Raw genomic sequence first — 446440 nt, 5'->3', positions numbered from 1 at the left:
TCTGAAGAACTAACAAAATAAATCCCCTTTTATTAAAAGCCAATCCATCTCTGGTGGGTTGCATTCTGGCAGCTAGCAAACTAGAACACCTATGTAATGAGACTCCAATAAAAACTGACACCGAAGCTCATGTGAGCTTCCCTGGTAGGCAGTACATGGTCTGTATTGTCACATACCAATACCAACAGGGTAATGCATTCTGACTCCCCAGGAGGAGGCAATGTAAGCCTCACGTTTGGATCTCGCACTAGATTCTGTCCTATGTCTCTTCCTTTGACTGATTTGAATCTTTTCCTGTAATAAACCATAACCATGAATATAATTAATTTCAAAGAGTTCTATGAGTCCTTCTAGTGAAGTTTTGGACCTGATGGTAGTTTTTTTTTTAAATAAACATTTTTATTGACAAATCTTCACACACATACAGTCCGAACATGGTGTATGATCAGTGGCTTACAATATCATCACATAGTTGTGTATTCATCCCCATGATAATTTTTAGAACATTTTCATCACTCCACAAAAAGAAATTAAAAGAAAAATCTCATACATCCCCTACTACTTACCCCTTTCTCTCTTTGATTGCTAGTATTTCAATCTGCCCAATTTATTTTACTCCTTATACCTCTGTGCCAGTTTGAAAGGATTTGTGTACCCTAGAAAGCCATGTTTTAATCCCAATCAATCTTGTGGGAGCAACAGTTTCTTCTAATCCCTATTCAGTACTATATGTTGGAAACGTGATTGGGTTGTCTCCATGGAGAAGTGACTCAATCAATTGTGGGTATTAAACTTGATTGGATAGAGATGTGTCTCCACCCATTCTATGTGGGCCTTGATTAGTTTACTGGAGTCCTATAAAAGAGAAGACATTTTGGAGAGAGTTCCTTTTGAGAACCAGGAGAGAGCCACAGAACCTCTACAGAGTGACGAGCGACCACGGAGTCCACCAGCTGGCGACCTTTGGAGATGAAGAAGGAGGATGCCACCTTCTTCATCATGAAATAAGCCAGGAGAGAAAGCTAGCAGACAGTCATTATGTTCACCATGTGCCCTTCCAGCTGAGAGAGAAATGCTGAACCAAGCATCTCATCCCAGGATTTCTGTCCCGCTTTGCCAGGGAGATTTATACCCCTGGGAGTTATGTCTCACATAGTGGGAAGGTCAGTGAGCTCACCTGCTGATTGGCTTAGAGAGGCCACATCTGAGCAACAGCAGAGGTTTGCTGGAGGGGACTCTTAGTATAATTATAAGTAGGCTTAGCCTATTCTTTGCAGGAATAAGTTTCATAGGAATAAGGACTCATAAGTCTCAAGATCAAGGACTCAGCCTATTGATTTAGTTGTCCCCACTGCTTATGAGGATATCAGAAATTCTCCAAATGGGGAAGCTGAATGTTTTTGGACCTGAGGGTAGTTTGGGGAACCCCTTCAAACATGCAGTTGGCATCAGAAGTGTGATCAGTTTGGGGGTACATGCCCTCATACTTCAGTTTGGCTAACCCTGGATACAAATATTTTATTTTAAATAAATTCTAAGGAGACTTATATGTGGATTTCCACGTCACTCAGTTGATTTTGTGTACTAATGCTCTATATTTTGGGCAATTGACTGGTGATTTGAGCTAAAAATCAATTTCCCCTTGGATAATTATGGCTTTTAGAAAGTCAGTTTCATATGGGGCTTACCAAAGATTTAAAATCAGTAATAGCAAAAAGTTATAGCTGAGACAAAGTTTTCAATTAACTTTAATGGTCTGAATCAAAGGGGGTGAAATTTCTGACTATCTCAGAGTCATTTCCAAAAACGTAATCCCATGCATTTATTCCAAAAACATTTACAATGCACCCACTTGTTATTGGATGCTGGGAATACAAAGATGAATGAGACATAGAACCTGCTCTTAGACAGTGTACAGTTTGGCAGGGGGAGATAGGCTTGGAAACAGTTCTAAAATATCTATAATATCAAAGAAGAGAGCACCAAGAGGAGAGGACTTGCCTGCTTAAAAGTGTTAGAGAGTGAGTGCCTTTCAGGGAGGTGATTTTTGAATGACATTGCCTAGTAAAGAATTTGATCTCCCAAGAGTACTGACATTTGTCCGGGTGCCTGGGGACAGATAACATCTAAATATTTGGAATTTCCTGTTATGGAAGCATCTTCTGTTATTCGTGGAGGACCTAACTGATAGTTTATGCTAAGGAGATGACTTAGGGTGTCCTTGTGGGGGTGGGGCACACCAGAAAGACCAACCATCTGATTAGGGGAAGGCGGGGGCTGAGCCACATTCCAGCCCATTCTCAAGGAAGGGAAGGGCAGCTGGAGATTGAGTTCAGCCAGGTGGGCATTGACTCAATCAATCATGGCTAAGTAATAAAACTCCAATAAAAACTCCAATAATACCCACCAATGTGCTAGGAGGGTGACGTATCCTGATTCCACTGGGAGAGGACAGAGAAGGTTACATTTGGGGACCCTCCAAGACTTCACCCTGTGCTTCTTGTTGGTATCTTTTTTGCAATTGTAAAACTGTAATTGGAGGTATATTACTTTCCTGAGCATTGTGAGTTGTTCCAGTTGGTAAGAAGTGTGAATATCCTGGGACTCTGGAACTGGTGCTTGAGGTAAAGATGGTATTGTGAATACTGTGACCTTACCCTAGGGAGTCTGACCTAACTTCAGGTAGTGTCAGAATTGCATCAATTGATGTTAGAAGTTAACGCAGGCATAAAGGATGATTTGTTCATCAAGTATGGGAAGATGGGATAGCAGGTTAAAAAGGCCCAGGAGTGGAAGGTTCATCCCTTGGTATGAGTGCTGTGAAGTGCATATATTTATTCAAAACATTCACCAAATATTTGAATGTCGACTAGGTACCAGGCTTGAGCAGCCAGAAGTCATTCATCAGGAACCACTGCATATTTAGGGAAGATGCAACATGCTGAGTTTGCTTGAAGAAACTGGCAGAGGTGAAAGGAGAGAAAAGTACATAGGACAGAATTCTAGGTGGAATCATTAGATAGCTGATACCTATTGAGTATGTGCTAGGCTCTGTTTAAATTAATGTGTTAATATGTAACATTTAAAAACATATTATCACCACCTGGGGGGTGCAACGGTGGCTCAGTGGCAGAATTCTCGCCCACAATGCCAAGGACCGGGTTTCCATTCCCACAGCCTGCCCACGGGAACAAAACAAAACAAACAAATAAAAAAAGTATTATCACATTCAGTCTCTTCTTGAGCAAAAGAGGAATCAGACCCTGAGTAAGTAACATGTCCAAGATCCTTCAGCTAACTAATGGGTAACCAGCCCTGGCTATCTGAATCTGGTACTCGTGCTTTTAACTACACTATTTTGTCTCCCTAGGTGTAGATATGAGAATTACTGGTTTTAGATAATGACTGATCACAGGCCTGGTAGACATTTCTCAGGCAAAGACGCGGTACTGGAAGGGAACCCCAGCAACAATTATGCAAACAGAGAAATTTGTGAAAACACACCCATTTATTTACTTCACTGTCATTATTTTTGGTACTGTTTCTTAAAGTGCTGAGCTTCTTTAAGCTTGACTGGGTTGAAGTTATCTGGACATAACTAACCAGGAGGCACCAAGAAGTCATTCCAATTTTCTGGCAAGCCTGTCTCAAAAATATAGGATCTAGGGCACTGTTTCAAGATGGTCCTCGTGTTTGATACCAATAATTTCTTTTTCATGTGATCAAATACGAGTTGTTTTGGTTGGCGACAATGTTTGGCCACGCTTCCGATCTTGGATCACGAATCATTAGTGCTCTCCGGGCCAGACGATTTAAATAAACCCCTCCCCCTCCCCCTTTCCCCACCCCTCTTCGGTCTGGAAAGGTGCAGGATCCGCTAAACCGTGCGGCGCACAGCGGCGGCCGGAGCAGACGCGGGATGGTCGCGCGGCGCGTGCAGAGCCGAGGGGGCCAGCTAGAGAGCCCGGGAAAGGTACGAGTAGGGATTCAGCTCGGCAGGAGAGGTCAGTTTGGCGGGGGAGGGGGTGTCCGAGTGCAGATGTGGGAAGGGCTACCCAGAACTACCATTTGAAGCCGAGGGGGCGGTAGGCGGGCCGGGGACCAGGACACTACGTAAGGGCGCGCTCCCCACGCGCTGGCTCGCCCTCGTCCGGCCTTCTTCCTCAAGCCTCCGTGAACGGCCTTCGCCCCGGCGCCCACTCCACCCGGCTGCATCGCAGCGCCTGCAGCGGCCGGCCTCTGCTGCTGGGGGCCCGGCGGCCGCCAGGGGGCGGGCGCGGCGCCACAAACAATGGCCGCGCTCGGCCGCAGGCGCCCGGCAGGCGGAACGAGGTAGGGCCGTGCCCGGGCGCGCGACGCAGGTCCGCGGAGGGCCGGGAGCGCGCGCGGGAGCGGCTGCGCAGGCGGGGGTGCGCGGCGCGGGCCCGGGAGGGCGCGGCGGGAGCCGAGGGGAGGCGGTCGGAGGCGGGGGGCGGGGAGGCGGAGGGGTGGAAGCCGGCGGCGGCGGCGGCGGCGGCGGCCGAGCGGGGCCAGTTGTCTGTAGTGTTTGCCAATGTTGGAGCCGTCTGCAAAGTGTCCTTGGCAAGAAGGTAAAAACCCTGGTTGGGGGCGCTCGGGAGGCGCCGACTTCCGCCCTGGTGGCGGAGGTGGCAGAAGGCTTCGGGGAACCCTGCAGGTCCCCAGCGCTGGCGAACCCCGAAAAGAGGGCCCCTTCGCGGCCTCCTCCCCCGGGCCTTCCCTCCCCCCTCTTCGGGCTGTCTCCGAAGAGGGGGGAGGGAAGGAGAATGGCGGGGAGCGATGCAAAGGGGAGGGGAGGGGTCCGCAGGAGAGAAGGCTGATGAACTGGGGGGGGGGGCCGGTAGGGGCGCGTGTGTGGAGAGGGTGGGACGGCACAGGTGTCCCGAGGGGAGGAGCCGGGAGAAGGGCGAGGAGGCGGGCCCAAGAGGGGGTCGCCGGGGGTGGGGGGCAGGAACCCGACCGAGGGCGCAGGAAGGTGGGGGTCTTCGGGCCGGGGTAGGCACGGCCGGAAGAGAGGCCGGCGAGTGAGGCGGCGGTGTGGGGGAGTGAGGGGGAAGGTCCCTGCGCAGCTTCCCTGCGGGGAGGGGATGGACGGAGGCTCTGCAGGGATTGGGCCGGGGGAGTTGGACTAGGACTCGCGGGGCCAGGGCGCGCCAGGGGGGCGGTGATGGCTATTTCTGTATAATGGGCAAGTGGTGAAGACGTAATTCGCCGAAATGGGGAAAGTAGGTGGGGCCGAGGGGACAAAATGTATCCTATGACGGGCAACTCCTGCTGTGGCTCTTATGAATTACTGCCCCGATGGCTTTGCTTAAAGGGGTTGTTGGCAGTTAGTGACCTTGCCGGGGCGAAGGGAGTTGGGCACAGACAAAAATCAGTTACAGACTCCACTATGTGAGGGGAGGGACTCCAGGCTCTCCTGGGGAGAGCCGGAGATTGTGATGGGGGGGGCGTTCTGTCTTGTCCGGGGAGGAGGGGGCGGGGATAATGGTCTTGGGCTTCTGGAAGTACCTGGAAATATGTGCATAAATTGTCGTTTGTGAGTAATTTTCAAAAGGGTCCATACTTGCAGTGACGCCCCCTCCCTATAAGGATTAAGAACTTCTTGTATAGAGAAGGACCATCCAGTTAGGGGAATTTACTAAAGAATATTAAAGTGGGTGGATCCAACAAAAGGGATGGAGATGATCCTTTAAAGGAGTTTCAGTGTTAATTGAAAATTTTGGTTATTTAATGTTTGATTTTGCAATTTTGGTGAGCTTCTGCTGAACATTACTTCTCTACTGATGTATCCCTACGTTTCAGGAGCGTATGGAATACTTGAAATGAAAATTGTGATGGGCAGGTAGGATCAGCTTGTAGGAAAAAAGCTTGCAACCAAGAGGCTATTTCTTCCTCCTCCTTGCTTTCTTAGATGATCCAAATACAGTGTCTTGAAATGAGCTACAGTGGAAAAACCTTATTTAATAAAACTATTAAAACCATATTTATTCTCCTCGATTGTTTTGTAATATGGCAAGTTTTTCATTGTTTAGTCTGTCTATATTTTACTGCAAACCAGAGATATCACATATCACTTGAATTGGAGATTTGCTGCATTTTTAACAGGCCTGTATTAAATTTGTGAAGCGGTTATGCTAGCATAACCGACATAGTGTGTACTTTTTTTCTAGTACAGTTTCAACTCAAGTCACCACTGCCACATTTCATTATGCTGAAGTGTAGTTTGAAATTTACTTCTGGAAGTGATCATTAATGTATAAACTAGGGTGCGCATTTCCTCACAAATTACTGTATTTTTCCCTAAAAAACAGTGTTTTGTATTTGTAAAAACATTGCTCTATAATCCAAGTATGTTTTGCTAACTTTACATAGAATGTTACATAATATTTTCGGTTTTAATTTTTTATTTGGAGATGATTTCAAACCTAAAAAATAAATTACAAAAAAAGAATACTGAAGAGTCCGTGTAACCACTCACAGTTAACCTGTTAACATTTTACCCTTTGCTCTCTATCACACAATGTATTTTTTTCTGGACTATTTGAGGGTAAATTACATACTTTGTAGTCCTTTGCTTCTAATATTTCGGCCTGGAAAACCATATAAATTTTACATTGCAGCTTTCTTGACTTGCCTGGAATGAAGTTGTAGAATAGAATGGCTGGTCTGCTTTTCAACTGAGAAGAAGTGTATCAGAAATGTCTTAAATGGTCATCTAACTTTTTAATATATAAACAATACAAAAAGTGAGGCTGAGTCGTTTTCCTTTGTTAGGATCAGGTTCAGCAAGATGCAGTTGTCTTAGTTGTTGGGGTGTATTTTTTTTTTTTTGTGCCTTCTGTTTTTTGCTGTTACTCTTTTTTGTACATTTTAAGTATTGGCTATCTGGTCATATATTGCAAAACTAAATTCTGTGTTAATATTGGACTGCATACTTTGAGCCAAGCACAGTATGATCAAATTATATTTGTGCTTTACCTTTTCTTGGTACTCAGGAAAACATTAGATGAGTGTCTAGAATCCATAGCAATTATAATTTTATTTGTCCATTTATTATTATTTCATTTTGAGTAAGTCTCCAAAGTTCTGTATAGGAAACTTGCTATTCTGTTACCCTAAGAGGTCAAGTCCTTGACTTTGTTACAGGAAAAAATTTTAAGAAGTCAGGTCTTTATTTATGATTTAGGGTATAGTCAAGAGAGGAGGATTTTGAACTAGACAGGCTTGGGTTTGAATCCTAGCTATGTGATTGTGGTCAAGGAGCCCAAACTCTAGAAATATAGAGATAATACGTACATCCCAATGTGAGTTAATGTAAAAGATGGCACCTAGCATATAAAATTGGTGTTGGGTAAATACTGGTTTTGGTTTTCACTTGCTTTGTGGTATATAGTGTTTTTCACTGAATACGTTATAGAGTGAGACTTCTATATACTTAGAATCTTTCATAGGCTCTTAGGAGTTATTCACGTTTGTATTGTTAAATTTTCCTTACATAAAAGCAGGGCTTTTACTGTTAAAAAGAAATTAAAATGGGGCGGTGGGATAGTGGCTCAGTGGCAGAATTCTCGCCAGGTTTGCTTCCTGGTGCCTACCCGTGTAAAAAAAAAAGAAATTAAATTGAAAAATATTTTTTAAGCTTTCTTTTTTAAAGACGCCATTAATTTTAGTGCTTTAGTAGTTCACAGTCTAAGAATGGGGATAGTAAATTTTTTTACTTTTCATGTTATCAAAAACATTGTGAGAATTGCATATCAATTGTGGGATGTCAGTATAAAAAGTCTAGACACTAATAATGCAGTTTTATAAAGCAGTATTTAATTTTTGAGGTTTGTATAGATTTTAATTATATACAGTTTTCATTTTATGAAGTGAATATAATGTAATTCATAATAAAAACAGTGGGTAATAGCAGTACATTTCAGATATAGGTTGGATCTTTAACTCTTCATGAGCAGCAGATCTTCTCCAGTTTTTGTGCTTTTGCTCTATAAACGACCCATTTCATTTAGTGGCTTGTTGGAACCTGGAACTACAGGTCCTAATGTGCCTTACTGGCTATCACTGGAGAGCATTTTTGGGACATGCGAATCGGTTTCCCTAAAAGTACTTAGCTGTAATTGGAATGAATTGTAGCTGGAATTTTTTTTGAGAGAGGGGTGGGGAGGAGGGAGAAGTGGATTTTATGAAGCCATATGTAGTATCAAACTGCTCTATATTTCTATATGCCTTGATAGTTTATCAAATTGTTTAAAATATAGGAGCATAGGCTGGACAGGTCTTTAAAGAATTGAGGTCTTAAAGACACTGTGGGCATCCTGAATTGCCCATAGTATAATGTGAATTGTAATTTTTATGTTGATGTAAATCTGATTTAATTTGGAAAGGAATAATTTCACAATGTTTTCCAGTTACTTCTTAATTTGTGCAGATCTTTGGTTTATAATTGAAGGAAAGGCTTATAGAATATTTAAAATTTTACAGTCAGTTTTAAGTGAATAAGTACTCTTATTTTTATTCTATAAAACCACCTTTTGTGTATCAGAAGATATAGAAACTTTAAAAAATGTTTCCCTATGTATTATTGTGTCTACCTGGTGGAATCTGTCATTGGTGTTACTAAACATTGAAGAAGCCCACACAGGTCTACACATAAGCATCTGTAACTTTTAAAGGCTTGTATTAAACAAAAACAAAATGGGATTCTCAGAGTTGGTTAGTACTTAATATATAATGTTGTATTCTAAAAAGTAAGGCACACTAAATCGCTAAGATGCTTTTAGTGGTATATTCACGTTAGTTTTCAAATGAATTATTTTCAGCTAGAAGAAGAAAATTGGTTGGATCTGTATTTTTAATTATACCTAGTGTATGTTAGCACCATTTGTGTATGGTTCCTTTTTTTTTTTTTAACATTTTGAAATGTAAAATGTAACATATAAACAAAGAAAAGAAAGAAAAAACAATTTTCAAAGTACGTTTTAACAAGTATAGTCACAGAGCAGATTTCAGAGTTTGTTATGGGTTACGATTCCACTATTTCAGATTTTTCCCTCTAGCTTCTCCAACACTGGAGGCTAAAAGAAGTATCAGTATAGTAATTCAGCAGTTATACTCATGTGTTAAATCCTGTTTTCTCTGTTATAATGTCTTCTCCTTTGATCTGTCTCCCAATCTATAGGGATCTTTGGACAATGATCTAACTTTTTCATGTTGGTAAGGAGTGTTGACGGTACGGGATAGTGGAATTTAATTAGTTGATAATCTTGGAGAAACTGGTCCCTCTGGTCCTCAGGATTTAGCTGGCCTAGGAGGTTATAGGTTTCTGGAAAGTAGTCTTATTATGTGAAACTTTTGTAGAGTCACAGATAAAGCCCTAGGTGTTCTTCAGAGTTGACAGGAATGGTTTTGGTTGGCGTTTGGCAAATCCTGCTAATTAGTGGTATCTAGCTGAAGCTAGTGTTAGGAGTAGCCTCCAAATTAGCCACTTGACTCTGTTGAACTCTCTTAGCCACTGATACCTTATTTTGTTTCATTTCTTTCCCCCCTTTTGGTTAGGAAGGTATTGTTGATCTCATGGTTCCAGGGGCAGGGAGGCTCTCACTCCTGGATGTTATATCCCACGTAGTGGAAAGGGTTATGATTTTCCTTCCAGAATTGGGTTTAGAGAGAGGCCACATCTGAGCAACAGAAGGGGTTCTGTGGAAGTAACTCTTAGGCATAACCATAGATAAGCTTGGCTTCTCCTCTCCAACAGAAATAGGCTTCACAAGAGCAAGCCTCAAGATCAAGGGCTTGGCCTATTAACTTGGGAGTTTCTAATATTTGAGACAGAATCAGGACTTTCCCGGTGGGAAAGTTTAATAGTTCCATATTTTTTCTCCTGTCCCTCAAGGGACTTTGCCAATACTTTTTAATTATCTGCTCAACGTACTCTGGGATATATCTGGGTATTATATTAAGCTATACAGAATCACAAGCCCTCATTTGTATCTTGGGCTCCCTATGTTCAGGTTGTTTAAGTGAACTATCCAGACTGGTTGAGTTAGATTATTTGCTGTAGAAAATTTAGGTTTTGGACAAAATAAACCTCTCTTCCTTTGGTCTCATACAGTAGGTGAAGTTCTAAAATACTGAGAATGTCATCTTTACCTCTGTATTCTGATTTATCTTAGTCCGGAACCAGTTGGCTTCATTGTTATCTCTAATTGAAGCCCAATCTTGATTTTAGTTTAACAGCTGTTGTATGTGGCAAGGCTGACTTTCAGAGCTGCAGAACTCAAACTCTGAGTCTTGCATGTCACAGAGGTTCTCAGAGTTCCAGGGAAATACCAGTGTATATACATACAACTCAGTGAAAGTACATTTACAACTGGCGGCTAAGTGTGGCTGTTATAAGAGCTTACAATCTATGCTCCAATCTTCTTATAAGTATTTTCTGAAAGAGTCCATAGCATATTTGTTTTTTTGTTTCTGGCTTATTTTGCACAACACATTGCTTCAAGGTTCACTCAGTTTGTTGCATACCTCATGACGACCTTCCTGTTTATAGATGCACATTATTTCATCATATATATATATATATATATGTATATATATATATATATATAATATCACAGTTCACCTTTTGGCTTCTCAATCATTGTACCCTTTGGCCTCCTCCATACATTAGGTGTCATGGATAAATGTCCAAAATAAACAAACCATGTCTTAACAGTGTCCTCACTTGGTTGTACAATCAGGAGCATTCTCAATTTTAGATACTTTTCATTGGTCCAGAGAGGCAAAGAACTGATGAACACAGCCTCACCCAATATCAGATCAACACTTCCCCTGATCTTTTGTTTTTCCACCTCCTCCCCCAGTTGTTTACAGTACCCTAGTATTGCTGTGGTATTGTTGATATCTTTCTGTTAACTGTTGGTCATAGCATGCAATTTTAGTTTTCCCCTATACCATTCTACAGTTGACTCTTTGTACATGATCAACTCTTTGAACTTATTCATGTGAGAGCTTATTTATAATTGTATTGTTTATTGGTAGGATACATGGCACTATACATCCCCTTGAAATTATGTTCACCTTCAATATGGCACTGTTACTTGTAACTCCACTAATTAGTTACTGTTACTTCTATCCATAAGGCTACTCTTTTTTTTCCTTTTAACTTTTTTTATTGTATAATATAACATATATACAAAGGAAAGAAAGAAAAAAGCAACAGTTTTCAAAGCTCTCTTCACCAGGTAGTTACAGAACAGATCCCAGTCTTTTTCATGGGCTACCATACCATAAAGCGTTACCCTTTTTGATGACTTCATTTTAAAATTAAAAATGTAAATGTTTAGATTTCATAATTTCCCACTTTTGAATTCTGTTACTCATTTGCTCATTTTGTCTAATGAATTTAGTTTTTTTGCCTATCTGTACATGGTCATTAGTATCTAAAACACCATAGAAATTTAGAATTTTAGAGTTGAACAGAACTGTGTTAGTTACCTGTTGCTACATAGCAAATACCCCAGAATTTAAAAAGAACAAACATTATCTCACAATTTCTGTGGGTTAGAAATCTGGGTGCTTAGCTGGGTGCCTTTGGTTAAAGGTCTTTCATGAGATTGCAGTGAATTATCATCTAGGACTCCATTCTCATCTGAAAGATTAACTGGGGGGAAAGATGAGCTTTCAAACTCATTCACATGACTGTTGGCAAAATTCAGTTCTTTGTAGGCTTTTAGGTATAGGGCCTCTGTTTTTTTGCTGGCAGTTGGTGGCTTCCCTTAGTTCTTTGCCATGTGGGCCTCTCCAGAGGCTCATCATATGGCAGCTGGCTTCCCTCCCAGCAAGTGGTGAGAGAGTAAGAGCAGGTGAACACCCAAGATGGAAGTTAGTCTTTTTATTATTTCATTACTTAATCCTGGAAGTAGTATCCCATTATTTCTGTATTCTATTTTTTACAGTTTGCCTACCACAAAGATCTTAGTCTGTGTTACATTAATTGGGGAAAAAAAGAAAGATACACAGACATTTGAACAAGGTTCAAGATAATTTTCTGAAGAGTTTAGGAAAAAAAAATTCACTGGTACTTGGGCCTTAGGCTTTTTCTCCAACAATGTTCTGTTCTCATAGGAAATATGAAAACAATTATGAGAAATAAAAATGGATACGTTTTCTAAGGACCTGATTGTAAGAAAGCTAGTAAATGCTTTCAAAGTCATTTTGAATTAACCCAGTTTATCATCTTGAAAAAATGATAGCCCTCCTAATTTGTTCATTTATATGTATCACAAGAACCTTTACTTCTAAGGGAAAATTCAATATGAAAATTCTTTTAGGGCATAAAAATTTTTACCCAAGTGATAAATGCATGTAATTTGTTGTTTGGATTAGCCTTTTTGTTGTATATCATGACTGTGTTGTTTTGTAGATAATTTTCTTGAGGGGCCTGTACATAATTTGTGTTTTGTGTTTACTCTTTCTGTTACAAAAACCCATGATTTATGTATTATTTTTGAAATTTGGGCTTTGCCCTTCTTTGGCATCTATATCTAAGTTAAGTTTAGAAGAGATTTACCAAATGAAAAGAAATACAAATTTCCCAGTGTACCAACATATGTGTTGGGATGTGAGATGATGGTATATATATATTTTTTTGGTAAAAATTCATGTGCAGTTTTAATGTACATGTTACTTTTTTTATAATAATAATAAACCACAAACTTAGAAGAAAAAAGAGATTGAATTCAGCTAGGCAATTTATGTAGTCTTTTCTGTATCACCTAAGAGAATACTTGTGCTACATCTTCTCTAGGTTTAATTTATCTTACAGAGCATGGAACACAAAGCTGCTCTTAAACTTTACTTGAGCAAGGGGGTTATACATTAAAAATAAATTATGAAGTGGTTTTTTTTTTTATGACTTCTCTTTTGCTAAGATTGTCATAAAGCTCTGGAGCTAGAAGGAACTTTGTTCCGGTTAGATCTGCACTGTCCAATATGCTGGTCACTAGCTGCATGTGGTCATTTAATTAAGATGAAATTTAAGGTTTACTTTCTTGCTTGCACTAGCCATATTTCAAGTGCTCAGTAAGCTACTTGGAGTCAGTGGCAATCAGATTGGACAGTGCAGATATAGAACATTTTCCTCATAGAAAATTCTAAGCTGTTCTAGAAATTTCAGTTTTATATTTGGATATGATCAAGGGCATGTGTTTAAAATGCTTAACATAGGGGTCACTGACTAAGTTGATCTTTATTTTTTCGTTTTCATTTTTCAGTTTTTGGAGCCGTGAGGGATACAGCAATTTGGTCAATATTGTCTTAACATGCTTCAGATAAATCAGGTGAGTTTGTATTAAGGCGTGTCATACTTATTATGTGCTTTGGTCATAAAAAATTGCAGAACATTTTAACTAGGCTTTTTCATTAATGTAATATGACCATCGTTCTTTTAGAACACTTACACTCTATAATTCATCATAGGAGACCTAGCAGGGAAGGTTGTTTTAAGAATTATATAGTCCTGAAAATTGATAACTCCAGGTTTCTATGTTTCTTTCAATATCATATCCCTGAAGGACTTGTTGATATGTTTAGAATTCTTTCAAGAGTTTTATAGGACACTGAACGAGGCTAAGAGGAAGAGCTCTGTTAAATGAAATACATCATATAATTCCTTACACTTATGGAATGAAGTATTTTTCTTAGATTTTGGCATTTCTCCAAGAAGTTCCTAGATTTAATTTTACCCTTTATGAACAAATGGGGCATTGTATTATAATTATAATGTTAGAAAATACTTTATTTTATTCCTTTTGATTGCTAATCAAGAGAGAAGTAATTAAAATTTTTTTTCTGTAATTTGAGGAAGTATTCCTCCTTCCCTCTCCTTCAATCCTGCTCACCTTGCCTAAGAAATCTCCTTCCGTTCCTGTGTATTACACACCATCGATAAGCCAGTAACTTCTAAGTTTATCCCTTGTTTAGACCGCTTTTTCTAAGTTCTAGACTCACGTAGCGCTTAACTTGATCTCTTAAATTGGATGTCTTTTTATATCTCAGACTTAATGTGTGCCCAGGGAACAGTATAAATGCTTCAGTTACACTGAACTGCTGCAGTTTCTAGATTGGGGCAGAGCCATTCTAGCTTTAGGGGCTTTGCACAGGAGGTGACCTTTCCCTGGACCTCTTCTTCCTTCTGTGCGTGACTTACTTCTCTGGAAACCCTTTTTTTGACTCTCAGGCCTAATATTTGCTCTCATAGTCCCTTTTATTTAATGACATTTTGACATTCACAGTTATATTCAAATATACGATTATTTGTTCAGTGTCTCTCTCTAGTAGACTGTATGTTTCTTGAAGGCAGTGACTTGGTTTGCTTATTGACTCATATCCTGGGGGCCTAGTAAAATTCTTGTATATTGTTGGGAAATACTTGTTAAAATGAGTGAATGAATGGTGGTACTAGGGTTGTTACTGAAGCAAGGAGATTGCCATGCTTTTCAGCAATAATCATATAATTTGTTGTCAGTTTTGGTATTATGTGATGCTTGCTTTACACACATGCCATTAACATAAAATCTCTCCCTTAATCCAAAGTTGTTCTTTGATTTTTGTCTTGTACTAGAAAATATTCTTGCCTAACAAATCTTACATTCATCAAAGTTATTACTATATAGGCTTTAAAGCAATCTTTAAACTATTATGCTTTGTGCTTCCTGTACCTTTCTGCTGCTATAAAGTCCAATTGAAAGCATTAAAGGCTCTTTGTGAGACATGACTTGCAAACTGTGATGTTAGTGTGAAGTTGCTGCTAAATGACATTGTATGGATACCTGCCACCAATTATATATGTACACCTAGAATAATTTGTTTCATATTTTGCTATAGGTAGATAGAAGTGATCATTCATTTTATGCTACATTCTCTGGAAACTATAGTTTGTGGATTTGTCCTAATGAGGATTTAGTTGTGTTACAGGCCATGTTGAGTCATAGGCAGGGTCCTGCATGGCCAGAAGCAATTCCCTGAGCTTTGGCTGGAAATTGTACACAGCGCCTATATATATATATATATATCTATACACTCTGCTTGTAGTAGTATGCATTCCCAGGGTCACATATTGAGTTCCTCTTGTTACTTATGTTAAGTTTCATCCCCCCAAGTTTTTAGGTCTGATGGGAAAGCTAACATAATTTAGAATATTAGAAGCTGTAGAGAAGAATTTCTCTCTTAAGCTCCAAACTTACTTTTTTAGGTTTTAGATTGACAATTTTTAAACTTAGTGATTTTTTTTTTTTTTGTATGGGCAGGCACCGGAAATTGAACCTTAGTCTCCAGCATTGCAGGCGAGACCTCTGCCTGCTGAGCCACCATTGCCTGCCCTATTAGTGATTAAGTTTTTTTTTTTTTCAGGCTGATTACTTTCCCATGAGGAATGAGGGTTCTCAAGATAAAAGTGAAAAGGAATGATAATGTTATATAAGTTGTCCCTTATCTGGAAACAGTTGAGATTTTTCCTATGTTGGGTCTCTAGCATGGCAGGCAAGACCTCTGCCTGCTGAGCCACTGTGGCCCACCCTATTAGTGATTTTTAAGTTTTTTTTTTTTCATACTGATTACTTTCCCATGAGGAATGAGGGTTCTCAAGATAAAAGTGAAAAGGAATGATAATGTTATTTAAGTTGTCCCTTATCTGGAAACAGTTGAGATTTTTACTATGTGATTTTCAACACTGTTTTTAAGATTAGTAGTATAGTTTTATTTGGGAAGTCTTGTTTTGTTTTCTTAAAATGTCTAAATTTCTTTTTCAGTTAAAAAAAAAAAGCCAGAATTTCCAGTACTAACAGATTTTTCCAGATGTGTCCTAGAATTAATTTAAAATGACTCTGCTATTGAATACCAATTTATTTGAAAGTTTATGTATTACCTCTGCCTGATGTTAATATTACTATGAAACACGGAAATATTTCATGTTCTGTTTTGATAGTGAACTTGAGTTGTGATCCTCATTTTTGCTTTTGTTTTTAAGAATATCTGTTGTTATCCATGTACAACCCATGCTTATTATAGAAAAATTAGGTGGTGTAGACAAGCAAAAGGAAAAGAAAAATAAAAAATAATTCAACTATTCTTTTACAGAGATAATCACTGCTAACATTTTGGGGTGTATACTTCTAGATTTTTTTCTATGCAGGTGTGTTTTTATGCAAATATATGTTATTTAAAACACAGATTATACAGTACATAATATTCTGAAATGACTTAATCCATAGTTTGAAATTGCTAAAATTTATTTAACCAACCTCTTATTGTTGGATAGATTTTTATATTATAGCTAATGTCACTATGAATATTCTTGTTTACATACATCTATGCTCCTTTTCCCTATTTTTTTGTTAAAATCAATTACTAGAAATGGAAATACTGGTCAAACAGGTATGTAAATTTTAAAGATATTTGATGAATAGATACCAAGAATAACAAATGATATCTACCAGAATTATATAAGAATGCCCAATTCCTTATTTCCTTGACACATTTTCAGTTTTTGCCAATCTGTCTGACAAAAAGTGGGATTTTAATTTCCATTTCTATGATTTGTTTAATATTTGTTATTTTGTTTGTGTTTTCCTTTTTGTGAATTGCTTATATGTGTCTTCTGTCATCCTTGCCTTTTTATTTATGAATAAAATTATTTGGATTATATCTCTTGAATTTTCTGAGCTATTACTTCTAATCATTAGTTAAGTGTTTTCGTTCATTATTCAACAAGTAACAGGCACCTCCTAGTTCCAGGGTACTGTACTAGGCAGGATTTGAGTATATTGTTGGGTCTTTCTCCCTGATGATTAATTATAAGACCTTAGGGAAAGGCAGCTCATTCTAACATTAAGCTGTAGTAGATATAAATTAAGACTGGTGTGCTTTGAAATAATATTTTATAGTGGGTGACTAAAATAGGGTCATGTTTTTGGGGTTAGCTAGTGAGGCAGACTTTATAGGTCAGTGTGCTGTAAAAGATAAGTGAAGTCTATATTAGACACCTAGAGCATTGGGAAAACCTAGCAGCAGGGAACTTACAGAGGTCTAAGTAATCTGGTTGTTTCTTTTAGAGAGGTTTGGTAATAGATGTTGGGAACACAGAAGCTTAGAGGAAGCTTTAAGGCCTGAATGAAATGGAACAAAGACAACAGATGAGGACAAAACAGAATTTCAGTGCCAGAGCAATAGGACAACTCCCATATGCAAGAGGGAAGGTGTTGAAGGAAGAATAAAGTTGTACCAAGATGTTATATTGTAAAGTGTAAAGCCGGAGTATGATCATTAAGAACAAAGACTTAAAGTTTAAGGGAGAATGATACTATCTCCTGGGTTTATTGTGATGAGTAATTGAGATAGCAAAGGCAAAATGTATAGCACTTGTCCTGGTAGTTTTGCTACTCCTATTACTATTACTATTAAGTTTGTTCCTATTGCTGCCTGGCTTCAGAGATTTTTGGGAAAGAAGGGAGACACTTAGGTAGGTTATTAAGGTATTTGTCTAGGGGAACAAACCACTTGACCATTTTCTCGAGTCCAAGTTGGCTTCAGTTCTCTCCTTCTCTTTCTTGCCATAGGCATCAGAAACACCATTATTTTCTCTTGAAAGCTTCTGCTACTTACACTTAGTTATTTTTTTTCTCTAAGCTTGGCCGTGGAGTAAGAGCTACAGTTTTCCCATCTCCTTCCTTGTAGCTGTAAACTACAGTCTACAGTTAGGGGATAAGAAAAATAGTGAGCATAAGAAGGGTAGAAGGTATATATAAGAAGAACGTTTGATATTTGCCATGAAGGCGTAATAGGAAATAGATTTACTGTTTGCTATCCAAGATGATGCCAGTGATCTCCCTTCTTGGTATTTACACACCTGTGTAAGGGGACCTGTGTTTCCCTTCCATATGTATCAGGGTTGGACTATGTAACCAATAGAATGTGGTAGAAATGATGGATCATTGTTTTAAAACTTTTTAGTTTGAAACACTTTCAAACTTAGAGGACAGTTACAAAAATAATGCAAACTCCATATAGAGAACTCCAACAAACCCTTATCCTCCCAGAAATCCATATCTACCAATTTTAACATTTTGCTACATTTGTTGTGTCATTCCATCCTCTATCAATCAGTCTCTCTATTTATTAATCCCATTTTATAAACATTTTGAGTTTAGATTGTATACATGCTCCTTGAACCCTTAATACTGACATATACGTTTTCTAAGAACAAGGATATTCAGTTAGATATTCACCTTAACTGTAGTTATCAAGTTTAAGAAATTTAGTATTAGTTAATTAAGCTTGTAGTCTGTATTCCAATTTTTTCATATGCCCCAATAATGTCCTTTTTTTGGTATGCTGTTGTGGGGTCACATTTCATTACCATTTGTTGAATTTTTGTTTGTTTGTTTGTTTGTTTTCTTTGTTTTTCTTGTTTGTTGTTTTTGGGGGAGATGCATGGACCAGAAATCAAATCCAGGTCTCCCACATGGCAGGCGAGAATTCTACCACTGAACTACCCTTGTGCCCACTCCCCAAATTTCCTTTTTAGCCTTTTGTCCTCCCTTATTAGGCCCTGTCCAGGGTTACATATTGCATTTCCCATTGTTTTTTTGGTTGCTCTCTCTTTTTTTAATTGTGGTTGGATCATTTTTGAGTCAGGTTAAGAAAAACATTGTAGCTTCTGCCTGCCCCTGCCACACTGTCTGCTTGCCCACCATGGGAGAAGTTAGCTGTCATGTGGTGAGTAATTCAGTGTTGAGGCCCGTTTAGTAAGAAATTGAGGCTTCCTGCCAGCAACCAGTGTTCTAGTTTGTAAGCTGCCAGAATGCAATATACCAGAAACAGAATGGTTTTTAAAAAGAGGGAATTTATTAAGTTGCAAGTTTATATGTTCTAAGGCCATGAAAATGTCCAGATTAAAGCAAGGCTATAAAAGTGTCCAATCTAAGGCATCCAAGGAAAGATAACCTTGGTCCAGGAAGTCCAGTGATATTCAGAGTTTCTCTCTCAACTGGAAAGGCACATGGCAAACATGGCGATGTTTGGTAACTTTCTCTACAGGCTTCTTGTTTTATGAAGCTCCCCTGGAGGCATTTTTCTTCTCCATCTCCAAATATCTTTCACTGCCTGGGCTCTAAAGCTTTTTCCAAAATGGTTGCCTCTTAAAAGGCTCAAGTAAGCAATCCCACCTTGAATGGGTGGAGACCCATCTCAATGGAAAGTATCTAACTATAAGTTACCACCCATAGTTGGGTGGGGTCACATCTCCATGGAAGCAATCAAAAAGCTCTCGCCCAGCAATACTGAATGAGAATTAAAGAACTTGGCTTTTCTGGGGTTCACAGCAGATTGAAACTGACACAGCCAACAAGAAAGTGAGATCTCCAGCCAATAGCATGCGAGTGAGCCTTCTTGAAGGCATATCTTTCAGCCTTAGTTAAGCTTTTACTCCTAGACTTCTGCCCACCTTATGAGAGACCGTAAGCTAGAACCATCCAGGTAAGCCATTCCCTGTTTGCTGAACCTCAGAAACTGTGTGAAGTAATAAATGCTTATTAAGCCACTAAGTTGGGAGTAATTTGTTACACAGCAGTAACTCACCTTTCCTCTTTAAATAACTCAAAAACATATAAAATATGTAAAGAATACTTTTCAGACACTGCTGGACCTTGAATCTCTAAATGAATGGGGACAAATGAGATAAACCCTTTGACTGTGCCCATTTACAGTAAAGCCTGGAGGTGGCAGTACAAAGGCTGTAGTACAGGAGGGAGGAACTGAAACTAAACCCAGCAGTCTTGATGTGTTAGGAGACAAAAGACAGAGATTTTGGAAAGCTGAGGCACTTATAGTTCCAGGGCAGAGTACCAGAAAATCAGCGAGCTAAGATAAAGTGTAAGTGAGCATGTGTTCTGGAGATCTGTAGAGGGTTTGCAAGTATTTGGTTGGATTCTGATATGCACATGCATAACAGGAAACTACCCAGTGCCAAAGAAAGAACTGGGAAGTAATAGCTAAACAGCTTCCGAAGTTCAAACAAGTCTGGATATAGTTTGTGTTCCTACCAGCCAGAGTATAGAGACCTTGTAATACATGAAGCATTGGGCAGAGTCTTCAGAAGACTTCACCTGATTCCAGTAACTTCACTGTGTCCCAGGGCAAAGTCCAAAATTATTTAAAGGAATACAACCCAACAGTGTAAAATTCCCAGTAAAAAAAAAAAAAGTAAAACTGTGACCTCACTTACCATAATGGTTAGAGAGCTATACAGAAGATCAATAAGAAAATAGAGATCTTAAACAATGCTATAAACCATTTAGACCTAATAGTCATATACAAAACACTCTGCTCAATAACTGCAAAATACACATTCTGCATAAGTACACATTGGAACATTCTTTAGGACATAGCATTTGTTAGGTTATAAAATAAGTCTTAATAAATTTAAAAAGTTAGAAATCATGCACTGTCTTTTATGTGGCTACAATGGACTGAGGCTAGAGATCAACAACAAGAAAACTGGAAAATTCACAAATATGTGGAACTTAAACAAACAGTGGGTCAAAGAAGAATAACAAGAAACATTAGAAAATATGTAGAGACAAATGAAAATGAAAATACAACATACCAAAACATGTGGGATGCAATGAAGCATTAATTAAAGGGAAATTTATAGTAGTAATGCTTACATTGAAGAACAAGAAACATCTTAAATCAATAAACTAGTTTTACACCATAAGGAATGAGAAAAAGAAGAGCAAATTAAATCCAAAGCTAGCAGAAGGAAGGAAATAAGGATTAGAGCTAAGGTAAATTAAATAGAAAATAGGAAAAGAATAGAATCAGTGTTATGAAGAGATGTTTCTTTGAAAAGATCAACAGAATTTGTAAACTTTTAGCTAGGGAAAGAAAAAAGAAGAGACAAATAATTAAAATCAGAAATGAAAATGGAGACATTACCATTGCTTTTACAGAAGTAAAAAAGAATTGTAAGAGAATACCATGAAGAATTGTATACCAAAAATTTAGATAACTTAGATGAAATAGACAAATGGCTAGAAATACCCTGGCAGATTGAATTATATATTACCGCATGTTCTAGTCTGCCAAAGCTGCCAGAATGCAACACACCCGAGATGGATCAGCTTTTAATAAAAGGGTATTTTTTTTAGTTAAAAACCAAAGTTCTTTAGAAGAAAGGCAGCTAACTTTCATCTGAGGTTCTCTCTTAGATGGGAAGGCACAGGGCGAGGTCTGCTGGCCTCCTCTCCCGGCTTCAGTGTTTCAACAGCTTTCCCCAGGGCAATTCTTTTCTGCATCTCCAGATGTCTGGGCTGAGCTGCTCATGCTGAGATGAGGTATGCTGAACTGCTTGGACTGTGCTGCATTGAGCTCTCTCTTTTAAGCCTCCAGCTAATGAGACTAAACATCACCCATTGAGGAAGGCATTCCCTTTAGCTGACTGCAGATGTAATCAGCCGTAGATGAATTTCACATGCCAATGGTTCAAGTCCACAGCAACAGAACTAGGCATCATCACCTGGCCAAGTTCACCTGAATCAAACCACCACACCCCAAAAAAACGTTCCTGATCTCAATCCCATTTCTGTGCATGTGAACTCATTATAAATAGGACTGTTTTAGGATGTAATTTTTAGTTAAGGTGTGTCCTGTAGAATCAGGATTGGTCTTAATCCTATTACTGGAGGATTCATAATAAGAAAACTTGAGGAGGAGCTGGAAGACAGAGGCAGTGGAACACTGAAGAGAAAAGAGTGGTCATTGTCATGTGATGGGAAAAGTAAAGAACCCAAGGATTGCCAGCCAACCAGAAAACTGTTGACCCTGGAAGGATCAAACTTTCTAACCTCTGAAGCCTTGGGCCAGTAAATTCCTCTTGTTAAGCCAAGCTATCTGTGGTATTTTTCTTAGCAGTCTAGCAAACTAAGAAACAGAGTTGCAAAACTGACTCAAGAAGAAATAGAAAATCTGAGAAGACCTTTAACAAGTAAAATTGAATCAATAATGAAAATCCTTTCACTGAAGAAAAGTCCAGGATCAAATGGCTTTACTGGGTGACTTATACCAATTTAAAGAAGTGTAAACACTAGTCATTCTCGAGCTTTTCCAAAAAATTGAAGGGTACAGAATACTTCCTAATTCATTCCATGAGTACAGTATTACCATGATGCCAAAACCAGGCAATGATACCATAAATAAGGAAAACTGCAGACTAATCTCTTTTATAAATATGGATGCAGAAATTCTCAACAACATCTAGCAAACCGAATCTAACAGCATGCCAAAATGGTTATACACCATGAACAAGTGGAGTTTATCACAGGAATGCAAGGGTGGTTCAGCATAAGAAAACCTGTCACTGTAACATACCACAATAGTACAAAGGAAAAAACCCATTTGATCATCTCAACTGAGGCAGAAAAAGTATTTGATAAAATTGAACACCTTTTCATGATAAAAAATACTCAGAAAACTAGGAATTAAAGGGAACTTCCTCGACATGGTAAAGTCCATACATGCAAAGCTTACAACTAAAGTCATAATCAATGCTGAAAGACTAAAAACTTTCCCCTTAGGATTAGGAACAAGGCAAGGATGCCTGCTTTTATCAGTGCTATTCAGCATTGAACTGGGAATTCTAGCCAGAGCAATCAGGAAATTTAAAAAAAGAAAGAAAGAAAAGAAAAGAAATGAGGGTCTAGTTTGGAAAGGAAGAAGTAAAATAATTTCTAATTGCAGCTGATATGAGTGTATATAGACAGTCATAAAGAATCCACAAGACAACTGTTAGAGGTAATAAATGAAGTCAGCAAATTTGCAGAGTGGAAGATAAATACAAGTTATGTTTCTGTACACCAGCACTGGACGATCTGAAAAGGAAATTAAGAAAAGGATTCTATTTACAGAGTTATCTAAAAGAATAAAATACTTATGGAAAATTTAACCAAGGTGGTAAAAGATTTATGCACTGGAACTTTTAAAACTTTGCTGAAAGAAATTATAGAAGACCTAAATAAGTGGAAAAATATCTCATGTTCATCAATTGGAGACTTTATATTGTTAAGATGACGGTACTACCCAAAGAAATCTATAGATGCAATGCAATCTGTTTTCATAATTCCCGTAGCCTTTTTTTTTCCTCCCAGAAATGGAAGGATCCTGAAATTCACATGGAATTGTAAGGGGCCCTATATAACCAAAATAATTTTGAAAAACAAGAATGAAGTTGAAGGACACACCTTTCCGATTTCAAAGTTTGTTACAAACCGAAATAAAGCATTTTGGTACTGGTGTAAGGACAGACACAGAGACCAGTGAAATAGAATGGAGAGTTCAAAAATAAACCCCATATATCTATGGTCACCTCATTTTCAACAAGAATGCCAAAACCATTTGGTCGGGGAAAGAATAGTCTCTTCAACAAGTGGTTCTGAGACTGTTGGATAACACTTGCAAAGAATAAAGTTAGATTCCTACCCCATGTCATATAGGAACATAAATTTGAAATGTATCAATGACCTAAATATACGAACTAAAGCCATACAATTTTTAGAAGAAAATACAGGAATAAATCTTTATGACCTAGGTTGTGTCAGTAATATCTTAGATATGACACCAAAAGCATAATCAGCAACCACAGCAAAAGAAACTAGACTTCATTAAAATCAAATTTTGTGCATCGAAGAACATCATTGGAAAGTAAAAAGGCAACCTATCAATGGGCAAACATATTTGTGACACATATATCTGATGGATGTCTAATATCAAAAATATATGAAAAATTATTACAGCTCAACAAAAAGAAAAACAGCCTAATTGAAAAAATGGGCAAAGGACTTGATTAGACATTTGGACACTTATACAGATGGTTAACAAGCACATGAAAAGATGCTAATCATCATTAGTCTTTATGGAAATACAAGTAAAACCCCAATGAGGTACCACTTCACACCTAGGATGGTTTTATAAAAAAGAACTGACGATAACAGATGTTGGCAAGAAGGTGGAGAAATTATACATTGTTGATGGGAATGTAAAATTTTACCAGGGGCTGTGGAAAACAGTTTTTTGGCTCCACAAAAAGTTAAGCAGAGAATTACCATGTGACCTATCAGTTCCTCTTCTGGAATTGAAAATAGGCATTGAAACAAATACAGGTACATACATGTTCATAGTAGCACTATTCGTGATATCCAAAAGGTGGAAACAATTCAGATGTCTATCAGTGGATGAATGGATAAGCAAATAGTGGTATATATGTGCAATGGAATATTATTAAACCATAAAAAGAATTAAGTACTGATAATATGCTACAAAATGGATGAACTTTGAAAATATTATGTTAGGTGAAAGAAACCAGACAAAATGATCTTATGTTATATATTGTTATGTTATATATGTTGATTTCACCTCATAAAAGAAAAAAATTAAAATAATTGCAGGAAAATGTGTTCCATAACCAGGATAAAAAAAATTAAAACCATAGAATTAAAGATCCTTGAGTTTGGAGTTCTGATTCATGCTATAACATGGATGAACCTTGAAGAAGTTCAAATACAAAATGCAAATGTTGTATGATTTCACTTATATGAACCCTCTGGAATAAGCAGATTCATCGAGATAGAGAGTAGTTTAGAGGTTACCAGGTATGGAAGTAATTATTGTAATTAATCAGTAGGATTAGGTTTAAATCTACAATCTTGCTGTTTTTGTCCCGCCTGTTTGTTCCTTTCTTTCATATGGCCTAACTTATTTTGGGCTGAAAATTTTTTTCTATTCCATTTTATCTCCTCTATTGTCTGATCATTTTCCCTTTTGTTTTGCAGTAGTTGCTCTAAAACTTGCACGTTCTACCTTCAAATAATTATCATGCCACTTCACAGATGATGCAAATACAACAGTTTTATACTTCCCTTAACCTGCCTGTTTATACTTTTGATATCGTTCCATTTATTTCTATGTATATCATAAACCCCACAATATGTTTTTATTGTTTTTGCTTTATATAAACAGTGTAAACATTGTAAATAAAAGGGAAAGGGAAAGCTTGTCATATTGGATAGAAAACAAGACCAGACTACATGATGTGTATAAGAAATTCAGTTTAAACATAGTGACCCTGATGGATTAATACTATGGATGGATGAACTATGAAAGGATGGATGGAGACTTCTGCCTCTGGCCAATATGGAGTAACAGGCACCTTATTTCTTCTTCCCTCACCACTCTCCACCCCCAAAGACAAAATATATGAAAACAAGTTTTTAATATATTGGACATCAGGTAATGAAGGTCAGTGGTCCCTCACAGATAAGAAACAAATGAAGTGAGCCCTGTGATATCCTGTTCTCCTGAGAGAGGTAGTTTCCAGGCTATGGCACAGGGAGTAGTATCTGAAGTACAGATCCAGTGTGCACCTGCGTTGAGAAGATGTAGCTGCCCTGGACCTGCCTGACAAACTGTAAGAGTTAGACTTGAAGAGAAGAAACTGTTTCCAAGACACTTAAATGCATCGCATAACATACTTCAGGAAGATTTATAGGAATAAAAACTACCTAGCACCCAACATAGTACATTTACAATGTGTGTTACCCAGTCAAAGATGCCAGGCATGTGAGGAAGTATGAACACTCACAATGAGGTAAAAAAAAACAATACCATGCGGAACTAACACATGATAGAATTAGGAGAGGAAGACTCTAAAACAGTTGTTAGAACTGTATTCCGTATGTTCAAAAAGTTCAGTTGCGATATGGAGACCGAAATAAAATTTCGGAAAATGGATATTACATATGAGATGAAAAATGCACTCGATGGGCTTAATGTTCTAAATGGACATTACAGAAATAAAGGAGTGATTTGAAGGCATGGCAATAGAAACTTATCTAGAATGAAAGTCAGAAAAAAATAAAATATAAAGAGCACCAGTGAGTTGTGTGACAGTTGTAATTAGTCAAATGTATGAGTAATTGGAGTTCCTGAGGGAGGTGGGATATAGAAAGTATAGTTCATGAAATAATGGCTGAAAATATTCCAAACGTAATGGAACCATGGACCCACAGATCCAATGAAACCATAGACCCACTGACCCTAGGATTTCAGTGAACTTGAAGTTATAAGATACATGAAACTACATAAAGGCACATCATAATCAAATTGCTGAAAACAAATTATGAGAAAATCTCAAAAACATTCAGAGAGAAAAAGACATGTTCATGTTACATCCAGAGAACTGAAGATAAAGGATCACATCAGATTTCTTGTCTGAAACAGTGCATACAAAAAAAAAAAAGAGTGGAACAGCATCTTTAAATACTGAAAGATAAAATCTATTGACCTATAGTGTAATTCTCTATTTGGCCAAAATATTTGTCAAAAATATTTTCAGCCACTGAAAAGTGGAAATTCGTCATAAACATTTACCCACTAGAAGAAATTTTAAAGGTTGTCCTTCAAGCAGCAGGGAAATGATTTCAGATGGAAATATGGATCTATTTAAAAGAATGAATAGTACCAGAGATTGTAACTACTTGGGTAAATATATAAAATTTTTTACCTATTTAAATTTCTTTAAAAAAATCATTGTTTAAAGTAAAGTTGTTAAGAATATATTGGGGGGTTTATATTACATAAAAATAAAATATGTAACAACAATAGCATAAAGACTGGAAGGAGAAGTGGAAGTATACTATTGTAAGAGTCCTACTTTCCGGTGATTTTATATACTGTGATAAATTAAAGATGTATAATATAAATCCTAAAACAGCCAAACTAGCAAAACAAAGTTATAACTAATTTAAAAAAAAAAAAGAGAGTGAGAGAAATAATGAAAAATACCTGATTAACCCAACAAAAGGCAGGAAGAGATGAAAAAGGAAACAAAGACCAGAAAGGACAAATCTAAAAGAAATAGTAAGATGATAGACTTAAACTCAATAATATGAATATGTCATTAAGCATAAATAGTCTAAGCACTATAGTTAAAAGACTGAGATTTTCACATTGGATAAAAAACAAAACCTAACTATATGCTTTCCTACAAGTTATACACTCTGTATCTAAAAACACAAACGGGTTAAAAATAAAAAGATTGGAAAAAGTTATATTATGATAATCCTAGTTATTATAAACTTGGAGTGGCTATATTAATATCAGATAAAGTAGATTTCAGTATAAGGAATGCTGCCGGGGTATTAGTTCATAATAATAAATGGGTCAGTGAATCAAGTGTCCAGTGTTCATACACTTAATAACACCTTCAAAATACAGGAAGCAAAAACTAATAGAAATGAAAAGGAGAATTGAGAAACCCATAATCACAGTGAGAGATTTCAATATCCCTCACTCAGTCGTTGATACAAATAGGCAGAAAATCACCAGAGATACGGTAGACTTCAACAACACTATTAACCAGCTTGACCTGATTGACAATTTTAGAATAGTCCCCCCAAGAAGAACAGAATTCACTTTTCTGTTCATGTGCAAGTTCACATGCAGCATTTACCAGGGAAGAGCTTATCCTGATCTGTAAAATCAAGCCTCAATGAATGCAAAGAGATTTAAGTCATATAAAGAATGTCTTCTGAACACAATGGAGTTAAATTAGAATTCACTACAGAAATATCTCTGGAAAATCCTCAAACATTTTGAAACTAAGTAACACTGCTTAAAAAAAAATCGTGTTAAAAGAAAAACTCAGAAGGAAAATTAGGAAGTATGTTCATCTGAATGACAATGCACAACATTGAAGGTGCTGATAAGACAGTACTTTGTAGGAAAATATTTACATTAGAAGAGAAGAAATGTCTCAAATGACTTCATCTTCCCCCTTAAGAAACTAGAAAAAGTAGAACAAATTAATCTGTGAATAAGCAGAAAAAGGTAAATCTTAAAAATTAAAGCAGGAATCAGTGAAAAAAAATTACAATAGAAAGCCACTAAAACTCAAAGTTAGTTCCTTGAGATCAATAAAATTGACAAGCCTCTAGGCACACTAGTTAGGAAAAAAAAGAAAATAAAAATGACTAATATCAGGAATGAAAGAGGTGATGTCATTACATATTGTCAGCTGTAGAGGCAAAATTTGGGATCATAAAGAATCATTTTATGCCAATAAATTTAACAACTTATATGAAATGGGAAATTTCTGTGAAAGACACAAGTGAATGAAAGCTTCTGTGAAAGAAATAGAAAACTGAAAAGAACCGCATATGTATTAAAGAAATTGAAATTCCCCCAAAGGTCCAGATAACTTTGTTGGTGAATTCTACCAAACATTTAAGGAAGAAATAATACTATTCTACCCAGACTCAAAAAATACTCAGATGGAATATTTCCCAAGGTCTGTGATGCCAGCATTACCTGGAGACCAGTACCAGGCAAAGACATTACAAGGAAACAATAGATCAGTATTACTTATGTACCAGTGAAAACACCTAAACAAAATTTTAGCTAATTCAACAGTATATTAAAAGGATAATATGTCATGACCATATGGGGTTTATGTCAGAAGTGCAGGGTTGGTATAACATATGACAAACTAGTCCAAGTAGTTTACCTTGTTAACAAAGTGAAAAAATAAAAATTACGTGATTATTTCAGTAGATGTGGAAAGAACATTTAACAAAATCCAACGTCCATTCCTGATAAAGTCCTTCATCAAAGTAACAATAGAACATAACTTCCTCAACCTGATAACTCTAAGAAAATTCTACTTAGTGACATTGTACTTATTGAAGAAAGACTGAATGCTTTTAAAATCAGAAATAAGACATGCCTTTCACCACGCCTATTAGGCAAAAAAAAAAAAAAAAAAGCAAAAGGTAACTGATTGGAAAGGAAGGGGTAAAACTGTCCTTATTCATATATGAACTGATTGTCTATGTAGAAATTCTGATGGAATTCTAGAACAAAAAAGTGTTTAGCAAGATTGTAGGATATAAGATCAATAGAAAAAAATCAGTTATGTTTTTGTACACTCATAACAAACAATTTGAAATGGAATTGAAAAAAACACTTAAGTAACATAAAACAAAGAAATACCTATGGATAAAACTGACAAAAGTAACAAATATTTTGCAGTTCTCAATTTTCTTTATTACTGAGAAAATTAGAGGTTTCCTAAATAAATCAAGTGATGTATGCTGTTTGTATTTTGAAAAACAGAATGTTGTTATAATGTTTGTGTTTCCCAAATTGATCTGTAGATTCAAGGCAGTTATTTTTCAAATCACAGCAATTTTTTTTTGGTAAAAATGGACAAGATTCTTCTAAAATTCATATGGAAATGCCTAAGATGTAGAATAGGCAAAACCGCTTTGAAAAAGAACAAAGTTGGTTTGCTGACACTACATGTTTGTAAGAATTATTATTATTATTAAGCTACAGTAGAAGTTTGTAAGAATTATTATTAAGATACAGTAGAAGCAATACCTCTATTTAATAAAGGTAAATAGAGTGATGAAACAGGATTGTCTGGAAAAAAACCCACTTATATGTAGGTTATTGTTTTTTGTCAAAGCTATGAAAGCAAGTAGTGAAGACAATATAGCCTTTTCCACAAATGGTGGTAGAACACTTAGCCATATTTTAAAAAGTTGGACCCATACTTTGTACCATATGCAAAAGTGAGCTCAAAATAGCTTATAGATCTAAATGTAAAACTTAAAACTGTAAAGTTTCTAACAGCAAACAGAAGAAAATCTTTGAGATCTCTTTTAGGTGGTGATTTCTTAGTTACAACTCCACAAGCACAAATCTTGAGAGAACAAACTGGTAAATTAAACTTCATTAAAATTAGAATAATTTCTTCAAAAGGCACTGGTTAGGAAATGAGAAGAGATGCCACAGGCTGGGAGAAAACTGTTATGAAGCATGTATCTGAAAATGTCTTAGGCCCAGTGTGTAGAAAGAACTATTAAAGAAGAAACAGACCAGATAGAAGATGGATAAAAGATTTTGATAGGTATTTCACCAGAGGAGAGATCTAGATTGTACATAAACAAGTGAATAGATTCTTAACATCATTAGTCAGTAGGGAAATGCAAATTAAAACCTCAGTGAGATACCATTACATACCTGCTTAAAATGGCTGAAATGTAAAAGGCTGACCATACCAAATGTTGGTAAGGATATGGAGGAACTGGAACTCTCATATATTCCTAATGGGAATTTAAAATTGTATAACCACTATGGAAAACAATTTGAAAGTTTCTTAAAATGTTAAGCGTATGTCTACCATACGATGTAGTCATTCCACTCCTAGGTATTTGGTCAATAGAAGAGGAAATATATGTCCATACAAAGACTTGTACACAAATATTCATAGCAACTTTGTATATAATAGCCTAACACTGGAAGCAACCTTAATGTCCATCAGGAGGCGAACTGATGAACAAATTTTGTTGTGCCCATACAATTCTCTGTTACTTAGCATAAAAAAGGAACAATCCAATGAAACCAGCAACAACATGGATGGCTCTCATAATAATTATGCTGTGTGAAAGGAGCCAAGCAAGTGAGACTACATATTACATGATTCCATTTATATTAGACTCTAGAAAATACAAATTTATCAATAGTGTGATAGTTAGATTCAGTTGTCAACTTGGCCAGGTGAACATGCCCAGTTCTGTTGCTGTGGACATGAGCCAATGGTACGTGAACCTCATCTGCTGCAATGAATGACATTTGAATTAACTGACTGGTGCTTAAATGAGAGAGTGCAAGGTAGCACAGCCCAAGCAGCTTGGCATTCCTCATCTCAGCCCTTGCAGCTCAGCCCAGGCCTTTGGAGATGCAGAAAGAAATCACCCTGGGGAAAATTGTTGGGACCCAGAGGCCTGGAGAGAAGGCCAACAGAGACCATCCTGTGCCTTCCCACGTAAGAAAGAACCTCAGAGGAAAGTTAGCTGCCTTTCCTCTGAAGAACTAACAAAATAAATCCCCTTTCATTAAAAGTCAGTCTGTCTCTGGTGTGTTGCATACCGGCAGCTAGCAAACTAGAACAGGTTTGGTACTGGAGAGTGGGGTGCTGCTGCGGTTTGCAAATACCAGATATGTTGGAATGTTTTTTTGGATGGCTAAGGGGAAGATTCTGGAGGAACTGTGACAAGAGCGATGGAGAAGTCCTGGAGTGCTTGAAGAGACTGTTGGTGTAAACGGAACCACTGTTGACCTGGACAAAGGGGGACACAAAGGGACAAATTGGAGTTTGCAGAGTGAGAACCATGGAAGCTCGGGTCTGAAGCCAAGAAACCTCGGCCAGGAGAATGGACCCACCCATATACATGAAGAGGGTGAGTTTACCCTGAAGAGTGAGGATGAGTCTCCCACCTCATTGCACTGGAAGAGTAGTGCAGCCTCAGGCCTTGGAGAAGGTACAGTATGCTCCTTGGGGGACTGGGGAGAGCCTGGCTGCCACCAAATGAAAGGGTTGAGCGTGTGCCTCAGAAATGGCAGAGAGCCCAGGCGTGGCCCTGATGCCTGGAGAGAGTGGAGCCGAGAAGGTGGTCTCCTCAATGTTCCCCAAGGTTGATTTGGAAAGAGGCGGGCCACTGCATAGGCCCTTGGAAAGGGTGGAGCTGCCACTTTCTAAAACCAAAAGATAAATGACTTTCCGACTTTGAAATCCAGTGGTGTTTGCCCAGTGGGTTTTCCTCCCAGTTTGTCCCTATGGATCCTGTGACTGTCCTCCTTTGCATATTGGCATCACATAACTTGTTTTGAGATTCACAGGTCCACAGCCAGAAGAGAATTTTTGCACCTGTTTAGGGTGATGTGTGTAGTTGCCAAGTTGACAAGGGGTGGACATGTGGTTCTTCGATTCAGTTGTCAACTTGGCCAGGTGAACGTGCCTGAATCTGTTGCTGTGAACATGAGCCAATGGTACGTGAACCTCATCTGTTGCTAATTACATCTGCAGTGAATGACGTTTGACTTAATTGGCTGGTGCTTAAATGAGAGAGTGCAACGTAGCACAGCCCAAGCAGCTTGGCATTCCTCATCTCAGCACTAGCAGCTCAGCCCAGAAAGAAATCACCCCAGGGAAAGTTGTTGGAACCCAGAGGCCTGGAGAGAAGGCCAGCAGAGACCATCCTGTGCCTTCCCACGTAAGCAAAAACCTCAGTGGAAAATTAGCTGCCTTTCTTCTGAAGAACTAACAAAATAAATCCCCTTTTATTAAAAGCCAGTAGGTCTCTGGTGTGTTGCATCCTGGCAGCTAGCAAACTAGAACAAATAGTGACAAAAAACAAATCAGTGTTTGGGGGTGAAGGAAGGTTGAAGAGTGGTAGGATAAAGGGATTATGGAAAGACAGAGAAATTTATGGGAATGATAGATATATTTTTGCTTGTTTTGATTGTGGTGATGGTTTCATGTATTTATACATATGCCAAAACTAATCAGATTATATAATTTAAATATGTGCAATTTCTCATGTCAATTTTATCTCAGTAAGGTTGCTTTATAATAGTAAAAAGATGGAAAAAATACACTGTGCAACTAGTTTTCATAAGTAGCCTGAAATATCTACATTAATATTAGACCTAGCTGGGCAGGCCACGGTGGCTCAGCAGGCAAGAATGCTTGCCTGCCATGCCAGAGGACCCGGGTTCGATTCCTGGTGCCTGCCCATGTTAAAAAAATATATAAAATAAAGATAAAAACAAGTCAACAAGACATCATTCCATTGTTACTAAGTTTATAAAAAATATGTATTAGACCTAGCTAATTTTAGAGTAAGGACTATTACCTGGATAAGATGGACATTTCATAATGATAAAATTTTACTTCATCAATAAGACATAGCAATTTTAACTAATTATTATGTGTCTAACTAAAAAAAAAAAAATACAGACTGACAGAAGTAAGAGAGAAATGGACAAATCCACAATTAATAGTGGGAGATTCCAACATTCTTCTCTCAGTAATTGGTAGAATAAGTAGACTGGTTTGAATACTGTCAGTTCTTATCTAACTGACACACATGGAACACTCCATCTAAGCATTGCAGAATAAGCATTCTTGTTAAGGGCACATGAAACATTCATGAGCCTAGATCCTATTACGGCCATGTTTTAGTTTCTCAGCTGCTAAAACAAATACTATACAGTGGGTTGGCATAAAGAATGGGAATTTATTGGCTCATGGTTTTGAGGCTCATGGTTTTGAGGCTCACGGTTTTGGGAGCACAAAATTGAAGTAACAGCAGGTGATGTTTTCTCCCCCAAAGGCTATGGCATTCTGGGCCTGTCTGCCAGGTGTTCTTGGGTCCTTGGTTTTTCTGTCATCTGGCAGTGCACACATGGTAATGTCCTCTCCTTTCTCTCTGAGTTCTCTTGACTTCCAGGTTCTTGCTTCTTCTCTTCCATGCAGCTTTCCTTCATAAAATGTCCAGTAATTGGATTAAGCAATGAATTTCCAAGTACATTTTAACAAGTAGTAATAGAACAGATTTTAAAGTTTGGTCTGGGTTACAGTTCCATGATTTTTCATTGTTTCTTCTAGCTACTCCAAGACACTGGAGACCAGCAGAAATATCAGTATAATGATTGAGCAGTCATCATACTGATTTGTTAAATCCTATCTTCTCTGTTATACCCCTTTCTCTCTCTTTTTTTTTCTTTTTTGTGGGAAATAACACACAAAAAAGCAATACATTTCAAAGCACATCACGATAATTAATTGTAGAATAGATTTCAGAGTTTGATATGAGTTACAATTCCATAATTTTAGGTTTTTACTTTTAGCTGCTCTTAAGTACTGGAGACTAAAAGAAGTAATTATGTAATGATTCAGCACACATACTCATTTGTTAAACCCTACTTTCTCTATCTAATTCCACTGTCACCTTTGTTCTTTCTCCATTCTTTGGGGGTATTGGGGCTATGCCCATTCTAACTCTTTCATGTTGAAAGAGGCTGGAAGTCTGTTTTTTCTTTTTTTTTTAGTTAAAAAATTTTTTTTTAAACATAACATATGAACACAAACATTCTTATATGATCATTCCATTCTTGGTATATAATCAATAACTGACAATATCATCACATAGTTATATATCATCACCATGATCGTTTCTTAGAACATTTGCATCAATTCAGAAAAAGAAATAAAAAGAAAAAAGAAAAAAACCTCATACATACCATACCTCTTAACCCTCCCTCTGATTGATTGCTACTATTTCCATCTACCCAATATATTTTAGCCTTTGTTTTCCCTATTTTTTTCAATAAGCCTTATCACTCCCTTTCATTGACTATTAGCATTTCAATCTACTAAATTTTTTTAAACATTTGTTCCCCCTATTATTTATTTATTTTTAATGCATATGTAGTACTCATCTGTCCACACCGTAGGTAAAAGGAGCATTAGACACAAGGTTTTTACAATCACAGAGTCACATTGTGAAAGCTGTATCGTTATACAATCATCTTTAAGAAACATAGCTACAGGAACACAGCTCTGCATTTTCAGGCACTTCCCTCCAGCCTCTCCAATACATCTTAACTAAAAAGGTGATATCTATATAATGCATAAGAATAACCTCCAAGATTACCTCTCGATTCTGTTTGATATCTCTCAGCTACTGACACTTTATTTTGTCTCATTTCTCTCTTACCCCTTTTGTTTGAGAATGTTTTCTTAGTCCCTTGAGGTTTTCTCAGTCCCTTGATGCTAAGTCCTAGCTCATTCTAGGATTTCTGTCCCACAATGCCAGGAAGGTTTACACCCCTGGGAGTCATGTTTCATATAGGGAGGGGTAGGGCAGTGAGTTTGCTTGTCATGTTGGCTGAGAGAGAGAGAGGCCACATCTGAGCAACAAAAGAAGTTCTCTGGGGGTGACTCTTAGGCCTACTTCTAAGTAGGCTTAGCGTATCCTTTGCAGGGATAAGTTTCATATGAACAAACCCCAAGAGTGAGGGCTTAGCCTATTGCTTTGGTTGGCCCCACTGTTTCTGAGACTATCAGGAATTCTCCACATGGGGATGTTGAATTTTCCCCCTTTCTTGTCATTTCCCCAAGGGGACTTTGCAAATACTTTTTTGTTCACTGTTCAAATCACTCTGGAATTTATCAGGGCATCATTCTGGATAAACCTACAAAATCTCATGCCCTATTCAAGATTCCATGTACCTATGATATTCGATTAAACTGTCCACATAAGTTATATTAGGAAATGTACTAATCAAATTATAAATTTTGTACCAAATAAACATTTTTTGCTTTAGGGAAGACTGTTTTTTTAAATTAGTTTTATTAAGTGTACAATCAGTGGCTCAGTATAATCATAGAGTTTTGTATTCATCACCACAATCAGTTTTAGAGCATTTTCATTACTCCAGAGAGAAAAAACCCATACCTCTTATACCTCCCTGTTTTGACACTTAGCATTGGTGTGGTACCTTCAGAATATTTATACAGTATTACTATTAACTGTAGATGTTAGATGTGGATTTCCTATATACCACTTGTTCTAGTTTGCTAGCTGACAGAATGTGATATACCAGAAACAGAATGGCTTTTAAAAAGGGGAATTCTGTAAGTTCACAAATTTATAGTTCTGAGGCTGAGAAAACGTCCCAGTTAAAGCAAGTCTATAAAAATGTCCAATCTAAGAAACCAGCAAGAGGTTACTTTCACTAAAGGATTTCGCTCTCCACTGGAAAGGCACATGGTGAACATAACGATGTCTGCTAGCCTTCTCTCCAGGCTTCTTGTTTCTTGAAGCTCCCCCAGGGGTGTATTCTTTCATCTCCAAAGGTCTCTTTCTGCCTGGTCTCTCGGTTCTTGTGTTTCTAAAAGGGACTCTCTCCAAAATGTTTTCTGTTTTAAAGGATTCCAGTAAACTAATCAAGACCCACCTGGAATGTCTAGAGTCACATCTCCAGCTAATCAAGTTTATACTCACAATTGGATGTGTCACATCTCCATGGAGAAAATCTAATCAAAATATTCCAACCTACATTATTGAATAGGGATTAAAAGAAATGGTTGCTCCCACAAGATTGGATCAGGATAAAACATGACTTTTTTAGGGTACAGAATCCTTTCAAACCAGCACACCACTCTATTATTAACACCTTGTAATAATGATATACATTTGTTCTAGTTCATGAAAGAACATTCTTAGATTTATGCTATTAACCATAGTCATTGTCCACAACAGAGTTCACTGTGCTTATACCGTCCTGTTTAGCCTCTGGCTTTCCTTCTAGTGATATACATACCCTAAATTTCCCCTTTCAGCCACAGTCACATACATAATTCAACCCTGTTAAGTGTGCTCACAGTCATGTGCTGCCATCCCCTCTATCAATTTCTAAGCATTTACAATCAATCTAATTAAAAATTCTGCACAGGTGAAGCATTAGCTTCCCATTCTCTATCTTTATTTTAACTCTTGATGACTTATACTCTAGAGTCTAGCCATATATGATTTATGTAATTAGTTTATTATATATTATAGCTAGCTTATAATTAGTTCATATTAGTGTGATCATACAATATTTGTGCTTTTCTGTCTGGCTTATTTCAGTCAATGTAATGTCCTCAAGGTTCAACCATGTTGTCGCATGCTATTGCTGAATGAATGAATGGATTGTAAGGCTAGCATTAATTTGCATAAAATGAGCCTTTTAACATTTTTATACTTCATTTCCCTTAGTGATGATATGCCAACTATACAAAATTAAAGTATTTAGAAATACTAAATAAAATCTTCTGTTTTTCCTATGTTTCTTATAATTTTTCATACTTACAACAGAATCCAAATAATATAGGTCATGCTGTTTGTATTCATTATAGTGTGGGAGGGAAGAAATAGTTTTTTGTAGTGAATTCTTTAAGAGCGAATTTTGTATGAAGGTATTTTATTTGAGAAATTGGTCTGCTCTAATTTCTATTTTTTTTTTCTAAATCTGATGATGCCCAAGTTGTAGTTTATCAGAGAACTGAATATTATCTTGAACTTCACTGGAATCATCAAGTTTCCAGATGGGAGAGGATAACTTTAATGAAGATTCCATGGGAAGTTAAGTCAGAGATCAGGTCAATTAAAGATGGTGATATAGCCTTGGGTTGAAGAGAAAACAAAATAAATGTCTTGGAAAAAAATACATAAATTGGATCTTGTGAATTTTAAGTATGTTCCAGGCTCTTATATTTACTATTCAGAAACTTCGAAGTTCTGTTTTGGCTACAAAGAGCCATAGATTTTGGGAATAGCTGGGTCTTTTTTGAAGGCATTTTACAGAATTGTAGGGTTCCTAGGGATATAGGGAAGCAGATCTAGAGGGCTCTGTACCGAGTGTAGGTCTCTAGGAAGTTTGAAGCATAGTTATTAGTGCCACATAAGGTACACCAGACCCATCTTTCCGAGAGATGTATCCTGGTCTCTAGGCAAGGTAGTTAAAATGGTCGTTGTCTGAGGAATATCTGACAAAAGAAATCTAGTTCTGAATTCATGATCAACAAATGGCTGTATGGTTTATTCCCTCATTCATTAGATGAATATTTATGGAACGCTTCCTGTGTTGTAGACACTACTGGTAAAATGAAGTTGAATAAAACATGGTTCTCTTCCTCGAAGAGCTCACAAAACAGTGAAAGAACAAAACGGCTAAATCGATTGTAATATAGTGTGATAAATTCTCTGTTAGGTATTTGCACAGCATGCTATTGGTGCTTAGAAATTGGGATGGGCTTCCTTTACACCCTAGGGATACTTGTTTGAATTGACTAAGTAGTTACTTCTATCTAAATGTCTTATTTAAACCAGCAATAATAAGTACAGTAATAAAATAATTGTTGGTTACTACTTTTATCAGTCTTGTTTAATTGGTAGGACTTGGAAAGAAATGTAAAAATTTAAGGTGGTTGCTAAGTACCCATTATATTGGTAAATATCATAAGACCTCTTTGATATGGATAAATATCTTAAATGAGAATTGATTCAGAGGCTACACTTGTTTTAGCACACAGTGAATTCTTATTTTCTTTAACTAATCTAATTATGACCCCTTAAAACCTGCATTTCTGTACCCTTTTGCCTAAGAAATCCCTGTAGCAACCCTATAACAGTTAACTGTGTTGTAATTTGTATTTATTGTATGTATCTTGCTTCTCCCATGGGGGCAGAGATTTTATCTGTTCATTGAAAACTTATTTTGATATAATATAAAGACTTAGACTCACAGAGTCTGGAAAATTTTATAAAGATATGAAAAAAAACTGTTCATAGTATATCTGTATGTTGTTGAATATGCAGAAACTGTTTTATCTATTTTACTTATGTTTCTTATCAAAGTTGTGGAGATTTAAAAATAAACAAATTTAATGTCAACAAAGGCAGAATATTCCCTAACACAGATATGAGAATTCTTAAATGTAATTTATATTATGCTTGGAATGCTTTCAGTGGAAACACTTATAAAAAGTGAAAGGAAAAAATAATAACAAATATGTGTTTTTCACAGAATAGTAAAGAAGTACATTTATTTAGTATGAATAAAATCAGTCTATCCTAACAGAATATTTCATCTCTTAAACTATTTTAGCCCTAGAACACCATGAAAAAGTTAACATTTATAATAAGTCTGTATCATGTGAGAACTGTGGGAAGATAGTGGGGTGGGGAGCACCAGGACTCAGGCCTTCCAACACAGCAACTATTAAACAGAAACTGTCTAAAACAACTGTTTTGAAACTCTGGAGGCCAGAAGAACATTGTACATCATTGTATTAGTTAGAAACAGAATCAACGGGAAATATTCGTAAATATAAAATTTATAAAAGTGTCTCATAGAACCGTGGGAACGTAGAGTCCAGAATCTGTAGGGCAGACTGTGAAGCTGACGATTCTGATGGAGTGTCTGGATGAACTCCATAGGAGAGGCTCACCAGCTGAAGCAGGAAGAGAGTCTTTCTCTCTTCTGAATCCTCCTTAAAAGGCTTCCAGTGATTAAGCATCACTCATTAAAGAAGACACTCCCCTTGGCTGATTACAGATGGAATCAGCTGTGGATGTAGCTGATGTGATCATGACTTAATTCTATGAAATGTCATCATAGCAAAAGACAGGCCAGCACTTGCCCAACCACACAAACATATACCACCACTTGGCCAAGTTGACACATGAACCTGACCATGACAATCATCCAGGGAAAAGTGGGAGGAAGAGGCTGATAAATCAGAGTAAAGAACAGTAAATTGCTCTCTCTGCACAATGGCTACCAGCACTCATCCTCCACTGTTGGAGCTGGCCACTGTGGATTCCAGTCCCTGGCTAGCTTGCTAGTGACAGAAATGGATGTAAAATTCCTCTTTCCAAGACCAAGGGTGGGCACGGCTGATCACTGATCATGGCTTTTGATTAACGAATTTGGATCACTGGGGTCCTGGCTCTGAAGGCATCCAACCTGCCTGGACAAAGGGGGTTGGAAGCCATTGTTTTGATCCTTTCAGACAGTGGTGGTGGTGATGGAAACTTAAAGATGCTGCACTTCCTCAGGGTTGTGGGGGACAGTTGGTTGAAGGGCTATATATGGTGGACAGGCCAAGAAAACTTTTCTTTGAGGAGCTATCAGAGGAGCTCTTGGTGCTCTTCTTTATCACATCTGCACCTCCTTCATGGGTCCCTGGCCCTATTTTCATGAGAAAAGACTGATTTGGGAAATTCCTCTCTGGCATGCCCCTCCTCCCAAAATTTGCCCTCCAGTCGAAAGCAAATGGAGATAACAAAAGTAGTGTAAAAAACTAGAGAGGTCGAAATCTTAGGCAAAGGGTTCCTGGCCTCAAACACCACGGAGAGGGAGATGAGTCTCCTGGGGAACAGAGGAGAAAACGAAACTCCTGTAAACAGGGGAGCTCAAAAACAACCAGTAAAAGCCATGGACAAGAGAAAGGCCCGGAAAGACATGCAAAAACATGCACACTGCATTCATCTCGCTGCCCAAGACTTTCCTTACAGGAGAACTGAAGCTCAAGAAAATCTCTGTCTTATCACCGGCTAGCTACAAAATTAAGAAACAGACATCCAAGGGAGTAAATCTCAGCATTAACATTTTAAAATATTGAAATTTATAATGTGAAACAAAAGAGTACAAGACAAAGAAACAGGAAATGATGGCCCACTCAAAGGAAGAGGATAAAGATGTGGAAAACCCAACATAGAAGACAAGAATGTGGACTTACTGAACAAAGCCTTTAAAAAAATGGTCTTAAAAATGCTGGATGCAGAGAAGGAACTAAAGAATACCAGGAATACAATGAATGAGCAATATGAGAATCTTAGTAAAACTAGAGATAAAAGTTTTAAAAAGGAACCAAACAGAACTAGTGAAATTGAAGACCACAATAACTGAAATGAAAAATGCACAGGAGGGTTTCAAGAGCAGACTGGGTCTGGCAGAAGAAAGAGTCAGTGAAATCAAAGTCAAAACCTTTGAGGTATGATTCTTGTACAGAGAGTATTTAAGTCCAGGGCACAGGGGGAATACTGCTATTGCATGCTATAGGTAAGTTTAAAAGGAAACCATCAGCACTACTACAGCAACAGCAGGGGCAAATAATGGGGGGAGGGACAGGAATTTAAGAGGAGGTTCAGATTTCCTATTTGGTGAGGGTGTCTTTATTGTTTTCTCTTGGAAACAGAAAAATCATCTGAAATTGAGAGTGTTGATGAATGTGGACTTTGGGCAGTATACATGATGTCTGATGAATGCAGGTGGCTAAAGGGTGCCCTGACTGAGAAGTAGATTGGCTAACGATGGTGTATACTTATGAACGAATGTTGTGTTGCAACAAAAAGGAACGAAGTCGTGAGGCATGCAATGATATGAATGAACGTGTGGGACATTTGGTGAGGCAAAATAAGCCAGAAACAAAAGAACAACAATGATGTGGTCTCTTGTAGAAAATGCTTATAAGAAAACAGGGGCCTAGATTGTAAGCTTTTATAGCAGACACGTAAGTCCAGAGTGATAAGTATTATTTCTGGATTTCGAGAGGCTGTGTGTGTGTGTGTGTGTGTGTGTGTGTGTGTGTGTATATATATATGTATATATATATATATATATATCTTATTCTGGGAGGTAAGATATATATATGTGTATTGCATAATCTGATATTTAGAGATAAGATATATATATATGTACATGACCTGATATTTAGAGATAAGAACGAAGCCAATCAGATTGGGGTTAAAGTAGTTCAGAACACAGGAATAAGGAAGACATTGTCTGTATTTTAGAACCACATCTACTCTTTGAGACCAAAGGAAGAAAGGTTTGTTTGGTTTGGAACCGAAATTTTCTGTAGTACAAAGTCTTAACTCAACCTATCTGTATAGCTCGTTTGAATAATTGAAACACAGGGAGCCCCCTATTGCTCAGATATGTCCTCATTCTCTCTAAACCCAACTCTGCAAGTGAAATCATTACCCTCCCCCACTATGTAGGACTTGACTTCCAGGGGTGAGTGGCATGGGAGATGACTCCCAGGGATGAATCCGGCCCTGGCACCATGAGATCAGTAATTCTATCCTGACCAAAAGGGGTAAAAGAAGTGTACTAATAAAGTATCAGTGGCAGAGAGAGTTCGTATAGAATCCAGAGGCTACTCTGGAGGTTGCTCTTAATCAAGCTTCAGTTCAATATTGCTACTTATCATAACTTGCCACCCCCTAACCAGGACTATCACAGCCAATCCTAAAGAACACCTAGGGCAACATATAAGATTCCACAACAGTTCCTTGCACTAGTATAACTGTCCAGAATCCTACAACCTCCAGATAGGTCCCTGGACCAGGTAAGTCCTGAAACCTAGAGGGCCTAGCCTTTCTAGAACATCAGATAGTTCCATCTCCCTACCCCATATTACAGAAAGACCCTTACACCATGAAAAAAAGAGAGGGATAGAAAGATCAAAGGTGTTACTGGAGTTATACAGAGAAGGTAGGATTAGCAAATGAATATGATTGCTGAATCATTAAATTGATACCTCTTTTCGTCTCCAGTATCTTAGAGCAGCTTGTATTAGTTAGGGTTCTCTAGAGAAACAAAATCAACAGGGAACACTTGCAAATATAAAATTTATAAAAGTGTCTCACGTGACCGTGGGAACGCAGAGTCCAAAATCCGCAGAGTAGGCCGTAAAGCCGACGAGTCTGATGGAGGGTCTGGACAAACTCCACAGGAGAGGCTCACCAGCCGAAACAGGAAGAGACTGTCTCCTCTGAATCCTCCTTATAAGGCTTTCAGTGATTAGATTAAGCATCACTCATTGCAGAAGACACGCCCCTTTGGCTGATTACAAATGGAATCAGATGTGGATGCAGTTGACGTGACCATGATTTAATTCTATGGAATGTCCTCGTCGCAACAGACAAGCCAGCGCTTGCCCAACTACTGCTTGGCCAAGCTCACACATAATACCTGACCATGACACAGCTAGAAGTTAAAAACCTAAAATTGTGAAATTGTAACCCATGTCAAACTCTGAAATCTGTTCTACAACTAATTGTTGTGCTGTGCTTTGAAATTTATTGCTTTTTTGTATATATGTTATTTTTCACACACAAAAAAAGTGATTGTGATGGTAAAAAATTATTTAAGGCTTCTAGCCTCCAATATTCTGGAGCAGCTAGAAGGAAAAATCTGAGAGTATTGTATTTTAGCCCATGACAAAGTCTGGGATCTGTCCTGTAGCTACTTGTTGAAGAGTGCTTTGAAAACTATTGCTTTTTTCTTTCTTTGCTTTGAATATATGTAGTATTATACCAAAAAAAAAAAAAAGTCAAAATCTTTTAAATGAGTCAGGCTGAGGAGCAGAAAGAAAAAAGAATTAAAAGCAAAATGGTTTATGACACCTCTGGGACACCATCAAGCACACCAATAGACACATTGTGAGAGTCCCATGAGAGTAAGGAGGGAAAGGGGCAAAAAAGAATATTCAAAGAAATAATGATGAACTTCCTAAAATTGGGAAAAGACATGAATATGGACGGACATCCAAGTAGCTCAGAGAATACCAAATAGGACAAACATGAAGGAAAGAAAATTCACCTCATCATATATTGATCATACTGTTGAATGCAAAAGACAAAGAAAGAGTTCTGAAAGCTACAAGAGAAGAGCAGATGTTATGTACAAGAGAGTCCCAATTAAATTAATTGCCAGTTTGTCAAAAAAATCTCAGGGGGGCGGAATTCTCACCTGCCATGGTGGAGACCCGGGTTCAATTCCTGGTGCCTGCCATGGAAAAAAAAAAATTAGCCAAGAAGGCAGTGGGCTGAAATACTTAAGTGCTGAAAGAAAGTAACTGCCAGGCAAAAATTTTAAATTTAGCAAGACTTTGATTCTAAAATGAAGGAGGATTAAGAGTCACATATAAACAAAAGTTGAGGGAGTTCTTCATCACTAGACTTGTACTATAAGCAATGCTAAATGGAATTCTTCAGATCAAAAAGAAAGTACACTAGACAGTGGTTCAAAGTGGCATAAAGAAATAAAGACTTGCAGTAAAGGTAACCATTTGCATAATAACAAATGCCAGTATTGTAGTATATTGTTTGATATCTAACTCCATTTCTTCCTAGTAAAGCTGCTGACTTGCAAATAAAAAGTAATGATAAATCTATGATTTTGAACTTACAGTGTACAAAGATGGAAGATATAACTTGTTAAAAGAAAAGGTGGGGGCATTGTTCCTCTTCCTCTATGTGGTACAAGCCATTCAGGGGTGGAAATCTCCCTGAAGCATGAGGTATGACTCCTGTGAATGGGTCTAGCCCTGGCACTGAGGAAAGAAGTATAATAAAATAAGGCATCAGTGGCCAAGAGAGATCAAATGGATAAAAAAGACTGTTTTGGAGGCTGTTCTTATGCAAGCTTCAGTTAGACAATGCCAATTGTCATGGTTTGCTAAACTCCAATCAACATCACTTCTGTTGTCTCTTAAGAACACCTAGGGCTTGAACTGAGACTCTGTAAAGGTTTCATGCACTAGGTTTGCCTTCCTGGAACATATAATTTCCAGAGAGTTCCTAGGCCATATAAATCCTGAAACCCAGAGGCACCAGCCTCTCCAGGTTTATCAATTAATTACATTCCCCTATCCTTTAGTGTGGACACCCGTTCTCAACATGGAAAAGTCAGAACAGGCATTCCCCAAAGATCCCTGTAGAATGGAAGAAGGATTAAAGGAGAAGGAGTAGGTATAACAGAGAAAGTGGGATATAACAAACAAATATGGCTGCTTATCACTGTATTAGTATTCCTTCTAGCCTCCAGTGTTTTGGGGCAGCTAGAAGCAAAAATCTGAGATGATGGTATGGTAGCCGATGACAAACTCTGGAATCTGTTCTGTAATTACTTGTCAAAGAATGCTTAGAAGATTATTGCTTTTTTCTTCCTTTGCTTTGTATATATACAATAAAAGAACAACTACAACAACAAAGATGGGGGGCAGAGAGGTATAGGATAAGTATATGTGCATTCTATGAAAATTAAGTTGGTATCAAATCAGATATGCATGTTGCGTACTTAGGATGTTAAATGTTAATCCCATGGTATCCACAAGGAAAATAGACTGAAAATTTATCCAGATAGAAATGAGAAGGTGCAACATGCAAAACAATTAAATAAATATCAATGTAGGATTAACAGATGAGGAACCAAAAAAGGTATAAAATTTATAAAGACTAAATAGCAAAATGGCCAAAGAAAGTCCGGTATTTCTGTTGTGACTTGAAATGTAAATGGATTAAACGCTCCAGTTAAAAGGCAGAGATTGGCAGAATGGATAAAAAAGTATGATCCGACTATATGCTGTCTGCAGGAGACTCACCTTAAATTAAAAAATACAAGTGGGTCAAGGGTGAATGGATGGAAAAAATAAACCATGCAAATAGTAGCCAGAAAATAGCTGGGGTGGCTATATTAACATTGGATAAAATAGACTTTTCATCCAAAAGACTTATGAGGGACAAAGATGTTCATTATATACTGATAAAGGGGAGAATTCAAGAGAAAAATATAACAATTACAAATATACATGCACCTAACAGTAGAGCTCCAGTATGTATCAATCAGATATCGACAGATTTGAAGGGAGAAATTCACAGTTCTACTTTAATCATAGGAGTCTTTAATACACATTCTCAATGATGCCTAGAACATCTAGCAGAAGATCCATGAGGAAATGCAAGACCTCAATGATACTCTAAACCATGTAGACCTGATAGATATATGTGGAACATTTCACCTAATAAAAACAGAATAAACGTTCTTCTCCAGTGAATATGGATCATTGTCCATGACCAGATGCCTTCCTGGGAATTTTACCAAACAATCCAAGAAAGACTTAACTCCAGTTTTGCTCAAACTGTTTAAAAAAATTGAAGGTAAGAGAACACTCACTAATTCATTCTATGAGGCCAATGTCACCATACCAAATCCAGAGAAAGATACCAACCACTAGGATGTAAAACTACAGACCAATGTCTCTTACGAATATAGGTTACCAAATCCTCAACAAAATACTAGCAAGTAGAATCCAACACTATATTAAAAGAATTATATACCATGATCAAGTGGGATTTATCCCTGGTATTAAATGTTTGTTCAACATAAAATAAATTAATGTAGTAACAGAATGAAGTGGGAAAAAAAATCACGTGATTATCCCAATTGATGTAGAAAAGGCACTTGATGAAATCTAGTACTGCTTTTTTTTTTTTTCTCATGGGCAGGCACTGGGAATCAAACCCGGGTCCTCTGGCATGGCAGGCAAACATTCTTGCCTGCTGAGCCACCGTGGCCCACCCTAGTAGTGCTTCTTAATAAAACCAGTTAGAACACTAGGAATAAAAGGAAACTTCCTCAACATGATAAAGGTCATATATGAAAAGCCCACAGATAACATCTGCTTAATGGTGAAAGACTGAAAGCTTTCCCTCTAAGATCAGGAACAATGCAAAGAATACCTAAAGAATTGACCACAGTTATTCAACATTGTACTGGAAGCTCTTCCAAGAGCATTTAGGCAAGAAAAATGAATGAAAGGCATCCAAATTGGAAAAGAAGTAAAACTTTCCCTGTATTCAAATTACGTGATCCTGTAGACAAAAAATCCAAAACAACCCACAACAAAGCTCTTAGAGCTAATAAATGAATTCAGCAAAGTGGCAGGGTATCAGACCAGCACCAAAAATCAGCAGAGTTTTTTGTCCACGTAAAAACATTGAACAATGTTCAGTGTATCATTGAATAATTGGAAGAAGAAGTCCAGAAAAAATTCCATTTACATAGCAACTAAAATAATCAAGTATCTAAGAATAAATCTAACCAAGGATGTATAGGACTTGTACATGGAAACTACAAAGGAATTTATAGATTCAGTACAGTCCCAATTAAAATTTCAATAGTATTCTTTGCAGAAATAGAAAGGCCAATAATCAAATTTATATAGAAGGGTAATTGGTCCTGAATAGCAAAAGATCTTGAAAAAGAACGATGTTTATGGACATCTTAGAACTTATTGCAAAGCCACACAGTAATTAAACAGCATGGTACTGGCACAGGTCAGGCATTTAGACCAATGGAATCAAATTGAAGGGTAGAAATTAACCCTCATATTTATGGCCAACTGTCTTTTGGCAAGGGGCAAATACCACTCGATTGGGAAAGAATAGTCTCTTCAACAAATGGTGATGGGAAAACTGGATCTCCATTTGCAAAAAAGGGAGGTCCTCCACCTCATTCCTTACACAAAAAATCAATTCGAAATGGATCATAGACCAAAATATATGAGCTAGAACTATCAAACTCCTGTGAGAAAACTATGGAAGCACCTTTAGGATCTTTTGTTAGTCAGTAGTTTCTTGGACTTTGCATCCAAAGCATGAACAACAACCAAATAAAAAAAGATAAATGGTACATCATTAGAATTAAAGCATTTTTGCTTCAAATGACTTAAGCATGAAATCAAAACAACAATGGGAGAAAATATTTGGAAATGAAATATCTGATGAAGGTTTATTTAAAATTTTTTTTATTGTGAAGAATAACATACATACAAAAAAACAATAAATTTCAAAGCACACCACAATAGTTAGTTATAGAACAGATTTCAGAGTTTGGTATGGGTTACAATTCCATGTTGATAAGGGTTTAATGCCCAGAAATTGTAAAATTCTTCAATTTACTAACAAAAAGACAACCCAGTTAAAAAATGGGCATAAGGCTTGGATAGCTTTCTTTCCCAAGAAGATATACAGGTGCCAAGAGAGCACATGAAAAGCTGCTCAAAATCATTGGCTGTCAGGTAGATGCAAATCAAAACCATGATAAGATACATTTCATACCCATTAGGATTGTTGCTCTTAAAAAAATGGAAAAATAAGAAGTGTTGGAGAGTTTTTTGGTTTGCAATAGCTGCCTGAATGGGATATACCAGACATGGATTGGCTTTTACAAAGGGTATTTATTATGTTACAAGTTTACAGCTCTAAAACCATGAAAATGTCCAAATTTACACATCAATAAGATGATACCCAGACTCTGGAGAAAGGTTGTCAGCATCTAGAACACTTCTGACTGCTGGGGCGGCATGTTGCTAGCATCTGCAGTTCTTTGCTCCTGGTTTGTTACCTTCAGCTTCTGTTTCCAGTGGCTTTCTGTCTGTGTCCTGCAGGTCTCCTTTTAGCATGTTCAGAGTGTTTCTTTCTCTAAGCTTTTGTGGTCCTGTCTTAGTTCTCCAGGGCAAACTCTGGATTTCATTTTCTGATTTCTCTTGGCTATCTCCACGTTCTGGTCTTTCCGTTTCTGTGGGTCCTTGCTTCGCATCTCCCAGGGCATTTTTGTTTCCAAGCATTTGTGCTTTTTCCAAAATGTCTCCCTCTTAAAGGACTCCATTAAGTGGATTAAGACCCATTTTGAATGGGCAGGGTCATATATCCATGGGAAAAAACTAATAAAAAGCTCCCATGCAACAATAGGTCTTCTCCCCCAAGACTGGATTAAAAGAATATGGCTTTTCTTGGGAGTACATAACAGTTTCAAACCAGCACAGAGAGGCTGTGGAGGATTTGGAACACTCATTCTTTCCTAGTGAATATGTGAAATGGTACAGTTGCTGTGGAAGACAGTTTGATGATTTCTCAGAAAGCTAAATATGTCCTGGCAATCCTGCTATTCAATATAGACCCAAAAGAATTGAAAGGAGGGATTCAAAAGATATTTTCACACTGATGTTCGTAGGGGTGTTATTCACAGTTGCCAGAAAATGTAAGAGACCTAAAATATCCATCAGCTGATGAATGGATAAATAAAATGTGGGATATACATACCATGGAATATTATTCAGTTGTGAAAAGTAATGAAATTCTGTTACATGTGACAACATGGATGATCCTTGAAGACATCGTGTTGAGTGAAATAAGTTGATCAAAAGGGCAAATATTGTGGGATCCCACTGATTTGAAACAATTAGAATAAGAAAATTCATAGTGTCAGAATCAGGGGTGGGGTGGGGATAGGGGATGTGAAGTGAAGGCTTAAAATGTATACGTTTCCTAATTAGAATGATGGAAATATTTTGGAAATGGATGATGGTGATGGTAGCACAACACTGTAAATGTAATGAACGGTTCTGAAGTATATATCTGAATTTGATTAAAAGAGGAAATGTTAGATCTTATATATAACAACAATAAAAAGTTAAAAAAAAATCTATGTGTCTATACTAAAACTATGAACCCTAAGTTAAAGTAAACCATGGACCTAACTTGTGCTGCCATCAGTTTTTTTAAAAAATATTTTTATTGTAATCCTTAACAAACAAACATACAAGCATTCTGTATGTGGTGTACAATCAGTGGCTCACAATTCATCACATAGTTGTGTATTTATCACCATGATCATTTTTTTGAACAGTTGCATCTCTCCAGCAAAACAAATTAAAAAATAAAAACTCATACATACCGTATAGTATTTCAAAGCTACTCTATTTTAACCTTTGTTCCCATTATTTATTTTTTTATCCGTATGTTTTACTCATCTGTCCATACCATAGATAAAAGGAGCATCAGACACAAGGTTTTCACAATCACACAGTCACATTGCGATAGCTATATCATTACAGTCATCTTCAAGAAACATAGCTCCTGGAACACAGTTCTGCTTTTCAGGCACTTCCCTCTAGCTTCTCTATTATACCTTAACTAAAAAGGTGGTATCTATATAATGCGTGAGAATAACCTCCAGGATAACCTCTCTACTCTGTTTGAAATCTCTCAGCCATTGACACTTTGTCTCATTTCTCTCTTCCCCTTTTGGTTGAGAAGATTTTCTCAATCCCTTGATGTTGAGTCCCAGCTCATTTTAGGATTTTTGTCCCATGTTGCCAGGAAGGTTTACACCCCTGGGAGTCATGTCCCACATAGAGAGGGGGAAGGCAGTGAGTTTGCTTGTGTTGGCTGAGAGAGAGAGGCCGCATCTGAGAAACAAAAGAGGTTCTCTGGGGGTGACTCTTAGGCCTAATTTTAAGTAGGGTTAGCCTATCCTTTGGGGGGATGTTTCATATGAACAAACCCCAAGATTGAGGTCTCAGCCTATTGCTTTGGTTGTCCCCAGTACTTGTGAGAATATCAGGAATTCTCCACAAGGGGAAGTTGAATTTTTCCCCTTTCTCGTCTTAGGCCTAATTTTAAGTAGACCTAGTCTAACCTTTGCAGGGAATGCAAAGTGTTTGTGGTTGGGTGGTGTGTGTAAATCCTGTATTTTATGCATGGTTTTTCTGTAAACCCACAACTTTTCTAATAAAAGAAAAAGCCTCATCATTGTTCCATATTTTAAGGTATGTTGTTTTAACCAAATATTTATAACCAGAGGTAGTAATGGATTGTAAATCATCATTAATAGGGTTGTTGCCACTGTTTTTGGTACTCTGTGTGATGAGGATCACATTTCTTTCTTTTTCATGTGAATATCCCGTTATCACAGCACCATTTGTTGAAAGTTTTTTTTTCCATTAATAATGTTTTACAACATCTCATTCAATGCATATAATTATTCAGTGAGATAAATACAACTATTATCTCTGTTTTACTGTTGAAGAAAGGGAGACTTAGGTAGATGCTTTCTCATGATCATATATATGAATAAATGGCACAGATACCCAAACAAGCTTTTTAACATTCCTGTGGTGGTTGCTCTTTCAAAAATGGCAAAGTCTTTGTGAAATTCATTTGCATTAATTTTATTTACTTCCAAAGTATGCTTTTATTTTAGCCACTAAAGTGAATTGCCTATTTTAGTATATCTTCAGTGAGGACATAGTTCTCTTGAAAATCTATACCTGTGTAATATTTCATGTGTATCTCATTTTTGCACTGTTTGCTTTTCTAAAAAGTTTGATATTTTTGTAGGTACTTTATTAAAATTTTAAATTGATTAAAACATTGTATTGTGGAAAACTGTAGTTAACATAACTGGATTAATTTTTAAATTGCTGTCACAGCTCTAGCAAGTAGTTTAATACTAATAAGGTTTCTGATTAAGTAGAGGAGTAGCTGTTTTTTTTAAATAAAGTTTTAATCATTTTGTAAAATAAGTAACTATGCTAGCTATTGGATTTTAGTTTTAAAGCTTTATCAGAGTGAGATCTGTAGGTATTTTGTGCACCTCTAAATAGTGCCACATATTAAAGTGTTTTAATGGATTCATGTTACTGTTATAAAGCAGGTTGTCAAAATTAATGGGCCACAAGTTTAATGCCATGTTGTTTGCACTTTCATTTAAAAGATTTAGATCAGCTTCTTACCAAATTGGGTTCACCTTGTAATAAACTTAACTTTAAATACATTTAAATCCTGTGCTATTAAAATTTTTCATAATACAAAAATTTCACATTTTACTTATTAGGCCCCTAATACTTTTTTCTTTTCTTTATTTTGGAGCATGGTCCGGGAATCAAACCCGGGTTTCCCACATGGAAGGCAAGCATTCTACCACTGAACCACTTGTGCATCCCTTCTATTTTCATTTTACCATATGGATATATGCCGCATATATAGGAAATTGTATAGTAATAGTGTAAATCCTATGTCAGTGTTATACTAAATTGGCTGATTTTTACTAGACTTTAACATTTTCTCATTTTTAATAATTTTTCATTCTGTTTTTGCTTTTTGATTTTCAAGTAGCTGTGCTGTTAGTACTTGATTGTTTCATGTCATTACTTGCAAGAGCCAAAGTTGATTATATCCCTATATTCACTTGATAGCTTATGTAACTGACTTTCTACTTTGAATGAATACTGTATTAAGTGTTCATTTGAGTGATGCATAGTAGAATAAGGTAAACTGCAGGCTTTCTTGTGCTTTTCTTGACTTTGTCTTTTTTGTACTGTCCTTATTCTTCATACGTTATCACAAGTTATCCACTTCTGTTTTCTGCTTAGATTAAAACATTTGGGGTGGTGGCACTGGTTAATGAGAGATGAAAGAAAAAGCAAAAATCGGTGTAAATTTGTCCACAAATGAGATGATAGAAAATATAGGTTAAAATAACATAGAATTAGGAAAATAACCTGAAGCTATAATAATACTTTAAATTGCTGGTATAGTTTAGAAAATTATAGCATATATATCACTCATTAAGTCTCAATCTCAAGACAACCCATGAATTCAATAGGATAGATTCATTTTTTTCATTTTACAGATAAAAAATAGGAGGCTTTAGTTTAGGTAAATATCATTAAAAGCTTTCAGGTTAGGGAAGGATTTCTTAAACAAGGAATAAAAAAGCACAAGCTATCAAAGAAAAGTTTTATAAATATAATACCCAAAATAAGCAGTAGAAAAAAGTATAGAAACAGTTCACAGAAGAGTAAATCCAAATGGTCAATAACATTTGAGATGGTTAGCCTTGCTAATAATCTGGTAATGTAAATTAAAACAGTAGTGGGAAACCATTTGTCAACCATCAAGTTGACAAAAATTAAAATATCATACCTTCATGTCTTCAAGGATAAGCCAGAATAGTAATTCTTATGCTGCCAGGGGAAGGTAATTTGGTAGTCATTCTAAGAGCCGTTTGGTAGTATGTTTTTACTTGTAAGTGTGAGGAGTTATAAATAACTTTAATGCCTACTAGTAGGGGAATGCATAAATAAACCTGGTACCATATTGTAATGAAGATTATACAGCAGTTTAAAGTAATGAACTAGAGGTATAAAAGTAAAAATCTTAAAAACATCTTGAAGAGTGAAGAATACATTCACCCTAATTCTATTTATATGGATAAAAAAACACATATAACAAGACTATGTATTTTTTCATGGATATGCATGCATATAAATACATTTAAAAGTTTCCTAGAAAGATACATTCTAAATTCATATGGTGGTAGTTTCTGGAGAAGATAAAGGAAACTTCAATTGAAATGTAAGACTGCTTATTTTTAAATAAGTCAAGTCAAATATAGAGAAAGTTCACAGTTTTTAATTCTTGGTGTATATATATATAAGGACTTTTGTTAAATTATTCTTTTTACTTATTTTTCAAAATTTCTTAAAAAACAAAAAAGAAAAAAGTTGTTAATTTTCTTAGTGATACCAAAAAATAGTAATTGGAAGAGCTAGGACTTAAATGTAGAACTGATACCCAAGTCTAGTGCTTTTTCAAACAATTAAAAAGAACTTAATTTTACATTAATAAGAATCAGGAAAACTATGTGTGTATGCTAAAACTTTTTGAAAGAAAGAAACTTCATTAGTAATCAATTAAACATTATTATAATCGTATTTTAAAATCTTTAAGCATGCTATTATCTATATAGCAATTTTGGTACTTAGGAAATAAGTTTATTGTTAATTTATTGTTTTAACTGTGATATGTGTTTCTGCTGCATGTAATGGAAGCCATTAGGTGATTTGAATTTTTAATGCAAAATTCATGAAAATGATTTAATCCGTATGCACATTCTGCCTTCAATCTAAAAAGTCAAAACTAGTTTTCTTCCATTTTGTAAAGTCATTCTTTGCAAAAACTTTACAGCCTTTTTATTTACAGCTTCTCTCCAAGATAAAATGGCAACCCCCAAAGAGAAAACTCCAATGTGTCTGGTAAATGAGTTAGCCCGTTTCAATAGAGTCCAACCCCAGTATAAACTTCTGAATGAAAGAGGGCCTGCTCATTCGAAGGTAAGGTTATGAAGAGAGGTGGTGAGACATGCTTACCAAACTCTATCAGATTTATCATCTAAGGTTTTAATTGTGCTTTATTTGTATGTGTGTGTGTGTGTATGTGTAGAGTGACGGATGACCTGAAGGCTTTTAGCTCTACATTAATATTTTGTAATATATAATTTTATAGCTCATTGAGTTTTCAAAACTCAGATACTGCACTTCACGAAACTTAAACACAACCGCATGATATAGATTTTTTTCTTTCTATTTTGTAAATTGAAAAACTTGAACACAGTAACATTAAATGACTTGCCCTGTGGCCACACAGTTCCTAGTGCCAGGACTAGCTCTTGAGTATGTATTCTTTGGCTCCCAAGTACAATGCTCTTCCCATTAAATCATAGCTGCTAAAATTAAAAATGGAGACAGAGAAAATACAGCAAGAGTCATCTAATGAATATCTCATTCTTTTCCAATGTGATGCTTAATTCCAAGATTCAACATTTATGAAAGTTGTATATTCATGTATTGTTATTATTCTTACAGTCATTTATAATACTGTTCTTTTTAATGGGAAATCGATTTATAATTATATGTAGCCCCACACATGTTTACTATATACATTTTACGATGAAATCAACAACTAGTATCTTATGTGTGTGTAGTTCTGTTCATCTGCTTGAGAAATCTCAGTGACACATAATTTTCCTTGGTACGTTTTTAATCTTGGAAGCTGGCGGTTATAATAGTGATCACACGTTTTTGTATACCATGAGATTTGTGGAAGCAGTTGATTCCTAAGGGTTTGTTAATTTTCATAAAGCTACTGGCTTTTGGATTACTTGTTTTTTTCTTTTTTTGGCACTTCTCATAAAGTAAGGAAAAGATGAAACTAAAATTAGTCTATTTATTTCCTATTAGAAGCTTTTATAAAGGATTTTTGGGTAACAGTTTAGTTTGTTCATATTCTCTTTCTGTTTTTTGGGTGCATGTTCTGGAAATTGAACCTGGTTCTCCCACATGGAAGGCGAGCATTCTACAACTGAACCACCTGTATGTCCCTCATATTATGTCTTATACTTTCATTAGCAGAGAAAACGTCTGTGGCTTTAGTCTACCTCTCCAGCCATATAACCTGACCCTATTCTGGCCTTCATCATTTTGAACTGTTTGCATTTCTGTGAATATTTCATGCTTTTTTCACCTTTCTCTTGTTTTCCTATATTGTAGTGTCTCTACCAGTCCTTTTGCCCTTTATCATTTTCAAGCACTCAGCTCATGTATCATCTCTTCCAAACTTCTGTGAAACCTTCTCTGTTCCCTCCAGTGGGTCTCCTGCAGAACTTGCCTTTCCCAGTTATAATTCTAACTACGCTGTAGTACAGTGATCTATGTTGACCATTACTCTTGTGCTAGACTGAGCTTATTTAGAGTGCGTATTTTGCTTTTCTGTTTTCTCGTTCCACTAGCATGTATTTTCCTTGCCTCCTATCTGCCAATTCTAAGTATTCTTCCTTGATATAATCCTCCCAGCTTGAATTTCATGTCATCAGACTAACTACCACATTCCCTCATGGTGGTCATTTACTGACTATTGTGTGATTCTACCACACTTCTCCAGTACTCCTCCTGTTTTAAGATTTGGTGATTTCAACATCTGCATGGACAACTGTTTCCAACATGCTTGAACTTTCAGTTCCTTAGACCTTAGACTTCTTCTCCTCACTCTCTTGACTTATTTCCTTGATGCTTTATTCAGTCTCATAGATATAAATAACATCTACATGCTGACACTCTCAAATTTATGTCTCCAGCTCAGAGCTCTCCTCTGTACTCTAGATTTGTATATCTAACTGCCTGCTAAGAATCTCTACTTGTCTAACAGAATTGCCTGAACTGAACATACCTAAAACTGAATTCTTGCTCTCTGTCGCACATACTATCTCCTTAATAGCAAATAACCACCTTCAAATATATTATTTATTTATTGTTTTTTTCTCCTCCAACTGGAATGTCAGCTTTCTGAGAGCAGAGCTTTAGTTTTGTTCATTGCTGCATGCCCAATGTCTAGAACAGGATAGAGTGTAGACACTCAATAATGCTTGTTGGTTGAAATGAATGAAAATTGAGTTAGCTACATAAGTAGGTATCAAGGAATGAACTTTTTTTAAACAAAAAAGAAACAGTGATAAAGATTCCTTTTTTTTTGGTCTTTATTTCAGAAGAAGTAGATAAACATGAAATATTGCACCCAGAAAAATAGAACTAAATTTTTATTCAAAGAAGATTTAAAAAACTAAGGGATGAAAAAAAGTAGTCCAGAGACATCATAGTTGCTGCTGTCAGAGTTTTCCTGACTCTGATCTTTTTTTTTTGCAAATCCAATTGGATTGATCTCTGTGCCTTCTGAGGACTCATAGACCCACTTTGGTCCACATTCTTATTTTTACTTAGTCCTGGGATTCTTTTGGGCTTCAAGGAGAGTTGGAGATACCTTTTCTAAACCTGTGTCTTTTGCTCTTCATGCTCTAGTTATTGACCACACCATTTGCCTCAAGCTCATTCTTTTATAAAATACTTTTTAAACTTTTTTTTTAGGTAGTATTGTGCTGTCCATTTCTGAGCTTTTGTATCTAGTCCTGTTGCACAGTCTGTATCCCTTCAGCTCCAATTACCCAATATCTTACCCTATTTCTATCTCCTGATGTTCTCTGTTACCAACGACATATTCCAAGTTTATTCACTAATGTCAGTTCATATCAATGAGACCATACAGTATTTGTCCTTTAGTTTTTGGCTAGTCTCACTCAGCATAATGTTCTCAAGGTCCATCCATGTTGTTACATACTTCATAAGTTTATGCTGTCTTAAAGCTGCGTAATATTCCATCGTATGTATATACCACAGTTTGTTTAGCCACTCGGGTGTTGATGGACATTTTGGCTGTTTCCATCTCCTTGCAGTTGTAAATAATGCTGCTATAAACATTGGTGTGCAAATGTCCATTTGTGTCTTTGCCCTTAAGTCCTCTGAGTAGATACCTAGCAATGGTATTGCTGGGTCATATGGCAGTTCTATATTCATCTTTTTGAGGAACTGCCAAACTACCTTCCACAGTGGTTGCACCATTTGACATTCCCACCAATAGTGAATAAGTGTGCCTCTTTCTCCACATCCTCTCCAGCACTTGTCATTTTCTGTTTTGTTGATAATGGCCATTCTGGTGGGTGTGAGATGATATCTCATTGTGGTTTTGATTTGCATTTCTCTAATGGCCAGGGACATTGAGCATCTCTTCATGTGCCTTTTGGCCATTTGTATTTCCTCTTCTGAGAAGTGTCTGTTCAAGTCTTTTTCCCATTTTGTAATTGGATTGGCTGTCTTTTTGTTGTTGAGTAGTACCATGCTGTTTTGACCACTGTAGCTTCACAATACGTCGTAAAGTCAGGTAGCGTGAGACCTCTGACTTCATTTTTCTATCTCGGGATACTTTTAGCTATTTGTGGCACCTTGCCCTTCCAGATAAATTTGGTTATTGGTTTTTCTATTTCTGAAAAGTAAGTTTTTTGGATTTTAATTGGTATTGCATTGAATCTGTAAATCAATTTAGGTAGAATTGGCATCTTAACTTTATTTAGTCTTCCAATCCATGAACACGGTATATGCCCTTCCATCTGTTTAGGTCTTCCGTGCCATTTCTTGTAGTTTTCTTTGTATAGGTCTTTTGTCTCTTCAGCTAAATTTATATCTAAATATTTTATTCTTTTGGTTGCGATTGTAAATGGAATTTTTTTCATGATTTCCCCTTCAGATTGTTCATTACTAGTGTGTAGAAACACTGCAGATTTTTGAATGTTGATCTTGTAACCTGCCACTTTGCTGTACTCATTTATTAGCTCTAGTAGTTTTGTTGTGGATTTTTCTGGGTTTTTCTGGGTTTTCGACATATAGTATCATATCATCTGCAAGCAGTGAGAGTTTTACATCTTCCTTTCCAGTTCTGATGCCTTGTATTTCTTTTTGTTGTCTAACTGCTCTGACTAGAACTTCCAACACAATGTTGAATAACAGTGGTGACAGTGGACATCCTTGTCTTGTTTCTGATCTTGGGGGAAAGTTTTCAGTTTTTCCCCATTGAGGATGATGTTAGGTGTCTGGGTTTTTCATATATTCCCTTTATCATGTTGAGGAAGTTCCCTTCTATTCCTATCCTTTGAAGTGTTTTCAACAGGAAAGGATGTTGAATTTTGTCAAATGCCTTCTCTGCATCAATCAAGATGATCATGTGGTTTTTCTGCTTTGATTTGTTGATATGGTGTATTACATTAATTGATTTTCTTAGGTTGAACCATCATTGCATACCTGGGATGAATCCTACTTGATCATGATGTTTAATTCTTTTAATGTGTTGCTGGATTCGATTGGCTATAATTTTGCTGAGAATTTTTGCATCTATATTCATTAGAGAGATTGGTCTGTAGTTTTCTCTTTTTGTAATATCTTTGTCTGGCTTTGATATGAGGGTGATGTTGGCTTTGTAGAATGAGTTAAGTAGCAACACAGCCACCAAAACTGAAGAGAAAAATCTTTTTCAGAGCCGGATCCCTGTTCCTTGGGTTTACCAGTCAAGAGCTTAAGTTGTTATGTTACTCTGTGTATCTCCAGGTGCTGTGTGCCCTATCCTTTCCTTTAGGCCCCAGAGCTTTTCAAATCCAAAAAAACCCTCTGTTTTATTTTTCTTTTTCTGTCAGCCCTACCCCCTCTGTGCCAGGGCAGAAACCAGTGACCTCCGCTTTTACTTGAGGTTCAACTGAGCTGGGGGCCTAATTTTAGTAGTCAGAATTTGTTAATTAATTCCACAACTGGATTTTGTTGTAGTCAGCCCTGCTACTGGTAAAGTTCTTTCCTTTCCCCGCTGGGAAGCAGCCTGTGGGGGAGGGGTGCTGGCTGCCACGGCTTGGGGTCTCACAGTTCTGGGTGGGCTCGCAGCTTGGTCCAGACTGGGGTACGCTGTGTGTCCGGTCACTGATGTGGCCCCAACAGTTGTTCTGTTCTGTTTCTGGCTATTTATTAGCTGCTCTGGAGGACGAACTAAATTCCGTACCTCGCTAAGCCATCATCTTGGCCAAGACTGCTCATTGTTTTTAAGAATGAGGACTAGACTGACACATTCTCGAATGAAGAATATCTTTTATGTGTTTTAAATAATACTGTTCCTTCATTATAGGCATTAGTATATTATTGGCTAAGTCTGGATTCCTTTTATGGAAAGCAAGGCCATTTTTGTTCATGTATGTCTAACAGCGGCCTTAAGGGAGGTGTAAAACATATTTTAATAAAAGAAATGATTATCTTTGTCAAGAAAACTTTAAACTTAGTCCCAGTTCATTAATTTTTCTTGGGTCGTTAACCAATTATATGGAAATTTACATGTATACGTACAATACATATACATAAACATGCAAGTACACATAACATATATACACATATACATACCTACAGTAATGATGCTGAACCATGGCTGTCCATTGGAATCGTAAGGTGGGCTGTAAGAATATTTAGGCCTAATCTCATCCCCAAATTTCTCAGTTAATTGGTCTGCCAGGGAGACCCAGTTACCGGAATATTTTGAAGATCATAAATGTCTGAAATATGCGGCTAGAGTTGAAGAACTCTGGCACAGAGGTATTATGAATTCAGTGCGGTGCAGAACTGTCTTCTTATACATACTTCTTGATGGGAAATAGTGATCTCCCTTATGTTTGCATGTACTTTAAACTTTCACACAATCTGAACAATTTATGGCAATTTAAAAAGTGACTACAAAATTAAAAACTGTAATTTTAATATTCACCTCTACTCCTTCTGTTTTCCTTCTGGTTTTTTAGTTGATTTCTGAAGCAATTTAATATACCATACATTAATGTGAGTTGTTACAGCATTGCTGTACTTCCTAGGTATCTGTACGCAGTTTTTTCCTTGTTTTATGGTTTTATCTGATTTTCTCAAATCTTGGAGAAAAAAAGTAGTAGGGGCGGATATTGTAATGGAGAGATCCAGGAATTACATAAAATGGTACTTTCTTCTTCTCTTTTTGTTTTGATAGGGAGTTGCCATATAGCACGGTAAAATGTTAAGAAGGGTGCACTAGAGCTGGTACTTAAGTTTGCTTTGGAATAGATATCACTGAGGTAGAGGCAGTATCACTTAGTGGCTTTGAAGTCAAATAGCCCTTTTCTTCTCCTTGTAGATTTGCCAGGCTTGATTGTTGCCCTGTGTTTCCCAGCATGTGGGAAAAATTAGTTGAGCCAACTAATTTAAAATCTATTTGCATTAATTTGTTTTTTTTCCATATACCACCCCCCTTTTTTTTTGACACCTTGTAATAATGACGTTTGTTTTAGTTCATGTAAGAACTTTCTTATATTTATGCAATTAACCACCATTGTCCACTCTGGGCTTCACTATATTATGTGGTCCTCTAGCTTTGCTTCTGGTGACATTCACAGTCCTAGCCTTCCTCTTTAAACCATACTTACACTCAGCTTTGTTAATTACGCCTACAGTATTGTGTTATCATCACATGGTATTGTGCTAACCATTTCTGAACATTTATAATTAACCTTGTTAAACATTCTGTACTCCTTAAGCATCATTTCCCACTGTCTGCCCTCTTTCTGTCTCCGGATGACCTGTGCTCTCAAATTTAACTCTTAGAGTTTGCTCATAGTTAGTTCATATTAGTGAGACCATACTAATATATTTTATTGCAATACCTTCACACATATGCAGTCCATCTAAAGTATACAGTCAGTGGCTCACAATATCATGATATTGTTTTGTTTTCATCACCGTGAACATTTTTAGAATATTTGCATCACTCCAGAAAAAAGAAAAAAAAAAAAAAACTCATGTATCCAATACCCCTTACTTTTCCCTCTTAGTAACCACTAGTATTTCAATCTACCCATTTTTTTACCCCTTATCCCCCCTATTATTTATTTATTTTTTGTCCTTATTTTTTTTACTAATCTATCAATATCCTGAATAAAAGGATTATCAGACACTAGGTTGTCACAACCACAGGGTCCTGTTGTAAAAACTATATAGTTATAAAATTGTCTTCAAGAATCAAGACAGTTCAGCAGTTTCAGGTACTTCTGTCTGGCCACTCCAATACATCATAAACTAAAAAGGAATTTCTATATATACCTCAGAATAGCTTCCAAGATAACCTCTCTACTCTGTTTGAAATCTCTCAGCCACTGAAACTTTATTTTATTTTGTTTCTCTCTTCCCTCTTTTGGTCGAGCAGGCTTTCTCTGTTCCATGATGCCGGGTCCCAGCTCATCCCAGGAGTCCTGTCCCATGTTGCCAGAGAGGTTTACACCCCTGGGAGTCATGTCCCATATAGTGGGGAGGGCAGTGAGTTCATCTGCTGAGTTGGCTTCCACATCTGAGCAACAAAAGAGCTTCTCTTGGGGTGACTCTTAGGCATAATTATAAATAAGCTTAGTTTAGAAATAAGTTTCATAGGGGCAAACCCCAAGATCGAGAGCTCAGACTATTGAATTGGTTGTCCCCATTGCATGCGAGAATATCTGGAATTCCCCAGGTGGGGAAGTGTAATATTTCCTCCTTTCTCCCCAGTCCCCCAAGGGGACTTTGCAAGTATGTTTTTATTCTTTGTCTAAATTACTCTGGGGTATGTTGGAGCATCACACTAATCTATACAAACTGAGAAGAACTCATGCCCTATTCAAGATTCCCATGTAGAGGAAGAACAAAGGAATGTCAATAATGCAGAGTGTTGAAAATAGATGGTAATTAATATTTTAAAACTTTAACTTATATATGAGACTAAGGGCAAAAAAATATTTATTTGGTACAAAATTTATGTATTGACTAGTGCATTTCCTGTTATAACTTATGTGGACAGCTTAATTGAACACCATAAGTACATGGCACCTTGAGTAGGGCATGAGATTTTGTAGGTTTGTCCAGAGTGATACTTCGATAAATCTCAGAAGAATTTGAACAGTGAATAAAAGAGTATTTGCAAAGAACCCTTGGGGGAATGGTGAGAAGGGGGAAATTCAGCTTCCCCAAGTAGAGAATTCTAGATAGTCTCATGAGCAGTGGGGACAACCAAAGCAATAGGCTGAGCCCCCAATCTTGGGGTTTGTTCATATGAAAATTAACCCTGCAAAGGATAGCTAAGCCTACTTAAAATTAGGCCTAAGAGTCACCCCCAAGAGAACTTCTTTTGTTGCTGAGATGTGGCCTCTCTCTTTCTCAGCCAACACTACAAGCAAACTCACTGCCCTCTCCCTCTCTACGTGGGACATGACTCCTAGAGGTGTGGACCTTCCTGGTAGCGTGGAACAGAAATCCTAGAATGAGCTGAGACTTAGCATCACGGGATTGAGAAAACCTTCTCGACCAAAAGGGGGAAGAGAGAAATGGGACAAAATGAAGTGTCAGTGACTGAGAGATTCCAAACAAAGTTGAGTGGTTGTCCTGGAGGTTATTCTTAAGCATCATATCACCTTTTTAGTTAAGGTGTATTGGAGAAGCTGGAGGGAAGTGCCTGAAAATGTAGAGCTGTGTTCTAGTAGCCATGTTTCTTGAAGATGATTGTATAATGATATAGCTTTCGCAACGTGACTGTGTGATTGTGAAAACCTGGAGATCTGATGCTTCTTTTATCTACCTTATGGATAGATGAATAAAAGATTTGGATTAAAAATAAATTAATAGGGGAAACGAATGTCAAAATAAATTTGATAGATTGAAATGCTAATGACCAATGAAAGGGAAGGGTAAGGGGTATGGTGTGTATGAATTTGTTTTCTGTTTTCTTTTTATTTCTTTTTCTGAATTGATGCAAATGTTATAAGAAATGATCATAATGATGAATATACAACTATGTGCCAAATGTTCATATTGTATGTTGATTGATTTTGTTAGTAAAAATTAAAATTCCATTGTAATTAAAGTATTCAAATGACCTTAGAAGTTAAATTAGATAATGTGTGTTGTGGTATCCATTTCTGAATTTTTACAGTCAGTCCTGTTGTACATTCTATACTCCTTCAGCACCATATGCCCAATCTCTACCCTCTTTCTATCTCCTGTATTCTTAACTTTAACTCTCAAAGTTCATTCATTAGTGTTACTTCATATTAGTAAGATCGTACAGCATTTGTCCTTTTGTTTCTGGCTAATTTCACTCAGCATAATGTTCTCAAAGTTCATGCATGTTATTTCATGCTTCACAACTTTATTCTGCCTTACAGCTGTGTAATATTACATTCTGCATATATACCACAGCTTGTTTAGCTGCTCATCTGCTGATGGCATGCAAATGTCCATGTGTGTCCTTGCTTTCATTTCCTCTGAATATATATACCTAGTAATGGAATTATTGGATCATGTGGCAATTCTGTACTTAGCTTCCTGAGGAACTACCAAACTGCCTTCCAGAGCAGTTGCACTATTTTTAATTCTCACCATCAGTGGGTAAGTATGCCTCTTTCTCCACATTCTCTTGAGCACTTACCATTTTCTGATTTTTTGATAATTTTTTGATAATAGCAGTTCTAGTTGGTGTGAGGTGATGTCTCATTGTAGTTTTGATTTGCATTTCCCTAATAGCCAGTGAAATTGAACATCTTTTCATATACCTTTTAACCATTTGTATTTTCTCTTCTGAGAAATGTCTGTTCGTGTCTTTTGCCCATTTTTTAATTGAGTTGTTTGTCTTTTTGTTGTTGAGTTGTAGAATCTCTTTATATTTTCTGGATATTAAACCCTTATCTGATATGTGGTTTCCAAATATTGTCATCATTGTGTAGGCTGTCTTTTTACTTTCCTGACAGAGTTCTTTGATGCTCAAAAGTGTTTAATTTTGAGACAGTCCTACTTATCAATTTTTTTTTTATTGCTTGTGCTTTAGGTATAAGGTATAAGAAACCACCTCCTATCAGAAAGATTTATATTTCCCTCTATTTTCTTCTAAAAGTTTTATGGTCTGGGCTCTAATGTTCAAGTCTGATCCATTTTGACTTTATTTTTGATTAGGGTGTGAGATATGGATCCTTTTTCATTCCTGTGCTTATGGATATCCATTTAGAAACCATAATTTTAACCTATGCCCACTGTTTCTGGAATAAGTTATATCTATGTAAAGAAAAAAAGAACAAACATTTCCTCACATTGCTCCCCCCCCCCCCCCCAGTTTTTTTATTCCTTTGTAATACCTGAGACCCAGGCAGCTCTTGATTGGCTTTGTTTGACTATAAATTAGTTTGCGTTTTCCAGAGTTTTATATAAATGGAATCATATAGTATGTACTCTTGCAACTGACCTGTTTTCCTCAGCAAAATTATATTGAGTTCATCCATGTTTTGCATATATCAGTATTTCATTTTTTTTCATTTTTGGTGTAGTTAATTATACTGCAGTTTGTTTTACCCATTTGTCCATTGATGGGTATTTTGGTTGTTTTCAGTGTTCGGCATTTACAGTAAAGCTGCTATATACATCCATATTCAAGTCTTTGTATGGACATATATTTCTTTTGCTCTTTGGTAAAAACTTAGCTGTGCAATGGCAAGATCATGTGGTGGATGTATGTATACATCCACCCCGCTGCCATACACCCAGCTGCCTGGGTCTCAGGTATTACAAAGGAATAAAAAAACTAGGGGGGAGGGGCAATGTGAGGAAATGTTTGTTCTTTTTTTCTTTACATAGATATGACTTATTCCAGAAACATACTTTGGGCATAGGTTAAAATTATGGTTCCTAAATGGATATCCATAAGCACAGGAATGAAAAAGGATCCATATCTCACACCCTAATAAAAAATAAAGTCAAAATGGATCAGACTTGAACATTAGAGCCCAGACCATAAAACTTTTAGAAGAAAATAGAGGGAAATATAAATCTTTCTGATAGGAGGTGGTTTCTTATACCTTATACCTAAAGCACTTTTTAAGAAACTGCCAAACTGTTTTTGAAATGGTTGTACCCTTTAACATTCCCACCAGCGGATTAGGGTGTTCTCTTTCCTCCATATACTTGCCAGTAGTTAATATGGTCAATCTTTTTCATTTTAGCCTTTCTAATATGTTTGTAATGCTATCTCAATGTGATTTCAATTTGCATTTCTTTAATGACTGATAATGTTGACCATCTCTTTCTGTGGTTATTTTCTATTGATATATCTTGTTTGTTGAAATGTCTGTTCAAATCTCTTGCCTTTTTTTTTTTAATAGGTTGTTTTCTTGCTGTTGAGTATAGATGGTTCTTTATAATGGATAGAAGTCCTTTATCAAATATATACTTGTCAGAGTTTCTCCTGAAATGTGACATATCTTTTTGTTTTCTTTAGTGCCTTTTGAAGAGCAATAGTTAATTTTACGACGTCCAGTTTATCCATTTGTTCTTTTATTTTTTTATTTTTATTTTTATTTTTTTTTTTTGGGTGGTGCATCACACCAAAAATTTCAAAATTTTTATTTTCAATTTATAACATAGTAAGCAAGTGTACTGATTGAATTTTGCTACATGGATAAAAAAAATACAACCGGAAGGTAATTTTGTAGGGCTAGATTTACAACAAAGGTATCTGAATATACCTAAGAATTTAAAATTTTTTAATAACTAGAAGTATTCTTTGTTCCTATAAGAATATATTACATAATTTTTTTCAGGAATGAGCATATTACCTACCTAATCTGTGTACTCTCTTTTTCCCAAATAGCACTAAATAAACATAGATGGACTCTCAGTGCCTACTTTCCTTTTAAAATTAGTTCCTCCTCACACCTAATAAATGGATGCTTTGAAAATATTACAACTTCCTTTGTATTTCAATTGTGCCTTCCAATAAAACAGGCTATTTTTGAGAATTCAGATGACATCACAGAGATTCCATGAGTAGCAACTGACAAATGACATTTCCAAAGATAGAGCATTCTTCAGAATGGTTGTTCTTATCCATTAAGTGTTAAATTTTATGCGTTAATTTAAGAAGATGACAATTAGCTGACCTTGTATGAAACACTAGAGGTATTTACCACTTTGGCAAACTTCTCTGAAACAAGTTTTCTCAAGTAGCTAGCAAAATATCATAGCAAAAATAATCTAAATTTGGATATTTTTGTGTATTTTGCTTTGGTTTATAATGCCATTTGAAATACATAGCATAGAGTACATAGCATAGCATGGAATACAATATCATTCAAAATTAAAAGTTTATTTTATTAAACAATCTGATTTTGTCTCTAAGGTTTCTATTCTCTACTTGGAAAAAAAATACATAGGCATACATTAGTTTCTTCCGCTAAAGCAGGCTAGGTACAAACTGGAAGCTTTGCAGAAGAGTGATTCTGTATGTTTATTTCTTTTTTTTTTTTTTTTTTGAAATTTAGAAATTTATTCTATTTAGAAATTCCATTTAGAATCCATTTAGAAATTCCATTTAGAGTTTATTCCATTTAGAAATCATTCCATTCTACACATGCACTCAGTAATTCTTAGTATCATCACATAGATGTATGATCATCATTTCTTAGTACATTTGCATCGATTTAGGAAAAGAACTAGCAAAACAGCAGAAAAAGATATAGAATGTTAATATAGAGAAGAGAATTAAAATAATAATGCTAATAAAAAAATATATATATATATAAAAAGGAAAAAGAAAAAACAAAAAAGATACAAACAAACAAGCAAAAAACCATATTTCAGGTGCAGCTTCATTCAGTGTTCCAACATAGTTACATTACACTTAGGTATTATTGTGCTGTCCATTTTTGAGTTTTTGTATCTAGTCCTGTTGCACAGTCTGTATCCCTTCAGCTCCAATTACCCATTATCTTACCCTGTTTCTAACTCCTGCTGGTCTCTGTTACCAATGATATATTCCAAGCTGATTCTCGAATGTTGGTTCACATCAGTGGGACCATACAGTATTTGTCCTTTAGTTTTTGGCTAGACTCACTCAGCATAATGTTCTCTAGGTCCATCCATGTTATTACATGCTTCATAAGTTTAGTCTGTCTTAAAGCTGCATAATATTCCATCGTAGGTATACGCCACAGTTTGTTTAGCCACTCGTCTGTTGATGGACATTTTGGCTGTTTCCATCTCTTTGCAATTGTAGATAATGCTGCTATAAACACTGGTGTGCAAATGTCCGTCTGTGTCTTTGCCCTTAAGTCCTTTGAGTAGATATCTAGCAGTGGTATTGCTGGGTTGTAATCCATTCTGCCATTCTATGTCTTTTGATTGGGAAATTCAGTCCATTAACTTTTAGTGTTATTACTGTTTGGATAATATTTTCCTCTATCATTTTGGCTTTTGTATTGTATATATCATATCATATGATTTTCCTTCTTTCTACACTTTACTCCATACCTCTCTCTTCTGTCTTTTCGTATCTGACTCTAGTGCTCCCTTTAGTATTTCTTGCAGAGCTGGTCTCTTGGTTACAAATTCTCTCAGTGACTTTTTGTCTATAAATGTTTTAATTTCTCCTTCATTTTTGAAGGACAATTTTGCTGGATATAGAAGTCTTGGTTGGCAGTTTTTCTCTTTTAGTAATTTAAATATATCATCCCACTGTCTTCTAGCTTCCATGGTTTCTGCTGAGAAATCTACATAGTCTTATTGGGTTTCCCTTGTATGTGACAGATTGTTTTTCTCTTGCTGCTTTCAAGATCCTCTCTTTCTCTTTGACCTCCGACATTCTAACTAGTAAGTGTCTTGGAGAACGCCTGTTTGGGTCTATTCTCTTTGGGGTGCACTGCACTTCTTGTATCTGTAAATTTAGGTCTTTCATAAGAGTTGGGAAATTTTCAGTGATAATTTCTTCCATTAGTTTTTCTCCTCCTTTTCCCTTCTCTTCTCCTTCTGGGACACCCACAACACGTATATTTGTGCGCTTCATATTGTCATTCAGTTCCCTGATCCCCTGCTCAAGTTTTTCCATTCTTTTCCCTATAGTTTCTGTTTCTTTTTGGAATTCAGATGTTCCATCCTCCAGTTTACTAATTGTAGCTTCTGTCTCTTTAGATCTACCATTGTAGGTATCCATTGCTTTTTCCATTTTTTCTTCTTTGTCCTTCACTCCCATAAGTTCTGTGATTTGTTTTTTCAGATTTTCTATTTCTTCTTTTTGTTCAGCCCATGTCTTCTTCATGTCCTCCCTCAATTTATTGATTTGGTTTTTGAAGAGTTTTTCCATTTCTGTTCGTATATTCAGCATTAGTTGTCTCAGCTCCTGTATCTCATTTGAACTATTGGTTTGTTCCTTTGACTGGGCCATATCTTCAATTTTCCGAGCGTCATCTATTATTTTCTGCTGGTGTCTGGGCATTTGATCAGATTTCCCTGGGTGTGGGACCCGGCTGGTTGAAAGGTTTTTCTGTGAAATCTCTGGGCTGTTTTTCTTCTCCTGCCCAGTAGGTGGCGCTCGTGGCGCTCGTCTGTCTGCGGAGCCCACCAGTAAAAGATGCTGTGGCTCCTTTAACTTGCCAATCCGAATCTTGCAGTCGGCCCGGGAAACCAAGCGTGGAGAGGGGGGTCGCCGGCCGCCGCTGCTTGGGGGTGTACCGGTCCGAATTGCCCAGCTGGCCCGAGACGCCAAGCGTGGCGGGAGGGCCCCGCTATCCAACGTTCCCAGTCAGACCGGGGAGCCACGTGCGTGGAGGGGACCCCAGTTGCCAGCCGCCCTGGCCGGGAAAATGCGCACCCCTTGGGTATCTCACCGCAGCGGATTCTCCCTGCCCGTTCAGCCGTTCCAGAATGGGGTACACTGTCTTTTTGGTCTCTGTCGTGGCTCCGGGAGCTGTTTTGTCCATTTGTTCTTTTATTGATTATGATTATTTTAATTGTGATATATAATATATGTCACAGAACAGCAGTAAACTTCAAAGCACACAGCAACAGCTAGTTACAGAACGGCTTGGCACAGGTTACAGTACCACAATTTCAGGTTTTTCCTTCTAGCTGCTCCAAGAAACTGGAGATAAAAGAAACATCAATGTAATGATCAACAGTCATACTAATTTGTTAAATCCTATCTTCTCTGTTATAACACTACTTTCTCTTTTGATCTTTCTTCCAATATGTAGGGGTATTTGTGCTATGTCATTCTTACTTGATTGTGCTTTTGGTAGCATATGTAAGAAAGTTTGACTTTAAAGATTTCTCCCATGTTTTCATCTGGAAGTTTTAAAGTTTTCGATTTTACCTTTAGGTCTGTGAGCCATTTGTCTTAATTTTTGTATGTGGTTGAGATAATGGAATAATGTTAGTGTCTTTGCATATGAATGTACAGTTGCTTAGCACTATTTGTTGAAGAGAGTATCCTTTCTCGATTGTATTGTTTTTTGCATCTTTGTCAAAAATTAACTGCCTGTGTATAGGTGGGTTTCTTTCTGAAATCTTTCCTGTTCTATTGATCTTTTTGTCTCTTTATTTTACTGCCATGGTATTTATTTTTTTTTCGTTTTTAACCTTTAATTATAGTATACAATAAAAATTGTACAAAACTCAAAATTTCCTATTTTAGCCACCTTTGAGTGTACAGTTCAGGGGTATTAATCACACTCACAATATTGTGCTACTATCACCACCATCCATCACCCCAAATTTGTCAGCGCCTCAAACAGAAATTCTGGACCCATTAAACAATACTGCCGCTTCTCCTCACCCCCAACTCCCAGTAACCTCTACAGGCATACTTCATTTTATTGCATATTGTTTTATTGAGCTTTGCAGATACTAAGTTTTTTTTACAAAATTGAAGGTTTGTGGCAGTCCTTCATTGAACAAGTCTATGGCACCATTTTTTCTAACAGCATGTGCTCACTTTGTGTCTCTATGTCACATTTTAATTAAGTTACGTACATTGTCTTTTTAGACATCATGCACTGAATAGGCTACAGTACAGTATTGCAGTGGTCTAGAACTGAACCCACCATATCTTGGAGGAATACCTGTAATCTGGGTATTTTCATATAATCAAAGTTGTACAATATTTGTTCTTTTGTGTCTGGCTTGTTTCACTCAACTTGATGGTTTCAAGCTTCACCCATGTAATAGCATGTATCAGAACGTCATTCCTTTTTACAGCTGAGTAATAGCCCATTGCATGGATACTCCACATTTTATTTATCTGTCCGTCTGCTGGACACTTAGATTGCTTCCAACTTTTGGTCCAACCATTCTTCTTCTTCTTCTTTTTTTTATTTTTAATTTTTTATTAATTAAAAAAAATTACAAGAAACACAAACATTCCCAACACATATACTCAGCAATTCACAATATCATCACATAGTTGCATATTCATCATCATGATCATTTCCCAGAACATTAGCATCAATTCAGAAAAAGAAATAAAAAGACAACAGAAAAATATAACAAACAAACAAAAAAATTTTTACATGCCATACCCCTTACTGATCCCTTTCATTGATCACTAGCATTTCAAACTAAATCTAGTTTAACATTTGTTCCCCCTATTATTTATTTTTATTCCATATGTTCCTCTCATCTGTTGACAAGGTAGATAAAAGGAGCATCAGACACAAGGTTTTTACAGTCACACAGTCACATTGTGAAAGCTATATCATTATACAATCATCATCAAGAAACATGGCTACTGGCACACAGCTCTACATTTTCAGGCAGTTCCCTCCAGCCTCTCCATTACTTCTTGGATAACAAGGTGATATCTACTTAATGCATAAGAATAACCTCCAGGATAACCTCTCAACTCTGTCTGGAATCTCTCAGCCATTGACACTTCATTTTGTCTCGTTTCACTCTTCCTCCTTTCGGTCGAGAAGGTTTTCTCAATCCCTTGATGCTGGGTCTCAGCTCATTCTAGAGTTTTTCTCAAGCCCTTGTTGCTGAATCTCAGCTCATTCTGGGATTTCTGTCCCATGCTGCCAGGAAGATCCACATCCCTGGGAGTCACGTCCCATGTAGACAGGGGGAGGGTATTGAGTCTGCTTGCTGTGTTGGCTGGAGAGAGAGGCCACATCTGAGCGACAAAAAAGGTTCTCTTGGGGGTGACTCTTAGACTTAATTTTAAGTAGGCTTGACCTATCCCCTGTGGGGTTAAGTTTCATATGAACAAACCCCAAGACTGGGGCTCAGCCTATAGCTTTGGTTGTCAACACTGCTTGTGAGAATATCAAGAATTCAACTTGGGGAAGTTGAGTTTTCCCCTGTTCTCACCATTCCCCTAAGGGGACTTTGCAAATACTTTCCCACTCACTGATCAAATCACTCTGGGATTCATCACCTGGGCATCACCTGGACAAACCAGCAAAATCTCATGTCCTATACAAAGTTCCATGTACTTAAGGTGTTCAATCAACTATCTACATAAGTTATATTAGGAGATGCACTAGTCAAAGTATAGATTTGTATGAAATAAACATTTTTTACTTTAGTCTTACACATTAGTTGAAATTTTAAAATATTAATTACCATCTATTTTCAGCACACTGCAGTAATGACATTCTTTTGTTCTTCTTCATGCAAAAACATTTTTATGCCATGTTATTTTTTGTTTGTTTGTTTTTGTTTTTTTTATGGGGAGGGAGGCATCGGCTGTTTTGAATACCATAGCTTTCTAATTCTTCAAATTAGGTAGTGTTAACTCTCCAACTTTGTTCTTTTTTTGGGTTGTTTTGGCTTTTATACATCTTTTATACTTTTATATGAAATGTTGAACCCACTTGTCCATTTCTCCAAGAAACCCTGCTGAGATTTTTTTTCCCTGCTGAGATTTTGAATAGAACTGCCTTGTATCTGTACATCAATTTGGGGAAAATTAACATCTTAAGAAAATTGAGTCTTCCATTCCATGAACAAAATTTGTCTCATTTATTTAGGTATTCCTTAATTTCTCCTGATCATATTTTGTAGTTTTCAGTGGACAGATACTTAATTTGTCCTTAATTATTTAAAATTTTGGATGGTGTTATAAATGGTATTTTTTTTAATTCCAATTTCTAATTCTTCCTACTGTCACTGCTAACATATAGAAATACTGATTTTGTATGTTGATCTTCTATTATGCAACTTTGCTAAGTTGCTTGTTAGTCCTGGTAGCTTTTTTGTGAATTCTATTTGGTGTTGTAAAGTCATCTGTGAATAAAGACAGTTTTAAGTCTTTCCAATCCGGATATTTTTTGTATATTTTTCTTGCCTGATTATGCCTTATCAACCTCCAGTACAGTGTTGAGTAGAAATGGTGAGAATAGACATATCTGCCTTGTTCCTGATTTTAGGGGGAAAGCATTCAGCTTTTCACCATGGATTATGATTGTTAGTTTTGGGTTTTGTAGATGTCCTTGATCAGGTTGAGGAAATTCCTTTTTATTCTAGTTTGTTGAGAGTTTTTTTTAGTTATCGTCAGTAGATTTTGTCATATTCTTCATATTTTTTTGTATGACCAGGCACCGGGAATTGAACCTAGCTCTCCGGCATGGCAGGCGAGGACTCTGCCTGCTGAGCCACCATAGCCTGCCATATCATATCCTACTTTTGCATTGATTGAAATGGTCATAGGGTTTTCCTTTTGGTATAGTGAATTACATTGGTTCATTCTCAAATGTGAAACTCACTCTTGCATTCCTGGGATTAAACACTTAGTTTTAGTGTGTGTATTTCTCTCTCTCTCTCTCTTTTTTTTTAATTTATTTTATTTTTATTTATTTATTTTCTTTTTTTTTATTAATTAACAGAAAAAAGAAATTAACACAACATTTAGAAATCATTCCATTCTACATATGCAATCAGTAATTCTTAACATCATCACATAGATACATGATCATCATTTCTTAGTACATTTGCATCGATTTAGGAAAAGAACTAGCAAAACAACAGAAAAAAATATAGAATGTTAATATAGAGAAAAAAATAAAAATAATAATAATAGTAAAAAAAAGACACAAACAAACAAACAGACAGACAAAAAAAAAAACCTATAGCTCAGATGCAGCTTCATTCAGTATTTTAACAGGATTACTTTACAATTAGGTATTATTGTGCTGTCCATTTTTGAGTTTTTGTATCTAGTCCTGTTGCACAGTTTGTATCCCTTCAGCTCCAATTACCCATTATCTTACCCTGTTTCTAATTCCTGCTGGTCTCTGTTACCAATGACATATTCCAACTTTATTCTCAAATGTCAGTTCACATCAGTGGGACCATACAGTATTTGTCCTTTAGTTTTTGGCTAGACTCACTCAGCATAATGTTCTCTAGGTCCATCCATGTTATTACATGCTTCATAAGTTTAGTCTGTCTTAAAGTTGCATAATATTCCATCGTATGTATATACCACAGTTTGTTTAGCCACTCGTCTGTTGATGGACGTTTTGGCTGTTTCCATCTCTTTGCAATTGTAAATAACGCTGCTATAAACATTGGTGTGCAAATGCCCGTTTGTGTCTTTGCGCTTAAGTCCTTTGAGTAGATACCTAGCAATGGTATTGCTGGGTCGTATGGCAATTCTATATTCAGTTTTTTGAGGAACTGCCAAACTGCCTTCCACAGTGGTTGCACCATTTGACATTCCCACCAACCGTGGATAAGTGTGCCTCTTTCTCCGCATCCTCTCCAGCACTTGTCATTTTCTGTTTTGTTGATAATGGCCATTCTGGTGGGTGTGAGATGATATCTCATTGTGGTTTTGATTTGCATTTCTCTAATGGCCAGGGACATTGAGCATCTCTTCATGTGCCTTTTGGCCATTTGTATTTCCTCTTCTGAGACGTGTCTGTTCAAGTCTTTTTCCCATTTTGTAATTGGGTTGGCTGTCTTTTTGTTGTTGAGTTGAACAATCTCTTTATAAATTCTGGATACTAGACCTTTATCTGATGTGTCGTTTCCAAATATTGTCTCCCATTGTGTAGGCTGTCTTTCTACTTTCTTGATGAAGTTCTTTGATGCACAAAAGTGTTTAATTTTGAGGAGCTCCCATTTATTTCTTTCTTTCTTCAGTGCTCTTGCTTTAGGTTTAAGGTCCATAAAACCGCCTCCAATTGTAAGTTTCATAAGATATCTCCCTACATTTTCCTCTAACTGTTTTATGGTCTTAGACCTAATGTTTAGATCTTTGATCCATTTTGAGTTAACTTTTGTATAGGGTGTGAGATACAGGTCTTCTTTTATTCTTTTGCATATGGATATCCAGTTCTCTAGGCACCATTTATTGAAGAGACTGTTCTGTCCCAGGTGAGTTGGCTTGACTGCCTTATCAAAGATCAAATGTCGATAGATGATAGGGTCTATATCTGAGCACTCTATTCGATTCCATTGGTCGATATATCTGTCTTTATGCCAATACCATGCTGTTTTGACCACTGTGGCTTCATAATATGCCTTAAAGTCTGGCAGCGTGAGACCTCCAGCTTCGTTTTTTTTCCTCAAGATACTTTTAGCAATTCAGGGCACCCTGCCCTTCCAGATAAATTTGCTTATTGGTTTTTCTATTTCTGAAAAGTAAGTTGTTGAGATTTTGATTGGTATTGCGTTGAATCTGTAAATCAATTTAGGTAGGATTGACATCTTAACTATATTTAGTCTTCCAATCCATGAACACGGTATGCTCTTCCATCTATTTAGGTCTTCTGTGATTTCTTTTAATAGTTTTTTGTAGTTTTCTTTGTATAGTTTTTTTGTCTCTTTAGTCAAATTTATTCCTAGGTATTTTATTCTTTTAGTTGCAATTGTAAATGGGATTCGTTTCTTGATTTCCCCCTCAGCTTGTTCATTACTAGTGTAAAATCTGTATGTTACAGATTTTTGAATGTTGATCTTGTAATCTGCTACTTTGCTGTACTCATTTATTAGCTCTAGTAGTTTTGTTGTGGATTTTTCAGGGTTTTCGACATATAGTATCATATCGTCTGCAAGCAGTGATAGTTTTACTTCTTCCTTTCCAGTTTTGATGCCTTGTATTTCTTTTTCTTGTCTAATTGCTCTGGCTAGAACCTCCAACACGATGTTGAATAATAGTGGTGATAATGGATATCCTTGTCTTGTTCCTGATCTTTGGGGGAAAGTTTTCAATTTTTCCCCATTGAGGATGATATTAGCTGTGGGTTTTTCATATATTCCCTCTATCATTTTAAGGAAGTTCCCTTGTATTCCTATCTTTTGAAGTGTTTTCAACAGGAAAGAATGTTGAATCTTGTCAAATGCCTTCTCTGCATCAATTGAGATGATCCTGTGATTGTTCTGCTTTGATTTGTTGATATAGTGTATTACATTAATTGATTTTCTTATGTTGAACCATCCTTGCATAGCTGGGATGAATCCTACTGGTCATGATGTATAATTCTTTTAATGTGTTGCTGGATTCGATTTGCTAGAATTTTGTTGAGGATTTTTGCATCTATATTCATTAGAGAGATTGGTCTGTAGTTTTCTTTTTTTGTAATATCTTTGCCTGGTTTTGGTATGAGGGTGATGTTGGCTTCATAGAATGAATTAGGTAGTTTTCCCTCCACTTCGATTTTTTTGAAGAGTTTCAGGAGAGTTGGTACTAATTCTTTCTGGAATGTTTGATAAAATTCACATGTGAAGCCGTCTGGTCCTGGACTTTTCTTTTTAGGAAACTTTTGAATGACTGATTCAGTTTCTTTACTTGTGATTGGTTTGTTGAGGTCATCTATTTCTTCTTGAGTCAAAGTTGGTTGTTCATGTCTTTCCGGGAACCCGTCCATTTCCTCTAAATTGTTGTATTTATTAGTGTAAAGTTGTTCATAGTATCCTTTTATTACCTCCTTTATTTCTGTGAGGTCAGTGATTATGTCTCCTCTTCCATTTCTGATCTTATTTATTTGCATCCTCTCTCTTCTTCTTCTTGTCAATCTTGCTAAGGGCCCATCAATCTTATTGATTTTCTCATAGAACCAATTCTGGTCTTATTGATTTTCTCTATTGTTTTCATCTTTTCAATTTCATTTATTTCTGCTCTAATCTTTGTTATTTCTTTCCTTTTGCTTGCTTTGGGGTTAGTTTGCTGTTCTTTCTCCAGTTCTTCCAAGTGCACAGTTAATTCCTGAATTTTTGCCTTTTCTTCTTTTCTGATATAGGCATTTAGGGCAATAAATTTCCCTCTTAGCACTACCTTTGCTGCCTCCCATAGGTTTTGATATGTTGTGTTTTCGTTTTCATTCGCCTCTAGGTATTTACTAATTTCTCTTGCAATTTCTTCTTTGACCCACTCATTGTTTAAGAGTGTGTTGTTGAGCCTCCACGTATTTCTGAGTTTCCTGGCGCTCCGTCTATTATTGATTTCCAACTTCATTCCTTTATGATCCGAGAAAGTGTTGTGTATGATTTCAATCTGTTTAAATTTGTTAAGACTTGCTTTGTGACTCAGCATATGGTCTATCTTTGAGAATGATCCCTGAGCACTTGAGAAAAAGGTGTATCCTGCTGTTGTGGGATGTAATGTCCTATAAATGTCTGTTAAGTCCAGCTCATGTATAGTAATATTCAGATTCTCTATTTCTTTATTGATCCTCTGTTTAGATGTTCTGTCCATTGATGAGAGTGGGGAATTGAAGTCTCCAACTATTATGGCATATGTGTCTATTTCCCTTTTCAGTGTTTGCCGTGTATTCCTCACGTATTTTGGGGCATTCTGGTTCGGTGCATAAATATTTATGATTGTTATGTCTTCTTGTTTAATTGTTCCTTTTATTAGTATATAGTGTCCTTCTTTGTCTCTTTTAACTGTTTTATATTTGAAGTCTAATTTGTTGGATATTAGTATAGCTACTCCTGCTCTTTTCTGGTTGTTATTTGCATGAAATATCTTTTCCCAACCTTTCACTTTCAACCTATGTTTATCTTTGGGTCTAAGATGTGTTTACTGTAGGCAGCATATAGAAGGATCCTGTTTTTTAATCCATTCTGCCAGTCTATGTCTTTTGATTGGGGAATTCAGTCCATTAACATTTAGTGTTATTACTGTTTGGATAATATTTTCCTCTACCATTTTGCCTTTTGTATTATATATATCATATCTGATTTTCCTTGTTTCTACAGTCTTCTCCATACCTCTCTCTTCTGTCTTTTCGCATCTGACTCTAGTGCTCCCTTTAGTATTTCTTGCAGAGCTGGTCTCTTGGTCACAAATTCTCTCAGTGACTTTTTGTCTGAGAATGTTTTAATTTCTCCCTCATTTTTGAAGGACGATTTTGCTGGATATAGGAGTCTTGGTTGGCAGTTTTTCTCTTTTAGTAATTTAAATATATCATCCCACTGTCTTCTAGCTTCCATGGTTTCTGCTGAGAAATCTACACATAGTCTTATTGGGTTTCCCTTGTATGTGATGGATTGTTTTTCTCTTGCTGCTTTCAAGATCCTCTGTTTCTCTTTGACCTCTGACATTCTAACTAGTAAGTGTCTTGGAGACCGCCTATTTGGGTCTATTCTCTTTGGGGTGCGCTGCACTTCTTGGATGTGTAATTTTAGGAGTTTTAAGAGTTGGATAATTTTCAGTGATAATTTCTTCCATTAGTTTTTCTCCTCCTTTTCCCTTCTCTTCTCATTCTGGGACACCCACAACACGTATATTTGTGTGGTTCATAGTGTCCTTGAGTTCCCTCGTCCCCTGTTCAAATTTTCCCATTCTTTTCCCTATAGTTTCTGTTTCTTTTTGGAATTCAGATGTTCCGTTCTCCAATTCACTAATTCTAGCTTCTGTCTCTTTAAATCTACCGTTGTAGGTATCCATTGTTTTTTCCAGCTTTTCTACTTTGTCCTTCACTCCCATAAGTTCTGTGATTTGTTTTTTCAGTTTTTCTATTTCTTCTTTTTGTTCAGCCCATGTCTTCTTCATGTCCTCCCTCAATTTATCAATTTGGTTTTTGAAGAGGTTTTCCATTTCTGTTCGTATATTCAGCATTAGTTGTCTCAGCTCCTGTATCTCATTTGAACTATTGCTTTGTTCCTTTGACTGGGGCATGTTTTCAATTTTCTGAGCGTGGTCCGTTATCTTCTGCTGGCGTCTGGGCATTTAATCAGATTTCCCTGGGTGTAAGACCCCGCAGGTTGAAAGATTTTTCTGTGAAATCTCTGGGCTCTGTTTTTCTTATCCTGCCCAGTAGGTAGCGCTCGTGGCGCTGATCTGTCTGCGGATCCCACCAGTAAAAGATACTGTGGCCCCTTTAACTTTGGAAAACTCTCTCTGTAGACGGTGGTCGCCAGCCGAAGCAGCTTGGGGGAGTGCCAATCCGAATCTCCCAGCCAGCCCGGGGATCTGCGCGCGTGGAGGGTCGCCAGCCTCCTTGGCTTGGGGGAACGCCTGTCCAAATTTCCCAGCCGGTCCGCGGCGCCAAGCGTGGCGGGAAGGCACCAGCCGCCGCCACTTGGGGAAGTGTCTATCCACCGTTCCCAGCTGGACCGGGAAGCCACGTGTTTGGAAGGGACCCTGGTCACCGTTCTCCGCGGCTTGGGGATCTCCGATCCAATTCTCCCAGCTGGTCTTGGGGGGCCGCGGGTGGGGGGGCAGCGCCAGCCGCCGTGGCTTGAGGGGACCGCCTGTCCAATTCTCCCAGCCGTCCCGGGAAGGAGGGAGGGAGGGACTCCGGCCGCCTGCCGCCCCAGCCCGGGGAAGCCCGCGCCCCTCGGCAATCTCACCGGAGCAGGTTCTCCCAGCCAGTCCGCTGTTCCAGAATGGGGTACGCTGTCTTCTTGGTCTCTGTCGTGGCTCCGGGTGCTGTTCTGAATTGTTTCTACTTCTCTAGTAGCTGTTCTGGAGGAGGAACTAAGACCCGCGCTTCTTACTAAGCCGCCATCTTCTCCGGAAGTCCTAAAATAGAATTTTATACCAGCAAGATATCCAAGTCTTGGCATCCAGGGTTCTTACTTGCAGTCAATCATGTAGGTATGGAGCACTCATGTTACTCTCCTTAGCTCCTTCTCTACACAGTCCCCAGTTTCTCGAGAGGTTTAATAGTGAAAGACTTAATTCTTTTCTCTCAAGATTAGAAAAAGACAGGATCTCTGACCTCACTTCTTTTATTCAACATTGTACTTCTGGGTCTACCTGAATAAAGGCCCTCGGGCTAGTATGCACATCTGAAGACAAGATCACCAAAATAAAGTTGAGAGCCCAAAGGGATGGTCCATACAAGTCACGGAGTTCACGCTCCGCGACCACCAAATCTCTCTCTCTCTCTTTTTCTCTCTGTCTCTGTCTACACATACACACACACACACACACACACACACACACACATACACTCATCACAGGTCTACTTGTTACTATTTTAATGATTTATATTTCTCTTTATTAGGACTCTTAAGCTATAAGTTTTCTTTCCTTTTTTTCCTAGTAGCATGTTATTTTAATTTTGGAATCATGCTAATGCTGGCTTAATATAATAGTAGGAAAGTATTTTCTCCAGTTTTTTTGAAGACTGGATAAAATTGGTATTTATTCCTTAAGTATTTGGTAGAGTTCATCACTGAAGTCATTTGTGGTTGGAGTTTTCTTTGTGAGAAGGTGATTAAGTACAAATTCAATTTCTTTAATATATATTGGATCATTCAGCTCACCTGTTTCTTCTGGAGTGAGCTGTGATGATTTGTCTTTCAAGGAGTTTAAATTTTAGAGCTTATTAGCATAAAATTGTACAAAATACTCCTTTATTATCCTTTTAATATCTTTAGAAACTGTGGTGTAGAAGCCACCTCTCTCAGTCCTAATATTTGTAATTTGTGTTTTCTCTCTTGTTTTCCTACTCAATTTTGATAGAGGCATACCAATTTTATTGGTCTTCACGAATAATCAGCTGTTGATTTCATTATTTCTTTTTTTCGATTTTATTGATATCTGCTTTGATCTTCATATTTATTATTTCTTTTTTTTCCCCTACTTTCTTTGGGTTTAGTTTGCTTGTCTTTATTTTTGGTTTCTTATGTTGGAAACTGAAGTTATTTATTTGAGACCTTTCTTTTCCTCAAATATAGTCATCTAGTAGTATAAATCCCCGCACGCCCCCAAAGCACTGCTCCAGTGACATCTTCTGATATGCTGTGTTTTCATCATTGTTAAGTTTAAAGTGCTTTCTAATTTCCCTTCTAATTTCCTTTTTACCCATGTTTTATTTATAGAAGTATTCTTTTTAGTCCCCAAATATTTGGGGGATTTTCCAGAAATATTTCTGTCATTTTTAAATTTAGTTCTGTTGTGGTCAGAAAACATGCTTTGTGTGATTTCAGTCCTTTAGCTTTAAGACTTTGTTTTATGACCTAAAATTTGCTGCATCTTGGTAAATGTCCTGTGAAAACTTGAGAACAATTGCATATTTTGCTCTTCTTAGGTTGGACATTCTATCAATGTCAATCAGAACAGGTTGGTTGATTGTGTTATTCAAGTCTTCTATATCTTTGGTGAATTTTTTTCACCTACCTCTTGGAAGAAAATTGATCATTGAGAGAGGAATATTGAAATCTCCGGCTTTAATTACGGATTTTCTGTTTCTCTTTGTATTCTATCAATTTTTGCTTCATGTCTTTTGAAGATGTGTTATTCGTTGCATAAATATATAAGACAGTTATATCCTCTTGATGAATTGTCCCCTTAATCCTTCTGGAAATGACCTTCCTTATCACTGATAATATTTTTTGTTGTGAAATCTACTTTATCTGATATTAGTATAACCATTGCAGCTTTCTTTTGATTCATTTTAGTGTGGTATTTTTTTAATCCCATTACTGTTGAACTATATGTATCTTTATATTGGATGTGTATTTTTTGTAGGCAGCATATAGTTGTCTTGATCTTTAATCCAATTTGACAGTCTCTTCTTTCCAAATGGGGGTGTTTACACCATTCCATTTTAATTTTCACAACCATCCTGTGTATTCTTGGTAACCCCATTTCAGTAAAAAGTTGAGAAAATTGAAAGCTAGAAAGAATAAGTAACTTTGCCAACATTGCACAAAGAAAATGGTGGAGTTATAAACTCAGTGTGACTCCAGAATTTCTACTCAAAATTATGAAACTTTTTTTTGATCATTCCATTCTACATATATAATCAGTAATTCACAATATCATCACATGGTTGTGTATTCATCATCATGATCATTTCTGGAACATTTGCATCAATTCAGAAAAAGAAATAAAAAGACAACCGAAAAAAATTCATATATACCATACATACCCCTTACCCCTCCCTTTCATTGATCATTTCAATCTAAATGTATTTTAACATTTGTTCACCCTATTATTTATTTTTATTCCATATGTTTTGCTTGTCTGTTGATACGATAGATAAAAGGAGCATCAGACACAAGGTTTTCACAATCACACAGTCACATTATGTAAACTGTATACAATCGTCTTCAAGAAACATGGGTACTGGAACACAGCACTACATTTTCTGGCAATTCCCTCCAGCCTCTCCATTACACCCTAACTAAACAGGTCATAATCTGTTTAATGCATAAGAATAACCTCCAGGATAACCTCTTGACTCTGTCTGGAATCTCTCAGCCATTGATACTTTATTTTGTCTCATTTCACTCTTCCCCCTTTTGGTCCAGAAGGTTTTCTCAATCCCTTGATGCTGAGTCTCAGCTCATTCAAGGGTTTTCTCAATCCCTTGATGCTGAATCTCAGCTCATTCTGGGATTTCTATCCCACGTTGCCAGGAAGGTCCACACCCCTGGGAGTCATGTCCCACGTAGACGGGGGAGGGTGATGAGTTTGCTTGTTGTGTTGGCTGGAGAGAAAGAGGTCACATCTGAGCAACAAAAGAGGTTCTCTCAGGGGTGACTCTTAGGCCTAATTTTAAGTAGGCTTTACTTATCCTTTGTGGGTTTAAGTTTCATATGAACAAATCCCAAGATTGGGGACTGAGCCTATAGTTTTGGTTGTCTGCATTCAAATCTTTTTAGTGAGATTTCGTTTTAGTTTCCCAGCTCCAATCACGAATACTATGAAATGGGTTGACGTAAAACAATGTAAACTTATTGTCTCATGGTTTTGAGGTTAGGAGAAATCCTTAAATTGAGATGCCAGCAAGGTGAAGCTTTCTCCTTGAAGACTGTGGTGTTCTGGAGCTGGCTGCTGCCGAAACTAGGGTCCTTGGATTTCCATTACGTGGCAGTGTTCATGACAGTGTAATTTCCTTTCTCTTCTGGGTTCCATTGATGTCCAGCTTCTTCCTATGTTTTCTCTCTCTCTCTCTCTCTGAATTTTATTCTGTTTATAAAGGACTCCAGTGTTGCAAATCAGAGCCCAACATTATTGAATTGGCCATGCCTTAATTAAAAATAACAGCTTCAAAAGGTCCTGTTTATAATGAGGTCACACCTACAGGGGTGAGTAAGATTAAGAATATGGTTTTTCTGGAGTGCGTAATTCATCTTACTGCAGTTTTTTTTTCAACATTGTAAAAGATATCTTTATATAGTTGTCTTCAAGAATCAAAGCTACTGGAACACAGCTCAACAGTTTCAGTTTCCCCCTGAAACTGAACACAGCTCAACAGTTTCAGGTACTTCCCTCCAGCCACTCTAATGCATCATAAACTAAAAAGGGATCTCTATATAATGCATAAGAATAACCCCCAGGATAACCTCTCAACTCTGTTTGAAATCTTTCAGCCACTGAAACTTTATTTTGTATCATTTCTCTCTTCTCCCTTTTGGTCAAGAAGTCTTTCTCAATCCCTTGATGCCGGGTTCTGGCTCATCCTGTGACTTCTGTCCCATGTTGCCAGGGAGATTTACATTCCTGGGAGTCATGTCCCTTGTAGGAGGAAGGGTTTTGAGTTCACCTGCCAAGTTGGCTTAGAGGGAGAGAGAGGACACATCTGAGCAACAAAAGAGGTTCTCTGGGAGTGACTCTTAGGTTTAATTTTAAGTAGGCTTAGCCTATGCTTTGTATAAAAAAGTTTTAGAGGGACGAACCCCATGTTTGAGGACTCGGCTTATTGATTTAGTTGTCCTTTCTGCTTGTGATAATATCAGGATTTCTCTAGATGGGGAAGTTGAATATTTCCTCCTTTCTGCCCTTTCCCCCAAGTGGACTTTGCAAATACTTCTTTATTCACTGCCCAAATTACTCTGGGATATATTGGACATTAAACTACCATAAAAATACAAATTAAATTAGGAAATGCACTACTCAAAATATAAATTTTGCACCAAATAGGCATTTCTTTCTTTCTACCACAGATTCTTAAAAGAGTTTTTAGAAAAGCAAAGGATTGATTTGGAGACGTTTGTTTTTTACAGAATGTTAAAGTTGGTGGTTTGAATGAGGGAAAAACTGATGTTAAGAGAATTACTCAAATAATCTTGTGTTTAAGAGAGACATACTGTTGCTCCCTGCTATGACAGTAGAAAAGCATAGAAAGAGGGTAGGCAGATCTGTGAAACATTTTTGAAGTTGAATTACTAGTTTGGTAACTGGATATAGGAAAGAATGGAGAAGCAGGTTCACTCCAAGGTTGCCTGTGAGGAAAAATTGTAGTATCTGGATGTTGATAAGGCAGGGAAAGAATAAACAGGAGATAAATGAAGTGTTCTAAGTCTGTATTTATGAGGGCCTATAGCAAATGTGGTGAAAATAGGAGTTGGAAGGAAAAGATGTTGAGATGTTAAATAAGACTTAGATAGGCAAGGATAAACAAGTCATTAACCCTCAATTACTGAGATAATAATAGAGAGAATATTCTGGAGTATGAACTGATTTGAGGGGAGTGGAGGAGATGATGTTTTATATGATTTTATACCTCTTGATTTTGTGGAAAGACCCAGTAGGTAATTAGATTTATGTGATTGGTGGTTAAGAGAGGTCAGGTCCATGAACACGTTGAGTAAGTTTAAGTTATTTTCCTGATGTCATCTTAAGATCACAGTCTCAAGGTCTAATATTCACATGGGTATTTCTGTTTTCTAATGTGAAATACATACAAAATTTAAAATCTTTAATCTTATTACCCTCTATGAGGCAAAGTTCTTTGCTAAATACGATAATTTGAAAAAAATCGCTGGCTATTAAAATCAGGTGAATGTTTTAAAGTATATCATAGGTGTATATATTTAAACTGAATATAATAAAATAAAAAAATTAATCATTTGATATGTATGAAATATTTTGAATTTTAAATGTTTATATGTTATTCCCAATTGCTGTTTTAAATAATTAAAAACCTATAGAAAAAATTGAAAGAGTAATACATGTGTGTCTTTCAGATTTACTAATCATAAATATAGTGCCTCAAGTACTTTATCTTTGCTTTCTCTGTATAGATATATATTTTGTTCTTGGACAGTTTGAAATTGATTTGCAGATATTATGACCCTTAAAGTACTTACATATCTGTTTCTTAAGTTCAGAGACATTATTCTACATAACCACAATACTGTCATCACTCAAGAAATTTAAACTTGATCAGTAATATTATTTAATATATAGTTCACAGTTAGAAATTTCCCATTGTCCCTAAAGTGTCCTTCATAATATGCTTTTTTTTCCCAATACAAATCCAGTCAAGAATCATGCCTTGTATTTGATTATCAAGTCTTTTTAGGTCTCTTCGTTGTCTTTTAGTCTGTAACAGCCCTCTTCCTTTTTTGTCTCTTTCGTGACATTGACGTTTTTTAAGAGTCTAGGCCAGTTTTCTTATAGAATATCCTATAATCTAGATCTGTGTGATTGTTTCCCTATGATTAGAATAAGTTTAAACATTTTTAAGAATACTACATAGTTGATGTATATTTTTCATTGGATCACATCAGGAGGCACATATGTTATTTGTCTGATTTTTATGATGCCAACTTTGATCATGTGGTTCAGGTGCTTTCTACTCAGTCTGCTTCCTGCAGATACCTTTTTCCCTTAATAATTAATAACTATTTCCAGTTTTAATGCTTTGTATTCTTACAAACTATTGAGCAATCTGTGAAGTAGAATGGTGCATATCCTTTTACCTGATCCTGAATTTTTAAAGATGAGCAACAAGATTTTGAGCTCAGAAATGTGGTGTGAATGTATGTAGGTTTGTGAGGAAAAGGGTGAGTGTGAGATGGCGATTATAGGTAGAGCCTTTGTTCCATGGTTAAATGGGGAACAATTTAAGGTTTTTAACTTGGTGTTGTTTGGGGTGATGCAATTGAATTTGAATTTTAGAAAGATAGTTTTAATAGCAATTGGTTATAAGATTATTTTTCTAAGCAAAAGGTGATGAAAGGGTTGCATGGGTGGTTCAGTGATAATAATGCTCTTCCATGTGGTAGACCTGGGTTTGATTCTCGGACTATGCACCTCTCCTTCCCTCCCCCCCCAAAAATGGTGATAAAAGACTAGATCTAATGCAGTGTTATTGGTAAAGAGAGAAGGAGAGATATTTGAGAAATATTTATGAAGTTAAAATTGAAGTTTAAATGTTGGGAGGGATGGTTGAGAGAGTTTCTTGTTGATAGAATATTTAATAGGATTGCCTGACTCATTGATTAGACTGTGCTTAGTGTAAAGTTTAAGGAATTCGTTTTGTATAAAAGGGTGCCTTTGCTTCTTTTACAGTTTCTCTTCCTCTTGGTACTTATTCTACTTTCTTGAGGACTATTGAATAACATTAACAGTATGCTTTTACTTAGGGAAGATATTTCTTCGTGATTTATTTCTAACCCAAATTGTATGCTTAGACCTGCTGTTAAGCCTTTGGATAGAATAGAAAGAATTTGGCACAGTCTCTTAAGATTCTTCCACTGCATAGAATAAGGTTTTTGGAGCAAATGATCTGTGAGGCCACCTTTATGTCTAAAATTAGGATTCTATGATGTATTTATTTTTGTCTGAGCACATTTTATTTCCTGAAAATTTTTTTTAACATTTTATTTTGGAATAATTTTAAATTTATAAGACAGTTACAAAAATAATACAAACCATTCCCCCCCAAAATACAAAATCCATATAGAGAACTCCAACATACACCAGACCCCTCAACTTTAAACATTCTGCCACATTTGCTATATCATTCTTTATTTTTATCTATTCTTCTATCTTTGTATCCATCTGTTCGTCTATATCTGAATGTCTGATATATTTATCTGAGTATCCATCTGTTTTCTAAACATTTGAGAGTAGGTTATATCATGCACATTGAACACTTAATTTTTCCATGTACATTTCCTGAGAACAAAGATATGCATCTATGTAATTGTCTCAAGTACAGCTATCAAGTTCAAGCCATTTAACATTGATATAAAGCTTAGTCCATATTCCAGTTTTCCTATGTTTCTGTAATGTCCTTTGGCCCTTTTCTCCTCCATTGTTATTTCAGTCCAGGATCATGGAGTGCATTTAATTGTCATTGTTTATCTTTAGTCACTTAAAAAATTGAAGAAATATATATATATATATCATAGACTTTCCCATTACAACCACTCTCAAGCATTCCATTTAGTGCATTTAGTGGGCTTATTTACATTCACTATGTTGAACTACCTTCACACTATCCATTACCAGAGCTTTCCCATCCCCAAACAGAAATCCTACACCTATTTTTCATTAATTGCTATTCCTCCTCCCCACTTCCCTTGGTAACTTATACTCTTACTTTCCATCTTTGTGAATTTACAGAGTCTAGTTAATTCATATAAGTGAACGTATATAATATTTGCCCTTTTGTGTCTGGCTTATTTCACTCACCATGTCTTCAAAATTCATCCATTTTGTAGCATATATCAGAGCTTCACTCCTTTTTATAGCAAAATAATAGTCCATAGTAAGTATATATCAATTTTTTTTCTTTCTCTTTATTTATTGTGAGATATAACATATATACAAAAAAGCAATAAATTCCCAAGTACATTTTAACATGAGGTTACAAAACAAATTCAGTATGGGCTACAGTGCCACGATTTTTCATTTATTCTTCTAACTGCTCCAAGACACTGGAGACCAACAGAAATAACAATATAATGATTCAGCAGTCATATTCATTTGTTAAATCTTCTCTGTTATACTCCTCCTTCTCTTTAAATAACATATATATGTAAAAGCAATAAATTTCAAAGTACTTTGCAACAATTAGTTGTAGAACAGATTTTAGAGTTTGGTATGGGTTACAATTCCACAATTTTAGGTTTTTATTTCTAGCTACCCTAAGGTACTGGAGGCGAAAAAAAAAATCAGTATAATGATTCAGCACTCATACTCATTTGGTAAACTCTACCTTGTCTGTGTAACTCCACCATCATCTCTGATCTTTCTCCCACTCTTTAGAGGTATTTGGGCCATGCCCATTCTAACTTTTTCCAATCGCATTTTTTTGTCCATTCCTCTGTTAACGGAAATTGGGTTTCTTCTTCCTTTTGACTATTGTTAATAATGCTGCTGTGAACATTGATATACAAGTATTTACTTGAGTTCCTGCTTTTTTTTGAGTATATATCTAGAAGTGGGATTGCCACGTTATTTGTTGTTGCTGTAGTGGTCTTTTTAAATAAAATAGTCTTATTTCTGGATGTAGGTGGTACCTCACTGTGGTTTCTGTTTGCATTTCCCTAATGGCTAATGTCATTGTTGAACATTTATTGCACTTATCGGCCATTTGTATATCTTCTTTGGAGAAATATCTATTCAAGTAATTTGTCTACTATTTTTAAGTGGGCTGTTTGTATTTTGTTGTAAGTTAGCAATTCTTTATATATTCTGGATATAATCCCTTATCAAAGATTTGGTTTCCAAATATTTTCTCCCATTCTTTTTGGTTGTCTTTTTACTTTCTAATAACTTTGGTGCACAGATTAGAAAAAAAATAATGTTTTCTTTGTCTGTTTATGTTTCTAAGATGTTCTCAGTGCAACTGAGTCTTGGTGACCAGACATGGGAATCAGAAGGGAGCAGTATAAAGAAGGCCCAACAAGCTGTTGCTAATAAAGCTTTGTCTGAATCTACGCTTCCCAAACCAGTTCAGAAACCACCCAAAAGTAATGTGAATAATAATCCAGGTATGGCAGTGACTCATTTCCTTCTTTTGTGTTTTGTAGCCTTTTTTGTATGAGCTGTTCTTTTAAGTTTTGCTTTCATCAGTACAATAAAGGTTCCTTATTTACTTTTTTTTTTATCTTCTCACATGGGCAGGCACCAGGAATTGAATCGAACCTGGATCTACAGCATGGCAGGCGAGAACTCTGCCTGTTGAGCCACTGTGGCCTGCCCCCTTATTTACTTTTAAATGTTGGCAAAAACACTCTTAGATACAAAGCAAAGAAAGTATGACTTTTTTTTTTAATAAAAAGACAGAAATTGTCAATTTCTTTTCTTAAATACATAATATATAATTTTAATAAATTAGTTATTCTTGCTTTAGTTTAATAAAATTAGCCCTAAATATCTTATTCTTTTCTTTGTGGGTATAAAATTTTAAAAATGTTTGACATCCAATTTAGAACATTTAAAAGAAATTTATTAAGAAAATCATAAATCCAAAAAGCCGCCTGTGTGCAGATATACAGATAGGCAAATGATCATTCTAATTTTAAGATGCTAAAAATAATTTTAAAAAGTTGTTGTGATTACAGGCATTATCAGCAACATTATATGTTCAGTTATATATTTGGAATAGACCAAACCTGTATTGGACGTAGAGTATTAACTGATAATAATAAGTTTAAATGTTTAAAAGTTTAAAAGTTTAGTAGCAGCCATAACATCATTTACTCATTCATTTATTAACATATTAATTCAAGTGATTACCTTAGGATCAACATTGCCTTGTGTATTTTTGTGGATTAGTAAAAAAGACATTGTGCTTGATAACAGTGACTGTATAATCTATTTAACTATAGTCCAATGTGCTTATTTTTATAATCAAATCATGTAGATACTTATTCTTTCTATATCTGATGTGCCATGTTAGGTAGAGCTAGTCTACTCTCTCAAATCCCAGTACTCTCTGGCTTCCCTGTTATTATTCTCTGTTTCTTTTCAGTGGATTCTGGCATTTATTCTTATGTAAAGAAGCCAAAATAGTATTACAATTAAGAAAAAAAACATTCTGTTGTATTTGAGGTTGGGCAGAGGCTCTACTTTTTAAAAACTTCTGCACATTACTGGTTGTTCTTTAGCACCATACTACCACCACTATATATTAAACTCTTCTTTTATATATCTAAAGGGTATAAAATAGTGTTCTTTTCTGTAAGAATATTATAATCTTAAACATAAATGCATAACTTAGTGGTAAGGATTAAGAACCAATTGGATGATAAAGCCATCAGCATAGGTAATAATAAACATGGACTGAAGTAGTTGAGGAAATAATATACGGCCCTTGAATGGTGATTAGGTAGGTATAGAGCAGAGGAAAGAATATTGTAGGGAATACTATGAGGAAAGGCATTGAAGTATGTATATGAACAGTGGGTTTAGTTTAAAAAAAATTGGTGACTAGGAAGAAGTAAGATTGGAGATGTAAATAAGTATTGAATTGTGATGGACTTGAATGCCAGCTCTAAGAGATTAAATTTTATCTGTAAATTTAATTGGAAAAATTGTTTAATATTTATGAGTAGGTGAATGATACATTTAAAAGAGCATTTTAAGAAGCTTAGTTTGATGTGAATGGAAGGAGGAATATATTAAATAGGAAACCATTGCCGTAGTTTATGGGTGAGGAAAGAAGAAAAGAAACTCACACACATTGAGTACCATATGCCCCATACTTTGCAAGATTATTGGGAATGGCATTGGGAATAGAACAGAAGGAATAAGTGTTACTGATCCAGTGGTTGAAGCCATTCTAATGAATGAATCTCCAAGGCATATAGTATAAAGAAAGATCAACTGTATGCTGGGTTTTGGTTGAAGTCCACATTTAGATGATTATGGAAGGAAATAAACCAGCAAAAGAGTCAGAAGAAGGAAACAGGAAGGAATCTGAAAGTCCAGTGGAGATAAAAGTTTCCTCTGTTGAACGGTGCATTGAGCAGGCAGAATGAATAGATTTTTGAGGGGTAAACTTTTAAAATAAGGTATGATATCATGTATAGATGAGTGTACAAATTTACAGGTATAGAATTTGGTGAATGTTAACACTGTTTAATTACTCTGCAGAAGATAGAGAGGTCTTTACCCAGTGTCTTAGGATCCTCCCTCATGCCCCTTCTTATGGTTAACTGCAAAGAAAACCACTATTCTGATTTCTAAAACTAATTTTAGATTAGTTTTGCCTGCATGAGGTAATCATACAGTATACTTTTGTTGATAACTTGTATTTTCAGTATTGCATTTGTGAGATTAATCATGTTGTGTTTAAGCAGTATAGCATTTCATAGTATTATAATGTGTAAATACACTATATTTATTTATTATACTATTGATAGTCTCTTGGATTGTTTCTAGTCTTTTGCTTTTTTCAATAGTGCTGTTTGCTATATATTTTAATATTCCCTAGGAATAGGTGACATACTAATTTCAGCCATCGTTCTCCATATAGAAAATCAGTTATGTTTACTTTGTCTAGTTATTGGTTACAGAAAAAAACTTAAAATTTCATTAGGTGACTCCAATAATTAAATTTTTGTAATTGCTTTAGTAATTTTTGCTGATGACCCAGTATTGATTTCCAGTGTTTAGCTACTTGGTTACCAAAATATAAATTAAAGTATTCACAGACAATAGTGTTTTTAATGATTAAATACATCTAAGCTTTCTGGGTAAATAATGTTTCTTTAATGTTACTTAAATAATTTCTTTAAACATTTCTTTAATAATATCCAAAATAAGCAAATTAAGAATTTTGTGTTTACATTATTTTGAAATAATGTGACAAAAGATCTGAAATTTTCAGTCATTAAGGTACAGAAAATACTATAAAAACTCCAAAGAGATTTATTTAGAAACTATTTTTGTATTTTATTTATTTTTTTTATGCACTTGCTTAGTTGGAAATTCATATAGATGTGCCATCTACTCTCGCTTCTTCGATGATAATTAAATTTAGTATAAATTATATAGGTTGCATGATTTATGCTGGAAATATTTCACCGTGTGCCTTTAATATGTTTTTTTAAATACAGGCAGTATAACTCCAACTGTGGAACTGAATGGGCTTGCTATGAAAAGGGGAGAGCCTGCCATCTACAGGCCATTAGACCCAAAGCCGTTCCCCAATTATAGAGCTAATTACAACTTTCGGGGCATGTACAATCAGAGGTTTGTATTTCTTCTTTGGTTTGGTTCTTCTTATTATTTTATACATATTGCAAAAGTTTCTGAAACTAGAAGAGGATTTTCGTTGAAAATAAATTTACTTTAGACATTTGGCATGGAATTTGAAGTCCCACAGGAATACAAGTTAAAAGTAGTAAAATAATATAAGTAATACAGTTAAAAAAGTTTTGGGGGATTAATTTTTATTGAATCACAAGAACCTTGTGTTTATTGAAGGACCTATTTTAAAAGTCATTCCACAGTTTATAGTGCTGACTTCCCAGTTGACTTTCTCATTCTTTCACTCAGCAATTAAGGCAGGTACTTAGCTCAGTGTTTTTCTGGTTTGCCCTAATACATTACAAACATGAGTGTTTGTGATTTATAGAGAATTTATTGGAGGAAGTAAGGACTTGCTAAGTTTTTCTATACATTGCCTGATTTTTTAATAGTTACATGTGTAACAGAATTTTCGTTTACAAATATGGCAGAATTTTCAAAATTAAGTTTAGTGTTTTTTTCTTTCTCTGGATCATAAAAGCCTATGTATGGAATGTAGAAAGTACAGAAAGGCAAAAAGAAAATAAAAATAATTTGAATCCCCATTAATATTTTAATGTATTTTGTATTATTTTTTCTTTGCATGTGAATATATTTAATACATTGAAATTTTTTGTATATGTGGTTTTATTGTACTTTACTAAGGTTTGGTATATATATGATAAAATGTACAAATTTTTCATATGCATCACAATGACTTTATTATTTTATTCACCTATAACAAGGTGAGAATAGGCAGATAATAATGAGATGAGAACAGACAGGCAATCAGATTTCAATATGAAATCAATATTCCCTTCACCAAATATGGCATGAGTCTTCATTTCTCCTTCAGTCATTGTTTTACTGAGTTCTTCTTATTTGTAGGCACCAAATACTCTAAGAAATTATTATTTTATTCATGTATATATTTTTATTCTGTATTTGGTGACTTTTTATATATGTATATCCTCATCTGATCACCACCCAAATCAAGATCTAGAACATTTCCATAACCTTGAAAATTTTCCTTATGTTCTTTATAGTTGATACTGCCCCACCTAAAAATAACCACTGTTCTAATTTTTTGCCTTCATAGATTAGTTTTGCCAGTTGTTCAACTTCTTATAGACTCCTTTGAACTTCCTTACAGACACTTCTTTTTGTCTGGCTTCTTTTACTTTGGATAATAGGTTTTTGGGTATTTTTTGGTATTCGTTTGCTTTGTTTTTTTGAGATTTACCCATGTTGCTTATGTCAGGAGTTCATCTTTCTTTTTTCAAATTTGTTACTGTATAGTATTTCATTGTATGAATATACCATAATTTGTTCATACTGTACATACAATATTTTGTGCTTGTTTTCCCTTAATATTATCATATTTCCTATGTTTAAGTAATCTTTGAAAAGTTTTGATGGTTATATAGTGCTTCATATAGCTATGGTATACTTTATAATTTTTGATCATCTATGTTATCTTCTCCCCTTTTATTTATGAACACTATAAGCAATGCAGCAGTAAACTTGATATATGTAAATCTTTGTTTACGTCATTGTATTTCTTTAAGAAACACTATGCAGTTAAAAAAGAATAATGTGTTACCAAATTGCATTAAAGCTTTTACTAATTTCTTTTAATATATGAGAATGCTTATTATACTTGGAAAACAGAGTATTAGCTCTTCTTCCTTTTACACTTGTTTAATTTACTTTGCCAAATTTTTATTGCATTGCTTGACATTTTTTCAAATTTTTATATTGAAGATAATAGCATTATTATTTTTGTAACTGTTATTTTTGTAATTTTCCTGCTTTAAAATTTGGTTTATGGTTTCATTTTAATGGTCTAATCTATTCATTTTGTGTGTGATGCTTTTCCACTGCTTTTAAGCCTAAGATATTTTTTCCTCATATGTAATATATATTTGCCAATGCTTTTGTTATTGGTGTTACACACTTACTGACATTACAACTCAGATGTGCAGAGAAGATAATTTAGTCTCTAAATAATATAACTCTTTTTGGTATCTTGGTTGGTATTGAGAAAATTGCCTTTAATCCTATCCATTTAGAACTTAGTCCCTCAAATTGTAAATAGCTCCTTTAGGCGTTTATTGCTCAAAGTGCAGTCTCCTAGACTTGTGCCCCCTCTCCTTTTTCTTCCCCAGGTGCATCTGGGAGTTTCACTCTGTCATCCTGATAGAAGGGAGCCTGTGTGAGTGATTTGTATTGTTGTCTGGATTCTCTGAACTTTGGGCAGATATTCCTTGTCCACCAGGTAGCTGTGTATTGTTCTTGTCTGCCTGCTGAAATCCAGAGGTGGTGATTTGTGTTCATTGTGTGTGTGTGTGTGTGTGTGTGTGCTCATGTAATACTTCCAGACAGTATCTACCATCCTCCTCTTACTGACCTTGTTTAAACCCTTTGGATACCCTGGTATGTTGTTCCATTCCCATTCTGTCTTGTAGCATCTCCTTTTCTCCTGTAGGGCACCTATTGGCAGGCTCATTAGCTGTCATCTTTGTGTCCTCAACACTTAGAAGGTTCTAGGAATATAACATTTTTCTTTCTCTTTTTCAATATAACATACCCATTGTTTTTCTCTTCAGTCTGAAGTTACCCAGTACAGATAAAACTAGTTGTTCACTTAAGTACAATAGATACGTTTGGTCACCTGAATTAGGAATATGTTTTCTATACTCGCAAGATATTTCATTTTTAATATACTACTATAAATAGATTGATGAGGATATTGTGTTCTAACATTTTGTTATATTTTGCTATCTGTGGTCCTTTATTGAAATTTTGCTAAATTGACTAGTAAATTTATTATAAAATTTTAAATGAAAAATCTGGTGCAAAAGCAATGAAAATCACATAAGTCTTGTCCTTATGGAGTTCATGTTCTAGGGAAGGCAGTGAGAAATATATTTATCACATTAGATAGTGATAAAGACCAAAGAAGGAAAATAAACCAGGGAAAGAGAATATGAAGTGTTCTCCTGTTAGAGAAGGTAGTCACTGAGAAGAAGACTTTTGATAAAAATCTAAAGGAAAAGAGGAAAAAAGCTGGGTGAATGTCAAGAGGGGGAGCATTCTGGGTAGAAAAAACAGGAAGTCAGAGATCCTTTGAGTCAGGATTGTGCCTGTGATGTTGAGGAACAGCCAGGAGGCTAGTGCAGCCGGAGTACTCAGAGGAAAGAGCCTGTGGGAACTGGTCAGAGGAGGAGGCTGAGGGTCCCGTGCTTCGGGTTTGATTTTTTTTCTTTCCTAGATTTTTTCTAAGAATGTTGAAATTCTTCCTTTGTTGGCAGTTTCTCGTTTCATGATCTGATTCCATGATTGTCATGAGGAGTACAAGAATTTTATTTTGGCTTCACCTAAGAGTTCTGCTTAGAACAGTCACATTTTATGGATAAAGTAAACTTTAATGGATAAAGTGAACTTTCCTTTCACTTTTTTGGAGGGTTTTTAGACTTTTCTGCAGAGCCTAAAAAGGGTAGAAAGAAAACGGAAGAACTATGATGCAGGTTTCCAGAGGGCCACAACTCAGAACTTTGATTATGCAAAAATGGGAACTTAATGGCCCATGTAACTGGGAGGTCTCTTGGGGAGATCTGCAGACATGGTTGGATGTAGGGGCTTAGTGTTATTCTTCATTTTCCATTTCTTTCTCTGTTGTCTCATATTTCTTGTGCTTGACTTTATTTTCAAACAATTTCACATCCATTTGCAGTATCTCATTTACTACATATTCTTTTGACTTGTAATATTAGAAGGACAAATTTTTTTTTCTTTTTTTTTTTTTGTAATTCTTGGAAAAGTCCCAAGAAAGGCTTTGAGTAGACTGTCCATCCCAGAATTAGTTGTTCAAACTGTGTTTGGGGAACTTTAATTTAATTTTAATTGGCCAAGTCTGGATTATACATGCACATATAAAAAATATTCACTTCACCTAATCTACTATACAGAGAAGGATTATTTTATAGAATAGGCATAGAGTGAAGTTTCCCAAAGGCAAAAATTCTAAGGGAAAATAATTTCCTTCAGTGTCAGAAAATTTGGCTCGAATCCTAGTTCTGATACTTTTAGTGTTGTGCTCTTGGGTAGAGCACTCTCCCTCCCTTAATTTCCTTATTTGCTAAACAGGGACAAAAGTGCATATGAAAGTGCATTTGTGAGGTCTCATTCATTCAGTGAACGTTTATTGAATGCGTGCTGTATGCCATTTGATGGGTTAGAGGAAAGACATTGAGGAAAGACATAGTCTAGTAGACTCTGAGTCTAGTTGAAGAAGAACACAATGAGAAGAAGCAATATGATGGTATGGAAGCATTGAAAAAAGTACCTACCTATATTGGACTATCAAAGAAGCCTCCCAGGACACTTAGACTGAATCTTCAAGGTTAACTATGAGTTAGCCAGGTAAAGAAAGGAATGAAAAGCACTCCAGATTTTGGGAGCCAAGGCAAGAAACCTAGGAAAGTTTGGTGTATGTGTGGACTTAAGTCAATTTGGTTTGTCTGAAATGAAAGTCTGAAGATCAGTAAGGTCATCATCTGTATGTCTTCAGGTGTCATGCCAAGAAGTTTGGATTTTATCCTGTAGGTCACTGGGAGCCATGGAAAGATATATTTTTTTAACTCTCCAAGCAATGTTTTTTGTTTTTTTTTTTAATGAAAGAAGTTATAGAAAAATCATGCATAAACACAAAGTCTTCTTATAGCCCCATGTGTTAGTCAGGTTTCCCTAGAGAAACAGAACTAACAGGAAAGTTCTGTAAATATGAGATTTATAAAGGTGGCTCCTGTGAGAATGGAAAAATCCAAAATCTGTAGGGCTGGCTGTGAAACTGGCGGCTCCGATGAAGGGTCTGGATGAACTTCACAGGGGAGGCTCACTGGCTGAAGGAGCACTGAAAGAATCTCTCTTCTTCCTTGAAAGCCTTCAATGAATGGATTATCTCATTGTGGGAGGCATCCCTTAGTAGATCACAGATAAAATCAGCCACAGATGCACTCGGTTGAGTGATGATTTAATTAGCAAGCCACAAAATATTCAGTGCTTTCCTGATCAGACAACTAGGCATAATCATGTGACCAAGTTAACACCAGACCTAACCATCGTATCCCATCATTAACATTTTGCATTAGCGTAACCTTTGTTACAATTGATGAGAGATTTTACAATTGTTCTATTAACTATACTCCATAGTTTACTTTTGATTTCACTGTTTGTTGTACAGTCCCTACAGATTTTTGTTTGTTTTTAAACATTGTATTCCGGTAATATATATACAACCTAAAATTTCCCATTTTTAATTAATGGTGCTGTTAATTGTGTTCACAGTGTTATGCTACCATTACCACCATTCATTATTTCTTCCCATCATCCCGAAGAGAAATTCTGTTCTAATTACACATTAACTCCCCATTCCCCACCCACACTGTGGCCCCTGTGACCCCATAGTGTTTTTTTTTTTTTAGTTTGTATGCTGTATGGCAGGGGTCACATTTCATTCTTTTTCTGTGGGAGTATCCTGTTATTGCAGCACCATTAGTTGGAATTTTTTTTTTGGTTTGTTTGCTTGTTTTAGTTTTCATGGGCTGGGAATCGAACCCAGTCTTCGCATGGCAGGCAAGGATTCTACCACTGAACTACCCTTGCATCCCCTCCATTGTGTTTTAACATATATTCTGTACCTTTCATCACTTGAAGTATTTCTGGATACATCTTCAGATGTCCTGTGAGTTTGATGGTGTCTTTTTTTTTTAATTGAGAAATACCCACACACATACAGTCCAACCATATTAAACAATCAGTGGTTCACAATATCATCACATAATTGTGTATTCTTCACCATAATCATTTTTATCATAATATTTGCATTGCTCCAGAAAAAGAAATAAAAAGAAAAAAGGAAAAACTCATACATCTCATACCCTTCACCTTTCCATCTCATTGATCCACATTTTTTTTCAATCTACCCAGTTTGTATCCTTTATCTACCCCTTTTCTTTCTTTAGTTTTTAATCCTCATTATTTGTTTTAATCACTTGTCCATACCCTGGGCAAAAGGAGAATCAGACACAAGGTTTTCACAATCACACAGTCACAATGTAAAAGCTATAAGACTAAACAGTCTTCATCAAGAATCAAGGTTATTGGAACATAGTTCAACAGTTTCAGGTACTTCCCTCTAGCCACTCCAGTACACCATAAACTAAAAAGGAATACTATACAATGCGTAAGAATAACCTCCAGGATAACCTCTCGACTCTGAAATCTCTCAGCCACTGAGACTTTATTTTGTCTTCCTTCTTCATTTCTCTCCTTCCCCTTTTGGTTAAGAAGGCTTTCTCGTTCCCATGATGGCAGGTCCCAGGTCATCCCCAGGAGTCAGGTCCCATGTTGCCAAGAAGATTTACACCCTTGGGAGTCATTTCCCACAGCAGTGGGTTGACCTGCCAAGTTAACTTAGAAAGAGAAGCCACATCTAAGCTACAATGGAGGTTCTATGGGGGTGACTCTTAGGTATAATTATCAAAAGGCTTGGCTTCTCTGCAGGAATAAGCTTCATAGGAGCCTAGTGAATTGGTCATCCCGACTGATTGTGAGAATATCAGGAATTTCCCAGATGGGGAAGTTGAATATTTCTTACTTTCTCCCCAGTCCCCGAAGGGGGCTTTGAAATACTTTTTATCTTCTGTCCAAATTATTCTGGGATGTATTGGGGCATCACACTAGTCCGTACAAACCAACAAGATCTCCCACCCTATTCATGTAATTATGGTATTCAAGTAAACTGGCCATACAAGTTAAATTAGGAAATTACCCAAAATATAAATTTTGCGCTAAATAAACATCTCTCCCTTTGGTCTAGTACCGAGGTTTCAAAATATGGACCATATCATCCTTTACCCAGTATGCTGATTTGCCTTCGTCCTATCCAAATCATCTCCATTCATATCTCTAGATGAAGTTTGATCACTTTTTTAGCTTTCTTTTAACACTTACTGAATGGGATAATGCTTGCTTTCATAGCTTCAGTGTTCTAACTCAATTCTCAGGTGTCACATAAATAGCTGATGATTCAGGGAACAACCAGGTTATATAAAAATAGCTTAGTATCTCAGAATTTAGAAATATCAGTTACAAATCCTAAATATATATGACTGCTGTGAGAGCTTACAATCCATGACCTTTTACCACAGGCCGCACCCTGATAACCCATGCCCTTGACTTCAGTTCTCTGAGTTTGTATATTATAGTTAGTCCATATGAGTGAGGAATAATAATATTAGTCTTTTTGTTTATGACATTTTGTTCAACCTACTGTCCTTAAGGTTTGTTCACCTAGTTGCATGCCTCACAACTTCATTTGTTCTTGTAGCCACTCAGTAATCTGTTGTAAATACCACAGTTTTCCCTCATGAAAGGATTTTAAGATGAATGATAAAATGATTGATTGGCTGTGTGTTTTAGAAATACTGCTTTGGCAAAAATATGGAGAATAGTTTAGAAAGGATTAAAACTCAAGGGAAAAAGCTGAATGGATAGTGCTACAATCAGGTTTAACATGATGGCCTGCACCAGTGAAGATTTTAGAGGAGAGAACAGGGTCTGCAGACATTTGGAAGGTAGAATTGATAACACTTGGTGATTGAATGGATGAGGTGTTAAGGATACTGTCACATACCTGGATGGCTAGTGATACTGTTTACCATGAGAGAAATTAGAACAGTTTTTAGAAAGAAAAGGAATTCAGCCTTGAATGTGTTGTTAAAAAATGTTTTAAGCTATTTAGAAGAGACTGCTGTTTCATGCTAAGGCTTCGTGGAAGAGTGTGCAGAGATTATCTTGGTTTTTGAGGGTTTATCCAGAAGTACATGTGGATAGAGGTACTTCAGGGTCCAGAGCTTCCAGAATGGTATTGTGCTGAGTACTTTGCAGAAAAAATTGCCATTGTTTAGGACACAACCTAAGTTCCAGTGACCCATCTGTTCATTTAGGATTTTTATTTCCTCCCCCAAAGGACTTGTATTCATTGGTTTGCCCTGATTCAATTTTGGAACCATTTCATGGCATTGTTTTTTTTTAATTTTTTAAATTAATTTTTAAATTAAATAATATGACAACAAGCACAAACATTCTTAACATATGATCATTCCGTTCTACATACATACATAATCAGTAATTCACAGTTTCATCACATAGTTGCATATTCATCATCACTATAATTTCTTAGAACATTTGCATCAATTCAGAAAAAGAAATAAAAAAGACAACAGAAAAAAATTCATGCATACCATACCCCTTACTCCTCCCTTTCTTTTTTCTTTAATTAATTTATTTTTATATGATACATAACCACATACAAACACAAACATTATCAGATGATCATACTGTTCCTGCTATATAGTCAATAACTCACACTGTCATCACGAAGTTGTATATTCATCATCATGATCATTTCTTAGAACATCTGCATCAATTCAGAAAAAGCAATAAAAAGAAAACAGAAAAAAGTTCATACATACCATACCCCTTACCCCTCCCCTTCCCCGATCACCAGCATTTCAATCTACAAAATTTATTTTAACATTTATTCCCCCTATTATTTATTTATTTTTAATTTGTGTGTTTTACTTGTCCATCAATAAGGTAGACAAAAGAACCATCCGACACAAGGCTTTCACAACCACACAGTCACACTGCGACAGCCATATCATCATACAATTATCTTCAAGAAACATGGCCACTGGAGCACAGCTCCACATTTTCAGGCAGTTCTCTCCAGCGTCTCCATTATACCTTAACTAAACAGGTCATAATCTGTTTAATGCGTAAGACTAACCTCCAGGAGAACCTCTCGACTCTGTTTGGAATCTCTCAGCCATTGACACTTTATTTTGTCTCATTTTGCTCTTCCCCCTTTTGGTCAAGAAGGTTTTCTCAATCCCTTGATGCTGAGTTCCAGCTCATTCTAGGATTTCTGTCCCACATTGCCTGGAAGGTCCACACCCCTGGGAGTCATGTCCCACGTAGAGACAGGGAGAGCAGTGAGTTTGCTTGCTGTGTCGGCTGAGAGAGAGAGAGACGCGCCACATCTGAGCAACAGAAGAGGTTCTCTTGGGGGTGACTCTTAGGCCTAATTTTAAATAGGCTTAGCCTATCATTTGCAGGATTAAGTTTCATCTGAACAAACCCCAAGATTTGTTCAGATGTCATGCCCGGCATGACATTGTTTTTTGCTAACCACCTCTTTCCTCAGAAATGGTGGGCATATTTTGTATCTAGATTATATTCATTTGCCTTTGATTAATGGTCCAGTCACTTGTTAGATTAATAGAATTGCCTCCTCTTAACGTGTATGGTATGAGTCATATCAAACTAAAAACAAAGGATTTGGGCTACTTTGCCTATTATATACTTGTTCCTAGGGGCAGAGCCGGTACCTCCTCAAGGCTTTAATGTATAAGGCTTTGAAGGAACTTTATGGATAGCTATGGCATTTGTTCATTGGAAATTGAAAAAGGTGAAACAAAAATTTTGAAGCATCCAAACGGAATTTTTTCATTATGTTAGTTGTCAGTAAAATGAGAAGTAACTGAGATTTTAGTTTATGAAAATAACTAATATTTCAGAGTTTTTATATTATACCGTGTGTCTTGCTGATTATTGTGATTTTGTCTTGATACTTATTTTGCTCAAAATATAAGCAATCTTCACTGATGTGTAATGTCCTTTTTTATAAAACATACTTAAAAGTATAACAGTTGAAAACATTGCAGATACTTGTACCAGCATTCATGCACAAGTATAAACCTACAGTTTTTGCTTTCTGCCACCAGATGGTGCTTGTGTATTGATAAACCAACATGAGGACTGGTTGAGTTCACTTTGGTTAATTTTCCAAAGCTAGTAGTTAACTGATAAAGGAGATAATTACATGAAATTATCACTTTATTTTGTCTCATTTTGCTCTTCCCCCTTTTGGTCAAGAAGAATTTCTCAATCCCTTGATGGTGAGTTCCAGCTCATTCTAGGATTTCTGTCCCACATTGCCTGGAAGGTCCATACCCCTGGGAGTCTTGTCCCACATAGAGACAGGGAGGGCAGTGAGTTTGCTTGCTCTGTCGGCTGAGAGAGAGAGACGCGCCACATCTGAGCAATGATAATGAAATTATCACTCTTTGACCTTTTTTCTGACCTATAAAATGTAGTTTCGTGTGGTTCAGCCTAAATAGGAAAATGTTAGTTAAGTACATAACTTCAGAGCCTCTTGGATAAATGAAATGAGGAATTGCTTTTTATAGTTAAGTGTATGCTATCTCTATCTGTTGATTTGGGGAATATGTTCTTTTCTCTTTTATCATATGCTTTATAAATGGAATATATGCCAGAACATTTTTTTTTAATGATACTTCAAGAGGACAGCTGCTTTGTATAATGGTAGAACTGAAAGGTAGGCTGTAAGATGAATTTTTGTAAATTTTCTCATATTTTTACATATGCTACAATGTTGAATTAGGTTGTTTTAAAAGCTCATTTGGAGGAAATGTCAGTAAAATCCATTTGGGGAAATGAATCTAAATCCATAATAAAGACACATTAAAAATCTATTATCCAACTGCCCATTTCCTAGCCAACTCCCTGTTTCTCGTCTGACATGTAAAGAACTTCGAAGTTGACCCTTCCATCCCCACAACAAGAAAAATTCTGAACAAACTGAAAATCAACTGTTAGATACTTCAGAGAGTTGAGGTCACAGGGGAACTTGCAGCCCACAGAAGGAGAGATGAATACAGAAAATTAGCAGCTAACTGGGAGCAGAAGTTGGTACTGGAGTTAGCAGATGGTATGGTAATTACTCAATTGCTGGAGAATAAGCCATGGACTACCTTGACATAAAGTCTCTTGGGGACCAAGTCTTAGGAGGGCCAGCACTTTTGTAAGCTTTACCTCCAGAAGCCCCATTAAGTTCTCAGAGTGATCATCGGGGAAAAATCTCATACTTCAGCAGGGGAAGGTAAAAAGTAACCATTTTGAAATATAAACAGAATATTCTGTTCTTAACAAAGGCCTGCTCTCAAGGGAAACTGTCCTACTAGGTACTAATTAACTTGAGTTTTACCAGAGCCTAACCGACTTGAGGGAAGGAAAAAACTTAACTAAACCTTTGCTAGCCTTCCTGTCTCACTTAAGAGGAAAAAGAAACCTGGTAGCACTTGTGAAGGTCATAGCCCAGGATACAGGGTTACTAGAAGACTGAGACCTAATCAAGGGATTATAGAACCTTTCTCTTCCTCATTGACATTCCCACCCCATCAGAAAGGCTGAAGTGTATGTGCCTAACAGAAGAGCATCAAAATACATTAGGTAAAAACTTAAGTATAACTGCTAGGCGAGATAGGCAAATTCACTATTATATATTTGGAGACTTCAACACTCCTTTATCAGGAATTGACAGATCTAGCAGTGAGAAAATCAGCAAGGATATGGTTAAATTAAACAGCACTATCAGTCAGCCAGATCTAATTGACATTTGTAGAATACTTCATTCAGTAATAGCAGAACACTCATATTTCTCAAGCTAACATGGGAAGCTTGAAGCTGACATTCATCAAGGTAGCCCATAGTTTAGGCTGTAAAACTCACCTTAACAAATTTATAAGAATGGAAATCATACAAAATTATGCTCTCGAACTACAATGGAGTTAAACTAGAAATCAGTAACGGGAAGACAGTGGAAAATGCCAAGATTTTTGGAGGTTAGACCATATACTTGTAAATAATATGTGAGTTAAAAAAAGTCTCTGAAATTAAGAAGTGTTTTGAACTGAATGAAAATACCACTTACCAAAATTTGTGGTACATGAAGGGAAAGCACCACTTTCAGGGAAATTTACAGCATTGAGTATATATTTGAAAAGAAGAAAGATCAAAAATCAATAATCTAAATTTCCACCTAGGGAACTAGAAAAAGAAAAGTAAATGAAGTCTAAAGTAAACAGAAGAAAATAAATAACAAAAACTTAATAAAAATTAAGTCTAAAGTAAGCAGAAGAAAATAAAAAAAACTAGATCAGAAATCAGTATAATTGAAAATAGGAAATCAGTAGAAACAATCAATGAAATCAAAAGCTGGTTCTTTGAAAAGATCAGTAAAATTTATAAACTGCCAACAAGGCTAACCAAGAAAAGGAAAAGGCATAGATCCCTACTCTCAGAAGTGAAAGAGGGGCCCCCTCACTCTTGACCCACAGATGTTAAAGGGATAATAAAAGACTATTACGAAAAACTCTAGACCCACAAATTTGATACCTTCGATGAAATGGACCAATTCCTTGAAAAATGCAATCTACAAAAACTCACAAAAGTGAAATAGATAATATGGATAGTTTTGTGTCTGTTGAAGAAATTGAATCAGTAATTAATCACCTATACCAAATTAATTAAAAACCAAAACTGAAAAAACTCGGCCCACAAGATTTCACTGGTGAATTCTACCAAGCATTCAAGGGAGAAGTGTAGCAATTCCTAAAATATATTCCAGAAAATAGAGGTAGAGGGAACACTTCATAATTCATTCTATGAGGGCAGCATTACTCTACTACCCAAACCAGACAAAGACATTTAAAGAAAGGAAAACTAAAGCCCAATATCTCTTCTGAACATAGATGCAAATTGAGTCCAACAATTAGTAAAAATAATTATACATTATGACCAAGTAGAACTTTTTCCAGGTATTCAAGTCTGGATCAAAATTGAAAATCAGTTAGTGTAATTCATCACATCAGCAGGCTGAAAAAGGGAGATCATGTGATCATATCAGTGGATGCAAAAACATTTGCCAAAATTCAATTCATGGTAAAAATTCTCAGCAGACTAGTAATGGAGAGGACCTTCCTTGACTTGATAAAGAACATCTTCAAAAAGCTTAAAACTAGCAATGTACTTAATGGTGGGAAACCAAATATTTTCCTCTAAGAACAGGGTCAAGGAAATGTCATTGTGGTGAAGTCCTAGCTAATGCAAAAAGACTAGTAAAGGAAATAAAAGGTGTACAGATTTGGTAGGAATAAATAAAACTTTATTTGCAGTTGACATGGTTGTCTATGTAAAAATTACCCCCACAAACAAGCTAACTCCTGGAAAAAAAGTCCTTTGCTTTTCTGTAAGCTGGCGATGAACAATTGGGATTTGAAATTAAAGCATTACACCATTTACATTGGTTCCAAAAAATCATATGCAAATAAAAATCTTAGAAATTGTGTAAAAAGTCTATAAATCATACAAACCATGAGGAAATCTACAAAACTCTGATGAAAGAAAACAAAGGCAATCTAAATAAATGGAGAGATATGCCATGTTCATGGGTAAGAAGAGTCAGTATTGTTGTTAAGATATCAGTTCCTCTCAACTTGATCTATAGATTCAGAGCAATCCCTCTACAACATATTTTGTGCATATTGACAACCTGATTCTAAAGTTTATAAAGGTAAAAGACCTGGAATAGCCAACACTGGTGAAGAAGAAGAAAAAAGTTGAGAGCTGAAACTGACCTCAAAACTTACTGTAAAGCTACAATAATCAAGACAATGTGTTGTTGGTAAAAGGATGAACAAACAGATTAATGAAATAAAATAGAGAACTCAGAAATAGACTCATCCAAATACAATTAGCTGATCTTTGACAAAGGAATAAACTAATTCAATGGCATCTTTTTAGCAGATGGTGCTGAAACTGGACATCCACGTGCAAAAAAATGAATCCAGACACAGACTTTACACTTTTCACAAAAATTAACTAAACGGAATTATAGACATAAATGTAAAATGCAAAACTGTAAAGCATCTAGAAGATAATATCTGAGAACATCAATGTGGTCTTGAGTTTGGCAGTGCTTTTGAGATACAACAAAAACATAATCCATGAAAGAAAATATTGATAGATTGGACTTCATTAAAATAAAAAAAGTTCTGCTTCGTGGAAAAAACTGTTAAGAGAATGAAAAGATGAGCCAAAACTGGGAGAAAATATTTGCCAACCATGTATCTGATAAAGGACTTGTTTCTACAGTATATGAAGAATTCTTAAAACTCAACAGTAAGAAAACAAATCCATTTAAAGTTGGGCAAATGATCTAAACAGACACCTCATCAAAGAAGATATACAGATAGCAAATCAGCATGTGAAATGATGTTAACATTATGTTATTTTGGGAATTGCAAAAGAAAACAATAATGAGATACGACTACCTACCTATTAGAATGGCTAATATTCGAAACACCGAGGACACCAAATGCTGGCAAGAATGTGGTCCGAAAGGAACTTTCAATTCATCACTGGTGGGAATGTGAAATGATGCAGCCACTTTGGAAGACAGTTTGGCAGTTTTTTATATATCTAAACACAGGCTTTCCAGCCTATCCTGCAATCACTCTCCTGCATGTTAACCCAAATGCATTGAAAATTTATGTTCACACAAAAGTCTCACACAATTGTTAACAGCAGCTTTATTACTAATTGCTGAGAATTGGAAGCAACCAAGATGTCCTTCATTAGATGAATGAACAAGCTGTACTGTACCCATCCAATGGAATATTATTCAGTGATAAAAAGAAATGAACTATCCAGCCACAAAAAGACATGAAGGAACCTTAAATGCCTATTGTCTGGTTAAAGAACCCAACCTGGAAAGACTAAATATTTATGATTACAGCTTCAAGACATTCTGGAAAATGCAAAACTATATAGAGTCAGTAAAGTGATCAGTGGTTGCGAGGAGTTGCGGAGGAAGGAGGGAAGGATAAAAGGTGAAGTAATGACGTTTTTAGGGCAGTGAAACTATTCTGTGTCATGCAAAATGGTGGATATATGACATTCAATTCCTGTAGAGTGGTACAGTGCTAAGAATGAACACTAATGTAAACTAATGATTTTAGTTAATAAAAATATGTCAAGATTGGCTCATCAGTTGTAACAAATGTACCACACTAATGCAAGATGTTACTTTAGGGGAAACTGTACAAGGGGGAAGGTGTAGGAAAGGGTATTTTGGGAATTCTATATTTTTGGTGCAATTTTTCTGTAAACCTGAAACTGCTGTAAAAAATAAAATATTTTAACTAAAAAATATACACTCTTTTAAAAACTTATGAAACAGAGAAGGTAATTTGAACAGATTATCAAAACAAGGGAAAGGTTACTGAACTGGGACATGAAGCCAGGAAATCAGATTGATGATTTCACTGTAAATGAAAGAGTATTTATTAATCAGAAGCGCTTGTCTTAGGGTGGCTGTGTTTAAAATTAAGAATAGGGACAAGTGGACGTTGTATTTCCTTAAAGCAAAACTCATTGCTTACTAAGATCAAATGTGATACTTTTACTTTATGAAATAGAAAGCCAGCACGTTTTTCTTTGAGGTGGAAGTGTGAAGAGGATCCTAATCATCTGCTTCCCCAAGTATTTGATAAAAACCAAATAATTAAAAAATATATTTTGGGGACTTATGCTTCTGGCCATGATGTAGTAACAGGGTCCACCATAAACACCTGGACAACCTCACAAAATATAGGAACTATTTTTGACATTGAACAGTGGGCAGCATTGGACTGTGAACTTTGAAAAGAATGGAAATAAATAGCACGAGCCCTATGACCACCAGATTTTGGTTCATGGTAAAGGAAGAGCAGTTCCAACAAATACCTGTGATCTTGCTGAGTTGAGAATAATAGAGATTTGAGTTTGAAAAGGCTGAGTTGGAATGGGTGGTTCAGAGAAATGCAAAGGAAGGAGTTACATAGAAAATCAGCTCCAGAACTCTGCACAGAGGTTCCACTGCATCTGTTGCTTTTATCTAAGCTGTGCATGAGTAGAGTAGAAATTTGTTAGCCAAGAAAAGAATCCCTGTGAGTTGAATAATTACCAAAGTTCACACAGGGTTAGAAGATATTTGAGTTTCAGCCAGTGGAGTGGAAGCTCCATGTGAAGTATCCATGCCATTTAGTAGAGACCCTAGAACTATCTTACTTACCTCTGAAGTAAAGGCTGCTCTAAGCCTGCTCCAGCTTCAGAAATATCAAGCTGATTTATAGGCAGACAAACTATTTAGAACGAAGTCCAGTACTCTTTAAAAGAAGAACAAAATCATGCAGTCAACAATGTACAATGACCTGAAGCCAACAAAAAATAGCCAGATATGCCACAAAGTAGGAATGTATGACCCATAATTAAGGGAAAATGAAAATTATGAAAGGAACCAAACAGTAACAGAAATTTGAAATAATCTAGAGAGGTCAAGAGCAGAATGGAACTGGCAGTGGAAATGATCAGTGAACATGAAGATAGGGCAATTGAAATCATCCAGTCTGAAGAGTAGAAGGAAGGAAGAATGAAGAAAAGTGAACAAAGCCTGAGGAACTTGTGGTAAGCCATCAGATGTACCAATGTATGTATTGTGGAAGACCCAGAAGAAGAAGAAAGGGGCAGAGAGAATAATTAAAGAAATAATAGCTGAAAACTTGCGAAATTTAACAAGAAACATGAATATACACATCCAAGATGCTCAGCAATCTCCAAATAGGATAAACCCACATAGACCCATATTATGGCATATAATAATCAAACCAGTGAATGTTTTAAGAGAATTGTGAAAGCTGCATGGAGAAGCAACACAAGTGACAGTTTGAACTTAAAAGGTAAATAAATGAATGACTTGAACAGATAGTTTGTCATGAATTATGTAAATATAACACATAACTGTCATTTCCATTTTGCTTTATAAGCATCTCAGGATCCATCACTTACTTTCCATATACAAACTCACCATGTTCTGCATTCTGTAAATATACAGACATTTTGCATAACGGAGCATGCTATTTATAGTGTCTGACTAAGAATTACAAATAAAAATAATCAAAATGAGTAAAAAGTGGTAATACGAGAAAGACAAAGAAGTTACAGTGGATGTTCATAATACTGTAAGTGTTTAAATACTTTTATGTGGACCGTTATTAAAATTCTAGTGACAGGAGGCATATTGTATCATTTCAATCTGAAAAAGGTTCTCAAAATCTATATGACTAGATAAAGGAAAATATTTTAAAATATAATATGAATCACCAAGTGAAACTTTTTATTAATGGTACAAGTTAAGAGGTGCATTCATTTTTTAGAAAACGAAAAATAGTTTGCCATTTCAAAATATATGCAATTTAACCATGCCCTACAGATGTTAGTATATTTATCTAGTATATTTGATGACATTGTAATTTAAGTTTGTCATAACTAGATTTTTAAAAGAAATGATTTACAAAGTATAGTCTGATAGCAAAATAGCAGACGTAGAATATTATTTACATTGCAAGCCAAATAAAAAATTTAGACCCATGAAATTGCAGCAAACAAATTAGCAAAACATTAAAATAATTCAGGTAGCTGGTTAAGTAAAAGCCACCCCATGCAGAGGGAGCTAATGAAGGCCAAGCACATTGTAACTATGTGTTTTTATTATGTGATTGGCAAAAATCTATGTGTTATGTAATACCACAATGTATGGAAAGTCATTGGTTGTTTATCTTATGCACCGAAATAAATGAACAGGATTAAATTTGATATCTAAAGTACTATTTGGAAAAAGAGACCATTTGGTTTTTTAAAATGGTTTTCACAGTTGAAGAGTCAGAATTCAGATAAGTTGATTTTGAAATGAAGAATATGTACTGTTTCTGGAATGTACTTAATCAGTATATTTTCAAAACAATGAAACAGTTTTGTCACTTGATTAGCAAAGTTATAGTCTAGTTACAGGCAGATGTTTATAAACCTTTAGACTTTTTCCAAAGCAAAACACTCAGGGTTTTTTTTTTTTAAATAAAGAAAAATCTGCTCACCCATTACTAAGCAAAATGTCTCACCATGGACCAACCAAGAGTTCTTTATCTGGCAAAATTGTTTTGCAAAAATGAGAGAGTGGTTGCATGGGAGACCGGGATTCAGTTCTCGGCCTGTGCATCCAAAAAAAAGAGAGAAATAGGGAGAGATGAAGACATTCCTGGATAAGCAAAAGCTAAGGGAGTTCATCACCACTAGACTTAGAAGCAATGCTTGAGTACTCCAGATTGTAGTGAAAGGACAATAGACAATAGATTGATGATGCATGAAGAAATAAAGATTGCTGGTGAGGATAACAACATGGGTAAATATAAATGACAGTACTGTTGTACTTTTGGACTGTAACTCCACCTTTTACTTCCTATAGGATATAAAAGGCAAATGTATGAAATGTAATGAAAAGTGTGGGGTTTTTTTGAACTTTTTTTATTAATTAAAAAAATTAACAAAACATTGAGATATCATTCCATTCTACATAAACAATCAGTAATTCTTAATATCATCACATAGTTGCATATTCATCATTTCTTAGAACATTTACATCGATTTAGAAAAAGAAATAAAAAGACAACAGAAAAAGAAATAAAATGATAATAGAGAAAAAAAAGATTATACATACCATACCCCTTACCCCACGCTTTCATTTACCATTAGCATTTCAAACTGAATTTATTTTAACATTTGTTCCCCCTATTATTTATTTTTATTCCATATGTTCTACTCTTCTGTTGATATAGTAGCTAAAAGGAGCATCAGACACAAGGTTTTCACATTCACAGAGTCTCATTGTGAAAGCTGTATCGTTGTTCAATCATCATCAAGAAACGTGGCTACTGGAACACAGCTCACATTTTCAGGCAGTTCCCTCTAGCCTCTCTGCTACATCTTGAACAACAAGGTGATATCTACTTAATGCATAAGAATAACCTCCAGGATAACCTCTTGACTCTGTTTGGAATCTCTCAGCCGTTGACACTTAGTCTCATTTCACTCTTCCCCCTTTGGTCAAGAAGGTTCTCTCAATCCCTTGATGTTAATTCTCAGCTCATTCTAGGGTTTTTCTCAATCCCTTGATGCTGAATCTCAGTTCATTCCAGGATCTCTGACCCACGTTGCCAGGAAGGTCCACATCCCTGGGAGTCATGTCCCATGCAGAGAGGGGGAGGGTGGTGAGACTGCTCGTCATGTTGGCTGGAGAGAGAGGCCATATCTGAGCAACAAAAGAGGCTTTCTTGGGGGTGACTCTTAGGCCTAAATTTTAAGTAGACTTGACCTATCCTTTGTGGGGTTAAGTTTCATATGAACAAACCCCAAGACTAGAGGCTCAGCTTATAGCTTTGGTTGTCCACACGGCTTGTGAGAATATCAAGAATTCACTTGGGGAAGTTGAATTTCTCCCCACTTTCACCATTCTCCGAAGGGGGCTTGCAAATACTTTTCCAGTCACTGATCAAATCACTCTGGGATTCATCGGGGCATCACTCTGGACAAACCAACAAAATCTCATGTGCTACCTGAAATTCCAAGTACTTATGACATTCAATCAAACTATCTACATGAGTTATATTAGGAAATGCACTAGTCAAAATATAAATTTTGTAACAAATGAACATTTTTTGCTTTAGTCTCACACAGAAGGTGACATTTTAAAGTATTAATTATCTATTTTCAGCAGCCTGCAATAATGACATTCCTTTGTTCTTCCTCATGCAAAAACATTTTTAAAATTTATACATTGTACATTTCACTATTGTTATAACTCTAGGCATTTCTAGATTATACCATCTCTATCTTTAACATCTATCTTTCTTTCTGATTTCATTTGTGTCTCCAGCCCTCCTCCCTCTATCATTCTCACATGCAGCTTCATTCAGTGTTTTAACATAATTACATTACAGTTAGGTAGCAATGTGCTGTCCATTTCTGAGTTTTTGTATCCAGTCCTGTTGCACGGTCTGTATCCCTTCAGCTCCAATTACCCAATATCTTACCCTATTTCTACCTCCTGATGTTCTCTGTTACCAACGACATATTCCAAGTTTATTCACTAATGTCAGTTCATATCAATGAGACCATACAGTATTTGTCCTTTAGTTTTTGACTAGTCTCACTCAGCTTAATGTTCTCAAGGTCCGTCCATGTTGTTACATACTTCGTAAGTTTATGCTGTCTTAAAGCTGCGTAATATTCCATCGTATGTATATACCACAGTTTGTTTAGCCACTCGGGTGTTGATGGACATTTTGGCTGTTTCCATCTCCTTGCAGTTGTAAATAATGCTGCTATAAACATTGGTGTGCAAATGTCCATTTGTGTCTTTGCCCTTAAGTCCTCTGAGTAGATACCTAGCAATGGTATTGCTGGGTCATATGGCAGTTCTATATTCATCTTTTTGAAGAACCGCCAAACTGTCTTCCACAGTGGTTGCACCATTTGACATTCCCACCAACAGTGAATAAGTGTGCCTCTTTCTCCACATCCTCTCCAGCACTTGTCATTTTCTGTTTTGCTGATAATGGCCATTCTGATGGGTGTGAGATGATATCTCATTGTGGTTTTGATTTGCATTTCTCTAATGGCCAGGGACATTGAGCATCTCTTCATGTGCCTTTTGGCCATTTGTATTTCCTCTTCTGAGAAGTGTCTGTTCAAGTCTTTTTCCCATTTTGTAATTGGATTGGCTGTCTTTTTGTTGTTGAGTTGAACAATCTCTTCATAAATTCTGGATACTAGACCTTTATCTGATACGCTGTTTCCAAATATTGTCTCCCATTGTGTAAGCTGTCCTTTTACTTTCTTGATGAAGTTCTTTGATGCACAAAAGTGTTTAATTTTGAGAAGCTCCCATTTATTTATTTATTTCTTCAATGCTCTTGCTTTAGGTGTAAGGTCCATAAAACCGCCTCCAATTATAAGATTCATAAGATATCTCCCTACATTTTCCTCTAACTGTTTTATGGTCCTAGACCAAATGTTTAGATCTTTGATCCATTTTGAGGTACTTTTGTATAGGTTGTGAGATACAGTTCCTCTTTCATTCTTTTACATATGGATAACCAGTTCTCTAGGCATCATTTATTGAAGAGACTGTTCTGTCCCAAATGAGTTGGCTTGACTGCCTTATCAAAGATCAAATGTCCATAGATGAGAGGGTCTATATCTGAGCACTCTATTTTATTCCATTGGTCGATATATCTATCTTTATGCCAGTACCATGCTGTTTTGAGCACTGTTGCTTCATAAAATGCTCTAAAGTCCGGCAGTGTGAGACCTCCAGCTTCGTTTTTTCCCCTCAAGATACTTTTAGCAATTCGGGGCACCCTGCCCTTCCAGATAAATTTGCTTATTGGTTTTTCTATTTCTGAAAAGTAAGTTGTTGGGATTTTGATTGGTATTGTGTTGAATCTGTAAATCAATTTAAGTAGAATTGACATCTTAACTATATTTAGTCTTCCAATCCATGAATACAGTGTGCCCTTCCATCTCTTTAGGTTTTCTGTGATTTCTTTTAACAGATTCTTGTAGTTTTCTTTGTATAGGTCTTTTGTCTCTTTAGTTAAATTTATTACTAAGTATTCTATTTTTTAGTTTCAGTTGTAAATGGAATTCTTTTCTTGATATCCCCCTCAGCTTGTTCATTACTAGTGTATAGAAACACTACAGATTTTTGAATGTTGATTTTGTAACCTGCCACTTTGCTGTACCCGTTTATTAGCTCTAGTAGTTTTGCTTTGGATTTTTCAGGGTTTTCGAAGTATAATATCATATCAACTTCAAACAGTGATAGTTTTACTTCTTCCTTTCCTATTTTGATGCCTTGCATTTCTTTTTCCTGTATTATTGCTCTGGCTAGAACTTCCAACACGATGTTGAATAACGGTGTTGATAATGGACATCCTTGTCTTGTTCCTGATCTTAGGGGGAAAGTTTTCTGTTTTTCCCCATTGAGGATGATATTAGCTGTGGGTTTTTCATATATTCCCTTCATCATGTTGAGGAAGTTCCCTTTTATTCCTATCCTTTGAAGTGTTTTCAACAGGAAAGGATGTTGAATCTTGTCAGATGCCTTCTCTGTATCAATCGAAATGATCATGTGGTTTTTCTGCTTTGATTTGTTGATATGGTGTATTACATTAATTGATTTTCTTATGTTGAACCATCCTTGCATGCCTAAGATGAATCCTACTTGGTCATGTTGTATAATTCTTTTAATGTGTTGCTGGATTCGATTTGCTAGAATTTTGTTGAGGATTTTTGCATCTGTATTCATGAGAGAGATTTGTCTGTAGTTTTCTTTTTTTGTAATGTCTTTGCCTGGTTTTGGTATGAGGGTGATGTTGGCTTCATAGAATGAATTAGGTAGCTTTCCCGCCACTTCAATTTTTTGAAGAGTTTGAGCAGGGTGGTACTAATTCTTTCTGGAATGTTCGGTAGAATTCACATGTGAAGCCGTCTGGTCCTGGACTTTTCTTTTTGGGAAGCTTTCGAATGACTGATTCAGTTTCTTTACTTGTGATTGATTTGTTGAGGTCATCTATTTCTTCTTGAGTCAAAGTTGGTTGTTCATGCCTTTCTAGGAAGTTGTCCATTTCATCTACCTTGTTGTATTTATTAGCATAAAGTTGTTCCTAGTATCCTGTTATTACCTCCTTTATTTCTGTGAGGTCAGTGATTATGTCTCCTCTTCCATTTCTGATCTTATTTATTTGCGTCCCCTTCTTCTTTCTGTCAATCTTGCTAAGGGCCCATCAGTCTTTCTGATTTTCTCATAGAACCAACTTCTGGTTTTATTAATTTTTCTCTATTGTTTTCATGTTCTCAATTTCATTTATTGCTGCTCTAATCTTTGTTATTTCTTTTCTTTTGCTTGCTTTGGGGTTACTTTGCTGTTCTTTCTCGAGTTCTTCCAAATGGACAGATAATTCCTGAATTTTTGCCCTTTCTTTTTTGATACAGGCATTTAGGGCAATAAATTTCCTTCTTAGCACTGCCTTTGCTGTGTCCCATAAGGTTTGATATGTTGTGTTTTCATTTTCATTCATCTCGAGATATTTACTGATTTCTCTTGTAATTTCTTCCTTGACCCACTGGTTGTTTAAGAGTATGTTGTTGAGCCTCCATGTATTTGTGAATTTTCTGGCGCGCTGCCTATTATTGATTTCCAACGTCATTCCTTAATGATCTGAGAAAGTATTGTGTATGATTTCAATCTTTTTAAATTTGTTGAGACTTGCTTTGTGACCCAGCATATCGTCTATCTTTGAGAATGATCCATGAGCACTTGAGAAAAAGGTGTATCCTGCTGTTGTGGGGTGTAATGTAATGTCCTTTAAATGTTAAGTCTAGCTCATTTATTGTAATATTCAAATTCTCTGTTTCTTTATTGATCCTCTGTCTAGATGTTCTGTCCATTGATGAGAGTGGGGAATTGAAGTCTCCAGCTATTATTGTAGATATGTCTATTTCCCTTTTCAGAGTTTGCAGTGTTTGCCTCATGTATTTTGGAGCGTTCTGGTTCAATGCATAAATATTTATCATTGTGATGTCTTCTTGTTGAATTGTTCCTTTTATTAGTACATAGTATTCTTCTTTGTCTCTTTTAACTGTTTTACATTTGAAGTCTAATTTGTTGACTATTAGTATAGCTACTCCTGCTCTTTTCTGGTTGTTATTTGCATGAAATATCTTTTCCCAACCTTTCACTTTCAACCTATGTTTATCTTTGGGTCTAAGATGTGTTTCCTGTAGACAGCATATAGAAGGATCCTGATTTTTAATCCATCCTGCCAGTCTTTGTCTTTTGATCGGGGAGTTCAATCCATTAACATTTAGTGTTATTACTGTTTGGGTAGTACTTTGCTCTACCATTTTGCCTTTTGTATTTTATATGTCATATCTAATTGTCCTTCTTTCTACACTGTCCTCCACACCTCTCTCTTCTGTCTTTTCGTATTTGTCTTAGTGCTCCCTTTAGTATTTCTTGCAGAGCTGGTCTCTTGGTCACAAATTCTCTCAGTGACTTTTTGTCTGAAAATGTTTGAATTTCTCCCTCATTTTTGAAGGACAATTTTTCTGGGTATAGAATTCTTGGTTGGCACTTTTTCTCTTTTAGTAATTTAAATATATCATCCCACTGTCTTCTCGCCTCCATGGTTTCTGCTGAGAAATCTACACATAGTCTCATTGGGTTTCCCTTGTATGTGATGGATTGCTTTTCTCTTGCTGTTTTCAAGATCCTCTCTTTCTCTTTGACCTCTGACATTCTGACTAGTAAGTGTCTTGGAGAATGTCTATTTGGATCTATTCTCTTTGGGGTGCGCTGCACTTCTTGGATCTGTAATTTTAGGTCTTTCGTAAGAGTTGGGAAATTTCAGTGACAATTTCTTCCATTAGTTTTTCTCCTCCTTTTCCCTTCTCTTTTCCTTCCGGGACACCCATAACACGTATATTTGTGCGCTTCATATTATCATTCAGTTCCCTGAGTCCCTGCTCATATTTTTCCATTCTTTTCCCTATAGTTTCTGTTTCTTTTTGGATTTCAGATGTTCCATTCTCCAGTTCACTAATCCTAACCTCTGTATCTTGAAATCTACCATTGTAGGTTTCCATTGTTTTTTTTCATCTCTTCTACTGTATCTTTCCATAAGATCTGTGATCTGTTTTTTCAGACTTTCCATTTCTTCTTTTTGTTCATTCCTTGCCTTCTTCATGTCCTCCCTCAGTTTATTGATTTGGTTTTTTGATGAGGTTTTCCATTTCTGTTCGTATATTCTGAATTAGTTGTTTCAGCTCCTGTATCTCATTTGAACTATCGGTTAGTTCCTTTGACTGGGCCATATCTCCAATTTTCCTGGTGTGATTTGTTATTTTTTTGCTGGCGTCTAGACATTTCATTACCTTAATTAGTTTATTCTGGAGATTGCTTTCACTTATCTTACCTAGGGTTTTCTTGCTAGATGAGTTTGTTTTCTATCTGTTCTTTGACCTTCAGTTCAGCTTTTTCTGGGCCTCTAGCTTAAGTTTTGTTTAACAGAGGGTAATTTTTCAGTTCTTGTTTTCTTGTTTCTTGTTCTGCTTGTAAAGTGCCTCTTCCCTCCCCACCCTTAGGAGAATCTGCATAGGTATTACAGATTCCAGTCGGGGTTTCCCGGACTAAACTGGCCTCTTGTCAGGGGGAAGGAGTCACGGCGTCAGTTTTCCCTGAGCGTGAGACCCAGCAGGTTGAAAAACTTTCCTGTGAAGTCTCTGGGCTCTGTTTTTCTTATCCTGCGCAGTATGTGGCGCTTGTCTGCCTGCGGGTCCCACCAGCAAAAGATGTTGTGGCTCCTTTAACTTTGGAAGGCTCTCCCTGCTGGGGGCATGGTGGAGACAGAGGAGAGGTTGTAGGCTGGTTTTAATGGCTTCAAATTGCCAAGCCCTGGGGTCTGAATTCCTTGAGAGAGGGGTTCCACCTAAGTTTGCTTCACCCCTCCCCTGGGGAAGGCACAGGAGGGAGATAGCCCTGAAAGCAGTCTGTTTCTGCCTATGCCTGGGGCAGTTGCAGCCCGAGTAGTCCCACTGCTGAATCCAGAGGTAGCCAAGCCTCTGTAGAAACAGCCAAAAAACCCTCCGTTTCGTCCCCTTTCCTCTTTTTCGGTTAGCCTAATAAGCGACCTCCGCCTTGACCAGGTTCGCCTGAGTTGGGGTCCTATTTTTAGTAGTCAGAATTTGTTTATTAATGCCACAGTTGGTGTTTGGTTGGACTCAGTCCCTGTTGCTTTTAGAGTCTCTTTCCTTTCCCTCCGGGAAGCCACCTGTGGGGGAGGGGCGCCAGGCACCGACCACCGCGGCTTGGGGAACTCACGGTTCCGGAGACTCACAGCCGGTCCAGCTGGTCCAGACTGATGTACCCTCTGTGTACGGTAACTATCATGGCTCCGGGAGCTGTTCTGTACTGTTTCTGGTTATTTAGTAGTTGTTCTGGAGGACAAACTAAAATGTGCACATCGCTAAGCTGCCATCTTGGCCTGTATTTCAAATCAGTGGTTTTTATTTCTTTCTGTGTATGCATGTAATTTGTGAAAAGAAGTACATACAAAGATGGGGGGCCGAGGGGTGTAGGATCATATTTTGTATGTACTATTGAAAATAAGTTGGTATCAAAGCAAACATCCTAAATCTTAGATATAGGTTGCTAATATATAAGCTCCATGGTAACTACAAATAAAGTAGGGAATATACAATCACATAGATACAGAAATTAGAAAAAAGGCTGCCTGGGTGGATGGCAGAGGGTGTGGGGAGTTAATATATAATGGGCATAGGGTTTCTGTTTGGGGAAATGGGAAAATTCTAGTAATGGAAGGTAGGGAAGATGCCACAGGATTGTAAAAATGATTCATTTCATTGCATGGTATGCTTATGAGTAATTGAAATGGGAAAGTTTATGTACATGTTCCCACGATTTAAAAAAGAAAGGAAAAAGCAACTAAACAGGCAATGACAATCAAATGCAATACATGATCCTGGATGGGATCTAATAAAGGAGAATAAAGAGCTCAAAGTGACATTATTGGGACATATGAAAAAATTGGAATATAGACTTGTAAGCTTTACATCAGTGTTAAATTGATTAAACTTGATAATTGTACTTAATGTGGTTTTGCACAACAGAATACTCTTGTTATCAGGAAATATACGTGGTAGCCTTAAGTGTTCAAGGAGCATGATGTATACAACCTACAACCAAATGTTCAGAAAATGGATTAATAGATGGAATGATACAGCAGATGTGGTAAAATGTTGAAATTGGTGAATCTGGGTATCTGGGGATGGGTAAGGGTTTTGGAGTTCTCTGTATGGGGCTTGCATTTATTTTTTTTGTAACTGGCCTGTAATTTTGAAGTTATCTGAAAGTAAAAAATAAAAAGAATGTAAGAGATGAAACTTATAAAGTGATAAGATCTGCTAATAAAGAATGCATCTCTTATGAAAATATCTGGGTGAGTTTGATAATTCTTTTCATGTCACCTCTACAAAGATGTTACTTTATCAAGTTATATTACAGACTTAACCTTTTTACTTGGCATTGCCTCTCTTCCCTTATCTAGAGTTCTTAAATATTTTGTTTTCTTTCAGTTTTTCTGTTACTTCCCCTTGTTTTCAGTCACTTCTTGGGAGCTAAAAAGGAAATTTTTTTTGTAACTTACTGATTACTAAGGGTAACAATCTCTGTTCACTAATTTAAAAAGAAAAGAAAAGAAAATTAGAGAAAGGACTGCAGAAGACTTTTCTTTTGAAGAAAATAAAACTTTTACTTTTTCTGTCAGTTTTGGACCAGTTATCAACAAATGAAGATTTCGATTCAGTGTTAAAATTTTCCTAACAGAGAGGTCTTGCTTTATAAAGTAGCTGATCTTCTTAGTATCATTTGAATAGAGGTAGGATTATTATATGTCAGGGTTATTAAAGAGAGGTTTCCTTCATTGGCTTTATATAGATAACTGACTTTCAAATATTTTTTAAAACTTTTTATTGTAGTAACATATATACAACTCAAAATTTGCTGCTATAACAACTTTCAGGTGTACATTTCAACACTATTAATTGCATTCACAATATTGTGCTTCCATCACCAATATACATTACCTGAGTTTTTCATCACCTCAAATAGAAACTATGTAACTGTCAAGGAATAACTCCCTTTCCCCTCACCCTGGCCTGTGGTAACCTATAATACATTCTCTGTGAAGTTTGCTTCTTCTAGGTATTTCATATAAGTGAAATCATGTTTTATTTGTCTTTTCATGTCTGTGTTGTTGTACTTACCATGATGTCTTCAAGGTTCATCTATTATTAAGCAAGCATGCATCAGCATTTCATTCATTTTTACAAGTGAATAATATTCCATTGAGTGTATGTACCACATTTTGTTTATCCATTCATCTATTAATGGACAGTTGGGTTTCTTCTACCTTTTGATAATTTGAATAATGCTGCTATAAACCTCGGTGTACAATAATTTCCATTCTTTGGGGAAAATACCAAGAAGTGAGATTGCCAAGTCATATGGTAATTCTATTTTCAGCATTCTGAGGAACTACCAAAATGATTTCCACAGTGGCTGTACTATTTTAAAATATCACCAGTGATGTATTTCTCTGCGTCTTCAGTAATGGGTGTTGTTTTCGTTGTTTTCTTTAATAGTAGCCATCCTAGTGGGTGTGAAATGATATCGCATTGTGGTTTTTATTTCCATTTCCCTTGACAGCTAATGATTTTCAGCATCTTTCCATGTGCTGTCTATCTTTGGACAGATGTCTGTTCAAATCTTATGCCCATTTTTAAATTGGGTTGTCTTTTTGTTGTTGAATTGAAGGATTTCTTTATAAGTTCTGCATATTAAACCTTTATTAGGGCAGGCAACACTGCTCTAATTCAGGCAACCATTGAATTAGGTCACTCAGTGGCAGAGTTCTCGCCTGCTGTGCCAGAGACACGGGTTCGATTCCCAGTGCCTGCCAATGCAAAAAAAAAAAACTTTATTAGATATTTGGTTTCCAAATATTTTTCCCCATTGTGTAGGTTGTTGTTTTACTTTCATGTTAAAGTTCACTGAAGCATAAACGTTTTTAATTTTCATGGAGTCCCAATATTTTACTATTGTTCCTAGATCTTTAGCTGTAAAGTCTAAGAAACTATTGCTGAATACAAGTTCTGAAGATGCTTCTCTACATTTTCATCTAGGAGTTTGATAGTTCTGGGTCTTATATTTATTCCTTTGATCCCTTCTACATCTATATTAATTAAAAAGATTGGTCTGTAATTTTCTTTTCTAGTAGTTTCTTTGTCTGACTTTGGTGTTAGGTGATGTTGGCTTCATAGAATGTGTTAGGTAGTTTTCCCTCATCAGTTTTTTTTTGAAGAATTTGAACAGGATTGGTACTAATTCTTTCTTGAATGGTTGATAGAATTCACATATGAAGCCATCTGGTCCTGGTCTTTTATTTTTTGGGAGCTTCTTGATTGATTCAATCTCTTTACATGTGATTGGTTTGTTGAAGTCATCTATTCCTTCTTGAGTCAGTGTTGGTTGTTCATGCCTTTCTAGGAAGTTGCCCATTTCATCTGTATAATTTATTAGCATATAGTTATTCATAGTATCCTTTCATTGCTTCCTTTATTTATCTGGGGTCAGTGGTTATGTCCCTTCTTCCATTTCTGAATTTTTATTTTTTCGCATCCTCTCTCTCTCTCTCTCTCTCTTTTTGTCAACCTATCCAAGGGTCCATTGATTTATTGGTTTTCTCAAAGAACCAACTTTTGGCTTTTTTTATTTTCTCTATTGTTTACTTTTTCTCAGTTTCATTTATTTTTGCTGTAATCTTTGTTATTTCTTTTTGTTTGGTTTGGGGTTAGTTTGTTCTTTCTCTAGTTCTTCCAGGTTAACAGTTCATTCCTTGATTTTTGCTTGTTCTTGTTCTTTAATATAGGCATTTAGGGCAATAAATTTCCCTCTCAGCACCACCTTTGCTTCATCTCTTAAATTTGGATATGTTGTGTTTTCATTTTCATTTGCCTTGAGATATTTACTGATTTCTCTTGTAATTTCTTCCTTTACCCACTGGTTGTTTAAGAGTGTGTTGTGAATATATTTGTGAATTTTCTGGCCCTCTGCCAGTTACTCATTTCCAGCTGTATTCCATTATGATGTGAAAAAGTATTTTGTATGATTTCAATCTTTTTAAATTTATTGAGACTTGCTTTGTGACCCAGCATATGGTCTATCCTTGAGAATAATCCACAAGCACTTGAGAAAAAGGTGTATACTGCTTTTGTGGGTATAATGTTCTGTAAATGTTTGTTTCATTTATTGTATCACTCAAAACCTCTGTTTTCTTCTTGACCTTCTGTCTAGATGTTCTGTCCAATGATAAAAACCTGGAATTGAAGTCTCCAGTTGTTATGGTAGATGTGTGTACTTCTCTTTTCAGTGTTGTCAGTGTTTGCCTCCTGTATTTTGGAGCACTCTGGTGCATAAATATTTATGATTGTTATGTCTCCTTGTTAAATTGTTCCTTTTAATAATACATAGTATGCTTGTCTCTTTTAATTGTTTTATATTTGAAGTCTAATTTGTCAGATATTAGTATAGCTATTCCTGCTCTTTTCTAGTTGTTTGCGTGAAATATCTTTTCCCAACCTTTCATTTTCAACGTACTTTTGTCATTGCGCCAAAAGTGACTTTACTCTAGATGGCATATAGCTAGGTCCTGGTTTTTAATCTATTCTGCCAGTCTGTGTCTTTTGGTTGGAGAGTTTAAGCCATTAACATTTCATGTTATTACTGTAAAGGTAGTACTTTCTTCTACCATTTTGTCTTTTGGATTTTTTTATGTCATATCTATTTTTGTTTCTCATTTTACCTTTACTGAGTCCTGTCTTTTGCTGTCTGCCCATAGTGCTCCTGTTAGTATTTCTTGTAGAGCTGGTCTCTTAGTCACAAATTCTCCTAGTGACTGTCTGAAAATATTTTAATCTTTCACTGAGTTTTGAAAGACAATTTTGCTTGATACAGAATCCTTGTTTGACAGTTCTGTTTCAGAATCTTAAGTTATCATAGCATTGCTTTCTTGCCTTCATGGTTTCTGCTGAGGAATCCACACATAGTCTTCATTGAACTTCCCTTGTATGTAATGAATTGCTTTTCTCTTGCTGCTTTCAAAATTCTGTCTTTGACATTTGGCAATCTGATTAGTAAGTGGCCTAGAGTATGTCTTTTTGGATATACTCTGGGGTATGCTGCACTTCTTGGATCTGTAATTTTATGTCTTTTATAAGAGATGGGAAATTTTTAGTGATTATTTCCTCCATTAGTCTTTCTGCTCCTTTTCCCTTCTCTTCTCTTTCTGGGATACCCGTAACATGTATATTTGCATGCTTCATGTTGTCATTCAATTCTCTGAGACCCTGTACATATTTTTCCATCCTTTCCCCTATATTTTCTTTTGTGTATCAGATTTCAGTTCTCCGGTCCTCTAGTTCACTAATCCTTTCTTTTGCCTCTTCAAATTTATTTCTTTTAGGTCTCCATTATTTTTTTCATCTCTTCTATTGTACCTCTCATTCCTATAAGTTCTTCAATTTGTTTTTTCAAACTTTCGAGTTCTTTATGTTTGTCCAGTGTGTTCTTTATATCCTTTCTCAGCTCATTGATTTGATTTTTGATGGGATTTTGCATGTCTGTTTGAACCTCCTGAATTAGTTGTTTTAACTCCCATGTCTCATTTGAAGTGTCGGTTTGTTCCTTGGACTGGGCCATATATTCAGTTATCCTCGTATGAATTGTTCTTTTTTGCTGATGTCTAGGTGCTTGATTTTCTTAATTCATTTGTTCTGGAGGTTGTTTTAACTCTTTTACCAAGGGTTTTCTTGTTGAATGGCTTTGTTCTGTATCTGTTCTGTGGCATTCGATTCAACTTATTTTGGACTCCTAGCATAGGCTCTGTTTAACTGATGAGAATTTTTCAGTTCTTGTTTTTCTGTTCCTTACCCTGCCTATATGGAGAGTTTTTCTTGAGGAGGGTCTTCTCAGATATCATAGACATCGGTCAGATTTTCCCAGACCAGCCCAGCCCACATCTCAGGATGACAGAGTAACTAATATAAAGTTTCCTTGAGGGTGAGACCCAGCAGGTTGTCTGACTTTCTTATGAAACCTCTAGACTCTGTGTTTTTCCTGTCCTACCCAGCATATGGCTCTCATCTGTCTGCAGCTTCCCATCTGGGTAAAGTGATACAGTACCTTTAATTTCAGCAGCCTTACCCTGCCAGGAGCATGGTTGAGACTGAGGCTGAGGTAATAGGTGGGCTTTGGTTGCTTCTATTTTCCAGCTCCTGGGCCTGAATTTCCTGAAGGGAGAGTGTGCCAGTTTGAAAGGATTATGTGCTTTAGAAAAGCCCTGTTTTAATCCTGATCCAGTTGTGTGGGAGCAACTGTTTCTATTAATCCCTATACAGTGATGCAGGTTGGAATCTTTTGATTAGATTATCTCCATGGAGATGTGACGCACCCAATTGTGGATATTAACTTTTAGATTAGATGGAGATGTGACTCCACCAATTCCAGGTGAGTCTTGATTAGTTTACTAGATTCCTTTAAAAGAGGAAGCATTTTGAACAGAGCCAGTAGAGAGCCATGAGAACCACGATAGCCCATGCAGCCAGAGATGGGGAGATAAAGAAGGAAAATGTCCCTGGAGGAGCTTTATGAAACAAGAAGCATGGAGAGAAAGGTAGCAGATGTTACTATGTACGCTACATGCCTTTCCAGTTGAAAAAGAAGCTGTGACCTCCATTGGCCTTCAACCAAAGTATGTTTCCCTGGATGCCTTAGATTGGACATTTCTGTAACCCTGCTTTAATTGGGACATTTTCCATGGCCTTAGAACTGTGAACTAGCAACTTAATAAATTTCTCTCTTTAAAAGTCATTTCATTTCTAGTATATTACATTCCAGCAGCTAGCAAAGTAAAACAGGGTATTCCCTTTTCTGGGGGAAAATACACCATTTAGGGAAGAGTCCTCCTGACTGTTTACTTTGTCTCTCAGACATGTCTTAACTACACCCTTGGCTGGGACAGTGCTGCAACCTGAGAATGCTAGCAATTTTATCTAATGAGTTAAGAAGCTAAACAACAACAAAAAGAGTCTTTTCGAAACTGGATCCCTTCTCCCTGAGTTTGCCAACAAGAGCTGGAGTTGCTATGTGGTTCTTTGTGTTCCCCAGACCTGTGTGCCTGCTTTTTCTTGGGGTCCAGCCCTTTTCTAGTATTTTGTGCTGTCATACTCAAAAATCCTCTGGTTTTTTATTTTTATTTTTTTTGTCGTCCCCACCCCATTTCTCTCAGAGCAAAAACTCCAGGTTCCTTTAGTATTTAGTCCACATTTATCTGTGCTCAGGGTCTGTTTTCAGCAATCTGGATTTGGTATTAATTTCACAGTTGGAGCTTGGTTGAGCTAACTTCCTTGCTACTAGTAAAGTCTGTTTCCTTTCCTCTTGGGGAATCAGTCTGCCATGCCCATGGGGAAAGGGTGCCGGCCTCCACGGCTTAGGACGCTTACACTAATGTGTGGAATCTCTGCCGTTCCACCCATTCCATCCTCGTGTATGCTGTATGTCAGGTCACTGATGTTCCCACAGCAGTTGTTCCTTACAATTCTTGGCTATTGACTAGTTGTTCTGGAGGACAAACTAAATTTTATACCTCACTATGCCACCATGTTGCCCTGCTTCTCCCAATCTGTATCTCTTGATTATAGAATATTTTAGTTTCCTACGCTGCTTACAGCAAATACCATGAAATGATTTGGTTTTAACAATGGGACTTTATTAGCTTACAGTTTTGAGTCTGAGAAAATGTCCATATCAAAGTGATATTTTCTTCCTAGAAATAGGAAGTAGACCCACTGCCAGTGATCCTTGGCTCCTCTGCCACATGGCAATGTACATGGTGGCATCTGTTTGTTTCTCCCTTTTCTTCCAGGTTTCATTGATTTCAGCTTCCTACTTCCATGTCTTGCTTTCTCTGTGTCTGAATTTCATCCTCTTATTAAGGACTGCGGTAAGAGCATTAAGCCTTATTTAGATTGAGGTGGGGTCACACCTTAATTGAAGTAGCCTCATCAAAAGGTCCCATGTCAGTTGGCCCACATCCACAATATTGGATTAAATCCAAGATGTTTTTCTAGGGGTACACACGGTTTCAACCCCCCAGATTTTAGTCCTCTTGCATTCAAAGTAATTACTGATAAGGCAGGACTTTAGCCATTTTTCCTTTGTTTTTTTGACTTTCTCGTTCCTTTTTTTCCCTCATTTCCTCCATTACAGCCTTATTCTGTATGCAGTTGATCTTCTGTACTGAGCACATTGATTACCTTTTCATTTTTGTTTCTGTATATATTTTAAGTACTTTTCTTTGTGATTACCATAGGGTTTGTATTTAACATCTTAAGTCTGTAACCAACCAGTTAGAAATGCTACTAACTTTCCTTTTCCAGCATGCAGTCTGTGTTCCCATTCCTCTTAATTCCCCCTTTATGTTTTTTTCTTACTCATTACCTCTTTATGTTGTGTGCACATAACATAGAAATACAGTGATTTCTTGCTCAATCACATTCTAAATCTTGTAAGAAATAAAAAGAGTTATATACTGAGAGTACCTTGCTAGTATTCGTATTTGGCTGTGTAGTTTCCATTACTAGGGATATTTATTTCGTTATATGGCTCCAAGGTATTATCTATTATTCTTTCAACCTGAAGTACTGCCATTAGCATTTCTTGTCAGGCAGATCTCATACTGGTGAACTCACTCTGCTTTTGTTTATCTGGAAATGTCTTTAATGCTTCCATATATTTGAAGGACAGTTTTGCCAGAAATAAAATTCTTGGCTTGTAGGATTTCTCTTTGAATAATTTAAATATGTTTTCCCGTTGCCTTCTTGCCTCTGTGATTTCTTATCAGAAATCACCTCTTAATATTGTTGATGATCTCTTGTGATAAGTCACTTCTTTCTTGCTGCTTCAACATTATTCCATTATCCTTGGCATTTACCATTTTGATTATGATATGCTTCAAGTAGGTCTATTTGAGTTTATCCTTTTTTGAATTAATTTGGCCCTGGGGTATATATTTTCATGTCTTTTTAAATTTTGAGAAATTTGTGGCTATTATTTTTTTATTCTTTATGCTCTCTTCTCTGTTCTCCTTCTGAGACTCCTATAATGCATATTATGTCCCACAGTTAAGTCTCTTAGTCTTCACTCACATTTTTTCATTTTTTTCTCTATCTTCCCTTCAGTCTGAATGGTTTCAGTTGTCCTGTCTTCTTGTTTGCTAATTCATTGTTTTGCCTGTACAAATGAGCTATTGGACAGCTCCAGTTTTGTGTGTGTGTGTGAAAAACAATATGTATACAAAAAAGCAATACATTTCAAAGCACAATGCAACAGTTAGCTGTTGAACAGATTTCAGAGTTTGATATGGTTTTACAGTTCCACAATTTTAGATTTTAGGATCAAAGAAGAAGGAGGAGTTATAACAGACCGATTTTCATTGATCTAAAGAGACAAAGAATCGATAAGCCCAGCCTTACTGAACATCAAATATAAATGTCTCCTTATCACTTGTTCCTTCCCCCCAATTATTTACCCCTAGTATCACTGTGGTACTGTTGATATATTTCTGTTAACTATAGACTATAGTGTATAATTTTAGTTTTCCCCCTTTTTCTGTTTTGCAAGCCCCTGAAATGAGGTATACCAGAAATGGAACGGGTTTTAAAAAGATGAATTTATTAAGTTGCTAGTTTACAGTTCTAAGCCTGCAAAAATGTTCAAATTAAAGCAAGGCTATTAAAATATCTAATCTAAGGCATCAGGGAAAGATACCTTCATTCAAGAAGCCCGATGACATTCAGGGTTTGTCTCTCAACCAGAAAGGCAGATGGCGAACATGACAACATCTGCTAGCTTTCTCTCCAGGCTTCTTGTTTCATGAAGCTCCCCCAGGGGCATTTTCCTTCTTCATCTCCAAAAATCTCTGGCTGTGTGGGCTCTCATGGTTCTCATGGTTCTCTTGAATCTTGTTGTTCTTAAGCTTTCTCCAAAATGCTTCCTCTTTTAAAGGATTCCAGTAAACTAATCAAAACCCACCTGGAATGGGTGGAGTCATATTTCCCTCTAATAAATACCCACAATGGGGTGAGTCACAGCTCCATGGTTAAAATCTATACAAGTTTCCAACCTGTAGAACTGAAATAGGGATTAAAAGAAAGGTTGCTCCCATAAGATGCATCAGGATTAAAACATGTCTTTCAAACCAGCACATCCCTATACATCTCTACTGTTGACTCTTGTCCAGTATCAAATCTTTGAAATAGTTCATGCAAGAACTTGTTAATAATTATAGATTTAGTCAATGGGATACATGACACTATACATCCCCTTTCAGTTCTATTTACCTTCAATATGGCAGTGTTACTTACAACCCCATTAATTAGTTGCCATCACTTCTATCTTTTCCCTTGGGTTTAAGTTCAGCCTTATCTAGTACCCATTCCCGGGTCTCTGGCTTCCATATACCTCTAGGTCTTGGTGTGTGGAGGTGGGCTGGGGAAGCTGATTGTAGTGCCCTGGGGAGCAGCTGATCACACCAGCTGGCAGATCTGCTGTTCATACCACCTGATGGGTAAGCTGTTCGTGGTGCCTGGCAGGCCACTGTTCCCAGCACTGGGTGTTGCACTTTTTTGTAGTGGATAGCTAGGCATGTCTCTGGGCTCCTCGTGGGCAGAGTCATACAGGGAGATTTCCCCAGGCAGCAGCTCAAGCAGAGGGGCCATTAGTTCCCTCAGATCTCACTTCTCCACGTGCTTCTGCCTTGCCCTGTTGAAGGTTATAGCTGATCAGACCCATTCTGCTCTCCCCATCCTGATTGCCCTACCTCCCTCTTCCCTATGAAATATTGAAGATCCTCTTCGATCACTCACTTCATGGGACTGCAACGCTGGTCATTTTTTTCCCCATCCCATATCTTGTTCTGTGGAGCACAGGCAAATTCAGCCTACGCTACTCCTCTGTCTTCCTGGAAGCCCTATTCTTATGCATTATATACTTATCCCTTTTTAATTTATGGTGTATTGGAGTGGCTGGAGGGAAGTACCTGAAACTGTTGAGCTGTGTTCTAGTAACCTTATTCTTGAAGACAATTTTGTAAAGATATAGCTTTTACAATGTGACTGTGTGATTGTGAAAACCTTGGGTCTAATATCCCTTTTATCCTGGATATGGACGGATGGATAAAAAAATAAATACATAATGGAGGGACAAAGGGTAAAATAAATTGGATAGATGAAAACACTTATGGCCAATGAAGATGGGTAAGGGGTAACCTTCAGGATAACCTGTTAACTCTGTTTGAAATCTGTCAGCCACTGAAACTTTTGTCTCATTTCTCTCTTCTCTTTTTGGTGAAGACAACTTTCTCAATTCCTTAATGTTTGATCCCGGCTCATCCCAGGATCTCTATCCCATGTTGCCAGGGGCATTTATGTCCCTGGGAGTCATGCCCTACATAGGAGGAAGGTCAGTGAGTTCATGTGCTGAGTAGGCTTAGAGAGAGAGGCCATATCTGAACAAAAGAGATTCTCTGGGAGTGACTCTTTGGCCTTGTAAGTTTCATAGCAGCAAACTGCGAGATTGAGGGCTTGGTCCATTGATTTTGACGTCCCTACTGCTTGCAAGAATATCTGAAATTCTCCAGATGGGGAAGTTGAATATTTCCTCCTTTCTCCCCAGTCCCCCAAAGGGACCTTGTTAGTACTTCTTTATTCACTGCCTAAATTACTCTGGGATATATCAGGTATCATACTAGCCTGGACAAACCAACAAGATCTCACACCCCATTTAAGATTCCATGTACTTATGGTATTCGTCTGAACTGACCATACAAGTTATATTATTAAAATATAAATTTAACATCTTACCTATATTTGGTCTTCTAAACCATGAACAGTGTTATGCCCTTCCATTTATTTAGGTCTTCCATGATTTCCTTTAGCAATTTCTTGTAGTTTTCTGTGTTTGGTTCTTTTGTATCCTTAGTTAAATTTATTCCTAAATAATAATTATATTAATTAATATCAATTAATTAATAATTGTTAATTATATTAATAATTTTATTCTTTTGGTTGCTGTTGTAGATAGAATTTTTTTTCTTGGTTTCCTCCTCAAATTGCTCATTAGTAGTGTTTAGGAACACTACTAAGTTTTGGGTGTTGATCTTGTATCCTGCCACTTTACTATACTCATTTACTAACTTCTAGTAGTTTTCCTCTAGATTTTTTGGAATTTTCGATATTAAATATCATATCATCTGCAAACAGTGAGAGTTTTACTTCTTTCTTTCCAATTTTGAGGCCTATTATTTCCTTTTCTTGTCTAATTGCTCTGGCTAGAACTTCCAGCACAATGTTGAATAACAGTTCTGACAGTTGGCATCCTTGTCTTGTTTCTGAACTTAGAGGGAAAACTTTCAGTCTTTCTCCATTGAGAATGATGTTAGCTGTGATTTATTTCATATATTCCATTTATTATGTTGAAGACGTTCCCTTCTGTTCTTCTATTTTTAAGTGTTTTCATTAAGAAAGGATGTTGAATTTTTTCAGATGCCTTTTCTGCATCATTTGAGATGGTCATGTGGTTTTTCTGCTTTGATATGTTAAATTACATTAATTTTCTTAGGTGGAACCATCCTTGTATACCTAGACTAAATTCCCCTTGGTCATGGTATATATTCTTTTAATGTGCTGCTGGATTCAATTTGCAGGAATTTTATTGAGGATTTTTGCATCTATATTCATTAGAGAGGTTGGTCTGTAATTTTCTTTTCTAGTATCTTTGTCTGGCTTTGAGATGAGGGTGATGTTGGCTTCATAGAATGAGTTAGGTAGCCTTCCCTTTTCTTCAATTTTTTGGAAGAATTTGAGCAGGATTGGTACTAATTCTTTCTTGAATGATTGGTAGAATTCACATGTGAAGCCATCTGATCATGGCTTCTGATCTTTTTTGGGAGCTTCATGAGGGATTCGATCTCTTTACTTGTTATTGATTTGTTGAGGTCATCTCTTTTTTCTCAAGTCAATGTTGGTTGTTCATGTATTTCTAGAAAGTTGTTCATTTCATCTATGTTGTCTAGATTATTGCCTTATAGTTGCTCATAGTATCCTCTCATTACCTCCCTTATTTCTTTGGAGTCAGTGGTTATGTCTCCTCTTCCCTATCTGATTTTATTCATTTGCACCCTCTCTCTTTTTTTTGGTCAACCTAGCTAAGCATCCATCAATTTTTATTGATTTTCTCAAAGAACAAACTTCTGGTTTTATTGATTTTCTCGATTGTTTTCATGTTCTGTTTCATTTATTTCTGCTGAAATCCTCATTGTTTCTTTTCTTTTGTTTTCTTTGATCTTCCTATTGTTTTGATTTTTTTCCCTTGTGTCCTAAGATTTATTATTTTCTTTTCACTTCAAAAGCTTTTTTAAAGCCTTTCTCTTGGGCTGTTGACAGCAGATTCTTTTAGTTTTTCTTCATCTGAGAAGGCCTTGATTTCCCCTTCCTTTCTTCTTCCTTTCAAAAAATCCTTAAACATTTTGTTTGGAAATAATTTCAGACTTACAGAAAAGTATGGTGTAAAGAACAGCCACACATCATTTCCCCAGATCAACCACCTATTCATATTTCACAGTTTGGTTTGTTTTTTATATCAACCATTGTACACACACACACATTTCTTTTATCATGCAACAGTTAGTTGTATGCATCCATACCTTCTTACACTTCAATACTTAAGCTTTCATCTTCCAAACACGGAACTGTTCCTGCTTGAACATAGTACTTCTACAAGTGCTGGCCAGTTTACGTGGATATATATTGTATAGGTAACATACAGTCGTATTTCAATTCTTCCAACTATCCTTATGATATCCTTTACAATAATTCTTCCAATCCAGGATCACATGTTGCATTTGAGCATTTTATGATGTCTTCTGGTCTAATTTATTCTGCTATAGCCTCCACTCTTCTTTGCTTTTATGGCATTGACATTTTTTAAGGAAGCTGTCCAGTTATGTTTTAGAATATACCTCAATTTGGTCTGTCTGATGTTTCATTATTATTTTTAAGTTGTGCATTTTGTTGCAGAAGTAATGTAGAAGTGATGCTGTGTCCTTCTCAGCAGCTTTACTTCAATGTTATATACAGCTATGATAGCAGCTTTACTTCAATGTTATATACAGCTATGATCCTGTACCAGTCTCCCCCACCCCACCTTTATGTAGTTCTTGTCACAAATCGCATTACACTTAGTTACACAAGTTAGTTTGCCCCATCGATATTGACTTTGATCATTTCCTTAAGCTAATATTACTAAGTCTCTCAATTGTGAAGTTACTGTTTTTTCCTTTCATAGTTACCAAGTATTTTTGTGGGGAGATATCTTGAATCTGTGGGAAGTCACTACTTCCCTTACCAAATTTCATCTAATATAAAGTATTTGTTGAATTTTTTTTAATTCAGTTACAGTTGTTGCTGAATGATGGTTTCTCTAAATTGTATATATATTTATTAGTTAATAACCTGTTATAAAGGTGAGCTTTTCCTACTTTTTAAAATTTATTTAATAACAATATATGAAATCATGTATAAATCAATAAAATATATATGAACAGTTCAAATTATGATGCAACAATTTTATAATTAAAACCTGGATTGTCTGCATGAAGCTGTAAAACCTAATAATACTCTTCTAAATCGCACTTAAGAAGCAACTCATACTAGGAATATTAATTGTTTTCTCAAACGTTTGTATAAAAGAAATCTACTTTAAAATAAAATTTCCTACCATCACAGAAAAAAGAAAAATATGACTCATGGATTTCTGTTTTATGCAATGGTTATAATTTCTTAGTGTTTCTATTCATTGCTTTTCACTTTTTATTTTGAAATACTTTCCTAAGTATAGTACAGTTACTAAAACAATATAACTCCAGTGGAGAGAATTCTAACATACATCTGTCACCTGAGATATCCAGACCCACCAATTTTAACATTATGTCACATCTGCCATATCACCCTCTCATTCTATCCTTCTTTAAAGCCGTCCATCTCGGACTGTCTTTCTGTCCATTTTCTAAGTACTTGAGTGTAGGTTCATTCTACTCCTTGAACACTTCTTACTGACAGCTATCTTTCATAAGAACAAGGATATTTAGCTTGTATAATGACCTTCAGTGCCATTGTCAAGTTTAAACAATTTAGCATTGATATAAAAGTTTACAGCCTGTATTCTCAGTGTGAAGGTTAGATTCTGCTGTCAAATTTGGCCTTGTGATGATGCCCATTTGTCTGGTCAGGAAAACACTGGCCTGACTGTTCCTGCAGGGATATTTTGTGGCTGGCAGGTAAACCAGAAGGCTGAGTTATTTATTAAATCATCAGTGAGTTGATTGCAACTGTGGTTGATTACAGCTGCAATCAGCTGTGTCTCCTGCAAATGAGATAATCCAATCAGTTGAGGACCATTAAGAAAGAGGAGAGACTTTACTTTTTTTCTTTAGCCAGTGAGTCTCTTTGGTCTTTGGAGCTGCCAGCTTCACAGCCTGCCATATGGATTTTGGACTCTTTCATTCCCACAGTTGTGTGAGAAACCTTTATGAATCTCATTTTTACAGATATCTCCTATTGGTTCTGTTTCTCTAGAGGACCTTGACTAATACAGTAAGTTTTTCATATTTCCCAGAAACGTCCTTTTGGACCTTTTCTCCTCCCTTATTAGTTCCCATCCAGAATCACTGCATTTAATTGTGATTGTCTCTTTAGTTGCTTACTCTTCTTAATTGTGGGACCATATGTATAACATAAACTTTCCCATCTCAACCACTACCAAGCATCCCGTTCATGGGATTATTCATGCTTACATTGTTATGGTACCCTCACCATGTTCCATTACTGCAACTTTCCCATCTCCCCAAATAAAAACCCTTTACTCACTATGCATTAACTCCTCCATTCCCTGTGTTCCCTTCTGCCTATGACCCTTGGCTACCTTTACTAATTTCTGACTCTCTGAGCTTGCATGTATTCTGATATTTTCTTTGTAGTTACAAAGGGAGTTAAATTTAATATCCTAAATCTCTAATACATTTGTTTGCTTAGATAGCAGCTTTACTTCAATGTTATATACAGCTATGATCCTGTACCAGTCTCCCCCACCCCACCTTTATGTAGTTCTTGTCACAAATCGCACACTAAAACCTAAGATCAGAACCATTGGTTTCTCATGACATTTTATGTATTTGTCCTTTATGTATAGATCCTATAGGATGCAACAAGGTGTTACAAACCAAAATTGTAGCAGTACTGTCATTACCCTTACTGGCGATCCTTTTTTCTTTATGTGACTTTGATCTATTGTCTGGTATTCCTTCATTTCCACCCGCAAAACTCTCTTTATTATTTCTTCTAGGGACACTAGTGAGAAATTCCCTCAACATTTGTTCATCTGGGAATGCCTTCATCTCATCCTTATTTTTGAAAGGAAATTTTGCCAGTTATATAATTCTTGGTTTGGCAGTATTTTGCTCTGAGCACTTTAAATGTGCCATCTCTCTGCCTTCTTACCTACAATGCAGTGGGTCAGCTTTCAAGGTATTGTCAAGGTGATGCTTTCTCCTTGAAGCCTGTGGCCTTCTGTGGTTGGCTTTTGGTGATTTTTGGTTCTTAGCTTGTTGTATGGCACAAGGCATATATTTGTGTCTCCTGCTCTCTCCCTTCTCTTCTGGGTTCCATTGTTGTTCAGTTTCTGGTTGTTCCCTCTGTGGCTTTCGTCTCCTGTCTGAATTTCACTCCACTTTATAAAGAATTTCAGTTAAAGGGTTAAGACCCACCTTGATTTGGGTGGGCTACATCTTAACTGAAGTCACCTCATCAAAAGGTCCTCCTCCACAGGAATGGATTGAATTTAAGACCTGGGCTACGTACAGCTCCAAACCACACAGCCTTACAGAACTGCGTTAACTATGAAAATGCCAGAATTCTAGTGACCAGATTTTAACATCTTTACTTTTGGCATTAATTTCTAAATATGAAATTTAGTTCAATAACTAAATATTACATGGAAGATTATATAGAATGAGTTTATTTTTATGTGAAACTTATGATCTAGTAATGTAAAATGAAATAACAGTTTTCTGTCTTTTTGTCACTTTTTCGTATGGCTTTGAAATATTAGGAATACTTCAGTTTAGGTTTCTTAATGTTGGTTCGCTCATTATTTTGGTGGATAATACTATTTTAGAAGTTAATGGGAAAATGATGCTATAGTGTAAATATACACATTATTTATATTCAGTTATTAAGAGTATTTGGAAAATATTTATAGTAAGCACTTTTCATTTGTTTCTACATTAGGGGTTGGCAAGCTATAACCCACTGGCCAAATCCAGCCTGCTGCCCTTTTTTGTATGGTTCATGATCTAAGGTTGTACATTGAAAAGTTATTGAAAAAATATCAAAAGCAGAATAATATTTTGTGATACCTGAAAATTATATGAAATTCAGGGTTCAGTGTCCATAAATATTTATTGGCACATAACCACATCATTCATTTATGTATTGTTAATGGCTTTTGCACTACAGCAGCAGAGTTGATTAGGTGTTACAGAGACGCAAAGCCTAAAATATTCATTAGCTCTTTACAGAAAAAGTTTGCCAATTTCTGGTTTAGATTAATGAAGAGTAGAGTTTATGGGGGTGTATTTACAAGTTTAAATATATGAAATATAAATGGCTCTGTTTTATGTATACCCAGTTCTTTAAATAAACGTCTTCTAATAATTTCTATTTATTTGTCCCTGTTGATTCTATTCTTCCTCTCTTTTACATGATAAAAGGTAAATATTTATTCTAATTTTAATTAATTTCCTTCCTCTTTCTTATTGATCATTAGATACTATATAATATACTGTATTGTGATAAGCAGCACATGGGTTTGGGAAGTTTTTTTTGTAAAATAAGCAGAACTCTGCAGTAAGTTTATATTTTTCCCAAATTCTTAATTAATGAAGAAAACTGTGAAATATTTGAAGTTTGTTCTAATAGGCTAAGTGTTCTTTTCTTTGAATGGGCAGGCACCAGGACTCAAGTCTGGGTCTCCGGCGTGGCAGGCGAGAATTCTGCCACTGAGCCACATTGCACTGCCCTAGACTGTCTTTTTTAAAACAATTATTCCAAATGACCATATAAGTAACAATAGTATTTATATTAGATTTAGTTGACCCAGCGAATCAATAATCAAGTTCTTGACAGTACTAGAGCAAATATTAGAATACCTTTCATTTGAACACTGTTAGCAATTTAATTTTAAATAATTTTGAGTATCTATTATATATTTCACTTGGGAATAGATACTTTCTTCTTGGCTCTTATTTTCAAATCTTTGAATAATTTTGAACGTGAATTTAGTTCTTTATCTCTTATAGTTTAGGAATGATAAGAACAATATCAAACCAGAACAAAGAAAATGGCATTATTGCTACCTTGTTCAAAGTTACCTAAAACTTTAAAATATGTAGATATCTCTTAAGTGCTAAATATGTCCTTTTCAACGTAATTTTTAGTTTTAATTGTATTGTAGAAATTTATTTTAATCGTAAGTGATCTGAGGATATTGTAGAGACTCAGAATAGGTACTAAACAGATTTCAAGAACGCTTCACTTTTTTTTTTTTGCATGACGAGAAACTGGCTGAAGATAGTGAGACTTCTGTGTGATGTTCATTTTAGCATCTTCATTCCTTTCCCAGATCTTTTAATAATAAATTCTCCTTGTTAGCAGAAATGAAACTAGGATCATGTTCTCATTCTGAGAGCTTGGAAGCATTATGTACCATCTCCTTGATTAAAGCATTTCTGGGTGTTTACAGATTGTGCTCTTATTCCTTTGTTGGTATAGGTATAAAGATAAATTGAGTAAAATAAAAGATTAGTAAGTGTTTTAAAAAACCTGAAGGACCTAGTGAAATGAGTAAATAATCACATAGAAAAATTTGTTTCTAAATTAAACCATAATAGGAAGATAGATACATTTTAAATGTATCTCTTGCACTGTAAGTAAAAAATAGTTTATTTTTTTTTTGTACCAGAATTAATGATTATAATTCAAATCAGTCTTTCACAATTAAAATATATAGTGACATTTTCTTTTGGAAACCATTTGTATTTTCAATAAGCATCTTTTGTGCTCTTAGAGATAGTTTGATAATTTCTTTCAGTTTGGGCAGGAATGTCAGAAAAATTCAATGAAGAGTTTTTAAAGTAAGCAAGCCCTGGAATATCGAGTAAATTTAAGAATAACTCAGAAAACATTAAGGCTAGAATTTTCATTAATGCAGCTTTGTTAAACTGCCAGTGAAATTTAAATTGTATTTGATGTGACATCAATGGACTAATTCTTTTTAAGACTATTTCAAATGATCAAAGTAGTATTTTTATTAAATTTAATTGGCGTAATAAATCAAAAATTGAATTTTTAAAAAGCAGCTTTCACTAATATGTGGTCCAAGTAATACTCTTCTCTCTTAGGGTAGAAGTAGCTGTTACTTGAAAAAAGGAAGGGGATAGTTTCTTCTAGTCCAAGTTTGGGAAATGCTGAATTAAGGAAAGTTGAAATGTTTCCTTACTATAGCGCTTCTGTGAGCCTTTATTTTTTAAATTTTTTTTGTGTATATTTAACTTTTTAATTTTTTGTTCTATTTATATTATTTTATACTGTATAAATTTTAAAAAGAATTGAATATATATGTCTATGTAAATCTTCCACTACACCTCAGTGCTTAGGTACTACCCAGCTACCCTATCCTGTCCTCCCTCTCTGCCAGTTTCGTATATCCTTTCAAGAAGTTCTTTGGCTCTGTGTGTATGTTTACTTTAAGAAGTATCATCTGGTAACAAGGTCCTGAATCTCTTTGTTTTTTTAATTTGAAATATGTCTTAAAGGTCATTCCATGTTAGTATATAAGAATCTGCATCAGTTTTTTCTAACATTATTATGAAAATTTTAAAAACTTTACAACTTTATAGGTAGGTTTATTTAACCTCCAGCAAAACTTGAATATTCTAGTTGTTTGCACTACAGCTACATGTTATATTCCACAATGCAATGTTATAATTTGTTTTAAAGAATTAAGAGGTAAATAATAGTCTTTTTACTACATTTGCCTACATATTTACCGTTTCTCTTGCTATTCATAACTTCCTGGCGTTCCAGCTTTCTGTCTGGCTTTAATTCCCTTCAGCCTTAAATTTAAGTTCCTTGAGAATTTTTTGAATTGTAGGTCTGCTCACAATGAATTCTCTTTATTTCTCCTTTATTTTTTTTTTTTTCTTTTGCATGGGTGAAAAAAGAAAAAAGGCACTGGAAATCCAACCCAGGTCTCCAGCATGGCAGGCGAGAACTCTACTTGCTGAGCCGCTGTGTCCCACCCTATTTCTCCTTCATTTTTGATGGATATTTTCATGAATATAGAATTCTGAATTGAGAGGTTTTTTATTTTCAGCACTTGAAAGATTTTGTTTTATTGTCTTCTGGCCTTCACTTTTTTCTCATGGGGTTCAGCTATCTTTGAATACACATTCCATTTTTTACTTTTTATTTTGAAATAATTTCAGACTGACAGGACAGTTGCAAAAATAATACAACTGTCATAAAGAGAAATCTAGCATACTTCCCTCCCCACCAAAATACCCAGATCCACCAATTTTAACATTTTTATCACCTTTGCCATATGTGCTGGTTTGAAAGGATGTACGTCCCCTAGAAAAGCCATGTTTTAATCTAAATCCCATTTCATAAAGGCAGAATAATCCCTATTCAGTACTATATGTTTGAAACTGTAGTCAGATCATCTTCCTGGAATTGTGATTTAATCAAGAGTGGTTGTTAAGCTGGATTAGGTGACCACATGTCTCCGCCCATTTGGGTGGGTCTTGATAAGTTTCTGGAGTCCTATAAAAGAGGAAACATTTTGGAGAATGAAAGAGATTCAAAGAGAGCAGAGAATGCTGCAGCACCACGAAGCAGAGAGTCCATGCATGGGCCAGAGGCCTTTGGAGATTAAGAAGGAAAACACCTCCTGGGGACCTTCATGAAACCAGAAGCCAGGAGAGAAAGCTAGCAGATGATGCCGTATTCGCCATGTGCCCTTCCAGCTGAGAGAGAAGCCCTGACTGTGTTCGCCATATGCCTTCTCACTTGAGAGAGAAACCCTGAACTGCACTGGCCTTCTTGAACCAAGGTATCTTTCCCTGGATGGGTGCTTTTGATTGGACATTTCTATAGACTTGTTTTAATTGGGACATTTTCTCAGCCTTAGAACTGTAAACTAACAACTTATTAAATTCCCCTTTTTAAAAGCCATTCTGTTTCTGGTATATTGCATTCTGGCAACTAGCAAACTAGAACACAATATTGTTCTGTCATGTTTCTATCTGTCTATTTTCTGAGCATTTGATTGAAGGTGGCACACATCATATTCCTTGAATACAATGCTTCCATGGACATTTCCTACAAACAAGAATATTCACTATGTAATTACCTTAAATGTAGTTGTCATGTGAGGAAACTTAAGATTGGTATAAGTTTTACATTTTCTTATTTGTCTTATGTCCCAGTAATGTCCTTTTAAGCCTTTCTCCTCCCTTCTTAGATCCCACCCAGTATCATGTATTACATTTAATTGTCTTTATCTCCTTAGTTTCCTTTCCTTTTTTTTTTAAATTGTTGAAACATGTATACAACATATTCCCATTCCATCCCCTCCCAAGCCTACCATTCAGTGGGATTAATTACATTCAGAATGTTCTTTCAGAATTCTTTTTACCTTTGACATTCAATGATTTGATTATAACGTGGAGTGGTATGGGTCTATTTGGTTTTATCCTTTTTGGAGTTTGTTCAATATCTTGGATGTATATGTTCCTGTCTTTTTTTAAGTTTGGCAAGTTTTCAGCCATTATTTCTTTCAGTATTCTCTCTGTCCTTTTCTCTCTTTCCTTGTCTTTTTGTGACTCCTGCAGTGCATATATTGATGTGCTTGATGATGTCAAACAAGTTCCTCAGGCTACTATATTTACTTATCTTCGTTCTTTCTTGTTTCTGCTCCTCAGATTGGATGATTTCAGTTGTCTTATCTTCTAGTTCTCTTATTCTTAACTTTTGCCACCTCCAGTCTTCTGTTGTACCCTTTTAGGGGATTTTTAATTTCTGTTTCTGGATCTTTAGGTGTGTTTAGTTCCTTTTCATAATTTCCATTTGTCTTGATATTCTCTTTGTGTTCATCTATATTTTCCTGATTTTCTTTGGTTACTTGTCTATGTTTTCCTTTTGCTCTTTCAGCATATTTACAGTATTTTTTAAGTCTTTGTCTGGTGTGTCCCGGGTCTGATTCTCTTCATTGATGATTTCTGTTGCTTTGATGTTCTCCTTTGCCTGGGTTATCACTTCCTATTTCTTTGTATGTGTTGTAATCTTTTGTTGAAATGTGATCATTCTGGTATTTTAGCTTATTGCTGAAATTTAGACTCTGAGGCATCTGTTACTAAAACTAGTATCTAGGAAATATTATGACAGTTTAGTTTGAATGCCAGGAGTGTTTTTCAAAACATGTTCTTACGTTTTATAGTCATTTATATTTCCTCTTCTATTAACTATCAGTTTATAAACTTTGTTCTTTTTTATTGGTTGATTTTATTGGTCTTTTTCTTGCCGATTTGTACTCAGTTAAGTTTTAAGCTCCTCAAGTGACTCCAAGGATTAAAACCACTGATCCCCATCAGTGTATCACATGATGCCTCAAAATCATTGCTCAGTCCAAATGTTAAGAAGAACTCGTAGTCTACCATCATAACTGTTTCTACTCCTAGCATTTCCCCAGCCTGACTACATACTTTCCCTCCTGCTGTGCCCAATTTGCCTTAGTCCTGCATAGCTTAAAGCCTGGCCCTCACCTGACTGATTTCCTTCCTCATTCCCTCTCACATTGAGAGTGTTGTGTAGCAGCAGAGGGTGGCCATGGAGTTAGTACACCTCTATTTGAAGCCTGGCTCCACCCAGGCTAACCTGCTTAACCTCTATGTTCTTTAGTTTTCTCAGCTTTAAAATGGAAATAGTAATAATAGTCACCTTATGTTATTGTGAGAATTAAAGGAGTTACTGTCTGTACTGTATTTGGCATGTAGTAACTGCTCAGTCAGTGTTAGCTGGGATCATGCCCTCATATAGCAAATATTTATCTGACTCTTTGTAACTGCCACTTATGCTAGATCCCAGACAGTACGACTGCAGTGAAGACTCCATCTCTCTCTCTGCATATGAACAGAAATTAGTTTTCTTTACAGCCTTCTAGAAAACCATCCCCAGAATAGTATGTGAATCATTTACTATAAATTTTTTCCTTTGTTGATGAATTACATGCTCTGAAAGAGGGTTCACAAGCATTTGCAGAGGAGTCCTAGCCTTCTTAAATTTGAGAATTGAAAGGATATACCTATTTTGATTTTTATTAGAATTACATTTAGATAAAAGAAGGATCAATGACAACTAAGATTCTAAATTCAACTCTTCCCTTCAATTGACTTATCATGAGTTCACCAGCTGGAGTATCTGAAGAGTCAATTTCTGGGCAGAATTTTTTATGCATAGCAAGGGTGTTTGAGCTTCTTGAGAGATCACCGTGACTGTGCTCTTGTTGGTCTTGCTCACTCTCCTCCTTTGGAGTTCTCAGAGTTGTATAGTCTCAGATTATATTTCACATTTCTCTTTGAATCTCAGAAGTGCTATCCAGGGCAAGTAGGATTGTGTGGTCTTATTTGCAGACCTTTCTTTTGTTCTCTTGAGTGGATTTTTCAGAAGATTAACAAAAAGAATAATAAGCAAAATTTGCTCAAGATGCATTCTTACTTACTCCATGTGGGTCTCACATTTTCAGAATTCTCCATGTTGTTTCCTCAAATACTTCTAGAACCTTATATACCCTGGGTTTAAATGATTCATTGGTTTTGCTTGTCATCCTTTCTTTTTAGGAAAATATGGGAAGTTTTCTCCAAATCAATAAAGGAGCAAGATAGTTTTTGCTGTATTGAACTTACTAGTTGACCACACACACACACACACACACACATATTTTTTTTTTTGCATGGGCAGGCTCTGGGAATTGAATCTGGGTCTGTGGCTTGGTAGGCAAGAATTCTGCCACTGAGCCACCGTTGTACCACCCCATATTCCATTTTAAAATAAAAATGAAATGATATTCAGTCCTGATCTTTGCTAAATCCAAATGATTTCTATATGTTGACTTTCTGTAGTCTGTATCTCTAGTGCAACATTATAAAATAACTTTTATATCCTACCTAATATCATGAAGTATTTTTCTCCCTTACTCCCTAGTGTGCTTTCTTTCTCTTACTCATCCTTCCTCCATCTCATTGAGGTGAAAATGAACGACGTCCTATCTTTGGATATTCTCTTTTAAGTCTGGATTAGGTTGAGGATCTTAAGCAGTTATGTTTAGCTGTTTGTTTAATTATCTCAGGTTTTATTCTCATCGTGGCTTACTGTTTTTCTTAATTTGAGTTTCCTGGGAGCTTATTATTCATTAACTTCTCAGGCTTTTTCTTGGCTTCAGTTACCAGGACCTTGGCCCACTCACTTCTTTACTTCCTTATTATTTGTTGACATTCTCACATTCTCCTGTTAAGATGCACTTACTTCTTCAAAAATAAATGAGTTACTATACTCCTGCAGTGTGGGTAACTGACAGTTCATTGAACAGTCTGTAGAGAACATAACAGCGTACATGTAGATAAATGTCCTTTAAGACAGAAGACAAAGAAAATTTTAAAAATTATAGTAATCATAACATTATTTGTTATATTAAATTCTTTCAAAAATTTATTTAGTTGATCTTTTTTTTTTTTGGCATGGCCAGGCTCCAGAAATTGAACCTGGGTCACTGGCCTGGCAGGTGAGAATTCTGCCACTGAGCCACCGTTGCACCACCCTATTTAGTTAACTTCTACTGGCTTTCATGATATCTGCACCTCTCAGTGTGTCTTCTGAACACTGCCAGTATTTTGAAGTGCATTTGCGTGTTTGAATGACGGATGATGTCCTTGAGGAGACATAAAGCTAGGTGATATCCCAACAGAGGCACCACTGAACATGTGAAATGGAAGGCTAGAGAGCTACCAGCATATTACAACCTTTTCCTGGATCTTCCCCAGGCAGGTGTACTGTAGAACTAGTGGCATGCTAGTATCTACATGGATCTGGTAGCAAAGTCCATAGTTTATTCCATATAGTACCGAGAGATGCTGAAGCATAGGTTCGTTGAAGAATGTCTAAGAATGCTGATTGTTTAGTTGTCAAGAGGAAAGGAGGGCAAACCATGATTTCCTGAACTTGCTATATTCTGGCACAGTGATTAACTTGCTCTGGCTTACACAGTCAGTAAAGGGCTAAACTGGCCCTCCAGCTCACGATTATATATCTTCAATGCTGAACTTTCTCTGCCACACTGTGACTCATATAAACACCTTCTCTTTGAGAATATTAGACTATCATAACAGACTTAGTTCAAAATATCCTGAACAGCTATTTATTTTGCCCATAGGAAAGAATTTACAGTGTGACTAAAATGTAATCTCTTGTCTATATTCTATATAGGAATAAGCCATCATAATCAGAGACTAGAACTGTTAGCCTTTCAAAGCTTTAACATCTTCTCATGTGTGGTTGTCAGACTGAATATCAATGCCATATACTTCCCCAATAATATTTCAACTTATTGGTTGCTATGTTTTTGCCTCAGAGTACATGTAAAGATAAAAAGGATTTGATGATTCTTGGCTTAACACACATTCTGGAGTAAGAGACAAAATTCACACCAACATTTTGATGTAAAAGCATGCCTTCATTATCTGCAGCAATACAGGAAAAGGAGAACATAAATAATTGAAATTCATATAATATTTCCCAGAGAAATTATGCCCAGAATTAAATTTTAATTAATTTAAAATCAGTGAAAATTATAAGCTGCTTGACATTACTTCAAAATACTGTGAGTTAAAAAGTTGGAGAGTTTTCTAAAAGTTCCAGGTACTCTACTGTTTAGCAAAGGGTACCCTTTTCACTTTTTATATGAAGAAAGGATTTGAGTAACTGAGGAAGTCCTTTTCCCCATTTCTATGAAAATTCGTTTGTGAGTCAAACAATGGTTTTAGCTCCAAGAAATTTGTATAATTCCAATAAATCATCTAGTACGGATGGTAATAAAACCCCGAAAGTGTTTTACAGATGGCAGGAGAAATACCTAAGACCCCCAAATGACTATTATCATTAACCTGAGTGAGACTACTGGCATTGTCTGAAGCCTGTCTAAAACCAAATCTCTGTATGATAATTTTAGCTAATAAATTATGTTTCTAACTTCACTTTCTGTGAAGTCACCAAAATCTTGCCATTGTCCTTTTTATATAAATGTCCTTCTAATGATTGTGAGAATATGAAACAAAATGATTATTCATTTGATTAATCCTTATTGCAGGTAAAGGGACAAAATGTGTTTTTAAAATAATTGATTCAATATATTCTTTGACTTAAATGTTAAAATTCTTAATTATGATTTTTATTATGTGTTGGAGCCAATATTTTCCTATAGAAATTCAACTCAAGATTTAATATTGAGCAACAGTGGGAAAATGGGAGTTAGTATGAAAATATTTGCTTTTTTATGAATGTAGCTAATGCATTAAGTGAAGTCAAGCTGTAAAAACAATTAGCTGGGAAAATGCCAAGTAAAGTTTTATATTCCAATTAATGCCAGTTAACTATACATTATTGTTACCATTAAACTATATGCAACTAAATTCACTTAGATATTGGAGAAAAAGGCAAAATACTAGAAGTATGCAGTAAATATAATTAGTTTGCATCTCCAAACAAAACACATTAATCTTTATGCAGTACTGCTGATGTAATGTCTCTGTGTTTCTTTGGGGAGTATTTGAAGTGGGCAAGTATCCAAAGTTGATAGTGCCTTTTTAAGTTCTGATCAGCCAAGACACTGGAGTAGATGTCTGGGTTGGACATTGTAACAAAGCAAATCATTTTTAAAGTTTTTGGAAGATTCCAGCACAAACACAGTCATCCATTTGAATTCTTGATTCTAGACTTTACCAAATTAATTTATCCAACAAGCATGTAAAAATGTTGTAAAAATATAATCTGATACGTTTGTAATATAATTTTTAAAATTTAAACTTCTCAGAAGCATATATTTCTGAATTAAAATAATGGAGAAATATATTGGTTTGTTAAAGCTGCCAGAAAGCAATATGCCAGAAATGGAACAACTTTTAAAAAGGAAACATTTATTAAATTGCAAGTCTACAGTTCTAAGGTCATGAAAATGTCCAAGCTCAGGCATTCAGGGAAAGATACCTTGGTTAGATAAAGTCCGATGGGTCCAGAACACCTCTGTCAGCTGGAAAAGCATGTGGATGGCATCTGCTGGGATCCTTGGCTTCTCGTTTCAAACAGCTTCCACAGGGGCTTTTTCTATCTTCATTACCAAACATCTGGGTCTTCTGTTGACTCTGAAGCTTTTTCCAAAATGGTTCCCTTGTAAACGACTCTAGTAAGCAATCCCATCTTGAATGGGTGAAAACACATCTACTTGGAAATCACCTAATCAAAAGGTCCTACCACAGTGGATGGGTTACATCTCCATGGAAACAATAAAAAAATTCCACTTAGCAATATTGAATCAGGGTTAAAGAATATGGCTTTTCTGGGGTACACAACCATTTCAGACCAGCACAGGTAGACTGATGCATTTTCATTTTCCAGAACTAGTTTTGTGAATTTTGGAGTGTTTGTTGCTGGAAAGGACTGAGAGATTCTTTGTACTAATGCTTCTGAAAGAACATTTTCAGGAAACTCTTTTGATATGCTGCTGAAATTGAATATTGTGACTTTCCTTATACCTCAAAGGATGAATAAGCTGTATGTTTCAGTTTGCTAAACCTGCTAAAATGCAGCATACCAGAAATGGGTTGGCTTTTTCAATGTAGATTTATTAACTTAGAATTTACAGTTCTAAGGCCATGAAAATGTCCCAGTCAAGGCATCAGCAGGATGATACCTGGACTCTGAAAAGACGCCTCCAACATCTGGGATACATCTGTCACATGGAAAGGCACATGGTTGGCATCTGCTGGTCCTTTGCTCCTGGGTTCTCTTGCTCTCAGCATCTGATTTCAGCGGCTTTCTGAGTGTCTGGGAATCTCTCTTAGCTCTTGGGCTTTTTTTCTCTCAGCTCTTTCTGGGTGTTCCTCTCTCTCAGCTCTATCTCTGGGTATTTCTCCCTCTGAGTTTATTCTCTTTTATCCTATCAGAAAGGACTCTAGTAAAAGATTAAGACCCACCTTGAATTGGGTGGGACACATGTCAGTTTTGACATCCTAATGGAAAGTCCCCAACCACAAAAGGTTTGTACCTGCAGGAATGGTTTAAAAGAACAATGGCCTTTTCTGGGTTTACGTAACAGCTTTAAACTAGTACACCATATTATCCATAGTTTTGTTAATACTTAGGAATATGCTGTTGTACTACTAACATGCAATAATGAGTGAATACATATTAACAGAAAATTTTAAAATTATATTTCTATGAAACTTTTTATAAACCTTTTTGAAATGCATAGAGGTGTGTATGTGTGAGTGCACATGCATATATAACAATTTGAAAATTGTCATTAAGTAAATACTCAGATATGCCTCAATATTTCATGAAAATAAAATAATTTCCACCTGGTTTGCCCCTTGAGCAAAGTTGAGGAAGTAGATATGGACAAAAATCTTTCATATTTTTTTAAAAATGTATTTATTAATTAAAAAATAAACAACATACAAAATCAGTAATTCACAATATCATCACTTAGTTACATATTCATCATTTCTTAGAACATTTGTATTAATTCAGAAAAAGAAATAAAAAGACAATAGAAAAAGAAATAAAACGAACACAGGAAAGAAAAAAAAAAAAGATTATACCTACCATACCCCTTACCCCTCGATTGATCACTGGCATTTCAAACTAAGTTTATTTTAGCATTTGTTCCCCCTATTATTTATTTTTATTCCATATGTTCTACTCCTTTGTTGACAAGGTAGATAAAAGGAGCATCAGACACAAGGTTTTCACAATCACACAGTCACACTGTGACAGCTGTATCATTATTCAGTCATCCTCAAGAAACATGGCTACTGGAATTCAGTTCTACATTTTCAGGCAGTTCCCTCCAGCCTCTCCATTACATCTTGAATAACAAGATGATATCTACTTGATGCATAGGAATAACCTCCAGGATAACCTCTCGACTCTGTTTGGGATCTCTCAGCCATTGACACTTTGTCTCATTTCCCTCTACCCCCTTTTGGTCGAAAAGGTTTTCTCAATCCCTTGATGCTAAGTCTCAGCTCATTCTAGGGTTTTTCTCAGTCCCTTGATGCTGAGTCTCCACTCATTCCAAAATCTCTGTCCCACGTTGCCAGGAAGGTCCACACCCCTGGGAGTCATGTCCCACGTAAAGAGGGGGAGGGTGGTGAGACTGCTCATTGTGTTGGCTGGAGAGAGAGGCCACATCTGAGGAACAAAAGAGGCTCTCTTGGGGGGTGACTCTTAGGCCCAAATTTTAAGTAGACTTGACCTATCTTTTGTGGGTTTAAGTTTCATATGAACAAACCCCAAGACTGGGGGCTCAGCCTATAGCTTTGGTTGTCCACACTGCTTGTGAGAATATCAGGAATTCAACTTGGGAAAGTTGAATTTCTCCCCGTTCTCACCACTTCCCGAAGGGGGCTTTGCAGATACTTTTCCACTCACTGATCGAATCACTCTGGGATTCATCGGGGCATCACTCTGGACAAACCAGCAAAATCTCATGTCCTACCTGAGATTCCAAGTACTTATGGCGTTCAATCAAACTATCTACATAAGTTATATTAGGAAATGCACTAGTCAAAATATAAATTTTGTAACAAACATTTTTTGCTTTAGTCTCACACAGAAGGTGACATTTTAAAATATTAATTACCATCTATTTTCAGTACCCTGCAAAAATCTTTCATATTTTGAGTCTTGAAGAAAGTAAGAAAGTAAGGCATCTTGCCCAAAGTCTTTAGGGAACTTCTAGCTGAAACTTAAATCCAGTTCATCTTAATTTAAATATAAAGACCTTTTCTTCTGTCATGCTATCTCTCAATGTTTATTTACTCTGAGATTATAAAAAATACTTAATAAACATTTTAAAACTATTTCTTAAAATATTAAGTAATCATTAAATCTTTTTACATTCAGGGTAAAAGCTCTCAATGGATTAAACAGGTAACTTCGAGAGTACACAGACTCCTTCCTAAACACAGAATTTCTGACACATGGTAGTTCATTAAAAAGAGGATTTCACTGTCAAAAATATTTAGAAAACGCTGTGGAGTATGTTTCCCTCCCGAAGACATTATGTGCAGACCACATAAGGTCTATGAGAAGGAAAATTCATTAGCTTGCCTCAGTACCCAGAGGGATGCAGTGACAACACACTCTCTGGAAGGAGAACCCTTCAGGGCGCTATGCCTGGGACCCTTTCCTTAAAATTACAAAGTGAAAACACTTCCAGCACTGCTCTGCTCCCTCAGTCAACACAAGGGAGGCACACCCCTGCCATTCCTGCTCCATGCCTTCTATTTGCTCCCCATCCAGCAGAAGACCAGAAGTTTGATAATGTCCTCTTTTTTTTTTTTTTTTTTAAGAGAGAGGGAGGAAAGGAAGGAAAGACAGAGAAGGAAGGAAGGGAGGAAGAAAGGGAAACATTTTTAAACATTTTCTTGTTTTATTATATTTTGTTTGTTTGTTTGTTTTTTACATGGGCTGGGGCCGGGAATCGAACCGGGGTCCTCCGGCACGGCAGGCAAGCACTCTTGCCCGCTGAGCCACCGCGGCCCGCCCTGATAATGTCCTCTTGACCTTGGAAAAGCTTTTTGAGTAGAACGTGCAGGATGATTACAGCTTTTACAAACCTGCCAGATTTTGTGGGGGTTGTGTTTCACTGGAGTTCACCAGTTCTAAGGTTACTTAATTCCTTTTTTCTCTAATATTTCCCACCTTGAATGATTACTGATACTTGAATGACTGTAATTCTGCTTAAATCCAACTTCCTCTGATTCTGCACTTGCACCCAGGAAGCTACTGAAAAACACATCTATCCTGACTGGTCTCACCTTGAAATAATTGCTACAATCCTTAAGTGGACTTTCAGTAGTGCTTGCATCCCTAGTACATTTTCCTAGTCATTCCTGTTTCCTGTTTTCAGAGATGACTTTCTTGTACTGTGCAGTGATCTGTCAGTTGCTCTCTTCTTTCCTTTTTGGGTAAGGAGTAATGAGATCCTTTTAAATCATCAGTAGACCATGCCAGTGTCCTGCTTAAAGCCCTCCAGTGGCTCTGATCACATAAAGAACTGAGTTCTGATTTGCCTCCGTGCGGTTTGGCCCAACCGCTAAGCTATCGGGGACCCTCTACTCCTCAGCTTCTCACTGCTTGCTAGATGACACTGCCGCACGCAGAAAAGGGGCTCGAGCCAGGGGTCTGGGTCCAAGGGGCGCGCGCAGGAGACCTCGCTGCGGGTCTAAAGGACTGGAGGCTGAGTCAATTAAGGCATAAAGCGAGGTAGCTTTATTGTTGGTAGACGCTTATGCCAGGGCTGCCAGAAGCTAAAGACCACGAGGCTTGACGAGCCCTGGATTATATACAGTTTGAGGAGAGGCGGAGTTAGGGCGTGGCCTCCAGGGGAGGGTAGCCAATCACACAGGGAGGACGGATGAGTGACTGTGACCATAGAGATGCTGTTCCTGAGTGTACCCGTAGCAGAGGATGTTGGGTAGGTGGAGGACTAAGGAGAAGGCCAATAGGGTTAGAGAGACAAGGCTGCATCATCACTAGTCGCCGGTGAGGCTTGTAATTCAGAGGTTTAGAAGAACCGGACGTGCCAAAATGGCGAGGGAGGGAGAGAAAGAGACTAAGCTACCAGGCCAAGAATAAAATTGTGCCACAATTCCTCTCTTTTTCTTTTTTTAAAGAACACACTTGTGTGACAAGCGGTGGACATGAACCTTTGCTGGGAGGGGCAGTGATAAGATTCCCCTTGCGTGCAAGGCTCAGGGTTTCAGGGGAAGGGTATGTGCTGAGCCGACCCTTATGCAAATCTCATGTGCCCCAGAAGAGCCAGAGGAGGTCTGTTAGAGTGACCCTCTTCTGCGATTCTTGCGTCGCACCCAGCGGTGCCCATCTGGTGGACCCAGATGCATGTACTCTGGTAACATGCAGCCCCCATGGGGGAGTGTGAGGAATGTGGGCAGGCGATGACTGTTATAGCCTAGGGGAAGCAGGAGAGACCGGTCCTCATCTGTCCCCAGCTCGAGGGTGATCAGTCCTCAGGCGAGGCTAGGCCTGCGAGTCAAACCTGGGCTTGTCTGCGTTCCTCCATAGAACAGTCCGGGCGAGAAGGTTGAGCATGACAGCAGCCAAAACTGGGCCTCAGCTCGAGACCGGTGACAGAGAATGAGCAGCCTAGAAACGAGAAATGTTGAGGAGTAGTGCTATAAGTTGCGAGGGCGAGCAACGCTAGCTAACTATACCTGCGCTTGCTGCCGGTTGTCTGCATAAGAGAAAGGGTTTAGAGTTGCTAGAGCAAGAAGTTTTTAGGTATGCGGTGAAGATTTAGTCTCGCAAGGTGAGACAGGGCATAGAATGGTTAGCCGGGATAGGAGTAACACAGATTTTAGGGAAGGGGTACCATCCATTGCAAACAGAGGAGGCAAGTTTACAAGCAGCTTTTACATTTAGAACAATTAAGTCTCTTTGCTGTTGTAAATTGAACACAGCGCTATGCATCAGATGGTTGATATTTTCTTGCGTCTCCAAAGCTTGAGAGGTCATTTGGGTCACGTTGAGGAGAGTCTCCGCAGTGACAGAGGCTTGAGTGAAGGTCACGGCGGCAACAGTACCAGCTGCCGGCGGCAATGGGCTATGTGTCGCGCTGGGCAAGTTGTTACTGGATTCCTAGAAACAAGACTTAAAAGGAGAACTTATTTTATGCAATCACGGGGGGGCTCAAACGCGCTCTCCTTTTCGGGTGACTGGTAGATAACTCTCGGCAAAACCTGTACTAGGATGCAAAACTGTGAGTTGTTGAAAATACTAGTACTGACACAGGGTGTTAGACCCGTGCTACATGCCCATTTAAGTCCTGGCGAAGGAATTAGGTAAGTGTTTCCTGAGGAATTGAACTTATTGGATGCATTTCTACTACAAAGTCCCTGGAAGCCTGCCGGTGGCGTGCCAATGCAAGTGCCCCTACCCGATACTTCCAACAGGGAATTGGGTACACTCGCATGTATTGCTCGTGCAGACACTTTTCCCAGGTTTGTTTGGATCAACAGAGGGAATGTCAAAGTCATCCGCCCCTGCAATTAAAGTCCCAACAGAATACAGCCTAGTAGCTGGAGTCCGGTCACCCTGACTGCCTGCATCACTTTGTCCCGCACAGCTATTTTAATTATTCTTTTAATTAAAGGAGAAAAACTAACAGGTTAATAGGACAAATGAATAAGAACCAAGAGTTCATGAGACGTTAGTGATGGGGTAAACCTGTAAGCAGGAGTTCTTCTGGCTCCCGGTCTTTGGCTTTATTTGTAGAGGCCGTTGCTGGTCGGACGGAACGTGAAGGGATCCAGAGGGGTTGCGGCTCACTTTCTGGAAAAACACAAGCAAAACCGCGCCCCTGCGCTAGGAGCGGGGCGGGACCTGACCAAGTATTTGTGACTGGGTCACGCCAGTAGACTAAGGGGACCACTGAAGGTCGGTTGGCTGGGCCCCAATGCCTGTGCAGGGGTGACAGACCATCTTTGTCAAAGGTCAACAAATTTAAAACTATGAGGACTTGAGTAATAATGTCTTTGGGTGATGCCTGAGGCATGTTACTTCTTTGCTTTTCAATTTGAATTTTGATCCTTTTGTTTAGTGCCTCAACCATGGCCTGCCCCTGAGGGTTATAGGGGATGCCAAAATGGTGAGTGATGTTGTACATATCCAGAAAACTTTTGAAGGCAGCGCTGCGATACGCAGGACCATTGTCTGTTTTTAGGTCCCAAGGGACTCCCATAAAGAGAATTCCTTGCCTGAGGGCTTGAACACAATGCTTGGCAGTCTCTCCTGGGAGAGGGACCGCGTGACACATGCCAGAATAGGTATCTATAATTACATGTAAATATTTGTGCCGCCCGAAAGACAGAACATGAGTGACATCCATCTGCCATCTAGCGTTGGGCTTGAGACCTCGGGGATTTACCCCTTGTGGCTGTAGAGGTCCCAAGGGCATGAATGGAGCGCAAGTGGCGCAGCTTCTGACTAAATGCTTAGCTGTTTCGATAGGCAACCCACATAGATGCCGGATTGCCCCTGCAGACAGGTGGAACCTGCTGTGTAACTGTTTGGCAGCGTTGACGGGGTCCTGCACGGTTGCGAGGACCTGGGCTGAGACAGCCCTGTCAACGAGCCGATTGCCTTCGGCAATGGGGCCTGGGAGGCCCGAGTGGCTACGTACATGTGCAATGAACCACGGAGGCCCTCTTTCTTCAAGGGTGTTTTTTAGTAAAAATAAGAATTTGTCTATAGGCTTCCTTGGATCGGGGTAGAACATGGCTAAGGCGAGGACTTTACAAACTTGGTAGGTGTACAAACTATCAGTGAAAATATTTACCGGCTCGTCAGGGAATTGTTGTAAGGCTAGGGTGACAGCTACCAACTCCCCTACCTGTACCGAGTGATGGTTTGATTGCACAACGCAGACAGGCTCTTTACGGTGAGGGATGAAGGCTACAAACGCGAGTTTGGTTTTAGAGGCGTCTAAAAATAGTAGTGGCTCGCGGCACAGGGGCCGACGCTGGGAAAGGGTGAAAAGGACCCGAGCTTGGCCGTAGTGGGATGTGTCTGACTGCCTGACAGAGCTTGTGAGGAGGGTATTTGCTGGAGACCTCCCCATGGAAGCCGAGCATTAGCGCCTGCATGTCGGGATTAAATTGTAGCAGCCAGGTAAACTGCTTGTCCTCAATAGGCCAGATTAGTACATCTGGAGGCCTCCCTACCAGCTGAACTGCTGCTTTGATTAGGTCTTGGGCTAAGGTTATCCACAGCTTTACCTGTGGGCAGATTTTACAGAGTTTACTTTTGGCTGGATGAATCCACATTAGGGGATCATCTTGCCAAAGAACGCCCGATGGTGAATGGTAAGTGTCTAGGATCATGGCTATTAGTGACTGATTAGGTTGATATCTACCCAGGTTACACTTTGGACAAGGGGTTTTTGGGCTTTCTCTCTTGCCAGCGTTTTCCTTCCGGTGGCTTGGCCCCCGTGTCTCTCGGGTCAGGTTGCTTAGGACACTCCCGAGCAAAATGTCCAGACTCACCGCACCGGTAACATTCATTAGTAGCTCTAAGTGCGAGTGCTAGGGAGTCAGCAAGATCTCTTGCGGAAGGGTTAATGTTGGAACAAGCAAGTACCCAGTCAGAGATGGACTTCTCTCTAACGCCTGCCAGCGCTTATCTGAAGATGGGACGGGCTCCCTCAAATATAAGTTCCTTAGCCAGTGCATTTTGCCCCTGATAATCGTGTATTTTGTTTTTGCAAGCCGCTTGTACCCTAGAGACAAAGGAGGCGAAATCCTCGTCTGTTTTCTGAATTAACTTGGTAATTTGTTCTGGTCTGGAGGCTGAACAATTACGGAAGGCCCGCATGGCTACTTTTCGTAACTGAACCCAAAACCCATACGGGGCAGTGGTATAGACTGCTGGGTCGAAGTACCGACCGCTCCCGAGGAAAGACTCGAGAGGGATACCGAGGCCCGGGGGCCCTCCTGGGTAATCTATTTGTTGAGCAGCCCGCTCGGCCTCTGAGTTGAAGTGCGCCTTCCAATCAACATACTGGCCTGGGGTGAGAATAGCTCTGGCTAGAGTTGTCCAATCATGAAGTGTATTAAGCTGCGTGGACATTTCCTCTAGCAGGTGGGTCGCGTATGGACTCGCAAACCCGTCTTCCTTGACCGCTTTGCGCAGTTGCTTGATTGCCTCTGCACTGTGAGGATACCAAGCAAGTGGGCGCTGCTGCGTCGGCTGGAGATTCATAGGGAAGCATCCAACCACGGGCGGCGGGAGGGGCCGCTGGGGCTCAGTAGGCCATGCTGCTGCAGCGGACTGAACAGGTGGGCTACCAGGCCAGACTGGGCCGGCGGCCGTGGCCCCGGAGTCACAAAATGATGGACGGGTCTCACAAAAAGGTGGAGGAGGGGCATAAGATGGCGGACCAGGCTCCTCCCCTGTGAGAGGAGGGGTCGAGGGAGTGTCGTTCCGCTTTTTTAACTCCGGAAGAGGCGGAAGTGGGTTGGGAGGGAGTGAGTTACGAAATGGCTCCTGGCCACTCCCTTTCGGGAGGGTGGGGTAGAGGTTCTTCCTGTGGCTTTGCTCTTTACTGGAGGAAGAAGCTGGAAGGCCGCCATTTGTATCCCTCGGGGGATCTACCTCTAGCCGATTATTCGAGCAGCAACTTGGTGACCGAGTCTGACTTGTAATTCAGAGGTTTAGAAGAACCGGACGTGCCAAAATGGCGAGGGAGGGAGAGAAAGAGACTAAGCTACCAGGCCAAGAATAAAATTATGCCACACCTCCGGCCATGTCTCAACCTAATTTCCTGCAGCTCCCCTCTTGACTCACTGCTTTCTAGGCATGAGAACGTTTATTGTTTCTCAAAAAAAAGCCAAATAATATGTTATCTCTTCAGGAATTTTGCAGTTGCTATTTGATTAACTTGGAACACTTTTTCCTCCAGATATTTTCATGGCTGGAATTTTCACTCCATTCACCGTTCTATTCACATGCCACCACCTAAAGGAGCCCCATTACTCTGTTCCCTCACCCTGCTTTATTTTTCTTATTAGTCTTGTCTCTTAAATTGAATAGGATATTGTCTTCTGAGGACAGTCCAACATCTCCAGGGACTGAAACAGTGTCTGGCATGATATAGGCCAGCGGCAGGAAATAGATCAGGTCAGTAATATGCCAAAGTGCAAAAGAGAAGGTGGCTCTTACTTGTTTTTTTTCCCCCACTTTAGTGGATTAATTTCTGGAATTTTGCTAAGAATATAAATAGTGGTTGGAGTCTGGGGATAGGAGAGATCATTTAGGAAGAGTGTCTTGTCTATGAAAAACAAGAGACTGAGGAAACATAAAAATTAACATTCTTTAAAATTGAGATAAAATTCTCAATTTTAACCATTTTGAAGTATACAATTCAATGACGGCTTTTTAGTACATTCACAGTGTTGTGTGTCCATCATCACTATATAGTCCAGAAAATTTTTTCATCACTCCCAAAAAAACCCAAACCCATTAAGCAGTCACTCCTCATTTTCCCTTCTTCTCAGCCCCTGGCAACAGCTAATCTGCTTTCTGTCTCTGGATTTGTCTATTCTGGACATTTCCTATAAATGGACTTATACAAAATGTAGCCTTCTGTGTCCTCTTTCTTTCACTTAGCATAAAGTTTTTGATGTTCCCAATCCATGGTGTAGCAGGTGTCTTCATTCATTTCATAGCTGAATAATCTTCCATTGTATGTATATACTACATTTTGTTTATTTATGAGTTGATAGACTTTTGGTTTGTTTCCACTTTTTGGCTGTTATGAGTAATGCTACTATGAACGTTTATGTACTGGTTTTTGTGTAAATACGTTTTTACTCTTTTTGAATATATACGTAGGAATGTAATTGCTGAATCATATGGTAATTCTGTGTTTAACTTTTTAAAGAATTGACAAACTGTTTTCCACAGTTGCTATACCAATTTATAATCCCACTAGGAATGTACAGAAATTCTGGTTTCTCTGGATCTTTACCAACATTTGTTATTTCCTCCTTTTTAAATTTTTAGAAAATGTTATTATTGCTGTCCTTGTAGGTGTGGAGTTGTATCTGTCTCATGGGTTTGATTTGCATTTCCCTCGTGAGTTCATCTACCTTTAGGCATGGTTTCCAGAAAGATGGGTTGAGAGAGAAGACTAAAAACAAGCAGAGAGGTGGTGGCAGGATTTTACAGTCAAGTCCATCTCCTACAATTACAGCATTCCATTTAGTACCCGACATCCTGAATGTGACTCTTTTCCCTACCCAGATCTTCAGAATCTGCCAGATCTTTTATGTCTAGTTAGATTTAAATTTCCTTGATGTTCTAATTGTGGCCTGATTACTCTAAAGGTCGTAGTTCTTACTTCTACAGTTTATAGTACTCATTTATCCAGTTCATGCAGAGGTAGCGAGGTGTAGAGGCTGCCCATGGCCTGTGAAGTGAGACTGTCTGGACTCAGAGGCTGGCTCACTCACTTTCAAGGTTTAGCCTTGGGCAAGTCAGTTAACATCTCTTCCTCAGAAAGGTAAAATAAAGTTGGGATTGTTATGGGGATTGAATGAGATAGTAAGTGCTTTGAATATTTTTGTTGTAATGAGGATAATGGTGATGGTAATGATGATGATTTATCCTGATACCCACTTAGGGAAAGGGCAAGAATAGATTTATGTTGGATCCAAGTGTTTGACTTAGGGAAGAGGCTGTGTATTTATAATAGTGGGATTCTTTGATAATGTGCTCTGCTTTCAGTAGACCTAATTGTGGTTCTGGTACATAGTACTATATGACAAAGTACAAGTTTTTATTCTCTTGGATCATATTCTGTATTCCATAAGTCATTAAATGAATTTATCAAATTTATGTTTTTGAATGCAGGCTTACTTTTATTTATGCAGAGACTAGACATATGTCAATTAAATTAAATATTTTCGTTTTTCTTTATTCCGGTGCAACCATATTATTGAAATTATAAACAAAAAGAGTATCATTTATAAATCTGTCACTTCAAAACACCCCCTACCAGATTTTTATTTGTTTATTTATTTAAACATCATCAGGCGCTGGGAATTGAACCTGGGACTCTAACATGGCAAGCAAGAATTCTGCTGCTGAGCCACCATCATAGCGCCCCCTGCCAGATTTTAATGCATATCTTTCTGGTTTTTTTCCTCTAGGCATTTTAAACATAATTACAATAATTCTACAACTAGAATACACTATGTTTACACCTCTTTTTTTTTTTTTTTTTTAAATCAGCCTTATTAACCAAGGACAGACATCAGCAGGCATAGCACCCTTTCAGGTGGGCTCAGTCTGAGCAGACTGGCCACACACCTCTTTTAAAGTTAATTTTCAGATGTGAATCCTTTCTAAAAAGTCTTAATTTTTTTAATTCCTTAAGACATAACATTCAGATCCTATAAAGGATATGTTTTCATAGTTTATAGATGTGAATAGAGAAAGAACTTTCCCATCTAAACATATTATATACATACATGCTTGAAAATGTGCCAGGGGCTATTTTATAGCTTTATGATAAAACCTATTATTTTTCTGTAGTGAAAAAGAATGCTTAGTGGTGCCAAAAAATATACGAAGAATAAAAATAATCAGCATGTTATTTGAATTCTAAGTTTTGGTCTTTAGAGTTCTTTAAACACAGATATTGTAAATAGTTTGCAGATAAGTAAACTGAGATAAGAAAGGTGAAATGACAGTTCTCTCTTCTGTCAGTGTTAGAAATAAACACTTTAAGACGTAAACCTGTAAAGACTTAAATATCAAAAGATTAAAAAATATCCTAGGAAAAGCAAGCTGCGTTTAGATTTATGAATAATACTATCAAATAAAATGAGGTAATAATTTTTCAGCTTTTTAAAGTTCTTACGTTATTTGGAAAATATCTTTCTCACCTTGTAAAAATGATACATAGGAAAGTGTAGATGTTGGAGAATAAAGCAGTCACAGAATGGTAAGAGGATGTGTGGATTTTAGTTGTTTAGAGAAATAATACAAAATGAGCCCATAAAGAGGGTATTATTGAAGTAACTTTAGGGAGGATGGAAAAGGATATATGGTATAGAAAGCTATTAAAACTGAAGGTCAAATATAAGTGAATGTAAAAATCTCTGTCTCACTAAAAAATGAAATAAAACCATGCACAAAACCCCCCCACAAAACTGTATAAGGAATGTCAAGTATTAATTTAGAGGAACCAGATATAGACATCCCCACTTTAATGTTGTATTTACTTGTGCTGTCTTAGAACTAGGCCAAATCTAAAGATTTTTGTGGGTTTTGAAGAAAGGGAAACATTTTATTTTATTTAAAATTTTATTTTTTGTAAGACTTAAGGAAAATATAGGGCAAAGGAACATGGGAGAAAAAAGCATTTGTAAAATTTAAACCATTAGCGTGCCACATAATGGCCATGATTCTGACTTTTCACTCTGTAAGGTCACTCAAATTTTTGATCCTGCTTAGTTTGGCATGCCCTAAAAAACATAGGATTTCATTTTGAAGTTTTTTTCTTTGTTTCAGCCGTAATTCAATAAAGTGCCTCTGAAGTCCATTAGTGGGCCTTGTGTTTAGAACCTTTGTATCGGGTTCTCTGGTCTATAGGGATAGTCAATTTAATAATCAAATATAAACAAAAATAGGAGAGGATAAAGCAGATTTTAGGATACTCCTTAAGAGCCCAGGCTCTTAAGTTAGACAGATTTAAATTTAACTCCCACTTCATCTTCTGGAGAGATTTTTTACTTCTCAAGGAAACCGTGGGGTCAATCTCCTTTCTCATTAGACTACTGTGAAGATTCAATGAGAAAAATATAAAAGACCCACTCCTGGTGCTATAAGGAATGTTTGTGACTTTTCGCTCGAATAAATTTGAAGTAATCATCAAGTCTCATAAGTACTGTTCTGGGATAGGATAATATGGTGGGTGGCTCTGAGATTTTGTGTGCAAAGTCTCACCAGGGAAATTTGTTAAAGTAAAGGTTTGTATTCCATCCCAAGAGGTCCTTCTTCATTAGGTCAAGGTTGGAGCACAGGAACCTGCATTTTTAATGAGTACTTCAGATGATTCTAATGAAAGTAGGGTCACACTTTACAAAATTTACTTTCGAGGTTGTGGGTAGAAGAAGCCATTTGACCCTAAAAAGACTGGATGAATAAGTTTTCATGGTTTATCTTTTAATAGTAGCCACTATGGGAAGCTAAGCATTAACCAGAAAATTCTGATTGAAAGAAACCATTCAAGAATAGTAATCTAAGATTAGATAAATACACACTGATTTCTGGAAATATGTACAAAACTTATAAGTTCCTCACCAATAATGGGCTTGTTTCAAATAAATACAAATAGAAAATGGAACTCTTTTGATTGAACATAGCCATAAAAGTTCAAATTTGATGTTTCTTTACCAAAGGAAATAAATATTTAGAACCCACCTATAATTCTCTCTGGGTACCATTAATGAGAGTGATCTGGTGAACCTTAATTGTCATGATGATATGAGAAGATGTGATATATAAGGTATTTGGACCATGTAGGGAGTACTGTTAGAAATCATTGTTAAATAAAAGGGTGAAGTGAAACTGTAAAGAAACAAGTCAGGCGTCTGTCCTCGGTATTTCCTGTTGTAAGTGCAACAGGAAATATTTTCCTTTTTTGTTAAAAATACTATATACTGGGTGGGCCACAGTGGCTCAGCAGGCAGAGTTCTCACCTGCCATGCTGGAGACCCAGGTTTGATTCCTGGTACCTGCCCATGTTAAAAAAAAAAAAACAACTATATACCTAATTTTCCCTCTGATATTTATTTTCTGTTGATAATATGCTCACATGCACATCCACATACATATACAAACATACACACATATATACATACATACAGTCATACACATGCACAAAGCTATATTTGATGACCAAAAAGGAAGAGGCCCCAAGGGCTCTTTAATGTGCAGTTAATATTTTGGTAGGAAAATCAGCAGATTGTTTCAGTATGGCTATGTGTTATGACATCATATTCCAGTAAAATTATAATGAACACAAATTTTGTTTGTCTCTGTGGCAAACCAAAATGAGTTTTGTAATTGTCAGCAGACCTCAGTGATTACAGTGGCGCCCACTCCCTCTACTGTAGTTAAGAGTCTGTAAGCATTCCAGTTGTGAGCCTCTGTTTTCAGAAGTTTACAATTAAATGTAAACATTTGCTCTGTAGTGAAAGCTCACTGTTTAAGATCTCAGTCCAGGAGTAAATTTCTGATTTCAAGTTGTCTGTTTTAAAGTTTTTATAGTGGAGTCAATTAAAAATGTGCATAAAATTGCAGGGAAGTGGGAAACTGAATTTTGTGAAATTCAAAATAAAATTAATCTGTATTATTCATATTACTCCATCAAACATTTCTGGCATTGAAGGGATCTAAAATAAAATACGTAATAGGAAACCATGTACTTCAGTAATGTACTTCAGTACCCTTTTTAGTTATTGTAATCAAAGAGCAAAAAAGATGGTGTTTTTTAGTGCTTTTTATTCTTTGCATGTTAAATATAATCTTTTATTGTATAAGTAAGAATGATCTTTTTCCTTTTCTGTATTTGCTATTTAAAAAGTGAAAACACTTTATCTTAAAATAAATTAACAGAAAACTGTGGGCCAGGAAAATTGATTTTAAGTTAAAAATTTTAAATGGATTTTTAAACATTTTTCATACTCTTAATTTCGTTACTATATTTGACACTGTTGATTATACATTTTTCTGACGTTGTTGTAATTTCTTTTCTAACTTTGAAAGTGCTTTCATCTCCTTCACTGCTATCTATTATTTCTCCTGCCCTTTGATCATGGGCATAAATTACATACCCTTCTTAGGCTCTCTTTTTTGGTTCCTTTATATTTATCCTTTCCAGGTACTTATCCACTCATATGGTTTCAATTATAGCCTTCCAAATCTGCATCTTTGGTCTCCATTTGCATCTCTAGACCTTTACCTTCAGTAAACCTTCAGTGATTAGTCCCATCTGCCTGGTGAATTCTTATTTATGGGTTCTCTACAGTTTATCTCAAGTTGCCCATTTGAAAGTTCTGTAATCTTCTAAAACTTAGTAGGCCCTCAATTGGAAATTTTGCTTGGAAGCAGACATTTTCAAGTACTAGAATGATTTTAACTTAATTCTTCAACTTTACAATTGGAAATCTACCATTCCATCAAAATCAATCCTATTAGGTTTGCTAAATTGCTAAATTCAATGGTCATTTCTCAGTCATCAATTTACTTGATCTGTAAGTAGTATTTGATACAGTTGATCCCTTCTTCCCTCTCCATTCTCGATACACTCTTTTTTTATTTGGCTTTCAGGTAGTGTACTATGCTTGCCTAGTTTTCCTCTTATCATTCCTTCCCATGGGCTTCTCATTCAGTCTTGTGGCATTAAATACCATCTATGTGTTGATGATTCCATATCTTATCTCCAGCTTTGACTGGACTTCTTTTCTGAAGTCCAGACTCATGAATCTAATTGTCCAGGCCATAATTATTATATAACATCTCCAAACAGAAGTCCTGATATGTCCTCCTGATATGTCCAGCTATCCAGCCTGAATAATTTAATACTCCAAAACTGAGATCCTGGATCCCCCCGCACCCCCCAACATACACTCATACCCCAACCAACCCCATTCCTTTTACAGCCTTCACTGTTTTCATGCATGGACACTCCATCTTCAGAAACGTTGGGGCCATCCTCAAATCCTTGCTGAGATTCCATAGCCAGTCCTTGGGTAAAATCCATCAGCTTTACTTTCATCCAGAATCCAACTACAAATCACTTCTACTGCTATCACCCTAAACCAGGCCACCATCACTCTTCCCCTGAATTATGGTGGTAGCCTCCTAATGAATCTCCCTGCTTCCACCTTTGTCCCTCTACAGTCTGTTTTCAACATAGCAGTCAGATGGTACTTCCAAAATTTAAGTCAGATCTTGCTCAAAATCTTTCAGTGGCTTGCAAGCCCTTTTACTCAGAGTAAAAAGTCAGATTCTTTTGGTGAAGGCCCTGTGGAATTTGGCTATCTCTTATGTTTCATCTTCTAGCTTCCTTCCCTCACTCACTGAACCTCTAGCCAAATTGATTTCCTCTTAGTTACTTGAACGTACAGGACACACTCCTGCCTCAGGGCCATTGCACTTAGCATTTTTCTTCTCAAATATGCTCTCCCAGATGTTGGCAAGTTTTGCTCTTACTTGTTGCAGGTCTTTACACAGATGTCACCTTCCTTGCCTGCCTGATCTAAATCTGGAACCCCTTCCCTGACGCTTCTGGGCCTTTTCTCTTTAGTTTTCTTTTTGGCATGTATTTCTAATATACTAGGTATTTTATATATTTGTTTTATTGTCTCCCTTCCTCATTATAATGTAAATTCCAAAGCAGCAGGGATTTGTGGTATGCTTTCTTCACTTCTGTATCCACCTCTCATGTGGAAGGCATTTGATAAATACTTGTTGAATTAATGGATTTTATTGCATGTCCTTGTAATTTTTTCTTTGTTTCTTCTAGGTTTGTTCTTTCCTTTTGTATCCTCTGTTATCCTTTTATGCCTGCATTATTGCAGCTTTCTAGACATGCTAATTTACTTCACTTTCATTAAGCACAGAACTGCTATAAATCAACTTCTGAATACATTTTGTTAAACCAGTTCTTAAACAGAAAGTTAAGCACCTTATTCTCCTAAATACTTTGCATCAAAGTATCTCCATCTTTCTGCCTCCCTTCCATTTCTAATTATACCTATCTGCTGTTAAAAGCACAGTTGTCTGCATGTTATCACCTAAATTGTCTTACCTCTTTCTAGCCTCTGGAGTAGCTCCCCATCCTCTGGCACCAGACCATTTGGCTCACTTCTGTCAAAATCTGACTGAAAACTTCTCTCAGGAAGTCTTCGTGTTTTAAATTTGTACTGTTTTCGTTAGTGTTTAATATTATTTTCTATAATATTTTCTCATTACCTATAAATATATTGTCTTACATTTTTTATAAATATATTCATGAGTTTAAAATTTTATTAAGACTAATAAGAGGGTTATACAGTGATAGAAAAGTATTTGCAGAGTCCCCTTGGGGAAATGGTGAGCAAGGGGGAAAATTCAACTTCCCCAAGTTGAATTCTTGATATTCTCATAAGCAGTGGAGACAACCAAAACAATAGGCTGAGCCCTCAATCTTGGAGTTTGTTCATATGAAACTTAACCCCACAAAGGACAGGTCAAGTCTACTTAAAATTAGGCCTAAGAGTCACCCCAGAGAACCTCTTTTGTTGCTCAGATGTGGCCTCTCTCTCTCTTTCAGCCAACACAACAAGCAAACTCACTGCCCTCCCCCTTTCTGCATGGGACATGACTCCCAAGGGTGTGGACAGAAATTGGTGATGTGGGACAGAAATCCTAGAATGAGCTGGGACTCAGCATCAAGGGATTGAGAAAATCTTCTCGACCAAAAGGGGGAAGAGTAAAATGACGCACAATGAAGTGTCAATGGCTGAGAGATTCCAAACAGAGTGGAGAGGTTATCCTGGAGGTTATTCTTACATATTATATAGATATCACCTTTTTAGTTAAGGTGTATTGGAGAGGCTGGAGGGAGCTACCTGAAAATGTAGAGCTGTGTTCCAGTAGCCATGTTTCTTGAAGATGATTGTATAATGATATAGCTTTCGCAGTGTGACTCTGTGATAGTGAAGACCTTGTGTCTGATGCTCCTTTTATCTGCCTTATCGACAGAAGAATAAAACATATGGATTAAAAATAAATAAATAATGGGGGGAACAAATGTTAAAATAAATTTAGTAGATTGAAATGCTAGTGATCAGTGAAAGGGAGGGGTAAGGGGTATGGTATGTATGAATTTTTTTCTTTTTTCATTTTATTTCTTTTTCTGAATTGATGCAAATGTTCTTAGAAATGATCATGGTGATGAATATGTAACTATATGATGATATTGTGAGTTATTGATTATATATCAAGAATGGACTGATCATATGGTAAGAATGTTTGTGTTTGTATGTTATGTTTAATAAATAAATAATTAAGAAAAGATTTTTAAAAGTATATAAAAAATAAGAGGATTATAGTTCATTATATAGTTTGTATCATTTAAACAAATCTTATAAGATTTTTAAGTGGTTTACACTCTTTATAAGATTGTGAAGTAGTTTTATTGAACTAACATTCATGTTTTTATTTTCTTATTTTAGGTATCATTGCCCAATGCCTAAGATCTTTTATGTTCAGCTGACTGTAGGAAATAATGAATTTTTTGGAGAAGGAAAGACCCGACAAGCTGCTAGACACAATGCTGCAATGAAAGCCCTTCAAGCACTTCAGAATGAACCTATTCCAGAAAAATCACCTCAGGTGTGGTCCTGCTATGTATAGTAGTCTGTCATAGTCCCTCAGTGAGATTGCTGAGAAGGCAAATAAAAGCATTTTTACGAATAGAAGAGCAAAAAGATCTTTTTCTGGTAGGGAAAAAGACTAGAATGGTGATTGGCGATGCTCTGCTTCCCAGGCTGCCTGTCTTCGGTAGTAGACTCGGTGTTCCTGCCAGGATCACCTTCCCTCTCAGAGCTTTGGTTCACCCATGGAATTCACATTCTAGGCAACTTAACGTCTTAGGATGTGTATAAGGATGAGAAATAACAGTCATTTGTTTGACATTAATACTCTGCTTATTGAGCGTGGATTACATCATGTTACCCTGAAATCAAGGAATTAAAGCAGCAGGAGATGGTTATGGTTTTCCAGTCCTGTTTTATTTGATAAATGAGGAAATTGAAACTATTCTTGAGTAAACTGACCCATTCTCATGGCTTTGGCTATTTCTCTATTGATTTCAAAATTGTATCTCTAGCTCAGGCTGTCCTATTGTGTGTTCATCTTATTTCAAGCTCTAAAATTCAACCTGCCGTTCCTCCGCCTTTGAGATTTAACTTACTTAATGGCAGGCAGACTTAGGCATTTTCCTTCTTGTGCACTTGCGTTGTAAGTCTTACCTGTTTGTTTACCTGTTTGCTCACTAGATAATAAGCTTCTTGACAGCTGAAATATATATATCTTTTATCTCTTTGTCTCTAATACTTATACTCTATTCAGCACGTATGAGGTCCTCAAGAAGTTAAATAGTGAAGCAATGAATTGGTGCCTGAGCCCAACACAGAGCTCTGGCCTCCTGTTTTGCATTCTGTACTTGTATTCGACTAGTCTTCATGGGAGATCATGTATCATATTAGGACACCAGTGAATTTTATGTAAGGGGAAACCAGAGATCTTTAAAATGAGAGAACTGGATCTAGGCAGATAGGACAAATTCAAATTAGTATATGGTTGAGGACAAATATTTCCACGCTTAGCATTTATGCTTCTACTTTGAGAAAAAAAAATTAAAAATCGGTTAACAAAAAGCCTGGCAGCAAAGCCATTGACTACTGTAGTTATATAAATACCCATCAGATAGTCTATAAGTTCCTGTCTCTTACTGGATTTTAGATAGGCCCTCTTGATTGTAGAATAAATGAATAGTTTGTTGCAAAGTGAAGATTCAGTGTTATCTTATTTTTCTTGATGTAGAATGGAGAATCAGGAAAAGAAATGGATGATGACAAAGATGCAAATAAATCTGAGATCAGCTTAGTGTTTGAAATTGCTCTGAAGAGAAATATGCCTGTCAGTTTTGAGGTATGTGCTCCATAGAGATCTTCCCATTTTTTTCCCTACCCCTTGCAATTTTAAATAAACAAACAAATAAAATTAACTAGTATACTAATGATATCCTAAAAGAGTTAATGTGCTTTCTTATTTTCAGACTATCATGAAACATATAGGTCCAAAGAAAAGTAAACCTTAGTATAAAATCATAGATTCCTGCTGTGCTCTTTGTCTTTTCTCTTGTAAATCCTTTATATGTATGACATTTCAGTTTTCATTGTAAAATTTATTTTCTGGATATGGGATAATGTATAATATCCTGCAGAATTTGATGTTTTTAATAGAATCAAATTAGGAATATTCAGGTTAAATTTTAGTGACCCATGTTTAGTAATATCCAATTTCTTTCAATTGTGTGAAGGCTAAAATATGTTTTACTTAAACCTTACCTAGTAAATCACTAAGAAATAATGAAGCAGCTCTCTGTTTTACAACTAGATAAATATGTCATACATATATATTTTAAATTGTATGAAATTTAAAAGAGAAACTTCTAAAAGTTATTATTGTCATGCAACCCTTATTAAAATGTGACTAATTTTGCAACCCAAATATCTGGAAGGAGAGTATGAACTATGAAATAAATTGAAACAGTCTTGGAATATCCTCTTTCAGGTGATAGGAAGTTTGTATACTAGAGGGGGCCCACATTTTAGTCACCGGCAGGATCCTCTGACCTTCACTGAGAACGCATTTGCTTTTTTTCTTGGACACAACTATAACAAGTTGGATTATCTCATTCTTGTCTTGTAGCATATGAAAAGCAGCTAAATGAGAAAGGGAAAAAATGTAGTTGAGAACCTTCTTCCAGCAAGAAATGATAGAGAAAATGTGGAAAACCTATCAAAAGTAATTATACATACTCAAAAATTACTGAGATAATGCCTTTTAAAGACTATTATGAATAGGGGACAGTTTTGGACGTCTTAGATGGAGGTAGCAGTATTATTATAGTGTAGAATGTTTTTGTTCATTGTGTAGATCTGTCTAATGTGAAAAATAAAAGATTAGTATTCTCTCAAAGTGACTAAAATAAAAATAGTTTTGGTGGTTAAAGTAGTAATCGGAAAATAACTTGGAAAATTTGCTTGTGCTAAATTCATTATCCATGGTAATGTTGGATTATCAAGATATTGTTTTTCTTTTTTTTTTCTAATTGATATCCAAAAATTAGAAGAAACAAATTTAATATGTGACATTACCTATCTTTTATAGGTTCTAATTTGAAGTAGACTCAAGTTTTGAGTGCTCAGGTTTTAGAAGATATGTTTTCCTCAAAACCTGGCATAGTTTGAAAGTAAGAGCATACTACACAGGGTTTAGGGATATTCATAGTTGTCAGATTCATAATTCAGGTATTTTTATGGCACATCCACTTACCTTTGATTCTCTCAGAGAGGGAGAATAAACAACCCTTTCTATAAAACAGCTTTACGGTCTCCATGAAAAGTAGTGAATTTTTTTCATTCATCAACTGTTTTTGAGAGGCTTTGACATGCAGGATACTTTATAAGTTGTAGAAGAAAATGTAAGATATAGTCCTTGTTCTCCAGTAACTTACTCTCATGTCAGAGAAAACTGGGTATGTACACAATTATTCATGCATTATCATTCTCGATGGCCCATGTATCTAATCTAATATGTATGTTTTACGTTCTTCATTTTGTGCTCCATAAGAAGCTGTTTAACCATAGTTAGAATTACTTGTTTTCAAATATAAAAAACTTTGATGATGAATTGAATGTGTTTATTTAGATTTCTGTTCTTTCCACTTCAGTTCATTAAGCATCGTAAATGTTATTTATGAGTAGTCCCTATATAATGCCTTAAAATAGTTTTATTTAAGCAATACAATAATTCTGGCATAATTACTAATAATTTCAATTTTGATGATGTAAATATTAAGAATGATTCATATTGTGAGGATTCATCTTGAGTACTTGTATGTTATTTAGCATTTCACTTTTATTTAATAGGTTATTAAAGAAAGTGGACCACCACATATGAAAAGCTTTGTTACTCGAGTGTCAGTGGGAGAGTTCTCTGCAGAAGGAGAAGGAAATAGCAAAAAGCTCTCCAAGAAGCGTGCTGCAACCACTGTTTTACAGGAGCTTAAAAAACTTCCACCTCTTCCTGTGGTTGAAAAGCCAAAACTATTTTTTAAAAAACGCCCTAAAACAATAGTAAAGGTAAGTGTATGCTTGTTGAAATGCTTATTTAGTTTTACTAAGTAAATATCATAGTAGCTTTAGATAAAAAGTTTTCCATAAGACATGCACCTAAAATTATGGGTTGTGTATAGTTCAGGAATTAAGGTAGGATGTAGTATTATAAATTAATGAGAATTCTGTTTTGTTTTTTTAACACCTACATTTGTTCATCATACAAGATTCCTTACATATCAATAGTTTTTTTTATGGTTGGAAAGTGCTTTCCTATTCATGATCACCTTTAGGATAGTCCTCATCATGGTTATTTAAAGGAGATGATATTATCCCTCAGTTTTACAAATGAGGTTTTATAAAGCATTTTTAAAGAATTTGCTCACTCTTATTCAGCTATCATGTGAACTAGACAGAGCTACTCTGATCTCTAATCCGGTACAGGCCATACTGCTACATAGTAATTTCTTAGGATACCATGAAATGGTAACAGGATAAAGAGTAATAATTATTTGAATAATACTAACAGCTATGACAGCAGCAGCAGCAGCACTAAGCAACTATAAAACACTCAGTGTGCCAGGCATTGTCCCCATGCTTTACCTACTCTATCATATTAAATCCTCATAGCTGTTCTACAAAGTACATGATACCATTTTCATTCCCACATGTTTACCTTTCAAAGAAGAATACATTGCACACAGCTTTTTAAGATATTGTGACTATTTTTTTTGTTGGATCAGATTGTATTTACTTTTTTATAAAGATAGAGGTCAGAGAAATGAGATGTGTCAGCACTCATTCCAAGATAGTACCCATGAGTGCTGTACTTCCAGAAAAAGTATTAAGCTTGCTAGCATTTTAGTTGCTGGCTCATCCTCATTATTTAAGACTTCTTCTGATTCTACTCTATGCATCATGGGTCATAGAAATGAAATACATTTTTATATTTGACGGATTTCTTTTGTTTAGATTGTATAATGGCACAATTTGGTATTTTTACAGGTTTTATACTTTCATTTTAAAAATACATGCATACATATATACACATATATGTAAATTATATAAATACTCATTCTTTTTCATGAATATTGACATTACTTCACTGTGAAGATTTAGGTTGTTTTTCCTGAAATAACATTTTTCATTATATGTAAGGTAGACTAAAAACAAGTACCAAATAGATAACCCATGATTTGTGGTGGTTCCGAGGGGAACTAGTTTTCATTTGTTTGCTCTAACTGCACAATCAGGTGGTAGGAATAGCTACTAAGTGCGTAACCTTTGGAATGAATTTTGAGTATGAATTTCTGTGACCTGAGCTAGTTACCTAATTTTTCTAATCTTCAGTTTCTTCACTTATAAAGTGGGAGTAATAATTATACTTGTTTCGTAGGGTTGTTAACATCATAGATTCTTAACTGAAAAATAATGTATATAATCAGTACTCAATAAATATTAATTATTGTTATTTTCTATTTACTGTCTGCTGTTCTCACTGGGCATCTGGTTTCAAACAGCTGTCTCAGCATCTCCAGGCGTATATGTCTGAGCCTTCTCCAAAAATGTTCTCCTTTTAAAGGATTCCAGTAAACTAATTAAGACCCATGTTGAATGAGTGGGGTCCCATTTCTATGGAAACAATCCAATCAAAAGGTCCCACCCACAATATGTCTGTCCCCCAAAAATGGATTAAAAGAACATGGCTTTTCTTGGATACATAGCAGTTTCAAACCAGCACACTGTCTATGCACATTTTAAATGTGCAGGAACATATTTATGATGTAATTCCTTGAATCTTCTTGTATGTAAAATCTGTTGGTTTTCCATGATGGAAGAAGAGTGCTTTACATTAGGCTGTCAGCACAAAACAGGTTGTAATAAGTTCCATTTTCTCTACTAAACTAGGCATAAACTTATTATGTTAAGAACAGTAAGCCATTGATTGGGTCAGAAAAGATTTGTACTTTGAAGGTTCACAAATAGGTAAGTATTTCTATACTAGGATATAAATCTAACTCATATTACTTTGAACTTTAGCTATGAAAAGCAAGGTTAGAAGGAAATTATTTTTTTTTTCCGGGAGGAGGTGTCTTTTTTTTTTTTATTAATTTTTAAATTAAAAGAAATATATGACAAGAAAGAGACATAAACATTCTTAGCATATGATCATTCTGTTCTACATATACAATCAGTAATTCACAATATCATCAAGATAGTTGCATATTCATCATCATGATCACTTCCCAGAACATCTGCATCAATTCAGAAAAACAAACAAGAAAACAACAGAAGAAAGTCATACATACCATACCCCTTACACCTACCCCCCATTGATCACCAGCACCTCAATCTAAGTTTATTTTAACATTTGTTCCCCCTATTATTTATTTTTATTCCATATGTTTTACTCATCTGTTGATAAAGTAGATAAAGGGAGCATGAGACAGAAGGTTTTCACAATCACACAGTCACAATTTAAAAGCCACATCATTATACAATCATCTTCAAGAAGCATGGGTACTGGAACACAGCTTCACACTTTCAGGTGGTTCCCTCCAGCCTCTCCACTGCATCTTGACTAACAAGATAATATCTATTTAATGCGCAAAAATAACCTCCAGGATAAACTCTCGACTCTGTCTGGAATCTCTCAGCCATTGACACTCCATTTTGTCCCATTCTGCCCACTGCCACTCCCCCCCCTACCCCAACAGTCGAGAAGGTTTTCTCAATCCCTTGATGCTGAGTCTCAGCTCATTCTAAGGGTGTTCTCAGTCCCTTGATGCCAGTCCCAGCCCATCCTAGGATTTCTGTCCCACGTTGCCAGGAAGATCCACACTCCTGGGAGTCATGTCCCATGTAGACAGGGAGGGCAGTGAGTTTGCTTGTTGTGTTGGCTGGAGAGAGAGGCCACATTTGAGCAACAAAAGAGGCTTTCTTGGGGATGACTCTTAGGCCCAGTTCCAAGCAGACTTGACCTATCCTTCGTGTGGTTAAGCCTCACGTGAACAAACCCCAAGATTGGGGGCTCAGCCTATTGCTTTGATTGTCTGCACTGCTTACAAAAATATCAAGAATTCAACTTGGGGAAATTGCTTTTTCCCCCTTTCTCACCATTCCCCAAAGGGGACTTTGCAAATACTTTTTTATTTACTGTTCACATCACTCTGAGATTCATTGGGGCATCACTCTGGACAAATCAATAAAATCTCATGCCCTACTCAAGGTTCCATGTACTTATGGTGTTCAACCAAGCTGTCTACATAACTTATATTAGGAAATGCACTAGTCAAAACATAAATTTTGTACTAAATAAACATTTTTTGTTTTAGTCTCATGCATAAGTTAAAGTCCTAAAATGTTAATTACTATCAATTTTCAACACCCTGCAGTAATGACATTCCTGTGTTCTTCCTCATGCAAAAACAATTTTTAAAATTTGTACATTTAGTCACTATCATTATACACTCTAGGTATTCCTAGATTATACCATCTCAATCTTTATCGTCTATCTTTCTTTCTGTCTGTGCCCCCAGCCCTCCTTCCTCTATCATTCTCACATTCAGCTTCATTCGGTGTTTTAACATCATTGTATTACAGTTAGGTAGTATTGTGCTTTCCATTTCTGAGTTTTTACAATCAGTCCTGTTGCACAATCTGTATCCCTTTAGTTCCAATTACCCAATATCTTACCCTATTTCTTTCTCCTGATGGGCTCTGTTACCAAGGAAATGCTCCAGGTTTATTCACTAATGTCAGTTCATATTAGTGAGACCACACAGTATTTGTCCTTTTGTTTCTGGCTAATCTCACTCAGCATAATGTCCTTAAGGTCCATCCATGTTTTTACATACTTCATAACTTTATTCTGTCTTACAGCTGCATAGTATTCCATCATATATGTATACCACAGTTTGTTTAGCCACTCTTCTGTTGATGGACATTTTGGCTGTTCCATCTCTTGGCAATTGTAAGTAATGCTGCTGTAAACATTGGTGTGCAAATGTCTGTGTCCTTGCTCTCATGTCCTCTGAGTAGATACCTAGCAATGGTATTACTGGGTTACATTGCAATTCTATATTTAGCTTTTTGAGGACCCGCCAAACTGCCTTCCACAGTGGTTGTACCATTTGACATTCCCACCAACAGTGGATAAGTGTGCCTCTTTCTCCACATCCTCTCCAGCACTTGTCGTTTTCTGTTTTATTGATAATGGCCATTCTTGTGGGTGTGAAATGATATCTCATTGTGGTTTTGATTTGCATTTCCCTAATAGCCAGGGAAGTTGAGCATCTTTTCATGTGCCTTTTGGCCATTTGTATTTCCTCTTCTGAGAAGTGTCTGTTCCAGTCTTTTGCCCATTTTGTAATTGAATTGTCTGTCTTTTTGTTGTTGAGTTGAACAATCTCTTTATATATTCTGGATACTAGACCTTTATCTGTATGTTGTTTCCAAATATTGTCTCCCAATTGTGTAGGCTGTCTTTTTACTTTCTTGACAAAGTTCTTTGATGCACAAAAATGTTTAATTTTGAGAAGTTCCCCTTTCTTTCTTTCTTTCTTTCTCTCTCTCTCTCTCTCTCTCTCTCTCTCTCTTCCCCTCTTCCCCCTCCCCCTCTCCCCCTCTCCCCCTCTCCCTCTCCCCCTCTCCCCCTCTCCCTCTCCCCCTCTCCCCCTCTCCCTCCCCCTCTCCCTCTCTCCCTCTCTCCCTCCCTTCCTCCCTTCCTTCCGTGCTCATGCTTTGGGTGTAAGGTCTAGGAAACTGCCTCCTATTATAAGATTTATAAAATATCTTCCTACATTTTCTTCTCAAAGTTTTATGGTCTTAGATCTAATGTTTAGGTCTTTGAGAAGAAAGTTATTTTAAACACTTTTCCCCAAAGGGTATGGGAGAGGAGGAGATTTTGAATTCTCAAGCAAATTTGTCTACTGCTTCTAACATGAGCATATTTTCTGGAATTTCCATTTTGTCTATCATTCAGAGCTCAGGTTAAACTAACTTCTTAAAGGAAGCCTTCTCTGATCCTCCCTTGGTCCCAGGTCTAGGTTAATTCCCTTCATTTTTCCTTACATACATGATACTTGGAGGTACTTGTGCTATATCTGTCTTAGGTTAAAATAAAGCCTGTAACTGTGCAACAGGACTGGATACAAAAACTCAGAAATGGACAGCACAATACTACCTAATTGTAATGTAATTATGTTAAAACATTGAATGAAGCTGCATGTGAGGTATAGTTTTTTTTTCTGTCTATTATCGTTTTATTTCTTTTTCTGTTGTCTTTTTATTTCTTTTTCTTAATCGATGCAAATGTACTAAGAAATGATGAATATGCAACTATGTGATGATATTAAGAATTACTGATTGTATGTGTAGAATGGAATGATTTCTAAATGTTTTGTTAGTTAATTTTTTTTAATTAATAAAAAATAAAAAATAAAAAAAAATAAAGCCTGTAGATATCCTCTGAAATACATGATACTTGGAATTACTTTGCTATATCTGTCTTATGTTAAGATAAAGCTATGCTATTCTCTGAAATATAAGGTTATTTTGAGAAAGCAACATGCATATACTGAAGTTGGAATCTAGAATATTTTAAGTATGATCAAATCTTACATTGTTCCCATAAATGGATCATCTTGGAGTGGTATCTCCATTTTCAGCATTTCTTCAATTCCTAGTATGTCTTATTCATTCAGAATGCAAAATTCCTTATGTTTGATAGAAGTTGAGAAAGTATCTGTTGTTAATTGTATTTAAAATAATAAAACTAAAGCTCTGTCTCATTTGATTCTCTCAGTCACCCTATGATATATCTATTAGCCCATTTTACAGATGAAACCTATGAAAAATCACATAGCAGAACAAAGTTTCAGATGCAGTCTTGTCTTTCTCCATTGTCCATGGAAACTACTTGATTGTATACTCCATTTTGAATTTTAAGATTCAGTCTATAGAATTAACCTGTAAAAATGTAAGATGGCCTTGATGATGTATTTGGGTATTATATCCTGTTTTTTAATGTAGCTCTCTTCTTGAAGATATTTCAAAGAAGGCTTTCTAAAGTTGAAGATAAAATTTTCTGTACACCAGTATCACCAGATTGTCCTTATTGTTTTCTAATCTGAATAAGAGCTAGTACCCAAGGAACATTTTAATTGTTAAGAGTCCTAGTAGTTAATTTCAGTTATAGGGGAGAAACCAGCCATTCATAGTGTTTTCAGAGCCCCATTAATATCTAACTGAATTTATGCATCTGGTTCTTTATTATTAGAATCTGTGTTAACAGCCATTTCTTTGGTACATGAAGATGTTCTTATACGTGAGATAAACTAAACAGTAATATGGACAGCATAATATTGGAGGTATATATTTATTTGATCATCTTTATGAACTAGGTATATTACTTCCAGTGTCAGACTCAGAAGCTTCTTTTTTTTACTGGGTTCTCAGTCTTATTCTTACAAATTATTATCTGTATCTGTGTTTTCTCATTAGTCCTTCTTTATTCCCTTTGTAATTCTTTTAATTTTTATCTTTGGTATGTAGGAGAAGTAGAAACCCATGTTTTATCAGAAGCCAAGAGTCTCCTTTGCTGTCTCCTCTCCTTCTGTCTAACCATTCCAGTGCTGTTGTTCTTTGTATTTTCTTACGCCCTTCCTAGACTGTTTTTTTACTTCTAGGGCTCCAGTTCATTCATTATATAGAGTATTCTCAAATATTTTTCCATACTATGCTGCCTTTTAGACGTCTTAACTTTCTCAGTCACCTCAAACACTGTGTCCAGAACGCGTCATCTTCTCCTATAATTGTTTCTCCTCTAGTATTTCTTATCTCAGGACTGGCAGTACCATCCACCTATTGAAAACAGAATTCTAAGAGTCGTATTTAACTTCCTACTTATATACAGTCAATAATCGTGTCCTATTGATTCCACCACCTAACTATTTGTTAAGTTGGTCCATTTCCTTCCATCCCCACTGCCACTCTTTTAGTCCAACTCATCATTATCTCTTACTTGCAGTAGAGCAGTAGCATTTTAATTAGCCTTCCTACAAGTGCTCTAGCCATTAAATGATCTTTTAAAAAGATTGATCTTTTAGAAACACACATCTGATCATGTCATATGTCTGCTTAAAGCCTTTCAGTAGTTTCCCATTGTTCTTTGGGTAAGGTCCAAAATTCTTAACATAGTATAAGAGACCCTGCAGGTTCTGATTTCTGCTACCTTTCCAGCCTTATCTCATGGAATTTGTATTCTCCAACCATCCTAGTATCTTTCCAATTCCTCATATATGTGATGCATGCTAGTCCCTGTATCTAAAATGCTTTTTCTCTCCCTCCCAATTTTCACCTAGCTTACTTCCTTCTATGTGTCATTCGGATTTTGGCTTAAACCTGATTTCTTTGGGGGTGGGGGAGTAGGGGGTGAGGAGAAGCCTTCTCTGTTCATCCTCCCACTGTAGACTATATTAGCACCCTGCATTTTCCCTCACATGTATCACTTAGAATCACTGTGTACCATTTGTTTTTGTCCTAGTATGAGTCAATAAATGAAATGCAATACCCAGAAATTTTTGGCTATTGCATTTGTAACATTGGCAAGTGTTCTTATTATTATCTGTCTTTTTTGGTTATAGCCATCCTATTATGTGTAAAATGGTATGTTATTGTGATTTTGACTAGTATCCCTGATGGCTAATCATGGTATTATTATATTATGGTTTAAAATGTACTCAAAAAGTCACCAACCCATTCTCTTATATAAAAGCAAAAGTGCATCCAAACCATCCCTTGTGGAAGTGGTGACGGCCTTTGGTACATTAGAAAGCAAGCCCCTGAAGAAGGTGGAACTGTTAACTAGATAAATGTCATTATCCTGTCTCTCTCTCTCCCGGAATTCCTGATTTCAGCAATGATGAATGTTGGAATCATGTTTTTTGCCTTTCTAACTGTGTTTTCTCATGATCATTAGTCTCAGCCTAGAATGCCTGCCCACATTCCCATTCCCTTTTCTACTTATCTTTTCCTGTTAACTCTTTAAATCACCATACTTAGCCAAGGGCTCACTTTCTCCAGGAAACTGCCTTTGGTTCTTCATCACCCTTGCTGGGGTTTCATCCCCTCCCTTATGTTCTCAGAACACCTATACATACTAAATTGTATTGAAATTGTCTATATGTATTTGTTTCTCCTGATCAGCTGAAAAGCTATTTAGGGAAGGAGCTATGCTTTATTGTATCCACATTACATACCCAGAAGCCTGCAGCATAGTAGGTACTTAGTAAATATTTATTGAATCAAAGTACTCTGAAGAATTTGTTTGGCTTTTTATTAGAGTAGACTTACCAGAAAGTTACATAAAGGATCTAGTAATTTAAAGGAGGATTAGAAAAAAGTTACATTAAAAAACAAGTATAAATTATGAAAGAAAGGCTTGGATATCCTATCGTTTGACTCATAATAGTAAGTAGGTGATAGAAAATTTACAGTGATAATAAGGAAATTGTCCAAGAAACCGTTTACTTGAATTCTCTCACAAGGTAATTATTTCTAAAAATGTTGGATAAATACAGAGTTTTAAGACATAATTAGAAAACATGTTGTTTCTTTGCTGTCTCAAGTATTAATTTGGTTTAAGAAAAGTTGTGATTTCTGAGAAACTAAATCTCAAGCTTAAGCTCTCTTTCTCTTACTCATTTTCCTGTTTCCCTGACACATGGATGCACACTTCAGCCTTTGTGCCAAGTGTGATATGGTTTGCCTTTCAAGAATTTTTGGAATGCACATATTTAAACTTTCACATTCATAATAACATATTGTGGTAAAAACTTTATTATTGCTTTTTCTGATTTTGTGATCTGATTTGTGTTTTCTCCTTTTGAGTTCCTTGTGTAATCATTACCTACGTGTCTTTGTTTAGGTATACTACCCCCCTAGGAACAAAAGCCATACTTTTCATAGTTCAACTCTCTTTTATTCTTTCCTGAGAATGGAGGTAAAATATTGCTGAAGAAACCTAATTGGTAACATTGACTTCTTTCACATAGAACTTCTCTTCTGGGGACCTTCTTTGGTGCTATCTTTAGGTCAAAGTGGCTTCTTCCTTGTGTAGGAAAGGGCAGGTATCAAAGCCATACAACTAGCAGTCTGCCTTGAGTTTCTTCTCCCTTCAGCTGCACCAGAGTGACTGAAACCAAAGAGCAACAAGAATGCCTTTGATTTGAAAAAAGTCATATTGATTCTGTTCTGGAAAAGCAGGCAAAGATGCATCAGCCTAGGCTGTTCTCCTTCCTTTACTCCTTTTGGGTATTTTCCAGCTTACTAGAAGAGTTGACTTGTATTCCACAGGGCTGGTGGCATTGGCCCGCCTCACTAAAATTGGGCCTGATCTTACCTCCTCTCTGATATTGCTGAAGAGAGAAGTTACACTTGATTGAAGGTAAAACTTGTTTTGTTTTTTCTTGTACTTTTAAGAATGCCTGGTTGGTCCTCCTCAGCTCCTCATTCTTGTGTAAGCTATGTGCTTTTCTAATTTAAAGAATGGGAGTCTCACAGAGTTTGCTCAGGAGAAGATGCAAATAGATAAGTTTTTTGAATACTTTTTACAAAGATGAAATTTGACATGATTTGGGGAAAAGGTGTAGGTTTCTAAGGAAGAAAATTTAGCTCTGGGTTTTTCAGTATTATAAAGGAACTAATTCACTGCACAGCCCTGCCCATATGACATTTATTATTTCACAGACATCCTTTCTTTGTCTCTTTATTTGTTCTTTCCTTAACCCTCTCTGCTTTTAAAATTTTGCTTGTTATATAAATGTAAATCTCAAGTCTCCATTTGTGGAGCTGTTCTCAAAAGAATAAAATATAAAAACCCAACTTACCATACTATACTTTTTTTTATAAATTCCATAAGATGATTGGTCAAGTCTTGCTCTAAAAGCAAAGCAGGAAATTGAGCCCTACCTGGGAATTAATGGCTATCTCAGGAAGGCAAATAAGGACTTGTACCAAAGTGAGGCTCAAGTCAGCCTGGAGCACCAAATTAGACATGGTCAATTCTCTCAAGGTGCCAGAGGTATCAGGAAGAGCTAAGACTGCACTGGTGCTGAGAAAAGTTTGGTGTTATAGATGTATCCTATAACGTAGTTATTGTCCTGTTTTTTAATATCTGTTTTAGAGTAGATTTTCACAGGCAGAAGTAAAATTCTGAATATAAGCATGCTCTCCATTAAGAATATATGAAATATGCAGACCTTCATTTCTAGGAAAAAATAGATGAAGAAAGTCCATTCATATGCAGAAAGAATATTTGATTTACAAAGATTTGTCGTTTTTTTAAATCATAATATATGTAAACAGCTATGTCTACATTTGTAGGTGTGTAAACTTGTAAATAATTTACAAAGCACAGTAAGTAAAATGCCTGCTTATGACCTGCCACCTACCTTTAAAATAAAGCATTTCGTCTGTTTGTTTGTTTGTTTGTCTTTTTTTTTTACTATTATTATTTTTATTTTTTTCTCTATATTAACATTCTATATCTTTTTCTGTTGTTTTGCTGGTTCTTTTCCTAAATCGATGCAAATGTACTAAGAAATGATGATCATGCATCTATGTGATGATGTTAAGAATTACTGATTGCATATGTAGAATGGAAGGATTTCTAAATGTTGTGTTAATTTCTTTTTTTCTTTAATTAATAAAAAATAAAAATAAAAAAATAAAGCATTTCTCAGTAAGACTGAAGCTCTCTGTGCCTCTCTTCTGTCACGTTCCCGTACTAACTCCCAGATGTAATCACCTTTGTTAGTTTTGTGTTTGTCATTCCCTAACTTTATGGTTTTACTATGCTTGCTTCCCTAAAAACAAATAATACTTGGTTAGATTCTTAAAGACTTTTTAGAGGTATAAATAACATATAGTAAACTGTATGTTTAAAGTATACTATTTGGTATGTTTTGATATATATATACACTTTTGAAACCATGACCACAATCAAGATAATGATTCTGTGTCTCACTTGTAACCACCCCCTGCTCTCAGTTCCCAAGCAATCACTGATCTACTTTCTGTTACTCTAAGTTATTTGCATTTTCTGGAATTTTATATAAATGGAATCATATAGTATATACTTTTCTTTTGGCTGGCTTCTTTCATTCAGCATAATTATTTTGAGAGTCATCCATGTTGTGTATATCAATTACTAGTTCTGTTTTATTTCTAGTAGTATTTCTTTGTATAAATATAACACATTTGTTTATCCATTTACCTCTTGATGGATTTTTGGAATGTTTCTAGTTTTTGGCTATTTATAAATAAAACCACTGTGAACATTTTTTTTTTTAAGTTTTTTTATTGTGTAGTATAACATACATACAAAACAAGGAAATAAAAAAACAACAGTTTTCAAAGCACTCCCCAAAAAGCAGTTACAGGATAGATCCCAGAGTTTGTCATGGGCTACCGTATGATCCTCTCATATTTTTCCTTCTAGCTGCTCCAGAATATAGGAGGCTAGAGGGCTTAAATACTTTCTTATCATCACAATCGTCTTTTTTTCCTTCTTTTTTTTTTTTGTGAAAAATAACATATATACAAAGAAGCTATAAATTTGAAAGCACAGCACCACAATTAGTTGTAGAACATATTTCAGACTTTGACATGGGTTACAGTTTCATAGTTTTAGGTTTTTATTTCTAGCTGCTCTAAAACACTGGAGACTAAGAGAGATATCAGTTTAATGATTCATCATTCATATTCATTTGTTAAGTCCTGTCTTCTATGTATAATTCCACCATCACCTTTGATCTTTCCATATCTCTCATTGGGGTTATTTGGGCTATGGCAGTTCTAAATTTTTGATCTCTGAAGGGTCTGTCACTAATACTAAGGGTAGGAAGGTGGAACTACCTGATGTTCTGGAGAGGCTGGGCTGGGTTTCAGGACTCATCTGGATCAGGGACCCATCTGGAGGTTGTAGGTTTCTGGAAAGTTACTCTAATACTGGAATCTTTGTGGAATCTTACATATTGCCCTAGGTGTTCTTTAGGATTGGCTGGAATGGTCCTCGTTGGGGGTTGGCTGGTTATGATAGGTAGCAAGGTCTACCTGAAGCTTGCTTAAGAGCAACATCCACAGCAGCCTCTCAACTCTATTTGAACTTTCTCTGCCACTGATATTATTAATTACACTTCTTTTCCCCCATTTGATTAGGATGAAGTTGTTGATCCCACAGTGCCAGGTCTGGATTCATCCCTGGGAGTCCTCTCCCATGTCACCAGGGAGACTTTCACCCCTGGATGTCATGTCCTGCATAAGGTGGAAGGCAGTGATTTCACTTACAGAGTTGGGCTTAGAGAGACTGAGGCCACATCTGAGCAACAACAGAGGTCCTCAAGAATTAACTCTTAGATATGTCTATAGGTAGTCTAAGCTTCTGTGCTACCTACATAAGCTTCACAAGAGTAAGCCTTATGGTCGAGGGCATATCCTATTGATTTGAGTGTCCCTAAAGTTTGACACAGTATCAGGGGATTCCTGATAGTAAGGTTTAATAGTTCTATAGTCTTTCTCCCCTCCCTCAGGGAACTTTGCCAATACTTTTTGATTATCTGCTTAATATATTCTAGATGTTTCCAGGCATTACAATAATCTATACAGGATTAAAGGACCTGTTTCTCATTTGTGCTCCCTGTGTTTCAGTTATTCAAATGAGCTCTATGGATAGGTTGAATTAGATTATGCACTACAGAAAATTCAGTTCTGAGATCAAATAAACCATTCTTCCATTGGTCTCAAAGAGTATGTGTGGTTCTAAAGTTCAGACACTGTCTCCCTCACCCCTATGTCCTGAATTACTTTAACCCCAACCTGTTTGGCTTTGTTCTTATCTCTCAATATCAGATTATATATATACAACAGCCTCTCAAAACCCAAAAATAATACTCACCACTCTGTACTTAATGTGTCTGCTCTAAAAGCTTAAAATCTAGGCCCCTGTTTTCCTATAAGCATTTTCTAAAGGTCACCATACCATTGTTGTGTTTTGTTTCTGGCTTATTTTGTCTCACCAAATGTTCCACATATTCATTCACATCGTTGCATGCCTCATGACATTGTTCCTTTTTGTAGCAGCACAGCATTTGTTCATAAGTATATACCATCATTCACCGTTCTACTTCTCCGTCTGCATCCTGCAGCCACCTGCATTCATCAGGCATCATTTAGAGAGCCCAAAGTCCACAGTCCATCAGCATTCTCAATTTTAGATAATTTCATTGTTCCCAAGAGACAGAAAACCAATAAACACACCGTCACCAAATAGGCGATCTAAAGCTCCTCTTAACTGTTCTCCCTCACCCCATTATTTACCTCTGCTGTTGCTGTGGTAGTGCTGATGGTTTCCTTTTGAACATAGCTCATAGCATACAATACCATTTTTCCCTCTGTACCCTGAACTTAAACACTCTTTATACGAGAATCATATCTTTGAAGTAATTCTTACAAGAACTCATTCATATTTCTAGCGTGAGTCAATGGGACACGTAGGTCTGCACAACAACTGCTTTCATTCTTATTCATCTTCAAAATGGTAATATTACTTGTAGACCCACTAGAGAATCACCTTGTTCCTATCTATTCCCTTACATTGTAGTTCAACCTCATTAGGTAATGGTTCACCCATCTCTAGCTTCTCTATCTCTAAGTCCCCTGTTTTCTGTGTTATAAGTCTCTGATTATACCTTATGCTGGTCATAAAAGTGGAATCATACAGTATCTATCCTTTTGTGTCTGGCTAATTTTGCTCAGCATTGTGTCCTCAAGGCTCGCCCTTCTTTTCATGTGCTTCAGGACATCATTTTGTCTTGCTGCTGCATAATATTCCATTGTGTGTATATATATCACATTTTGTTGATCCACTTGTCTGTTGATGGGCATTTGGTTTGTTTCTGTCTTTTGTCAATTGTGAATAATGCTGCTATGAACATCAGTGTGCAAATGTCTGTGTGGTTGCTTTCAGCTTTTCTGGGTATATACCAAGTAGTGCTATTGCTGGGTCATAGGGCAACTCGATATTTAGTTTCCTAAGGAACGGCCAAACAGTCTTCCATAGTGGCTGCACCATTGTACATTCCCACCAGCAGTGTGTCCCAGTTTCTCCACATCCTCTCCAACACTGATAGTTTCCTAATTGTTTAATAGCAGCCATTCTTATAGGTATGAGGTATTACCTCATTGTAGTCTTGATCTACATTTCTCTTATAGCCAGTGAAAGTGAACATCTCTTCATGTGCATTTGAGCCATCTATATTTACTTTTCAGGAAAACGCCTATTGATATCTTTAGCCCATTTTATAATTGGATTGTTTATTCTTTTGTTGTTGAGTTGTATGATTTCTTCATATATACAGGATATCAAATCTTTGTCTGATATGTCATTTCCAAATATTTTCTCCCATTGAGTTGACTCTCTGTTCACCTTTTTGACAAAGTCTTTTAAGGTGCAGAAGCACTTGCTTTTGAAGAGTTCCCATTTATCTATTTTTTCATTTGTTGTTTTTGCTTTGGGTATAGAGTTTAGGAAGATACCTACTATTACTAGGTCTTGAATATATTTCCCTACATTTTCTTCTAGAAGCTTTATGATGCTAGTTCTTATGTTTAGGTGTTTGATCCACTTTGAGTTAATTTTTGTGTAGGGTTTAAGATAAGGGTCCTCTTTCATTCTCTTGGCTATTGCTATCCAGTTCTTCTATACTCAATTATTGAAAAGGCTATGTTCTACTTTGCTAGCTGTCAGAATGCAATATACCGGAAATGGACTGACTTTTAAAAGGGGAATTTAATAAGTTGCTAGTTTACAGTTCTAAGGCCGAGAAAATGTCCCAATTAAGCTAGTCTATAGAAATGTCCAATCTAAGGCATCCAGTAAAAGATACCTTGGTTCAAGAAAGCTGATGATGAAAGCTTGGTTCAAGGTTTCTCTCTCAAGTGGAAGGGCACATGGTGAACACGGTCAGGGTTCCTCTCTCATCTGGAAGGGCACATGGCGAACACAGCATCATCTGCTAGCTTCTTCTTTCCTGGCTTCCGGTTTCATGAAGCTCCCCAGGAGGCATTTTCCTTCTTCATCTCCAAAGGACTCTCTGCTTTGTGGTGCTGCAGCATTCTCTGCTCTCTCTCGTTCATTCTCTAAAATGTTTCCTCTTTTATAGAACTCCAGAAATATATTAAGACCCACCCAAATGGGTGGAGACATGCCGTCACCTAATCTGGCTTAACAACCATTCTTGATTAAATCATATCTCCAGGAAGATGATCTGATTACAGTTTCAAACATACAGTATTGAATAGGGCTTATTCTGCTTTTACGAAATGGGATTTTGATTAAAACATGACTTTTCTAGGGGGCATACATCCTTTCAAAGCAGCACAGCTCTTTTGTCCCAGTTCAAAGGATTTGAGAGCCTTGTCAAAAATCGGTTGACCTTAGAGTTGGTGGTCTATTTCTGCACTCTCAATTCGATTCCATTGGTCAACACTTCTTTCTTTGTGCCAGTACCATGCTGTTTTGACCACTGTGGCTTTATAATAGATCTTAAAGTCAGGCAGTGTTACTGTGAACATTTTTATATGTCTTCTTATGGGCATGCGCTTTCATTTCTCTTGGGTCAGGAGTGGAATAATTTGGTCATATAGTAGGTGTATTTTTAACTTTTTTAAGAAACTGTTGTATTTGTAACTGGTTGCATATACATTCCCATCAGCAGTTTATAAGAGTTCTAATTGCACTACATCTTTACCAATGCTTAATATGGTAGGTCTTTTTAATTTTAGACATTCAAATACATGTGTAACCATATCTTATTTGTGGGTTTAATTTGCATTTCCCCATTGACTAACGGTATTGAAAGCATCTTTTCATGTGTTTAGTGGTACATAAGGCTTGATAAAGTGTCTATTCAAAGTTTGACATTTTAAAAAATTAGGTGGCCTATTTTATATAATGATAAATTTATTATTGAGTTTTGAGAGGTCTTTAAACATTATGGATATGAGTTCTTTATCAGATAAGTGGTTTTCAAGTCTTTTCTTTAATCCTATGACTTCTCTTTTTTTGACGAGCAGATACTGTTAATTTTGAAGTCCTTTGTGTCTAAGAAGTAATAATCTAACCAGGGTCTCTGAATTTTCTCATGTGTTTTTTTCTGTAGGTTTTCCTGTTGTAGTGCTACATTTAGATCTGTGAGCCATTTTGAGTTAATTTTTATAAATGGTACAAGGTATGGATTGAAGTTCATGTGCGTTTGTTCCAGCAGTACTGTTTGAAAAGCTGCCCTTTCTCCACTGAATTGACTTTGCACCTTTGTTAAAAATTCGTTGACCATTTGTATGTGGATCTATTTCTGAGCACTATTCTGCTTCATTGATCTATTTATTTTTATACCAATGCTCTACACCCTACCTTGATTGTCAGAGCTTTATCTTGACAAAGCTTGATTTCCACATCTCGAAATCAGGAAGTCTCAGTTCCCCAATTTTGTTCTTTTTTTCAATGTTGTTTTAATTTATTGTCCTCTGCATTTCCTTATGAATTTTAAATCAACTGTTTGATTACCAAACAACACAAAACAAAAGACTGCTGTAATTTTAATTGGGATCATAATGAACTGATAAATCAGTTTGAGAATTAATATCCTAACAATATTATTGGGTCTTCCCATCCATGGTATATCCCTACATTTATTTATTTCAGCAGTATGTTATTGTTTTAGTGAGCTTTACATAAGTTATATCGTATTCTGTTTATTTTTATGTGCTTAGTTTTTTTTTTACTTGACACTTTTTCCCTGAAATTCATTAGTGCATGTAGCAATACTTAATTCATTTTCACTGTTATATTCCCTACCATTGAATGAACATGCCATAATTTATCCCTTTATTGATGAAGGTTTAAGTTGTTTCTGGATTTATTTTTCTATCAAATAAGGCAGCTTATGGATATTCCTGTACCTGTGAACTAGTGCATATGAGTGACAGGTTTTTTAGAGTATATTCATGCCCAGGAATAGACTGTTTTTAGGATAGGATTTACTGTCATTAGCTTCACTATACATTGCCAAATTATTTTCCAATTTGTACTCCCCTTAGTGCTGTATAAAGTTTTTATTACTCCCTACCCTCACCAGTTGGGACTGTCAGTTCTTCTTAATTTTTACCAGTTTGATGAATGTGAAATAGTATCACATTGTGGTTTCAATATGCATTTTCTGAATCCTAATGCAGTTGATTATCCTTTTCTTCTGTGAAATATATCTGTTTATATGTGTTGTAAGTATCTCCTCCTAGTTTGTCACTTATCTTTTCAGATTTTTTTTTTGATGAACAGATGTTGTGAAGGCAACTCTACTATACTGAAGAATTTATGCTATTTAAAAACAATAGTTGATCCAATTTATCAATAATATCTCTGAGCTCCAAATTATATTTTATGATTCTTCCTTTATAAGTATTCATAAATGATTCACTTATCTTCTCCAGTCAAACTATAAGGGTTTGTAGGTAGAGGTGAGAACCACTGTTTCTTTAAGGATCCAATAACAGGTTTTACGATCATATTTTGAAGTTTTTTTGTTAAATTATTTTTTAGGCTGGTCCAGAATATGGTCAAGGAATGAACCCTATTAGCCGCCTGGCTCAAATTCAACAGGCCAAAAAGGAAAAGGAGCCAGACTATGTTTTGCTTTCAGAAAGAGGAATGCCTCGACGTCGAGAATTTGTGATGCAGGTATTTCTGATTTTATTTTAGAAGAATTTTTATAAGCTGTTCAAAATTTTAATAATCTCCAGATTGAAAGAGACAGGGAGGAAAGGCAAAATAATAATCAGTAGCAGAAAGTAAAACTGTGTTTATACTTAAAGCAGTCATTCCTTCCATGCCAACACCAACTTGGTGGAAACATTCAAGTGTCAAGGACGTGTTAGAACTGACAACATGAGTTTTTGTAGGGACTATGAGTTCACGCAGATTATTTACCACAGAGTTATCATTTAGAATGCCTGTCTCTAACTTTTTGTGTTACATTTTGTAGCTGGAATCTATTAATTAATAGGAATTGGAGACAAAAGGAATTAGAAACAAAATTGAGAAGGATGGATATAGTAGAAGGAACAGGGCCAAACGCATGAGCTTGTGAGCTTTAATGAGAACTGGGAAAAGAAAGCTAGTTGGTTAATTAACCATGGTGGGGGCTGAGGGACTTAATTGCAGACATTTAACTGCTGCATTGTGCAGCTAAGAAAATTAAAGGATGGTCACGACATATTGGCAGATGGGTGGCCCTAGAAATGAGGTAGGATACCTCACTCTTCTTTATAAATCCTGCCTATCTCTTCAGTTGCTTCTCAAGCCTCAGTCTTGAAGAAACCTTAATTTTTTATTAGGAAAGTTTCAAACACATCCAAAGGTAGAGAGAATAGTACACTGGACCCCCAATATGATCATCACCTAAATGCAACAATTATGAAAATTTTAGTCATACTTGCTTCTGCTATCAGTTTTTCTTTCCTCATTCCCTCCCTTTCTTCTTTTACTGAAGCATTTTAAAGCTAATTTCCAACCAGATATCATTTCAGTCTTACATAGTATGTATTTCTGAAAAAGTAGACGCAGAACAGTGTTCTTCTAGTATTTTCACTTGGTAAAATATATTTACCATTTATCATTATAAGATTATAATTTATTTATATTAATATTTATAATAGAATATATTTATTTTTTAATTTTCTTTTTAAAATACCAAAAAACACCAAATAAGCGCAAGCATTCTTATTTTGATCATTCTGTTCTACATATATAATCATTAATTCACAATATCATCACATAGTTGCATATTGACCATCATGATCATTTCTTGGAACATTTGCATCTATTCAGAAAAATAATAAAACGAAAACAGAAGAAACTTTATACATACCATACCCCTTACCCCTCCCTTCGTCTTATATTCTTAGCTTTGAAGAGTGCTGTAAAGTATTCTTTAAACGTCAGATCTTGAAGGGAAAAACCACCAAAATTTTAGACATATATTAGGAATAAAAACTGGTTTTGGCTTTATTTAAAAAATTCCCTTTCTATGGTGTATATTGAGTACCCTTTTTGAAAGAGGAATTTAAAGTGTCTCAGACCAGCTTCCATTTTATTGGTATTCATAAACATTCTAGTCAAACAGGGACATTTGGCTGTGCTTTTAAATGTTTTCACACTGAATTCATACTATTTTTCCCCCATTCTGGAAGCCCCAGTGGATTCATTACAGTATGCAGCAACTTTATCAAAGTTGTATGAACTACTTTTTTGTATAAACTACTTTAGCAATCTTATCACTTGGTTTAATTGAATGTGTAAGTAAAATATCTAGAGATAATATGCTCATTTGTATCTGTCACACACCCAAAAAGAGTAAGTTTTTATATATAAAATGGATACAGTTATGTGTGTTGATTATTAGATAAGCAAAAGAAAATCTCTGATGACATGATTTAGATGTTTGCCAAGCAGATTTCTTAAAGCTTTTTACTTTTTTTGGAGAGGAGTATTTTTATTTTTCAAAGAGAAAATATTGATAACTGAACTAAATTGCATATCAGTACATTACATTATTATATGTCATGTGATCCTAGTTGTTTTGTCTTTTTTTTTAACCTATGGTTAAGTTCTCCAAGCTGTGTAAAGAATATACAAATCAGATTTCATCCATTTCATTTGTGTCTCATGAAAGACAATGAATTAAGTTTTTGGTAAATGCTATTTCAGAACTTTTTGTTTCTTAGGTTTTTAGTGCCTTCCTTCCTTTCGTGAATTGTTAAATTTAAAGAAAAAAACCTGATATTCTTAACATTACTGCATAGCAAAATGTGTTTCTTTGCAAGCAAATGAGCATTTTGATGAAAGAAATCTTATTTATAATATAAAATTTTTGCACTTCTAGGACATGACTTTATGAAGTTCTTATACATACCTTTTTGATTTTTTTAATGAGGTAGTTTTTTTGAGTGACTTATTTTGTTAGCAAGGAATTAAAGGAAGAATAAGTCAGAAGGAAAGTTGACTGATGCAGATACAAGGTGAATGTAGAGATGAGAACAACATTATAGGTGATCAGTTCAAGAGCAGGAGCCTAGAGCCAATCAGCATCAGGTCAGAATAGGTAAATTAGATTTAGGATGAAATAGCAGAAGAATTGACTGAGAGAGAGCATGTGAGGTAAAAACAGTGGGCAACAGAAAGAGTGAGCATGTAAAAAGAGACAAAAAATATTTTGCATTTGCTGCTCATTGATATTTTGCTTCCTTTTGCTTTGGCAAGTATTGAGTATTTGGTTCCAAAGCAGAGCAGTAGACTAGGAAATTTCTGGCATAGCCAACTGAAGCTAGCAAGCCCTCCTGCAACAGCCCAGGGGCTGGTGGAGCACTGGAAAAAAATAGCAGAAGCTGGCTCTAGCCAGAGCTTCAAGGTGCCTTATCCATAGAGTCTGTTGTGTTCAGGTAAAAAAAAAAAAAAAAAGGGCACACATGGGAAGGAGTGTGTGTGTTTTTTATCTGGCCCAAGGATCTGATAGTGAACTGAACTAGATCAGTGCTTCTCAATGCGATCCATAGACCACTGCTGATTTGTCACAATACAGTGGTTCTGGTTTCAGAAGATAAGCAATGAATGAAATGTTGATTTGAACTATAAGGTTTATGATAATTGTTACAGAATTTTTTTCTTGAATATATTTTCAGTATTTCATATGCCATGAGAACTTTATCATTTAGTTTATCTTAACTATAAAATTCTGTTAAAAGAGTACAGTTTCTTTGAATCATGGTATTTGGGCTTTGCTTATGTTTGTTTATTTTGTATTTTGTTACCATTCTATTGAATGTCACCAGTTCCTTAAAAATGGTTGGTTTACTGATGCTTAAAAGTAGCAATGGAAATGAAATAGAAACACAGTTAAACACTAAATATTCGTATAAGAATAAATGATGAGCTTTCACGTTGGAAATTGAAAGTTGTTCTTTCGAGTATAGGTGCAATGGCCATATCTATCAATGGTATATCGGAGTTGGTGTGTGGAGATGCTAATATGCAAGGGAAAGTTGCAAAACCGCTGGGAAATTAATTTGATAAGAGCTGACAATTTAAAAAGTGATGGGTTGCTGTTTACTGAGGGGCCAGCTGGTTGTGAAGTTCCTAAGGATGCGTAGCATGAGGTTAAATTTGTGGAAAACTGACAAAAGAAAATAAGAAGAAGAGCACTTCATTTGACAGACACGGAAAGACAGTACATTAAATGGACATTAATGTGTCAATAAAATTCAAGTAGTTTCTTTTTTAAAAAAGAATAAATGATGAGCAGTACTAAGTTAAGATACCGTATGACTGGAAATCTCTAGTTCTGGGATCAGTGAAATTGCTAACTTGATTTTATACAAGAGTCAAAAAAGAAAAGCATGGATAGAAGTATTCGGCTGTATATCTGAAAACTGGATTTTGTACTCTTACCCATTCATTGCTATTACCCAGGATGTTGTTATTGTGAAATTTTACCAAATAATGATGTGAAGCCATTGGAGCTTTCTATTACCTGTTTTTAAACAAAGAATAGTGACATTTGGCAAAAATATCAAACTTTTCAGGTGTAGATTGCTTGTTCAGCTGTCTTCTGCCAACTCTCTAAAAAAAAGCTTGATTTATAGGACTCCACTGTATGGTCTCCCATTGCATTTACATGGCATTTCAGATATTTTCTGTTGTGTTGTAACTTTCCTTTTTACTTTTTAATTGTGTCTTCTGAGGGACAGAAACAATTCATTTAATGCAATCAAATTTATCACTGTTTTCCTTTATGTAACTTTATAAATCTAGATATCCAGAAGAATAAGTGCCCCCTACCTTATTCTTCCTCAGAATGATCTTGGCTATTTTTAGCTCTTTGCATTTCCATGTGAATTTGGAATCAGCTTGTCAAGTATATACACATGCGTGTAGTTTTGATGGAATTTCATTGAATTTAAAGGCGAATTTGAAGAGAATTAATATCATCATACTGAGTCTTTAATCTATGAACATGGCATATCTCTCCATTTGTTTAGGTTTTTCTTTGTTTCTCAGTGCTGTTGCTTTCTGTATAGAGGTTTTCTGCATTCCTAGATATTTAATTTTCATTTCATATAAATGGTATTTTAAAATTTCTTTCATCTTCTACTTGATTGTTGCTGGAATATAATAATGCAGGTGGCTTTTGTATACTGACTTTTTATACAGTGAGCTTTTTAAACTCATAAATTCTTAAATTTTATGTATAGATTTTTTGGATTTTGTATATATTAATATCTTATCTACAGATAATGGCAGCTTTTCTTTTATTTCTAATTCTTATTCCTTTTATTTCTTTTTCTTGCCTTATTGCTCTGGCCAGGATCTGTAGTAAATTTTAAATAGTGATAGTAGTAGAGGACATCCTTATCTTGTTTCTAATCTCAAAGTTTCAACCTTTCATATAATTTATGTTTCTGTAGATTTATTGTATCTTTTTAAAAAAACACCTTTTATCTTATTAAGCAAGTTTCCTTCTTTTCCTAAGAGTTTTAATTACGAATGAATGTTGAATTTTATCAAATGCTTTTGTTTCATTTATTAAGATGACTGTATGGTTTGTCTCCTAATTCTATCAATACAGCAAATTCCATTGATGGATTTTGTTTCAATTTCAGATGTTAAACCAGTCTTGCTTCTGAAATAAATCCAACTTCATCGTGATTATTCTTATTTATTGCTTGATTCAATTTACTGTTACATTGTTGAAAACTTTGAATCTCTCTTCATTAGTGAAACTGTTCTGTAAATTTCCTTTTTTATACTGTTGTTGTTGGATTTTGAACCAAGGTGATGCCTTATAACATAATGGGGACTGATTTCTCTTTTTGTGTTTTTTGATGAATTTGTATAAGATTAGAATTATTCTTCCTTAAATATTGGGTAGAATTTTCTGGAGAAACTTTCAGGAGTTCTCTTTGTGGGAAAGTTTTTTTTTTGTTTTTTTTTTTATTAATTAACGGAAAAAAAAAAAGAAATTAACCCAACATTTAGAAATCATACCATTCTACATATGCAATCAGTAATTCTTTTTTTTTTTTTTTTTTTTTTTTTAAGGAAAGACAGAGAGAAGGAAGGAAGGATAGAAGGAAGGAAGGAAGGAAGAAAGGGAAACATCTTTAAACATTTTCTTGTTTTATTGTATTCTGTTTCTCCGTTTTTGTTACGTGGGCTGGGGCCGGGAATCGAACCGAGGTCCTCCGGCATAGCAGGCAAGCACTTTGCCCGCTGAGCCACCGCGGCCCCAGTAATTCTTAACATCATCACATAGATGCATGATCATCGTTTCTTAGTACATTTGCATCGGTTTAGAAGAACTAGCGACACACCAGACAAAGATATAGAATGTTAATATAGAGAAAAGAAATAAAAGTAATAATAATAGTAAAACAAAACAAAACAAAAACAAACAAACAAACAAACAAAACCTATAGCTCAGATGCAGCTTCATTCAGTGTTTTAACATGATTACTTTACAATTAGGTATTATTGTGCTGTCCATTTTTGAGTTTTTGTATCTAGTCCTGTTGCACAGTCTGTATCTCTTCAGCTCCAATTACCCATTATCTTACCCTGTTTCTGCCTCCTGCTGGACTCTGTTACCAATGACATATTCCAAGTTTATTCTCGAATGTCCGTTCACATCAGTGGGACCATACAGTATTTGTCCTTTAGTTTTTGGCTGGACTCACTCAGCATAATGTTCTCTAGGTCCATCCATGTTATTACATGCTTCATAAGTTTATCCTGTCTTAAAGCTGCATAATATTCCATCGTATGTATATACCACAGTTTGTTTAGCCATTCTTCTGTTGATGGACATTTTGGCTGTTTCCATCTCTTTGCAATTGTAAATAATGCTGCTATAAACATTGGTGTGCAAATGTCCGTTTGTGTCTTTGCCCTTAAGTCCTTTGAGTAGATACCCAGCAGTGGTATTGCTGGGTCGTATGGCAATTCTATATTCAGCTTTTTGAGGAACCGCCAAACTGCCTTCCACAGTGGTTGCACCATTTGACATTCCCACCAACAGTGGATAAGTGTGCCTCTTTCTCCGCATCCTCTCCAGCACTTGTCATTTTCTGTTTTGTTGATAATGGCCATTCTGGTGGGTGTGAGATGATATCTCATTGTGGTTTTGATTTGCATTTCTCTAATGGCCAGGGACATTGAGCATCTCTTCATGTGCCTTTTGGCCATTTGTATTTCCTCTTCTGGTAGGTGTCTGTTAAAGTCTTTTTCCCATTTTGTAATTGGGTTAGCTGTCTTTTTGTTGTTGAGTTGAACAATCTCTTTATAAATTCTGGATACTAGACCTTTATCTGATATGTCGTTTCCAAATATTATCTCCCATTGTGGAGGCTGTCTTTCTACTTTCTTGATGAAGTTCTTTGATGCACAAAAGTGTTTAATTTTGAGGAGCTCCCATTTGTTTATTTCCTTCTTCAGTGCTCTTGCTTTAGGTTTAAGGTCCATAAAACTGCCTCCAATTGTAAGTTTTGTAAGATATCCCCCTACATTTTCCTCTAAGTGTTTTATGGTCTTAGACCTAATGTTTAGATCTTTGATCCATTTTGAATTAACTTTTGTATAGGGTGTGAGATATGGGTCTTCTTTCATTCTTTTGCATATGGATATCCAGTTCTCTAGGCACCATTTATTGAAGAGACTGTTCTGTCCCAAGTGAGTTGGCTTGACTGCCTTATCAAAGATCAAATGTCCGTAGATGAGAGGGTCTATATCTGAGCACTCTATTCGATTCCATTGGTCGATATATCTGTCTTTATGCCAATACCATGCTGTTTTGACCACTGTGGCTTCATAATATGCCTTAAAGTCCGGCAGCGCGAGACCTCCAGGTTCGTTTTTTTTTCCTCAAGATGTTTTTTGCAATTCGGGGCACCCTGCCCTTCCAGATAAATTTGCTTATTGGTTTTTCTATTTCTGAAAAATAAGTTGTTGGGATTTTGATTGGTATTGCATTGAATCTGTAGATCAATTTAGGTAGGATTGACATCTTAACTATATTTAGTCTTCCAATCCATGAACATGGTATGCCCTTCCATCTATTTAGGTCTTCTGTGATTTCTTTTAGCAGTTTTTTTTTTTTTTTTTTTAAAGAGAGAGGGAGGAAAGGAAGGAAAGACAGAGAAGGAAGGAAGGATGGAAGGAAGGAAGGGAGGAAGAAAGGGAAACATTTTTAAACATTTTCTTGTTTTATTATATTTTGTTTGTTTGTTTGTTTTTTACATGGGCTGGGGCCGGGAATCGAACCGGGGTCCTCCGGCACGGCAGGCAAGCACTTTGCCCGCTGAGCCACCGCGGCCCGCCCTTAGCAGTTTTTTGTAGTTTTCTTTATATAGGTTTTTTGTCTCTTTAGTTAAATTTATTCCTAGGTATTTTATTCTTTTAGTTGCAATTGTAAATGGGATCCGTTTCTTGTGTGGGAAAGTTTTTAATTGTAGGTTTAATGTCTTTAGTGCTGTGGGCTTATTCAGGTATGATTTATTCTGTGTCAGTTTGGTGATTTATATTTTTAGGAGTTTTTCCATTTCCTCTAAATATTAATGCAATTTCACATAAAATTGTTCTCAGTAATCTACAGTAGCTATCATAGTCTCTCATTTTCATTCTTATTTGTGTTTCATTTGTACCTTACTTTTTCTTGATAAGTCTTACCTTCTGTTTATCATTTAATTAGTCTTTTCAGAGTGCCAGCTTTTGACTTTTTTACTTATTTTAAACTATTTTGTTAATTTTTGTTCTTGCCTTTATTCTTTTTTTTCTATTTCTTCTGCTTTGTTTTTCTATTATATGTATAACCTCTAGAGATGGATGAAATACTTTTATGGTTTTATATTTTCTTCTAGGTATACCTTTAGCTGTATCCTCGAAGTTTTGATATGCTAAATATTACAACACATTATTTTCTGATGTTAATAAGATGTTCTTGTTTACCAAAACAACTATCATTCATTTCTTACTTTAATTTTGTCAGGTCAAAGTAGGCAGTGAAGTTGCCACTGGAACAGGACCTAATAAAAAGATAGCCAAAAAAAATGCCGCAGAAGCAATGCTGTTACAACTTGGTTACAAAGCATCCACTAATCTTCAAGAGCAAATTGACAAGGTGAGACTTAACCTTAACTGTATGTGTCCTATTCTGTCAGAGTATCAAAGTGATTAATAAATGCTGATCTAGTGTTTGTTGACTGTAAGTAATGTCTTACAGGTATTAAAGTATACCTCAAGTCTTAAGTTTTCTGAGGCAGTATTCTACTTTTATATCTTTAAAAATAGATACCTCAAGTACAGAACATCTACTTATGGGTTATGATGAATATTAATTAGCAATTATTATCTTACAGTTAGCAAATACTGAAAGTTTGTTTTATGGTTGTACATTTTTATAAAATATCATTTTAATATTTTTTGGTTTATTGATTGGTTGTTTTTGTCATATAGACACAGTCTTAATACCTTTTAAAGACAGAGGTTATTAGCCTCTATTTCTGGAATACAGCTGAACATACTGGAAATAAAGATCCTGACTTACCCCTTTAGGGCAGAAACTATATTGGGCAACACTCTATAAAGTAATATTTCTATTTACTTTAAACTTAAAGATAAATTCAGAGACTGTTTATTTTCTGCCTGGACCTGTGTTCACGGTCCCCTGTTTCTTCTACAGCAAATAGTGACATCACTAACACCTACCTCTGTTGTAAGAGAAACAGAGAACCCGCTTTCAAGACTTGTCAGATAACTTGTCAGAAACTGGCTTAATTTCATTTTGCATTAAATTATGGTTTTGTTGTCTATGAATATGTAAAAATGATTTATATTAAACATCATATGTATATGAAAATTTGCAAAACAGACTTAGTTATTTCTATCAAAAGTAGTGTTTGTGTCTAGGCCATTTTGTACAGAAACACATTTATGAAGCATAGAATAAGAAACAATCATCTATTAGAAAACATTTAGATATACTTTTCTTTTTTAAGGCAACTTAAATGTGTATCTAGGCAATTTGTGTGAGTTCCTTTAAAAATGATTTGTCTATGTGGTATCACTAGAGATTTCAATTCTGTTTTTATAACCTGGCAAGTCAATGCTTTTTCTTCTTTAAAAAGTATTTGTAACATGAAACCTAACATGTGTTCAAGTTTCTGTAATTCTTATGTTGTGAGTATGTTGTTTTAACTTAACACATTTATATTGACTTAAAACTGGTGAGTGATTTATAAAAATATATATCTCCTCACGGACATTTATTCATTAAGTAAAAACAAAACGTAATAAAAAAAATCCCAGCATTAATTTTGTTAATTCTTGAATTTTGATAAACTTGAAAAATTTTGTTGCATACCTGTGAGTTGCTAAGCATTTATTATTGAACATAACAAGGTGACTTGTCCTCTGTACTCAAAGAGCTGACCGTTAAGTGGTAGAGAAGAGGGGCTTTAGTCACATAACAAACTATTGTATGCTGAAGCCTAAGAAATATGAATCTAGATGAATCTAGAAAGACAGAGAATGCTGAAGTCACTGTTTTTATGCCAAGTAAGGAGTTAATTTAAGACTTGAATATAAAGGTAATATGATCTAGTTTGCATTTTTCAAAAGATAATTCTCTGTGTAATATGGTAAATGGATTTGAGCAGGGGGAGATTGAGTCTATGAAGGACGTTAGAAGAGTAGTTCAGGAAAAGAAGATACTGAGGGTCCAAACTAAGTCACTAGTGGTAGAGAGAAAGAGACAAAACATCCTAAAGATATTTCTGTAGTGTAAATGATAAGATTTGAGCAGAAGATTATATGCATGAGGATACAGGAAATTAGGGGGTGGAAAAAATAAATACAGAAAGGTGGACTAGAGAATAAATTTAAGAAGTTGGTGGCAGTTATGTGCTGCAGAGAAGTCAAGTAAAAGACAGGGATTGAACACATTGATTTGTCAATAAAAAGATCTCTAGTGAATATGTCAAAGCAGTTTTTTAAAAATATTTTTATTATAAACAATGAACATACAAACATTCTTGATATACAAACATTCTTGACATGGTTGCAATCAGTGGCTCACAATATCATCACACAGTTGATTCATTGTCATGATCATTTTTTTGAACACTTGCATCCTTTTTTAAAAAGTTTTTTTAAGAAATGGAAAAGACAGAATACATGATTTTAAAAAGTCTACAAATCACGAAAGAGTGAATATTTGGAAAAAATGTAAATCTTACTTCATCCTGACACTCTCAGTTTCTTAGTGTCTTGTCTCAAAAAAAAAAAAACTTGTCTCCCACAATTATCTCATATTTATAAAGCAGTTAGAATAGTGTCAGAAATACAGTGAAAGATTTGTTAGATAAAAGAAAATAAATATCCTTACAGAGACATTCTTTGCCTAAATGCTAATTTACTCCCTTTTTAAAAAATTCTGATTTACTGAAGTACAGTTCAATAAATGTTTACAAATACGATCATGTAACCACCGCCACAGTTAAGATTTATAACTTTCCATCACCCCAAAAAGATCCTTAATGATCATTTGTAGTTAATTTCTTTCCCTGCTTTCAGTACCTGACAAGCACTGATCAGATTTCTGTCCCTCTAGTTTTGCCTTTGCCAAAATGTCATATAGATTGAGTTATATATTAGTTAGTCTTTTGTGACTGGCTTATTATTGCTTAACATAATGCTTTTGAAATTTATCCACATTGTTGAATTTATCATTAATGTTTATTGCTTTTTATTGTATGAATGCACCAGAATCAGTTTATCCATTCACCCACATCTTGGTTGTTTCCAGTTTGGGGCTATTATAAATAAAGTGGTTTTATAAGCATTCATGTACCTGTTCATGTAGAGCACACTTTATGTATATACCTATAGTGCATATAGTGCATGTTTAACTTTAACTTTATAAGATGCTGCCAAGCTGTTTCTCAAAGCCAGTGCCGTTTTAAATTCCCACCAGCAATGTTTGAGATTTCCAGTTACTGCATCCTCTCTAGTGATTGGTATTGTCAGTTTTGGCCTTGCAAGTAGGTGTATAGTGTTATTTTATTGGGTTTTAATTTGCATTTTTCTAATATCTAATAATGTTGAGAATCTTATGTATTGATTTGAAATCCACATCTCTTCCTTAAAGTGTCTATTTAAAACTTTTGCCCTTTGAAAAAATTGTATGGTTTGCTGTTATAAAAATTCTTTATATATTTGGATGCAAGTCCTTTAGTAGATATGTAATTTACAACTGTTTTCTTAAATTTTGTAGCTTGCCTTTACATTTTCATTGCAGTGTGTTTTGAAGAATACAAATTTTTAATTTTGATGAAATTTATTTTGTCATGTTTATCTTTTATAGTTCATATTTTTTATCCTAAACAAGAAATTTTTACCTATTTCAAGGTGGCAAACATTTTCACCTATGTTACTTTCTAGAAGTTTCATAGTTTTAGGTTTTACATGTAGGCTTCTGATCCATTTGAGTTCATTTTTGTTCATGTGTGCAAGGTTAACATCGAGATTCTATTTTCTTTTTGCATATGGCTGTCCAGTTCTAGCATCATTTGTTGAAAAAAGAATGCTTTCCCCATTGAATTCCCTTAGCACCTATGCTGAAACTCAATTGACTATATATGTGTGGATCTAGTTCTGAATTCTTTATTCTATTCCATTAATTTATGTGTCCATCTGTAAATTATTACAGCTCTCTCCATCTTGATTACTTGAAGGCAGATAGTGTGAAAATCCAACTTTGTTTCGTTTTTTTCAAAATTAATGCCGCTGGTCTGCAACCTTTGAGTTCCCATATAAATTTTACAGTCGTTTTCCACCAAAAAAGGAAAAAACCAGTTTGGATTTTAGTTGGGATTGTGTTGAATCTATAGATCAATTTAGCTTGAATTGCTATCATAATTTTGAGTCTTCTGATCGATGAACAAAGTCTACCTTTCTATTTAAGTTTTTAGAAATTTATCTCTGCAATATTCTGTACTTTTTCATGTGTATATCTTACACATTTTTGATAGGCTTAGCTATAAATATTTCATGTTTTTGGATGCTCTTGTTAAATGATACTGATTTTTTTATATCAATTTCCAATTTTCTTGGCAGTATGTAAAAAATGCTATTAATTTTTGTATATTGACCTCATATCCTGTGACCATGCTAAACTAACATATTAGTCATAGTAGCATTTTTTGTAGGTTCTTTTTTATTTTCTACATTTATAATCATGTAATCTGTGAATAAAGACTATTTTACTTTTTTCTAATCTGTGTTATTTGTCTTGCTTATATTGTACTGATAAGGACATCCAGTACAGTGTTGAACAGAGATTGTAAGAGCGAACATCTTTACCTTGTACCCAATCTTAAGTGGGATGTGGGGGGTGGGTGGGGTTCAATTTTGGCCATTATGTATGATGATCCTTATAAATTTTTACAAATAAAAGTTTACATAATTCAAATTATGTTCTAATTTCCCTTTTTATTTCTTCTCTCATTCTATATCCCTTCTGATTTTGCCTACTTCTTTTGTCAAGTGATAAAGATTCCAAGTATTTTTGTGAATTTGTCTGTTTTTCCATACAGCTTTTATTAGTTTTTGTTTTATGTCTTTTGAAGATCTCTTGTTCCAGATAGATCCATGTAGGGTTATGTATTTTGGGTGGATTAGCTGCTTTTATATTTTCCTTTGACAGTCTGCTTTTTGTTGGGGTAATTAGACTATACTTAATATTTATTGATACGGTTAGATTTAAATTTACCATCTTACTAGTTGTTTTCTATTCTATTTATTCTTTTTTAGTTCTATATTAGAGAAGCTATGGGTTTACAAAATAGTGATACATAAAATACAAGATTCCTATATATTACTCTATTATTAACACCTTGTATTTGGTATGATACATTTGTTACAGGTGAGGACAACACATTTTAATAATTGTACTATTAACTATAGTCCATGGTTTAAATTAGTGTTCACTATTTGTTTAATATAGTCCCATGGATTTTTGGATTTGTTAAAAAATTGTATTCTATTACCATATATACAACATAACCTTTCCCTTTTCAACATCATTCAGATATATTTTCAACACTGTTAATTACATTCACAAAGCACTTTCTGGTGTTATCATCACCACCATCCATTACCGAAACATCACCGTCATTCCAGATAGGAACTCTATACATTTCAAGCCCCAGCTTTCTATTCCCTGTTCCTACCCCATGCCCTAGTAACCTTTATTCTGGATTCTGGCTTATATTTGTTTATTGTAATTATTTTATATCAGTGAGATCATACAGTATTTGTACTTTTGCGTCTGGCTTATTTCACTGAATATGATGTCTTCAGGGTTCATTTGTGTTGTTGCATGTAACAGAACTTAATTCTTCCTTACAGCTAAATAATGTTCCTGTGTGTGTCTGTTTGTGTGTTTATCCGTTCATTGCTTGGTGGACATTTGGCCTGCTTCCATCTTTTAGCAATTATGAGTTATACTGTTGTGAACATCAATCAGTGTGCAAATATCTGTTCAAGTCCCTGCTTTCAATTTTGGGGGGTTATATACCTAGATTTGAGATTACTGAGTCATATGGTAATTCTAGACTTAACTTTCTGAGGAACTGCCAAACTGTCTTCCACAGCTGCTGCACCATTTTATATTGCCACCAGTGATGAATGAATGTTCTTATTTCTCCACATCCTCTCCACCAGTTTTAATTTTCCATTTTTTTATTTTTATTTATTTTTAAAAAATTTTTTTATTAAAAAAAAAGAAAAGAAATTAACACAACATTTAGAAATCATTCCATTCTACACATGCACTCAGTAATTCTTAGTATCATCACATAGATGTATGATCATCATTTCTTAGTACATTTGCATCGATTTAGGAAAAGAACTAGCAAAACAGCAGAAAAAGATATAGAATGTTAATATAGAGAAGAGAATTAAAATAATAATACTAATAAAAAATATATATATAAAAAAGGAAAAAGAAAAAAACAAAAACAAAAGATACAAACAAACAAACAAAAAACTATATTTCAGGTGCAGCTTCATTCAGTGTTCCAACATAGTTACATTACACTTAGGTATTATTGTGCTGTCCATTTTTGAGTTTTTGTATCTAGTCCTGTTGCACAGTCTGTATCCCTTCAGCTCCAATTACTCATTATCTTACCCTGTTTCTGACTCCTGCTGGTCTCTGTTACCAATGATATATTCCAAGCTGATTCTCGAATGTCGGTTCACATCAGTGGGACCATACAGTATTTGTCCTTTAGTTTTTGGCTAGACTCACTCAGCATAATGTTCTCTAGGTCCATCCATGTTATTACATGCTTCATAAGTTTATTCTGTCTTAAAGCTGCATAATATTCCATCGTATGTATATACCACAGTTTGTTTAGCCACTTGTCTGTTGATGGACATTTTGGCTGTTTCCATCTCTTTGCAATTGTAAATAACGCTGCTATAAACATTGGTGTGCAAATGTCCGTCTGTGTCTTTGCCCTTAAGTCCTTTGAGTAGATACCTAGCAGTGGTATTGCTGGGTCGTAATCCATTCTGCCAGTCTATGTCTTTTGATTGGGAAATTCAGTCCATTAACTTTTAGTGTTATTACTGTTTGGATAATATTTTCCTCTATCATTTTGGCTTTTGTATTATATATATCATATCTGATTTTCCTTCTTTCTACACTTTACTCCATACCTCTCTCTTCTGTCTTTTCGTATCTGACTCTAGTGCTCCCTTTAGTATTTCTTGCAGAGCTGGTCTCTTGGTCACAAATTCTCTCAGTGACTTTTTGTCTATAAATGTTTTAATTTCTCCTTCATTTTTGAAGGACAATTTTGCTGGATATAGGAGTCTTGGTTGGCAGTTTTTCTCTTTTAGTAATTTAAATATATCATCCCACTGTCTTCTAGCTTCCATGGTTTCTGCTGAGAAATCTACACATAGTCTTATTGGGTTTCCCTTGTATGTGACAGATTGTTTTTCTCTTGCTGCTTTCAGGATCCTCTGTTTCTCTTTGACCTCTGACATTCTAACTAGTAAGTGTCTTGGAGAACGCCTATTTGGGTCTATTCTCTTTGGGGTGCGCTGCACTTCTTGGATCTGTAAATTTAGGTCTTTCATAAGAGTTGGGAAATTTTCAGTGATAATTTCTTCCATTAGTTTTTCTCCTCCTTTTCCCTTCTCTTCTCCTTCTGGGACACCCACAACACGTATATTTGTGCGCTTCAAATTGTCATTCAGTTCCCTGATCCCCTGCTCAAGTTTTTCCATTCTTTTCCCTATAGTTTCTGTTTCTTTTTAGAATTCAGATGTTCCATCCTCCAGTTCACTAATTGTAGCTTCTGTCTCTTTAGATCTACCATTATAGGTATCCATTGTTTTTTCCATTTTTTCTTCTTTGTCCTTCATTCCCATAAGTTCTGTGATTTGTTTTTTTAGATTTTCTATTTCTTCTTTTTGTTCAGCCCATGTCTTCTTCATGTCCTCCCTCAATTTATTGATTTGGTTTTTGAAGAGTTTTTCCATTTCTGTTCGTATATTCAGCATTAGTTGTCTCAGCTCCTGTATCTCATTTGAACTATTGGTTTGTTCCTTTGACTGGGCCATATCTTCAATTTTCCGAGCGTCATCCATTATTTTCTGCTGGTGTCTGGGCATTTGATCAGATTTCCCTGGGTGTGGGACCCGGCTGGTTGAAAGGTTTTTCTGTGAAATCTCTGGGCTCTGTTTTTCTTTTCCTGTCCAGTAGGTGGCGCTCGTGGTGCTCGTCTGTCTGCGGGTCCCACCAGTGAAAGATGCTGTGGCTCCTTTAACTTGCCAATCCGAATCTCGCAGTCGGCCGGGGAAACCGCACGTGGAGGGGGGGGGGTCGCCAGCCGCCGTGGCTTGGGGGAGTGCCGGTCCAAATTGCCCAGCTGGCCCGAGACGAGACGCCAAGCGTGGCGGGAGGGCCCCGCTATCCAACGTTCCCAGTCAGACCAGGGAGCCACATGCGTGGAGGGGACCCCAGTCGCCAGCCGCCCCGGCCGGGAAAACGCGTGCCCCTCAGGTATCTCACCGCAGCGGATTCTCCCTGCCCATTCAGCCGTTCCAGAATGGGGTACGCTGTCTTTTTGGTCTGTGTCGTGGCTCCGGGAGCTGTTTCGTATTGTTTCTGTTTCTTAGTTGCTGTTCTGGAGGAGGAACTAAGACCCGCGCGTCTTACTAAGCCGCCATCTTCTCCGGAAGTAATTTTCCATTTTTTTTAATAGCAACCTTTCTCTAATGAGTATGAAACGGTATCTCATTGTGGGTTTAGTTTACATTTCTCTGATGGGTAACGATGTAGAGCATCTTTTCGTGTGCTTTCTGGCTATTTTTTCTTTGGAGATATGTCAGTTCATGTCTTTTGCCCATTTGTTTTAATTGGGCTCTTTGTCTAAGTTGAAGGATTTATTTTTATATTCTGGATATTAAACCTTTATTGGATATGTGGTTTCCGAATATTTTCTCCCATCGTATAAGGTTATTGTTTTGGTTTGCTAAAGCTGATGAAATGCAATATACCAGGAATGCACTGGCTTTTAAAAATAGGGATTTATTAGCTTACAAATTTATAATTCTCAGGCCTTGAAAATATACAAATTAAGGCATCAACAGGATGATACCTTCTCTGAAGACCAGTTACAGGCAAACTTGGGCTCCTCTTTCAGATAGCAAGCACATGGCAATGTCTGCTGGTCCTTCTGTCCTGGTTTCATTGCTTCCAGCTTCTGGCTTCAGTCGCTTCTTCTCTCAGCTTTTGTAGGTGTATCCTTGTCCCCTAGCTTCTCTGGGTCTTTTTCCATGAGCTTCTCTTAATTTCATCTCTTAGCTTCTGATTGTGTTATATTCTCTTGTGAAGAACTTCAGTAAGAGGTTTAAGAGCCACTTCAAACAAGGTGGGTCACAGCTCAGTTGAAATATCTAATCAAAAGATCCCATCTACAAAAGGTCTACACCCACAGGAATGGATTAGAAAAGCATGGCCTTTTCTGAGGTACGTAACAGTTTCAGACTACCACAGTTGTCTTTTTACTTTTGTGATAGAGTGCTTTGAGGCACAAAAATTTAAAATTTTAATGAGGTCCCATTTATCTACTTTTTCTTTTGTTCTTGTGCTTTGGATGTAGTCTAATAAACCATTGCCTGACACAAGGTTCTGAAGATGGCTCCTTAAGTTTTCTTTTAGGAGCTTGATGGTTCTGGCTCTTATAGTTACATCTTTGATTAATTTTCAGTTGAGTTTTGTATAAAGTGTTAGATAGGGATCCTACTTCTTTTTTTACAGAAATGGAGATCCAGCTTTCCCAGCACTAGAAGAGATTATTTCTTCCCAGTTGTGTGATCTTTGCCTTCTTGTCAAAAATCATTTGGCCATAAATGTGAGGGTTGATATCTGAGGTTTCAGGTTGATTCCAGTGGTCTACATGTCTGTCCTTGTGCCAGAACCAGACTGTTTTGATTTCTGTGGCTTTGTAATAAGTTAGGGAAGTGTGAGCCCTCCAACTTCATTTTTCTTTTTGAAGATGGCTTTGGCTATTATACACTTATATGGAAGGGTAAGGCCTCTTCCATATAAGTGTAATGATTAGCTTTTCCATTTCTGCAAAGAAGGTTGTTGAATTTTGATTGAGATTGCACTGAATCTACATATCACTTTGGGTAGGATTGACACCTTAGCAATGTTTTGTCTTCCAGCCCATGAACATGGAATGACCTTCCACTCATTTAAAACTTTGATTTCTTTTAGCAGTGTTTTGTAATTTCTTTGTATAAGTTGTTCACATCCTTGGTTAGGTTTATTGCTAGATAATTGGTTCTTTTAGTTGCTATTATAAGTGAAATTTTTTATGGATTTCTTATTCTGGTTGTTCATTGCTTCTGTATAGAAATACTACTGATTTTTGAGTGTTGACTTGTACCCTGCTACTTTGCTGAATTTATTTACTAGCTCTAGGAGGTTTTTTGTGGACTTTTCAAGATTTTCTATATATAAGATCATGCCATCTGCAAATAGGGAAAGTTTTACTTCCTCCTTTCCAATTTGGATGCCTTTTATTCCATTTTTCTTTCTAATTGCTCTGGGAAAAACTTCCAGTACAATTTTGAATAACAGGGGTTGTTCAAAGACTGTAGGCATCCGTGTCTTGTTCCTGATCTAGGAGAAAGCTTTCAGTCTTTCGCCATTGAGTGTGATGTTAGCTACGAGTTTTTCATATATGAGCTTTGTCATGTTAAGGCACTTTCTTTCTATTCCTACTGCTATACCTGTTTTTATAAAGAAGAGGTGCTATATTTTATCAGGTAACTTTTCTGCATCAATTGAGATGATTCTATGTTTTTTTCCTTCATTAGGTTAATGTGTTATAGTACATTTTTTAATGTTGAACCACCCTTGCATACTAGGAATAAATCCCACTTGATCATGAATAATTCTTTTAATATCCTGTTGGATTCGGTTTGCTAGTATTTGTTGAGGATTTTGGCATCTATATTTATAAGAGATACTGGTCTGTAATTTTCTTTTCTTGTGATATCTTTATCTGGCTTTGGTATGAGGGTGATGTTGGCCTCATAGAATAATTTAGGTGTGTTCCCGCCTCTTCAGTTTTTTGGAGGAGTTTGAGTAGAATTGGAATTAAGTCTTCTTGAAATGTTTGGTAGAATTACCCTGTGAAGCCATCTGGTTTTGGGCTTTTCTTTGGAAATTTTTGATTATTGATTCAAACTCTTTACTAACAAATTGGCTTATTGAGATCTTCTGTTTCTTCTTGAGTCACTGTAGGTCATTTGTGTGTTTCTTTATCTAATTTTTTGATGTGCAGTTGTGCATAGTATCCTGTTACAGTCCTTTTTAATGCAGTGTGATTCATAGTAATATCCCCACTTTTCATTTCTGATTTACATTATTTGTATCCTTTCTTTTTTTCTTTGTCATTCTAACTAAAGATTTGTCAATTTCATTGATCTTTTAATAAAACCAACTTTCCCTTTTTTTGCTTTCTATTTTATTTATTTCTGTTTAATCTTTGTTATTTCCTTCCTTCTGTTCTCTTGGGGTGTAGTTTGCTCTTTTTCTAGTTCTTCTGGTTTTATGGTTCGGTCTCTGATTTAAAGTCTTTCTTCTATTTTAAAGTAAGCATTTAGAGCTATAAATTTTCCTCTCAACACTGCCTTGCTGCATCACATAGATTTTGGTATATAGTATTCTCATTTCATCACCTTAAGTTTCCCTAATTTCCCTTGTGATTTCATCTGTAACCCATTGGTTGTTTAAGAGTATGTTGTTAAATTTCCACACATTTGTAAACTTTCCATTTCTCCCTTTGTTATTGATTTCTGGCTTCATTCCATCGTGGTCAGAGAAGATACATGGTATGATTTCAGTGTTCTTTATTGAGTAGCCTAATGTATGATCTGTCCTGGAGAATGATCCGTGTCCTCAAGATGAATGTGTCATTTCTTGTTGAGCGAAGTGTTCTATATGTGTCTTTTAGATCTAGTTTGTTTAGAGTCTCATTCAAGTCTTATATTTTCTTTTTGATCTTCTGACTAGATGTTTTATCCATTACTGAAAGTGGTGTATAAAGTTTTATACTATTAATGTGCAACCATCAATTTCTCCCTTCAATTCTGTGCATATTTGCTTTATATATTTAGTATCTCTGCTATTAGGTGTATATATTTTTATAATCGTTACATTTTGTTGAATTGACCCCCATGTTAGTTTGGAAGCTGCTGAAATATGATATACCTGAAACTGGAACAGCTTTCATAAAGGGATATTTAATAAGTTACAAGTTTATAGTTCTAAGCTTATATGCAAATGTCCAAATTAAGGTACCAACAAGAGATTATCTTCACTCAAGAAAGACCGATAGGTCTGAACAGCTCTGTAGCTGGAAAGTGACCTGGCGGGCATCTGCTGGTCTCTTGCTCCTGGGCCCCATTGCTTTCAGCCTCTCTTCCTGTGGGGGTTCCTCACTTTGCTTCTCTGGGGCTGGCTTTCATCTTTATACTTCTCTTGGCTCTCTCCAGATTCTGGCTTGCTTCACATCTCATGGTGATGTCTTCTGGACTCCAAACATCTGTGTCTCTGTTCTCTGAAGCAAGTATTCTCCAAGCGTCTACATCTGCTCCGTATGGGCTCTGAGGCTTCTGTTGTTTCTCATTTCTGGCTTTCACCAAAATGTTTCCTCTTTTAATGGATTCCAGTAAACTAATGAAGAACCACCTGGAATGGATGAAGTCTCATCTCCATCTTATCGAAGGTCACGCCCACAATTGGGTGTGTCACATCTCTATGGAGATGATCTAATAAAAGATTACAACCTGCGGTATGGAATCAGGATTAGAAGAAATAGCTGCCTACACAAGATTGAATCAGGATTAAAACATGGCTTTTCTAGGGAACATAATACTTTCAAGCCAGAACAGTATATAATGACTGTCTTTGTCCCTTATAACTGTTCTTGACCCTAAGGCTATTTTCTCTGGTGTTAGTATAGCTTCCCCAACTCTCTTTTGGTTACTACTCGCACGGTATATTTTTTTACATCCTTTCACTTGCAGCCTACTTGCCTCCTTGAATTTAAGGCTATCTTGAGGTAGCATATAGTTGGACTGTGCTTTTTTATCATTCTACCTATCTATGCCTTTTGACTGGAGAGTTAAATCATTTACATTTAAAGTCGCTAATGATAATGCAGGGCTTTTTTCTGCCATTTTGCTATTTTCTCTTTGTAAGTCTCATATCTTTTTTTGTCCCCAGTTCTTCCACTAATTCCTACCTCTGTATTTATTTGAGTTTTTGGGTGTTACACCATGTTGAGTGCCTGCTCTTTTTTTTTTTTAAATTTATTTATTAATTAAAAAAAATAAACAAAATAAAACAACATACATAATCAGTAATTCACAATATCATCACTTAGTTGCATATTCATAATTTCTTAGAACATTTGCATTAATTCAGAAAAAGAAATAAAAAGACAATAGAAAAAGAAATAAAACGAACACAGGAAAGAAAAAAAAAGATCATACCTACAATACTCTTTACCCCTTGCTTTCACTGATTACTAGCATTTAAACTAAGTTTATTTTAGCATTTGTTCCCCCATTATTTATTTTTATTCCATATGTTCTACTCCTTTGTTGACAAGATAGATAAAAGGAGCATCAGACACAAGGTTTTCACAATCACACAGTCACATTGTGACAGCTGTATCATTATTCAATCATCCTCAAGAAACATGGCTACTGGAACACAGCTCTACATTTTCAGGCAGTTCCCTCCAGTCTCTCCATTACATCTTGAATAACAAGATGATATCTACTTGATGCATAAGAATAACCTCCAGGATAACCTCTCGACTCTGTTTGGAATCTCTCAGCCATTGCCACTTTGTCTCTTTTCCCTCTTCCCCCTTTTGGTCGAGAAGGTTTTCTCAATCCCTTGATGCTGTCTTTTTTCTTTGTTTTTTAAATCTGGATATAATTTTCATATATTTTCCTTGTGGTTACCATGAAGCTAAAATTTTAACATCCTAAATATATAATCATTTTGGGTTTGAAACCAATTTAACTTGACTATTGTAGGCATATACTTTTCTTCTACCTCTCCATCCCCACACCTTTTTTTTTTTCACTTGTTACCACTTATATTTTGGTACATTGTATGTCCAAAATCATAGGTTTATCATTATTTTTTAATACATTTGCATTTTAGCACCTGGGGAAGTTGGAAGTGGAGTTATGTACCAAACAATACAGTACAAATTTATGGGACCAGAAGTCGTCATTTCTTTGAAACACTGCCTAGTGCCTTTTGTTGGGAGAAGACTGGCTTGTGTCTTCTGAGGCCAAGTGAAGAAGGGGTCTAGAAATCTTTTCTTTTAGTATGTCATATTTGACTCATTCTCCTAATTGCAGTGTGTTTAGCTCATTGATCCCAACCTTGGCTGAACCTGGTGTCTAGAATCTCTCTCCTTTAGCCTCTCCTAAGAGTAAACCTCTGCTTTCTGTTAGGGAGAAGTAAACCCCCAGTTTTTATTGGGGGGTGGGGGTGTATGGGACACAGCTGGTTATTTGAAGTAAAAGAGGTAACCTGGGATTTCATAGCACTTTGAAAAGACTTCCAAGCAATCTTGTGTTGTCAAGCTCTTGCAGTATTCGTCTTTGGAAGTACTAAGCACACTTCTTATTTCTGAGGTGGTCTGGAGTTCTGGGACAAACATCAACTTCCTCTTTGTTAACCGTTCCCTCAGGCAGGTTAGTTTTCAAGCTAGTCACATGTGCTAAGTTAGCTACAGTTGTTCATCTGCTTTCCAGGTCCAGGATTTTGATTGACTTAGTTTCCTCTGCTGTTGTCTCTTCCGTATTCCTTTTGTTTGATTTTGTGCATGTGTGTCAGTTTATGCCTTTTAAATTCTTGGATTATTAGTTTAGAGAGGTTTTAGGAGAGAGAAGAGATTATTTCTTGTGTTTACTCTGCTATAATTAAACATAAACATTATAAAAGCAGTGTCATTAGAATGTTGGGGTAAAAATCAGGACAGCAGTGGGGAATCAGTTGAAGCTGAAAAATTAGGCACAGGGAATATGATCTAATACTTAAATAACTTTAGTCATTAGTAGAAGCATGGTTTATACTTAACACTGTAACTTTTCTATTCATTCCTTTTATCAGCTTCTTTGCTCCTTCCTAATACTAATAGGGCAAAAGTAGTAGTGGTTAACGTCTCCTTAGCCAGAAGAAACTAGGCTGATGTCCTGGTGCTCCACGTATTGGCATTTCCCTAGATGCAAAGATACCTCTGTTGGGCCACCGTGGTTCAGCAGGCAGGAATGCTCGCCTGCCATGCCAGAGGACCTGGGTTTGATTCCCGGTGCCTGCCCATGTTAAAAAAAAAAAAAAAGATACCTCTGTTTAAGAAAGCCTATGGTGTTGAGGGTTTCTTTCTCAACAGGAAGGGCACATGGCAAACATGGCAATGTCTGCTAGCTTTCTCTCCAGGCTTCTTGTTTCATGAAGCGACCCCAGGGGTGTTTTCCTTCTTTATCTCCTAAGGTCTCTGGCTGCGTGGGTTCTCATGGCTTTCAGGCTTTCTCCAAATGTTTACTCTTTTAAAGATGTCCAGTAAGCTGATCAAGGTTAATACATCTCTCTCTAATCAAGGTTAATACCCACAGTTAGGTGAGGCATATCTCTGTGAAGATAATCTAATCAAGTTTGCACCCTACAGTGCTGAATAGGAATTAAAAGAAACGGCTGTCTCCACAAGATGCGTCAGGATTAAAACATGGCTTTTCTAGGGCACATATTCCTTTTAAACCAGGACAGTCTGCTGCTCTTTAAAATTGAAATGATAATATTGCCTATCTTATAAAGTTTTTGTGAGGATTAAAATGAAATAATACATATCCACGTAAAGCATAGCGCATTACCTAGCTTAGGTTTAAGTCTTAAGAGTTAGTTACTAGCTGTTTTGCTATTAGGGTTAAGTTGTTACCATACAAAAGCTGTGGATTCTTTTGCCTGACACACTAAGTAGCCAATTCCTTAGACACTGGGGCTTCAAAGAGAAAAAGAGGTTATTACTAGATTTGTAGTGAGAGAGCAAATGGCCTGTCGGCCCAAAATCTGTCTCCCAGAACTGCAGTAATCCTGATAGTTTTATTAGAGAAAAAGATGGACAAGGTTTAGGATGAATGAGCACAGTGGCCCCAGATGATGTAATCAGAAGTGATCTAATTATTGAGCATGTGCAGATTAATCACATGCTTAGTCACAGAACATGTGTAAGAAAATGGTGGGATGAGGTATAGGTGACTTGTAGGTTCTAGTCTAAGCCACTGTGCATGTCATGAGGGCCCATTTTGGTTAGATCAAGTCTCCGTTATCAAGATAACTTTGGACTTGGGTTGGGTTAGTTCTGGGCTCATCCATGACCCTTCATTAATAAACATTAGGGGCTGTCTGTCTTTTGTGATTACAAGACTCTAAAGTTAAAAAGTTGGATAACTGGGTACAAGTGAAGGTTGGTCACAAAGTTTTTACAATCACAGAGTCAGAAGATAATTATCTTGATCTACGATCATTATCAGAGATCAAAGCAGCTGGATTACAGTTCGGAGATTTCAGGTATTTCCTTCTGTCTACTCTAACGTACCAGAAAGCAAAAAGGAATATCTGTATAATGATTCAGTAATCAAAATCATCCCTTAAATCCTAATTTCTCAGTTACAAAGTTCTATCTTATTTCTCTGTACTTTATCATACAGCATTTTCTATTTTGTAAGGATGCCTGTGTTAGCATTTTGCAGTCATAGGTTAGAGCATTGATCTCTCAAGATGGTAAATGCATTTATGTTTTAAAGAGATATTTAAATGGAGAAAGAAAAAAACCTGTGGTTTAATATGAGCTACTGGCTGTTTCTTACATACTGTCTATTTCTTTTACATGACTCTTTATTTTCATTTTTGCTTCTATTGTCTGTTACTATATCTTTTCTTGTTTACCCTAAGGTGTATAGTAAAAATGAGAGACAAAATCAGTTAGCACACTGTTTTTAAAAAATGAACGCTGGTAAACTATTTGCCAGAATTGTATTTTGTGTTGATAGCTGGATTTAATTTGTCCATTCAACTTTTGGCAGCTGTTAATATGAACATAAAATACTGATTATAATAGGAAATGAGGCTTTATTTCCCCTAAATACTGCATATCAAAAATATCAGGTCCACAAAAAGACAGCGTGATCAGTTAAAAATCACTTTATTTTGATTAGAATACTACTTTTGAAATATCTATTGAAATGTATTTTGCACAATTTACTTTAAGTTATAGCATTGTTTTCAATGTTTTGTATAAGTCATTAGCAAACTTCGGTAATCCTTATCATAGAACTTTTTCAGTATGGCTAAATAGAATTTTTCACAGGAATGAAAAAGAAGTTGTTCTAGTCACTGTAGCACTTAAACTGATTATTATTGTTTATATTTTAAGAATTTTATTTTTGAACACCTAAATAGAGTCCATATTCTATATCCATAGTTTAAGGTTTTCTTGATGCATTAAATTATAAATTTCAATGAATAGATAGAAACAGAAGGGGACAGAAGAGCTGCAAGAACCACGGGTGCCCATGTAGCTAGGGATCTTTGGAGCTGAGGAAGGAAGTTGCCCCCAGGGGAGTTTCATGAAACAAGAAGCCTGAAGAGAAAGCTAACAGACCCATGTTCGCCATGTGCCTTTCCAGCTGAGAGAGAAAACCTGAACACATCAGCCTTCTTGAACCCAGGGGAAACATTTTGGAAAGAGTTTTGAGAGCCATGAAAGCCCACACAGCCACAGACCTTTGAAGATGGGGAGGGAGGATGCCCCCAGGGAGCTTCATGGAACAAGAGTCCTGAAGAGAAAGCCAGCAAATGTCAGCATGTTCACCATGTGCCTTTCCAGTTGGGAGAGGGTCCCTGAACGTTGTCAGCCTTCTTGAGCCAGGTGTCTTTCCCTGGATGCCTTGGATTGGGTGTTTCTATAGCCTTGCTTTAATATTGGATGTTTTCATGGCCTTGGAGCTGTGGACTTGAGCTGGATGGATTTTCCTTTTTAAAAGCAAAAAAATAAAAACAGAAGGGGACATAGGAAATAGATTCAGATTGTAAAAAAGGGATAGATGATACATTTCATATTAATTACTCTTGTATTCATCATCCCTGGGTTCAGAGACAGATAGAATAATCAGGATGAGTATGTGACAACCCTTTGCCCTTGCTTACTTGATTAGTCAACTTTTTTTTTTATTGAATAAGCCTATTTTTCTGGATTTCAACAATTGATTTACTCTTTCAGACAGGGGAAAACAAAGGATGGAGTGGTCCAAAGGCTGGGTTTCCTGAACCAACAAATAACAGTAAGTTTTCACTTTTATATTATCTACACTCGGTGTTCTTCACTGGTTAGTGACTAGACCATCACTGAACATTTTTTGGAATCTGTCTGGGCCTAAGAGCCATGCCAGGTGTTAGAGAGGATGCAAGAGTCATGCTGTCCATTTTCCTGGAACATACAGAATAACTGGAAAGCTAAGACACATGTTCTCACATCTTTAATGTTCAATCACTGCAGATGGAGTACCATTTAATCTACAGAGTGGTGACATTCTTTAACCTGCCATTTTTACTCAAATATTATTATATAAATGAATAAGTGCGTGCAAGTTTTTATATAATTATAATCATGATATAGATAAAAGTTTCTATTATATTGTTGCATTTAACATTGCCATAAGGATTTTTCACATTGTGAAATTCGTTTTGAAATTTTATTAAAGTCCCTATTGAAACATCAGAAAGGTAAAAATAAAATTATTCAAAATTTCACCCCACTGATAAAATTAAATTAAGTTTTTTATTTCTTTTATCAAATATATGTGGGCAAGATATTATTCATAGGAAGCATAAACATTTTTCTTTATCCCTCTTCCCCCCAGGAAAAGGATCTGTTTTCACTGAAGTAACCGTTTTACTTCAAATCATTGAACCAAAATATCAGTCACTGAAGAACTTAACCTATCTCATTTCCAATTCCCTTTTCCTTACAACCTTTGGAAGCTAAATAAGCTTAAATATGCAAATTAGCATAATGGAGACTCTTTATTCTTTTTTTTTTCTACTCCACTTTCTACATTTTATTTACATTTTAAGACTAACTTCAATCTCACAATCACATATCCATTAACTCATTTCCTTTTTGTTCGTTTCACTTAAACTTAAATACATGGTTTGTTAAACAGACTGCAAATAAATATTTACCTTATTTTGTATTTGTCTGTTACATGTAACATACAGGAATGGCTTTTAACAGAAATTCGTCAACACCCTCAACTTTTGTTTATTATAAATAGAGGTATCAAATAATCCTGAACATATTTTTGATACTACTTGCAGTCGGTACCATACTGCTTCAGAAATTATAGTTTGCATCAGTATTCACTGTATCTGCTACTTTAAGCAGTTTACACTGCAGCTCTGTCTTAAGCAAGAGGATGAAGTGTGTCATTTATGTTTTTCCTTTTTTTTTATCACTTACTTTAATAACAATTCATTTACCATGTTATCACCGTGGAATGTGAAGTCAGTAAGACAAGGGAATTTCACAAGTGCAACAAAGTATTCTGTAGTATGTCAATTTTGTATATAATGTCTGGCCAAACCAACTTGCTCATAAATCACTAATCACCTCCAATACAGGTAATGTGTTTTGTTTAACATTTGTGTATCTTACAGAGAAAATAAACATACTGTGCACATTTAAAATCCTCATTTGCTTTTGGATTAGCACTGTAAATACATACTTCTATTTCAAGATGGCGTTTAAAAATTTTTATAATAACAGCAAAAATATAATTCTGCAATTATAAAAGAGCTAAACTGGAATCCATAATTTAAGTTATTCTCATGTTTGCTTATATATGTGATTCTAAAATAAATATTACTTCTGGGCAACTCTGGGTTACCGGATTTTTAGGTTTAGTTTAAACACACACATACGTTTTCACTTGTAGGAGGCGTTGCACTTTTGTGGAAGAGTTCTTTAGTAGTCAGCTAGTCCTAGAAACCAAAATACTAGACCATGCCAAAGGTAGCCAGAAAAAAAATTTTTAATTAATTGTGGTAAATAGCACTCTCACATAACAACCAGTGTGATACTCTGCAGCAGCTTGAAATTCTTCAGGGTTGGTCTGCTGTCTGTTTTAGAACTAATTTCATCATAGGACTTTAAGAATGTGGATATTTTACCATTATCAGGAGAATTTTGGTGACATGTTTCTTTTGCGCCAACTAGACTTCCCTGAATGGCCTAATTAATTACTAATGACTGGTAATTTGGTCACTAGACAAATTAAGCCTGAAAGAAAGGACGCCAATACTCAAAATACCACGTTATTGTCTGAACCTACTCAAATGATTTATTTTCAGCATATACATGAAACCTCAATTTGAGGTATCTAACCAAAGCAAATACCAACAAGACCAAGATAGCATCTCTTCTAAAATTTAGGTTCCCCCCATATACCTGATATGTGGAGTAGTTCCCACAACAAAGCCTTACATGTGCAACACACATGTAAACCTGGATATTTTAGTATTACCCCTGCTCTTCAGTTTGTATTATCCATATGCAACAATTGCTACAAAACCTACCATCCCAGTGGGGACAAATGCTGCCTCTCTAGCTTTTTGGGTAAGTTTAGATCCGTGCTCATCATCATATGAAGATATAGAAACATCTATGTCAGTTGACATAATAATTGGTTGAAGAATCTTCCACTAGCATTGATACCCCTTAATCCACTGGCTTTTACCCACTGCCCGTGTTTCTCTTCCGGTCGGCCTCCTGTTTATCCTTCTTGAGATTAATTTTCAGGCATACATATCCTTCCACAGCAACCTGAATACTATTTTGAGTACTCTAGGTTTATGCTTAAATTTACAATACCTTAAATGTTCCCAAACTGATTATGGGGATGAATACACAATTATGTGATAATACTGTGAGCCATTGATGGAATGTATGTGTGTGAAGATTTCTCAATGAAAATACTTTTTTTTATTGCCTTGATAAAAGAAAAAAAAGTGTGCTGCATTTTTCTTTTTCTTACCTGAAAGCATAATGAGTATACATATTTAAATATTTTCTTATATATGTCTGGACCATGTGTACTTACTAGTTGGAATTCTTTTACTTAATGTGTGGGTGTTTTGCATTGTGATATTTAATTAAGACATTAACATGGATAGAAAGTTGTTGATATAAGGCAAATTTGAGATCCATTAAAATTATCTGTTGTATGTTTGTCCTTCTGGTGGTTGTGGAAACTTCGTATTTTCTTAGGAAAAGAAAAATGTCATTAGGTGTCTTAGCTCTTGAAGTACAACTTTAATGCTAAACAAATTTTGCCATTTTGCTAACACTGGTATGCTCCATGCCTCCACCATTCCACTGGAATTATTTATTCCAGCCATATACATCTTTGTTACAAATCTAACTGATAGAGGAGCTTCTGGGTCCTCCATGGTTTGTGTTCACATTCTACTTTCAGGCTATATATTCTGTTTTCATAGTTTGTCCCTGCTGGCCCAATGATCAACCTGCCCACCTTGTAAATGTCAAATCCTCATATGTCACATCTTGTTTTTGCCCTTCAAGTTTCTTCCAAAAGTGAAAATTATGAGGAACTTTAACTCCTGTGAAGACTGTCATCTTCTCCTGCAGCTCAGCACAGCCACCAAATCTTTATTCTTAGATATTAGTAGCTCATCTTTTGATATATAATGAAATTAGGAGCATACTCATAACAAAGCATCGTCAGGAGAATTGAGTTTGGATCATCAAACTTAGCCCATTGAAAATGATTTTTCAGTGAGGTAATGGTATTCGTGAGTTAGTTTCTGGGAATAATTTAAATTAATCTGACACTGAGCCTTTGAGTCCAAGAGCTGGTAAATGTGATGGGCTTTAGCACATAGCCCAAGGTAAAAAATGGAATATATTCAGTATTCTTAGAGAGCTTATATTTAATTCTTTTGAAATTTGAATATATAAGCTTATAATTATTTGAGAAAGGATGTGTGAAACATTAAATCGTTTGTGGTTTTATGTAAAGTACTTAGCACAGTACCTGTTTCCTACTAAGTGCATAATGAATGTTGATTTCCTTCCCTGCCTCCTCCCTCCCTTCTTATATAAAAAATGACACAATTCTCTGCAGGTTTGCCAAAAATTCCATCATTATACTTTTTTTTCCCTGTCAGATGGTTTTTGCACGTACATGATGATCAAGGAATATATAGTTTATTCTTGAATAGTCCCTTTGGCTTTAGACAGTTGTTTTTCTTCAAAGAATATAAACATAAAGTATTAGAATATGGAAGTCAGATAGCTATTAAATTGACAATTTTAACATGAAAGCATACCATAGATCACCCTAAGCTCTGTCATTGAACAGTGATATATTTACCCTTCATTTTACATGTTCCTTGATGATGATGATTTTTACTTCATAACAGATACTGGAACTCTTTTGCAGGTATGAGAAGGGATATCACAAAAAGGCCAATAAGTTTAAGTGATTAGAAATGTGTAAGAATACATAAAAGGGTTGCTTAGACCTCAAATCAGAAGTGATAAAGCAATTTGAAGCTAACTTAAAACATAGCCAGATTGCTAACACTTTGAAAATTACACAGGTCTACACTGGGTTCAACTCGAAAATTTGAAGGAAGAATGATGATGCCTTTCCCCTTCCCAAATGTAAGGTGGTGGGAAAGCAAGGGTTCTGACTACCTTGGGTCACCAGAGGAGACTTGGGCAGGCCAGCTCCAGAGTAACTGCTTCATTCCCCAAGGGTTAGATCTCACTGCTGAGCCTCCAGAGTCCCCGGGAGCTGGCTCCTTGTCACATTAAATACAACATTAGGAAAAAGTTGGTCTCTGCTTAGGAATTTATCACTCATGTAATGAAACCATTATCTGAAGATTAATTTACATTTATATATTATGAAAACATTCAGGTTAAATTCTCCTCTACTTAATTAGTTTCTTAAGTTTGAAGTTCTGCTCTAAGTGATTTCTGTCCTGAGAAGAATATCTGTGTTAGCATTTTGCAGGCAAAGGTTAGAGCAGCGATCTCTCGGGATGGCACGTGTGGGGGAAGATAGGAATTTGAGTTTGCCAATGCTGGCCGCCTCCCTGACATATTGTCTGACCTTGAACAGCTCATTTTTTACTTATTATTCAGTGTGCTGTGTTAGAGGTATGCATATTGGCCTATAATGCTGAGAATCTTTGATTATGTAACATTTGTAAAGTGATTAACCATCCTTGAATAACATCTCAAAAGGTAACACATTACTTTGTAAAAAAAAAACAGAAAAGAATGCCATTGGAAGTAACTCTTCGTCATGACAGACTCTTCATTAAACTCTATACAGTTTCACAAATTTAAAAAATTAAAAACTTAAGCAAACCATTACTTAGATAATTAATATGAAATTAACTTGGGGCTACAATGTACTCAAATTAAAAAAAGAGGATGCAAAATTGGAATAGGGCAAGGGGGAAATTTTTATCCGGAATAGCCAGTACCTGACTATTAGTAGACAAAGAAGTTAATGTACATATGCATTTAATTTTTGAAGTGGAAGATAATTTAAAAAAAGATTATAGCCATAAGGAACTGCTAACAATTACAACTAAAAAATAGTTTAAATGGTTTTGCAAGTGATTGTGATTACAAAGCCTGGTTTCTCAATTTATTTTCCTGGCTTGATTGCCTGCAGATTTAAAATATGGACCTCATTTTTGCATGCTTCTTAGGCTTTCTTCATTGTTCTGAAATGCTGCAGAAAGTATACTACTCTGTGTTTTTACCCTTTGAATCATTGTCATAGTAATATTGAAGTACAAGAACACAACTATGTAACATGAGATTTGTATTAAATTTAGCATGAGGCAGTTTTATCATTGGCATACACATAAAAAGCTAGCTTTTTACAGATTAATGACTAACAAGTTTTTTAAAAGATCATGCATTTTAAATATCTACTGATGGCTCATGGAAAACTTTGTAAAATATTTAGATACAATTAAGTTGATAATATCTTTTGCTTTACTCACATTCCATGTTTCTTATTAATACAGGGTTTTACTTAAAAACAGGTTCATTGTTTCTTAAAGGTGAATTCTAGCTTAATTCAAAATTGGATGAAGCTCAAAGGTATTCATTGGTATGTGCTGAATCCACCCACTAAAAGATTATTTGAAGGCATTTTTCACATAAATATTTTTCCTTTAACCTTTTAAAAAGTTTTATTTATCCCCTGTGAAATAAGCTGGCTCTTCTAGGATCATTAGAGATGACCCAAGACAAACACTTTTGGGATGGGATAGAGTTTCTATTGACCTTTTCAGGATCAAAATTTTTGTCACTTTTGTGTCATATCCATTTATTATTAAACCCTATACATCCTGACAACAAGGCTGTCATCCCAGTGACGTGATATTGGGTAGACTGCATTTTTGTTTCCCCACATGCTCTATACTGTATCTAGAACCACTGCTTTCTCTGGCTCTCTTTCTTTCCTTTTCTTTGGGCGGATGAGAGTTGTATTTTTAAGATAATAGATTGATAGATTCTTTCTTTAAAAGTGTTTTGGGAGAGTTCCCTGAACATTACCTTTTGGGGTTTCCATAACAGAAATCACTTGTAATGAGACAATTAAATATGTGCCTGTAGCAATCAATTTTAAAGGATTGATAGGTGTTAGGGATTGAATCTTCTTCCCCACAAAAGTCATGTTCACATACCAACCTGTGGTCCTATGGGTGCGAACCCATCTGTTAAAAAGACCTTTGAAGATGTTATTAGTTAAAGTGTGCCCAGACTGAATGGGAGTAGGCCTTAATCCCAGATGTCTGAAGTTCTTATAAGCAAAAGAAATTGGACACAGAAGGAGAAGCAGTGGGAGAAGCAAAAAGCCAGAAGTCAACGGAACATTAAAGAGAGGAAAGGATATTACCATGCGGTGAAAAGCCAAGGATCCCCAAGGATTGTTGGCAGCCAGTCCCAGAATGGCACAGTTTTCTAGGACAAAGCATCATTTTGCCGATGCCTTGATGTTGGAATTATCCTAACCTCAAAAACATGAGTCAATAAATTGCTGTTGTTTAAGCTAACCTATCATATGGTATTTGTTTAAGCAGCTAGAAACTAAAGCATTGAGTTTCTTGTATCCAGGCAGTTAGTACCTGAATTCCTAGTTGCTTTTGAAACAAAATCAGGCCCCATAAATAGGAGATGCTTTTTATCTGGGGCAGTTGGGGGCAACAGGACAGACACATCCTCATTTCTGTTACTTTTTGCACCTGTTGAGGCTACAGGTGGAAATGCTGTCTCCACCTGGGGCAGAGGAAGAAATATCCAAATGTTCCAGAAAGACATGCTCTCCCTTTCCAGTTGGTGACTGTGTTGATCTGCCTGAGTGGTGAGAAGCTACAGCCCTTTTTATCACTTTGACCAAGATTCTCTTTTCATGTTCCCCGAATCCAGGAAGATGAAAGACATCGTTAAACCTGCTTTTGTTTTACTCATACCACCTCAGTCTGTGTTTACAGGTTCATTCACTTAAAGAAGAATCTGAAACTAGAAAACGAATCTTTAATCAGATTAGCACAAACAGCATATATTTCTGAAATATTCTCAGGAAGGGTTAAATGAGTTTAAATTTCCGTGATTTAAAAAACGTGTTTTACTAATATTTTTACACAAAAATAGATCTCATACTTTTTTTAAAAAAAGAATATAAGGAAGGTATAGTAATTGAAAAAGAATATAAGAAAGGTATAGTAATTGATCTTAGGATAAGAGTGTTTTTAAGCATAAGAGAGATATATAAAAGCTAAAACAAATTCAGGGAGCAGCATAAGAAAATAAAAAAGGCTGATGAACAAACAGAAAGCATAAATTGCAACATATATAGGAATAGCTTAAATTATACAAAGGAAACATATAGATCAATAAAAACAAAAAGGCAGACACCCAGTTGAAAAATGGCCAAAGGACTTAATAACATAATAAATGATGAAAAAGTGCTCAGCATTCACAGAAGAGCAGATTGCAAATAAACATTATGCAATTTTAACCCATAAAAATTGGCAAGGATTTAAAAATGTTTAACTGTGGGGGAAATAGGCACTCCACAAACTGCTGGTAGAATTGTGAATTCACACTGCCTTTCTGGAGGGAATTAGCAATAACTACCCAAAGGTTAGGCTATTGTTTAGAAACTTAATAGGTATGGAAAAAATAGAAGAAAATATATTTCCATAATGAACATATATAATGGTTTTATATCAGAATAAAATCAAATGCATTTAAAACACAGGTACACAAACTTTGGCCTGAATTGTACAGGCTGAGTGAATTTAAACATAAATATTTCAAATTGAATAGCAAGGAAAGCAGAATAATATATATAGTAAAATTCACTAGGAAACCTTTTATGACTTTTTCCTTTTTTTTTTAAGCTATAAAAGAAAACGTGAAGTTTTCCAAAGTCTGAATGAAATTTAAATTTCTGAACCAGAGATATCCCTATGAAATCTGGAATACATGCTCCTCATCCCAAGAGTGCAGTGGGGATTGAAAAGTGTTGGAAATTAGTACTTTTCAAAACTAAGAACAGGCCTTAGAAATAAAACACAGACGAAAGTCTCCCAGAGATCGAGAGCTGAAGTATTAAGAACTACTTAATGGATTTCTGTTATCAGAGAAACTGTGAAGTAAGCATAAGGAGAAAATAAGGGTAATGTTATAATTACTTATTGATCAGCTTGCTCAGAGAAAGAGGAGTTCTATTAAGTCTCAAAGTTATTCCAGTTTGCTGAGAAATGTTAAAATGTGTTGTTTTTTTAAAGAGAGAAATAGGTAATACTTGACATATAAAGTATTTCACACATAATTTATAAACTATGATTATAATATAAACATCCATGAACCTACCACTCATTTTATTGACTTCTTGTCAGATCTAATTAGCTTGTAATGTTTTGTTTCATTTCTTTTTTTTTTTTTTGGCATGGGCAGGCTCTGGGAATCGAACCCGGGTCTCCAGCATGGCAGGCGAGAATTCTGCCACTGAGCCAATATTGCACTACTCCACCACTCATTTTAATAACGAGAATTTTACCATCACTGTTGCCGTCACCTTTCGTATACTGTTGTTTAGTACACCATCCTTCCCTGAGCTACCCGTTATCTGAATTTTCTATGCAGCTGCCTCACCCTTTATTCCTTGTGATTTTGTCAAATAAAACAATATATGTTTCCTTTTACTTTCAGTATCATACTGTGTGTCATCTTTTGGAGCTTTTTCCCCCACTCGACATTGTGGTTACAACATGAATTTTTTTTTGGTTATATATGGTGTTTCATGCATTATGTGGATATTCTATAACCCATTCTCCTTTTGATCTACATTTGGGTTATTTTCAAGTTTTTGCAGTTGCAAACAATATTGCCATGAACATTTTAAAATATGTCTCCTGGTGCACATATCAAAGAGTTTCTGGGAACACACATAAAGTAGAATTTATGGTTCATAGGGTATGTATAAGTTCAAATTTACCAAGAAATGCTAGTAGTTTTGTAGTGGGAAAGTCCTTCACGGTCTCTAGTCCTCTACACTGCGAGCAATAGAATCTGTGATCACTTTTCTTACCTTTGATTTTGTTCTTGATAGTGAATTTAGTTGAAGTTTAGTTCGAATTCCACTGTATCATTAATCTTCTTTCTTTTTCTCATCTATTTTTACTTAGTTTTTTGAATGGTGGAAAATAAAAAATGCAAAAAAAGATTAAAAAAACTCTCTCTACTTTTGTCCTCATTAAATATACATTTTCCACCCCATCCCCTAAACAGGTAATTTATATTGATTAGTTTTTTTTGTATAATTCCAGAATCTTCTTGTACATACACAAGTTCAAATATATACTATTTTACCTCTAGCATCCCACACATACTACTCTATGTACTTAGCTATATATCCTGAAGAATCTTACGTATGGGCTTTATTATTACTTAACTAGTTTCTAACTGATAGACATTTAGATTGTTTGCAACATTTTTTCTATTACAGATAATCCTGCTGTGTAAAATCTCACATATAAGTCATTTTACATGTATGCTAGAGCATTTGTTAGATAAATTTCTACATGTGGAATTCATGGGTCAAAGAATATGTGCACTTTTAATTTTGATAGATGTTGCTAGATTACTTCAACTGAGGCTTAGCAATTTACATTCCTACCAGCAATATATGACATTTCCTGTTTCTCCATAGCTTTAATAACACAGTGTTATAAAGCTTCTGGAACCTTGCCAATCTGATAGTTGAAATATGGTATTCAGTGTAGTTATAGTGTGCATTTGTTTTATTTATTATGAATTGAAATTGAGCATATTTTTTATACATTAAAGAGCCTTGTCTGTATTTTCTTATCAATGATATGGTCATATCTGTTGCTCATTTGGAAGTTGATTTCTTGTTCTTTTTCTTCTTATTTGGTAGGAGTATTGTGTGTGTGTACTCTTATAATATAACTTGCAATTATTTTTTCTTTTCTTTGTTCATAATAGAATTCTTTCATAAAGTTTTTATTTTAAAATGTATTTGAATGGCTTTTTTCTTATAGTGTTTTTTTTTATAATTTGGAATCTTGGCATGTTTGATAAAGCCTTCTGTACTTCAAGATAATAAAGTATTCTTTTAAGTTATCTTTTAGATTTTTTTTAATCTTTAAATCTTTGATCTGTCAGGGATTTATCCTGAAAGTATGGATCCAAATTTATCCCCACTAGGTTGAGACTTCACAGTTACCATATACTAAGGTTCTTTTTGTATTTGATTTTATTCTGGATTTTCTGGGGTTTTTTTTATTTTGTTGTTCATGTTAATATGACTCCTTAATTCAAGCACCAGTTTTAAGTATTGAATCTTCATATTGTTTTAATATGAATCCATATTAAAGTTCTGTTTGCCTAAAGCAAATGTGAATGAAGTTCTTGGTCCATGAGCTCTTTGCTCATACTACATGGAGTACAAGTAATTGAAAGATTAACAGCAGAAATAGGAGGTGTGAGGGTGGTCAGTGCATCAACCGTAAAGCACTAAAAGAAGTGTCAGAGAGCTGTGTGCTTGAAGGCTGTTATGGTTCAGGAAGACTGCATGTGGTAGTTAGATTCAGTTGTCAGCTTGGCCAGGTGAAGGTACCTAGTTCTGTTGCTGTGGACATAAGCCAGTGGTACCTGAACCTCATCTCTTGTTCATTACATCTGCAGTCAGCTAAGATGCATACCTGCTGCAGTGAATGATGTTTAATTTAATTGGCTGGTGTTTAAATGAGAGAGCTTAACATAGCACAGCCCAAGCAGCTCAGCATACCTCATCTCAGCATTCACAGCTCAGCCCAGGCCTTTGGAGATGCAGAAAGAAACCACCCCGGGGAAAGTTGTTGGAACCCAGAGGCCTGGAGAGAAGGCCAGCAGAGCTCACCCTGTGCCTTCCCACATAAGAAAGAACCTCAGTCAAAAATTAGTTGCCTTTCCACTGAAGGACTAATGAACTATATCCCCTTTTATTAAAAGCCAGTCCATCTCTGGTGTGTTGCATTCCAGCAGCTAGCAAACTAGAACACTGCACTTGTGTAATGGATGCATCACTCTTCAATATTCAGAAAGTATTTATTGATTGCACTGTCATATTTTTGGAATTATTGGTGATTTCAGTGAAGTTTTTTAAAGTTTAAAATGCCTCTTGAAAAGCTAATCAATCTGTAAGATAACCACGGGTTCCTACCTCTGACCCCTAACCCCCACCAATGAAAAAAAAATCACCAACTTTTTAAATTTATGAAATCACAGGTAGCATATCTAGCACAGTACCTGACATAGTTGGTAATCGATATTTGAACAATTGAAAGAAATAGAATGTTTTCATTTTTCCCTAACTGTATTAAAGTAGCTTATATATCAATTAATTGGCTCCCCCAAATTCATTTGAAATAGAATTCTAGAAATCTAGAAAACCTCTAGATCTGTTTCTCAGCCTGGTGTTGCTGGACTCAATACAATGAGTGGGATTTTTTGGTATTTCAATAAAATAGAAATGATAAAAATGGTACATTCTCTTTTTTTAAAATTTATTTATTAATTTTAAAAATTAACAAACTGAATAAAACATCAACATATATAATCAGTAATTCATAATATCTTCACTTAGTTGCATATTCATCATTTCTTAGAACATTTGCATTAATTCAGAAAAAAGAAATAAAATGACAATAGAAAAAGAAATAAAATGAACACAGAAAAGAAAAAAAGATTATACCTACCATACCCCTTAGCCCTCACTTTCATTGATCACTAGCATTTCAAACTAAATTTATTTTAGCATTTGTTCCCACTATTATTTATTCTTATTCCATATGTTCTACTCGTTTGTTGACAAGGTAGGGTACATTCACTCTTAATAGATTTCTTTGCTTGGAAAGTAACATAAGGAGTCCTAAGTGTGAAAGGCTAGAGAATGTCTAATCTTTCATTTTATAAAATGGGAAAATGAAGGCTGAGGTGATTTTATAACTTGCTGGAGGACACTCAGTTACTTAAAGGTAGTGAAAACTTGAACTTATGTCTTCTGATTCCAAGGTCTGTGCATTTTTGCCAATAGAAAACATTAATTTCTAGACATAGCACTTTTTGATAATGGATAAAAATAATAATATTTATTTAGGAAATTCCACTAAAATTATGCATTTTCTTGAGAGAGTATTTTATATGTCATGTACCAGAATCTTTTTTTTGTTTAACACTTAGGATGTTTCATAACATGGAAAATCTCCAAACTATTGTTCCAGTTAGCAACAGTTTGATTTTTGGGTGGATCATATAAAAACACTAAAACGGCTGAGAAAGCCTGTGAAATGTTTGTTTTAACTATTATTACATCAATGGAACAACCATCTGCATAGTTTGGTTTTTCTTAAGACTTTCAGTAATAGTCCATTTTAAAAAAAACACTCAATAGTCTTTTTGGGGTGATGTTATTCAAGTGTATTATTTTATTCCAAGATCTTCTGGTTTGCGTTAAGATGATTCATAGACTTTTAGAGCTGAAGGAGATTTTAAAGATTCTCTGGTCTTAATTCATTTCACAGATAAAGAAAGCAGGGAAAAGAGGCTGGTGCCAAACTGTAACTTGAACCCAGATAACTGGGCTCTGGTGCATTTACCACTCTATAATAGTCTTTTTTGTTGTTGTTAGATTTTATACTAATACAAAATATGTCAGGCTTTAATTTACAAAAACAAACAAACAAAAAAACAACATTTTGGGGGGGCTAATTCACATGTAACTGTAAGAAATAATAATCCAGAGACACCCCGTCTATCCCTTGCCCAGTTTATGGTAATGTCTTGCGTAACTGTACAGTCAAGGTACAAAACATTTCCATCACCACAAAGATCCCTCATATTGCCCTTTTATAACATGCATTTCACTTCTACACCAGTCCCCTCCATAATTCCTGAAAGTCTCTAATCTGTTCTCCATTGTTGTAACTTTGTCATTCCCAGAATGTTATATAAATGGCATCCACACAGTATATAACCTTTTGGGATTGGCTTTCTTCATTCAGTGTGGATCTCTGGAGAGTCATCAGAGTTGTTGCATGTATCAATACTTTGGTCTTTTATATTGCTGAGTTGCATTCATGGTATCGCAGTTTGTTTAACCATTAACCTTTTGAAGGACATCTGCATTGTTTCCAGTTTTTGGCTACTGTGAGTAAAGCTGCTATAAATATTCATGTAGAGGATTTTTGTGTGAACATAAGTTTTGATTTCTGTGGGATAAATAAATGCCCAGGAGAGCCATTGCTGGGTTGTGTGGAAGTTGCATGTTTATATTTTGTAGTAGTTGTCGAACTGTTTTCCATATGCATGATCGAGTTTCTTAGCACCTTTGTCAGCATTTGGTGTTGTCACTTCTTTATTTTAGTCGTCATTCTGATAGGTATATACAGATATCTCATGGTTTTAATTTGCATTTTTCTAATAGCTAATGATGTTGAACATCTTTTCATGTGTGTATTTGCCCATCTATAAAACACTTGGTGAAATTTTTCTTTATATCTTACCTATTTACTAATTGGATTGCTCGATTTTTTTTTTAAACATTCTCATTACTGGACATTTTAATTAATACATTGTAACAACTCTAGATACTGATTCCTCTCCCTCTCCTGGGCTTATTTTTGTTGTTGTTTACTTGTTTAGTTTTCTCCCACAGTGTGAAGTCTCTAACCTTGGGCATGCTCCCAGCAACTTGGGACAACGGTGAATTAGACAGGGCTCTTGTTGTGGTCTCTCTCCGTTAAACTGACTGTTGGTGTCACACTTAGCTCTTAGGTTCCACTAATTGCTAACTGATTGTTATATTGATTTCAGCATAAATAGCCTCACCTTCTGATCCAATTAAATTTTCAGGGATAGTTTTTGAGGCCAGTTTTTGAGATTTGGTCTGACCCCAGGAGACTTGTAGCTAACTCTTTACTTTGTTCTCTCTGGCAGTATAGCTAGTTTTCAGCTATACAGTAGTTTGTTGCTTTTATGAAGCTACCAGGCTCTTGTTAAGTACTTACCACCAAAATCTACATTGTTTTGGAGAGTGCCTTTATGATGTTTGAACTTATTCACACTCTATTTCAAATAAAGTCAGTTCCTTTGGAAGAGCTTCAGAGCTCTTAAGAACTGCCTCTTCTCATGGGTGAAATCTCTGAGCCATTATTCCAGAGCAGGAGAGGAGACAGTGGCTTGTTGCTCTTAGAGTGAGCAGGGTGCTAGATGAGGGTGGTAGTGAATAATGCCTTTATGAATATCAGTGTGCATATACCTCTTCAAGTCCTGTGTTCAGTCCTTTGGGGTATATACTGAGTACTGAGATTGCCAGGTCATATGGTATTTTATGCTTAGCTTTCTGAGAAACTGCCAAACTGTCTTCCACAGCGGATATATTGTTTGGCATTGCCCTACCAGTAATGAAAGTGTATCCTTATTTCTCTGCATCCTTTCTAAAACTTGTTATTATTTTTTAATGGTAGCCACTCGAGTGGAGCAAAATGGTATCTCATTGTGGTTTTCATTTACATTTCCGTGATGGTTAGTGATGTTGAGCATCTTTTCATTTGCTTTCTGACCATTTGCATATCTTTTTTGGAGAGATGTATATTCAAGTCTTTGGCCCATTTTTAAATTGGTTTGTTTGCCTTTTTGTTGTTAGGTTGAAGGTTTTCTTCATATATTCTGCATCTTAAACCTTAATTGGTTATGTGGTTTGCAAATATTACATGTAGGTTGTTGTTTTACTTTTGTGTTAGAGTAAGAGCACAAAAGTTTTAAATTTTGATGAGGTCCCATTTATCAAAATAGAAAAAATACTCTGTTTTTATATACTTTGAGTATAAAGTCTAAGCAACTATTGCCTAACACAAAGCCCTGACAGTGTTCCTGTGTGTTTTCTTCTAGGGTTTGACAGTTCTAGCTTTTATATTTAGGTCTTTGATCCATTTTGAGTTCATTTTTCCATGCCTTCTTTTGATTAATATATGCATGATATATTTCTTTTTTTTTCCACATCCTTTTCATTTTAACCTGCCTATATTGTCACATTGGAAGTAAATTTCTTGTAGACAGCATGTAGTTGAGTTGAATTTTTTTTAATTTTTAAAAATTTTTAAACATAACATAAAACATGAACATTCTTACCATATGATCATTCCATTCTTGGTATATAACCAAAAACTTAAAATATCATCACCATGATCGTTTCTTAGAACATTTGCATCAATTCACAAAAAGAAATTAAAAGAAAAAAGAAAAAAACTCATGCATACCATACTCCTTACCCCTCCCACTTACTGACTGCTACTATTTCCATCTACCCAATACATTTTAGCTCTTGTTTCCCCTATTTTCTTCTATACCCCTTACCATTCCCTTTCATTGATCACTACACTAGCATTTCAATCTGCTAAATTTATTTTAACATTTGTTCCCCAGGTTATTTATTTATTTTTAATCCACATGTTTTACTCATCTGTCCATACTGTAGAAAAAAGGAGCGTCAGACACAAGGTTTTCACAGTCACAAAGTCACAGTGCAAAAGCTATATCATTATACAATCATCTTCAAGAAACATGGCTACTGGAACTCAGCTGTACATTTTTAGGCACTTCTCTCCAGCCTCTCCAATAAAAAATGTGATATCTACATAATGCATGAGAATAACCTCCAGGATAACCTCTTGACTCTGTTTGGATATCTCAGCCATTGACACTTTATTGTGTCTCATTTCACTCTTCCCCCTTTTGGTTGAAAAGGTTTTCTCAATCCCTTGATGCTGAGTCCCAGCTCATTCTAGGATTTCTGTTCCACGTTGCCAGGAAGGTTTACACCCCTGGGAGTCATTTCCCATGTAGAGAGGGGTAGGGTAGTGAGTTTGTCCGTTATGTTGGCTGAGAGAGAGAGGCCACATCGGAACAACAAAAGAGATTCTTTGGGGGTGACCTATGCCTAATTTTAGGTAGGTTTAGCCTATCCTTTGTGAGGATAAGTTTCATGGGAACAAATCACAAGATTGAGGGCTCCACCTATTGTTTTGGTTGTCCCCCTGGCTGATGAGAATATCAGGAATTTTCCATATGGGGAAGTTGAATTTTCCCCCTTTCTTGCCATTTCCCCAAGGGAACTTTGCAAATACTTTTTTATTCACTGTTCAGATAACTCTGGAATTTATTGGGCCATCATTCTGGACAAACGTACAAAATCTCATGCCCTACTCAAGGTTTCATGTACTTATGGTGTTCGATTAAACTGTCCACATAAGTTATATTAGGAAATGCACTAGTCAAAATATAAATTTTGTACCAAATGTTTTTTGCTTTAGTCTCACACATAATTGAAGTTTTAAAGAATTAACATCTATTTTCAACACCTTGCAAAATTGACATTCCTTTCTTTTTCTTCATGCAAAAACATTTTTTAATTTGTGCATTTAGTCACTATCATTGTACACTCTAGGCATTCCTAGATTATACCATCTCAGTCATTATCGTCTATCTTTCCTTCTGATTTCATTTGTGCCCCCAGCCCTCCTCCCTCTATCATTCCCACATACAGCTTCATTCAGTGTACTAACATTATTGTATTACAGTTAGGTGATATTGTGCTATCCATTTCTGAATTTTTACAATCAGTCTTGTTGCACAATCTGTATCCCTTCAACTCCAATTACCCAATATCTACCCTATTTCTAACCCCTGATGTTCTCTGTTCTTAACTGAAGTTCTCCGAATTCATTCACTAATGTCAGTTCATATCAGTGAGACTATACAGTATTTGTCCTTTTGTTTCCGGCTAATCTCACTCAGCATAATGTCCTCAAGGTCCATCCATGTTGTTACATACTTCATAAATTTATTCTGTCTTACAGCAGCATAATACTCCATCGTATGTGTATATCACAACTTGTTATAACCACTAATCTCTTGATGGACATTTTGGTTGTTTCCATCTCTTGGCAATTGTAGATAATGCTGCTATAAACATTGGTGTGCAAAGACCATTTGTGTCCTTGCCCTCAAGTCTTCTGAGTAGATACCTAGCAATGGTATTGCCGGATCATATGGCAATTCTATACTTAGCTTCCCGAGGAACCACCAAACTGCCTTCCAGAGCAGTTGTACCATTTTACATTCCCACCAATGGTGGTAAATGTGCCTGTTTCTCCACATCCTGTTCAGCGCTTGTCGTTTTCTCTTTTATTAATAATGGCCATTCTGCTGGGGGTGAGATGATATTACATTGTGGTTTTGATTTGCATTTCCCTAATAGCCAGGGAAGTTGAGCATCTTTTCATGTGGCATTTGTATTTCTTCTTCTGAGAAGTATCTGTTCATGTCTTTTGCCCACTTTGTAATTGGGTTGTTGTCTTTTTGTTGTGGAGTTGAACAATCTCTTTATATATTCTGGATACTAAACCTTTATCTAATACATCATTTCCAAATATTGTCTCACATTGTGTAGGCTGTCTTTTTACTTTCTTGATGAAGTTCTTTGATGCACAGAAATGTTTAATTTTGAGGAGTTCCCATTTCTTTTTTTCTTTCTTTAGTGCTCGTGCTTTGGGTATAAGACACCGCCTCCTTTTATAAGATTTATACGATATTTCCCTACATTTTCTTCTCAAAGTTTTATGGTCTTAGATCTAATATTTAGGTCTTTGATCCATTTTTTTGGTTAATTTTTGTATAGGGTTTGAGATATGGATCCTCTTTCTTTCTTTTGCATGTGGATATCCAGTTCTCTAGGCACCATTTATTGAAGATTGTTCTGTCCCAGGTGATTTGGCTTGACTGCCTTATCAAAAATCATTTATCCATAGCTCAGAGGGCCTATATCTGATCACTGTTCGATTCCATTGGTCAGTGTATCTGTTTTATATCAGGACCATGCTGTTTTTGATCACTGTAGCTTAGTAATATGCCTTAAAGTCAAGTAGTGTGAGACCTCCGATTTAATTTTTCTTTCCAGAATATCTTTAGCTATTCAGGGCACCCTGCCCTTCCAGATAAATTTCGTTATTGGTTTTTCTATTTCTGAAAATTTAGTTTTGGGGATTTTAATTGGTACTGCATTGTATCTATAAATCAAGTTAGACAGAATTGATATCTTAACTATATTTAGTCTTCCAATCCATGAACACAGTATGCCCTTCCATTCGTTTAGGTCTTCTGTGATTTCTTTGATCAATTTCTTGTAGTTTTCTTTGTATAGGTCTTTTGTCTCTTTAGTTAAAACTATTCCTAAATATTTTATTCTTTTGGTTTCAATTGTAAATGGAATTTTTTTTCTTGATTTCCCCCTCAGATTGTTCATTACTAGTGTACAGAAACTCTACAGATTTTTAAGTGTTGATCTTGTAACCTGCCACTTTTCTGTACTCATTTATTAGCTCTAGTAGTTTTGCTGTGGATTTTTCAAGGTTTTCAACATGTAGTATCATATCATCTGCAAATAGTGAGAGTTTTAATACTTCCTTTCCAATTTTTGATGCCTTGTGTTTCTTTTTCTCGTGTAATTGCTCTGGGTAGAAATTCCAACACTATGTTGAATAACAGTGGTGTAGTGGACATCTTTATCTTGTTCCTGATCTTAGGGGGAAAGTTTTCAGTTTTTTCCCATTGAGGATGATGTTAGCTGTGGATTTTTCATATATTCCCATTATCATTTTGAGGAAGTTCCCTTCTGTTCCTATTCTTTGAAGTGTTTTCAACAAGGAGAATGTTGAATTTTGTCAAATGCCTTTTCTACAACAATTGAGGTGCTCCTGTGGTTTTTCTGCTTTGATTTGTTGATATAGTGTATTATATTAATTGATTTTCTTATATTGAACCATCCTTGCATACCTGGGATGAATCATACTTGGTCATGATGTATAATTCTTCTGAGGTGCTGCTGGATTCGATTTGCAAAAATTTTGTTGAGGACTTTTGTATCTAATTCATTAAAGAGATTGGTCTATAATTTCCTTTTCTTGTAATATCTTTGTTTGGCTTTGGGATGAGGGTGATGTTGGCATCATAGAATGAGTTAGGTAGCCTTTCCTCCTTTTTCAGGTTTTTTTTTTTTTGAAGCGTTTGAGCAGGATTGTTATTAACTCTTTCTGGAATGTTTGGTAGAATTCACATATGAAGCCATCTGGTCCTTTTTGGGGAACTTCTTAATGACTAATTCAGCTTCTTGTGATTGTTTTCTTGAGGTCGTGTATTTCTTCTCAAGTTAATGTTGGTTGTTCATGCCTTTCTAGAAAGTTGTCCATTTCATCTACATTGTCTCTTTTATTAGCATAAAGTTGTTCATAGTATCCTCTCATCATCTCCTTTGTTTCTGTGGGGTCAGTGGTTGTGTCTCCTCTTCCATTTCTGATTTTGTTTATTTGCATCCTCTCTCTTCTTTTTGTCAACCTCACTAAGGGTCCATCAATCTTATTGATTTTCTCTTAAAACCAACTCCTGGTTTTGTTGATTTTCTCTATTGTTGACATGTTCTCAGTTTCATTTATTTCTGCTTTAGTCTTTGCTATTTCTTTCCTTTTGCTTGCTTTGGAGTTGGTTTGCTGTTCTTTCTCCAGTTCTTCCAAGTGGACAGTTAATTCCTTGATTTTTTGTCTTTTCTTCTTTTTTAATATAGGCATGTAGGGCAATAAAATTCCCTCTTAGCACTGCCTTTGCTGCATCCCATAAGTTTTGATATGTAATATTTTCATTTTCATTTACCTCAAGATATCTACTGATTTCTTTTGTAATTTCTTCCTTGACCCACTGGTTGTTAAGAGTGTCTTGTTGAGCCTCCATATATTTGTGAATTTTCTGGCCCTCTGCCTATTATTGATTTCCATCTTCATTCCTTTATGATCCAAGAAAGTGTTTTGTATGATTTCACTGTTTTTAAATGTATTGAGACTTGCTTTGTGACCCAGTATATGGTCTATCCTTGAGAATGATCCATGAGCACTTGAGAAAAAGGTATATCCTGCTGTTGTGGGGTGTAATGTTCTATAAATGTCTGTTAAGTCTAGCTCATTTATTGTATTACTCAAATTCTCTGTTTCTTTATTGATCTTCTGTCTTAGACGTTCTGTCCATTGATGAGAGGGGGAAATTGAAGTCTCCAACTAATTATTGTAGATACGTCTGTTCCTCTTTTCATTGTTTTCAGAGTTTGCCTCATGTATTTTGGAGCACTCTGGCTCGGTGGATAAATATTTATGATTGTTATGTCTTCCTGTTGAATTGTTTCTTTTAATAATACATAGTGTCCTTCTTTGTCTCTTTTAATTGTTTTGCATTTCAAGTCCAATTTGTTGGATAGTAGTACTGCTACTTCTGCCCTTTTCTGATTGTTTGCATGAAATATCTTTTCACAACCTTTCACTTTCAACCTGTGTTTATCCTTGTGTCTAAGATCCTTGTGTCTGCTGTCTTTTCCTATCTATCTCTAGTGCTCCCTTATTTCTTGCAGAGTTGGTCTCTTGGTCACAAATTCAGTGATTTTTTTTTTTTTTGCCTGAAAATGTTTTAATTTCCCCCTCATTTGTTTTGCTGGATATAGAATTCTTGGCTGACAGTTTTTCTCTTTAACTGTCTTATATATAGTATCCCACTTTCTTCTTGCCTCCATGGTTTCTGCTGAGAAATTTGCACATAGTGTTGTTATTGGGCTTCCCTTGTTTGTGATGGATTGCTTTTTCTCTTGCTTTCAGGATTCTCTCTTTCTCTTTGACATCTGACATTCTGATTAGTAAGTGTCTTAGGGTCTGTCTGTTTGGATCTGTTCTGTTTGGGGTATGCTGCGCTTCTTGGATCTGTAATTTTAAGTCTTTCATAAGAGTTGGAAAAGTTTCAGTGATAATTTCTTCCATTAGTTTTTCTCCTCCTTTTCCCTTCTCCTTCTAGGATACCCACAACATGTATATTTGTGTGCTTCATGTTGTCATTCAATTCCCTGGGTCCTTGCTCATATTTTTGCATTCTTTTCTGTATATTTTCTTTTGCTTGTCAGATTTCAGATCTCCCATCCTCCAGTTCACTAATCCTTTCTTCTGCCTCTTGAAATCTAACACTGTAGGTTTCCATTGTTTTTTTATCTCTTCTACTATGCCTTTCATTCCCATAAGTTCTGTGATTTGTTTTTTCAGACTTTCGATTTCTTCTTTTTGTTCATTCCTTGCCTTCTTTATATCCTACCTCATTGATTTGATTTTTGATGAGGTTTTCCATGTCATTTGCACATTCTGAATTAGTTGTTTCAACTCTTGTATCTCATTTGAATGGTTGGTGTGTTCCTTTGACTTGGCCATATCTTCAGTTTTCCTAGTATGATTTGTTAGTTTTTGCTGGCATTTAATGTCTAGGCATTTAATTTCCTTAATTAGTTTATTCTGGAGATTGTTGTCAGCTTTTTTACCTAGGATTTTCTTGCTGGATGACTTAGTTTTCTTTCTGTTCATTGACATTCAGTTCAGCTTATTCTAGACCTCTAGCTTAGGTTTTGTTTAACAGATCAGAATTTTTCAGTTCTTGTTTTCTTATTTTTTTTGCCCAGCCTGTATGGTGCCTTTTTCTCCCTGCTTAGGTGAGTCTACTTAGGTATTACAGACCCCAGTCAGATTTTCCCAGACCAAACTGGCCTCCTCTCAGGAGGAAAGAGTCACCTGAGTCAGTTTTCCCTGAGAGTGTGACCCAGCAGGTTGAAAGACTTTCCTATGAAGTCTCTGGACTCTGTGTTTTTCCTATCCTGCCCAGTGTGTGGCGCTTGTTTACCTGTGGGTCCCACAAGCATAAGGTTTAACTTCAGCAGACTCTCTCATTGAGACAGAGGAGAGGTTGTAGGCAGGCTTTAATTACATCAGTTTTTCTAGACCTGGGGTCTGAATACCTTGAAGGAGGGATTCCACCTGAGCTGGGCCCCACCCCTCTCCTGGGGAAGGCAGAGCCTCCAGACAAACTCTCAAACAAACTTAATTCTGCCCATGCCTGGGGCAGTTGCAGCCTTAGAAGCTCTGCAGCTGTATCCAAAGAGTAGTTAAGCCGGAGAAACACAGCCAACAAAAAGAAAAGAAAGAAATCCTTTTCAGAGCAGGACCCCTGTTCCTCTGGTTTATCAATTAAGAGCTTAAGTTGGTATGTTGCTCTATATATCTCTAGGTCCTGTGTGCCCCCTCCTTTCTTTCAGGATCTAGACCCTTTCAAGTATTTTGTGCTGTTGGATCCAAAAAAACGTCTGTGGGTTTTTTTGGTTTTGTTTTTTTCTTTTTCTTTTTCCATCAGCTCTGCCCCCTCTGCACTGGGGCAAAACCCAGCCACCTCAGCTTTACTCAAGGTTCTGCTGAGCTGGGGTCCTATTTTCAGTAGTCAGAATTTGTTAATTAATTCCATGATTGGAGTTTGGTTGAGCTCAGCCCCTGCTGCTAGTAGTCTCTTTCCTACTCCCCTGGGAAGCAGCCTGTGGGGGAGGGGCACCGGTCACCGCAGCTTGGGAACTCATGGTTCTGGGTGGGATTGCAGCTAGTCCAGAGTGTCCAGACTGGTGTACACTGTGTGTCCAGTCACTGATGTGGCCCCAGCAGTTGTTCTGTACTGTTCCTGACTATTTACTAGCTGCTCTAGAGGACAAACTAACTCCCACACCTCACTAAGCCACCATCTTGGCTCTTCCTGAGTCAGAATTTTTCATCTGTTTTATTAATCTCTTTTAATTGGTATATTTAGACCATTTGCATTTACTGTAATTACTGATATGTAATTACCTACATAAGCCATTTTATTTTTATTTTTATTTTCCTGCTTGTCCTTTCTGTTTTTCCTATCTGTTTTTGTAAATCCCCTACCTTCCTTTGGGTTATTTGACCACTTTTTAGAATTCCAGTTTGATTATATAGAGTGCTTTTGTATAGATTTCATTGTAAGACTTTTTAGTTATTGCCTTAAGTATTAAATTACATATACATATCTTTTTTCATTTCACTGGTTGTGGTGGCTTGGAATTACATACCCCAGATAAAAACATGTTCTTCATCCATACCTATGGGTGTGAACCCATTTTAATTAGGGCTTTTTGATGAGGTTACTTCAGTTAAAGTGTGGCCCAGTAGAATCAGGATGGATCTTAATCCTGTTACAGGAGGCCTTACGAGGGAGAAGCCATGGGGAGCAGCCAGAAGCTGGAAGTTAACGGAACCCAGAAGAAAAAGATGATGACGCTGCCATGTGCATTGCCATGTGACAAAAAAAATATGGCAGTTGCCGGCCAGCTAGAAGACAGTGACCCTGGGAGGAAGTAAATTCTGTGAGCTAATAAATTCCTGTTGTTTAAGCCAACCCATTATATGGTAATTGTTTTAGGTGCCTGGAAAACTAAAATACCAGTGTTATTTTACAAGTTTAAGTGAAGTGTAGAAACCTTACCTTCCATTATATTCCCTTACTGTTCTTCACTTATAATAGATTGTCTCAAATATTTCCTCTGCATATATTTGAAGACAGATTAGGCTGTGTTATAGTTTTTGCTTTAACCAGCAAACATAATTTCGGTAAAAGAAAATCTGTTGAATTTACTTACAGTGTTCTTTCTTCCTTCCTGATGTTACATGGTTCCTTCTTTTTTGTTTCTCCTTAGAGAACTTTTCTTTACCCATTTTTTAAGCATATGTCGGTTGCAGAAATTCTTAGTTTACTTCATCTGTGAATATCTTGATTTCCCCTTCGTTCTTGAAGGATCCTTTTCTTGGAAATAGGATTCTGGGTTTGACCTTTTTTTTTTTTTTTCCGGCACTTAAGAAATATTTTGCCTCTTCCTTTTGACCTTCCTGGTTTGTGATAAGAAATCCACTGTCATTTGAATTGCTTCTCCTGAGGATTAAGTTTTATTTTTTCTGGCTGCTTTTAAGATTTTTTTTTTAATGTTTAGTTTTCAGAAACTTACTTATGATATGTCCTGGCATGGATTTCTTTGTGTTTATCCTGTTTGCGGTTTTCTCAGCATCTTGAATCTGTTGGTTTATGTCTCTTACCAAATTTAGGACTTTTCCTCTATTATTTCTTTGAGTTCCTTTTCATCTTGCCCTCTTTTTGTTTCTTTCTAGGACTCTTATAACATGAATATTAGATCTTTTATTATTGTCCCACAAGTCCCTGAGGCTCTGTTCAGGTTTTTTCCCCTTTCAGTCTCTTTTCTCTCTATTTTTCAGGTTGATAATTTCTGTCTTCCAGTTATAAATACTTCATTCTGCTGTTGAGCCCACCCACTGCGCTTTTTATTTTTGGTTGTTGTTTTTTTCCATTCTGAAATTTCCATTTCATTTTTTTAATCTTCTCTTTTTTTGCTGGGGCGTTGTATTTATTTGTTGAGGCTTTCTATTTCTTCATTTGTTTCAAGCCTATTTGTACTTGCTTTATTGTAATATTTTTATTACGGGTGCTTCAAAAATTTTTGTTATATAATTCTAACATCTCTCTCTCATTTCAGTGTTGGTGTCTTTTCACTGCCCCTTTTTTTTTCATTCAATTTGAAATCTTCATGGTTCTGGGTATGACAAGTGATGTTCTGTTGATTCATGTATATTTTCCTTATATTAGGAGTTTCTGGATCATATTTTAACCTTCTGTTTTACTGATTTTTTCTGATACTGCCCTGGCAGGTCAAGACAAAGGGTGCTGCCTCATTACTGCTATATGAAGGTACAGGTTCAGGTTTTCCCACTCTGCTTCTGCTGACACATGAGGTGGGGTCTCCTTGTTACCTCTGGGTAGAGTGTAAGTTCTGGATTTCCACCTGATCTTCACTGACACTCCAGTGGGCATGGCCTCATTATGTCTGGTTGATGGTTAAAAACTCAACAGTATGCCTGTCTTTATGCCATCCAAGTGGGAAGGGAAAAGCATCCCTTGTTTTATGCCAAGTGGAGGAAGGAACTGCAAGTACTTTCTTACAACAAGTTATGAAAATGAGCTAACAAGTTATTTTTACATCATTCTCAAAGGATAGTTTTACAGTAAGAATTTTTTTTTTAAGTAGCTTCTTCTTGGCACTATCTCCATCTCTTCTTTTACTGTACAAGGTGAGACTCTGGTTCACTGAGCCAGGAAAATAGGTCTGAAAGGAAGAGAGTAGATACCATACATTAAGCTCGATATTTTGACAGTTTTCTTTCTCTCTCATGATCTTAGAATATTTCAGGAACCTAGATGCATGGAACAAATGATAGTTCTCGTTTGGTTCTTTGCTTGCTTGTTTTACTGATTAGCTGCATGTGCTAACTCCATAGACAGATACCTGGGTTTCAGTCTCAGCATCTGCCACTTACTGGCTATGACCTTGAGCAGGACACATAACCTCATTGTGCCTCAGGGTTTTCAACTGTAAAATTGGGATAATTATAGGATCATTTTGAGAATTAGTGGGTTGATATATATAAAGCATTTGGAACAAGTCTGCTATCTAGTAAGAACTGCATGAGTTTTAGCTGTGATTATTATTGTATTGAGAGCTAATTGAAGGTATTGACTGTATTCAGGATGAGATAGGCTGCTAGCAGAGGGGTTGTATGGTACATTGTTTTGAGGCTACTGTCATGGACATTTCAATATTTGTTTCTGTTGAGAGCTGAGGTCATTTGTCATGTGGGAGGCCTATATAATCCATTTGTTTAGGTGCTTAAAGAAATAGCCGTAAAGGATTTTAGTGTGAAGAAAATGGCCAATGAGAATGATCTTAATTCATTAGTAATAGCCTTACACCCTGTAAAGAAGCTAGTAGTTGAAGATCTTCCCCATAAGCTGCTTTCAAATTTCATTTTCATTGTAACAGTTTTGTCTTACTTGTTAGAAATACTCAAAGTTCTTTTCTTTTTTTAGTCTTAGAAAAATGTATTCTATATAAACCAACCAGCTGAGTCCTTTATTGTTAAGATGAATGGTAAATGATTTCACTATACCCAGGTTCTTATCCATTGTCATATACTTTTTTTCCCTGTGATAAAGGAAAAGTACCAATTCAATCCTGGGTTTAAAAACTCTGACTAGCATCTTTCTTTGGCTAAGCTAATATATGATTGTTTAGTAGAACAAGCTTCCATTACAAATTGGTCTTTAAAAATGTATACGCATTCAAAAACCTTTTGTTGCTATTATTGTCAAATGTTTTCAAGTTGTTTAGGGAAAATGATTCATTTTGTGCCCCTAACCAATGGACAGGCTGAGAAAATCCAGGGGCCATCTCTTTGAGGTGTCATAGTATTGCCCTCTGGTTCTGCCTGCTTTAGCTTGGGATTGGACTAAGCACTTTTCCCTATTAGCACAGTGTCCATGACCAAAAGCTCACATATTTTGTCAAATAGTTCTTTGTCAATAATTATATTCCTAAGAACTCACAAAATAATTCTTCACATACATCATGTTAAATGTAGGGAAAAATACAATAATATGTATTAATTAACAATATCAGTGCTTTCATCCCACTTTAAGAGCAAAAAGAAGGTTAATTTTCACCACTGATTTAAGCTATGCTTTTTGAGCACATTAAAGCACAACATTTGATGCAGTTGTTCAGTAATGACTTTTTTAAAAATGTAGCTGCTTTTAAATTCAGACAGTTTTGGCCTCATCTATAATATAGGACACTATCAAACTTTACTTAATTGATTTTTTTTCCATTGTATTGTTCTTAACCAACACTGTCCTTTTTTAGTTTAATATTCAGAAGTTTCCTTCAGATTTTGAGGTTTTGACTTTTTTCCCATTTAAATAGTATTATTTGGCTTTAAAATTAGGTAGAACTGAGGTTCAAGGTCCTTGGCTAGAAGACCAGGTTGGTTATATGCTGGGTGGTGAGGTTGAGGTGGGGTTCCATACAAATACTCCCCTGTTCCATTGGGTCCCAACAGCTGGGCAGCAGGAAGGAGAGATAGCTCTTGATTGGATCAGCCTGGTAGCTAAAGATCATACCAAGGATGGATTTTCTGTGTCTGAACCCCATGGCTGACTGTGCTGGTCCAATGGGCTCCATCTTGTGTCACATGTACTATTACCTAATAAATGGCCTCAGACTCTCCAAGAAAAAACAGTGTCCTAACCATGAGGCCCACACTGCCATCAGGATCTCCCTTGCTTTCAGGTAACTATAGGTCAAGCCACAAGAGTGTGGGAACTCAGTGACCACACATTAGTTCAGAGCAGTGGTCCAAGGAGCAGACATTGCCAAAGCAGCTTTTCCTCAGTGCCATATCCAGAACCAGCCCTTCCCGCCTTGGTGTCTCTAACACTGAACCTCTGTCCTGATGGAAAAGCCCTGACCAGGAGGATAGTATTTCCATGTAATTGATTTTTTTTAACTTGTAAAAGTCACAGGAAGTTGTAAAAAGGTACAGAGAGATTGCACTTACGCATCAAGCAGCTTCCCCTGATGGTGACATCTTACATAACTAACTATAGTATATTATTAAATCCAGAAAATTGGTATCAGTATAATACATTAACTAGACTATAGACCTGACTTGGATTTCACCAGTTTTCATATAAATGATTTTTAAAAGTCACTGTAAGACTGTTAAATCACACTGTTATTGCTCATACCTTTCTGAAATTTTCCTTTTGAACCAATAGTCTATATTCCCAGTTTTAAAGAATTTTTTAATTAGTTTTTCTTATGAAAAACTTCACGTGGCAGAAGTGGGCCTGAGTATTATTGGTTATCATAAGTATTTATAAACAAACATTTAGTCCAACATACTTGTACCAAGAATCCAAGCTGATTTGTATAAATACAGAATAAGAAATTTTTTTAAGCTTTGGTGTAAAAAGTGACATTCATGGTTGCACTGGTGGTTCAGTGGTAGAAGGCTTGCCTTTCATGCGGGAGATCCAGGTTTGATTCCCAGACCATGCATCCAAAAAAAAAAAAAGTGATATTCATTTTTTTAAGAAACAGGTACGTAGTCATTCCATGGACTTCATGCACTATAATTAACCATTTGGAGCAGTGCAGTGGCAGTATCTTTCTCGGTACAGTTGTTCCGATATTACTTTTGCTTATAAACGTTTATTTTCTTTAGCCTCTCTGGAAGAGCCTTGACACTGGTAAACATCACATGACAAGGATCTGCTGGGTTTGCTTGCCAATACATATGATAAAATCCTTTGAAAGAGTTCCAGTTCAAAAATTCCCATAAAACTCTTTCAGTAAAATCTGAGCTATATGTATATGCTGCATCAGGCTTTACATGCCCATTTGAGAGAACACAGCCCTATTGGGCAAAAATGTACACAGGGCACAATGACCTGACATTTTCACATTTTTTAAGATGTCACAGTCCCTGGTAAGTTTGGGTTTTTTAAATCTTGTGTGAATTTCATATAGTTCAGTGAGATTTTGGTTACATCTGGAACATTCAGGGACAACTATGATGGCATCAGCCAACTTGGAGGTAATCTGAACAACCTCCAAACATATAGTTTATTTCCTGGATTATCATCGACATATGAAGCTGGCTGGACATTAAATACAGTTCTCTATCTTGTCCTATTAGGTGGCTGTTTAATATAATGATAAAATGGGCTCTGAAAACAGACTTCTTATGATCTGTATGATTGGATGTTTTGTACCTTCTGTGCATCAATTTGTTTCATCTCTAACATAGGGAAATAATAATTCCTACTTCACATGGTGGCTGAAAGAATTAAATAAAATAATATATGTGAATGGCTAGAATGGTGCCTATGTTGTATCTGCAGTCAGCAATGTACCATCGCGTTAGAAACTGCCAGTGCCAAAATGGCAGCGTCGAAGGCAGAAGCAGGGACACAAGTTGGATGATGGGGAAAGGGATTCAGGACATCTCCAGATGGTGGATGAGCCCATAGGATGTACAGCCTGAGCAAAGTGAATGTTATCATTGAAGTCCATGAGCAAAACAGATTAAAAAAATAGGAAAAAAAGCAAAGAACTTATGTGGCTACATGGAAAAAAAAGTTTATCCTCAGTAGTAATTAAATAAAGGTAAATGGTGGAATATAAAGGGGCAACAATTATTCAGAATAACTGAAACCTGTTTTGAGAGAAGTGTAGGAGAGTAAGTTTAGTAGTAGAAGTGTCAATTAGACTTATTAGCAATTTAAGTTAAAAGTCCTTAAATATACATACTCTAAATTACTCTCAGAATCTTCTTCTAGGTCTTAACCTATTGAAAAGCATCTTAAATTTATAACAGGAAGAATCTAAATTGATTATAATCCATCCAAACACTGTACCAATACTGAAGTTGAAATTCATCTGGTAGGTGACCCCATAAATTCATGTCTTTGCACTCTCAATAATTTCTAGATTTGTTGAGCTCTTTAGAAAGGAATCTTCTTTATTCTTGAAGAGAAGTCAACTCAGGCTTTACTGTAGAATAGGGAGTATGAGCTCTGTGTGAGTTCTTACACTATGATGTAATGCCTCTTGAGTGATGAGAGAGCATTTTTCTTCTTTATAATATTGCTATTGGCAAGCTCGTTACTACTGTGTAATAACAATAATGAAGATTGCTTTTAGTTTCTTGATTTTTTTAAAATTGAGTGTAGAATTTAAGATCATAGCATTTAAGATATTTTAAAAGATACATATGATAGCTGTAGCTACAGGTTTGTATGTAAAGGTAGAAATCAATATAATGACATATTCACTTAACAGAATTGACAAATATGTTTTACAGCATTATTGAAGTTTACTTGAAGTATAATAAAAGCACATAATATATTCAGTTTGGTCAGTTTTGACATATTTACATACCTATGAAATGAACATTTAGGTCAACCCTAAGTTTCCTTTTGCCCTTTTGCAGTCTATCACTCCTAAACTCTGATCCCTGGATAGCCACTGACCTGCTTTCTGTCAGTACAGATAAGTGGTAAAGATTGTGAAATGCTAATATCCAATTTTGAAATAGGAAAAAAAGGTACTTTAATATATTTCTGTGGGGACTGTGAAATTGGTACAGACTTTTTTAGGGGAACATTTTGTTAAGTATCAAAATAATCTAAAATGTGTACCCTTTGGACTAGCAATTCTGCTTCCAATTTATGGAAATAAATTTTCTTGTGAACACAGATTTAATTACAACAGTGTTCATCACTGTGTTGTTTACAATTGCAAAAATTTACAAGCAAATTAGATATCCAACAATATGGAATGGTTTAAAGAAAGCAATATACTTTTAAAATTAGTAATATAAGTATATTGTTTTATAAATAAGAGGATCATGTGGTGTTCCTCTCTTTTAACTTATTTTTTTTTAAGCGTGTAACAACAAAATGGTGCACGGGGGAAAATCTAAAAACTTACTTTAAAGCAAATTATTAAAAGTAGTTTCTCTGGCTGATGAGATTGCATCTGTATTTTTCCAATGCATATACTTTCTTCAAAAAAATATTGAAATTTCCTCGTTATAAAACTAACATATTAACATGCAGAATTTGAAAACTAACATAAAGGGGTAAAGAAAAGCCATAAAATTAATTAATGAAAATTAATATATTATTTTTAACTACTTAAATTAATTTTTAAAGTTCCATATTTTAATACCATCAGGTTAAAGTCTTCTTGAACTTTGCCTGTCCCTGTATTCAACTTCACCTTTTGCAGATGCCCAACTCTGTTTTTATGCTTTAGTCCTAAGGAATTGCTTGAGGTTCCCTGGAACACACAACTAACTATGTTAGTGTGTGGTTCAATCCATCCATCTCCCTTCAGTGTTCCTTTTCCTTGACCAACTTTTCTTCATCCCTTAAAATTTATTGTAGGTGTCATTTCCTCCAAAACTTCTCCTTGCTACTTCTCCTTTCCCGTTTCTACCGTGTTCTAGCTATATCTCCAGTGGGGAATCCACCATTGTGGTAGTTAGATTCAGTTGTCAACTTGGCCAGGTGAGCGTACCTAGTTTTGTTGCTGCGGACATGAGCCGATGGTACGGGAATCTCATCTGTTGCTGATTTACATCTACAGTCAGCTAGGAAGTGTGCCTACTGCAATGAAGGACGTTTGACTTAATTGGCTGGTGCTTAAATGAGAGACCGCAATGTCCTAAGCAGCTCGGCATTCCTCATCTCAGCACTCACAGCTAACCCAGGCCTTTGGAGGTGCAGAAAGGAATCACCCTGGAGAAAGTTGTTTGAACCCAGGGGCCTGGAGAGAAGGCCAGCAGAGACCATCCTGTGCTTTCTCGCACGTGAGAAAGAACCTCAGTGGAAAGTTGGCTGCCTTTCCTCTGAAGAACTAACAAAATAAATCCTTTTTTATTAAAAGCCAATCCATTTCTGGTGTGTTGCATTCTGGCAGCTAGCAAACTAGAACAACCATATTATACTATCCCTTTTCATTTTCCTCTCCCAGTAGTTGGAGTATGGCTTGAGGGTAGGGCAGTACAGTTAGCAGAATTCCTGGAACATAGCAATAGGAACTCAGTTAAGTGTGTGTGTGTGTGTAACTAAATATAAACAGAAGTGTGATGGGTTCAAACAGCCTTGAATATTGGAAGAAGAGCAAATGTAAGACTGGAATTATGGGGTTTGATAGGAGGATTTAGTAATTGAGGCTAGAGAGCTAAGTGGTAGCCAGACCATTAAGGGCTTGGTATGTCATCCTAAGGAATATGGTTTCTGTAGTAAAGTGATAAGAACCAGCGAAAGACATTACATAAGAGGATGATCTAGCCTCAAGCATTTCCCAAAGCATTAGATGTTATTAATGTTATATAAAAAAAAAAAGCTTAGATAGAAAGTAAATATGAGAAACCCTGTATTAAGCCAAGTTGAATAGGTTTCTGTTCTGCTGGGCTCCTCAGAATCTTTACTATGCTAATCTGCATTTTCAGTTCTCTGAAAGGGAGGTGTGTGATACAATCTGCATTATTTCCCAAATTTATGTATCATGGAAACTCTTTTATTAGGAGAACATATTATAGATTATATTTTGGGAAATAGACTCTGGGGAGACTAGAAGCAATGAAGCTTTTTAGAAATTGTAGTAGTATCCCTGGTGAGAAACCCTGAGGGCTTGGTTTGAAGGCTGGAAGGTAGGAGTAGGAAGAAGGGTATTAAGTTTTACTTCTCAGAGCACATTCTTCAAAAGTGATCATTTTTAATAATTTAAAAAACAATGTTTTTTTTTTTTTTTTTTTTTTGCATGGGCAGGCACTGGGAATTGAACACAGGTCTCTGGCATGGCAGGTGAGAACTCTGCCTGCTGAGCCACCATGGCCTGCACAGTTTTTAATAATTTTAAGTGATAGTTTGATTATTTGAGAGTGTAAATATCTGATCAAAAGCACATTAGGGAAAACAGTATAAAATGTGGTTTGAAAGATCTCTGAGGCAGATGATGGTCAAAAGAAAGTGCCTTACTTTTATGTGTTTAAAACTCCACCAACCAAAAACCCACCAACCAATAACACAGCCCAGGCTCACTCCTCTTGATATTAGAACTTGTCCATGGCCTGGCTTGAACCAATGATGTACTTGTTGATGAGGAAACACGTTCTGGAGATGTTTGACTAGACATGGTAACCACTTGGTGGTGGGTGAGTCAAAGATGGTTGCCTGGTTTCTAGGTTAGGCACCTGAGCAAATAGATAGTTAGGCCTTCAACAGATAAGCAAAATAGGAGATGGTGTTAGTTTTGGAAAGAAGATGTCATTTTTTAACATTCACGGATTAGAGCCATCTGTGGAACATTCTTGTTGAAAGGAGAGGCCATTAGGTGTAAGAGTTTGTACACCTAAGAAATTCGAATTGATCCAGCCTTTATTTTACCTATTGTGTCTCAATTATTGTTTATGTTGGGGATTTCATGCCTCTTAGGAACTCATGAAGTATTTCATTGCAAGGTGAAGACACTGCATCTTTCCAGTCTTCTCTCCACTTGCAATTCCCCACATCAGTTTCCATTCTCCCTCCACTTCTCTACACAATTTTTTTCACACAAATTTCACTGAAATATCTTTTTAGATTTTTAAAAATTTCTGCTTTTAGCAATATTGAAGGATATATTATTTACCTCTGAATGGAGGCTGTAATTTCCTTGGCAGGTGTTCAGAAGATGCTTGATTGACTGGTTTTTACTGCTTTCTTACTACTCAAGTGAAATTGTTTGTCGGGTTAGTAATATTTTGACTTGTTTGTATTTCAGTTATTTTAATGTAGTAACAGTGTTCCTTTTATTTTATTTATAGCTCCCAAAGGAATTCTTCATTTGTCTCCTGATGTTTATCAAGAAATGGAAGCCAGCCGCCACAAAGTAATCTCTGGCACTACTCTAGGCTATTTGTCACCCAAAGATATGAACCAGCCTTCGAGCTCTTTCTTCAGTATATCTCCCACATCAAATAGTTCAGCTACAATTGCCAGGGAACTCCTTATGAATGGAACCTCTCCTACAGCCGAAGCCATAGGTTTAAAAGGAAGCTCTCCTACTCCCCCTTGTTCTCCAGTACAGCCTTCAAAACAGCTGGAATATTTAGCAAGGATTCAAGGCTTTCAGGTATGAATTAAAAGCAAAACAAAAAACAAAGCATCTCAGCCCCAACTCCTTCCTCTCTATCCATCAGAAGGTTCATGTTTGCCTTCTAGTGTGGTCTACAAACCACTTACATTGTAAATTATAGGAACACAGAGGACAGAAAGAAGGGAGTCACACACATGCCTCATTTTCTCTTATTTTCAGGCTATCCAGTAATTCCTTTGCTGCCTGGGTCTCGTCCATTTTCCTTTTCCTTCACCTCCTTTTTATTTTTCTTCTTTTCTTTACCATTTTCATTCCCTGTTCTGTTCTGTCTTCTGATTGATCTCGATTGGGTGTATCACTCTGTCTTCCACAAACAGAAATTCTGCTTTCAGGCATTTGGCGTTAGTACATAGTTTCTTCTTCTTTTCACATTAGGTTTGATTTTTTTTTTCTAAAGACAACTTTAATATTAGATTTTGTATTTGGCATTCCATTGCCAGTAAACCGTCAGATACAGCATTAAGGTACAGAATCCTAGAAGTCTGTTACCTGAAAATTTTACTAAGCATGTTATTAGAACAATAATGAAATGCTTCCTACTTGTTTGAGGCATAAAAACGTGGATTTGATTTACTAGATCATGTTTTGGCCATCTAGAGTAGCACTTACCTTAGATGGTACCAGCAATTCTATTTAATTGCATAGTCTAAAACTAGCTTTTAGCTCCCTTAATGTGTTGTGTACATGAATTTGGGAATGCAAAGTTTTATTTTGGTTTTTTTTTTTTTTTTTCTATTTATTTGTTCCCTTTTCAGAAAAAAAAGACAACCAAACAATCCTTTATGGATAGGCCAGAGCTTTTAAAACAATTGCTAACTCTAGAAAGGTGAAACACCTGTGTCCTGATGTCTTAGGTTGCCTTGAAAACCATATCCTAAGCTGTAACCACTCACCTGACTTAGTAAACAGCGGTATACTTGTGTGTGTAGAAGAAAGAGTGCACTGCTCCCTCAGATTTCACTGTTTTCATCCCCCTTTCCATCTTAGTCTTATTCCTTAAGACCAAAAACTGTAATTTCCTTTAGAAATACTCTAGAAAATCTGTATTGTGTAGAATGATCATGTATTTATAAAAATTTTACAAGTTTAGATCATAAAATGAGAAAGAAAATCATGTGTTTTGAGGAGTATTTTGCATGTGTTTTGTTTTCCGTCACAGAAACCTGATTCTTTCAACACTATTGCCAGGTAGTTGTTAGTATTTTAAATTGGACTATTAATGTGAAATTAAAGAAGCTGTTAATGATTCTTGGCTCTGTCATCTGAACTTTTAAACACTTAATTTAAAGTTTAATTTTAGACTTTATTTTTGTTGTTTACCTTAAATATTACAATAAATCACTGTTTAAAAAAAATGACCTTGATTCATAGAGTTAAAGTACTGGAAAAACGAAATAAATTTAGTTCTATCTATAATATGCACAGGATGAATTAGAAATAAACTGTGATGAAAACATATTCACTGCTTGTTAATAAATCAAGTTATTTAGAAATGTCTGAAAATAACACTGCGTTTTTTACAGAAGCAAAGCACAAATTGCATTCAATCTCTAAATCAGTTCTTACCTGGAGATGCTATTATGATAGATGTAATTTTGCTTCCAGCATAGCTGCTTTATTTTTTATTTGATTTTGTTTGCTAGTTCTTAACAGTGACGACAATTATAATTTTAAAACATTGGCATTAGCCAAAATGTGGATTGTGCTTTCCCATTATCTGGCTGACTGCTTCAACCTTTTTTTAAGTTTATACTCTTATTTATGGACAAGTTAAACATTTCCACATTTGTGTACTGTGATTTTTACATACTAATGAATATAAAGAGAAGGTTTTAAAACATGGCCATGCTTGTGAAATATTGTGTTGCTGATGCGTTACACCTGCAGTTAAGCAGGGACTATAACCTCCCAGGGAAGTGGCTTAGTGTCTTGACAGGTGCTTAGCACAGTATCTTCATGAGGTCACAGTGAAAAGGTTCTTTGTGGTTAAGAGTTTTAAAGCCAAGTTATAGAAACTTTCTCAGGTATATTTACCTATTAGAAAAACATGTAGATTGTTTCTAATTCTTAAATGTTTTATTTGGACTACAGCCTAGAAAATTTTAGGACCAGATTATCATGGATTACATGCTGTTATTTTTATTTCTGGTACTAAAAACAATAAATTTTTTTTCTGTGTTTCTAGATTAGAACTTTTTTGTTTTATTATTGTACACTGAACAGATATTTTTGCTGATCGAATGTTTTGTAACATTGGACTTCCTTGCCCATTGAAATTTGATTTAAGCCTATCAGAGCCATTGTATGTGACAACTATATTGTATTTCAAAGTTAAAATATATAAGTGTATTGAAAACTTAAGTTGTTTTAACTTCAGAATGTTTTTCAGTACCTAGTCTTTAATTAAAATTTATAAATTACAGAAAGCTTATTTTCTCATTAGAATGTAGGTATTAAGCTCACATCCTTTTGATATATTCACAAAATAACTAAAATTATTATAGAATTAAAACCATTTTTAATAAAACTGACTTCACAGAGCAGAATGTGACTGAACCTCTGCACATACTCAGTAATTTGTCTTTGCTTGGTCTCATCTAAACTTACTATCATACTTTAGAAGAAAGCCTTTTGAATCTCTATCATAAATGAGTATTTGTTTCTTTGAAGTTTTATTGAGTTCACTTTAATTGTCCTCTTTAAAAACTTGAATGTTCATATAGTTCTATTATATTTTAGAAAAAAATTTTTCATCAATAGTTCCATGAACCTCAGATTTTGGCACATTGTGTATGTTTCCTGCAACTTCTATACATTTCATAAAAACTCATGAAATTATAGTCATACTATAACTGTGTCAGGGTCCATTAATGCATATCTTGATATATTTTAATTATGATATCAGAATGTTTCAAAATCATTCAGCTGTTTGCAGAAAATTATTACGGAAAAGACATTCTTGAAATGCTATGCATTTGAATGGGAATATACTTTGTTTTGTTATAATCTGCATTCTTATTTTTTATATCTTTAATATGCTTTTCCATGCTAATTAGAAATTCCTTTGTATAATTAAATATAAGTAGTTTCTTTGTTTGAAAGAGTTATTAGAAAAGTTATGAGACTGGAAATGAAAATGAATTATTTTAGTAAATTACCCTTTCTAGATGAATTTAATTTCAGTTTGCTATTCTGTACCTCTCCTTATGATCATCATTCATTGAACAGTATTTCCTGTGAAGCCTTTAGAGTAAAATATGATAAAAAGGTTTTTCCTTTCTCACCAATAACATAAAGAAAAAGATAGGATAAAAAGAAGCATTTAGTTGATATCTTAGTTAAACCATAATTCCCTTTATTTTACATAATCAAGGCATTGTCTTAGGGAAGGGCTTTTTATTACTCTGAATTTTAGATGTTCTGCCATTTCCAGCTCTATGAAAATGTCAATCGAAGGCTTTGCAATATCTATGTAAATTGAAAGCTTTCTTTTTGTAATCCAATTCAGACCCAATATGTATTAATGGTATATCTCCTTTAGTGAAGTTTAATATGATTATATCAGACTTCTTCTAAAACTTTGATCTTAGTATAGATTACATTGAGATATTTTGGGAGAGTGTGAATGGAGGCACCAACCCTCGCTGAGAATATGGCAATCAGCCTTTTTCATTTCTCTTCTTCTTTATGTTGCCTGTATCTTGAATTTGTAATGTATACGTTTATAATCAAAGTGGCTGTTTGCAGCATTTTTTGAAGAGTGAAGTTTCCATTTTTTATGAAGAGACCAATGTAAAAAACATTTTTAAAGTTCTAATAGAATCTAGAGAATGAAATCATACATATACATATACACTCCCACTTAGAAATATTTTTTCCTGTTTTTATTTGTTCTTGAAATGTAACTTTCTGTGTCACTTCTGAGCCCAGATTTTCATCTAGACTTTATATAAATAGTAGTATAAAGTTATGAAAAATTAATTATAGTCAATGAGCAAAATGAGGTTAGCAGATTCTTCACTGATTTGCAGTTACTCCTTAAAAATCCCTCCTGGATTTGGCCTAATAATTTTCCAGAGACTTTGAAGAGATTGGGTTGGCATTTGAACTCTCCTAAAGGCTTAGTCTTTCTATAGTGGTTGTAAAACTCAAGTTTGTTCATGAAATCTGTGGTCTAGTATCTTTAGAGTGTTATGCTGGGCAGAACCCGCCAGGGTATGCCAACTACATATGGCATGGCAGTACTTCCAAAAAAACAAGTAGAATTACAGATCAGCTTATTTTGCTGACATTTCACAATCTATACAGAAAAAAAATATTATACGTTTGAAGAAAGAAATCCTGTAATATACAAGCACACAAAGAGTTGTTCCTACCACTGTGTCTTTGATGTGGATCTGAAATGAGCTACATGGTGCAAAAAAAAAATGGTTGTCATTATGTGGCCTCCCCAAGTAGAAATATCTATAGCCTTCTTATTTGTATCAAAAGATATTTAAACTCAACATGAAAATTTTACTGTTTTGAACTGTTTGAAAATTAAGTCTTTGAAGAAAACATTTCTTTTTCATCCCAGCGGATTTCGTTTCCTTTTGCTAGGAAAGTTGGTAGTGATGTGATTTTTATTTAAAGACATGTTAATTGTAGTACTTATCTGATGCCTTCAGATCAGGCTGGCAGCTAAAGAAAATATGGTACTATATACTTCTTCTCATTCAAGCAATGGGGAAATTACCTATTTCTCTTTCTCCAAGATTCAGCTATATCTGGAGACTTTTTTCATAAATTACAATGAAGTTTCATATGTATTGTTCTCTTCTCATCCAAGACAATATTGAAAAAGAACAGTATGTGGAATACTGCATATAAAGGATTTCTGCACACGGAAAGAAACTGCTCTAATGTGTCAAGGCATGCTTTATTTAGGAGATATATGAGTAAACGAATGAAGGAAATTGACATTTTTGACTGGCTCATTGTGTGTCAGAGAAGTAGGCATATAAATTTTTTTATAAAGCAGACAGAAGCACCTAGTATATTTTAGCTCTTGCTTACAAATCTTTATTTTAAATCAAACTATTTTGTAATGTTTGAGTACTGATCCCTGTAAGTGGGACTCGTTTGTGGTAGCCGTCCCTGGTCTTCTAGATACTGGATTGGTTTAGTCATAGATTTCATTAGTAAAAAATAGATTCCTTATATTCTCCTTTAATTCTGTCCTCAAATATGTACATAACTGAATCTGAGTCATTTAAAAAATTCTGATTATTTTGAGCTGAGGGACTTGGATTTTAATCTCAGATAAAATTTTATTATGGACATTCAAGGGCTTATACAAGTAGCATATTATATATGTAAGCACATTATATATATATATGAGTTTTGCTTATTTCCCCAATGGAATTATTAGTTGATTTTAAGTGCTGACAAATTTTAGGTTCTTAAAGTATTGCCATCTTAATAAAGTCACATCAAAAAGTAGATTTAACTATCAGGGAAATTAATATTTGAAAAGCTTCCAAAATGTTTTTATCTTTAGTTTTTTTTGTTTGGATATGAAAAGCCCAGAATCAAGTCCTAAGGTGAAACATTTCAGAAAACAAGGACTCCTGTTGGGAATTATTACACAGTCCACAGCTTGAAAAACTCTTAAGGGATAGGTAGCTATTAGACATTATGAGGAGTCCTCAGTAATTTCAGCATGTGTATGAAGTTGGATGGATATGAAGTTGATCTGGCTGTGGAATGTTATCCTATTGAGCAGTGGAATTGATTCAGTTGAAGAAAATGAAATGGAGCATTTGTTTATTCGCTCTGGACAAGTACTTGTTAAGTACCTACAGATGCTAAAGAGTTACGGTCAGGTTGGGAGATGAATCGACAGGTAAATAGAAGTAGTATACAGAAGATTGTCCATCACAACAAACTTGTCCAATTTCCAGCAGTGTTCAACATAGCAGTTTGATAAAAAGAACAAAAGATTGATATTTGTATGATGCTACATGAAATAAAATAGGTAATGCTACCCCACATAATAAGGATTATAGAAAATATAACCTGATCACTGTTATACTAGAGTGTATGGTTAGCAAACTCAAGAATTGTGCATGAGAATGAATAGTCGGTCATACTGAAGGAATTAGGAAGGAATTCATAGCTGAGGGGACATTTGAAATGGGTCTTAAAGAGTATATCTAATTTTAAGGTGGATAATGAGAAAAGGAATTGTGGGCAGAAAAAGCAAGTGCTGAAGACATTAAAGAGCGTGGTGTTTTAAGAAATGATCAGAGTACAAAGTAGAAGTGGCCAGAGTAGAGCTTGAAAAGATACATGTTTTGCTGGGTGTGCTGGTTTGAAATGATGTATGTACCCTAGAAAAACCATGTTTTAATCCTAATCCCATTTTGTAAAGGCAGCCATTTCTTCTAATCCCTATTCAGTATTGTATGCTTGAAACTAATTAGATCATCTCGCAGGAGATGTGATTTAATCAAGAGTGGTTGTTAAACTGGATTAGGTAGAGGCATGTCTCCACTCATTTGGGTTGGTCTTGATTAGTTTCTGAAGTCCTATAAAAGAGGAAACATTTTGGAGAAAGAGAGATTCAGAGAGAGCAGAGCAGAACAACATAGCCACAAGAAGCAGAGTCTACCAGCCAGTGACCTTTGGAGATGAAGAAGGAAAATGTCTCCCAGGGAGCTTCATGAAACAGGAAGCCAGGAGAAGAAGCTAGCAGATGATTCCCTGTTTGCCATGTGCCCTATCAGATGAGAGAGGAACCCTTACCAAGCTCACCATATGCCTTTCCAGATGCGAGAGAAATCCTGACTGTGTTCACCATGTGCCTTCTAACTTGAGAGAGACCCTGAGCTTCATCGGCCTTCTTAAACCAAGGTATCTTTCCCTGGATGCCTTTGATGGGACATTTCTATAGACTTGCTTTAACTGGGACATTTTCTCAGCCTTAGAACTGTAAACTAGCAACTTATTAAATTCCCCTTTTTAAAAGCCATTCCGTTTCTGGTATATTGCATTCGGGCAGCTAGCAAACTAGAACACTGGGAGATTGAATTTTAGCAATTAGGCAAAGGGGACCCCTGATTTATTTTAAAACAGTAGTGACATGATTGTTCTTTGTTTTAGGAAGATAATTCTGGAGACAGTGTCAAGGATGGGCTAATCAAAAGAGACATGCTGTTGTCAGAAAGACCAAATGAGGGATTCGTACCTAAGGTACGAATAAGAGGTTTGAAAGATCTCTTGAGCTGAATTCTGTGAGCATATTTTCATTGGCCTGGTCAGGGTTGAAGCTAGATTTCCATGTGTCCAGGTATTAGTAGTAAATATTCTTTCAAGAATTTTGAGAGCAGGGAGGTAATATTAATGTGAGGTATAACTTAAGGAAGGTTTTATTTTTAGTATAGATTAGATGAATAAATTAGAGGAAGTTAATGAGTTCATTTTAAGCATGTTGAATTTGAGTGCCTGTGAGACATTTGAATAGAGTTGTCCAATGGACAGTTAGAAATGGGTCTGATGAACAGCAGGAGAGGATAGAACATACCAGTGAGTCATTAGAATGTTGATATAATTGAAGCCATAGAAGTAGATGAGAATAACCAGGGAAAGTGGTCAAAGCAGAGTCTCCTGGTGAATACTAACATGCAGAGGATTTCTTGTTCATTAATACAGTCAGTATTTATTGAGCACCTACCATGGGCCAGGCACTTCCTGGTACTGGGGTTGTAGCCTGACAGCACAGGGTTTCTGCCTTCATGGAGCTAACATTAGAGTTGGAGTAGAGAGTGTGGAGGGAGAGGAGTTTGGGGGGGGGGGGGGGCAGACAATCACCTCTTAAACTGATAAGATAAATTCAAATGTTATTAAGTTTGCTGAAGTACAAAGCCCCTAAGTAAGAATGCTTGGCAATTAATTAATTATGAGATTAATTGTGAGTACCCTGAATGGTGATTTTATGTCTCCAAGTCTTCTGTCAAAGGTAACTACCACTTTTTAAATCAACCTGAGGTATAATTTGCATACAATAAAATGTACCATTTTAAGTGTACAATATGATGAATTTTGGAAAATGCACACAACCACATAACTAATACCACAATCTAAAAGTGCCTCTTTACAGCCAATTTTCCTCATATCCAGGTTGCCACTGATACTCTTTTTGTCACTAACGATAAGTTTTGCCTTTTCAAGAATTTCATGTAAATGGAATTATATAGTATGCATACTTTTGTGTGTGACTTCTTCCATTTAGTGAAATATTTTTGAGAGTCATCCATGTTATGTATATCAGTAGTTTATTCCATTTTACTGTTTCATTGTATGGGTATATATACCACAAATTGTTTATCAATTTTCTTGTTGATGGACAGTTGGGTTGTTTTCAGTTTGGGGCTCTTATGAATAAAGCTGCTTATGAAACTTTCATATGCAAGATTTTGTATAGACATATTTCTAATTCTCTTGGATAAAATAACCTTGGTGCTGAATCATGGGCTCATATTGTAAGTGTACATATAATTTTATAAGAAATTATCAGACTTTTACAATGTGTGGTATCATTGTGTCTCTGTCAGCAAATATATGAGGATCTGTGCATTGATATGGCTATGCTTTTTGATGTTGACTCTTACTGAGGGTATAGTGGTATCTCATTATTTTATATTTCTGATAACTAATGATAAGAGCTTCTTTTCATGTGCTTATTGACGATTGTATATCTTTTGTGAAGTGTTAGTTCAACTCTTTTATCCAGTTTTTAATTGGAATGCTTTCTTATTATTATTAAGCTACAAGAGTTCTTATGTATTTGGGATATAAGTCCTTTGTATCCCAAATAGTATCTGTGACTTCCCTTTCATTTGATGTCTTTTGAAGAACAGAAGTTTTCAATTTTGATGAAATTCAGCGTTTCCATTTTTTCCTTATGATTTGCACTTTTTTTGTCTTACCTAAGAAAGCTACCAGCAGCTCACAAAGAGCTTATGTTTTCTTCTAGATGTTTTATAGTTTTAGCTTTTATGTTTCAGACTAAGAGCTGTTTAAAGTCAATTTTTCGTGTGTATAGTGTAGGATAAGGATTGAAGTTCATTTATTCCAATAAGATAGCCAATTGTTTCAGCACCATGTATGCAATGTGTTATTTTTACTGCTAACAAAGGGTCTTTTTATCTTTGTTTTTCACCATTTGACTGTGCTGTAGTTAAGAGTGTTTTGTTTTTAATCTAGTTTGGTGTTCATTCAGCTTCTTAGAACTATAATTTTTTTTTTCACCGGTTTTGGGACGTTTTTACCACTGTTTTTTCTAATAAGACTGTTTTCCTTCATTCTTTTGGATTATGTATTTTCTGTTGCTCTTTCTTCAAGTTTACTGATTCTACCCTTTAGCCAGCTCAGTTTTGTTGAGCCCATATAATAAATTCGTTTCATTTATTAAATATTCCCATCTAACATTTCCATTTGGCTCTTTTTTATACTTTCGAGTTCTCTGTTGAGATTTCGTATCTTTCTAGACATTGAGACCTTATTTTCCTTTAATTTTTTCAGCATCTTTATAATAACTGGTTTGAAGTCTTTGTCATCTAAATCTAACATTGGAGCCCAGTGGGTGTCAGTTTTTATTGACTACCTTAGCTTATGAATGTGGGTCATGTTTTTCTGATTTTTTTGTATGTCTGATTTTTGTTTGAAAAATGAACATTGTGGATCATATACTGGAGCAACTCAGGATTAATGCTTTTGTTTTTTTGCCTAGCACTTAAGTTACCTGAACTAAAACTGCAAACTTTGTCTCCCCTGCAGTGTGCTGCAGCTGCTATCTCTACTCAGTTCTTTCAGCTTCCAACTGCTGCTTTTTCTCTTGCGATTCCCCCTATGTCTGCATAGTATAGCTGTAAATAAATGATTTGGACAGAGTTTATGTGCAGATTTTGGGACCCATACTCTTTGCATATCCTCTTATATTTTATAACAGAAAATATATATTAATTCATGTTAAGTGGAAAATGCAGTATACAAAATTATATACATTATTTATTGATTACCAGTATGTAAAAAAATTGTGCATGTATTTTAAGGGTTTTTTGGAAATTTAATTTTTTCTAGAATGTTATTATTATTTTTTAATATTTGCACACTGATGTTTATGGATAAATAATTCACGATTGCTAAGAGAAGTAAACAACTCAAATATCCACCAACAGATGAGAGGTTAAACTGGTATATACATATGATAGAATAGTATGTTTGAAAGCATTATATACCCTAGAAAAGCCATGTTTTTAATCCCGATCCATTCCTGTGGGAGCAACCATTTCATTTAATCCATGTTCAGTTCTGCAGGTTGGAAACTTGGTTAGATTAAATCCATGGAGATTTGGCATGCCCAGTTCTCGGTGTTAACTTTTTTTTTTTTTTTAATTGATTAACGGAAAAAAAGAAATTAACACAACATTTAGAAATCATACCATTCTACATATGCAATCAGTAATTCTTAACATCATCACATAGATGCATGATCATCATTTCTTAGTACATTTGCATCGGTTTAGAAGAACTAGCAATACAACCAAAAAGGATATAGAATGTTAATATAGAGAAAAAAAATAAAAGTAATAATAGTAAGAACAAAACAAAACAAAACAAAACAAAACAAAACAAAAACCTATAGCTCGGATGCAGCTTCATTCAGTGTTTTAACATGATTACTTTACAATTAGGTATTATTGTGCTGTCCATTTTTGAGTTTTTGTGTCTAATCCTGTTGCACAGTCTGTATCCCATCAGCTCCAATTACCCGTTATCTTACCCTGTTTCTAACTCCTGCTGAACTCTGCTACCAGTGACATATTCCAAGTTTATTCTTGAATGTCCATTCACATCATTGGGACCATACAGTATTTGTCTTTTAGTTTTTGGCTAGACTCACTCAGCATAATGTTCTCTAGGTCCATCCATGTTATTACATGCTTCATAATTTTATCCTGTCTTAAAGCTGCATAATATTCCATCGTATGTATATACCACAGTTTGTTTAGCCACTCGTCTGCTGATGGACATTTTGGCTGTTTCCATCTCTTTGCAATTGTAAATAACGCTGCTATAAACATTGGTGTGCAAATGTCCGTTTGAGTTTTTGCCCTTAATTCCTTTGAGTAGATTCCCAGCAATGGTATTGCTGGGTCGTATGGCAATTCTATATTCAGCTTTTTGAGGAACCGCCAAACTGCCTTCCACAGTGGTTGCACCATTTGACATTCCCACCAACAGTGGATAAGTGTGCCTCTTTCACCACATCCTCTCCAGCACTTGTCATTTTCTGTTTTGTTGATAATGGCCATTCTGGTGGGTGTGAGATGATATCTCATTGTGGTTTTGATTTGCATTTCTCTAATGGCCAGGGACATTGAGCATCTCTTCATGTGCCTTTTGGCCATTTGTATTTCCTCCTCTGAGAGGTGTCTATTCAAGTCTTTTTCCCATTTTGTAATTGGGTTGGCTGTCTTTTTGTTGTTGAGTTGAACAATCTCATTATAAATTCTGGATACTAGACCTTTATCTGATATGTCGTTTCCAAATATTGTTTCCCATTGTGGAGGCTGTCTTTCTACTTTCTTGATGAAGTTCTTTGATGCACAAAAGTGTTTAATTTTGAGGAGTTCCCATTTATTTATTTATTTCTTTCTTCAGTACTCTTGCTTTAGGTTTAAGGTCCTTAAAACTGCCTCCAATTGTAAGATTCATAAGATATCTCCCTACATTTTCCTCTAACTGTTTTATGGTCTTAGACCTAATGTTTAGATCTTTGATCCATTTTGAGTTAACTTTTGTGTAGGGTGTGAGAGATGGGTCTTCTTTCATTCTTTTGCATATGGATATCCAGTTCTCTAGGCACCATTTATTGAAGAGACTGTTCTGTCCCAGGTGACTTGGCTTGACTGCCTTATCAAAGATCAAATGTCCATAGATGAGAGGGTCTATATCTGAGCACTCTATTCGATTCCGTTGGTCGATATATCTATCTTTATGCCAATACCATGCTGTTTTGACCACTGTGGCTTCATAATATGCCTTAAAGTCAGGCAGTGCAAGACCCCCAGCTTCGTTTTTTTTCCTCAAGATGTTTTTAGCAATTCGGGGCACCCTGCCCTTCCAGATAAATTTGCTTATTGGTTTTTCTATTTCTGAAAAATAAGTTGTTGGGATTTTGATTGGTATTGCATTGAATCTGTAGATCAATTTAGGTAGGATTGACATCTTAACTATATTTAGTCTTCCAATCCATGAACACGGTATGCCCTTCCATCTATTTAGGTCTTCTGTGATTTCTTTTAGCAGTTTTTTGTAGTTTTCTTTATATAGGTTTTTTGTCTCTTTAGTTAAATTTATTCCTAGGTATTTTATTCTTTTAGTTGCAATTGTAAATGGAATTCGTTTCTTGATTTCCCCCTCCGCTTGTTCATTGCTAGTGTATAGAAATGCTACAGATTTTTGAATGTTGATCTTGTAACCTGCTACTTTGCTGTACTCATTTATTAGCTCTAGTAGTTTTGTTGTGGATTTTTCCGGGTTTTCGACATATAGTATCATATCATCTGCAAACAGTGATAGTTTTACTTCTTTCTTTCCAATTTTGATGCCTTGTATTTCTTTTTCTTGTCTAATTGCTCTGGCTAGAACCTCCAACACAATGTTGAATAATAGTGGTGATAGTGGACATCCTTGTCTTGTTCCTGACCTTAGGGGGAAAGTTTTCAATTTTAGAATGTTATTATTTTATGCTCTAATATAATAATTGAATCTTAGTTGGAAGCTAAGGCATAAGAAGATAGTCTTCTACTATAACATTCATCAATTTGTCCTTTTATTAGACAGATAATTTTTAACTACTTGTTTATCATTTTTCTAAATATATGAGAAATCCTAAATGAAGATTAAGAATAAATAGATTTTTAAGTGAGACAACCAGAGAGATAGGGATACTTTTATTACACAATACTGTAAAATGAACATAATTTCCATATGGGTCAATTTCTTACTTAAGGTGAATTAGTAAATATATAAAGAACAAACATACATTTGATGACCTTGATGTGTGTGATGGACTGCCATTCCATTGATTGGCAGTCTTTATACTGGCTTCTTTATAATTTTCTTAATATATATTGTTTTTCTTAGGTTTTGATATCAGAATTATGCTGGCCTATTTAGAATAGTTGAGAAATATTCCCTCTATTTTCTGAAAAATGTTAATGTAAGAGTGGTTATTCATTAACTGTTTAATAGAATTCCCTAGTAAAACCATATGGGTCTAGAGTTTTCTTTGTGGGAAAGTTTTCGATAATGAATTCAGTGTATTTGATGGATCTAAGGCCATTCTGATTTTCTATTTCCTCTTCTTTTGGAGGTTTTGGTAAGTTGTATATATATGTCAAGGAATTTGTCCATTCCATCTTAGGTGTCACATACATTGGCATAAAGGTCTTCATAATATTCCTTTTAGTAATGTCCATGAGATCTGTAATAATCTCCCCTCTTTCATTCCAGATTTTGGTAATTTGTTTGCTGTCTTTCTTCTTCATTGTTATCGATAGGGTCTTATCAATATTGTTTATCTTTTTGAATAACCAATTTGGGGGGATATTAATTTCCTAAGTTTTTTTTTTCTGTTTCTATTTCATTGATTTCTTCTGTTTATTTCTTTCCTTCCACTTATTTTGGATTTACTTTCTTTTTCTAGCTTTTAAGGTAGAATCTTAGGTTACTGATTTTAGATCTTTCTTCTTTTCTAATAAAAGGATTTAAGCTATAAATGTCCCTATAAGTATTGCACTAGCTGCATGCCACAAATTATGTTATATTTGCCATTCAGTGCAAAATATTTCTTTAGTTCTCTTAGAAATTTATATCAGGAATCAGCAAACTTCCGTAAATATATTACATTTTACAGGCCATGCAGACTCTGTTAGAACCACTCAATTATGCCATTGTTGCGTGAAGGCAGTCATAGATAATATATAAATGAACAAGTATGGCAATGGCCCAATACCATTTAAGGACATTGAAATTTGAATTTCATATGATTTTTATGTGCCGTTACATAACCTTTTGAGTTTTTTCAGTCATTTAAAAATGTGAAAACATTAGTTATTTGTTGCTTGTGAGCAGTACAAAAACAAGAAGTGGGGGGAAATAAATAAATAAAATATGTAAACAAACAAAAAAGGAAAAAATAAGAAAAGCAGGCAGTGACGGGTCAGATTTGGCCCCCTGAGCTACAGTTTGCCAACTCCTGGTTAAATGGATACTGTTTATTTTCCAAATATTTGCAGTTTTTATAGATATCTTATTCTTATTGATTTCTAATTTAATTCCATAATAATCATACTGGGTATGTTTACAGTCCTTTTAAATTTACAGAAACTTAGCCTAACATATGATCTATCGTGTGCCATGTATATTGAAAAGAATGAGTATTCTGCAATTCTTGGATTCTGTAAATGTCAGTTAGATTAAGGGAGTTGGTAAGTGTTGTTCAGAACTTCTGAGGGTATTTTTTTTCGTCCAATTCTGTGATATGTTGATAGAGTGGGATTGAAATAATATCTATCGGGGGAGGGGCCAAGATGGCGGCTTAGCAATGTGCGCGTTTTAGTTCGTCCTCCAAAAGAACTACTAAATAACCAGAAACAGTACAGAACAGCTCCCGGAGCCACGATAGTGACCATACACACAACGTATCCCAGTCTGGACCAGATGGACCGGCTGCGAGTCTCCAGAGCTGTGAGTTCCGCAAGCCGCGGCGCCCCGCGCCCCTCCCCCACAGGTGGCTTCCCGGAGGAAAAGGAAAGAGACTCTAACAGCAACAGGGACTGAGTCCAACCAAACACCAATTGTGGTATTAATAAACAAATTCTGACTACTAAAAATAGGCCCCCAGCTCAGGCGAACCTGGTCAAGGCGGAGGTCGCTTATTGGGCTAACCGAAAAAGAGGAAAGGGGACGAAACAGAGGATTTTTTGGCTGTTTCTACAGAGGCTTGGCTACCTCTGGATTCAGCAGTGGGACTACTCGGGCTGCAACTGCCCCAGGCATAGGCAGAAACAGACTGCTTTCAGGGCTATCTCCCTCCTGTGCCTTCCCCAGGGGAGGGGTGAAGCAAACTTAGGTGGAACCCCTCTCTCAAGGAATTCAGACCCCAGGGCTTGGCAATTTGAAGCCATTAAAACCAGCCTACAACCTCTCCTCTGTCTCCACCACACCCCCAGCAGGGAGAGCCTTCCAAAGTTAAAGGAGCCACAACATCTTTTGCTGGTGGGACCCGCAGGCAGACAAGCGCCACATACTGGGCAGGCAAAGAAAAACAGAGCCCAGAGACTTCACAGGAAAGTCTTTCAACCTGCTGGGTCTCACCCTCAGGGAAAACTGACGCAGGTGACTCCTTCCCCCTGAAAGGAGGCCAGTTTAGTCCGGGAAAACCCGACTGGAATCTGTAATACCTATGAAGATCCTCCTAAGGGTGGGGAGGGAAAAGGCACCTTACGAGCAGGACAAGAAATAAGAAAACAAGAACTGAAAAATTACCCTCTGTTAAACAAAACTTAAGCTAGAGGCCCAGAAAAAGCTGAATTGAAGATCAAAGAACAGATAGAAAACAAACTCATCTAGCAAGAAAACCCTAGGTAAGATAAGTGAAAGCAATCTCCAGAATAAACTAATTAAGGTAATGAAATGTCTAGACGCCAGCAAAAAATAACAAATCACACCAGGAAAATTGGAGATATGGCCCAGTCAAAGGAACAAACCAATAGTTCAAATGAGATACAGGAGCTGAAACAACTAATTCAGAATATACGAACAGAAATGGAAAACCTCATCAAAAACCAAATCAATGAATTGAGGGAGGACATGAAGAAGGCAAGGAATGAACAAAAAGAAGAAATGGAAAGTCTGAAAAAGCAGATCACAGAACTTATGGGAATGAAAGATACAGTAGAAGAGATGAAAAAAACAATGGAAACCTACAATGGTAGATTTCAAGAGACAGAGGTTAGAATTAGTGAACTGGAGGATGGAACATCTGAAATCCAAAAAGAAACAGAAACTATAGGGAAAAGAATGGAAAAATATGAGCAGGGTCTCAGGGAACTGAATGATAATATGAAGCTCACAAGTATACGTGTTGTGGGTGTCCCGGAAGGAAAAGAGAAGGGAAAAGGAGGAGAAAAACTAATGGAAGAAATTATCACTGAAATTTCCCAACTCTTATGAAAGACCTAAAATTACAGATCCAAGAAGTGCAGCGCACCCCCAAGAGTCTAGATCCAAATAGACATTCTCCAAGACACTTACTAGTCAGAATGTCAGAGGTCAAAAGAGAGGATCTTGAAAGCAGCAAGAGAAAAGCAATCCATCACATACAAGGGAAACCCAATAAGACTACGTGTAGATTTCTCAGCAGAAACCATGGAGGCGAGAAGACAGTGGGATGATATATTTAAATTACTAAAAGAGAAAAACTGCCAACCAAGAATTCTATTCCCAGCAAAATTGTCCTTCAAAAATGAGGGAGAAATTCAAACATTTTCAGACAAAAAGTCACTGAGAGAATTTGAGACCAAGAGACCAGTTCTGCAAGAAATACTAAAGGGAGCACTAAGACAAATACAAAAAGACAGAAGAGAGAGGTGTTGAGGAGAGTGTAGAAAGAAGGACAATTAGATATGACATATAAAATACAAAAGGCAAAATGGTAGAGGAAAGTACTACCCAAACAGTAATAACACTAAATGTTAATGGATTGAACTCCCCAATGAAAAGACAAAGACTGGCAGGATGGATTAAAAAACAGGATCCTTCTATATGCTGTCTACAGGAAACACATCTTAGACCCAAAGATAAACATAGGTTGAAAGTGAAAGGTTGGGAAAAGATATTTCATGCAAATAACAACCAGAAAAGAGCAGGAGTAGCTATACTAATATCCAACAAATTGGACTTCAAATGTAAAACAGTTAAAAGAGACAAAGAAGAATACTATGTACTAATAAAAGGAACAATTCAACAAGAAGACATCACAATCATAAATATTTATGCGTTGAACTAGAACGCCCCAAAATACATGAGGCAAGCACTGCAAACTCTGAAAAGGGAAATAGACACATCTACCATAATAGTTGGAGACTTCAATTCCCCACTCTCATCAATGGACAGAATATCTAGACAGAGGATCAATAAAGAAACAGAGAATTTGAATATTGCAGTAAATGAGCTAGACTTAACAGACATTTATAGAACATTACACCCCACAACAGCAGGATACACCTTTTTCTCAAGTGCTCATGGATCATTCTCAAAGATAGACCGTATGCTGGGTCACAAAGCAAGTCTCAACAAATTTAAAAAGATTGAAATCATGCACAACACTTTCTCAGGTCATAAAGGAATGAAGTTGGAAATCAATAATAGGCAGCACGCCAGAAAATTCACAAATACGTGGAGGCTCAACAACACACTCTTAAACAACCAGTGGGTCAAGGAAGAAATTACAAGAGAAAAGTAAATATCTCGAGGCAAATGAAAATGAAAACACAACATATCAAAACTTATGGGATGCAGCAAAGGCAGTGCTAAGAGGGAAATTTATTGCCCTAAATGCCTGTATCAAAAAAGAAGAAAGGGCAAAAATTTGGGAATTAACTGTGCACTTGGAAGAACTGGAGAAAGAATAGCAAACTGACCCCAAAGCAAGCAAAAGGAAAGAAATAACAAAGATTAGAGCAGAAATAAATGAAACTGAGAACATGAAAACAATAGAGAAAATCAGTAAAGCCAGAAGTTGGTTCTATGAGAAAATCAACAAGATTGATGGGCCCTTAGCAAGATTGACAAAAAGAAGAGGACGCAAAATATTATCTATCATTGTGGAATTGTCTGTTTCTCCATTTAATTCTTTGATTTTTGCCTTGTGTGTTTTCAAGTGCTGTTATTAGGTACACACTCCTTTATGGGTACTATGCCTTCATTATGTATTGACCGAGTCTTTTATTTTTATGAAATATCTCTTTTCTATGATAATACCCTTCATCTGTTTTTCAGGTTTTTTTTTTTTAATTAGAGCAGTTGTGGGTTTAAAAAAATGCAGGAAGTACAGAGTTCTCATTTGACACCCGTCACCCCAGTTTGCTCTATTATTAATAGTTTACCCAATTCATGAAACAATATTATTATAATTATATATTTAACTATAATCCATAGTTTATATTTAGGTTCATTCTGTGATGTGCAGTTTTGTGGTTATTTTTTAAATTTTCATTCTGGTAACATATACAACCTATAATTTCCCCTTTTAACCACACTTGAATATGTAATTCAGTTGTGTTTATTACTTTCATAATGCTGTTGTGCCATCACCACCATCCATTAAGAAAGCTTTTCCATCATCCTAAATAGGAACACTGTACCTATTAAGAATTAACTCCCCATTTCCCAACCCCACCCAGCCTCTGGTAACCTGTATTCTAGTTTCTGACTGATTTTGCATATCCTATTTATTTTTTATTAGTTAGATCATACAATATTTGTCCTTTTGTGTCTGGCTTATTTCATTCAACATGATGTCTTCAAAGTTCATTCATTGTGTAACATGCATCAGAACTTCTTTTTTACTGCTGAATGGTATTCCATTGAATATATATGCATTGAGGGACTGAGTATATTTTCCCAGTGAAATGGATCTGAATCTGAATATTAAATAACAAATATGAGTAAGCCTTACCAGAAAAGATATGGAAAAGAAGGAGCATTTCAGAGAGAAGCATTAGGTGTGCAAAAAAGTATTTATTTTGTAGAGCAGGAAGTATTCAGGCTTCATGGGGTGTATTGGTACATAGAGTATATGTTGAGTAGTAAGCAAGAGTCAGGTATTGAAAGTATTTATATATATATGCCATGCTAGGGCAATTGGATTATATCCTGAAGGTACTGGGAAATCAGTGAATGGTTTGAAGTGGAACTGATATGATTAATTCTACATTTAAGTAAGGATGCTCTAATGAGTACAAAAGAATATGTTAATAATTTTGAATACTGAAGTATAGCATCAATTAAAAGACTTAGCACTATAATCTTGACTGGGGAAAAAAAAAACCTAGACTAAGGTTTCAGCTGTGGAGATTTAGAAATGGGAATAAGTCTGGAATATTCTAGTAGATAGAAATAACAGGTCTTCGGAAGTGATTTGATGTTAAGAGTGAGAAGGAAGGAGAAGATTATGAAATGTCTGTCTTGGCTGATGGGGTAAATAGTAGTTAGTTTCCCTAAGGTAAGAAATACAAAAGTGTAAGCAAGTTTTGGGACAAAAAAAATTTGTGTTTGATATTGAGCATGTTGAAATTAAGATGTCTGTAAAAGCCAATATGGTGATTTCTAATAGGTAGTTGAAACATATGGGTCTGGAGATGGAGGAAGAGATTCTGCCCTAGTTGTAGAGACTTGGGAGTTATCATCATAGGGATGGTTGAAAATTGTTACTCAGAAAATTTAGAGTGATAAAATTAAAGAAGTAGATAAACAAAGTCTCAGGAAACACCACTGTTTGAGTGAAGAAATCTAGGAAAAGAGGGAGAATAGGCTACCAAGAGAGACTCCCATCCCAGAAGCCAGGAGAATCCAAAGTTCAAGAAGAGTAATGAGTCTATACTGTCAAATGCTGCAGAAAAGAACCTAATAGAGTTGATATTTAAGAGATTATTCCTCTCTGTTAGAATAGTTTTGGTGGAAACTGACAGTAATCAAGTGAATGGTAGGGGAGAAAGTAGAGATAGTAATAGTGTTACTAAGCAGTAATCTGACATTGTTGCTGCTTGCTACCAGTTTGGATCTGTGGCTTAAACAGCAACTTATTTCTTCTTAGCTTTTGCAAATCAAGTAATATTTATTGATATTTATTTATTCATTCATTTATTTATTTATTTCCGCATGGGCAGGCACTGGGAATCAAAACTGGGTCTGCCATGGCAGGTGAGAACTCTGCCTTTTGAGCCACCATGGCCCACCCTATTGTTATTTCTTGATTCAAGTTTCTTGTCTCTTTTATAATTTATAGACCTATATTATAAATTTTTCCTCTAAAACTTTGATAAAAAGAGAAACCTTTCATTCCTCTTCTTCATGATGCTTTGGATATTATAAATTTCAAAAGATTTCCCCTTCGTTCCTTGCTGGACATAAAATTCTGTATTAGCAGTTCTTTTCTTTCAGTACTTGGAAAGTGTTATGCCAATTCTCTCTGGCCTCCATGATTTCCAATGAAAAATTTGCTGTCATTCTCCTCTACAGGTCAGGAATTGTTTATCTCTCACTGCCTTGAATATTTTTTTGCTTTAGTTTTCAGAAGTTTGACTGGGATACATCTTGGTGTAGATTTCTTTAGGTTTATCCTGTTTGGGATTTGCTCAGGTTCTTGATTCTGTAAATTTATATCTTTTGTTAGATTTGGTAAACAGTCAGCCATTATTTCTTCAATTTTGTTTTCAGCTCTGTGTACTCTCTCCTCTCTTTCCCATCTCTGACAGCATCAATGTTAGATCTTTTGTTAGGATCACACAGTTCCTTGAGGCTCTGCTTATTTTGTCTCATTCTTATTTTGTCTCTGTTGTTCAGCTTGGGGAATTTCTGTTTTTTCTATCTTCAAACTCACTTTCTTCTGTCCTCTCCATTCTACCGTTAAGCCCATCCATTGAGATTTTTTTTTTTTTGTTACTGTATTTTTCATTTCTTTTCATTTGGTTTTTCTTTATATCTCCTATTTCTTTGTGGAGACTTTTTTTTCCCCTCATTTGTGACATACATATGTGTAGTTGAAGCACATTTATGATGGCTGTTTTACAAGTCCAAAATATATTTCATCTCAGTGTCGGCATCTGGTAATTGTCTTTCTCTTCCAAGTTGAGATTTTTCATGTTTCTTGGTTTCACTACTGATTTTCTTCTATTGAATCTTGAGGTATTTTGTTATGAGACTCTGGATCTTATTTTTCTCCTCTGTTTTAGTAGGCCTCCTCTAGCATTGTACCAGCTAAGGAACTTGGATACCATCTTTGTTACTGGCAGGTTTGGGTCAAAGTTCAGGTACTGTGCCTAGTCTCTATTTACACCATGGTGGAGGGGCAGTACTTGCTACCGCTGAAAAGTGGTGAATGTCCTGATTGTCCACTGGGCTTCTCCTGACACTATCCCATTGGGAAGGGCTGGAGTGCCTCATTATTACCAAATGGGGTAGAAGTCCAGGCTTCTCATCGGACTTTTCATTAGGGTCCCCTATACTGTGGGTGTGGTGGATCTTGTTACAGTCCAGCAGGGATGAAATTCCCCACTCCCTACTTAGCCTCCTCTGTCACCACCCTGGGGTGGGAGGTGGAAAACTTCATTATAGTCTGGAAAGGGTTGAAGTCAACGCTCCCTAAACTGACATTTTTTCCATAATGTTTGGTTAGAATAGGGCAGTTATTATCTGAATGTTTTCTTCTTGTCAGGTTGTCCCTTTCCTTATCTTTTGAACAGAGAGAGCAGACTTTTCTTGGTACTTTTGTTTTTCCTGCCTCCATCAGCATTTCCTGGTTGCTGGCTTTCTCTGATTCCTTCTTTCTAACTTTCACAGTCTTATTATCTTTGTTTTAATATAAATACAGGATTTAGTTGCACTTCACAGGAAGAATAGGGAAAATATGTCTTCCATCTTGTCTGGAATTGAAAGTCATAAGTGTCTTTTAAACATGGATATAACTATATTTCAAATACAAATATTTATTTTATGTTTCTGAAGTTTATCATTCCTGGGTGAAAAACACCATATTCCAGTATTTTTCTAAAACATTAAATAAATAGCATTATTGATTAAACCATTATGTAATGAAAGATTTAAGGTTTCTGTCTTAAATCTTTTTTTCAAGTGATATTCAATAAAATGTAATTCTCATATATGAAAAGTATTGTACTTAGCCCTGTTGTTGGAAGAATTTGTATTACTTTAACTTTGGTGGTGTGCTGACTTCCTATATAACTGCAATTTCACTTTTCCCTTAGCAGTTTCCTTATTAAAAGTTATTTCTTTGCAATAATGTGACTTGTATGGATTGTATGAGTAAAGCAAAACATGAGTACATACTGCAAAAGGGGGAAGTTCCTTTCCTGGTAGATATGAAGTTGATTGTTAGAAATCATCTAGTGCTTTCTTTTGATGAAAGTGTAAAACTAAAGTAACCATATGTGTGTGTGCATATAATTTGTCTGTATCCTAGTTAGCTGCCTCCCTGGACCTCTACTGGCATAGTCAGTGGAAATTGGAAAGAAAAGAGGGCTAAGCAAACATAAAATGTATTGGTCAGGCTTCTCTAGGGAAACAGAACCAAAAGAAAAAATATATATATATATATTTTTTTTTATATTATGAGATTTTTTTTTAGGAATTGGCTCATGTGAATGTAGGGATAGGCAAATCCAAATTCCATAGGGCATGTTACAAGCTGGAAACTCCAGTGTAGATACAGGTGTAGCTAGCTGGCTGAAGTGGAGATGGAAATTCTCCCTTCTGGCTTCTGCAATCATCATTTCTCCTTTTATGTCCTTCAACTGATTAAATGAGACTTCTCTCATTGTTGAAGGCAATCTCCTTAGTTGACTATACAGATAATCAGCCATAGATGCAGTCAACTTACTGATGATTTAAACCTGAGAAATATCCTCAAATAACATGTGCTTGCTTGATAAGTGCATGGAAAACATAGGAGACACATGAGTATCCCCTTTAATGCTTACAACATATCTGTTGTTGAATTTGTTAGACAATTTTTATCTGTGGCTTATACTAGAAATAAGTCTTTATACATCACTGCCAGATTTTGTATACCAAATATAGGAATGTAATTTTCAAAGCTTATCCCAAGCATAGACTTTCTAAAAGAGAAAAAAGATAATTACATGGTGATCGTCAGTCATGTACTGTGTTTTCGTTCATTCATTTATCCCTTCAGAGGTGTAATGTGACAAGCATACTGAATACAGAGTGAAACAGATTACTCATATAGCTAGAACACTGGTACATGACTGAGCGGTTAAATATATGTTTATGTTTTAGTTATAGAAGAGTTGATTTTAGTTATAAAAGGAATGGGGGGATTTTAGTGAAAGTAACAGACATTATCCTAATGTAATATTATTCTTAATCTTGTCATATCTTTTATTTTATTACATTATCATGGGGTGTTTTAATAGTAGTAAGAAAAAATTCAAATGCTAATCGTGACCCAGACACTCTTCTAAGTTCTTTTTGTGGATAAACTCATTTTACTTGTTATATATAAATTAAATCATTGGTTATAAATAGAACTGATGCAATGTAGATTTGTGCTACTGACCATAATTAACTCAAATAAATAGAAATGATTTACAAGTCATCAAATGATCTAAAAAAAAGAGCTAAGAAATGTTTAATAGCTTAACCTACTTTTATTTATGAAACAAAACTGTTTCCTCCCTTGCCAGAAACATGCTATTGTCTTAAGAAAGACTGAAGTGTTTTGTACAGCTGGTGGGCAGACTGCAAGAATGAAGCATGTTTTGAATATCCTGAGCTTTGGTGATAAACTGTCTTTAGCTCCTTGCTACCTTTACTCTTCTGAGTGGGGGCTCCTTGCAGTAGCTACCATGGGAACGCTGCCTACTGCTGGGAAGTAGACTCTGCCATTAATGAACCTGAGGTGCATAGTGAGTTGACTTGACGATCGTTATATATCATCTGTGCATGTATAGGCCTTTATTTCTCCTTAATGATCTAACAAGCAGCTTTCTTTAAATCTGGGTCATTTTCACACCCTCCTCATTTTTGTCCCACAGAGGGTAGACATTAAAAACATCTGACAGACAAGCAGTCAACCAGTCCCCTGCTGAGATTATTAGTAAAATATTTAGTAGTCCTGCAACATCAAGGAACTCCAACTCTGTGGGAAACAATTTGATTCAACCTTTTTTTTGAGGTATGGGGAAGGTAATTTAAATTTTCATTTCGATGGTCCCTCATATTTTTACATGGGCGTCAAAAAGTTTACATACTTACCTTTTTAAGTGATTTCTAAGGTTAACAATATTTTTCTTTATTTCTGAAATTGTATGACTAGTTAAAGTATTTTGAGCCTTTCCCTCCAGGAAAAAGAAATCTTTAGATAGGCAGTATCTATCAGAATGTAAAGTATAATATATTTCCGGGGTTTTTGTGTTTACAAATCAAATTTTCATTTTATTTTAAAATGAAAATTATTATAGATTTGCAAATGTTGAAGGGAGCCATATTGTTTAATTGACACATATTGAAATTTCTTACCCACCTTTTAGTGTTATGATATTTGTAAATCCATTAGATAAATAAAACATTGGTTTATAGTAATTATTGTATAACTAAAGTATAACTATCGTATGATAATAGTATAGTAATTGTTATAAGGAACTACAATAGCTCTGTTGTAGCAGAGCACATGCTACAACATAAAAATCAAGGATTGCTGCCTGTATTGTAGAGTACCAAAGGTAACAAAATGATGTGATTTATAAACAGTAAATCTTAAAGTAAACCTCGAATAAAGTAAACCTCGAAAATAACTTTTGTAATCTTTTTAAAACTTTTTCATTTTTCTTTCAACAAAATCAAGGTTCTATGACAGTAAATTGGAATTTTGAGGACCACATTTGTCAAAACCCACTGCTTTATTCTAGCAGGAAGACTTTGCCCTGTCAATCCTGAAGATTTGTGCATTACTGAACATAATGGAATTGTATGACTAATTATTGCAGCCTAGTGTTCTAAGATTGCTGATTCCTACTGAGACCTTGAATCATAGGAAGCATTTTTAGATTTAGAAGGATGAATTTCAAAATGTCATCACATGGTATTTTTTTTTTTAATTCACAATTTTATGAGCTCTGAAGTTTTTATTTCCAAGAAGAAAATACATAACTGAAGAAACCATATCAAACTTGTTTTCTAAAAGCTAATAGTCAGGTGTTTAAAGTAAGAATATTTCTGAAGCCCTTTTATCAGCATTTTTTTAAGATTTGAAATTGGATCCTTCTCAAAGTAATAGTTGCATTTTTTTTCATATATTTTATCCCATTTATTGGGCAGTTGCAATGCCTTGGGGTAATTTTATATTTCTACATTTGTTGCTTTCCTACCATGCTCTGTCAAATCTTGCATTCATGATATCTTTGGGAAAACTCATAGTTTTCTGGTTACCTTTAGTTTTTAAAAGTCTAGGCCAGTTAAATGTAAAACGCCAAGCTAATTACAAGTCAGTTGTTATGGCTCAAGGGACTTGAAGGATAGTGTACATGAATCTCTTTTTTTCTCCTCCTTTCGCTCCAGCACTTTTGAGTCTGTGCTTGGTGTGGTGGGGATTTGATCTGATTCTCAAATTCTCCTTCACACTCCACCTCCACTTCTTGGCTTCACTCTTCGTTATTAGGAGAATTGAATGGAACCAGGGGTTTCCTCTTGGTAGGGAAAGGTGCTGTTTGTAGCTCAGCCTGGTTTCATCCACTGTTGGTTTCCATGTAGAAGATGTTCATTATTTTCTTGGGGCAGTGTTCAGTTTTTCCAAACTCCTCCTGTCCCTGAAGGTCAGCCATGTGTCCTTTAGCAGTGGTCCATGTCCCTGGCCTCCTCTGGGACATCCCTTTGGCTGATCTGAACAGCCCCTTGGCTTCTGCTAAAATTTTCCTTCATTCCCTTCAAGAGTCATGGAGTTCTGGGGTGAGTATATCTCCATCTCTCCCCATCTCCCCACCCTACCACCTACTCCTCCCAAGTACTCTGTTTAATTAGGTCTACTTCAGCAAGCTTTCAGAAATCTTTAGGGCCTCTCTATATTTTCATATGCTTCTTAGCTTAGAGATATACATCAAACTCAGTCAAGATTCCTCTTCAAAATAGGCCTATAGGTTCAACTCTGAGCAAGCCTGCTGCCGGGGGATGAAATGTCAATCTTCCTTTTGTGCGTGTTCTCCCACTCTATAAGCTATCCTCTTAGACTACCCCCACTCACCGGAAATACTGTATTCCTCAAAGGCTAACAATCCAAATGGTTCCCTCCTGTTTGCCCCCTCACGTAAACACACCTAATTCCTCTGTGCATTTTTTATGGTTAGACCAGTTCTGCTGGTTTTTCCAAAGGGAATGTGGGGAGAGAATAAGGCCTTACTCTAAATGTTGACAGTTCTTTAGACCCCCTTTTGTTGTTGGACATGGGTCCTGATGTCAATTTTGGGGCAATAAGAAAAATCCCACTGGGATTAGGTTCTTTTCTGAGTGATAGCCCAGTGACTTAATCAAATGATATTTAATTTTGCTCCTGTGAAGATACATAGGCTTGCATTCTAGGGCTAGTATGATGGTTCTCTTCCACATATTCCTGAGACACATAGACTCCTTCCAACTCACCACTGCTATTTTGACCCTTGTCCTCATGGTCAAAGATGGCAAACAACCGTATTATAGGCATCAGGTTGGCGAAATGGGTAAAGAAGAGCAAAAGGCACACTTCCTGAAATCTCCAGGAAGCTGCCACAGAAGTCTGTCATTTATGTGCTACTTAGACATATGGCCAGTCATAGCTGTAAGGAAATCTGAGAAATATAGACTTTATTCAAAGAATCCAAGTGTCCTACTAAAAATTTGCATTGAAGAATACTGAAGAATAATTAGAAGTCTCTGTCACTTTCATTGGATGCTGTGAGACCTTTGGAGCAATGAGCTAACTTATTCTGTGCACCTTTACAGCTAACCTTTACATATGAGTTATATATGCACACTAACACTGAATGTCTGCAGAACACTGTTTTGTTAGTACTTGCAGGCTCGCAGTGAACTTTATGCAGTCAAAAGAAAATTTAAATCTCTTAATAATACTATCCAACCTACTGATGGAAATGGAGTTTGAAGCTTATGTTTTTTTACTAGAATTGTCTGGCATTTTTTATTCTTTCTAACTTTCATTTCTCTAGGAGAAAGAACAGACATGTAATAAATTAGTTAACATTTAAGCTTGCTCACTGTGTCTTTATATATGTAGGAGAGTGCCATGGATTTGATTCAGACTATCAATTGATGTTGAAACTTTTATTTTATTAAAGGGTGGTTATATTTTATTAAATTTCAAAAGAGTATATTTTGCAATAGCACTATATCAGACCTACTATTTAGCTGTGCTTTAAATGATTGTGAACTGTAGATTTATGGTGTCACATTTATTGACTTTTGCATAAGCTTGTTACATGTTTCATTTTTTTCCCCATGATAATCTAACTGAAGCATAGTAAACAACACTTCTGCATTCTTGAACTTATTTATACTTAGAGCTTTTTGCTCAAGAGATATACTGTAGTGAATTGGAATTGTAGTCAAATATTTTCCCTCAAATAAAGTTATATTGACTTTATTTGAGCTCTGAACTCCTTTCATACATTACCAGAAGGACGTTTCCCTACCTCCAGGAACAATGACAGCCATTCTTAACAACCCTAATGGTTTAAAAAGAGTTCAATTATTAAACCATTGGACTAGGATTCATATTGTTCTATTTTTCAGTCACATGTATATTATACATGACAAAATATATGTAGGCCATATTCTGTAGTAGAGGTATGTAGATATTATGCCACATTTAGAGTAATACCTCAGATGATAATGTATGTATTTTTATGTTCTTCCTCACTGTTTTAGTTTGATAAGGCTGCCATAATGCAATACACCAGAAATAGAATGGCTTTTATAAAGGCGGTTTATTTAGTTACAAATTTACTGATTTGGGAAGGCACATCCTGACTTCTGCCTGCCTTCTCTCCAGGCTTCTGGGTTCAGAGGGCTTTCCCCTGGGTGATTTCTTTGTGCAGTCTGAGCTGCTGAGCTCTGAGCTGCTTGTGCTGGGCTGTGCTGAGCACCTTCTCTCCCTCATCTCATCTTTTAAGCCTCACTCATTGCAGAAGGCACTTCCCTTAGACTACCACAGATGTAATCAGCCATAGAAGAATTTCACATGCTGATGACTTAAATCCACAGCAACAGAACAACCGTGCATCATCACCTGGCCAGGTTGACACCTGAACTTAACTGCTCCACTCACAAGTTAAAGATTTTCACATAAGTTTTTACCTTAAATCTACACACATTTAATACATTGAGTAAATTATAGCTAATAAAACCAATTTACTCTCAAATATGATTAGTATGACTCCATTTGCATTCTATAGGTATAGTTCAGTAATTTATCACAAAAGCAACACAATTTTCCTTTATTGGCTTAGAACTAAAACACACACACACAGTGCTTAAAATAACTTTTTTGAAAGTAGATAAATGTGAGAATGGAAATCTGCCCATGAGAAGATGGACTTCCTGTCCTACAAACTACCTCTGCAAGTGCCTTATCATGTGGTTTTAATGATTTGGTATATTTCACCAAAACAAATAAACTTGGAATAACTTAAGTTTAGTCTCCACATTACAAATCATGTCATTTTAATCCAATTTGATTATAATGTCAGCATTTCAAAAATAACATGATGTAGTAATATATATTTCAGCAGTGGTTTTGTAGAGATTGTAAGGGAATGTAGGAATAGAAGAATGTCAGTACCAATTAAATGACAGTCACACACATGCAGAGTCAAAGAAGAGAGAAAATTCAGGTTGACAAAGATCCATCAGAGTCAAATGGACATTGACTTATGCTTACCATTGAATCCTTTTTACATTATACATTATGAAAACTAGATCTTAAAGATAAGCATAACATTTAGTTGTGAATTTTTCTACTAGCTATGATGTAAAATACTTTGTATAGAATTTCCTAATTTCCCTTAAAGTCTTAAACATTTAAAAGGAAATTAACAGGTTTTCCATAAATATTGGGGGCTCCAAAACACTTTAAATATTTGAAGTGTGTTCTGTGTAAATTATTTGAATTTTTCTTGAAATAGAAACCCACTGAAAAGGGACGTCTTGTACTAGCTCCCTCTTCAAAGTAGTGTTTAGAAGATTGCATGTTCTGTTAAATATTCTCTACTGGGATAGACAAAGTGGCAAAGAGTGCATGGCCTGACCGATATTAGCCCCTGTGCAGATGACTTTCCATGCTATTGGATGCTCCATTTAAAGTCAGTCATGACCAGGTATTAACGTGTCACTACTGTGTTGCTGCCTTACAGCCCAGCTAAGAAATCAGGGATGATCAAAATGGAAATTATGTGCATACATATAGCGTTGCTTGCTTTCCTTGATACATTTTCTGTTTGCCCTGTTTGCTAGAGACTTTTTTTCTTAATAGCAATTGTAGTTTTAAAAGAAAAATCATGTGGGAAATACAGAGTTTCCATATACCCACCACCCCTCACACACAGTTTTCCTGGTTTTTTTCTAATTTTATTGTGGTAACATATGTACAACATAAAATTTCCCCTTTTAACTACTTTCAAGTGTACAGTGCATTGGTATTAATTTTATTTACAACGTTGTGCTATAATCAACACCATCCATTACCACATTTTTCTATCACCCTAAACAAAAACTATAACAATTAACCATTAATTCCTTTTTCCCCACCCACTCCCCTGCCCCTGGTAACTTGTATTCTAATTTCTGGCTCTGAATTTGCATATTCTACTGATCTTATATAACTGAAATCATACAATAGTTGTCCTTTTGTGTCTCACTGATTTCACTCAATATATCATCTTCAAGGTTCATGCATATTATAGCACATCAGAACTTCATTCCTTTTTATGGTAGGTTAATATTCCAGTGTATGTATATACCATAGTTTGTTTATACATTCATCCATAGATGGATACTTGGATTGCTTTTACCTTTGTCTCTTGTGAATAATGAACATTGGTGTACAAGTTTTGTTCGAATGCCTTCTTTCAGTTCCTTTGTATATGTACCTAGACATTTGTAGATTTTTTAAAAATCGAAATTGTTTATGCTGAGAAATCAATATCTTAGGTTTGAATTATTTTAGGCTTTAGTTTATAGTTCATTATTAACTTCAATATTGAATTCTTTTATCAGGAAAAAAGAATTGTCCTACAGGTTTTCATTTTTAAGAATTAATAGGGTGGGCCACGGTGGCTCAGCAGCAAGAATGCTTGTCTGCCATGCCAGAGGACTCGGGTTCGATTCCCGGTGCCTGCCCATGTTAAAAAAAAAAGAAGAATTAAATAGAGGAGGAAGAGTCAGCAAAACAATTTAGACATGCTGGTATCTCACTATAATATACTCATTTGGTTCTCTTGAAAAGAGTTTAGTGTTATAGAATGTGTATAAAATAGCAGTGAACTCAAAGAGCTGTCAACTTAGTTCTGTAGCTTGGGATAAATACTGAAATGACATTCTAGTCTTCTTCCTTTACTTCTAAAGCTTTATTTCTGAAATAAATTGGAAAATCTGAAAAGCATATTGTTTCTTAATAAATAAATTGCTTTGTTTAGATAATAGTTTGAGAATATATCCTATTTACAAGATAATACATACTTTCAAATAACCATCAGATTAAACAAAGCTAATGATCAAGGTCATAGAATTTCTTGACTTAGAGCAACTGGGGTAATAGACACACAGTTTACTGTGTAACTAACCAGCTATGCTTTCTAAGTGAACCATTCACATACAAAATAATCGTAACCCACTTTTATATCCATTTCCTGATAAACTTGAGGACTTTTAATAGTCTTGCCTGATTCATCTTTTTTCCTTCTATCTAAATAGTACTTCTTAAAACAAAAATATACAAGAGTCTATCTTCTCAAACACATGATTTATCAGAGTCCAACTCTTAACAAGACCTTGGAAAACATTTGTAAGAGGACTTGTCTCTAGTCCATGATTATCTTTCACATTGTGGGTTTCCAGTAATCATTTGTTAATTGATAGGGAGTTATTGTGTTGTTCCTAAAAGCACACCAAACTGGTGGTCATAAAATCTTGAGTTTCAAGAATTAAGCATGGCACAAATTATCTGTAGCAACTTGGGTGGATTCTACCACCTCCTTAGGGCTCTGTTTCCTAGAATGTTAAATGCAAAATCCACTCCAATACTAACATTCTATGATTCCATAACTGATTGTTATGGAACAACATAACTGGATTCCATAACTGATCATACCTAGTTCAATGCTTCTTATTCTGGTTAAGTGAACTCAATAATACAATCATAGCATGTTGGTCTGGAAAGCAGCTTAGAGAGCTCTGCAGTGCTTCTCAGGTTTTTACACTGGAGTATGCCTTTCCTGAAGAAGAGGGATCTACAGTGGGGATCTGAGGAACATGATAGTTTACAAAGAGTATTATGTTTCCTTGTATAAAACTATAATTTAGTTTTATGTGAACTACTAAGAGCACGTGAAAATGTTAGAAAAAGTTCCTTCCCTCATGGGGCTTACAGCCTAGAAATTTTACCCTTTTGAACTTTTGGCAAGAAGTATAAGTACCTCTGTATATATCTCCAGATCCACTCATTGCAAAACAAATGGCAAGAGCAGCATTTGATATTCACCCTACAAAGGTCTCTCCTTGGCTGAGCAGAGATATGAAAGGATGTGTCCGTGCACCTGAGAAGAGCACCTCCACCATTAGCAGAAATGAGTGTTGCTTATAAAAGAACACAGGATTGGGAATGGAGACTGGGATCAAACCCAGCTTTGTCATGAAATAACTGTGGGACCTTGTCTGTTCACCTTTTTGGAACTTGACTTCTTCATGTATAAAATGGGGGATCTGTGGGCATGGGTGTTAGGCTTGTTTGTGTGCCAAGGTACTCAAAGTCCAGGGCTACTGTTAGCCCATAATAGTGCCTTTACAAATTAGAAAAAGACTTCCCTTTCTCAAAGCATCTTACTGCATCCAATAGAAAATCATAACAGAAAAACCTGCCCAGCTGTCCATAGTGGTCTTATACTGAGATATCTGGAATATCAGTTTTACTCACTGGTAAGTAAATAAAAACATTTTTATATGAAAGCTAATATAGCTATGTTATAGATGACAGATTTACATGAAATTTTTAAATGAAGACAAAAGAGGCTCAGAAAATGTATAGATAATGGTTAAATAGATGAATGAATGAATGAGTGAATGAATGAAGCCATGACAGGCCTCAGAGGTACAAAGTGGGATAACGGTGTGATCAGTGCTCCTCCTTTGTACTTGGATAATTGGGTCTACTGAGTAAAGGAAACACAGAGCAAACCTCTACTCCATACCCTCTCACTTGTCTATATGATGTTGCCATTACTCGCTCCTCATCTAAGTGAGGAATTTTCCACCAAACCAAGAGCATAACTTGATCTCATAAGATGGACCACTAAATGCTTTTTCACCCATTAATTTGTAAATACTAGTAAATAGAAAAGCATTTTAAAGCAGGAAAAATTAACAATCATTAAAAAAAAATCCATTCTTAATTCATTTGCGCCAATGCATTTAAACAAATGGAATAAGTATTTTGAGGAAACAAAAATGTGTAAAAAAAAAAAATAGAGGAGAATTTTCTTACAAAACTGAATGAGATGATTAGCTCGGTAGAAAATAAAGGTAAAAAATGGAAAAGTTCTCCAGTCTTAGTTTTAGAAATTTGACTTTGGAACCCATATTATCCAGTGCATTCACTTATTGTATTAGCAAGTATAAGGGCAGGGACTGTTAAGTCCCCTATCAAAGATCAATACAGAGGCAAAACGGTTAGGGGAACGATTCAATAACATCTTTGTGCTGATGACATCTAAATGTATGGAAGATTTTAGTCTCCACTTCTCCCTGCCAAACCTTCCCTCCCTCATCTTTTCCTCTTCCTCATCTAGTAAATGACACTACCCTCCACCCTGTTGCTCAGGCCAAGCCTTTGTAGCCATCCTTGACACTTCTTTCTTGCTCACATGCTACCTGCAGTACCAGAATCTCTCCGCAGAATATATCTCTACTGTAACCACTTTCCACTATCTCCACTAGTTTGTCACCATCATTTTTAACCCAGAGGATTATAGTAGCCTCTAAACTATCCTCCCCTTTTCTACTCCATTCCAGGATGGTCTATCTTCCACACAATAAATAAAATGGTTAATCACATCACATTACTCAAGTACTTAAAACCTTCCTATGCCTTTCCATCACATTTATTATAAAATCCAAAATTTTTGTTATTGCACACAAGTCCTGTTATGATTTGGCCCATGGCTACCTCTCCAGTTTCTCCTCTTGACTCACTGTGTTCTAGTCTCAGGCCTCTTTTTCGTTTCAGCAATGCCAGTTGCATTATGTTAGGTGAAAAAAAAACTTAATAGGCTACATACTGTGTCATTCCATTTATATGACATTCTGAAAAAGGCAAAAACTACAGAGCTCAAAACAGATCAGTGATTGCTGGTTTTGGGACTGGGGGCATGAGATAATTTTGGGGGTGATGAAAATGTCTCTATCACCATTGGGATGGTGATAACACAGCTGTATACATGTGTCACACAGAACTGTACACTTTTTACTGTGTATAGATTATATCTCATTAAACCTAACTTTTTTTTAAAAAGCCACATTCATTCTATTATCCATTACTCATTTGGTGTATTAACCCCCCAAGAAAATGTGGGAGGATGAAATACCCCTTTCCTTCCTGGTATGCTGTGGATATCCCTATATATCTTGGGATATACTAAATTCAAATCATTATACCTCCAAATGCCAATAGCTAGTTAAAGACTGCTTTAGACATCCTGGAATAATTATTAGTCTCCAAAAAATGGTCTAAGCCCACCCCTGTCTGACTTCAGGGAAAGAGTCCGAAGGCCAGAGTTTCTCATTTGGGAAGTATGAATTCTTGCCTAGACGATGGTTAGGCTGGCATTTTCCTGGAAGTCCCCGTGGTGTCTGGGTGAGAATGTTCTTTAAGTGTTTGCCTTATTCATTACCATAATGCCTGTGGTATTATAAATTTACATTAGTTTAAAATGCTTAGTTATCCAGAAAACAAACATAGGTTAAATTTCCAGATTTTAATTTGTTCAGAAATATTTGTTGACAGTGAACAGTTATATGAGGAGTACTCTAGATACTGGAGCATATAGTGGAAGTGTTGGTCCTCATTGAGCTGATAATCCTGCAAAACTTAAAATTTATAGGCCATCTGTAGTTTAATGAAGTGTGATTATCCCTATTCATAAGTTGATTTTAAAGAAATAAATTTATTTTGCAAGATTGAGCTAATGAGGATTTTGCTCAAGATTTTTTTAAGATATCTTATTAGGAAAATCAATTTATGTTTTATAAATGCATAATCCTTAGTAGTGCTACAGAAAGGGTTTTGGAATCTTCTAGGTTGGTATAACTCACCAAACATTCTTTCTTTTCTCCCCCTGACCTGTAATACCCATTCTACACCTGTCTTTATCACTTTTATATGTAACAGAGTACTACTTCCTCTCTATCTCTTTGGATGGACATCAGTCACCTTCTAGTTGCAGCTCCAAAGTCATAAACTTTCCTTGCTCTCTTTATACTTCCCTTTCACTCATTCAGACTGCATACATCATTAATCTCACTAAGATTGAGGAGGCCTAGAGAGTAAGTTAGTAAAATAATAGAACTATAATGTCTAGTTATAGTTTTATCTCCCTACATTATGTTGTTCAGGTTTGTTCTAGAACTCACTTGCTTCATGTAAATAAAAGAATGAATTAATAAGCCAACTAACTAACCAAGTACTAATTAGCCAGTGAAGTATGACATGGGTATTAGTACTTTCTGTCATCAAACTTCTATTTAGAACAAAGCGAGATTATCATAAATGACAGTGCAAATGTAGGACATTACTTGGACTCAGAATCAACTACTCTAGAAGGGGAAAGAAATGGAAACTAAATTTATTATGTGTTTACCATGTACAGATATTATACTATGCTCTAAATACATAATTTTGCTCACTCCTCGCAATAAATCCCTGAAGTATAAACTGTAGCATTTGTATCCTTGCTTTATTTGTTTTTTACATTGCTTTTAAGAGTTTATGCCCAGATTAGCAAACCCAACGAGTATTCTTTGACTAGGATTTGAGTCAGTCCTCTCAATGAACAACCATTAAGTGACAAGAATTTATAGATCTAAGGGTATTGTTTACTTTAGATTAATTAAATTCTGCTCATAGGTAATTTTTTTATTAAAAGTTTCTTTGCCTAAGTAATTATGCCATAAGATCTTATACCTGTTAAGTACTTTAAAGCTAAAATAGAGAAGGTCTGCACCCATATTATCTAAATATATATTCTCACAGTAGTCATATATTGATTGATTGTAGCCTATGTACAGTACTAGACAATCTTAAATGAGAGTACCTGTGATCCTTTGCTCATGAGGTAGTTATAGTCTGATAGAATATTTCAGGGTGCTTTTGGCTAAAAGAAACAGAAAAGCTGACTCATACTGGCTTAAATAATAAGGAAACTTATCACACATAACAGAAAGTTCAGAGGAAGGGTGAGCTCCTGGGTTGGTTGATTTAGCCACTCAGTTGTATCAACAAGGACTCAGGTCATTCCCATTTCTTAGCTCTGCTATCCTCTGTTTCATATTGTGGCTCATGGAAATTGACCACAATCATTCTCTGTGTCATGTGCGGTGCATCCACATCCAAAAGAAAAGAACTCCAGCCATCTTCCCCCGCATACTGGCTGAAGAAAAGAGATCGCTTCTAGTTAAATGCTTGAGATAAAATGGTTGGGGAGGATGCCACCACTAGGGCTACTACATGAGGGGCTAAAGGCCACATGTGTAATTTAAATTAAAAAAATAAAACAAATTAATTTTAATGCACCATATCTAAAACATTTCAACATAAAATCAACATTAAAAATTTTAATGAGCTATCTTTTACTTTTTCATACCAAGTCTTTGAAATACAGTGTGTGTTTTACACTTATAACATCTCATTTTGGACTAGCCACATTTCAAGTGCTCAGTAGCCACGTGTCATATTTAACTTAAGTCTCTGGGATGAGCATTAGGATTTGATCCAGCCTGTGTCTCCAGTCTCATCCTTCACCATTCACTCTGCACCTAACTTATAACATTCTTGATGCTCTGACAGTACTGAGGTAGCTCATCTCAGGTTTTCTTGTAACTGTGCTTTGCATGTGCTATTCCCTCTGCCTGGCTTATTCTCTCTTGCTTAAAAGGGAAACCTTAATCATTGTATCCATCCAGCCAAGGTGTCCCTGTAGTGAATAAGCATAACCTTGACCTACAGAGAGTTAAAACTCCCTCCTTTGTTCTCTATACTTTTTACATTATGCTATTGTTACACTTATCAAACTGTTTTCCTATTATCGATTTCTGTGTTGGCCCCCTTGAGGTCCAGGGCAGCAACATCTTCACCTGAGTATTGTTTGCCTCTGTTCTGACACTGAAGAGGCGCTCAATATAGGATTATAGGATGAAATTAAATTGGATTTCTAAGATAATTAGCATGACTTGGATTTTTTAGAATTCTGTTGGTAGAATTCATGAGAGAAATAGAATACGGCTCATGTGCTTTCTCTTGTGATCACTCTAAACACATCCTCAGTGATAGGATCTGATACTTCCAAACACTGACCTCAGAACATTCACAGACTCTGACTGTCCTTGGGACTGCATCATATATCTCTGTTATTTCTTTTGTTGATCTTTTTGTAATTTTAATTTCTCTAACCCATCATAAATATGAGCACTTCCTTTTCAGTTCCCTGATTACATTCTTCAAGTTCAGGGGGTGTCTTCTGATTCTAGCATTCTGCAATATGGTATTTACTGAATAATGTAACTCATGACTACATTCTTCAGAATCTAAAGAGGTGTGAAATTCATAGGTTTGAGCAACAATTACCTAAAACAAATTAAACTTTTTTTAATAGAAAAGATATCAGGAGGGGTAAGGGGTATGGGATATATGGGTTTTTCCTTTTTTCTTTTTATTTCATTTCCTGGAGTGATGCATATATTCTAAAAATGATCATGGTAATGAATACACAACTGTGTGATGATCAAAAAACATACTTAAGTTACATTGCATAATAATATACTCATGTCTTCATTCTAGAGGTAATTGCAATAGAGCTCTGGAATTCTTTATATTACGTAGATTCAGTTTATATTTTGAATTTTCGCTCTTTTGTTCACTTTACATATCCAGCCACAATGCTGGATGCCATGACGTGTGGAGAGAGAAGGCATGGTCACTGCCATTGGCAGCTTCTAGTAGGTCCTCAGCTGCCAAAATTCAAAACATAACTTGATTTTTTTGGTTTATTTTTTATGAAATAGGGTGCTAAAAAGATGTATTTAAAAAGTCATGTCAATTGTCAATTTTATGTTCATTTTAGGAAGTGCTTTCATATTTGTTGATTTCAGATGTTTTCTCTTGCCTTTACAGAAACAGTTTGCCTAACTTCAGACTAGAAGGAAGAAACATTAGGCTTTCACTTTTAAATTTTGTATCAAATATTCCTTAAACATGGACATTCATAGTTCATTCTCTTTACGAAAGAGCCAGTTTCTTGGAACTATTGCCCATATTTTAGCAAAATTAGATTTGATTGTGAATTTTAGATTTATTTGCTTTTCAGTAGATACTAATCTCAGTTCCTAAGGAAGTAAGCTTTCTTCATCAGTATTCATCAGAACATTGAAAAAAAAGTTTGCCTGTAGCAAAGGTTATTTTTGTCTCCTTACTGAAACCCCATTTAGAAACACTTCATAGTTGGACTTTTGTTCTTAAAGTAAAAGAAATATTCTGTTGTTTCCATAGTGATCTTTCATTTATTTCATTTCAGATGTATAAGTGGTTTCCAGAACCAACAGTGAGTTATAGGGAAAGATAGTGATTATTGAAGATTAAATGTTATGTATTTTAAAACTGACTCAATTTCATTTATGCTTATTACAGCAAAACCACATTTCTAAGAGGTTACATATATCCAGAGATACTATGCACACAAGTGACTTATTAACTTGAGCCATAAAGTAATTTTGGACTGTAGTCAAACCCCACGAATTTACTGATTGCTTTCTTTTCTCCACTTCTTTTCCCAAACGATGAATAATAGCTATTTTAATCAGCAGAAAGTGTAAAAGTTTTGGTTTTAAAAAAATGGACTTTTCCCCAGCTACACTAAAAAGACTTTGAGGATGGATATTTAATCGGTACATCAGTTTACCTCTAACTTGGTGTTTCACAACACATTATCTCTCTGAAGAAAATTTCATGTTCATCCCCATTCCTATAGGAGACAAATTAAAGTATAAATAGAATTCAAAAGTGTTTTCTAGATTTTTTAGCAAGGTTTTTTCACTTTGGAACCCATATGCATTCTCCATATCAGAGGTTCTTTATTTTTTTTAAAAATCCGATATGCTAATTCTTTATGTCCCCTCTGAATTCAAAGTTGTAGAAATTTGTTTCTACTATTCTGTATGTCTATATATTTGATACTGATTTGAAGATAGTTGGGGAAAATTCTAAAATCCTTTGTGAGTTAACAATTCACATTAATGAATCATAACTAGATATATTATTAAACCAGTAAATACTATGTGTGTGATTGGCTAAATGGACGTGTGGAAAACTGTTGCCTATATAGACTTTTTAGAAGTGGTGATCAATGGAATATAGTTCCCTTGGCCACAGGTTTGAGAGCATTATTGCCCGCTGGAGGTCAGTTTTACAACCTAAGAAGTATTAGCTTCCTCGTAAACTCAAATTATGGTGTTGGGTATGATTTATTGCACTGTTTAAAAGTTTAAAACAGTAACCTTCTCTTCCTTAGTAGTACACCTTCAGTTGACTAATGCCTTTCTCCATTTCCAAAATTCCTTTTTAGATAAACCAGTTACTGGTTATTTTTCAAGCATGAAATTGAAAATTTTATTCTTTCATTAATGATGGTTATTTGACCTGCTCTCTTTGTTTCTAAGTTGGCAGTTGATGTCTTTTCAGAGCAGATACTTTTTATATTCCCTTTAATTAATTGGCTTCTTTTATATCTTCTGATGGAAGGAATTTGATTCTGATGGAAGGAATTTAAAGGCATTTTTTTAACCGCCCCCCCCCCCAATTTTACACCTGTGAAATTAAATAACAAGGGCAAGGCAATGTTAAAAATGTCTTCTAGTACTGTTCCTAGGTAGTACAGTGATGTGCTACCAGCAAACTCAGCCAGGATCACTACTGTTGGGTTAGAAGTATTCCCACTCTCCCATATTACATATTACATTTCTCACTCTAAAAGACTGATGCTGATAGCTGGTGTTCTAACTTCACCTGCAGAGACAAGTCATGCTTTCATATAGATTCCTGCCATAGTAGGGAGCATATCAGAAATGTTTCAATTTAGGAAGAAATTTGCTGGGCTGTGAGAGTCCCTTTGTAGCTGATACATTCCATCTTCCTAGATTGCTGGGATCCTTACATAGAAATTTCTTTCTATCTGTTTGACTGATCTTACTCCCTTACCTTGAACTCTGACTCCTGGCTACTTATCTAGGATCTGCCGTGTTAGTTTGTCTTGGCCTACCGGTACTCTTTGCTCTCTGATCTTGTACTGCTTAACTGGCCCTCGACGGTGGCTTCTGAGAATTTGCTATTCTTGTCCATACCTAGCATTTCTCAGATTCATTGTTCTCGTATTGCTCCCCAACTCTAGCACTGCCCATAGTTGACAGAATTCTACTTTGCAGATGCTGTGTTTTATAATCATTATAAAATTCAGAGACTATCAATTTATTTGTTGACAGAATTGATATTCAGTCTTTGTCCATTTATATGGCCACACCAGTTGTTAAAATGTTTAAATACTTCATACCACTTGGTAAATAGCTGCTGCCCCATATATCATCCTCTGGCATCATGGCCTCATGTCCAGGAACCTGCTTTGTTGTCCAGTCTTAATGATCGGTACCCATGCCACACTATTATGAAATATTTTTAATATTGCCCTGATTTCCAAGATGTATGTAAGAGTTAAGTTCTTTAAGAAGATTTACTTTATAATCTGTTAGTGACTAGCTCAAACAAACAAACACATAAGAATAGATGACTACTGGGCAGGCCATGTAGGCTCACTGGCAGAGTTCTCGCCTGCCGTGATGGAGACCCGGGTTCCATTCTTGGTGCCTGCCCATGTAAAAAAAAAAAGAGAGAGAGAGAGAGAGGACTTCCAAAAGTGGTAATTTTTCTTTAAAGATTTTTGAAATCTGTAGGAAAGCAAGAAGTATTTCAGTTTATTCATTCACAGTCATGTACCAAGCTCCAGCTGTATCGCAACCATTAGACTGGATGCTAAGTAGTAACATAATAAGAAAAGCCCTCAAACTGAATTAAACATTGGAGAAACAACAAAACATATACAGAAAACAACTGAGGGCCAATTGCAAAGCAATAAGATATATATATTATTGAAAGGTTTTAGTATATAGGAATGATCAAGAGCAGCAGAATTCACCTGATTCAGCTTCTTTTTAGGATTTGGTCCAGAAACTGGAAGAGAAATCATAAGGGCATTCCAGATAGAAGAAACAGCATGAGAGAAGAAAGAAACATAGAATTGGAAAGAAATGTGGGCATGATGCGGGAGTGGGGGGGGACGACATTCAACTTGGTGGAAACTCCAGGAATTAATGAGGTTGCATGAGATCAAGAGGTAGTAAAGAGTCATTCTTCAGTCAGAGGAAGGAATATGATTATTCTGTTGTCTGTAAGATCGTTCGGGTAACCAGATACAGGACTGACTTATAGTAATTCAGGAATGGGTGCTGGTTGCCTTGATTGGTCTGAAAATGAAAATGCAAGGAAACAGCATCTCTCCCAGAGAGACATTGCAGAAAAAGAATCAGCAGGCCTTGGTGACCAGCTGTGTATGGAAGAAAGAAAAAGAGCAATTAAAAATAGCTTTAAAGGCAGACTACCCGTATGGTAGAATGAAAGCTCGGCAAATTCTCCCCCCAGAAAGCAACAATAAAACTGGACAAAATTCTCAAAAACAGTGATTTCAGTATTCTGAAAATTGACCAAAGGTATACAGAAAATTGAGATGCATTTATTCATAGAAAAACCACTGAACTGCAGTTAAGGAAAGCACAGGTGTGTGGTGTTTCTGCCTTGGGCTCCCCCAACTCCAGCTCAGTCAACGCGGTGTTTCAAGGACAAAGAAAGTCATGAGAACCAGCAATTTCACTTGAAGAGAGACCTAGCTTGATTTTAAGTAAAATGTGAAAAATCCTATGTCCAGTGGCATTGTGAATAACAGTAAACATCTTGGTAGCAAAATAGAAATAGCTAATGGCTCAGTGACTCTGAGGTTAAAGTCTTGGCTGGAGTCAGGAGTGGACCAGCAGACTAGCCAGAAACTTAACAGGAAGATCTGGGAAACAACACAGTGATAATAGGCCTTGATAAACTCACAGCATGTTCCTTGCTGAACAAAAGGAACACATGCAGGAGAGACCACAGAGGATCTGAGCAATCTACTTGATTTCTGTTTACAATCAAGCTGCATTATCAGGTTAGCAGCATAAGAATAGATCAGTGGAATAGAGTCCCAGAAGTAAACGTTTATATTTATGTTCAGTTTTCTACAGTGATGCAAATGAAATTCAATGGAGAATGTTTCAGTTTGCCAAAACTACCAGAATGCAATATACCAGAAATGGGTTGACTTTCACAATGGAGATTTATTAGTTTACAGATTTACGGTTCTAAGGCCATGAAAAATGTCCAAATTAAGGCAGCAACAGGATGATACCTTCTCTGAAGAAAGGCCACTGGTATTGGAACACCTCTGTCACATGGGAAGACACATATATGTTTTTTGTATATGCTTCTGGGCTTTTTCTATTTTTTTATCCTCTCATAAAGGACTCCAGTAAAAGGATTAGGACCCACCTTGAGTGAGCTGGGTCACATCTTCATTGAAATAACCTAACCTAAAGATCCCACCCACAATAGGCCCGCACCCACGGGAATGGATTAAAGAGACATGGCCTTTTCTGGGGTACATAACATTTCTAAACCAACATAGAGTAAGGTAGAGTTTTTTTTTTAAATGAAACTGGGACAATTAGATATCCTTATAAAAATTATTAATTTAGACCCTTACCTCCTATCTTATACAAAAATTTAACTCAAAAAGGGTAATAAATGTAAGTGTAAAACCCCAAACTGAAACTTCTGAAGGAACACGTGGGAGAAAATTTCCGTCATCTTGGGTTAGTCAGAGTACCCAGATATAATACAAAAAAACATGATTCATAAAAGAAGAAATTGATAAATTAACTTCGTCAAAATTAATACTTTCATGTTTCTAAATATACCATTAAGAAAATGAAAAGCTACTGACTAGAAAAAAATATTTACAAATTATGTAGCTGATAAATGGCTTGTATCTAGGTTTTATAAAGAACTGAATGCATTAATAAGGCAACCCAATTAAAATCAACTGACATGAGTAGACATTTCACTAAAGAAAATATATGACTGGTGCAGTTCACTAAAGAAAATATATGACTGACATATAAGCACCTGAAAAGATGCCCAACTTGATTATCTATCAGAGAAATGCAAAGTAAAGCTACAGTAATCCCAGTTCACATCTGCTAAGGTGGCTTTACTTTACAAAGGCAGGCAGTAATGCATGTTGGTGAGGACATGGAGAAACTGAAACCTCATGGATTGCTGGTAGGACTGTAAAGTTGTACATCTACTTTGGAAAATGGTTTGGTGATTTCTTAAAAATTAGTCATAATTTACCATAAGAACCAGCAATTCCTTCCTAGGTATCAAGAAAAAATTAATACATGTTCACACAAAGGCTTGTATCTTAATATTCATAGCAGCATTATTCATAATAGCCAAAAAGTGGAAACCGTTTGAATATCCACTGACTGGTGAATGGTTAAACATCATGTGGTATATCCATACAATGAAATACAATTCAGCAATAAAAAGGAATGAAGTATTGATACATGCTGTAACATGGATGAACCTCAAAAATATGTAATGTGAAAGAGGCCAGACACAAGGGACAACATAATTGTAAGATTCCTTTTATATGAAGTTTTCAGAAAAGGCAAATTATCTATAGAGACAGAAAGCAGCTCAGTGGTTGACTTGGGCTGGGAATGGGAGCAGGGATTAACTGCAAATGGACACTGGGAAATTTTTGCACTGATGGAAATGTTCTAAGATAGATTGTGTTATTGCTCAAAAACTTTATAAATTTACTAAAATTACAATGGGTGAATTTTATGGCACATAAATTATGCCTTAATAAAGCTGTTTAAAAATATCTTAAACTTCAGAGACCATTTGTGATAATGGAAATTTTAGTAAGCAATAATTTACTTGTGTTAGGAACCGCAAAGGACTCTGAAGCACAGTCTCCATGGCAGGGGGTTGGGGATGGGATTGTTAAAATTTGGAGAAAGGTAGAGTGGAAAAACATGTCATCGTGGGTTTCTAGGTCCATGACTTCCACATCTGCTTGGTGTTCAGCCCTCTTAATACTTGCATGTATCACAAGCCTAAGAACTTGAGTTGGGGCACTTCTTCCAACCCCTGTTGCCTCTTATTTCCAGTTATCTTAGCTTTAGCTTTGTCACTTGCCTCAAATTTCTCATGTTCCTGACCTGAATTCCTGTTAATTATTTAACCTAACACTTGACCATCATGTTTCCTACAACCCAGCCCAATAAACTGACCCTGACTTTGGATTATTCCCCTTTCTTAATTTGTTTCATCAATTTTTACAAACACAAAATCTGTTCTGCCATTTTTTTAATCCCAGGTTGCACTCTAGCTCTGATTAGTCTTGCTCCATGGCTTAAAAGGAAAGCCTCTTCTTTGATTCTTTTGGAGGATGGTGACTTAAGTTTTTGAAATATTAAATTTGAGGTTCAAGACTAATATTCAATAGATAACTGAAGGGTTGAGATTAGAGCAGCAGTGAGAAATTAGAGATAAAATGTAGATCTAGTTCCCAAGTAAGGATAAAAAAAAACCAGGAGTGAGCCAAGACACGGCCTTGTGTGATACTACAAACAGGATGGGAAAAGATTATAAGCCAGGAAATGGCCAATTTTTTTTCAAAGGATTACAGTTTATAAATTTGTTCAGAAAGATTTCTTTTTTTTATCTTGTATTCATTAGGTTAAACATTGTCATGAAAACTAACAGTTTGGAAGAAAACTAATAAGACATGCAACAGACCAGTTTGGAGAAATTGCTAGTGTTATTTTTTAAATTTCATCTAAAATCTTCAATGTGAAAGAAAATTATGTTTGTCTATTATCTACTAAGAAGCTGATGTTTTAGGTCTTTTAAAGGAAACAATCCTTATGTAAGACACAAAACCTAACTATGTAGTTGCCTCCCCCACTAGGTGGCAAAAGTAAGCTGCCAGAAAAGGACAGAATAGCAGGGCTCTTACACCCTGCTTTGATCACTTCTTCCTAAGCAAGGCGACCTTAAAACCATGATTTTGTAAAGTTTAAACACTCTGTACATTTGTATAAATATATACATTCTGTGTGATACCTAAGGTCTCCTGCAAAATAGAGGAAGTAAGGGTGAAGCTACACCTCGTGTTGAATTTTGGTAGCAAACACCTATGAATGTTTGGGGACATTTAGTATTCTTTCACAGAAGAGAAAATTATCATGGTCATTTATAATTCTTTCTAACTCCTGAAATGCTAACTACTGAGTTAAATTACAAACTGTTTTCAGTAAGCTACTATTAGGTAGTAACCTGTAAGGAACTATCAGAAATCATTTTAAACCAGTAGGTTTAAATCACTAGGTTTTAAGTCACTGGGTTGCTTTCCCTTCTGGGCTTTCATAAATATAAATATTTTTGGAGGTCTTATTTAATTAATGGGTCTTGAAATATGCTTAAAAAGAGCCTCAGGCAAAATAGCACATTCAAAGTTGTTATCCAAAACTTTCTTTATTAAAAGGTCCCGAAATGATGGTCCACTTTTGTTATTAATAACGATATTAGTGATTTCCCTTCTCTTAGGAGTATTTTTTGTTTGTTTTGTTTGTTCTTGCATGGGCAGGCACCGGGAATCAAACCAGGTTCTCCGGCATGGTAGGTAAGAACTCTGCCTGCTGAGCCACTGTGGCCCGCCCAAGTATTTCTTTTTATGTCTTTTATCTTGTTCTTTTGTCTCCAGCTATCTTTGAAAAGGGAACAGACTATTTTTTTCCACCAGTAGAAACCGAGTACATCCCAACGATTTTTAAGACCAGGCCAAGACCATCAGAGACATAGTGGAGTTTTCCAGGTACTGTTGTCCTTCAGCACCAGAATGGCAAAGTTTGGGGGAATATTTTTCAATCTCAGCCAAGGGACAAATTGTCAGTTTTATTTAATATTCTAATAAAGAGGCCATTCAACAAATATTTATTGAATATCTCTATGTGCTAAAAAGAAGGTACTGTTGCTTTTTAGACGAGAGGCAAGGTATTTGGATGTTTTTTACTTTTCTGGATAAGTAATTTTCAAATTGTCATTCACTACTTAGGTTAATTCCATGAAAGAAACCTCTATTTTATTAATTCTTCCATTACAGGCATCTCAGTTTGTGTAGGGGATGGAACTCTTAACAGAATTGGGAATCATATGTCATCCAGGAAATGAGCCTTGCTGTTACTTTAAACCTCAGTGATTCTGGAGATTTAAAATTTGACCATTTCAGTAGGTTAGTGAAGTAAAACTTTCTTATAAACACCTCAGTGCACCGTGTATTAATTTATATTTTGTGCCATACGATGTCCCATGTACACTTTGATATTTGTTCACAGTTACCAGGAAAACCTGTCATTCAGGGACTGTTAATTTAGTCGTGGCGTTTATATTGCTATGGGTTTCTGCTGTCCCATTTTATGAATGGAGGCCAATCTCTAGTCTTACCTCCAGTTGAATTTATAATTCAGAGATTAACCATTTCTATTGTTTGCTTCTGACAGGAGATTATAGACCGTAACAGTTTTTGCCTGTGGCTTCTACTGCAAATAAATCCAGAGTAAATATGATTGCAAATAAAAGTTAATTAGTTCAGTAAATCTTTACAGAATACCTGTTGCATGCAAGGCAGTGTGGCAGTTCTGGGTGTGCAGATCTAAAGATGTGCCTTTAGAAATGGACACTGACCTTAAGAATCGATCATTATGACCAGAAGATCAGTAAAGCAAATAAAAGATAACTGGCCTATGAAAAATATAAGCAAAATGTATAAGAAATTTCAGGAGCAGGGTAGGGTTGATTTTGACTAGGAAAATTTTATGCAGAAGGTGGCCTTTGAAGGGTAAACCATGTATCACTCTAGAAAAGGAAGAAAAAGGCATTCGGATTGGCAGTGGGACTGGCATGAGCCCAGGCACTGAGTGGGAGAAGCAGAGCTCATTTAATTGACAAGATCCTTTGGTCAAAGTATAGAACTGATCTTTTGGATATTAGTGGGAACAAAGACTAGGATGATAGGTAAAGGTCAGAATGTGAAGCATCTTGGAGATCAGGACAAGGAATTTGGATTCCATCTAGTGGGCTTTGGGACACCACTGAAAATTTGCAAACATACATGGCAATTCTGGCTAATTTATTGGCTTAGGGCATATATAACAGTTATCTTAAATGAGAAATAATTTAGAAAAGTGATCTTGGAAATACCTTTTTTCTAGTTCTTCTAAACTCATAAAATAGCATAAGAATGTGCTATTGATAATACCACTTACTAGTACATGACTTAAATAATTTAGTTTTCTCTTTAATTAGAAACTTGCACCCTAAAATATTATTCAATCAAGAATAATCCTTTGTAATATCACGGATATTGGTTCTGCCCCTCCATTACCAGCCTTAAAAAAGAATTCCAATTTTAAGAAAACAGTTTTCACAAATCAAGTAATTAGATCCTAGGTCTATTGAATATCATAGGAAGGAACCTAGAGAAGCATCCCCTTATGTGCCATTTCTGAATAACCCCCACAATGGCCTATAGACATGGAAACCACTTCTTTCTTGTTCCCATGTGGAATAATAGGTTCTTTCCCCGAATTAGTTGCTTCTGGATGAAAAATCAGATGGTTGAAAAAGTCTTAATTTGCATTTACATTTTGGTTGATGTTTGTGAGCCAAAAGACAAATTGGCAAATGGCCCAAGCCAAAGAACAGTAATCTTATTAAACAAGCTTTGTGAAATACTTGTTGAATTTTGTACTTTTTTTCCCTGTTAAGGCAAGCGTTGTGGATTCCACAGTAGGTAAGGGAGAAGTTCTTTCTCTGGAACATGTTTACCATAGTCACAGAATATGCTCACAGAACTTTGATCAAGGCTTTTGCAACTTCAGAATTGTAAATTCTGTTATACGTGTTATATACGATGGGGAAGGTGTATAGAGGAGTGAGATTTTGTCCAGTGAGACTGCTGGGCTTCTTTCATGGATGAGGAAGGCATTTGGTGTATGTTTATGGTGTGTGTAACATAAAAGCCACAAATGTAATAGATATTTAAAATTTTTAGACATCGATTATAAATACACAATTCTAAAATAAGTCATACTTGTTAATATATCTTTTCTTTGTACAGAGGTCTATTTCCATTTAAAAGCCTAATGTTACTCAAGGTAAACTTTGAAGACCTAAGTGCTTATTTCTCTTTTTCTTATTAAATAGCATTTTAATGATTTTATTTACTAAATATCCAACTGGAAGGGTTTCTGCAATTTTTTTTTTGTAGGATAGTTTGCATGAAGAAAGTGTTTTCTTTTACCAAGCTAGTTACTTTGAAGTATTTGGCAGATTATGTCAGTTCTTATTTGAATTGTTACTACAAAAAGACATCTATTGTGCATCATTAGTGATGCATTAAATTGGTTATTTATGTTTTAAAGTCTAAGCATAGTAGAATCTTTTGTGTTTGCCTTTGAAAATTATCGTTATAATAAAACCTTCTAAAATGAGTTAAGTTGTCTTTTTGGTTTAGGTAATGCATCACTGGAGAACCTAAAGATTTTAGCCTCTAACCATCCATCTCCCTGTTCAGTAGAATATTAAAATTGTTCAAATTCCTTTGTTTCAAGGGAAACTTTGTTGCATATTATTTGTGTAATTTCTTTATATTCACAGCTAAAAATAATAAGAGATCTATTAGTTACATCACTAGTTTCTAGTCTTCTAAACAATTGAACATAATGAGATGAAAATATACTGTGCTGTTTTTTCACATTCGTATGTGTAAAACTGACCTCTTATTGTGGCAACTAAGATCATCCAGTTATCTTTATAATTTGTATTATAACTAAACCATGTATTGGAAATCTTGTTTTCAAGAATTTATTTTAAAAATTTGCATCAGTGATGAAAAACAGAAGACCAACAATACTTTTTATTAATCCCATTAGCAGAAATTAGTGTATTTTGCTAAAGATTTCATACTAGGTCATATTAGCTGGATTGAAACTGGCAGAGAGAGGGTCTCATGTTTTTTTGAATCCCATCTAGTAATAGACACATGTTTAATTAGGACTCTCAGCAATAGCTTCACCTCTGAATTCCATAGAAAATATGGGTAGCTAAAATAAAGGCATGGAGCCCTGGCTTCAGAGCTCTCCATGACAGTACCAATCTCCATCCACTCCTCGTTTTAAACAAAGAAAGAGATTTCACTTCTGAACAGAGTCATTCCTATCTCTGTGTTCTACGGCCCATTGTCTTGGATATCCTGCTTCTATAATTTTTGTTTCCCCACAATTACTATCTACCCTTAGCAATTACATATGAAGTAGTAAGAAGTTACCATCTTCCCCTTTTTCTCAACTAACAAATGTCTCCCTCATTTGGAAAAAAGTCTTCCCCTTTCATTCTACCTTCCTTTGTGAGCTATTATCTCCTTTTATTCCATTCCTCAACTGCCAAACTTCTTCCACTTTCTCACCTCTTACTCACTGGTGAATGATACAGTGAACACAGCATGTTCTCCATCCCAACCACTGTGGCCACAAGCAACATTCATTGACCTTCAAATACAACAGCCGTTACTCAGCCTCATTCTGCCTGACCTTCTTACAACATTGTGTCCATCCTTCATGACACCATCTTTTGCTTTGATTGACCTATCTCTTCCTTTTGGCTCCCTCTCTTCCACTTGTACCCCAAGGTACCTTTTTATCCTTGATCCCTTGATTCCTTTTGTGACCTATCCACTTACACGAATTTCACTATTGTCTGGATTTTGTGTCTTCCCAAGTATTATCTATAACTTTGCCTCTCTTACTAGCTCCAAGGCTTATGTTTCATGGAATAATTTGAAGATATATAGGCCAGGATTTGGCACCTGGTTCTTTACTCACAGTCTAGGTCACTTTGGGCAAGTTTTTTAATCTCTCCTAATACCAATTCCCTTGTTTACAAAATAAGGACTATAATTATAGGTCTAAGTGTTTTCCTTAATGAATAGTATACTTAATCATTTTGTATCAGCCCCTTAAAGTATACTTGAAAAGCTGTCCTGTGATGTAAGTGGGTTCTACTGCAGTCTTATTAAGGGACACTACATAGCTAATGATTTATATCTTTCCCAACTAGAGTTTGAATATCTAGAATTTAATATCACAGGTTTTAATGAGCATAGGTTTTCCCTATGATAAGCTGCCAACAGTTCATAATAATAACTGTTATCGGACATTGGTTGCTTGTGCTGTCGTTAATGTAGTTTTAATCATTGAAACTAAGTGAAACAAAGCAGAGATTAAATAGGCTTTATCATTGTACTAATTATTTTGGATAATTATCATTTGAAAACCAATCTTATTGCATAGCAATCAGAAGCTTCAGAGTAAGACCAAATCTGCAACATATAAAATGAAAGGAGAAAAAAAAAATGAAAGGGGGACTTGGCAATTATTTAGTAGACATAAACCAGTTTAATAGACTAAGCATTCACCCTCCATGGGGCTTGAGTTCAAAAGATAATTGCTGGTTCTTTACTTCATAATGATTGTTGGATGTTAGGAAAAATCATGAAGAGTTTTAAAATGCCAAATAAGATCAGACATTAATGAACCGTTCCTGATAAGATTAGATGTTCTGTGGAAGCATTTGGTCTACAATTTTCATATACTTGTACTGCATCTTATACTAATTCTATTAATTTATTAATTTTGACATTAAAATAGTAACCAGGTTTTTAAAATTCAGAGGTCTTTGTAGACCTGCACTATACATTAACCACCAACCTCATGGCCATTGAACACTTGACATGTGGCTTGTTTGAACTGAGACGTGTAAAATATGGAATACACAGTGAATTTTGAAGACTTAATACAAAAAAAGTAAAATATCTCATAGATTTTAAGTTGATTAGATATTTAAATGATGTTTTTTGATATATTGGGTTATATCAAATATATTATTAAAATTACTTTCATCATTTCTATTGAGCTTCCCAACATTTCACAGGTCACTGCAGGAATTAAGTATATACTGTTTGTTTCCACTGACAGAGGACCCTTGGAAGCTGGTGCTTGGTTTCCTCCAGACTTTGTCCTAAATATCTTTTTCTTTTGATGATTTTGCTTTGTGTCCTTTCTCTGTAATAAATCAGAACAAAAAACAAAAAAAAATTACTTTCATCTGTTTCCTTTTACTCTTTAAATGAGACTATAAAAATTATATACGTGGCTCGTGTTGTCTTTCTACTGAAAGGTGCTGATCTAGACCAACTGTTTTATTTTAAAGTTGAGGAAGTTGAAGCCAAGGACTTACCCAGACTTGCATAGCATAGAAATGGCAGGCTGAAACTCCAGTCCAGGCCTTCATATAACTGATGCAGTTCTTTCCATTATAGCATACTTTCTTCAAATGCAGCAGTAAGAAACACACATAAAAATAATAATAAAATAAAAAAAACAAAAAACATACACATACACACACACACGTTCCAGAGCTTATACATCAGCAAGCATTGATTCCTCCGAAGTGCTGACCTTAGCAGCTTGGGAGCATATATATGTTTAATTTAGTGATACATTTAAGATTTCACTTCCAGAAATGCCTTCAGAATATTCTAAATGTTTCTTTGCAGGAAACTGTGACTTTTTGTGGTGGCTTTGATTTTTAGAAATAGCCTCAAATTATTTGGAGATGTCTGCTAAGTAATGTTTTTGTTGAAACAAAGTGTTCACTAAAGAATCCACCATCGTATGTGTATGTGAGAGAAAGACAAACAGAAAGAGAGAACACATACGCATCGAGATAGACAGTCTGTGGAAGAACCTACAACTGTATTACTGTATTCTTCAAACGTTGCTTCCCTAGGTGAATCACACACACACGTACATATATATACATGCATACATGTATACATACATACATACATACATACATACATATTCATCTGTAAATTATTTCCTCTAGTGGTTTATGATTGGTTCTAACAGAATCTGTCCTTTAAATATGGGCAAATTAAAAATGAAAAACTTATGAATTTTGTTGACATTTTATTTGCCAGCTGGAAGACTGTAATATTAGATAGAGAAAATATTAAATTAGGAATAAAATCATTCAACAAAGTAACTGAAATATGTGGTTTTAAAATAACTTGTTAGAAGAACAGTGTAAGTGCTGAAAAATGTAAAGACTCCCATTAATATTTTGTCTGTTTCTTACACTCGTTAGCCCTTAAATAAAAAACTTTAATTCCAATTAAATGCTAGATTACTTTTAATTTATTTAATATCCGATGCTAAGTATTAGTAAACCTGAGAAGAAAAAGTAAATTGCACCACCCAGCAAAGTGGAGAAATGCTTCTGAGATCTGTTATACTGTTTTTATTATATTAAATAATACACTCAGTATAAAAGCTGTTAATTCTTGAATGGCATAAACATATTCTACAACATAGTAATCAAATTTTGTATCTAGTAATATATTTGGTGCCAAAAGTATTTGAAGAGGTCAACCACTTCTAATTTGAATAGATAGGCTTCTTTGTATGGTGTTTTTTGGATTATGGTCAATATCCCAGGATATGATACAAGGTAAGTTTATTGCTTTTGTTGCAAATGAAAGATCATACCCAACTTATATAAGTCTAAACTCCCCCTTTAATCAATATTAATTAAATAATAGGATCACAGTTTAGGTTTTTAACATGAATATATGATAAAGAAGCTCTGAGAAAATAATAAAAAATTCTTAATTATACATGACCCAGTAGGGCTCCACAGTATTTTATGCTTTGATCATCTGCATTTTGTTGGCTCAATATGATGGAAAAGAACTAGTTTTTCCTTCTGCATTCATGTAAATGAATGACCTACAGAATTTTAAATGTGATATGTTAATGCAGTTTCCATTAGCATTTATGATGATATGATTTTGTAATACTTTTGGTACTTCTAATTACAGAGTAAGCAGCTTAGAGTTTATACTTGTTGTAGATCATTTTTATCATTTTTATGTGACTCTTTGCTCTGAGACATATCATGCAGTTTTCAACAGATGGTGGTACAAGTTCTGCTGCACTTCAGTGTTGTCCAGCAATATGGAAAATTTTGACGTTCAGATCAACTGATCAGACTGAGCTAGTTTTATTTTATATTTTATGTTGACATTTGCCATAGATTGCATTTGAAAATCATTCAGTTATTCTATCTTTTAGGAGAAGTTAAATGTCACCAACTATAAAGATAGTGTTTTAATAGAGGTAAAATGTCATTTTGGAAAATTTATGCAGTCCCACTGCAGAAAAATATCAAAAGAAAATACGTATTCCAGAATAAAATCACCTGCAACTATGCATGCATGCATGCACGCACACTGAGAGAGACAGAGTTAGAGAGAGGGAGGTAGAGAGAGAAAGAACAGAAATCACTGTTAATATTTTGGTGAACATCCCTGCAGACAGCCACCTGTCTGTTGATTGACACAAATATACGTAAATGTTAAAACCCAATATTCTATTGCTTCTCGGCCTTTTGGCTAAGATCAAGTGTAGTATCTGTTCTTATCAGTTTAATATCTGATACATCCTCTATCCGAGGACAATATATTAAATGGATTTTTGGAATTAGGAGATGGAATAGGAGCTTGCTTTGTCCACTCCACGCATCGACCTGGTATTGAAGTACTTCCAGGAACGGTGCACCCCCCCTAGGGGGAATAATAAATGTATAAAAAGTTAAAAAAAAAAAAAAAAAACAATATTCTACTTTTAAAAATGTGCAGTGGATGTTTTTCCATTTCAAAAATTATATATGTGAATAGTTTTCTTCAATATTTTATTGCAAAATTTTTTTAATATACAGGAATTTTACAGTGAATTCTCATATGCCAATCACCTAGATTGTACAGTTAATATTTTGTTATACTTTATCACATTCTCTCTACCCACCTCTCTGTCAATAATCCATCTTTTTTGGGGGGGTTGCATTCCAAATAAAGGAACAGATATCTCCTCATGTACTTTAGCAGGCATATCATTAACTTGAATTCAGTATTTGTTTATGGTTCACTTTTTTTTCTTCTGAGGTAAAATTCACATATAATGGAATTCACAAATCTTAAATATACTGCTTGACAAATCTGAACATATTTGCCTGTGCAACTCAAACCCCTGTCAAGACACAAGACATCACCATCACCGCAAGAAGTTCCTTCATATCCCTTTTCAGTAAATCACAACCCTCCCTGCCCTCAAAGACAACCACAGTTCTGATATTTTCTCACCATATGTTATTTTTGCCTATTCCAGAATTTCATAAAATGAGCTCATATATTATATACTGTTCTGGGTAATGCTCCTTTTACTTAGCTAAATGCATTTGAGATTCATCCATGTTATTATGCCTTTTGGGATTTGTTTCCTTTTTATTGCTGAGTAGTAATCCATTCTGTGAATACACCACAGTTTGTTCATTGTCCTATTAATACACCCTGAGCTCTTTCCAGTTCTGAACTATAATGAATGCAGCTGCTATGAACATTCTAGTACAAGTCTCTTGTAGACATATGTTTCATTTCTCTTGGAAAGGTTCCTAGGAGTGGAATTGCTGAGTCATAGGATAGGTATACATTTAGTTTCATAAAAGGCTACCATGTCTTTATACCATTTGACACCAATAATGTATGGGAATTCCAGTTGCTGCATGTCATTGCCAGTGTTTGGTGCTATCATTTTAATTTTAGCTGTTCTGGTGGTTGTTAAGTGGTATCTCATTGTAATTTTAATTTGTTGTTCCCTGATGAGTTGTGTGATTGAATCCTTTTTTCTTGTGTGCATTGGTTGTTTATGTATCTTTTTGTGTGAAAAGTCTGTTCAAATTTTTGCTCAGTGTAATTGCGTTCTTTTTTTTTTTAATAGATTCTAGGAGTTCTTTGTATATCCTAAATACCAATCCTTTGCCATATATATATACATATATATATATATATGTATATATATAATTTTTTTTTTTGCAGTATTTTCTCTTAGTCTATGGCTTTCTATTCCTTTTATTCTCGATGTGTTTTCATGAGTGGAAGTTTTAACTTTTGATGCATTACAGTTTATTGGTTTTTATTTTATAGTTACTTATCTCTGTGTTTATCTGCCCCTAATTGATAAAGATATTTTCCTTTGTCTTCATCTAAAAGCTTTATAGTTTTAGCTTTTACATTTAGATCTAAATTGCAGCTCAGATTAATGTGTGTTTGTGGTGTGAGGAAAGAGGCCAAGGTTCTTCTGTTGTTGTTGTTCCCTCCAACTGGATTTCAAGTTAGTCTAATACCTTTGGATTATTTGAGCTTCATCAAAAAATCAAATGTCTATATAGGTATGGTTCCGTTTCTGGGCTCTCTAAACTGTTCCACTGAGTCACTTGTGGATCCTTATGCTAATATTACTTTAGCTTTATATTAAGTGAATGGTGACCTTGAACAGCTTTACTGTAACTTTATATTAAGTAGATGATCATTTTTAACAACTGCATGTATGTCATCACATGTACATACCTTAATTTTCTTGCCAATTTTGTTTCCAACTGTGTACTACCAGAAAAAGTACAGCCATGAAAATCGCTGCACATATGTCTTTTCCAACTTGTTGAATTATCTCTAAGGGTTAATTTCTATATGTGGGAGTACAGAGTCAAAGGATTAGTCCATTTTCTACTTTGATATATAAGCCCAATCTGTCTTTATGCACGCACATCAATCTTTAACTTAGAGTGTTTCTTCATGTTCTGCGAGGAGTTAAATTTCTAAAAGGTTAAATTTTAATAACGTAAATCAGTGAACTTGAGCATTGAGAGGTTTGCATATATTTGTGTGTATATATGTTTATAGAATTGGCATTTATTTAAGTTTATTCCTAGTTTTTATCTCTGAATCATGTAGGAAGCATTTTCAACAGGATACTTTTCTTTGAAGCATCTTGCTGATATGAGGTATTTTATTTAGCCTCAGCTTCAATTCTGGCATTGGTTGGTAATGACCCTGTATTGATGGAAGCAGTAGGTGAGGTTCAACTAAGCTAATGAGTACTCCTGTGACTCGGGAGTCACCTCTGAGAACTTTCGCTGAACTCTGTATTTAGGCTTTCAAAAACAACTAAAAAATCCTCGAACAATAGAAAACAGTCTGGACTTATTTAATGGATATCTGGTAATTTTCTAACATAATAGTAGCTTGTATGGCATAATTTACTATGCCAATCTGAATCACTTATGATGAAATGCTTAATTATTTTTGTACTCTATATTTGTACTAAACTCATAAATGTTGAAAGTTAAAAACAAAGCTTGGTACTAGACCTCCTTTTATCTCCTCCTCCCGCCCCTCTACTTCTTGGTAGGGTGGGGAAGGAATTTTCCATTAACTCTATCTCTGGCCAGTCAGCGGAAGAAAAAAAAAATCAAAACATGCCAAATCAGGGAAACACTGAACCATGAGATCTTGCACAGCTTAATGGCTTCTTTCTCTCAAGTGTTTTCTACGTGCTTCTTTTAAGAAGTCCAATTCTAGTTGATTTCTTAAGCATAAGCATAATGAATTCTGAACTTGGGACAGAACATGGAAGTTTGAATCTTAGCTAACACTTCAATAAATAATTATGTGACTGGCAAATCACTTAAATCTCTTATTAAATCTGTATTGGTCTCATTTTCCTCATCTGTAAAATGAAGAGGTTTGATTTTTTTTTTTTAATCTCCAAGGTTCCTTATAGTTCTGCAATTCTTTGATTGCCTCTGTTCCAGATTTCTAACTTAGAAAAAAGTTTGTCAGAAAACCAGTAGATTTTAAGTACAGCACAGGCAATTTTTTTAGTTGGGAGAAAGTAGTACCGATAATGTATTTAACCCACTTAAGCTACTATTTCCCCATGGCTTGCTGTGCCTTCCTAAGCAATACCAGAGCAGGAACAGGATGACTTTTTGCACAACTGCACACAGAAACATTGGAGGGAAATTGAGTGTGTGCTTGCTCGAGTTGCCTGTTGAGAAAATAGACAACTATTGACAGGTCTAATTCACGGTGAGCGACTGCTCTGCCAGCCTTCACATGGTCCCCACCAAGCAAAATCTTTGACCGCCTGCTAAACAAGATCTGTTTGAAGTTTCTTTTTAACATTTCCAAAACGTTAATTTAGCAGGATGTCTCCACTGGGGTTCTTCATGTCACCAAATCAGCAGCTGTTGAAGTCCATTCACTTCAGCATGAAATGTTTTCATAAGAGCTTTTTTTATTTGTGACAACAGCAAAGTAAATATAAGACTAAAATTCTACCTCACTCAACAGTTACATGTGTTAAAACTGCTTCTGATTATAGTTTACATCATTCATGGTAATTATTTGCAGGTATTAATACCAATAAACAGTTTTACTCTAGAGGATTTGAAAGCAGCCTTGCCTGCAAAATACAATACCATGAGTTTCTTTTTAAAATAATTTATCCAAACATTCATACTTTTTGAATAAGCAAGAATTTATATTATGGCTTTAAAGCAGAAGTTTTCATTTCTTAAGAAGTTCTGATTTTTGTGATTTTAAGTCATAGCTGGTTTAGGCAATGTTTAAACCTCCAGATGAACTATTTGTTAATTTTGCATGGTAGTATTTATAAATTCTTTAATAAATTTTCCATTTAAAAAAGAAAACCATTAAGCTTCCAGGGAAATATTTAACAGGATAAAGTAATGTAAAATTCTTTGAGGTAAAGAGGTGAGGACCTGTAAAAGCTGATGGTAAAGATAAGGCACACCAAGGCCTACAGATTATACTGAATTGTTTAAATAGATCTGTGCTTCTCAGAGTTAGGGTCTTTTATTCATTGTAAGTAAAAGCCAGATACCTTTAATTAATTGCGGAGTTAAACAGGAGAACTGCTATGCTTTTTCAGCATGGTTTGAGCCATGTCCCTTCTTCTGTTTATTCAAGTTTTAAAAGACTTAAGTGTAGTTTTATAAGTTCATTAACTTGTTTCATTTCTTGAGATGCAGTTCACTTCCATATTATCAAATTTCATTATATGTTAAGAATTATCAGATCAACCCATTACACAGCATAGCAGCATGAAGTCTTTTTCCGCTTACAGGTAGAATATTGTATAAATCAGGCTCTCGGGTTTCAGTGGGAGGCAGAGGGTTGCACGGTATCCATTTGTCAAGTTGATGGCACCTCAGTGAGGTTACATTAGCTTGTCTTTGAACAGAAGTGAAATCTTATGCGAAGCTCCCCTTCCTGTCATTTATACTAACATCCATCCTCTTAAACCAAGGCCTTGGAGAAAAACAAAGTGATGGCACAATATAATCAGTCACTCAAGTTGTCTGTCATCTGTTTTCTTAAGGAAACGACTTTTAAGTTAGTGGAGTAGAGAACTGTAGAAAATTAGCAAAGGTTGTAGTAGTAAAAGTAGGTGGAATTTTTTTAAACTGCAGATGTCTTTTTGAGAAGATTTTATATGCAGAATGCCAAAAACGATTTTCTCCCTTTTCCTTCATAATGAATCTCATGAAATGTATTTCTCCTTGAACAATAGACCTACTGCTGTTAACAACTGGAGTTTTTTATGCTTAATGTGACTGCATGGTAATGCTCCCAAGAAACTTTCTGTAAAACTGAGTCTATAAAACTCAGTCTCTGTAGGTCCTCTGACAATTAGCTCACCACCTTTCAATTCAGAACTATCCAAATTTGTTATATAATGGCAAATCTTGCAAATAGTGGGTTGCTTTAGGATAAATGGTCCTTTAAATGTAAATTATTGGTATTTCATTACTTTATATTACACTTAGACAAGTCCTTTAAAGCCTTTGGTCTATGTTAAAAACCTAACTATATTGCCAGTGATAGCCAAGTATAAGGCTGGTGATCAAATTTGCAGATTTTATTTCCCTAAACCTGTTTTATGGTGCTGAAACACTCAAGTCATTTGCACCCTGTCTAATTCATCATGAAGTAGTTAAACTCAGATTGTTAAACCAGGAGAGATTAACTGACAGACAACAGTACATTAGATCAAGGCCTCCTTCAGTTGCACTTAACTATTTATCCATCCCATTTCTGTGGCATTTATAGTAAGCTGCATTTTGGACAAAATTTAAAAGTGGGAAGAGAATTTGAAAACAAGGGGAAATGACCAGTCTCTTTTCAGTAATGCGATTAATACTTTTATCATTTTCATTCACTCTATTATCAACCAATATTGAAGGAAATAACTGAAAAAGAAATAACTGGTCTCTGTGCTTAAATACAAAGAAAATCTCCTTTTCATTTGCTTTGTAGGCATATTTACTAAGTACATTGTTGTTGGGTTTTTAAAATAATGAACTTAAATGAATACTACCTTCTGTCAAAAGTAATTCTTAGGGCACATTCAGTCTTTTCTTGAAAATTAGAAAATCTCTTAAGAATTCACAATACTGAGGAAGAGACACTTAGTTTTTTTCAGAAAATAAATAAATGAGCACTTGTTTTCATTATAGTTGAGTGCATTTTACAAAATGCTGCTGTAATTAACCCCTCTACCCCAACAATGAGTTATTAGGCATTGTATTCTAGAGAAGCTTTATTATTTTCTTCCCTTTCGAAACTTTGTGAACATTTGGAATTGTTGAACTTCTGAAAGACCCAGAAAATCAATCTTGATTAGTTTATTTTTCTTAGCAAAGATTTTGATAGCCTGGTAAAGCTGTTGTTTAAAAGAGCATTCCTTATTTCCTCTGTTGAGGAATGAAATATTGTTAAAGGCAACTCATAAATGAAACAGTGAAAAACAATTTAAGTAACTGAATCTTTCATTGTAGAGGGGACCTTAGATTTAGAAGACTGATCCTTAATTGCCCTTTTCCTCATATTTCTTCCCAATTTAACCTTAAGGTGATTTTTTAAAGTTATGGCTTAATTGGCTGATCATTTTAACTTGCTTCAGAGCAATTTATTACAGCTTTATTTCTTTTATTACAGGTTTATTTCCATGAACCTGCAAAGATATAAATGCTGTATTCTGTGTAATCAAAAGCTATTTTATGATGAATTTGGTTGTCTAAATAGGAAATTCAACATATTTTTATTTTTGAACATTCACAATTGGTTACAAACATGTGAAAAGCACTGTAAAAATACAGGGAAAAAAAGTATATACCGGTTTCTGATTTTGGTTCTCTCATTTTATTTGAAAGTGAAATTATGTTTATAAATAAAGATAATTTAAAAGGTTATACTGTACAGAAGAATATATTTATATTTCCCTATTGTGCTTTCAAGGTAGAAATAGTGTTTATGGCGACTTTTCCTTTGCTTACAAATATAGTCCCTAAAATTTATTGATTTCAAACTGTGTGCCAAAACTGAAATTATTTTGCCTGGATAAGTATTTGAACTACACAAAATATTTTTTATTATATTAAACAAATTTTTCTCCATACAAATCACATAAGAAATTATATTTCAGAATCATTGATTCTCCCAAATATTTCATCACAATCAGTTTAATATAGGTTATGATTCATTACAAAACATGAATTAATTTTTATGTTATAGGTTGTACCTATTGAAAATTTGTATTCTGGTTTTTCATTAAATTTAATCTTTTCCTTCTTGGGTCCCAAATTTTGGTTTTCTTTTGCAGTATTGTGAATCTATATCAAGCTAATCTGTTCTGAGGTTATTTGAACCATCTCTCTCAGCAGTAATAATAGTGCCACTAAATTGCCTCATACAGATATATGTAAAGCTCTTAAGATATGACAAGATGCTTTTTGTGAGCAGTTTTTGCAAGAAAGTGTTCCTTTTCAAATTGAGGAGTGCAACAGGATCTGGCACAAGTTGGACATTAAACAAACAAACAAATCAGAAGCTCTCCTACCACCCTCTTTATCAAACAGAAGGGCACTTGTGTGTGTTTATGTGAAGGGGAGAAAGAAGTAAATTCTTCATCTATAGTTACCGCTATGTTTGGGAGCCTCTCTGTTATAACAGGAAATCTACAACTCATCTCTTCACCTTCTTCTTATTTTCTAATGGTCATCAGAGGTTGTCAGGGAGAGGAAACACCAGATTCCTTTACTTCCATACCATTTCAAATACAATGTTTTGAATGATATTTTTACCAAGTTCCATTCCTGCCACCCATCAGAGTTCATTCTGAGCCCCAATTCCCAAGGTTCTTCCTGAAAGTGATTTCTGGAGACTATTTTCAAAAGGAAATTGTTTGCATCATTTCCCTAACTGAACTAGAGGTACTATTGGCAGTTGATGGATAAAGTGTCTTTAGGCCTTAGCTCCATTAAAATTCTTATTTGCTTGGATGACACCACAGGTAGGCGGGAAAGAACTTTTTTATTTACCACCCCCACCAGTCTCAAGAGTTCAACGTCCAATGAAAAAGGGCATTTTAAATAATCATATTGTTTTGTGTTGTCATTGTAAAGGGCTTTTTGTATTTCCAGCTTAAAATCACCTTCTTAAAAGCAGATATCAGAAAGAATAGATATTTTGTATGAAAAACTGATAGGAAAATTAGATGTCATGGTTTGATTTACTTTTTATACAAATAGCAATTTGATAATATGGAAAATTGAGCTCTAGTAGAAGTTTGTGACATCATTTCCTGCATATAAAATATGTTAATATTTCTCTCTTTATGTGATACTGCATTTAACCTAGAAAGGAGGTAATGTGGGGTAAAGAAAACTCCATTGGATTATTTAAATACTTATTTATTTGAAATAAATCACAGAGGAATTTATTTGCACTACAAGATATACTAATAGCAAAATAGAAAATTTCACATTTACCTTTAATTAATCAATTAAATTATTTGTTCATGTACATATTTATTCAATTTTGTTAATGACAGACCCAGGGGATTCAGTAGAGGGCACATGTTTCCTGTGCTGAGTTCACAGAATTAATGAGAAAAGCTATTGTATTATGTACTTAATTGACATAGTTTCAGGTGAGTTGCCCCCCTCCCCTTCTCTTGCTGGACTTCTTAACAATAGTAAGTTCTACGTAATACTCCCAAGCGTCCTTGTCAGCCTCTCCTCTCACTTGCCCCACACAGGATTTGTCTATGACCAAATCACTTAATTTTCCTTGGACTTTTGTGACAGATTTGCTCCTGCTTTTTTCTGTTGTAGAGAGCCTTTTCCCTGTCTTTGCCTATCATAGTTACATTGGTTCTTGAAGCTCCATTTCAGAGGTCACCTTTATCCAGAGCATTTTTTTAAATCCTACAGCTAGTTCAGATTCCTCCTTTCCCAAACGTCCATGCACTTTGTACTTCTCTCATGACACTACTTGGTAATTAGACTGTAAATTGCGAAAAGGCAGAGCGTCTTGTTTTAAGTACTCAGAATTGTTCCTGGCCTAGATGATCCTCAGTTTTAGGATGATATGATATGATTGAAATATGTGAAGTGATCGTGGATAGTAATTTTAAACAGCTTTTTTATTTTAAAAGTATAGGGATATAGTTCTCCAAAAGCATAAGAAAACCAAGCAACTGGGTTTTTGTTGTTTTTTTTTAATTGCCCAAAATATCAGTTGCAGGTTTTAGGAATGCATCTTGGAATTCAAATGATAGGGATATTTTGGCAATGCTAGCTGCCGTGGGACCTCTTTTTGCCCATGAGATTAGGATGTGTGTATCTAAATCTCATTTTAGAAGAAGAGTGAAGTATAATTGTGATATAAAATTGCCAATTAAATATTAAAGTACAGAAAAAGTAAAAACTGTAAGGTTATTTATGATTTTCTGTCATGGCCCATTGTTCTTATTTTATTAGAGAAATATTTGTAGGTAAATTAAACTAACCTCCAGTGTGCCCAGTTTCTGAGTTTTCAGTTGGCATAGAGAATTGAATAATTTGTCAGTGAGCTAGTAGCAGAACTAAGAATCACAGGCTGATAACTTGACTCTTTCTAATGTATAGCCAGACCTATAAACAGGAAAATGGGACACTTTTATATAACTAAGGTGATGGTATGCCGGATTAATACCCACCTTAAAAGCTGAGATACTATTCTCACTTTTATTGTAATAGATATCTTAGGTAGAACATTATTTAACCCTCATCATATTGGAATTCAAGTAATAAAAAGCCATTTATTAACAAGGTTCTATTGTACAAAGGTTTCCAGTGCTTCACTACTACTGTTCCAGAGGGAATGTTTTAAAGACTAAGAAATATCCACATCCCATCTAATTGATCTCTAATCCATTGTATAACCACTTGCAATAGAAATATATACTCAGAACAAATCCTTGTATTTTCTTTTTTGTGTTTTTTTTTTTTTTTTTGGTATGCTATGCAATGAGGGTCACATTTCATTCTTTTCCATGTGAATATCCTGTTATCGCAGCATCATTTGTTGATTTTTTTTGGCGTTCATGGGTCAGGAATCAAACCCAGGTCTCCCACATAATCCTTGTCTTTTAACATTGCAAGGGCGTTATGTTAACTTGAACTAGATTCCAATGCTCTATAGCAATTCTAGAAGCAGCTTCAAAACAATGATTTCTTCCATACTCCCATATTCATAAGTATAAAATATTTAAAATTGTTTTTATATGATGTCATTATGTTGACTTCTAAAATCTTAGCATCTAATAGCAATATTCAAAAGGACCTATAGATAGGATGGTGGGGACTTGATGACCTCATGGTCATTGTCATCTTTGCCTGTGTATGAAATGTAGCTTTTTAAATTGTGGGCACTTCAAGTGAGCATTAATCACATCTTAGTATGAGACCAGCTCTGGATGTGATGATCTTTTTCTTTTTTTTTTTTTCCTGAAAATGCTCCCTTGCTGATGCTGTGGCTGAAACAAAATCTTTAGCATTTACAAGAAAAGAGCTAGCAAAAGCAGTGACTATGTAAACATCACTTCAGTCAAATGCTAATACCAAATATAGCACTATTTTGATGCATCTAGGCTGGGCCTCGGAATGCCCCACACAGTTAATCTCTAAATCCTCCATATCAATCACACCTCCTTCACATACCTGGCCTGGAGCCTTAATGGAATTCCTCGTCATTATTTCAGTGATAGCTTACTTCCTTTGTTTTTCCAATTGGCTTCTCATTGTGCCAACTTCTTCAAGGAACATTTTCTTACCTAAGCAACATTGTAATGTTGTAATATATGCTGACAGTTCATTTATACAGTCCTTCTTGTTCCAAGTGTTTTTATGTTCAATTACTGAAATTTAATCATCAGAAGAGATTGAATTTTTTCTAAATCATGCAGCTTTGCTTAAATGTTAAGTTAATAGTACATTGTTGAAATATAAGATTTCATAGGCTTAAAAATTCAATTATCAAGGGTGATATGACAGTGGCTCAGTGACAGAATTCTCACCTGCCATGCCAGAGACCTGGGTGCAATTCTCGGTGCCTGCAAAAAATTCAATGTCAAGAAAATTCATTAAGCTTTGAACTGATAGCCTTTGAAATCAAATTTATATGCTGCATAAATGGTCACATATAAATGACATGTTTAAAGAGAAATTAATCTGAAATGATAACAAAACAATAAATGTTTAGACAATCTGTGAGGTCTTTTTTCTGATTTATTAATGCTCAGTGTCTTATGGACATGTTTTTGATGTTGTTTTATTTTACAACCTCCTCTCTCTTTAATGTTATGTTGTTAAAATTTCTTCAAGCCAAGTGATTCTTTTTAATCTTTTATGTTGAAAATACTTTTTCTATAACTCCATTTTTGAACTAATAGGAATAGAGACCAGAGAGGAATTCTAACCACTTTTTGTCGCTCACAGGTCGCGTTTTATGCTTTCAACTTCTTTTGTTGACCACCTATTATTCTGCGTATGGGGCTTTTTTTTCTTTTGCGTAAGGTACAAAGCAAATAGCAAATATTATTTTTGGTTCTGATACAAGGGAATTATAAGAGATATGGGAACTTTATTTACCATTCTTTGTAGAGAAAGCTGTCACAGTTGGCTAAATGGCATCCATACCTTCTTTAATCTACATCTGAATCTACTTCAGTAGATTTAGTGGCGATTGATGAGATAATATTCAGAAAGAGCCCAGTGCAGTGGCCACACCTGAGAGAAGTGTATAAATGGACTAGGCCAGCAGCAGCAACAGCAGCAAAAAGCTCTCTAGGTATAAAAGTAAATTCAAATAAAAAGAGAATCCCACCTGTGTGGAATAGTGCTCAAAACACACATATGCACAGATGAACTACACAGTAGGGAAACTTTACTCAGAAAATGGCCCTCCTACTGCACTAGACCTAAAGAAAAACAAAAGTTCTGCCCTATAGAGTTGTTTTAAGGGGAGGGAATTTTTGAGTCATACCCAACTCTGATTCATTCCTAAGACTCAGTAGTCACATGCCGTGAAAATTCATTATAATGTTTCCACAAGTAGTGTTTCCTACCTTTATAAATCACAGCTAAAATTTCAAAACAATACATGCTTCTCCATATTCCTGAAATCCAGTTCTATTCCAAACAAACTTTAGTTCTTTTTTTTTTGCATGGGCAGGCATGGGGAAATCAAAATTTTTAGTTCTTTGTATAGTTATTTAGTTATCTATTACCCTTTAATCAGGAGTCTGATTATATAACTAGCCAAACAAAAATGGGTCTCTGGTTGGGACAACAATATATAAATGTAAGGTTGCAGCTTGAGAAAATTTTGGTTTTGTTCACTCTCAGACATAAAGGTATTTCTTGGCTTATTTGCTTAAAAATCTGTTTTATTTATCTTGGCTTATTTTGATACATATATTTATTTCTAAAATCACAAAGCTACAAGGGACTCTAGTAAGTGACTCTGGAACTTCAGCATCAGCATTGGTGCACTTATGAGAATGCAGATTTCTGGGTCCCATCCCCAGGAATTCAGTAGGTCTAGAATGGAGTCAGAGAATTTGCATTTCTCAACCAGCTCCCACATGATGCTGCTGCTGGCAGTCTAGAGAATCACCCTGTGCAGCACTGCTCGAGTCATTTTTTCACCCACTCAGAATTTTTTAATGCATTTAATAATAACGTTATGATCTTTGTTGAATTTGTCATAGAGATGGTTATCTGCCCAATGTACATGGAACAGATATATCTCTATATCTAACCCAAAGATATTCAAAGAAAACTGAAGTGGCTATATTAACATGAGATAAAGTAGATTTCAGAGAAAAAATAATGCCAGAGATAAAGAAGCTTATTTCATAATGATAAAGGGACCAACTCATCAATAGAACATAATCCTAAATATTTATGCACCTAATAACAAAGGTTCAAAATGCATGAAGGAAAAACTGATGGACCTGCAAGAAGAAATTGACAAATCCATAATTATAGTCAGAGATTTTAACATCCTTCACTCAATAATTGAGACAAAACGTTGTCAGAAAATCAGTAAGGATGTAGAAGACACAAACAGTACTATTGACCAACTTCACCTGGCTGACATCCGTAGAATACTTAGCCGACAGCAGCACTGTACCCATTCTTTTCCAGTGCACAGGGAACATTTATATAGACAGACCGTATTCTGGACCATAAGACAAGTCTCAAAAAATGTTAAAGGTTTCAAGTTATACAAAATATGTTCTTTGCCACAGTGAAATTGAGCTAGAAATCAATAACAGAATATCTGGAAAATCCCCAATATTTGGAAACTAGAAAGCACGTTCTAAATCACCAATGAGTCAAAGAAGAAATTACAAGGGAAATTAGATCATATTTTGAATTGAATGAAAAAGAAAGTACAATTTCTCAAAATTTGTGAGCATAGGTACGGCAGTACTTCCAGGCAAATTTGTAGCACTAAATGTCTATATTTGAAAAGAAGAAAGGGCTCAGATCAGGACTCAGCTCAATGGCCTCAGTTTCTACCTCGAAAAATTTTAAGAAAAAAAAATGAAACCCAAGATAAGCAGGGAATAATAATTCAGAGCAGAAATTAGAAAAAGGAGATCAATGAAATGAAAACCCAACCCTACATCCAATAATGGCAATATTACTCTTCTTATACTGCTAGGTTTTTGCTTGCTGCCTTGCTGTGCAGTTTCCAAAACTAAAATTAAGTGTTGTTTAGATGGTAATATGTAGATGGTAAAGTTATAAAGAAAAGCAAAGGAATGATTAACCCAAAAAAATAAGATAGTTGTTACCACTCATAGGAAGAAAGTGGTAGACTATTGGGGAAGGGGATTATATGGGCTTCCAAGTACTAATTACATTCTGTTTGTTAATATGGGAGGTGGGAGCATGCACATTTATATTTTTATAAAACTGTTTATGCATTATTTTGTGCATATATATAATGCATTTATATCTTTACAAGGAAAACTTTAAGATTTTTAAATTATTTGTGTGACATCAGAGTGAATTTGGCTGCAAGTATAATACATTCTTAATTTGATGCAGCCTGACTTCCAGTATCACACTGAACTTCTTCATTTTATGAGTCTGCATCTGTTCTGGTTTGCTAGCTGCCAGAATGCAACACACCAGAGACGGATTGGCTTTTAATAAAAGGGGATTTATTTTGTTAGTTCTTCAGAGGAAAGGCAGCTAACTTTCCACTGAGGTTCTTTCTTACATGGAAGAAACAGGATGGTCTCTGCTGGTCTTCTCTCCAGGCCCCTGGGTTCCAACAACTTTCCCTGGGGTGACTTCTTTCTGCATCTCCAAAGGCCTGGGCTGAGCTGCAAGTGCTGAGATGAGGAATGCCGAGCTACTTAGGCTGTGCTGCATTGTGTTCTCTCATTTAAGCACCAGCCAATTAAGTCAAACGTCACTCATTGCAGCAGACACGCCTCCTAGCTGACTGCAGATGTAATTAGCAACAGATGAGGTTCACGTACCATTGGCTTATGTCCGCAGCAACAAAACTAGGTATGCTCACGTGGCCAAGTTGACAACTGAATCTAACTAACACAGCATCTTATTATGCTTCATAATTTATTGGAAATGATTGTTTCATTCTCTCCAGATGTAAGCCATATTGCTCATCCTCCCTTTCCTATATCCACTTTCACTTTGGTTCCCACAGATTTTGTGTGGATTTGGTAACAAAAGGGTTCTTCAAGTTATATTTAAGTTTGTGATTGCAACTCTCATGACCATTATAAAACTGAAAATGCTTCAAAATAGATCTCTTGTGTGTAGCCATCCCATAGCTAAATTTAATTCTAAGTTTTTCATTTGGGGGATTTTAAATTCATAGCTTGGCCTCTCTTTTCTCCATGTATTCTGTGCATGCTGTATTTCTGAATCTCATATCCACAACAAAATTAGGCACTCCCTCCTTTGTGTCATTACCAAACCACATGCCTATTTATATTTCTTGTATTTATTATACGTCTTTTGAAATTTGTTTACTTATCTGACTCTCCCATTAGGTTGTGAGCAAAGGTCATGCCTAATTCTGTATTTTTATATCTTCATTGTGAAGTCCTATGTATTATATATTGAGTAAATAAGGAATAATGTACTTCAGGCAGAGGGAACAACATGAACGAAACAAAACGACAGAAGCATAAAGAAGGCATATTCAGGGAGTGAGGCTACTCCAACATAGCCAAAACACAGGATATTGGAGAGGGAAAGGGTGGTAGGAGACAAGGCTCAAAAAAAGAGGTTGGAGTAGATTGTAATGATCCTTGACTTCCAATTTTAGGAGTTTGATCTCTTCTGTAGACAGTAGTGAACAATGGAAGATTTTTAAGTAAGCCATGACATGTGGGATCTGGGTTTTAAGAAACCAACTCTGTCAGAGTCTGTGTGTTAGATCAAATGGAGGAGGGAGAGGTTGGAGCTGGAGAAACGGGTAAAGAAGGTGACTGGAGAAGTAGACTCTGTGGGCAATGCTTTGTTTTGTTTTATTTTTCCTGAAGCCAGTCACTTTAATGTCCCTATGTTCCTGCAGATATTTTGAGATGTAATGGATCTAAAACTTTTCAGAAACTTTGATGTGGGACATTTTATTTCAAATATACACAGTAAAGTGTCCTTATTACTTAAACTAAATATATATGTATTGGATCATCTCCTCCTCTGAAAGTTTTTACAGCTGTCATTAATTATAAATTTAATTACAAATTCAATACTGTTTAAGACTAGCTTTCTTAAGTGCTTGTTTAACCCATTTCTCAGATGTATCTGCAAACAATTTTCATTTTCATATCAAATATTCATTTTCACAGAACTTAAAATGCTGCACAGCAAGTTTAAAAGCTTTTACCCCATTTTGTGTCAGTGTGTGTATGTGTGTGTATGCACACGTGCGTGTTGTAGTTAAAAGAGCTAAGCCGAATGGGAGGGACTCAAGAAGGTGGAAGGAACAGATGGAGGAATCCAAGCTTCATGCTGAAAAGTGAAGCTTCCTTGTCAGATTCCTGTTCTGGTCTTCAATTTAACTTACAGGAAAACTATCTTGTAAGTTGACCCAGAAAAAAAATCAGTATCTAAAATTCAAACAAACTATTACAAAAATAATTGGGGAAAGTTGAGCACTGACTGATGTTATTAAAGGAATTATTAACTACTTAACTTTTAGGTATAGTGGTGTTGTAGTTTTGCATTCTAAAAGAGTCCTTATCTTTTGGATATAAATGCAAAACGTTTGCCAATGAAGTGAAACGGTTTGATTTGCTTTAAATTAATCTAGGGGTTGGAGGAATAGATGAAGGTATAGATTAAGCAAGATTGGCTATGAGTTGGTAATTGATGAAGCTGGAGGATGGATTCATGGGCTTTCATTACGCTATTTTCTGTTTTGTATGTGTTGGACATTTTTCATAATAAATCCTTTTAGGAAAAGGAAGAAAGAAGATTCAAGGAACTGATTCAAACTACCCAAACTCATAGGTCTTTGATTAATAATGAAAAATGGGGTGGGCAACGGTGGCTCAGCATTAGAGCTCTCGCCTGCCATACTGGAGACCCGGGTTTGATTCCTGATGCCTGCCCGTGTTAAAATAAAAAATTAAAAAAATGGAGCTGTCCATCAATTTCAACCATTTGTCTGTCTATCTAATGTATCTGTCAATCTAACTACCTATCTGCATAGTTTGCCTTATTTAAAAAAATGATTTTAAGTGATTTTTTACAATTTTCAACAAAATTATTTAAAGTGAAGAAATTGAGGCAGTCTTAAAAATAGATACAAATGAGGTATACAAAATGAATATGATGAGATCCTGTACATTTAGTAGAGATACTTCATGATGCAAATCATGAATTTGTCCATTAACTTCTTGGTAGACTTCATAAAACAGAGCATGATCAGTTTTGTGATCATAACATCCAGTAAATCTAACGATCAGGTGAATTGAAGTATACCCATGTAAATAGTTTGAATTACTGTATCTTGATATATATTGACAAGGTATGGGACTGTGGAGGGAAAGAAAAATTTATTATTTTTTTTTGCATGGGCAGGCACCAGGAAACAAACCCGGGTCTCTAGCATGGCAGGCCTGAAAAATTAATATTTTTAGAGCATCTGCTCTGTGTCAAGCAATGTACTACATGCTCACATGCATTGTCTTTAACCTCTATAATCTTTACCATGTTAATAATGATTCTTATTTGTATCTGTTTTAGAATATCTTTTTATTCTAACTTCTCCCCAAATTCTGGGGACTTACAAATCCCTTATGTACTTACTATATTTCCTTAGTCAAAAAACAATGTAGATTTCTAACATCAGCGCAAATTACAGTGCTAAATTTTAGCATCAGACAATGGATAGTTATTGTGATTGGTTTGTACATGATTACAATAAATTTTTTCTTTAAAGCTATCCAAATAGTGCTTATTCTCTATATTTTCGACTTTGTATTGTAACATATCCTGACTTAATAATCTTCTGCCCACAAACTGCATTTACTCTGTAATCCCGTGTCTCAGAGAAGGGCCTCAAGACCCATCCATTGCATAAGGCAGAAATCTAGGCTAGCCAGGCTGTATTTCTTTTTATTTTTTTATTCCTTTTTTTTAAAATTTTTTATTAACTAAAAAAAAATTGCAAGAAGCACAAACATTCCCAACACATACACTCAGCGATTCACAATATCATCACATAGTTGCATATTCATCATCATGATCATTTCCCAGACATTTGCATCAATTCAGAAAAAGACATAAAGAGACAACACAAAAATAAAACAACAGAAAAAAAAATTTTACATACCATACCCCTTACCCCTCGCTTTCATTGATCACTAGCATTTCAAACTAAATTTATTTTAACATTTGTTCCCCCTATTATTTATTTTTATTCCATATATTCTACTCATCTGTTGACAAGGTAGATAAAAGGAGCATCACACACAAGGTTTTCACAATCACACAGTCACATTGTGAAAGCTATATCATTATACAATCATCATCAAGAAAGATGGCAACTGGAACACAGCTCTACATTTTCAGGCAGTTCCCTCCAGCCTCTCCATTACATCTGGAATAAGAAGATGATATCTACTTGATGCATGAGAATAACCTCCAGGATAACCTCTCGACTCTGTTTGGAATCTCTCAGCCATTGACACTTTGTCTCATTTCCCTCTTCCCCCTTATGGTCGAGAAGGTTTTCTCAATCCCTTGATGCTGGATCTCAGCTCATTCTAGGGTTTTTCTCAATCCCTTGATGCTGAGTCTCCGCTCATTCCAAGATCTCTGTCCCACATTGCCAGGAAGGTCCACACCCCTGGGAGTCATGTCCCACGTAGAGAGGGGGAGGGTGATGAGACTGCTCGTTGTGTTGGCTGGAGAGAGGGGCAGGCTATATTTCTGATCCTTCACTTGAATCCATCTACGGAACATCTCTCCATCCTCACAGCCCACCCTCAGTTGAACACTGCATTGTAACCCAACTGTGGCAACTCTTCTTCCTATGCCCAGTTCCCCACCTCAACCCCTCTGCAAACCAGACCAAGAACAGTCAGTTTGTGCTCTTTTGATAATATATGTTCTTGAATAAGAATATAAGAATTATACAGCTCCCACTGGTAAAAGTAAATCATTTCCAATATGAATATTAGTATTTTGTTAAAAGATATTTCTTAATATCTGAGTTTCTAAACTGATCTTAACCAGTTTCTCAAAGTCAGAAATTGCACAGGAGCACATAATTTCCTTGTCCTGTTCTTGAGAATATTTGAATATCACAATGAATTAAAATTTCACAGTTGTCACACTGTAATTTAATTTCATATCATCCTTTTTTAGTTTATAATTCTGTGAACCAATAAAATGGAACTAAGCTAGAATGAAAGTGAATTGGTTTGGTAGCTTAGGAACCTGAATTGTAGTCTATATTCTGCTTTCGAATATCCATATGACCTTAGGTATTATCACTTAACCTCTTTGGGTAGCAGCTTCCTGATCTATAAAATGAGTGGGTTAAAATAGTAGCAGGAAGGGATGCAAAGGTAGTTCAGTGGTAGAATTCTTGCCTGCCATGCGGGAGACCCAGGTTTGATTCCCAGCCCATGCAACACCCCCCCCCAAAAAAAAAATTCTCTGTGATATACATATCACACCCGCCTCTGTGTGTGTATATGTATAGATTTAGGAATACATATATATGTAGGGAGACACATACAAAGAAAATATAAGTAAATGATAGCATGATAATTTTCAAATTGATCTTCTATGATTCCAACTTAGCATTAAATGAGACTCTGATCAAACATTAGTAGGAAATCTTTGTCAATTTAATTACTTCTAACAGAAGATTTGATTTATTTTTCTAGATTTTTCTTTCATATAGAGGATATGGAATCACCAAGGTTTTTAAGAAATCCTCAAACAGAACAAAATCCAAATTGCTATATCATCCATTGAAAATGATTTTCAGTATCCCAGAGTGGATAAAAAAAATGCTTAGTTCTATGTTCTATGTCTCAGTTCTGTTAACGATGAACAGAATTCTGTTCATCAGTTGCATCTGATCAATGGGAACTAGGAGGCTTAAAAGCAAATTGTATCAGAGCACCAGTCTAAGCAAATCTAATTGAATCCTGCCAATTTAGGAGGCTGACCCATTTTTTAAAAAGTTCTTACTGAAGTACAATAATACACTCATATATAGCATTTGGTATATTTGCTGAATTTTCACAAACTGAACATACTCGTGGAACCAAGTATCCTGATCAAGAAAAACACCAGCACCTCAGAAGTCCCTCACTGTGGTCCCTTCCACTCACTATCCCTGTGCCTAGAAGTGCCCCCTCCCCTGACTTCCAAGAACATGAATTAGTTTTACTTGTTTTTGTATTTTACATAAATAGAAACCTATTGTGAAGACTCTTTTTTAAAATTTATTTATTAATTAAAAAAATTTAACAAATGAACTAAAACATTAATAGGTGATCATTCTGTTCTACATATATAATCAGTAATTCATAATATCATCACTTAGTTGCATATTCATCATTTCTTGGAACATATTATCAATTCAGAAAAAGAAATAAAAAGACAACAGAAAAAGAAATAAAACAAAAACAGAAAAAAAAAAAAGATTATACATACCATACCGCTTACCCCTCGCCTTCATTGATTGTGAAGACTCTTGCAGATCATTCTCATTGCTGAATTACATTATGTGACTATCTCACAAGTTATTTATCCTTTCCAGGTCTTAGCTATTATGAATAATGCTATTAGATAAATTCGTATTTATATCTTTTGGTGAACATATGTTGGGGAGACTGATTTATCTTTTAATGTAGCCTTTTGTGCTACTTTGGCATATAGATTACCCATCTATTGGAAGAGCAGTGGAAATTAGCTTTCTAAGTATCAAAAGGAATGGATTAATTTAAGATCATACCAGCCTACTTTTTTCTTCTTTCCCCAAAAAGTACACCCATTAAGATGAGAAATAAACAGAACACATCTCCTTTGGGTACAGAGGGACAAAGAGAACAAAATTGAGAAATACCCAATTCTAAACAATAGAGATACAAAGTAGTGTTTTCTTTTGTTTGTTGTTTGGTAATAGAGCAGTAGTTTGTGGTTAGAAAGCCATAAAAGTCTCTTCATTCTTTAGGTAAAGTAAACATGTTTGAGATTCACCAAATTTTTTCTAATGTTCTTTCTTTACATATCATGTTGACAATTATTAGATTATGAAATAACCAACACTCCCCGCCCCCCGATTTAGTCATCCAACTTTTAGTGCCATTTTATAAGACGGTCTTCCTTTTATGCCCCAAAATGGCAGTTCTGATGTGTTGGCAGACATTCCATGGGGGAAATGTCTTCAGACTCCAGGGACCTGATAGAGGCCTACCCACTTATGAAAACTCCTCTCCAAGCTTCTTTGTTATTTTTTAAAAAACAATTTAGACCACATGCCACAATAAATTATTAAAGGATTTAAAGTTCATAAATCATGCTTGCAGACAATATTTCATTTGATTGTCTCGGCAACCTTCTGAGGTGGGCAAGAAAAATTGCATGGATCCCAGAGTGGATAAAACATTGCATTATTATTTGTAAAACACCAATACTTTTAACAGATCTTAATATGGATTATTTATTATTTTTATATCTAGAAATTTCCAAACTTCCTCCATCTCCTTCTCCTCACAGCCTTCTTCATTTTCCTTTCTTTCTGCCATGGCATCCTTGGCGTGAGGGTGAGGCAGCTAGTGGAACACCACACTAAGCTTTCTAGTGCTTGGGGAACCTCTGATCCAACTTTTAATTTTATTTTTTAGCCAGTAAGTGCTTAATCCTTTCGATGGTGATATATTAGACAATGTTAGATGTTAGATTAGGTGTTAGATTAGACAATGGCTTGTCATATGGCATCACTGGCAAATCCATGCGTTGGCTGTTTCTCTGTTGAGATCATGAGACAACATGAAGCTGAGGGCACTCCAGCGGGGAGAAGGTGCTTAGTTACTCACCCAGTTCCACTTGCTTCCTTGCACACCCATTTATCTGCAGTGTGCAGAAAATGCCCAGTGTGCACATTGCTTTGAATTGAGGCCTGTGGATTTTTGGCCCTTATTCAAACCATATGACTTAAGACCACATAGGCTTGGATAAGAAGCTTCTTTTTAAAAAACATATTGTACAGCCATTCTGCTCCCCTTTGAGGTGTGGACATTCTATCATTTGACTATCCTATACATTTTTTTTCCACAGAAATATCATTTGATCTGGGGTTCTCAGAGAGTCTTAAACATATTTTCCTAGTATGCAGCTTTAAGTATGCCAAAGGGCAAGCATTCTCATTTAGACTGTAACATACAGAGAGCAGTGTTAGTGGCAGTCACCTCTGCCCATCTGAAGCCCTGGCAGCCTAGATCATGAGGTTTCTTGCTCTCCTCACTGACAGATTCCTTGGATAGCAAACACTGTCAGTACTTTAATTCACTGTTGTTTGAAGTGTGACAGTTTTATATAAGTACTTCTTCCGCCATTCGGCTATCATTCACCATTTCTTTTCTTTTCTTTTTTTTTTTTTTTTTTTTTACTTTTTAAACTTTTAAATTGTGTAACATACATACAAAGCAAAGAAATAAAAAAGCAATAGTTTTCAAAGCACTCTTCAACAAGTGGTTACAGGATAGATCCCAGAGTTTGTCAAGGGCTGCCATACGATCCTGTCATATTTTTCCGTCTAGCTGCTCCAAAATATAGGAGGCTAGAGGGCTTAAATACTTTTTTATCATCACAATCGACTTTTTTTACCTTCTTTTTTTGTGAACAATAACATATATACAAAAAAGCTATAAATTTCCAAGCACAGCACCACAATTAGTTGTAGAACATATTTCAGAATTTGACATGGGTTACAATTTCACAATTTTAGGTTTTTACTTCTAGCTGCTCTAAAATACTGGAGTATCATTCATCTTTGATATTACAAACTAAGTAGGGTATCTTTTTTTTTTGCAAAAAAGTTAAAATAGATGAGTCTATGATTTCTTAAGCTTCCTGCTGAGTCATTTCCTTTTGATAACTGAACTAGTTTTTACCAGTACCTTTAATTAAATTGTTCTTTTTAATAAGCTCATTTTTATTGACTTACTCTCTACTTCATGAATTCTAATCGGTGAAACAAGAGCTTACTGATACAGCATATAAAAAGTTCCCTTATTATTCCAGTGTACCTCAGAGATATTGCAGGTTCACTTTCAGAAAGCCATGATAAAGTGAATATTGCAATAAAGCAGGTCACACATATTTTTTTGTTTCCCGGTGCATATAAAAGTTATGTTGACACTATACTATAGTCTACCAAACATGTAATAACATTATGTCGAAAAAATGTACATACCTTAATTAAAATGTGACACAGACGTGAAGTGAGCATGTGCTGTTAGAAAAATGGAATCAATAGGCTTGCCCAATGCAGGTTGCCACAAACCTTCAATTTGTAAAAAAAAAAAGCAGCATTTGTGATGTATAATAAAACAAGGTATACCTGTATCTGGTTGCATTTTGCCATCTTCTTTATGAGCACAGTGGTGTCTATTTCTTGTGGGATTTTTTTTATGTTGCGCTAAATTGAATGAAATATTTACCTGTATTACTTGGGTTTACCCCACCTTATGAAATAGAATCCTCAAAAGCTTTATATATATATAAAGAAATCTGATACATTAATTAATATTTTAAATGGCACTTGAAGACGCCTCAAAGAGAATTCTTTTTGTAAAGTCAGTAATTATTTTATATTGTAAATAATTATTACCTAATTTATCTGTATATGTTCTTTTATTGGAAGTTTAGCTAACACTTGTAGCTAAACACCCAAAGGGGAAAAAGTACATTTTACTGAAGAATAAGCAAGACCAAGACATTTTCTATAATTTTGCCTGCTTTCATGCTTTAATGTGAGGCCAACTTTTCATTTACCTTTATTATATCCTTCTCCAATTCTATTTTCCTTTCCATCCACACCACCCCCACCCACAGTTGTACTATATATAATTCACAATTATATCTCCATTCTAATAATTAGTCCATTAGCGGTGCTATTTTGATTGGGTGTTACCCAATTGAATAGCTCTTTATGAAGATTTATTTTAAACCTGATGTCATCTCTTCTTAGCACATCAACTTTCTTCTTATGTTTTGACATATTTGTTCTTTCCCACCCAAATTTAATATACTACCACCGTGTCCTATCACATCACTCACTGATTAAAGACAAATTCATCCCACATTCCCTCCTGTATTTTGTTAACAGGGTTAGCCTTTAGCTCAGAATAGGTGTCTAATATGTGATAAATTTCAAGCGAGGTCCCTAATCTAAAAATCTCTCTTCCACTGGTCCTAGCCTACAATGCCCCAGAACATTCACATTTTACCTGAGGCCCTATTTTGCATCCAGGCATGCAAACATAATAAGAAAGCCTAATCCACCTATAATTTCTCCATCTTAGCTTTAATTTCTTTCTTCCTTTCTTATTTCTTTTCTTTTTCTTCTTCTTTTAATCATAGAAACATTAACCAATAATTGTAATCTGAGAAAACTAAATGTAAGAAGTTAAGTTCAAAGGGGAGAGAGAGAGAGAGAAAGAAAATTCTGGAAAATGAGCTCACCCTAAAATAACATTAGGGATGTGCTGATTTAAAGGAACTCAAAACATTAGGGTTTGGGGGGAGGGAGAAGAAGGGAAAAGCAAATGGTTACATCTGTTAATGAAAAAAGGAGATCTCCAAAAATAAGTGCAATCTCCTACTCAGTTTTGTATCCAATAATGAAAAAAGAGACCCCTGAAAATAAGTACAATCTCCTACTCAGTTTTGCTGGAAACATGTCTATGTGTTATTATCCTAGAAACCAGTGGTGGTACTAATTCTACTAAGAGAAATTGCCACTACCTTTATTACTTTTCATTTACTACTTAATTACTACCTAATTAGAATCATCATCCCAAACATTCTGCTCAGTTTTTATTCCCATGTATTCTTTCTTCTGTCAAATTACACATGTGCTATTGCTCTGGGTAGTGAATATTTTTTAAAATATTTTTATTGGGAAATCTTCACTCACATGCAGTCCCTCCATAGTATACAATCAATGGCTCACAATGCCATCATATAGTTGTGTATTCATCACCATGATCATTTTTAGAACATTTCCATCACTGCAGAAAAAAGAAAAAACTCATACATCCCATACCCCTTAGACCTCCTTCTAATTGAACACTAGTATTTCATACTACCCAATTTTTTACCCTTTATCCCTCCCTTTTATTTGTTTATTTTTCTATCCTTATTTTTTTTGCTTATCTGTCCATACCCTGGATAAAAGGAGCATCAGGCGCATGTTTTCACAATCACACGGTCACATTGTAAAAGCTATATTGTTACACAATCATCTTCAAGAATCAAGGCTACTGAAACACAGTTCAGCAATTTCAGGTACTTTCCTCTAGCCACTCCAATACACCATAAAGTAAAAAGGAATATATATATAAAATGTGTAAGAATAATCTCTAGGATAACCTCTTAACTCTGTTTGAAATCTCTCAGCCACTGAAACTTTATTTTGTCTCATTTCTCTCTTCCCTCTTTTGGTCAAGAAGATTTTCTCAATTCCATGATGTTGGGTCCCTGCTCATCCCAGAGTCCTGTCCCACATTGCCAGGGAGATTTATACCCCCTGGGAGTCATGTCCCATGTACGGGGGAGGGCAGTAAGTTCACCTGACAAGTTGGCTTAGAGAGAGAGGCCACATCTGAGCAGAGAAGAGTTTCTCTGGGGTGACTCTTAGGCCTAATTATCAGTAGGCTTAGCTTCTCCTTTGCAGGAATAAGTTTCATAGGGACAACCCAAGATCAAGGTCTCAGCCTATTTGTGAGTATTGGATAGTATAACAATGTTAACTAATCCCAGAGCCGTTCCTAACTTTCTTTTGCCTTAAATTCTTCCCCTTATAGAAACCAAAACAAAAGCAAAACTGGTAGTCATCTTCCCAGATTTCCTTACAGTTAGTAGTAGCCACATGACTGAAACCTTATGGGATAGCTGCTGAGAAGCTTCTGAGAGAGCTGGCTGACAACCTAATCCAACTCTAAATGTAACAATTTGAAAAACAAATCTGAATTTATCAGTGAAAAAGAGATTAAGCCTCATGACAACCCTATGAAAATATAGTAATACATCCACTACCTAAGAAGAAACTATGGTTCAGAGGACCTAAGTAACTTGCCCAAAGTCACAGAGCCTTTAAGTTTTAAGAATGAAACCTATACCCAGCTCTTCAGACTTCAATTAAGGCAGCCAGGCTCCTCCCCTTGCTTTGTGCTGCCTGTTGATCACCCTTCTATAAAAATATAAATATATCTGCCCACTTAAAGGTTCATACCAATTAGGAATTTACTCATAAATCTCTTCAGCTATTTCCCATTTTTCCCTGGGTGGCAACTTTGTTCTCCAAGCAGCCTTGCTTTAATCCTAACTTTAATCTGATTCTTCCTCAGTGTCCTCTTTCTGCACCTTTTTTGGGCTCTTGCCCAGTAGAAACAATCGCTTTCCAATCATTTGTCCACCCTGTTTCCCTTAACCCACGTTTTTTTTCCCTTGAATTGACCATTAGTAGAATCCTTGCAACAACACTAACTCCTAACCTGCCTATAGACTATAAAAAATGGTTGTTTCGATCATTTCCCTGTTTTGCCAATAGGCCTCCTGCCACATCTGTCCCCCCATCTCACTCCATCCCACTCCTTCCACTCAATCTCCCATCTGAAGACTTCTTAAGGTGACACAGGGAAAATGGCTAAACCTTTTCCTAATAACTGGTCTATTTAGCCTGGTGACAGAGCAGAAGATGTGGCTTCTTGCCCAGCCTACCATCATTTACATTTGGGGGCAAGCCATTTATCCTCTCTTTGTCTTTGTTTTCCTGCTTGTAAAGGAGGATAAATGATATTTTCCCACCTCATCTTAGAGGGACATGATAAGGAGAGTTAATCAATTATTGATTCTATTGATATTTGGACGGGGGTCTACCATGGAACAGGCATAGTTCTGGAACCTGGAGAATCACAGACTAGAAGGTAAGTTTCCTGTCATCAAGACCACTGGAGGAGATAGATGTAAACAGAAAAGTTCCAATTTATAGAGGTGCTAAGAGAGAAGTATGTGTATCTTATGGATAGACAGGGGAAAGGTGCTTAGCTTAGGCTGGGAGTTCAGAAAAAGGCTTCCTGAAGAGTGTATGCCAAAAGCTTGAAAGGAAAACCAAGGAGAATGAAAGGACATTTCAGGCAGGGGAGACTGCTGACACAGAAGTGACCCAAGAAGCAAAGTGGTGGGGAGGCAGAGGTCAAGCCTGGGGTTGGAGGCAAGAGCCAGGCCAAGGCTACGTGCCTCTTGAGGATAGGGATCCTGTCACAGTCACTGCTGTATCCCTGGCCTCTGGCAAAGTGCCTGGCATCCAGGGAGGTACTCCACAAAATTGTGTGCCAAATCTTGAATGAGTGAAGGGCCTATAGGAGATAGAAGCCGCACAAATACTTAAAATACAGAGTAGAAACTGATGAGTGCTAGGAGGGAGCTACAGATAAATGGTAATGGGATTCCAGTGGAGGGAAAGATTAGGTGGGAGAGTGAGGGGGGAAGACAGGAATGGCTCCTTGGAGAAGAAGCCTTTGAAATAGGCCTTCAAGGGTAGATGGTAAAATTTATCAGAGTGGCTTCTCTTTATTTCTCTTCTGTGTCACATTCTTCCATTGAGCAACCTCTTGACACTGGCTTAAGTTTCCCTCCACCCCCTTTTCTTCCTGGCTTCCTTCCTGGATTATTTCTTTCATCCTGCCTAGAAACCCTTCATCCTCTCTAATAAGCCAGGGGGTAGGAAGGCGTTGCTCAAGCCCTTTCACCTCTGCTGTAGAGGAATTTTATTACAAAGCCTAGAGAAATAATAGCTGGCAAAATTAATTTTTTTGAGGACCCAGAACTCCAGTAAAAGAAGGAAGAGTTCACATTTTTTAGCCACATTAAAAAAAAATAGAACAAAAATATATAAAAATAGTTTGGTAACTTCATAGGTCTATTGAGCTATGATGTTTCAGTTTAAAGCAATGGCCATCCAAGTTCCTGAAATCAACAAGTATACTATTCTAAAATGCACCAGTGTATCTCTGGTATTGGATGAATCAGTCAAGAGATTAAGAAGAGAGAAGTTGGGCACAACCATTTAACCATGTATTGTCTTTAAACGCACGAATAAACAAACAATAAAATAAAAAGGCAACAAGGAAAAAGATACTCAGTCCCATTTTGACATAACTAAACAATACATGTACATACAAATACACGGCAGGGCATGCGAGGGTAGTTCAGTGGTAGAATTCTTGCCTGCCATGCGGGAGACCCGGGTTCAATTCCCAGCCCATGCACTTCCCAAACAAACAAACAAGCAAAACAAATGAAAAGCCGAAACAAAAGTTTAAAAAAATTCAACAAATGGTGCTGCAATAAATGGATCCTCACATCGAAAAAGAATGAAATGTGACCCCTGCCATACAGCATACAAAGAAAAAAACAAACAAAACAAAACAAATACATGGGCACATGCGGTCTTTCTGATGATTACAACTACGGCAAGCCTATGACAGATAGATTAGCGTTAATGATGTTCACTTATAAAAAGTTCAAAGTTGTTGTACCCAGAGCAAATTAGGTGTAGGAAGAATTTTTAAGCATTGTCATGTAAAAGCAGAGAGGGAAGTTAAATCATCCCAAACCGAAAAAGTTTTATGTAGCCATCCAGCTTAATTTGAAAGAGGTGAAGAAATAATTAATAAGTAAAAATAAATGAGGCACCCTAATACCTCTACTAACAAAGAACATGGGTCAACAAATTTTCTAGTTAAAAATATTCGTAATAATGTAGAAATTTAAAACGGAAGAGGAGACATATTCTGGGATATCATAAATGAACTGTGGGGAGATGCCAATTAAATACTTATTAAAATATTACCAAATATGCTGTAAAACACAAAATATGCATCCAAAAAGAAATTAAAATGTCTGTCATAAATGACTGCATATTGGATAGAAAAAGGCTGTGGGTTACCGGGGGCTGGCAGATGGGGTCAATCTTCCCCTATGGGACTTCCCTCTTTTACAGGGACTTCCCTCTTTGAAGACCAAGGCTGTACAAAAATTTAAAAGGAAAATAAATATTTTCTTGGCAAAACTAGGAGACATCATGTTCGTGTTTATTCTTCCATTTGCCCTGGTTCCATACATCAGTTATAACGAGAAAACAATGGTACATCAACAGTGGGTTAAGACCTCATTTTTGTTGTATCTTTTTTATATGAGATCACCAATACATACCCACCCCTTTAAAATTGCTCACAGAGAATAATCTTTTATAATTCTGAAAGAAGTCATTCATATTTGCAGGCTGATGATAAAACTTCATTTAACTTCCCAACTTCCTTTCTGCTAAGCATGTTATTACAAGCCATATTCAACTTAGATTCCTTTTTTCAATGTTGCTTTTGGTTCTCCTGTTTCCTTTTTTTCTTGTTTCTGATGCTTTGTTTTTGAAAGTTTCCTTACATGTCCTGAAACCCTTAGAGTGTTTCAAGAGAAACATTGAGCTATTAAGGCTGCAATTGTGTGTGTGTGTATGTGTGTGTGTGTTTAAATCCAATGCTGCCTCCGAACAAATGTTGTATTGTATATTATATGGAGCTGCTTCCCTTCCTCCTTGAACAGAGCACCTGGTGTTACTGGTTTCAAAGAATATTTCAAGATTGGCAGTTGGAGTCTCTTCATAGAAGTGTAGCAGCGCTTCCCAGAAAGCTTGAAAACTGATATTCGAAGTGAAGGAGAATAGAGAATAGGTGTCACCCTCCAAAAAAAAGAATAGTAAGCAGCCGCAAGAACCTTCATTCAAAAAGGATTCAGAGAGAAAATGGAGACTTCTGAGAACCAACTTTATGGCTCAGTGTGAGCTTAGAAGATCCAGTAGCCTCTTGAAATGGGGTTCTGCCAGATCTATCTGCCAGCCCTTTTCTTATGAACTTGTGCGCAAAATGCCAAGGGTTTCTGCTTTATTCAAAAGCTAGAAATCAGTATAAACGTTCAGGCAACTTGTAACGTGCTGTCTCAGAAACTCCAACGCTTTATTAAAAAGAAAAGAATAGGTGGACTTAAGGTGATCATGACAAAGATGATCTCCAATGGAAGGAACTGCAGGGCTCCACTTTAGAGTCTTGGTTTCACAGTCACCAACCCCCACTCTCTGCAGCACACATAGAAGATGATTGGTGAACCTGCTTCTTGGAAAATACGAATAAAAAATGCTCAAAGCCAATTCTGTGAGATATTAGGTACTTTCCTCCTCTCATTCTGCATCCCACAGCTTATGAATATTCCCTGCAGCTGCTCACTGAGTAGAAATCATTTTGCAAACATCAAGATATTGGATAAATTAGTACCAAAGGAAATTAACTGATCTAGAGTCTCCTTCACAAATGGAGTAGATACTGTGGCTATTCCTGAATATACTTCCCATAAAAAGAAGGCTTCTGAATCTGGGATTGTACATCAATAAATAAACTTTCAATAAAGTTGTAGCAAAAGTATCAACTAAGGCCTTGACTGCTCAGAAAGACTTAGGAACCTGAACTATGAATATTTGTTTGTGTCATCAGCTTGCATAACAATTACGGTGATTTATTTTCCTACAATCTTTCTTAGGAAGCAATATCCTTTACGATCAAAGTACTCAAAAATTCATACATCAAGCATATTTACTCTTCAGAACTGAGACCCATGAAGTGAAATAGATATGAGGAATTCAATTTGTCTAGACGACATTGTTATAAGAACAAGAAACAAATTGTTATATTTTTACTTTGTATTGCCCTGCTGCAGGGCATCTTAGGATGGACCAAATGTGCGGCCAGTACACGCACATTTATATAGAGATCTATGGCCATTTTCATTGTCAGAGGCCAGCATATGAGGTACTGGTTTTTTTGTTTGTTTTGTTTTTTATAAAGTGAGATGAAATTATATAGTCTCGGTCCTGTCGCTCTCTAGACTGTGTCATAATGACTGAATAACTTATGTGCGACCGTACAACCAGGTGTCAGACCCACGTCTGTCAGATCCCACGTCTCCAGATTGCCTCAGCAAATGCTGGCAGGCAGGCTGGCTAGGAGGAGGAAAGAGGGTTGCCTCCCAATGTGACTACTATCAACTTAACTATTTATTCTGTAGAAAATTTTCAAAGTTTGAGTCACCAACACTGGCCACATGTTCTGGAGTCCTATAGTCGTTATTGCCAGAGGCACCCAAAATCAACACCATGTAGGTCTTATCTTTATAAAAATAATTATTATGACAGTTTTAGTCACACACCATACAATCTGTCCAACATGTACAATAGCTCTCAGTATAATCACAAAGTTGTGCTTTTATGACACTTAGCATTGGTATGGTACCTTTGTTACAAGTGATGGAAGAATATTATAACATTATATAACCATAGTCCATAGTTTGCATTAGGTATATTTTTACCTATATACCACCCTAATACTAATAGTGACATTTATTACTTCTAGTTCATGGAAAAACTTTCTTATATTTGTACTATTAACCACCTTCATCATTTACAACAGTGTTCACTGTTATACAGTCCCATGTTTCATCCACTAGTTTTCCTTCTAGTGACACACACCACCCTAAATGTCCCTGTTCAACCACAATCACAGACATGATTCAGCACCATCAGTAACACTCACAGTAATGTGCTACCATCACTTCAATCCATTTCCAAACATTTACAATCAACTTTATTACAAATTGTGCACAAATTAAGCATCAACTCCCCATTCTCTAACCTCATTCTATCTTCTGGTAGCCTATATCTAGATATTGACTCCATGAGTTTGCTCATTATATTTAGTTCATATTAGTGAGATCATATAATGTTTGTTCTTTTGTGTCTGGCTTGCTTCACTCAACATAATGTCTTCATGTTTCACGTTGTTGCGTGCAAATTTCTTATTACAGTTGCATAATAGTCCATCATATGTATATATCACATTTTGTTTATCCATTCATCCAATGATGGGCACTTGGGTTTTCATATTTTGGCATTGTGAATAACACCACTTTGAACATTGGTGTGCAAATATCTATTTGAGTCTCTGCTTTCAGTTCTTTTGAGTATATAGTGTCAGATCATATGGCAGTTCTATACTTAACTTCCCAAAAACTGCCAACCTGCCTTCCACAGTGGCTGCACTGATTTTACATTTCCACCAGCAGTGAATAAGTGTTCCTCTCCACATCCTCTCAACACTTGTAGTTTTGTTTGTTTAATAGTAGCCATTCTAGTAGGTGTTAATAATTATATCTTCTTTAATGTTAGTTCTCATAAAGGCATTAAATTTGACCAAAAATACATTTTAGCATATTAAAATTTAGATGAAACTTGAAGTTGATAAATGCAGCAGGAATTTTTAAGGTTTAAAATTTTTTTGCTATTTACTGACAAGTGTGGGCAAAAAGTCATAAATAGGAAGTAGTGAAAGAAAAGATTGAGAGAGGAAGTGATGTGGCAGGCTTGTTAGGCAATCAAACCCAGGAAAAGCAGCAGGGAAGTTGTATTGACAAAGGAGAGGGCAGGAGCAGAGCCATTGGGAACAATACAACATGGGGCATTGGATGTGGGCACCGTGGCTTGGTGGAGCCCAAGCTCCAAGTTCCAGGGGACAGGGGTCTCGTCCAGTGCCATCCCTGCAGGCTCTGAGTTTAAGAGTTCCCCTACATTCCACAGATGGGTGAAAGCCTGCAGCAGAGTCTCTGCCCTACTTTTGCTCCTCCCCACTTCATTCTCCCCCTCCTTCACAGTCTCTATCCTCCTCCCACCTGCTGCCATGCTATGCGACCTGTTGACCTTTTTGGCAGCAGCATGACATGATATAAGTGGTTTCCTCCCCTTAGCATATGAATGCATTTGCAAGTGCACAGAAGAAATGGTGCACAGCCTCCAAAGTCACCCCATCTTTGCCAAATTAGTAATGATCCTACAAAATTTGTGATTTGCACCCAAACCGAAGAGAGAGGATGTCTTCCCCTATTTATTCTGTATTCTTCCTCTGAGCCGCACCCTCCACCTAGCTACCTATTAAGGCCAGAGCAAGTATTACTACTGACAACAAGTACTTACCAGGGAATATGGGAATTGCCTATTACATGCTTTCTTTCCCTGCTAGCCCATGAGCCCTTTGTGGGCTGTCATATACATTTGTGGAATAAAAAGAGCTACTAGTTATTGTACATCTCCTGAATGCCATGTGCTGTCGTGAGCTTTGTGTGCATTATCTCATTTGCATATACTTAATGAGACTGAGATTCAGCCCAAAGTCTCCCTAGCCAGAATCCAGATCGGCCTGACTTCATAGCCCATATACTCACCCACAACCTAATATGCAGCAAAGAACATGGCCGCCAGTTATTTCGTGAACATTTGTTGAACTAATCTGAAAGAAGGAAAAGAGTCAGGGAGGAGAACAAGGGACCCAGGCACACTCCAAAAACTGAAGCTCAGGAACTCAGAGCTACAGTTGAGGTCCCCACCCCAAGTTGGTTCAGATGTCATAAGCCATCGGATGAGTTGCTCTCAAGAAGAGCACATGGTAAATCTGGAATGTGACTAACATATCTAAATATGTTAGGAGGAAGTTAGAGCTCCTCACGACATCAGTGTAAAGAATATGAAAGCAAAGCCATGTGCAGAGTCTGGTACTACACCCTTACTGTCATCCTGGAAGCAGCGGATGCTTCTGCTATCACCAAAAGGTAAGGCCCCCAGAGCAACCAGGGAAGTCCACAGAGCTACTCCAGTCGAATACTGTGGATCTGAAATTACTCAAAACCTGAGCAAGGACAGAAATCATCTCTCTGCTGAAGTGTTTTCCTCAAAAGCCCTCTGTAATTACTCTTCAGACATTCTTTAACTTGGTTGGCTTACTGTTCCCCACTGTCAATTTCCAGGAAAGGCGAAAGGAATTCTAAAGCTGGATATCATCAAACGTGTTTAAACTTGTCAAAACTTCTTTCTCTCCCAATGGTAATTTAGCCTATGTTGTTATCATGATTGATAATATGGATTTAGTGAAGTTGTGCTATCGATTTTTGTCTCTTTTCTAACTGGGAACAGACGACCTTCAACCAAAAACCACCTTAATCAACCCAACAATTCCCCTTTCTGCCTGTGCTTCTTTTCTCTTTCGTTCTTATTTGGTTGAATGTGGAGACAACAGCCACTCCACAACATCTAAAGGGGTGGGGAGAGAGAGGACATTTCTCAGACCCATAACTCATCAGGTACCTCAGGCTAAGATACAGAATATGAAGATAAGGAGACAAAACTTGAATTGAACCTGAGCTTGGGTTGGCAGCTACAGCAGAGTGGAGGATGAGGGTGAAGTGAGATGTGCTGACCTGGATGAATGGTCTGATAGAAGGAGAATGATCCAATTAAGCACTGCCCTAGATTCCTCCCCGCAGTGTTCCTCTGATTTCCATTGTGTATTCATGGCTAGGGCTGGGGCCGCAGGAGGCCTCAGGAGTCACAGGGAGGCATGCCTGATAGGAGGGCCGCTGCCTAAGACAGTGGCTGCTTTGAGTAAATGAAGATGCAGAGCCAAGGACAAGTATTCCCTAAATATGTTTTGGAAATTCCTATTTAATGCATATAAGTGGCAGCATAGCAGAGCCCTTAGTAACAGCCTGTTGGGTGTTGTGACAACAGCGTGGGTGTGATGACAGCAGCATGTTTGGGACCTGGAGAGATCTGGGGGCAGAACCGCGGGAGTCTGGAGTTTGGTTTGGATTTCAGTGGAAGTCGAGCACACCGCGGGGCCGCCATCAGAGGTCTTTGTGGAAGGTGTCATCCTAACGAGAGCAGACTTTGCGTGGGAGGGCCCGCTTCCAGATGGGGAGAAGGATAAAAATGCAGCTCCCAGACCTGTGTGTGCCAGAAACCTGAGCACTCCGAAACTATTTAAATTGTCCCTTGTGAAGAAGCTTGGACATTGAGGTGGCTTCCAGAATGGATTTGGGAGTTCTGATTTCAACGTGGAAAATGTATTCCCTAGAGTGTTTCTATAACCTGGAAAATATTATGGCTCTTTTGTACAAATATAATGATAAAGCCTATCTGAAATAATTCATATTCTCCATATTTGTTGGGACTTAATTTTTTCATGCTTGGTGAGAAGGAGCTTTGCTTCTCTTCTGTGCCTACACTTAAAGTAAGAGCATCCATTAGATGTTGTCAGACTTTTCTAATTCTCTGCATCTTAGTGGTTTAAAAACCTTGGCAAATTAACATCAAATCATTAGCCATTTATGAAAAAGTATTACAGAAAACTTTTTAAAAATAATTTAAAGTCAAAATTTAGTTACTTCCATAAAAGAAAGCTTCCATTCAGTGAAATACTTTTGTTAAATTATTTAACCATTGCAGGGAGCAGGAGTGATTAAAATGTTTTATAATGCACTGTTGTTTTCCATGAAACTCTAGCGTGGCCCTGTTCCCGGGCCCCAGGAATGTAAGAACTTCTTGGCAAACACCCTGACTAGGATCGGGTGGGACGATGTATAATTAATGCCGAGTGTTACTGCCCTTCTCCCGTGCCTTCCTCCCGCTGTCCAGCATCACCTACTTCCTGGTGTTTTTGTGTTCGGAGCTTGGTTTACCCCACTTTGGTTCTGAATATGTCTGGATAAAATTCTGGTTTCCACTTTTGGGAATATATACGATAAGAATCAGTTTCATGTAACAAAAGGTAACTTTCCTAGATCTTTTTGTAAGAGGTTCAGAATGAACCAACATTTTTACAGTCAGAGATAGTACTCCAATTACTAAAATTTTGTTTTTGTTTTTAAAGAAAATTCTATAGCTTCTTTTTAGGTGATATTTTTTGTTCTCAATTTTTAAACTTTCTCCATGAGCCTTTCTTGACATGTTTTGGGAGAGAATGTCTGGCAATTGTTAATGAAACTCCAGGCTCTTTTTCATGTCCTCTCTCTTATATAAACTCAGGGACAAGATTAAGTATAGAGAACTGATAGAGTAAGAAAGTATTTGTACAATAAAATGAAAGAAGGATTTGAATAATATTGAATTGAGATCAAAATAGAAACCGTGTGATTCAAATACATTATCATGAAACTAAACTTTCTAATAAGGAAAACCATAAATACAAAACCAAAATTCCAAGACAGTCATAGAAGCAATTTTATCTTATGGAAGTAAAGCTGGGAATTGTAATTAAATAGTAGTTCTTCCTGTGAGTCTTCTGGGAAAGAAATATAAAAGTCAAATTTAGGAATGAAATTTAAGGATAGATCTTAATGGGGGTGATATTCAGTAGATGGTGTTAGTATGCCCGAGTATGTCCATACTGTTTAGAAGAGTGAAATACTTCTTGTCCGTTGGTAAATAGCCACTGCCTCAAGCCCTCTGCCATCCCATGGCTGTCCAGGCCCCTCCTCTGATACTCCCTTGAGTCCCCAAGACCTTAGCAGCTAAAGGGAAAATACTCAATACAATGGGGGTTCTAAGACCCTTCCCCAGCACCAATGCAGCAGTCAGTTCTGCTTGGTAGGTGCCCAGGCCCCGATGTTAAATACTTTGAATATCATGCCTATCCTAACAAATCATATAAATAAAAACAATTAAAATAAGAATACTTCAATAGAAAGGAAAGCGAGACAAATACAAAAATTTCACCAAAGAGGAAACTAAGAGTGGGAGTTAAAAATCAGATTAAATGAATTTTAAGAGAAGCAATGGTGAAGAACAGAAAGCCCTGGAGGCAGTGGTGGAAACCTCGGAGTCCCGAGGACATCAGAGAAGATTAAAGAAGTCACAGCATAGTTTTTCTTGGCCTATTGGTTGGCTGATCCACAAATGTGTGCAAGAATTGTTTTCCTTTTATTTAGGCTGCACATACTTTTTGTACCAAATCACTTAGTCTGAAAAGCATAAAAAGAAATTCTTTCATGACAACATTACAATGTTGTCATGTAATAGAAATATGACAGGTTGCCTAGGTGTGAATCATACATTTGAGATCAAGACCTAACTGCATATGTAAATGCCACTGACAAAGGGCTGCCTGAAGGACACATGGCCGCATTGCCAGCAGCTTCTTGGCCTAGTTGGAGACTCCATGTGCTAGGCCCTTTTCCTGATCAGAAGCATTTCCCTGTGATAGCCCACCGCTTCCAAGGGTCTTTGCTCAGGGACCATCCAAGAGTCCATTGTATTTAGAGATTGGCATTTAGATTGTAATAACAGAAGGAAAGTGCTTATTTGGTTGTTGAGATTTCCTTCTGTATATTTCTAACTTTAAGTCTCTTTAGTATTCTTGACCTTTTCCATTGGAAAGCATATGACTGCACAGTGGTCATTTCTATGTCTTCAATTGCCCTTGATCCAGAAAAGGCCAGAGAGACTCATGGAAAAAGTCTTAATCCATGAATGCAATGCATGTCAAACAGTTCTCAGATCAAGGTAAGGAAGATGTCAGGCATGAAAGAATGTCACCAGCAAGTTCATCTATCAATACATTTATGACATCAGAGAGTCAAAGACTTGGGGGCAGAAAAGGACTGTGGTTTCATTCGTAAATGTCGCTATTCAATACACTGTATGTGATTCACAAATAAAAATGTCCAGTTGAACTCCTAGATTTTTAATTTAGAGCCTCTGTACTGTTTCCATTTTTGAATGAATCTCCAAATGTGTTTGTTACAAATTTCTCCATACTTGAAAAATAGAAGTGTCATAGAGAAAATGTCAGTGGTCTAAAAATATAGAATTTTATTAGCTCAGGTGACTCACATATGAGTAGCAGGAAGATGATTATTTGGTAAAATGGAATGGAATGAAAATTCCCCAAGACCTCCAGAAATGGGTGTCCATGCTCATTCTTGCTCCTACCTCTAGACCTATTCAACCCTGTCTCCTTTCTACCATGAAGAGTGCCTCCTCCCTTTACCTCCCACCCAACAAACTCTTTCTCTTTCATTTCCTATTTCCTATTTCTTTACATCTTGTTTGTTGTACACCTGTGAGGTATTCAGAAGATATCTGACTAAACGAATGATAACTCTGGCAAAATCTAGTTATTCTTTCTCATTGTAAATCAAGATGAGAGGTTCTATTTCTTATACTGGATTGATTTAGGCTCACCTATTTTAAATATGTCCTATTTAAAGTCCTCTATACCATCAACTGAGGCCTGCTTTAAATAAACTACACTGTGTATTTTAGATTGCTCTTCCATGCCTAATCTCATATGGTGGCGATGTCCTATTTAATTTTTGTTTTTAATTTATTTATTTATTAATTTAAAAAAATTAAGAACAAACAAATACCTAACATCATTCCATTCTACATATCCTATTTAATTTTTGGTTTTTAATTCAACAATGCTCCATGGTAACAAGACTGTAATACATGCTGCCCACAGATCTGAATATTGTAAAAGTATATGTCTGAATGCTGAGTCTGATTCTGCCCTGTGGGGAGAGTACACCATCACAATTAAGTTATGCCAATACATGGATTCTTGTCTGGATTGGACCCAACACTAACTAAATATAGCCAATGAAGTTTGATTTGGCTGAGCTGCAGCTTTTCATCCATCCATCCATCCATCCATCCATCCAACCATCCATCCAACCATCCATCCATCCAAGATTTACTGAACACCCACTATGATTAAGGTTCTTTGTTGGGGTGAGAGAGAGAAATGAAGCACAGCCCTTGACCTTGAGTAGGTCATTGCTGGTGGGGTACAGAGACATGTAGTCTCACATATATAATGTAAAAATCTGTAATAAAGATATGAGCAAGCATTCTGGAATTACAAAAGACAGAGCAGCCCACTTTCAGGGAATTCAGAGGGGGTTTTGGCAAGGGAATGCTGTTTTAGCTGAATTTCAAATCACGTACAGTGGTTTTTCACTGGAAGACCAAAGGGACGGGCCCTCTAGGAAAGGGTACAGCCTAAGCAAAGCCACAGTGCAGCCCCTGAGGCTCACATTCTGGTTTGGGCATCTCTGGCCTACCCTGAACTACAGCGGCCCCAAGCCCGCTTGGCAAATTTCCCACCATTCTCTGGGTCAAGGCCTCTGGTAAGGAACGTCAGTGTCTCTGCAGTTAGAGTGAGCCTTCTGGGTGTGCAATCCTTTGACCCCGTCCTGTGGTTCTAGCTCCTGGACCCTCCACCCCAGCCCCTGAGATAATGGTAGTTTGACCAAAGTGGCCAAGTTCCCCAGATCAATACTGTTCCTCCTTCCTAAACCTTTCCACCATTAAATAGCAATGAGTCAGACCTAGCCCTAGCAGAGCAGACAGTAAGTTTCGTGACCTGCACCTTTGTACAAGGAGATGGGATCCAGATGGCCCTTCTGCCTGCAGCAAGTCATGTGTTTGGTGGATTTACACATGGGAGAATTACAGTGTCATGCTGCAAACACTGAGTGGGATGAACTGGCTAAATATTTCCATGTCCAATTGAAGCTGAACCTGTCTTTTAAGTATGAGCTGGATTGAAGGTCCTGCCAAAAACAGCCCTCTTCTAGCCTGGGGAGGATTTCGTCCTCCAGAGCAAACTCCTCTGCCTGCCCCTCAGCTCCCACCTCCTAGCACTAACAATCACAGACCTTACAGTCTGCAGCTCTGACGAGGTTGTCATTATTCCCTGGGGACGCAGTTTCACTGCTGGCTTTGCTATAAAGTCATGTAAGCAGTCATCTGTGTGTGTGTTAATGTATACCTACAGGCTGGGCATCTAGAACCTCTACACCTCAGTAAGCCTGAGATAATATTTAGTTGTGTTTGAAACAATGTCCCCTCTGGTCCTTTCTTCTTTCCTAGCAAGCACTCTTATTCTTCTTTCTTTAAGGATAATAAAATGCTAAACACCATTCAAATATAAAACATCACTGTGGACTATTACTGCTTTTGTTCTGTTGAAGAGAAGGGGTGAATAAAATGGTCAGCTTGTCCTGTTGGGGCCAACACACCCCAAACTCCATTGTTCTGGCTCCTGATCTTCACTCTCCTTCTGCTGCCACCACTGCCTTGAGTTTAGAAAAATAACCCTAAATACAGGTCTCAACAAAAATCACAAAAAGAAATACAGTAGTTTTATAATGATAATATCAAAGTATAAGCAAACTTATGAGTTAAAGGTAGATCCATTTAGCATATTTTTAATTTATGTCTGCAAATGAAGTAGGCAACCAGATAATCCAAGAAGAAATATTTTTATTCAAGGTTCTGCAAATTTTAAATTCGTCCAGTGGGTATTATATCACAGTTAGTGTCAGTGTTTTGGCATGTGTAATAAAATGCAACTTTATGAATGTGTGGTATTTAAAAGCTAACATGCAACATAAAATGCTGAATTTGTAGCTGCTAATTTGGACTGGTGAAAAGAATTCCTGTTTTATAGCTAGCTCTATTAAGAAAAACCAATTTAAGAGTCCTTCATTTTATAGATAACTTATTTACTAGGGATAACTAGATTTTGTATAATCTGTAATGTTCTGGGGTTTTTTCTCTAGGATCAGGTGTTCTTAAATAAGAGGAAGACAACATTTAGGGAAGGTGCCCATTTGTTTTCTGGCTGTAACAGCCCTGCAAAACCAAGTGGAGGCAGGCGACTCGGACCCCCAGCGTGGAGTGGGCACCTGACCAAGGGGTCAGCTCTGAGGACTACCATGCTAGGGCCGAGGGCCTGGCGGCTCGGACCCACACCTAGGACCTTTGCTTTCTTAAAAAATAATTCAAAGGATACATGCTTAAGCAGTACCTTAGTGTCTTTTAGAAAGAGATGCTATGAATTGGGTTACCAAACAAGAGTTGATATTTCTTGTTAGTATAAAAATGAAAAAAAAAAATCTACCTACCCTAAAAATTCACTACTTTTTTTTTTTTTTTTTTTTCAAGTTTCTCTTTTTGATTTCTGAAGAGAGCTATCCATTTTCAAACTGGTTTAGCTACTCAAGCCTCAAAACACCCAGGCTGTGACAAGCCCCTGGGCCAGTTTTTACCAGCTCAGTTCTGGTAGCAAAGTGCTTCTTAACTTTTTCCCAAACAGCACTCAGAATCTAAAGTATGTTTTCTGAATATATTAGCACCTTGGGTGTAGAGTGTAAATGGCATAAATACTGACCAAAGAAATGAGAGTATATACTTATGTGGTCACAGGAAAACAGCAAATGATAGTTTTTAAATTCTTGCTCAAGATTCAGATGTTTGGGATCAATAATTGTCAACAATGGTTCATGAATATGTAATATTTTATACACCACTGCAGGTGAATTTTGCCTCTACTGAAACGTATTTTCCCTGTTTCAATAATTGCCAGCCTTTATTGAAAAATGACAGGTGTCTCATTTTTCTCAGACTTTTTCTGCTTTGCTATAAAATTTTAAAGATGAGATGTAGAGATTACTGTTTTGCTAAGAAAACTGCAGCTGTCTTATCTTTGAGGATTATTTCTGCTGTTTTGTAATTTTCCCTTAAAGACAGAGTTAGAGTCTCTTACTAACCACAAATAGAAAATGCATTAGGTTTTAACAGCAGATCTAAATTAAAAGCTCAGTAACTTGGAACAAATGGACCCTCTAGTTCATTTCCAAACTAAAACTCTAGTTACATTTTATTGTTTCTAAGCCTTTCTTACTGCAAATCATCAATCCACGGACTTCCTTCTAGCTCATTCCAAGCTTTGAACTGTACCTTTATGGTGCTATAAATTAGCATGTCACCGAGATATACCATAATTTGCATTAATTTCCGTATAGTTGAAGGTGTCTATCTTTGAAGATGTCTTTACAATACTTAGCATGCTTTCAGAAAAGTGATGCCCAACTAAAAAATGTAAAACACTTTTAAAAAACATGTTTTGACTTTTATCTCAGGATGGAAAATAGAAGTGGTCAGAAGTGTGCGTGCAGTCCTGGAATCCAGAGCTCAACTTTCTGATACTTTAATACTATTGTTTCCATGCAGAGAGAGCAGCAGGAGGGAGAGAGAAAAGCCCAGCTCTGCACTCACCCACTGAAGGCAAGCAGCCATTTTAAAGATACCGTTACAGGGGGATATGCTCGGGGCTATAAAATTGTAAATGAATGCACTATAACGAGGGGTTGGGGTTTCAGCCGACCGCCATCCTACAGATGACCTGGTCTGGGCGCTTCTGCCAACCCGGCTATAGTGGTGCGGGCAGGAGATGGGTTGGAGAAGAGAGAGCGGACGATTCAGGGAAGCTCTTGGAAAAATTCCAGTGGGAACCCAAAACTCCCAGAGCCAGCCGTCGGGACGCCTTTAGAAGCTGCTGTCCTCTGCAGCACCTGCCTGCAGAGCCGCAGTGTCTGTGACGGGGGTGGGGGGGTAGGGGTGCCCGCCAGACCGATTCCCTGCATCCAGCTTCTCACTTCCACTGCCATGCCTGGCCCGCTCCACGCTGCATCTTTCAGAAGTTGATCTTTCAGTGGAATTTGTGTTCCAAGCTTTAAAAACAAAATTATTGGGAGGGTAAAAGAAAACCAAAGCCTTCTGTCCTTGGGCTGTGTGCCATCAAACGCCTTTAGCACCAGCCCCGAATTTCTGTGTCCCTTTGAAATGGACACAGTTTGGGTTGAGCCTACATTTCCTAGCATCTGGAGAAGAGGAGGGAGAATATACTATTTTTAAAAGGAACTTTCTGGAAAGTGTACAAGACCTAATAATTAAACAAAAATAAAAGCCAAACCCTCAGCTGCACAAACAGCCCTTGTTCTCTTCCAGCAAAGGTCTGTCAGGAGTGCCCACCTTCCTCTCCCCAAGAAGAGCAATTAAGGAGACCAGGAAGCGTCGCTGTGTTTGTCTGTTTTCTAGCAAAGCCTTTTCAGTCACCTCCTTTGATGTAGCTGTGAGTGTGGGAAGGGGGAGCTAAACCAGCGTGCTTAGTGTCTCCAGCCCTATTTGTAGGCACTGTTTTACAGAAGCGTTTTTTCTTTTTTAACATTTATTTTTTGAATCAGAGTGTACACATCTGTCTTTATACCCAGCAGCTTTTCTGGCCCCAAACAAGTTCTCTGTGAGTTTCCCCAACTGAGCTCAGTGGGATCTCTGTCAGCTGCAAGATTTATGTCATCTTTTTCAGTCCTGAGAACTGTTCCTTCAGCTTTGCACATCTGGATTTAATTGGAAAGACATTAAGTGCACTGGAAAGGCATATTTTAGGGCAGTTCTTTATAGACACCCCTATTAAAGCACTGACGGCTGCAGGTTAAAGTGGGATGAGCAAAGACAACGCATACGATAGCAGAAAGCACAGGATTTTGAAGAAACTGCTGAAAATTAGACCATCCCATTCAAAGATCATATCAATTTGGTTTTCCAAGGCTTATCAAGCACTGTGTCCTCTGCCAGCCTGCCAGGCTGTGGGATCAGCACATGGATGGTAGGCTCACCGGGCGTTTGTGGATATGGTTTCACCCCCTGACTGGTTTCCACATCCTTTTGTTTTGGCATCTGGAATGTGCAATACAAAAACATTTTAGAGAAGCAAGAGTTGGTTGGTAACTGAATATGCCGTCACTGCTTTGCCTCACCGTCCCCTCCAGGGGTGATGATAGAGTCCCCAGGGCCACCACACCCTGTGGTGTCTAGATACATAACCAGAGAAGCATCTAGTCAGCTTGGAGCAAAGACAGAGCACACTGACTTGTGTGATTTTAGCAAAATCCCTCACTCCATAACCTTCTTCTTGTTTAGCATACTAGGATTAGCTTTTTAAATAAACGTATCCCAGGCTGAAGACAGAGGAGTCCTCGGATGATCAGCATTGTACAAATGCATGTGAAGTTTTCAGACTGTGGCTTGTGTTCAAAAGGATAACTCCAAGCACAGAATGGTTGTGCCCAAAGGGATACCAGTCTCTTTCTTTCTTTTATCTGTATTATACTTTGAAGCCCTGGCCCTGCTAGTTGCTCAGGAGCAGCTTATATTCTCTGGAGTCCTAGCCCCGAAGTCTTTTCACTAGAGGGTAAAGTTGGTAGTTTCCTTTCTTTGGACTCCACCTCATCCAATATAAGTGACTTTGGGTAAACAGAGGTTCTTAGCCTCTCTTAAACCATGGGCCAGTTTGCAGTATCGTGAAACTTATGGACATCTTCACAGTGAATAATACTTTTGAAATGCATGAAATAAAAATGCATATGATTTCAAAAATGAAATTTGAATACAATTAAGAAAATATTTTTAAAATTTAGAAATAAGTGTTTCTTCATTAACATGCTGACCAACAAGGTCAACCAGTTGGTTTAATCACCATACTTCTAACATGCTTCCATTATTTCTGGTATTTTGCCTAAAGAAATGTTTCTGTTAGATGTTAATAACCATAAAGATATAACCTCTTCCCCATCTAAGTTCGTACAGCCTCCAAATCTGTCCCAGGACCCTTAGGGGCCCAGAGTAAAAACCTCCAGGTTGGTGAGAATGTCATCTAAGCAGACATCATGGAACATGAGTCTGTTTCCCCAGCACCCCCTTACCTCCAGGAGCCCTGGAATGTCCTCCTGCCTTTGTCCAGAACTATGTGCTTGCAAGGCTTTTTAACCTCAGTGATGTCCTTTGGGCCTCGCGGTAGACCTACTGGGAAAGTGTTGCTTTCTCTGGTGTTGGTGGAAGGTACCCAGCGTGCCGGGTCTGAGCTTGGACCTTGCAGCCCCTCCTATCTTCTGGGCCTCTCCCAGCAGGTCACTTCTTCATGCAGTGGGCTGGGAGGGGATTCAGGGAAGGCCTCTCCTCTACCTAACAAGTGAGACTTCTGGAAGGAGCCCAGTGAAAGCTGCTGTAACAAGGGGTGTCAGTGGTGGAAGAGCTGAGGAAAGAACAAGTAGGTTAGGAAGAAAAAACATGCGTCCACCCTGCAGGGCTTCTTGCTGTCTCCCTGCTGCCTGCCTAGCTGCCAGCAGAAGGCCCCTTCAAAAACACAAATCCACACACACCACTGGCTGCCCTGATTAAACCCATGCATGGCTGGAGTCCAAGCACTTTGAAATGACCTGCAAAGGTCCTCTGAGGCCTTGCTCTGAGCACATGTCAACCTCTCCTGCCACTCCAGGACACTGGCCATTCATTGTCCCCTATGCACATCATGCATGCCACTTCCCACCCTGGTGCTTTGCCACCTTTGCCCTTCTCTCACACTGGGGTTGGCCCACCACCACTCGTCCTTCAAGAAAGCTTAGTTGCATCTCATCCAGGAAGTCTTCTGAGCCTACCATGATGGGGATCCCCCTTCCTGAATACAGGGGTTGCTTCTTTACCTGTGGTTTCCCAGGGCCCAGCACTGCACTTGGCATGGGGCCACATTCCATAAATGTGGGAAGAACAAGTACATATAGCCATCCTTCCAGCCAGATGGTCCTCATTCCTGTTAATTCTGACATAGAAACCAGATCATCTGGGTTTAAGGCCAGTATGAGCCATTTACCAGCTCAGTGACCTTACACGAGTTTCGGAACCTCTTTGAGTCACAAGTTTCTGGGTAAACTCTGGGCATGGAACCAGGTCAACTTTTCTCATCCTTTTTAAAACCTGTGCCCCCTTTATCAAAATGATCTCTGATCCATGAATTCTTGTAATGCAAGATGATTTTGCCAATTATACATTCTCTGGTTTAAAACTCATTGATACTTATAGATGGAGGGAGAGGAAGCAATTTACAACAGGTTTATTTTAGCAGTTTGCTCAGAGTTTGCCTTGGGAAAGACCAGTCACTTTGTACTTGGGTTAGTCCAATGTAAAATCAAATAAGAACTATGCTGTGAAGGCAATGGCCTATCACAAGAGACCCAGGAAGCCCCATGAACTGTGTTTCCCCTGACCTGGCATCTCTCGGGCCTCCTGTGAGGGACTGTTGTTACTGATAAATTCCTTGGTCAATATTAGTTGCTTCCAAGTCCCCTTAGGGAAATGGTGAGAAAGGGGGAAAATTCAACTTCCCCAAGTGGAGAATTTTTGATATCCCACAAGCAGTGGGGACAACCAAAGCAATAGGCTGAGCCCCCAATCTTGGGGTTTGTTCATATGAAACTTAACCCCACAAAGGATAGGCTACTTAAAATTAGGCCTAAGAGTCACCCCCAAGAGAACCTCTTTTGTTGCTCAGACGTGGCCTCTCTCGCTCAGCCAACACAACAAGCAAACTCATTGCCGTCCCCCTCTCTACATGGGACATGACTCACAGGGGTGTAAACCTTCCTGGCAATGTAGGACAGAAATCCTAGAATGAGCTGGGACTCATCATCAAGGGATTGAGAAAGACTTCTCCATCGAAAGAGGAAAGAGAGAAATAAGACAAAATAAAGTGTCAATGACTGAGAGATTCCAGAGTCGAGAAGTTATCCTGGAGGTTATTCTTACACATTAAACAGATATCACCTTTTTAGTTAAGGCATAACAGAGAGGCTGGAGGGAACTGCCTGAAAATGTAGAGCTGTATCCAATAGCCATGTTTCTGGAAGATGATTGTATAATGATATAGCTTTCGCAATGTGACTGTGTGATTGTGAAAGCCTTGTGTTTGATGCTTCTTTTATCTAGTTTATGGACAGATGAATTAAACATATGGGTTAAAAATAAATAAATAATAGGGGGAACAAATGTTAAAATAAAATTAGTAGATTGAAATGCTAGTGATCAATGAAAAGGAGGAGTAAAGGGTATGGTATGTATGAATTTTTTTCTGTTTTCTTTTTATTTCTTTTTCAGAGTTGATGCAAATGTCCTAAGAAATGATCATGATGATAAATATACAACTATGTGATGAAAAAAGGAAGGTTCATATTGTATGTTGATTGGTTTCATTAATAAAAATTTTTTAAAAAAATGATTAAAAATATATATGTTAGTTGATTCCGGCAATTAGAGATAGGAAGAGGCTACACTTGTTCTCCCTTGTTTATGCTGTCCAGTAATATATTAAAATAAAAACAATTACACAAAATTTTGCCAACCGCAATATTTCTTAGTAAAAAGGTATAAGAGCTTTCATAAGCCCATTCATGTAAGTGCAAGGGAAACTCATCTCTGGCCTCAGGTGCTCCAGCAGGTTCAATCTGAGGAAGGTGCTTCAATGTTCTGACCTCAGGACCAGCTGACCCTACAGGCGGGTCGGGCAGCAGAGCCTCAGGAAGTGAGTGCCATGGAACGACGGGGCATGTGACCTCAAGGGCTACTGGGCTTGCCAATTCTTATTCCCTCAGAACTGCCAAGGAGTGGTCCTGTGCCATTTTTACAAAAGCTACTTAACTTGAGCACCACTTATTTTACCAATAAAAATATTACTTCTGATATCTTTTATGCTATGAGAGGAACAGACCTAGTATTCCAGAATTCCACATCTACTACCCTTAAACAAAGTTAGCGTATGCTCAGTAGTCATGCAAATTATAAACTGAGAGAGGGAGAAAAAGAAATTGCTCAGAGGAATCCTCAGTTATTTGAACTCCAGTCATATACATTAAGGGGCTAATGCAGTGGAGCTGAACAGACATTTCTTGAGCTCCTGCTCTGCTGGGCACTGGGTGAGCAAGACATGCCCCATGGCTTTGAGGCATTCCTTGCCTACTGCGGTAGACAGACAATCAGATAATTTTAGTATTATGCAGAACATGCTAACTGCACAGAGCAGACAATTGGTCCCAGTGTAGGCTTGCAGGCGGTTACCCAAAGGGGAAAATGTTTGAGCTGGATCTGGATGTTAAGAAGCAGCTAGGTTAAGAAAGGTTGGTGGCCATTTGGCTCCAAGCAGAGAGAACAGGGGGAGAAAGGCACAGGAGTAGATAACAGCATTATGTGTACAAGGGAACTACAGGCAATTTGGAGCTACAAAAAAGTAAGTAAAGTGGAAGAAGGGAAGTAGCAGAGGATGAAAGTTGGAGAGGCCCATTACATCATGTTGTAGGGAGCCCTGTTGCCATGCTCACTTCTGTTCTGCTGATGGTGAAGAGCTGTGAAAGGCTTTTAGCAGGAAAGGCTCACGTTAGAGAGTATGGGTGATAAGATTGGGACTCTACCTAGAATAATAATGGAAAGATGAAGTTCAAACTAGTTTTTACAGTGATCATGAATGTTGCTTCTGTTGAAGGAGAGATTTAAGACTGTGAAAGAATTTCTCTGAAGTCTTGCTCTAAATGCTGAAACTCGTATGAACTGATGGTTCTATGTCTGAGGTTCCCAATGATTTTTAAAGAAGGACTTGAACTGTTAAAGTTTATTTCAATGAGAGGAAGAGAAGTTGGAAACTTCTGAAAATCCAAGCACTAGACACCCTAACCAGTGTCCGGGTTCATGAGAATGGCCCAGCATATCTTCAGAGGGAAGGCAAACCCTTCCCTCATATTTCTAGAGGGTGGTAAGATATGCCTACTCATTTCATTTCCAAAGTGGGATGAAGTGTGATCTAACCATACAGACAGAAACAGGAAAAGCATTGCCAACTTTTAATAAATGTGGCTTTCCCATGAGTGGAAGCGAAGGGCAGAGTAGTTCTTTGAGGAAGGCCATTTCCAGGCCTGAGGCCTCTTCAGTGATTCCCTTTCCCTTCCAGGACCAGACTCCAGGCATTCAACCTGCTCTCCTGTTCTCTTTAAAGCAATCATTACCCATCTCTCCACATTTAAGTATTTTTCAAATTTTTATGAGAATTATTATTTTTAAATGAAGATACATTTCAAAGCATAGTTCCAACTTATTTTTTTAATTTTATTTTGAAATAATTATAGATTCATTGGAAGTTGCAAAAATCCCATGTACTCTTCATCCAGTTTCCCCCAATGGGAAAATATAGGTCTATAGTACAATCACCAAAACAGGATATTGACCTGGTACAATATGGGCGTATAGTTCTATGCTATTTTATGACGTGTAGATTCATATAACCACCACATCAATCAAAGATACAAAACTATGCCATCATTCAAAGATCATCCTTGTGCCATTCCTTTTAAAATCTCACCCTTCTCCCTCCCCCAAACCAGGCCATCACCAACCTTTGCAACCACTCCTACTAATCTGTTCTCTATCTCTATAAGTGTGTCATTTCAGGAACGTTACATAAATGGACTATACAATATGTGATCTTTTAACATTGACTTTTTTCACTCAGTCTACCACCCTTGAGGTCCATCCAACTTGTGTATGTATCAATAGTTTGTTCCTTTTTATTGCTGAATGGTATTCCCACCAGTTTGTTTAATCACTCACCTATCGTAGGATGTTGTGGTTGTTTCTAGTTTTTTATGATTACAGATGAAGCTTCTATGAACATTTGTGTATAGGTTTTTGTGGACATAAATTTTCATTTCTCTGGGACAAATGCTCAGAAGTGCAATTGGGGTTGTATGGTGAGTATATGTTTAGTTTTTTAATAAACAGCCAAACACTTCCAGAGTGGCTATGCCATTTTACCAGCAATATACAAGCAACCCAGTTTCTCTGCATCCTCTCCAGCATTGGTATTCAATTTTTTATTTTAGCTGTTTTAATAGTATAGTAATATCCCATCATGGTCTTAATGGCTAGTGATGTTGAACATATTTTCATATGTTGTTTTTTCTTTTTTTTTGGCCATCTGTAGATTTTCAGTGGAATGTGTCTTCATGTCCTTTGCTAATTTTGCATTCTTTTTTACTGTTGAATTTTGAGGGTTCTTTATATATTCTAGAAATGAGTCTTTTGTCAGATATGTGGTTTGCAAATATCTTCTCCCAGTCTATAGTTTCTCTTTTTCATCCTCTTAACAAGAACTTTCACAGAGCAGAAGTTTTTAACTTTGAAGAAGTACAATTTATCAATTTTCCTTTTATGGTAATTCTGTTTTTAAATATGAATAAGCCTGCTGTCCTCAGTCTCTTTCTTAGGATTCATCTTACCCCAATCTGACCACAAAGTGGGATGCAACCCCCCAGCAACAGGGGCTGTTCCTGTTTTAAGTGAAACCAAATAGAGACAGAACAATTATGGTTCCAGATTTTTATAAATGTCTATAGCCTTGCTCTCTCACCTATAATTTGTGACTTCTTTCTCAGACAATCATTTTTTCCCTTTTTATCTGGAGGTTGGAGTTTTCTAGAAATCCTCTGCCCGGCCCTTTGTCTTTCAGAAACCCAACCTCTCCCTGCCCCCATGGGAGCTCCTCCTGGAGTGAAGGGTATGAGGACCCTTCTGTAAAGGTTTCTCTTTGTCTGAAGGGACAATGGGGATTAAGAAAGTAAGCATCTGGAAATGTCTCCATGAAAAGTCCGTATTAAGGAAGGAGAAAAAGTCTGGCATTTCTTGGTAATGTTAGAGCCTGGAACAAGGGTCTTCAGGCCTCAGGTCACTCTGCTGGGCTCTGTGAGCCAAAGGCACGCACCCCCTGACTGCCGACTGAGCATCAACTCCATGCCAGTTTTGGGTCCTACAGATACAAAGGCAAACAAGATCCAACTCTGACCCTATTCTAAGGGCTTACAGTTTAATGTGGGAAGATCGAAATGTAGATTCCTCAGCAGGTGAATATGATAATATGGTACCATCTATGGTAATTGAGCTAATTACTTACCCAACCTGCTTCATCTTCTCCTCAGCTCCCAGCTAAACCACGTTACCCAACATCCCATGGCGTCAGGTGTGGTCCTGTCACTGAGTTCTGGCCAGTAGAATGTGAGCACTTTCAGTTCTACTTCATCAAATCCTCCCACATACCATCTTCCATTTTATTCTCCCTCCCACCTGCTGAATGGAGAAGACTGTAATGCATGCCTAGAAGGAGGTCAGAGTCCCAATTCAGAAGGGACCTGGGACCCTGACTGACCAGGGTCCATTGCCCAGATATACTCAGTTGCGTTTTCTGTGAGCCCTGAGCATCTGGGTCCTTTGTTTAGCAAGGAGCCTATCTTGACTAATATACAGGACACAGAAGTCAAAAGTCCGCCTCCCCTCCAGATGTAGAAAGGCTCCATGAAGAAGGTGCCTGACTTCCCTTGGGGCTCTTCCCACACTGCATCTCAGATCCACAGAAGCACTACTTACTTTTTTTTCACAAATCAAGGCATTGTCTTATGCTTTTTCCGCTTGTACTCATTCATTCGTTTTCCTTTTCTAAAATATGTCACCTTTATTTGGCTAAAGATATAAAGCACTGAAGTTGCATACTATCAAATTCCAAACAGCTATTGCTTTTAGCACCTCCCTCCACTTTCAGCAAATTCTTCCAGCCTTTTGAAAACTTAATTCATATCCTTTCCGAATATTTATCCAAACAGGCAGCTTTTTAATTCTGGCATGGTCATCACTTCTCCCCCTGGGCTTTGAAGCTACCAGATGCTGGAGGAAAAACATTCATAATATGCCTACAATCTACTTCAACATAGAATTCTATCCAATTGAATGTCAAGCACTTCTAAAGAATGCTGCTGGTTGATATAATGTCCCTTGCCCAAGTTGGGTTTTTTATTTTAAATTGCATATTAGAATGCTTCGTGTTACATTTTACCCCAAATTTATAAATCTATCACAAAGTCCTCTCCTATCCATTGTGCCTCTTTAGAAGAGTAACCATCAAGAGTAGAGTTTAACATGATATCTTTAGAAAGCAACAGAAGAAGAAAAATATTCTGCTTTTGTAAGAGAATGTACCCTCAGGCAAAAAAAAAAAAGGTCTTTGTCTCTTAATACATGTTGGGAACTGCCAGTTGTCATGCATGCAGCTTAAGATGGATTAGGGTTCCATCACCGATCATCACATAAATTTTTATACTTATATCCTTACATCTTCATTTGCAACCAAGCAGTTAGAAACACACTGTCTTTGGGTATCATATTAAAATGTGTCAGCCCGCTTACAGAATGCTAGCAGTTTCTTAAAACAACTAAGCAGAATTTTCTACGTAAGTGTTTGGCAGTCTAAACCATATCCCCAAAAGTATATTAAATTTCTTCTAAGTTAGGGGTGGAGGTGGGTGAGAGGGGCCCTTTGTGATCATAATTGTTCAAACACAAAGTATGTATCTTCATTGGATTGTATTGCCTTAATGAAGATGTTTTTAGGGGATCAGGATACCAGTTTTTCCTTTAAGATGGTTATTTAACCATAGACTTTAAAACTTATATTTGATGGAGTTTCTAAAATTTAACAAACCAAAGTTTTATATTATTATAATGACATGATTTTCTGTTCAGTTTTAAATAGAAATGATGTAGTTTACATCTTGAATTTTGCAATTAATTTGCATTTATATGAATTTTCTAAAATGAAGACTTTCTAGAAAGTATTTAATTAAAAAATTAATGCTAATGTAATTTCTTCCAAAGTTGCAATAATGTATCTAATTGGCATAAAGTAAGTTTATACTCTATGAGAACACCCATTTTGGAGACCTACCTTGATACTTTACTTACTTCATTTGGAAGATGAACATTTAGCAACTACTTGCTCTGGCTGAATAAGCAGTCTTTAAGTATCAAATGAATTACTACTTCTGGTTTTAAATAAAATGGGGGAAATAAGCTACCCTCTAATTTTTCATAGGAAACTTCTGATAATTAATAAACTGTATATATGAGTTCCTCAATGTCTCTAAGGGGGCCAAATATTGGTAAACATGGACACTGTTTTTAGCCATTCATTCATTCAGCCAATACATATTTATTGACTATCTAGTATTCTAGGTGTGGTGTATCCAGCAATGAACAAAACAAGGAACTACGCCCCCATGGAACTTATGTTCTAATGGGGGACACAGATAATAAGCAAACATATAAATAAAGATACAGTAAAATGTTATGGATAAGTACTAATAAATCAATAAATAAGAAATAAGAACTAAAATATAGGGAGCATGAGTTGAGAGACCATCAAGGTTGGAGTGGTGGTGATGGGAGCTCCTTTAGGTCAAGTGATCATGAAGAAGTGACATTTGTGTAGCAAACTGACGTGAGGGAACTAATGAAGATGTGAAGATCTGGGAGAAGAGTATTGCTAATCTGGAGAAAGCATATGAAAAGTCTATGAGACAGGAATGAACTCAGGCTTTTCTAAGAGGAGCAAAAAGTCCCATTTGGCTAGAGCTCACTGGGCTTAGAGGAGAGTGGTAGGTGACGAGATTGGAGGCACAGATGGGGCAAAATCATGTAGGGTTTTTAAGCTATACTGAGGAATGTGGATTTTATTCTACGAGTAGTGAGAAACCACTGGAGGGTTCTGAGCAGAGTAGTGACATGTTCTCATTTACATTACAGAAATATTGCTGAATACAGGAAAGAACAGGTTTTATCTGGGTAGGGATAAACAGAGAGAGGCCACTTAGGAGGCTGCCACATTCGTCTAGGTGAGAGATAATGGTGGCTTGGACTAGGATGGTAGCAGAGCGGGTGGTGAGAAGTGGTTAGATTCTGGATGTATTTCAAAGAAAAGCAAATTGCTATTATGTCAGATGTGAAAGGTAAGCGAGGAAGTGAGTGAAGCTGATTCCTAGGGTTTTTTGTCTGAGTACTGGTTGAATAGGGGCATGATCTCCTAGGGAAGGAGTGGTTTCAGGGTTGGTAATCAAGAGTTCAGTTTTGGGCAGGTTCACTTTGAAATGCTTATTAGGCATCCAAGTGGAGAAATCTACTAGGCAGTCATATATGTGAACTATATATGAGAAGACCAGCCTGAAGATGGGAATTTGGGGACCATCAGCGTTTATAAGGAATTTAAGCCATAGGACTCAGTGAAATCATCTAGGGAACAAATACGGACAGAGAAGACAAAAGATCTCAAGGACCAAGGATGGATTTTAAGAGTCAGGAAGAAGAGGGAAAACCAGCAGCTTAGGAAACTGGGAAAGGGTACCCAGTGAAATAAGAGGAAAAGCAAGAGGGTGGGAGGTTCTGGAAGTCAAGTGAAATCTGGCCTTTTAACATTAGGAAAAAATTTGAAGTTGCTGATTAACATACATTCTTCTGCAGAATCTAGTTAGCCCACTAAATATCTGGTCCCAGCCTACCAGAGTTCTCAGCCTTGGCAGTGACCCTACTGAAGTCTAACTCTAAATCTTGGCCCCAGTTCTAAGCTCCCAGTGCTGAGGTCAGTCTAGCCTGGACTTACTCTCCTATCCAGATAAGTCTGGCAGCCTTTACTGCCAGCTTGGCATTTTCTCAGTTCACCCCTCCTGCCCCTTCACTCTCCTGAAGACCACAGCTCAGGCAGAGCATAAGAGGAAGTAAGGAGGCAAATCAAAGAGGGAGTCTCATATTTTCAGAACCTGTTCTCAGACCCTTGCTCTTTCAGGGCTCCATTCCTTTGTATGGCTTCAGCTATTTCTTGAGTATGGGAATGATCCATTTTCTCACTTGGTTGAGAGGGGGTACAATATAGTGATTAAGAATTCAGATTCCAAAGTCAGACCGACTTATGTCCAAATTCCAGATCTGCCAGGAATAAGCCGTGTGGCCTTGTGCATATTACTTCAGCTATGTCTCAGCATCCTATCTGGGGATGAGAGCCAAGCCTATCTGATACAGTCACTAACTATGATGATTAAATGAGTTAGGAAGCATCAGGTCCTTAGAGCAGAGACGGTGCTCAGTCAGTACAAGATGTGATTGTCATATAACAATGGAGTCACATGGCTGGAAGGAGGTGGAGCCATTGTTGAGCCCAGGTTTGTTCAACTGCCATCCCAGGCCCCCACCCACCCCTGAGCATCCACCAGCATGAGCCCGGCCCACTCCATATGCAGGTTGCTGCAAGTATGGCTTGATGTTTGTACGCAGAGATGTGCTGGAGCAGGCTTGTACTAGCTGTCTGCCTAAATCCATACTCAGGGAAGTTACCTTGGAAGTTTGAAATCAGCCATGGTGAGGGTATCAACAGATGCTACCATGGGGGCTTTTTGTTTCCAGACAGATGGTTGTTAAGCATTTACCAACACTCCATTGTACATGGCAGAAAACTCCAGGAACTCCATAAAAATTATGTATTACTGCCTATGATAGAATGGTTTTCCCCACTCCATTTTCTAAATGGAAAGGTTTAGGAACAATAAAGAATAGACATTTTCTCATATGACCTAAAGTAAAGCTGGGATCCAAAATTTTACCCCAATGACAGCTTGGCTTTCCCCAGCCAACCATACTTATAGCATGTTACTTCATTTTAAATGCCACCTCTTCAAAAACTGCTCACACTGCAACTTTCTTTCCCTGTGCAGCCTTGCTTGGGTATGCAGGCCTGAGTGAGTGTCACAGAGCCTGAGGGACAAGAGACCTTCACAGGTGCCCATCCCCAGCATCACCTCCCAGGTGATGCAACAGATAGCACCTCAATGGGCATCACGGTCTCACCTCAGTTTCCAGCCTGCACTCACTGGACATGAGGTTTCATCTTGTCTGGTCATCAGATCTGCTAGCCTGTGACTTCTACCCCTTGGACTTGGCTCAGTATTTCCAGAACTAGGCGCCTCCCTTCTCCACACAACAGCTTTCAAATCATCAAGACACTCATCATGCTCCTCAGTTCCCACTTGCACTCCCAGCTCCAGCCTCCCTGAGCTGTTTTGCAAATGCAACTCCCTCTGCCGAGAGCACCTTCCCCTTGCCTCCCTGATAACTCCCCCCACCCTCACTATCCCCCAGGGCCCCCCCTCTGGGATACCTCTGCCTGACTTCTCTGGGAAGATTTAAATGCCTTTTCTCAGTGCCACTGTGGTTTATTCTTTCTTTGTAGCGGTCATCTTGTCGTATTGACAATGTTTGCATGCCTGCCTCCCTGTGGAATGCCTGCCATGAAAAGGCAGGGACTGTGTATGTTTGTCTTGGTTTCCCTGGTGCCTAGCATGGTACTTGATTCTCAATAAATGTTTGTTGAGTGAATAATGGTACCCAATAATGAATCATCAAGCAAGGCCCCTCCCTTGTGGAAATGATTAGATGGTGACAAGAGCTGTGAGGGCGATAGCTGTGGTGATGTGTTTTTGGAAGGGGCATCCTTTCAGTGTGGAGGTCAGGGGAGCCCTCTCTGGAGCTGAGAGCAGAAGGCTGAGGAGCATCTCCAATAAGGAGTGCTCAGTGGAGGGACCAGCCAGCACACATCTCTGAGGTAGGAAGGGGTTTGTTGTAGCCAGCCCATAGCATAATTAGTGAAGGGGAGAGTTGTGCATGTGTCCCTAGAAAGAGTTTCAATTTCATTCTAAGGGAAAAGGGAGGCCATTGAAGGATTTAAGCAGAGAAGTGATTTGGTGCAATGGTGAAGTCTGCTTCAGGAGGCCTGGGAGCTCTTCTGTTCCTGCCTGGGGTGGCCTGGAGGAAACCAGCCGCGGCCACTGAAGGGCCAATCCGATTCTCAGCCCTTGCCTCCCCATCCTCCCATACCTCGGCCAAGCCCTCCTGGTCTCCTTCTCTGGCCAACACCAACGTGGTCTCAGGACAGAATCCACCATCAAACTTTCACATTTTTCTGCCCACTCCAGGATTCTTATGTCTTTAGAGATCTATCAAAGAAATGAACGTGTGAATATGTTGGGATGTAATTTGAAAACTACCTTTAAAACACATCTTTGAAACTATCAGGGAAATTTTAACATGACTGGGGTATTTCGATACTATAAAGGATTTATGATTAACTTTGTTTGGTGTGATAACGGCATATATCTGTATCTGATATTTGCTTTAGAATGCTGGTAATTCTTGATCTGAGTAATGGGTGTGTGGGAGTAATTCTTTGTCCTTTTGTGAATGTTTGAGACTTCTATTTTAAAAAGAGTGGCAGCAAACTTGGCAGATGAACTCATTGCCCTCACGCCTATGTGGGACATGACTCTCAGGGATGAGCTGGGATCTGATACCATCAAAATGAAAAAGGCTTCTTGACCAAATGGAGGAAGAGAGAAATGAGACAAAATAAAATCTCAGTGGCTGAGAGATTTCAGAGTTGGGAGGTTATCCTAGAGGTAATCCTTGTGCATTACACAGAAATCCCTTTTTAGTTTATGTTGTATCAGAGTGGATGGAGGGAAATACCTGAAACTGTAGAGCTGTGCTCCAGTAGCCTTGATTCTTGAAAACAACTGTATAATGATATAGCTTTTACAGTGCGACTGTGTGATTGTGAAAACCTTGTGTCTGATGCTTCTTTTATCCAGGGTATGGACAGATGAGTAAAATAAATAAATAAATAATGGGGGAGATAAAGGGTAAAAATTGCATAGATTGAAATACTGTGGGGGGCAGACCACAGTGGCTCAGCAGGCAAGAATGCTTGCCTGCCATGCCAGAGGACCCGGGTTCGATTCCCGGTGCCTGCCCATGTAAAAAAAAAAAAAAAGAAAAAAAAGGAAATACTGTAGGTCAATGAGAGGGAGAGATAAGGGGTATAAGCTATATGAGATCTTTCATTTTTCTTTTAATTTCTTTTGGAATGATGCAAATGTTCTAAACATGATCATGGTGAAGAGTATACAACTATGTGATGATATTGTGAGTCATTGATTGTATAATATGGTTGGATAGTACGTATGTGAATACTTATCAGTAAAAATGTTTTTAAAAATCACTTTTTAAAAAGTGTTAAAATTTGCTAGACAGAATATGAATTAAGCTCAAGTAAAAACAATAAAAATCAAATATTACTGTTTTTTAAAAGTGTTTCAGTAAGAGGTTAAGGAGATGTTTGGAATGGAGGAGAGGGTCCATTTGTCTATTTTGCCCACTGCAGTTTGACCACAAGGCTGGCCACCAAAAGCCCCTCAAAAATATCAAGCTTTCTGCATGAATCACCCACCGAGAGAATCAGTAAGGTCTGCAAGCCTCTTGCCTTCACCATCATTTTATGCTGGAACTCTATTTCAGTACAGTTAAGGATTCAGAATTCAACAGAACTTTAAAGGTTATCTTGTTTGACCTTCATGTGCCCTCCCCCAAACACAGCGCACCCAATTCAGGAATACAATGGGTGCAACAGCAATTAGGAAACAACTATAATGTAAGATTTTTATCAATCACATCTTCAAATCAAAATGGAATTCCTGAATAACAGAGCAGGCTGTGTCCATGTTCAGCAGGAATGCTTTGCATGCTTTCTGGGGTACAATCAAAGAAATCCCAAATGAATATTTGGAGCAGGGACAGGAAGGTAGCCAAGGCCTGATAATTACACCATGATTGCCCTGCAGATCCTCAGGCAAAGCCCAAGTGGTGGGGACCTCCAAGATAGGGCTTCCCAGGCACTTCCTTGGCAGACCTGAAGCTGGTGAAGCACTGGTTGCAGACCTCAAAGGTGACAGTAGCCAAAGCCCAAATGATGGACATTTCAAAAAAATGATAACTATTATCTGTATTCCTTGGTGGTAAATTATAGGGCAGAAAACCTTCTCTTAAATGGATAAATACAGCTCAGCCCTGCTCTCCCAGCATTGTTTATTCCATGACACTTTGCCCACAGAGCCTGTGGGTTGGCGTGAAGGAGTATTTGAGAGAGAGAGTCCTGTTAGAGACAAACTTTGGGGGAAGCTCCACAATGCAGAAAACAAATGAGGGCAAAGTACTGATTCTGAGAATAGAGAAAACAGAAAGAAGAAACATGTCTGTGAGTACTCATCCATTTGGAGCTGCTTAAAATGGAAGCTGATGGGTAATCAATCAGGGAATATTCCTTGAGGACTTTCTATAAACACACTGTGGTGATTTCAAAGAGGAAAGTGTCTCTGCCAGCCAAGGGCTCGCTGTCTACCAGGGAGACAATACATAAACACAGCGAAGACGACTAACTATTAGGGGAGGCAAATGGCAAGGGCCAGTAGAAATCCAGAGGTGGAAACAGGCTGGGAATCAGGAAAGTCTTCTCTGAGATATAGTAAAGACTGCAGGATCAAAAGTGTGGAGGCAGAAAAACTAGAGCGTCCCAGCAGGTAGTAAGTAGAGCGCTCTAACCAGGATAGAGATTGATGTGGGGAAGGCTTCTTAAATTTGAGTGTCTCCAAACAAGCTGGCTGCAGGAGCCTGTTAATAATGCCAGAGCCTTCTACATGTTCCCAAGGCTGTAACTGGTCTGCTGGTTTGGGGCTCACACTTCGAGAAAAACTGTTGTAATGGACCGGCAGGAAATGAGGTTGTGAGGTTGAATGAGGCCAGCTGACCGGGGCCTGAAACATCAGGCCAAGGATGCAGAATGTTAGTCTGGAGCTGGGAGTTATTAATGGCTTTTGATTAAGGGGCAGGAGTAACAATAGGTTTCTTTTAAGAAGAGCAATGAGTGGGCAATGTGCTAAAGAAATTAATGGCAAATATACAGGAAACTGGACACGTATTAATATGAAGATAGAAAGGGAGTGTAAAGAATTGTAGATTGATGTGGAGTTCAAGGGAGAGCAAAGACTAGAGAGATGTGTAATGAAAGCCACCATTTATTAAATACTGCTGTGGTCCGGTGTAGTACGTACACAACAATCAGTGCAGTAGGTGTTGTCGTCTCCCATTGACAGATGATGAAAAAAAGGCCCAGAGCCATAAAGTAACTTGTATAAAGACACAGTGGTGGTCTGCAGTAGAGCTATAATTTTGATCCAGGCCTGAAACATTCCAAATCCATGCCCCTTCCCCTTCCTCATTCAGATGACAAGGAAGGTGTATTAGTTTCTGACTGCTGCTATAATAAATTACAGCATCCTAGTAACTAACAACAACACAGATGTATTATTTTATAATTAAAAGGTTAGAAATCAGACATGGGTCTCACTAGGCTTAAATCAAGGTGTTGGCAGTTCCTTTTTGGGGGTTCTGAGGGAAAATCTGTCCTTGCCTTTTCCAGCTTCTAGAGTCTGTCTGCATTCCTTGACTTGTGGCTCCTTCTTCTATCTTCAAAACCAACGATGTTGCACTTCTCTAGGCCTTTCTCCCAGAGGCACATCTCCCTCTGACCACAGCCCAAAAAGTTTTTCTGGGAGTAAAGACTCATGTAGTTAGATTGGGCCTATTTGGATAATCCAGGATACTCTCAAGGTCCATAACCTTCATCACATCTGCAAAGACCCTTTTGCTTTGGAAGGTCATACAATCATAGGTGTCAAGGATTAGGCCATGGGCATCTTGGAGGGGCATTATTCTGCCTACCAGAGAGAGCAGTGACGACATTGTGGGTGCTTGCCTTGGCAGCATGCTGCGGCTCCATTACAAGGGGGACTTTGCATTAAAAAGAAAATAATTAAAGGACAACAGGAATTTGGAAAGAAATGATGCCAATAAAATAAAAAGGATGTGGTTGGAGGAAGACATGGTAATGTGGACACCGTGGCTCAAGTTTGTTCCAAACACACTAAACACATTTCTCAGCACAATAAATCCTGCTTTAAGTTCAGCTCTGCTTTGTAGTCCAAGCTGGTGGCCATGCGGATTACCCATCACGAGTGCCTGACCACACAGATAAAGGTGATGGGCAAGTCTGTGGTTTAAGTGCTTGGTTTTATATTAAATCCCCAAATTTTAGAGTCGGAATCTTCATCCTTTGTTCTATAAAGTAGACTTTCTAAAATTTGCATGTCTCTCTGACTACTCCCACCCCCCAATTTTTTTTCACAAACAATGACCATCACCTTAACCAGCAGATATCCTTTTGTTCAAAGGACAAACCATTTTATAAAGCATTAATTTTATGGAAATTACCTGAACTAATACGATTGGGTAAACATGAATGAAAAATGCAAGTTATTATGAAATTGTTAAAAGGCCAGGCAGTTACTTAATATAAGGCCTAAGAGTCACCCCCAGAGAACCTCTTTTGTTGCTCAGATGTGGCCTTTCCCTCTCAGCCAACATGCCAAGCAAACTCACTGTCTTCTCCCTCTCTACGTGGGACGTGACTCCCAGGGTGTGGACTTTCCTGGCAATGTGGGACAGAAATCCTTGAATGATCAAGAGATTGAGAAAACCTTCTCGACCGAAACAGGGAAGAGAGAAATGAGACAAAATAAAGCATCAGTAGCTGAGAGATTTCAAACAGAATCAAGAGGCTATCCTGGAGGTTATTCTTACGCATTATATAGATATCTCCTTTTTAGTTTAAGGTGTATTAGAGAGACTAGAGGGAACTGCCTGAAACTGTAGAGCTGTGTTCCAGTAGCCATCTTTCCTTAAGATGATCGTATAATGATATAGCTTTTGCAAGTAACTGTGTGATTGTGAAAACCTTGTTCTGATGCTCCTTTTATCTATGGTATGGACAGATGAGTAAAAAATATGGATAAAAAAATAAATAAATAATAGGGGGAACAAAAAAAAGCAAGGCCAGGCAGCAAGTGGTTTAATTAAAGCTCAGTGTGTAATCCTTTTTTCATCTTACTTTTCAAGTCAGATCCTTGATTCATCTGACATGTAAAGACCCTATCATGATGTGATAAAGTTTAGAAATATAGTCTCTTTTTTGGTTTGTTTCTCTTATCTTATGTAAAGAGAGACTTGACATTTCATTATAAACCTTTCAAAGCACGAAAATGATAAATTAGAACCATTAAAATACACATTCTTTCAGCAATAAACCCTCAAACTTACTGAAGAACCTTCTGGCTTTTCAATCATTTACATGATTTAATGTAAAGCAAGTCCCATGGACGGCTGGAATGAGATGTTAGGAGAGGGCTCAACTGCAAATAAAGATCTTTGAGCTTGAAGCCTATCATTTTCTCATTAAAGGAGACTGATTTAATTAACTGCATGTATGACAACTGCATGTATTCTGAGATGAATCTGGCAGTCATATCTGTTCTCGGAAAGAGTCCAACATGAGCAAGTGCTTTAAGGAGAAAAAGCAAAACAAAACAAACCTTGAACACTTACTAAAAAAACGAAGGCCTCATTCAGACTTGAATGGTTACCACCGACTTTAATTGGAACAACCTGTCTATTTCTGGGATCAGGGTATGAATTTGGTGGGAATAAGTGTGAGATGGGAAAAAGGATCCATTGGCCATTGTGTTCAAAGACCCTACTAAGAACGGTGGGTCATAAAGGGGTGAATTAAAATTCACATTTTACAAAGGAAGACTGTCATTGTCTCTCAAAGAATGACCTAATGCTGCTAAATTGTCACTACAACTACTTAATCCCTGAAGAAGGAAGCAGGAAGAACAGTCACTGGTTTCAACACTATTTGCTAATTGCTAATTGACAAGGGAAAAGTTACAAATTGCAAAAATGACTGGAAAGATGCACTTCTATTCTGGGGACAGACAGAAAGACAGACAGACAGACACACGCATGCATGCACACACACATGCATGCAGAGACCAACAAATAGGCTTGGAGAGTATCTTATCGGCATCATGTTTCTGGCATTGCTATAACTACGCGCAAAACAAGTGATACATGAAATGGTGGCAACATCTGTTCTAGAATCTGTGGGGCTTTACTCACAAACAGTTGTAAAACTTTTGGGGACAAAAATATTTTCACGTATCTATGCAGATGCTCTCTTCTAAGGGAACACACACGTCCACACACACATAAATGGATACAAGAGCTGAAAAGCCAGGAGTAAGAAAAGAAAATGTCATCCACTTCTTGAAAATACATCTTTAATTTTTCTCTTCTCGGACAATTCATAGCTACTTGTCTCTTTTAAAACTACATTTATAGACATGACCACCCGAGTCTCGAGACATTCATTAAGATGATCTTTGCTTACTACAAAAGTTCATTCAAAAGTAACCCAAAATTAATTTTTAAACAAAATTCAGAGCAAATAACTTGCAAAAAAAAAAAGAGCAAAAAACAAAACAAAACTGCATTTATGACCTTGAATATACCCTTTTTGTTTGTTTGTTTAAAATCCCAGAAAGCATGCATTGTCATAAAGCTAAAGTTTAAGATTCCAGTTGGTAGGCTGTGGTAACATACAAATGGGTGCTGAGTGAGTTTGTTTTGATTTGCTAGGAAAACATCTTCTGACCTTGGAAATGATATCATTGAGTCCTCTATTTGTTTATGGCCAAAGCCTTTTGGAGGGTTCTGGGTACTTATGTTAGTGTATCTTTGAAATTCTCTACTCCACAGTGTGTGGGAAGTTACACAACTTGGGTTTAAGTATCATTCAGGATGTTCCTCATTAAGGAACCCAGATTTACCGCCTTCCCACGGCTCCCCAAGATTAGTTCACATTTATCATGCAGCAAATTTTCCATGCTGAAAGGGTGAGCTGCAGATAGTAGGAGCCGAACATCTTGTTACCTGTTTACATTTTGGTCAGTAGACAATTTAGAACTTAATCAGGTTTCTTAATCAGGTTGAAATTTTGGCCCCCAAAATGAAGGTTATTTGATTTTTCTTCACTCTAAGCAAAGCATTCTTTAATATTAGGTAGCATATTTATAATACACTTTAATTTTTTAAAGCAACTGGCTCTAGCAAGTAACTGTGTATGTGAAATAACTTGAACGTAAAGATTTTGTTGATTTTACCACCTTCTGGATGGATTCAGAAGTGTGACGTTGAACATTATTGTGAACTGTCAAATTTTGGTATTTGTTCACAAAGCCACTCCTTTATATATTGTTCTTTCAAATGACTGATCTGATAGCCTAGGCTCCTTCAGTTTGTTGACTTTAGTATACAATTGTGTTTTGCTAAATGTAGTGTGGCTATTTCGGGCATTGCTGAATAATCTTATTATTTTGGGCATTTTCCTTTAAAATTTCAGAATTTCAGAAACAGAATTTCTTAATCTGAAAACTATCCTTTCTGGGAAAGTCGTGGGTGATGAATTGGGGCTGGGGGTGGGAGAAAAGCTTCTGATTCCTCAGCTGAAGCCATGCGAACTGATCCTTGCTTGCTCTGAAGTGGTTCTGTTAGAGGCTGGTCTGCAGGCCTCTGCCCATTCTGCTTTCCTAAATATATTCAGTTTCTGGCTATGGATAATCACAGTCAGACTCTCTGTCTCTGTCCATCTCACCTCTGCAAGGCCTGGGCTCTCCTTCCTGCCAGCCACAAAAGAAGGTAAGAAATGAACTTCTTTTTAGGAAAATCGAGAGGGCAGGCAAATGAAGTGAGCAGGACTGGTTACCCACAAAATGTTAGGAAAGGAAAAATCAAGTCGCCTCGTTTGCGGTCATTGGGTAATTCTGAGTGAAAAAGTACTTACCATACAGCCCCATCTGGTGTCACGAGTGCTAACAAATCCTTGGAAGTGAACTCACAGTGGCCAGAGGGAAACCCTGCCATCCCGGAAAGGGGACAGAGCCCTCTGACCTTCATTTCTGGGAAATGGAGATAACTTGATGAGCTTACTGCAAATAAGTATTGTAGGAAATAATTAAGAGAAAGAAACTGAAAGAGGTAGTACTGCTTTTGAAATAATGATATTGAAAGAAACTAAAAGTAGATAGGCTGAATGTGAGCAGTTTTTAAATGCGGACGAAGTTGTGATCAAGGATGTGGGCTGGGTTCAGACCTTGACTCTGCCATTTGCTAGGTACAAGAGCCTGCTAGCTGTGTGAATTCTCTGAGTTCTGTTTCCTTATAGAGAGGACCCCCCTTGCAGGGCTGTTGTAACTCTGGAGGTTGTGCAGGTGAAGGGCCTGGTCCCCAGTACTACTGCAAAGTGATACTTATCATGTGGTATCTATTACTGTTTACAGAGAAGATAAATGGTCTTCATTGTGTTTTGTAAATCCAAAAGAAGTCCACTCATACTGGTTAGCTATTGTGTTCAGGGTTATATATAAGATGAGGATTGAATGATCTCACCAGATACATAAGGCCATGTTATTTGGAAGCGTTTAAGCATACCTTTCTTTGGAGAGAAGCAGCTAAAAACTCTGACAGTCCTAAAAACTCTGACAGTTCAGTCACTCTGACTCTGACAGTCAGTTCATGGCATCGAGTGAGAGAGCACGCTGCCATTCCAGCCTGCTGTGTCCCTGTAGAAAATTCTTTGAGCAATGACAGTCATTTTGACAGTGCACCGGGGACCTGACATGTTGATAAAATCATCTAAGAGACTTTGCAAGAGCTAAAACACTTAGCGTGCTCCCTGGGACCTGGCCGGCATCTCCTCAGTGCAGGTGAAGTCCTCGGATGGGAGAGACCAGGTGCCTGCGGGCACGGGACTCGGTGAAACAGGTCTTCGTCTCCCGCGCTGCATAATCACCTGGTGCCTGGTGTTTAGGGAGCACTAGGAGCCAAGTGTTCCAAAGGCAGTGAAAATGGGATACTATTAACCTATAAATTGTTATAATTAAGTTTTTTAAAGTTTGTTTTGGTTGTCCTTTTGGCCTTGTTTGGATTAAAAGAAAACCAAGAGCTCCGAGAAGCCCTGGAGTTCTCAGGCGTCTCATTCAGCTATATCACATTGCAAATTTAAGTTTCCTGGCACTGAAATAGCCTTCAGTAATAGTCCATTTGAGAAGAAATTGCTAAAAATCAGCATTCCTGCCAATAATTCACATGTTAATGGATCAGAACAAAATAGCTGTTCATTTGTTTAAAATTGTTCTATATGCAAAGAACTGTGGATTCATTAGCCCGTCCTCCCTCACCATCCCTGACACCGCGGATGTCTGGAAAGAAGGCCAAGGAGGGATGATCTTTCGAGCCTGGCTGTTAGCTGCCCACACACAGAGCTAAGTGGGGCTGCAAAACTGGGGTTCATCTAACAAGCCCACAAGAATGTACATGCCCGCAGGACAGTTTTCAATAGTCACCTTGAAAGTCTGCCTAGTCACCTTAGCATTTCAGCACCCTAAAGGACCTCAAGAGTCACTTAACCGAATGTAAATGATCGTTGAATCACTCTGTGAATTCCTCTTTCTTTCTTTCTGGTGGTGAAGGCATAGCTGCTCTGAGGGCAGATGGAAAGCTCATAGAAAAATATTTTAAAATATGCATGGTCTTTGACCCAGAAGTTCCAGTTTTAAGAAGTTATCATAAAAAGAAAGGTATTGAGAGTATATATAAAGATTTAATTGTTAGGAAACTTGGTATAATAAATATTATTTAACTAATAGCAGCTTAACATTTAGAATAGCCTAAATGCCCAGCAGTAGGGATTAGCTAAATATGGAGAGTATGTGAAGTTAATAGGATATTGTACACTCAGGAAAAACAATGTTACTGTCATGTTTCTGTTTGACATGTAAAACTGCTTGTGTTAATGAAAAGAGCAGATTAGCAAATGGTATTAAGATATGACCCAGATTAAAGCAGGTAGACATAAGAAGGGGATAGAAAAAGATATGGAAGGACAAACAGCAATTTGTCAATGAAGGGTGGGATTGTGGATACTTTCGCATCCTTTTTTTGTTTGTTTAAATAGTTTGATTTTCCTGTAATGAAAAACTATTTTGGGGGTAGTGGTAGCATGCTGGCCTTCCATGTGGGAGGCCTGGATCGATTTCCAGACGATGCACCCCCACCCCCAAAAAACAAACTTTTTATAATAAAAATATTTTTTTTAAAGGAAAGAGAGAGAGAGAAAGAGATGTCTACCATGCTTGAAGAGGAATTACCAGGTACCCCAGTGAGACTGCCACTCTACTCTGACCCCCTGGAGGGGGCTCTTATCGCCACTAGAGCCTATGCCAGGCCTTCTTGCTACCAGCACCCTCTGCAAGATTCCAGGATCAAAGAGATAATGGTGAAAACCGAAGAGCCTGCCCGTGGCAGTCTCCCTGCCCCACGGCTGCAGACACGAGTGGTGGGGATGGGACCTGCCCAGGAGTCTGAACGCAGGCAGATCTGAGCTCAGAGATCCGAATGGACTGGATTATTCTAAACACAATGAATAAGCACATGTTGTTACTTGTGGTTGAATACAGGTGTTATGATTTAAAAAAATAAATAGAAAGAAAGACCAAAAGAAAAGGGAGGAAAAAATATTACGAATAAAGAAATCTAAAAGGCATCATGCACTTAGCTACCCAAAAGGGGCCCTTGGCAGATAAAAGCTGGGGAAACTGCAAGAGTTCACTGTTTTTCAAAGGCAACTGAGAAGATACAGATGCCCAAAGTGTGAACCAGCGGGGTTCTCAAGATTAAAACAGCCCTGCCCGTTCACACCTACCTCAGACTCAACAAAGCCTTCTCCTGGAGCTTAGAAATACCGGGGCGGGAGGGAGGGGAAGACCAACCAAATTCTTATGTAAAGAAATAACAATTTGGACCGTGCACAAGCGTGTCAACAAGTTATGTAGATCTTATCGGCATCGCATTTTTGGTGCCTCCCAGCTCTCCAGCCGTACTCCGCCAGCCTGTCAGCCTGCAGCAGCCCCCGCACGTGTGCGGAGTCGCTCCTCCCCGCCCCTGGGCCTGGCTTGCCTCCCCCGGGTCCCAAGAGCGCGAATTTTCCCTCCTCACGCGGTGCCATCATTCCATGCACTCAGTATGCACAAGCAAGCCTCTGCTATTCCTTCCTTTGCCCGCTTTCTGTGAGTTGGTTGGGGCTAGGCTTTTGTAAAGGTGAACAGTAACTTTAAGCTAATTTTGGAAAGAGTATCCAAGTTGGAAAAGTCTGGTTAACTCCTGCCCTTGAAGAAGGAGAATGTATCGTTTCAATAAGATGATGTGAAACTGTACACAGGCTTGAAGTATTACAGGCTTATACTCAGGTTTCTACATTTACAGATGAAACAGACTATGATTTTGAAAAACTATGGAGAAGGCATGCGACTTCCAGAGATTCCTCTCCCCTCTCCCCAAATAAAGTCCCCAGAGTTCTGGCAATGAATATAAATTACTCCCGGATGACATGGTCTTTCAAATGTAACTTTGCTAAACTATGCAAAAAAAAAAAAAAAAAGCATTTATGTAGACTAATGAAAATGATAGTCTCTCTCCTTTCTTTTACAGTTGCTTGTTCATTACTTTAAAGTCAGTGAGTGAATCTCCTTGCTTATTTTTTCATTTTCAGGCAGCTTTAAGTGCCTTGAAACAATTTTCTGAACAAGGGTTGGATCCAGTTGAAGGGGCAATGAATATTGAAAAAGGTTCTCTTGAAAAGTAAGTACTCGGTCATTATTAATTGCATTTATAATTTTGTATCAGGACAAAAGATGAGATACAGCTAAAGTAAAATATTAGAGTAAGGTAAAATAGCTACATCTTACAAAATTCTTCATAATAAAATTAAATCTAAATAAATGAAAGTAGCCTATGTAGTCATTTCCTCTCCAATAAGATGTCTGTGAAAGTTTTAGCCTACTAGTTGCTATTATTTATTCATATTTTAATGCCTTTGTCAAAACACTTATGTGAGTTTTGTTGACTGTTGAGACTGTTGCAAGTTTTACAAATGACTGCTTTTCACTTCATATTCTCTGGCTAAACCATTTTCGGAGGTAAAAATTTTCACCCCTATCCCTCCTAAGTTGAAGGCACAACAGAGAAAAGGAAAAGGAGCTGAGAGGAAGGCGTTCCTTACCCTTTGCTGCATTTTGTTTTTTCACATTGTGGTATGAAACACAAACACGCATTGCCACAAAAATTTGCCTCCCAGGGGCAGCAAAGGCAAAAACGCAGCTATGATAATTAACTCTGAAATCCAGCTCCTATCTTTTTTATAAGATTTGAACATAAAGTCTTATCTAAGAGACTGAATTTTTGGATCCCTCCAGAGACACAATTTATATAAAAGAAATCGAAAGCTATTATATTTACATGGTGGAATCCAGACACTTATTAAAGCAGTATTAGTAGTGGGCGAGATTTCAGAACACACACAGGAGACAGCATTTTTGGAATGGAAAAAAAAAAAAAAACCTAACCCAGGAAGTAAAGATCAGATAATCCTCCGTGCAACAAGCATGCCACAAAAACAGCATTCGGTTGTTAATATCTAAAAGGTGAGAGCGTGAGAAGAAAACATTTGCTAACCAGACCCAGCATTTTAAGTTTTTCTATAGATTGGCAACCATTTATAAGTTAATTTAGCCAAAACCATTTCCACATGATCTCATCAGTAGACTATCTGAACATAAATATTGTTGTTTCACTTTAAAATGTCACTTTGGTGGTGACCTTTGGGTCCTATGTGCCATCTGCTAATAAACATGTCTGAAGATGTGCAACCCTGGACCTTCAGCTCTTGTTAATGTATTAATCTTTCAGACAAGCCAAGCATCTGGGCGAGCACACAGACAATAACCAGGCCCACCCCGGCCCCGGCGCTCAGGACTGCAAGAAATCAAAGTCGCTCATCTAGCAGCTCCCAGCACCCACGGCTGCCACCGCATCCTTATAAACCTGTCAGCACGCATGAGGGTGTCTGTGTTCAAGGAAATGAATGACTAATGCCATTATTTGAGTCTTATGTGAAGACACCACTATTCTAACACAAGAGATAATATACCTGGTACTGTTTATTCAACTGGGGAAAAATACAGCATTGAGCATTTCCCTTAGAACTTGATATCAGATCAGAACTCATTTGCCCAGAGGCAGCAGAAATCCGATCCTGTTACTGGAGCTTAAAATAACAATTAACGAAAAGTGTTAGAAACAGGGGTACAAATTTTTAAATGATTGATCGGAGAAGTTGGGTCAGGTTCTGTCGTTCCCGGTGGTTTTGTCGTGGAGCTTGAGTTCAGTTCTCTTCACTCTCTCGCTTCTTAAATAATGCTTGACAGTTTTGAAAATTAACCAATGATGTGCTGTGGAATGTGACGGTCACTGTCTTCATGTAGTCACGCGGTTTCTCTTTTTATGCAAATATTTGAACTCTTCATCCTATGTCGGTAGGGATAAACTTAAGGCACATTACTCAATGATGTATGCAAACAAAATTGTTTCAAATCAGGCCAGGTTATTTGATTAAAAATATGAAACAATGTTAGGAACAACTAGTTGCAATATACTCCAGGAATTAAGAAACAAAAGCTGTTGTAGGCCTTGCGCCCCCCGAACACAACTTGCGACCCAGGAGGCGCCTGGCCTCTCAGACCCATTGCCCTGGAGCCCACGTTCTGTTGTGTAAATCGCACCCGCCCCATCCGTGTGTTGTGGCCTCTCGCTGTTTGCATCCAAAGAATGTTTTAATAACTGCCTCTGGACTCGGGACAGTGAACAGGATCAAAATAAATAATGTACATGGCGGGGAAGAGAAAGCCTGTTACCAGCCTGTAGCCAGCCACGCTCTGGACAAGCATGTTGGAATCCAGCGTGTAATAATGCAGTAAAAATGTGGTCGGTTTATGTGTGAAGTGTTGTTTTTGTTGTTCTTTCCTTCCCTCGCTCTCCTCTCTTCAATCTCACCTCAGTGAAACCCACAGGGGGTGGAAAAAAAATGCCACTCCCCGGCCTCGTCATCCTTCCAAGCACTGGAATTCAGGACCGTCCGGGCTCCCCGAAACTGCGGAGCCAGCCTCACGGGTGACTCCCGGCCGGGTTCCCGACCAGCCGACGTCATCTCATTGTTAAGGCTTTCTCTCTACTGGTTTGCAAATGTTGTGCAATGAGAAAACACTACATGGTCTAACTGCTCAACCCAACACGACAATAGAAATATACTTATGTAAGATTTCACAAGCAAAACCACCACAAATCATGATCTGGCTGACTCACACGCGACTGGAGGATAAGCAAACAGTAACACAAGGAAGTAACTCTAGGGTTGTTTTTAACGATTCCCAGGTGGGGAAGTCCATCAGTCCAGGGAGGCCTGCGCGCCCTTGGAGGAAATAGGTTTTGTTACATAAAGCTGGGTCCTTGGAGAAATAACAGTACCTTTCAGAGTTGGGATTCACAGAGGTAACAGTTGGAAAATGGTCCTGTTGCCTAATTCACGGGGCGCAGCGGGCCCTAAGTAATTCACATAGAAGGAGGCAGCCATTTGTTCCTGGACCTTCCCCACCCAAGACTTGGGCTGTTCGGGACCAGGCTGGGATCAGGCCAGGATTGGGCCGGAATCAGGTTTTTGGCAGGATTGTGGTGGCTCTTCACTTAGCCAAACGCAGTCAACCTCGACCACCTCCTACAGCCAATGGTCCCCAACACGTGTGTGGGAGTGTGATGAGCTCAGGGAGCAAACAGCCTAATCAGTTTTCCCCATGCGGGTATCTGAAGCATTAACTTTTGAACAGTCTCATATGAGCCTCCTAGAGCTGATATATCCCTGGACACACCAGAGTGGTACTAGTTGCTGGGGGGCAGGGGGAGCTGGAGGGGGCGGTGGACAGGGAGGATGCAGATTTGCATAGAATCTCAAGTTTAGTGGTGGATATTTATTTGAAATCCTATCCCATTTATCTGCTTGGAGAGCCAAGAAGGGCTTCATATATTTTCCAGGAATAGTAGGGCTTCATCAGGAAGCCTTTGGGTTTTCCTTGGGTGGGATTAGCAATGCAAATGATGGGTGGCCTGCAGTCCCTTGCAGGGACCTACTGGGCTCGACACTGAATGTGATTAATCCCACGGAACTGTGTGCTTGAGAGTGGTTGAGATGGGAAATTTTATGTTGTATATATGTTCCCACCATTTGAAAAAAAGAGAAGAGAGGCTATATGTCATTAAAGGGGAAACCATTAAGCAGATTTATTGGAAGAATGTTTCTTCTGCATAAGGAGATCTTTTTGATGAAAAATGGAACTCATTATTCTTTAAAGAACACAGATTGACTTATCTCCTTTATCAATTAGTGTCTGCTGTCAGCGTGTCTCAGTCAGCATTAGGCTTTGTAGTTACTTCCTAGTGCTGAGGCCAATGTATTTTATGAAAAAGATTTGTTTTAACATTTTAATTGGAAATATAATATTGTACCTTGGAGCTCTGACCATCCCTTTCCAGAACTTGCCAAAGATCAATGGTGAGACACCACGGATTAGCCGTGACAGCATGTTCCTACCCTTTCCTTGGGTGACCCCTCTGAATTGCTCTCGCACTCTGCCCCCGCTCCACCCCCCGAGCAAACATTCTGCAGAGTGACCTCTTTGACAGCTTCAACTGGTTTCCTGCACCACAAAATCAAAATAGATTTATGGAAAAAAAACATAGATTTATTAAAAACTTACCTTATTATACAGAGGTTTTCAGGTCTCCTTGCTACACCTTAGAAATGTGGTCCAAACAGATTGGTTTTTTAATCCTCTACAGGTGAGTTATCCCCATAACTGCCCAGTTTGGTTTGTACCTTTTCATTTTCAAAGGGTATGTGTTACCGTGATAGCCAAGAATGAAAGAGAAACTAACAGTTTTGCACACAGAGGTAAGTTCTTAATGGCAAAACCATGTGTTAATTTGTCTTTGAGACTCCCATTGCCTCACCCACCATGAGAGAGGTGTCTGATGAATGTACAAATGATACATTAAATAAATGAAAAAAATGGACAAATGAATGGCCCATCGAGGGGATAGATAAAGCCTGTTGAAGAAATAAATGTGACATCTGATAACACAGAGATGGCCCTCATGCTGCTCTGTGGCATGGCTGCTGATAGCATTGTGCCCTCAACCCTAGGGAGATTGGGGTGCTTCTCAGTTAGGGACAGGGAGAGCCCGATGAGGCCTCACTTTTTACAGGGGTTTTGGGATCCATGGTTACCCACTACCCCGCCCTGATCTTCCCATTTCTGCATTTAGATCCCTTCCCTAAGCTCACTGATTTAATTCCAACCCCCAGCCCCAAATACCTTCCTGTATTTCCTCAATGATATATGCATGTCTTCATGAGGAAGGACATTGTAACATCTGATTCAAAGCAGAGACTTACTTAGACTCACTCAAACTCAACTGTTTATTTTGGGCAGACACCATACAAGCTCCATCTCACTTTGCCAAGGTTCCTGTAGAAGTTAACTCATTGGGGAAGCTTTTCTGGTATTTTCTAACATTTTAACATAACAAAAAACTCCCTTGACTGTATCCACAATACACTGTGGCATGTGCTGGAGGTTCAGAAAAATAAACAAATAAAACAGCTTCACCCTACAGAACCCATATTCTAGGTGACGGGAAAGACAGACAAGGACTCTGGAGCATCTGGACCTGGCATTCCGAAGCACCATGCTGTAGCTGGTTGTTTGCCTGTGTGTCTCCTTCAGCCACTTATTCATTCCTCCGTTATCCTATTGTGCATGGGGCATTGGTGACACAGTCAAATAAGCCACCATCTGTGCTTGCAAGGAGCTTTCACTCTAGTAGTATATCTTATCCCACCCCCCACCCACATACACCAAAAGCCCACCTCTCTAACCCCCACATACACATACCTGTAAGGATCCTAATGCTCACTGATATTCAGGAGGCTAATTGACTGAATTTAATCCTTGTCATGTCTCCTGGCCCTAGAACAGTGCCCACCTTAATAAGGTAGGTGCTCAGTAAATATTTGTTGATTCGATGAACAACCCTAATAATCCCACAATGATGGATTTGCCAGTTCGCTTGGATCAAAAGTGACCTAGACTCATGGACAGAGAAGTCTGGCATACTGAATGGAGCCACCATCCTTGAAATAATCTTCCAAGTTCTGATTCTGTTGACATACAGCTTTTTTGAATATCTTCAAGTTTCATATTTTCATTCCAAAAATGGGGATAATGATCTGCTGTTTATCTCACAGGAGTAGAGTAGGGCTGAATGTGATCTATTTTTAAAAGTGCTCAAGTTATGAAAGCAACTGTAATATTTAAATCAAAGTTAGGAGAAAGAGCAATGGTCTAGGAGTCAACAGTCTAGAGACCTTGTTCAGACAGATTTAGCAAGGATTTAGCCTTCCTGGGCCTTAGTTTCCATGTCTATAAAATGATGAATCCTAAAGACATTACAATTTTAAGTTTATATTACCATTAGCACCTCTAGCAATATGCTCATATTCAAATTTTGTCTCTAATATGTGGATTTTCTATCAGCTACCTGAAAGGAAAATACCAAGTTATAAAAACCTATTCAAATTAGAGAACATTAATGATAAAGCCAGATGGGTGTTTCACAGGAGCTGAGGGCAGAAATGCAGAAATGAACTGGAGGCAAGAAACGAACCGTGGAGAAACCAGGAAGTTCTCTCTCTCCCTCTATTTCAGGTCACCCTCTCTTTGAATGTCTGTGTCATAGTCACACACACTCTCTCTCTCCCTCTTTCTCTCCAAACCTGCTTCTGTTTCTCAAGTACACATAGAACAAACACCAGAGAACATAGCTACTATCGGAACCCATGCTTTCAGCCACCTGAAGAGACAGTGACTCATCCTTCGTTTCATTCCCAAAGTCTTAGGAAGGTACCCATGATGGTCCCATCTTGGACCAGGCATTCACTCTGGGTACACACTATGGAAACGTGGCTGCTCCATATCTGCTCCTGTGGTCGTGAAGGAGTCATCAAAAACAGAGAATCACTGTTTCAGGAGACAACCTAGTAGCTATCTGCCTCAGCTACTTCCCACATTTTCGAGCGGACAAGCTCATTATAATCATGAGCTATTTCTTACTTTCAGTGTAAACAGTGATGCTTAAATAACTGCGTAGCATTCTGCCAGTGTCACCGATTGGGCTCAGGTTTGTGAAGGCTGCTGTGTTTTGCTTTATTTTTAATCCTTCAGTCTTTAGTTTCCAAGAGCCACATAACTATCCTGAATGAGTCATAAAACTCTCTAAGAGAAAAAAATAAAATCTTTCTAGTGATCCCAAATTAGTATGTTGAAAAAAAAATCCTTCCGTCTAGCATCAATGAGGAGAAATTTAGACAGACGACTCGCTGTCCAGCCTCAGTGATTTCAAAGGAGTCAGTGGACCCAAAGCCACTTCTCTGTTTCTTGATCCTGAACTGACTCTACTGTAAGGACTTTCTAAATCTTCCCATAGAGGCTGGAGGAGGCTAAGGCAATCTTGATCTAGTTTTCTTTCAAACTTTACTCAAAAAATGTCCGGGGCACGAAGAAGGGAGATTTGGTAGTTTGAGTGGGTGGGAGAAGGCAGACAATAAAGAGATCAGAAATTTGGATTCCATGTTCAAGGAGGGTAGAAGCCAAGTTGCCTTGGAGAAGAATGAGGAGATGAGAAATTCTTAAGAAGGCATTTGTGATTGGAACAGACTAAGTGTTCCCTGCAGGTAAATCTTTAAATGCTCCTTAGCTGCATTAATGAGGCAGTTCAAATAAATTTCCTCTTGAACCTGACCCTAAATCCTCTGCATAGGTAGTAATTTTCCAGAACTGTATTTGATGACTGGTCCTTCCTCATTCTCTGAAGGCGGGGGAAGAACCAGATCTCTCTGCTAACTCAAGATGATTATCAAACTCCCAGCTTTGGGCAAAGACCAGGACTGATGTGAGTTCCAAGGAGACTCCAGCCAATGTGTTGTCTGGAATCAGAGTTGCTTCCACAGGCATCGCATAACAATAATGCACAACAGCTGTTGATGTGTTCAGCGCCACTGCAGCTACTGCCACTCTCTTAGGAGGAAGGGAAACCACTAGAAAATATCGGCTGAACACAAATTGCCTTCCTGCTTCTGACCTTAAATTCTAATCCATCAATTGACAAAGTTGGATTGAGTTACCATCCCTGAGTTAGTTTGAATGGGTGGAAGCAAAGCCTCAAATAAGGTCTCTGCCCTCAAAGGGTTTCCAGTCCAATTTGGGAAGAAGTATAAACAAAACACTTGGAGAAAATGCAAGAAAATGGAAATAGACTCTCCTAAGAATTTATTCCAGCTTCCCATGCTCCCACAGTGTTTAGGAGAATCATGCCAGTGGGAAAGTCAACCCTTCCATTCCATCTCCCCCCAGCAACTGACATATAACCTTACCAAATTTCTATCAAGAAAGCAGTGTCACCTTAGAGTCAGACTTCCTAAGTTCAGCTCTTGTCTTTTCTACTAACTTACTAACTTTACTACTAACTTATTTAGTTACCTTACCTTCTCCAAGCCTCACTTTCCTCAGTTATAAAAGGAGATGGCAGTGTTGTTATGTGGAGTAAATAAATTAATCTCATGAGTTAACACATCTAAAGTGTTCAAAACTGTATGTGGCATGGGCAACGCATTCAATAAACATTAGTTATTATTGACCAAAAGCCAGTCATTGAACTAATCAATATTTATTAATTAACTACAGTCTGCCAGAAACTATAACTAGGTCTTGAGGAGAGAGAGAAGCAGAGATGAGTGAAGTACAGCACTGTTTTGTCAGGGAATTTTAGTTTCTGGAAAGTAGGACAAGATGTGCACAGATATTACAAAAGCTGGATATTATAAATACTTCAGTACCAAAAGAAAGTTGAAAAACAACTAGTCAGGTGAAAGGGAGTATATGCAGGAATGTTGAAAATGGAAAAACAGTAAAAAAATAAACCAGTAACCTATTTATTAAATATATTATGCTGTAGCAGTAGGGTAACGTGCAGCCATTGAAAACCATTTCCTAAAGAAAATTTAGTAACATGGGCTCAAAATGCTAGGCAAAAATAACATTAGAAAAGAAATACAGCAAGATATAAATATGCATCAAAAGTACAGAAGGAAATACAATAAAATGTATAATGAATGGACTATGGATGATGGAAATGTTTATTCTATTCACATCTCTGTATTCTTGAGTATTCTACAATGGACATGTATTGCTTTTTTTTTTTCTGAAGGGGGTGCTGAGAACATATGTTGCTAAGTAGAAACATTCATCCATAAATATTGTAGAATCCTTGGAGATGGGGAGAGAGGAAGCACCTAATGCATTCCTCACCCGTGGGCGGGGGGTCAGGCAAGACAGCCAAGAAAGCTGTTTTCTCAGAAACTGGTGGCAGGGAGCATCTGGAAGAAGCTCCTGTGGGCCACCCAGACAATAGGATCGTCTTTGAGATGCCCTTTCCATAAAGCCTTCCTATGGTTGCAATCATATAGCATGAAACCCTTTCAGACTGGCTTCTTCCACTTAGCAATAGGCATTTAAGGTGACTCCAGGTCTTTTGGTAGCTAGATAGCTTACTTCTTTTTACTTCTGAATATTACTTCATCACATGGAGGTTTTGTTCATGATGCAGAGGGCATTGGTTTAAATTCATCGGAAGTCAGCCTGGAGTAGGAAACCCTGGCAAGGGCTCTGTAAGGGACCACAGTTATGAAGATGGGGCTTGTGTGGGCACAAGCTAGGATGTGTTTCTTTATATGGGAAGGCTGCAATTAGGTTTCTGTGGTGCATTAAATTTTGCTGTAAATTCTGTTGTTGCTCACCCCATCAAGAAGGGGAGTTTATTTCCCCTCCCCTCGAGGCTGAGATTGCTAAAGCAATAGAGTATTGTGGAAGTAACACTGTGCTGGCTCCAAGCCTAGGCTTCTGGGTCTTGCCTTCTGATTTCACCCTATGGGGGCACTCCCTCATCTGACAGTGACTCTCAGAACCCATCTGCCCTGCTGCAAGAAGCTCCCGCCACATGGACAGAGCACACAGGGTGCTCTGGACAGCAGACTCAGCTCAGCACCAATGGCAGCAGGCACCAAGCACCAGCCTTGTGAGTGGGCTGTCCTAGCTGTTCCAGCCCAATAAAGCACCAGATGCCAGCAGCCCCAGCCAACAGCATGTGGAACAGAAGGACCGCCCAGCTGAACCCAGTCAACCCATAGAAGTGGGAGGAATAATTAAAGAGCTGATGTTCTCAGTCACTATATTTTGGGATGGTTTGTTACAAAATAATAGATAACTAGAAGAGTTTTCATTAATATTTTCCATAAGACTTTAACTCAATTACTGGAGAATCCAGCAAAAGCAAACCTTCTATTACTCATTAGCTTCCACCTCCACCCCACAGAATCCTTTCCATGATTTCTTACCATTAGTGAAACAGGATTGGAATTCTCTTCTGCCGCTCATTGCCTCCTTGTTAGAGGTGTGTGCAATGGAGGAAATGTCTTACGTGTCAGGTGGGGCTCCAAGGGAGAAAAAAATCTAACTAGGGAAGAGTGAGCAAAGCCAGTTGGGGCTGGGGCCATTCTTACACAGATAGCTCAACACAGCTTCTTTCCAGTCAAGCTCCATAGGATAGGGCCAGAGACCAAGACCAGGTTGTCCCAAATAGTTAAATTTCCATTCTTTCTTGCACCCAGGGCTAATTTTAGTCATGTGATGGGACACTCAGTCACAATAGCTGTGCTTGCTAAGGAAGTATGGTCTCGTGGACTAGGGCTTTGAGCTCGAAACAAGAGTGCTTCAGAAAATTCTGGCTCAACTATCTTGGCCACAGCCTCACTTCTTTTGCTCGGTGGTGGTAATGGTGAATGAGGCTGCTTAGACTCTTCAAGAAAATTCATTTCTAACAGACAAAATTTGCTTAAAACTTAACATTACTGTTATAACCTTTTGCATTTCAGACTTAAAATAATTTCAAGCATGATGGTTGTATGGTTTTATATTTTCTGAAACATAAATGGTAACAGGGAGATCCTATTACCAGGAAAAATAAAATAAAATTAAACAAGGTGGTCTGTGGTGACTTACTGTGTATGGAATTAATTCCACATCCAGGTTAGGATGATCTCATAAATTGTTCTTTTGGTTGGCAATTTCACCCTAACCTGCTAGATTGAATTATTTCCTTATAATTCAGAGCCCTTGCTTAGCCTGTAATGAAGAACACATTGCGCCTTGGCTGACATGAGTGGGAGAGGACAGAGCCCCACAATTGCCTGAGAGCTGTGGGCACTGAGCTCAGCCACATGTCCTTGAAGGACAATTAATGATATTGTCAACGGTGCATTGTTGCAATATGGCAGGGCGTGGTGTGGAATGGAAGGTAAACCCTAGAACACTGGGGTTGACACGAGTGTGTTTAGACTATGAAATCTTTTTCACACAATTTAGCACAATACCTGTAGAACAACGAGATGCCCCAAACTTCTCTGGCATATCTGAAAGAGGCCCAGGAGAACAATAGTGTGGAGCCCGAACATTGCCAAGGCTTCTGCAGTCTCTTCTGGAGGTGTAGCACTGGCATATTTGGAGGACAAAAGTTATTTCCTTGAGGCAAAAATCTCTGAGGTCTGCAAAATGAGTCCTTTGAATCTAATGTAGAGGAGCAGGCAAAAGACAGAATGAGCTTTTGGAAATAAGAACTGCGTTGCTCCTTTGACCCTGCAGGGTGCAACAAAGGCCCCTATAGAGCTGCTTCCTCTTTATTCTAGGTGGCAGAGAAAGACAAATCCCACTAGCTGGCACCAAGCAAAGCCCTGCCAAGGCCTATAATGACCAACCCCTAATCCACGGGACGGAGCCAGCCAGATTGGGTGAAGCATTTGTTCCCTCTGAAATTTGCAAATACAACAGCCATTTCATATCTATCCCCTCATCAAAGACTGTGGCAGCTGATCCAGAAACCACCTTTGCAACTGGAACCTATTGCTCTGCCTCTGCCAGTCTTGCTGGCTGAAGGTCATTTGCTGGGCACCACTTGGCCACACCCAGTTGGGGGGTGAGTTGGCTTTGGATCCTGGCTAGTGGCTCTCAGCACATGGCTCTGACAATTCTTCTTTCAACCAACACTTTAGAAAATCAAAACTTTAAAGAAAGTGTTCCATAGGATGACTGCTACTTATTTACAGGGTGACCCACCATCCTGGCTTGCCCATGATTGAGGGATTTCCCAAAACCAGGGGCTTTTAGTGATAAAACCATAAAGTCCCAGCAAACCAGAACAGCTGGTCCTCTTAGCTGCCGACATTCTTACTCTAGGAGCAGAGGAGAGTTGCCAAAAGTTCCCCTTTCCACGCAAACTGCCCTCCGCTGTGGGTGCCCTGGAACTGTAGGCAAATCATCCTCTCCACTGTCCGGCATGCTTAAATCTGAGATTTGTGCTCTGGAAGCCCACTTGAGCCCTTTCAGCAAGTTGGGTCTTCCCATGGCAAAGAAAAATAAATCGTGTGCAAAAGCCAACCAGAACTTAGATTATTCACATGGCTGTTTTCCATGGGTGCAGCTCCCCAAGGCAACCCACTTACATTTTCACGCAACCCAAAAAATCACATCAAAAGGCCAGTTTGGAGCCTTGACCACCCTAGCCTGTTGTAAGATCTGCCAGAGCTGATCAACATGTTTTCTCCTGCTGCAGCCATCTGAGTGTCTTTATAGGATTCTGAGTCAGAGACCTACACTGAGTCAAGGGTCATTCCTTTGCTAAATCTGGAAAGGGTACATAGATTATGAGCAGTGGAGACATTTGTTTTTGTCCAGAGATGATTTGTCCTACCAGGAAAGTATGTGGAAAGCATGAAACACGGTCTCATTTTTGTCATGTGGATGCCCTGAGAAGATGCCAGCCTGTTTGGAGCAGGTTGTTTTATAGACCAGGCCTCTAAGGATGGAACATGAACGTCTAAAATGTTCTCATTTAACTACATTGGCCAGAATCCTGGTCTTCCAGCTTTCAGAACTGTAGACAGCACAGGGCAGACAGCGGGGCATGGACGACCACAAATTGGGGTGTTTAAGAAGCAATAATAGCCATCACTCAATCCTGAGACAAGAGACCCCCTGCTCTGTGCAGTTTTTGCAAAGCTTAACCATCTAACCTAGAAATCAAATGGCAAGACTGAAATGTCCCTAGAGCAGTGCTGGAAAAGGCAAAATTAATCTATAGTGAAAAATATCAGAGCTTCTAGGGATTGGGGTGGGTGGGTTGACCGGAAAGGGGCATGAGGGAACCCTGGATGATGGAAATGTTCTGTGTCTTTTAAGAGTTTGGATCTTATGTATGCATTTGTCATACACAGATGTATGCATTTGTCAGACCTCAGCAATGATGCACTTAAGATGTGTGCATTTCATTGAATGTAAATTTTTTCGCAAAAGGCAAAAACATGAACACATACTGAATATTGACACACTGTTTTCTGAATAGGGGGGAGTCTCCTGGTGGCTGAAATTTACTTTGATGAATCAGAAAGGAAAATGCAGTAATGGGTGGAGAGAGGGGTGGATGGATAGAAAGAAGGGTGATGAAACATAATAAAACATCTGGTGCAGGAAACTTCCCCAACCACTGCCCCTTCCTTTATGCTCACCACTACTGGGGAAGGGGCAGCTGGAAGGACAGACGTCTTTCTCTCGACAGGGGGGAAGGTGGTGTCCTTAGGGGGCCAGCGAGTTTCTAGAGAGCCAGGAGGGGATGGGGGTCAGAGGGGCGCAGGGCGGTTTGCTGTCGGTGGGAAGAATGAGGGTCGGGAGTGAAGTTGTGGCTTCGAGGGAGGCAGGGAGGGCCAGACTGAGGCAGGGGCCAGGAGGGGACTGGCTGGGGGAAACATGTCTTAAGACTTTGATCTACAGCCGCCGCCCAAAGAGCCACACTGTTCTTGGCACACCTCAGGTACAAAAGAATGCTAGTGAATGACAGGCTGGCTGAGCTTGCTGCAGAGCTGGACCTGGAACCTTTAAAGGCCAGAGTCGAATTTATGGTTCACAGGACTATCTTTTCTTAGGAAACACTGATAATCCAAACCACATCTAGCTTCATTCCTCCCTTTGATAGGGGAGCTGGGCTGGTAGATCAGAGGAGAGCCAGAGATTTAGTCCATCTGGACCTCAGCAGAGGTTGCAAACAGGCAGCCCTCGGGCTGGGTCCAGCCCACAGATGTGTTACGTGTTTTGTTTGGCCTCCCAGAGGGTTGGGGTTTTTTTGTTTGTTTTTTTATTTTTATTTTTTAAGTTTAGTTTAGTTTAGCTGCCAAGGTTTTGCAATCGGGTTTGTCTGCATCTCTTGAAACAGGAGACCCTGCAGCCTGCGGCCTGTATGGCAATGGTTGGCGGGAATAAGTGACAGCTGCCCCCCAGGGGGACCTGGCCCTCTTTATCCCTGTCCCCAGCTCACCCGTGGCCCCTGGCGAGTCAGTCCCTGCATGCCGGTGCTTGCGGACAAGAGAGAGAAAGCAAGGCTGGTCAGTAGCAATGCTAAATGCAACGATGCAATTAATACTGAGCACCTATCTAGGGTGTTGGTTTCAGGGATACGATGGAGAACAAAATGACTCAGTTTGAAGAGCTTAGATTCTACAGAGGAGGTTAGATGTAGCCACTTGAAAGAAAGAAAGAGAGAGAGAGGGAGAAAGAGAGAAAGAAAGAAAATAGTTGCCAATTAATTGTTAAAAGGGACAAGACCAAAGAGGAGATGTGAAGAATTTACCTTGGGTAGGACGTGGCCGGCCTCTTGGAGGTGACATTTGAAAGCTGAACCTTGGATGAGGAGATGTGGGAAGAGCACTGAGGTTGAGGAAGGGCCTGCAGGGGAAGCATCTGGGTTCTTTCAAGAGTGAAGAGGAGCCCCGTGTCCATGGGGTTTGGAATAAAGTGGGGCAAGATCAGGTTTTAGAGGTGGGCAGTGGGTAAGCCAGGTAAGTAATTTAGAATTGATTCTGGGTGCAATGGAAAAGCCGTTGAAGTCTCAGGGTAAGATAGAAACATGGTCACTTAAAAATCACTCTGGTTAAGTACATGGAATCTTGAGTAGGACATGAGGTTTTGTTGGTGTGTCCAGAGTGATGCTCTGATAAATCCCAGAGTGATTTGAACAGTGATTAAAAATTATTTGCAAAGTCCACTTCGAGGAATGGTGAGAAAGGGGGAGAATTCAACTTCCCCAAGTTGAATTCCTGATATTCTCACAAGCAGTGTGGACAACCAAAGCTGTATGCTGAGCCCCCAGTCTTGGGGTTTGTTCATATGAAACTTAACCCTGCAAAGGATATGTCAAGCCTACTTAAAATTAGGCCTAAGAGTCATCCCCAAGAGAACCTCTTTTGTTGCTCAGATGTGGCTTCTCTCTCCAGCCAACATGACAAGCAAATTCACCGCCCTCCCCCTATCTACATGGAACATGACTTCCAGGGGTGTGGACCTTCCTGGAAACATGGGACAGAAATCCTAGAATGAGCTGCATCAAGGGATTGAGAAAACTCAGCATCAAGGAACTGAGAAAACCTTCTCAACCAGAAGGGGGAAGAGAGAAATGAGACAAAGTGGCAATAGCTGAGAGATTCCAAACAGAGTTGAGAGGTTATCCTGGAGGTTATTCTTACGCATTAAGTAGATATCACCTTGTTATTCAAGATGTAATGGAGAGGCTGGAGGGAACTGCCTGAAAATGTGGAGCTGTGTTCCAGTAGCCATGTTTCTTGAAGATGATTGTATAATGATACAGCTTTCACAATGTGACTGTGTGATTGTGAAAACCTTGTGTCTGATGCTCCTTTTATCTACCTTGTCAACCGACTAGTAGAACATATGAAATAAAAATAAATAATAAGGGGAACAAATGTTAAAATAAATTTAGTTTGAAATGCTAGTGAGCAATGAAAGGGAGGAGTAAGGAGTATGGTATGTATAATTTTTTTTCTGTTTTCATTTTATTTCTTTTTCTGAATAGATGCAAATGTTCCAAGAAATGATCATGATGATGAATATGCAACTATGTGATATTATGAATTTCTGATTATATATGTAGAACGGAATGATCAAAATAGGAATGTTTGCGTTTGGTGTTTTTTTGGTATTAAAAAAATAAAATAAAAAGATTATTAAAAAAAAATCACTTTGGTTGGGGTGTGAGGGTAGTTCAGTGGTAGAATTCTCGCCTGCCATGTGGGAGACCCAGGTTTGATTCCTGGCCCATGCATTTCCCAAAAATACAAGCAAACAAACAAAAGGAAAATTCAACAAATGATGCTGCAATAAGGGGATACTCATATGGAAAAAGGAATGAAATGTGCCCTTGCCATACAGCATACAAAGAAAAAAAAAGCACTCTGGTTGTACACCAGTGTTCATAGCAACATTATTCACAATCGCCAAAAGGTGGTAACAACCAAGAATGCGTCAACCAATTCAATGAACCATTGAATACACAAAATGTGGTACATGTATACAAGGAAGCATTATTCAGCCGTAAGAAAGAATGAAGTTCTGAAACATGCTGCAACATGGAAGAACCTTGAAAACATTATGATCAGTGAAATAAAGACAAAAATTGTATGATATCACTTATAAGAGATGACCAGAAACAGCAAATTTACCAAGATAGAAAGCAGGGTTGGGGTGGCAAGGAGGGTATGCAAAATTTTTTTAAAAATTGAAAATAAACATGGCAGCATAGCATTAACAGGCTCAGGTATCACACTCCCTACGTTCAAATTCTCATCTTTCTACTTAAAAACACTGAATCAGATGCTGAGATATAAAATAGGGATGGTGGTTAGAGTAGTGCTGTCATAGGATGTTTGAGAGGACTAAATGAGACCAGGCAGGTAAAACATCTCAAGTGCCAGCATTCTAGAAATCTTACCTATTTTACTATTATACTATTTTAAAAACACACCGGTGTTTTAATGATTTACCCAAATGTAAAATAACTTTAAAAAATTGCTCTGGTTATTGGTAGGGATAGTCAGGAGGGCAGCACAGAGTCCATTCTGGGAGTCAGCGCAAGGCGCGGGTGAGAAGTGGCGGTGGTGGAGAGAAATAGATCCAAATACATTTTGGAGAAAGTAAATCCATAGCTGTTCGCAGGTGGCCCTGGAAATCCTATCAATGGCTGCATCAGATGCAAATCCGTAGACAAAGTTTGCCTGGAATAATATAGCTCTACCTTGGCTTCTTCTAAATTGCAAGATGCTTTTACATAATGAAGGCTTCTCTTCATAGAAAGATGTAACCTCAAGCAGTTCTTTGCGAGTTGAAAATGTCTTTGAAAATTCATACAGATTTCACATTCTAATTCCTTCGTATTTAAAAAACATTAAAAAATGTATAAATGAAATAGCATCAATAAACAAGGAAGAGATCCAAATATTCCTCCTAATTGGCTAATGTTCTATAGCAAACGGTTTTCAACCTTGGCCCACAGGATAATCACCTGGGAAGCCTTTGCTGCCCGGGTCCCCCTCCCGGAGATCCTGATTTCGTTGTGCGGGGACGTGAGCTGAGCATCTGGGTTTTTAAACCTTCTGGGGTGAGTCTAACATGCAGCCGTGGTGGGGAACCACTATCCAGCCTGCAGCACAGGGGCTTGGGAGCAGCGTGTAAGCAGTGTTTGTGCAGGAACAGTACAACCTGGGAACTTGTTAGAAATGCACATTTCAACTCAATTCATTTGAGACTTTGTTCCCCCTATTATTTGTTTATTTTTTATCCATATTTTTTGCTCATCTGTCCATACCCATTCCAGACCTACTGAATCAAAAATTCTGTGTCCTAACAAGCTCTCTGGGTGATTCTGATGCCTGTCGAAGTTTGAGAACCACTGCTCTACTCTGTGCTTTTTCGTTTTGAGAAACTCAAACTGCAGACAGATGTTATTTCATCTCATCCTCACCTGGAAAGGTAGATTGGGCAGGTGTTGCCTTTTCCATCTGGCAAATGGGCAAGATGGAGACAGAGGAATGCCGTGACTTGCCAGTAAATGTCAGACCAGAGACTCAAATCCAGGCTTCTGAAGACAGACGTGGAGTTTGGCTGTTCACAGCCACCTAACAGGTCTGCAGCTGACAGGTCTGGTGCTGGGAGCTCCCCTCGGGGTAGACACAGAGGCCTGGGCCCCTGAAGAATCGTGTTTTGTAAAGAGCCAGATACAAATAGCTTTGTGGGCCATATGGTCTCTGTCACAACTACTCAACTTTGCCACTGAAGCCATAGATAACAGGTAAATAATGCGTGTGGCTGTGTCCGGATAAAACTTTATTTTCAAACGGCAGGAGTGTCAGGTTTTGGTCCCAGGACTAGGATCCTGTTTAGGAGTAAGTTTCGACCTAGAAGGCTGATCCAGGCGAGGCGTGTGTTGGGTCCTCTCTCCTTCTCTGCTCACAGGTGGGGCGGATGGTCCTGCTGAGAGCTGGAAGTGGTGAGGGCTGGGCCGGCCAGAGGGGATGGAGGCACAGGGAGGCCGGCTGGGGCGCCCCGAGGCCAGGCCATTCCTTGCTAGTCCTGCAGGGGCACTGAGTGAGCTGGGGAGCTGTGGGCCAAACCCAGTGGCTCATTCTTCTGCAAATTTCTTCATGGAAAATTTTGGAACATTATAAAGCCACTAAATGCAGAAGGGAAAACATAACAACTTAATGAGATGAACAGCAAGAAAGGGCCATCAGAGCTGCCAGAGAGCAGCCTCTTGGTCTGGTAAAACACGCTCAGTTTCAAACCCACAGAATAATTGTAGGACTCAAGATGCCATACAGAAAAAAAAAGAGATCCCATATACACTTAACCCTATGAGTTCTAAGAAATGAACCGCAACTCAACAGAGGGGGAGGGCGATCCCCCAAAGAGTTACAAATTTTAGCATCATAGAACTTTTCTTTTTTAAAAGTAATTTAACTTCAGAATACTTGTCTATGTATGTATAATCACATATTTTTTTACATTATAAAGCTGAATGATATAATGAAAACCTATTTTCGTACTGAGTAATTTAATACATCTCCATTTATTATCATTGCTGGTTTATTGGAATTGTTTCTCCATCTGATTTATTTCTATAAGCCTTGGTTTCTCTATATTTCTTCTTTCTCCTTTATGAATTTTATATATATATTGGAACTGATGAAATATTGGGGTTCTTTCTTTCTTCTTTTTCCACTTGTATACTTTCTACTACTTTGGAATTTATACATTCCTTTGCTATTCTTTTAGTGGTTTCTCTTGTAATATAACTGTGACATGTATCGTAAACAAAGTTTAAAGTTAAACTAGTCTTAACAACCTCCTAAACTAATGCAAAGTCTTAGGGCCCTTTCTTTCTGATCACCCCCTCCTCCCAACTGACATGCTATTGTGGGCCAGTGTTTCAGTTCTGTCTTTTATTTAAAAACAAAACAAATTAGGCACGTTTATTACTGTTGTCACTATTATTTTTACATGGATGTTTTCCATTTTATTATCTCAACATTGCTTCTATCTCAAACTCATGGGTTAACTTTCTTTCTTCCTAAAACTGAATCCTTTAGATTGAGATGTTTCTTTAGTAGAAGGTCTGTGTGGTAGACTCTCTTGGTAAATATCTTAATTTTATCCTTAATTTTGCTCTTGAAAGATAGTTTTGCTGAGTACTCAAAGGTAAGTTTGAAGTTCTTTTCTCTCACACCTTTGAAGACATCATGGCATTTCCTTTTGACTTCTATTGTTGTTATTATCTGCTGTTATTTTAAATGTTATTCCTTTATAGATAATCTGCCCTTCTTCTCTGGTGCTTTTTAAATCTTCTATGTCTCTGGTATTTTACAGTTTCATTATTGTGATTAGACATAGATTTCTGGCTTTTTTCTTCAAAATTTTATATTGAAAAATTTCAAATTCATACAAGACTTGAATACTGTACAATTAACATATATTTACCCTTTATCTATATTCATGTCAGCATTTTGCTCTTTTTGTTTTATCTCTATTCTTTCCTGAACTATTTTGATAACAAGTTGTATAATCATAAGACTTCATCCCTAAATACTTCAGCAGGCATCTCCTAAGACAGACTTTCTCTTATATGACTACAATACCATTATCATACTTACCAAAAATGCCAGTTCCACAAATAACCCCAAATTTTCTTTCACAGTTTTTGGTTTTGGATCTGGGATCTACTGGAAGATCATGCTTTTGTATTTTGTTCTTATGCTTCTTTAATTTTTTAAACATTTTATTGAAGTGTAATTTACATACTATAAAATTCATCCATTTTGATGTATGTAAATGTTTGCAGCTGTGTAACCATCACCATACCCATATTTTAGGACATTTCCTTCACCCCTAAAAGATTCATGATAATTTAGCTCATCTGTGCACCCATTCCCAACCTCGCATAAGCACTCATCTGCTTTGTCTCCAAAGACTTGTCTTACCTAGAAGTTTCATATGAATGCAGTATGTAGTCTTTTGTGTCTGATTTCATTTACCAAGTGTATTAGTTAGGGTTCTCTAGAGAAACATAATCAACAGGGAACACTCGCAAATATAAAATGTATAAAAGTGTCTCATGTGACCGCAGGAATGCAGAGTCCAAAATCCGCAGGGCAGGCTGTGAAGCTGACGACTCCGATGCCTCGAGGGTCTGGACGAACTCCATGGGAGAGGCTCGCCAGCCAAAGCAAGAAGAGCCTGTCTCTTCTGAATCTTCCTTAAAAGGCTTCCTGTGATTACATTAAGCATCACTCATTGCAGAAGACACTCCCCTTTGGCTGATTACAAATGGAATCAGCTGTAGATGCAGCAGACGTGATCATGATCTAATTCTATGAATGTCCTCATTGCAACAGACAGGCCAGCACTTGCCCAACCAGACGAACAGGTACCACAACTTGGCCAAGTTGTCACATGAACCTGACCATGACACCGAGCATGTTTTTGAGGGTCGTCCATGTTGTTGCATGTGTTGGTAGTCCATTTGTTTTCATTGCTGGTTATTGTTCCATTACATATACACATGTTGCTTATACTTTCACCTGTCAGTGAATAGTTGGGTTGTTGCAGTTTGGGGCTATTATGAATGATGCTGCTTATACAAGTCTGTGTGAATAAATATTTTCATTTTCCTTGGGTAGGTACCTCATAGGGAAATTGCTGGGTTTTATAGAAATTATATGTTTAATATTTTGAGAAATTGCCGAAGTGTTTTCCAAAGTGGCTGAATTCTAGTTTCTCCACATACTCACCAACACAAGGAATTCTTAATCTTTTTTATTATAGCCATTAGAGTGGGTGCATGCTGATATCCCATTGTGGCTTTTTTGTTTGCTTGTTTTTCGTTTTGTTTTTATAAAACAGTTTTATTCACACACCATACAATCCATCTTAAGTGTACAAACAATGGCTTTTGATAAAATCACATAATTAGGCATTTGTCACTACAGTAAATATGAGAACATTCTTATTTCTTCCAAAGAAAGAAAAATTCCCATACCCCTTTCACCCCCTATTATTGATATTTAGCTTTGGTATAATGTTGTTACAATTAATGAAAGAGTATTACAATGTTGCTATTAACAAATTAGTTTACATTAATTGTATTTTTCCCATATAACAGCCTATCATTAACACTTTGTGATAATGACGTATGTTTGTTCTAGTTCATGTAAGAGCTCTCTTTATATTTATGCAACTAACCACCATCATTGTCCACTCTGAGTTTCACTAAGTTATACAAGTTCCAGTTTTTATCTTCTAGCTTTCCTTCTGGTGACACACACCACTCTAGCCTTCCTCTTTCAACATATTCACACGCCACATTGTTGATTACACTTACAGTAGTGTGCTACCATCACAGGATTGTGCTGTGCACTTCCGAACTTTTACAATGAACCTTATTGAGCATTCTGTACTCCTTAATCATTGGCTCCCCAATCTCTGACCACTTTCTGTCTTCTGGTAACCTATACTCTTGAATGAAATTCTTAGAGTTTGCTCATGATAGTTCATATTAGTTAGACAATGCAATATTTGTCCTTTTGTTTCTGGCTTATTTCTCTCAACATGAAGTCCTCAAGTCTCATTCATCCTTGTTGCATGCCTCACAACCTCATTCCTTTCCGAGGCCACACAATATTCCATTGTATGTATACACCACAGTTCACCCTTCCACTCATCAGTCAATGGGCCCTTGGGCCTCTATCCATTGGCAACGTCTCCATACACACAGGTGTGCAAATGCCTATTCGGGTCCCTGCTTTCAGTTTTTCTGAGTAAATACCTAGGTATATCCTAGCAGATTGTAGGATCATATAGCAACCCTATACTTAGCTTCTGTTGAATGAATTATAGCCATTAGAGTGGGTGTGTACTGGTATTTCATTGTGGTTTAAATTTGTATTTTCTAATGCCTAATTAAGTTCAGCATATTTTCCTAAGCTTATTAGCCATTTGTGAAGACCTTAATGAATGGCTATTTAAGTGTTTTGGCCATTGTAAATTGGGTTGTCTTCTTGTTATTGAGTTTTAAGGGTTCTTTACATGTTCTAGATACAGCCAATTTATCAAAATGTTATTTCTTTATATTTTTGTAATAGTTGGATCATATTTTTTGATGTCATTTTAAGAAATCTTTGCAAAACCAAGGTAAAAAAAATCTTCTTCTGTGTTTTTGTCTAGAGTTTCATAGTTCTGCTCTTACATTTAGGTCTGTGATCCATTTTGAGTTCATTTTTGTTTACAGTGTGAAGTTAGGCTCTAAATTAATCTTTTCGCATGTGGATATCCAATTGCCCTAGCACAAATTCTTGAAAAGCCTATATTTCCCTCACTGAATTGAGGGAATTTGAAAATCTATTGACATAGTGATGAGTTTGAGTCCACTTTATTCATTTATTGGACTCACTATCTATATATTTGTCTTTATGCCAATACCACATATTCTTGATTACTGTAGCTTTATAAAATTCCTCTGTGAAGTCATCTGGCTCTGGACTTCTCTTGGTAGGGAGATTATTGATGACTGATTGAATCTCTTTTCTGTGTTGAGATTTTCTATTTCTTCTTGAGTCAGTGTAGCTTGTTTGTGTATTTCCAGGAATTTGTCCATTTCATCTAAGTTGTCTTTCTTATTCTGTGTTCCATGTGTTTCAGTTGTTCAAATGAGCTATACAGATAGTTAAATTAGATTATACACTACAGAAAACTTCAGTTCCAGCCAAATAAAGCTTTCTTCCATTGGTCTCAAAGAGTATGTGTGGTTTTAAAATATAGACACTGTCTTCCTTACCCCTATGTTCTGAGTTACTTAAACCCCAACCTGTTAGGCTTCATTCTTATCTCTAAATATCAGGTTATATATATAAAACAGCCTCTCAAAATCCAGAAATAATAATCACCACGCCAGACTTAATGTGTCTGCTTTAAAAGCTTACAATTTAGGCTCTTGTCTTTTTATAAGCATTTTCTAAATATGACCATACCATTGTTGTTTTTTTGTTCCTGGCTTATTTTGTCTCACCAAATATCCCATATGTTCATTCACATCATTGCATGCCTCATGACATTGTTCCTTTTTGTAGCAGCACAACCTTCATTCATAAGTATACACCATCGTTTGCCAATCTACTCCGTCAGTGCATCCTTCAGCCACCTGCATTCATCTGGAATCATGTAGAGGGCCCAAAGTCCACAGTCCATCAACATTCACGATTTTAGATAATTTCATTGTTCCCAAGAGACAGAAAACCAATAAACACACCCTCACCAAATAGGAAATCTAAACCTCCTCTTAACTCTTGTCCCTACCCCCATTATTTACCTCTGCTGTTGCTGTGGTAGTGCTGATGGTTTCCTTTTGAACATAGTTCATAGCATGCAATAGCAGTTTTCCCCCTCTACCCTGGACTTAAGCACTCTTTATACAACAATCATATCTTTGAAGTAATTCTTATGAGAACTCATTCATATTTCTAGTATGAGTCAGTGGGACATGTAGGTCTATACAACCCCTTTCAATCTTGTTCATCCTTCTTGTTTTTTTAATATAGACATTTAGGGCAATAAATTTCCCTCTCAGCACAGCCTTTACTGCATCCCATAAGTTTTGATATGTTGTATTCTCGTTTTCATTGGTCTCAATCTAGCTACTGATTTCTCTAGCAATTTATTCATATACCCACTAGTTGTAGAGTGTACTAGTTTGCAAGTTGCCATTATGCAATATACCAGAAACTCCTCCTTATTTGTCTTATGGATTATCCTATATTTTGGATTTTTCTGATTATTTTCATATGATTAGATTCAGGTAGAACAGTTTATGAATGATGTTGTATATTTATTCTTGTAATATATGAGGATGTGGATTTATTTATATTTATCTTGCTTAGAATATGTTGTATTCCTTGGATTAGTGCATTCATATTTTAATCCTCTGGAAAACAGACAAATATCATCTTTTTAAAAATGTGTCTCCTTGAAAACCTTCTCAACCAAAAGGAGGAAGAGGGAAATGAGACAAAGTGGCAATGGCTGAGAGATTCCAAACAGAGTCAAGAGGTTATTCTGGAGGTTATTCTTACGCATTAAGTAGATATCACCTTGTTATTCAAGATGTAATGGAGAGGCTGGAGGGAACTGCCTGAAAATGTGGAGCTGTGTTCCAGTAGCCATGTTTCTTGAAGATGATTGTATAATGATACAGCTTTCACAATGTGACTGTGTGATTGTGAAAACCTTGTGTCTGATACTCCTTTTATCTACCTTGTCAACAAACCATTAGAACGTATGGAATAAAAATAAATAATAGGGGGAACAAATGTTAAAATAAATTTAGTTCGAAATGCTAGTGATCAATGAAAGTGAGGGGTAAGGGGTATGGTAGGTATAATCTTTTTCTTTTTTTCTTTTCTGTTTTCATTTTATTTCTTTTTCTATTGTCTTTTTATTTCTTTTTCTGAATTGATGCAAATGTTCTAAGAAATTATGAATATACAACTAAGTGATGATATTGTGAATTACTGATTATATGTGTTGGTGTTTTATTTGGTTTGTTAATTTTTTTAAAATTAATAAATAACATTTTAAAATGTGTCTCCTTGATTTTCTCTCTTCTTTCTTTCTTTCTTTTACTCCAATTTGACATATATAAGATTTTTTTCATTCTATCTACAAGGCTCTTACCATCTATTTTCATATTTTCCGTCTCTGTGTCTTTCTTTGCCTTCCATTCTGAGTAATTTCTTCTGACTGTGTTCCATTTCACAAATTCTCTCTTCAACCGTATCTAATCTGATGTTTAACTCTTCCTGTAGATTTTTTATTTCAAATACTATATTTTAATTTCTAGAGGCTCCATATTTCTTAAAAACTCTACATATGTATTCCTAATAGTTCAAAATCTATTTTTTCTCTCCTTTTTTTTTTACTGTGGTAAAATACACACTTGAAATTTTTATCCATTTCAAATTCAGTAGCATTAAGTACATTCATAATGTTCTATAACCATCACTACTATTTCCCAGACTTTTTCATCATCCCAAATAAAAGCCCCTTACTCATTAAGCAATAATTTCCCATTCCTTCATCCCCACCCTATAGGGTGGTTTGAATCTTGGTTTGATATCTTAATAATCTTGAAATGGACAAAGCCAAAGCTGTCATTGGTACAGCCGGCAGACAGAGATGTTTGGTATCTTGTGGCTTGGAGAATGTTAATGTTTTTTCTGTGTTCAGATATGACCCATTGTGGTCATGGTGTGGCTGGATGTTCTATAGGATTGTTATTTCAGCAGGAGAACACCATGGCCCAGCTGAGAGCACCAGGCCAGCTCCTGAATGTCAGGGACTGTTCTTCTCTTTCACAAAGCCATGACATGTGTTTGATGGTAATCCACTATGTTAGTTAGATTCAGTTGTCAACTTGGCCATGTGAGCATACCTAGTTTTGTTTCTGCGGACATAAGCCAATGGTACTTGAACCTCATCTGTTGCTAATTACATCTGCAGTTGGCTAGGAGGCGTGTCTGCTGCAATGAGTGACATTTAGCTTAATTGGCTGGTGTTTAAATGAGAGAGAGCAACGTAGCACAGCCAAGCAGTTCGGCATTCCTCATCTCAGCACTTGCAGCTCAGCCCAGGCCTTTGGAGATGCAGAAAGAAGTCACCCCGGGGAAAGCTGTTGGAACCCAGAGGCCTGGAAAGAAGACCAGCAGAGACCATCTTGTGCCTTCCACGTAAGAAAGAACCTCAGTGGAAAGTTGGCTGCCTTTCCCCTGAAGAACTAACAAAATAAATCCCCTTTTATTAAAAGCCAATCTGTCTCTGGTGTGTTGCATTCTGGCAGCTAGCAAACTAGAACATCCACGTAAAGATTTAGAACAGTTCCAGCATCCCAGGAGGCTCCTTTGTGCCCCTTCCAGATCTATATCCACATCCCAGAATCTATTTTTACTTACACAACTTTGTGATTACATTTTTTTTTTAAATCATCTTTAAAATATTTGGCAATTCCAACATCTTCAGTCTCTGGGACCCTAACTCTGTTGCTTATTATTTATGTTTATTCTCACACAGAGGTTTGCTTTCTCATGTGCTTGTTGCTTTTTTATTATGAATTCATTGATTGATATTATCTGAGATTTTTGCAGGCCTAACCTGAGTGATACTTTTTCCAGAGAGGATTATTTTCTGCTTCTGCTAGGACCCAGGACACTGAAGAGTCATAATTCATCACTGCAATCCAAGTTCCAGCTTTCCCATCTAGCTTTAGGCCCAAAGATTCAGTATTGATAAGATGGGTGCTCTAGGCATCTATCTTGGGACAGTCTACCATTGCCATCTGCCAACAATTTAGTCCTAGTCCCCAGAAGCCCTATATCAGGGTAGGGGGTATGGGGTCTTAGAAACTTCACCTACTTCTTTTGAGATGAGCAATGCTCAAAGAGTGTGTCTTATGCAGAATATTATTATCTTGCAGTAGAAGTTTCCAAAGAACACTTACCCAGTCATAAAACCACAAAAGGAGATCATATCATAGGACATTGAATGTGAAAAGTGACAAAATATGTGTCATACTCAAAGCCACATAGCCAGTCAACTGCAGAGCTGAGTCTAGAACCTGGGCTCTGGGAAACCAGGCTTAGGCTGGTGGTGCTGGTGCCATGGCCAGCTTTGGCCAAAATGATTTATCCAGCACTATTTCAATTCCCTCAACCTCACATCTCTTCATTGACCCACTTAGGCTACCAGGGTGCCAGGGATTTCTCTCCAAGTACCCCCCAAATTTCCCTTCCCAAGTTTGACAGTCCTTTCTGTTGACACGTCCCTCAACACTCCCCACACATATGTACCAAAAACAGCAGTCTAAAAGAAATTGAAACTGAGTTTTTGTATTTGAAAGGGCTTTAGCTAAATATTTGGTTCATGGGAATGATGGGGGATATTTCTTTACCTGATGGTCTTTCCCAGCCCCTAGGATATAAGTCCACATGGACACCTATCTGCTTCACTTATACATAACATCAGTATAGGCCTGTGTCTATTAAACTTTCAACTTCTCAAAGCTAAGCCTTTACGTTGTACATTTCTACCATTACAATTGCTAATGTAGCCTCCCTGTAATAAAATTAATATCTATATACAATTTTATAGTTTACAAACCACTTTCACAAACATTATCTCTTTTGATCCTCCCAACAAGTCTATAAAGTTGACGTTTTGAACTACATTTAACAGATGGAAACATGAGATGCTCTAGAGAGGGTATTAAAATCAAGTGGAGAAATAGGGGAGTTATACAGAGAAGATAGGATTTAACAAATGACTATGATTGCTGAATCAATAAATTGATATGTCTTTTAGTGTCCAGTATCTTAGAGAAGCTAGAAGTAAAAACCTAAAATTGTGGAATTGTAACCCATGCCAAACTCAAATCTGTTCTACAATTAATTTTGGTGTTGTGCTTTGAAATTTATTGCCATTTTGTATATATGTTATTTTTCACAAAAAAGAAAAGTCAGTTGGTAAGATAAAAAAATATTTATTCCTTCTAGTCTCCTATATTCTGGAGCAGTTAGAAGGAAAAAATCTGAGAGGATCATATGGTAGCCCATGACAAACTCTGGGATCTGTCCTGTAACTAGTTGTTGAAGAGTGCTTCGGGAAAACTTTTGCTTTTTTCTTTCTTTGCTCTTATGTATATTTGTATTACACAATTAAAAATGTTAAAAAAAAATTCATATTCCAACTGGTTCACGAATTTTTCATTTATTTTTTTAAATTTTTTTAACTTTTTTTATTAATTAAAACAAATTATCAAACAAAACATTAAGATATCATTCCATTCTATATATACAATCAGTAATTCTTAATATCATCACATAGTTGCATATTCATCATTTCTTAGAACATTTGCATCGATTTAGAAAAAGAAATAAAAAGACAACAGAAAAAGAAATAAAACGATAACAGAGAACAAAAAAGATTATACATACCAGACCCCTTACCCCTCGCTTTCATTGACCACTAGCATTTCAAACTGAATTTATTTTAACATTTGTTCCCCCTATTATTTATTTTTATTCCATATGTTCTACTCTTCTGTTGATATAGTAGCTAAAAGGAGCATCAGACACAAGGTTTTCACATCCACAGAGTCTCATTGTGAAAGCTATATCATTGTTCAATCATCATCAAGAAACATGGCTACTGGAACACAGCTCTGCATTTTCAGGCAGTTCCCTCCAGCCTCTCCATTACATCTTGAATAACAAGGTGATATCTACCTAATGCGTAAGAATAACCTCCAGGATAACCTCTCAACTCTGTTTGGAATCTCTCAACCATGACACTTAGTCTCATTTCACTCTTCCCCCTTTGGTCAAGAAGGTTCTCTCAATCCCTTGATGTTAATTCTCAGCTCATTCTAGGGTTTTTCTCAATCCCTTGATGCTGAATCTCAGCTCATTCCAGGATCTCTGTCCCACGTTGCCAGGAAGGTCCACACCCCTGGGAGTCATGTCCCACGCAGAGAGGGGGAGGGTGGTGAGACTGCTCGTCATGTTGGCTGGAGAGAGGCCACATCTGAGCAACAAAAGAGGCTCTCTTGGGGGTGACTCTTAGGCCTAAATTTTAAGTAGACTTGATCTATCCTTTGTGGGGTTAAGTTTCATATGAACAAACCCCAAGACTGGGGGCTCAGCCTATAGCTTTGGTTGTCCACACTGCTTGTGAGAATATCAAGAATTCAACTTGGGGAAGTTGAATTTCTCTCCACTCTCACCATTCTCCAAAGGGGGCTTCCAAATACTTTTCCAGTCACTGATCAAATCACTCTGGGATTCATTGGGGCATCACTCTGGACAAACCAACAAAATCTCATGTGCTACCTGAGATTCCAAGTACTTATGACATTCAATCAAACTATCTACATGAGTTATATTAGGAAATGCTCTAGTCAAAATATAAATTTTGTAATAAATAAACATTTTTGCTTTAGTCTCACACAGAAGGTGACATTTTAAAGTATTAATTATCTATTTTAGGCAGCCTGCAATAATGACATTCCTTTGTTCTTCCTCATGCAAAAACATTTTTAAAATTTGTACATTTCACTATTATTATACACTCTAGGCATTCCTAGATTATACCATCTCGATCTTTACCATCTATCTTTCTTTCTGATTTCATTTATGTCCCCAGCCCTCCTCCCTCTATCATTCTCACATGCACCTTCATTCAGTGTTTTAACATAATTACATTACAGTTAGGTAGTATTGTGCTGTCCATTTCTGAGTTTTTATATTCAGTCCTGTTGCACAATCTGTATCCCTTCAGCTCCAATTACCTAATATCTCACCCTATTTCTATCTCCTGATGGTCTCTGTTACCAAAGAAATATTCCAAGTTTATTCACTAATGTCAGTTCATATCAGTGAGACCATACAGTATTTGTCCTTTTGTTTCTGGCTAATCACACTCAACATAATGTCCTTAAGGTCCATTCATGTTGTTACATACTTCATAACTTTATTCTGTTTTACAGCTGCATAATATTCCATCTTATGTAAATGTCACAGTTTGTTTAGTCAACTGTCTGTTGATGGACATTTTGGCTGTTTCCATCTCTTGGTAATTGTTAATAATGCTGCTATAAACATTGGTGTGTAAATGTCCATTTGTATCCTTGGCCTTGTGTCCTTTGAGTAGAGACAGCATATAGATGGGTCCTGTTTTTTAATCCATTCTGCCAGACTATGTCTTTTGATTGGAGAGTTTAATCCATTACATCCAGTGTTATTACTGCATGGGTAGTACTTTCTTCTACAATTTTGCCTTTTGGATTTTATATGTCACATCTAATTTTCCTTCTTTTTACCTTTACTCATAGTCTTCCTTTCTACACTCTTCTCCACACCTCTCTCTTCTGTCTTCATATCTGTCTCTAGTGTTCCCTTTAGTATTTCTTGCAGAGCTGGTCCCTTGGTCACAAATTCTCTCAGTGTTTTTTTGTCTGAAAATATTTTAATTTCTCCCTCATTTTTGAAGGACAATTTTGCTGGGTATAGAATTCTTGGTTGGCAGTTTTTCTCTTTTAATAATTTAAATATATTATCCCACTGTCTTCTTGCCTCCATGGTTTCTGCTGAGAGATCTGCGCATAGTCTTACTGGGCTTCCCTTGTATGTGATGGATTGCTTTTCTCTTGCTGCTTTCAAGACCCTCTCTTTCTCTTTGACCTCTGACATTCTGATTATTAAATGTCTTGGAGTATGTCTATTTGTATCTATTCTCTTTGGGGTACGCTGTACTTCTTGGATCTGTAATTTTAAGTCTTTCATAAGAGTTGGGAAATTTTCAGTGATAATTTCCTCCATTAGTTTTTCTCCTCCTTTTCCCTTCTTTTCTCCTTCTGGGACACCCACAGCACGTATGTTCCTGCGCTTCATATTGTCTTTCAATTCCCTGAGTCCCTGCTCATATTTTTCCTTTTTTTTTCCTATAGTTTCTGTTTCTTGTTGGATTTCAGATGTTCTGTCCTCCAGTTTTGAAATCCTATGTTCTGTCTCTCGAAATCTACCATTGTAGGTTTCCATTGTTTTTTTCATCTCTTCTACTGTGTCTTTCATTCCTGTAAGTTCTGTGATTTGTTTTTTCAGACTTTCAGTTTCTTCTTTTTGTTCTTTCCTTGCCTTCTTTATATCCTCCCTCAATTCATTGATTTGGTTTTTGATGAGGTTTTCCATGTCTGTTTGTACATTCTGAATTAATTGTTTCAGCTTCTGTATGTCATTTGAATTGTTGGTTTGTTCCTTTGACTGGGCCATATCTCCAATTTTCCTAGTGTGATTTGTTTTTTTTGCTGGTGTCTAGGCATTTAATTACCTTAATTAGTTTATTCTGGAGATTGCTTTCACTTCTTTTATCTAGGGTTGTCTTGCTGGATGAATTTGTTGTCTATCTGTTCTTTGACATTCCGTTCAGCTTTATTTGGACCTTTAGCTTAAGTTTTGTTTAACAGAGGAGAATTTTTCAGTTCTTGTTTTCTTGTTTCTTGCCCTGCTTGTGTGGTGCCTTCCCCCCCCCACACACACACACACTTAGGAGGGTCTACTTAGATATTATAAGACCCCAGCCAGATTTTCCCAGACCAAACTGGCCTCCTATCATGAGGAAAGAGTCACCTGCATTGGTTTTCCCTGAGGGTGAGACCCAGCAGGTTGGAGGACTTTCCTGTGAAGTCTCTGGACTCTGTTTTTCTTTTCCTGCCCTTTGTGTGGTGCTTGTCTGACTGCAGGTCCCACCAGCATAAGATGATGCGGTAACTTTAACTTTGGCAGACTCTCCATGCTAGGGGCATGGTGGAGACAGAGGAGAGGTTGTAGGCTGGTTTTAATGGCTTCAAATTACCAAGCCCTGGTGTCTGAATTCCTTGATGGAGGGATTCCACCTGAGTTGGGCTTCACCCCTCCCCTGGGGAAGGCACAGGCTCCAGACAAGTCCCCAAAAGAGCTCACTTCTGCCTATGCCTGGGGCAGTTGCAGCCTGAAAAGGCCTGCTGCTGTACCCAGAGGCAGTCAAGCCTTTGTAGATACACAGCCACAAAAACCTCTGTTTCCTTCTTTCCCCCCCCCCCCTTTTTCTGTCAGTCTTGCCCCCTTGGCGCCGGGGCAAAAATGAGCAACCTCCGCTTTGATCAGGTTCACCTAAGCTGGGGGCCTATTTTCAGTAGTCAGAATTTGTTGATTAGTTCCACAATTGGCGTTTGATTGTGCCCAGTCCCTGCTGCTGGTAAAGTCCTTTCCTTTCCCCTCTGGGAAGCGGCCTGTCGGGGAGGGGTGCTGGCTGCCGCAGCTTTGGGAATTCACGGTTCTGGGGGGTGCTTGCAGCCGGTCCAGCTGGTCCAGACTGGGGTATGCTGTGTGTCTGGTCACTGACGTGGCCCCAGGAGCTGTTCTGTACTGTTTCTGGTTATTTAGTAGTTGTTCTGGAGGACGAACTAAAACGCACATGTTGTTAAGCTGCCATCTTGACCCGGAAGCCTCATTTACTTTTTGAACTTGGAACCAAATCAAGTCCACAAATTGAAATAAGTTGACCTAACTCTGTTTTCTCTCCATCTTTTTCTCTCTCCTTTCCTTATTGGCAACTTACTTGTTAATGATATTGGGCCATGGGTCCTGTTGAGTTTCTACTCTATGGATTTTGTAGATTATATCTCTGTGAAGTCATTTTAGTATGTTATTTGTTCCCCTGTGTTTCTTAAACAAATTATAATTTTCTTGAAAAATGAACAGATTTTCTAGTGGATTCTTCATGATAGGCTTATGGGAAAATCTTCCCAGTGTTCCCAAAAGTTCGTTAAGTTTAACAGTAGGTTTTATATTTGAATGTCAGCTTGGCTAGACATAATAAACTTGTTTCAAAATTTAAAAAAAAAATCAAGTGGAGAGAAGATACTAATTAGGTTGCAAGGAAAGTCATTGTTTAAAAAAAACTTTTTTTATTGTGAAATATAACATATATACAAAAAAGCAATACGTTTCAAAGGACATTGTAACAAGCAGCTATAGAACAGATTTCAGGGTTTGGTATGGGTTACAGTACCACAATTTTAAATTTTTCATTCTAGCTGTTCCAAGACACTAGAGACTAAAAGAAATATTAATATAATGATTCAGCAGCCATACTCATTTGTTAAATTCTTCTCTTATCTGTTATAACTCCTCCTACTTCTTTAATCCTTCTCCCAATCTTTAGGGGTATTTGGGCTATGCCCATCCTAACTTTTTTATGTTGGAAAGAGTTGTCAATAATATGGGTTAGGGGGATGAAAATAGTTAATATTCTTAGAGAGGCTGACTCCTCTGGGTTTCAGGACTTGTTGGCCTAGGAACCTATCTGGAAGTTGTAGTATTCTGGAAAGTAATCTCAGTGTGTGAAACTTTGGTAGAATCTCAGATAAAGCCCTAAGTGTTCTTTATGACTGACAGGAATGGTTTGGGTTAGGGTTTGGCAAACCCTGGTAATTAACAATATCTGGCTGAAGGTAGTGTAAGAGTCTCCTCCAGAATAAGGGCCTCTTTTGTTGCTCAGATGTGGCCTCACTCTCTCTAAGCCCAACTCTTCAAGTGAAACTATTACCCTCCTCCTATGTGTGACATGACATCTAGGGGTGAAAGTCTCCCTGGCAGTGTGGGAGATGATTCCCAGGGATGAGTCTGGCCCTGGCACCATGGGATCAACAATGCCATCCTGACCAAAAGTGGGAAAAGAAGTGTAGCAAATAAGGTATCAGTGGCTGAGAGAGTTCAAATAATGTTGAGAGGCTATGCTGGAGGTCACTCTTACACAAGCTTCAGTTAGATATTGCTACCTATTATAACTTGCCAAACCCCAACCAAAACCATTCCAGCCAATCCTAAAGAATACCTAGGGCAATATGTAAGATTCTACAGATGTTCCATGCACTAGGGTAACTTTCCAGAAACCTACAACCTTTAGATGGGTCCCTGGAGCAGATAAGTCCTGAAACCTAGAGGGGCCAGCCTCTCCAGAACATCAGATAGTTCCATCTTCCTACCCCATATTATTGACAGCCCCTTCCAACATGAAAAAGTTAGAATGGGCATAGCCCAAATACCCATAAAGAGTTGGAGAAAGATCAAAGATGATGGTGGAGTTATATACAGAAGGTAGGGGTTAACAAAAAAGTATGATTGCTGAATTATTATTTGATATTTCCTTTAGTCTCCAGTATCTTAGATCAGCTAGAAGTAAAAATCTAAAATTGTGGAATTTAACCCATACCAAACCTCTGAAATCTGTTCTACAACTAATTGTTGCACTGTGCTTTGAAGTTTATTGCTTTTTTGTATATATGTTATTTTTCACAAAAAAAGTCGATTGTGACGATAAAAAAAAAAAATTGTTCCTTCTAGCCTTCAATGTCCTGGAACAGCAAGAAGGAAAAATCTGAGGTGATGGTATGGTAGCCCATGACAAACTCTGGGATCTGTCCTATAACTACTGTTGAAGAGTGCTTTGTTTTCTTTCTTTGCTTTATATATATATATAATTTATATAGTATATATATATATATACTATATTATATATATATATATAATATAGTAAAAAAGTTTTAAAAAAGAGTAGTCTCTAGAATAGCCTCTCAACTCTATTTGAACTCTCTCAGCCACTGTTCTAGTTTGCTAGCTGCCGGAATGCAATATACCAGAAACGGAATGGCTTTTAAAAGGGGAATTTAATAAGTTGCTAGTTTACAGTTCTAAGGCTGAGAAAATGTCCCAATTAAACAAGTCTATAAAAATGTCCCATCAAAGGCATCCAGGAAAAGATACCTTGGTTCAAGAAGGCCAATGAAGTTCAGTGTTTCTCTCTCAAGTGAGAAGGCACATGGTGAACACAGTCACAGTTTCTCTATTGGCTGGAAGGGCCCATGGTGAGCAAGGCGTCATCTGCTAGCTTTCTCTCTAGGCTTCCTATTTTATGAAGCTCCCTGGGAGGCGTTTTCTTTCTTCATCTCCAAAGGTCACTGGCTTGTGAGCTCTCTACTTCTCGTTGCTATGTCATTCTGCTCACTCCGAGTCTCCTTCATTCTCCAAAATGCTTCCTCTTTTATAGGACTCCAGAAACTAATCAATACCCACCCAAATAGGTGGAGACACACCTCCAGCTAATCCAGTTTAACAACCACTTTTGATTAAATTACATCTCCAGGGAGATGATCTAATTACAGTTTCAAACATACAATACTGAATAGGGATTACAAGAAATGGCTGACTTTACTAAACAGGATTAGGATTAAAACATGGCTTTTCTAGGGTACATACATCCTTTCAAACCAGCACAGCCACTAATACCTTATTTTGGTAGAATTCTTTTCCCCTTTCTGGTCAGGAAGGCATTATCAATCCCATGGTGCCAGGGCCAGGCTCATGTTGCCAGGAAGATTTTTACCCCTGGATGTCATGTCCCATGTAGGAGGGAGGGTAATGATTTCACTTGCAGAGTTGGGCTTAGAGAGAGAGAGAGCCACATCTGAGTAACAAAAGAGGTTTTCTGGAAGTAAATCTTAGGTATAACTATACTCAGACGTAGATTCTTTGCTACAGAAATAGGCTTCACAAGAGCAAGCCTCAAGATCAAGGACTTGGTCTTTTGAGTTGGGAGTCCCTAATGTTTGAGACTGTATCAGGGGGTTCCCTGGTAGTAAAGCTTAATAGTTCCATATATTTTCTCCCATCCTTCAAGGGACTTTGCCAGTATGAAAATCATTGCTAAGGGAAAAGATATCCAAATTTTCCTAGAGTATGTCATGTCTATTGCTCTAGGGTGAGAGTGGTTAGAGTAAGCAAACCCATAGCTGTAAGGGGGAGACATTAGAGAGTGGCAAAATGAAGGGCTCAACAGGAAAGTTTGAAGGCAAATTTGTAACTCTAAGCAGAGGGGTACAGAAGTAAGAATATACAGGAATAACATATTTCTAAAGATTAAAGGAACTGTTCTAGTTTGCTAGCTGCCAGAATGCAACACACCAGAGACAGATTGGCTTTTAATAAAAGGGGATTTATTTTGTTGATTCTTCAGAGGAAAGGCAGCTAACTTTCCACCGAGGTTCTTTCTTACGTGGAAGGCACAGGATGGTCTCTGCTGGTCTTCTCTCCAGGCCCCTGGGTTCCAACAACTTTCCCCGGGGTGACTTCTTTCCGCATTTCCAAAGGACTGGGCTGAGCTGCAAGTGCTGAGATGAGGAATGCCGAGCTGCTTAGGCTGTGCTACATTGCGTTCTCTCATTTAAGCACCAGCCAATTAAGTCAAACGTCACTCATTGCAGCAGACACGCCTCCTAGCTGACTGCAGATGTAATCGGCAACAGATGAGGTTCACGTACCGTTAGCTTATGTCCGCAGCAACAAGACTAGGTATGCTCACCTGGCCAAGTTGACAACCGAATCTAACTAACACAGGAACGAAAACAAATATTGTAATTCCACCTGTGCCTTTGAGTCTTGCAATTATGTGGTGACTTCCCTGAGTGTGCAGAAGCCCCTCAGACTTTGCCTTGAGGTGGGCATGACTGGGCTCCTCTCCCTTCCCCTTTGTGAGAGGCTCCTTGTCTGCACAAAGGTTGATGTTATCCACATTTTCTATTGCAGAAGAGGAGAGAGACCTATAAAAACAGGTATCCAACTCCAGGGACTCTGGCCTGGTCCCACACAGCTCTTGGGAAAGCTGCATGGCCTTTTCCAACCCTGGCCACTGATGGGCAGGGCCCAGAAAGAATACCCTCATCATTCCCCCAATGGGCCATTTTTCAGACCTTAGTTGGGCTGCCATCTTTGCCTCTTAATTTTTAAAAACTTAATTTTCCTAACTAGAACTATAAATGAACAGAAACTAAATTAAAAGGTAGAAATTTTTTTTGAATCTTAAGGATAGTCTAAGACCTTAGATGCTTCCTTTGCTTTTGGTAAGGTCATAAAAATTCAATAGAAATATGGGTAATTGGACTCAGCATCCTTGGATGCATTGGTTGATCTGGCCTAGCTTGATGGTTTGGTGTTTTATCATGGATTTCATCTGAGTTCCATATTTTATGAATAGCTTGGATTTTGCCTTCATAGTAGTTTAACATGAGATGTTTTAGGAATGAATCAAGTGAGCCATACAGTATATGGATGAAAACTATTACATCTTGAGGTCAGATTCCTATTGTTAGGGTGCATGGGTAGTTCAGTGGTAGAATGCCCATCTTCCACATGGGAAACCTGGGTTCAATTCCTGGACCCCCCCCAAAAAAAATCCTGTTTGTTATAGGTAACAGTGAGAGGCAGCACCACTCATGGACTCCAAAGTCAGACCAACTTTTTGAATCTCATCTTACCACTTATAGGTTCTGTGACATTAGGTAATCATTTAATACTTTTTGCACAGTTTCCTCATTCTATATCATACAGTTGCTGTAAGAAATAAATAAGCAATATGTGTAAAGCACTTGGTTTCTGAAATGCAATAAGTCTTAAGTTTTAGCCCATTAATGACTAAACCCAATGCATCTCCCTTTGAACAATTAAGACTGACTTGTAGATTTGGATGGAGAAAATCTGTGCACATAGAAAATAATGACTCTCTGTATTGTAGGACTTCTTAGAGAAGGAAATGTTGGGTCTCAAATCAACACTTAATGTTCTATTTGTTCTTTTGCAAAATGTAATACGTATAGAGTTTCATTTTCTAAAATCTCAGATAGACATACAAAAGAATGATATCCTGCCACTCAACACACACACACACTCTACCCTGTCCGCCCGTATTCTATAGCATGACTAATAACATGAGAATTCAAAGTATCTGTGTTAGTTGCGATTCTCTTTTGTGATGCCACATGTCTTAGATATCCCTTCCTCCTGGTTCCCACCGTTGATGGCATTTATCATATTTGTTAGTGCATCCGTTTCACCAGCAGTCTTTAAGAGCATAATCTTTATCTTTTCAACAGTATCTGGAATGTACTAGGTGCTCAAGGAATATTTCTTGAGTTAATGTATATATGTGAATAAATAGATATATACTTAAACAAAATCTAGAGACTCCTTTCTCCTTTAGGTCTTTGTGAGTATTTTTCGTTTGGATTATTTCTTAGAGTAAATGAAGGGAAAATTGCATTGGTTAAGGTTAAGTGGCCAATGTTGATTTAGGGAGATGAGGTGAGTATATGTGAGCCTTTGATGCCTATAAACTTTCCTGTGGTATCTGGAAGAAAAATTATTTTCCAAAATAATTTTTGGAAAATCCACTAAAAGTAAGGATACATCATGGTTGACTACCTAAAATCTATTTCATCTCAGATGTTTAGCCTAAGCCAGTTAGTCTAAGTCAATGGAGCCATTCCATCCTCCTTGCCTATGACGGTTCAGGACTAGGCACAAGACCATTTCTGAGGCAAGGGAGAAGTCTGTTAAAACGTTTCTGGGAAAAATTTCCTCTCTCCTATGAGAGAGCCATAGGATGAGATGCTGTTTCTTATTCCTTTGTTTATTGTCTTATTTGGATATAACTTGGAACAGCATGAAGATGAAGCCAGTCCAGCAGATGACCGAGCAGAGACCGAAAGAACTTGAAATGCTTATGATGCTGTTAAACAGTTAAAAACACCCTGAAGCCAGCCCTACCCAGCCTTCCTCTCTTGTGAGATAACAAATTTCCTGATCCTTTAAGCCGGTTTGAGTCAGCATTCTGTGCACTACTGACAAAAGCACTCAAACAATAGGGAAGATTATAGAATCATAGATGTCTATTTCTGGAAGAGAGTGTGAGATGATCTAGTTGAAAGCTCTCATTTTGCTGATGAGGAAATAAAGTCCTGGAAAGGTTGGGTGACTTATGCAAAGCTACTAACAGAGTGAGAAATAAACCAGCGCTGAACCCAGTTTCTAGGTTCCTATTTACCACTCTTTCCCTGAACTTTGACCATCCATAATTTCATGGTGAAGAGAAGGAGAAACTAGACAATAGATATGTTTGGAATGTATTAGCCTGAATCTGCATTCTGGAGGTTGTGGGGGAAGCTTTTGCTTTTCTCTACAGGCCCTAACATTTCTTTCTTCTTCCACCTTTTTCCCTCCTGGAAAGAAGACTTGATGTTTGGCTGTGTTGCAGCCATCTTGTGTCCATGTGGCAATAAGCCAATCTACTAAAATTGGCACAGTGAAGACATAGAGGGAGCTGAGAGTCTCCTCACCAGCTCCAGAATGGCTTGTGTGAAAACTGTAGATCTATATTTGTATGCTGGGTTGTATGAAGCTTGAAGTCAAAAGCATTCCTAACTGACGCTATGAATTACTTCTTTCATACAACACACTTTCTCTAATAGACTGTGACTAACTATGGCAACCAGAATTCAGCTAGAAATGTTTCTGTTTTAAGGAGGTATGCCTTTTCCCTGTATTTATTGTTTGTTTGTTTGTTTTATCTGGCTCATTTTACTTTTTACTTGGAAAAAATTAAAGATTTACACAAAAGTTGCAAGAAAAGTACATGAGACTCCTTGGTACCTTTCATCTAGACTGCCCAATTGTTAGGTAACATTTTGCTGTATTCTTTTTCTCTCTCTCTATATGTGTGTGTGTGTGTGTGTGTGTGTGTGTGTGTGTATTTCTGAATCTTTTGAGAACAAGTTGCAGACATTATAAACTTTAACTCCATAATATTTCTGAGTACCCCTTTAAAATAAGGATATTGTCATATATAACCACTGTTCAATTCCGAATTGTCAAAAAATTAACATTTATATAGTGTGTTGTCTAAAACATAGGTCACATTTTACTAATTGCCGCACTGCTGTTATAACAATGCTTTTGTCTTGCTGAGAAACCAATCCAGGATGACACATTGTATTTAGTTATCATATCTCTTTAGTCTCCTTTAATCTGGAATGGTTCTTTAGGCTTTCTTTGTCTTTTATGAAATTGATGCTTTTCTGTATTTTTTTAAGAGAACATGCCAGTTACTAAGTAGAATTTCCCTCTATTTGGGTTTATCTGGTAGTTTCCTCATGGTTAGATTCAGACCATGCATTAAGATCCCTACATAAGTGATGTTATGTCTTTCTTGGTGCATCAGAACAGGAGGATGTGTTGTCAATTTTACATATTACTGGTGGTCTTAGTTTGCCAGGGCTGCAGTACCAGAGTTCCATGGACTAGTTGGCTTAAATAACAGAAATCTATCGTCTTAGAGTTCTGGAGTCTGGAAGTCTGAATCAAGGTGTCAGCAGAGCCATGCTTCCTCTGAAGTTTGTAGGGTTCTTGTGTTAGCCAATAACCTATGACGCTCCTTGGCTTGTGGCATAACTACATCTCTGCCTCTGCCACATGGCCGTCTTTGCTGTCTGTCTGTCCAAATTCCCTCTCCTCATAAGGATACAGGCCATATTGAGTTGGGACCTACCCTAATCTAGTTCAACCTCATTTTAACTGATCATCTTCTTCAAAGATCCTATTTCCTAATAGAATGGCATTCGTGGCATGGGGGCTAGGATTCGAACATCTCTTTTGGGGGGACACAATTCAATCTATAACACTGGTGAAGTTGGCTTTAATCGGTTGATTATGGTAGAGTCTATCTCTGACTTGTTCTCATGAGTCTAATATCTCAACTCTCAGGAGATAGAGAATTACCTTTCTCATGTGATTTCTGGGCTACACAGTCATCCCCAGAGATTCCTGGGTCATCCTTGAATTAAAGAGCCCTTTGGTAGGGGATGGGCACAGGATATACTTTGATAGCTAGATATGGATTAAGTGGAGACTTCAAAGATTCAATATACCTGTATTCTGAAAACTGGGGGAAGGGGTTAATACGGACATGGGACATCTTGTTTTCCTTAGGGAGAGTTGAGCTTCCCCCAAATACCACTCCTTTACACCTGAAGAGGTTAAATGGGTCGGTTCCCATGGAATCCTCAACCAATGTAGCCCCGACCTGTGATTTATATAAAAAGTAGCTGTTCCTTAATTTTCCCCACAATGGCTTCATTCTTACGTTATGAACCTGCTTTGTCAGTGTTCCCTTTGATTTATGAAAGATTTCAAACTCCCCAAATAACTATCCCTTTTCTTTTCATTAAAGTTAATCCCCACAAAGACACTTTCATCCGCTGATTAGTCATGCCCCAGTGAACCTTGCTAACCAGAGGCTAAGTTATTGATGTGTTAAAGATGTAATCTCTAAGTCTTGGGACCACTGAAGAAACCTCAACATGTTATTTGACAGTCACACTCTCAAATGTATTGCCTTCTTTGAGCAGCCGGGGTTGAAATGCGTTCCTTGGGGTCAATAAATCTCTCTGGCCCGACTGCCTGTGAGAGCTGAATTATTGCGGGGTCGACTGTAGGCTGCCAACACACACTGCCCTGCACCCCAGGATATTGTGGTGCCTTCTCCAGACTCCCGATTCCATTTCCAACAGCATGTGCTCAGCAGCTCATCTGTTATACCAGAAGTAGCAGCTCCTTGTTTCATGCCCTGCTGTGGCTTTCCTCTTGGGCTAGCAGAACTGTAATTTGGGTGTGATATTGGCTGCCAATGGCACTAACCCTTCCCTCTACCCATTGATTTTGAGTGCTGTGAAAACTTGGGCCATTAGGAAGTCTTAGATGGTGACGAAGCCCTGTCTGCCCAGGAGAGCAGCCTACACAGAAATGTTGTCACCCCCTCACCCACCAATTTCAAATTTGTAGATTAAAAATGAATAAATAAATGTAAGTCTTAGACCTTTTGTATGTGTGAAGCTCAGTTCAGTCCATGTAAGCCAACGTTTCTCACCCAGCAGGACATTTCTTGGGGTGGCATGGCCCCTGCCTTGCAGGATATTTAGTGCTTAGCATTCTTCAGTGTTCACAGTACATGGCACATTCTGAACATCCAGATGCCCCCAAACATTTTCAGACGCCCCTGAGAAGGTAGTACCACCTCCAGTTAAGAACAACTTAAAAAAGGAAACAAACAGCGGGTGGAGGGGATATCTGGGCACTACCCTCCTAATATCTGGGCAGAAGACCTATTCCAGGAAAACTCATACCCTTGACGCTCACATTTGATCCAGATTTTTTTTTTTAAGCCGCACTCATTGATGAGCACACAATTCTGTGAGTCAGGAGGCCGGGCAGACTCCCCAGGGTTGTACACTCAGTGTAGCACGAGGCTAAAGCCAAGAAGTCAGCTGGACTGGGCTGTTATCTCCTAGGCTCTGAGAAAAAAAAAAATTGCTTCCAGGCTCATTCAGGCTGCTGGCAAGATTCAGGTCCTTGCAGTAGGTCCTTCCATTGGTCCTTCCATTTTCTTCCTGGCTTCAGTCAGGAGCTGCTCTCAGCTTTGAGAGGCAATTCATTTTCCACCTCATGTGGTCCTCTCCATCTTCAATCCACATCGAATCCTTCCCTCACATGGAATCTCTGACTTTTTCTGCCACTAGCTGAAGAAAACTCACTGAGTTCAAATGGTCTACACCCTCTTTATTAAGATGAGCTCACTAATCATATACTTGAATATTGGGGCAATATCAAAGCGCTGTAAAATTTTCTAAAGGCTTACCCTTGATTGCTGTATCTAACTCGGTGAGGTCCAATAGCAAACACTTTGCTGAGCCAAGCATTTTTTTAAAAATCATTTTTAATTGCACAAGAGATAGAAAAACACATTCTTCCAAAAACTTAGAGCACTGCAGATACCCCGGGACCACCTTGCTGCAATCTCACCACCCTCCTCCTCTCTCCAGAAGAAACCACTGTTAAGAGTTGGTGGGCATATAGATCCAGACCAGTTTTTTTTTAGCACTTTACATCCACACATAGGCATCCATGGAAAATGCCTAGTATTGTTTCATGTGAGTGTTTTTATAAAAAATAATTACCACATTGTACGTTTATCTGAAAGTTGCTCTTCTCATCCAGCGATATATTTTAAGGCTCTTTCCCTATTAATCCATAGAGATCTGATTCCTTTCTCCTAATGTACTATGTCTTATTTTATTCAGGCATTTCCCCTAGGAGGTACATTAATAATTTTCACGTTTACATGTAGTTGTACCTTCAGCAGCCTTGCATGTGCCTCCTTGTGCTCAGGTACAAGTATTTCTCTAGAGAAGATGCCTCAAAGTGCAATTGCTGAGTCGCAGAGATTTAGTTATAATAGATATAGTTAAAATGCTCCCTAACCTATAACTGAAGTTTTTGGTTCCCACATCCTTACCAACACTCAATATCATCAAACTTAGATTCTGTCAATCCCGTAGGTGTATACTAGTATCTTATTGTCTTAATTTACATTTCCCTGTTTACTAATGAGATGAACTTCATATTTGTTTATTGGTGATTTATATTTCCTCTTTTTGAAACTATCTGTTTATATTCTTTGATTTAAAATTGGAGCCTCTTTCTTATTGATCTGTAAGTGTTCTTTACCTTCAATTTACTAATTCTTTGCTACATAGGTTGCAAATTTTTTCTCAGTATGTTGCTAATATTTTAAGATTGTTGTGGTGTTTTTTGTTGTAGAGAGGACTTTATTTTGATGTGGCCAATTCTGTCATTTTTTACAAGATAGTTTGTACTTTTTGTGCCCAAGCTATGTAAACCTTCCCTAACCTAAGGTCATAAAGATAACTGTCGGCATTTTCTTCTAATAGCTTTAAAAAGTTTTATTTTTTGCATTTAGGTCTTAAATCAGGCTGTGTGGTGTGTATGTGTGTGTGTGTGTGTACGATGTGAGATAGTGATTTCAATTTCTTTCACATGGGAAGCCTATTGCCCCAGCTCCTTTCCTCGGTGACTTATAATGTATCTTGATCTCCAGTGGAGCAAGTCTTACTTTGTTTCCCTTTGGGACTTTTTCAAACTATATTGATTATTCTGCCATGTGAATTGTATAGTCCATTTGTCAATTACAATGAAAAATCACGTTGGGATTTTGATTAAAATTACTTTAAATATAAAGATTAACTTGGAGAACATCACAGCCGTTTTCAAAGACCGGTGACAGTGGAACAAGGTGGAATGTGAGTGCAAACGATGTAAAAACCTCAAGCTAGAAGGGGCTTATTCTAAAATTCAGAGAGACCCGTGGAGTGCATACTATAAGACTTTCAGAAAAACTTTCCTAGCCTGACACTGTGGAAATGTACCCTCAAAAAATGGAAGAAAAGCAAACCCTGTCATTCTTTCATCTCCTAGTTTTTTGGAGCCTGCTAATATGCCTGACATGATTCTAGACATTCAGGACATAACAGTGAATTTATAGAATTCCTGACTTTATGGCATTTGCATTCTAGTAGGTCAACTGAACAAATAAAAAACAAGATTACTGCTGGTTGTACGTGATAAGTGCTATGAAGACAGTAAAATGAGGCTCCTGGGAGAGAGGGAGCCTCACTCCTGGAACCTCTGGAGACACTCTGAGGCCAAGACCTGAAGGAGGAGGAGGGCATGGGGGGGGGGGCTGGGGAGGTATGGGGGGGAGCGGAATGTTCCAGATGGGTCCGCGGATGCAAGTCCATGAGGTAGAAAGGTTCTTGGCCCTGAGAATCCCACAGAAGCCAGGGTGGAAATGAGGGCATCAGGGATTGTAGGAGCTCAGTAAGGATCTGGGGGTTACACTGGAACAGATTTTCAACAGCAACAAATTTGAAGGTGGAAATCTTCTAGAACATCACTTACTGTGTTTGTTTTTTTAAAAAATTAACATCATTTTACTGTTTTTCACGCCAATACTCTCTCCATTTTCGATCTCAGTCTTCTGTGAGAACATAACCCCCGGTTAGCAGGAGATTATTGTATGGCCTTTTTTGAAGTAAGCAGGTAAATCAACCTAGTTCCAGTCATTTTGGACTGTCTGGTTGTAGTTTTGCAAGGCTCTTTAGCCAAGGGAGGAAAGAAACCTTGTCTGAGTAAAAATTTCATTAACTTCATGGGGCTGTGAAATAATGAGGTTTCAATGTGAAAAAAGTGGAGCTTGTGCTGAAAATCAGTAGGGCCATCCTTAGCCTAACCCTCTTTAGAGTGGTGGCGCTCAGGCTATGGGGGAGGCATTGTGAGTTGAGCTTTGTTTTAAGGACGCTCAGTAGCTCTGACATAGCATTCCCTATGCTAGCCCTGAGGGTATCAATCAATGTAAATAATTTGCCAATAGATCTATCTTAAAGTTTTCAGAAACTTTGGCCAGGCTGCACAACAACTGGTAATAAAAATATTCAGTTACCATAGATGAGATTAAGTGTAGTTTTGTTATGAATCAGCAACCAATTTAGAAACAGGAAACAAAGCCAAAGACAAGCTGTGGGTAGAAACCCACAGACATCAGGCTCCTCTATTCCCTGACCTTGGAGTGGTCTTTTGAAAACCATATTTTGTAAACAAGACAAAGTATGCCATAGATCTTCAAGTTTACAAGTTTATTAAGGACTCTGGAGTCTGACAGATGTGTCCTGGGGCAAAGTATTTAACTGATAAGCCTCATTCTTCTGATTTGTAAAAGGGGAATATTGAACCTTCTTCATTAGGTGATGAAGATGAATGAGATAATGCATTTTAGCATTTTAGAGGAGTCCCTCTGTGATAGCTGTTAATCTTATTTCTGAAAGAGAAATATCAAACCAAGGGCATAAACCACAGGAAAATCTCAATGAAACTGTATGTTAAGCCTGGATAATATATGGAATATGTGTCCCAAACATATTGATCATCCCCTTGCAAATCCTGGGCTGCTTCTAGTAACATTTATCTAGATTGGTGGCATCGTCATTCATCCAGTTGTCTGAGCTTGGAACCTGGAATTCATCCCAGCTTCCCCTTCCTCACCCCACTTCACCCCCATCCAGTCATCCCCTCTTGCTCTAATCTATCATGTTCTCTCCCTACCTTAGACCAGCCATCATTGGGAAATTATTTCCTGAAAAGTGTCAGATAGTAAAAATTTTTTGCTTTACCAGCCATACTCTCTCACAACTACTCAACTCTGCCACTCTGGTACAAAAGCAGCTGTAGACAACACAGAAAAGAATGGGTGTGGCTGTGTTCCAATAAAACTGTATTTGCAAAAATACAGTTTGGAGGCTAAATTTAGCTCACGGCCAATAGTTTCTAGGGCTCCCTGCCAGTTTCATCTAATGTTGCCATGCATGAGTTAAAACCTTTAAATGGCTCCCCATTATTTTTGCAAAGTGTGATCTAAAGTGTTTTATAAAATGAAGAGTTGCAGGCTACTTTCCTGAGCCACTGAGTCAGCATCTTTGGACTGGGAAACTGGATTTCAGCAAGTTTTCCTGCGGAGTCTAATGTGGTGGTTCTCAAAGTGGGACCTCAGCGGATTCCCTAGATCCTTTCAGGAGTTTCCTGAGGTCAAAACTATTTTCATAAATAATGCTGAGATGTTGCTTGGCTTTTTCGCTGGTGCTGGCATTTGCATTGATGGTGGAAAAGCACAGGTAAAACTGCTGGTGTCTTAGCACAAATCAAGGCAGAGATACCAAACCGAGCTAGTAATCATTTTATTCTTCACCACTGTGCATGCACAGTAAAAAAAAAAAAAAAAAATCATTATCACTCAAGAATATCCTTGATGAATCTACTAAAATTAGTTTATTAAACATTGACCTTTAATATTGTGTAACAAAATGAAGAGTACACAAAAAACTGCAATAGAACAGTTGTCTCCAGGAACAGCTCTTGTGCCATTGTTTGAGTTGTTAACTGAATTAGCCTCTTTTTTTTATTATTATTATTTTTATTTTTTTTGTGCATGGGCTGGATATCAAACCCGGTCTCCCACATGGCAGGCAAGCATTTCACCTCTGAACCACCCATGCACCCTAAATTAGACACTTTGGATGAGATATAAATTTTACTTGAAAACAACTGATAGCATTTATTGCCAGTGATAAAATTTGGGCTCTCATGCAAAAAAATAGGAGTTTAGAAAACTTGCATCTGCCTCTATGAGCTTGACAACTTTCCAATACCTAAAAGATTTTTCTGATGAGGTTGGTGATAATAATAATAATGTGCTCTTTTTTTTTTTTTCTTTTTCCATCGAGGCATTTTATTTGTGTGTATATATCACTTCTCTAGAAAAACTATTCCAGCATTTCCTTCCTGTGTGTTTTTATCCCTCTTCCTTGTGGCCTATGATGCCATCTGAAGTCAGCACTACAATGAAACCAAACTGAGTTATTCTGCCATTTTTCTAGATCTTTGAGTTGTTCATCAAATCTGGGACTATTCCCTCCACCCTTGTTTAACCTGCCTGTGAGGTTCACAACAGTTATCCCAGCTCTGTGATCGTCACTGTGTTTTTCAAATTTGCCAAAGTAAGCAGACTTCATTGTCACAGTGAAAAACTGGATGAAGACTGGGGAGCATGGGCTGGTGAGAACCTGGCATTTGCCTCTCTTCTCTGTGTTGGGGAGGCTCTTAAGAGCACCAGCCAGAAACATCCATGCATGCCACAGTGGCAACTTGGAAGGATGTTCAAAACAATGTGCTTCCTTCTAATGTTGAATAGAAAATCTGTTAACCTTTGGAAGTTCAACTGAACCAGTATTTTCCAGATGACCACTACATGATGTTATAAACCATGCATGGATAAAAGACCCAATAAAGTGCAAGTGCAAGATATACCAATGGATTTTTTTTAAGGTAAGGCTTTTTTTGTTGAGTGCATGGTCTGGAAATTGAACCTGGGTCTCCTACATGAAAGGTGAGCATTCTACCACTGAACCACCTATGCACCCTAAGGTAAGGCTTTTGGGAGATTTATTGAAATAAATTATCTCTGAATTCTCTCTATTCATCACCTCTTTTTCAATTACCTTTAAACATTGTAAAAACTTGCAGTTATGGAAAAGCACATTGACTTGGCCAATAATTTTAGATAATACTGGATTCTCCTTAAAATGACTACTTTAAAATCATGCTTTCAAACACTAAAAATACATTAATCCAATGAGACATTAAACAGAGCCATATAACTTACAGCTGTGTGTTTCAAATTCTTACAACTAAATTACACCTGTGGGGTTTTTAAAAAAATTTTTATTAATTAAAAAAAATTACAAGAAATAAACACAAACATTCTTAGTATATGCTCATTCCGTTCTACGTATATAATCAGTACCTGTGGGTTTTAATGTGACAGTAAGAAAAGTCACGCAATGGACTCAAGTTCACATTGCAACTACATCTTAAGAACCTACCACTGGTCGGGTTAGTATCCAACACCAATATCCACAATTAACTGAAAGGGCTATTAAAAGTTTCCTCCATTTTCCAACCACACATCTGTGTGAGAACAGATTTTCTTATCAAGTATATGATACTTCAACCAAAACAACAGATCACAACAGATTGTGGGTAGAAGCAGATATGAGATTTCCACTGCCTTCTTTTAAACCAGACATTAAAGAGATTTGCCAAAATGCCAGACAATACATTCTTCTCACTAAATACATTTGGTTTTGATGAAAGTTATTTTTTATTATAAAAACAGGTTATTTGGGGGTGCAAGGGTAGTGTAGTGGTAGAATTCTCATCTGCCATGCAGGAGATATGGATTCGATTTCTGGTCCATGCACTTCCCCAAAAAACAAACAAACAAAAACACAGAAACAAAAAAAATTCAACAAATGGTGCTGCAATAACGGGAAACTCACATGGAAAAACAATGAAATGTGACCCCGCCATACAGCATACGAAGAAAAAAAAAACAGGTTATTTATATTGACATGAGTTTAGTGTCATTATTTTTGAATGAATCAATATTTTTAAATTACTGAATTTTAATTTCAAATGTGGTAATATAGATAGATATAACACACATAAACATAAGCTCTTTTGAATCCTCAATACCTTCTGAGAGTGTAAAGGGATCCTGAGATTAAAAAGATTGAGAACCTGGGGCACAGTTGGTTCAGTGGTAAGTGCTCGTCTTTCATGTGGGAGACCCAGGTTGGATTCCCAAACCATGCACCACCCCTCAAAAAAAAAGATTAAGAACCACTGTTCCACAGTATCCTAAAATGTAACAACCTCTTGCCTATGGGATAGGGATAAAGTCCTAAGGCCTGTCTTACAGACTTCCAGCTTAGTAACAAAGAGCCGTGGCAGATCTCCTTCTGTCTCCCTCAGACCTGGCCTCACCTTGCACTTGACTCTCCAGTGACTTTGAACTCTAGGTGGTTCAACCCCTACTTTATTTATAATGTCCCCTCTTTCAGGTTGTCTACCGGCCACATCCTTTTGCCCAACACCAATTTCTCATTTTTAGGGCTCCTGACATGGCTTCTTCCAGGACCTTTCCTTTCTTAACCATCTCACCAACCCTCAGTCTATTGTGCTAAGAGTATATGTATATGCACAGGTCTTCTGCGCTAGGCAACGGCCAGACCTCGAATATTCCCGTGCAGGAGAGCAGGGCTTTGGAGTCTGACTGTGCTTGAATCCCAGCTTCTCCATTAGCTGGATGACCTGGGATAAGTAGCCTAATCTCTCTAAGCCTCAATTTTTGGATCTGAAAAATGAACATTATAATATGACCTGCCAGGATATATTTGTGGTGACGGTTAAATGAGCTACTGTATTTCATTAATTCCTAGAGGCTTTTATCCCCAGATTTTAATGTCTCTGAAATTGAGCCTTGTCTTACAATCAATCACTTATATGGCAAGAAAGCATAGTGTCAGTTAAATTGGAGTATTCTTTTAATGCAACACAAAATAATGGAGCATTTTGCAATCATGACCTCTTAAATTCTATCGTAATCCAAGTAAAGAGCTCCTCCCAAGGTCTGATGCTTGCTAAGGTCTCAATAATTGTTAGCTAATGTCATAAATGAGTGTGTGCGTGGGTGAACGAATGACTCCCCATAGCCTTCAGAACATGGTCCAAACTGGTCTGAGAGTCGTAAAAGTTCCCTTACAGTCTGTCCCATTTCAATTTCAACATTCTCCACTCAACCCAGTCATTTGTTCGACAGATATTTACTGAGCACTTACCATGTTCCTTCCAGACCTGATTCTGAGAACTGGGGAGAAAGCCGAGAGCAAAACAGGCGAGATTCCCAGCCCTCACAGAGCTTACATTCCACTGCAGGAATGTAGCCAATAAACAAAATGAATGAGCAACATATATAATGTTTAGGTGGCGGTGAATGTGACGCAGGGAAGGACGATGGAGTGTGTTGGGTTGGAGGGAGGGCCTCCGGGGAGGGGACAGCTAATGGAGGAAGCCCTTTCAGGGGGGCTGGGGGTGTGATAGTGGTTGGTTACAGCCAGTTCAAAGCCCCTGGGGAGAAGGTCAGTGTGGCTGGAGTGGAGTAAAGGAGGCTGAGAGGATGGAGAGGTGAGGCCAGAGAATGGGGCCTGGGCAGATGGAGTAGGGTCTTGGAGACTCATCTAAGCACTTTTGGCTTTAACTCAGAGCATGTCGGGAGACACAGGAGTTTTGAGCCAGGTCAAACTATGCAAGTTATTCCAGCAATTTAGCCATCTCTTCCTCCTTCCCCACACACTTCTTTCTTTTTTTCCTGGCTTCCATTCTGAATATTTATCTCTCTCTCACTCTGATCTCTAAGTTCCTTGAGGACCCAGGCCCTATCTGACCCAACTTTGTCCCCAGTGCCTAGCAATGCCCAGGAAAATATGGGCATTTAACAAGTATTGAGCAGTGTGTAAGAATGCTGCTGACAAATTTTTATTTTAAAAAAGAAATACCACTGTCTTCTTATGTGGCTTTGGTTCTAATGTGAGCTGGCAAACACTTCTTGTGAAAAATGCAGTCTTTTCAAAATAAGAATTAAATGTATTTATTTTCCTATGAATAGCTTAATAAATGCTACATTGTCTTTAAAAAAATCCCATAATCAAAAACGCAGCCCTTCCCCCCAGAGAACCAGGGATCAACATTCTTTTATTTTGGGATCATAAATCTGAATTAAAAATTAATATTTTCTGGATGCAATTCTGTGGCATTAGGGGCCCAAATCCCGCTTTTCTGTATTGGATCATCAGAGAGTTTCGCAACGCTCTTTTTCCCCCTTCTCAGATCGCAGCCTGCCTCCTCCTGCACCTCCCGGCCCCAGGGCACAACCGCTGCTGCCCGCTCGGCTCCCTCTCTCCCGTCTGCAGGCTGCTCTCACTCGGCTCTCTCTCTCCGGTCTGCAGGCGGCTCTCACTCCGGCTGGCAGGGACTTCCTGGCAGCCCCCGGGGCTGGACTCCTCGGGAGCCCCAACAACGCCTGCCTGTGTGAGGCCACCAGGAACCCCCTTCCCTCATCCATTTACTTCCAAAAAGGACACAAGGGAAGCAAAAGTCCCCACATTCCTTTCCAAAGCTTGAAGTGCGGAGAACTCCACTGGAGATTTCTAAGGAAGAAGAAAGTCCCTGCTCCAGGAGATCTTGGAATGTCATCCGTCACGTATCTATGTGTGAGCAAGTGCCTACTGTGTGTGGCCCCCGAGTCGCTTTTACTCTTTATCCTTAATAAAAAAGGACAAGTCTCCTCTTGCTCCTTCTCTAAGCGGCCACCCCGCCTGGGGACAGCAGTTGGCTGTGGAGCTGGCCCTCCCCTTGGCACAGGGGCAGGCTGTGACCCCTTCTGCGTGGCGGGAAGCTCTGCAGTGCGCCGCATTCTCCGCGGACAGGGGCCACCGCCGTTTCGCCTGTGGTTGCTCACCCAGTGCCCAGCACGGGGCCCGCCATGTGGAAGGGTGCTTACTTAATGTCTGCTAAGCAGATGCGTGTGAGCCACTATAAAATTTTTAAAATATCAGCCTCCACTCTCGGAGCATTTCCTTCTGCCCACAGCCCTTGCTGCAGCCCAGCCAGGCAGCCCCTGAGGGGCGTTTGTCATCTCGGGGAGCGAGTGACTGGGAAAGGAGATGCTCAGGACTGAAGCAATTGATTTGGTCAGATACCTGATAAATTCTATTTCCTGAGTTGAAAGAAGTGGAGAACAAGTAGAGGAACAGGGAGAGTACAGGTGAGCCCCTTGCCCTTCTCCCTCATCATGGTCTATGAGTCACGGTTGAAGTGGAGGGATGACGGTAGAAGCCCAAGAATGCTTGTTTGGGGTACCTGAGAGAGATGACTGACTCCAGGCTTGGGGGTGGGGTCCGGCGACTCCAGGGCAGACACGGCTATGTGGGGCGTCTGGACAGGAGGTCTGGGGATGGCCTCCTGTGGGAAATGTGGGACATTCCCCGTAAGCCTGAGGGTGGTACAAAGTGGAAGACCCCACAGCAGAACAACCTTAAGCCCTTGTCCATGGCACCTGCATGGCACAGTGAGCCAAGAGGCATGCAGAGAACTTGAGGTTGGGAAAAGAGGGAAGACACAGTCGTGACCAGGGTGAACCAGCAGCCATAGACGCCCAGGACATCTCAGCAAGGTCCTTCATGAGGTTGGATGATACCTAGAACCAGGTTTCCACCCACCCTCCCCTACCTGAGGGCTATGGAAGCCCTCCCAGCCCTTAGATGCAACCCTAGGGAAAGGAAGGGTGTGCTGGTTTGAAATTGTTGTGTAGTCCAGAAAAGCCTGTTCGATATTGTTGGGTGGGATCTTTTTGATTAAGTTGTTTCCATGGTGATGCAGCCCAATCGGTTTTGGGTAGGATATTTGGATTCGGTGGTTTCCATGGAGATGTGTCTCTGCCCATTCTAGGTAGGTCTTAATTCACTTACTGGAACCCTTTAAGAGGGAACCATTTTAGAAAAACCTTCAGAGCTGTCACAGAGGGAGATGTTTGGAGAAGCAGAAAGAAAATGCCCCTGGAGAAACCATTTGAAAGGAGAAGCCAGGAGAGAAAGCTAGCAGACAGCGCCATGTGCCTTCCCACTGACAGAGAAACCCAGAATGTCATTGGCATTTTCTTGAGTCAAGGTACCTTTGGACATTTGTATGACCTTAGAACTGTAAACTTGTAACTTAATAAGTTCCCTTTATAAAAGCCAACAAATTTTTAGTATACTGAATTCCCAGCAGCATTAGCAAACTAAAACAAAAGGGGAACCCTGAGCTGACCACAGTTAAGGTCCTTCTACCCAGTGAGAGGGGGCTTGCAATAGAAATTCAGATCAGCTGTGGGACAATAAAATTATTTTCTTTCATAATGGAATATATGGAACAAGAATCATGTTCATTACAAATGAATGAATAAATGAGCCATAGAAAAACTATGTGTTACTTCTGTTTGCCTCTTTGAAGACGAATTGGAACTGATGTCAGAGGATCTACCGAAAGGTACTTGCTAAGCTGTTGCTGACTGTGGGCCCAGCACGTTAGGCAGTGTGGGGATACGAGAGGCACACAGGACAGATCCCCATCTTCAGAGGCCTTGCCACTTGCTTGAACAGACAGGGTGACACTCCTCAAACAAGTATAGGTGACAGTGCCACCTGTCAAACTATACATGACAGAAATTCAGAGATGGGTGGGATCAATATAGACTGGAGCAAAAATGAAAGAAGCCAAAATCTTGTGACTGCAGAGCTTAGATAGAGGAATGGCTCAATGTTTAGAACTAGTACCTGGGAATTACCCTGATTAGTCTCACCCTTAGACCTAGTTATTTAATACATTTCCATATGTGCCAGGCATGGTTCGAAACCCTTTCCATATATGAATGTATTTAATCCTTAAAACAACCTTATGAGCTAAGGTATTACTTTCTACATTTTTCAGATGGAAAAATTAAGGTGCAAAGAAGTTAAATAGTTTGTACAAAATCACACAGTTCATAAGGGGTGGAGCTGGGAATTTGGTTGCAGAATTGACACTCATAACCACTGTACTAGTTTCCTATCTGTTGCTTAGAGCAGAATAGCACTGTGCAAGGCGTTATAGGGGCAGCATTGACACATCAGACATGCTTCCTAAACACAAATATTTACAGTCTGTCTGGGAAGGTGCCAGGCAACTGCTGGTCCCTTGCTCCCGGGCTCTGTTGCTTTCAGCCTCTGTTCCTGTGGGGGTTCCTCACTTTACTTCTCCTGGGCTGGCTTTCATCCTTGACTTCCCTTGGCTCTCTCCAGGTTCTGGCTTGCTTAACATCTCAATGCAACATGAAAATGCGGGGGCCTTAGTTAAAAAATTATTAAGAGTGCTCGCTTTGGCAGCACATATACTAAAATTGGAACGATGCAGAGAAGATTAGTATGGCCCCTGCACAAGGATGGCACAAATTCGTGAAGCCCTCCATATTAAAAAAAAAAAAAAAAAATTATTAAGAATTTCAAGACAGTGCAGCAGGACATTTAAGCAAGGGCAGGCTCCTTTTGAGCATCACAGGCCCATGAAGCTCACCCCAAGTGGAAATACTGAGGATGCCTTGAAGGATAGAGGGGTGTTTTAGAAAAATGAGCTGTTGGCTGCTGTCTGAATTGATGGGAGCATGAAGCAGTGGCCAGCATACGGATGGGGAAGTCCCTGGGCTTGTCCTAGCCTGTGGGGAAAAGCACATGGAGAAGGGTGACTGTTGTAGGAATGGGCAGGAGGGACACATGTGTTGGGATAGGATGAGTCGCTGACTCTGTGGGCTGAGTCAGGGGAGAAACACGTCCCCCCATGGGGCCTCCTTAGTTTAAACCTGGGCCTTGGAGAAGGTTGGCAGCATTGAATGAAAGAGGAAGCGTGGAGAAGGGAGCCGGCTTTGCAAAATTAGTGAAGAGTAACAGGCCTTCATCATGTTGAAAGTTAGATTGAGGTCTGGCCTCCAAGAAGCAATGTCAAGCTGGCATGAAGGGAGGAAGAAAATTCAGGTTGGGAAATGCAGATTTGAAGGATAACCGTGTTGTGTAACTGCTGAGGTTGCGACCATATGCAATTTCTTAGGAAATAAGAGGATAGATAAGGCTTAAAAATAGAGGAACACTACAAAATAGTTTCTACTGCCATGAAAAGGAACTGGGCAATTAGCTCTGATGTTGGATCCAGCGACCTAGTGGAAGGTTTTTCCAATTGCGATTTACGTGAGCTGATTGTGCAGAATTACAAATCTGTTTTGATCTTTCAGTGCTAAAGCATGATTTTTAAAAAATGCTGAAATCCTGGTAAAAACTAATCAGCATTAAAAGTCAAAGGGCTCTTGGGGGAGGATTCCCCACCTCTCCCTTTTCCTCACTTTTTAATGATCCATTTCTTTTTCAGGCAATTCTTTCAGGAATTTGAAAGTTTAGGCAAGGGTTACATGGAGAACTAACAGGAAATGTCTCATCTTTCCAAGTTTATTGTTGAGAGTGGCCAGATGTCATTTGTTTGTGAGTGGGAAATGGGAAGTTGGATCACAGAATGTGAAATTTAAAACTCCATGTTTTCTTAAAAAAAAAAAAGGCAGCGGAGAAGAGAAACACACGCAGGGAAATGACTTTGACTTCTGTGCCTGTGTTAACAGCGTAGGGCAGCACTCGTAAGCGAGACACTAATATGAGAACATGCTTTAGTATCTGCAGACATTTTTCTTCGAGGGCTGTGTGCAAACAGCTGGTCTCTGCCTGCCAGGCCAGTGTGTTTGGGGGCGCTCTGCAGTTCTGCTGTAATTATAAACCCACGAATGGCCGGGAATGGAGGCCAACTTTCTTATTGGTCATCATGCCCCAGAATAAAGAATTAGAAAGTAATGTAGAAACAATCTGCAGGTATTTAGTGCTTACAAAAGCAATTATATTGATTTTTCTCAAATTGTATTTTCAGTCTCTGTGGTTTAAACTCTGGGTCAAACACTTCCAGACTGTTAGGGCTGGCTGGCTAAGAGCTGGCTCCTTGTTTTCTAATTCTTCACTGACTGTCCCGGAAATACCCTCTTCATCCCTTGCTGTTGCTACAGTGGGCTTTGGCAGGCTCCCGCTCAGCCAGGTTTTTCCTCCAGCAGTTGCCATAGCAGCAACGTACAACAAAGATTCTGCGGGGCATAGAATTGACAGGTTGGAGGTAGGGCCTGAGTTCCTGTCTCCAGCCTGTGATTTCGTGATTTGCTGATCCATCTGTCCTCCTTAGAGAGAAATTGTGTGGACAGTACAGGAGAGTGATTCTCCAGAAGATGACATGCTCCAGGTCAGACAAATAGACATAAACTTGGAATCAGTTATTGGATCACTGGGCCAGGCATGGAGACACTAGTTGGATAGGAGGATATAAAGCAAAGGGATCCAAAAGCAGCCTCCAGATACAGAACTTCTTGGCCAGTTTTACAAAGGAAAAGGAAAGAAAAGCCACTACCTATCTACTGTGCTTCCAAAGTCGAGAGGTAAGATTCTCTTCGACCTCAGCCTCTCTTCCATGCAAAGTTATTCAGCAGATTTTTCTTCCTTGGACCCTGCCTAAGATCCTGAAACCCCTGCATTAGTCTGTCCTTGTGTTTAAGCCCTTAAGGCTTCATTTATGCAAATACTGAACTGGAGAAGTGAGCCTCTGGACTTGGTCAGGCCACCATATTGGTTATCTAAGCATCTACTGGCACAGTGCCCTGAGGAATAAGAAACACAAAAAAGTTTTAACAATAACTTTATTGTCTTTTGTGAAAATAATACATGCTTTTTATACATGCTCTAGGAACACAGAAAAGTACAAAAAAAAAGAGCAAAAGAATCATCATAATCTACCACTGTCAACAGTTTCTGAACGATATCCCAGATACCTTTTTATGCAAATAGACTTAAAGAACCATAGGGGAAAAAAATACACAGGCAGATAGATAAACTACAAATATATGATTATTCACTGTTCTTGTTTGCAAGCTGCCCAGTTGTGACATAGAAATCAGAGCAGGTTTTAAAAGGAGAATTTAGTAAGTTTCAAGTTTACAGTTCTAAGGCCACTCAAATGTCCAAATTAAAGCAAGGCTATAAGAATGTCCAATATCAGGTATCCAGGGAAAGATACCTTGGTTCAAGAAGGCCGACAACATTCGGGCTTTTTTTTTGTCTCTCTCTGCTCTAAAGGCTATTTTCTTTTCAATGGCTTCCCTGGGGCCTTGAATGGCTAGAGATACATCTCCATGGAAACAATCAAAAAACTCCCACCCAGCAATACTGAATGAGGATTAAAGAATTTGGCTTTTCCGGAGTACACAACAGATTCAAACCGGCATATTCATTATTTGTGTTTTTTATAGTCAAAAAATAATTTCTCTTAAATTTAACAGGAATAAAATTAATTGAAGGTATTGCCAAGTTTTTGATAAGCGATTCTGTACCATAAAACTAGCAACAACAACAACAACAAAAAACTAGCAACTTTGAAAAAATTCCTTGACATTAAAAAGTTAGTGAAAACAATAAAGATATTGGACTGATTATGATATGTTTCTCAACTTTGGCAGTAACAACTGAAACCTTGTAATAAGTGATGGTGAAGTTTGTGCCACTTTCCTTGCCTCCTGTTTCCCCTCATCCCCTACTCTAAATCCCAATTGTGGAATTATTATTTTTACCTTGTCAAGATTCTATTAAGTTGTGATGGGTAAAGGGGAAAGCAAGGGAGTTGGGAAGGACTGAGGTTGAGTTGGATCACTTCATAGCACTGGGACCTCATACTTGGAGCTTTCATTATCAGAACCAAATAATGATGTTGATGAAAATGGATACTTTTGGGGGGTGCTTACTATGGTCCAAACTCTGTGCTCATTGATTGCCTTCCCTGTATTAAGTTCCTTGATCTTACAACCAACCTATGCTCAATGCTACTGGCTTGATGTTTTTATTATTGTTTTGATGGCATGGGTGAGAAGAAGGTCTATAAAAGAATGTGCCCAAGATCATAAAGCTGGTAAGACATGGGGCAACAGGCAGCCTGATTGCACAGTTTCTTCTCTGTTCCCTCCCCTAACTCTACAGGAGAAGAGCCATTGGACCTATAGCTTCAATGGGGAAGCTTTTTCTAGTAGGTCTCTGTGCTGATTTGAAACTGCTGTGTACTCCAGAAAAGCCATGCTCCTTTAATCCACTCTTGTGGGGACAGACATATTTGGGTGGGATATTTTGATTAGGTTGTTTCCATGGAGATATGACCCACTCAGTTGTGAGTGTGATGTTTTGATTAGATCATTTCCATAAAGGTGTGGCCCCACCCATTCAAAGTGGGTCTTACTTAGTTTACTGGAGTCCTTAAAAGAGCTGACACAGAGAGTACAGAGAGAAACCAGTTGCAGATGTTTGTTAAGAGTAAGTTAGATGTTAAGCTAAGAGATGAAACCCAGAGACTTCCCTGGAAAATCTAAGTGAGGACCCACAGATACTTAGAGAGAAAGCCACTGGAAGCAGGAGCTGAGAGAGCCATTTGAAACCAGAAGTCAGGAGAGGGCCAGGAGAAGTCGCCATGTGCTTTCCCCTGTGAGTAATTGGCCTTTCTTGAGTGAAGGTATTCTTTTGTTGGATAATTTTTCATGGTCTTAGAACTGTAAATTTGTAACTTAATAAATCCCCTTTGTAAAACTCAATGTATTTTGGGCGGGCCACAGTGGCTCACCGGCAGAGTTCTCGCTTATCATGCTGGAGATCCGGGTTCAACTCCCAGTGCCTGCCCATGTTAAAAAAAAAAAAAGTCAATCCATTTCTGGAATATTGCATTCCAGTAGCTTTAGCAAACCAAAACAGGCTCCCTGACGCTGAGGGAGATATAAGGAGGGGACAACCAACTGTTTATGTCAACACGGTGCTTTCATGTGATGTATCTGGTTTACTTTTCTCCTTGATATCTCCATGTGATAGGTGAGTGGGAGGCTGTAACAACTCCAGGGCATGCAGCCTGTGAGTCAGAGCTGACTCCAAATCCTGCCACTTTCTGCTCTGCCCTCAACTGGGTCTAGTGCTGGCACTGATTCTTGACCAATTTAAGCGGAGTGGTGTGGGGGGCTTCCTTTAAAAACAAAAGGTCCCTTTTTAAATTAACATGTTCTATTGGATGTCAAATCTTGTTAAATTAAGAAAAACCAAGGGCTTTGTATTTTTTCCCGAGGCTGCCTTAACAAATCACCACAAATTGGACTGCTTTAAAATGACATGAGATTATTCTCTCACAATTCTGGAAGTCAGAAGTCCAAAATCAAATGTCAGCAGGGTTCTCTCTGAAAGCTTCAGGGAAGAGTCCTTTCTTGCCTCTCTCCCAACTTCAGATGGTTGTGGCATTCCTTACATTCCTTGGCTTGCAGACACATCTCCCCAATCTCTGCCTCTTCTACATAAAACCTTCTCCTCTCTTATAAGGACTCTTGTTGTTGGATTTAGGGTTCACCTTAATCCTAGATGATCTCATCTTGAGATCCTTAACCAGAGCTACAAAGACTCTCTATCCAAATAAGGTCATATTCACAGGTTCTAGGTTGACATACCTTTTAGGAAGACGCCGCTTGACCCTCCTCATTCGTGGTGAGTGACTGATTCTCTCAGCAGTGCTCCGCCAGTGGTTATTTTCAGGCCATCAATGACAGTGAACAGAGAAGTCACTCACTGATTAAACTTGAAGCCTGTTTTGAACAAGGTGCCACTGGTGGCCCCTCCTACACTGAAGCTGGGTTCCATCTCCCAGAGTCACGGCCAGACCTACAACTGCATAACCAGAGGTTCAGGTCCTTACATTTTGCTATTAGGTGGATTCTCTCTGGGGGCTAGAAATGCACATCTTCACTTAGTCTCTGATCAGACAAAACTAGCAAAGCTCGAACCCCATGAGGCTGTGTCACAGTTAATGCTCTCTTCTGTTGAGCACAAAACAACCACACAGGAGTTTTGCTGAATGTTTTGAACTACCGTAAATATATAGGACATATTATGGAGCTGGAACATCAGGGACTTATTTCTTAAAATAAACCGAGTCCTCATCCAGAGGGCACATTTAAAACTGTAACTCTGGTTGAAATCTCTGTCTTTAGCTGTGGGCATGATGGTCTGAATTCTGAGCTCTCCCGATTCCCAAGAGGTTGATGCCAATGCATAGATTCTGGTTCCACACTAATAGAACTTTGCCTCCTAATTCTCTGCCAGTCTAATCCCTTTCTAGAGGTTTCTAGAAAATTGTTTTCTCTCTTTTCCAGCCGTCCAGACCATCTGAAAGAAACTTAAAATGGATACTTTTTTGGTACCAAACATCTCCCCTAAGTGGAAGCCTCCTTTCTCATCATCCTGCCTGACTCAGAGTCAATCCCTTCTTGAATCCTTCCCACTCACTGCAGGCCTCAAAAAATGAAATCCTCCTCTGAAATCCCAAAGGCTTTTCTGCTATGTGCCTCCCAGCACTTGGCACACACCTCCTCACTGCTGCTGGAGGTAGGGGACTGCCACGCGTTTCCTCTGTATATCCCCACCTGTGTCCAGGACCCACACTTACTAGATTTGAGTTCAATACTGCTTGAATGGCACTGAAAGCCCCTGGTGTTCCTGGAACCCTCCAGTTAGCAGGAAGACATTCAATTTCTCAGAACAGTTGAGTCTTCGGTTGATTTTTATTTATCTTAAAAATTGGCTGTAAAAAGTCCTAGCTTTGCTCTTTTTAAATAGACTATTCTTCATTTTATTATTTAGACCCCATTCTTGTTCCAGAAAAAAAAAGCAAACATCTCATCCTGGGGTTTGACACATTTTAATCTGTGACTAATGCTATAATCAGAGAAGCGCATAATAGGGGCTCCCAGTCCTGCATTGCTCCCCCATGGCTCCTTCCTGCTAGGAAATGAAGCTGAATTCTCAAATCGTCATGGTGCTTGGCACAGCCCCGGCCCGCCTCAGTCATCAGCGAGGCGGTGACCCCACACACTCTAGTAAAGAAGGGCTGCTTGTCCCCTCTTCAGCCGTCCCTGCTAACAGCTCACCCAGGGCTTGTGTCAGGCCCTGCGGATGAACTTTTACATGTATTTCATCTTCACAACAGGCCTGTGGAGTGGATTCTTTTATTGTCTCCACTTTAAAAGGAGGAAGTGGGGTCCTGAGAAGTTAAGTGACCTGCCCAAGGTTGCAGAGTTGGACCACAGACGCCTGACTTCAGAGTCTGTGCACTTGACCACCAGGCCAAGCTGCTGTGTCACTGAGGCCAGTCTGCTGAGGCAGGGGAAGCACCAGCCACGAGGGCCCCTTTGGGAAGGGATAGCAAACAGCCTAAACAGCATTCATCTGGGACTTTGTGATGTGGAAAATACACTGCAACATTATCATTTAGGATGTCGACACTGCCATCAGTTTGGAAGCGGTAGCTCTTTTCAGCCTTCTTTGTACAGGAAGGTATTGAGGATTTGAGAGGCTTGATTCACCCAAGACCACCCAGCGGTAGGTGGGGAGATGAGATTCGAATCCAGCTCTTCTATCCCTAAATTCAGCTCTTTCTACCACCCCTTGCTATTTTGCAGCAAAGCCTACCTACAAATGCTCGCTTGGTCTGATTTGACCATAATGAAGAAGCTTGCCACCCCCATAACATCTTCTGCACCCACCTGCCCTCTTGTCTGGAATCCCCCTGTCCCCCCAAGCAGCCCTGCCCCTGCTGGACTCTGACCCTGCTTAGGGTTGACTACCCATTCCTAGAGCCTGGCCTCAAGTAGGCGATCACAGCTACATGTTGAAAGAATGAATGGACTTGTTCCTGGTAAGGAGTTTTTCCCAGAAAAATCCCTGTTAAAATGCAAATGTGTTGTCTGGCAGAGAAGCCTGGAATTTGTTTATTGATTCCCCTTCCAGAGAGTGGGACTTTCTTTGAGGGATCAGGCTTGATAGAACTAAAGGAAAAAGGGAGGGGAAGCCCTGGAGTGTGGGGAAATGCCCAGAGAGCGTGCCCTGGAGGGTGGAGGCAAGGCCTGAGAAGTCAGGGGTAGGAAGGGGGGCACGGAGCGCTGTCGAAGAGGGAAGAGGAAGTGTCCTAGGAGGGACAGGGGTGGAGTAGGCCTTCTCCTTCAGCTTCAGGCCAGAGGGCATTTAGCTCCCTCCAAGGTGCGCGAAGCCCCTTAGCAGTGTCTACGGGCCTGATTTTCCCCAGTCCTGGAAAGGGGCAAAAATGCGCATTTCCCCAAAAAAAGCCTGGGAAGAAGTTTTGTAACCCATGCCCTCACTCCCATTCAGTGGAGTGCCTCTTTTCCTCTTGTAGGTCAGTGAATTGTGAAAGGTGAGGCAACCTCGTGGAACTCTTCTCTCTAAACCCCACTCCTCGAATCCATCAGGCAGGAGTTGGGTAAATGTTAACTGACCCGAATGGTTTCTGCAGTCAGGGAGGGAGCCATGGTGGCAGCTGAGGCGACGGGGAACAGCCCCAGTGGCTGTTTTTGGCCTAACCTCAGAGGCTTTCTGCAGCCCCATCTCCCAAGAATGGGTCCAGGCAGCAGGTGGGTGAATGGCTCATGCCCCGAACGATGGGAGACCTCTCTCTGCCCACGGCTGGCTTCCACCCTTTGCCACCCTCAGGGTGGGATGCCCAATAAAGGACACTGTCCTGGAGCACCTCTGGCTTTGAGCCCCGTCTCCAGCTGTGGTTCCAGAAGCGGGGCCCCCAGCCTCTTCTATGGTTAGCTAGCGCTGGGGAGCCTCGGGAAGGGACCCCCAGGCTGCAGTGCAGAAATGTCAAAAACCTGCAAAAGTGAGCAATTCAAACAGGTCCAACAGACTACGGAATAATAAAGCAAGTGTCTCTCCCACCCACTCCCTACAGTCCTGCCTTCTGCTCTGGGAGGCACCTGGTCAACAGCTGGGAAAATTTTCTCCCAGCCTTTTCTCTGCAGTTACATATATAGGTATATATTTTACACAATAATGGGATCTTACTCTATATGTTGTTCTGTGGTTTACCTTATCCGTTTAACCATAGTGGACGTCTTTCACTGTCGATTCACATAGATCCGCCGTAATCTTTTGAAAATAGCTGCCCTAGATTTCATCATGGGGGACCTACCATGGTGTAAGAAGGCGTTCTCCCACTTGTGGACAATGTGGTTGTCTCCAGATTTTTGCTGTTGCAAACAGGGCTACAATGAATGCTGGTGTGGATGTTTCTTGTACCCACCGAGCAGTCTTGTTTTAAAAGAGGTGCCGCCGCCCACTGGGCTTTCTCCCCATGGCCTTTACTTAAGAAGGAGCACGTTTCTCTTAGAAACCTCACTTCAAATTGTGCTCCGAGCTGGGCCGAAGGGGCAGCAGATGGAGAGAGAATTTTCCCCGGTTTCTGAGCCAACATAAGTAAGATTGGCTGTGAGCGCGTATCCTGACCCTGCAGTCACCGCCCAGGCAGGCCTTTGACCTCTCATTCCAGGGAAAGGAGGCAACCCTGCATCATTTTCTGTCATGCCAAAGGAAATCCCCAGATAATGTGGGCACCCTCTTGCCTCCCAAAGGCACGTCCCCACTCCCACAGAGATAAACAGATGAGTGCTTTCTTAATCACAGTTCTCAATGATCCTGCCGAGGCTGCCAAGAAAACCTTTCTCAGCTCACTGCTGCTGCCGCCACAGTAGGACACAGCACTTCTAGAAAATTGTCATTCCATTTGCTGTTTATTTTTGGGGCGGATGACTTGTTTCCCATATGCCTCTTGCAGCATTTAAAGGTAGATTTTTCAGTGAATCTCATGAAATGTCTACAGGAAAGAGAAAAGAGGTTGTTTTATTTTATGTTGTTGTTGATGTTTTTTCTATTTTATTTTTAATATGCCAGAGAAAAGGAAACCATAGTCCCATTTTTAGATGAAACAGACAACAGATAATGCTAGCCAGAGAACCCAATGCTGTTTAACAATCATTACCTTAATCTTCTAAAAGTCAATGTACTACCTGAGACATGGAGAGGAAAGAATTGTTCACCACACATCAGAGTAGACTAATTTCTCAGACTTTTCATTTACAGCTTTGATTTTTGCCACATCTGTGGACTACTTGTACTATTAGTTCTTTATTTTTTAATGACCTTTTTTTTAAACAAAAGCATAGCTTCATCTTAATCAATTCCTTATAAATAATGAGTTTGGTGTGTCAGTTATATTTTTTCTAAAGCATATTAAAATTTAAAATGTTGCATATCACTTAACATTGTACCCCTGGAGTCATGTTCAAAGGTACACTTTGATAAGTACTGAACTATATTGTTTTCCAGATTCCAGCCTTCTTTTGGGTGTCTTCTAAGGCTAACTGAGACCAATTACTGTTGAGCATAGAGATGCTCCATTTGTTTTAGGCAGAGCAGCTTATGGAAAACACATGGGCTTTGGAATCAGGTCTAGGAACAAATCTTAGAGACAAAAAATGTTCCTCATTTGTAAAGGATGAATAGCAAAATCCACTTTATAAATTGGGGCACAGGTTAAAGGAGGTCATCAATACAGAGTGCCTGTTGAGAAAAGTTGTCCCAACACCAACCAGCATGACTTTCAAAGCAAATTCAGATGGGACCATCACCCACTGGGGTTGGGTCCTGGCAGATGGCAGGGTAGAACCTCCTGTGTCAGTAAGGCCTTCTCAAGACTAAATGAAAAATCAACAGCCTTTGAAAAAGGCTTCAAGTAATGGGATGATCACGCTCCTTAAATTTAAGATAAAATGGAATACAACCATGAACACTTTAGGAAGTACTTGGAAGGTATCCCACCTTTGAGAGCTTCCTTCGATTATTGGAGAAGCAGACAGAGAAGCTCTCCCTGATATCTTGGGCTTATCTCTCACATTAGAACCAACAGATGACTTAGAGATCAGAAAGTAAGGTGACAACTCAACAACAAAAAGACGAACAACCCAACTTAAAAATGGGCAAAGGACTTGAATAAACATTTCTCTATAGATGTACAGATGGCCAATAAGCACATGAAAAGATGTTCAATATCATTAGCCATTAGGGAAATGCAAATCAAAACCATAAGATACCACCTCACACCCGCTAGAATGGCTACTTTAAAAACAACAAAACAGGGAAAATAACAAGGGCTGGGGAAGATGCATTAAAAATAGAACACTGGTACATTGTTGGTGGGAATTGTGAAAAACAATCTGGCAGTTGCTCAGAAAGTATGAAATTACCATAGACCTAGCAATTCCTCTTCTAAGTATATAACCAAAAGAAATGAAAGCAGGGACTCAGACAGATATTCGTATACCAATGTTCATAGCAGTAGCATTCACAATAGCTGAAAAGCAGAAGTGACCCAAGTGTCCATCAACAGATGAATGCATGAACAAAATGTAATATATGCATATGATAGATTGTTATTCAGCCATGAGAAGGAATGAAGTTCTGATACATGCGACAACATGGGTAAACCTTAAAGACATCCTACTGAGTGAAATAAGCCAAAAACAAAAGGACAGATATTGTATGATTTCACTTTATGAAGTAACTAAAATACACAATTTCATACAGACAGATAGGGTACTGAGGGTCAAGGTGGGAAATGGGGAGTTAATGCTCAATGGGTGCAGAGTTTCTCTTTGGGGTGCTGGAAAAGTTTTGGTAATAGACAGTGGTGATGGTAGCACAACATTGTGAATGTAATTAACACCACTGAATTGTATACTTGAAAGTGGTTAAGATGGGAAATGTTCTGTAGTATATATGTCAGCACAATAAAATTTTTTTTTAAAAAAGGTGAATTATTGGACATCCTTCTGAAAAGATTTAGTGTGAACCCTTCAGTGAATGTGAAAAGGCAGCATAGTGTTAGGGTGCAGGGCATGGCCCTTGACCCCTGCCTGGTGTGAATCTGCCTCTGCCATGTGCCAGCTCTAGAAGCAAGTGCAAAGCCCAAGAGTGTGCCGGGAGTGTCCTGGGGCAGCAAAGAGGCCGATATAGCTGAAGTGCACAGAGCACACAGGGGTAGAGAGGCTGGCATGGTTGCAGTGTCTTACATGGTTCATTCACATAGACCACAACAGGAATGGTCTTCCCAGCACTGGTCCAGACGAGCCAGGTAGATGAGGGCTGGGAGGAGGTAGTGCAGAGACATTAAAGCCATTGCAAGGACTCAGGCCATTACTCTGAGATGAGAAGACATTTGAGGGTCTTTGCATGCATGAGAGACATGATCTGACTTACTCAATGTTGTCCAATTTGTATTAGCCGTGTCACAGAGCCAGTGTCTACTTCTGTAGGTCTAAACAGAAAGTATGTGGGATTAATATTGTAGCAGCAATAACTACCCAACTTCTTGTTCCTAGAAAGCAAAGGAGATCCCACAATACAGATGCTTTATTGGTACTGGGCAGCTCACAAGTGACAGGATTCGTTGATCATGGGGCTCTTGGTATGCCTATAGTGGCTTTTGGAAAGGAGAAGCCAGTGGGGGTGACACAGAGCCCAGGGGACATGCAGTCTGTCCGGAGCTTGCACTGTGGCTATGCCCCTTGCTGATCAAATGATTTTGGGCAAATTACTCCACCTCTAAGGACCTTCAACTTCTTCAAGTGTGCGGTAGGATAACCATCCCTCTCCGGAGCTGCTGAAAAAGAAATAAGTCAAAACACAACTGATGTGTCTGTCCTCTGAGCTGTTAGAGCTGTTAGCCCCTGGGGCTTCTTCTTTTCTTGTCTTCTCCACAATGATATAAAATAACCATTCTAGATTCATAAACATACTGGTGGGAATGTAGCAGGCAGTTAGGGGGTTCTTTAAGCTCATCTAAGTTAAATGCAGTGATATTCATTGTCCTTTTTAGCAGGCAGGGCAGGGAAAACCAGGAAGGACATCAGACATCACCCTCACCAGCCTCCATGATCTTTTCCCCTCCCTGCTGTTGGTCCATCTTCCTCAACACCTTTCATGTAGCATGGGATCTGACCCTCCCATGGCCCCAGTCTGGATGTGGTGGGGGCCAGGGGAGTGGAGGGGAGGGCTCTGTACCAACTGAGCTCTGGCAGCTCTCCCAGTCAGCCCTGCTTAGAAAACACTCTCAGTTGTGGTGCTTAGAAAACAACACTGCTCCCTGTAGAGACTTCGAAAGTGCACACCCAGTCTACTGCTGTACATTTTTGCAGCTGAAGAAGAAACTGCTGGAAATAGGAGTTTCCCTGATGTCATTGGGATGAAGCCGACTGTGTTCTCCCAGAGACATCAGGGAGTTAGCTCAGGAAGGGCAGGGTGGGAAGTGATGCAAATGTGTACAAAGGCTCTTGGCTCTTTGCGAAGACTCTAGGCGTCTACAAATGACCTGGGAGGCCAGGTGGGCCCCCTGAGTTGCCAGTTGGCTGAACTTTCACCTGCCCTTAACGGCAATGGAAGTTCCAGCCCTAGGAGTAAGGGTATGGAGACCAGATATTTGGATAAAGGGATGAGCAGGGCAGAGTCAGTGCCCACCCAGGTAGAGCCATGTGAGGACCTCTGGAATCTTCCTGTCTCCTCCCATTCTGCTCTTCTCCAAAAAGAAGACAAACTTTCTTCTATTGACTCATCTATTGTGCTTCCGATTCCTTTTATTCAGTTCCTATGGGTTATGGTAGCATACCCAGGGGAATCCTTTAAAGATGCCTGGAAGACTGAAAAGAGTCCAGGCTTTTTGTTGAACTAGCTGATTCCTGGTCAAGGCAGGAAATGTCCTAGATGAGCTTGACACATGGGGTTGAGCCAGAAAGCAGAGAACCTATCTAAAAGTGGCCTTGGAGCAAATTGGAGAGTCTCACTGGCCTCAAATGAGAAGTTTTAACATTGAAAAGATTAGATATCTATTAGAAGAGATCAAATATAGAAATCCATGAGTTCATAATGATAAAAACCTTGGTCACTATTCTCGTTTACTAGCTGCTGGAATGCAATATATCAGAAACAGAATGGCTTTTAAAAAGGGGAGTTTACATTTTTAAAGTCATGAAAATCTCCATATTAAAGCAAGGCTATAGAAATGTCCAATCTAAGGCATCCAGGGAAAGATATCTTGGTTCAAGAAGGCCAATGATATTCAGGGTTTCTCTCTCAACTGGAAAGGCACATGGCAAACATGGCTACGTCTGCTAGCTTTCTCTCCAGGCTTCATATTTTATGAAGCTCCCCTAGTGGCATTTTCCTTCTTCATTTCCAAAGGTCTCTGGCTGCCTGGGCTCTCATGGATCTGTGGCTTTCTCACTTTCTCCAAAATGTTTCCTCTTTTAAAGGATTCCAGTAAACTAATCAAGACCCACCTGGAATGTGTGGAGTCTCATCTCCCTCTAATCAAAGATAAATACCCATAATTGGGTATGTCACATCTCTGTGGATATACTCTAATCAATTTTCCAATTTACAGTATTGAATAGGGATTAAAAGAAGCAGCAGCTTCCACAAGATGGATCAGGATTAAAACATGGCTTTTCTGTGTCACAATCCTTTCAAACCAGCATAGTCACCATGAGGGATTGTTCAGATACCAACTCATATCTATAAAAATTGATAGAGGGAAAAATAAGCATTTATCCCACTTTTCCTGTTTGAACTATATTTCATAGTAATCAAATAGGTGATGAGATAAAATTGATCTTTATGTAAGAATTCCCCCTATGAAATATAGAAGAAATAATAGAATTTAAAAATGAAGATTTTGCAGTCCCCAATAAAATAACAGGTTTGCAGATGATCATTAATGGATGCTAAAACTAATTGATGAAAGTTGAAGGGAACTTTAAAATAAGAAATATATGGCACATTTACAGTATTCTCGACAGGCAGAAAAATTAAATTGTATCCTGTTGAGCCTCTAGATCTGCTCTATCCAATGTAATGTCCCCAGGTGACACTGGAATGTTGAAATGTGGCTAGTCCAAACTGATATTTGTACAACACGCAACTGATTTTGAAGACAGTATAAAACAATAATATAAAATATCTCATGTATTTTTTATATTGATTGCATGTTGAAATGAGAGTATTTTGAGGTTTGAGGTTAAGTAAAAAAATATTTAAAAAAATAATTGCATCTGTTTCTTTTAAACTTTTCTAAAAAATATGGCTGTTTGAACATTTAAAATTACCTATGTGGCTTTCATTATATTTCCATTGGGTATTGCTGTAACAAGTTACAGAAATGCTGACGATGGAGGGGCTAATTAACACCAAGAGGAAACAATCACGCAAATCCAGAATACGGGGGCATTCTACAGGACAAATGACTTAGTTTCCTCAACAACAACAAAATGATACTAGAACAAATATGGATTAGAGATAGCTTTAGATGAAAAGAGATAAAATCACCAAATGCAGTGTATGAATTTTGTTTAATCCCTGAACAACCAGTTGCAGAAAGACATTTTTGGGACAATCTGGGAAATTTGAACATTGGTTCTGGGTATTTGATAATATAGGGATTATTGTTTATTTTGTTAGGTATAACAATGGCATTATGGTTATGTTTTTTTTTAATGTATTATGCTGTCAGGGATACATACCCAAGTATTTATGGGTGAAATCACGGTCACCTGAAATTTGCTTTAAAATGCTCCAAAGTTAAAAACATGGGGGATAAATGAAACAAGATTGAAAATGTCGATTATTGTTGAAACTAGGTGATGAGTATGTGGAAGTTCAGTATGTGCTTCTCTCTACTTTTTAGTTGAAAAGTTCTCTAATACTTTTTAATGTCTTAGAAATACTTTTTAAGTTCCTGGGAAAGGTAACACGTGAATTGGCTTATCAGGTAAAAGCATATGAAAGCTTCGAAAGCAGAATCTTGGGGAAATGGGCAAGAATTCTGCAGACTTATGTTTAACACCAACCCTATAGATGTAACCTAAGCTTCCCATGAGTCATTGGATTCTTAAGAAGGGAGGGGCCGGGGTGTCGTTGGACCTGTGACCATCCGAAAACAGTCTAAGATGATCCAGAAAGTCTGCAAGGGGAAGGCCAACTCAGCACCCAGACCAACCTCATGGGTGGGCACCGTGGCACAGGGTCTGGACCATTCCTGGCACATCTGGAGGCAACTAGGCTCTAAATTCGTGAGCAAAGAGGAATAATTGCCCAAACTAGGATCTGCTTCAATGCACTCCAAATGCAAATACAGGGCATCTCTTTCTTCTTTTTTTTTACTTAGGTATTTTTATTGAGAAATATACACGCACATACAGTCCAACCATGATCTACAATCAGTGGCTCACAATATCATCACATAGCTGTGTATTCATCACCATGATCATTTTTTAGAGCATTTGCATCACTCCGGAAAAAGAAAGAAAAAGAAAAAATACACACATCCCATACCCCTTACCCTCTCATTGAAATACAGTGCATTTCTTGATAGAATTAGAAGCAGAAGCAGACTGTGGAATAGAAGCTAACCCCATAAACAAGGTATATCTGACAAGCCCACTCTGCCTACAACTGCGGAGGGCTGCAGCGGTGGGGAGATGGAAATGGCTAATCTGGTCCGTGTGGCCACTCTTCTAGACATAGAGTTAGTCTACACTGCATGTGGTTCACCCTTTTCTTTGTCCCTGGCAGCTGGTATCCCTATCTGCCCCCAGACCCCCTCCAAAGTTGCTGTGCTCTTCCATAGCAGTGTCCTTGGAAAGGATAGTTTTAACGACTTAATTCTTAGTGGGTTACTCTCAAAGGGACATTTTTGATTTTGCTCTTATAGAGGCCTAACTTACATCAAAGTAATGAACCTTTAGTGGTTCCTGTCTGAATCTCCGAGCGCCTGGCACCTACTAGGTGCCAAGTAAATTCTCTTTAAGTAATTAATAGAGGGAATTTCAGGTACTGACGTGAATTGCAGAGGGTCATACTTGAGGCCTGGGGCCTCTCCTGGGACCATTCCAGTTTCCCCATGGACAGTGGTTTCCTATTCCAGTTACTCAGAAAGTCAGCCTTAAGGAAGGGTGAGAGACCAGTATTTCTCCAAGGGTAGAAGCCAATTCTAGTTTAAAGCGCTTTCTCACTTCACTGTGCTTCAGATCCATTAAAGCTTTGCTTCAGTGGGACGTGTTCCCAGGGGGAGTGATAGAAAGCTCACCACTTAAGTCATTTAAGCTTTGGCTGCCCTGGCCTGAAAAAAATGCCCTTGGGACTGAATCCGAAGTGCCTGCGGATAAGTTAAATGGCTTAATAGATCCTGGCAGCTTCAGAAAGAACTAATGGCTCAGCGTTAATTGGGTACATAGAGTGAAGATGAATCTCTGGGAAGGTATTTCAGATTTGCCCGTTCAGCTATCACTGGCTTCAAAGCTTTGCAGCAGTTGACCCTCAAACCGACGCTGATTATTAAAGAGATTTGAAAGCTTCATATTTGCCTCACTGCCTCACGATGTCCTTGTTTGTCTCCTCAACACGCACAGGCACCTCCTACGTGCCAGGTATTGGGCCAGGGGCTACTTACAGATGAAGTTATGGTCCCTGACCCATGCACCTCTATTCTGGAAGGCAGAGGACAAGAATCAGAAAACAGGGAGACAAGTGCCGTGTTAGAGGTAGATCTGAGGAAGTGCACAGACCGAGGTTCCGGCCCTACCTGGGGTGGTGGGTGGCAGGGGAGGCTTCCCGTTGGGGGTGTGTGTGGGGGGTGTTCTCAGGGAGAACATCAGGTCTCCGTGGCAGGCGGGCAAGGGCACTCCAGGCAGAGGGAGCAGCACGTGCACAGAGCGTGACTCATTCAGGGAGCCGTACCTGGAGCTCAGCGTGGGAGGGGGGCGGGTTGGGAAGGTGGGCGGAGCCAGCTCCCCGAGGGCCCGCGCGCACTGCGGAGGAGGGCTTGCCTGCGCTCTCTTAGGAGACGGTGAGTCTCGGAGAATTTAAAGCATAGACGTGCCATGGGAAGCTTCGTGTGGTGGAAAAGCTGCCCCTGTGAGTGTGGAAAACAGACCACAGAGGGGACTGGAGGAGAGCCAGAGAAACCCCTTGTAAAGTGGTTAGGAGACATGAGAGACGTGAGCTAGGGCAGAGACAGCCTGGCCCCGGGTTCGAAGAAGACCCTCAGTTCTTGCTGCTCTGTTGAGTAGCAGCGGGGTATTGGATAGCTCACTTAGTATCTCTTAGCTCCATTTCCTTCCTCAAGGTGAAGAGCAAAGGATAAAACGTCTACAGCAGAGCACTTTGGTTGCGAGTGACAGAAAGCCACCTTGAAGGAGCTTAGGCAAAAAGAATGTGTAGGAATCTCACGCTGCTGGGAAAAGGAGGGATATGGTGGGCCTCAGAGCAGCAGGGACAGGGCCTGCTGGTGTTGGCAGATTTCGGCTTCCAGGTTCTTAGCCATTCCGTGAGAAAGAATTCAAAAACACAGCCCAGATAGAGCAAGTAGGGAGAATATGTATTGAGTGCCCATGCAAAGAAGGAGCATGCAGGCAGAGGCAATAGACAATTTGGGGCCATTGCTTTACTTAAAAAAAATTTTTTTAACGTTTTTTATTGTGAAATATATTTACAAAAAAGCAATAAATTTCCAAGTACATTTTAACAAGTAGTTGTAGAATAGGTTTTAAAGTTTGGCTTTGGGTGACAGTTCCATGAGTATTTAATTTTTCTTCTAACTGCTCCAACACACCGGAGACCAACAGAAATGTCAATATAATGATAAAACTCATTTGTTAAATCCTATCTTCTCTGTTATGCTCCTCCTTCTCTTTAAATAACGTATGTACATAAAAGCAATAAATGTCAAAGTACATCGCAACAATTAGTTGTAGAACAGATTTTAGAGTTTGGTATGGGTTACATTCACAATTTTAGGTTTTGATTTCTACCTGCTCTAAGGTACTGGAGGCTAAAAGAAATATCAGTATAATGATTCAGCGCTCATACTTGCTTGTTAAACCTTACCTTCCCTGAATAACTCCACCATCACCTTTGATCTCCCTCCCACTCTTTAGGGATATTTGGGCTATGCCCGTTCTGACTTTCATGTTGGAAGGGGCTGTTGATACTATGGGATGGGGGGATGGAACTAGCTGATGTTCTGGAAGGGCTGGCTCCTCTGCATTTCAGGACTTATCTAGTCCAGGGACCCATCTGGAGGTTGTAGACTTTGGAGAGTTACCCTAGTGCATGGAACCTTTTTAGAATCTTATATAATGCTCTAGGTATTCTTTAGGATTGGCAAGAATGGTTTGTTTGAGGTTTGGCAAGTTATGATAGGTAGCAATGTCTAGTATAAGCATGTATAAGAGTGACCTCCAGTGTAGCCTCTCGACTCTTTTTGAACTCTCAGCCACTGATAGCTAGCCATCTGCTTTTATAGATTAGCTTTACTTATTCCTTGTTTAGGGCATTTTCTTCTACCATCCCTTCTCTCCAGGGCAGTGCCTGGTGGTAGATAGTGCGTTTGGCTGGGCTGGTTGGCTCCACCCTTTTCAGTCGATGACTCACTCAGGAGGGGGTCGTTTGGTTCCTGATGGGTTGGCTACCACTGGGTGTTTCCCTTAAGTGGGTAGCCCCCCAGGCAGGGTGTCTGTCCAGGATGGGGGCCCTCTTGACCTTGATGAACTGTCCTTGTTTAAGGGCAACTTCACATTTTTTTTAATTCTCTCCTCCCTGTTCTAACCTGCCTCATTGGGAGGCACTTTCTCCACCTTTCATTCCTGATCCCATCTGAACACTAGTGCTATTGCTTCACGTGGTCTTCTTCCACGGAGCAGCTGGCCACACCAACCTCTCAGCTCTCACGGGCTGGAAGAGTCTGTGTCTCTTCTTTCAGTGTCAGTTTGAAAAATCTTAGGAAGAACCTTGACCAAGTTGAGGCTGGGTACTCTTCCATTGACCAGATATTGCCAGGGGGTAAGATGTCATGATTGGCTCAACTTGGGTGTGGTGGCCCCTATTCAGCCAATTAAATATCTCCAGGGAAGCAGCATCTGGGAAAAGAAAAAAAAAAGGTAGCTCCCTTTTAAAATACAGTGTGCAGGGTTTTAATTATATTTCCTAAAAGTATAGATGCAAGAAGGTGCAATTCCCAGAAAAAGAGGAGAGAAAACAACAGCTCTGCATTGCAAAATACTTTGTAGATGCAAACCGTCATACAAATATAAGATATAATTCACTCTTGGAGGGTTATGCTTTTTTTGATCCATCTCTCCAGTTTCAGCACATATAATAGCTATTGATACATAGTAGGGACTTCATAAAAATAGTATTGAGAGAGTGGATAGCATATATGAACGAGCTTTATGCAGAGGAGTCAAACTTTATTCAGGGATTTTCTCTAAAATCCACACATAATGTGGCAATCACATGTAATCAATAAAACTCTTGAAATCTCCCCAGGGAGGTGCCATGTTGAAAAACCACATACCATCACTCAGTAAGTTTGACAGAATCATTTTTCCTCCAACTTGGAACAGAACACTGTTTCCTTTGGTTGAATACCAGATGAAGCAGTTGGCTTTTATTTAAGGGCAATGCTTTATATAAAAAAAAAAAAGATGCATTAACATCAGAATCCCATTCAGCTTGATTAAACGCTCAGGAGGGAACAACAGATTAATTTCCTTCACCTCAGGTTCTCTCTGGATTGGGCTCATTGACTGGGGTGGCAGGTGGGATTGCATGCCTAGTGGAAATTCTTTTTCTCTTACATTGCTGAAGAAATCTAGTTGAAATTGTATAAATTAAATCGACATTTGGTGTCGCATTCTCTTTATTTGCATGTTGTCCAGTGTTCACCTGCCAGAGTGTCTATTTGCTGAGTTAGAAATCCCATCTGCCTTCTTTACTACAGACTCTCCAATCCTTATAACCGAGCACATAGTAGGCCCTGATTAACTATGTGTTAAAGGGATGGTTTCATTACACAAGGCACAGTGCTTGGTACTGGAGGTTTCAGAACAGGGGATAAGGAGACCAGTGAAATTGGCTCTTCCCCTCAGGACGCTGTCAGTCTGCTTTAGGTGGCAAGACATAAAATGCCTGAAAATGTATGAATATACATGTTAACTGTCCAGTGAAGAATAGAAGGGAAAGTTCTCGAGGTCTCTTAGAGGAGGAGGGACTTTCTGAAGGACCTAAGATTGAGTTGGGCATTCCTAGGGACAGTCCTCCTTTCTTTAAACCCTCTCTGGATTTCATCTCCATTCATCCAGAGCTGCTTTGCTGGAGCCTGGGGCAACCGTAGCCCAAGAGCCTACTTTAAATATTAGCCGATGCCTGGGGCCAGCTTGCCTGGGACCCCTAAACTCAGGGAAGAGTATAGGGTGGGGAAGAATTCTCAGCTGGTGCTGGCTGACAACCAGTAATTCCAAAGCCCATCTCTGGTTTCTCTTATCTGAGCCTGGAGAAACCTGACATTGTGATGACTTGTCTTGATTTGGTGACTTCCCAGGGGGAAAGGGCCTTATATTCCTTCACTCCTTGCAGAGTAGGAGCTTTTGTGTGTACGATGATGACTCCAGAGCTGAGCTGAGGGGGTCAGGCACCCACCCCACGTCCTCACAAACCCTCCTTCTTCTGTTTCCACAGACAAGACGAGGGAAAGGCCACCTACCCTGTCATATCTGCTCTTGTCTGAGAAGAGTTTCTCTGCTGTTTGCTTTAGTCTCATGCACCGATGGGGGCTGGGTACCTGTGACCTCGGGGAAGCCCCAGGGTGGCCTGGCACAGGTGTTTGCTGCATGAGGTTGGTGGCTTCCCAATCACCCAGTGGCCAGGCCACTTACAGCCCACATGGAATACAAAACCAACTTCATTTTACTGCAGAAACATTAGGAACTTTGCATAAATAACCACTTTATACTGGAGATATTCTTCCAGACTTTTTTCTAGTCTCTCTATATTTACAGGTGTACATACAAATTCAAAAATAGGATCATATTATCATTTCATAACCTACCCACACACACACTTTTGCTATGCCCTGAACATCTTTCAATTTCCAGAAATAGAGTTTGCCACATTATTTTTTATGGCTACCTAATATTCCACCAACAGTTGTGCTATAATTTATTTAAATCTACCTAATCATTTGGCATTAAGGTCATTTGCCACTTTTTTGGTATTGTTTCAGAAATTGCTATAATGAAACTTTCTGGAACATACTATTGCATGCACTTATTTATTTCCTTAATAGCATTTTCTAGAAGTAAGACTGTAGAGTTAAAGAATACGCACATGTTAATATTGGATCAATTTACATCCTGCCAGTGGTGTATAGGAAGGTAATTTCTTTTTTACCAGCCACGTACACACATTCTTTCTGTCTTTATCACTCTGATATCTTGCATCTTGTTCTAATTTTCATTTTTGACTTCTAGCATGTTTGGCAATTTTTTCATACATTTAATGTTTCTTTAAATTTCTTCTTTGGGGATTGCTTGTTTGTGTGGAATTTTTAAATGTGAAGCAAAATGAATCTACTTTACAAGGTCAGACAATTGAAGCATGTTAGGTTTTGTCAGTTTCCACCTTCTCTTTCTTAACTTTCCCTCCCTTTCTGCACCTGACCTCTGTCGCCCCCTCTCCTTTGCACCCACACAACCATTGGGTTCTGGTCCCTGGGCCTGTCCCTGCTGTCCACAGCCAGGAGGACACACCCCACCCCCACCCCATATCCCCAGACCTTCTTCAGGATAGGATTTGGTCCCAAATTCAATCTAAATGCTAGCCCAGTACCACAACGAGCCCGAGATGGGCTGAAGACTGAGGGGTTAAAGACGAATAAAACACAATCGCGTTCTTAGCAGCTGAGCAAGCGTCAAGGGGAGATTCACAAAGGTCAGACTTCAACTAATTCGAGGCAGACTCTGAGACATGCTCTAACAGAAATGCTACGGGGTTGGAGGAGGAGCTGTTCATTTCAACTCTTGAATCTCAGACAATTTCTTAGAGAAATTTGAGATATGAGGGGGAAAAGTATTGCAGGCAGAACGAATACTGTACTAGTAAAGGCAACTGTTTACCAAATAGCTGCCATGAGCCAGGTCCACGTATGTTAGTGCTAATTCTTCCAACAGCTGCACACGTAGGCATTATTATCTTTATTTCTCTATTTTACAACTGAGGAGAGGAAGACTGCAAGTTCTTGCCTGAATGGGGATTTGAACCTGGGTCTGTCAAAACAGAAAGCACTTGCTTGGTGCTCTTCTGATTACTGCCTGAACACAGCTGTGGGCTAGACAGTGTGCAGAGCACAGGATTCTTGGGGGGAACAGCCCGGGAAGTAGACCGTGTACAGGGCTGAGCTGCCGAGAGTGGGGAATGCTCTGGCTCCTTGCCCAGCTAGCATCTATGGTCCTGTCTTCCCTCTCCTTCCCTGACGTCCTCGGGTTTCCTACAGGCCCCCACCCCTTCTAGGTGTCGCTCTGTGCCGTCTTTTCCCACGAGCTTATTCACCAGGTACGAGCCATTTACTCACCCGTTTCTGCCCTCTGGATGTGAGCTCCTGGCGGGCAGGGCCGCGGTGGATCACCCCTGCAGTCCTGGGTTGGGAGGGAGCCAAGGAAGAGTTAATGGGGCTCCAGGGGTGTGGAGCAGAGGGAATGAATGATGCGAGGGAGCCTGGCAGGATTGGGCAATGGGCTGAGGCTAAGGAGGAAAGCTCTGAGGATTTCACCTGAACTGGGAAGAGGAAAAGCCTGTCCTAGCCATGGGAAGCGAGACGACAAGTGGGGTGATTGAATGGTCTGCACCCTTCAAGCCTAGGGGCAGAAGTTGTGCAGAGCGAGGATGATATTCTGTGTTCAAGACGCCTGCAGATCCCCTGTTTAACACCTCAGAGATCTGTGATAAAGGAACCTGGCCCTGTAGATAATGTCTCAGCTCAGCAATGAGTGTGGTTGGCTCTTAATTCCTGGTCTGCCACCCTGCCCCCATGATCTCTGGCAACTTAATTAACAGTCTGTGTCTCCATTTTCCTCAATGGTAAAATGGGGCTACTGATCATTCCAAGCTCTGGGGTTGGCCTGAGGATGAAGCGGAGATGGTGTGTGTGCACAGCTTGCATCATTCTCCTCATTTTCCTTGGGGCATCTTCTAGTTCCTCAATGCTCTGATGAAGATGTGGGGTGTAAACAGAGTCCGTGGGCTCCTGCCTAGACCTTGAACAATGCAACCTGAGGCTGAGCTGGCTTTTAAAAAAAGATCTGTAGTCAGGTTTTTGTTATTTGTTTTGACCTGGGTCAAATTCCACCTCCACACTTAACAGCTGTGCAACTGTGACTATATTACTTAACCACTCTGAGCTTCAGATTCCTCTGTAAAACAGGGTTAATAATCGGACATACCTCACAGAGTTGTTTGTGTTAATTGAGATGGTATATGGCTTTGCATCAGAAACAATACATTTAGAAATTCTCAACGTGGCCAGCAAGTCCCCATGTGCTCTGACCCTGACTTCTGATGGGCCATGCCCCCCAGTCCCCTCACTCTGCTCCTGCCACATGGGACCCCCTGCCTCTCCTCTAAGAGAGCCTATGAATTTGCCAGTCCCTGGGCCTGGGCCTTTCTTCTTTGCATATCTTTCTCCTTCATTCCCGTTCAGGTCTCTGACCAAATGTCCCCTCCTCAGAACATTCTTCCCGGATTCTCCTTTTCAACCAGCTCCCCTGCTGTCCACCTAGTCAGTCCTCGTCCCCTCACCCTGCTTTCTGGCTTAGCCATAATATCTATCCGACACTATATATGCGACAATACATTCACTACAATATATTCACTGTATTCCTGCTGGAATGTCCGATTCAGGAGCTCAGGATACCCTTTCACCAATGGAACCCAGTGCCTAGGAAAGCAACTGGCACATGGCAGACAATCGACCTCTATGGAACGAGCGTGTTGATAAACAACTTAGCCCATGACTGATACTCAATCAACACTCATAAAATGCTCACTCTTGTGCCTATTAACGTTGCCCTTCTCACTTCAGAAAAGCAGAGTTATCTGGCATAAGAGCTTGAACACTAGAGTAGGCTGCATGGGTTCCTCTTCCACGGTAGGGCCTGTGGACATGCACCCCGACTCTTTCTCTCTCATAGTGTGTGATTCACACTCAGCAAAACGGCTTAGCCGAAGAATGGGTGCTAAGCTGCATCGTTCCCCTCTTCTACACTTTGTTTGCAAGCACGAGGCAGGGCTGGGTTTGATTGCTTTGTCTGAGGTTGTCGTGGACACAGGGAAACACATTTGGAGAATGGGACTCTAACTCGTGGTTTTTCCCACAGGGCGGGGCTGGGGCTAGTGCCCTGGGTTCTCTCTTACCTCCAGGTGTGGTGCAGGAATCAGAGACCCCTCCTCTGTTACTGGGGGTGGAGGGGGGAAGGTGGTCCCTGACTCAGAGTGAGGCAGTGAGATAGGGGAGTAATTAAGAGGGCAGACTCTGAAACCAAGCCAATGGTGTTCAAATCCTGGCTTTTATCTCGTCTAACTTTGTGACCTTGGGAAAAGGAGTTAGTGTCCCTGAGCCTCGGATTGTTGTCTGTAACTAGGTTTAATAATAGTCTTAGCCTCCCAGGGTTGTTGTGAAGATTAGATGGGTGAATATATAAAAGCCAATGTTCAGTAAGGGTTTGCTATTATTATATTGGCCATTTTCTGTTTCGGCCTCAGCTGGACATGGGCTATCAGTCTTGTGTTTGTTCTGCCTGCTCACCAGCCTCCTCTGAGTTCTCTACAGACCAGCTTCCACTTGAACTACACAAGAACTCTCATGTGTCGTTCTCTGTATCAGCCTTCAAAGCAAAAGGAATGTGATCGCATTTACAGCTCATCATGTGTCTGAGCGAGACTTGGGTGACCCCCTCTAAAAGCTGTACATCTCTGATCATCAGGCACACAGAGCCAGAACACAGGATGGAAAAAGTAGGATGTGAAAGACCAGTTCAGTCTCCCAAACCCCAGCTACCAGGGTGCTGTGGGCAGAGAGGAAAACCTGCTTCTCCTCTGGGCTTGGGCCTCTGCCCCTTCTCTGAATCCAGTCCTCAGGTCACGGTGGAATCTCAGTCACTTTGGAATGTGGCTTGGTCAGAATTACCAGAACACTCCAGAAAGTCCTTCTAAGATATGCACCTTGCCTTTCATAACAACGGCTTCCTGTGTCCCATCTATGATTCCTTTCGTTTCCTCAGGCTTCAGGCCTTAGGCAGGAAAAGCTCTTTCTCTAGGGGAGGGGAAGACTTTGACCTGAGCTATGCTTTTTAGAGCTGTTTTCTAGTTATGATGAGCAAAAATTGTTTTACATGGAGGAGAAGCTTCTTTCCAGGGAGAAGCTGGGTCCTGACTGGTCTCTGGGCAGGCAGTGCAGGGAGAGGCATCGTGGCACAGTGTCACCAGCCTTAAGGTCACGGACCAGTTTTGAATTTAAGGCCACCTCTGGAGACTTGGGAAGAGTGGTTCTTGGTCACAGTGGGGCAGGTTAACCACAGAGGGTTCCCTTTTACCCCTGTTGCAGGAACTTCAGACAGGGCCTACGCGCAAGGTTCCTTAGCCAGCCTTCCAGGTCAGGTCTAAGGCATGTGTAAGGTTCCCCTACTCACCCTCTCTGAGGAATTCAAGAGCAGTGTCTACTCATATCCAGTTTGGTAATTCATGGGTGGGGTTTGCTGGGAAGTTGAAACCCAAGTTTCCCACAGCTTCAAATTCAAGTTCCTTAACTAGGCCTCAGTTCTAACTAATTGTTTAGACTAGTGGATTGTTTGGCCCTATTAGTCACTGCTCTCCTCATACTGCCTATCAAGAATTACCAATGACAGAACTTGCTGGCTGATTTGGGGCAAATCAAGGCCCTTGTTTAGGGTGGGGCTTCAGGGAGGCATCCTGCTGAGGTAGGGACCAGGCGTGGGAGTGCAGAGCCTCAGAGAGGGGGACGGGGGGTGGGGAATGGCATGCAGAGCCTCAGAGAGGGGGACAAGGTGGGGGGAATGGCATGCAGAGCCTCAGAGAGGGGGACGGGGGGGGAATGGCATGCAGAGCCTCAGAGAGGGGGACGGGGGGGGGAATGGCATGCAGAGCCTCAGAGAGGGGGACGGGGGGGGGAATGGCATGCAGAGCCTCAGAGAGGGGGACGGGGGGGGGGAATGGCATGCAGAGCCTCAGAGAGGGGGACGGGGGGGGGGGAATGGCATGCAGAGCCTCAGAGAGGGGGATGGGGGGGAATGGCATGCAGAGCCTCAGAGAGGGGGACGGGGGGGGAATGGCATGCAGAGCCTCTGAGAGGGGGATGGGGGGGGGAATGGCCCACTTCCTATACACGTTGGCCCCCCAGCTCTATCGTGAATGTGTTCAACCTGCACAGCTCCTTTGGGGTACAATGTTCTCTTCCTCCTTTCCTCTTTGATCAAAATCTATTATTGGGGTGCCATGTGGGAGAATCATACACTGTGAATGGGCCTCAGGAGGACGCTTTGCACAGACTGACAAGAGGGGTGCACAGATGTACCTGTGGGTGTGTGAATGGCCTCACAGCATTTGTACTGGCTGTGCCTTCTGCTTGGAAAACTCTCCCCCAGATTTCTCCATGGCTCAACCTCTCACTTCCTGTAAGTCTTTGCTCGGAAGTCACCTTCTCAGTGAAGCCCACCCCATCCCCCTAAGTCTGCTTTGTTTTCTTCCAAGTCACGTAACATCTTCTATAATTTTACTTATTTCTCATGTTTATTAACTGTCTCATCCCACCACAGTATAAGCTCCACGTGGATCTGTTTTGTCATTTAGGTATCCCTGGTGCCTGGGACAGTGCCTAACTCACAGTATGCTTTGCTAAATATTTGCTGAATGAATAAATGAGTAAATGAATGAACTCTAGCTCTAAGAGGCTGGGATCTTTTTTTAAAAAAATATTTTTATTGACAAAACAACATACAAACATTCTATTTTTTTAAACTTTTTTAAAAATTGTATAGTATAACATATATACAAAGCAAAGAAATAAAAGCCAATAGTTTTCAAAGCACTCTTCAAAAAGTGGTTATAGGACAGATCCCAGAGTTCGTCATGGGCTACCATACGATCCTCTCATATTTTTCCTTCTGGCTGCTCCAGAATATAAGAGGCCAGGGGGTTTAAATGCTTTTTTATCATCACAATTGACTTTTTTTTCCTTCTTTTTTTGTGAACAATAACATGTATACAAAAAAATTACACATTTTCAAGCACAGCACCACAATTAGTTGCAGAACATATTTCATACTCTGATATGGGTTACAATTTCACAATTTTAGGTTTTTACTTCTAGTTGCTCTAAAATACTGGAGACTAAAAGAGATCAATTTAATGATTCAGCTTTCATATTCATTTAAGTCCTATTTTCTATGTATAATTCCACCATCACCTTTGATCTTTCCATATTTCTCGTTGGGGTTATTTGGGCTGTGGCAATTCTAAATTTTTGATACTGGAAGGATCATGGGGTAGGAGATGGAACTATCTGATGTTCTGGAGAGGCTGGGCTAGGTTTCAGGACTTATCTGGACCAGGGACCCATCTGGAGGTTATAGGTTTCTGGCAAGTTACTCTTGTGCCTGGAACTCTTGTGGAATCTGATAAATTGCCCTAGGTGTCCTTTAGGATTGGCTGGAGTGGTCC

The 446440-nt window shown here is 37.5% G+C and overlaps 1 protein-coding gene and 2 non-coding genes across 16 annotated transcripts; all 3 read left to right on the top strand.

Moving 5' to 3' along the window:
* Positions 1–3840: 3840 nt before the first annotated feature.
* On the top strand, positions 3841–366888 carry STAU2 (staufen double-stranded RNA binding protein 2). 14 transcript variants are annotated; one of them, XM_077167001.1, is made up of 15 exons: positions 3851–4004; positions 13299–13364; positions 53151–53281; positions 87136–87295; positions 90368–90503; positions 162359–162518; positions 163731–163838; positions 165845–166057; positions 183690–183827; positions 192184–192315; positions 210098–210158; positions 243691–243998; positions 338690–338743; positions 364590–364678; positions 365786–366887. In XM_077167001.1, the coding sequence occupies exons 3-15, from the start codon at positions 53168–53170 to the stop codon at positions 365877–365879; spliced, it is 1767 nt and encodes a 588-aa protein (XP_077023116.1). In that variant the 5' UTR covers positions 3851–4004; positions 13299–13364; positions 53151–53167; the 3' UTR covers positions 365880–366887. The 14 variants fall into 14 exon arrangements, with proteins under 14 accessions (XP_077023119.1, XP_077023116.1, XP_077023121.1 ...); XM_077167000.1 differs by lacking the exon at positions 3851–4004 and adding an exon at positions 4490–4589; XM_077167004.1 differs by lacking the exon at positions 53151–53281 and having other exon boundaries at positions 3841–3973.
* On the top strand, positions 297120–297310 carry LOC143689272 (U2 spliceosomal RNA). Its single transcript, XR_013178717.1, has one exon. It is a non-coding gene; the product is annotated as a U2 spliceosomal RNA (small nuclear RNA).
* Positions 366889–418200: 51312 nt separating the features above from the next.
* On the top strand, positions 418201–418305 carry LOC143689199 (U6 spliceosomal RNA). The gene has a single exon (XR_013178660.1). It is a non-coding gene; the product is annotated as a U6 spliceosomal RNA (small nuclear RNA).
* Positions 418306–446440: the final 28135 nt, after the last annotated feature.

Source organism: Tamandua tetradactyla, chromosome 6 (genome assembly GCF_023851605.1).
Source record: "Tamandua tetradactyla isolate mTamTet1 chromosome 6, mTamTet1.pri, whole genome shotgun sequence".
NCBI lineage: Eukaryota > Metazoa > Chordata > Mammalia > Pilosa > Myrmecophagidae > Tamandua > Tamandua tetradactyla.
This window is presented reverse-complemented; position numbering and strand designations above follow the sequence as displayed.

What these genes read in the sequence shown, in the direction of transcription:
- STAU2 (XM_077167001.1), top strand. Translation starts at nt 53,168, where the DNA reads ATGGCAACCCCCAAAGAGAAAACTCCAATGTGTCTGGTAAATGAGTTA. An exon ending in GAGGGCCTGCTCATTCGAAG is followed by an intron (nt 53,282 to 87,135) that starts GTAAGGTTATGA and finishes TATGTTTCTAAG; the next exon opens with ATGTTCTCAGTGCAACTGAG. An exon ending in TAATGTGAATAATAATCCAG is followed by an intron (nt 87,296 to 90,367) that starts GTATGGCAGTGA and finishes TTTTAAATACAG; the next exon opens with GCAGTATAACTCCAACTGTG.